This window comes from Bufo gargarizans, chromosome 6, assembly GCF_014858855.1.
Source record: "Bufo gargarizans isolate SCDJY-AF-19 chromosome 6, ASM1485885v1, whole genome shotgun sequence".
NCBI classification, from domain to species: Eukaryota; Metazoa; Chordata; class Amphibia; order Anura; family Bufonidae; genus Bufo; species Bufo gargarizans.
In genome coordinates, this window is record NC_058085.1 from 359330515 (window position 1) to 359892023 (window position 561509).

General features: G+C 44.3%; 6 protein-coding genes across 14 annotated transcripts; 3 read left to right on the forward strand and 3 right to left on the reverse strand.

The window, feature by feature from the left end:
• Positions 1-37065: 37065 nt before the first annotated feature.
• MYOF (myoferlin) lies at positions 37066-225029 on the reverse strand. 8 transcript variants are annotated; one of them, XM_044297273.1, is made up of 55 exons: positions 224761-225029; positions 192062-192117; positions 183557-183648; positions 164088-164196; positions 162641-162731; positions 141247-141401; positions 140904-141032; positions 138809-138871; positions 138671-138721; positions 134674-134704; positions 134441-134556; positions 133361-133487; positions 131363-131466; positions 131196-131264; positions 131069-131112; positions 128026-128108; positions 126383-126433; positions 117510-117631; positions 116775-116888; positions 113262-113439; positions 112992-113116; positions 108291-108397; positions 100474-100666; positions 99758-99913; positions 96012-96143; positions 94980-95143; positions 94115-94229; positions 92751-92856; positions 90594-90736; positions 89473-89646; positions 88297-88408; positions 87230-87307; positions 86456-86637; positions 86206-86364; positions 84251-84349; positions 83979-84140; positions 83595-83760; positions 75786-75862; positions 75278-75325; positions 71446-71457; positions 67036-67134; positions 65552-65671; positions 63450-63605; positions 63271-63362; positions 56495-56665; positions 54988-55136; positions 52212-52351; positions 48857-48945; positions 47739-47834; positions 46548-46689; positions 43821-43920; positions 39807-39982; positions 38367-38476; positions 37906-38053; positions 37066-37604 (listed from the first exon to the last, which is right to left on the reverse strand). In XM_044297273.1, exons 1-55 carry the CDS (start codon positions 224846-224848, stop codon positions 37566-37568), a joined length of 6210 nt encoding a protein of 2069 aa, XP_044153208.1. In that variant the 5' UTR covers positions 224849-225029; the 3' UTR covers positions 37066-37565. The 8 variants fall into 8 exon arrangements, with proteins under 8 accessions (XP_044153208.1, XP_044153209.1, XP_044153207.1 ...); XM_044297274.1 differs by having other exon boundaries at positions 75278-75328; positions 117510-117634; positions 126395-126433; positions 224761-225028; XM_044297272.1 differs by having other exon boundaries at positions 75278-75328; positions 224761-225028.
• Positions 225030-245569: 20540 nt separating this feature from the next.
• CEP55 (centrosomal protein 55) lies at positions 245570-290356 on the forward strand. 2 transcript variants are annotated; one of them, XM_044298229.1, is made up of 8 exons: positions 245570-245653; positions 248813-248993; positions 255915-256148; positions 261087-261146; positions 279290-279434; positions 281231-281541; positions 284594-284719; positions 289373-290356. In XM_044298229.1, the coding sequence occupies exons 2-8, from the start codon at positions 248826-248828 to the stop codon at positions 289574-289576; spliced, it is 1248 nt and encodes a 415-aa protein (XP_044154164.1). In that variant the 5' UTR covers positions 245570-245653; positions 248813-248825; the 3' UTR covers positions 289577-290356. The 2 variants fall into 2 exon arrangements, with proteins under 2 accessions (XP_044154164.1, XP_044154165.1); XM_044298230.1 differs by lacking the exon at positions 255915-256148.
• An 11528-nt stretch (positions 290357-301884) lies between these two features.
• On the forward strand, positions 301885-322564 carry FFAR4 (free fatty acid receptor 4). Its single transcript, XM_044299379.1, has 3 exons — positions 301885-302562; positions 319319-319447; positions 321346-322564. Exons 1-3 carry the CDS (start codon positions 302029-302031, stop codon positions 321760-321762), a joined length of 1080 nt encoding a protein of 359 aa, XP_044155314.1. The 5' UTR covers positions 301885-302028; the 3' UTR covers positions 321763-322564.
• Positions 322565-354627: 32063 nt separating this feature from the next.
• RBP4 (retinol binding protein 4) lies at positions 354628-369583 on the reverse strand. The gene is made up of 6 exons (XM_044299017.1): positions 369426-369583; positions 369058-369217; positions 365093-365229; positions 364537-364643; positions 357421-357633; positions 354628-354920 (listed from the first exon to the last, which is right to left on the reverse strand). The coding sequence occupies exons 2-6, from the start codon at positions 369184-369186 to the stop codon at positions 354895-354897; spliced, it is 612 nt and encodes a 203-aa protein (XP_044154952.1). The 5' UTR covers positions 369187-369217; positions 369426-369583; the 3' UTR covers positions 354628-354894.
• Positions 369584-377315: 7732 nt separating this feature from the next.
• PDE6C (phosphodiesterase 6C) lies at positions 377316-455275 on the forward strand. Its single transcript, XM_044298189.1, has 22 exons — positions 377316-377792; positions 388933-389085; positions 389189-389278; positions 392904-393044; positions 394408-394482; positions 397951-398015; positions 398107-398173; positions 399190-399237; positions 399343-399492; positions 400363-400506; positions 400586-400651; positions 402453-402599; positions 413564-413671; positions 417096-417205; positions 417305-417392; positions 419318-419418; positions 428175-428282; positions 434257-434320; positions 440422-440496; positions 442379-442462; positions 445823-445976; positions 455079-455275. Exons 1-22 carry the CDS (start codon positions 377316-377318, stop codon positions 455135-455137), a joined length of 2574 nt encoding a protein of 857 aa, XP_044154124.1. The 3' UTR covers positions 455138-455275.
• Positions 455276-463541: 8266 nt separating this feature from the next.
• Positions 463542-526808, reverse strand: LOC122941098 (protein FRA10AC1). Its single transcript, XM_044298099.1, has 14 exons — positions 526693-526808; positions 524080-524156; positions 515481-515576; positions 515353-515398; positions 508790-508866; positions 506586-506669; positions 498858-498942; positions 497538-497583; positions 484700-484813; positions 482614-482656; positions 480723-480829; positions 466288-466326; positions 463756-463846; positions 463542-463623 (listed from the first exon to the last, which is right to left on the reverse strand). The coding sequence occupies exons 1-14, from the start codon at positions 526705-526707 to the stop codon at positions 463581-463583; spliced, it is 963 nt and encodes a 320-aa protein (XP_044154034.1). The 5' UTR covers positions 526708-526808; the 3' UTR covers positions 463542-463580.
• Between the last annotated feature and the right edge of the window lie 34701 nt (positions 526809-561509).

The window sequence follows — 561509 nt, forward strand, 5'->3', positions numbered from 1 at the left end:
GTAGTTTTGGAGCATATGGGTTGCCTCTATCTCAGTGAGAGAGCGCCCCTGCATATTTGATGCAACTTTTCGATCCATTCAGCTATAGTGGGAGGTGCGGTATTGAGCCACTTCAAGGGAACTAAGGACTTGGCAGCAGCTAGGAAATGGGTGACTAAGGAAGAGGCGGACGGTTTATAATTAGGTGTAGGGCAACCCAGTAACACTGAGGAGGGAGTTAGTGGTAGCATTTTCCCCGTGATTTCTTTTATTATACGCTCTACTTCAGACCAGAAGGAGCGTATGACAGGGCAATCCCACCATATGCGAGCATGCGTGCCTACCTATGAGTTACATCGCCAGCAGAGGTTAGTGGGGGATAGCCCATGTGTGTGAAGAAATTTAGGTGTTTTGTACCATTTCGAGATAATCTTAAAGTAAGACTCTTGCAGGCGAACGCACCTTGAGTATCCATGGTAGTTTTGGAGTATATGGGTTACCTCTATCTGTGAGAGAGAGCCCTAGTTCTTTCTCCCAAGAGGCAATATACCCTGGACTATTCAAGAGGTTCACGTTCCTGCAAATGTTTAGTAACTTAGATCGTTTTCTGAATTTGAAGACTGGCGATGATAGGTCATATTCAAATTCAGTTAAATCCCTGAAGGGATAATGCAGCCGGAGAAAGTCTTTACAGCACCTACTAAAGTGGAAAACATGTAGGAACGTGAGAGAGAAGTTTGGGAGCAATTGTAGCAGGTCAGCCGGACGAGAAATCTCTCCATTCGGGAACATATTCAAGGCTGAAATGTGAGCAAGATGATCCCACATAGGCTTGAAGGTCAGAGAGTCCCTTCCCAAGACCACAGGTATTAGGCTAGAGGGAAGTAGCGGAGAGAGAGTAGGAGAAAGAGAAGGAGAAAGCAGAGACCAAGTGCGAGAGGCACCTCTGAAGAGCAAATTGGTGTCTGTAGCCTTATATGTTTTATGTGCTTTGGTGGGCAGCCACATATCCCGTATTAAGTCTCCATTGTATGCATTTGCGGCCTATTGACAGTCAGTCTGGGAGCCAGAAAGAGTAGATAAGTTAATCCACCTTCTCAGCTGGATCGCTCTATATATTATTTGGACATGCAGGAAGCCAATGCCTCCCTTCCTGATCGGTCTGGTCAAGAGCATATGGGCCATGCGGGGGCGTTTCTGCTTCCAGAGGTAGCGGGAGAAAAGGGAGCGTAGTGTGGTAAAGAAAGTTTGCAACAAGGCTATCGGTAACATCTGTAGCTTATATAAAATCTTTGGAAGGACATATGTTTGTAGAACATTTTTCTTGCCGATCCATGAGATCAGGGGGATGTCGTAATCTATGAGAGATTTTTAAACCTCAGTAAGAAGGGGCGAAAGTTTGTGTCATACACGTTGGGTATGGAGGAAAGGATTTGGACTCACAAATATTTGAGTGAAGGGGCCGACGTGAAAAGAGATGTTTCCTTGAGCGTCTGGAAACTCTGGCAGGAGAGGGAGATATTTAGGATTTCTGACTAAAGGGGGACGATAGATAGTCATTTACTTAAAGGGATGCTGATGGCTGAGAGTAAAGGGAGAATATAGCCTTTACAAAGGGAGCTGGGAAACCAAATTTCAGTAGTATAGATTGCATGAAGAGCCAGCTGACCCTATCAAAGGCCTTCTCGGCTTCAACTCAGAGAAGGACCAGTGATGTGCCTGTGGTATGGGCTTGGTGAATTGCTGTCAATAGTTTGGTCGTGTTGATCCATCCCTCTCTCCCCGGGACAAACCCTGATTGTTTTTCCCCTATAAGGTGGGGTAGGAGTTTCTTTATGCGAAGGGATAGAAGCTTAGCCCATATTTTAAGGTCTAAGTTGAGGAGCGAGATGGGTCTATAGCTTCCACATTCTTCCGGGTTTTTCCCCTCCTTTGCAATGAGAGTAATATGGGCCTCCTGTGTCTGTCTAGGGAGAGAATCACCTTTAAACAAAGAGGAGCAAAATTCGGTGAGATGGGGCAACAGGACATCTTGGAATTTTTTATAGTAAAGCAAGGGGAGGCCATCTGGTCCTGGGCTCGTCCCCGGGGGAAAGGAGGAAAGGACCAAGCGTACTTCTTCTAGCGTGACAGGGGAAATAAGGGAGTTTATCATGGTCTGATCTAAGTGAGGCAATGATATGTCCCTCAAAAAAATCATCAATCAGCACTTGCTTAGAGTGTGTTCCCTGTGCAGTGGGTGTTTCCTCAATGTTGTACAAAGCTGAATAGAACTTATGGAAGGCTGCTGCCATTTCTGGAGGTGAAGAAGTAACCAAACCTGTATGGTCCCTGATTGCATGTATGTGTTGCTTTGCTCTTTCTTTTCTAAGTAGGGAAGACATAAGCTTCCCTCCCTTATTCCCATGGGAGTATAGCCTCTATCGGAAGTGAAGGTAAGCTTTAGCCGACTTATTAAGCAGGTGGGTAAGGAGTTTCTCTCGTAAGGATCGCAGTTCTAGCTGCGTTTCTATCAATCTGGTGCGTTTATGTTCTCTTTCCAAGAGTGCTATCTGTGAAAGGAGTGCATCAGTCTCCTTTTGTCTGTCCTTCTTGAGTTTAGACCCCAAGAAATGAATATGCCTCTAACAAAGGCTTTATGTGACTCCCAGATCGTTGGGTTTGAAGGGCCAGAGTCCTTATTCAATTCAAAGAAGGAGGACAAGTGCATTTGGATGTCGGAGAAGGCTTTAGTGTTTTCAAGTATTTGTTCATTGAGGCACCACCTCCACACTTTAAAGAAGCATCCGACAGGGTAAGAGAAAGGTGGACCAGAGCGTGGTCTGAGATAGAGATGATAGAAATACCTGTGGCCGAGGTGCGGTAGTAAGGAGTTGTGGATCAGTACATAATCCAGTCTTTAGTGCAAATTATGAACTGTAGAAAAATAGGAATAGTCCCAAATGGAGGGATTCTGAAGGCACCAGGCATCTGTAAGGGAGAAATCTGAGAGTTTAGATCGTAATTTGGCTAAGGCACATTGAGAGGTAGTGGATTTGGCGGTTGAGGAGTCCAGCAGAGGGTCAAGAGTGACATTTAAGTCACATCCCAGTATGATTGGACCATCGGCAAAAAGCTTGAGCCTATCCAAGGCATCCAGTAGCCACGGAACCTGTGCATGATTGGGGGTATATATGTTCGCTAGGGTAAGTTTAGTCAAATAGATTTGAGCCCTCAGAAAGAGTATCTTATCTTCTGAGTCCGCAAATGTTGTAGAACCTTAAGTGGCAAAGATCGTGGATTGCAATGGAGACCCCCTTAGATGCAGAGGTAGTGTGGCATGAGTGGTACCAGTTGGCAAAGTGTCTAGTGGGTAGTTTGAGTATTTAGTTCTGTTCAAAGTGGGTCTCCTGCAAGAAGATAATGGATGCCTTAAGTTTCCTCAGGATGTCTAGGACATGGTATCTCTTGTTGGGGGTATTCAACCCGCGTACATTAAAGGAAGCGCAGCCAATCTCACCCATGTCAGTGGGGTCTCTTACTACCAGAGGAGTGTAGTGAAGTGGGGGAACTAGTGAGGAGAGGAAAAGTGGAAGAAGAAACTATAGTGATAGAAGAGAAAGAAATTGAGAATAGAGAGACAAGAAAGGGAGCAGAAAGGACTGAGATATCTTCTGTGTGCTGTGGGAAGGGATTTGGGGAGAGTGGACGGAGGAAAAGGGTGCGTGGGTGGTGGAGGGGGGATAAGAGAGTGTATGCAAAGAGAGGTAGAGGGAGTGAGCAAGTGAGCTAGGGGGGAGGGGGGGCGGTATAATCCTCAAGCTCGGAGTTGTACCTTGACCTGTGATGTACAAACATATAGCATCAGACATGACAAAAATCGCCATGATAAGGCAACATATGCAACATGAATAATAGCAAAACAAAGGGGGTATGATCGACTATGCAAGTGAGCAAGACGGAGTCCTGGAAAGAGTCCTTTGCACCAATCTCAAGCAAATGCCAAAAGGCCATCAATGCCCATATATAGTGGCTCATAGTGCAAGTAGACTCTGCAATAAGTTGACCACTGATGAAGGGGGACTCAATGGAAAGGGGGGGTGAGGAAGGATTGGGGTAAAGGGGGGGGGGAGCATCCAATAGCAGTAGGGTGATGATTAATCTTCATAGTGCTCCTCACTTCTCTCCAGCAATAGCAACAAACAGAAACTACTGCAATAGATGTTGACAAATATCAGCCAATGGGATTGTAAACCACTGTAGAGTGTACCAATTCCCATATGCGATAAATTGTGGAGTGGAGGATGTGATGGAGCGTCACTACTATCTAAAGCTTGTCCACATATCTAATCAAGCGACAGGCACATTCCTAGGACAGAGTCAATTCAGATCATCTCCCTCCACAGGTGTTCCTTTTCGGGTTTAACAGTGCTGTGACCTTGTAGGAGACACTCCAGAGGGCAGTAGCGGTGGGGTGTTGGAAACAGGAGCGGGTGGGGGGGTGGGGGAGAGAGGGGGTATGGAAACAAATGCAAGAGTATCCAGCGGCTATTAGGCAGTTAAGGGAGATAGTCCTATAGTTAGTGTCCAACCTGAAGGGAAAGGAAAGTTCACGCAGCGCAGGGTCAGTTGCTTGGAAGATGTTGGGTGTAGACTCTCCCTCTGCGACAGCAGTCACAGACAAAGTTAACTGGGTATATAGCATGACAACGGATGTAGTTATATCGAGTGAGTACACTGAGGGATGGGCGGGTGTATAAGGAGTAGTCCCCAATAAACTATAAGGGGTTAACTTCAAACCTGGGTACACAAAGAGGTTTTCAGGTATCTCAGATGTTCCATCTTGAACAGATGATCAGATGATCAAATGATGGATTCCAGATTAAACTGTATCAGCTACAGCGAGGAGTATAGGAAACAGAACCTGGAAATCAGCGGAGTGCCGGATTCGCAGTAGTGGAGGGTCTCTTGGTTCTTTGAGGTTTAGAGCGAGTAGCGGTGCGCCATTCCTCTAGGCGTGGTAAGGGTGGTAGACAAGCCAAATCCATGGCTGGGGACCAGGATGGTATTTCTACAGGCTCTATCTCCAGGGTAGACCACGCAGCTTCAAGATCTGACGGGGTTTTTATAACAATGCGCCTGCTGTTTTTCATCACAGATACCCCAAAAGGGAAGAGCCATGCATACTGAAGTCCTTTCGCTCTTAACTTCTCTAGCAATGGCCGCAACAAGCAGCGCTTCTGGAATGCTGAGGGTGCAATGTCCTGGTATAGGGAGACTTCTTCTCCTGCATAATAGATTGGGCTTTTTTCCCTGGCCGAGTAGAGGATCGCAGCTGTGTCTACATATGAAAGCAGTCCACATATAACATCCTGGAGCGGCTCATTGGGTTTGGGTTTCGGGCGAAGATCTCTATGTATTGTGAGACAGTGACAGGTCTCATGCAGGTTAGAGGCAAGGAAGGGGTGGATAGTTCGGTCCACACCCCTATTCCACCACAGGTGAGACCAGCTGGAAGTAATTAGGCTGGCACAAAGCACCTCCCAGGGTGTCAGCAAGGGGGGAGTGTGTTGCCTGTGGACAGAGGCCTGGAGGCTCTGTGTGGTCCAAGCCAGGAGGGCTGAGAGACCACTATTCCCCATGTGTGCTGAGACACTGGACTGGAGGCAGTGGGCGTACTGTGCTCTGTACAGCCAGGAGGCTGTGGGACATTGGCTGAGAAAGCCGCTTGTGTTCACAGGGTGTGAACAAGGACTTAGGTGAGTCAGGAAACTCTGTGTTAGTTAGTGCCTAGCCGGGCAAGTGTTTATTATTTTATGTGGATGTCACATGTGTTAGGTGAAGCTGCGACTTCATGATAACCTGTATTGGTTGGAGTGTGCACAATAAATGCACGGTTTGGACCTGAAACCTGGTGTCCTAAAGTCGTATCTGTGAGAATGACCCCCAAATAAGAGGCGATCCCTTACAGTATGCGCTCAATCACTACCGTCGTAGCGCAGTCCGGACCCATTAGGTTAGTAAAGATCTCCTGCGCCACCCTAGGGAGTGCGTCTCCTGCCCAGGTCTCAGGGATCCCTTTGAATCTTATGTTTTTGCCTCTGCTTCTGTTTTCCTGGTCTTCAATTAGTGTGAGGGCAGTATTCACATGCGCCTCCAGCTGTTCCGTTCTAGATGCCAGCACTGAGGCGTGGGAGACTAACTCCAGGCATGTTGTCTCTAAGGCCTCCGTCCGGAATCTGAGAGCATATAAGTCAGTTTTTATGTTGGCTAAGTCAGCTCTTACTGGTTTAAGAGCCTGGGATAGAGCTTTCTTTAGGACAGCCGTGGTGAGCGTTTCATCCAGTGCTTGGTCCTCCTCGCTGCTGGAGTGGTGTTTATCTTCCGACTCTCGCTGGGGGGTAAGCTCTGGCGCCATCTTGGTCTGAGAAGCGGGAGATTGCGTGTTTCTCTTAGCAAAGAGTTTTGTTACCGCAGCCTGATTTATAGTCGGCTTAGCAGCACCTTCCCCGTCTCCAAGCTGATAGCGACCTATTTTGCCAATAATTTAGGCGATTAAAAGGGTTTTAAGAGGGTATATGAGAGTACGTGGCAGGAGAGCTCCATCTCACTCTGCCATTCCAGTCCACGGTCAGGCTCCGCCCCCTGCTGGCTCTGTTTCTGTATCTCCGTTTTCCCACCATAGGAACCTCAGGAAGTCTCTATCTTCATTCTTCACATAAAACTGGCGTAACATCTTTTCAACGTCACACATGACCGCTACGGGATACTTTCTGAATCTACAGAGTACTCCAGGCAGAGTGTTTGTAAGATCTGGTCCTTTTAGCAGATGATCATTCAATGCAACACCATCGTACTTTGCTGAGCAATCAATAACTAATCTAATCTTATCTGGTTTCTTTGAGTGGTAGACACCTTGATGTGGGATGTACCACACTTCTCCTTCTTTAGGTTGGTTATTAACTTTCTCTGCATGTTCTTTTTTGAGGATGCCTTCCGTGAATTTCAAATAATCATTCTTGAGTTTGGGATCTCTTCCCATCCTTTTCTTCAAACATTTCAATCTTGTTAGGGCAAGATTTCTGTTATTTGGCAGACGAGGTCGTTCTCTAAAAGGTAAGGGCATTTCAAGATGACCTTGTTGATTCTGCTGAATACTTTCTTCTAGAGTGTGTACAAACTTTATGTCTTCTTTGGATACACTCTTTTCTTTAGAACTTATGTCTGCAAAGTCGAATTCAGGGATCTTGATTACTTTTGCTGGACTTACAGTTGGTAACTCTTGGACAGATATTCGATGACAAAATCCTGTCACCTGTCTTGAATTTGCGATCTGCTGTTTTCCTCCAACAACACCCCATCCTAGATCAGTTTAAACAGTGTAGGGTTCACCCTTTCCTCCTGTGATTACCTTTCGTGGTACCAAGGCATCGGGACAATCGTAACCTATCAACAGTCCAACAGCAAACTCCTTCAGTGAGGACATTTCATGAGATATGACAGACAGGTGCTCCCATTTATTGGCTGTTTCACAGGGAGGTATGCAATCTCAATCTCGAGGTATATCAGCTTTTGTATAAGCTGGAGGTAGATCTAATGTGAAGTTTTAATAAAGTCCTTTAACTCTAAGTCCTTTGACCCTTTGACTGTTCACTAATGTGTCTCTCCCCGTCATTGTGGTGAGTTTGAGTTTCACTGGTTCTGTAGCCACTTGTAATTTCTTGCAGATTTCTTGATCAATGAAGGTGATATCACTCTGGGCATCCAGTAGCGCATAGGGGTATACCTGCTTGTTCCTCCTTTTAGGATTTGAAATGCAAACTGGTACAACCATTGATGTGGCATTGCTTTCTCCTTTTCTCACTCTGCAAGAGAATACCAATACTTTCTTTAATTCCTCAGTATCTTTAGGTATTGAGGATTTATCTTTCTTTGGACGTTCTTCATGTAGTGGTGTAGGATGGCATCCTTTGAAAATGCATGTGGCCTTTTTCTTACACTCCTTAGTAACATGGCCTTTTCTTGGTTCTCAAGTACAAACCTTTTCTTTTCATCTGGGGGCTTCTCCTTCAATTGTTGGCACTTGTGTATGGAGTGGTTCTCTCCACAGAACATACACTTGAAGGTAGTCTGAAGATTTGTCGGTTCTGTCTTTCTACTCATCCCAGTAGTGACTTTAAACTTGCTCTCGTAGTTATCTGGACCTTAAGCTGCTGTATTGGTTGCAAAGCTAGTTGCTCTTGCACATCTTATCTCTCTTGCAGGCCTTTCTTCTAAGGATTTTAGGACGTAAGATAATGTTACTGGATTACATATAAGTGCCTCCTTTTTGACGAACTCAGAGAACTCTTTAAAACTTCTTGCCTAGATCTAACTGTTCAGTCACATAGCGATTCCATCTAGAAGCCACTTCAGGTAGCTTGGCTAGCATCCTGTGGTTTTCTAGATAGTCGTTTAGTACTTCTAGACCTTGAACATGTGGAATGGCATTGCTGCATGCTTGCAGGAAGTCACCATACTCTTGGAGTCTGAAGTGTTCTTTAGGACCTATTTTAGGCCAGTTATTCAATTTCTCTCTAAAAGCTTATCTTGCATTTAATTTTTCCCAAGCTTACTTGTAGGCTTCTTTGTCTTTTCTATAGAAGTTACCTTCAAGAACTTTCTTTGCTCCCCCACCAACATATCTCTGAATAACTTGTCGACTGGACTGAAGCAATGATGCTCAATGATCATTTCAAAACTTGCCTTCCACTCTATGAACTTCAGTACGTCTCCTGAAAATACAGTAGGTTCCGGAACGGGAAGTCTAGCTAGGACTGTTCTCTGTGCTCTTGCTGGGACAATTGTAGTAACATTCTCCTGAGCATTGCTGTGGCATCTAGGAATTGAATCATCCGGTTCTATTTTCTCACTTAGTTCTGAATTAGGTGAGTCCCTTTCTTCTTCTTTTCTGGTAGAGATAGAGGGTAAATCAACACACCTTTTTCCTAACACTGTACTAGGCCTCTCTGTCTTTCTGAGCAGGGATGAAAGGACAATGACTTATTTCTTCACTACATGCTGGAGATTTCCTTTTATTCTCTTGAGCGTATGAAGGAAAATAGGAGTCTTTTTCACTTAGTACATATTTGAACCTATGACTACTCTGACTCATATCCTCCTCATGTACTCTGAGTCTGGCTTCTATGATCTTAACTTCTTTCTGCCTTTCCATCTGTTGGCGCTGTGCCCCATTTCAGCTTCCATCTGATGGCGTTTTGCTTCCATTTGACAGCACTGTGCCTCGATGGCAGCTTCCATTTCAATTTCTGCTCTCTTGACAGCAAGTTGTTCAGCTAATTCCTTTCTTTTGGCTGAAGTATTTGAGGACTCTGATATATGGGTGGCACTTCTGCTAGCGAAGGAAGTCACACTTGAGATTGTGGTTCCCCCTAAGGACCTAGCATAGTCTCTCATAAAAAGCTCATTCATTCTACTTCTTGCTTTAACTTCATCATAATTAGCTGCAGATGAAAGTTCTCTCCTGAGCTTTACTAAATCTTTAGTGACTGCAGTACATGTGTCCATGTTCCTTACAATATCCTGGGAAGGTGTCGTAAACGACGGCAGGTTGACATATGCTGCCATAAGCTCTGATTCAGATTCTTCAACCATCTCTACCATATCACTCAAGTTCCTTTTTATACTTTCTTGCTTTAGCTTTCTATGAATGTCACTTTTTTGTGGTAATAGCTTTGGAATGCTTTAACTTATCGAAGCCATTCAGAGATTGTTTTCTTCTGACACATTGTACTTCATGACAATCATACATTTTAGTCAATATATTTCACATTTATGAAAAAATCCCAAATTTACCAAAAATTTTGAAACATTTGCAATTTCCAAAATTTAAATTTCTCTGCTTTTAAAACAGAAAGTGATTCCTCATAAAATATTTATTACTAAACATTTCCCATATGTCTCCTTTATGTTGGCATCATTTTGTAAATGTCATTTTTCTTTTTTAGGACGTTAGAACGCTTGGAATTTTAGAAGCAATTCTTAAAATGTATAAGAAAATTGCCAAAACCCACTTTTTAAGGACCAGTTCAGGTCTGAAGTCACTTTGTGGGGCTTACATAGTAGAAACCCTTTATAAATGACCCCATTGTAGAAACTACACCCCTCAAGTTACTTAAAACTGATTTTACAAACTTTGTTAACCTTTTAGGTGTTCAACAAGAATTAAAGGAAAATGGAGATCAAATTTTTTAATTTCACTTTGGGCAGATTTTCCATTTTAGTCAATTTTTTTCTTTAACATATAGAGGGTTAACAGCCAAACAAAACTCAATATTTATTACTCTGATTCTGCGGATTACAGAAACACCACACATGTGGTCGTAAACTGATGTAAGGGCACACCGCAGCGCGCAGAAGAAAAGGAGTGCTATATGGTTTTTGGAAGGCAGATTTTGCTGAACTAGTTTTTAGATGCCATGTCCCATTTAAAGCCCCCCTGATGCACCCTTACAGTAGAAACTCCCCAAAAGTGACCCCATTTTGGAAACTAGGAGATAAGGTGCCAGTTTTATTGGTACTATTTTGGGGTACATATGATTTTTAATTGCTCTATATTAAGTTTTTTGTGAGGCAAGGTAACCCAAAAATGGCTGTTTTGGCACTGTTTTCATTTTTTACAACATTCATCTGACAGGGTAGATCATGTGCTATTTTTATAGAGCAGGTTGTTACGGACGCAATGATATCAAATATGTATGCTTTGTTTGTTTCAGTTTTACATAGTAAAGCATTTTTTAAACAAAAATTATGTTTTTGTGTCTCTATATTCTGAACGCCATATTATAATTTTTTTGCAGGAAGAGTTGACTTTTTCTTGGTACAATTTTTGGGTACATATGATTTTTTTATCATTTATTATGACACTTTATGGAGCAAGGTGACCCAAAAATTGGTTGTTTTAGCACAGATTTTATGTATTTATGTTCACTTGAGGGGGTTAGTTCATGTGGCATTATTATAGAGCAGATCGTTATAGATGTGGCAATACCCAATATGTATACTTTTTCTTATTTATTTTAGTTTTACACAATAATAGCATTTTTGAAACCCAAAAAATGATGTTATAGTGTCTCCATAGTCCGAGAGCCATATATATTTTTTTTATTGTCTTAGTTAGGGTCTTATTTTTGGCGGGATGAGGTGACAGTTTGATTGGTACTATTTTGGGGGGAATACACCTTTTTGATCTCTTGGTGTTGCACTTAATGTGATGTTAGGTGACACCCGAGGGGTTAGGTCATGTGATATTTTTATAGAGCTGGTTGTTATGAACACATCAATATCTAATATATATACTTTTTTTTATTTATTTTACTTTAACACAAAAATGTTTAATTTGTCCATGTTCTGAGAGCTATATATTTTTTTTCTTTTTTGAGCGATTTTCTTATGTAGGGACTAATTTTTTGCGAGATAAGGTGACGGTTTTATTGGTACAATTTTTTGGGGCATACACCTTTTTGATTACTTGGTGTTGCACTTTTTGTGATGTAAGGTGACAAAAATTGCTTTTTTTTTACACAGTTTATAATGTTTTATTTTATGGTGTTTATCCGACTGGGTGGATCATGTGATATATTTATAGAGCCGACCGTCACTGACGCGGCAATATCAAATATGTCTATTTTATTTTTTCTATTTTGAAATTATTTTTTTATTCCTTATTTGGGGAATGTGAAACCTTTTTTTATTTTAACACTTTATTTTATTTAATTTTTTTTTTACACTTTGTACAAGACCTCTGGGGGACATTTAACTTCACTTTTTTTTCCCCATTATTGATTTCTCCTGTAACTGGGGCTGACAGAGAGGCTGTACAGCACTATACAACGCTGTACAGCCTCAGTGCAGGGCTGATCGAGGTCTGTAGAAGACCCGACAGCTCCTGCACTCTCCCGGCCACGGCGGTCACATATGTGGCTGGGTTTAGAGATGAGTGAATCGAATCCCACGAAGTGGTGATGTATAAATTCAGGATAAATTGAAGTTCTCGGCCGAAATCCCATGCGTGGTGATGTATGACGTCACCACGCCGGCCAGATGATGACGTAATCTCGCGCCGCGTGTAATTCTGCTCCAGATCTTCAAGCAAGATGGCGGCGGCCGGCCCGTTGCAAGCAAATAGAGGCGGTAAGCTTGATAAAAAAAAAAATATATATTGTTAATTTGCCACTGTTTTTACACTCAGATGCCGTGATCATGTATAAACGCGGCATATGAGGGGTACAATGACGAGGGCGGCGCTATCGCAGCTCCCTGTCATTGCACCCGCTACTTACAGAAAAAATTTGTTGTATTGACGAAGTAATTCATCACAAAGCGAATTTTTTTGTAAAATTCGGCAAATCAGCTGAATCGAACGTTTGAATTATTAGTTCATCTCTAGCTGAGTTTACAGAAATATAGTGAAGTTCAGAATCACGGAATTTTGGACCATAATATAAATGAGTCGAGATTCTTTTCTGGTCCAATTCACAGAAAAATGTTCAGTGCAGACCCGAATCGGTTTGAGCCGAACTGAAGTTGCTCCAATTGCCCAGTGACTAAGGGTCACATTTTAAGATCCGAAACACATAGATGCTAACACTGTGTGTCTGTACTGTGTCATTGGATATTTTATTTCTTTAAAGTATAAAGGCTATCACTTTTAATGGGAAGCTGGACGTCATTCCTTGTTTTAGTTGTCTCACGATGGAGCCTAGGACAAGGAGGGGTCTTTACAGGAGAAGAAGGTGATGATGAGGACAAAGATACCGTAATGCTTGGATATGTGGGTTTGCTGTCACAAAGAGGACCAGGAAAAGAAGGACAGACTTGTTCTGATTGGGAATGCTGCCCAGCTGTATTTTTCCAAAAGATCCAGTGATGCCGCCTCATGTGCTGCAATAGACCTCTGGCACCTAGAATTGTGTTTGAATGGCCACGGCTTATTATAATCCTGCACATCTTGCACACCGCTATGGTTTTGTGTGCCCACCTTGTAGAGAAAGATTGCCATACTTCTCGCACAGAGCTACAAGCAGCCAAGCTGTGCTTAGCTCTGGCACGTTTTGGGCCTAACCCACCTACAGCGCTAGCGACATCACCAGATCCTGAAACAGACAATGACTCTGGCTGTTCTTTGGGAGGTATCTGGCCTCTGTTCTTTATTCTCCACTGATGTTGCTTCCTCCTCAGCATCCTGATCTGGCTCCATGTCAGGGTGTCCGGCTCTGAAGTCACCTCCACGTCATCCAGCGGTGACTTAGAGGAGGCGTGAGCCATCCAATCCACAATCCCTTTCTTCTCAACAATAATGTGGTGCCTTTCCGAAGGCAGCTGGGTAACAGTAGCTTACTACTACTACCTCCACTACTTCTGGTCTGATAAATGGTGCTGCTACTACCCACATTTTGGCTCTGGGTCTTTCATTTGGAACCCTTCCATTGCTCTGACATCTTTGTGCCTCTCAGATAATGTTGCATTGGCATAGTAAAAACGTATGAAAAACAGCAGTGAAAGCCAGCTTCCAATAAAACGTAACTTCTTTATTGTATCGCGGTAAAATCCATCACAAGATTCACATGTACAATCTACACGTTCCGGACCACGTCCTCTTGGTCCTTACTCATGACATGCCTCTTGTGAAAAATTTGTGAAACAGGGAAACGGATTTGGGCCTAAATTCGTTATCACTTTATTTTTACAAAGTATTTGCAAGCCAAAACCAGGAGTTAACCTACAGAGAATTTTTTTTTTAATTAGAATTACCGGTAATTCAGTTTCCATGAGATCATCACAACGGCATACAAGGAAATTGACCCCTGACCTCTGTAGGGGCAGGAACAGAGAAAGGTTAAATACCCCCCTCCCACAACCAACACCAGTGTTTCCAAAATCACACAGAGTAACCAGGTGGTGAAAAATATAAGAAACAATGCGCCGGCATCTTCCATTGTACGCATTTTTTGCTGGGGATGGTTGTTTGCTGCGGTCCACATGCGGTGGGACTGCTCCCCCAATGAGAAACACGCAACAGTGTTTGGGGTTTGAGCAGTTCCCCCATATTTGCCACTATATTTCTGTGATTTTGTTTATATGTATTATATGTACCTTTACCTGGCATTTAAACATTCTTTTGCACCTGGTAACCTCCATCACACGGTCTGATATGGGTGTGGCTTACAGTCTTGCTTTATTTCCATTGCATTAGTTGTCCTGCTATGCGGTTGTGTGGAAGCCTGGCTGTGAGCTGGATTTTATCACCTTCAGACCATGTTCACACCATAGTTAGCGTAGTGGTAGGACACTTGCCATGCTGAGAGACCGTGACGTGGTGCATGATGGGCTCCGATGTGTTCCTGACAGGAATATATTGGCAAAAGTTTCAGCTATTAATATCTGCTTGTATGACTAGCTAGTATAGTCAGTGGCATATCCGTTTGGTGCATTTTTTCTGTGATTTATATAATTATATTTTCATCCGCACAATGCTCCGTTTTGTGTAGGATGCCTTTGTGGTGCATGTGGACCGCGCCGGCATCCTCCATTGTACGCATTTTTTGCTGGGGATGGTCGTTTGCTGCGGTCCACATGCGGTGGGACTGCTCCCCCAATGAGAAACACGCAACAGTGTTTGGGGTTTGAGCAGTTCCCCCATATTGGCCACTATATTTCAGTGATTTTGTTTCCAAAACCAGGAGTTAACCTACAGAGAAAATTTTTTTAATTAGACTTACCGGTAATTCAGTTTCCATGAGATCATCACGACGGCATACAAGGAGATTGACCCCTGACCTCTGTAGGGGCAGGAACAGAGAAAGGTTAAATACCCCCCTCCCACAACCAACACCAGTGTTTCCAAAATCACACAGAGTAACCAGGTGGTGAAAAAATAAGAAACAATGGAGAAGGCATTACTTCATACCTTCTGAAGACCCTCTAAAAGTTAAACATTTTGAAATTTATGTAGGGAGGGAATAACGTGCCGTCGTGATGGTCTCATGGAAACTAAATTACCGGTAAGTTCAATTCTGTTTTTTCCATAGCATCATCACGACGGCATACAAGGAGATATACAAAATATATCAGTTAAGAGGGGGCTACGGCCTGGAGGACTTTCCGTCCAAAGGACAGATCAGAAGATCTGGAAAGATCTAGGCGGTAGTGTTTTATAAATGTATGGATGCTGGACCAAGTGGCAGCTCGACATATTTCTTCCAGGGAGGCGCCAGCTCGCTCTGCCTAAAAAGAAGACATGGCCCTAGTGGAATGGGCCATAATGTTGATTGGACATGGAAGATTTTGAATTTGGTAACACAGGTAAATGGTTTCCTTGAGCTATAGAAGACAGAGAGGCCTTCTGGCCCTTGTACTTTCCTCCAAAGAGTACTAGTAAGTTTTCAGATTTTGTGAACTTTCCGGTAGCAGAAATATAGTCTAGAACTGCCCGTCTAACGTCCAGAGAGTGAAAGGAAGACTCTGTCATTAGAGGGGTGTTGACAAAAGGAAGGCAGGGTAATTTTCTAGCTCCGATGAAAGCTGGATACAACTTTAGGGAGAAATCCTGGGTCAAGTCGGAGAATGATCCCATCATCCAGGACACGAAGGTAGGGTTCCCTAACGGATAGAGCCTGTAACTCGCCTAATCTGCGGGCCGAGGTTATTGCAATTAGGAAGGAGGTTTTTAGGGACAATAATTTTATTGTAAGGACAATATTTAAATCCCAGGAGGGGACACGGGAGGTGATTGTTGGACAAAGTCTGGTAGCTGCTCTAATGAACCTTCTGACCCAACAATGACTAGCTATATCTTGGTCAAAAAAACAACTTAGGGCTGAGATTTGGACCTTCAGGGTAGAGGGTCTAAGTCCCAAGTCGAGACCCTGTTGCAGGAAATCCAGGATTCTTTGAATGTTGGGTCTATGCAGGTGTGGAGAATTTTTGCCACTCCAGGAACAGAATTGCTTCCAGATTTTAAGGTAGATTGCGGATGTTACTTTCTTCCTGGAGGCTTTCAAGGTAGTTATACTTACAACCTTATCTGATAAGCCCTGTCGTTTTAGAGTCTGGGTCTCAGGATCCATGCTGCTAGTTTCAGAAGCTGTGGGTTTGGGTGTAGAACCGGACCCTGATGGAGTAGATCCCCCTGTATAGGAAGGGGCCAGGGATCCTCGAGGGAGTATGTCTGGAGAGATGCGAACCAGCTCCTCTTCTGCCATAGGGGAGCGATCACGATTACTGTGACCTTGTCCTGGCAAATTTTCTGGATTACTTTCGGAATTAAAGGAAGCGAAGGGAAGGCATAGCATAGCTTCCAATGCCAACAAATGGCGAAGGCGTCCAAGGCATGAGGTCTGTTCCTGCGGTTTAGGGAACAGAATGTCTCCACCTTTTAGTTTACCCTGGTGGCGAATAGATTTACCTCGGGCATCCCCCACTTTATTACCACCAACCTGAATGTCTCTGAGCTTAGGGACCATTCCGTATGATCGCTCCTGTGGCGGCTGAGGAAATCCGCTTCAAGATTCAGCATTCCCTTCAGATGAATTGCAGAGATGGAAGCCACTTTCTGCTCTGCCCATGAATTTTTTTCGTTGTCAGCGTTTGAAGAGTTGCTGACCGCGTTCCCCCTTGATGGGAGAGGTAAGCGATGGCAGTAGTGTTGTCTGATAGCACTTTTATATGGTAAAGATGTAGTATTCCCTCTGCTGCTTTCAATGCCTCCCAAACTGCTCTCAGTTCCCTGAAGTTTGACGACTGAGATTTGATCTATTGTGTCCAGGTGCCCTGAAAAAGTTGATCCTCTACCTTTGCGCCCCAGCCGGACAGATTTGTGTCCGTTACTACTTGTATTAGGGGAGTTTTCAGCCAGGGAGTCTCCTTGGATAAGTTCATCGTGGTTCTTCCACCAGTTTAGGGACTGAAGTACCCGAATTGGTAGGATTACTCGATGATCCAGGGAGGATTGACGCCTGTTCCAGATGCCCAGGTTCCAAGACTGAAGAGGTCTGAAGTGAATCTGGCACCAGGGAACTGCCGGTATACAGGATGTTAACAGACCTAGCAGACTCATTGCTTCTCTGATTGAGCATGACCTTTTCTTCTGAAAGAATTAGATTTTTAGCTAAAGAGTCGAGATCTTGTCTTGAGGTAGGAATACCGCTTGCCTTCAGGAGTCCAGGATCATGCCTAGAAAACGGACTTTCCTTGAGGGGTTGAGGACGGACTTGTTTTAGTTTATAATGCACCCGAGGTTGTTTAGGATGGAAAGAAAATATTTCAGATCCGAGTTGATTTGATAGAGACCTTCGCTGATCAGGAGAAAGTCGTCCAGGTAGGGTACCACCATAAGTCCCTTTCTCCTGACGAAGGCAACCATCTATACCACCACTTTGGTAAAGATCCTCGGGGCCGATGAGACCCCGAAGGGGAGGGCTTTGAACTGATAATGATGATTTTTTCCCGTTACATCCTAGATTGCAAACCGGAGAAAACTCTGTGAGTCTACGTGAATAGGAATATGGTAGTAAGCGTCTCGCAGGTCTATTGTACACATGAAGACGTCTTTGCTTAGGAGTGGTATCGTAGATGCAAGGGTTTCCATCCTGAATTTCCAGTAAAGAATAAATTTGTTTAAAGGTTTCAGGTTTATGATTGTTCGAAAGGTGCCTTCTTTTTTCCGGACTAGGAATAATGTTGAATAGTATCCCTGGTCCCTTTCTGGAAGTGGAACTGGTTTGATTACATTCATCATAAGAAGATTTTGGACTCCCTGCCAAAGGTTGGATTGGAATCATGTTAGCGAAAATTTGTTTGGGGGTTTTGAAGACCACTCTATTTGATAACCTGTTCCGATTATTCTGGAGACCCAGGGATTTTGGGAAATAGATTCCCACTCCGCCAGGAAACTTGAGAGTCTTTCCCCCCCCCACTCCGGATGGTGTCGGATGGTTTCTGGTGGGAAGAGGATTGACCTTTCTCTCTTTCCCCTTTGGGGTAACTCCAATGCCCCGACTTCCCCTTCCCCCTGTAGCTTTTCTCTTGACCGGAGGAAGAGCGAAAGGGAAATCGGCACCTGAAGGGACGATCCTCCGAAAACCCTTTTTTTTTTGTCAGCGGCTATTTCTAAAATTTTGTCCAGGACTGGGCCAAAAACGTACTTCCCGGAAAAGGGTATTGAGCAAAGTTTGAATTTTGTAGAATATATACAAGCCCACCCGCGCTCCCCGATTCACTAAAATCTTCGTATCATGCAGGGAATCGCTGCAAGGTTGCTGCTGCAGTGACCGTAATGTAAAAGTATTATTAAGGTCTGATTTGGACACAAATCAGAATTGGAACCTGCGCTGATTCCGATACATTTCAAAGTATTGGGTGAAAGTACAAGGGGTATTCACAGTAGTAGGTGGATGTGCATGGGGAGAAATATTCACAGTAGTTTTTGGAGTAGTTACCTTATTTAGCAGGTAGTCTGTCCATAGAGTGTTCTTCTTATTGGATCCGGTGGGTTGGTTTCCAAAGCGCCTTCAGGTTCAACCTCTAGCGTAGGTGGTGCTCCGGCCGGCAGCAGATCACTCACGCGAGGGAACCCCAGTTGAAGTCCGGGAACTTGGCGTGTGACGTCACCGCACTGAGTATGGAAGCCTTCAGGGGACAAATTCAATCCGACGCGTTTCTGAGCCTAAACGGGCTCCTTCGTCATCTCTCTTGTTCAACTTGGCAACCTGAACATCTATTTTGGGGATCTCATTGAAGATCTTGGATTCTTCGGGATCATATAGTAACCTGTTCTTAAAGGAAGTAGAGACTCTCAGACGTCTTTCAGGGTCTGCCCATTCCTCCAAAACCATTTCCCTAATGCTCTAGTTTTTTTTACTCTTAACCCTCTAAACATTTCTTCCTGTATGGAGTGGGTGAGTTGTACTTCCTCCACACCCATTGTGGATCTGACCGCTCTGAGTAGGTCGGGCATATCTTCCATAGAAAAATAGAATCTGCGGCCACTGTCCACGAATCGGAGACTCTTTCCCTCTCTTCCCATGACTTGGCCGAATGGCCAGAAGTGACGTCACACATATGCGCCTCAGGCGCGCAACCCTGCTGAAGCCTCGGTAGGCCAGGAGGGAGCCGTCACCCTGGGAGCAGGCCCCGGATACAACCGGAGAAAGTATACCCATCACACCCCTGCCCAACATTAGTACTGGGACCGCGGGAGGGCAGAGGGACGCCATGGAAGGATGCCAGCGATTTTGCTCAGGTAAAAAACGTCCTTGCAGTTCCTAACTTCATCTCCCTGCATACAGGGAGACCTTTCCCTGCCCTGTCCTCTGTAGGGACAGGAAACACTAGTGTTGGGAGGAGGGTATTTAACCTCTGTTCCTGCCCCTACAGAGGTCAGGGGTCAATCTCCTTGTATGCCATCGTGATGATGCTATATGGAAATGTATAATACAAATATTTGTGCCCCTTCCGTGTTTTGGTCCCACTCCTGGTTTTGGCTTACAAATACTGATGCAAAAATACTGAGCAAATACTAAGTGTAAAAAAGGCCTTAGGATAGTAAAGATGTTATGCATATTTGGCTGCACCTGCCTTCAAGGCAGGAGTTAACCACCTGTTCTCCCAAGTATACATCAGGTGAACAGAGCAAGGAAGGCCAGGTGGTCATTTGGAGCCTTGAGGGCAGCATCAACCAAATATGTTTAACCCTTTTAACAGAGTTTTATGGAAATGAGATATAAACTATTATACACAGATACAGTCCTGATCAAAAGTTTAAGACCACTTGAAAAATGTCAAAAATCATATTTTACATTGTTGGATCTTAACAAGGTTCCAAGTAGAGCTTCAACATGCAACAAGAAGAAATGAGAGTGAGACAAAACATTTTTTGAGCATTCAATTAATTGAAAATAACGATTAAACTGAAACAGGCTGTTTTTTCAGCTGATCCAAATTTTAGGACCACATGCCTTTAAAAGGCCAAATCTGTGCAAAGATGTGGATTCATTGTCATTTTCTGTCAGGTAGTCACACAAATGTCATGGCAAAGGCAAAAAAACTCTCCCTTTTTGAACGTGGTCGGGTTGTTGAACTGCATAAGCAGGGTCTCTCACAGCGCGCCATCGCTGCTGAGGTGGGACGCAGTAAGTCATTTGGAATTTCTTAAATGATCCTGAGGGTTATGGAACGAAAAAGTCAAGTAGAAGACTCAAAAAAATTTCATCAGCACTGAGCCGGAGGATCTATTTGGCTGTCCGTCAAGACACTGGACGATCCTCGAGCCAAATTAAAGCCCTTACTGGTGCTGACTGCAGCCCCATAACCATCAGACGGCATCTGAGACTGAAGGGCTTCAAAAACAAAAAACGTCTTCAAAGACCTCGTCTCCTTGAACGCCACAGAACTGCTCGTTTGGACTGCAAGAGAGCACCAAACATGGGACATTCAGAGGTAGAAGAAAATGTTATTCTCTGATGAGAAAAAAATTTAACCTTGATGGTCCTGATGGTTTCCAACATTACTGGCATGACAAGCAGATCCCACCTGAGATGTTTTCTACGCGCCACAGTGGAGGGTGCGCCATAATGGTCTGGGGTGCTTTTTCCTTCAGTGGAACAATGGAGCTTCAGGAAGCGCAGGGGCGTCAAATGGCCGCTGGCTATGTCCAGATGTTGCAGAGAGCATTCCTCATGACTGAGGGCCCTTGTCTGTGTGGTAACGACAGGGTGTTTCAACAGGACAATAACATCACTCTTTTGGCCCATCCTGCATATTCCCTTGATTTAAATCCAATCGAGAACCATTGGGGATGAATGGCAAAGGAAGTTTACAAAAATGGACAACAGTTCCAGACAGTAGATGTCCTTCGTGCGGCCTTCTTCACCACTTGGAGAAATGTTCCCACTCACCTCATGGAAACGATTGCATCAAGCATGCCGAAACAATTTTTTTAAGTGATAAACAAGAACAGCGGAGCTACTCATTACGGAGTTCATGTTTGGAAGTTGGATTTCTGTTTTGGGGGGGGGGGGGGGGTTTCGTTTTTTTTTGGAGGTGTGGTCCTAAACTTTTGATCAGCTGAAAAACAGCCTGTTTCAGTTTATTCGTTGTTTTCATTAAATTGAATGCTCAAAAAATGTTTTGTCTCACTCCCATTTCTTCTTCTTGTTGCATGTTGAAGCTCTACTTGGAACCTTGTTAAGATCCAGCCATGCTAAATATGATTTTTTTGCCATTTTTCAAGTGGTCTTAAACTTTTGATCAGGACTGTATGTAAATTTACCAGGACTTATGGGTAATAGGCTCATCAAGTATAAATTCTGACATCCTTGGGTCACCTGCTCTGACCTATGCACATCTTCATTTCAGACAAATGTTTAATTTCTGAGATTGCTTCCAGGCAAAATGTATATAGTGCCACCACTGGGAAAAATATAGGGGCTTTCCAGTACTCTTATATTAATGGTCTATCCTCAGGATAGGCCAATGATGGCGAACCTTTTATGGACCAGTTGTCCAAACTGTAACGTTAAACCCATATATTTATTACAAAGTGCTAAACCCATATATTTATTACAAAGTGCCAACACGGCAATTTAACCTAAACACTACAGTCCAATATAGTATATCTTCCATGTACTTTATCATTTAGCTATAATAGCCTACTTCAGTGCGCTGCTTGTGCTGTTCATTGTGCGTCCTGCGCTGATGAATGGCAGGAAAAGTCTAAGGCATATTGGTACAACTTAGACTTTTTCCAGGGTGGGGGTGCCCACAGAGAGAAGGCTCTGAGTGCCACCTCTAGCACCGTGCCATAAGTTCGCCACCACTGGCATAGGCCATTGATATCTGATTGGTGGGCACTCAACACCCCACCCCACATCAATCAGCTGTTCTGCAGTAGCTCTGATGCCAGAAGTCTGCACGTGCATTCCATAGCTTTGTCCATTACTTAGTAGGAGATGGTTACTGCAGTGTACCCCTATTGAAGCGAAGGAAAGCAGCACTGCAGTAATCAGCTTAATCCACTAAACAACGGAGCTGTGTAGTTATGGTTCAAGGATACTGTAGAACAAATTATCGTGTTGGGGGGGGGGTGTTGGACCCCTCAATCAGATATTGGATATTGGACAACCCCTTCAAGCATTATAGTGTGCCCAAATCAATGCGGGTTCCATAAAATGTAGGTCAGGACAGGTCCTCCAGAGTAGGAGACCACCCTACCCTGACCAATAGAGATAAAGATCCTGAAATGAGGACCTCCCTCTGTTAACTCAGAAATCCCCAATAAGGTAATGAAAATGGGTTTTCTAACTTTGTAAATCCCTCTAAATATATTGCAGTGCTGAGGCCTCTTCATTGTTTACCATGGTCTGTCTACTGGTAATCCATCTACTTTAGCAGTGCAGTGTATTGCAACTTTTTTCCATTCACTTTAATCTGCATTATCCTGCACTGACACTACTAGGTAGTAGTAGACAGTATGCAGGCAGAAGTCCCCATATGAAGAGGGCTTCACCGATCTGACATTGACAGCCTAATGTGAGGATTGGTCATCAATATCAGTAAAACCCCTTTGAAGGATGTTGAAGCTCCTAAGCAAAATTACAGCAGATAACTTGCTTAATTGCATTCATACATTACCCAAGGGGTGGTACAAACACAATAGCCTATTATAAACTGCTATACAGTGTCCAAATAATAATCTTCCTGAGGAAGGTGTAGGACATCTCCATATGGTGGGGCTGTGATGCACTTGACCCTCTTGGTTCCGACAATCCAGTCTCTGTATGGTCAAAAAAAAATATATATAATTTTTTTTTTTGGGGGGGGGGTCTCAAGGTTTGTGATTGCACCCTGGTTGTACAGCCTCATGGAGTCTAAAGATCCTTCTGGCACATAAGACATCAGAATCATAAATAACACATGGCAGGAGGTTCCAGGAGTTTCAAGCTACTCCTCTTACATTTAGTTCTTTTGGCTTATGAACGTATGCTTAAGAAATGAAAGCTTTGGCCTGATGCGAAAGACATCTTAAATAAAATACTGCTGAAAAAAACCCAGGTGTAATTACATGCTGTGTCAGCCCTTGGATTAATCCCCGTTAATTGAAGTGACACTAGAACATATCTGCAGGTAATTATGGACATAGCCACATTAGTCACTTGGTTGATTCTTGTAAGAACTTTAGTTTCAAGCCACGTGGATATGAATTGCCTGATGTTTAACCCTGTTAATAATTTGCGCCTGATTAGTATAGATATGAGTTTAGTGGTATAGAATACACACAGCTTAGCTGAGTATTTAGCTCCAAAACTAGATTGACATGTTTTGTGCGTATTCTTGTCTTACAGAATATAGGTGTCATGCTCATGCGTGGGAGGAAAACACCACACCGAGCATAGAAGGGAAAAAGGATACTGGAATAAGGCCTGGAAACTAGGGAAGGAAGATGGACACAACCTAGAGAAAACCCTAACTTCAGTCCTGACAGACTACCAGCATGAACAGGCCCCAAAGATAGGCAAGTTCATACACCGGATACCTAGAATCCTCTCTCCCCCTATAGGACCCTGGAACTAATGTCAGGACTGAGTCTACCTGTTCCTCCAAAGGGAAGGACGAACAGGAGTCTCCCTCAGACCTAATTACAAACAGGGAAAGGCAACACACACACATATACAGCATATATCACAAAATACAAAAGGGAAAGGAAATAGTTATCTTCAATTAAGCTTTGGTAGCACCAGGAACTCAGCAGAGAACCAAACACAAGCTAACCACAAGTCCAACAGAAGCTATAAACTGCATAGCATAGTGCGAGAAACAACAATAACTAGAGAAGGTTAAATTACCAAAATAGCAACACCTGGGGATAGAAGGTGTGGCAAGCACCAGAAACAACACAGACTTAATTTGTTCCAAAAGGAAACATGTCAGATCAAACGACATGTTGCCAGTCTCACAGATCTCCTGCCACCTGTCGCGGGAACGTCCATATGTCTCGGTATTATCAGATTCTTCCAAATGGTTTCAATAACTTAATTAATATGGTACCACACATAGACTGTATGGCGAGTTCACATCACCGTTTAGCTTTGCGTTCTTCTGAGCCATCATAAGAACAGAAAAAAAAAAAGATCCATTATGTTGATCATCAGTTATGCTCAGCTGGATCAGTTATTTTTTAGTACAAACTGATGCTATCTTTGTTTTGAGCATCAGTTATGATCATTTTGCATTAAGGTACTTTCACACTTGCGTTGTGAAGATCAGACAGGCAGTTCCATCGCCGGAACTGGCTGCCGGATCCAGAAATCCGCCTGCCGGATCCAAAAAAACGGATAGCATTTTCAGACTGATCCGGATGCGGATCAGTCTAACAAATGCATTGAAACACCGGATATGTCTCTCCGGTGTCATCTGTCTTCTATTTCGGTGATGTCATCGGCGCAGGCGCACTGAGGGAGTTCTGAGGAGACGAGCCTCCTCATCTCAGAGCGCCTGCGCCGAATCAACACAGGCGCGCGATTTTTGAAATGCCGACAGGGCTGGCCGGAGGAGGAGATCCCGGCTGGCCCTGTCAATCAACACGACGAGGGGGCGGATTTCTGCAGCAGCTACCAGCAAGTAGCCGCCCTACTTGCTGGTAGAGACCGAATTTACATATTATAAAACTTCGTTTTTTGCAGAAACTGCTGGATCAAAGTAAGTAACACAATTATATTGTCATATATCGCAATATAACTAATTTCACTAGCCCAAAAAAAAAAAATCACTTTAGTGGGGTGACAGAAGCCCTTTAAGGACTTGGCCCTATTTCACCTTACGGTCTTGGCCATTTTTTGCTAATCTGACCAGTGTGCCTTTAAGTGCTGATAACTTTAAAACGCTTTAACTTATCCAGGCCATTCTGAGATTGTTTTTTCATCACATATTGTACTTCATGACACTGGTAAAATGAAGTAAAAAAAATCATTTTTATTTATAAAAAAAATACCAAATTTACCAAAAATCTGTAAAAAATTGCAAATTTCCAAGTTTCAATTTCTCTACTTCTATAATACATAGTAATACCTGCAAAAATAGTTATTACTTTACATTCCCCATAGGTCTACTTCATGATTGGATCATTTTGGGAATGATATTTTATTTCTTGGGGATGTTACAAGGCTTAGAAGTTTAAAAGCAAATCTTGAAATTTTTCAGAAATGTTCAAAAACCCAATTTTTAGGGACCAGTTCAGGTCTGAAGTCACTTTGCGAGGCTTACATAATAGAAACTCCCCAAAAATGACCCCATTCTAGAAACTACACCCCTCAAGGTATTACAAACTGATTTTACAAACTTTGTTAACCCTTTAGGTGTTCCACAAGAATTAAATGGAAAATAGAGATACAATTTCAAAATTTCACTTTTTTGGCAGATTTTCAATTTTAATAATTTTTTCCAGTTACAAACAAAGGGTTAACAGCCAAACCAAACTCAATATTTATGGTCCCGATTCTGTCATTTACAGAAACACCCCATATGTGGTTGTAAACTACTGTACAGGCACACGGCAGGGCGCAGAAGGAAAGGAATGCCATACGGTTTTTGGAAAGCAGATTTTGTTGGACTGTTTTTTTTTTACACAATGTCCCATTTGAAGCCCCCCTGATGCACCCGTAGAGTATAAACTCCATAAAAGTGACCCCATCTAAGAAACTACACCCCTCAAGGTATTCAAAACTGATTTTACAAACGTCGTTAACCCTTTAGGTGTTCCACAAGAATTAATGGAAAATAGAGCTACAATTTCAAAATTTCACTTTTTTGGGCAGATTTTCCATTTTAATCCATTTTGCCCAGTAACAAAGCAAGGGTTAACAGCCAAACCAAACTCAATATTTATGGCCCCGAATCTGTAGTTTACAGAAACACCCCATATGTGGTCGTAAACAGCTGTACGGGCACACGGCAGGGCGCAGAAGGAAAGGAATGCCATACGGTTTTTGGAAGGCAGATTTTGCTGGACTGTTTTTTTTTTTTTTACATGTCCCATTTAACCACTTAAGGACCACAGGTTTATACCCCCCTAGTGACCAGGCCCTTTTTTTACAAATCGGCACTCCACAACTTTAGCGGTTTATCGCTCGGTCATGCAACTTACCACTACCTCCTTTTCTTCTCACTAATGGAGCTTTCATTTGGTGGTATTTCATTGCTGCTGACATTTTTACTTTTTTTGTTATTAATCGAATTTTCACTTTCAGTTGTAAAATTTTGCAAAAAAAACGACATCCATATATAAATTTTTCGCTAAATTTATTGTTCTACATATCTTTGATAAAAAAAAATGTTTGGGTAAAAAAAAAATGGTTTGGGTAAAAGTTATAGCGTTTACAAACTATGGTACAAAAATGTGAATTTCCGCTTTTTGAAGCAGCTCTGACTTTCTGAGCACCTGTCATGTTTCCTGAGGTTCTACAATGCCCAGACAGTACAAACACCCCACAAATGACCCCATTTCGGAAAGTAGACACCCTAAGGTATTCGCTGATGGGCATAGTGAGTTCATAGAACTTTTTATTTTTTGTCACAAGTTAGCGGAAAATGATGATTTTTTTTTTTTTTTTTTTCTTACAAAGTCTCATATTCCACTAACTTGTGACAAAAAATAAAAACTTCCATGAACTCACTATGCCCATCACGAAATACCTTGGGGTGTCTTCTTTCCAAAATGGGGTCACTTGTGGGGTAGTTATACTGCCCTGGCATTCTAGGGGCCCTAATGTGTGGTTAGTAGTTTGAAATCAAAATGTGTAAAAAATGGACTGTGAAATCCGAAAGGTGCTCTTTGGAATGTATGCCCCTTTGCCCACCTAGGCGGCAAAAAAGTGACACACATCTGGTATCGCCGTACTCGGGAGAAGTTCGGGAATGTGTTTTGGGGTGTCATTTTACATATACCCATGCTGGGTGAGAAAAATATCTTGGCAAAAGACAACTTTTCCCATTTTTTTTTATACAAAGTTGGCATTTGACCAAGATATTTATATCACCCAGCATGGGTATATGTAAAATGACACCCCAAAACACATTGCCCAACTTCTCCTGAGTACGGCGATACCAGATGTGTGACACTTTTTTGCAGCCTAGGTGGGCAAAGGGGCACACATTCCAAAGAGCACCTTTAGGATTTCACCGGCCATTTTTTACAGATTTTGATTTCAAACTACTTCGCACACATTAGGGCCCCTAAATTGCCAGGGCAGTATAACTACCCCACAAGTGACCCCATTTTGGAAAGAAGACACCCCAAGGTATTCCGTGAGGGGCATGGCGAGTTCCTGGAATTTTTTATTTTTTGTCACAAGTTAGTGGAATCTGAGACTTTGTAAGAAAAAAAAATAAAAATCATAATTTTCCGCTAACTTGTGACAAAAAATAAAAAATTCTAGGAACTCGCCGTGCCCCTCACGGAATACCTTGGGGTGTCTTCTTTCCAAAATGGGGTCACTTGTGGGGTAGTTATACTGCCCTGGCAATTTAGGGGCCCTAATGTGTGCGAAGTAGTTTGAAATCAAAATCTGTAAAAAATGGCCGGTGAAATCCTAAAGGTGCTCTTTGGAATGTGTGCCCCTTTGCCCACCTAGGCGGCAAAAAAGTTACACACATCTGGTATCGCCGTACTCAGGAGAAGTTGGGGAATGTGTTTTGGGGTGTCATTTTACATATACCCATGCTGGGTGAGAGAAATATCTCTGCAAAAGACAACTTTTCCCATTTTTTTATACAAAGTTGGCATTTGACCAAGATATTTAACTCACCCAGCATGGGTATATGTAAAATGACACCCCAAAACACATTGCCCAACTTCTCCTGAGTACGGCGATACCAGATGTGTGACACTTTTTTGCAGCCTAGATGCGCAAAGGGGCCCAAATTCCTTTTAGGGGGGCATTTTTAGACGTTTGGATCCCAGACTTCTTCTCACGGTTTCGGGCCCCTAAAATTCCAGGGCAGTATAAATACCCCACATGTGACCCCATTTTGGAAAGAAGACACCCCAAGGTATTCAATGAGGGGCATGGTGAGTTCATAGAATTTTTTTTTTTGGGCACAAGTTAGCGGAAATTATTATTATTTTTTTTTTTTTCCTCACAAAGTCTCCCTTTCCGCTAACTTGGGACAAAAATGTAAATCTTTCATGGACTCAATATGCCCCTCACGGAATACCTTGGGGTGTCTTCTTTCCGAAATGGGGTCACATGTGGGGTATTTATACTGCCCTGGCTTTTTAGGGGCCCTAAAGCGTGAGAAGAAGTCTGGAATATAAATGTCTAAAAAATGTTACGCATTTGGATTCCGTGAGGGGTATGCTGAGTTCATGTGAGATTTTATTTTTTGACACAAGTTAGTGGAATATGAGACTTTGTAAGAAAAAATAAAATAAAAAATATTTCCGCTAACTTGGGCCAAAAAAAATTCTGAATGGAGCCTTACAGGGGGGTGATCAATGACAGGGGGGCGATCAATGACAGGGGGGTGATCAGGGAGTGTATATGGGGTGATCACCCCCCTGTCACTGATCACCCCTCTGTCATTGACCACCCCTCTGTCATTGACCACCCCTCTGAAAGGCTCCATTCAGACGTCTATGTTTTTTACGGATCCACGGATACATGGATCGGAACCGCAAAACACATACGGACGTCTGAATGGAGCCTTACATGGGGGTGATCAATGACAGGGGGGTGATCAGGGAGTGTATATGGGGTGATCACCCCCCTGTCATTGATCACCCCCCTGTAAGGCTCCATTCAGACGTCCGTATGTGTTTTGCGGATCCGATCCATAGATGCGTGGATCCGTAAAACACATACAGACGTCTGAATGGAGCCTTACAGGGGGGTGATCATCCCATATAGACTCCCTGATCACCCCCCTGTAAGGCTCCATTCAGACGTCCGTATGTGTTTTGCGGATCCGATCCATGTATCCGTAAAAATCATACGGACATCTGAATGGAGCCTTACAGGGGGGTGATCAATGACAGGGGGGTGATCAATGACGGAGATGATCAGGGAGTCTATATGGGTGATCACTCCTCTGTCATTGATCACCTCCCTGTAAGGCTCCATTCAGACGTCCGCATGTGTTTTGCGGATCCGATCCATGTATCAGTGGATCCGTAAAAATCATACGGACGTCTGAATGGAGCCTTACAGGGGGGTGATCAATGACAAGGGGGTGATCAATGACAGGGAAGTGATCAGGAAGTCTATATGCGTGATCACCCCATTGTCATTGATCACCCCCCTGTAAGGCTCCATTCAGACGTCCGTATGCGTTTTGCGGATCCGATCCATGTATCCGTGGATGCGTAAAAATCATACGGACGTCTGAATGGAGCCTTACAGGGGGGTGATCAATGACGGAGGTGATCAGGGAGTCTATATGGGTGATCACTCCTCTGTCATTGATCACCCCCCTGTAAGGCTCCATTCAGACGTCCGCATGTGTTTTGCGGATCCGATCCATGTATCAGTGGATCCGTAAAAATCATACGGACGTCTGAATGGAGCCTCACAGGGGGGTGATCAATGACAGGGAAGTGATCAGGAAGTCTATATGCGTGATCACCCCATTGTCATTGATCACCCCCCTGTAAGGCTCCATTCAGACGTCCGTATGCGTTTTGCGGATCCGATCCATGTATCCGTGGATCCGTAAAAATCATACGGACGTCTGAATGGAGCCTTACAGGGGGGTGATCAATGACGGAGGTGATCAGGGAGTCTATATGGGTGATCACTCCTCTGTCATTGATCACCCCCCTGTAAGGCTCCATTCAGACGTCCGTATGAGTTTTGCGGATCCGATCCATGTATCCGTGGATCCGTAAAAATCATACGGACCTCTGAATGGAGCCTTACAGGGGGGTGATCAATGACAGGGGGGTGATCAGGGAGTCTATATGGGGTGATCAGTGGTTCATAAAGGGTTAATAAGTGACAGGGGGGTGTAGTGTAGTGGTGTTTGGTGCTACTTTACTGACCTACCTGTGTCCTCTAGTGGTCGATCCAAACAAAAGGGACCACCAGAGGAGCAGGTATATTAGACGCTGTTCTCAAAACAGCGTCTAATATACCTGTTAGGGGTTAAAAAAAATCACATCTCCAGCCTGCCAGCGAGCGATCGCCGCTGGCAGGCTGGAGATCCACTCGCTTACCTTCCGTTCCTGTGAGCGCGCGCGCCTGTGTGCGCGCGTTCACAGGAAATCTCGCGTCTCGCGAGATGACGCCTATTGGCGTTAGTGTGACCTGGGAGAGCCGCCGCGATGACGCCTTTCGGCGTTAGCGTGGCGGCAAGCGGTTAAAGCCCCACTGAGGCACCCCTAGAGTAGAAACTCCATTAAAATTGCCCCATTTTGGAAACTACGGGATAGGGTGGCAGTATTGTTGGCACTAGTTTAGGGTACATATGATTTTTGGTCGCTCTATATTACACTTTTTGTGAGGCAAGATAACAAGAAATAGCTGTTTTGGCTGTTTTTATTTTTTGTTATTTACAACATTCATCTGACAGGTTAGATCCTGTGATATTTTAATAGACCAGGTTGTCACGGATGCAGCGATACCCAATATGTATACTTTTTTTTTTAAGCAAAAAAAAATCATGTTTTAGTGTCTCCAGAGTCTGAGCCATAATTTTGTAAGTTTTTGGGCGATTACCTTGGGTAGGGTATGATTTTTGCAGGATGGGGTGCGTGTGACTTTTTGAACGCTTGCTATTGCACTTTTTGTGATGTAAGGTGACAAAAAATGGTTTTTATTTTAAATTTTTTACGGTGTTCATCTGAGGGGTTAGGTCATGTGATATTTTTATAGAGCCGGTCAATACGAACGAGGCGATACCAAATATGTATACTTTTTTTTATTTATGTAAGTTTTACACAATATCATTTTTGAAACAAAAAAAATAATAATCATGTTTTAGTGTCTCCATATTCTGAGAGCCGTAGTTTTTTCAGTTTTCGGGCGATTATCTTAGGTAGGGTCTCATTTTTTGCGGGATGAGGTGACTGTTTGATTGGCACTATATTGGGGTGCATATGACTTTTTGATCGCTTGCTATTACACTTTTTGTGATGTAAGGTGACAAAAAATGATTTAGCACAGTTTTTATTTTTATTTTTTTACGGTGTTCATCTGAGGGGTTAGGTCATGTGATATTTTTATAGAGTCGGTCGATACGAATGAGGCGATACATAAATAAATAACAAAGTATACATATTTGGTAAGTTTTACACAATAATATTTTTTAAACCCCCCCAAAAAAAATCATGTTTTAGTGTCTCCATATTCTGAGCCTGTTTTTTTTATTTTTTGGGCGATTGTCTCAGGTAGGGGCCAATTTTTAGCGGGATGAGGCGACGGTTAGATTGGTACTATTTTGGTGGGCAAACTCCTTTTTGATTGCTTGCTGTTGTACTTTTTGTGATGTAAGGTGACAAAAAAAAAATGGTTTATTTAGCACGGTGTTTATTTTTTACGGTGTTCATCTAAGGGGTTAGGTCATGTGACATGTTTATAGAGCCAGTCGATACGGATGCGGCGATACCCAATATGTATTTTACCAATTTTACCCAATATGTATTTACCCCTATTTTTTGGCAATTTTTTTTTTTACTTTATTTGGGGAAAATGACGTTTTTGTTTATTTTTACTTGAAACTTTAAAAAAAAATTTGGGGAAAACTTTCAATTTCAATTTATTTTTTGTCCCACTTTTGGACTTGAACTTTTGGGGTCTAATCCTTTACCATGCGCAATGCATTCCAATTTTTTTTTTTTTTTTACAGTTTTTTCATTTCTTGTGACTGTATACTAATGGTAGGTTTGTACGGTAGCCTGTCGAAGTTCACCAGATCGGTCCTAGCTGGATACTGCCATTCATTGCTGGACCCGATTGACTATAACAGGTTTTGGCTAGACATTTGCTTGGCTGTTCTCAAACCTCCCATAGAAGTGAATGGAGCATGCTGGGAGTTTCACCACTGCTGGAGTGCTAGAGGTTGCTGACCCCTGCTTTAGGCCTGTATTACACCAACAGATTATCTGACCAATATATATCCAATCAGACCAATAGTTAGTGTGCATAACAAAAGATCTGTGTGTCTAATAAGCCATTTGACTAATGATTGGTCAGATAATCTGTTGGTGTTATACAGGCCTTAGTACCATTTATTTATTTTAGGAAGAACACAAATCAGGTGACTAAAAATGCAACATCACCAATCCCAGTTGTAATATGGGGGTAATCTAATGGTTTGCCACATCTATTCCCTGACAGAAGCCAGAGAATGATGAGAAATTGAAAGACTGATATATTAGAAAGTTGCGCCATTGCACCATCCGAGACCTGGCGCAGGAGGTTGTGGTAATGTCAATGTGACTAGCGGTTACTTAGTTCATAGGCCTGTATTGCAGATGTTGGCATGGAATAGAAACAGAGAATGTGTCGGCAGATAAGAACCATTGGACCCATCTAGTCTGCCCAATATACTGAATACTATGGATAGCCCTTGGCCCTATCTTATATGCAGGATGGCCTTATGCCTATCCCATGCATGCTTAAACTCCTCCACTCTATTTGCACTACCACTTCTGCAGGAAGGCTATTCCATGCATCCACTACTCTCTCAGTAAAGTAATACTTCCTGATATTACTTTTAAACCTTTGCCCCTCTAATTTAAAACTATGTCCTCTTGTAGCAGTTTTTCTTCTTTTAAATATTCTCTCCTCTTTTACCTTGTTGATTCCCTTTATGTATTTTTACACACGCGAGTTTTATATAAAACCACTACAGGGAGCATTATATTAAGGAGGGACTACAGAGGAATATTATACCATGGGAGGACTACAAGGGAGCACTAAACTATGGGGGAACTACAGGGAGGCATTATGACATTTTACTACAGAGGTGCATTATCCTACAGAGGGTTAGAGCATTATACATACTAGCACTACAGGGGAAATTATAATATGGGGGTGGGGGGTGAGCACATTATACATACTAGGACTACACGGGTCATACTATGGGGGGATCAGAGCATTATACACACTAGCACTACAGGGGACATTAAAATATGGGGGGGGGTGAGAGCATTTTACATACTAGCACTACACGGGACATACTATGGGGGGGATCAGAGCATTATACACACTAGCACTACAGGGGGCATTATACTACGGAGGATGAGAGCATTATACATACTAGCATTACAGTGGGGCATTAAGTACTAGCACTACAGGAGGAGGCATGATAGTACAAGGGGACTACAGTTGGGGTGATGGTGTTACACATACTAGCACTACAAGGGGGGGGGGGGGCATTATACTACAGGGGGATTACGGGGTTTGAGAGCATTTTACATACTAGGGATCCGGAAAGGAATATAAAATTTCATCTTTTCATGATGTGACTGTTTTGGATGGAACAATTTTGTAATGCATGGAATTCATGGAGACATAATACTGGACAGAGAAGGATATATGAAAACCATGGCAGATGTTTTTTTTTTCTGATTTATGTCGTGTCTATAGCATAAAGTTTATTTTTTACACTGCAACTTTTCAGATTCCCAGTTCCAAGACAGGTCACACTTCATGAATTTTCCCCAGCTAACTAGAACGGTTTATATTAAATATGCTACGACCGCAACCTTTGAGTCAATATGAAACCCTACATTTAAATAAAACTAAAATATTTATTTGCCATAAATTGCCTATTGTTATATGTCTTAATCAATGCCATAAATATCAGCTGCATCAATGGCTGATTGCCTCAGAGTGTAATTTTGTCAATAGTACAGCGACAATCCATCTGGATTACATTTGATTCTAAGATTTACCTTTCATTTATAGGTCAAAAGGTGGTTGAGTAAGGAGAGCAATCCTCACAATTCTTCCTTTAGTTACCAGAAATTATATGCTGTGATGGCAGAAAATTTCAGTAAAAGAAAAAGATCAAAGGCCTTAGAGTGTGAATTAAAAATAAAGCTTAATGGGGTTATCCAATATCATAAACAACCCCCAATGTGCCCGGCCCCTCTCACAGAATATACTTGCCTGGATCCCCGCTCCACTCCTGGTCCCCGCACAGTCGCTGCTGAAAACATCTGGTGTTGAAAGGGGAGGGGGGGGGGGGGGGGTGGGAGCAGCCAATGACAAGAGTCATCCACAATGCTAGGGAGGCTTGCCCCTGTCCCTGCCTGCCATGGCTTCTCCACTGGTGTGGAGGGACCTGGCATGGCACATGGGGGGGGGGGGGGGGGGGTTGTTTATGATATTGGATAACCCCTTTAAAGGCAGTCTTTCACCTAAAATCACCATTATAAAAACACCAGGATCTCCATAACATTTCCCATAATCGAATGCTACCTTCCATATTGCTGTCCATCACCGATTTTCTCAGAAAAACACTTTTATTCAATGTGTTAATTAGCTTCGGAAGGTGCCCAGGGGTGGCGTTCATGCAGCCATTGCCCAGGCCCCTCAGCGCTTTTCATATGAAACCCCTCCCACCCCTCTGCCCCCCCCCCCCCTAGGTTCTTCTGATTTTGTAGTGCTCTTAGTGAGAAAGCGCCGTTCAACAGTCACCGTGCCTGCGCACTTCACTCCCCATTATGGGCAGAGGCACAAGGCCGGCTAGATCGGGATGTACGGGCCGGCACATGCGCATTACATGCTATTGTGCCTCTGCCCATAATGTAATGTAATAATGTACATAAAATTAAATCCAGTGTACATTCCTTGCATAAAAGTTTATACATAAATGTGAGCGCGGCTTTATCCTATAACCTCTATTCAATAAAGTTAACATTTTTATTCATTGAAGTATTCTCCTTTCCATATTGTGCCAGCAGATATCATGTGGGTGGTCCACTTGTATACATGTGAAAGTTAGATAACGTGATGAGCACCAACTTCCCTATACTTTCTGGAATTTTTCAGGACATTTCCTATTTGGAATATTATATTCCAATGCCTCCCCCCACTCTTCTGAGGTAAGTTGGGGAATGCACACTCTCCATTTAGCTTCCACAGCCAGTTTGTTCAAAGCCATTTGGTTGCCCCGGAGATATGTGTCCAGAGCAGATATGATGCTTTTGGACCTTGTGCATGGAGTATACTTATTAATGGATATGTGGAGATAGCTCGCTTGGTGCTCTGAAATTGTGCTTGAAGAGCATGTCGTACCTGCAAATATCTAAAGAAAGGAGTACATATGATACCATATTTATCCTGCAGCTGAGTAAATGAGTATAATGTCCCCTTGTCATATAAGGTAAGTATCCCATATTCTTTCCATATTGATACCCCCTCCAGTGTTTGTGGGACAACCCGCTGTTTCTGCACCTACAATGGTCTCTATTCATTTATATGGGGCCTCCGAAAAACAGCCAAGCGTTGGCTTGGCTATTTTCGTCAGCCCCATAGAAATCAATGGGAGCGCTGGCCATACAAGCGCAGTGCTCTCCTATTCACTTATATGGGGAGTGCGCGTGGAGGTGGCTGGACCTCGGGAAACCCGGTGTCCTCCTGCCACTGCTCTCCCCGCTCCGTTCTCGGTGTAGGTGCGGCTCCCAGGTGGGTCCCACACCTATCAGACAATGGGGGAATATTCTAGCAATACGTCCCTATTGTCTGTGATGGGAATACCCCTTTAAGTATATTTTGAAGAGATGTTACAAACCTACAGCAAAGCTGAAGGCACTTTAATGGGTCCAATTTTGATAGTTTGAGTAAAACGGAACAATTTAGGAAGCGCAATTAGATCTTGTAACCCTCTTGTGAGATATTGAACCCTTCTGAGCCTCACAGTTAAATATCTCCCTACAGACTTCTTGACCTTCAGCCCAATAGTTGGATTAGATTGAGAAATTGCACCATGTATGACCATCTTGAGAAGATTAAAATTCAGAGTCAGAACCCATAATAGCATTACCAAGAAGCTGTGTTCTTGTGGTTTTGAAATAGTTTCTTTAAGCAACACATTTCTGGAAATGGGTCATCCATATCTGAATTTGAGAAAGAATTGACCAGTGGGCAATTGCCTCATGGTTTATTTTTTCCTTCTTCTGGATCACCACTGTAGGACTAGGTTTGTTTTTAACCTATTTCTGCTACTGAACAGCACAACCATACAGCCATAATAGACAAAAACTTATCTGATGTGCTAAAATCTGAGCTCAGAATGAATTTTCTGTGGTAATTAATTGGTTACAAAAAACACAGAATTTTAAAAAGGCAGTTTGACACATGTGAGCCACACATTTCTCTTTCGCTAGTTGGATAGATTTAGTGGTGGATAAAGACAAGTGGGGGTTTCAGTGCAAAAACATTATGTGGAACCCCTGCTTTCAAGAGTAAATTTACCAAGAGCAAGTGACTCATCATGGAGTTCCTCACTCAAGACTCCCTAGCTCAGTGAATCTGAGAAGTGACTATACGATGCACAGGTCTTTCTATGAAGTGCCAATCTCTAGTTTAGCAACATAATTGACTCCTTTTGTGGGTATTTTATTGTTCTACTAGGGTCAGACTAACTAAGTTAATCTAAGGTAATTAAAAAAAAAAAAAAAAGTTTTGCCATGGACTAAAACCAATGGTGAGGCACCAGAAGAAAAAAAAAAAAGGGTTGCTCTACCCAATCCTTCCTCCAGTAACATAGTCCCTTAGACAGTAGGAGTAGTTAATCTTAACTATTGTAGTATCAGACCCCTTTGCCTGCAAAGCTTCATAGTAAGTTTACTCCTGACAGACTTATTCTAATTGTCCTTAGGTTTTTCAAAAACAGAAATAGTTTGTGGCAACAAAGCCATTGAGGCTTGTCATGACCAAAACATTGGATACTTCATATAGCTAGGTCACAGTGACAGCTTAGCTGTTTTTGTTATATTTTTGGGGGTTTGATGGATATCTTACTGTGATCATGGTATCGCTCTTTGGAAAAATCTGGAATGTTTATGACTCTAGTATTCATTATACTTCAAGAAAATCAGTGGGAAAGTGTGGAAAATAGTGATATTTATTTAGTGTGAACAGCAGTTTATTACAATTGAAAAAAACACACATATAAAAAGTACACAAATAGTGCTTTGTATTTGACCTCTATACATGTACATTTCTAATATTTATTATTGCACTTTACACTTTCCATAAAATAGTATTGTAGTCTGCGAGAACATCCTGCCCTTTCACTGCCCAGCTTCTTAGTAAAAATTAAATGGATTGATACATGGGACGTTGAGGGAAAAGCAGAGAGTACAAGGATCATGAACCCACACCTGAGGTGGACTTGTGAAAAGGATTTACTTAAAAAAAAATATAGACTTTTAAACACAAGTCATGACCCCATGAACCTTCGCTAACCTTAGTTTTAGGTCTCATTCATTTATTATATTTAACAGACAAGTGAACAAGGTTACGTCTATTAAGGTGGTCTTCCAGGATCCAGGCCAGCACTGGGGCCCAACACTGATCTCAAGATTGTTCAGCTGAAGTTTCTATTTATGCATTTGGTCTCACAATCTTCATGGAAACATAGCCCTGTAACGTAAAAGTAATAAAAATTGAGTCAAATATCTAAAATTGTTGTATATTGTCAATGTGACCATAACAAATAATAATAATTTTTATTATTATTAATAGTATATAAAAGACACTTTAAGCCAACACCATGACATTAAAATAAATAATGTGGAAAAACTTGTTAAAGAAATTCTCAAAAATGTACTTTTTGAATGGGAAAGAATGCACAGATCCATACAATACCATACTAAGTACCTACAATAATATAAATTTATAAGACTGTAAATTTAATCCAAAATTTTGGCTCAGTATGACCTACCGGCAAGGAATACAGGAACACACAGATGAACAGCAGCAACAGGAGCAAAACGATGAAACCAATGAAGTACCATTTGAATCTGCGCCACACAATGAATTTCATTGTCTTGCATGGGTTTGTGAACCAAAGGAAGGAGGTGTCTGGTCGGCTGCATTTTGAAAGAAACAATATTAATCACAAGAACAAACAGCAAGAAAAAGTATTTGTTACTTTACGTCGAGGAAAATAATGCAACTTAAAATTAATAATTAACTCTGCAAGAAAAAAAATAAAATGACAAATGTCAGCTGTCAAGCAAGACTACAGATGAGAAGATAGAGAACTGAGAAAAGAGGGGAAAATGAGAAAGACCAAGAGGTAGGACCACAATATATTGTCAAATCAGAACTAGGTTCGAGAGAAGTTTGGCAAAGGATCCAAATGCAGAGCACGTTATTCCACAAATAAGAAAAAGCGCTCACTTTGGTAGGTCTAACTTGGGGTTCATGTTGGGTTCATCCCGTCCCTTGCCAGCTGGCCTTTCTTCTGCCTCTTTCTCATTTAGCACTTCCAGCGTCAGCTCAACTTTTCCCTTTTGGCAAATGAAAACAGGTTCATGACATCTCACTAAACATCGTGTTCTGGTTGTTTAGAGAAAATAATGCATTTTAGCTTTTAAGTAAAGATCTCTTTTGGAGGCTCCTGGAGGTCAGTGTGAGTGAGCAGTAATGGTTGGGATAATAGCAACAATACCAATACCAATTAGCCGTCAAGTTATTTAGATTTCGCTCTTCAATCTTTTCAGATAGATCGACATGTATAAACAGCTATCCTCTTGTGGGACATAGCATCATTTTACGCACATTTGTTCTGTATATACTAAAACAAAGTAATACAACTCACATTGTAGTATTTATACAGATAATTAAATTGCTCATTTTATAATGCATAGTATAAATATATTTTAAATAATTTATGTTTTCCTGATTTTTATTTTTTTGTGTGGAATATTGATATTAGGCTAGCTTAACATCTGCTCTTATACTTCTGTTTCTTTTTTCCTTTTTTTTTGTTGTGGTTACAAAACACCAACGGAGCCCAAGAGTGCCCACTGACTGTTTAGCCTCTCATGTACCAGTTATGGTGCCAATCATGTAACCAGAGGCATATCGGTGTGTAAGCTATTTTTTTCCCCCACACAACTGAGGCTTTTAGCAGAAACCGCCTACAGAGATATGAAACTAGCCATAGATTCCTTGTATTTTATAGGGATAAGGACTAATGAAGTTGATTTTTATTATAGTCCAGAACCACTGATGAATCAGAATCTTTTAGGTCCTCATAGATTCAAATTATTTTACTATATAGAATTTACGTGGTAAACCCAGTTTTTGCAGAAACACCTATCCCCTCGTAGAACTTGACGGACTTATGTATTTTTTTTAACCATATTAAAGGGGTTGTCTTATCTTGGACATTGGGGACATATCACTAGGATATGCCGCAATGTCTGATAGGGTCCTAGAGGTGGTACCTGCACCCAAGAACAAACCAGTCAAATGTCTGTTTTACATAAATAGGTTGGCACCTGGTGATTACAGTTTTTCAGGAACCAAATGACCTTTCCTTGGAATTTGTCGGGTCTCCAGCTACCAAACCCTAACAAGTCTGACTTATTTGACATGTTTGAAGGAGCGTTCTACTTTAGGATAACCTCTCCAAGACAACACAATTAGGTAGTAGATGGTCTAAGGGAGATGTATGCCAATCCAATGACCCATATGTTTAAATGGCTCAGTCAGACAACTGAAAAAAAAACAAAAAAAAACAACCTCTTCAGCTCTCACACTCTTTCTATAAATTACTACGTGAGTACCGCTGTTCCTTCTAGAATGAGATAAACAAATAACATTGATTCTTACTGCCAAGATACGTTTTCCCTCCTTCTCACAATAGCATGGCCACCATCCTCTCATAGACTTTTGCTCAAAAAGAGAAGCAACCTTGGGGGATTTGGCAAGATCAGACATATCCAAGCTGCATTTTTCTGGGGTTTTTGCTGGTATTATTGTGCGGTGTAATTCGAGTTCAACAAAACCTATAAAAAAATAAAATAAATTTTATAGGCAAAGATACAAAAATAATTACAAAAATATTACAGCAATATTTCATTCAAAGTATTTCCAGGCTAGCAAGATATGCTATAATTATGATGTTTATGTTTTCTGAGCTATCCAATGCTAATTACTTACCATTTAATAAGCCCTATGCAATTTATCATACATTCCCAACCCCATAAATTTTTAATAACTCGTTTCACTTTCCCTCTAAACCCTCTCTACTCTTACTACTCTCTCAAAAAGACTCATCTTGTGTGTGTACGTAGACTAGTTTATAATGGAGTCATCTTTATTCTACTAAATCTCTTGGCTATTGAACATTACATTACCCCAAGCCTTTCTGGCCTTGCTACCCCTTTGGGAGAAGCTTGATGTTTGTCTGACTGGTCCAACAAAGTAAAGGAGGATCCAAAGTGCTGACATGATAATGGCCTTCAGCTGCAATGCTAATTTCGTTAGATATTATTCACCATTTATTAATATTTCTTTTAAAATAATAAAGTAACATAGCTGGACACATTGTGACCTATTCACTGTCAGGGGAATCCTCTAAAACTAGAGACTGTCAAAAGCAGAGGAACGCTTTAAGAAAAGAAAGTCTTTTTGAGAATGATAAACACTCATAGGCTCAAGTCTAATAGGGCAGGTCATCGCTAACAAGTGTTCCTAAGAACGCTCGTTAGCGATGATCTGCCGATGCAAAGGTGTCGTCCATTACCCAAAACGCTTGCTCATTGCTAATATGATCTTTAATGCGGTCAACTAAATCATTGTTTGCCAGCAAACAATGATTCTGTATGGGGACGAGCAATAATATTATCAATCGCTCCTCCCTGTACTGTGCAGAAGATTCCTGCATGTAAATTTAGTGGTTTCCTTCACTGATGATCACTTCTTTCCAAACAATCATTTACTCCATTGGGCAGTGTAAAGGGGCCTTAACATGGAGGTATCTGATTATATAAACCAATCAAGTTTCAGCCATGATCTACATATACAGTGGAGAAAATAAGTATTTAATACACTTCAACTGTGAGACTGAATCGAAAAAAAAATTAAAAAAATTGTATGATTTTTAAATAATTAGCATTTTATTGCTTGAAATAAGAATTTGATGCAATAGAAAAACCGAACTTTATATTTTGTACAGAAACCTTTGTTTGCAATTACAGAGGTCAGAAGTTTCCTGTAGTTCTTGACCAAGTTTGAACACACTGCATTTTAATTTATTTTTTTCCCATTCCTCCATACAGATCTTCTCCAGATCTTTCAGGTTTCAATGCTGTCACTGGGCTACATTGGGTTCAGGTCTGGAGACTGGCTAGGCCGCTCCAGGACCTTGAAATGCTTCTTACGGAGCCACTCCTTAGCTGCCTTGGCTGTGTGTTTCGGATCATTGTCATGCTGGAAGACCCAGCCATAACTGAGGGAAAGAGGTTGTTGGCCAAAATCTCACGATACATGGCTCCATCCATTCTCTCTTCAATACGGTGCAGTTGTCCTGCAGAAAAGTACCACAAAGTTCTATTTTTGTCTCATCTGACCACATGACCTTCTCCCATGCCTCATCTGAATCATCCAGATGGTCAATGGCGAACTTCAAATGGGCCTGTACATGTGCTGGCGTGAGCATAGGGACCTTGCGTGCCCTGCAGGATTTTAAATCATGACAGCTTAGTGTGTTACTAACGGTAATCTTTGAGACTGTGGTCCCAGGTCTCTTCGGGTCATTCACCAGGTCCTCCCATGTATTTCTGGGTCAATTCCTGACCACTCTCAGACTCTTCCATACCCCACGAGGCGGGATCTTGCATGGAGCCGCAGACGAAGATTGACAGTCGTCTTGTGTTTCTTCCATTTTCTAATAATTGCAATACGATTTGTTGCCTTCTCACCAAAGCTGCCTATTGTCCTGAAGCCCATCCCAGCCTTGTGCAGGTCTACAATTTTGTCCCTGATGTCCTTAGACAGCTCTCTGTTCTTGGCCATGGTGGAGAGGAGGGAGTGTGATTGATTGAGTGTGTGGACAGGTGTTTTTTTTAATAAAAATAAGTTCAAACAGGTGTAAGTAATACAGGTAATGAGTGCAGAGTAGGAGGGCTGCTTAAAGAAAAGCTAACAGGTCTGTGAGCTAGAATTCTTGCTGGTTGGTAGGTGATCAAATTATTTTTTAATGCAATAAAATGCAAATTAATCATTTAAAAATCATACAATGAGTTTCTGGATTTATTTTTAGATTCTGTCTCTCACGGTTAAAGTGTACCTACAATAAAAATTACAGACCTTTCCATTCTTTGTAGGAGGGAAAACTTGCAAAAATCGCCAGTGTATCAAATACTTAAATTTCCCCACTATATATGGACAACTTAGTTTACATGAAATCTTCTAAGTTATCAAGAAATATTACATTGGATCTATAATTAAAATATATTTTATATTTTTCAAAGCAGTAAATCAACACAAACCTATGGATGCAGTATGTTGTCATATCAAATCATTTCTACGTAAAATGTATCTTTGCTAAATTGTGCCTCCATTTACCCCAAACCAATAACCATGTCCCTCAGCTCTCAGACATTGTAATTGATATACTTTTTGATTAATGCCATCTATACCTCTTTGCGATGGACCAGGTCAAACATCGACATACTAACAGGTTACTGTTGAAATAATAATTTTGGTAAAAGCTTTTTATGACTCAGTGCTACACTAGTAAAAGTGTCTTTTCTAATTTACAACCTTTCCCTGGGGAACCTCAGCTTTTCCTTCCATAAGCATGTAGAACATATGGTATGCCATACGTGTATTTTAGTGGAGCAAATGATCAGGATCAAGGCCAGTGGTGTCTCACTAATGGGAACCACAAGCCTCACCTGGTTGGCTGTTGACAAATTAAAAGCAGATGCTGATCTCCATAAAAATTGAAAAGACGTCTTTTGTTTCATGAATAAAAAATGAGGATAGAAATGATGACATGTAGAGACCTTCTCACTCTGAATGATCGCTGCATGCCAATATCATATTTATAATAAGCTGGTGACCAAGGCCTACAATTAATTCTTTGTAGGAAATTGTGACAAGTCAGATTTAAAGTCTTATTTAAAGAAAGTCATCTATCTCATATCAATGTATCTATCTCATATCAATCTATCTATCTCATATCAATGTATCTATCTCATATCAATGTATCTATCTCATATCAATCTATCTATCTCCTATCCATCATAGAAACAATCACTGTGTGCACGGATACTTTGTAGTATAGCGCCACAACAGCAGAACTTTGAGACCAAGTTGATGCTAACAGATCCTACTAGAGCTTCCTGACCCAGTATTTAAAATGGGCAGTATACTGGTCCTGGCATCTATCTGAAAAGGGTTATCCAGGTATTGATAATGATGACCTATCCTCAGGATAGGTTATCATTATAACATCGGTGAGGGTCAGAGTCCCAGTGCCCCCACCGATCAGCTGTTTCAGGGAGCCACCATGCTCACAGGAGCTCTGGTGAGCGTAGCTGGCTCCCAGCAGATTTCCAAGCACAACGCAGCACATTGTATAGTGACTGTGCTTGGTATTGCAGCTCAGGCCCCAATGGACAGCGGTCACCAAGGGCATTCTGTGGCTATGCAGCCCCACACGCAGCAAGTTGTGATGCCATGTGTGTTCTGATACCTTTCTATCATAGCCAATAGTAACCTTTTCAGTAATTTGTGCTTTAGTAGCTCTTCTTCGGGATCTGGAGGTGATTTTTTTTATTTTTAAAGATATACAAGTTTAACAATTTATCATAATTGTTACTGGGAAAGACATACCCAAGTAGTCATCCAAGGAGAATTTGTCATTGTCCCAAATCTGAAGCAATAGTTTTGGTGGTAACTTGAATTCTGTTTTATCAAGGCTCCAGAAATGTTCCTAAAATTGACAGATACAAAATAATAGTCGCATGCAGTACCACTTGGCAAATTTGAAAAAATTAAAAATAAATGAAAAAAATGGCAATACGTAAGTGACAATAGACAAGTAAGGCTAGTTTCACACCAGCGCCTAATACATGGCAGGCTGTTCCAGCAGGGACCCAGCCACAACCCCGGCAAATATGCGGAGAAGCGGCCGGACAAAAACTGCTGTCCGCCGATTTGCTGCATATTTGCTCTATTGCGGCCTGAAATTTGCTGGTCGCCATTATAGTTAACGGGGCCGGACGACGCGGCTTTAGCTTCTGCCAATGCTGGAATGCAGAGAGATACAGCAGGCTGTTCCTTGTGTACAAGCGCTAGTGTGAAACTAACCTAAACTAACGGCCTCAAAATGTCTGGTTAGCGGTCACTGCGGCAGATAGTGACTGGGTCAGAGGGCATTTGTAGGCTTTTTCCTTTATATTAAGATGGGACCCAGAAGCACAGAGCAGTGGAAATGTCACCACCGAGGCCAGTGAATGACTGCAGCAGTGCATGCGACAATGAACGGGGTGTCACTTCTGTCCCCAGGGGACGGGACTCAGCAGTGAAGCGCAGCACTGCTAAATATGCCAGTGGCTTTTTAACCTTTGTGCTAACCACTTTTAGGGTCATAATTAAAATTGCTTTGGACAACCCCTTTAAGCATCTATTATTTACATAGTTGGCTGCATTTAGAGATAAATCACAGTGGAATTTATAGGGTTACGAAAAGTATCAATATAGAAATCACAGAAAACTGACTTTTCATATAAAACATAACTTTTACCATTGTTGGTTAAAATAATACCCCATCTTAGTATGTATGTTAGGCTACGTCAGATGAATAGACAAGGCCTTACTTGGATGTATCAGGATGGTGAAGTCCGATATATAGAAAAATGTACGACAACTTACAGTTAGATGACTGTGGACCTGGCCAAACGGTGAAAAGAGAGAGGTGGTGGAGAGGGGAAGGGAACAATATCCCAAATACAACCCTCAATGTACCCCTGCCCCGAAAGGGGCGACCCCGCCTCTCGGTGGCTAAGCCCTCGCTGTCGCCTAATGTTACCCTGCCTGTAAGGATCGATGATGTTCGTCCCTTCTTTAGCAGTTTGTCCCGACGCGTTTCCCCAGACGTAATAAAGGCTGGTTCATCAGGGGACTCAGGATAGTTGATAGGTTCTTGCAGGTTTCATTAGATGAGTGCCCAACTGATAATGGTGGGCAAAACTCTGATAATTGCATAGCAGACCTCCTGCTGGTCTCTTTTCACCGTTTGGCCAGGTCCACAGTCATCTAACTGTAAGTTGCCGTAAATTTTTCTATATATCGGACTTCACCATCCTGATACGTCCAAGTAAGGCCTTGTCTATTCATCTGACGTAGCCTAACATGCATACTAAGATGGGGTATTATTTTAAACAACAATAGTAAAAGTTAGGTTTTTTATGAAAAGTCATTTTTCTCTGTGATTTCTGCATTTAGAGATGGCACAAATAGAATTTAAATTCTATTACACAATGATGACTTTATAGCTGTAGATATGAGATACATGTGGTTAATGAGAAACCACTTTAAAGAGGTTTTCCGACACTTTTTGACTGATGACCTATCCTCTGTATAGGACATCAGTATCGGATTGGTGGTGGTCTGACACCCGGAACCCCCGCTGATCAGATGTTGGAGAAGGCACCGATGCGGCATTCTCCAGCTTTGCCTATGCCACGCGGCATCACATTCATTGATCACATGGCTTAGGGGCAGCTCAGTGACTGGGGCTGAGCTGCAATATCAAGCACAACCACTATACAATGTACGCTGCTGTGCTTGGTGAGCCAAGAGAAAGCTGTGGTACTACTGTGAGCAAAATCCCTTCTCAAAGAGCTGATCGGTGGGGTCCCAGGTGTCTAAGATAGGTCATCAGTTAAAAAAATAAAAAATATCTTGCAAAACCCCCAGGGTTTAGAACCACCAGGGTTTTCCCCAACATAAGTAGTAAGGGCATTTCTCAAGTCTATGCCATCACTTCTTAGAGGTCTAACTGACAGGAATCCCACAATTTTGAGAATGAAGGAGACACAGCACTGCAGTTTTTTTTCCCCTTGAATAACAGCGCCCCCATCCACTATGCAGGGAATTGCAACAGCATCACTCACTTAAGTGGAGGTATGTTGCAGTTCCCTGCAGTGTTAGTGGACATGATCGCCAGTGGACGTGATGACAGTGCTTCTTCTCTGCCAATCAGGTGATCGACACTGGGCCCACAGATCATGAACTAATGGTTTATCCTACTTTAATGTGATCACCTATGGTCATTACACTCCTTTTACTCTAAAGTGCCTTTGTTTCAGCACATAGAAAGTGAATGAGATTATCGTAGTGACTGCGATATAAATCAGAATACTTCTACACTTCATTGACGCTGTTGCATTTTATTTGGCTGTAATAAGCCACTCTAGGAAAATTGGCTTTAGGAAGCCCTGAATACTGACTATGCTATCCTGGCCTCTACGGGAGTAAATGTCTACCGCACACAGAAATCCGGTGCTTTACGCTTAACATATTTAATACAGGCACCACAATGTTTCACGGGCCCACCTTTTTAGAAATAACACAGAGCTGCTCCGCTGGAAGATATTCAAATGGGAAAACAAATCGCCAGTTAAAGTTTCCTTCACCGTCCAGTGACCGATAGTGCACATCTGTTTTCTGCTTATTTTCTTCATTGCCAGGAATCCAACTGAAAGTAATATGCAAACATATTTGGGTTTTATGTGACCTCGATAACTGGCGCTTTTGGTACCTTCCAAAAAGTCTGTACTGATTACGAGCTCTGAGTGTGTGTATAAAAGTGTCCAGCTCAGCCTTATTTCACATACTGATCTCTTCAGACCAGCCATGAAATCAAGTAACGAGTAAAGGAAGCTCAAGTCTGTAGACGCGAGACTGGCATGATTTCCTATTGCCAACACTCATCTGGTGCTCATTTAGCCAAAGTAAAACAGCAAAACCTGCTTTATTAAGAACTGCTTTTTTTTGCCCTTTACCTTATCACCAGTGAATTTATTCACTACACCTTAGATGATAGAATATTATCTAGCAAGATTATTGAACCACCCACCGATCATAATGAGGTGGTAAAAGTCATGAGGCAGACATTTACCCCCCTTTCCTCAGTGATAGGGAAAAGGATTCTTTATCTGTGGCTGCTTCCAACTTCTGGTCTCACATGGTCACATTTTAGAGCATATGTATTAAGGTACATTCACACTGGGTGTCGAGGGGAAATGAATGACACTGTATGCCAATATAGTGGCATACATCAAAAGGTATACACCAGGAAATTCTCCCAACAAATGCCATTAGCAGTTGTACACTGCGTATACCCTGAAAGCTACAACACCTGCACATTTCACAGCTCAACTGCAAAAAACTTGGATCACTATAACCCTATACAGATCAATTTTTTTCAGTAAGACCATGAGGGCATGCGTGTTCTGTATATAATTTTGGCCTCATGAAACTGAGCTTCGTCTATACTACATAGAGAAGCCAGTGAGGTCTTAAACATTCAGGTACATCCATCACATGTGGCAGAATGTATGTGTAAGTTAATGTACTCAAGTGAGACCAGAAAATGCACTGTGTGCAAAATGACTGAAGGTAGAGAATCCCTTGAGTGTTGTCATGTGGCAGTAGAACTTGATTTGCAAAACAAATATGGATAATATACTCAATTTCCAGATAAAGCCCAATCCAATCCCCCTAGTAAACTAGAGAATAAGATACCCTTTGACGTAAATATCACTCATTTCTTCTCCAGTAATACTCTTCTCATCAAGAAGAACGTCTTTTGTATTCCAAACAATTACACGGAGCAAGTACCTAAAAAAAAAAAAAAAAAAAAAATACATATACAGATTATATTATAGTTGTCTCTATTCAAAATGCAAAGCATTAGTATTAGCTGCACATACACAAGAAGGAGTACAAGACGACCATGGTCTATAGCTTGCAGGAAAAGTAACAAAAGCAAAGGCACCAAAGAAATGACAAACCAGCAAGCAGTTCTGCAATTATTCCTATACTATGTAGAATTTATTAGAAAAATGATTGGTGACCTCTTCCAGGTAACGGTGGTCCTAGACAAGAAGCTGTAGGCCCACATGTAGCCAAACATGCACATTGTTTCAGTGGTTGCAGGTTGGGGAGTAACCCCATACATTTTTTGGCCACACAATATACGATTAGCTGACAAATACAACACACCAGACCCTCTTTGGACACATGAAAGATTGGCCATCGGGGTTTAATATCACCAGTAGTAGGGCTATTAGGATCCTTTAGGCTATAAGGTTGCAAAATTTGGGTTCATCAGGCTAGAATGTTGCCAATATTTGGGCCATCAGGGTCTAAAATTGCCAATATTTGGACCATCAGGGTCTAAAATTTCCAATAGTTGGACCAATAGGGTCTAATGTTGCAGAAAGTTAGGCCATCAGGGTGTAATTATGCCAATAGTCGGGCCATCAAGGTCTAAAATTACAAAATAGATGGACCATTCGGGTCTAATATTGCAGAAAGTTAGGCCATCAGGGTGTAATGATGCCAACAGTCAGGCCATCGAGGTTTAATGCTGCCAATATTTGGGTCATCAAGGTCTAAAATTACCAAATAGTTGGATCATTAGGGTCTAATGTTGCGGAAAGTTGGGCCATCACGGTGTAATGCTGCAAATAGTTGGGCCAACAGGTTCCAATGTTGCCAATATTTAGGACACTGGGGTTTAGTATTGCAGTAGTTGGGCTACCAGAATCTAAAGATCAACTTCTGAATGAAATCTTGGTACTTTTTCTGTAACAGTGGGAGAGGATGTACAAATAGATTTATATTTTCAGACAACTTACTTTTTAGCTTTGCGTGGTGCAATGTTGAATGGAGGTCCTGGCTGCCCTAAGCTTTTGGGGAAAACATCTACCCACATTTCCAGTTTACCCTGAAAAAAAGATAACAAAATAAAAGTATACATAAAAAGTAAATCCATTCTGCACTTCAGAAGCATATATTAGATTAGTGTACACTGTTTGTGTAAGGGACCATTCACACGACCATATATTTGTGTCCGCATCAGTCACACAATTTAGCAGAACAGATGCGGACCCATTTATTTTAATGGGGCTGCAAAAGATGTGGACAGCACACCGTGTGCTCTCCGCATCTGTACTTCCATTCTGTGGAAGAATAGGCATTGCTATCCACAAAATGCACAATGCACACGGCCGGTATCCTTGTTTTGCGCAATATGTGGACTGCAAAACACATACAGTTGTCTGAATGAGCCCTTAATTAGATTGGTAGATACAATGGAAAAGGAGTAATATTAACTTCTATGGATCCCAGTAACTGAGGGGCCTGCTGTTCAAGTAAATTATATTTCAAATACATAGCATGTCAAAAAGCCATGATGCCCCTGATTCTATCAGCTATTGTGATTGCAGACATGGAAAAGGCCCGTTTAACCCGTTCAAGTCAATGGCAGCTCTGTGTTGGCGAGGACTTCAAAATAAAAGGATTTAGGTGTCCGGATATCAGACAGTTTCAAAATGAGTGCACAGTGTGGACAGGCAGCAAGGAAAGCAAGTAGGATGCTTCGTTGTATAGCTAGAGGTAGAACCCGTAGGAAGAGAGAGATTGTGATCCCACTGTATAGAACGCTAGTGAGACCACATCTAGAATACTGTGTCCTGTTCTGGAGACCCCATATACAAAAAGACATCGATAAAATGGAACTGGTGCAGAGACGGGCTACAAAAATAGTGGAGGGTTTTAAAGGGCTTCAATCATCAGGAACATTATTATTATACTGGGTGCCTTTAGACTGTTTATGTCAGCTGAAGCTAATAGTCTTTATCTCTTCTTTCTAGGGGCCTCTGTTTTTGTGAAAATTTATTTTTATGCAAATGAGACTCTAGGAGCAATGGGGGTGTTGCCACTACTCCTAGAGGCTCTGATATCCTTCCTCTGACCACACCCTTATTATGTTGATTGACAGGGCCAGGCAGTGATCATGTCCTCCTGCCTGGCCCTTCAACCAACATGATGAGAGCGTGGCCAGAGGAGGGAGAACAGAGCCAGCAGTAGTAGTAGTAGTAGTAGTAGTAGTAGTAGCAGCAGCAGCAGCAGCAGCAACACCCCCGGCTCCTAGAGGCTTATTTAAATAAAATAAAAGTAAATTTTTCACAAAGAGGCACTTCGAAAGAAAGGACAAAGACTTAGCTTCAGCTGACATTAGCAGATGTGTAAAGTTAGCCAGTATAATAACGCTGTTCCTGATGAAAGAAGCCCTTCAGGCATAAAACATACCAGGATAGACTTAAGGAACTTAGGGGGCCATTTACTATGCTGAAATACGCCTAGAATTAGGCATATTTCAGGCACAGATAGCAGTGCAACGGTTAGTTGTGCCACTATCTGCAACTTTGCCCCACTCACACCAGGTCTAAAATTGTGGGCATGGCGTGGGCAGGGATGGGGACAGGCCTGTTTTAGGTGTAGAAAATGATCTAAATGCAAGACAGCTCCGAAGCGGTCTTACATTTAGAACTGGATGTACCAAAGTTATGGCGAGGCAGGCACCTTTTCATAACTTCAGCGGAGCCACCGCCAGTTTAGGGCTTTATTAAGATCAACATCCAACACCGATCTTAATGAATGTGCCTCTTAATCTGTATAGCCTTGAGGAAAGAAGTGAATGGGGAACACGATGGAAACCTTTAAATATGCTAAAGGTTTAAATAAGGTTCAGGAGGGAAGTGTTCTCAATAAAAAGCTAAACACAAGATCAAGGGGGCACAATCTGAAATTAGCTGGGGGTAAAATCAGGAGCAATGTCGGGAAATTTTATTTTACGGAAAGAGTAGTTAAAGCTTGGAACAAACTTCCAGCAGATGTGGTTGGGAAATCTACAGTAAGTGAATTTAAACATATCTGGGATAAAAACAGGTCTATACCAAGATAAAAAAAATTTAAATAATAATATAAGGGCAGAAGAGATGGACCAGGTGGTCTTTTTCTGCCATCAATCTATGTTTCTATATAGTTTTTCTTTTGTTTTAATATTTAAAAACTATGGATAATAAAAAAAAATCATATTCCAGGACTTTTATTTATAGGTCCATCTGCAGAGCTGTCTGAAAGCTCATTTTGTGTGGGACAATCTGTAGTTTTTATTCAAACCACATTGAAGTGTATATGACTATTTTTAATAGTATGGGCATTTTGGGACCCAGTGGCTGTTTATTTTTATGTTTAATATGGAGAAAAGGGTTGATTTGAATTTGTATATGTTTTATATTTTGAAAAGAAAAGTAAAAAAATATTTTGGACTTGTTTTTAAGCCCCCTTAAGGGACTTTAATATGCAATACACAGATCGCTTCTCCCACAGACTGCAATGAATTAACATGGTAGTCTATAGGAGACTCATTATGTTCCTATGGTGCCCTGCCATAGGTGTGGCAGGCCTTGAAGCACTCAGAAGGTACAATGTTGCCACAGTAACTGAATGGCTCCCTGGATCTCAGCGAGGGAAAGTCCTTCTGGCTCCGGGAGCAGAGGACTCCCAGGGAAAGACCTCTCAGATGCCATGGTCACCATTGACCAAGGCATGTGAGGGGTTAAATGTGCATGATAGTCATTATCTCTGACCACATCCATTATCTACAGGTGTCTGCTGTGTAAAACAGCAGGCACCTGGAAGCTATAGCTCTTGCTTAGCTTCTGCGCAATCGCCATGTTTAAAAGACCCGACTTCCACCATAAAAATATGTTGGAGGTTGAGAAGGGCATATATCTGGTAAAGGCCGCACCTCACGCCTCTGACTTGTGGTCTATGGTAGCTATGTAGAAAGACAAATCACCAACTCTCAGATATGCATATGGAAAATCCACAGTGGAATACAGTAGCAGCAGAGATGAGATTTGTACAAATTGCAATGCATAAAATGCCTAAAGAAATTGACATGGGCGTGGATGTTTACACTGCAGATATCTGCACGGGTAATATGGATTTTGCTGTGGATTCAGTGTAGATTTATGATGATTTTCGGCACTGGATTTGCAAAGGAAACATTGACTCAATGTGGACCAAGCCTTAGACTTCAAAACACAAAGAATCTGCATTAAAACCAATGCTGTGGTTACAGAAAAAATGTATTCAGTCCGAAAAGGTTACCCATTGAGGACACAGAAAAACCAGACTCACTTGTGAAAGGTTCGGTTGGAAGGTGCTATATAATGTCCGAGTTTCAACATGTTCTGGAACGAGACCCTGGCCTCGAAGAATATACAGAGCAAGTCTCTCATTGGCAGGTCCAAGGTGTTGATTAATTTTCTTGTTCGCCTCTACATAAAACATTATGATAATCTGCTATTAATAAACAGGTTATTGAATTACACATGTTCTGTTCTTTTTCCTGAAGGATTTTACAATCAAGATCTGGTGAATGAACGGCTCAGACTAAGGCAGCAACTTTTCTTGAACCTTGCCTTTCTGGGATTATAGTTCCAGTTCTGGTATTTTTATATACTGATCTCTCTATATTCCTGGTGTATTACTTGTGAGAGGTCATTTATGCATAGACACCATTATCTTGTCTGCTAAAGCAATGGTTACATGGGTTGCTCCAGCTTGGCTAATGGGCATGGCTACCAGTGCACAATCAAGTCGCTGATAAACATCCCAAAAACTGTTGGGGGGTATTGGAAACAAAGAAATGTGGATGCTCCTCAGTGAGCCCTCCTGGTCATTCTGCAAGGGTCCATAATCACTAGCTGAGGAGGGCTACCACTAAGGATGGTGATTGGCTGACTGCGCATTTCCTGGCATTTTCAGCATGTCTCGGGACAGGAAGAGGACCTCAGAAGTGTGGTGTGGATCAGTGGAGAGAAGTAATGATCATTTTTTTATTCTTAAAGAGGACCTTTCACTGCTCCTGACATGTCTGTTTTAATAGCTTCATGCATTCCCCACGTACTAACAATTCTGGAGCATCTATTCTTATGTCTGTATGTTGTCCCATTCCTCTATTATTTCTACTAAACCTTATGAATAATTGCCAGCAGTCTGCAGTAAGGGTACAGAGGGGAGGTAACCAGATAGGGGTGTGTACCTGCACAGTCTGAAAATGGCTGCACTGATTGGATAGAGTGAGTCTGTGCAGGTACACACCCACCCCCCCACCTTGTTACCTCCCCCCCTCTGTACCCTTAATAAAGTCTAATAGCAATTAATTCATAACTTCTAGTAGAAATAACAGAGGAATAGCACAACATATAGACATCAGAATAGATGCTCCAGAAATGTTATTACATGGGAAATGCATTTTCTGGCCCATTTTAAAATTCTTCCCAGAAAACCACTTTAACCCTTTTCCAACATCTGCCTTACACGTTCAGCAGATGTTTAGTCTTTAAAGATGGCATCTGCCGAGTTGCTGAGTGGGCGCCTTAGTCGCCTAGTGCTTGCTGTTTTACATAGAGAAACCTAGTGACAGGGTGAGTGTTTGGAGATATCACCGATCACAGACTTTCCACCCTTCAGATGCCGTGGTCAGTTGGGACCATGGCATCCGAGTAGTCATTTGCTGAAAGCACTGTGCTCCTAGTGACTAAACAGCCCCCCTGCCATGAGATCATGGGAGCTGTTCGGTTGCCATGGCAGCCTGCAACCTTCTAAAATCTTCGAGGTCTCTCATAACAAGAGGCAGCATCACCACATCCCAAAGCGCAGGAACTAATTTATTTTGTACAGTGAACAGGACAACAGAAAAAAAATGTAATGCATGATTCACAATTTTTTTGTTCGTTCACCTAAGAAAATAAAAAAAGTGATAAAAAATGTATACACAACCCTAAATATTAATGAAAAATAAAAAATTGTCCTGCAAAAAAAAAAAAAAAAAAAAAACTTACACAACTCTACAAGTATAAAAAAAATTACGAGGGTCAGAAAATGGTGATGCAATTAAAAATAAATATTTTTTCCAAACTTTTTATTATTAAAATGCAAGAAAAACTTTAAAAATGTGATATCATTGTAATTGTAATGAACCAAAAAATTAAGATAACAGGTCATTTTTACTGAATAGGGAACGCTGTAAAAATGAAACTCAAAACAATGGGGTGGAATTTGAAAAACTGCAATTCCACAAATGTTTTGCCCAGCTTCCCACTACATGGCATGCACTCTTAAATGGAGCAATTATAAAGTACAACAAAAAACGTGCCCTCATATGGTTATGAGACTCTAAAAATAAAAAAGGTTATAGTTCTTGGAAAGCAGTGTGAAAAAAAAACAAGAACAAAAAATACTGGAAAATTGATACATCAGGAAACGTGTTAAAAGCTTCTAGTAATCATGAGTAAGGTGAAGTTCTAAAGTACATGCCTTTAAACAGAGTGGATCCTGTATAAACAGTATTATATCGATCAAACATACTAGGGTACTTTCACACTAGCGTTTTTCTTTTCCGGTATTGAGCTCCATCAACAAGGACTCAATACCGTAAAAAAAACTGATCCTAATGCATTCTGAATGGAGAGCAATCCGTTCAGGATGCATCAGTTCAGTTCCTCTTACTTTTTTTGGCTGGAGAAAATACTGCAGCATGCTGCATTTTTCTCTCCGGCCAAAAATCCTGAACACTTGCCGGAATGCCGGATCCGGCATTAAATTTCCATTTAAATGTATTCGTGCCAGATCCAGGCATTAAAATTTCCGCATTAACGGATCCGTTCTTGCGGATCCGTTTTCTGGGAAGACCTTTAAATCTATGAAAATAAATACCGGACCAGTTTTTCCGGATGACACCGAAGAGACGGATCCGGTATTTCAATGCATTTGTCAGACGGACCCGCATCCAGATCAGACTTACAAATGCGACCCGTTTGCCGGATTCCTCTGCAGCAAGTGTGAAAGTACCCTTAGGCCTGAATAGAAGCATACTGAGCACTGGACTATCACAGGTCATATGGCTCACCAAAGTTTTCCAGTGAATACTCCCGGCCTGCAAAGGTGGCTTTTGTTCCATTTTCTGAGTATACAGGAGGAGGAACAGCTTTTAAGCGGGCGACATTCTGTAAGATCTGTGCAGGTTTGAGTTGATCCCTCCACTGATTTATCCCTGATCTGTAAATAAAAGGAATCAAGCAAATTAAATGTCAAACTTTATCAACCAGTCTCTGATAAATCCCTGCCCATAAAACCCACTATAGTATTAAATAATGAAACAGACGCCTTTTGTTCTTATTCCTCTCAAACTATTCCAAGGCCAAGAAGGCTACAGTCCTACGAGTCTGTCTAATTATCTAAGGTAACTTCCTAATATAACTTTATAGTGCAGAGCCATAATTAAAGAGGTTTTCGAACTCTTAACTTGTGTGTGAATGGTTTACTTAGTGTCTGTAGCAAAGATCTCTCTGTAATCAAGTCTCTCATGCAGTCACATCACTATGACCCTGGTGTTTATCTCCTGCTTGTGTGAGGTTCTGTACTCTGAACATGTAGTTATCTTCCCTTTTCACCTCTCTCCAGTACAGGATATCACACAACATATGCCTCTTATGTCCATTACTCCCTGACTCATTGACTTCCCATCTCAGGAGAGGATCATGTTTCACAATCTGAGCAGCAGACATTGCAGAGTCTGTGTGCAATAAAATGGTAGAAAGGTCCCCAAGTAGCAGAGCTGTGTTCTTTGTCAAGACTCAAGACAGTAAGTATTTACAGCGCTACGTAGTTCTTTACAAGGTAATCTTGCCAACGGCAATCCCTGGCAGTATCAAAACAAAGGTGCTATACAAAGCTGGACAAAATAGTACAAATAAACCTCTGATCTATGGTGGCCTCACCTGGTGAGCATTCAAACACATACGGTAGAAACATTTCTATATTTTTTATTGGCTCAGAAAATTCCTTTAACTTATAAAAATTGCCACCACTAGAGGGAGCTTAGGAATTTCTGTATAACAGGTAAATAACAGTATGCAGTATTATGTAAGTCAATGACTATGCATGGAGGGGGGCTGGAGGTCCCCTATAAAAAAAAAAAAAACATGTTGTGTTAAAAGGTGGAGATATTCAGTCTTCTAGAGCAGTGTTCCTCAACTCCAGTCCTCAGGGCCCACCTGCCGGTCAGTATTTTCAGATAATCCCATAGAATGATTACCTGTGGTAAGTCCTGATGCACTGACACTAATTATATCACCTGCTCAATACTAAGGAAATCCTAAAAACATGGCTAGCAGCTGGGCCTGAGGACTAGAGTTGAGGAACACTGTTATAGAGTATCATGAAGATTTTTAGTCTTACAGAGGGCCATTAGTCACTACAATATCAAGTCTAGCTTATGTTTTAAATAACCCAAACCATATTCCTATCTAGCATGAATTCTAAAACAGACTCTGATGACGATCAATCTCTGCATGAATGTAACCATGGCCAGAATTAAGCAGTGGTAAGCCTGACGTGAAATTATTCAAACTTACACACAGTAGGTCTGCGGTAACCCACAATGGCTTCCAAACCGTGAAAGGAATCTGTTTTCCAAGTCTATTGTGGTTTCTCCTACTTTTTCATCTCGTGTCAGAACGTCATAGTCATACACCGAGATCTTCAGATCTTTCTCTTGAGGTAAGAAGCAGCTCAGTTCGTACATTCTGCAGGGACAAGATTTAGAAAATGTTAATTAAAGAAAACATGTTTAGGTTACACAGGCAGAAAGGGGTTTCCAACACCAGGAATAGATTTAGATTTGAGACTGGGTTTTCTGTTCATAAAGCTTCTAGATTTAGAAGATCTGCTCTTTGGCCAAATGCAAGTTTACTATATGATCCAAGAGTAAAAACAAGCAGAAAAATATGGTAAATAGGTGAGGAATAGAGATTAAGCAACAATGAGAATATTGAGTGAGGCCATGCTGGCTGCCAGGAGCTTCTAATGAGTAATGTCTGTTCCTGAGTTGGTAACATTGATTATAGATATGGGATATAGCATAGCTCTTTATTAAAGGGGTTGTTTCATGAAGAAAACTTATCCCCTATCCACAGGAACAAGTGACTGACAGGGGTCTGACTCCTGGGACCCCCGCTGATCACAGGAACGTGGGCCTGTGCTTCTTGTCTGAGTGGAGCAGCAGACACACATGCACATCCGCTACTCCATTTATCTTTATGAGACAGCCGAAAATATAGTACAAGAGCTCGGCTTTCTTTGGCAGCCCCATAGAGCTGAATGGAGCAGCAGTGTGCATGCGTGATCAATATTCCATTCAAATAGGAGAGCACGGGCCTCTTTTCTTGTGATCGGCAGGGACGCTGCATATCCGGTGGATACAAGATAAGTTGTCTTCATGGGACAAACCCTTTATGTTCTTATAATGGTTTTCTTGACAGTTTGTCCAAGTGTTTTATTACTGATGACCTTTCCCCAGGATAGGCCATTAGTATGTGATCGCTGGGAGTCCAAATCCCGGCACCCCTGAGATCAGCTGTTTGAAGAGACACTCCAAGTGAATGTGGCTGAGCTAAAATACCGAGCACAGGCGCTATCCAATGGATGGTTCTGTACTTGGTATGCTGTGAGGAGGCCACAACGCTCAATGGAGTGCCACAGCCTCTTCAAACAACTGACTGGTGGAGGTGCCACGACTCAAACCCCACACATACTCATACTGATGACCTATCCTGAGGAAAGAAGGCTTTTCAGCTGAAAGATTGCATATGGATTAAAATCACTACTAGAATTGCATCCTTTTAGAGTGCAGCCTCTCCTTGTGCTTTGTTGAAATCTACGTTGCGGTGAGTTGAACCAAACCCTCTGAAGTGTGCACTCACCCATGTTTTATCTCTGGGAATGCTGTCCACATGTACATTTGCTCTGTTCTGAGGACAGGACATCAGTATTGGACAACCCCCTTTATCAAATCCACCAAAAATGATGCGACTCTCAAAAAAGCAAGTTTGCAAGGTGTTCTGTACATTATAGGTCAATGAGCTTACATCTTACCGCTGCATGCTTCTAGGGTCTAAAGCAACAGTTGCAAAAGTGGAACCTCCCCCATCTAACATCACTTCCTCCTCTGCAGCTATTGGCTAAAGCTGCACTAAACCGACTTCCTGTCTCTGACCACGCCCTGCATTTACTCTCGAGAGAATACCATTAATGCAGAGCTAACTGCGCTGGTCCAAATAAGTTAATTCCTACTGAGCACTGGTCCAAATGCAGTAGGAAGTCACTACAAAGGACTAGAATACTATGTCTCAGTATTAATAGAGATATGTACAGTATATGATGGGGACCAGTAGAGCATAACGTCTTCAGCCAACAGAAAGCAAGCACCGACTGATATAAACCTATAATGTTGTTAAACAAACAAAAGAATGCCCAAAATACTCCAAATTTTTTTTATTTCATTATAATCATCAACATGTCATGATTTATAAAATGTTCAAGATAGCAAAAAAATATGAAGAATCAACAGGAAAACGAATGCTGCAATCCACTGGCCGGTGTCGCTGCTACCCACCAGAACATGGAAAACATGTAAAATATGCCAGCGATATACAGGTCCTTCTAAAAAAATTAGCATATTGTTATAAAGTTCATTATTTTCTGTAATGTACTGATAAACAGACTTTCATATATTTTAGAATCATTACACACAACTGAAGTAGTTCAAGCCTTTTATTGTTTTAAAATTGATGATTTTGGCATACAGCTCATGAAAACCCAAAATTCCTATCTAAAAAAAATTAGCATATTTCATCCGACCAATAAAAGAAAAGTGTTTTTAATACAAAAAAAGTCAACCTTCAAATAATTATGTTCAGTTATGCACTCAATACTTGGTCGGGAATCCTTTTGCAGAAATGACTGCTTCAATGCGGCGTGGCATGGAGGCAATCAGCCTGTGGCACTGCTGAGGTGTTATGGAGGCCCAGGATGCTTCGATAGCGGCCTTAAGCTCATCCAGAGTGTTGGGTCTTGCGTCTCAACTTTCTCTTCCAAATATCCCACAGATTCTCTATGGGGTTCAGGTCAGGAGAGTTGGCAGGCCAATTGAGCACAGTAATACCATGGTCAGTAAACCATTTACCAGTGGTTTTGGCACTGTGAGCAGGTGCCAGGTCGTGCTGAAAAATGACATCTTCATCTCCATAAAGCTTTTCAGCAGATGGAAGCATGAAGTGCTCCAAAATCTCCTGATAGCTAGCTGCATTGACCCTGCCCTTGATAAAACACAGTGGACCAACACCAGGAGCTGACATGGCACCCCAGACCATCACTGACTGTGGGTACTTGACACTGGACTTCAGGCATTTTGGCATTTCCCTCTTTTCCCAGTCTTCCTCCAGACTCTGGCACCTTGATTTCCGAATGACATGCAAAATTTGCTTTCATCCGAAAAAAGTACTTTGGACCACTGAGCAACAGTCCAGTGCTGCTTCTCTATAGCCCAGGTCAGGCGCGTCTGCCGCTGTTTCTGGGGAATGCGGCACCTGTAGCCCATTTCCTGCACACGTCTGTACACGGTGGCTCTGGATGTTTCTACTCCAGACTCAGTCCACTGCTTCCGCAGGTCCCCCAAGGTCTGGAATCTGTCCTTCTCCACAATCTTCCTCAGGGTCCGGTCACCTCTTCTCGTTGTGCAGCGTTTTCTGCCACACTTTTTCCTTCCCACAGACTTCCCACTGAGGTGCCTTGATACAGCATTCTGGGAACAGCCTATTCGTTCAGAAATTTCTTTCTGTGTCTTACCCTCTTGCTTGAGGGTGTCAATGATGGCCTTCTGGACAGCAGTCAGGTCGGCAGTCTTACCCATGATTGCGGTTTTGAGTAATGAACCAGGCTGGGAGTTTTTAAAAGCAGAAAAGAGAAGAAAAGCTCAGAGTACCAAACTAGTAATTAGAAAAATACATGTTTTTATTAAATTCATGATTAAAAAGCACACGTATAATGGATGCCAAGGACAGGGTAAAGGGAACAGGGAAGAGAGAACAAGCGCCACCCTGGACGAACACACTGATCACAAAAAATATGTTACTATAAGACGCACCTTTCCCCCAAAAAAAAAAATCAGGGGAAATGTAGAGTGAGCGGGGGCCGGGGGAGGGACTGGGAGGAGGAGCTGGGGGCCGGGAATAGCGGCGGGGCGGTGCAATCAATGTACTATAGCCCCGCCGGTATACTAATATTAAATGTCTTATTCAATTAAAATGTATTAGATATGCCCCCTCACTCCTATATTGCTAATCATACCTTCAATCCTATTCCTAGGTGCTGTAATGCAGGCCGGGCAGGCGGCAGCGTAACTCCTTGATGTCACGTTCCTGCGCCGCCTACTTTATGAATGAAGCAGGCGGCGCAGGCAAGTGACGTCAGCGAGTGACGCGCCGGCCGCCCGGCCTGCATTACAGAACCTAGGAATAGGATGTAAGGTACTATTAGGAATTTAAGAGTGAGGGGGCATATCTAATACATTTTAATTGAATAAGACATTTAATATTAGTATACTGGGGGCGGCAGAGGCGGGGGCGGCGGCGGGGGGGGGGCGGTTGGGTGATCGAGCTGATCCGTGGATGGCACAGTTAAGGGGGGGGGTCTGTGGATGCCACTGTTATGGGCTGGGGGGCTGTGGATGGCACTGTTATGGGATGGGGGGTCTGTGGATGGCACATATATAACAGTGCCACCCACAGATCCCCCCTGTAACAGTGCCATCCACAGATCCCCCTGTAACAGTGCCATCCACAGATTCCCCCTGTAACAGTGCCATCCACAGATTCCCCCTGTAACAGTGCCATCCACAGATCCCCCCCCCCCCCCTGTAACCGTGCCATCCACAGATCCCCCCCCTGTAACAGTGCCATCCACAGACCCCCCCCTGTAACAGTGCCATCCACAGATGCCCCCCATAACAGTGTGTCCGTCATCCACAGATCCCCCCCATAACAGTGTCCGTCATCCACAGATCCCCCCCATAACAGTGTCCGTCATCCACAGATCCCCCCCATAACAGTGTCCGTCATCCACAGATCCCCCCCATAACAGTGTCCGTCATCCACAGATCCCCCCCATAACAGTGTCCTTCACAGATCCCCAGTAATAGTGCCACCCACAGACCACCATTAGTTCCAAACCCACCAAAAGCACACCTTTTGGTTTAAAATAATTTTTTTCTTATTTTCCTCCCCAAAAACCTAGGTGCGTCTTATGGGCCGGTGCGTCCTATAGGGCGAAAAATACGGTACTAGTTTGGTACTCTGAGCTTCTTTCTTCTCTTTTCTGCCATTACACTCGGAGCTTGTACCGAGTTACCCTCTTTCAGGTACCCCCTAACATCTATATGATAAATATGTAGGCACTGTCCTTGTTATTTACGTTGGGGGTCATCTGGGGTCGCTTTTTTCTTTTTCTGGGAGTTTTTAAAAGCCTCAGGAATCTTTTGCAGGTGTTTAGAGTTAATTAGTTGATTCAGATGATTAGGTTAATAGCTCGTTTAGAGAACCTTTTCATGATATGCTAATTTTTTTAGATAGGAATTTTGGGTTTTCATGAGCTGTATGCCAAAAACATCAATATTAAAACAATAAAAGGCTTGAAATACTTCAGTTGTGTGTAATGAATCTAAAATATATGAAAGTCTAATGTTTATCAGAACTTTATCACAATATGCTAATTTTTTTTGAAGGACCTATATATCAGGGTGATTCTCAGTATAGTAGCCCAGATAGTGTCACTATTCTGAGACGTAATACATATGGTCATCACCCGGGTACATAACCACTAGATAGAGCTCAACTCAGCTCAAAGTGTAGTTAAAGAAAAATATAAAACAAACGCTAGAGTCTAGCAATAGAAGGAAAAAAATGAAAAAAAAAAACAAAACACACAGAACCTTGTAATAAAGGATGTAGAGGAGCTCATCTGTGAACTTCAGATAGAAAACTGAAACATACCATGAGACATGGAGGGTAGAAGGCTGCAGGCACGGGACAGGCTAGGAACCGCAACGCGCGTTTCGCTTCAGCTTCGTCAGGAGGCAAGTGGCCATATCCCCTTATTTATATCATAAACACATATGATCTCCATAAACAATCACAGCAGCTGATACTTACTATCGAGCGCTCCATGCCTGATGATACATGCCGAACTCACAATGACGGCACCGCACTCATCAGAAGGAGGGGCGGAACGCATGTTGTGCGTTCCAGTCCACCTCCCAAGGAGACATAGCGGTGTCCCCACGTGATCCAGCGCATCACAGCAGAGCGCTGCATCAGCTGAACAGGTAAACAAAGTATCTATAGTATGTCTGATACATTAACCCCATAATGGGTAACCCTGCATACGGAAACCATATGGGAGATAGATTATTTAGAGGCCACAAATATAAGACTGGATAGATCTAGACATAGATATTATCAAGGGGATAAGTGCATATTATCATTACTGCATGACGTACACATTCACAATTATTCGAGGTTCCTAGCCTGTCCCGTGCCTGCTGCCTTCTACCCTCCATTATGTCTCATAGTATGTTTCAGTTTTCTATCTGAAGTCCACAGATGAGCTCCTCTACATCCTTTATTACAAGGTTCTGTGTGTTTTTTTTTTTTCATTTTTGTGAGGGTTTTATCTTTCCCTCTATTGCTAGACTCTAGAGTTTGTTTTATATTTTTCTTTAACTACACTGAGATGAGTTGAGCTCTATCTAGTGGTTATGTACCCAGGGTGATGACCATATGTATTAAGTCTCAGAATAGTGATACTATCTGGGCTACTATACTGAGAATCACCCAGATATATATCGCTGGCATATTTGACATGTTTTCCATCTTCTGGTGGGTAGCAGCAACACCGGCCAGTGGATTGCGGCATCCGGTTTCCTGCTGATTCTTCATATTTTTTTGCCATCTTGAACATTTTATAAATCATGACATGTTGATTATAAATAAATATACATTTTTTTGAATATTTTGGGCATTCTTTTGTTTAACAACATTATAGGTTTATATGGTTATTCATCCCTTGCCCTGACTTACGGCTGTACATTGAGGCTCTCTCGTTTTTGGTTCTATAAGCACCAACTGATGTCACATAGGAGGGTATCAATTTGTCAACTGATTTTGTACAGCCCTGTATCAGGTGGAAGAAGTTACCCTTGCCTGTGGAGTCACAGACGTTAATGAACGTGAAATATTTCAGCTCACTTAGTCTATATTCATTTCTATGTAAACATGTAGAAGATCCTGTGACGTACCTTCCGAAGACTGGATTTAGAGTGTTGGGTATGAAGTTATCCCGATCCTCAATTACTTTCTTACTTAAAGTAATTTTGATGTATGGATCACACTAGAAGCAAACACATAAATGAATGCCTCTGATCTACAGAGTGGTGGAGACAGGAGAAGCCAAACATAGAAGTAGTGGAGCACTCACCAGTCCATTACTATCCTTGGGTTGAAGATCTATACCTCTGATGATGTAGATCCGAACAATGCATTCCTGGGGTCCGCTGTCCGGCAGCTCTCGGAATTGTCGAGGAGGGGCTGGGACACTTGGGTCATCGGAGAGAGGGTATACGCGGAAAGATCCCTAAAACAAGTTAAATGGATAAAGAAAAATATTTTAATGCTAAGCAGTAGCCCGAATGCCCTTAGACTGTGGTAACGGAAGAGGAGGCCAGTGGGTGACACTAACAGATCTCCACACACTTAGGTTCTGTTCGTATCACGTTAGAGCCTTCCTCAGGACGTATATATCAGGGTAAACTCCTAATAAACTCCTTATAAAACTACAACTCCCACAAGGCCCTGCTGTAGGCCGATAGCTGTAGACTGTTTGGGCATGCTGGGAGTTGTAGTTTTGTAACAGCTGGAGGGCCGCAGGTTGAGCATGCCTGATCTAGCAGAATGCCCAGATGTTTGCTACTGTATAGAGACACGGGCATATTTCATCCATAGAATCCCATGCTAAAAATATGTTTGCTGTGCAGTATACTGAGAAGAAGAAGAAGAAGAACAAGAAGAAGAACAAGAACAAGAACAAGAACAAGAACAAGAACAAACTTTTTATTGATTTATTCCACAGTACACAAAGCTATTCAACACTTTATAGATGAGGCTATATCCACCTAGCCTTTTTCAAGTATTTTCCATCATTGATATATGGCTGGTGAGGATTCTTTGGCTGGATGACCTGTTGCCTTCCTGACTCCTTTGGGCAAGAGACACTGGTGCGGTTCTCAATTCTTTGTATATATACACTTTCAGTTAAATGAAACCCTACAGGCAGGTGTAGTGTATAGGCCGGGATTTTTCTCTAGCATATACACCAAACCTAGAGCTCTGACCTAATGTGAACAGAGTCTTGCAGAGATCCACCAATGTCACATTCAGTAGAAGCAGAAGAATAGCCACAGGGGTTGGTGGCACATGAATGGCAGAGTGCAATGACCCGCTGGTTCACTGCTAAAGGGTTAATACTACATTCACTGATAAAGGCTTAATACCAGGTCCACTGCTAAAGGGTTAATACCAAGTCGATTACTGAAGTGGTAAACGTGTTCACTGTGATGCTTATTATGTATGATCCATGCACTGTGTAACCCAAAAAGGCTATGCATAGGTAGGAAACCATTAACTTGCAGTTTGTCCGTTACAGTTGCCAGGTAATGAGCTGGTCCCATTTCCCCCTAGTTAGAGAGTCTGCAAGTAAGGAAGATAGAGTGAAGACCTGTCTAACGTGTGCTCTTGCCAAGACAGAACCCTGCTCCAGTAAAACACTATTCCTGCGAGTGAAAGCTGCGAGAAAAAGCAGCTTAGCTAAGGATTATCCTCAGAGAATGAAGCAGTGAATTTTGCAGATGGCTGAGGCCTATGGAGACGGAGTCAGTAAAGATAATGCACTTATACGGCTTTAGACTTTACTGTTCGTTGCAATGGTTATTTTCTTCTGGTGCCCGTCACACTTCTGAGATGGACTGGCCATCTGATCTAGGACTACATCCCGCAGTTAGGCACTGCAGAGATATTTTGAGGAATTGCACGATTTTAGTCATTTCGTGCATATATTTGTACTGTGACTCCTATAAATATCAGTAAAGGAGAGACTTGGTCTGTGTTCTCTATACCCGATCATAGCCATCTTCCTCCCGTCCTCCTGCCTAGCACCCTGTTGCTCATTCTTCCTTATCAGGTGCAACCCAGCCACCGCCAGGCAGCAGACCCCAAGAGACCAGGGTGTGCCCGAAGGGAAGAGGGGTTTCACCCCTCAGTCACGGCCGGGGTAAGTGCTGGAGTCGGGATTAGCCACTGTGAGGACTCCAACTACCCTCATTGCCTCCACCACCACTCCTATCCTCTTCAGCCTAATGCCACATCTGTGCAGGGCCGAGACACAGCAAGAGTGACGTGCCAATATGCCATCACCTTTACTTGGTTATGCAATTCCAGTTCTGGATTATGGATTGGTCAGGATTTATTTATGGCAAAGGTTTGAGAGGCTGCATACATTTTAGGTAATGGGGATGAACTTCTTACCTTAAACTCTCCAACTACTGATGGATCATCACTGTCTTCGGACTTCCCTCTGTACAGCTTAAAGGTTTCACAAAAATCTGTCAGGCCGCTAAACTCATCCTCCAGCTCACAGTTATACACCTGGAATGTGAAAAAATATATAATTGTATAAACATGTATAGGTGTCCCGCAAGGCTCTACCCTAGGACCCCTGTTCTTCTCCGTTTACCCCTTCAGCCTACTCTCCTCTTATCTCCTCTTCCCACAATCGCCTCTAATAATAATAATAATAATAATCATAATCTTTATTTATATAGCAGCAACATGTTCCGCAGTGCCTTACAATTCAGGGGTTCATGTACAAACCTTCATAAATAACAAAGCAACAGACAAGTTGATAACTACGACAAGAGGAAAGAGGGCCCTGCTCGCAAGAGCTTACAATCTATGAGGGGATAGGGGTGACACAAAAGGTAGAAGTACTTGTTATGTACGATAGTCCAGCCATCTTGGCAGAATAGGGGAGGAGATATAAAGCCACATGAGCCGGTCAGCAGCCAATATATGAAGTGCTTCTGGGTGCAGTGGAGGCTCAGCTTCAGGGAATGATGAATGGGCTATGGGAAGTTAGATCAAGGGAGGTGATAGGCCACCCTGAAAAGATGTGTTTTTAGCAAACACTTAAAACTATGCATGTTGATATTAAGCCCGATTTCTTGGGGTAGGGCATTCCAGAGAACCGGTGCAGCTCGGGAGAAATCTTGGAGCCGGGAGAGAGAGGTTTGGATTTATGTGGAAGTCAGTCGTAAGTCATTGGCTGAACGGAGAGCACGGGTAGGGTGGTAGACGGAGATGAGGGAAGAGATGTAGGGTGGTGCAGCACTGTGGGGGGCTTTTTGGGTGAGGACGAGCAGTTTGAATTGGATTCTATAGTGTATGGGTAGCGGAGGTATCAGAGTAGCGGTTGGACAGATAGGTGACAATGGCTGCTGCATTAAGAATAGATTGGAGAGGTGAGAGTCTGGTGAGGGGTAGGCCAATTAATAGTGAGTTGCAGTAATCAAGGCGGGAATGGATCAGGGCAACAATGAGTGTTTTTGTTGTTTCCATAGTGAGAAAAGGTACATCCCCCATACTCTGGAAATCTCTACACAACTCAACGTATCAGAGCCCTCACCTACAATGGAAACCAAAAGAAACCTGGAAATCCACCTCTTCAGACGAACCTCCAACCTACAGTATCCCTGCTGCCACTATACCATCGTATGTCCAGCTTCTACCCTCACCTACTGTATCCTTCGCAAAAGTACTGCATCCTTGTAGAATGCAAGTCCTTGCAGGCAGGATCCTCTCTTCTTCTCTATCAGTTTATAACTCAACTTGTTCATGCTTATTGTACTTGTTTTATATTATGTTTGTATACCCCTTTTTATATGTACAGGGCAATGGAATGAATGGCTCTTTCCTAATAAATAAATCATAGGTAAACCAATCTGACCATTTACCTTAAGTGTATCATAACCTTTCTGCAAATACTGGCCGCATTTTTCAGGTTCTCCGATGGAGGAATAATATTTACTCCACCAATCTACAACTTCGTCTTCCTATTAAAGAAACAAATGATTTGTCACTTGTGCAGGTTTCCAACTATTTATACACATAGTATAGACCTAACACATACATGTTTGCTGGGATAAATATCGCCACCTTCTGTATAGGATGCAAACTGCAGTTTAGTGACAATATGGTCGTTTATACAGGTTTTCACGCACATTAACAACAGGTTTAGCGTCAATAACCCCATGAACATCTACGTTTACAATAGGCAATTAGTTGGCCCATGATTCATAAGACTATAGCAGTCAATTATTTAGGAATCTGTAATATTTTTAAGGCTACTTTCACACTAGTGTTAGGTTTGGCCGGCAGGGGAACAGCCTGCCGGATCCGTACTAACGCTTGCACAAGTGCGCTGCGGTTTTTGTCCAGCCGCCTCTCTGCATGTTTGCGGTCTTCCGGCAGCACACGTGTGCAAGTGTAACATCCCGGAGTTATGTTACCAAACTCTTCTTTTCAGCTACCACATGTTAAGTGTAATTATATTGTCATATGTATTTTCCAGGCCTGTTTTATGTATCATGCTGTAATTTCCATGTGCACCAGCAGGTGGCAGCAGTATGTAGCAGGACCTTAGCCAGTTTAGTATTGCAAGACTGGAATAGTACATTTCCGGTTTAGTTCTCCCACTCTGCGAGCAGAAGTAGGCTGGTCCCATGTCCTGTCTCATGGGGAGGAGAAGGAAGTTAGTGTGAGTGTACCAGCCACCCCAGCTAGGGGGAAGGTTGTGTTAGTAGGAGCTCCCAGTTATAGGGATCCCAAATGAGGACCCTGTCTCGGTTGAGACCAGAGGACATTCCCAGCCTGAGCCATCAGCCTCAGCTGGTTGACAAGCAAGCAGCCATCCCCAGCCTCCAGGAAGAACCATTCCCTGTGAGCCAAGCTGTGAGTACTTATCCAGAGTCCAGGAGAAGCCAAACTCCTCCTCAGCTAGTCAGGCCCATACCAAGCAGAAGATAGACAGAGCAGAAGATAGATACCTGCCATATTCTCCAGGCATATGATCAGAAGCAGAAGAGATATTCATTCCTGCCACATATTGCCAATACCTGCTGGGACCTAGAGGACTATTGCTGTAACTCGTTTGGATTTAAGCTGCATTAAGTAAAGACAAGTTGGATTATATAACAAGTCTGGATCTCATTTACTGCTCCCAAGTTCCTCAATTACTCCTACTAGCAAAGCACTCATTTTATTGCAAGTGAGCCAGGATCCAGGAGTCCAGCCGTACCCAGGTAGGAGACACCATTGACATTACACAGAGACATTACCCACCTCTGGCATTCCTCACCTGGTATGTGAGTTGCAACATCTTAAAAAGGGCCCTGAGACTGTAACCTGCGCACATTGCAATTGGCGTCACGAAGAAAACTATTAACTACATCTACACCTGACCCAGTCAGTGCAAGTTATTGCGCCAGTGTGCATTAGTTCCAATCCGGCTTACTGCACAAGCGCAAGTACAGATCCATAAGGCTTTTCCCCTGACGGAACAACCTGTTGGACAAACCTAACGCTAGTGTGAAAGTAGCCCAAGACACAAAATACATTACAAAAAAAGGACATGAAGCCAGATAATCATATAGAGAGAATATAATATAGTGTAAAAAGGGTCAGGTATGTGTGAATCCTACCCTAGAATAGTCACAACTGCATAATATTGTGCAATAAACAGTGTAGGTTACCACTAGGGACGAGTACTGGTTCTCGTTGTGTAGGGAGTCTTACAGGCAATGCTCCAAAGGGAAATGTAATCAAATTAGCTCTCCTCCAGAAGCAAGCACTCACTAACGCTGGGTTCACACCTAAGCGTTTCGCAAACGCGCGTTTTTATGCGCGATTTTGTCGCTTGTTTTTATGCGTGTTTTTTGTAATAGTAAACGCGCGTTTGACGCGCGTTTGGGTGATTGACAGCAGTGTTGTCCAAAGAGTCTATGGCCCAAACGCGCGTCAAACGCGCCAAAAATAGCTCCTGTACTTGTTTGAGCATCGGGCGTTTTACAGCGCGATCGTACGCGCTGTAAAACGCCCAGGTGTGAACCATTCCCATAGGGAATCATTGGTTCTTGCCTGTTGTGCGTTTTACAGCGCGTAGGAACGCGCTGTAAAACGCTCAGGTGTGAACCCAGCGTTAGGGAACTTCACCTACAAGACTCCCTACACTAGCTGGATCTCTGCAAAAAGAACCGGTTTTCCCCAAGAGCTGCATTAAAGGAATGTCCTCCAGCCAACTAGTACCCTGCTCCGAAACGGCAGTTTACAGATGGGGGCCTATGGTTTAGCTGAAATCTCAAATCCAGTTAAAGGCTCTATAATGGGTCAGACATTGACTTACAGGGTAGCTATTTACAGGTGGCACTAAAGAGACAGCTCTCACCTACCGGTTAAGTAGCATACTGCAGCTGGTAAAACTTTATAATAGTGTTTTCATATAATTCAATGGCCTGGGATATACTAAATACATGCAAACCTGTTGAAGTTGCTAGTCAGCAAATTCAACAGAATTACAAGAAAACACAATCCAAACAAATACATTCTTATAAAAAAAAAAAATCTCTGACCGTTTGAAGGAATTCCCCTCTCTCACGAGTTTAGAATATTGATATACTTACTCATAGCTTTAAGCAGCCAGGAAAACATGGGCATTACCAGCAGATAAGAATAACTTGGCCTTTCTGCTCCTACCATAATTCCCCTCTCTCAATTAAAGACACTTGAAATCGGTTTTTACGCGGGATCGTATGTCATTAAGAGTTACTGAGCAAACACTGGAAAAAACGATGAGTACTGAACGCCTGCCAGATAGAAAACCACTGCATGTAGATTCGGTTTCCTCTGCATGAATATTAATCAGGAAAACTCTTAACTGGACACCTTGGGAAACAAACTTCTTTGGTTTGTTATATTTTGTGTTCTTGCTGCATACTTAAAATGACATGGAGCTAGTACTTGGAAATACTGCAGGACGCATTTCACAGTAGGAATCTTGGAGGGTCTTCTATTTGTCAGGGTTTCTTTGGCGGCAAAAACAGCGTAGCCGGCATTGCTATTCTTGCTGTCAAAACCGATAAAAACGGATGGACCCCATTAAAGTCAATAGGATCCACTCGAAAATAGAGCTGACATACAAGTCATGCAGCAGCTTATATCGTTTTTCAGCTTTCTAATATTTCTTGTGGTTTGATGGCTCATTGGTTTTAATATCTTCTTTCCATCCTAAGACTAAGAACCTGTACGGATCATGTCTGAGACAGGTGCATGGCTTGAGGACCAGAGTTTCCTAAAGGCATAAGATTGTCCATGGTTTTGAGGTAATATGGTAGCCAGTGATGCCCAAGTCATTGTGCAATTAAAACAAAAATGATTGATTGATGCTTCTTGGTGACAAAAATTCAACTCTTTTCAAGATTTACCATAATGTTAATGATACCATTTAATTTATGCATAAAAAAAAAAAGTATGAAGTAACTTTGCAACATTGTTTATATAAAGCTCCTATACAGGCCTGTGTCTCCATGGTTACAGACTACAGGCATACCTTGTGTAGTCTGACCTAGCAGCCACAAACTCTTCAATGTGTCCTCTGTTTAATGCCAATCTGCAAAATGTATGCTACCTAGAAGCTGGGACAGATCGAATAGAGTATGACTAACGGATCAGACTAAACAGTGTTTGTAGTCTGTAACCATGGAAACACGCAGGTCTGCATTTACAGCTCAGGAGCAGACTGGGAAAGTGGCCTTGGAAAAAAAAACTAAAAAAGTAGTCCCATTTTGTAGTCTGGTCCAAAGTAGCAGAAGGCAGGACTAACGCAATTAGGCTCGGCCAGATATACCATATTGTGGTATATTATTCACCCCAACTGAGACAAATACCACAGTGCACAAAACACTGCCCCTGAAGCACAAAATACATTCCCAAAACCTTCCACTGGCTGGCCGTGAGGAGGGCTCAGGCAGCCTCCTGGGCACCGGCCCACCGGGAAGTTTCACTGTAGGGTCTATGGCAACTCCGTTCCCTCCTACAGCTCCAGCTGCTGTAAACATAAAACAGCTGTACATTTTCTATCAAAAATATTTTATTTTACTATACCGTTTTATGTGCATTGGAGCAATATAAATACAACTTGGTTGCCAAAGCGAACAAGGAATTCATTTTTCTCTACAACCGGACAATTTTCCCATGGAAAATGAATGCATATAGTGTCATCTATCAGAACTTCCAGGGTCTCAGTCACATAAAGCCGCTGTATATCACAGTATATATTTGAAATATGCCGATATTACAAAGATTCTTACCTTTTCTTGAAGCTTTTAAAAAAAAAAAAAAAAAAAAAAGTCACCAAGGGAAAAAAAGGAAAATAAAAGCACATTAAAACTGAGAAATTTAAAATGATCGATATTATTGTTATATGTATTTTATAACAAGAGCGGTCAATGTCACCTAGTACACACAGATTTTGAATTTTGTTAGTTTTCTCAGTTTATTACACACTAAAAGTGCCAATCTGAATTATAATAATCAAATTCTGAAGAACAGCAGATTTTTATTTTGATTTAGTTTAGGATTGGCATCTCGTATGTAATAAATGTGCAATTATAAAAATTAGGAAAACACATTCCTCAGAACCCGGCAAACAAAGGGAAACTTACCTTATTAAACAACCCAATTACAAAGAATTACAGAAAATCTGTGAAATTCACACGATGTGCCACAAATTCCCAAAGGGTTTATTATATCACTTAAAAAACTGCTGCCTCCCATGGCTGGTGCCTAAATTACTGTACAATATCTGCTTTGCCAGGAAGAAAAAGGTCATTTGTAACTACAAACGACCTGAAATGAATGTGAAACCCTACCTTTTACCATCATGTTGTGTCCATTAATGTCTTCTTATAGCTTTATAGATGTTGGAGATCCATTTTTTCTGATTCCGTTCCAAATCTTTTGCATAGATGTTGCTTTAAAAGGGTTTTTCAAAACTTTTTATACTGAACCAATCCTTTGGATAGGTCATCAGTATTTGATCAGTGGGGGTCCAACACCCGGGACCCCTGTTGATCAGCTGTTTGAGAAGGCACCAACACTCACAGTAGCTCCACGACCTTCTCACAGCTTAGCCTAGGCCACGTAACATCACGTTCATCAGTCCCATGGCCTAGTCACACTTCAGACCTACTGACGTAAAAGGGGCTGAGCTGTGAGACCAAGCACAGCCGCTTTACCATGTACAGAGCTGTGCTTGGTGAGCCGATAGAAGGCCATGGCACTACTGCAAGTTCCAGTGTCTTCTCAAACCGCTGATCAGGCGGGGCGTCCCGTTTGCAGACCCCCACAGATTAGATACTGATGATCAATCCTAAGGAGAGGCCATCAGTAGAAAAAAGTCTCGGAAAACCCAACACACGCTGGATACCTTCAGCCCCACTAGAGGGAGCATGTCTCATCTAATTCAGTGCAGTAAGAAAAGAGCTCCCTCTAGTGGTGACACCAGATAGCCAGTATGTCACCTTTTAAAATTAATATCCATGCAGGGGATTCAAAGCTCTTTATCAGAAAAAAGAATCTCTAATTACATTTTTGAAGATATCTTTATAGTAATCAGCACAAAAAGGGTGGATAGTCACTGTAAGTGGGCACTGGGCAGCAGAAGTGTAAAGTGTAAAAAAAATAACATTTTTAAGTGATATATTTCATTTAACCCATTGTGGAGATTTTGGAGAGATTAATTTGAATTAGCGATGATGAAATACAGAATTTTGGCCTTTGTTGGTTTCACTCTATTATGAACATCTGATCTCGTAAAAATCTTCTCCAAAATCTGTTCCCAGCAGAATCCCAAGCAGTGGTCCTGATAAACCCAGAGATCACCCATCAGTGCATCTTTCTCACAACATACATACATGCACTGTGGTTGGAGATGCCAGTTTTCCGACTGCAGTTGACATGCTGCTTAACAGCTGGAAATTATATGCAATAAACTTGTGAAACATTCTGAATATTATATCACATAGAAAACATATAAAGAGCAACAAGCCAGAACAATATATTCCAAAATAACATTTCATGCATATGAGGATTTACAGTAAACACCTATATATGATACAGTGGTTACACTACTTTTCTCCATGGGCTGTGCCTGGTATTGCAGCTTATCTCCATATAAATGGAGATGCTACCACATATGGATCAAAAGTGGGGACATTTGGGGGAAGAGTCTCGCAATAGTAAAAAGGTATCATTACAGAAGTATTCTGGTTGTAGAAAATGATGCCCTCTCCACAGGACAGGGAATTATCATTAGATCAATGACATTCTTACCGCAGGGACCCCAACTTATCATGAGAATGGGGACCCTATACTCCATGGGCCCCTCGAAATGAATGGAGTGACAGTTCAAGTATGTGCACTGCCACTCCATTCATCTCTATGGGAGTGCTGTACTTGGCTATATCTGGAACTCCTATTGAGATGAAATGGGCAGTAATGCACATGCTTCACCTGCCGCTCTGTACATTTCAGGGGGCCGGCAGGGTATGAGTTCCCCACGAACCTACTATACAGGCAGGGCTTGTGACTGCTATGAAGCCTGTGGTAGCATGCAGCTGGAAATTTCATATGTCAAGTCACAACAACAGCTACTCTAGTTTTGGGTTGCACAGAGCCATAAAACAGCACCTCTAGATATCCATGATGTCCTACTGTGACTGTATATGCTTCCAATTACATACAACCTCATTCATACAACCTCATTCAGATGTTGTATTGCAAAAATATTTCAAATCTCTGATGTGACTGAACCCTCGATATAAATCTACAAAGTGGATTCCAAGGAAGAACATCTTTTTTCGATTTACAATAAGTAAATATCCAATAAATACGTTTTCTGAATCTTATTTCATACTTACGTTTCATATCTCAACAGAAATATTAGTCTAGATTAATAAACATGCATCGAAACAAACCGTGCAAAGTAAAAGCGGATTTACCCCAGTGCAACGCAGCTGTAGGGGTCGTAGCTATTCCCTCTGAAGGTCAAAATTAAAAAGCTATTTTTGGAAGGAGGAGAAACCTTATAGTCTGCATATGCACATCATGAATGCGTTTCCACCACTGTGTTTCCCATTCATGAACCCAACACCAACACTGAAGCTAGGCTGAATACATTTTAGGACCAAGCACTGTCTAAACGTGCCCATCTGGTTTCATTAGGTCTTTGTTGGCTCCACTATATAGAACACAGGAGGAAGATGATTACAGTTAGACATGGCTAAAGGTGTCCATGCTACCAATCTTCTACTTTTTCCCAGAAGACTTTAGCTAAATGTAGCTTTATCAGTCTCACTTCTTCAATGGTGGCTTTCAATATTGCCAGAATGTCTTGAAAGGATGTGTTCCAGATACAACCACCGTATGTATCTTCATCAGACCAATGCTGTATCAAGGCCATGCAGCCACAGGCAAACATGGTGAACAGAGATCCTCCTCATGGTTTGTAGACCTGGCCTGTCTTGTACTCCTCAAGGAGCCTCATTTGAAGCCTACCAAACAATCCAAACATATGCATTATCTAACAAGTGTTTTTCACAAGTAAGGATTGGATGTAAGGGATTCATATGAAGTTCTAAAATCAGATTCGTATTGCTAGTGAAAAATTTGAGCCATGTGCAAGAGAAGCTATATAATCCATGTTACTATCTCTACGTCATCTTGTCCATCGTATTTTATACAGATTGCCTGGCTTGCTTCATGTACACAGCTACAAAACTCAGAGGCCTTGTATGACATAACATTTAGGTTTATAAACATGGGGTGTATGTATCAAAGAGACATCCCCCCCCCCCCTTCTCTGCTATGGGATCCATAAATCTCATAATTTGCACAAGGTTCCCTCTCTCCGCAGGTGTCTCAGACACGATGGGAGGGTCTTAGCATCAGTTTACCCTTCTGTATCATAGGGAATGGACTGTAAAGAATAATGGACAATTGGTAACAGGGTTATTTGAGGGACTCTTGATGCTTCATTGGCCTGCACTAAAATGTATTATAGATATGCACAGACAAGCCCTTAAACCCAGTCATAGGATGACAGACTGACACAGAGGGACAGACACTTGTACACGTTACTACCTTTTCAGGACTGCTCATATTGAGGTTCAAGAGATTCCACTTGTCTTGCTGCTGTACAGGAATGCCAACAAGATGATAAGTATGTACATGGTTTATTACTTGGAGGAATACCTGGAACGCTTTGTTTTAGTGATGCAGGATTTGTAAGATGGGGTTGGCATGGGACCATTAATATACACAGAGACACATCAAGAAAAAGCAGTAAGGGTAGCACAGGCAATAGATATTTTCATCTACCATTTGTCAGTCCTGAGGTTACAACACATGGACAGCCACAGTGCTAATGGACTTGGTTGGTGTGTACTAGATGGGTTGGTGTTGGTAAAACATAAGGAGAACACACATTGTGGTGGACACTGATCAAGACATTAGTAAAGTTTTTGTGCTCAGAAGCAATAACTACGACAGTGTGCAGTGACTGGATGTGCGCAGCTTATTATGTAAGGTACAATATCCAACATTGACATAGTCCATGCACAAAATACAAGCTGGACAGAGCAAATATTACCTGATTTGCCAGCAATGGTTTGGTATCTTCCACATCTATAACCACATCCCGAGGAGGGGAAAAAGACAGGAGCACCACTGAAAAAAGACAGACCAGATTTAATAGTTACATAGTTAATGGACTTATGTTTTTTTTTTCACCCGTATTAAGTCCATCAAGTTCAACCAAGGGATAGGTGGGGATGCGAATCTCCGATTTCCACACGTTTTCATAAGCATTAATGTTTACTTTTAAGAATTCATCTAAACCCTTTTTAAAAAACTGTCCACTGTTCCTGCTGTGACCACGTCCTGAGGAAGTCCATTCCACAGATTCACAGTTCTCACAGTAAAGCTTTGCCGCTTCTGGAGACTGAACTTTTTCTTCTCCAGTCGGAGGCAGTGCCCCCTTGTCTTTTGAGGGCATTTTACATGGAACAGTTTTTCACCGTATTCTTTGTATGGCCCATTTATATACTTGTACAGGTTAATCATGTCGACCCTTAGACGTCTCTTCTTAAGACTAAATAAATTATTTTAATCTTTCTTCATAACTAAGACCCTCCATGCCCCTTATCAGTTTAGTCGCTCTCCTCTGTACTTTTTCCAGCTGCAGTGCTTTCTATGGACTGGTGCCCAGAACTAAACTGCATATTCCAGATGAGGCCGCACCAATGCGTTGAAAAGTGGTAGTATTATATCCCTGCCCTGCAAGTCCATGCCTCATTTAATGCATGACAATATCCTGGTGGCCTTAGAATCAGCTGATTGACATTGTATGCTGTAATTTAATCTACCATCTACAAGTACTCCCAAATCCTTCTCTATAAGTGACTCTCCCAGTGCTACATCACCTAGGACAGTGTTTCCCAACCAGTGTGCCTCCAGCTGTTGCAAAACTACAACTCCCAGCATGCCTTGACAGCCTTGCGGGCATGCTGGGAGTTGTAGTTTTGCAACAGCTGGAGGCACACTGGTTGGGAAACACTGACCTAGGACATATGAAGCACAGAGATTATTACTACCAAGATGCATAACTTTACATTTATCCACATTGAACCTCATTTGCCAAGTTGATGCCTAATCATTCAGAGTGTTCAAGTCAGCTTGTAGTATATTGACATCTTCCATAGACTGTACAGTACTACATAGCTTAGTGTCATCTGCAAAAATAGACATGGTGCTATTAATCCCGTCCTCGATATCATTAATTAATTAATTAATAAATAAATAAAGGGCCCAGCACTGAACCTTGGGGTCACCACTTATAACCTGGGACCATTCTGAATAAGAATCATTGACCACAACTCTGGACACAGTCCTTCAGCCAGTTTTCAATCCAATTACAAACTATACTTTCCAAGCCTATAGACCTTACTTTACCTATTAAGCATCTATGAAGGACAGTATCAAAAGCCTTTGCAAAATCCAGAAACACTACATCCACAGCCGCCCCTCTGTCCAGGCTACTACTCACCTCCTCAAAAAAACAAATCAGGTTAGTCTGACAACTTCTGTCCTTGGCAAGCCCATGCTGGTTATTACTTGTAATATTATTTACCGTCACATACTCCTGTATATAGTCCCTTAAGAGTCCTTCAAACATTTTTCCCACAACAGAAGTTAAACTAACTGGTCTATAATTGCCTGTGACGGACCTAGATCCTTTTTTAAATATGGGCACCACGTTTGCCCTGCGCCAATCACTTGGCACTGTACCAGTACCTAAAGAATCTTTAAAAATTATAAAAACGGGCACATCAATGACTGAACAGAGCTCTTTAAGCACTCTTGGGTGTAATCCAACTGGACCCAGAGCCTGGTTCACATTTACCCTATTTAACATCTCCTGAACCATATCTACAGTTAGCCAACTGAGTATATCACTGGATGTAACAGCCCCAGCACCACAGATATCAGCTCCTTTCTATTCTTTTGTATATACAGAGCTACCTGCCCAGACCTAGTTTTTTTTAGCATTTATACATTTAAAGAATTTTAGGGCATTTGTTTTGGTCTCTTTTGCTACCTGCTGTTTGTTTTGTATTTTTGCTAATTCTATCTGCTTTTTACAGATTTTATTAAGCCCTTTGTAATCTTCAAATGCTACAGCTGACCCCTCAGATTTGTATTTTTTAAATGCCCTTTTTTAGTCTTTTATTGCAATTTTTACAGTAGCTGTAAGCCATGGGGGGGGGGGGGGGGGTTAATTTTAGCCGTTAAAACTTGTTACCTAAAGGAATACATTTTTTTGTGCAATAACTCAATGTGGATTTGAAGCTCTCCCATTTATCCTCAGTATTATGATGTGACAGTAGCTGCTCCCAGTCTATGCCCTGAAATGCTGTCCTCAACCCAGGGAAATCAGCATTTTTGAAATTCAGTGTCTTTGCTCTGCCTGGCAGAGTTTGCTTCTTCTAGTTTAGGGGGAATATAATTATATTGTGGTCACTATTAGGCCTCATGCACACGACCGTTGTGGGCATCCGTGGCCGTTGTGCCGTTTTCAGTTTTTTTTCGCGGACCCATTGACTTTCAATGGGTCCGTGGAAAAAAAAATAAAAAAATTCGGAAAAAAAACGTTTTGCAGCCGAGACCGTGATCCGTGTATCCTGTCCGTCAAAAAAATATGACCTGTCCTATTTTTTTGACGGACAACGGTTGACGGACCCATTCAAGTCAATGGGTCCGTGAAAGAACACGGATGCACACAAGATTGGCATCCGTGTCCGTGGCCGTAGGTTACTTTCATACAGACGGATCCGAAGATCCGTCTGCATAAAAGCTTTTTCAGATCTAAGTTTTCACTTCGTGAAAACTCATATCCGACAGTATATTCTAACACAGAGGCGTTCCCATGGTGATGGGGACGCTTCTAGTTAGAATACACTACAAACTGTGTACAAGACTGCCCCTGCTGCCTGGCAGCACCCAATCTCTTACAGGGGGCTGTGATCAGCACAATTAACCCCTTCAGGTGCGGCACCTGAAGGGGTTAATTGTACTATCATATCCCACTGTAAGAGATCAGATTTGCCAGGCAGCAGGGGGCAGACCCCCCCCCCTCCCCAGTTTGAATATCATTGGTGGCCAGTGCGGCCCCCCTCCCTCCCTCTATTGTAATAATAGGTTGGTGGCACAGTGTGCGGCCCCCGTCCCCCCTCTATTGTAATAAATCGTTGGTGGCACAGTGTGCGCCCCCTTCCCTCTATAGCATTAACAACATTGGTGGCCAGTGTGCGGCCTCCCATCTCCTCCCCCCCCCCCCCCCCGATCATTGGTGGCAGCGGAGTACCGATCGGAGTCCCAGTTTAATCGCTGGGGCTCAGATTGGTAACCATGGCAACCAGGACGCTACTGCAGCCTTGGTTGCCATGGTTACTTAGCAATAGTACAATAGTTAAAGATTCATACTTACCTGGGAGCTGCGATGTCTGTGTCCGGCCGGGAGCTCCTCCTACTGGTAAGTGACAGTTCATTTAGCAATGCGCCGCACAGACCTGTCACTTACCAGTAGGTGGCGCTCCCGGCCGGACACGAACATCGCAGCAGCCAGCAGGTAAGTATGAATCTTCTACTATTGTACTATTGCTAAGTAACCATGGCAACCAGGGCTGCAGTAGCTTCCTGGTTTCCATGGTTACCGATCGGAGCCCCAGCGATTAAACTGGGACTCCGATCGGAACTCCGCTGCCACCAATGATCGGGGGGGGGGGGGGGGTTTGGAGATGGGAGGCCGCACACTGGCCACCAATATTGTTAATGCTATAGAGCGAGGGGGGCCGAAGGGGGGCCCACACTGTGCCACCAACCTATTACAATAGAGGGAGGGGGCCGCACTGGCCACCAATGATATTCAAACTGGGGAGGGGGGGGTCTGCCCCCTGATCTCTTACAGGGGGATATGATAGTACAATTAACGCCTTCAGGTGCGGGGTTAATTGTGCTGATCACGGCCCCCTGTAAGAGATCGGGTGCTGCCAGGCAGCAGGGGGCAGTCATGTACACAGTTTGTAGTATATTCTAACTAGAAGCGTCCCCATCACCATGGGAACGCCTCTGTGTTAGAATATACTGTCGGAAATGAGTTTTAACGATCTAACTCATATCCGGCAGTATATTCTAACATAGAGGCGTTCCCATGGTGATGGGGACGCTTCAAGTTAAAATATACCATTGGATTGGAGAAAACTCCGATCCGATGGTATAAAAGGGACTCCAGACTTTACATTGAAAGTCAATGGGGACGGATCAGTTTGAAATGGCACCATATTGTGTCAACGTCAAACGGATCCGTCCCCATTGACTTGCATTGTAATTCAGGGCGGATCCGTTTGGCTCCGCACGGCCAGGGGGACACCAAAGCAACTTTTTTTTCATGTCCGTGGATCCTCCAAAAATCAAGGAAGACCCACGGACGAAAAAAACTGTCACGGATCACGGACCTACGGACCCCGTTTTTGCGGACCGTGAAAAAATACTGTCGTGTGCATGAGGCCTTACCTAGTGTTTCTCGAACAGTAACATTTCCAACAAGCGCTGCATCATTAGAAATTACCATATCCAACAGAGCATCGCCCATAGTGGGAGCTTCTACAAACTGGCCCATAAAGTGGTCCTGCAGCAAGTTGAGGAATTTTCTTCTCTTTGCGTTTGAGGCAGAACCATGACCCCAGTCAATGTTTGTGGAGTTAAAATCTTCCATTATGACCACTGTGCCACCCGCTCTATTTGGTTATACAGTTGCGTTTCTATCTCCTCTGTGATGTTAGGGAATCTATAGATTACACCAAGTATTTTTTCAGTGGTTTTATCCCTTTGAACTTCCACCCATAAGGTTTCCACATCCTAACCTACCTCACCAACAATTGCCTCTTTCACACTTGTCTTCAGATCACTCCTCACATACAGGCACACGCCACCACCTTTTCTATTGACCCTGTCTTTCCTAAATAGTGTAAAACCCTCAATATTTACAGACGAGTCATGTGAAGAGTCCAACCATGTCTCCAGCCACACCAACTACATCTATGTGTTCTTCTAGTACCATAGCCTCCAGCTCCCCCATTTTTCTAGCTAGGCTTCTGGCATTTGTGAAAATACATTTTAAATTACTATTACCTGTAAAGTGAATATTCAGGATTTTTGGGTTACCTTGGTTGATGTTTGTATGTAACAGGTTCTTGTTACCAGGAGTTCTGTTTTCTATAAGTGTATAGTTCTGCCCAGTCTTCTCCCTACTTTCCTCGCTAACCTCAGCCCCCACTAAATCCCCACTGTCCCCTCCTATATCCCACTCTATTTACCCCCTTATTAGTATGATCCCCCACCCTCCCCCCAGATCCTAGTTTAAAAGCTCCTCCAGCCATCTAACAATTCACCCCCCCCCCCCCCCCCAAGGGCAGTTGCACCCTCCCCATTAAGGTGCAGTATGTCCCTACTGTAGAGGCTGTAACCGACTGAAGTTGGCCCAGTTCTCCATGAACCCAAAACCTTCCTTCCTGCACCAGCTTCTGAGCCACTTATTTAACTCCCTAAGCTCCAGTTGTCTTTCTGGTGATGCTTGTGGCACTGGTAGTATTTCTGAAAACACTACCTTGGAGGTTCTGAACTTGAGCTTCTCTACTAGTTCCCTAAAATAATTTTTTAAGGACCTTCCATCTCCCACTGACTGTCATTGGTGCCAATGTGTACCATGACCGCTTGGTCTTCCCCATCCCCACCCAGCAATCTGTAAATCCGATCCGCAATATGCTGAACCCGAGCACCCGGAAGACACACTGTTCGGCATTCACGGTTTCGGCGACAGATGACCCGTCTGTCCTCCTAATAATAGAGCCCCATACCACCAGCATCTGACCTTTGCTGCACTCCTTTTCCCATCCTTCCTGCAGTGGTCATCCTCCTAGTTGCTTGAAGAAACACCCTGCTGCAGTGTTGCTGGCCCTGGGCTTTCATCCCTAATATCAGCCAAACAGGCATATTTACTAGGGAGTTCCAGCTCAGGAGTAGTCTCCCTGGCACTTTTCCGTCTAGGCCTTCTTCCTACATTAACCCAACTGCTGACCTGATAGTCCTAACAACGCTATGCTTCCTCAGTGTTTTCAGGCTCCCGATATTGATAACCTATCCTCAGGATAGGTCACTCATATCTGATCGGTGAGGGTCCAACACCCTGCACCCGCACCGATCTGCTGTTCCATGCAGCCACCAGTGCTGGAGCTTGCACTTTGAATGAACAGGAAGAACAGCTACATTTAAAGTGTAGTGGCCATGCTGGGCTACTGCAGCTCATCTCCTATTAAAGTGAATGGTATCTAAGCTGCAGTAACCCAGCACAGCCACTATACTTTGAAAACCCCCTATTTCCCACATCAAACATTTATCACTTAGTCACAAGTTAGGTGATGAATGCTAGATGGCTGGGGCCTGCAGCGATCATACATGTGGAGGTCTCAAGTCCACAAGTTAGGTTAGAAAGGTTATATGGCTGGGGGCCTCATCAATCACTAATACGGGAGACTCAAGACCTCCATGCCTCACCAACACAATGGCCAGTATGAGAAGTTTGCATGGAGCTGTAGTCGAGCATGCACACCAATTCTCTATACAAACTTAATGGGACTTAGTGAAACGGCTGAGTGACCTATTATACATACAAAGTCCTACCCACCCTGGAACAATCGAGGATTAAAGAGATTTTCCCACAGTACAAACTTATCCCCAACCCACAGGATAGAGGATAAGTATCTGATCAGTGGGGGTCCAACTGCTGGGACCCCACAGTCCCTCAAGAATGAATGGAGTGGCAGATTGAGCATATCCATTTATTCTTAGCTTAGCTCTAACACTGACAGTATCATACACAGCGAATGGAGCAGCAAAACGCGCATTTTCGATCTGCCAGTCTATTCATGCTTTGAAAATAGACCACAACAGTCCTTGGCTATATCTGGAACTCTCAACAGTCAGACTCCCACTGATCATATCATGATCCCCCTATTATGTGGAATGGGGATAAGTTTGTATTGTGGGAGACCCCCCACAGTGCACCTCTACACAACCCTGCATTTATGAATATAAAAACCAAAGCAAAGCAATTTCAGGGCCACCACCCCTTAGACAAATGGAAATTTTAATCTATAGAAGGGGCAGTGTCCATAAACGAGTTATATGTTGGAATCAAAGTCTATTCCCTTACTTCTAGATGAGCGCTTGTGTCTGTGCAATATATTGGGGTCCCTGCATTTCCCACACCCTGTTATACATTGTTCCTCAACATCCGGATTGGATGTTGTGATGACTACTCGACACCTGTTGCTACAGCGTTTATGGCTTTCCACAACCACCGGAAATTATGGTAATACCTATAGCTTCTGTACCTTTCATTTCAGCCATTGTTACAGACTATCTGGGTCATTCATTAATCTGAAATACACCTAAACTAGGTGTATTTCAGGTGCAGATTGCAGCGCAGCTAACCGTTTCCAACTTCTCTCCGCTCACACCAAGTCTAAAATTGTGGGCTGGGAAGGGGACGGGCTGGCAGACCCCTCTCATTTGCCATTTTCTACGCCTGTTTTAGGCATAGAAAAAAAGGTCTAAATGTGAGACAGCTAGAAAGCAGTCTTACATTTGGAACTGGCGGAGGAGGATCTGCCAAAGTTCTGAGGAACCCGGGCCTCTTCAAAACTCTGAAGGATCCACCGCCAGTTAAGGGCTTTATTAAGACCAGCATTCAAAATGCCGGTCTTAATAAATGTTCCCCTATACCTCTCTATGTCATGCCCAGGACAGTTTTTTTTCTTTTCTTCCATAGTAAACTCCGTACTTTTTGATTCAGCAGCATAATCCATTTGAGCAGCATATGGATCGCAACGGAAGTGCTCTAGTGTGTCGATTGTACACTGCCCCACCACTGGCTTCCTTCCAAACGGCCGATGATCGATCACTTTAATGATGATAGGGGGCACATACATTTCTTCTTTAGGAATAAGCTTAAAAAAAAAAAAAAAAAAAAAAAAAAAAAAAAGGGATCAATACCTGATGAAACCAACAAATAATGCACAAGTGGTAATTTTGGATACTAGAGGTTAGAAATGCTAGTAACCACATGGACCATACACTGGAATCTCACTTTCTTTATATTCTCAATGGCCCCACATATAAATCTGAATTTTGGATCATTGGGATCACTGTGTGCACACCGACTTACCACTTTCATGAAGAGAACAGAACTTAAGAAGTTGGGGGTCTTCTTGAGGTTCTTGATAACTGCAGACTGAACAATTTCTCCGCCACACTCCACAATGAGACTGGGTGAAGTGATAGATGCCATCTGGAAACTCTTCATGTTGCGTAATCCCCATGTGAGGATCTATTATACAAGAGAGATTCATGAATAAATGGGAAAATACGTAATGAAATGTGACATCTGTATGGGTTAAGAGCTGAAGGTTACAAAGGAGATTTGAATTAGATGCCTACCTCAATGGCAGTGAGCTGGACCACTGGTCGGATGCCCTGAGGCACCATGTATAGTTTTGGAGCACGCTGGGATGGCAGTATTGGCAGGTTTGAACCATCCTAAAGAAGTAGAAACCTATTTATTGCATTGTTAAAGAAAATCTGTAATGTCAAGATGAATTTGCGGCGGCCCCAGCCAGTAGATGCATTACATAAATAGCGTCCATTTGCAGGGTACAAGCATACGGGAATGGTTTTAGAAATGTTTTGTCTTTAAACCTTTTGTAATAGTTGGGGGGGGGGGGGATGCTAAAAAAGGGAAAAAAAATGTTTTAATGATTTTCACAGTTTTTCCTTAAATATACATTTTTTTATATTATATCCATCATCTAATAGCACAAAAGCAAGGTCTAAGGTGTCCTGTGAAAAATAATATCAAATGCATGTAGGCTGGCTCAGAAATTAATCAGTCATGGAGAGACAGGGTTAGGAAACTATTTACCTATTCAAGTAGTTCTATACCATAACTTAATCTTTTCATTTGTGTTGCCAGATCACCGCAAGCCCCTTGCCCCTACAGCCTAGAGGGCCCTGTGATTTGCACAAGACAGTCTGTCTTAGGCGACTTTCAAACTTGCGGCAGAGGAATCCGGCAGGCATACCAAAAAAACTGAAGACTTGCCTGAATGCCAACTGATTGCATTTTAAAGAGGACCTTTCACCGATTATGACACTGTGAACTAAGAATACAGACTTGGAGAGCGGCGCCCGGGGATCTCACTGCACTTACCATTATCCCTGGGCGCCGCTCCGTTCTCCCGCTATGCCCTCCGGTATCTCCGGTCACTAAGTTATAGTAGGCGGAGTCTACCCTTGTTCTTCTGTAGCGCTGGCCAATCACATTGCAGAGCTGACAGCCTGGGAGAAAATAACCTCCCAGGCTGTTAGCTCTGCGCTGCGATTGGCCAGCGCTAGAGCAGAACAAGGGCAGACTCCGCCTACCATAACTTAGTGACTGAAATCTCTGCCTACTATAACTTAGTGAGTGAAGATACCGGAGGGCATAGCGGGAGAACAGAGCGGCACCCAGGGATAATAGTAAGTGCAGTGAGATCCCCGGGCACCACTCTTCATGTCTGTATTCTTAGTTCATAGTGTCAATCAGTGAAGGGTCCTCTTTAGAGACTGATCAGGATCCTGATCAGTCTTACAAATGCATTTCAAGAACGGCTCAGTCTGTCATACGGACAAACTGATCAGTTTAGATTCTCTTTTACATTTTTACCGGAAGGACAGATCTGGAATTCCAGTATTTTGAATGCCGGATCTGGCACTAATACATTCCTATGGAAAAAAAAATGCGGCATTCAGGCAAGTCTTCAGTTTTTTGGGCCGGAGATAAAACCGTAGCATGCTGCAGTTTTATCTTTTGCCTGATCAGTCAAAAAGACTAAACTGAAGACATCCTGATGCATCCTGAACGGATTTCTCTCAATTCAGAATGCATTAGGATAAAAACTGATCAGTTCTTTTCCAGTATAGAGCCCCTAGGACGGAACTCAATACTGGAAAAGAAAACCGCTAGTGTGAATCTACCCTTAGCTGGCTCTGTTGCTTGGAGTTTGATTCTCCCTCCCTTTGGATCAAACATCTACATCTAAGAAAGCTTGAACCTGATACACATGGTATTTTTCAACCTAAGTAACTTTGTGGTAGAGACACATGCAATGGATGAAACCGGGCATAATTAGTTTCCAATCTTATGGAGAAGGTGATTCATGAAGTTATAAAAAAAAATAAAAAAATCAAATCAGTTCAGTAGTTTTCTTTGCTACTTTGCTTGACATGAGAAATTAGCGCGGGAATCCTGCACTCTGGCATAGAACCTGTACAGCTTTTTAGTATGGAGCCATGCAACCCATGAGTGGTCGGACGAGGAAAATATCTCCATTTAATCACATTGATATCAACAAGACCTTGTCACGCAGAATAAGTTCGGCTGCCACCAGGATGTCCCCACATTGTTTTTCCGACTTCATCACAGGATACCATATGAGTTTCGGGGTGATGTCGATTCCAGGATTCAGCTTCACTAAAGGTAAACATGTGCTTCTGCCTAAAAACTCATCTTTCCCCTAAAAAGAGAAACATACAACAATGAATCCATGATAAAAACCAAGAATTTCCCCAAAAACTTATGTTCCATCAGCATGATAACGCACTTACCACTTGGTCACTGTCAAATATTTCAATGACCACAACGGGCGGGTTCTGTGCTACTGCATGCGGATCTCCATAGATATCAACTTCATTGAAGATTAGAGTTTGGTCCCACGTTGGGTTCAGGGTAAAATGCATTGTCTCAGTGGTTTTACTGCGGTGAAGGAATGATACATGTGCATAGGGGTCTACAACGAAACACAATCTGGGTAAATTATGAGTGATCCAAACCAAGTCCACAAAACCTAAGACCAGCCTCTATAAGAAATCACAGAAGACGCTTGGATTGATTGTTCTACTACATGGAGCCCATGCCTTGCCTAAAATGTTCCAATTTATGTGACCAGAACTAGAATTTTTTGGTCCAATTAATCAACAGCTTTCATAAGAAACTAGTCAGTAACAGAGGATGATTAAAAACTCCTCCCAGAGAAGAAAAAAGAAAAAAGAAAAAGAAGAAAGAAAGATGGCAGCATCAAGAGGGAAGGGACAGGAAGAGAATAAACTGGGACAATAAGAGATTTTATGGACATTTTCAGAATTTAGAGAATAATTAATAGTCATTACATCCTCTACCCAAAATGAAACATGGAACCCAATGCAAAATCTTTAACAGACACCCTACCTGGCATACACCATTTATAATACTTGTGTTTTCTTATGTGGCATAGTGGCATTTGGGCCATACACAAACCAGAGACCACGTGCAGCTGCTACATCCTCACCTTATATAGCTACAGTACACTACTGGTATTGGGATTTAAATACCAATACACTCACCAGAGAAGCTGTCTTTATCCATGGGTGTGAGATTCCGAGCTTGATACAGGTAGCAACGAAGATGGTAACTGTGGACTTCTTTATAAAAAAAAAAAAAAAAAGCAAGAAACTTCCAATGTAAGAGTAGTTTAGATTAAGATTGACCAACTAAAAAAAATTAATGTGACGACCAAACCATACAAATAAGTACATGACAACAAAATTCCAAGCTTAGATTACAATTTTTGGCCAAAGTTCCTATTCCCATAGACCCCTGCTATGGATCACCAAGGTAACAATACTGTACATAATATCAGAATTCATGGACTTGTATATGGGTGGGTACATGATCATCTGTGTATACATGTATATATGTAACAGGTTGATTGTTGTATGGGTACTGTGGGTTTCAGATTTGACTTTGATCTTTTAGCAAAATTTGTTTTAAAGGGGTTTTCCAGACATTCAATATTGATGGCCTAACTTAAGGCTGTCCAATATCTTATCGGTAGAGGTGCAACTCTTTGCACCCCTTCTGATCGGAGCCGTAACACTCGTCACAGTATACCAAGCACAGCGTCAAACTGTAGAACAGATTGGCTTGGCATTGGGGCCCAGGCCCATTCACTTTAATGTAGGGTTTCTCAACTCTGGTCCTCGGGACCCACCTACCAGTCAGGATTTAAGAATATCCCACAGAATGATTACCTGTGGCAAGTCCTGATGCATGGACACTAATTGTATCATCTGCTCAATACTAAGGAAATCCTGAAAACATGACTGGTAGGTGGGTCCCGAGGACCGGAGTTGAGAAACCCTACTTAAAATGGGACTGAGCTGCACACAGGCTGTGTTACCGTTGAATGTGACGTAGAGAGAGGACACATCATTCACAGGAGCACCACAACCTCTTCAAACAGCTGGGGCATCAAGAGTCGGTCCCCCAAAGATCAGATATTGATGACCTATCCTGAGGGTAGGTCTTCAATATTGAACTCATGGAAAACCCCTTTAATATGTATTAATGTTCAGCCAGTTTATTACATTATGAAGGTGCTTTAAAAATAAATAAATAAAGTTCCACTTACCAGCAAAGGCGCAAGACACAATGGGTGTGTTTGCCCCAAAGACATTGAGGGCAGACTCCTTCCCCTTCTCAGAAGTCTTCCTCTCTTCTTCATCTTGACTAAGATCAGCGCCCTACAAACAAGTAACACAGAAAGTTCTAAAAATACATAATTTAGGCTACATTCACATCTGTGGCCTTTTTTTCATTCTAGGAACAGAAAACCCCAAATAATGGCGGAGCGAGATCCATCATATAGAGGACATTAACAGCGTCCAACAGACCCCATGCTGTGTTATTTTTTCCGGACTTTTTTAATAGAGCCTCCGACGCCGATATGAACCTAGTTTTACAATGATGGTATAGAAAATCTCATTTGTATGAACAAAGAATGATAAACTGATGTAATAATCCGTTATCGCTAAAGAAATAGCAAAGTAGTGCCACCTACAGGTCAAATATTCTTTAAAGGGGTTGTCGGACCACTGAACAGGTTATAAAAAATGCTCAGGGTGGCATAAAACAATAAAGTAGTAATACTGACCTTACAATTCCCAGCTCTCCTGCTGGTCTCTATACTTACTGGTCCCTTATGGAGCAGATATGTGACCACTTCAGCCAATCACTGGCTGTAGAGTATGGCTAGGTCTACACGACGACATTTGTCACGCGACAGATAGGGCGCAACATTTATCGCGTGAAATTTTGTTGCACTTATGTCGCGCGACAATTTTTATAATGGCAGTCTATGGTGTCGCACTGCAACATGCTGCGACGCAACAGTCGCAGAAAAATCCATCTCAAATGGATTTTCTGCGACTGTTGCGTCGCAGTCGCAGCATGTTGCATGTTGCAGTGCGACACCATAGACTGCCATTATAAAAATTGTCTCGTGACCTTAGTGCAACAAAATGTCACGCGACAAATGTCGCCGTGTAGACCTAGCCTATGACTACTATTTTATGCTTTTTTAAGCAGTTTATAAAAACCTGAACCCCTTGAAACACGTTAATCAGGCACAATATTGCGTCAGACTTTTTATTAGATATATTGTATTGTAACTACATATATTAGCTACATATTTTTAGCATAGAGTACTATACACACAATGTACGCATACGGTTTTTTAGTAGGTAGTTGGCATTCATAGCCATTTTCCTTGTCTATGGCATTACAGCATCATGTTATTTGTACTTACAAGGGCTCCCTCAAGTTTGTAGATGGCACAAGCTCCGATACTGTCAGCGGGGGCCATTTTTCTTCTCCAGCGCCTGCGACGGAAGGTGTCAGAGCTGCGTTGTTTCAAGTGAAATTTCCAGCCTATGAGGGAGGCGTATTCCCAGCCTTCGCGTTCATCTTGGGAAAGGGTTGCCTGTGAACCATCAAAAAGCAGCATATGACCACATGGCCGACGAAACCCAAATTCAAATCACATAGTACACGTTTTGCCTTTGCTAATAGGCCCTCCACGATGTTCTAGGATTTGTCGACACTGAAGAAGAGGGCAAACGTAGGGCACAGACTGGCGGTCCAGTCGTCAATATTGCTGCTATTGAAAAAGCAGGACATTTCCCAATCTACAGTTTATACAAAAGCAAGACAAGTGCTCCCTCTAGTGGACCATCTTCAGTATTTCCTGAAGTCTACAGCCTGCAAAATCCTAAAACATTTCAGGTGCAACGCATGTACTGTAGGCAGGGACGGATTGTCCATAGACCTGACAAGGATCTTGCGTGGTGGGCATATGCCCCTCTCCTCTCTGCTGCTGGCCGGGTACATAAATGTGTCATCAGGGGTAATTAAAGCTGTGAGAAGTAGGTACTCATGTACCCAGACATGCCCTCCTGAATTCAACTGCTGTGGCTGCACCTAAGCCCCCTGCTCCATAGACAAGTGGTGGCGGAGGGCAGGAAACGTCCCCTATGGATGGCCACCCACAGAGGGACTGATTTTGGGACAATATATTATGCTGCACTGTGGTATATGGTTCTGCTGGGACGGTATTTTGCATTATGGTATTGCTGACTGCGCCTACTTGTGTTGCCCCGCTTTCTGTAAATTTGGACCTGCCTACAACGGGGTCATTTTTTTTTTTTTCTAGGGCAACTTTAAGTTCCAAGTCTGTCTGTCTTAGAAAAAAAACGTTTTCCGATCCATCAGGATGTGTCCGATACTCGTCATTGCAGCTTCTGCATGGTGCTATAAAATGTCCGTAAAGTGTCCAATACACCAGAGATAAATTGCAAGCGTATTAAATGTCTCAATCTTCTCCCCATGAAAGCTTCTGTAGTAAGAATACTAGAAGGTGGACGCATTCACCATTTTAGCAGCAGCGGTGACGGTCAGGTCCTTCCTCCTCTTCCTCACTAGTCTCCGGCGGCGGTAAGTGTGGTACATTTTCTCAGCAGCCACCCAGGATTTGGGTTTATTATCTGGAGGAATCGTGATTCCATATTCCCACCCTGAATGAGAATAAACAACGATGTAAGTCAGTGAAGAGAATGGTAGAGGCTGAATTATAACTATAAGATCTATGTAAGTGGATACGTCATGCGACTTGTACCTGGATATTACCCCAACGGACACCGTTCTATGATCCCGATGTCTTCTACGTGGAATATTAGGAATATTGGGGGAACGAGGCTCTTTCACCCAATATTCAGTTTCCATAAAATAATAGATTTATAGGGCAGCAGCCCAATTGTCATCCTGCCCTGATCTGCACTTTGACAGGACCAGGCGGTGAAGACATCATCACACCTGTCCCTGTCAAAGTGGAGAGGGTGCCACATTTGCAAAGATAGCAGAGCCTCTAGGTGCATAAGCAACGCCCCCGTTGCTCCTAGAGACTAATTTGCATATATACAAAATAGCAATGCAGGTACATATGAACATGGGACCAACACAGCCAGTTTCCTAGGTACAAACTTGCTGACAGATGCCCTTCAAATAATGACATCTATTCAAAATACCAGAATGCCGGATCAGTTTTTCCGGTCTGCACATGCAGACCCCCCCAAAAAAGGTGAAAAAATAAATAAATGCCGGATCCGTTTTGGCAGATGACACCGGAAAGACTGATCCGGCATTTCAATGCATTTTTCTGACTGATCAGGCATTTTTAAGACCTATCCTGATAAGTCTTACAAATGGCATCAGTTGGCATATGTTTTTCCGGATCCAGCAGGCAGTTCCGGTGACAGAATCTGCCGGATCACTCTGCCGCAAGTGTGAAAATACCTTATAAAGATGTCTAGAAGTTTAGGCCACACTCCGTAAACACCGCTTTTTCAACTTTTGGCAAACACTATGTAAAATGGGAAATGTTATTTTCCTTTGTGCAGTTTGCTACTTCTTAGTGAATTTTTGCACAATGTGCAACTTTTTAAGGCTACTTTCACACCTGCGTTCGATCGGATCCGTTCTGAACGGATCCGCTCATATTAATGCAGACTGTGGCTCCGTTCAGAACGGATCCGTCTGCATTAGAACTTAGAAAAATTTTCTAAGTCTGAAAGTAGCCTGAGCGGATCCGTTCCGACTTTACATTGAAAGTCAATGGGGAACGGATCCGCTTGAAGATTGAGCCATATGGTGTCATCTTCAAGCGGATCCGTCCCCATTGACTTACATTGTAAGTCGGAACGGATCCGCTCGCCTCCGCGCGGCCAGGCGGACACCCGAACGCTGCTTGCAGCGTTCAGGTGTCCGCTCACTGAGCGGAGCGGAGGCTGAGCGCTGGCAGGCGGATGCATTCTCAGTGGATCCGCCTCCACTGAGAATACATTAGGGCCAGACGGCTGCGTTCAGGGCCGCTTGTGAGCCCCTTCAAACGGAGCTCACGAGCGGACACCTGAACGCAGGTGTGAAAGGAGCCTAAAACTGAAAAATTGTTGCAAAGTTGTTGACATATTCCCTGTTTAGCTTAGGCTGGGTGCAGATATATCAGTTGTGTCCGGCCAGTTTTTTGTATGTAGCTGGACATAACTGATGAACGTGTAGTGCACTATAGTGCACAGATCCGGCGTCTATAGTCTGATCGTGTCAGACAGAAACATAGCATGCAGCGTTTTTCTGTCTGGTGCTATTTTATATCCAGCATCGCAACTGATGCGCCAGATCAATATGAACAATTCCATAGCAAACTATGGGATCAATTCAAGCTTTACTTTCCAAGCTGAATCTCCGGATGCATGTGAAGTAGGCCTTATCAGTCTGATGCATTAGCGCTCCCCATAATTATAAGCTATGTCTCCTGTTCAACATTTCTTTGAGATACTACTTGTATAGAACAGAATATTAAGCTGACCGGTCTGCTTTAACCCTTGCTGCTGGTGCCTCCAACCCCTGTACACCTCCTACAAGATGCCCCTTGTCAGGATGACAGCATCGGGCATGCCAGAGTAACATCTACTGAATATGCCAGCTACAGATAATTACCGTACTGATTTGACCCCATTGCCATATATAACATACCCTTCTCATCCACAGCCCTATTAATGTCATAGATCCAGGCATCGTCTTCCCATACCCAACCATATGGGCATTCAAACTCCATGGGAGAACGGCTTTTCTCTCCATTCTGAAAAAAATAAGATAAAAATTATAATATTGTACAAGGGTAAACCTCAGATGGGTCAACATTTCGAGAAGAACGAGGTGTAACCAAAGCAATATATGAAAATTGCTGGAGACAAAAAGATAGAAAACTCATCCATTACATCACATTTCTCCCTTTTCTTTCTAGCCTGGGCGAGTAAAGTAGCAGTTGGAATAACACTGAACACTATGGCCAACATCTACACTTCATGTAAATAAATCCCTGGGTCACAGACTTCTCAACTGAAGACCAAGCAACAACATGTTCTTCCAGTAGGCAGAAATGACCAGGCTTTTTTTTTTTTTTTTTTTTTTTTTTTTTTAGACCCATGACAAGACTTAGCTTCAAACCTCTTGCTTAGGATATAAAGAAGTTAAAATTCAGTCTTTAAGCAGCTGTATTGTGATTAAGGAATATTACCACCCGACAGTGAAATAGTTTAAATGTAAAATGTTATGTGATATTTATTTGATATCATATGTTGCAAGGTGGCGGTAGAATTCATGGAAGTAGTGAGGGGAGGGGTCTATGGGTGTTCGTGTTCTGAAACCCAAATGTTTTTTTTTGTTTGGCATGCCCCAGTGTCAGTAAGGTTACTGTAAAGTCTATTGAGGCCCCAGTCACCATCACGGACCATGGCAGAGTGAGTGAGGCTGGGTCCAGTAGCCATCCCGTAGACGTTAAAGTGCACAGGCAGTCTTTCCTGCCAAGTCAGTGGCACTATAAGGCATCGGCTGAGGTGACCGATTAACCAGGTGCAGTTGGCTGTGCAGCGTGACAGACGGGTAAAACCCGCATAAGGAACAGAAAGAAAGTGGGAAATCAGAGCTCTTGAAACCCCTGAGTAAGATGAGAAAAACGTTAAAAGAACCTTCCATTGTGATGCTGCCCCAAAAAGTTTAAACCGTGTCCTTTCAGTCTGCCCGAGAAATGAGAACTGACAAAGTGAAGTCCTCATTAATCCCAGTGTTGCATCAGGGTATGATGGTGCTTCTCCTGGCTATAATGTACAGATGCCTGGTGCTTGCAAAGCCTTCCAGGGTAATCTGGAGAAATCCCAGTTACTAGGGGTCAATACATACACAAATTATGTATTAGTTCTCAGTCACTGTGTATTATTCTCTGTAAGTCACTCCTGCTTGGAGATTTCCTTAGCTGTTGGAGGAGGATACTGGGTGATGGATCTCCCTGCCCCTCAGGTACTGTTAATGGTAATGAATTTGCATTATAAATTTCTCACCACATCAGTGTATGTATCATCAGATTGTTTCCAGTCACCACCAGGGTATCGGCTCTCATTCTGAAAGACTTCATCAGTAAATTCACTGTGACCAGCGTCTGCTTCAGTCAGTAAACTGCAGGAAAACACAGGAGCAGCTCAACGTACTGGGATACCTAGTCAATGTGGGCAGACCATGCAGGACTGCTCCACACCCTGACACTGTGGCAGCACTCTGATGTGAGGAGAGCCTTCAGCAGTCAGATAGTGCTTTTGGACACCCACCTATATAAATATAACTTGTATCACTTTTTTTGTCTCCACTGAACCTTGAACCCAGGACCTGCTGTAAGAGAGGCTTACCAGTTAAGCCATAGCCTTAACTGTAGTCAAATTAAGGTTTTTCTCTGACTAAAAACATTAATAGCATTTTCCCCATGCATAATGTACTGATATATATATATATATATATATATATATATAATACAAAAATGTGTTTGTTGTAAACTTTTTGCCCTATAAATTTTTTTATAATTACTAAATACATTATACTTACAGTATACTGTTATCCTTTAAAGTAAAAACTCATACAATGTACTGAGAATATCTATCTATCGTGCCACCTATAGGTGGCTGCCGTATACATCAGTGTTCAACCCTTTAAAGAGCCTGGTAACATGACTTATTTGCCAATATGGGTCTCTGGATTGATTGATAACCTGAGTCATGTCACAAGGCTCTTTAAAAGGGTCAGACACGGATTTAAAGGATCAGAGGACTACATTCCAAGACCTTAAAATGCTTTTCCGAGGCTACAATGAAAATGGTCTATCCTGGAAATGGCCCCCCTTGTAACCTCTCTTAGCAGCAGTGGAACAAATCTCACCTCCGCTCAGGATCCACAATCCAGTCTCCTTCCCACTGCCAGCCCTTAGGTGGGAGGAAGCTCTCCCTTTTCAGTTTGATTGATCCTGTGACATCAGAGAACTTGGGACGGTTCAGCAGACCTGTGGTGCCCCATTTCCCGAACATCATCGCTTGGTTTTCATACTTGTCAAAAGGAAGTATAAAAGAAATTACATTATTTACCCTGTGCAAAATGCAAATGGCTACATTTGAACTTTTTATGATTTTGTGCACATTTTACTACCCTGTTTGCAGGTTCAAAATTCTGCACCAATTCATATCTACACAGATCTTCATAGCAGTCAGGTTTGTTTTTCTGATACAAGGCTTCAAGTCCCCTGCACTGACAGACTATAATACTCTGTCTGCTGCCACCATTAGGACCTTCCTGCATATCATTTCATCATGTAGCTTAGGAATCCGCAACCTCCGGCACTGCAGCTGTGGTAAAACTACGACTCCCAGCATGCACACTTTATTGGCCCTCGCATAGAAGTTGATAGAGCATGCTGGAAGTTGTAGTTTTCCAACAGATGTGGCTCAGGTTGCTGAGCCCTGATGTAGCTCATTGTATAACAGTAAGAAAAGCTCCCTCTAGTGGCTACAAGTAAAAATAATTTTATCTTTTCTAAAGCTGATAATGGAGCCATGACCCCTTCCCCCATAATGGTACATGATGAAATTAATCAGTGCATTATTTTGGACTGGTGAATGGCATACATGATAGTAGAGATGGACAATCACTTTAAAGAGGAATCTGCTAAAGATTAGTGATGGTAAACAGTTGTTACCTGAACACTGATACAATGACAAAGTGACAGTTTTACAGTCAGCTTCTGAGAAGCTAATGACAGTTGACAACCAATAGCTGCGCTTCTTCTAAGTGACTGTCACAGTAAAAGAAGAAAATGTAAAAAAAAATGCCCTAACTTTAGATTTAGCAATACACTGCCCAATGTATGTGTTGGATGGAGGCTCTCTCTAACCCATACAATCCATATGTCAATCTTACCATCTCGGCGTACACACTGAAGGTCCCTTCTGCATAGCTGTTAAATTTCTTCTCCACTGCAGACAGCCCCAGCCATATGTTGACTCTTAACTGAACTGGAATCTTTGTACCTTTATTTTTATCCATTGGGTACTAGGACAGGAGAGAATACTCAGACATTTCAGTAGTGTTCCTGACACAGCCGTCAATCACTGAACCAGCATTGGATCCAACTAATGACCCCAACACCCAAAGAGCAAGAACCCTAAATGGGCAGTCTGTAAAAATACTGTATACTTCGTTAAAAAGGTTTCTACTCTGTACTTAAAGGGACCTTCCAATGGTTTAAGTCCAGCTGTTGTGAAACTAACTCCCAGCATGCTTCATTCGCTTCTATGGGAGTTCTGAGAACAGCTGAGCAAGTGTGCATGTTGGGAATTGTAGTCACAAAAGCTTGAGTTCTGGAGGTTGCTGATCCCTGGTGTAATCTCTTTCCCAGGCTGCTGTAAACTCTGATTAGTTGGAAGGGAAGGTACTGACTGAAGTAGACCAGGGTGACCATCAGGGTGGTATAAAATGAGATGGACCTACAGCATAAAATGGCCAGCGAGGTGCAACCTAGAGTTACCTTAAAACTATAGCATGTACCTAAGCAGAAAATTAGTAGTCAATGGGCCCCAAGGCAATATCTGCACATGTGCCATTTATAATGCGGGTGTGGCAGGTCTTTGGGCACCAGATCCCAGGTGCCACCGCTACCTCTGTATTCCCCTATAGCTACCCTGCTAGCCCTAATGCGCCTGAGAAGTACAACAGATGCCAACCAATTGTGTCAGAGTACAAGATGGAGGTTGATGGACAATGGGTGGACTACTGGGGACTAAAAGTTTGCCCAGATGGGGCCCAGATATTACTTACAGGGGCTGTACTTGCCTACTCTTCCAGAATGTCTGGACAAATCTCTTGGGCACCACATCTTCTGACTATACATCCTCTTCCTTACTGGGCACCAACCACATAGTCTTTACTTGTTTAGGACTCTAATCTGGGGTAGGGTCTGGTGTCTATATTTGTATAAGAGGTCTGATCTGGGATCTGTAGTTATTTGGCAGTGTGATAAAAAGGTATGTACACATTTCCAACTGGTGTTGCCATTACCCTTGTCAAATGGGTGGGTTCCTATACAGTCTGATACTGGCAATGCTGATTGGACAGTGTGAGAGTTTGAAGACACAACCCCCACCTGGTAACACCCAGTTGGCAATTTATACAGTTCAGGTAGGTATAACAGAGGAAGAGAACATAGCGCTATAAGAAGATGCTTTACAACTGTTGCATCTCCAGACATGTCAGGAGAGGCGACAGTTCCTCTTTAGAAAAAAAAAGTTTTTGTTTTATGCAGACATACATTAACCCAAACTCAAAGTAATAAATCAAACTAAAGTAGTATTCCCACCTTTATGACCCATCTACTGGAAATGTCTGATTGATGTGGGTCCCACCTCTGGGATTTGCACCCAGAACAAGGTAAAAAGGAGGCCTTATCCAGGCCCTTCAATGGGAGTTATGGGAACAGTTAGAGTATATCTTGTGGACTTGTCCTAAATGTTGATTGGAAAGACACCTTTAATATTCTAGATGATAACTACATGTGTTGGTATAACTATATTAACCACTTTCGGACCTGTCCCTTACATGAACTGAGTGTGTTCCTTAGCCGCTTGGTGCTTGCCGTTTTAGCCTTTTTACACAGCAGACACCCAGTGATCGGTAATAGAACTGATCACAGACATTTAACCCCTCTCATGCCATGGTCAATTGTAACCAAGGCATCTGAGCAACAATACACCAGGTGATGTGCTCTCAGGGCCTGAGAGGCTTCCCTGCTCTGAGATCAAGGGGGGCAGTTTGGTTGCTGTGGCAACCTTGGGCCATCTGAAAGATCGGAGGCTTGCCATAGGGAAGTTCCTATTGCCATAGTAACATTACTTCTCCTATAGACTGCAATGTTATATCATTACGTAGTGCTACCCCAATATAAAAATGTAAATTTAATTGGTTCAAATACATAAAAGGTATATATAAGATAGTAGGAGACAGTTTTTTTCTGTTCATGAACAATAAGTTTATATTTTAATAGTACTGTCGTTTTGGGACACAACAGTGCCGATGTTATTTTATTATTTTTTTTTTAAATATGGGTAAAAGGGTTGATTTGAATGTTTTGTTTTTTACTAAAATTAGAAAAATACATAATTTACTTTTTTCCCCTACTTCTTTTGAGTACCCCTAGGGGACTTGAGCATGCGATCATCTGATCGCTGCTCCCATAGACTGCAATGATTTAACATTAGTCCCAATAAAGTATAGGGCTCCCAAAATTTTTATTCACTATATCTATATATCTATCTATCTATCTATCTATCTATCTATCTATCTATCTATCTATCTATCTATCTATCTATCTATCTACACACACAACAACTATAACACCTATAGAAAGACACAACGTAGTGCTACCAACTAGTGATCATAAACCCCGACGCGCGTTTCGCATCTCACGTCAGGGTTTATGATCACTGGTCGGTATTATTACTGGTATGCTCTGATCACTTTGTTATTGCTTTATATTTTCGTGATCTTTTGTACCATTAGGAACAGTATGTTTAGCACTATGAACTTTACCAAGTTGTATGAGACATATTAGGTTTGGGAATATAGCTATTATTGTAATTACTTCCATCCCAGTAGTTTATGATATATACATGCTGACAGTGTGTCTTATGTGTACTTGACTGCAGCTGTGTCCTACTATATTATATATACTTTTATGTATTTGAACCAATAACCTTTACATTTCTATATTGGGGTAGCACTACTTTGTGTCTTTCTATAGGTGTTAGAGTGGTTATTCTATATACAGAGTGCCTAAAATTTGTGGAAACCCTATACTTTATTGGGACTAATGTTAAAACATTGCAGTCTATGGGAGCAGCGATCAGATGATCGCATTCTCAAGTCCCCTAGGGGGACTTAAAATAAGTGGGGGGAAAAAGTAAAAAAAATATATATATATATATATATAAAAAAAGTTTAAAAATAAAATGTAAAAATACATAAAACATTCAAATTACCCCTTTTCCCCATATAAAAAAAAAAAAAAAAAAAAAAAAAAAACACAAAAAAATATTAAATCGGCACTGTTGTGTCCCAAAACGACAGTACTATTAAAATATAAAACCTATTGATCATGATGAACAGAAAATAAAATGAAAAATGACCAATTTGATGTTTACTCATTGCTTAACCTCCCCCAATAAATGAATGAAAAGTGACCAAAAAAAAAAAAAAAAAAAAAAAAAAAAAAAAAAAAAAAAAAAAAAGGTATACACACCAGAATTGTATCAATAAAAACTACGGATCACCCTGCAAAAAAATAAGCCATTACACAGCTCTGTATCCATAAATAAAGTTGTAGGAATCAGAATACAGTGATATGGCGATACAAAAAAAAGTTTCTTTAAGCATTAAAACACAAGAAAAACTATACAAATGTAGTATTGGCAAAATCACACTGCATCATATGCAATATTAAATTATGTTCTTAAAAAGTAAAACTTATTCCACAAAAATTAAGCCCTCATAGAGCTATGTGAATGGAAAAATAAAGTCATGGCTCTGGGAAGACGGAGTAAAAACAAAAAAATGCATAAAAAGGAGAAATCGCCCGTTCCTGAAAGAGTTAAGCCATTATATCAGTCACCTACCTGCAAGAAGATTGTCTGAGTCTTCCCACAGTATTTACCGCAGGCTTCTTCACTAGTGGATGAGAAGAGAACTTGGTGGGCAGGGATGCGGGCATATGCCAGTCTTTTCTCAGCTCTAATCATCCAGATAATCACATCAGGCATACTGTTCTGAGGCTAAAATGGAAACAAGAGGAGCCCGTCAATGAAATCGTGCCTCTTCATTCTGGCATATACAGTTAAGGGGGTCCAGAGCAGAGAACCCCGCTTTATGATGTCCATATGGAAAGGGATTTTCTTACTGATAATGTGTGTCCCTCTTGAGGTCACAGTGTATCCGTGCGTGTGTCTAAGGCATCATGCACACGGCCTGCAAATTGCGGTTCCAAATGCACAGGCAACATTCGTGCGGCAGCCAGGACGGATCAAGACCCGTTCAACTTTAATGGGTCAGTGAAAAAATTATATATATATATATATATATATATATATATATATATATATATATATATATATATATATATATATATATATATATATATATATAAGCTCCAGATTGCTGACCCATTCAAGTGATGCAGGGTGCCATGTGTGTCTATATGTATGCATTAATGTACATGGTTGTAAACTCCTCCCTTTAATAAACCTAAGGAGTAGGCCATGATTACATTACATTTTTTCTCTGGACCTTACATTGGGGTGGGTGGCATGGGCAGTATAACATGTAAATTAATGACCTCTTCAGAAATTTGTTGCAGTTTTTCTAGCCAGTCCTCTAGATCTGTCAGTGTGGACTTTACATCAGTCGCTTCTTCCCTCATCCGCATGGCTGCCTCCCCAATCAGCTTGAGGGAAGTCTGTCTGAGTTTAACAAGCTGCATGTCAAGCATTGTGACATGGGACTTTCCATCCAAAGAAGGTAGCGGTCTCCTAAAAATTGATAAAGCAGAGTGAGATTTCCATGCACACGTATAATTCACAAGATAACAGAATTAAAGATGCATCTGAATTCATGCAAGCATACCACGTGATCGTGTCATCTCCGTATAGGGGTTCCATTCTCTACGACAGATTTTTGGTGGATATGAAAGAATCCATCCATTGTCAGAGTGAAAGGGCAGGAAAAGGAAAAAAAAACTGAGAAAGATAAATAGGACTACAGAAAGACAGATAGACGATACACAGATAGGAGATAGATAGTAAAGATGAGCGAATTTGCGGAAATTAGTTTTGGAATGGATTCACCAGTTTTTTGGGAAAAGTTCGATTCAGGTACAAATAGATTCTATCCCAATCAAATATGCTTCAATTGCCTTGAAAGTTGCTATACAACACTCTGTGGTCTCCTACCAGTATATTTTTATTTATTTTTTCAGGAAAGACTCTAGGACAAGAGACATACTAGTATGCTACGCTGGGAATCTCGCCAATATATATGCGTTGTCTAGGGGATACTCTCTCTCTCTCATTACGGAGACCATCTAGTATGCGTAGTACATATGAGGGAGTACTGTAGGCCAGGCAAAGCCCCTCTGGGTTTCTGGGAAAGATATTCAAATTCGCTTTCTTAAAGGGGTAGTCCCATCACAATGATCACTGTTCGATCTGTTAACGATGTGCCAATGATAATTTTTGTAAATATATTGTATTGGCAAATTCCCACCCTTCTTGATAAAATTCTTTCCCTCCTACCTCATTGTTGTCATATGGTATCACATAGATACAGCCACCGCTCGCCTTCCAAATTCATGGGCCGCGCTTGCGCAAGTGCGGCCCAGGGATTCGGGAGAAAAGCGGTGGCCATAGGAGACACATGAACGAGCACGCAAGGAGTGCGATGTCAGAAAGAGGTGTTGCAGGGCTCCACAAACTGCCTAAGCCCGCCCAGCCCTAGAAGCATGCATCCGGGAAGTGAACAGCAGAGCTGGCTGCAGGAGAGGACGAATAAGCAAGATGGGAAAACCCCTTTAAGCCTGATACCAGCAGATGTAAGATGTGCTAATATTCATATATTTTTCCCAGAAACCATGAGGAGCATTAACATTGACAACTTACGATACATAAGGGCACCCTCCATAAGAAGAAATAGTATGTGAAATTTGTACCAAACTTTGGTACAAATCAATTCGCTGATCCTTAATAGATAGCTAGGAGATAGATAAAGACAAATGGGAGACAGCTAGCTATGAGACAGCTAATACATAGACAGATACAGATAGATAGCATATGGACTATGTATAAGACCAGATAGAGATAGAGCCAGTATTTGGTGTAAACATAGCCCACAAAAAAGTTACAATCTGTACACTTTTTTTTTTTTTTTTACTTTTTTGTGCCAAAAATATAAAAAAATGGTTGTGGTTTACCAGAAGGGCATAGCATAAATATTTTAGACAAATTTACCAAAATGAAAGCCAAAAAGTGATGCAAATTTAGGTGCAAATCTCTACCTGCTCATAGCAGATGTAGATTTCATTCCCTGACTTTAAGAATCCAAAATGCACCTTTTAAAAAAATTGGGGAAATTTGCTCCACTGACCTATAGCATATGAAACACCGGCCTTTATTTATTGGCCTAAGTGCCAGTACAATTCAAGAACTGGTAGAAATACACTGCTAAGGCTGCGGTATTACAGTATATTAAGTCAGTCTTGACCTCGTTCTGCTTTCACACACACCTACAGTTTGTTGCTGCGTAGGTAACAGCTAGAGATGAGCGAATCGAAATGGACAAAGTGGAATTTCGATCAGGAAAAATAAGATTTCCACTGAAGCCAAATTTCCTCATGCTTCGTGGTGATGAATTGCATTTTTTCCTAAAATGGCTGCTGCACGTGTTATGATATGGAGCAAAGAACTCTGGGAATGAGGGGTCACCCACAATGCCATGCATTCAGCCAATCAGCATCCAGCCAGCCCTGTGATGTCACAGACCTATAAATAGCCTCAGCCATCTTGGATTCAGCCATTTTCCACTGTACTTGGTGCAGGGAGAGACATCAGCAGGCGCTAGGGACAGTGCTAGGAAAGACTTTATTGTGCTGAAAAAAACGATTTACAAGTTCAGGGAAAGATTTTTCAAGGTGTTAGGAAAGGATAGGGAGGCATCATCTACACTGTGCAATAGGAGAGTGTACAGCCTGGGTAATAGGAGATATTCTATTACACCTTTCTGCACTAATTGGGGATCCAAATTGCAGCTATACTGCTGCTTTTAGGTTGTTTGCACTATATGATACATCAGTAATTCCAGCAAACCTTGCTTGTGATTGGGGTGCAAGTTCTGTGTGATACAGCCATTTACAGAGTGTATTAACAGGAAAGATACGTACGTCCCATTAGCTGTTCTGCGGTGAAATGTGATCGTTATATTTCTTTTTTTGGGGTGTAGAAATAGGAAAAAGAATAAGTCTTAATTGCCGTTCTACGGTGAAGTTACATTGTACGACAGCCATTTACGTGGTGTATTAAAAGAAACTATACGCACGTCCCATTAGCCGTTCTGTGGTGAATTGTGATTGTTATATTTCTTTTTTTGGGGGGTGTATTAATATAGGGGAAAAAAAAGGAAAAATTATATGTCATAATTACTGTCCAGCGGTGAAGTTACATTGTACTACAGCCTTTTTAGGGGGTATTTTAATTTAATTATTATACAGTATGTCAGACAGACAGGTGACAGGCCCTTCAAAGGGAATGGGCAGTGGCCAAAATGTTTCTGTCGCAGGCAGCGGAAGGAGGGGAGGGTGGCAGCAGGAGTTGCAGCGAAAGGCCTGAGCTCCCAGTATCATCTAGCAGTCGTGTCTTGACCAGCAACCCAGCGGTGCTTGAATGGTTGACTCCGTCTTCGACTTTGTCGCTAGTGACATCAGACACCCCCAGCCTAGAGTCGGTGGGTTCCGATGCTTAGTTGGCATGGCCCAGGAGCAGGCCCTGTGCCCCCACCTTTTCTTAACCTTTCTCTGTCATTTTTTAGTTCCCTCAGCACAAAAAGTATTTTATGCCGTAGGCTTGGCTCCACTTTTCAGCAAGGATGAGCTACTAGAGGACAGTCAGCAGCTACTGCCCAGCCAAGATGTGGAGGAGACCTCTGCCGCTTCCTCCGGTAGGCGGGCAAGTAGTGATGAGGAGAGTCACATGGGAGCAGGTGTTGCGAGCGGTTAGACTCCTGGCCCCGAGAGCGTTGAGGGGGACATTAGTGACGCGCACACAGTAGCAGATGATGATGTAGCCAATCGCACTTGGGATTCAAAATCTGAACCATGGTGACCGACAACAGGAAGAACATGGTGTCGGTGCAGTGTCAAGGAGGGCTGAGCCATGCGCCCTACATGGCAAATGTGTTCAATATGGTTGTAAAACTGTTCCTGTAATCTTCACCCACATCTGCAAGACATCCTGAAAATGGCCAGGAAACTTTGCATGCACTTCAGCCACACGTACACTGCAAAGCACGCCCTCCTTGAGCGGCAGCAGCAGAACGGCGGCCCCAACATAGGCTGATATGCGACGTTTCCACCCGTTTGAATTCCACCTTCAAGATGCTGGACTGATTATATTAACAGAGAAAGGCCATAAACTATTTCTTGATGATACAGGCGGGGAGAGGTACTCCCAGTGGCAGCTCATGCGGACCCTTTGAGGAGGCCACTTTACTTGTTAGTCACAAGGACTACGGTCTCAACGTCGTCATGCCACCGATTCATGTTCTGGAGCACATGCTGCTAAATCTGGCTGGCCAAGGGACAGGAGACATTGCGACTACATCTCACATGAGCCCTGTGGGGGCTGAACTACAGGAGGAGGAGGACGACGACGACGACATTCGAGCACAAGCAATGCATAGAGAAATGGGTGGTTTTTTCTACACAGGTGACAGGAGAGGAGGAGCAGGAGCAGCCAGAAGAGCTACAGGACGATGAGGAAGAGGAGGCATAGGACCCAGACATACAGTGGCAGTATGCAGTGGAGATGGAGGCAGGTAGTCCCTTTGAGTCACTTGCGCAAACGGCCTGTTGCATGATCACTTGCTTGCATAGTGACAGCCGAATTGTTACCATTCGGCAGAGGGATGACTACTGGCTCTCCACCCTGTTAGAACCTTGCTACCTGTCCAAAATGGAGGCATTTTTTACACCAGCTGAGAAGGAGGACAAACTAAACTACTATCCAAATATCCTATGTAGTCAGTTGGCCGCTGCCTATGTGTGCCATCGCTCATCATTCCACTGCCATGGCTGCTGGGGTGTGTGTGGGGGGGCAGGAGCAGTACCAGCTCCATCAGCAGCAAATTAAGTCTAGAGTCGCTGATGAGCAGTTTTCTTCACCCGCCTACTAAAGAAACTACTCACCAGCAGCAGCAGTTAGACCTAGAGCCGAACCTGAACCAGCAGTTTGTGGCATACTTGAAGATCCCCTGGACTACTGGGCAGCCAAACTCGATTTGTGGCTGCAACTGCCTGAGTTTGCCCTGGACAAGCTTTCCTGCCCGCCAGCTGTGTGGCATCAGAGCGAGTGTTTAGTGCGGCGGGGGCCATAGTTACCCCAAGGAGAACTAGCCTGTCCAACCAAAATGTGGAGAAACTGACCTTTGTGAAGATGAATCGGGTGTGGATCAACCAGGATTTTCAAGCACCAGTGCCTGATGCATCAGACTAGATAATCCATTGTGCCACACCTACACTTTGTCAGAAGAGACCCATTTCTTCTGGCTACCTGCTTCAGCTACTATTCTGATGCTGCCACCCATCTGATGCCACACCTGCTGCCAGGTGCTCCTACTGCCACCCACCATCTTCAGCGAGTACTGGTATTGCCCACCTCTGTCACTGGGCCACTCTGTGGTCCTCATGCGGCTGCCACCTCAACACTGTCACTGGGACACTCTGTGGTCTCCTCATGCTGTTTCCATCCTCCCTACTCCATGACTGGACCCCTATTTTTCCTTTTTGGCCTGGCTGACATTTATTATTTGACCCTTCTTCTGATCGGTCAGAAGGAAAGAAAAATGAGACTCCCAACAGATCCTCTCTATGTAGCAGCTGTAAAGCCTGTATGACATGGTCCCTATTTTGCATCAGAATTGGCTTATGATTTGGTAGCCAAAAGCAGGAGTGGGTACAAAACACAGAAGATATTAAAATATTCCATTCACGTGTTCTCTCTGTTTTGGATCTACCCCTGTTTTTTTGGCATTAACAATACTGACCGAGTGAAGGTGGATGCTCAACAGACAGGATAAGTTTTTTGGGGATTATTGTTCTGATGGATCAGAGGAAGGGCAAAATAATCAGTGACGTCAACACAAACTTACTGCTGACACCCTCTCCACTCTGTCAGGGGCTCTACTTGTATAAGCGTTTAATAAAACAACTTCTGTAGAAATCTGTGTGGAATCAGCTGACAACGGTGTAAAGAGTGCACTCTTTCATGCTATAGTAAGATCTTATGTCTCTGCATGGTTCTTTATACCTGGTGCTAACATTGACCTGTAAGGCTGAGTTCATACTCGAGTTATTTGGTCAGTTTTGGCCCCGTAACTGCCCAAATAAGTGAAGTGTGCAGCGATTCCAAGAGCGACGCCTGTCATCTGCAGGTCATACGGACTCTCAGTATTATTTCACTACCACAGCAGACTCCCTATGCCTGTTACTGCAAGGCACAGTGTTCTACAGCCAAAAAATAGCTTCTTTTTTTTTTTTAAACACGATTCGCCACAAATAAATTCAGGTCGAATAGGAAAATTCGGCAAACCGACTGAATCAAATTTTTTAGAAATTAGCTCATCTCTAGTAACCGCAATCAAGCTGGATAATTTCTGCTGCTGCGATTTAGACAGAATACATTGCAACAAACTGTAACTAAACTACTAGTGAGGAAATCATCAATACTGGAAACCCCTCCACATACAGGTTCATTTCAATAAATTAGAATATCAAAAAGTTAATTTACTTTAGTAATTCAATTCAAAAAGTGAAACTCATTCTATAGATTCGTTACTCACAGAGCGATCTATTTCAAGCATTTATTTCTTTTAATGTTGAGGATTATGGCTTAGAGCTAATGCAAACCCAAAAGTTAGTATCTCAGAAAATGTGATTATTATAAGAGACTAATTGAAACAATGATTTTTAATACAGAAATGTTGGCCTTCTGAAAAGTATGTACAGTATATGCACCAAGTATTTGGTCGGGACTCCTTTTGCATGAATTATTGCATCAATGCTGCGTGGCATGGAGGAATTCAGCCTTTGACACTGCGGAGGTGTTATGGAAGCCCAGGTTGCATTGATAGCAGCCTTCAGCTCATCTGGATTGTTGGCTCTGGTGTCTCATTTTCCTCTTGTAAAATACTTTATAGATTCTCTGTGGGGTTTAGGTCTGTTGAGTTTGCTGGCCAATCAAGCAAAGTGATACCGTGGTTATTAAACCAGGTAGTGGTACTATTAATAATGTGGGCAGATCCCAAGTCCTGCTGGAAAATGAAATCATCTCCATAAAGCTTGACTGCAGAGGGACGCATGCTCTAAAATTTCCTGGTAGGTGGCTGCTTTGACTTTGGACTTGATATAACACACCGGACAAAACCAGCAGATCACATGGCTCCTCGAAACCATCACTGACTGTGGAAACCTCACAATAAACCTCAAGCAACTTGGATTGTGCCCATCTCCACTCTTCCTCCAGACTTTGGGGCCTTGATTTCCAAATGAAAATGCAAAATGTACTTTCATCTGAAAATAGGACTTTGGACCACTGAGCAGTAGTCCAGTCCTTTTTCTCCTTAGCCCAGGTAAGACACTTTTGATGTTGTCTCTGGGTCATCAATGGCTTGACACAAGGAATGCGACAGTTGTAGCTCATACGTCTGTGTGTGGTGGCTCTTGAAGCACTGCCTCCAGCCGCAGTCCACTCCTTATGAATCTCCCACAAATTCCTGAATGACCTTTTCTTGATAATCCTTTCAAGGCCCCGGTTATCCCAGTTTGTGCACCTTTTTCTTTCACACATTTTCCTTCCACTCAACTTTCCAATGCTTGGATACAGCATTCTGTAAATCGCCATGACCATTTTGTAGCTTCCCCATGATTGTGTAGCCTACTAAACCAGGCCGAGGGACAATTTAAAGGCTTAGGAAACCTTTGCAGGTGTTTTCTGTTGATAGCTGATCAGTGTGCCTCACCATAGGTCTACAATATTAAACTTTTTCACAATATTCAAATTTTCTGAGATACTGATTATTATATTTTTTTTTTAAATCAACATTAAAAGACCAACGCTTGAAATAGATCACTCGGTGTGTAATGAATCTATAGAATATGTGAGTTTCACTTTTTGAATTAAATTACTGAAAAAATGTACTTTGATGATATTCTAATTTATCAAGATGCACCAGTACATGTAAATGTACCCTCAGTTGAGTACAGTCTATACAACATAGCAAATCACATTGCAATCGTTATTCTTGTAGTATAACTAAATAGAAGAACAGGATAGTTATGAAAATTATATCAGTATGGCCATCATACAATTAAATGAAACAAGAAATACTTACATTGTGTCTTCAATTAGCTGATCAATCAACGTCAGCCATATTTCTGCCAGCCTCGCATCAGGAACCTTTGCATGTATTGCCGATTTTAGTGCAGAGATGTTGGAATGCTAAGAACACCGTGAGAAGGATAATACATCAGCACGTTCATATAATTTAACAGGGGTTTCTATAGGTAAAGACAACATTTATTAACCCCTTAAGGACCCGTGACGTACATGTACGTTATTTCTCTCCGGGACTCAGATTAACACGGTCAAAAAAATAAAAATAAAAACTGTGCTAAATAAACCTTTACATCACTAAAAGTGCAACACCAAGCGATCAAAAAGGAGTATGCCCCCCAAAATAGTGCCTAACAGTCATCTCATTCCACAAAAAAGGAGCCCCTACCTAAGACAATCGCCCAATAAATAAAACTATCGCTGTCAGTAAAACATGATTTTTTTGGTTTCAAAAATGCTTTATGTTAAATGTAAAACATTGACATTAGGTAAGAACCTGCTCTATAAAAATATCACATTACCTAACCCCTCAGGTTAACACCGTAAAAATAAAAAAATAAACTGTCAAAAAAGTATTTTGTCACCTTGCATCACAAAAAGTGTAATAGCAAGCGATCAAAAAGTCATGCACCCCAAAATAGTGCCAAACAGTCATCTCCTCCCTCCAAAAATTAGCCCCTGCATAAGAGTCGCCCAAAAAACAATAAACTATGGCTTTCAAAAATGCTTTATTATGTAAAACTGAAACAAACAAAGTAGTAGTCATATTTGGTATTGTCGCGTCCGTAACAATCTGCTCTATAAAAATAGCACATGATCTAACCTGTCAGATGAACGTTGTAAAAAACAAAAAATAAAAAAACGTGCCAAAACACAAAAACAAAACAGCAAGGGTTAACAGTCAAACAAAACTCAATATTTATTGCCCTGATTCTGTAGTTTACAAAAACACCATATGTGGTCGTAAACTGCTGTATGGCAACACGGCAGGGCGCAGAAGGAAAGGAACGCCATATGATTTTTGGAATGCAGATTTAGCTGGATTGGTTTTTTGATACCATGTCCCATCTCAAGCCCCTCTGAAAGAAACTCTGTGACTATTTAAGAAACTACACCCCTTAAGGTATTCAAACCTGATTTTACAAACTTTGTTGACCCTTTAGGTGTTCCACAAGAGTTGATGGCAAATTGAGATGAAATGTCAGAATTTCTATTTTTTTGTTACCTGCCTCACAAAAAAAGTGTAATATAGAGAAACCAAAAATCATACGTTCCCTAAAATAGTACCAACAAAACTGCCACCTTATACCATAGTTTCTTAACCCCTTAAGGACATAGGGCGTACCGGTACGTCCTATTTCCCGAGTCCTTAAGGACCAAGGACGTACCGGTACGTCCTGACTTAAAAAAAAAAAATCGGTATTCCGGCACCGCAGGGGTTAATTTGAACAGGATGCCGGCTGAAATCATTCAGCCGGCATCCTGTTAAAACGCCAGGAGGGGGTCATGTGACCCCCGTGTCGGCGATCGCAGCAAACCGCAGGTCAATTCAGACCTGCGGTTTGCTGCGCTTTTTGCAGTTTCTGATCCCCGCGGTCCCTGACCGCGGGGATCAGAAACTTTAGAGTGCCTAAAATCAATATAGTACACCCCCCCCTGCACCCCTGCATGATTTGATGGCGGCGGGTGGTGCAGGGGGGGTGTCGCAGGCGGTGGGGGCGTTGCGGGAGGCGGGCGGTGCGGCAGGTGGGATCGCGATCCCCCGCCCGCCTCCCATTGCGTAATCGTTGGTGTACAGTGGGTATACCAGGGTGCCAGCACATTGCTGGCACCCTGGTATAAACGGCTGACATCGTTGATGCGATGTCAGCCGTTTAACCCTTTCCGTACAGCGGTCCGTGCTGTGCCTTTGCAGCCCCTCGATGGGAGAGGGAGAGAGCCCCCAGACAGCCCCCCGAAGCCCCGTCCTCACCCTTCCCCGTCTGCGAAGTTGTGGCAGACGGGGAAGGTTCCCATGGCAACAGGACGCCTGCTCAGGCGTCCTGCTGTCCATGGTGCTGCATAGATCTGTTCAGTGTCAGTAAAATACAGTACAGAACCCTATATATGGTTCTGTACTGTATTTTACAGACATCAGACCCACTGGATCTTCAAGAACCAAGTGGGTCTGGGTCAAAAAAAAAAAAAAAAAAGTGAAAAAAGTTAAGATAAAAAAAAAAATACATTTATCACTGAATAAAAATTAAAAAAAATAAAATAAACTACACATATTAGGTATCGCCGCGTCCGTAACGACCTGATCTATAAAACGGTCATGTTACTTTCCCCGCACAGTGAACGCCATAAAAATAAAAAAATAAAAACTATGAGAAAATTGAAATTTTGCCCACCTTACTTCCCAAAAAAGGTAATAAAAGTGATCAAAAAAGTCGGACGTACGCCAAAATAGTACCAATCAAACAGTCATCTCATCCCGCAAAAAATGAGACCCTACTCAAGATAATCGCCCAAAAACTGAAAAAACTATGGCTCTTAGACTATGGAAACACTAAAACATCATTTTTTTGTTTCAAAAATAAAATCATTGTGTAAAACCTACATAAATAAAAATAAAGTATACATATTAGGTATTGCCGCGTCCGTATCGACCGGCTCTATATAAATATCACATGACCTAACCCCTCAGATGACCACCGTAAAAAAAAAAAAAAAAAAAAAAAAAAAAAACTGGAAAAAAAGCTATTTTTTGCCATCTTGCGTCACAAAAAGTGTAATAGCAAGCGATCAAAAAGTCATATGCACCCCAAAATAGTGCCAAACAAACTGTCATCTCATCCCGCAAAAAATTAGACCCTACTCAACATAATCGCCCAAAAACTGAAAAAACTATGGCTCTCAGACTATGGAGACACTAAACAATTTTTTGGTTTGAAAAATGAAGTTATTGTATAAAACTTACATAAATAAAAAAAATTGTATACATATTAGGTATCGCTGCGTCCGTGACAACCTGCTCTATAAAATTACCACATGATCTAACCTGTCAGATGAATGTTGTAAATAACAAAAAAAAAAAGTGCCAAAAAAGCTATTTCTTGTTACCTTGCCGCACAAAAAGTGTAATATAGAGCAACCAAAAATCATATGTACCCTGAACTAGTACCAACAATACTGCCACCCTATTCTGTACTTTCTAAAATGGGGTCACTTTTTTGGAGTTTCTACTCTAGGGGTGCATCAGGGGGGCTTCAAATGGGACATGGTGTCAAAAAACCAGTCCAGCAAAATCTGCCTTCCAAAAACCGTGTGGCATTCCTTTCCTTCTGCGCCCTGCCGTGTGCCCGTACAGCGGTTTACAACCACATATGAGGTGTTTCTGTAAACTACAGAATCAGGGCCATAAATAATGAGTTTTGTTTGGCTGTTAACCCTTGCTTTGTAACTGGAAAAAAAAATATTAAAATGGAAAATCTGCCAAAAAAGTGAAATTTTGAAATTGTATCTCTATTTTCCATTAAATCTTGTGCAACACCTAAAGGGTTAACAAAGTTTGTAAAATCAGTTTTGCATACCTTGAGGGGTGTAGTTTCTTAGATGGGGTCACTTTTATGGAGTTTCTACTCTAGGGGTGCATCAGGGGGGCTTCAAATGGGACATGGTGTCAAAAAAACTGTCCAGCAAGATCTGGCTTCCAAAAACCATACGGCGTACCTTTCACTCTACGCCCCGCTGTGTGGCCGTACAGTAGTTTACGGCCACATATGGGGTGCTTCTGTAAACGGCAGAGTCAGGGCAATAAAGATACAGTCTTGTTTGGCTGTTAACCCTTGCTTTGTTAGTGGAAAAAATGGGTTAAAATGGAAAATTTGGCAAAAAAAAAAAAAATTCTCAAATTTCATCCCCATTTGCCAATAACTCTTGTGCAACACCTAAAGGGTTAACAGAGTTTGTAAAATCAGTTTTGAATACCTTGAGGGGTGTAGTTTATAGAATGGGGTCATTTTTGGGCGGTTTCTATTATGTAAGCCTCGCAAAGTGACTTCAGAGCTGTAGTGGTCCCTAAAAATTGGGTTTTTGTAAATTTCTGAAAAATTTCAAGATTTGCTTCTAAACTTCTAAGCCTTGTAACATCCCCAAAAAATAAAATATCATTCCCAAAATAATTCAAACATGAAGTAGACATATGGGGAATGTTAAGTCATCACAATTTTTGGGGGTATTACTATGTATTACAGAAGTAGAGAAACTGAAACTTTGAAATTTGCTAATTTTTCCAAATTTTTGGTAAATTAGGTATTTTATTATGCAAAAAAATTAATTTTTTTGACTTTATTTTATTAGTGTCATGAAGTACAATATGTGACGAAAAAACAATCTCAGAATGGCCTGTATAAGTAAAAGCGTTTTAAAGTTATGAGCACTTAAAGTGACACTGGTCAGATTTGCAAAAAATGGCCTGGTCCTTAAGGTGAAAATGAGCCTGGTCCTTAAGGGGTTAATCTGAAATCGGGATGCTGTATTGGATCCATATCAGTGATATCAATGGACACTGATAGCGAACAGACCCCATTGATTTATTATAGGGTCCGTTGGGTTCCAACGTGGTGTTCGCCATCTTGATGGAACTATACCATTATGTTCTCTAAAAGGTAACACAATCAACCAATGGAGATAACCCTACTGTATGCAACTTACTCACCAGCCTTTCTGTCATTGCCTGCAAGATATTGACAATATCATATCGATGACAAATGTCTTCCCAGTAGGAAGTTAGTGTTACCACAGGTTTAGTGGATGACCATGGGAGGTAGTAGTAGAGGTTACCTGTAAGTGTAGTGAAGATAGAAGTCAATGGCAATGACCATAGCCAATACCATATCGTTACATTGACCATATCTAATACCATGTTACATTGATAATATTGTTACATTGACTAGAAGACATGACATGCATTTCTCTACACACATACCATCGAACACTGCACGGCTGTACTGAGTCGTTGATGCAAGAGGTTTACAAGTGCTGTCAAATTTATTGCCGTAATTGCCGATGCTGACTTCAAACTGTATGGCTTCACCTATGTCCTGCAACATGGTGGCTGAATGGAAGACGGCGGACAAGCAGAACTTCCTCCTGCGCTGGTATTTCTGTGTTAAAGACAATGGTGCGTGTCCATTTACTTACAGAGAAGTATCATCTAGGCACAATTTTATAGGCATATTCTGCATAACTTCTATTGCACCACTTATCACATATTAAAACAGAAGTCACAACCTTTATTATAACCCAGAGCTGCACTCACAATTCTGCATTCTGTGATCTGCATTCTGGGAAGTCTTATATTTATATTAGACATGACAATAATCTAATATAAAGAAAACAAATTGTTTCCTAGAACCTATCTAAGCTGTTGGGATGAGCCTGTCAGCAAGCTGCCGGAACTGTAATACTGTAGAGGGTGCAACTCAGGATCAGCACAAGATAAGGGATGAAAGGTATTTTCAAAGTAACTAAACTTTTTATGAAGAATATATATACAGAGTAATTTTAAACGCTTAAAATTACATTAAAGCAAACAGTCGTAAAATTATAACAGTTCCCAAGGCCGTGCCTGGTTGGCAAGTTTCTTCCCTAAAGATGACCGGTCACCTATACCAACATGAGTCCCACTGCCCCAACCAGTCCCCCAATATGCACTCCCAGGCAACACAAAGTAAAAACACCCCAGATTTCTGATGAATTTACATGTTTGTTTGTTTTTATGTTGGAAAACATGGAATAGGCAAAAATACATTGATGAATCTGCTTCCCTTCTATTACAAGGTAGACGGATTCCAGTCACCACTAGGGGGAGCTCTGTGCTTAGGAATTTAGAAAACTAAAATTCTTAAATATTACTTTATTATAAATATGTTACCAAATACCTTTCATTAGTTATAATGGCAATTTTTTTCTAGGGAGCAATAAGGGGACATAAAATGTCCGCCATCCTATTAGTGCACACAAAACCTGTCCTAATCACACAGCAGGACAAGTTACTTCACAATACTGAGCTATAGTCCAATTAATCTGTACATCACGTCTCATGAACTCCATTACTACAGAGATTCAGCTAACATTCTTATTATTTGTATTCAGGATCATAATCCCTGACAAGTAGGAAAGAGCTGTCTCACCCTCCTCTATCTCAATGTTGTGAAGTAACTTGTCCTGCTGTGTAATTAGGATAGGTTTTGTGTGTACTAATAGGACGGCGGCCATTTTGTTTCTGCTAATGATTTCTCCCCAGACAAAATGAGCCATTGAAACTAAATGAAAAGGTATGTGGGAATATATTAATAATAAAGTAATATTTAAGCATTTTAATTTTCTAAATTCCCAGAGAACCCCTTTAAGGCTGGGGTCACGAAGTTTTTAATTGAGCAGGCACCTTGGCTAGATGCGCCGGGGGGTCCTGTGACCCCCCGTGTCGGCCATCGCAGCAAACCGCAGGTTTGTGAAGCCATTACAATGCGTTTCCGGGTTATTCGGGTCTCTGAGGACTCGATAACCCAGGACAGGATGGTGATCGGTGGTGTGATATTACACCACCAATCACCATCCTGCAATCCTGAGAGGTTATGGTGACATCACCTCTCAGGATCGCCTCTGATTGGTAGGTGGGCGGGCGGTGGGAGGTTCAAATCTTGGCAGCGCTCCTCTCCTCCTTTTGTGTCCGGGGAGCAGAGGAGAGAGGAGCACTGCCTGCACGTGTCGGATCTCAGCCAGCATCATCCGATCTGTGCCCCAGAACCCCCCTTTCTGATCAGCCAGGTAATTAGGGAAAGGTTAGGGAAAGGTTGGGCTAGGCAGGGATATAAAATGGAAAGTTAGTGGGGGAAAAAACTTTGATTGCATTACCCTAAATAGGGTGTCTGGGGTCCACAGCACAACTGTGTGACCCTAGACCCCCCAGGTGTGCTGCCGCTTGCCTCCCTCCCCCCACAACTTTTTTGGGGTGCAGGCAGTTATAATTTTTATGCGTACACCCTTATCGTCCGGCCACTGTTAGCGCATCGCACACCCCACCTCTGATAATCTTCGGACGGTTGATCAGCGGTTTAGAATTATTATATATATTTTTTCTGTTAGTTTTAGGGACAAGTACGCTAACACCTGTGCCCACGCACACTGAATAAAGATTTACATGCACGTACACACTCCCCTATGGCCCGCTGGATGTTCTCGGCCGAGGAGGCATACGCCCAGCTTGCCTCAGAGTCAGAGTCCCAGTGAGGACGAGGATGACCCCACTTTTCTGTTGTCATCCGCGTCCTCCTCATCTAGCGATGAGCCCCCAAGGCGGCGGAGCAAAGGGACCGCCATGATAGGGACCCTGTGGCCCACCCTAGTACGAGCAGCTCTGAGGCTCGTACTAGTTTTCTGGCCCACTAGTTAAATCCACTGGAGCACCCTGCCGGTGAACTTGTCCGGTGTACCCCAGAGCGATTTGAGCCAGTGATTCCTGATTTTGTAGGCCAACCAGGAATCCAGATTTCCACAGTGGGATTCACTGAATATGACTTTTGTCATTTTTTCAGTGACCAACTGGTAAATCTAATGGTGGAGCAGACGAACCTGTACGCCCAACAGTTTGTTGCTCAACACCCGGGCTCCTTTTTGGCTAGGCCCAGTGGCTGGACGCCGGTCAGTGCAGCTGAAATGAAAACATTTTAGGGTCTCGTGCTGCATATGGGCCTAGTCACGAAACCTAGTGTCAGGCATTACTGGAGTGGGGACGTTCTCTACCAGCCCCCACTTTACAGTACGGCCATGACAAGTACCCGGTTTGAGGCCATCTGGAAATTCAGATAATGCAGCATGTCCCCGCCCCCCCCCCCCCCCCCCCCCGAGGTGATCCTGCCTATGACAGTCTGTACAAAAGTACAAAATCAGGCCGGTCATCGATCACTTTAGGGCCAAATTTGTACAGGCCTATGTACCTGGAAGGGAGGTCGCGGTTGATGAGTCTCATTGCGTTCAAGGGGAGACTCATTTTCCGCCAGTATGTTCCCTCTAAGCGGGCGAGGTATGGCGTGAAGCTGTACAAACTTTGTGAGAGTACCTCTGGGTACACTTACAAGTTTCGTGTTTACGAGGGGCGAGATTCCCGTATTTAATCCCCAGAATGTCCCCCCACTCTGGGTGTTAGCGGGAAACTTGTGTGGGACCTTATGCACCCACTGCTAGATAAGGCCTCATGCACATGACAGTGTTTTTTCACTGTCAGTGATTTGGCCTCAGTGGTCAGTGTCCGATATTGCTTCAGTTGTGTTTCCTTGTGTCTTCCATTTTTTTTGTCTGGTAGGTGGTCTGATATTGGTGCAATATCCTAGCGATAGGCCACGAATGTGTGGGTTTCCCAAAATGGTTTCTACAACTGTTTGCCAAATTATATCCTCCACACTAACTATTTAGACTCACAGGAAGATTGAAGACTTACCTCTACCACTAGTAAATCGTCACTTGGGATATCCTCAATCTTCTTACCAGGTGTGCCGTCAAGTTTGGTTATCAGTTCTACAAGGACTCTTCCCCGGTAAGCAACCCCTTCTCCCTGCAACAGTACAAGAGCTGTGGTAAGCGATGACTTATAAGATACCTTTACCAAGGCCACCAAGAGGTCATGTCCCAGAACTGGGCTCACTCTCCATTTATCTCCACTTACTTGCATTGTTAGTGGTTAATATCATTGGAAACACAGAATATATCACCTAATGGACCCTAGTGGCAAGTGAATGCTTTCAAAGTATGCTCCTTAGCACCAACAGGATCCTCTGGTAATTTGGTGGGCAACAAATCAATCCCAGTACATGTGTAACATCCGGGCGTTATGTTACCAAACTCTTTTTCCTTGCTACCATATGTTAAGTGTAATTATTTTGTCATTTTATGTATTTTCTAGGCCTGTTTTATGTATCATGCTGTAATTTCCATGTGCACCAGCAGGTGGCAGCAGTATGTAGCAGGACCTTAGCCAGTTTAGTATTGCTAGGTTGAATAGTTCATTCCAGTTTAGCCCCCCTCCTACATCTATCCTGACCCACTGCATAGTTGGCCACTGTATCACACCCCGGCTCACTGCACATGCATCATTAAAAAAATGTAGTTATGAACATCAACACCCCCCATCATGTACCCCATTAATCAGTAGTAATTTATTATTTCATTACCGTACCTTTCCCAAGTTGAGATCATCATATGGGTCAGGAAATCCAGTGAATTCTCTCGGGCTTCCATACAGATTAAGGTAACAAGGTCCAAAAGTGGGTAGGAATCCAACCTCCTTGTCACTACCTCCTGCTTGGAAAGATCGGGCTGGGATTAGTAAAATAGACGGGATGGAAAACTATTCCCAAGAGCGAAGTTGCTTCTATATAGTGAGCATAAGGAGAGCAGTCTGTAAATTCCTGGAGGAAGCATGTTCACATTGGCCCAAATGTTTTCTTCAGGAGGTTTAAAGTTAAGCATCAGATTTATTTAGCAATATGCTGGTTGCTCCTTAGCAATATATTACAAGATACTACTGAGGTGGCTAGGGAGCAACTGACATTTAAAATGGCCGGTAGAATATAGATATGGGAGAGTCATCTAGATAGATATGGGAGAGGTATAGTGGTAGACGTGAGGGAGAGGTATCTAGATAGATGGGAATGCTAGCTAAATAGAGAGATATGAGATAGAGAGATAGAAGAGAGAGATCAGCAACTGACATTTAAAGGGGTTGTGTCTCTTCAGCAAGTGGCATTTATCACGTAGAGAAAGTTAATAGAAGGCACTTACTAATGTAATGTGATTGTCCATGTTGCTTCCTTTGCTGGCTGGATCCATTTTACCATCACATTACACACTGCTCGTGTCCATGGTTACGACCAACACATTATAGGAAAAAGCACCATCCTATGTGCGCTCCCACAGTCCCGGCCACCAGAGAGGCCGAAACATTTTCCTACAGTGTGCAAGCACGACCACCGCTGCTGGATTGCAGGGTGGTCGTCACTAAGGATGAGCGAAGCAAGCTTCGGATGCTTGATCCAAAGTCGCTTTGTTCAAAGCTTCTGTTTAATGCAGTATGGAGACTTACATTTTAATGCTGTACAGAGACCGATCTCTGTACAGCATTAAACTAAAGTTTTAATAGACTTCGAATACAGAATCCGAAGCTCGCTTCGCTAATCACCAGTCAACACCATGGGAACAAGCAGTGTATAATGTGATGGGAAAATGAATCCAGCCAGCAAAGGAAGCAATATGGCCAATCACAATCCATTAGTAAGTGCCTTGTATTCACTTTCTCTACATGATAAATGCCATTTGCTGAAGTGACAACCACTTTGAAAATGGCATGTAGATATGGGAGATAGATAGATAGATAGGATAGATAGATATATCCATCTATGATAGAGATGTGGATATCCCATATCTTCCAGCTCTCAGACAATGCCTTATTCACTTAAGTGCCAAGAGGACCCTCCTCCCCGATGTGTTATATATGATGTATGCTGTACTGTGAAGCCATTACAATATGGCGCTTTACATAGTTTGCACACCAGAGTAAGTAAAACAATACACAATGCGCAGATGCAAAGTGTTAGTTTTATTCTTGTTTTGTATTCTAGCCAATGGAACAATGCCACAAGCCTCAGGGGGGATGCCAGTGTTCCGTTAGATTCCCCTACCCCCGTCACTTCCGGCCGCACCAGACATGACGAGGTGTGTCGGACGGGGTAGGGAAAATTTCACAGCAGAGTTAGCTGGACACACCGGCCGACACTGCGTATGCGCTGGGAGCCTCACCAGCGGTTAGGGTAGGGAAAAAGCACTGGCCCGTAATTTTACCCTAACCGCTGGTGAGGCTCCTGGCACATGCGCAGTGTCAGCCGGTGTCCAGCTAACTCTGCTGTGAAATTTCCCCATCACGTCACCGTGCACCTGCGCGGCGCAGCACACCTCCTCACGTCATGTCTGGCGCGGCCGGAAGTGACTAGAGTAAGGAAAACTCACGGGGTAGCGAAATCTAACGGAACACCCCCTCTGATGTACTTGTAAAAACTGCCTAACTTCCTGTAATAAAGGAGAACTGCTTTGACCCCTGCCTGGTGTCAGCGTGGGTTCTTCCATGCATGTAAAATCCTAGGATCAGAACAATTTGGAGCAGTAAAGCAAACGTAATTAGCCCCGATTGAGGGCATCTTTAACATATAGGATAGGTATCGTCGTAGATGTGGGAGAGGTATCTAGTGAGTTAAATAGAGATATGAGATAGAGATACAGGAAGCATAAGAGCAACTCCTATTTTAGGAATAGTTTTCCTAGAAAGGCTGTTTATTCTGCTTGGTGCTTTTTTTGCTCATTATTCGAGAACTGAATCCGTTATATTTGGTCTTCCAATAGAGCACAGAATAAAGCAGCCTGGAATAAAAGGCACGTCAGGATTATATGCTAGTCCAATTAGTACTTCATTAGTCATTTTAATATTCTGCTTTTCAGAATGCATCACATGGCGTCCAGCAGGATCAGCTAGGAGAACGGTACAGGCAGAGGCGATTAGTTGTATCAGGCGGCAGGGGGTGCATTCTACACATGGGCATGAAACAAGAGGCAGAGGGATTCTCCAGGTTCAGTATAATGTAACGTTATACCGTTATCCAATACTTCATGTATCGGTCCCTCACTGCTTTCAGGATTTCTGCTTGCAGTTATTGAATGGGGTCATCATGGTTACCTTCCAGGAGATGAGAATCGGTCAGATAGTCCTCCCGTGGAAATGAACTATGAAGAAACCTGTTCAATGACTGCAATCAAAGATCTTGAAAACCATAAGGAATGGATACAAACAGTATATTAGAAAACTGTATAACTTTTCATTATTCAAAGAATAACCCATATTTGCTGAAACCAGAAGACACAGGCGTATTTAAAGTCATGAAAAAATGTCTGTACTTTTTAGGCACTTTACATCAGGAAAGTGCTGGAATGCCAATGTACTAATATAATAAATATAATCATTCTGACTAATGGAGAAAGGTTCCTAAAAAGTAGAGATACTATTTAAAGGGGTATTCCGGTTATATTAAGTTAGCCTCTATGCACAGGATAGGGAATTACCATTAGATCGGTGCTACTGCTGGGACCCTCACAGTTTCCAAAAACAGGAGCCCCGTACTCTGTGGAGACCTCCGAAATGAACCGAGCAGCCATGTTCTCAGCCGCACCATTCATTTCTATGAGAGTTCTGGAGGCAGCCGATTAGGGCACTCTGCTAGCCCTGGAACGCCCATAGAAATGAACGTTGCGGCTGAGCACATGACCAGTCGGCTGCTCCGTTCATTTCGGGGGGCTCAACGGGGTACCCCTGTTATTATGATCCAGGCAGTAGAACCCACACAGATTTAATAGTTATCCCCTATGCTGTAGCTAGGGGATAACGTTATATAACAGCTGTTTTGAACTGTTTGGATATACATATATAAAATACATTGGGTGGTATTGCCAAGAAAGGTGTCCATTAGCATTTATCTATTACATAAAAGGTTTTTGTAAAAAATGTCAAGATGTTCATTGGTCATCGTAGAGTTAAAAGCAAAGCGCAGGAATGGTCTTAAAACATAATATAAAAGTAAAGTCAGTAGCTACAGGTAGAAGCAGACCGTGATAGAAAGGGGATTTTCCTCAGGATACATCAATATCTGATCTTGGGGGCCCAACATCCTGCACCGACACCGGTCAGCTGTTGGAAATTTGCTATGGGGGCCCAGCCTTTTTTAGGTAGGCCCCTGATGTGACCAACGAAGATGGTTAGATTAGATTTTTATATTTTATTTTTAAAAACTTGTTTTATAACTTATTTATACTTTTTTTTTTTTTCCCATAGGGAACTATAACAAGCAATCATTAGATTTCTATTCTCATATACTCCAATGCATTAGCATTGAAGTCTTTGAGAAAATTACTAGTTTCCTATGGAGCCCTGCTATAGACGAGGGCCCCATGGGGAACACTGTGCAGCAGCCTCCTGTTATTCTCTATGACAGGGGCTGCTGCAGACAAGCTCCGGGTCCCCCAATCGCCGCCGGAGCATGCCTAGAAGCGTGCACTTCCAGGTTTGTATGCGCTCAGATACTGTGGTCAGGATTCACCATGGCATCTTAAGTGTTAAATGTCTGCAACCGGCATTATCGCCAGTCGCAGACATAAGCTGCGGGTGTCTGCTATATGAAACTGCAGGCACCCCGTGGCTATGGGGCCCGCTCTGCTCAGGAGCGGGTGACATCTTTTAAGACCCGGCCAGCACCGTACTAGTACAGCACTGGTCGGGAGGGAGTTAATTACCACAGTGGTTAACCCACAACTGACCAGGCTTGTGCAACATCATTTTGGGTCTATATTCACATTACTTGCAATATCATTGCAGCTTCTTCCTCTGCAGACGCGAACCTCGATCATATTGAGTGTGCATGATGGCTTGGTTTCATGCAACTAGTTAAAGAGCACATCATTTCTCTTATTTAATCATAACTGAATAAAGAAGATAGGTTTTATGGAAGTGCTGGAGAGGTGGATGTACTCCCCAGAGCTCCTCAGCCTCTTCAAAAAGCTGACCAGCAGGAGTGCTGGGAGGTGGACCCCCATCAATCAGATATCGATGATAACCTAGCCAGTGATGGCTAAACCCAGTCACTGCAGCTGTGGTCCAACTACAACTCCCAGCATGCTCCATTCATTTCTGTGGAGTTTTGAGAACAGCCAAGGAAGTGTGCATCTTGGGAGTTGTAGTTTTACCACAGCTAGAGTGCCAGAGGTTAGCCATCACAGGCCTATTCTGGAGTACAGATCATCAATATTCTAGCCCCAGAAAAACCCTTTAATGCTGAATACATACTATTATGTGGTCAATGAATCGCACTACCACACCACTACATTTCTAAGACACTTCACAGTTGTCCTCTCATCTCTTCCACCATTAGGCTAGGGTTACATGGCGACATTGGTTGCGGCCAGGTTTGCCGAGTAGCGCTGATCCCATAGAGATTAATGGGATTGCCGCGCCGTCGCAAGAAAATCCAGCAGTGTTGGATTTCTTGCGATTGCCGTGAAGATACTATTTATTTCTATGGGATCAGAGGTACACAGCGATCCTGGCCCCGACAGCTGTCACGTGATCAAGGTCACTGTGTAGCCCTAGCCTTAAAGGGGTTATCCCACAAAAAGTATGCACTATAGACCCTTTAAAAATAAGGAAATCATCAATATAAATTCTCTCTTTCTGGAGGTGAATGAACTCATATGTGCCAGTGGTAATGCTCCCTAGAGTTTCTGATTTCACCGATATGTCTGTCCACCTTCTCCATCAGACGCTGGTGGACAGGCATGTGCAGTTGCTGCTCATCTAGGCTCCAGGCTTGGTGACCTCTTCATTCTCACTATGCTCCTTCTCGAATTGTCAGGTTAGAAGTTGGGCATGGGCAGCTCCCTTCTCCTCCTCTGATAATCACAGGGATGGGACCACAGTGGACTCCTGTGTAGAGGTAGCATTTTCGGGGGATAAAATAAAGTATGCACTGGCTTCTGGGGGTGGCATTACATTGAGCTTAAATGCAATGCACTCCGGGGAGAGAGAGACACAATGTGGTCACGTGGTGTGGAGCTTCTAGCCACCTACAGAAAAGGAATGGATGCAGAAGCTTGTCTAGAAAGGGTCATCATTAGCTTTAGAATTATGATGTATAGTTGTGCCTATAGATTCCCTAACAGTTGGAGGGATAACCCCTTATTAGGCTCTTGTGTTACTTTAAGACAAAATTCTTTCTTTAAAAAAAAAAAAGTTTCCACCTCCACCACCTCTACTCCAAGCCAGTTCTAGAATACGAAGACCTGACGTCTACAGAAAACGCTCACCATCCCTTGCGGTCAGCAAGCAACGTCCACAGGGAACCTTTGTTGGCAATATGAAGAGTACATCATTTACAATGCATTTTGGGGTAAAGTTAGATTAAAGTTAGATTTTTAGGTTGGTGATTAGTAAGGACTGTTCACACCGACAAAAAGCAAGCAGCGCTGACTGAACTGGATCTGCAGGTAGATCTGTACATGTGTATTACATACATGGGAAATCAAAAGGATATGTTCGCACAAGGCAGACATTTGGGGACTGTACCCTTCACCTGAATGGGGCTTGCAGAAATCCATGCACATACTGCAGAAACAACCCCATCCAGATGTAAAGAACACATTTCAATCACAAATGTATGCAAAAAATATAATACAAAATACTTATTCTGTCAGTAATATACTGTGTATTGCTAGTGTGTAGACTAAAATTAAGAGATGGGGGGGGGGGGTTAAAACGAGAGCTTGAATTGCAGCAGTAGATGTAGACGAGGCCAGTCCTTCGGACACAGACTACATTGCTGCCAGTACGGTGCTTTGCAGATTACATACTCTGCACATAGTAACATAGGGGGTCATTTACAACCAGATATACGGCACTTTTGTGGTGGATATCTGGCGCAGATTCTGTCGTAGGCCATGTTGTGGCAGAATCTACGACTTCTTCTTAGGCGTAGAAAACGGTCTCAATGCGGTCTTAAGACAGCAAGGAAGCGGTCTTAAATTTAGATTCAGCAGTTGATATGCCTCTTTACGACTCTGGTGGAACCGCCACCAGCGCAGGGGCTTATTAAGACCGGCGTCTAAAATGCTGATCTTAATAAATGTGCTCCATCGTTTATAAGGCTGAAAAAGACATCTGTCTATCCAGTTCAGCCTATTATTCTGCAAGTTGATCCAGAGAAAAAAAAAGTAGAAGCCAATTTTACTCCTTTTAGGCAAAAAACAAAAACAACTCCTTCCCAACTCCAATCAGAATAACTCCCTGGATCAGCGACCCCTCTCTAGTAGCTATAGCCTGTAATATTATTACACTCCAGAAATACATCCAGGCCCCTCTTGAACTCTTTTAGTGAACTCACCATCACCACCTCCTCAGACAGAGAGTTCCATAGTCTCACTGCTCTTACCGTAAAGAATCCTCTTCTAGGTTTGTCCCCTAGTCACGGTCACCGTCTGGGTATAAATAGATCATGGGAGAAATCTCTGTACTGACCCGATATATTTATACATAGTTATTAGACAGGACACTCTGGGAGTTATATTTGTATACTTAAAGGAGTTGTGCCAAGTGTCGACATCCACTATCCACAGAATAGGGTATAGCTAACTGATTGGTGGGGGTCCGACTGCCCCATTCCCCCGATCTGATGGAGCAGCAGCTTGGGCATGTAGAATGGTACCATACAGAATGAACAGAGTGGCAGGACACGTGCTCCACTTCTGTTCCATCAGATTTGGTGGAACTGGACCCCCATTCTCAGGATCAGGGGGGGTCCCAGTCAGTGTCGGACTGGAGTGTCTAGGGCCCACCAGTAAAAGTTATTTTGGTGGCCCACCGTACAGATACATTCAAATATTACCTGCTCACACAGCAGCAAGATGCTACCAGATTGAATGTGGGGGTCCCTGCAGCAACTTTAAGGTAGGTAGGTCCTGGGGAGAGGAGGAGACTGGCAGCTTTCCCTTTCCCTAGAAGTCATCTCAGCTCTGATCGTGTCTATAATATACTGTGGAGTTTCTTTAATAATCGATCAAGTTTTTTTTATATGACCATAAACGGGTTGAGGTGCTGTACACTGAATATATGTATGTAGTGCAGTAAGTTTACTGTGTTATGTACCACTTTGTGTAGGGGGTGTGAGACTAGGGGCCCAACTTGCTCAGGGGCCCACCAGGGGATTCACCTGTACCCTTGTGGGCCAGTCCGAGTCTGGTCCCAGGGGTCGAACCCAATCAGTTAGTTATTCCCTATCCTGTGGATAGGGGATAGCCTCAAAATTTCCCACAACCCCTTTAAATGAATCTGTCATATTGAACATGGTGTGTGATTGAGAGCATGAAAATATTCAATATAAGGCTACATGCACACAACCGCGCAGTGTTTTGCAGTTCGCAAATTGCGGATATGTAAGACACGGATGCCAGCCATGTGCATACCACAATTTGCGGAAAGGAACAGGCTGCCCATTGTAGAAATGCCTATTCTTGTCCGCAAAATGGACAATAGAACATGTTCTATTTTTTTTTTTATTGTTATTTTTTTTGCACGGCCACAAAAAGGAGCAACGTCACGTGCATGAGGCCTAACTTACATTTTGTTCATTTAAATCTCTGCACTTTTTATACTTAGGAGTCCAGTGGGCGGTCCTATGCCCTGTATGACTATGCACGCAGAGATAGCTCAATCCCCGAGTAGGCCCACCCGCTGGACTACAGCATGGAAAAAGCAGAGAATTAAATTAATAAAATACAAGGTATACTGAGGTGGCAGTCTTCATTGTAGTCTATGGGAAATACAAAAACAGCTGAGCATGCTGCATGTATTTAGCCTATCGGTAGGACATTAATGTCTAGCCTAGGAAAACCTATTTGAAGTGCATATACTTCAGACATTCTCAGACGTGGACTCGGTCAGGCAAAAAGGCTAATTAGCAAATTTAACTCTGCTATATCTGTAGAAGTTTTGATTCAGAATCAGATGTAGTTATGGAGCCAATGCTGCATCTCCAGAAGTGCTGGCCTGTGTGGCAATGTTCCCCAAGTCAGACTGTAAATGGCCTGGTGTGTGGGTATTTGCATATACAGGGTATTCTAGTAGTGGGGATGGGCATTAAGATATCTCAACGGGGAGAAGTGTAGAGGGTACAAAAAAGCTGGCAATGCCAAACCGGGTGTGGCACAAGGGCACCATGTAATGCAACATGGATTCTGCACACTACATGATCCAGTCAGTTATAGGACTGCTATAAGACAAGCCAAAGACATAGAAAGATTGTCCATGCATAATTAAGCAGCAACGTTCATGCAGGTTCCAGTGCCAAAACTGTATTTTCCTGAAGAGAAATCTAAAAAAGTAATTCACTTTTTGATCAGGACCCAATGATGGAGTCACAGTTTGGGCAGTGGGTTGCAAAAATCAAATCAAATTCAAAATCACACCACGGTATACACCTTCCAGTGCTGTAGACCCAACTCCCGTAGTCTCACTGTCTATCACAAAAAGAAAAGGGTTAAATAGTACATGTCGAACACAATTCAATACAAAGAAAAATGCCCAATAATATCTCCTGAAAAGGGTAGAACATGAACATCAAGCCAAACCTTTGGAAGAAGAAATAAGAAAAAGTCGGTAAAACATTTAAAGGGAACCTGTCACATTGAACATGGTGTCTAAGCTGAAGGCAGCACGTTATAGAGCAGGAGGAGATGAGCAGAGTGATCTGTAGTGTTATATAGGGAAAAGATTCATTAAAACTTGTGTTTCATTTAAATTCCTGCTCATTCTGAGCTATGAAGTCCAGGACGCGGTCCCATCAGTGATTGACAGCCTTCCCTCTATGACTGTGCATACAGAGAGAGCTGTCAATAACTGATAGGGCCGCCTCCTGGACTTCAAAGCCCAGAATGAGCAGGGGAATAAATGAATTAAATCCAACATCGCAACAGAAACCATAAGTCAGAGGGGTCCATTGGGTGCCTTGTGGTCCATCATGCAATGGATCTGGCACTGCATTGGGTTTTCCACTTAAAGGAAACCACAAGGCTGATGTGAACAGAGCCCAAGATGCCATAGATGAGAAAGATTAAAGGGGTATTCCAGAATTCATATACTGGTGACCTACCCTCAGCATAGGTCATCAATATCTGATCGGCAGGGGTCCAACTCCCAGCACCCCCACCAATCAGTTGTTCTTAGACCAGTAACTTCACTTTCATCGCTGACGTGGCCTAGCTGCAGCTCAGTCCTGTTCAAAGAAATTTGGTTGAGCTGCAATACCAAGCACAGCCACTATACAATGTGCGGCATTGTGCTAGGTTAGCTGTGGAGGCAGCCGCAGCGGTCAATAGAGCACCAGTGTCTCCTCAAACAGCTGATCAGTGGGGGTGCCAGGCGTCAAACCCCCAACAATCAGATACTGATCTTTCCGGAGGATAGGTCACAAATAGAGGAATCCTGGAAAACCCCTTAAAAATAAGAAACAATAATAATAAATAATAAAGTTGAGGTTCCAATGAATAAATAGAATCCCCCTCCATATTCAGTCATTATTTTTGCGAAAAAGTGAAGGGTCATTTAAAAAAAAAAAATAATATATTGGTGAATACTTTTGGACAGTCTTCTGCCCTTTTAGAGAAGGCTATGCCACAAGAGGGTAGATAGAAAGCACCCATAATTAGGGACATAAGACATACCACATATGTGATCCATTATATTTACCACCTTGGTCAGGATCAGCGATCATTTCTGCAACCTACAGCTTACAGATCTGAACTTGTAATGTTAACTAGCTATAGACCAATTTCACAAGAGCAATAAAATAATGCACACTACAGATAAAAAGAATATGCCCTGCCTTAATGCTAGTGTGAACTGGGACTAATCTCTGAGTATACAAGCATTTTTCAATGCCAAGAATAATGCATCTCTGCAGGATTTTGGGAAGAGACATTACTTCATAGATTTTGACTTGCTGTGGCTGCATTGGCAAAATACACAATGCTTGTGTCATACTGATCAGAAATATGTAATAATAGAAATCAATAAGCTCTGAATCTGCCTAATTGAATAATTCTGGTCTCACCTTCAATATCACCACCTGATGCAGCGATTTTAGACAAACTCAGAATAGTTGATCCAATTGCATCATTCTTGGTAAGTCTGTCCCTGAATAGAGATAGAAGATTAAAAAAAATTATATAAAAAAAGTCAAGATTAAATGGTTCCCTGTGCCAAAAAAGACTTTAAAATAAAGACATACTGTAATAATAAAAATAACCTAATAGTAGCAATGATAACACTAATACTACCACTACCAATTATAATATCTAGCCAAAATAAAATCAAATAGCTAAGAAAACATTTTTCCAGTTCTGTATCAGGCCTCGTCCACATTTCCGTTTTTTAACTGACGTTAAACACGTGTACCTATTTATTTAAATGTGTCTGTTCAGATTTAAGTATTATTTTTTTTTTACTGACCGTGGGTCATTAAAAAGAAATCACGGAGACATGCACTACTTTGATCCATTATGTGGACCAAGCACGCCCATGGAAGTCTATGGGTCAGTGAAAATCACGGACTCAACAAAGATGGCATCCGTGTTATGTCCGTTCTTCACTGAAGACTGATAGGCGATTCTTTGGAAATTAATTTTCAGCTGAGCAATGTCCCTCTCACACGGACCAACCATAGAACCTTCACGGACATCTTCATGGATGAAACCTGTACGCTTTTTTTCACGGATGTAACAGACATGGACATGTGGAGGAGGCCTAAAGAAGCACTCGAGTGCAAGCTTTTGTCTCTATCATGCAGTATATGCTGCTATTGAACAGTCACTGTACTTTCAACAAACATTGCATAAATCAATAGTACATGTGAATATAAGTAACTTTATAATATATCTTAGCATAAAAAAATAAATAAAAAATAGGTATTTTTCCCTCTAACTCCTCCTCACCCCCTCTCTATAGACTTCTATGGGCAGCATGAAATCTGATCCTTCATTGAGCTGGCAGTCCATGTTCTCTCTCAAGACCAATTCAGCCAATAATATTAGCATGGGATGACCTATTACAAAGTTTCTTATATTCTCATGTGCAAAGTTTGTTGAAGGTACAGTGACCAATTAAAGAATAAAGTAGAGGTTCTTGTGTATGCCTTGTGTTTGTCTTAGATTTGCTATACGTGGGTTGTCTGCCATCTTGGCTCCTTCTTTCCCTTTAATGTACTTCTCCTAATGCACCTTACATTTATCATTATGCCTCTGGCTTTGCAGAGACAGAGGGGGTGGAGTCTGATCACACTGCACCTGCTCCGAGTCCTGAGGGCAGTAAGTGATAGATCACCGACACAGAACTGCAGAGTTTCAGTGTAGTCCCATTCCATGCAACTTCAGCCTGTCTCCACTGCCTCCTGCATCTGATAGTTTCTCCCTGTCTGCTTCAACAAGCAGATGGCAGGGGAAGCAGTGTGAAGCTACTGCTCATAAAAATACTCTGGGGATTCTGCACACCGCACTCACAGGCAATATAGACAGACAGTGCTGTTCACTGTATGGGCCCACCTACTATATCACTGCAGTAATGGTCCCTTAGATACAACACAAATGATATCTCTAGCAGCACTGTGGTATGCATGGAGACATAAAAAAAAGAACAAGTTGGATGAAGGCAGATGAGAAGGTGTCTGATAGCTGCCAAGAGGGATTTAATAAGTAATAAATTATGTAATCTTGTATTCACAGGAAGTCAGCTGCACAGGAAAGATTGAACTTCTGTTTTACACTGGTCTGGACGGAGGGTCAGACAGGTGATCCCATGACACAGCTGCCCATAATGAAAGACTACAAAACGTATTAAAGGGGTTGTCAGTTATTTTTTTGTTCTTTGCATGTTTCTAAATAATCAAATGTAACAGCTTGTAACTGCTGTCTGCTCTCTCACTGGATTCTTAACCCCTTCAGCTGCACAGACTTAGGGCTGAAGGCTTTACTGAGTAGCTGCAGGCAATGAGGAGACAAATGCTGGGCACAGGAGCTCACAGACTAGAGGAGTTCTGCACAAGAACAGGTAGGGGGAAGATCCTGTGTGTATCAGCAGTGTCCTTGTACAGATGGGATTTGTAGTCCTACAAATACAACATGCTGCCGAGTATCCCAGCAGGCAGACATGTCATTCAGGGCAGACTTCTATTCACTCCCTTTTTTTTTTTTTACCTAAAACTTGCTTAGCTCAGTTATATATTGCTGCCAGGGGAGTTGCTAGGTTAAAACATTCGGGGCCCGGGGCCTTGAATCTAATTCCGTGCAAGAGCTGAAGGACCTGTGATTACCTCACAGCCCATGTGATCAGTTCTAAATTTCGTACCTGAAAAGGACCCGTGATGATGTCACCATCATGTGACGAGTGCAGGAGAGGACGGCAGTGAAGAGGAGAAGACCTGGTGGAAGAAGCTGTGGTGATGTCTGCTACATGAGGAGAGGTAAGTGAAGGGGTAGATTACTCCATGTGAGAGGCAGAGCAATGTTGGGAGTGGTAGTTATTTAACTGGGAATGTATGATCGGGTTGAAGGGAGGGAAGTCTTTTACATGGGACTGAAGGTTGAGGGGTAATGCTATTTACATGGCACTGCATGTTGGAGGTGGCTGGGGAGGGGGTAATTGTATTTACACGGGGCTGTATGTTGAAGGTGCCTGGGGGAGGGAGTGATGTTATTTACATGGTACTGAATATTGAGGGGGTGATTTTTTTTAACATGTAACTGTATTTTGGAGGGGGCTGTAGATAGAGGAGGATGTTATTTACATGGGACTGTATATTGGACGGGGCTTGAGAGATGGTGTGATGGACTGTATGGTGGAGGGGCTGAGGAATTATATATTCTGAGGACAGTAAACGGAGGAATATTGGTAGACTTACAGAATTGGGCCATATACATTGGGGCTTGGGCCCCGGATCTTTTGAGACTCTAGCAACGCCCTTGATTGCCGCCATCATTTTTCCATAACTCAGACAACCCCTTTAATGCAACGGAGCTGGGATGTAAATCTCCACTGCCAGAATACTGCTAGTGAGTGTTACGTGTGACTCCTTACCCTCCTGGGAGCTCGCAGTCACTTACCAGTCAAATACAGTGAGCCTTATGTTCTCACACATAGACGGAAACTGCAAGAGACAAGTACAGGTCCATGTATTACACGTATATACTTTGTACCCAAAGATTTTCTATGCAATTTAAGAGATCTCACCTTGATCTGAAGATTGACCGCCTGGTTCCATTCTGGATTAGCATTTTTTTCAATTGTTTTTGTACAGACCTTAAAAAAAAATTAAAAAATAAAATAAAGTGTTAGAGAAAGAGGAGACCAATCCACACAGAAATTATATTCTTTGTAGTTACCCATTATGGTTTTACCTTCTTCCCAGCAAAGCCCACTTCCACAAATGGGTCAACTAAATTTTTCCTATCCGAGTCTGCGCCAAAAAGTTCCTTAACTGACTGCGCAAATGCATCATCCACTAAAGAAAGAAATACCAGTGAGGAGAGATTACAATTACAGTATTTTAATTCATTTTTAAGATACCTGCTTGCTGTCTGAATGAAACAAAAATGACGAAATTTTTTGTAACTGTAAACCTGCCTTGCTCAATGTCCTGCACAGCTCATGAGACCTGTATACTGGTAAGCCCTGCACTTATCATTAGCCTGTGAATGTAAACCATTAAAGGGCTTTTCCAGAATTTTAACTAATGACCTATTCTCTGGATAGATCATCATTATCTGATTGGTGGGGGCCAAAAGCTGGGACTCCCACCGAGCAGCTGTTTGAGAGCTCGCAGTAGCACCACACCTTCTCTCAGCGCCATACATTTGACCATCGTATTAACTAGATGCGATGGGGCTGAACTGTGCCTAGGCCATGGGACCAATAAACATGACATCCAGTGTTGCACGAAGCGAGCTTCCGATGCTTCATGCGAAGTCACTTCGTTCAAAACTTCAGAATAATACCGTATGGAGATCCGTCTCCGTACAGTATTAGAATGTATGGGCTCAGATGAGCTTCGGAACCGAAGCAGAGTTTGAGTTCAAGTTTTTAAAGCGGTTTTCCACAAAAATCAACTACCGAAGCTATTCAACGAAGTCACGTACTTCGGCTCATCGGAGCCCATACATTCTAATACTGTACAGAGACTGATCTCCGTACAGTATTATTCCGAAGTTTTGAACAAAGTGACTTCAGATGAAACATCCGAAGCTTGCGTCGCCTAACACTAATGACATCACATGGCTTAGGCAAAGCTGCAAGAAGGACGCAGTGCTACTGCTAGCACTAATGCCTACTCAAACAGCCGATTGCAGAGGGTCCCGGGTGTCAGACCCCCACAATCAGATACGGATCACCAATCCATCTGGGATTCGCGTCCCCACCTATCCCTTGGTTGAACTTGATGGATTATTATTTTTTTTTTAACTGTATGAACAATGTAACTATCCAGAGAATTCCCAGAAAACCCCTTTAATGTCTATTTGCAGGCGGCAAACAGAGATCTTGAAACGGTTGAGGAATTTAAATTAAGAGTATAACAGAAAGCTGCATAACTTTACATTATACAGGTCTACAGCCTAGGTGTACACAAGCCCTAGACCATGACTGTGCAATATCAGGTGCAGGCTTGTCAAGAAAGCAAGTCACTTACCACAACTTTCGTGCCGTCTGTGTGTTCAGCAAAGTTTCTCACCTTGATCTCCATTTCATTATGTTCCAGAATTGTTATTACATGGAGGATGCAAGTAGCTACTAAACCCTGCGAGTGTGTGTAGGTCATTTCTACAAGTGACATGGGTAATCAGTATTGGGCCTTCTATCTTCAGGGGCCTACAGCAGCCACATTGGCACCTCTATGGTAAATATGACCTTGCTGATGGAATGCAAATGATCCTTACATGAGCGGTGGGACTCAACTAAGGGGGCTCATCTCCACTTCAAAAGGTAATTTGTCCCCATTCTACATTTTACCTCAATTCGTATTGTTACCTCGAGCCCTGTGCTGTGACATCACTGTGCTCATTATCCCTGTGCTGTGACATCACTGTGCTCATTATCCCTGTGCTGTGACATCACTGTGCTCATTATCCCTGTGCTGTGACATCACTGTGCTCATTATCCCTGTGCTGTGACATCACTGTGCTCATTATCCCTGTGCTGTGACATCACTGTGCTCATTATCTATGTACTATCACAAAACTATTTGCATCAGTTCTGTGCTTTAGGGAAACCAACCATAAGCTTTTCCTGAACTTGCTGCTGAAACTGGACATGGTGGAGTAGGGCCCCATGCCAAGTTTTGTTATGGAGCCCCATGGTTCTTTATTACACCTCTGGACCCTTAGATATGTCCCATTACTTACTCTGTGGGATGTCCTCAGCTCTGTAGATCTTAAGTAAGAAGGTCACCCATCTCAGTGCCACTCCAGTAGGAAGGAGGAGATTGCTTTCAATATCATCAGCTTCATTATCTTTTTCTCTTTTCTCCATCTAAAGAATGTAATGCACCATCATAGGTATGTGTGTGTGTAATATATATATTATATATATATATATATATATATATATATATATACACACATACATACATACACATACACGCAACAGACTAGCCCTAGGGTATTCTTAGTCCTGACAGAGGTTGGAGGGGCTTGCAACCGCACTCACTAAAGGCTCACAAGACACCACTATCCAAAACCCTGTTCTGATGTACAGAGATAAGTCTAAATAGAAATCCCACTGGGTATTGGAGAATTTTGTGCTGGAAAATCCAAGATCATGTGCGCCAAGAGAAACCAGTCTCCATTAAAAGGGGAGCGCACTGCGCTTTTACACGGCTACCGCTCCCATAAAATTTCTATGGTGCTGATAGAAATGGCGAGAAAATAGCTGGCTCAGCCATTTTCGGTGGCCCCATAGAAATGAATGGAGGGCAGCCACGCATGCGTCCTCCTACACTTTGCCGGCTGCGTTTACGTAACCATGGTGTCCGAAGGCCCGCCCAAGATTCTGCAAGATCTCACACATCACCATGTGATGATGTCATGGGTGCATCACGTGACCGCATGGAACGCAGAACACCAGATACGCCAAGTATGGACAAATCCTGCCCTGAATCTTGTTACGTAATTCAGCATCAATACAGCGATAAAAGGAAAAGGAAACATATGTCGATATGTTTTGGGAGGATGATAAAATTGGTTTGATGCGATTAATGGAGACTGGTTTCTATTGGCACATATTATCCTGGACTTTTTGCAGCACAAAATTCCCCAATACTCGGTGTGATTTATACTAGGACGCATCTTTATACATCAGAACAGTTTTTTTTTTAGAACTACGCAGCTGATAGTCGACCAGGGGTTCATTGAACGGTCATCATTATAAATCAAGCATCAGATCATCAGCTTCTGGATTATTGTATTCAGAAAATCCGTACTCACAGGGGGCTCATCTCCAGTGCCTATAACAAGCATGCTGACTTTTAGGTATCCTTTGGCTCCAGAGCTCAAGTCTTCAGGATCATGAAGGAGAACCCATTTTCGCATAACAGCATGACCTATAATAAAAACATCCAATAATTACTACTATTTCACCATCTACTATACATGTGTTCACCGGCCACTTAAAATTTCAATTAAAAAGGGAATAAAATAAATAAATTAAAAAAACTTACTGGGTTCATCGTATATAAAGCCGATATCAAGCTAATAAAAAGAAACAACAAATATGGTTAATAAAATGTACTGATAATCGGGCAATCTACTGCTATTATATTTACTATGCATTTCTATAGGTGGTTGGGGGGGGGGGGGGAATTCTGAAAGGGGCTCTCAAGGATTTTTATATTGATGGCCTAACCTCAATATCTGATCGGCGGGGGTTTGACACTCCTCGCCCTTGCCTATGAGATTCTTCAAAGCAGCAGTGGTTACTGCACTGAAGTGAATGGGACCGGAGCTGCAGTAACCAGCTGCATCCACTACACAACAGATTGTGCTGTGTAGTTCTGGCGCCCACAACTGGCTGCGGAGCTACTGCAGAATGGCTGATCAGCCAGTGAGTGTGGGGGGCCGGCCCCCCACTGATCAGATAGATATATAGATAGATCTATATCTCCGGACAACTCCATTAGGGGCTGTTTACACAGCGTATTTTGCCATAACCGAAATATCTCTGGCGGCTGCATGGTTTCTGCCTCCCATGCATTTCAATAGGAGTCCACACTGGGGTTTGTTGGTGGAATGGCAGCTTAAAGACCTTTCATAGGATTATGGGTTACAAACTGGCATGCTTACCAGATAGGGCCGCCCCTACAGATGGCAGCACTTATTTTTTTTCTAAAATACCCCTTCGTTCCAGCGATGTGTCCCCCATTGTTTTTGGCGCCTCATATGTTAATTTAGAGTATCGGTACAGGGAGGAGGAGACATCAGGGTTTCTCAATGGGAGTCTCCTTCTCCCTGGCTGTACCACGGTCCAATCGCAGCGGAGAGCGTCACAGACGGAGAAAAAACAGCTCACCTTCCTCCTGGCTGTGACGTTCTCCGCTGTGATTGGACCGTGCTGCAGGGAGAAGGAGACGCCCATTGAGAAACCCTGACGTCTCCTCCTCCCTGTACCTAACAAGTGCCAAAAACTGTGGGGGACAGCGCCGGGAGGGGTATTTTAGCAAAAATAAATAAAAAAGTGCTGGCATCTGTAGGGGCCGCCCTATCTGGTAAGCATGCCAGTTTGTAACCCATAATCCTATGAAAGGTCCTCTTTAAAACAACACCAAAACATGGAGAGGGACATGTTCCTTCTCTGTGTGGCCGTGGCTTCAAGCCACGGTTCTTTGAGCCTCAGCACTGCTTCTATTGAAACAAAACCACTGAATAAACCACGCAGCTGCCGCCACAGTTTTGGTGGCCGTGTCAGTGTCAAAACTCCGGCACAAATGACACTGTTTAAACGGTCTCTTTAAGTGGTCATACACAGCCCGGCAAGACCATCGAATGTGTATTGGATGTTCGGCCGCCTTCAAGCTTCAAAAAGGACCAAACAGGCCCGATTCTTTGTTCTTCGGGGAGACTAGCTGCAGTGGCGTATTCCCATCTCCAAACGAGCTTTCAGCAGACCGCTACTGAATGTGTATGGCCACCTACAGGCAGTGGACACAGTAGGTGATCACATACAGGATATGGTAATAAATTCTATATAGCCGAGAATCGCCTTATCGAAACTGTCTTAAGAAAAACTGACCCTGTTGCCCATAGCAACCAATCAGTGCGCAGCTTTCATTTCCTACACTGAAAATTTTAAAGCTGTGTTGTGATTGGTTCCATGTACAACCTTCCATATACAAGCCCTGCATGGACCAGGCCGCATCCAACATCGCAGGACTAAAGTGTGGCCTCAAGCTCTGGCCTAAAACAAAGGTTTGTTAATCAGTAGAAAGTGTATTCCTTCTACAGAAATTGAGTCAGACCGTAAAAAACATGGGGAAGATTTATCAGAACTAGCATAGCTGCCAACTGTCCCAAATCTGCTGCGACTGTCCCCAATTTGCGCTGTCCCGTCGAAAATGAGCGGGACTACCGCAAACCCTGGCCACAAATAGTTGTTTCTGGGCAGGTCAGGGGCATTATCAGGCTCCTAGGCCCTGATTTTACCAACTCAAATGCTGGTAGGTATGAACCAATGTAAAGGAAAACTGGTTTAGTTGCCCATAGCAACCAATAAGATTCCACCTTTCATTTTCAAAGCTCCTTTGGAAAATGAAAGGAGTAATCTGATTGGTTGCCATGAGCAATTAAACTGGCTTTGATAAATCTCCCATTTTGTCCTCAGGGTCTGTTACTATGGGCCTTAGAGAGGATTTCACGCTAACCACACTTCTATCTCCACAGGACCTGGTGGCCAGGATCATGGGAGTGCGCATAGGCCGGCACCTTTTACTATAGTGTGCAAGTACGTGCCATCGGGTCCCCATGCGGCTGTAGGGGGGACCCGATGGCATGGAAGGCAGCGCAATGTCTAAGGAAGGAATTGCGCTGCCTTCCGGTGAAGAGCCTGTGAGGTCCAGCCCCCTTGATCTCACAGGCCGGAAATAAAAAAAAACTATGGCTCAGAATATGGAGACACTAAAACAATTTTTTTTGTTTTAATTGTTTTAGTTATTGTGTAAAACTTACATTAAAAAAAAAAAAAAAAAAAAAAAAAAAAAATATACATATTTGGTATCGCCGTGTTCGTATCGACCGGCTCTATAAAATATATCACATGACCTAACCCCTCAGATGAACACCGTAAAAAATAAAAACTGTGCTAAATAAACAATTTTTTGTCACCTTACATCACAAAAAGTGTAATAGCAAGCGATCAAAAAGTCATATTCACCCCAAAATAGTGCCAAACAGTCATCTCATCCCGCAAAAAAAAAAAAAAAATCATACCCTACCCAAAGTAATCGCCCCAAAACTGAAAAAACTATGGCTCTCAGAATATGGGAGATACTAAAACATGTTTTTTTTTATATTTTTTTATATTAATTGTGTAAAACTTACATAAATAAAAAAGTATACATATTAGGTATAGCCGCATCCGTGACAACCTGGTCTATAAAAATATCACATGATCTAACCTGTCAGATGAATGTTGTAAATAACAAAAAATAAAAAACTGTGCCAAAACAGCTATTTCTTGTTATCTTGCCTTAAAAAAAAGTGTAATATAGAGCAACCAAAAATCATATGTACCCTAAAACTAGTACCAACAATACTGCCACCCTATCCCATAGTTTTTAAAATGGGGCCACATTTTGGGCGTTTCTACTCTAGGGGTGCATCAGGGAGGCTTCAAATGTCACATGGTGTCAAAAAAAAAAACTGCCTTCCAAAATCCGTATGGCATTCCTTTCCTTCTGCGCCCTGCCGTGTGCCCGTACAGCTGTTTACGAACACATATAGGGCGTTTCTGTAAACTACAGAATCAGGGCCATAAATATCGAGTCTGGCTGTTAACCCTTGCTTTGTACCTGGAAAAAAAATTATTAAAATTGAAAATCTGCCAAAAAAGTGACATTTTGAAATTGTATTTCTATTTTCCATTAATTCTTTTGGAACACCTAAAGGGTTAACGACGTTTGTAAAATCAGTTTTGAATACCTTGGGGGGGGGGGGGGTAGTTTATAGAATGGGGTCTTTTTGGGTGGTTTCTATTATGTAAGCCTCGCAAAGTGACTTCAGACCTGAACTGGTCCCTAAAAAGTGGGTTTTTGAAAATTTCAGAAAAATTTCAAGATTTGCTTCTAAACTTCTAAGCCTTGTAACATCCCCCCAAAATAAAATCTCATTCCCAAAATTATTCAAACATGAAGTAGACATATGGGGAATGTAAAGTAATGTCAATTTCCACATGGGTCATAGATTTTTTCTGCAGCAAGAAGATTAGATTTTGTAAAATCCCATTCACCTTGCTCTGCCTATACATCTTATCTGCCCCGTGTGGATGGGACCTCAAGGTCTTTTCAATATGGTGACACGCTGGCGGGACTAGACTACTCCTGTCCACTGAGAAATTGACTATATATAATAAAGTGAGGCGACGGGGCAAAAATTAAAAAAAATGGCATCAAAATTTGGGAGAACAGAAATAACGCTTTAATGTATTAAACACGATATATCATTTACCTTAAATTCTCCGATCATGCTGTCAGCTCTTATCGAGCCGGAATTGAACAACTATGTATTAGAGAAAAAACAGGATTATATATTCAATCGTGAAATTGAAAATCTCATACTAAAATCATAAGAAAATATGTCACTTACCCGCAGTATTACCGATTCATCAAACAGCTCTGATGGGGTCATGTTCACATTGTAGAAAAAAAGCTGTTCAATAAAAAAAAAAAAACTACTACATTACACATGACATAGGGCTGGAAAATCATTTGTACAGCTCTACCACAGTAGATGCGTCATTTGCAATACGTGCCAAGTCCTATAGTACTAACGTCCTAAGCTGCATGTGCCGTACCCCAGGGGGTATCTGCAAGTGGTTTGTACTGTGATGGTATGTTATGTAATGTTCATCCAGCATGTTATGGTTGGCAGGGACAGGGTTAAATCAACCTATTCCTCTTTTGGCAGGAGTGGGCTGGTCCGAATTCCTGTCTAGAGCTGGAGACAAGTGGAGAGTACCTAGTGAATGAAAAGAGGGCGCAAGTCCATGTGCTCCTTTTTTTTAGCCCTCAGGATCCAGACACTAAATAGATATCTGTGAGTTACTGTTTCTGCGCAAGCGAGAGAGCGCGAGCGAGAGAGAGCGAGCGAGATAGGAATTTAAAATCTGGCCAAACATATGAGTCAGTAAGGTAACCTGTTATTTCAGCTATTACAAACTTTGCTGCTTGTGAGGGATTACAGTTAAAACACCTGTCCCACTTAATCAAGTCGTGGTCAGACGTCCCTCTAAAACCTGTATCCCGCAGTGGCTACTACTGCCACAATTGCCAGATTACAAGAGTGCCTTTTTTTGCCACTCTGCCAGCATTCATACTTCACCACCTGGGGAAAGGATTTGCCCTGTGTACAGATTCATGTTACAACACCTATTAATAAATTACAACTCCTATTTTTTCACGCTGTAAAACGCCCGACACATAATCAAGTACTTGAGCTTCTTTGGGGCGTTTTGACGCGCGTTTGTGGCCATAGGACACTGCAGTCAATGACACAAACGCGCGTCAAACGCACGTTTACCATTACAAAAAACGCGCATAAAAACGCGCATAAAAACGCGCGTTTGAGAAACGCTCAGGTGTGAAAGCAGGGTAAATGCCATTCATGGGGAAACCCCTTTAAAGCTAACCTGTCCCTGCTTTTAACATGTCTGCTTTTGTACCTACTTGCAATAACTATTCTCTGTTTTGTGCCATTCGTTTATTGTTCCTACTAGAAGTTTATGAATGAATTGGCAGCAGTCTACAATAAAGGTCTAGCTGGGTGTTACCAGTTAGGGCTTGTTCACACGACCATATGGCTTTTTCTGTGTTCTGCGGGCAGTTTTTTTTTTTTCAGTTTTCTTGTTTTAGTAGCATTTCCTGTTCCATTCCGTATGGCGTATACAGTAATTACATAGAAAACATTGGGCTGGGCATAACATTTTTAATAGATTGTTCTGCAAAAATGGAACAGATACGGAAGTACATTCCGTATGTGTTCCGTTTTTTTGCGGACTCATTGACTTGAATTGAGCCACGAAACATGATTTGCGGGCAGTAATAGGACATGTTCTATCTGTGAACGGAACGGAAACGGAATGCATACGGAGTACATTCAGTTTTTTTTGAGGAACCATTGAAATGAACAGTCCCTATACGGAACTAAAAAAACGGCCTGTATACGGAACGCAAAAAAAGTTTGTGTGAACGAGCCCATAGTGTGTGTCCCTGCACAGTCTGACACTAGCGATATGCCCCCATTGTCTATGATGTGACAACCCCTTTAATGGGGTTGTGCAGGATTAGGGAAAACAAAATAATCCTGTTTTTGTTGGATTGGGAACGGTGCCACTGTGCATAGGGCTGTGCCTGGTATAGAAGCATGGCACATTAGCTGGGCATTGTTTTGGGAACAGAAAAGCACCGTTTCTAATGCTGGACAACCCCTTTGTAGACATGCCCATACAAGTCTTAAATGTTAAACCTAATTACAGAATTAAATAATTTCAGAAACTAAAAAGATCTGATGCAGTGACCTTTGACACTGGGCATGTGCATTTAATTATCAGCAGCATGTGACCTGTAAATTCCTTAGGCTGCAGCACAGATCTCTAACTGCAGCTATATTGCTGTACCACCAGAGGGCGCAAAAACAGCAAGTACAGTAGATTTTGCAAAAGTGATTTGATTCAACCACTGACCTCATCAAAGTAGGGGTTGTTTCCTCTTTTGATTCTTGTTCTGTGGGTCTGTCCGGCTACGCTGACCTTCACCACAGGTTTTATATTGTTCCCAGTCAACTGCCGCCCTTCAATCACTCGAATCCTGATCTGTCAAGGAAAAAAAAATGTAAAGAATAAAAAATAAAAATAAAAAAAAAAGTTTCTAGGTGGTGATGAAATCCACAATCAGATAAAAAGTAACAAGCTCTGCTTTTCGGAATTACACAGCAATGGTGTATTCTATCTGACACCTCACTGTAATGCCAATGGCCCGATTGAGCCCACCTCGTCTAAAACACAGCACATGTCCCTGCAAAATTACTTGGAAATCTTGAACTTTGTTGGACAGGATCCTCCTGGTTTTCTTTCCTTTTGTTAGACGTCTGGAAATTTGATTTTCGGTCTGACCAGGAACCCCAGGCATGTATGGGTTAAATCCTGAATCAACAACATCTCCATCTTCTTCATCTTCATTATCTAAGGAGGCAGAGGAGGCAAGTTAATCTAGAAAGGTGCACCTAAAAGGCAGCGGTGTAAAAGCATTTCTGCAGCTTTCCTATACAGATAAGGACCCGTTCCCATCAGCGCAATTATTTCCATTATAGCAGCAGAACGAGAAAAAAAGAAAGTGCCGTATCCGGCATATAACTGACGAGAATGGACGCCAACAGACTGCACTGATTATAATGGGATCCGTCCAGGAGATTTTTATTTTTTTTATGGAGAGAAGGTTCTGCATGCAGCATTCTCTCCGCCATTTCTAATGAACTCCATAAGGGCGCCTTCACACGCGGCATATTTTGTGGCGACTAAAAATCAGTTCCATTCACCTTAATGGAGCTTGCAGAAATCGGAATTTTCGGCCACAAAATCTGCCGCGTGTAAAGGCGCCGTAACAGCGGCTCCAGCGCAGATGTAAACATATAACCAAAGGGGTTTTCCGAGATTTGAATACTGATGACCAATTCTCTGGATAGGTCATCAGTATCTGATCTGTGGGGGCCAACAGCAGACACTCTGAACACTCGCCAATCAGCTGTTTGAGAAGGCACCAGCACTCGCTGTAGCGCATTGGCCTTCTCAGGACTTTCTCTAGGCCAAGTGAGGACACATTCATCAATTACATGGACTAGGCGCAACTCAGCCCCATAGAAGTGATTGGGGCCGAGCCGCGATAGCAAGCACAAATGTAACACCCCAGGAGTTGTTACGAAACTCTGTTACCCCGCTACAATCTGTCAAGAGCCTTTACATTGTCATCTAATGTAATTCTATCTAATATCCTCACAACTGTGCATTGTAAACCTTGTTAAATGTATGTTGATGTAATTTCAATGTTCACCAGCAGGTGGCAGCAAGGTGTTAGCAAGGAGTTAAAGTCAGCTTAGTGTTTCTAGGCTGGAATAGTACATTCCAGTTTAGACCCCCCCTCTCTATGAGCAAAGTGGACTGCACCCATTTCCTGCCTCATGGGGAGGGAAGGAAGTTAAGTTAGTGTGCCAGCCACCCCTGCTAGGGGAAGGCTGTGCGTGTAGGAGCTTCCAGATATAGGGATCCAGCCAGGATCTCGTCTCGGCTGAAACATTGACCAGCCTTGTAGTCTCAGCTGGAATAAGCAAGCAGACAACTCCAGTTCCAGGAAGAAGCATAACCTGTGAAGATAGCTGTGAGTACAGACAAGAAACCCAGGAGAAGCCATATTTCTCCTCAGCTAGTCAGTCCCCATATAGCAGAAGATGGACAGTGCAGAAGCCAAATTCCTGCCACAGTTTTAGAGCTGCAAGCAGACGTCCTTTCCTGCAAAGCTCTAGGTACATGAGAGAGCAGAAGATAATTTCTTGCCAACCATTGCCATTACCTGCTGAGACCTAAGACTAAAGATGTATCTTGCTTGGATGAAAGCTACAACCAGTAAAGACAAGTTTGAACTTTACCCAAGGTCTGGATCTCCCTTTCTGCTGCAAATCCCTCTATTACTCCTACTAGCACCACACAATTTATTGCAAGCGAGCCAAGATCCAGGAGTCTAGCCGTACCCAGGTAGGAGACACCGTTGACACCATTACCACTACCATACAGATACATTACACCACTCTGGCATTCCTAACCTGGGGTGTGAGTTACAACACCTTAAAAAGGGCCCTGTGACTGTACCCTGCACGCGCTGCAATTGGAGTCACGAACAAAACTATAGACCACTTACACCTGACCCAGCCATTGCATATTTTGTCATCAGAGTGCATGCCGTGGTCCAGCTCATTGCACAACCACTATACAGTGTATGGCGTTGCGCTTGGTAAACGCCGGTGCCTTCTCAAAAAGCTGATCGGTGGGGGTTCCCTTGTGGGAGGAGGGGGGGGGACTTGGAACCGAACCAGAGTTCGGGAAAAGGTTTTTAACAGTAGAAATTAATTTTTGAAGTTATTACCCGAAGTCTCGCGAGACTTCGTTAAGTAATAACTTCGGCTCATCTTAACCAAGTAATGAGCTCTCGCTCCGTACAGTATTCAAAAAGTTTTATGCCGATCGACTCCGGATGTTTCATCTGAAGTCAATTTGCTCATCCCTAGTTATAATCCTTTAAAAAAAAAAGACCCCAAAAACAGACCTGTCAAGTGTCCCTCTTTTGGAGGGATAGTCCAGTCCCTACTTTTGACCAAAGTCCCTCTTTTTGATCCGAGTTATAGATTTGCATTATTACATTAACAATATTGATCAAGAACGTGGTTCCTATCTGTATATTAGCAGCCTGCCTTTTATATCATTTCATTATTAGAAGCAATTTGGATTTTAGATATTTCTATTTTTGGATAGTTTTTGCGCTATTGCATAAAAAAAACTAAATATTTAGGAAAAATTGATCTTTCACACAGTGAACAAGTGTCCAAAAATTGGGGAGGTATGCCAAAAATAGAGTGATTTCTACTGTAATCTTCAGAGAAACCGGTCAGCAAGTGTTAGTTCTCCTGCAGCGCCACACTATCACAGGGGAAGCTAGACATTGCATGGTACCCATTAAAATCACTCAGTGGTCTATTCCTGTAATGAAGGACTTATCAAGTTCTAGAATGGGGGGGGGGGGGGAAGAGAGATGATCTTTGTTAGCCTTCCTAGCTCTGGTTAAATTATAGAGGTCCAGAATTGGGGGGGACTCCTAATAATTCAAAATTCCATAATAGGGCAGTTGAAAAGGAATTTCCTTAGACAACCCCTTTAAGATTAAAACAGTGTTAATTGCTTAAAGGGGTTGGCCACTTTCTGGCTACTGTTGACCATTGTGTCTGTAAGATGATTATATGACCAACTTCTGTTGGAGATAGTTGCTTGCTTGCTGCTCCTACATATAGATCCCACCTTTGGCCTAATCACACGGCCGTTGCCCGTGCATGCCCGTATTGTGGCCCAGAAACAGATGCGGACCCATTCATTTGAATGGGTCCTCAATCCAGAGGATATGGTTCAATGTAGAATGGAGGCACAGATCAGAAGCCCGGGGAAGCCCTACAGAGTGCTTATGTTGGTTTTCTGTCCGTGCCACCGGTCCACAGCACAGGAAAGGCTGGCACACAAATGTGTGCATGAGGACTTTTCAGCAGCATGTTGGCCGTGGAAATGTAGGGGAAAGGGACCCTGGGCAGATGGGCACCCCTAAATCCACCAAGTTACAAGGAGATATGCAAATATTCTTGACAAAGAAAACACAACACTCCTTGCTGGGGACCTTAGAGACACCTACAATTTTTGCTGAAAATCCTATCATTCTAGGTGGAGACATGAATGTTCCTCTGAATCCTTTCTTGGATACTTCCTCCAAGAGGTCTAGCACTGCATGTAAACGTAATATAGCATTTACTGCTCAACGGAGGTACCACAACTCTTCCTCCAGGGATTTCTCTTTCTTTCACTCTTTTCAGAGGCTTCATTACATTTTTCTCTTCTTTCTAAATCGGCAGGGATTGGCAACATAACTATATCTGACCATGCCCCTATTTTTACTATTTTACACTTGGCTCCCAAAGAATGGCACTGGTGCACCAATGCATCTCTCCTAGATAAGAGCTCTTACTGTATGCACCTCATGCAACATCTACTTGATTTCTTTAGGACTAATTTGTAGCCTGACTCCCCGATGCCTGTGGTTTGGGAAACTCAAATCGTGGGATTCTTATTGCCTGGGGTGCTCACCATAAAAAAGTCTCTTCGGAAAGTGGCACGGTAGACTCTACTTGTTCAAATTGCAGCGATGGAGCGTATTCACGCATACACTAAAGCACAGATGACTCAAGAAGAACTTCTGCTGCTTCGAGATAAAACTTAAAATGCGTCTAAAATGCTAGATTGGCTAAACAGCATATCTATTTTGAACAAAAGGTCTACACCCATGACAATAAGTGAGAAAAGTTTTTGTCAGCACTGATTAAGCGAGTGATAAAGTCCCATATAGATGTGATCCAGACAAACTCCAATACTCTGGTTAAATCTACTGTAGATATTGTTAGAGCTTTTCAATCCTAATGTAATTAATCATACAACATACAGTACGTGCTTCTTCTCCCGCTTCGAATGTAGGACTTCTCGCATGTCTCTGAATCTCCTTACTCGAGGGACGATGTCATTCCCTTCTCTTCCCTGCATCACCCACAGAGATCAAAACTATTTTTGTACAGTTTACCACCAGGTAAAAGCCCTGGACAGATGGGCTTCCTCTGGCGTACCATAAATCGTGCCAGGACATTTTTGTCCCTCACCTAACTTCCCTGGGCAATTGCCTGTTATCTAGTACCATCCTTCCAAAACAGGCCCTCGAAGCACATAACTAATCCCAAAAGATGGCAAAGATCCCTTTTATTCTGTAGCTATCGACCATTTTGAATCTTGACATTAAGAAAGACAGAAAATGCCTTTGACTGCGTTAATTGGTCTTTTATGCGGTTCACACTACAGTGTTAACTGCCCCCAGCATTTATACAATGATCTCCAATGGTACGAGGAAGGGCTGCCCTTATCACCCTCTCTCTTTACACTAGTCATTGAATCTATTCTCCAGACAAGACTCTGAAGCCTTCCTAAAATGGTTGTTGCCTTAGAATGTTTTGGTCACCTTTGACTTTAAAGTAAAATTATGGCAAATCTGAAATTTTGAATATATCTGTCCTTCACCAACAGAAAATTATCACTCCCCCTTTTTGAACTCTGAGAAATTGGTGAAGCATCTAAACTCCATTCACAATTTTATCAATTAAACTATGTGCCACTCCTTGCTGATCTGAAGCACTTGTTGCGAGAATATGATTACCCTGTCATCTCTTGGATGGGGAGGAAACAGCCTGTTAAAATCTCATGCGGTTCCCAAAATTACTTTATGTTATTCAAACGATCCCAATCTATTTACCATCTGATTATTTGAAATCTACTTGATTCCCATTTTCTAGATTCCTCTGGAGGGGACGGAGCCCCAGGTTGGCACATGGCCTGCAAAGCCAAAAAGAAAGAATGCAGTGGAAAAGAATGGGTGGACTACTTGAGTCTCACTTTAGAGCGATAGTTGGCAGGCGCAAATCTGGTTCGAAACTGTAAGACCTTAGAAAACACTTACAATGTGAAGCTAAAAAAAAAAAAAAAAAAAAGGGTTATCAAAAGTCTGTATGTGCACCAAAACTACCTCTCAACCCACAAAAAGTAGGCCAGCACTGTGACTGAAATATAAAAATTATGGCTAATCATATGGCCCCATTCACACAACCGTATGACCGCCGTGCCAGTGTTGCTGACCGCGGATTGACTTGAATGGATCCACAATCCACGGCAAAAGATAGGACACAGAAGGGCTGCCGAGTCTGTGCCTCTACTCAGCAAAAGATGACAGGTTTTATTTTTTTCAGTATCTTGCGGAGTGCAGACCCATTCAAGTCAATGGGTCCGCACTGCTATGTGGAGTTCACACTGCAGGTGCGCTTTTTTGTGGACCTACAGCCATATGGTCATGTAAAAGGGGCTTTATAAAAATGTTACGGGTTCTGGCAAAAGAAAATATTCCGTAAAAAAGTACAAAAAAAAATTAAAAAAAATGGAGCAACCTGCAGGATAAGGTTTTGTCTTATACTGCATGGTGACTGGCAAAAAAAATAAAATAAAAAAAAGTCCCTTATATGGCTACATTGAAGAGTTAAAGAAAAATTAGAGATTTTATCAGTTCAATCATTGCCCAGAATTAAGGCTTGTTTCACAACTTTTCATTTGAAAAAAAAAAACACCACAATGTGGAAAATTTACTAATCCTATAGACAGCGTAAACATAGGTCATGTTCATACAACAGAATACAATAATGTCCAAATCCGCCACAGTTTCCTCTGTGGTTATTCATTCGAAAAGCCGCCATCCTATGCTCGGTTTAGCTCCATTGGATGCAGCTAAACCTTAAACCGCAAGTAGACTCCTACCACGGTTTCCCACACTTAAAAGGAGTTCTACAGGAGTTTATATTGATCACCCATCATCAGGATAGGTCATCAGTATCTGATGGGCAGGGGTCCCAAACCTGGAGCCCCGCTGATCAGCTGTTTGAAGAGGAGGCGGTGCTCCCTTTGAACGCTACTTCCTGTTCAGTATACTGCACGTCGTCTCAGAAGTGCAGTGTAATACAAGTACTCGCTCATTTTGTCTAACTTGATGCCAACTATTCTGTGACAGAATAGTCAGCATTGTGGCGCTAAATGTTGTGGAAACCAAACCCCTTGTTGAGCTCGGTGCAGAGGATTTCTCGAGAGCTAGATGTGCCAAACTGCACCAAAAATGCTCCTAATTTTCTCTAAATTTTGGCACAGTTTACGACAGTGTCTCGCTGCACTGACATTAGTAATTGTTGTCCATTGCTTATACGAGTGAATCAGTCCGAAATTAACAGATTACACATACATACAAGAGACAGATTAGGAATTGTCCAGGCTATGTGACAGCCATTTACAATATAATCACTCGGTGAAGGTCATTCCGGGAAGTAACAGTATACGGTGACGTTACTTGTTGTCTGAACACACCTCGAGCGACATGGTTGGTAGCGAGTAAATAGTGACGCATCATCTGCATCCAACTTGAAGAACAGGTTCTGACCACTGTAAAATGAGGTTTTGTTTTACCTTCAAAGACCTGCTGGGTAAATTCAGATTAGCAGCTCAATTTAAAGAGGACCTTTTATTAACTGAAAAAAAAAAAAAATATATAAATGGGACACATTACCGCACTCCTGTCGGCCACCTGAGCTTTGCCGTGTTTGTTTGGTGGGGATTTGACCCCTAGTTTCTGAGATTTGGCTCCAGATATTCATCATGAGCTATAAACTAATACAGAGTGGTTTTCCATGGAGGCAGCAACCATTGCTTCACTCCTCTGGTGGAGTCCTCTTCTAGCTCTGACGCTGTCCAATCATCGCAGAAATCATCAGGAGCGGGGCAGACCCAGACCGCGTAACGCCCGGGTGACAGTCACGGGGATGCTTTTGCTAATTTTCACCATATACATGAGCTCTGAGAGCTGCAGAACGGTCACCAAACGCATGACAAATTGCCAGCAGAATCTACAACAGTGCAAACTACAACTCCCACCTTGCCCTTATAGTTAGCGGCTGTAAGGGCATATTGGTTATTTTTGTAGTTGTACAACAGCTAGAGGGCCGCAGTTTGAAGACCACTGATCAGTGTAGTTGTAAGAGGCAGCCCTGATCATCCAGCAACATTTCCAACACATATAAATATAGCAGACTGTCATGTTTCCCTCCAGCCACCAGAGGCCACTGTGGCTGAGTAGGACAGTGAGAGGAGTTGTTTCCAGAGGACAAGGAGTTAAGTGTTTTTCCCGGGCAGAGCAGAGAGCCTGGGCTGAAGGTGTCTGAGTACACAGGAAGAAGGACGCTGTGCACTGAGAGGGAGATCCACAGGGAAGATTAGAGTGATTTCTCCCTGCCTGCGTGTGTTTGCTCTCTGACTGAGCTGATGTGTCCTGGTGTAGAAGAGAGACTGCTGTAGTGTGAGGCACTTACCAGAGGAACGGTGAGTGAATTCCAGGCCCTGCCTGATTACACGTCCAGAGCTGCTGATTATCTCTAACCAGAGTTACAGAGACTACAAAGAGGCCAGAGCTTAGCCACGCTGAATGAAGCAAGCAAGCAAGCAACCAGATCGGGACCCAGACTGTACCTGCCTGCATGTGCGGACACCGAACTGTGAGTGCACTGATGCTAACCTGAGCTAGGACATAGTGGAATAGGATTTGGTTTAGTGCACCGTAGAGGTGCACCCCGGGTAGCGGGGACAGATAGGACTACCTAGAAGAGAGTAGCCTGCTATTGTCTGTACTTGTGTTTGCGATTCATTTGTGTTCTTTATGCAAATTTCCATCATCTTTATTGTGAATTCTCAAGCTGTTCATATTGTAAATCTGCTTCTCCGGCAGTTAGAGTTCTCTTTTTAAAGCCGGTTTCTACTTCAGCCTCCTTGTCTGCTGCACTGTACTTGAGTCCTGCTCTACGGTCTCTTCCTCTGCTGACCGTTACAAGTGGCGCTGCGAGCAGGGTACAGTCACAGAGATGGAGGCGGCTGAAGGCAATGTGCATGATGTTAATGTGAGTACCTCAGGCAATGGTGGAACCCTTGCAAGGGCCCTTCCTATTGGCACGTTGTTCAACTTGCTACCCAAATTTGATGGCCAGAACATGACACTGTCAGACTGGGTGACAAGGTTACAGAGTGCTGTTAGGATTTACAATGTCAGCCCAGAACTACAAGTAGAAATTGCTTTGGCCGCTCTCGAGGGTGAGGCCCGAAGAAATGTTCTCCTACAACCAGAAGCCACGCGCAATACATTGCAAGAGATGGTGAGATTCCTGGAAGAAATATATGGGGAAACAGCCAGTGCAGGGCACCTCCGGGCGAAGTTTTTTTACCGGATTCAACGGGAAGACGAAGGTGTCTCTCAGTACGCTACAGCCCTACAGGAAGTGTTGGCCGAGGTACAAAAAAAAGAGGCAGATGGGGTTACTGGCATGGGACCCATAGACCGGATACTGCGGGAACAATTTATTCTGGGGCTCTACAGCAATCCCCTGAAACAGGCTCTGCGGGAACGAGTCAGAGTAGACCCTACCCTAACCTTTCGACAAATTTTAGCAGAGGCCGTGACGCGAAACAAAGAAGACGGCTATGCTTCTGGAGTAATACGGACCCAGACCGTTACACCCCCCGGGGTTACAAGAAATGAGGAAGCCCTGGTCAGAGTGGTACAAGATTTGCAGAGCTCCCTGAGTGCCATGCACGAAAAGTTGACACACCTGGAGAAACGGATAGAGTCGCGCCATACTACTGAGGCTGCCTATCCAGCCCGACAACAAACCTATCAGGTGACTCCGTGGGTTCCTACACCCGAATGCCCTTATGCTAGTTTACCATACCATCAAGCCCCTCATTATCCTTCAGTGGGGCCATCCAGCCAAGCTCTGAGGGCACCTCCCACTCGCAGGCAAAAAGTGGGCCGTCAAGGGGCACAGTGTTGGCGGTGTGGAGATCTAGGACATTTCGCCAGAGAGTGTCGGAATAATCCAGCTGGACGCCAAGAGCCGCCGTTAAACTACCGACCCCTGCAGTAGTGGGGCGTACTGCAGGGGAGGTGGAGAGCCAAGTTACCCAGCAAAGCTCCGAACACCTGGTCGCAGGGTGCCCCACTATACGAGCTGAGTTCGAAGGTGTTCCTGTCGACTGCTTAGTGGATACTGGGTCTCAGGTGACAACTATGCCCGAGTCATTCTTCTACCGTTACTTTCAAGCGCTGGCCAAGCCAGAACGAGAGACACTGGTCCGGGTTACAGCGGCTAACCAACAACAGATTCCTGTCACAGGGGTCGTGTGGATGAATGTACGGCTATGTGGACAGGAAGTGGGGCGGAAAGGTATCTTGTTGGTCCCCAAAACGTTCAAGGAAGATGTGCCGGTGATAATGGGCATGAATATCCTGCGAGAATTGGATTAGATCATGTTCACCAAACGGGGGCCGGGTTACTGGAAACAAGCCACCACGCACAAACCTACCCAGAAAGCATTTCAACGGCTAATCCGTTTTTGTGGAACACAGAAAAGTGTACCAGCACACCAGGCGGTGGGAACGATCCGAGCGCCAGGAAAGGCTACCTTCACCCTTCCCCCTGGGTCGGGAGACCGTGCTGACGTTACCCGTGGGAACTTTCCGTAATCTTGAAGGCATGGAGGTGTTCGTTGAACCAACAGGCCTAGGAGAGCTGGGTCAGGACGTCCTGGTGGCCCGGACACTGGGAGTGGTCCAGAATGGACGAGTACCCATAAGAGCTGTGAATGTGGGATATCTAGTAGTTCCCTTGACGCCAGGGGTGGAACTGGCTCGTGTGTACCTACATCACGGAGAAATCCTGAGTCAGAGAGAAGTGACTCTAGCTCCGGTAGGGGATGCTGGTTGGACCCTGGCAGTTACTGCCAGTGCAGAAGAGGCGCCGACCCCAGAATGGAATGGGGGAACCATCTTGGATCAAATGGAGATAGATGTTAAGGCTCTCAGTTTAGACCAACAGCGAGCAGTTGAAACCATGCTGTGGGAGAATCAGGCTGCGTTTGCCCGCCACGCCTGATGACTTTGGCTGCACGAATGCTATCACACATGATATACCGACGGGGGACACTCCACCAATTCGGGAGAGATATCGACAGATTCCGCCCAAGTTGTACCAGGAAGTGAAGACGCTATTGAAACAGATGATAGATTCCGGAGTGGTGCGGGGAAGCCAGAGCCCTTGGGCAGCCCCAGTGGTGCTTGTCAAGAAGAAGGACGGCACTATTCGATTTTGTGTGGATTACCGGCGGTTGAATGCTTGCACTGCGCGAGACTCATATCCTCTGCCACGCATCGAGGAGTCTCTGACGGCTCTAGGACGAGCCAAATACTTCTCCACCCTGGATCTAGCAAGTGGGTACTGGCAAGTACCAGTGGCTGAGCAGGACAAGGCAAAGACAGCATTCATACTCCCCATGGGGTTATTTGAATTCAACAGGATGCCATTCGGACTGACTAATGCCCCTGGAACCTTCCAGCGGCTGATGGAGAGATGCCTGGGAGACCTGAATTTTGAAGCCACTCTGATATACCTAGACGATATCATCGTATACTCTGCTACTTTTCAAGAACACTTGAATCGGCTAGGGCAGGTACTCGAGCGACTGCGATCCCATGGCCTGAAGGTAAAGCCAAAGAAGTGTCATCTCTTCAAGAGGGAGATCGAGTACCTGGGCCATAGGGTGTCCCAAGACGGAGTGCTACCGTCCCAAGACAAAGTGGCTGCAATACGACAATGGCTAGTGCCGAGAACACTGCGTGAGTTGAAGGCCTTCCTGGGACTGACTGGGTACTACCGGCGGTTCATCAAAGACTACGCAAAAATAGCGGGCCCTCTGAATGAGTTGTTGAGAGGAACGGCTGGGCAACCCAAGGGCCAAAGTATCCCCTGGGGACAGAAGCAGGAAGAGGCCTTCCAGGCCCTGAAAGAAGCCCTGACATCAGCCCCCATCTTGGCTTATGCCGATTTTGATAAACCATTCATCTTGGCTACTGATGGCAGCCTCTACGGACTTGGGGCAGTCCTGTCGCAGGTACAAGATGGACATGAGAGGGTGATCTATTATGTCAGTAGATCCTTGCGAGATACGGAGCGAAACCCCCATAACTACAGTTCCTTCCGGCTGGAACTCCTTGCCCTGGTGTGGGCTATGACGGAGAAATTTGCAGGATATCTGACAGGAGCTAAGATCTTCGTACGGACGGATAACAATCCCCTGGCCCATCTGGGTACTGCCAAGTTGGGAGCCCTGGAGCAACGCTGGGCGGCTCGCCTCGCAAAGTATGACTTCTCAATTCGCTACCGCTCCGCTACAGAGAACACTAATGCTGATGGTCTCTCGAGGGTTACTTTTGAAACTCCAGTAGGGGATATGGATGAACAAAAGGAAGAAGATGAAACTCCTGACTTCCGCAAGTTCGCTCCCCCAACAGTCGCGGCCCAGACAAGTGGGGAGGCCCGTAAGCTACCCAAAGCATTGGGGAGAACTAATGAAGAATGGGGCAGATTACAAGATGAAGACATTGGACTGCAGCAAATGAAAAGCTGGGTAACCCAGTGCAGGAAACCCAACAAAGAAGAAAGGACTGATCTGGATGCCGAGATGAAGTCCGTTCTACATCAATGGGACAGACTGGAAGTGCATGGAGCCGTTTTGTTCCGCAAGTGGCAACAGCCTGCCGACCTAGAGGCGAGGTGGCAGGTAGTGATACCCAGAAGAATGGCACGGGAGATAGCCAAAGAGGCTCATGAGTTTGGAGCTCACTTCGGGCCAGTCAAGACATACCAGTGGCTGCAGCGTTATGTGTATTGTCCGCGACTGGAGGCCACAGTTGAAGAAGTTTGCCGACAGTGTCGAGTGTGTGAACTCACGAAGAGTACAGAACAGAGAGCACCCCTACAGTCCATCCAGACCACAGAACCGCTGGAAGTGTTGATGATAGACTATCTTCTTGTGGGACAATCGTCAAGAGGTCCACAGTATTGCCTGGTCATGATCGACCACTTCTCCAAGTTTGCAGTAGTCACCCCAACTCGGGACCAGACGGCCGAGTCCGCTGCACGAGCCATTTGTCAAGACTTCATTCGGGTCTATGGGTGTCCAAAGCGGATCCATTCAGATCAAGGGGCGTGCTTTCAAGGAAAAGTGATTGAAGAGCTACATCGACTGTACGGCATTGAAAAATCCAGGACAACTCCTTATCATCCCCAAGGAAACGGAGCCTGTGAGCGCTTTAACCGCACATTGCTGCAAATGCTGAGGACGCTAGAGGAAGACAAGAGGGCACACTGGCCTGACTACCTGCCAGAATTAGTCTGGGCTTACAATAATCGTGTCCACACCACCACCGGTTACACCCCATACATGTTACTGTTCGGTAGGGCTGGTCGAGAGATCGTGGAATTAAACCTAGAACAGCCAGAAGACCTAATAGAGCGATCAACCACCTCATGGGTGAAAGAACACCGTCGGCGTCTCCAGACCATTCGCCGGTTGGCAGGTCAGCGGTTACAGGAGAGAGCTCATACAGACCGTCCTCCAGTTCAGGAGGTTCCATTGCAGCCTGGGGATCGGGTACTGGTACGAGAGAAACGTCCCAGAGGCAAGTTGAGTGAGCGTTGGGAAGTACAGCCGTATAAAGTGATCAAGAGAGTGTACCCTAATGGTCCGGTCTACGAAGTGCAGGTTGAGAATGAGGAATTTGCTTCACGGACTCTACATAGGAATATGTTACGGCCATGCCGGTCCAAAGATCCCGCACCTGTTCAGAGGACACCTCCTCCTGCCCCATACTCAGAACTTGTTATCTCTGATGGAGATTATGGTGAAGACTGGTGGACTGCTCCCAACACTGAAGAAGCCTCCCAGGTTACAGGTGATGAAGGCACTGTCACAGAACCATTGCCAGCCCGTAATGGAGAGGGGCCCTCGGACACACCCGAACCTCCTATTGTGGTGGATGAATCCAGACTGGCAGTTCCTAGTGGAGAGAGTCAGGTCGTAACAGATAGCCAGGACCTCCGGAGATCCAGTAGGCTTACTGCAGGGGTTCCACCAAACAGGTACGCTGCTGATGAGTTCATTTGGTCCACCTGTATGTATTGTGGACAATGTTGTACTGCTGTATAAAAAGTTACATTAACCATTATTTCTATGGACTATATAGCAAGGCCGAGGACGGCCACCTTTAAGTGGGGAGGCATGTAAGAGGCAGCCCTGATCATCCAGCAACATTTCCAACACATATAATATAGCAGACTGTCATGTTTCCCTCCAGCCACCAGAGGCCACTGTGGCTGAGTAGGACAGTGAGAGGAGTTGTTTCCAGAGGACAAGGAGTTAAGTGTTTTTCCCGGGCAGAGCAGAGAGCCTGGGCTGAAGGTGTCTGAGTACACAGGAAGAAGGACGCTGTGCACTGAGAGGGAGATCCACAGGGAAGATTAGAGTGATTTCTCCCTGCCTGCGTGTGTTTGCTCTCTGACTGAGCTGATGTGTCCTGGTGTAGAAGAGAGACTGCTGTAGTGTGAGGCACTTACCAGAGGAACGGTGAGTGAATTCCAGGCCCTGCCTGATTACACGTCCAGAGCTGCTGATTATCTCTAACCAGAGTTACAGAGACTACAAAGAGAGGCCAGAGCTTAGCCACGCTGAAGCAAGCAAGCAAGCAAGCAAGCAAGCAACCAGATCGGGACCCAGACTGTACCTGCCTGCATGTGCGGACACCGAACTGTGAGTGCACTGATGCTAACCTGAGCTAGGACATAGTGGAATAGGATTTAGTTTAGTGCACCGTAGAGGTGCACCCCGGGTAGCGGGGACAGATAGGACTACCTAGAAGAGAGTAGCCTGCTATTGTCTGTACTTGTGTTTGCGATTCATTTGTGTTCTTTATGCAAATTTCCATCATCTTTATTGTGAATTCTCAAGCTGTTCATATTGTAAATCTGCTTCTCCGGCAGTTAGAGTTCTCTTTTAATAAAGCCGGTTTCTACTTCAGCCTCCTTGTCTGCTGCACTGTACTTGAGTCCTGCTCTACGGTCTCTTCCTCTGCTGACCGTTACATAGTCATGGCACGGAGCATACCTATTACACCCCACCCTGATCACTGTTAGCACCTCTCACCCAGTAAACCCAATACTCTGCACTGATGAGGGCCAATTACCCCGAAACAGCTGTCTGCAGACGAGGTGCTGGCTTATTTAATATCAAAGTCGTGTCTCAAGGCCTAGTTAAAGGGTGGAACATTGACTTATAGGATAGCTGCCTTACATCTGCTGGCATCAGAGGCAGAGCTTGTTAAGAGCTCATTTACATCTCTTTCTTCCCAGAACTCCAGAGGAGCATGAATGGCCTATAAGTCTCCTCACACCGATTAAGGTGCTCTCTCCCCAAGTAGAGATAGTACCCCCCAAATACTGTCCCTAGCACCTGCACACATTTGAGTGGCAGTGTTTTTGAAGAAAAGCAGCCAGCTTTTTTTTTTTATTTTTTATCTTAAACAACCCCTTTAGGTATCAAAAATAATACTATCATATAGAGCCCATATAACACTGCCATATATTTTCTACATAATATTGCCATTCAATGCCTGAAAACTACTGCTCTACAATACCTTAAAGGGGTTGTCCAGGTTCAGAGCTGAACCTGGACATATCCCCATTTTCACCCCGGCAGCCCCCCTGACATGAGCATCGGAGCAGTTCATGCTCCGATGCTCTCCTTTGCCCTGCGCTAAATTGCACAGGGCAAAGGCATTTTTCTGAGTTCTGGTGACATACCGGGCTCTCTATGGGGCTGACAGGCAGCCCGGTGACGTCACCGGCACTGATGGGCGGGATTTGGCTCTGCCCTAGCCAGTAAAACGGCTAGGGCAGAGCTAAAGCCCGCCCCTCAGAGCCGGTGACGTCACCGAACACACTGCCGGGCGGAAGTTACCGCCCGGCAGTGTGTTATTGAAAACACAAGAGCCTGTGCCCTGCGCGATCTAGCGCAGGGCACGGGAGCGCATCGGAGCATGAGATGCTCCGATGCCAGGCTCAGGAGGGCTGCCGGGGTGAAAATAACGGTATGTCCGGGTTCAGCTCTGAACCCGGACAACCCCTTTAATGAGTTAAATGGTAAAGTACCTGGTGAGCCAGAACAGGAGATTAACATGCTCCACTCTCTGGTTCCTGGTAGGCAAGTCCTTGGGGGTCTGGGCAAGTGTCCACAATTGACATTTGTTGAGAAAGGGGAGTAACTAAGCAGATATTTCCCACGTTATGAAGAACTGTCACCACTTAATAACAATGTGGCCAGTGTGTCGTAACAGGAAAAGTCAGACGATAAACATTTAAAAAGGAATTCATTGAAAAATGTCTAAGGCTACTTTCACACTTGCGCTTGATCGGATCTGTTCTGAACGGATCCGATCATATTAATGCAGACGGAGGCTCCGTTCAGTACGGATCCGTCTGCATTAATAACTTTGAAAAATTTCTAAGTGCGAAAGTAGCCTGAGCGGATCCGTTCAGACTTTCAATGTAAAGTCAATGGGGGACGGATCTGCTTGAAGATTGAGCCATATGGTGTCATCTTCAAGCGGATCCGTTCCCATTGACTTACATTGTAAGTCTGGACGGATCCGCACGCCTCCGCACGGCCAGGCGGACAGCTGAACGCTGCAAGCAGCGTTCAGTTGTCCGCCTGGCCGTGCGGAGCGGAGCCTGAACACCGCCAGACTGATGCAGTCTGAGCGGATCCGCATCCATTCAGACTGCATCAGGGCTGGACGGAAGCGTTCTGCTCCGCTCGTGAGCCCCTTCAAACGGAGCTCACGAGCGGACAGCAGAACGCTAGTGTGAAAGTAGCCTAAGTTGAAAACAGTGGCATACACAAATCTCATAGGGCCCCATGTGTGGTGTCCTCTCTATTTACTATGGGAGTTCTGAAAAGAGCCAAAGCGGGCATTCCCAGCTATTTCTGGAACTCCCATAAAAGTAAATGGAGAGAGCAACACTCTAAATTCACCCCTATGGGAGTTCTGGAAATGGCAGAGTCAGCACTCAGCTTTTTTTCAGCACTCCCATGAGTGCTGACTCTATTTCCAGAACTCCCATAGGGGTGAATTTAGAGTGTTGCTCTCTCCATTTACTTTTATGGGAGTTCCAGAAATAGCTGGGAATGCTTCATTTTGGAGGTCCTGTTCTAGACATATCTGTCATAGGGGTCATATCACTTGGATATGCCACCAATGTGTGAGATGCGACAACTCCATCAACTTCCTCTGGAATTTTAGCATGGCAGACAGTCTCACTTGACCCTCTCAGTCAGACCCTTTCAGTGGGCCTCCCTTTCGTGACTCAGTTAGAGAATCATGCATTACACTAATCCATGCAATGCTCTTCTTTGGGCTCAAGAGAACAATACAGCTGGCATGCTGATATCCCAATTCTATACCCGCTATTGTCATGAGGATTACCCTGCAGATGAAACATTCCCCAGCAATGGGTTACCCATCTATATAGGGGTTTTAGCTCTTTCTGCTGGATGCTACAGAACGGCAATGTTTTGCATTAGATGTTCAATGGCATAGTTCTGCTAAAATCAGAAAAGAAAAACTGAAACACATTTTTAAAGTGTTTTCTATAATTATTGAGTTTTTAAAGTGTTGCTTCAAAAAACATTTTTACGTTTTCTTCTTTCACGGCCACTCATGTAAGTATAATAAGAGTAAGCTCATTAAAGACCTGGAACATCTACCAGTTGACGAGTGAGGGCACAATTTGTCATTTCCAAAATATTTCCTCTTACGATTATGGAAAAAAATTTACAAAGACAGGAAAAAAGGTCCCTAGATGGGATAAAAGTACAATGCATCATTATAGCCATAGACAGAGCTACAACATTGTTATCTCGCTGTAAAATGCAGAGCCCGTTTCCTGCCTCTGGACGCCCTTTCACCACCTGCCATCTGTGGAACCGCCATACTATAGATTAACGCGGCATTACATGCATCTCATGACTTTCATTAGGAAAAAATAAAATTTGTTAATTTCTTGTGGTTGCTGAAAAGAACAATGCCTGAGACGGTCACACCGCCAGTAGTTTCAGCTAATGATTCCACACTTACTTTGAACTGGGTAAAGACCAAGATGGCTGACATTACAGCTCACATAGGGGTCATCTTTCATCTTCCCCCTGGATAAAAGTTTAACAGTGTTTTTTGGGAGGAGATTTTTCTGCAGGTTTTTCAGCCAAAGCCAAAAGTGCATTTGAAAAGAATTGGAAATATATAAAAGGAAGGATTTAAACTTTTTTCTGGATCCACTTTAAAACCCTATCCTAAAAACCAAACAAAAAACTCAGTGAGGCTACCGTTACAGAGGGTATCCATCATATCAAGGATTCAATTAAGGATTCAGTCACACAATAAAGCCTAATCCAGCATCAATGGCAAATAAATCCCACTAATTTATATTCCAAATAATCCCCCAATGAATATTCTAATCTGGGTCACAATCAAGAGTCTTGCTTCATCCTAAATCTTGGGGTATTTGAAGCCCCCTGGTAATGCCCTCAACACAAAAACAAGCTGGGGGAATTTATCATGAGAGGAAAATTTGAAGTCAGTTTTGCTGTAGTCTATGCCACATTGATCAAATGTCTCACGTTACTTTATAAATATGTCCTATGCTTAGACCTAACACTTGCCTAGAGAAGCTTCTCCAGTTTTCCTACTCAGTCCTCCTTTGATTTGAGATTGCCACTTTTTGAGACTTAAAAAATTAATTAAAAAAATCTCAATGATAAATCTTGAGTGAAGCCCACTTTTCCAGCCTCATTACAAAACTGGAGTAGAAAAAAAAAAAGTAGAAAAATTTAGCACAAGTGCAAAAGCCCTATTTTTGTGACTTTTTGATACCAGAATTCTAGAGTGAAGGTATGATAAATTAGGGCCACTGTTTTTTAGATTAGCATAATCATTACCTTCCCTTTATGATCTTTTTGGTGGGACAGACCATGGGGGGGTGGGAGGGGCGAAGGTTAATAATAATTAAAAAAAAAAAGAAGAAAAAAAAGGACTATTGGCATGTGGAAGAGACGGGACAACCAATTTAAAAAAACACAACACACAGAAAAACCAGGAAATATGGACAGGGTGAAGAAAACCCCTTTATGACTATACTCTCTAAAATGTCTAGGAGGCTCCAAGAAAAAAAAAGAAAAAAGGACTTCCAAGCCTTCCGAAAGGTCCCGGCAAGCAACCCTAACCCTAAGTTCACACTTGAGCGTTTTACAGCGCGTTCCTACGCGCTGTAAAACGCGCAACACATGAAAACCAATGCTTCCCTATGGGGCTGGTTCACATTTTCGCGTTTTACAGCGCGTTTGAACGCGCTGTAAAACGCCCGACGCTCAAACAAGTACAGGAGCTTTTTTTGGCGCGTTTGACGCGCGTTTGGGCCATAGACTCTTTGGACAACACTGCTGTCAATCACCCAAACGTGCGTCAAACGCGCGTTTACTATTACAAAAAACGCGCATAAAAACGCGCGACAGAAACGCGCGTTTGAGAAACGCTTAGGTGTGAAACCAGGGTAACTCTGCACAGCAGCCCTGTGGCTCAATGGTTAGCACTGGTGCCTTGGGTTCAAATCAAGGACAACATCTGCATGGAGTCTGTGTGCGGGATTTTCTCCAGGTTCTCCAGTTTCCTCCAAAACAACAAAGACATACTGATAGGGAACTGGAAAGTAAGTAATGACATGTCTGTAAAGCGCTGCGGAATACGTTGGTGCTATATACCGCAAGTAAAAAAAGTCACTGGCCCCAGACTGCAAATCCATAGAAAAAAAAAAGTGGCCAACATCCTCGTAGAAAATTTTTAACCAAAAATGTATTCGGTCAAAGTTAAATACATAATGAATTTCCATGGATATGCTAACGTGTTTCAAGCCAAAGGGGCTCTTCATTCGGATACGGACCAGAGGGCGGCATCACAAAAAGCACATTTTTTGCACCACTTTTGCCACCAAACATAATGAAAAAGCCTGAAGGAAACCTCTGCAGAATGAACCCTTTAACACACCGTTTTGTATGAATCAGTACTCATACAACAATCTGTTTTTTCGCAAATGCACAGAACAAAGTTTCATATATTTGAAATGCCTGAGCGCCGGGAGCAGGGAGCGATCACTAGACAGGATAAATGAGTCACTAAACCGCGGCTGTACCTACAGAATGACTGCTCCAGGCCATCAACTCACATACTGCTTTATGGCCCGGCAGCCGCATGACCTTGTAAGCACACAATAAAATGAACAAAACAAGCCAACACAAGAACAAGTTAGTGGTGGTGAGATTTCCTGCCCGCCCATACAGTAACACCAAGAATAATAGACCATCTGACTACTATTCCATGCACAAGATCAGGGTGTAGATATAAAGAAGTGCAGAGATGCCCTGATGCTTGAGAGGCCCAAGGAAGACACCATGGGACATGGCAGGTGGGGGCTCTGGTCAATTGCCTTGGTTTGGCCGTAGAGGAGAGGCACACAAGAATCATGTTCTTCACCTGTACTGCCACAACAGTGGAAATGTTCATTAAATTACTGCCGCATAGCCACAGTCTAAAACGCATGTCTAATACTTGAGCTTTAAGGGGTTGTGCAGTGTTAATATTGATGATGACTATCCTGAGAATAGGTCAATATCAGATTGGTGGGGGGTGGACTACAAGCCCCCCCCCCAATGATCAGCTGTCTCAAGAGGCAGTGGAGCTGGTTCTAGCACTACTTCCTCTTCAAAGTTACTTACGCTCTGTCTCCTTTGCAGTGGCGTGTCATTACAATGGGATGAAGCAGTGCGGATGACTCGTAGGTAGTCCTGAAGCAGAAGCAGCGCTCGCACTAATGCTGCTAACTCTTCTAACAGCTGATCACGGGGGTGCTGGGAGTCAAACCCCCCACTGATCTGATATTGATGACCTATCCTAAGGATAGGCCATCAATATTAAAATCACTGCACATCAACGTTAAGCATGTCTAGAATGGCGTGTCGCAAAACAGGCTTGTTTTTAAAGGGTCACTGAGCTTTCAATATGTCATAGCGACCTAGGAAAGGATTTGATCTGTGGAGGTCCGAGCGCTGAGATCTCCACCGATCACTAGAAGGAGGAGAGGGAAGCGCTGGCAGGTCCATATACTCTCCAGTCCATCTAACTTCATTTTCTGCAGAGGGAAGAGTGCGCTATGTGAGCACTTTGTCTCCTTATTCTAGCGATCAGTATGGGGGGGGGAGGAGAGGTGTTCAGCAATCAAAGCCTAACTGATCAAAACCTTTGATACTTTGCTATGACAGATCAAGAGTTTTGTCAAAGAAAATTCCCACATTTTTGGCAGTGCGGCTTGTACAGGTCTCCATGAGCTTTAGTCTACTGTCACACTAGCGTTTTGGCTTTCCGTTTACAAGATCCGTTCAGGGCTCTCACAAGCGGTCCAAAACAGATCAGTTTGCATTCTAATGCATTCTGAATGGGAATGGATCCGCTCAGAATGCCTCAGTTCAGTCTCCATTCCACTTTGGAGGCGGACACCAAAACGCTGCTTGCGTCTGTCTGACGAAACTGAGCCAAACGGATGCGTTCTGACACACAATGCAAATCAATGGGGACAGAACCGTTTTCTCTGACGCAATCTGACCAAATAGAAAACGGATCAGTCTTGGTCATGTTAAAGATAATACAAACGGATCTGTTCTGAACGGATGCAGACGGTTGTATTATCTGAATGGATCCGTCTGTGCAGATCCATGACAGTTCCGCCCCAAACGCGAGTGTACTTGTACAAGTCGTGTGGCCCACAACCACATGCAGTCTTGCTGCGTGACGCTACCACATCGTGTACAGGCACCCTTATATACTTCCGGAATACATCTGATAATCTGATCTCATCCGTTACCTTTGATGTTAGATAAAAGGAATGTTACTGGATAATTCAGGGGCTGCGCCCCCTGTTGGCTCAGTGATTGACACTTGGCATCCAGTATCAATATAAAAGGGTGAATAGAATAATCAGGAATCTATAATAGAAGAGCAATCACTGTACCTGCATCTGTTGGCACATTTGTCCCTCCTGGGTCATTTGGATTGCTGTTGGATGCCGGAGGTTCATAGGAGACTATTAAATCAATAGTGGCCTGCAAAGGAACAGAATGACAATGTGATTAACAAAAGTCCTGGTAATGACAACCATCAGGATTCCACAAAACATCTACTACCCCTTCTATACTCTTCACATTATAATATCTACCTGAGGACTTCTCACTCTCCTGACACGCCTGTTTTAGTAACTACTTATTTTTCCCATAAAATAAGAATTTTGGAGGATCTTTTCTTAAAACTGGTGTCGTTCCTGTTGCTCTTTGTATTCCTTCTGGAAATATAGAATTAAATTGACAACTGGGCGTTACCGTTCCCTTTAGTCAATGGGTGTGTCCTTGCATGATTTGGCACGGTCCACATTCAGTACAATCAGTGTCGGACTGTGCGAGGACACCCCCCATTGACAAAGAAAATGGTAACACCCAATTGCAAATTTGTTCATATACTTCCAAGAGGAATAACAGAGGTAACCGTACAATGTAGAACTCCAAGTATAAATCCAATAGCATTGTCATTTTATCGGGAATGTAAGTATTTCATAAGAGACCTGTGAGGAGAGCAGACAGATCAGCTTTAGACTGGTTTAAAGGGGTATTCCGTTTGTGACAGGTTATCCTCTATCCACAGGTTAAGGGATAAGGGTAATAACAATTAGATCGATAGGGGTCCTTCTGCTGGGATCCCCACCAATCATGAGAATGCAGACCCCGATCCCCTCAGGGACCTCGAAATAAACGGAGCGGCAGGTCGAGCATGTGCTTTGCTGCGCTATTCATCTCTATGGGAGTTCAAGCAGAGTACAGAGCTCGGCCATTTCAAAGAAACCCCATAGAAATGACTGGAGCGGCAGAGCACATGCTCAACCTGCTGCTCAGTTCATGTCGGGGGTCTATAATGGGTACGGGGTCCTCATTCTCGCGATAGGTGGGGGTCCCAGCAGGAGGAACCCCGCCAATCCAATAGTTATCTGCTATCCTGTTCATAGGGGGAAAACTTCTCACAACCAGAAAACCCTTTAATGCCGCTCCTGTGTGAATGGCCCGCAAAAATTCAAGCAGGTTCACAAGGGGTGGGTGCACGCTGGGAACGGCTCTCTGGATTTCTGTTTCTCTTGTGTGATCCGTTACCAGTTTTTCTATAAGAATCTGCATGTGGGACCCTGGCCTTAAAAGTTCCCCCCCCCCCTTTTTTTTTTTTTTTTTTTTTTTTTTTTAAGAGACAACATTTTAGGTTCAGCTCACAAGCCTCTCTTTTTGCAAAAACAAGGAACAGATACAAAAAAGAAGTAGTAATCATTCCTTCTTCCTTTTTACGGTTCTTCCCTTTAGGATCAGCTCCCGGGAGAATAAACACCTCAAAGCCTGCACCATGTGAACCTAACCCAAACTTACCCCAGTGGGCTGCCCCTTGTCAGTCATCAGAGCCAAGCCTTTAAAGGGAAGGGAACGACCTGCTCCTCCAACAAGTTCCTTCAGTGATATAGTTGTGTTGCCAATCAACCTGATGACACAAATCAAATACGTTTAAGGAAAATATTCATTGTTCTCCACATTGTACCGAAGTTAATGTTTCTTTTCCCAAAAATGAAAAGATTTTCATTAGCCAGTTATGCATTCCATCATAGAATTGCGTTATGGTCCGTGGTAACGGAATCCATAACGCAATTCACTTTTAACCAACAAATGAAGTGTCAACTAATGTCATAAGCAGAAATTGGCTTATCGCTAATCACTGGTAACACATCACTGGTACAGATGCTGTTCATAGAAGGTAGAAAAGGCAGAGATCCAAATGTATAAATTACAGGTTTTACTGAATCTTTTCCCACAATGCCATCTCCTGCTCTATAACACGGTGCTGTCAGATTGCATTTTTTGGCGACAGGCCCTCTTGAAAGGATTTTTCCAGGATAAGAAAATTAATTACGGTATTATTATTATATAATAAAATAATAATCTGTAGAGCATTTGTGATCCGCCCTTCCTAAAGGTTTCAATGGTTTCCCCCACTCCACATTAATATGCGGTCTATAACCTACTCCCTTGCTGCTGCTGCTGCTGCTGCTGCTGCTGATCTCCAACACCAAGAGAAGGGAGGGAAAGAGCAGAGAGGCAACAGAGCATTAGCAGTGAAATCTGCAGGACAGCCAGCTATGTAGGGGAATTTCACAGACTCTACAACAGCAAAATTGTAGGAATCATTTCATGAAGGCCATTTGAAAAGTTGCTTAACTTTCCATTTAGGAAATGCAATATCACAGACCTGGGGGTATCTGGAATTGTGTTATGTAATGTATGGTTATGTCATGCCATTTATTCCAGCGGGGTAGTAATAGTTGCCAATGGTTGGCAGGAACAGGGCTAAACAAACACCCTGTCTCTCCCCTCTAGTAGTAGACTGGTCCTGCCTCCTGCCAGGAGGGGGAGCTCCAGTCTTGTGAGTCGAGGGAGTTCATGTTCTGATAGTGGGGGAGTGAGGAAGCACATATCAGAGCTCCCACTCCCAGGAACTGTATCTTATTCCCCTGTGAGACCAACACTCCAGAGGGAAACTCAGGAACCAGATATTCTTTTAGTGTGAGAACTTAATCCTGCATCAAGACAACACTTGAGAGACAAGACAGCAGAGTGATCAGCGAAATACAGCTCTACAGACACTGCTGCAAGGTGAAGGACAACAGCTCAGACACCACCACCTCCTAAACCATCGCTAGGCCAGACTAACATTAAGCCTGTACTACAATGGACACCTATATCCACAAGTGATTGCTAGTGCCAACCTATTGTCATCCACCCAGCCACCATACCTCCTTAAGAAAATGCACTTTATATTTATTGCTGCTGGATGTGCACTGAATACATTTACTTCTGACCTCATTCTTCAATCTACACTTCACTGCGACGTGCACCAAACCCCAGGAAGCAATGGCCTGAAGGACTAAACAGTGACAACACCTCATCAGGGCCACTACCACTCCCATCCTCTTCTCCGGCTCCTCAGGGGCTTGTTGCAGAAGCAAACAAATAGAAGTCAGTAACAGCTTTTTCAGAGTTTCTTGTTGCATTGCAAACATTAGATATTAAATAGTAAACCCTTCAGAAAAGGTTACAAAGTGCTTAAAATAAAATAAAAAAAATGAAGACCGCAGTTTGAGCAGAGGCTCAGATCGTGCTGAAGCAAGTCGAGTTTTCTTTGGAAATTAGTCTGGGAAATCAGCCAAAACTAACTAACTGTAGACACATAAAATATGGAGATCCTCAGAGCAGAAAGTAAAATACTTCAGTGACGGTGTGTACAAGGAAAGCTCCTCCGCACCAAGCCGATGCCACTGAACTCAAGGTCAACAAGACATAGCACATTCTTAGCTTACAAGCAAAAAGAGACAAAACAATAGTTTATCCGATAATCACTGTATGAAGACGACATCAGTATACAGTCACATGTCTATAGGCTTTATCCAAATACAGCAGGTGTACATGTATTCATTTATTAAATATTGCAGTGTGCCAAACACTATGGTACCTTCACAAAATGGACAAACATTTGGGGACAACTGTTCAAATTAGTGCAGAGGAATAAGTTAATGCTTGTGGGCCTCAATGCAACATTTGTTACAGGGCCCTCACCCTTCCTGCCATGTGCCTTTTATGATGCCGTGTCTCCCTGTGAGGCTGATAGGACTTTGGGATCTCTCAACCAACCAGGAATCCAATACGACTCCCATCTCTGCTCCACCTAAAGTACATCTGGGTTTACCCAATATTAGTCCAAGAGCTGCCATGAGCTTTATGGGTTGAGTTTCCAGTGCTAAGCAGCCAGACGTGGACTGCCACAAAATAGTGATACAAGTAGCATATATTTATTTCTCACAGATCCTAGAACTTATGGGTTTTCCTAAGCCAAGGGCCTTTCGCCACTGCCCAAACACTGGGTCTGGTACTGGAGCTTAGCCTCACTGATTTGAATGAAACAGATGTATAATCAGGCACGGCCACGTGGAGAAGAGCAGTGGAAGAAAGGGGCCTTCCTTACAATGCAGGTGGCATAAGTAATAAGGCCACAATGGAGGGATACAGATGTTCAGAACCAGTAGGCACCGCAAACACCAGCCCCAACACGTGTTTCGAGTTGTTCCTCAGGGGGACAGAGCTATCCTGGAGTTAGGATAGCAATGTTTTATTTGAGGAAACCCCTTTAAGAAGCATGTCAATGCACCCAAGTGGTAACCATGAAAAATAGAGTCCAATATGGGACAACTTCACTGACCGAGCTCTGACTAAAACTATATCAGATACTTCAGATAACTGAGCTCAGTTTTACTGCCAACATCTGTTCAAGACATCACTAATTTTGTCTTGATTTAATTAAAATTCCTGGCAAAAAAATTCCAGAATCTAATGGTATACTTTAGGGGTTTTAATAGTGAAGATGATAATAAAGGGAACCTGGCACCATGAAAGTGCAGTGCGATTATGTACACGGCTTGCTACAGAGCAGGAGGAGACGAGTAGATGAATAATAAATAATAATAATAAATAATAATATATATCTATATCTATGCAGGGAGCGGTCAGGCATTCACTGCGCCTGCGCCTAAGACAGACGCGCACGGCGCAGGCGCAAGAATTCATCCGCTGACTCAGAGGTAGGATCGCATTCCAGAGAAGATGGGCGGGTTGGAGGGACGCGCTGGGCAGCATTTTGTGAAGGTAGACCGAGCATCTAGGTGCTGAAAAGATGCCCGCATAGCACCTAGAGGCTCATTAGCATATCAATAAAAGTTTGTTTTTTATGGAAACGGCTGCACAAAAAGCTATTATATTAGGATTGTTTGGTAGAGCAGACACTAGCGGATCGCTAGTGTCTGACAGCTAATTTGTCAAAACGATGTGGTAGAAACCCTTTAAAAAAAAAAAAATTACAAAAAATGGTTAGTATTTTTGGTAAGTAGCGGGTGCTATGACAGGGAGCTGCAGTAGCGCCGCTTCCCATCATTGTACCCCTCAGATGCTGTGTTTATACATGATCGCTGAATCTGAGAGTAATCTAATACAGTATAAAATTACCAAAAAAATTAAATAAAAAAAAAAAAAAATCATACTTACCGCCTCCATTTGCTTGCGACTGTCTGGCCGCCACCACCTTGCTTGAAGATCCTGCGCGAAATCTCCCGTTGCCACGCATTAGATTTCGGCCGAGATCTTCAATCAAAATGGTGGCAGCCGACTCGTTGCAAGTAAGAGGCAAATTTTTTTTCCCCACAAAACTATTTGCTACCACGAAGCACGAGAAAATTTGGCTTCGCGCGGATCAAATTAGAAATGCGGATCGAATTCCACTTAGCTGGAATCGATTTGCTCATCTCCAATTATAATTTATTAATTTAAATCCCTGCCTGCTCTTTCGAAGCATGGGAGTCCATTGGGCAGTCCTATTAATGACTGAGGGCACTTGTACAGCGAAGGCCATCAATCCTTGATACCACCACCCACTGAACGCCCAAGGATAGAAAAAGCAAAGATATAAAACTTGTCCCAGAAAACTATACAATCAGTCTGCTCAGCTCCCCCTGCTCTATACCATGTTGTATGCAAATTTCACTGCATTTTATGGTGGCATTAATGGTCCATTCACACGTCCGCAATATGGGTCCGCATCTGTTCCGCAATTTTGTGGAACGGGTGCAGACCCATTCATTGTTAATGGGGCCGGAATGTGCTGTCCGGATCCGCACTTCCGCATCAGTGCGTCCGTTTCCGTGAAAAAAAATAGAACATGTCCTATTCTTATCCGCAATTGCGGACAAGATTAGGCATCTTTTATTTTAGTGCCGGCGATGTGCGGTCCGCAAATTGCGGAATGCCCATTGTCAGTGTCCGTGTTTTGCGGATTCGCAAAACACTTACGACGTGTGACTGGACCATAAACCAGCATGTCATGCCCCTTGGTCAGTGAAGTAAAACTCAGCCTAGACCAGTCTTCCTTGCCTGTGCAAGGCTCCATATCTCTCCAGACAAGTCTTTATACCAGGATTGCCTTGCCTTTCTCTCCCATAAAGGATTAGTTTGGGAAGGGGGGGCGAGAAGCCTTGAGCCGTCCAGAGCATATAGTCTGGTGACATGAACCAGCTCCAGGTATATTGAGTTGTCGAGTGCATTTCCTGCTAATATCTTGCTCAATATAAAATACATGCTGTACGTGAAGCATTGCTGACCACAGCAGGAAAGCTGCTCAGGATATTCTTACTGTACAGGAATGTTTAACGGAAATTTGTCAAGACTCGAACCAGATGATGGTGCTCGGCAACTGCATCACCACATTCCAGGAAATACATTTTTACCACTATGAAATGCTATGAAACACTACGATTGCAATATTTTAGGTAGTGAAATGGAGCCAGATGTAGCACACCTTTCAGCTGCCAGCGTGACTTCACTTCCTCACATTTAGAAAAGCTTCCCTATGACACTCGGGAGGACTCTGCATTTATTAGAACACAATTTGTGGTCCTCAGTCCTCATATTCTGTCCCAGACTTACAGACACAGGGGCATATTTATTAAGACGCTGGTCTTAATAACCCCTTTACCGGCCTCTACATAACTTCGTCTGATCCACCGCCACTTCTAAATGCATTTAGACTATTTTCTATGCCTAAACCAGGCGTAGAAAATGATGAATGAGACGGCCTGCTAGCCCGTCCGACACCCCCACTTTTTTTAGGCCTGGCATGAGCGGGGAAGCCGCAACATGGCATGCGAAAGAATCTGCGCCAGATAAATGACCCCTATAGTTTCCAACTGTGCCCATTAACAAGTACAACACAGATTGATGATGCACATTTACATCTGACCCCATGGTTTCTATCACTGGAGGGACTTTCCTTTCATCCAGGTAAGCTACATGCAACCCAACGTTGTTTGTTTCAGTGTCAGTTCATTTTTTTTTTTGCGGATAGGATGCGGACCCATTTATTTCAATGGGTCTGCAAAAAACGCAGACAGCACAGAAAGTGCTATCCACATTAATATGACCGTTCAGTTGCCCCGCAAAAAAAAAAAAAAAAAAAAAAAAAAAAAAAAAAAAGGTGCATGACTGGTGCCATACGGAACGTCATCCTTTTATTTGCAGATCCACAATTTGGGGACTGCAAAACACGTACGGTCATGTGCCTGTAGCCTTAAATTGCATTGCAGAAGGTCTTCCGTTTAGTATATTGTTGGCCGAACCTGCCAAGAACGGTGGGCTAATGTGTATGGGGAGTTCTGTGGTATGCTGTGGTAAAGAATGTGAACTGAATATATATTTTTTGCCAGAAGTGTCTGACAGCAGCTTTCTCCTCTCTCCCCATGGACAACATCTACACACTCAGCTGAATTGTACATGTGTGTGTGGAGGACGTCAAAAGAAATGCCGCGTTTCCCCGAAAATAAGCCCTAGCGCCATTTTGCAGGGTTTTTGGAGTAGGCTTAAAATAGAAGCCCTACTCCAAAAATAAGCCCTAGATACAGCCGTATTTTTTTAGCTATATAAAGGGAAGGTGGGGGAAACGTGCGGGCTGCAGCAGCTCAGGAGAACTCACTAACGCTGGGTTCAGACCTGAGCGTTCTGAAACCAGCGCTCTGTATGCGCGATTGTACGGGCGTTTACAATCGCGCATACAGAGACTGGCGTTCACACATTGTCGCGCGTTCCCGAATTTCTATGTGCGGGAACGCGCGACAAACGCCCAAAAAAAAGCTCAAGCACTTGTTTGAGCGTCGGGCGTTTTACAGCGCGATCGTACGCGCTGTAAAACGCCCAGGTGAGAACCATTCCCATAGGGAATCATTGGTTCTTGCCTGTTGTGCGTTAAAACGCTCAGGTGTGAACCCAGCCTTATGGCGCTCACTCCTGAGCTGCCATGAAACTGTGGGCGGGCAGCGCATGCTTCAGTGAATTGGCCTTCAGTGAAGCCGCCAGCGGGCGGGCTGGCAGCTTTACTAAATGCTAAATTATGCCGGCAGCCCGCGTTCCCCTTCACTTTCACATTGGGCGGGCTGGCGGCTTCTCTGTATGCCCTGTACTGCCGCCAGCCCGCACGTTCTTACTTTCATGAAGGAGGATCTTCTCCTCTCTGCTGCCTGGAGGAGCTCCCTACATCTCTCCCGTGCTGTATCTGATCTCCCTGGTACCGTAGATTGCTGCCCAGGTCCCTTGGGCAAGGACAGCTTAGGGGCAATATACGGTACCAGAATTAAAAATGTGTTGCAAATATGACTATAACCCCCCTCATCCATAGAAATGCACCCATGTACTGCAGTATATGGGTGCATTCCTATGGATGAGGGGCGTTAGTCATATTTAATATAAACACTGTCCAGGGACTGTTCTGTAATGGGCATGTGTCTATATAAAATGTTCATGGAGCCAAAATAAGCCCCACCCCAATAATAAGCCCTAACCCTTTTTTCGGAGAAAAAAAATAATATAAGACCCCGTCTTATTTTCTGGGAAACACGGTAGCTGTCAGGCAAACAATTGTTCAGCTGTTGAATGTGTATGGTCACTCTGCCAACTCAAAAGGGGCTTTCCAGGGGTAGTATATTGATGGTCTATCCTCTGGATAGGTCATCAGTATCAGATCGTTAGTTGTCCTTCTCCTGGCACTCCTGACAATGAACTGTTTGAAGAGGCAGCGGTGCTCCAGTGAGTCCTGCAGCCTCTTACTCAATGGGCCTGGGCTGCAATACCAAACACAGCCACTCTACAATGCATGGCACTGTGCTTGGTAAGCGATGATGAGGCTGCAGCGCACACCGGAGTCTCTTGGCCTCGACAAACAGCTGAAATCTCTATTGATCCAATATTGATTACATATCCTGAGGACAGGTCATCAATATTGTACTCCTAGAAAACCCATTTAAGGTCTGAATGATGCTCGTGGTTGAGTAGGAAACTACTAAAGTGCACCAACCTGTACCCACAAGCTTGACGGCCACATTGAAAGCTGTGTCATGCTACTTCCTTGTACTAAAAGTATGAGCCATATATCCCTCCTCTGCCCTTACACCAAGCTATACTACATCTGAAGACCAAACGTTCAGTGTTCACTGTTGATTATAAGGCAAAGGTTCCTCAGAATGTTCTGCAACTTTTGTTAGGGTTCTGTAGAGGACAACAGGTGCAAGTGCCAATCCCATAGTCATAGGAGTTTGGCCTTTAGTTATTCAACATGCCCATTCAAATTGTTCTCATGGTAGATAAGTGGACACCAAGTGTCTGTAGCGGCTTCTTCCCTTATCTAATGGACACCACCAGCACACTCAGCAGAGGAAGGGGGGAGAGACGGGGACCACTCCACTGCATGAACATGGTGGACCCATAAGTATTTTTTAAATACTCCTATTACCCATAAGGTAGGGGGAAGGCTGAGCTGACCGTACATGTGTACGTGCAGTTAGGCAGGCTGATAGTTATCCACGGCCCCCTTAAAGCTGCCAAACGTTTAGCCCAAAGTTATTCAACATGCCCAATCCTTTTGTTCTCATGGGAGATAAGCCATCTTCAGAGATGGAACTATTTTTCCCAGTGGTCTTGTAAGGGATTGAGGGTTGGAATCTGACCAACGTCTGCATGAATGGAGTGGGTGGGTTTTCTCCAGCTTCCTATAAAATTGGGTCTAGTGTGAACGTGCCTGAGGGAAAGTAGATTCTGAGACTAGTTAGGGAGATATCTAATGGTGGCAATCTTTTTACAGCACTGAGGGAATATAATAGGGCTATGAAAAATGCAAGAAATAATAAAACCAAATCAATAATCAGCAATATCGATTGGTTCCAGCTCAATCTTATCTGTTCCATCAACTTTAAGGCCTCTTTACATCTCCGTCAAGGAGGTCCGGCCGCATGCAACAGTTTTTGTCCAGTCAAAACCAAGCATTTATTCTAGAAAGTGGCCGAATTACTGCTGGACCTCATTACAGTCCATGGAGATCTGGCAGTGAAGTACAGAATCTAGAAATGTTGGATTCTGCGATATACGGCAGGCCACTCTCTGCCGGACCTTGACATAAAAAAAAAATATATATATATTGTATGTGCTAGATAATCATTACTACCACTCGGATAACCAAGACTCTCTCATGTGCAGCAAAGTAAGGCCTCATGCACACGACCATGCAGTTTTTTGCGGTCCGCAAACCACGGATCCGCAAAAAACAGAAGCCACCCATGTTGCCTTACGCAATTTGCAGAACAGAACGGCGCCGGCAATATAAATGCCTATTCTTGTCAGCAAAGCGCAGACAAGAATAGGACATTTTTTTTTTTTTTTTTGCGGGGCCGCGGAACGGAGCCACGGATGCGGACAGCACACTGAGTGCTGTCCGCATCTTTTGCGGCCCCATTGAAGTGAATGGGTCCGCATCCGAGCCGCTGTACGGTCGTGAGGCCTAAGCGAAATTTCCATCAGAAAAAAAAGTTCTTGGAACGAGTCTCCTTCCAGAATAACCTTTGCAGTAGTAAAATGTAACTGAAAAAGAGAATAAGATGGATGACTAGTCTGTTTTCTATGATGGGGTCTCCAGCCAAAGAACAGATAGCAAGTTCCTATGTGAACGTGGATCAAACGGGGCTCTTCCCAGTCCCAGCAGGACAAAGAAAAGTCACTGGAAAGTCTCTTCAAATATACTGCAGCCTCACAAACTTAACTCAGCCAGGAAATAATGAGTAACACAGGAATGTGCAGCGATCGCTGCGAGCAGCAGGGCGTACATTTCTAGTGTTACTAGGAAACCAACCACTAAAGTTGTCTCTGGATATACAAGAGCTGGGAACGCCATATAACTTTACTTATCCACAGGCAAAATTACTTCTTAGTTAAGCTATTTTTAAAACAGGCTTTGTTGAGGAAGAAACTTGAATGAGCATGAATGCAACAAAAAGACAGGCAATATAGCTCCCCCACCCGAAAAAAAAAAAAAAGGTCTCTGGTGCCACCAGTTGTAAGGTAGTTTTTAGAGATGAGCAAATCGAATCCCACAAAGTGGAATTCAACACAAATTGCTTTGTGCTTCTTGTTAGCGAATAGTTTTAAACTTGTTCACCTCTATTTGCATCTTGATTGAAGATCTCAGCCGAAATCCCACGCATGGTGACGTATGATGTCACCACACCGGCCGGATTGATGACGTAATCTCACGCCGTGCGAGATTTTGCTCCAGATCTTCATGCAAGATGTCGGTGGCAAGCAAATTGAGGCGGTAAGTTTGATAAAAATAAAAGTTAATTTTACACAGTTTTTACACTCTGATGCCACGATCATGTATGAACGCAGCATCTGAGGGGTACAATGACGGCGAGCGGCACTATCGCAGCTCCCTGTCATTGCACCTGCTATTTACAAAAAATAAAATAAAATGCGTTTCATGACTAAGTAATTTGTCACGAAGAAAAATGGAGTAAAATTCGGCAAATCAAACTTTTCATAAATTCGAACGTCCGTCCTTCTAAATACGGCCTTGAGACACAACTTGCGTTATAACCAAGCCAGTATCTCTTCTGCAGAGTGTTGTCTTAGGGCAGTGATGGCTAACCTCCGGAACTCCAGCTGTGGAGAAACTACGACTCCCAGCATGCTCCATTCATTTCTATGGAGGAGTTCTGAGAACAGCCAAACAAGTGTGCATCTTGGGAGTTGTAGTTTAACCACAGCTGGAGTGCAGGAGGTTAGCCATCACAGTCTTAGGGCGATTGCCCCTCATCAGTGTAGAGCAGAGGGAACTGTTCAACTGGGCGAGAGGTCTTTGTCAGGGTTTTAGGAGAGGTACAATATCATCTTGTGGAGAGCACAAGGAGTCTTATAGGCCAGGCAATGCTCCTCAAGAAGAATGCATATCTTTAGCATGAGGAAACCAGAAGCGGTAACTGTACGGCCAAATATAATGAATGGGGATGTCTTCTGTGTGGGTTACCTACGGGTAACATTGAATCAACTGTTCACAATCATGTGACCAGAAAGAACAAAGGGGACATTATAGAGGGCGATTTATAGAGTTTACATTGACGTAAGTGGCACATCACTGAAAATGCTTTCTCACAATCTAGAATGGTCATCGTTTTTGTTCCAGGACAATCTATGAACAGGTACAAGGCTTTATCTATAGCTGATATTTTCACAGAGATGGCAAGTAGAATACTAAGGACTTTATCACACTACCATGTCTCATTTGCCATTGGCAAAAAAAGGATCTCTGAAAAACAAACAGCACATGGATGGCTTCTGTGTGCATTTTTTTTTCCTAATTTCCTTAAGTTTGAATGGGCAAGCCTAAACCACAAAAATGGAACAGAAAAACAAAAAGCATTCAACGAGTTTTTCAGATCAGACACAGGGATCCATCAAAGAAACAGATGTGTGAATAGCCCCCTTGACTTGTATGGATCCCTGTGCTATCCATTTTACAAATGGACACCTGAACTTTGGAATAATTTCCCTTGGTCAGATCTCTAACCTCCACTTGGTTTTGTGGTAGCACATCCTTATGGTCAGAAACAGGCAAACCTTTTAAAGTTTAAGAATAGTTTCCCTTAATTTTTAATGTAGTGTAGAGACTGAGATGTTAAAGTATTTAACACAAATTTTTTTTTTTTATTAGTGAAAGAGGTATCCTTGTACTAGAAAACAGGGTGCAACCGAGCGTTCCTAAGGAGCATCTGTCTTCAGTCTTTAGTTCTACTGAGCCCTGAAGACACCTGTGTGCAACATGCAGAGACTTCCAGGCTGCCTTTTGTAATTACCCCAGTCCCTGACCAATGTACAGTACAGACCAAAAGTTTGGACACACCTTCTCATTCAAAGAGTTTTCTTTATTTTCATGACTATGAAAATTGTAGATTCACACTAAAGGCATGAAAACTATGAACACACATGTGGAATTACATAACAAAAAAGTGTGAAACAACTGAAAATATTCTAGGTTCTTCAAAGTAGCCACCTTTTGCTTTGATTACTGCTTTGCACACTCTTGGCATTCTCTTGATGAGCTTCAAGAGGTAGTCACCTGAAATGGTCTTCCAACAGTCTTGAAGGAGTTCCCAGAGATGCTTAGCACTTGTTGGCCCTTTTGCCTTCACTCTGCGGTCCAGCTCACACCAAACCATCTCGATTGGGTTCAGGACCGGTGACTATGGAGGCAAGGTCATCTGGCGCAGCACCCCATCACTCTCCTTCATGGTCAAATAGCCCTTACACAGCTTGGAAGTGTGTTTGGGGTCACTGTCCTGTTAAAAAATAAATGATGGTCCAACTAAATGCAAACCGGATGGAATAGCATGCCGCTGCAAGATGCTGTGGTAGCCATGCTGGTTCAGTATGCCTTCAATTTTGAATAACTCCCCAACAGTGTCACCAGCAAAGCACCCCCACACCATCACACCTCCTCCTCCATGCTTCACGGTGGGAACCAGGCATGTAGAGTTCATCCGTTCACCTTTTCTGCGTTGCACAGAGACACGGTGGTTGGAACCAAAGATCTCAAATTTGAACTCAGACCAAAGCACAGATTTCCAATGGTCTAATGTCCATTCCTTGTGTTCTTTAGCCCAAACAAGTCTCTTCTGCTTGTTGCCTGTCCTTAGCAGTGTTTTCTTTTCCTAGCAGATATTCTACCATGAAGGCCTGATTCACACAGTCTCCTCTTAACAGTTGTTCTAGAGATGTGTTGCTGCTAGACCTCTGTGTGGCATTGACCTGGTCTCTAATCTGAGCTGCTGTTACCCTGCGATTTCTGAGGCTGGTGACTCGGATGAACTTATCCTCCGCAGCAGAGTTGACTCTTGGTCTTCCTTCCTTTCCGCATGCGAGACAGTTTCTTTGTAGCGCTTGATTGTTTTTGTGACTGCACTTGGGGATACTTTCAAAGTTTTCCCAATTTTTCGGACTGACTGACCTTCATTTCCTAAAGTAATGATGGCCACTCGTTTTTCTTTACTTAGAATTTTGTATTATGGCAAGAAAAAAGCAGCTAACAGTCTATTCAGTAGGACTATTAGCTGTGTATCCACCTGACTTCTCCACAACGCAACTGATGGTCCCAACCCCATTTATAAGGCAAGAAATCCCACTTATTAAACCTGACAGGGCACACCTGTGTAGTGAAAACCATTTCAGGTGACTACCTCTTGAAGCTCATCAAGAGAATGCCAAGAGAGTGTGCAAAGCAGTAATCAAAGCAAAAGGTGGCTACTTTGAAGAACCTAGAATATGACATTTTCAGTTGTTTCACACTTTTTTGTTATGTATATAATTCCACATGTGTTAATTCATAGTTTTGATGCCTTTAGTGTGAATCTACAATTTTCATAGTCATAAAAATAAAGAAAAAACTCTTTGAATGGGAAGGCGTGTCCAAACTTTTGGTCTGTACTGTATATGTGCCCTAACTATCACGGCCCATCACCCTGAAAAGTTATACAAAAGTGTCTTCATCGCGCAGTACAACTGAAGACTGGAGACAGACTCTCCTTAGTATTTTCGTATTTTTATTTGCAAAGAAAACCCTTACATCCCAAAAAAAAAAAAAAAAAAAATTTCCCTAATAAAGTAAATTACAAAAACGTTTAACATCCCTGTCCTTACACAGCATAAAAAAATAAATAAAAACACACCACACACACACCTGAAACAATGGTTACACTTTACCAAAAGGTAGATTTCATACGTAGACCTCATGCACATGACCATGGTTTTTGTCTGCATCAGATTCACATTTTTTGCCGACCCAGTCATTTCAAAAGGGCCCCGCAAAAAAGATAGAACATGCCCTATTCTTGTCTGTTTTGCGGACAATAATAGGCAGTCCTAACAGAGGGCAGGATCTAGCGATCTGCAGAGCGCCCACAACTGGCATCCATGTTTTGCAGATACGCAATTTGCGGACCGCAAATATTGCTATAGCCATGTGCATGGGCGATCTACCAGGGGACCCATTTTTCACATCACAGGCAGTCACAGTAAGGCCTCATGCACACGACCGTTGTGTCCCGTGTCCGTTGTTCCGTTTTCTGCGGACCCATTGACTTTCAATGGGTCCAGTGGAAAACTCGGCTACTGCACCGTTTGTCATCCGCATCCGTGATCCCCATTTCCAGTCCGTGAAAAAAATATGACCTGTCCTATTTTTTTTCATGGACAACGGGTCGCGGACCTATTAAAGTCAGAAGGTCCGTGAAAAAACACGGAGGCTCACAAGATTGTCATCCGCGTCTTTTTTTCCTATCATTTGCATGGCAAACTTGACTTAGATTTTTCTTCATGTCTGGTGATCCTCCAAAAGTAAAGGAAGACACACGGAAATGGATCACGGAACAACGGAACCCCTTTTTGCAGACCGCAAAAAAAAAAATACAGTCGTGTGCATGAGGCCTAAGATGGCTATGTAATTGCTCCATAGCCATTTAGCGTTTTTATAATTTGTCAATGAATGTGCAAGACCCAGAACTGGTTAAAACTCTTGAGTCTAAGAATCTGCACTCAATACTTCGTTACAAAATTCTGTGGATAGAATCAATGAAACAAAAAATTCATAAGGCCTGGATGACAGTGTTTGATCAGTGATTTCCATCAGTGACTGAACCACAACCAGAAGTGGAGACTACATGGAGATAATGTGTAATGGAAAGAACTGGACCTGTTTTGTGTTTGGAGCCACACCTGGTTTTTACTCACAATCACTGATGGAAATCCCTGACCAAAAACACTAAAGTGTGAACTAGTCCCTAAGGAGGCACATTTCTCACTTCAGTGCAAGAGAACAGTATCTCTAAAAGGTTCCCATGCAAATACGAGCAGCTAAGCCTGGGGATTTCGGTGTGACTGGTCAACTAGCTTATGTGTATGTCTATGGGGGGGGGGGGATGATTCTACCTAGAAAAAAAAAAAAATTAAAACAGAGGATTATGAATTTAATCCCCCAAAAATCAAAGAGTGGCCTTGTATAGGAGGTGGTTCTAACATGGCAGCAGGTGGAGCCAACACGATTAGGTAGGTACAGCAGAACGTTAGTAGTAGCCACATTGGTGGTGCTTCTAGTCAAATATTGACCATCATCATTTTATATATGCATATTTACATAACCATATTGTGAGACATCAAACACCATAACTATATACAGAGCCGTATAGCGATATATATGGAGCACTATTACACATTTAGCCCTATAGTTGTACGTAGCACCCTATGTGTAGAGTGCCATGCTTATTACAATTCTAATTAACTAATGTATGGATAAGAAGTAGTCCTAGTGATGCCACAGGTCCAGATAGCTAAATTACTGAATTTTTTTCTTTTGTTTTTGGGGGGGGGAGACCGGCCTCATGAGGTCATAACCTGACGAGTCCACTGGAATTTCTCCCTGTAGAGTCAATGGCCAATCCAGCCCCTAACAACATATGATATTAGGGAAAAGAAGGATCAGGCATGGTGACGTTCAACATGATCGATCCCCTGTTTTTATGGGAGATAAGCCACCGTGGTTGGGTGCTAGACACCACTGAGGATATGCTGCAGTTGTGGAAAGCTAGACTGTTGGCAAAGTCACCCGGCTGACTGCCAGTTACGCATTATCTCATACTACTAGATGGATACAATTAGAGATGATCGAAGTTTAAAAAAATAAATTAGATTCGGCAACTTCACCTAAGTTTGCCAAGAAAATAGATTTCTTCCCAATTAATGAATCACGAACCGCTATAAATCAGGTATACCCAGGCCACTCTGCCTCATTATATTCTTCCCACTCGGTGGACCAATCTCCATGTGAAGGCTTGGAAGTTAACCCTTTCCTGAACGCCGACAGTGAAGTTACCGGACACTAATGTAAGAGACTGGTGGTGATGCCGGTTGCAGACTTTGAACCCTTTAGATGCCATGGTTATCCGGGTGTGCTCCGACTCCTTGCTGCGGGGATCGGGAGAGCCGGAGTATCCATGCCGCATCCTCTATCCTCCTGTGTGATGTAGTGATGGGTAGTTCGTGAATGATCAGTTCAAAATGAATGAAATTAAGTTCTAAGTGAACTAAATGATTTTGTTCACCATCCTGGCAAAGATTAGTTCACCATCAGGAGCGTAGCCGCAGGGGAAGTGGCTGCTTTAAGGCCCTAACTCGGAAGGCTCCCACCCAAGAGAAGGACTAAAAGATTTTAGTGTCAGGGCCCCCTCAACAGGATCACTACTACTTGCCTTATAGTTCCTACTGCTAGAAAAGTAGGAAAACATAATCTAGACCAGTGAATACAAGTGGAAAAAATAAAAAAATCTCTCTAACATTACACTGTGTACGTGTGAGTAAGAGAGGGGGGGGGGGGGTGTACAGTGTGTGCAGGCTTCTAGAACGCGCCTGTTTTTTGTAATAAAATCCCCATCTTGGTAGAACAGAGGCCCAGTCTTGCTGCCGACTCCTGTCCCTCCCCCACCCTGTGCTGAAGGATGCTGTATCTGAACTACTATTAGGGGAGTCTTTTCCATCTCATTGAACTAGACTGTCAGGATTCATTCTAGGAGCACATTCGTTCGAGAAATCTTCTAGTTCACAAGTCACAAGATGCCTATCAGCCTCCTCAGGACATGGTGCTGTAGGACAGGCAGTAGGCTATACTGGAGTTCTATTCACTGCACCAAGTATCATCTGCCTGTTCTTATTCAGACTGCTGGACAACAACTAGATCTGACCCTTTCAACAAAACTACAACTGATCCAAGAAGCTGTAAATCCTGTGTATTATAGACCAGATCTGTGCTTCTAATCACTGGTCAGTAGCATCACAGAGCCACAGACATAAGGAACTACAGGAACTAATCTTTTGAGCTGATCTTCCAGGGGAAGTAGATCAGGATGAACTAATCCCCAAAATGAACTAGATTGCCCATCACTAGTGTGATGGTCCCAGAGATGGTACACAGCACTGAGGCGGGAAAACCTTCCTCAATGCAATAAAATTGAGGGATCCACAACAGGGATGAATGACCATAATCCTAAGTGGATCCCTCCATAAGGTCAGAGATCCCTCCCTACTATGAACCTAGTGGTATTTTGCTTTTTAAATTATTAGGTTTAGGACCAGAAGGTAAAATGGTGGATGGATCAAACATGGCCGCTGGATTATTGCAGCAACACTGTCCCTAGCGCATGAGGGCTTGCCAAGGCTCTCCCTATGCTCAGCCCATAGTGAAATGGCGGAGACTGCGTGGGATCAGGGTTTTATAGGTCTGTGACCAGGAATGTAGCTAAAGGCTCATGGGCCCTGGTGTAAGAATTCAGTTTGGGCCCCCTTCCCTCAGTGCTTTGTGGCCAGATGAAAGATTATTTTGGATTACAGTGGTACTATGCCTACTGTACACGAAAAACAAAAAATAAAAAAAATGGAAGCTCTTCATGCACATTTTTTATCAAATGTGTGTGGGGCCCATCTGCCAATGTGAAGCTGGCTTCTGCAGATGGGTACCTAACACGAACAAAACCGCCACTCCTCGGCTTATTCAAATTTTTAAACGGGGCTCCTCCAAACCCAGCAACTTCTCCTCCCGTATAACCCCCACTCCTGTGGCTAGTCAAGATCACTCACAGACGAAACTCAGCAGCCGCTCTCTCCGTGCCCTACAGTTTCTCTGTATATAAGGTCATTATATAATACTGTTGAGGGGGCCCTGACAAAATCTTTTCGTCCTCCTCCTGGGTGGGCCCCTTCTGAGTTCAGGCCCCAAAGCAGCCGCTTCCCCTGCTCAATCTAAGGGAGGCAGCTACCTTCCAAACATACTACAAGAAAATTTTGACTAGCACATCCATGAAGCTAAGGCTACTTTCACATTAGCGTTTTTTTTTTTTGCAGATCCATCATGGATCTGCAAAAACGCCTTCGTTACCATAATACAACCACCTGCATCCATCATGAATGGATCAGGTTGTATTGTCTTCTATAGCCAAGACGGATCCGTCTTGAACACCATTGAAAGTCAATAGGGGACGGATCCGTTTTCTATTGTGCCAGATTGTGTCAGAAAACGGATCCGTCACCATTGACTTACATTGTGTGTCAGGACAGATCAGTCTTTGTGTGCACCACATCACGGACAGAAAAATGCTGCTTACAGCTTTTTTCTGTCTGCGATGGGGACGCAACCAAACGGAATGGAATGCATTTTGGAGCACTCAGTTTCGTTCAGTTTTGTCCCCATTGACAATGAATGGGCCCAAAACTGAAGTGTCGGATCTCAATAGCGGAATTGAAAACGCTAATGTGAAAGTAGCCCGACATGCAGACAGCAAACAAAATATGGCAGCACACCGTTATACATGCAAACTATAGAACTAGAAATTTATATTTATATATATATATATATATATATATATATATATATATATATATATATATATATATATATATATATACACATACATACACACACTAGTTCTATTGTTTGCATGTATAACAGTGGGCTGACATTTTGATAGATGGAGAATGATCGAAATATATATTTATATCTCCATCTATCTAACCCACCCCCCCCCCCCCCCCCACCACGAAGTCATTGGCTAGTTGGCCATGTATATCTTTTGAACTAGAGCTCGAAGACTTTCCTCGGTTTAGTAGCCATGATATGGATAGTCACCCCCCTTCAGGTTCCATTGGAGATTAGAGCCCAGGAGAAGACTTCTCTAATAACCAGTAACAGGTATGGCGGGCGTCCTCTCCAATTGTCAGTAAGCCTCACACTGCCATGGCAGTATGCAGACAGTGAAGGTTTGTGAAGACACCGCTCAGAAGTCCGATATAACAGAATTGTTACATATTGACTCACGTACAAACAGCCGCTCTGAATGGAGCTCACGGTGGGAACAAGGCATCCACGCCTAGAGCTTGTGTATTCTCTTATGCGGAGAGATATGAAGTGAACCTTTCACCCCACCCGTCCTATTTGCCGATATTAATTGGACACACAAAAGATAAGCTCACTAAAATAAAGATTCTGTAGAAGGAGGATGTATACTATGTGAAAGTGAAATGGGACGAAAGAAACAAAAATCCATCTTTAAAAGGGTAAGTAGAAGTCAATACATAAGGCCATCTTGTAGTATTTACAGGGGAAGTCCTCCAAAACCAGTTGACATATCAGAAGATGACCTCAGTGGTGTCTGTATCTAATCCCCTAGCCCACTTCTCAGTGTTCAGGACTGGAAATATTGGAGATAACACTTGCCATAAAGTATCAGGTATGAGGTTTTCCTACAGCTTATTTGGGGCTGGCTGACCCGTTAGGCTACTTTCACATCTGCATTTTTGCTGGATCAACAAAAACGCTTCAGTCATGATAATACAACCGTCTGCATGCGTTATGAACTGAGCCGGTTGTATTCTCTCTAAAATAGCAATAATGGATCAGTCAGTAAAACTACTTGTAAGTTAATGAGGACGGATCCGTTCTCTTTTGAATCAGTGAATACGGATCCGTCTTGCTCCGCATCCCAGGACACACTCAAAATCGTTGCTTGCTGCGCATCACAGGAACGCAATGAAACAGAACAGAATGCATTTTGTTGCACTTCGTTCCCATCAGTTCAGTCTTGTCCCCATTGACAGTGAATGGGGACGAAACTGAAGCATTTTCCCGCGCTATTGAGAGCCTATGACGGATCTTAACAGCGGAAAGGGAAAGCGCTGGTGCGACAGTAACCGTACATGTGTGCTTGGCAGCTGAAGTCATCTGTGTGTTTCAATATATGCAAAGAGCAGCAACAGGAGCCTCTAGGTGTAATTGTAGTTTTGCAACAGCTGGAGAGCCACATATTGGAAAACACAAGAAGTAATATACACAGATAACCTACTTGTCTTTTCCGATTGTTTCAAAATCCTTCACAGTGATGTCCAATGATGAGGAGAAGTCGAGGGGTAGTCCCTTCAGGTCAAACTCAAGAAGCTGGAAGAGAAGTGGGAAACAGGATATATGTAGCTGTATATTAACCACAACTATATCACATCATACCGCAGCACAGAAAGTCACACAAAGCTCGCTCTCCACCCCGGATCATGAGATTCTAAATCCAATTACTTTATTTACACACTGATAAGTTCCAGGCTATAATTACTGTTCTTTTAGAATGGACGGTACAGACAATTTATATAATGGGAAAATACTCGACAAATGTATATTTAACCATTGGCAGAACAGGGCATTTGTGGATTATATAATGTACACTACTCATAAAAAGTTATGGATAGTTGGCTTGTGGGTGAAATTTCAGGATGAATCTAAAATGCACTTGACCTTCTCCAAACCTTTGAATTCACGTGTCCAACTGTTCAGTGTTTCGGAACTTTATGCACAACTTGCTGTTCTCTAACAAGGAGCTTAACGAGAAACTTCACAACAGGTGTTTGATCCATGAATCACACAATAAATTTCCTGGTTCAATTAGAATTGTTATTTAAACAGTCCTCCTCATCATGCTGTTCACATTTTGACTTCATGAGACCAAGACGACAGCTAACAATAGATCAACAGTACCTCGCAATTCCGATGCTTCAAGCAGGATGTTCTCAGACAGAAGTGGCCACTGAGCTTGGAGTGTCATCAGCAGGTTGCAACAGAGACTGGAAGAGTCGCAGAATGGCATACAGTAGAAGTGGGCATCCTTTGGTCACATGCCACACTGATGACCCCAAGGCACCCAAGAGTCACGTCAGACCATTCAAAACTGTTTACATCAGCATAGTCTACGTGCTAGACCATCTGCAAGGGTACCTGACCACAGGCATCATCTGCATGGGCCAGGGAGCATCTACGCTGGACAAAGAACCAGTGGACCTCAGTGCTGTTCACTGATAAATATCAATTCACGCTGAGCAGAAAATGATGGCCTCTAACGATGTTGGAGACGTCAAGGAGAGGGTTATACATCAGCCACTGTGGTCACCAGACGAGCCTTTGGTGGTGGTGTTAGTGTGTTCTATACAGAACTTCCCTACACTTTGTGAATGTTACAGTGACAAGCCCATACTACTTGAATGCTGGAGACTGGGGTACCTCCAATGGAGTGGCCTGCAGTTTCTACAGACTTGAATCTGACAGTAACTGGTGACTCACCAGTGGTGAGTAAATTATTTAAAAATTATTTTTTCCATTACTTTATTCTTTTATATTATTACATGTTTTATTACATTTAGTAGCATTTAGGGAACCTAATCCTCCCTCTATAAAGCTATCATGCAGATGCGAGCAAGTCAATTTTGGAAATTAAATTAGGTCAGATAATAGTGGGCACAACATCTTTTGGCAGTTTTACTCTCATTCACTAACTGATAGCGACAGGTGTAACTATAGGGGGTGCAGAGATAGCCATTAAACTTAAGCCCGGGCACCCAAAGAGCCTCTTCACATGGAAAGGTATATAAAAAAGGACAAATGGTAGGTGGGGTCCCCAGTATAGATTAGACATTGGGGCCCGGGGTCTGTATATTACTCCTCTGGATAGCAGCACAACCGTATGGGGCTTTATGTCACTAGGTAGTTGATAAACTACCACAAGTTGTGAAAGCAGAAATGTAATATAACAACTGCTGTCATTTCTTAAGCAAATTTCATAATTCTCAAATCGAACATGATTACATAATTCTTAAAGTGTAACAGTTTTTTTTTTTTTTGCTAGCTTATTAGAGCTAGGTATGTATACCCGAGTTGGTCTGTCAATGATTGCCAAAAGATCTGTAATTAACAAATTACATCAGTACAGGGAGGAGGAGACACCAGGGTTTCTCAGTGGGCGTCTCCCTCTCCCTGGCCGTGACATGCTCTGCTGTGATTGGACCACGACACAACCAGGAAAAAGGAGACGCCCACTGAGAAACCCTGGCGTCTCCTCCCAGTACAGATTTTCAGTATTCAGCCTCATGCAGAAGGCAGTTGCCCGGCCGTGGCTGTATTGCGGCCCGCAAACATCATGGATGCGGACCCATTCACCATTTCCGGAGTTGTGGTGCGGAACGGAGGCATGGAACCCCACTGAAGCACTACGGAGTCTCCTGTGGCGTTTTTGTCCGTGCCTCTGTACCGCAAAAAAAATAAAAAATATAGAACATGACCGAGGGGGGGGGGGGGGGGGCACAGCAAACAAAAACAAATAAGAAAATAAAAATATATACATATAATGAAAGGTCCTCTTTAATGTGCCCTGTCCCTTCCCACTGGTCCCTTAAAGCGGTTGTCCCACAAAAAAATAATTATTCTACAGCTTTCAAATCAGCACCTGGATCTGATTACTTTTGTAATTGAATGTAATTAAAAATTTTGCATGGCCACTGAGCTATTCAATAAAATGTATATGTATAGCGCCACCTGCGGTTTGTTCTATTTCTTCTCATTTCTATGTCCTGTTCACTGAGATGGCCGCACATGCTCAGTTTCATCCTTCAACCGCCTCCTGAACTACGATAGTGAGAGCTACAGCAGAATGGTCACGCCCCCCCCTTAGCTGCAGCAGAAAAGACACTCCCCTGGAGCCGTCAGCCTGATATAAATCTAGCACAGCAATGAATGGTGAGTTCTCTGGATCCATGTCCGGTACAGGGCTGGTTCTAGCTTTATTAGAGAGATTATGACTGATGTCAGATTTTAATTTTTTCACGTTAGTCATGGGAGACCCCTTTAAAAGACTGTTGCTATGGCTTTTCTGTCTTCCCTTTAGTGTAAACAGAAGACAGAGGGGCGGTCCTCCACACTTCATGCCTGCACTAGGCTTTAAAGTGAGGAGGCATGTCTCTCAGTAATCCATTCTGATTGGCTGGCAGGGAGCTGCTGGCTAAGGCAAGAGTGTATATGAAGTGAGGGAAAGATGTTTTGGCCTCAGAGAACTGGCAGAGGAGCCATCTTGAGAAGGTCCTCATATTGTAGGGTTCCAAACAGCTGTAACTAAGGGAAAAGCTCAAGGAAAAAAACTGTGGTATTTTAAATGAATACACACATGCCCGTAACAAAGTCAGGACTGTGATGAGATAAAGCAGTGGTTTGGAGGTCTATTTTTCAGTGGACAGGGGGGCAGTATCTACACAGTTGTGTCCCATTATTCTGACCACTACCTAATTTTCGATGTCGGCAGTGCATAGCTCATGAAGGAAGTCACGTGCACTGAGTTGGCTTGCAGGGTATATAAGAGGTGTGATAGGCTATCTGCATACATATCCCTTGTTGGCGTTATTAGTAAAAGGGGAGATTTAGTAGAGTTGCAAAAAGGGATGATTATTAACTTTCAGGCCATTGGTGGCGGTATTTCTGAAACTGCGTAGTATGAACTGTTCCAGTGCTGTTGTGGTGAAAGTGTATTCTGAGTGGACAAATGGCGCCATTGTGAATAAGCAACGTGGAAACTATGCACCATGGATGTGAGAGATGAACATTGGCTGTGAAGGTTCACAAGGCCGGACCGACACACTACAGTGGAGTAGCTCAGCGCCAAAATGAACCATACAGCTACCAGACATGTGTCTAAAACAACAGTTCAGCTGACCCTACCACGTATGGGGCTCCAAAGCTGAAGGATGGTCACGGCACCTCTGCTAATAAAGTTACATTGGCAGAAAATGCTTCAATTTACATGCTTTATCAAACAGATGGATGTTGCACATAAGTTAAGAAATGACAAGCCTAGATTCTGGTCTACAAATGCTTGCTGTTAAGGGAATAAGATCAATGAACTTGAGGCTATAATGGCATCTGAGAATATAGATTTAGTGGCTGTTCCCGAGACATGGTTCAATAGGAGTAATGACTGGGATATAACAATACATGGTTCTCTCTATATAGGAAAGACAGAAAAAGGCAAGAAAGGGGGAGGGGTGGCCCTGTATGGGAAAGATAGCATAAAATCTAATCTAATACAAGTTAGCGAGACCAATTTTGAGTCCGTTTGGGTTACGTTGCAGCTTGATAATCATAAGGTAACTCTTGTAGGTGCGATATATAGCCCACCTAGCCAAGTCAAAGAATTAGATGATCTTCTAGTTGAGGAAATAGCTAAAATGACATTGAAAGGGGAAGTTATTATGGGAGACTTTAATCTTCCTGATGTAAACTGGACCACCAAAATAGCTAGTTCTGCCAGGAGTACAGATAATCCCAGTAGGGAATTTAGAATATCTCTACAGCAAGTAGTGAAGGAGCCAACCCGGAAGGAGGCCATTTTAGATTTAGTATTCACAAATGGGAATTTGGTATCTGATATTACTGTAGGGGAAAGCTTGGGATCTAGTGATCACCAGTCAGTGTGGTTTACTATAAGTACAGTGACTGAGTCACACCACACAAAAACAAATAAGTTTTAGAAAAACTGACTTTTCTAAAATTAGATTAGTGGTATACGAGTCCCTATCAGATTGGAACAGTTTCAATGGAGTCCAGCATAAATGGGACTATTTAAAAGTGGCACTATTGAAGGCAACAGATAATTGCATTAGACTTGTCAGTAAAAGCAAAAAAAAAGGAAGAGACCACTGTGGTACTCAGCAGAAGTGGCCAAAATCATTAAAAACAAAGATGCATTTAGTAATTAATAAAAAAAGAATAAAAAAAACGAGGGGTGACAGGCAAATTTATAAGATTAGGCAGAGAGAGGCCAAACAAGTTATAAGAGCTTCTAAAGCACAGGCAGAAGAGAAATTAGCTCAGTCAGTGAAAAAAAAGCAATAAGACATTCTTCAGATACATAAATGAAAAAAGGAAACTAAAAACAAGCAATTACCAAATTAAAAACAAAAGAAGGAAGGTATATGGAAGATAAAGAACTAGCCGACTGCTTAATGAATACTTCTGTTCAGTTTTTACAAAGGAAAATGAAGGAAAAGGACCTCAGTTAGGAAAGAAGACTAATGAATCTTTTGATGCAGGTGTCTTTACAGAGGAAGAGGTTCTAAGTCAACTGTCTAAAATTAATACAAATAAGTCACAGGGGCCTGATGGGATACACCCAAAGCTATTAAAAGAGCTCAGCGGTGAACTAGCAAAACCATTAACAGATTTATTTAACCAATCACTGGTAACAGGAGTCGTCTCAGAAGATTGGAAATTAGCAAATGTTTTGCCCATTCACAAGAAAGGTAGTAGGGAGGACTTGGGCAACTATAGGCCAGTAAGCTTGACATCAATAGTGGGGAAATTAATGGAAACCATACTTAAGGAGAGGATTGTGGAACATCTAAAATCCTATGGATTGAAAGATGAAAAACAGCATGGGTTTACTTCAGGGAGATCATGTCAAACTAATCTTATTGATTTTTTTTTTGATTGGGTGACTAAAATAATAGATGGAGGAGGTGCAGTAGACATCGCTTATCTAGACTTTAGTAAGGCTTTTGATACTGTCCCACATAGAAGGCTTATCAATAAATTGCAGTCTTTGTGCTTGGACTCCCATATTGTTGAATGGATTAGGCAGTGGCTGAAGGACAGACAACAGAGGGTTGTAGTCAATGGAGTATATTCAGACCATGGTCTTGTTACCAGTGGGCTACCTCAGGGATCTGTTCTGGGACCCATATTGTTTAATATCTTTATCAGCAAAGTTGCAGAAGGCCTCGATGGTAAAGTGTGTCTTTTTGCTGATGACACAAAGATTTGTAACAGGGTTAATGTTCCTGGAGGGATACACCAAATGGAAAAGGATTTAGGAAAACTAGAGGAATGGTCAAAAATCTGGCAACTAAAATGTAAATGTTGATAAGTGCAAGATAATGCCCCTGGGGCATAAAAACCCAAGAGCAGAATATAAAATCAGTGATACAGTCCTAACCTCAGTATCTGAGGAAAGGGATTTAGGGGTCATTATTTCAGAAGACTTAAAAAGGTAGGCAGACAATGTGATAGAGCAGCAGGAAATGCTAGCAGAATGCTTGGGTGTATAGGGAGAGGCATTCCCAGTAGAAAGAGGGAGGTGCTCATGCCGCTCTACAGAGCACTAGTGAGACCTCATTTGGAGTATTGTGCGCAGTACTGGAGACCATATCTCCAGAAGGATATCGATACTTTGGAGAGAGTTCAGAGAAGAGCTACTAAACTAGTACATGGATTGCAGGACAAAACTTACCAGGAAAGGTTAAAAGGACCTTAACCTGTATAGCTTGGAAGAAAGACGAGACAGAGGGAAAATGATAGAAACGTTTAAATACATAAAGGGAATCAACAAGGTAAAAGAGGAGAGAATATTTAAAAAGAAGAAAAATTGCTACAAGAGGACATAGTTTAAAATTAGAGGGGCAAAGGTTTAAAAGTAATATCAGGAAGTATTACTTTACTGAGAGAGTAGTGGATGCATGGAATAGCCTTCCTGCAGAAGTGGTAGCTGCAAATACAGTGAAGGAGTTTAGGCATGCAAGGGATAGGCAGAAGGCCATCCTTCATATAAGATAGAGCCAGGGGCTATTCATAGTATTCAGCATATTGGGAAGACAAGATGGGCCAAAGGGTTCTTATCTGCCAACACATTCTATGTGTCAGGTAAGAAACATTGCTGGAAGAACACAAGCTGGTGATGGCCGCTTTATGGTCTGGAGAATGTTTTTGTGGCTTTTCCTGGGCCCACTCATCCATGTGAAAGGCACTCTCGATTTGAGTATGAATCCATCCGTGCAGGTACACCCACACATGCCGATTATCTTCCCCAGAGGTTTATAGGATCTTCCAGCAAGACAATGCAACATATTACACAACTATAAAATGTCCAACATTGGTTGGAAGAGCATGACCAAGACTTCCAAATAACACCCTGGCCCCCCTATTCTGCAGACTTTAACCCAACTGAGCACCTGATTGACCACCTCAATTATCGTGTTGACTATGGATTCCCCCACGTACACTCCAGCAGCTGTGGGATGCACTGCAGTCAGCATGGCTCCAGAAACCTTTGACAACCTACCAGGACCTTACCCAGTCACTCCCAGCGGTACTCCGTGCAGAAGTTACTCTGGATAGTAGCTAGGGGTCATAATAATGCAACTCCACCATGTATATTTGATGTTTGTGCCCTATAGGTGAACTATTCTTGAATAATAACCCCTGCAGGAGCAATAATGTCCGTCTTTCAGGTGTCAGTCTTCAGGAAAAATAAAATTAAAATTACTGGAGAGTCCCTTCTGCTTCTAATCCACAGTGGACAGAAGTGTGACAACCTGTCTATGGCAACATGCACCGCTGCAGCCATTCATTGGCTTCAGCAGTGACGTGTTCCCAACATGATCACAGAGCCTCCGTGGTCACGTGTCACTCAGGGACAAATCACTTCTCAGGCCAGTGAATGGCTGCAGCAATGCACCATACCACAGCGGGATGTCACACTACTCGGTCCCAGGGACTGGAAGCAGTGGGGAGAGGAAAATTGATCATTTTATTTCTCACACATTACTGGCAGCAATTCATTTTGGTATGGGGTTCAGTACAACCCCTTTAAATAGGTGGTCTCATTAGAAACATATCCTAACAATATGCCACCAATATCCAACCAATGACCTCAAACTACAGCTAGAATGATGTGGAAGGGGTGACAAGAAAGTACTTTACCTCCGTCTCATTTTAGTAGAGCTTATCTTTTTCCAAGTGGCCAAATGATCCACTAGTGACTAGTTTGGTCATTAGTTATTTCAAAGATGAAAGGCAATTATGGCCTCACATGTTGTCATTTTTATAAAAATGGCGACCACAGTAACATTGGACAAATGTCAATCTCTACTGTACTTTTTACATCTAACAACAAGCAGTATGGGCAGGCAGCCCAGGGGTCCTTTAGAAAGATCCAGCCCATAGTTAAACTGCTCGGTAATTGGTTCCAAGGACATCCTTGAGATGCCTACAGAGGGGCCCTTGTATGTGCTTTGCAATAAGCTTCAAGGGTTCTCTAAACTCGCTGCTTCTCTCTTCTGGCTGCGTTGTCTCCAATATGTAGGATATTGCTTCTTCATGGACTTATTACTTCTCCTTACTACTAATGAACTTTATGAAGAGGTCCAAAGGAGAGGGACAAGAAATTGACAATTCAAATTTGAAATTGACATGTCAAAGACAAACCTAGTGGTTAGCTGATCAGCATGGGTCTATTGGCTGAAATCTTATATAACACAGTGCCCCAAGTCCACTATAGGGGTCACCATAATCTATTATGTTCATATCTATGTCCTAACAGGCAGCTTGAAAAGGGATTACCCCTAGTTCCCAATGGGTGGTCTCTAAGATAAGATCTCAAGTAGCTATCAGGAACGTCGAGCATTATCCAAATCAAAAAAGAGAATGACTTTAGGGATACAATTTTAGGACAAGCCACTAAAATGTACCTCACGCAACTCTGCACACCTACCTCCTTCCATACTGGGTTAAGTTCATTGTCGATGGATTTTGTTTTCTTTTTCTCTCCTGTAAGGAAAATAACAGAAGAGATTAAAAAGTCAAACGAGTTTATGATATGGGGCTATATACAGTTTTGGTTAATTCCAGGAGGTCACATCACTCTTAGCTCTGCATTGGCACGAACATGTCCTGGTGGGAGCAGTGGCGTACATCGAGAAGTAAGGGCCCCCATAGCAAGGATAAAACCAGAACCCGTTTTCAATAGCCCTTGGTCCATTTTTCCACTGCCTCATTTCCTAAAAGTTGCTCCTTTAGGAGGGTAGAGTCCTGACCAGGTTTTCACCTCCAGTAGAAGAGATGATCCCAACTGATCCCCCTCTTGCCCTGGGCCCCAAAGCAGTCACATGGTCTGCCGCTACGGTAGATACGCCCCTGGATGGGATGCATTTTAGGAACAATATTCTCTACACAAGACAATAAGGAGAAATCTGATGAAGGCAAACGTAAAAGGTTGCCATACACATTGCATGAATTATTTTGTTCCCAAGTGAGATAAGCCACACTCCGCAGAGGTGGCTTACTCCCCTCTCCATTAAGAGCAACTGCATGGTTGTCCGAACCAAGCATGCATGTACTATATATGGGGATGGGGGTGTCAGGAGGAATTGCTGTCAACCAACAGCTGTCTAAAGTATATAGTCAGGTTAAAGGTCCCAAGGTAGTGTACCATTACAGGCTTACTGTTCGTTTACAATGGAAAGCAGAACAAATGTAAAGAATTTACATATGTAAAGAATTTTCATAATCCAGTCTATTTACAAACTCAGGGAGTAATTTATTATTCAGAAATGCGCCTATATTAGGCTTCTTTCTGGGGCAGATTGCGGTGCCAAGGTTATCTGCGATGTTCCCCCATTCACGCCAGGTCTAAAAAAGTGGGCATGGCGTGGACGGAGAAGAATATGGGTCGGCAGACTCGTTTCATTCATTATTTTCTAAGTCTGTTTTAGGCCTAGAAAACGGTCTAAACGCAAGACAGCGTTTAGACTGGAGCTGGATACGGCAAAGTTATGTAGAGGCTGGTGCCTCTTCATAACTTTGGAGGATCAAGTGCAGGGCCTTATTAAGACCGGCGTCTAAAAACACCAGTCTATATCTATACAGAAATCAAAAGGTGAACAGTTTCATTTCTTCTTCTTCTTTAATAGAATTTACAGAGATCTCCATCATACCATATTCCAAAGAAACTGGGATACATCAGAGATCCGATCCATGCAAAAATTTGGGTAAACCCAACAAGAGGAATTTTCGGATGTAAATACTGAGAGGAGAACACGTTTTAATTTTCACATCTACAAATTCGCATTTTTGTGACGGCACTAAATGTTATAGGTTTGTAAGCTCTAGTAGATAGTACATACCACATACTTGCCAATGTTTAAGAAGGGATGTCAGGAAAACTCTGAACTTACACCCAAGCCCATTTATATAGGGCACCCCCTAACTACACATTTATTACAAAAAAAGCATGCCTTGATCACACTGCAAAATGACTACTGCTCACCCTTCGACCAGATCCCCTAAACTAATAGACTACAGCCCCTAAATTAATACAGAGCACGCACCAGACCCCCCCTTAATAAATGTGGATCAGAGACCATATGCCACCTCTTCCTAGCTGCTTGTTATCCTCCTCACACCTGGGTGCTGCCGCAGGAAACGTCCCGATCCTGGTTCTGTTGTCAGGAGATTGTTTGTAGTGGCGCCCAAAAGTGAGAGCAGAGCCGGAACAAGTTTTTAGAGAGGACAAAGGTGCACCCTTGATATTTGCCTGCTCCTCTAGGTGTACCGGAGAATTGGCAAGTATGACATACTGACACCTAAAGGTATGAAATCTCATTCCTGAGCCTTTAAAGGGCATTTGTCAGCAGGAGCAATGGGGCCGTTGCACCTAAAGGCTCTGCTCTCTCTGCAACTGCCAAGTCCTCCGCACTTTGGCTAACTTTAGGAGAAGTCATGACCAGGCATGTCAATGTCAAGTGCAGGGGGCACGGCAGTTGTAGAGAGAGCGGAGCCTCTAGATGTAATGGCAACGCCCCCGTTGCTCCTGGAGGGTCATTTGCATATAATAAAACATCATATTTCTCAGCAACTGCGGGCACATATGAACATGGGACCAACACAGATGCCTTCAGCTGCCAAGTGCACATGTAACAGGTCAGCCGGTGTCATAGGTACAAATCTGATGACAGATGCTCTTTAAAGTAAAACATCATATAGTACATGACAATCTCTAACAAAGCTAGAACCAGCCCTGTACCTCACATGGATCCAGAGATCTCCCCAGTCATTGATCCGACTGCTCTGATAGATTTATTTCAAGCTGCCACCTCAACGGGCATGCCCTTTCTGCTGCAGCTCTCTCCCCGTTACAGCTCAGGAGTCAGTTGAAGGATGGAATTGAGCATGTGCCTCCACCTCAGTAAGGTGTCTCCATATGTCTCCACTTTATTGAATAACTCAGTGGCTATACTACATTTTTAGTTAGATGCAATTACAAAAAGGGCAGCATCGTGGCTCAGTGGTTAGCACTGGGGGTCTTGGGTTCAAAACTGACCATGGACAACATCTGCATGGAGTTTGTATGTTCTCCCTGTGTTTGAGCGGGTTTCCTCCAGGTTCTCCGGTTTCTTCCCACACTCCAAAGATAAGGAACTTAGATTGTGAGCCCCATTGGGGACAGCTTGATGCTAAGGTCTGTAAAGCACTGCGGAATATGTCAGCGCTATATAAGTGCATAAAATGAAAGGGGTTCTGCAGTTTGTTTAAGCTCATGATCTATCCTCTGGATAGATCATCAGCATCTGATCGCGGGGGTCTGGCACCTGGGACCCCCGCCGATCAGCTGTTCAAGAAGGCAGCAGCTCTCCAGGAGCGCCACAGCCTTCTCACTGCTTACCGCTGGCCCAGTGACGTCACGACTAGGATCAACTGGCCTGGGCGGGGCTAAGCTCTGTTCACTTGAATGGATCTTAGCCCCGCCCAGGCCAGTTGATCCTAGTTGTGACGTCACTGGGCCTGCGGTAAACAGCGAGAAGGCTGTGGCGCTGCTGGAGCACCGCTGCCTTCTCAAACAGCTGATCGGCGGCGGTCCCGGGTGTCGGACTCCCGCCGATCAGATGCTGATGATCTATCCAGAGGATAGTTTAAACAAACTGCAGAACCGCTTTAATAAATAAAGTATGCCAGTTTTCAAAGTGCTTAATATTTTTGTACGACATCCCCTTTAACCAGTTAATTTCAGATATTTCCGCTCCAAAATTCGAATTATTTGCATATATAAATGCTGCTACATATTGCATTACTTCACCACACTGCAATGTTCATGCATGAACCAGGGTTGCCAACCTGAAGTTATCTTCTCTGGATAACTTATCCAAAAATTACAAACCGCCAACATTTGTTTTTTTTTATGGGCGTAGTGGAAAGCCACAAAAGTCTTTAGCTCAAAATCCTGATATGATCTCATATTTAGGGCTCATGCACACAACCGTATGTATTTTCAAGTCTGCAAAAAACGGATCCGCAAGAACTACGGATGACGTCCGTGTGCATTCCGTATTTTGAGGAACGAAACAGCTGGCCCTTCATAGAACAGTACTATCCTTGTCTGTCATGCGGACAATATTAGCAATATTAGAACATTTTCTATTTTTTGGCGGAATGGGAATACGGAAATGGAATGCACACGGAGTAACTTCCGGTTTTTTTTTGCGGACCCGTTGAAATGAATGGTTCCGCATACGGTCCTCAAAACAAAAAAAGACAGAACAGACACGGAAAGAAAATAAGTTTGTGTGCATGAGCCATTACTGTGTAAGAAATAAAAAATGATAATGACAACTACAATGACCCAGACACATCTACTTATGGTCATGGTGAATGGAAATAAAGTCTCCTAATATTACGAACTGTCCAAAAATTTACAAAGGTTGGTAACCCTGCATAGCACCTACAGCCAGAATCTGTACACAGCTCTAAAAAAAAAAAACATAGGGGGGGTGAGAAAAAAAAAAAACAAAAAAAACAAAAAAACATTTTTGCAACTCACTGTGACTAATAAGCCATACAAACAGTGATTGTGCCGGAGGATGAATCACTACAAAGCACAGGAAATCCCAGGGGTGGAAATACTGATAATTGTTCTATTTAGTGCCGCCATGTAGGCCGATGTGGTCAGGCCATTCCAAATGAGGCATGGATGTGCTCGGCTATTGTTCTAACAATAAGCGTTAGGGAAGTCCTAGTTCCTCCATTTGACACTGAGGAGGATGGAAAAGTATATAGATGTAGACCTAGAGTCATACAAATTATTAATCTATAACCAGCCTATCAAAAAAAAGTAAAGTGGCTAGAAATGGTTTGAGGAAGTGAAGGAACGTTGGGATGTCATGGAAAACCAAATAAAATGCTGAGCATAATCAAGTTCATACAACCGAATGAATAGTTCATCGTGGTTGCTGCGACTCTAGTGATTAGATCAGAAACTTATGGAAAATTCTGTGTTAATGTCCAGCATATGCGGCTTAATATTCTTTTGTACCTTGGTACTGCCCATGAGGAGCTGACCAGTATAGTCAACATAGATGGGTACAGCCCTGTATGGTTTCTGAAGTTACCATCAGGTCCTCTGCATCACATTAGATCTCTGTGAGCTCCAGCAGTGTAAGGTAAATGAATATCATTACTCATAATCTACGGGGATTTCTGCAATTTACACTGAATGGAGAATTAGCTAGAGATACAAATCCCCATGTTATCATTATCAGCCACCGAAATGGGGCATCATTTTTAAGGAAATAATAAAAGTTATATTTTAAGGGTCCTATTCTGTTTAGAGTGATTATACATTAATTAAAAGGACTTGCCAATATCTCAAAACACTGTCAGAAAGTATTAATGTTGATATACTTTGGTTATTTTGGAAAACACAGTTCCAATGGCAATCCTTCAAATGAGGATCAATGTAGATTACATTATTTCTGAAATAAATCAAGTGTTCATAAATTGTTCTCCAATTTTGATCTCCACTGTATATATAGTATCTGCAACGTGACAGGAAGATCTTCTGCCTGTGTGAGCTAGGAGATGATCAGGTGACTTTTTATGCAAAGTTATGATATGCAGAGCAAGGGGCGGGGAATGGCAGATTATTCACGCCCACAAATATTCATGAGGGAGGGCTCAGGCATTGTTGGTACACGCCCCCCACAGCTTTGCTGCAGCATGTAAACAAAGCATGAATAACAGAACCATGCAAAGGTGTAAGTATGGGGTTTTTTTTCTTAAGAAATCAAGCTTAACTAATCTATATGTTTGTACTGATTAGTTTTATAAAAAGGTTATTTTTTTTCCCCCCATAACCCCTTTAAGGACAGCCAGGTACTACCAAAACCTGGACCGGCACTTAAACTCAGCCAGCCCAGCTGCACATGCTGGGAGGAAAATACCTGCCTTGCCTTCAGGTTGTTAAAATAGATTACCCTCGGTACAAACACAATAGGTAACTATTACTAAGTAGATGACTAGTCCAGGGCAGTATACACTATGGGCTGTTAGGGAAAAACTGTGTACATAAGGGAGGGGAACGCAGCTCAATTGTCCAATGAATAAACATAAGATGAAAGGATGACGCTTTCAGAGGTTAGGCAAATAGCTGGCTGTGGAGAATGTGAGGCTATGGAGCCCGAGGCAGCCCCATGGAGAAGACAAGCTTACAACGTCCACCTCACCTCCTCCATATCCCTGGGAATAAACAAGGAAACTCCACAATCCTTTTACGTCATATTATACACTTGCCCTGTTATTACAATGTCTTGGTTTAGGATCATTTTTGTAATAGTCACAAAGGGGCTGCAGAAAAGGGACGATTCCTTTGGCCTGCAGGAGCCACCGGTGCCAAGCCCAGAGCAGAGCCATTAACTACAGACTACGGGTAAACCGGTCGTCCTTGGACAGATCTCTGCTGTCCACAGGGCAGTTTAATTTCCAGCAGATTAAAGTATTTATTTCTACCTCTGGACAAACTAGAAACTGAAGAGCAGGTAAATGCTGTCCTACTCCATAATGCATTTCTGGATATAAAGCATGAGGAGATTACTCAAGCATTCCCTTAGGCATAATTATATCTGGGCTCATTTCTATTTCCAGCAGTCTTCTGGGCTCAACGCTGCGGTCGAAAAAATGGTTACAATTTTCTGGTTCCTCAGAAAGAAAGTCAGAAACTTCCCACAGAGTTCTAGAAGTAATAGCAAATAAAATAAAAATGGTACAAGACACTAGAAGAATATCCCAAGTGCCATGAACCCCTTCCATAGGCCGTAATGGGGCACATGCCTGAGTAGGACACCTTCACTCCCTAAGCCCCATTAGAACACACACATCCTCGGAGGAGTCCATGGCCCGGGACCTCTTCAATAAGCCAGATTTAGAACCACTACAGACCCCGAAAGACTAAAGGCTCATGCACATGACCGTATGTATTTTGCAGTGCGCAAAAAAAAAAAAAAAAAAAAATAGATGACATCCGTGTTGCATCCATTTTTTTTTCAGACTTATTGTAACAATGCCTGTCAGTGTTCGCAAAACAGACAAGAATAGGACATGTTCTATTTTTATTTATTTTTTTGACACGTGATGCATACAGAGTCAGTTCCATTTTATTTTCAAGCCCCATTGAAATGAATTGTCCATATACGGACCTGTAATAAAACGGGATGGAAACTGAAGAAAAATATGTTCATATGCATGAGCCCTAAGGCTATGTTCATGCACTAAAGATTCATGAGGAGTAGGCCTTAGGGTACTTTCACACTAACTTTTTTCTTTTCCGGCACAGAGTTCCGTCCTAGGAGGTCTATACCAGAAAATAACTGATCAGTTTTATCCCCATGCATTCTTAATTGAGAGCAATCCATTCAGGATATCTTCAGTTCAGTCACTGAACGGCGTTATGGACGGAGGAAATACCGCAGGATGCTGCAGTATTATCTCCATCCAAAATTCCGGATCAGTTACCGGAATGCCGACAATAATGTATATTGCGCAGACCGGTAAAAATGTTTATATCTATATATATCGGATCCGTTTCTCCGGATGACATCCGGAGAGACAGATCCGTTCTTGCAATGCATTTGTATTCATAAAAAACCAAAAAAGAGAAAATAGGGCTCGCACTAAATAGTATTATGAATATATAAATTTTATTAGTGTCTCCATATGAGACAAATCACAATTAAAACACATAGGAAACAATGGATGGTGAAAAATGAGCACACAGAATGACATGGAGCACGACCAAATTACTAAAAATGGCAAATAGATACAAAAATGAGTATATAGATATAGCACTAGGTGTGCATGTAAATCAAATAGAATGTTAGTAATACATATAATCAGGCAAAGCTATACAGGCTAGGTAATGATATCATACATAGTGAAACCAAAGTCTGCATATAAAGTGACCAGTGCACATAGTCAGAATAGATATATAGCCAACGCTGAGTAAATCATTATAACGCCATAAACCAACTACCTGTATAGTGCTCCAGCAACCACACACTTCCCCCTGAAGAAGCCTTGCGTGAAACGTGCGTCGGGGTTGCTGGAGCACTATACAGGTAGTTGGTTTATGGCGTTATAATGATTTACTCAGCGTTGGCTATTTATCTATTCTGACTATGTGCACTGGTCACTTTATATGCAGACTTTGGTTTCACTATGTATGATATCATTACCTAGCCTGTATAGCTTTGCCTGATTATATGTATTACTAACATTCTATTTGATTTACATGCACACCTAGTGCTATATCTATATACTCATTTTTGTATCTATTTGCCATTTTTAGTAATTTGGTCGTGCTCCATGTCATTCTGTGTGCTCATTTTTCACCATCCATTGTTTCCTATGTGTTTTAATTGTGATTTGTCTCATATGGAGACACTAATAAAATTTATATATTCATAATACTATTTAGTGCGAGCCCTATTTTCTCTTTTTTGGTGTTTTACCACACGTGCTGGCTCTGCACGGGTACTCACTTTTGTGAGTCATTTTGGTGCGCATTTGTATTCATGCAGACTGCCGGATCCAGCCGGCGACGGAACCGCTTGCTGGATCACTCTGCCGCAAGTAGCCTTACTGACATGTCCGTGTCAAGAGAGTCAGTGCTTCATCCATGACTATGTCTGAAGGGTCCACATGTCTATCTGCTGTTCTCCATGTGCCAGCCATGTTCATGGCTAGGCTAAAAAGGGGGTTTCCAGAGCACATACTCACCAACATTTAGGTTGGTAAATTGGGGGCATCCAAAACCCCTCCCCTAGGGAATGCCCCATCTGGAAAAGCTCACTTATGGGTGGGGTTATTGTTAGCCCTCACCCATTTTTGTCCTGGAAAAGCCAAAATTTGTCGGTACCGTCTCTGAAAACCAGGGACAGTCCCTGCAAATTCTGCACAGTTGGCAACTATGAGAGCATCTCCTACCAGTGGTCAGTGATAACCGCTGACCGAACATGGAGGGGGGGTCAGTCTGTGTGTCTCCATCGTTTTTCCAAGGATGCGTGCATAAGAATAAGTACATCGATGGATGTGTGCGTTTTCTGTGGAGAACATAGACAGCACATGTCTGCGAGTCACTAAAATTAATAAGGCCTTATTCACTCACTATATGGCAGTTTACAGAACAATGACAGTCTATGGGTGTATTCACACGCCTTTGTTTTTTTTCAGGGGCCGTGAATACTGGCTGTCAAAAAAATAGGATGTGTCAGTTTTCACAGCCCAAATACAATTCAAGGGGCTGTTTTCAATGGCCATTTTTAGAAAGGCAGATGTGGGTCAAAAAAACACAAAACAAAACCACACAGAACAGGTGCAGATCTTACCCTTAAACCTTATGTCTGTGGAGCCAACACTCCTGGAAATCACTGATCAAACACTGACGTGTGAATGGGGCCCTAGGTCTTGTTCACACGTCAGTGAATCACAGTGGTGTCCTCCATGGACAGCACACAGGCCCATTGATTTTTTTTTTATGCGTTTATTCACTGACCCTAGGTCATTTAAAAAATTAAATCATAAGACCACGTACTACTTTGGTCCGTGATGCAGACTAAAAAAAACGCACCCATTGAAGTCCGTGAAAAACCACTGACAACACGGACGGCACCCATTTTACTATCAGTGTAACCATTGGTAGGAGAAGCTCTGGAAATTAACTTTCAGCGGAACAGTGTCCATGGAAGATCCATTGGCAAAACCCCGTTCACATGAGGATTGTTGAATGAGGCCTAAAAACCATTTACTATGGGGGTTATTTATGAACCAGAGGCACTTTTGTAGCGTATATCTGGTGCAGATTCTGTCGCACGCCATGTTGCGGCAGAATCTGTGACTTCTTCCCTGCTCACGTCACGTTTAAAAAAAGTGGGCATGGCGGGGAAGAGGGATGGTCTCCATGTAAGACAGCAAGGAAGCTCTCTTACGTTCACATTTGGTGGCGGATCCGCTGAGGCCGGCGCCTCTACAGTACTTCGGCAGATCCACCACCAGTTTAGGGCTTTATTAAGACTAGCGTCTCAATAAACGTGCCCCTATATTTTTACGTAGGTATACCGAGGTTTAAAACAGACAAGCCATGTAACATGCATTTACAACACAACGTGCTGAGATGTGCGTGTACAGGTGTCATCAGGCAGACTTCCACATGCCCCTAGGATATAAACTGGTTATGAGCGAGACAACACCCAGAATAACACAAAAATCTGAGCACTAATGTACGAGCCCAGTCACCGGAGGAAAACTTACACAGGCACTTACCGTACATGGAATGGGCTTTATTTGCCACATAAAAGACATCATGTTATAAGTGGGTGCTCCATTAATAGAAAAAATAAAAATAAAATTAATAATAATGAGGATTCTTTCTGCAACAGAAGATATCAGAGGAGCTTTACAGTTTTGTGGAACCTCCAGTTATTGTATAATTACAGGTTTAGACATTCCTATTTCTTTCTCCAGACTTTCTGCCAGTTCCTTACTCCCTCTGCTTGATGTCAGTGCCTGGAGTAAGGCTACTTTCACACTTGCAGCAGAGCGATCCTGCAAGAAGTTCCTTCGATTCGGCAAAACGTATGCCAACTGATGGCATTATTAGGACTGATCAGGATCCTGATCAGTCTTAAAAATGCATTGAAATGCCGGATCCGTCTTTCCAGTGTCATCCGGCATGTAAAAAAAAAATTTCCCACTTTTTTTTTTTTTTTTTTTGGTCTGCGTATCCGGCATTTTGAATGCCGAATCCAGCACCAATACACTCCTATGGGGAAAAAATGCCGGATCCGGCTTTCAAGCAATTCTTCAGTTTTTTTCGCCGGAGATAAAACCGTAGCATGCTGCGGTTTTATCTTTTGCCTGATCAGTCAAAACGACTGAACTGAAGACATCCTGAACAGATTAGGCTACTTTCACACTTGCGGCAGTGTGATCCGGCGGGCAGTTCCGTCATCGGAACTGGCCGCCGGATCCGCCGATCTGCTGCTGCCTGAAAGCATTTGTGAGACGGATCCGGATGCGGATCCGTCTCACAAATGCATTGCAAGGACGGATCCGTCTCTCCGCTTGTCATGCGGACCGACGGATCCGTCTTGTACATTTTTCGCATTTTTACCGATCTGCGCATGCCGGAACGACGGATCCGGTATTCTGAATGCCGGATCCGGCGTTCAGGCATGTCTTCAGTTTTTTTCGCCGGAGAAAAAAAACGTAGCATGCTACGGTTTTCTCTTTTGCCTGATCAGTCAAAACGACTGAACTGAAGACATCCTGATGCAAACTGAACGGATTACTCTCCATTCAGAATGCATGGGGATATGCCTGATCAGTTCTTTTCCGGTATAGAGCCCCTGTGACGGAACTCTATGCCGGAAAAGAAAAACGCTAGTGTGAAAGTACCCTTACAGTTGTATCCACTTTCAGCAATCCAGTCCGATACATTTTAGCTACATTGTTGCAAACTGTCAGGAGAAGCCATATTTGTGCTGCCGATTTAGTTAGCCTAGGCCAGTGGTGGTGAACCTACAGCCTGGAAAATGTTCACATCACCGCATCTCCATTAGAAGAGCTGAACAACGAATGTAAGGGAAGTGCTGACCCAAACGGTACCAAGCGCACCCCTTTGATTATAATGGGGTCAGTTCAGTTTAAATTCAGGAGTTGGCTCTTTTAGCAGAAAAAATAAATAAAATCATGCGTTTCTTATGGAATCTGAGACAGTCGTCCTGAAGGGAGCCTCTGACGCAGGTGTGAACAAGCCCTTATTGACACTTTATGAAGCAATTATAGCATGTTTAGTAGTTTGCAATATTATGCACATGTGACTGCAATCTGAAAAATGTCCATTCAATGTATAAGCCGATCTCATCCCTTTCTTCCCAGAATTCAAGATGAGCATGTATGGCCTACAAGTCTCCTCACACCGATTAAGGCGCTCTCTCCCCAAAGACAGTACCCCCCAAATCCCTAGCAGATCTTTACACAGTAGACCTCAATTTGTAGAAGTCATGTCAGCACGTGTCATAGCGGTACACGGGCACAGGCACACATTGCGTATTATGTGCGGATTTGTATCCACCAGCAAAATCTCATCTACATGTTGTAGAAACTTTCCAAGTGTAAATTGACCTGCAGTTCAGATTTCAAAATCCGTAGTAGATTTCTTCAGGTTTTCACCCTTTCTAAAGCAAATCCATGACAAAGTCCATATGAATTGTCACAGAAACAGCGCAAACTCCGAATGGAAAATTTGCACACACAAAAAAATAAAATAAAACACACATTGCCATGTGCATGTAGCCTCAGGGCCTGTAGCCTTGCTGTATGGTGCCCCTATGGACACGTATTCTTCCCTTGAAACCAATCTTCCAGGAAAAACACAGTGCAACATGTCCTGGAGCATCAATTTTTATTTTATTTTTTTCCTCATGGACATGTAAGGGGAAGAAAATCAGGATATCGTCCTCGTGGCTCATTAGAGAGTCTCCAAAGACAATTTCTCCTAGGAACGCCGTCCTGCAGCCATGGAAACCTGTATCACAGTCCTCTGCATGTATTCTAATAGAAGGAAGCCCTGTAATAGACATTCTATACACTGATGGTAAGACATCGATGAGGACCCCTGATGATCATGAGAAAGGAAGGGGCTGTGGTATTAATCTGAATGGAGATACACCTTAATACTAGACACAAAGCAGAAACGTGAGCCCCAGTGCGTCCGGAGAAGGGAGGCAGTGCCTCAGGGGTCCATTGCCCGCATGATCCATAGAGCGCTAGAAATGTTTAAAGTGGTATTCCTAACTTAGGCCTCATTCACATTTCCACGTTTGGTTTGGTCTGGTCTCGTCACGGATGAGATATGGGAGGGAACACCACACCAACAACAGGAGGGAAGGGAAAAGCCACTAGGCTTAAACGCTAGGGAAAGGGTCACCTACTGTAGAACCCTACTCCTTGATCTGACTCTTATCCGTATGGGCACACCTTGAAGGTAGGAATGCCCATACAGCGGGACCTGGAGGCCCTAAAGAGCCCTATGGGTATTGGCAGGGCTTGAGACGACCCGTTCCTTCCCAGATGAATGGAACCAGCGTCTCCCGGAGGCAGAGTAAAACACACGGGGAGAGACACCAAAACGCAAAGGGATAAAACCACTTAACTTCTGTAGAGAGATGGATGAGCAGGAACCCCAGAGAGGACAACACACCAACTCTTCCAAAAACCAAATAAAGCCATCACCCACATAGCCAGAAGGGTGAAGTCAGACCAGGGCCGGGCTGACACAGAGGCTGGGGAGGCTCCAGCCTCAGGGCGCAGGCCAGCTCCCTCGCTGCTGCTCCGCGCCTGCCGGCCACGCTGGAGGGAGTAGTGAGCACTTGGCACTGACTTACGTGCTCCCTCCCCGCTCCGCCTCCTGGCTCGCCCGCTCCGGTCTCTGCTCAGTCGCTTGCCTGACTGGCTGCATACAGCGAGCACTTTCACCTGACGCGCTGTATGCAGTCAGGTCACGTGCGCCCTCTGGAGACCAGAGCGTGAGAGTCTGCCCTGAAGTGAAGTAAGAGTTTTTAAATAAAGAAAATATTCTTTTCCGTCTGATCTGAGGTCTGATGGGGTAAAATTACAAGGAACGACCTGGGGGGAGGTGTAATGACCGCTAAGCTACACCTGAAGCAAGGGGTGCGGTCATTGACGACAACAACAACACAGAAGCAAGAGAGGCTGTAAGGCTGGGTTCACACCTGAGCGTTTGCGATGGAGCGCTCTGTATGCGCGATTGTACCGGCGTTTGCAATCGCGCATACAGAGACAAGCGAACTCCCATTGTCGCGCGTTCCCGAAAGTCTATGTATGGGAACGCGCGACAAGACGCCCCAAAGAAGCTCATATACTTTTTGGGGAGTCGGGCGTTTTACAGCGCAGGTGAGAACCATTCCCATAGGGAATCATTGGTTTCTCCTTGTTGAGCGTTTTACAGCGTGTAGGAACGCGCTGTAAAACGCTCAGGTGTGAACCCAGCCTTAGGGCTGTTTCACACGAGCGGATCCCGCGTGTGTCACCCGCAGCGTGAAAGACAGCCAAGACTAGAGTTGAGCGAACACCTGGATGTTCGGGTTCGAGAAGTTCGGCCGAACATCCCGGAAATGTTCGGGTTCGGGATCCGAACCCGATCCGAACTTCGTCCCGAACCCGAACCCCATTGAAGTCAATGGGGACCCGAACTTTTCGGCACTAAAAAGGCTGTAAAACAGCCCAGGAAAGAGCTAGAGGGCTGCAAAAGGCAGCAACATGTAGGTAAATCCCCTGCAAACAAATGTGGATAGGGAAATGAATTAAAATAAAAATTAAATAAATAAAAATTAACCAAAATCAATTGGAGAGAGGTTCCATAGCAGAGAATCTGGCTTCCCGTCACCCACCACTGGAACAGTCCATTCTCAGATATTTAGGCCCCGGCACCCAGGCAGAGGAGAGAGGTCCCGTAACAGAGAATCTGTCTTCATGTCAGCAGAGAATTAGTCTGCATGTCATAGCAGAGAATGAGGCTTCACGTCAGCCACCACTGCAACAGTCCATTGGCATATATTTAGGCCCAGCACCCAGGCAGAGGAGGGAGGTCCCGTAACAGAGAATCTGTCTTCATGTCAGCAGAGAATTAGTCTGCATGTCATAGCAGAGAATGAGGCTTCACGTCAGCCACCACTGCAACAGTCCATTGGCATATATTTAGGCCCAGCACACACACAGGCAGAGGAGAGAGGTCCCGTAACAGAGAATCTGTCTTCATGTCAGCAGAGAATTAGTCTGCATGTCATAGCAGAGAATGAGGCTTCACGTCAGCCACCACTGCAACAGTCCATTGGCATATATTTAGGCCCAGCACACACACAGGCAGAGGAGAGAGGTCCCGTAACAGAGAATCTGTCTTCATGTCAGCAGAGAATCAGTCTTCATATCATAGCAGAGAATCAGGCTTCACGTCACCCACCACTGTAAGAGTCAATTTTCATAAATTTACGCCCAGAACCCAGGCAGAGGAGAAAGGTCCCGTAACAGACAATCTGGCTTCATGTCAGCAGAGAATCAGTCTTCATATCATAGCAGAGAATCAGGCTTCACGTCACCCACCACTGTAAGAGTCAATTTTCATAAATTTAGGCCCAGAACCCAGGCAGAGGAGAAAGGTCCCGTAACAGACAATCTGGCTTCATGTCAGCAGAGAATCAGTCTTCATATCATAGCAGAGAATCAGGCTTCACGTCACCCACCACTGTAAGAGTCAATTTTCATAAATTTAGGCCCAGAACCCAGGCAGAGGAGAAAGGTCCCGTAACAGACAATCTGGCTTCATGTCAGCAGAGAATCAGTCTTCATATCATAGCAGAGAATCAGGCTTCACGTCACCCACCACTGTAAGAGTCAATTTTCATAAATTTAGGCCCAGAACCCAGGCAGAGGAGAAAGGTCCCGTAACAGACAATCTGGCTTCATGTCAGCAGAGAATTAGTCTGCATGTCATAGCAGAGAATCAGGCTTCACGTCAGCCACCACTGCAACAGTCCATTGTCATAAATTTAGGCCCAGCACCCAGGCAGAGGAGAGAGGTCCCGTAACAGAGGATCTGGCTTCATGTCAGCAGAGAATCAGTCTGCATGTCATAGCAGAGAATCAGGCTTCACGTCAGCCACCACTGCAACAGTCCATTGTCATAAATTTAGGCCCAGCACCCAGGCAGAGGAGAGAGGTCCCGTAACAGACAATCTGGCTTCATGTCAGCAGAGAATTAGTCTGCATGTCATAGCAGAGAATCAGGCTTCACGTCAGCCACCACTGCAACAGTCCATTGTCATAAATTTAGGCCCAGCACCCAGGCAGAGGAGAGAGGTCCCGTAACAGACAATCTGGCTTCATGTCAGCAGAGAATTAGTCTGCATGTCATAGCAGAGAATCAGGCTTCATGTCAGCCACCACTGCAACAGTCCATTGGCATATATTTAGGCCTAGCACACAGGCAGAGGAGAGGTTCATTCAACTTTGGGTAGCATCGCAATATAATGGTAAAATGAAAATAAAAATAGGATTGAATGAGGAAGTGCCCTGGAGTCCAATAATATATGGTTATGGGGAGGTAGTTAATGTCTAATCTGGACAAGGGACGGACAGGTCCTGTGGGATCCATGCCTGGTTCATTTTTATGAACGTCAGCTTGTCCACATTGGCTGTAGACAGGCGGCTGCGTTTGTCTGTAATGACGCCCCCTGCCGTGCTGAATACACGTTCAGACAAAACGCTGGCTGCCGGGCAGGCCAGCACCTCCAAGGCATAAAAGGCTAGCTCTGGCCACGTGGACAATTTAGAGACCCAGAAGTTGAATGGGGCCGAACCATCAGTCAGTACGTGGAGGGGTGTGCACACGTACTGTTCCACCATGTTAGTGAAATGTTGCCTCCTGCTAACACGTTGCGTATCAGGTGGTGGTGCAGTTAGCTGTGGCGTGTTGACAAAAGTTTTCCACATCTCTGCCATGCTAACCCTGCCCTCAGAGGAGCTGGCCGTGACACAGCTGCCTTGGCGACCTCTTGCTCCTCCTCTGCCTTGGCCTTGGGCTTCCACTTGTTCCCCTGTGACATTTGGGAATGCTCTCAGTAGCGCGTCTACCAACGTGCGCTTGTACTCGCGCATCTTCCTATCACGCTCCAGTGCAGGAAGTAAGGTGGGCACATTGTCTTTGTAGCGTGGATCCAGCAGGGTGGCAACCCAGTAGTCCGCACAGGTTAAAATGTGGGCAACTCTGCTGTCGTTGCGCAGGCACTGCAGCATGTAGTCGCTCATGTGTGCCAGGCTGCCCAGGGGTAAGGACAAGCTGTCCTCTGTGGGAGGCGTATCGTCATCGTCCTGCCTTTCCCCCCAGCCACGCACCAGTGATGGACCCGAGCTGCGTTGGGTGCCACCCCGCTGTGACCATGCTTCATCCTCATCCTCCTCCACCTCCTCCTCATCCTCGTCCTCCTCGTCCTCCAGTAGTGGGCCCTGGCTGGCCACATTTGTACCTGGCCTCTGCTGTTGCAAAAAACCTCCCTCTGAGTCACTTCGAAGAGACTGGCCTGAAAGTGCTAAAAATGACCCCTCTTCCTCATCCTCCTCCTCCTCCTCCTGGGCCACCTCCTGTTCCATCATCGCCCTAAGTGTTTTCTCAAGGAGACATAGAAGTGGTATTGTAACGCTGATAACGGTGTCATCGCCACTGGCCATGTTGGTGGAGTACTCGAAACAGCGCAACAGGGCACACAGGTCTCGCATGGAGGCCCAGTCATTGGTGGTGAAGTGGTGCTGTTCTGTAGTGCGACTGACCCGTGCGTGCTGCAGCTGAAACTCCACTATGGCCTGCTGCTGCTCGCACAGTCTGTCCAGCATGTGCAAGGTGGAGTTCCACCTGGTGGGCACGTCGCATATGAGGCGGTGAGCGGGAAGGCCGAAGTTACGCTGTAGCGCAGACAGGCGAGCAGCGGCAGGATGTGAACGCCGGAAGCGCGAACAGACGGCCCGCACTTTATGCAGCAGCTCTGACATGTCGGGGTAGTTGTGAATGAACTTCTGCACCACCAAATTCAGCACATGCGCCAAGCAAGGGATGTGCGTCAAATTGGCTAGTCCCAGAGCTGCAACGAGATTTCGCCCATTATCACACACCACCAGGCCGGGCTTGAGGCTCACCGGCAGCAACCACTCGTCGGTCTGTTGTTCTATACCCCGCCACAACTCCTGTGCGGTGTGGGGCCTGTCCCCCAAACATATGAGTTTCAGAATGGCCTGCTGACGTTTACCCCGGGCTGTGCTGAAGTTGGTGGTGAAGGTGTGTGGCTGACTGGATGAGCAGGTGGAAGAAGAGGAGGAGGAAGCCGAGAAGGAGGAGGTGGCAACAGGAGGCAAAGAATGTTGCCCTGCGATCCTTGGCGGCGGAAGGACGTGCGCCAAACAGCTCTCCGCCTGGGGCCCAGCTGCCACTACATTTACCCAGTGTGCAGTTAGGGAGATATAGCGTCCCTGGCCGTGCTTACTGGTCCACGTATCTGTGGTTAGGTGGACCTTGCCACAGATGGCGTTGCGCAGTGCACACTTGATTTTATCGGATACTTGGTTGTGCAGGGAAGGCACGGCTCTCTTGGAGAAGTAGTGCCGGCTGGGAACAACATACTGTGGGACAGCAAGCGACATGAGCTGTTTGAAGCTGTCTGTGTCCACCAGCCTAAATGACAGCATTTCATAGGCCAGTAGTTTAGAAATGCTGGCATTCAGGGCCAGGGATCGAGGGTGGCTAGGTGGGAATTTACGCTTTCTATCAAATGTTTGTGAGATGGAGAGCTGAACGCTGGCGTGTGACATGGTTGAGACGCTTGGTGACGGAGGTGGTGGTGGTGGTGTTGGTGGTACATCCCCTGTTTGCTGGGCGGCAGGTGCCAACGTTCCTCCAGAGGCGGAGGAAGAGGCCGAGGCGGCAGCAGCAGAATAGGCCGAGGCGGCAGCAGCAGAAGAGGTAGCAGGGGGAGCCTGAGTGACTTCCTTGGTTTTAAGGTGTTTACTCCACTGCAGTTCATGCTTTGCATGCAGGTGCCTGGTCATGCAGGTTGTGCTCAGGTTCAGAACGTTAATGCCTCGCTTCAGGCTCTGATGGCACAGCGTGCAAACCACTCGGGTCTTGTCGTCAGCACATTGTTTGAAGAAGTGCCATGCCAGGGAACTCCTTGAAGCTGCCTTTGGGGTGCTCGGTCCCAGATGGCGGCGGTCAGTAGCAGGCGGAGTCTCTTGGCGGCGGGTGTTCTGCTTTTGCCCACTGCTCCCTCTTTTGCTACGCTGTTGGCTCGGTCTCACCACTGCCTCTTCCTCCGAACTGTGAAAGTCAGTGGCACGACCTTCATTCCATGTGGGGTCTAGGACCTCATCGTCCCCTGCATCGTCTTCCACCCAGTCTTGATCCCTGACCTCCTGTTCAGTCTGCACACTGCAGAAAGACGCAGCAGTTGGCACCTGTGTTTCGTCATCATCAGAGACATGCTGAGGTGGTATTCCCATGTCCTCATCATCAGGAAACATAAGTGGTTGTGCGTCAGTGCATTCTATGTCTTTCACCGCTGGGGAAGGGCTAGGTGGATGCCCTTGGGAAACCCTGCCAGCGGAGTCTTCAAACAGCATAAGAGACTGCTGCATAACTTGAGGCTGAGACAGTTTCCCTGGTATGCATGGGGGTGATGTGACAGACTGATGGGGTTGGTTTTCAGGCGCCATCTGTGCGCTTTCTGCAGAAGACTGGGTGGGAGATAATGTGAACGTGCTGGATCCACTGTCGGCCACCCAATTGACTAATGCCTGTACCTGCTCAGGCCTTACCATCCTTAGAACGGCATTGGGCCCCACCATATATCGCTGTAAATTCTGGCGGCTACTGGGACCTGAGGTAGTTGGTACACTAGGACGTGTGGATGTGGCAGAACGGCCACGTCCTCTCCCAGCACCAGAGGGTCCACTAACACCACCACGACCATGTCCACGTCCGCGTCCCTTACTAGATGTTTTTCTCATTGTTATGGTTCACCACAACAACAAATATATTATTTGGCCCAATGTATTGTATTCAAATTCAGCGGGATATAAATTTGAGGCCTAGTATTTAGGCGCTGGGTGACAGGTATGGGTTTAGTGACAGAATTAGACTTGGAAATACACAGTAGCGGGTGTGTGTGAAGTTATTCTGAATGACCCAATGTGCACCTTCAATATTATATACCCTTTTAGGGATAGATTTCAAATAGCTCTGATATAGCAGAAACCACTAAATTATGAAATTGCTAAATTGGGAATTGTACTTCAACCCAGAACAAAAAATGTGCTTTGACGGACACTAAATATCTTGCCCAGCAACAACAGTACAGCGGTGGGTAACGAGAGATTTAGAGGGATTTAAATTTGAGGCCTAGTATTTAGGCGCTGGGTCACCGGTATGGATTTAGTGACAGAATTAGACTTGGAAATGCACAGAAGCGTGTGTGTGAAGTTATTCTGAATGACCCTATGTGCACCTTCAATATTATATACCCTTTTAGGGATAGATTTCAAATAGCTCTGATATAGCAGAAACCACTAAATTATGAAATTGCTAAATTGGGAATTGTACTTCAACCCAGAACAAAAAATGTGCTTTGACGGACACTAAATATCTTGCCCAGCAACAACAGTACAGCGGTGGGTAACGAGAGATTTAGAGGGATTTAAATTTGAGGCCTAGTATTTAGGCGCTGGGTCACCGGTATGGATTTAGTGACAGAATTAGACTTGGAAATGCACAGAAGCGTGTGTGTGAAGTTATTCTGAATGACCCAATGTGCACCTTCAATATTATATACCCTTTTTGGGATAGATTTCAAATAGCTCTGATATAGCAGGAACCACTAAATTATGAAATTGCTAAATTGGGAATTGTATTTCAACCCAGAACAAGAAATGTGCTTGAACGGACACTAAATAACTCGCCCAGCTACAGCACTAGGGACAGATTTAGCTGGATATAAATTTGAGGCCTAGTATTTAGGCGCTGGGTGACCGGTATGGATTTAGTGACAGAATTAGACTGGGATATGGCCAAAAAATAAACAGACTATTGCTGGTTAAATGCACTTGGTGTGACAGCTTCACCCTGATGTAGGCTTTAGCCAAAAAACAACCACACCATTGAGGGTTAAATGCACTTGGTGACAGGCGCAGCTTGCCCCTGATTTTGTATATGGCCAAAAAATGAACAGACTATTGCTGGTTAAATGCACTTGGTGTGACAGCTTCACCCTGATGTAGGCTTTAGCCAAAAAACAACCACACCATTGAGGGTTAAATGCACTTGGTGACAGGCGCAGCTTGCCCCTGATTTTGTATATGGCCAAAAAATGAACAGACTATTGCTGGTTAAATGCACTTGGTGTCACAGCTTCACCCTGATGTAGGCTTTAGCCAAAAAACAACCACACCATTGAGGGTTAAATGCACTTGGTGACAGGCGCAGCTTGCCCCTGATTTTGTATATGGCCAAAAAATGAACAGACTATTGCTGGATAAATGCACTTGGTGTGACAGCTTCACCCTGATGTAGGCTTTAGCCAAAAAACAACCACACCATTGAGGGTTAAATGCACTTGGTCGCAGCTTGTGCTGGCGCACCACAAGACACAAAATGGCCGCCGATCACCCCAGAAAAATGAGACTGACAAACGGTCTGTGCAGCCTAAAAACAGTGAGCAATTGAGGATCAGCAGCTCAATGATCCACAGCTGCAGATCGATCAGTTAATCAAGTCCTTTGGAGGAGTTAATCTGCCTAATCTCGCCCTACTGTCGCAGCCGCAACCTCTCCCTACGCTAATCAGAGCAGAGTGACGGGCGGCGCTATGTGACTCCAGCTTAAATAGAGGCTGGGTCACATGGTGCTCTGGCCAATCACAGCCATGCCAATAGTAGGCATGGCTGTGATGGCCTCTTGGGGCAAGTAGTATGACGCTTGTTGATTGGCTGCTTTGCAGCCTTTCAAAAAGCGCCAAGAAAGCGTCACAAAAGCGCGAAGAAAGCGACGAACACCGAACCCGAACCCGGACTTTTACGAAAATGTCCGGGTTCGGGTCCGTGTCACGGACACCCCAAAATTCGGTACGAACCCGAACTATACAGTTCGAGTTCGCTCATCCCTAGCCAAGACCCATTCCGGACAGCAGAGACACGCAGCATTAACATGATTAATAATGCTCCGTGCCTTTCTGTGACCTTTTTGCTACAAAATCACGGTGACAACTTTATCTCACTGTGACTTTGTAGTAAAAAGGTCACGGAGAGGCACGGAGCATTATTAATCATATTAATGCTCAGTGTCTCTGCTGTCCGGAACGGGGCTTGGCTCTCTTTCACGCTGCGGGTGACACGTGCGGGATCCGCTCGTGTGAAACAGCACTTATATCCCTTTACGTGTTGCCAGTCTCTTCGATCTTCTGACATCTGTCACAGGAGGGACAGTGACACTTCTAGGCTGAAAATTAATTTCCAAAGTATCTCCAACGGTCCATGAAAAACCGCCAGGACATGTACGCCATCAATCCATGTTGTGCAAGTGGTTTTCACTGACCCATAGACTTCAATGGGCGTGTTTATTCTGCATCACGGCCCTAAGTAGTTCATGTCAACGTGATTTTTCCACTGACCCCCAGTCAAAGGAAAACCACTGATGTGTGAACAAAGACATTAAAATCAATGGGTATGTGTGGAAAACACAGCACACGTCCGTGATTCACTAGCACAGCCCCCATAGTGGGAACCACCTCAGACATCTATGGAACATCCTGTGGATACACAATAAATGTCTAAGATGGGAAACCCTAAAGATGGCGGCAGCCATCTCCACTGAATCAAACAAGCCTGAATTAAGAAGTACATTCTGCAGTTCCATCATCTCGGTCTCCAGTGCAGACATCTACCTACTGACAGGTTCCAGCCTCTGCAATATGCAACCATCGAGATGTCGCAGCAATAGCAGGACAAGCCACCCTTGGATATGGTGGATTATTAACCCTTTGCATCCAGTCATGGGACAGCGATCACCATTTAGCTCTGTTTGAATGGGTTCTCATCAAGTGACTGCAGAAAATATGGCAGTCAATTCCTTGGGTAATTTTGCTAATAAAAAAAGTACCGTAAATCCATTACTGACAATATATCTGATAATCATTTTTGCATTTTTTCCAGCATGGACTGTACACCTTCTCCACACTGTATATGGGGTTTGGTCACCGTCAATGTTGCTGCATAGCTGTGAACCACGTGACAGATTTATGATGTTTTATTTACAGCTTTGCTGTCGTTTTCCCGTTTGCTGCAATCATGTGGTCTCCCTACCATCACTGCGAGTGAATATGGCCAAATTGTCGGGGGTTAAAGTAAAGCTTATAGAGGACCTTTCAGTTCTCCTGACACGTCTGTTTAGTAACTACCTGCATTCCCCATGTAACAATTCTGGAGCATCCATTCTCATGGCTCTATTATGTGCCGTTCCTTTATTATTACTTCTAGAAGTTATAAATAAATTACTAGTACTGTAGTTTGCAATGAAGGTCCAGCTGGGGAGTCCCCGCACAGGCCGATATTATCTGATCAGCACCAATGGGAAAAGCCAGATCAGTCTTGCTGAAGCAGTAACGAATTCTTCACAAATCTCATGCAAATTTAAAAAAAAAAAAAAAAATAAAAAAAAAAATAAAAAGCTTTTTATGACTGGAAAAAAATAAAATATATATAAATAAGTCAGTTCCATTCACCTGAATGGGCCTAGTAAAAACCCATGTGCTTCCCATCAAATCACCCACAACCAGATGCACAGAACTAACGTTTAAAGCCTCATTCACACGTCCATGTCACTGCACAAATCCGTGTAACGGTGGTCAGTGATGCCTCCGTGAAGATGTCTGATGGATCCATGTGCGGTCCACGTATCAGTTTTTTACTGTCCCTGTGTCATCCGCTTTTCACAGACACTGTGCAGCAGAATTTTTTATTTTTTTCAAAAGCATCTCTTCCTAGTGATCCGCGAAACATGGACGGAACATAGATGGCATCTGTGGTATTCACGGACCCATAAACTAATGGGCGTGATGCATGAACACGGACAAAATAGAGCATGCATCCGTGCTAAAAACATGGACCGTGCCGAAACACTGATGTGTGAAGACACACATTAAAATGAATGGGTACGCGTGCCGTCCATGGAGAACACATACGTGGAACACTGAACGTGTGAATCAGGATTAAGTCACTGAAAATCTAAATTTAGTTTTGTATCTACACCTATGTGTCTCCATAGCAACAGACTACAAATAAACTGTGTAGTCTGTTCCCACAGTCCTAGTGCTGTCTAGCTGTATCATCATGAGTAAGAATCAGGAGACAAGTGCAACTACGGGTTTGTAGCCTGTTACCATAGAAACATATAGGTCTGCATAGGAGCTGTAGAATTAAACCGTATTTGACTTTTCATTAGGAATATTTGTGGAGAATCTTAGATGCAGGCGAGCAATAAACAAAAACTGGCAGAGATGAAATCCCCAATTGCTCGGTCTTGTAGAGCTTTGCTGAGAAGGTGGCCTTTACATATGATGTAAACAATGGAGGTATGGAGGGGTAACAAGACTGGACAGGTCGGCTGTCAGATGAACATACCTGGTATAAATGAATAGCTAGGCCCCTGCCTAAAACCAGAGGCTCATGGGCCCTGCTGCAAGAGTTCAGCTTGGGCTCCCCTTTCCTCAGTGCTTTGTGGCCAGGGGCAGGGAAGCACATAGCCTTCATGCTGCCTGAGGCAAAAATTAAAACTGCACTCCCCCCCCCCCCCCCCCATGCCAAATTCCTGACCTAACCCCTTCCCTCCAGCCGTCAACTTGACCAGTATGCATTTGCTATAATACTGGTGTCTTCTTATGTGGCACAAGGGTCTTTGGGCCCCCTCAGGCTCCTGGGCCCAGTAGCGACTGCTACCTCTGCACCCCCTATAGCTACGCCCCTGGTTTTAGGTGACAGCAAGCAACATACAGAGCGGTAACATGAGACAAAAACAAGCTAAAGGGCTAGAGATGAGCAAATTTCTCATTTTGAAATTCGTTCACGCTTTGTTTGGTGGTAAAAGGGGAATTGTGTTATGGATTCCGTTACCACGGACCATAAAGCAATTCTGTGATGGAATGCCTTTAGAGGTATTCCGTTATCCATTCCGTCATAATAGAAGACTATGGCCTGCATAACGGAGTCCTCCCCTACATAACGGAAACTGGACGGATCAGTTATGCAGTCCATAGACTTCTAATATGACGGCATGAATAACGGAATACCTCTAAAGGCATTCCGTCAGAGAATTGCCTTATGGTCTGTGGTAACGAAATCCATAACGCAATTCATCTTTTACCAAACGAAGCGTGAACGAATTTCAAAATATGAAACTCGCTCATCTCTATAAGTGGCCATAGACATTAGATAGCAGTCAGTGGAAAACTTGTTACACCGTTCCTTCCCACCCCCCATACACATGCACACTGGGCCCAGTCGAGGATGCATGTATTCTTAATAGGGAGTGGAGAACATCTGGCAGCTTGTCTACCTTGATAGAAATTGTATAAAATATATCTGTCAGGCTCGTTGAAATCCATTGTCCATGACCCCTCTTTACCTCCATACCTGCCATTGGAGCAGAGTGGCGACACCCCTATAAACAGGGGTGGACATGGCATTTAAAGTTATGCCTGGGTGGCCCCAACACATCCTTAGGCCCCTCTCTCAGCTAAACAGTGCAGCCCGGGGACTTCTACTGCTCTATAGTTGGGAAGCGACCCCTCCTCATCCCCATGCAGTTCAACCAGCTGCGCAAGTGTTATGTCCACCCCTTCAGTGTTATTTTTTGTTTCAGCCAACCACTTGTGGCCAGCAGAGGGCCCCCCTGATCTCTTGCACCCCAAGCATTTGCTTGGTTCGTGTGGTGGTAAAGTCTGTCCGTGCCTATAAATATTCTGTGGTCAGTCGCTCACATTGAAGTTGGTGGGTCTAGTCAATCTTCAGCTAATATGTAGAATACTGGCTTGCTTTCTTAAAGGGGTTATACAGTAAATTATATTGATTATGTATCCTCAGGACAGGTCATCAATATCAGATCGACGGGGTCCGACACCCCCACCGATCAGCTGTACGAGCGTCTCCCTTCTCTCTTCCTGCTCACCGCCGCCGTCTATGGCAAAGCAGCAGCAGAGCAGGAAAAGAGACGGGAGACGGCACATGTAGACTGCGCGCGCCGTCTCCTCATACAGCTGATTGGTGGGGGTGCCGGGTGTCGGACCCTGTCCATCTGATATTGATGATCTATCCTGAGGATAGGTCATCAATAGTAAAATCCTGGACAACCCCTTTAAAAGGATAGCATAGTATCAAGTGCAATGTATTCATGTGGGGACCTTCTCTTCTCATGCGTTGATACACAGTAAGGTCTAATTCACACTCCCACGTCCAGTTTGCATCTACAAAGTAGTTCAGTGCCCCCCCGAACATTGCTTTTTTGCTATCCAAAAATGTTCTATTTAATGGATCAGTGAAAAGCAGAGCACACGGGTGGCATCTGTGCCGTAAGGCGAGTCTTGCAGACAGAATGTGCCCATTCCATTCAATGGGTCCCTCAAAAACTAGTCCCTGCCCCAGGTTTTTTCTTGCGGACCAAATGGAAAAAAATAAAATGAATAGGACCCGTGTGCTGTCTGTGGAGGACACGGGCCGCACAATAGACATTAATCTGACGTGTATACAGCTATAACCCATGTATTACTGCTGACAGTGACGAACAAACCCAGAAAAAAGCTCCACTGAAATATGCATCAGGATTGGCGCCATCCGCAGGAGACCATGATGGGTTATACGCCCCTTACATTGTGATATTAGCTCCGATTATTGCTTTAGGTACGGTACTCGATTCTTCGCTAAGGGGATTTCCTGTCTACATGGCCACCTTGGTGGTTTAGCTTTTGGGATGCACAGATCTTGTGAATATCATGGTAACCATTTGTATACCCTGCAATAGCTACTTAGCCTGAATTATGCCCTGATATCATGTACTTGTCATTTGATACTTTGATTTGAATACTGTATCGCTTTCCTCCGGTGAGGTCATTTCCAGTTTAGCGCACTCATTTTTTAACCCTTTTGTATGAGTAACATTTTATAAAGAGTTTGATGGTCGATCCTCTTTAAACGATTTGATATTATTTGGCAACAATGAGATATTTGGAGTAAAACAGGAATGGAGAACCAGTGGGAGGTTTGATTTCAATGTATATTCCTGATAAAGAGAACACGTGTTTCTTAATCTACTCTCTGTGGTTCCTTATGAGGGAACCATGTGGAAATGAATTTCGGTTGGACCGCTAATGGTGGACGCTTTAACAACCGAGCAGCATAAGAAAAAAATATTAGAGCAGTATACACAGCGCCACTGCCAAGTATAAGACTTATCAAACCGCAAAAATGGTAAAAACCGCACTTCCAAACTATTGTAAAACTTTCAATCATGTTCAAGCATCTTATGCATAAGAAAATAGTGCAGACGAACGTCGGACAGCTTTTACAAGGAGGCATTTTCTCACAAATGACAAAATTTTGTGACATTTTTAATTTGCTGATTTTTTATAATTTATATAGCGGCAACACATTCCACAATGCTATACAGAAATACGCGAGTCCCTGTAGGTTTTCTTTATGTGGTAGAAGCTGGAGAATCCAACACAGGGAGAACATACAAACTCCCTGTCAGTGACGGACTGGCCATAGACCCTACAGGGAAATTTCCTGGTGGGCCGATGCCCAGGGGTCCCAGGACCACAAGGCACCATTGATAACCATCGAGTCACCAGTTGCTTTTATAGCAAACTATTCTACAGATCTAAGCGTCATGCACACAACTAGGTCTATTTTGGTGTCGACAAACCGCAGATCTGTAAAATACGGGCTGCGTGGATTCTGCAATTTTCTCTCTCCCATCAGTAGAAATGCCTGTTCTTATCCACAAAACAGAAAATAATAGGACATGTTCTATAATTTGTGGAACAGCCACACGGATGCGGACTGCAGACATAGAAATTAATAGGTCCATGTACAATCCGCAAAAAATAAACAATGGAGATTGGCTGTGGAGGCAAAATAAGGTTGTGTGCATGAGGACTAATGCCAACCTATTCTGCAGCCCTTTGCAAAAATTACCATCCCTCACATCAGTCTCTATTCCCTAGTGCAGGCATGGCCAACCTCCGGCACGCCAGCTGTTGTGAAACTACAACTCCCAGCATGCATACTTGCTCTGCTCTTCTAAGAACTCTGATGAGAACGAATGGACCGTGCTAGGAATTGTGGTTTTCACAACAGCTGGAGTGCCGGAGGTTGCTGACCCCTGTCTTAGCAGATCTCACTAACTAAATTCCTGATCACAAAACACATACATCGATCGAGACCAATTCACTTATCCGCATTATTTTGGAGTGCGGAGAGAAACAACAACAATACTCACATGCAAACATTAGCAGAAGCATGCAAACTCTATGCAGAATGTTTCCCTTGGTCAAACTCAGACCCTGGACCACAGCGATGCAAGGCAACAGAGCAAACCGCCGAGTCACCGCGCCCAAAGTATGATGCATCCGATGTGGCAATACAGAGGTATTCTCTAATAGCAGAACGCAGCGCCTCACATACAGGTGCATCATTTCTCTAAAGGCCATATGGACCGTTTTGGGGGCAATTTTTTTATTATTGAATTCTAGGTGTCAATAGCCATTAATTGGAAGAAGATTTTAAAATTTCCATTGCAGTGACTATCCCAGGATTATGTCTGAAATCACCTATAGCCAATCTCTGGCAGCCAGATTTCGCCAGTGCTGGACCTGTTCATGAAGCGGATCAGCAGGCTCTTTCAGGTTTTCTGAGGACAATCACACTTTACATCCGCTAACAAGTATTGTTCTGTGATGTCTATTACTTATTAGTATTTGTGCTCCATGTCCAGGAAGTAACGTGGAGCGCACAACCCTAGAGCCATATAAACAGCTGCTCACCATCAGGAGCATGGAAACTCCGCACATTTTTCCTGTTCCCATTATATACAGTTCCTATACAATGTATATACTAAAGCCCGGAGTCAGGCATGGATGTTCACTCAGTGAATGGTTACGACGTATGAAGACACTAGACGAGGAGGTTCCCCCACAAGACAAAGTCACATAAAAAAAAAATAAAAGGCAGTGATTCAACAGAAAATTATGCAGGATATAAAGTCTGCCAGGACGCTCTCAGATTTCACCATATAAGAGGCGGTGAAGTTTCAAGACTTTGTGTGAGCACACAGACCGGTAGGGCCTGGTGTTAGTCTCCCTCTCCGCAACATTTTAATAACCCTTAGGTCAATTTCCTACCCCCTGGTCTGCCAATTATTTTGTTTCTATGGACAGTGGAGTTCTCATCCAGTAGAAAAAAGGGATGAGGATGATTACCTTAAAGGGGTTGTCCACCAGGAGCCTGAAATCATGCAAAAAAAAATTAAATAAAAATACATCTTGTCAGAGTTTCTCAGTTTCAGTGCTGTATACATCCACGTGATTGCTGAAGCTAAGCAAAATCAGGACACTAACAAGGTGTTTTTTTTTTTATATCCGGTCCCAATCCATGCCAATTTTTGTTCAGTGTTTGACAACCCCTTTAAGTTAGGCCTCATGCACACGGCTGTTTGGCAGGCAGTTCCGTGCATTGGGGACCGCAATTGCGGCACAGAACAGCCGGACAAACGGCCGTCTGCATGGGCCCTTAAAGGGGATCTACCAAATGTTTTATTTTGCAGCATAAACTTTTTTTTTTTTTTGACCCAGTCGTGTTGATAAAATCTGTTTTGAGCAGCTCCACGGCAAGTGTCCTCATGTCCATGAGCTTTCAGCTCTCTATACCCCCTGCCGCTGATTGACAGCTTCCTACAGCAATCAGTGGCAGGGAGGAGAGCCAGGTGCCTTCACATGCTGTGGATTTTGTTGCAGAATTTTCCAGAATTGAAAATCAGTTCCATTCATTTCAATAGGGCAGCAAGCACGTGGATTCCTGCAAGCCCCATTCAGGTGAACAGAACCGATTTTCAGTAGCGGAATTTTCTGCAACAAAAATACCCGCACTGTGGACTCCAGAGCTGACACACTGTTGCTGCTCAATATGGATTTCAGAAAAACCACTGGGTCAGTTCAAATAAAGTGACCTAGCGGTCAGTCACTCGGGGGGGGGGGGGGTCACCAATTTATGATAGGGCAGCAGCTTACCTTTAATGGCTCTATAGTGCCCAACTCTGCCCGCTACATCTGTAGCTCCTGCAAACAATGCTTCATTCATTTATACAAGTGTATTTTGAATTTACTACCGTACACATAATATCTCCCTCCCCTCCATCTAGTTACCTCTAACTAGCCCTGACCTCTGATGGCTCCTCTCACTTGGCAGATGCCATGCCAGCTACCCTGGTCAGAAGGCCTTCAAAGAGCTCACAAGCTGCATCATAAATCAGGGCCAGATGTTTTTTCCCCTGCATTAACACTTTATCTTTCAGGACACCACTCCATCCAGACTGTGCAGAAAACAAGGCAACGTGACATATTCAATGTCAACAAGAATAAAGCTACCTTGTCCAAATTTAAACGTCGTGGCTTGCGCTCTTAACAGACCTGCGACAGCCATGATGGATCTGGTTTTGACACATCCTATCGAGTTATGATCAGGTCCATTAGGTTTCTGAGACTTGTGGACACCACAGAATGCCCTATAAGGGGGTGCATTTGTAGCAGCCGCCTCTGGCCCCTGTGACTTAGGGAGCCCAAAGGTGACTATGGCCTATAAGAGCCAATGTTATAAATGGCACATGGGAGGCGAGTGGCCCGTTACAGATTTCATTTTGGGACACAGGAACTTCACGTTCCACCTGCAGTGTTACTTTTACTATCAAAAACACTAGAACTGTTTACAGAAGGAGAACAGAGAAGATGTGAATAGATCTGAGCCTCAAGTCATCCCTTATCTATAGCTATTAGATCAATGGCTGGGTCCCCACCATTAGAAAAGGGGCCCGATGCCTCTGAATGACTGGAGCGGCTGATCGAGCATGCGGACTACCACTTCATTCATTGCTATAGGACTATAGCCAAGCACAGTGCTCGAAAGGAGTGGTTGTTTATGCTCGACAGTCCGCTCCATTCATTTCCTGTGCAAGGGAGGCACCATCAGCAAATGTTGCGATTCCATCAGTGTACGGGTTAATGGGGCTTATGCACAAGACCATATTTTCTTTCCGTGTGCATTCTGTTTCTTTATGTCCATTCCGCAAAAAATAAATAAAAAAATAGAACATGTCCTATTATTGTCCGCATTACGGAAAAGGATATTACTGTTCTATTAGGGGCCAGCTCTTCCGTTCCACAAAATACGGAATGCACACAAACTCATCCATGTTTTTTGCGGACCGTAAAATACATATGGTCATGTGCATGAGCCCTAATAGTACAGAGCCATTCATAATAGGAACCATAAACTCCATTCAAACAAGGAACACAGGGGTCCCAGCTGTCGGACCCCGCTGATCAGTAAAATGTTCCCCTATCCAGAAGTGGGACCAACACTTAGTCTAGAAGGGGTCCCCCAAAGTGAACAAGGGTGCACCGTGCAAACGAGGCAACCCTCCATTCACTTCTACAGGAGTGCCGAAAATAGCTGAGCACTCACTTGGCTCTTTTCGGCACTCCCATAGAAGTGAATGGAGAGCATGCTGCGCATGCACTGTGCACCCTCGTTCACTTTGGTGTCCCATTCTACAGATTGGGGCGGGTCTCAGAGGCAGAACCCACACCTATCTGACATTGGTGGAATGTCCTAGCGATATACCATCACTGTGTGAAATGGGCCGACCCCTGTAAAGTCAATACTGGCACAGTCACATGGCCACTTGCCAAACATCCAGCAGGTTTGGATTTTTTTATGACCATCACATTGTCTCATGTGTCACAATGTAACCACATTGACTCATTACTTGCAACCCTACACTGTGATCTTCATGTTGTACGACCAGAAGCCCTAGCCTTAAAAGGGGTTGTCCTATTAGGACAGTGTCTAATCAGGAGGCGCTTGACTTGTGGGAACCCCGGCGATCACAAAAAATAGGCACCTGCGTTCCACCATTTTGAATGCAATAGCGGTCAGGCTTGCGCACTAGTGCTCCATTCAGCTCTATAGGGCTGCCGAAGACTGCTGAGCGTTTGTATTCGGCTATCTCCGGCAGTCCCATAGAGTTGAATGGATCGTGAATATGCATGTGTGTCTGCCTCTGCATTCAAACAGGGAGCATGGGCCCCGCTGATCAGACAAATCACTCATCCAATGGAAGCCACTGCAGCAGAGGTGTTACTACATGGCACGATTCAAATTCGTAAATGGTCACGTTGAGTCCTCCAGAGCAGGGACCTTTCTGGCTTTAGTAGCGGCTCGCCGCTCCACGAGTCCTGAGCAGGGGATCCCCTTTATGACATCCATTTGACTAGGGAGGCGTACAAGGTTCAGGTTTAGTGTTGAGCGAACTTGTGTTTTAAGTTCGGCGTCTAAAGTTTGGGTTATCGAACAAGCCAGTTATGGATTCTAAATTCCATTATGGTCCCTGGTAGCGGAATCCATAACGCGATTCTTTGATAACCTGAACCCAAACTTTAGACGCCCAACACTATTCAGGTTATCTAAGAACTCCATTATGGATTCCGCTACCACCATAAGTTGTGGTCCGTGGTAGCGGAATCCATAATGGAATTCTTAGATAACTTGAACCTTGTACGCCAAACTTGGCTCATCCCTACATATGACCTAATAGGACAACTTTTTTAGGGTTATTAATATTAAAACTGGAAACGTAGCAGAGGTCGAATCTTTAGTACATATTTTGGCACAGAGAACTGAGGACATCGGCTACAGGAGCCCCACAAATCCACCATACGAAGCAGCATCGACACACCCTGTGCGGCCGGTTCGCTTGAACTAAACTAAAAAGGTAAAAAAGGGCAGAAACATAACAGAAAAGCTGTTGCACACAATAGACACTCCCTGCAGCATGGCCGGTTTGCATCAATGACACCTTGATACATGTGTACCGACATGTTTCCATGAATAGCAAGTCATTAACTCTTTATCTTCCCCTGAAACATTCAAGACCAGACCTGTGGCAATCTGGTTAGTCACGGCATGCTATTTAGGCATTCTGCGACTTGTAGTTCCACAACAAACCTCTGCCTTTGATCCATAAAGCCGGCAGACGTATAACCAGACCTACAACCATTCAAAGGCAGTTTTGTCCTTGCTGAGGAGAAAACCAGCTTCTTACATGGTAGTTAAGGAAAGCTATGGAGCTCAGGACCAGGAATGCTGGAAGGCGAAGCCACAGATGAGGAGAGGACAGAGAGGCTCAGTATAGAAGCCCTGGTCCAAATCTTACCTCTGAAGGTGATGGTCGCTATAGGATCCGGCTTCCCAAGCTTGGTTTTAGGAACATTAGAAGCTGACTCCACCAAGACCCTGAGCATGGTTGCAGAGCGCTGACTGTGTGCAGAGGAAGGCTGTAAGTGACTTCAGCTGCAGAGAGCTCCAGGCTGCGACTGCTCCTCTGCAGGAGGCAGTAATACAAGTGGGAACCTCCTGCACAGAAGGGATTGTGGCTTTAAGAAAAAAAAAAAAAAGGTTGGGTGGATCTTACAAGCAATTGCATAGAGGAGGCTGCAAAAATACCTGTAAACTGATCTGTGTGCAGCTGAGGGTGCAGGTCCCAGCCTGCAGGGAGAACCTTTCACTCTACAAATGCTTACAAGATCCTTGGTGGGATCTGCTGTGGGGGCATCACACGTCATATCATAGCCATGCAGGATAACGGAGCAGATTCACAGTCTGGCAGCTTCTCAACCACAGACATTTTGACTCTGGGTCATTGAGTAGTCACCGATTTATAGAAAAGAAGGTATTTTAAGAGTACGGCCACACGGTCAGGTTTCCTGATGCAGTTTCGGAATGCAAAGCCAGAAATGAATAAAAAAAAGAGAAGAGGTCACATCTGTCCTTTCTACTTTCTCTCCTTTTACAATCCAATCTTAACTTGGATTTCAAATTCGCATACAGAAACCTGACCGCGTGGCCGCCCCTTAAATCTACTTTCACACTCGCGTTTTGGTTTCTGTTCCTGAGATCCGTCATGGGCTCTCACACGCGGTCCAAAACGGATCAGTTTGCATTCTAATGCATTCTGAATGGAAAAGGATCCGCTCAGAATGCATCAGTTTGCCTCCGTTCCGCTTTGGAAACGGACACCAAAACGCTGCTTGCAGCCATCTGTCCTGGCACACAATGTAAGTCAATGGGGACGGATCCGTTTTCACTGACACAATCTGGCACAATAAAAAACGGATCTGTTCTCCCATGACTTTTTAGCAGTCTTGGCTATGTTAAAGATAATGCAAACGGATCCGTTCTGAAAGGGTGCAGACGGTTGTATTATCTGAAAGGATTCGTCCATGACGGATCCGCACAAAACGCAAGTGTGAAAGCAGCCTAGGGCTACCTGCACACCATGCGGATTATGTGCAATTTTTCCACAGGAAACCGCCGTACAGTACCAGCCAGGTGTATGAGATTAGACGGAACTCATCTACACTTTGCTTTTTTTTGTAGGCTACGGTGACACTGGTCACGGTCAGGATCGCAAAGATCCCATAGAAAATGGGATCGCAGGAAACACATCACTGGCGCAGCAATCCTATTCATTTCTATGGCATCACTGCTACTCTGCGATTCTGACCATGACCAATGTCGCCGTGTAGCCGTAGCCTTAGGGCTCATGCACACAAACGTATTTTCTTTGTGTCCGGTCCGTTTTTTTTGCAGACCATATGTGGAACCATTCACTTCAATGGGTCTGCAAAAGAAACAAAAGGTACTCCGTGTGCATTCCGTTTCCGTATTTCCGTTCCACCCAAAAAATGTCCTATTATTGACCGCATTACGGACAAGGATAGTACTATTCTATGAAGGGCCAGCTGTTCCGCAAAATACAGAATGCACATGGATGTCATCCTTACTTTTTGCGGATCTGTTTTTTTCGGACCGCAAAATACATACGGTCGTGTGCATGAACCCTTAGGTGCAGAAATTGCCCTGTTGTGCGGATTTTAAAATCTGCAGCATGTAAATTGTTGTTGTGGTTTTCTTGTGTGGATTTCACCGTTTTCAGTGGAAAGGAAATCTGCATCGAATCTGAACCAAAAACCGCATAGAAAATAAGCCCAAACCAAGATAAATTGTACGGATTTATTTTTTTGTACTGTTTTGGAGTAGATTTTGTGCAGATTTTCTGCATATAAATCTGCACACTGTGCAGCTACTGTAAGGCCGCCTGAACACAGCTGTGAACTCACATAAGATCCGAATTAATTTGCGTTTCTGCAGCACATCCGCACCAAAACCTGCAATGTCTAATTGTGGATTTTGTAACGGATTAGATGCGGTTTTACATTTAAAAAGGGTGAAATCTGCAGCTAAAACCACAAACATAATTGACATGCTATTTATTTTGATATCCGCACGGCAGGTCAATTCCCGCACGGCAAAAATCCGCAAAGTGTTCATAAGATTTGTGTAGTCTCATACACTTTGCTAGTACTGTTATACACTGCAGTTTTTCTGCACGTAAATCTGCATTAAAAAAACGCACGTTAACCGCAATGCCTAAGGGTACTTGCACATAAGATTGGCACACAATTTTCGCGTGGATATATGTGCATTTCTGCACCATATCTGCACCAAAATCCGCAATCTCTGATTGCTGATATTGATTAGTGGAATGAATAGACATAGAAGTCCATCAGTTTATGAAGTGTTATTCGGATGGAGGCATGAGGTCCATGTGGAATGACTTGTCCTCTTTCTTTTGATGTATTTATTATCTTTATATTTATTTTAATACTAACTTTATTTTACATATTTCCATATTTTGAAGACCATGTCAATCATAGGGATTTAAAGGGAACCTGTCACCGGGATTCTGTGTATAGAGCTGAGGACACGGGTTGCTAGATGGCCGCTAGCACATCCGCAATACCCAGTCCCCATAGCTCTGTGTGCTTTTATGGTGTAAAAAAAACTAGTTGATACATATGCAAAGTAACCTGAGATGAGTCCTGTCCCTGACTCATAACTTTTTACAAATTGACTCATTAACATATGTTGAGACACAATACGATGATTATTTACAATTGGTCACTGGGACCAGAAATTGTCTCTGGGTTTACATATGTTACTAATCCTTATGTATAAAATGTAGCGTTTATTGCTTGTCACTAAAATTTGCTACCTAAAACTGACACTTTAAAATTATCAGCTGTGTCTGCAGTGCTGCTTGTAAGTAACTATATTAAGCAGTGGTGCTAGCTCCGGGGCCTCACTTATTGCTGCCTAGCGCGCTCCTCATTTGTCACATGGTGAGGACCGTGTGACAAATGAGGAGCACGCTAGGCAGCATATGTAAACCCAGAGACAATTTCTGGTCCCAGTGACCAATTGTAAATAATCACTGTCCCTGACTCATCTCACATACAGGACTCATCTCAGGTCAATTTGCATATGCATCAAATCTTTTTTTTTTTACACAATAAAAGCACACAGAGCTATGGGGACTGGGTATTGCGGATGTGCTAGCGGCCATCCAGCAACCCATGTCCTCAGCTCTATACACAAAATCCCGGTGACAGGTTCCCTTTAAGTGTGGTCAGGCTGTATCCCGTCACGCCTTGAGAAAGCGTCCAAGGACGTAAATCAGCCATGGCCTGTGTCCTTGATTGTCCTGCTCAACTATCCTTTTGCATGATTTTAATGGAATTAAATAAATGAAGGTTTACCTAGCGGTGAGTGCCGTGGATTTTTTTTTTTTGTGGAACTCTTAGGCCTCTTTCACACTTCAGTGTTTGGTCAGTGATTTCCATCAGTGATTTGTGAGCCAAAACCAGAAGTGGAGCCTCCACAGACATGAGGTAGAAGGGAAAGATCTGCTCCTGTTCTGTGTTTAGAGTTGCACCTGGTTTTGGCTCACAAATCACTGATGGAAATCACTGACCAAACACTGAAGTGTGAAAGAGGCCTTAGGCCCCTTTCACACGAGCGAGTTTTCCGCGCGGGTGCAATGCGTGATGTGAACACATAGCATCCTCACTGAATCCTGACCCATTCATTTCAATGGGTCTGTGTACATGAGCGTTTTTTTTCACGCATTAGTTCTGCGTTGCGTCAAAGACTAAGCATGTTCTATATTCTATATTTCACGCAGTCCTGGCCCCATAGAAGTGAATGGGGCTTCAGTGAAAAATGCATTGCGTCCGCAAGCAATACGTTTTTCACTGATGGTTGCTAAGAGATGTTGTTCGTAAACCTTCAGTTTTTTTATCACGGGCGTGAAAAACGCATTGCTCGTGCGGAAAAAACTGAACAACTGAACGCAATTGCAGACAAAACTGACTGAACTTGCTTACAAAATGGAGCGGGTTTCACTGAACGCACCCTGAACGCATCCGGACCTAATCCGTCACGCTCGTGTGAAAGGGACCTTAGGATTAGCCCAAAGTCAAACCAGGTGGTTGTCACAGTAGTTCCACACCCACTGATCATAACAGCAGCCCCCCTTGAGGAGTGAGGGACCATATCAAACTTGATGGTGAAAGGGTTTGAATATAACAAGGACTTCCAAAATGTGATTGGCTGGAATACATTGGCTCATTTTTAATAAAGTAGTGAATGTGAGCAGGAGGAGAATAGGTGGAGTCAATACAATAGCTGATCAACCATCCATCTTTGGGACCATAAGAAGTGGTCAATTACTGTCTCGTGTCAGGCTAACTTGAGTTGGGGACATCAAGATAGTGCTACATTTTCATAGAGGCCATCAGCTTTGTACGACACAGTATGCTCCAGAAAACTGAATCTCCTTGGGGGTGGGACAGAGACAAATGGGCTGCTACATTGCAGAGAGCTGTAAGTAACTTTTTGGGGTGGACAACTTTGTCTATATGGAGTCTGATGGAGCAAAGGATTTTTTATCTGTCAAATTCATACAGATAGGAAAAATTTCTGCCTCCATATGAATTTGGAGGCACATGGAGATATAGCGTAGTAGAGGTCCATAGGTGGACTTCTATGGCAGTCCTATTATGTCTCTGTAGGAAATAGAGTCTTAATTCAGCCATGCACATAAGCCCTGAATTGATGCTAGTTCCTATACTGTCTGAGATATCCACCGTATACCGCCCACTATGCGTAATTTTTTTAAACTTGCAAACAACTGCAAAGAAAGTCTGGAGCAAACATTTCAGGATATTTCCTTTGGGCTTGAATTTACTCTGAGCCATCGTTATTGGTTATCATTAGTGTTGAGCGAGCATGCTCGGCCGAACACTTATTTTACTTGAGCATCGCGATGCTTGGCACATCGTGGTGTTTGGCCGAATACCGCGTGTGCTCGAGCGCGATGCTCAAATACGCAGCCAATAAACGTGCAGGTAAGTGCTGCCATTCACTGTAATGCCGTAGCCATGTTGGCTACTGGCATTACAATGATTGGCTGGCCGGAACGTGTCATCGGGTGCTATATAGCACCCAATGACACGTGTTCTGCTCAGTCTTAGAGCTGGAGAGCAGAAGGGAGAGATAGTGTAGGGAGTGAAATAGGAATATTTTAGTTTTTATACTTGTTATAGACCCAAAAGTACTAAGGACTATAGTTGTATCTGGCAGCAATATATACTTTTTCCGTATATGGTGTCCGCTGCGGACAGTTACATTACCTGCGCTACATCTCCTGTATAACGTTTGCGTATCTGAAATATCAGTGACATTCAGTCAAATTTTTTTGCTGCTGGTGGCAGCAACATTACTTGTGCTATACCTCCTGTTTAACGTGTGCACATCCTAAATATCAGTGACATTCATTCAGTGTAATTTTTTATTAGCCGCTGGTGACAGCGACATTACTTGTGCTATACCTCCTGTTTACCGTGTGCACGTCCTAAATATCAGTGACATTCATTCAGTGTGATTTTTTATTAGGCGGTGGTGACATTACTTGCGCTATACCTCCTGTTTAACGTGTGTGCATCCTAAAAATATCTGTGGCATTCTGTGTACTTTATTTGTGCATACACTTACAAAACCTGCGCTACTGTACGTGTGACATACTTGCAAGTATATATTCCATTTAATATGCGGAAGGTGAGCAGTAAGGGACGGGAAAGTCTGGTCAACAGAATCCTCACCCTGATACTCCTTCCACCCACCATGGAAAGTCTTGGCAAACAAGTGATCCCACACTTGGGTATTCCGAGGAGATGTTTTCATCGACATTCCTTAATTTGGGCCTCTTGCCAAGCCCGCTTGAAGATGGACATGAGGAGATATTGTGCCCTGATTCCCAAACTCTAGAGCATCCACAGTCAGAGGAAGAGGATGGTGGGGAACGGCAATTAGTGTTTCACGAGGTGGATGATGATGATGAGACACAGTTGCTAATAATTCAACTGCAATTAGTGTCTCAAGAGGTTAATGATGAGGATGAGCACAGTTGTCAATAACTGAGGTTATTGTTAGGTCAACAAGTCAGAAGGATGACCAGATTGAGGAAGTGGAAGAGGAGGTGGTGGACGATGAAGTCACTGACCCACCCTGGGAAGGTGGCAAGCCAAGCAAGGACAGCAGTACAAAGGGGGAGGGATCTGCAGCACCGCAACAGGCTGGAAGAGGCAGTGGGGTGGCAAAAGGGAGAAGGTGGGCCACACCAAACAGGCCTCCAACTGTTTCCCGGAGCACCCCCTTGCGGCAATCTCCCTTGCCAAGGGGTAGGTGTTCCGCAGTCTGGCCCTTTTTTGAGGACAGTGCGGACGATAAAAGAATGGTCATTTGCAACCTGTCCCGTACCAAAATGAGCAAGGGCGTGAACACTAGCAACCTCACCACCACTAGCATGATCCGCCACATGGCATCAAAGCACCCTAGTAGGTGGGCCGAACACCTGGGTCCACAACCAGTGTCTGTGGGTTGCACCCCTGCCTCCTCTTCCCCTGTGTTATGTGCTGGTCAATCCCCTGTCCAAGATGCAGGCCCGGATGACTCCCGCCATGCACCTGGAACTTCGCAAGCACCATCAGCTAGCACATCCACGTCTGTGTCCCTGCGCAGCGTACCGATGTCTATACCCCAGGCTTTTGAACGAAAGCGCAAATACCCAGCCACAGACCATAGCACTAAATGCGTACCTTTCCAAATTGCTGGCCCTGGAAATGTTGCCATTTAGGCTTGCGGACACTGAGGCTTTCCGCAGCCTGTCCTGCAGTACTCTGTCCCCAGCTGCCAATATTTTTGATGGTGTGCAGTCCCAGCCTTACACCAGCATGTGTCCAGTAACATCACCCGTGCCCTGACCAACGCAGTTATTGGGAAGGTCCACTTAACGACTGACACATAGACAAGTGCTTTTGGCCAGAGACGCTACATTTCCCTGACGGCACATTCGGTGAACGTTGTGGAGGCTGGGAGCGAGTCGTACCCTGGGATGGCACAGGTGCTACCAACACCAAGGATTGTGGGCCCTACTTCCATCAGGGTTTATGCCTCCACCTATGTTAGTGGCTGCAACCCCCCCTTCTCCTCCTCTGCCTCCTCTTCCACTTCCACCTCTGAATTATCATCTTGCAGCACCAGTCAGCCATCAGTCAGTATCAGGAAGCAGTGTAGCGCTGCAGTGGGGAAGCGGCAACAGGCCGAGCTTAAACTGATCTGCTTAGGCGACAAACAGCACACCGCCGCAGAGCTGTGACAGGGTATAAGGGACCTGACTGAGCTGTGGCTCTCGCCACTCAACCTACAACCAGGCATGGTTGTATCTGATAAGGCTGTAACTTGGTGGTGGCTTTGGAGCTCGGCAAGATCACACACATACCATGGTTAGCCCACGTGTTTAACCTAGTGGTTCAGCGGTTTCTCAAAACCTACCCCAATTTGCCTGAGCTACTGGTGAATGTGCGCCGCATGTGTGCCCATTTCCGCAAGTCATCAACAGCTTCCGCCAGTCTGGCAACGCTGCAGCAGCGCTTGGAATTGCCAGCTCACCGACTGTTGTGCGACGTGAGCACGCGCTGGAACTCGACGTTCCACATGTTGGCCAGGCTTTGTGAGCAGCAGAGGTCAGTAGTGGAATACCAGCTGCAACATGGTCATCGCCTTGTCACCTTCCGTTCTTCACAAGCGACGAGTGGGCATTGATGTCTGACCTCTGTGAGGTTTTACGCAACTCTGAGGAAGCACGAACTGGTGCTCTACCCCTTTGGAGGTGCTGGCCTGCCCCGGCACCAGCGTTTTGTCAGAGTGTGCATTTAGTGCTGCTGGGGGCATAATAACTGATAAGCGCATCTGCTTGTCAACTGAAAATGCTGACCGGTTGACTCTTTTAAAAATGAACAAGGCCTGGATTGCCTCTGACTTCTCTACTCCACCAGAGGAAAGCGGCTGAACATAAAGGCACTCTAAATGTGGCTTTTATGGTGTATTGAATACACTGTATTCCCATGCTACCCTTCCACCACTAAAAAGGGTATATGGTTCAATCTTCCTTTTCTTGTCCTCCTCCTCCATCATATCAACATGCTTATTAGTCTGCCCTCCCTACTACTGTTTTAGAGGGTCAGCTCAGCAGCGGGCCCTCACCCCTAATGTTTTAGAGGGTCACCAGCAGGCCCTCACCCATAATGTTTTTGAGGGTCACCAGCAGGCCCTCAACCATAATGTTTTAGAGAGTCAGCTAAGCAGCAGACCCTCACCCCTAAACTTTTAGATAGTCAGCTCGGCAGCAGGCCCTCGCCCACAACATTTTAAAGATGGTCAGCTTGGCAGCAGGCCCTCGCCCACAAATTTTTTTAGATGGTCAGCTCGGCAGCAGGCCCTTGCCCACAACCTTTTTTAGATGGTCAGCTTGGCAGCAGGCCCTCGCCCACAACATTTTTTAGATGGTCAGCTCGGCAGCAGGCCCTCACCCCTAATGTTTTAGATGGTCAGATCAGCAGAAGACCCTTGCCCCTAATGTTTTAGAGAGTCACCAGCAGGTCCTTGCTCCTAATGTTTTTGAGGGTCACCAGCAGGCCATCAATCATAATTTTTCAAGGGTGTCGATGGTGCCCTCCTTTATGTGTAATAAAGGGTGTAGTGGAGTGCCGGTTCCTTGTAATTTTTGGAAGCCCTTTCACTTAGTTCATAGGCTTTATGAGTGTAGGAGTCCCACTACCTAAACAATTGTACCACAATGTGAATGAGGCCCTCCTTTATGTGATATACAGGTTGTATTGGAGTGCCTCTGCCTTGTAGGCAGCACTTGCACTTTATATACAAGTAAATATACAGGAAAGAATGTTTCCTCACAATTTTTCCTCTAAAATCAATTTTATCTTTGGTATGGTCCGTCTGTAAAAGGGGCGTACTACTCGGACAACATCGTTCCCAGCAGCGACCTGCGAGTACAAGATGCATCCAGACATCCTCTCCATGCTGTTCCCGAACCATTTCAGTGGTGTTTCCATCAATTTCTGACCTTTTACTATGAACCAGACACACTCCCCTCTTCAGAGCAGGGGGTGCCTGGTTTACTGCTCGGGTTCTCCCATTGACTTCCATCCCGAGGTGTTCTACTCGAGCACCTGAGCACTTTGGTGCTCGACCAACACTAGTTGTCATGGCTTTACTGTTCCCGGATCTGTAATTACCTGCATTACCTGAGGGTAGATCTACTACACAGCAGTTCCTGTCAGGGTGTGGTCCTCACTGTTTCATTCCTTACAGACAAAAGGTGAAATTACTGAAATATTTTATCACCATAGACTACTTTGAACTTAGAAACCCAATTTACAGACCCCCCTGCACACGTACAGTACTTATGATCTGTCAGACGATAAAAAACACATCAGTTTTGTCCTAATGCATTCTGAATGGCAAGCAATCCGTTCAGTATGCATCAGGATGTCTTCCATTCCGTCCCTTGTACAGTATTTGACTGGACAAAACACTGCAGCATGCTGCAGTGTTTTTTCCGGACACAATCCCGGAACAATACCGCATATCCATAGAAATGTATTAATGCCGAATCTGGTTTTCTGGTTAGGCGCATGCGTCAGGATATAGGAGGAGCGGGTTTCTCTTTTGATCTTTGCAAAAAATTTAAATATCCATCTAACGGATCCGGAAAAAAAGCTATCCGTTTGTATACGGATTGCAGGATCTGGCAGGCAGTTCCGTTGCCAGAACTGCCTGCTGGATTCTAACAACGCTAGTTTGAAAGTACCCTTAGACATTGTGGGCCATTGGCCAATACTCAGGAGAGCAATTCAATCATGTGGACGTCAAAGATGAAGTTCATACTGCTGTTCAATGAGTCATTATGTCATACTTATTTCATACAAAATCACTGGTTACATGGGTAGAGCCGAGCCCAACATCTTCTTGGCCTCCCTGCACGGGTCGCGAGTATGACATAACGACTCACTAAACTTTATCTTTGCCGTCCACATGATTACATTTCTGTGACTTGGAGGAGAGTGGAGCTCCTCTTGTGGACTTACTGATAGGCGCGGCTCTGTTTTGGACTGCGCTCAGGCATTACTCAGGACAGATCATCAATATCATCCCCCCTCCGATCAGCTGCTTCAGGCAGCCACCGGAACCTAGACAGTAGAAGGAGCCGTAAGCAGAAGGTTCTGTCTAGTGTGTGGTGGCCATGCCAAGGTACTGCAGCTCAGTACCATTCACTTCTGTGGGGCTGAGCAGCTCCTACACCACGTCAGTAGCCTAGGAAAAGCAGAGAGAAGGCTGAGGCACTCACAGGAGTACCATGGCCTTCTCAAACAACTGATTGGCAGGGGTCCTGGGTGTCAGACCCTCATCGATTAGATACTGATGACCTATCCAAAGGATAGATCATCAGTATAAAAATCTCGTAAAACAAGGAAAAGTGTAGACTTTGTGGTGCCTTCTCCAAACTGGAGTTGAAATGGGTGTTCCTTAGTAACTTCTTAAGGCCCCCATACAAGTTTGTCTGACAGTCTAATGTGTTTTGGGAGCTCCTGACTCTCCCCCGACAGATCATGTGGGGGAGAGAAGGATGGGGCAAAATTAATATTTTCGCCCAATCCTTTTGTCCTCTCTGGAGATAAGACGCTGACAGAGGTGTCTAGCAGCAGTTTCTTCCCGCTCCCCATTTAATAACCATACCTGTTCAGATGAGTCGAACATGTATGTGTATGGGGGAGCCGGGAGGGAATTGGGAGAGATAGCTGTCAGCCGAACATGTATGGCCGACCTTAGGGCATCTATCGGGCTATCATGTGCCAGACTAATGGAATGTGACTATATACTGGTCTGAGCTTTATCATGTGATTTTCCTGAAGTACTTGAGCATGGGCTATTATTGACTTATTTCCAGACACTCCTTCTAAAAAGCATAGTCATATATTACCTTCAGTACATTCTTTCCATTCCTGTTTTGATCTCAGAGTATAATGTATATTAATGGAGTGGCAAATACAAGGAATTCCCTCCTCCACCTCCCCATAGTTTACATCCCAAGCTTAAAGAAAAATGCTACTTAAGGAAAAGTGTAATATATCAGTGCATATTTACACTATGTTAAAGGACTGTATGAGATATCCATCCAAGTCATCCCCAAATGGAGCGGCTATTAGAGAAGAAATAGTGGGGTGGAAATGAGTGGAAGGTATTATCAGGGGAGGAGTGGCACTGCCCAGGCTTGGCTAGGGATACCATAAAGCCAGTCATGGTGTGTTCACTTAATGGGGATGTCTTGGTATAGATATTGATGGCCTATCCTCAGGAAAAGCCGTCAGTATCAGATAGGTGAAAGACAACTAATGGAACCCCTGCCGATCTCCTGTTTGAAGGGGCCATTGATATCAGATGTGTGCGGGTCCGTGTCTTGGCATCAACACCTGCTGTTGGAAGGGGCCAAAGCCACAGTTTCCTCCACTTCTGCTACTAAGTAGGTGGTATGCAGGTAGATGAACTTAAAGGGGTTCTCCAGGAATAAAAAAAATGAAAATACTTAAATATTATTTTATAAGAAATATATTCTCAAATACCTTTCATTACTTAGAATGGCTTGTTTTGTCTAGGGAGCAATCATTAAGAGAAATAAAATGGCCGCCGTCCTATTAGTGCACACTAAACCTGTCCTGATCACACAGCAGGACAAGTGACTTCACCACAATGAGCCATAGAGCTGCCTCATCCTCCTCTCTGCTCTGCTTGTCAGGAATCATGATCCTGAACACAGGTGAATCTCTGTGGGAATGGAGACGATGAGGAGACATGAGAGGAGGGTGACATGTGGCTAATGAGCAGCAGCTCTTGTATGCAGTCTACATTACCACATTACCACAGTCTGCCCTGCTAAAGTTCTTATCATCTGTATTCAGGACCATAATCCCTGACAAGTAGAGAGGAGGATGAGTCAGCTCTTTACCTCAGTGTTGATCAGGACACGTTTTGTGTGAACTAATGGGACAGCGGCCATTTTATTTCTCCTAATGATTGCTCTCCAAACAAAACGAGCCATTATAAATAGTGAAAGGTATTTGAGAATATATTTATAATAAAGTAATATTTAAGTATTTTTATTTTCTTAATTCCCGGAGAACCCCTTTAATGAAGGGGCCACAGTGCTTGTACAAGCACCATGGCCCCTTTAAACTGCGGATCGGCGGTGGTGCCAGTAGTTGCCTTCCCAGTGCTCTGATTTTAATTGCCTATCGCGAGGGTAGGTGATCAATATCCTGAACCCAGAAAACTGTTCAATGCTAATGGCATCAGTGCAGAGAAATGTCATTTACTTAAGTGAGATTCTTATTCTTCAATGGAGACCATAAGGAGCTGCAGGCCAGCCTGTTCAGGAGAATGGCCATTTTTGGAAGTCGTGCCAGGGAAAATAGGCTGCGATCGCACTGTAAGGTCAGGGCCAACAGGATGGACTCCCGCTGATCAGATCACACTTCTGGGGGACTTTTGACTCAGATCCTTTTGTCTCTCTTTGCTCCTTATATAAACCACTTTTTGAACTATTACATAGTTTTGCATTAACAAGGCCACTACATTTGCCCAAAAAGTATTAGACCCGCACTTGTGTATTATTTCACAATTTGATGCAAATTGGAAAACAATTATGGCAGAGACAAGCACTCCTCATCTGAAAACATCCAGAACCAATATACTTTCTATACAAACATTTATTGTGCAACCATTGCGTACATTTTCATATTAATATAAAAAAACTAAGAAAAACATACCATCATTGTAAAATACAAAAAATATAAAAATAAAATAAAAATATAAAAATATTTGAAATTAAAATAGCCCCTAATGGCACCAGAAAAAGGTAATACCTTCAATGTCAATACGGACCAAATTGGGTCCACAAATAAACCACTTTTATATATATCTCACGTGATACTCCAACTTATATAACTACAATAGGTGACTTTGGGCTGTCCACATATTAGATGCTCATATAGTACTGATGTTGATGCAAATTGGAACTTAAAAAATTCTACATTGAGAAGGAAAAGAACCATAAGTGTTTCCTTTTGACCATAAAAAAGTTGAAAGTTTTTTCTGATAGGTTTTTCACCAATTTGGCAAAAAATTGTAGCTAACAAAAACTAGAAATATTGCCGTGTATTGTGGCAGAATGCGGGTTGCCTGAGAGGATTCTCATTCTGCTGCAGCAACTTTCCTAAATGAATTCAAGTAAAGAGAAAAGGTAATGAATAATCGCTTCCTTGTCTACCTCCAACACAATGTGAATGAGGCCAGTTTTACATGATCGTGTTTGATCCGGGAAGCACACTCCATGTGATAGCTACATTTCCCAGACTGAACACTGCTCCACTGACCCAAACTCACAGCATCATGATGACTAATGATGCTGTGAGTTCCTGCCCAACCATGAGTCTACTGTATTGTACCCATGGCATTATGTGAGTACAGGACAGTAGACCCCCAGTCAGGCAGGAACTCACAGCATTATAAATCATTATGATGTTGTAAGTTTGCATCAGAGGAGCAGTGTTCGGTCTAGGAAATGTCGACAAAACACAAGGAGAGATTTTTCCGAACCGACGCGCTGGTGTGAAATTAGGTTAAGTTCACACCTGTGACAGAGGTTCTGCTGCATGCACAGGTATTTTGTCTGCCAGAATGTGGTATCCATGCTGGAAACCCAACAGACCCAATTATAGTTAATTGTATGCATTAGAACCCTGCAGTGTTCTGCAATGCCGGGACAGAATATCGGAATTTTGGTGCATATGTGAAAACCTAACCATAAATCTTAAGGTAAGCGTGTACATACAAGTGCACTGCATGCAACAATCAAAACCTTCCAGGTTGGCTGTGCCTGTCTATGTGATAATTATGCCTTTAATTAAAGGCTATGTACACCTTTGGGGGGAATTTTTTATTATTGCATTGTACTCATTATGAGCTAAAAATCATTTTTCAATTGGTCTTTATTAAAAATATGGAGTCCTTTTCTGTGTACAGAGCTGAGATCCTCTACAAGCAGGATCTACATTTTCTCCCTGCTCCGTCAGACAGGGAGCTCCCGACTCCTTATCTCTGCTTCCTGACTTTATAAACACTCATCAACCTCAATCCTTATCTTACTGATAAGAAGTGTTTATGACCTCCAAGTAGTTTAGAGATAAGGGTTATTACATGACAAGTAAAAGTACCAGTCATACAGCTAGAAAAATAGTTAACCGTTTGTGACAGAACGTCTCAATATTTTTAATAAAGATCAATTTAAAAAATGATGTTTAGCCGCAAATGAGTAAAATGCAATCATAAAAAATGTGTCCCCAACGGTGTACATAGGCTTTAAGTCCTTAATTAAAAATAAAATGGCTATGCCCCCATTGTGATTGATAGACCTGCGTCTGGTTCCTATGGTTTCTCCATAAAATTCTTTTTTCATTATTACATATCTGTACAGCGCTAATAGAAAATCCAGCACCCACAAAATAGAGCCTTTATTAGATGCAGTTAGAAATATCCAATACAGGAAAAGAAGAGATCCGAAGGCACATTTAGCCACAATCAATGGGAAACTGTACCACGAATGAATATGCTTATTCTTTTTTCATATGTATTTTGATTTAAATGAATAATTACATCAAAATCCACAGCAAAAACAAAACATGCCTGCAGGATTTTTCTCTAGTCAAAAATAATTGATGTCTGACAGAACTGACACAAACTGATGCTTAAAATCATAAAATAGATCAGAACAATGGAAAGCTCAGCGCGGATGTGAGCTCAGCCTTCTTTATAATGAACATGGAGCACAATAGAATGCAGAACTGCTGCCATCTAGTGGCCAAAATAGAAGAAGGTTGGGAAACTTGTCTTACAGCTTGGCGCAGATCAGACAGAACACATCACAATAATCTATTGTTATAGTTTGTATATATTTCTTTACCTTCTTTTACACTAAGCAGAGCCTCTAACTCCACCGAATCCCTATCTATACCCCCCCAATCACGCCCAGTCCCCTTTGTGCCCCCACACAGTAATAGTGAGCCACACATAGTAAGAATACCCAACACTGAAAGAATGTCCCCTTATTGAGTATGATGCCCTCTTATTGCCTCTCCACACAGCATGCCCACTAACCATCCCGTGTCTGGCAGGACAGTCCCGGATTTCGTTGGCTGTCCCGCAGTCTCAGAATGGCTATGGTATGTCCCACTCTCAGGTGTCTCTGTGTCCATAGGACGCAGGGACAGCAGATTGTAACGGTGAAGCAGGGAGCTGTCTGCCCTCTACAGCAGCAGCACCCTCACATATTGTGCTGCTGGCCGTGTAGAAGCCGGGAATCAGCCTCTGTGCTTCTCCCCCACAGACCAGCAGCGGAGCGCCAGCATCTGAGCTGTGAGCTTCGGAAGAACTAGGTGAGTATTTACTGTGTTTTTTTACTTTTCTGAAGGGGGCACATATCTGGCGTAACCACTGTGAGGGGGCATATATTTGCGCATAATTACTGTGAGGGGCACATATCTGGCCATAACTACAGAGAAGGGGGCATAGCCACTGTGAAAGGGGCACATATGGGGATAACTACTGTGAAGAGGGCACAATGTGTGCATAACTAATGTGAGGGGCACAATGTAGGCATTACTACTGTGAGGGGCCCAATGTGGGCATAGCTACTTTAAGTGGCACAATGTTGGCATTACTACTGTGAGCTGGCACAAATGGGGAATAATTAGTAGGTGGAGCATTAAGGGGACTGGGTGTGTATAATTATGTTTTGGGCGGAGTCGGAGGCATGGCCTAGTATGACAAAAGTAGCTGCGGTGCACATATTTTTCAAAAGTTGGGAGGTATGACACAGTATGATCCCCCTTAGTGTCCTTTATGCAGTATGATGCACCTATGTGCCCTCCACGCAATAGAAAGCCCCCTAAGAGCTCCCATTACAAATGTAGGTTCCCACAAATTTCCCCCACACACAGTAATGCCCCCTTTAATTTCCCTGCACACTATAATGCCCCCATAAGCAGGACTGGTGCAAGGATTTTTGCCACCCTAGGCATAACCTAATTTTGCCGCCCCTTGACCACGCCCTTTGATCCGCCCCCTTTTTGTCAGCCACCTATTTATACAGACTGTACCCTTCATTGTGGTAAGGCCACGTTTTCTCCCTCCAGCTACATACCATGTCATCCACAGATCCCCATCAGTGTCCTCCACCGATCCCCAATAAATGTCATTCACAGATCCCCCATAAGTGTCATCCACAGACCCCTATAAGTGTCATTCACAGATCCCCACAGTTGTCATCCACGGATCCCCATAAGTGTCATCCACGGATCCCCATAAGTGTCATCCACGGATCCCCATAGGTGTCATCCACAGACCCCTATAAGTGTCATCCACAGATCCCCACAGTTGTCATCCACCACAGATCCCCACAAGTGTCATCCACCACAGATCCCCCTAAGTGTCATCCACAGATCCCCTCCCTGTCCAGCGCCGCCTCCTAGGTAATTTATTCACTTCACTTGACTCTGTGTAATTGCAGAGAAGCGCCTTAATCTCGCACAGGCGCACTGGCAGAGGCATTGTCGAACGAGGTGTGCTGGAAGACGGCACATGCGCACTTTGCTTGACGATGCCTCTGCCAGTGCGCCTGTGCGAGATTACACAGAGGCAAGTGCCTCCAGCAAGTGTGCGCTCTACGCGGTGGCTTACCTTGCTTATGGGTGGCGCCGGCCCTGCCCATAAGAATGCACCACAGTATAAGGCCCCCATTAGTGCCCCAACACACAGTATGAGTGTAACGAGGGGCCGGCAACGCGTGCTTTCTTCGCAGTACCGCCGTCACCCTGCGCAAGGAGAGGAACAGGGACATAGCTTGCGTCCTCATCTCCATGATAGCAGGAGAGCCGAGCGCTGATAATGATGATTGGTGCTTGGCTGAGTTGGGCTGCTGTAAGTCACGTGACGCTGTCCACGTCATGTGACTCACCAGCCAGGACTATTTAAACAGGCAGCCTGCTGGCCATTTACCAAGCTCTCTGTATTGGTTTGCATTGTACCTTGACCTCGGCTCTGTTTCCTTGACCCCGCTTCTGCTGTTTCCTCTTAATTGACGTGACCTCCTGGCATTCGGACCTCGGCTTGTGTTTGTTGTGATTTGGTTATTCCTTTGTACTGACGTGACCTCCTGGTACTGACCTTGGTTTGTTTGGACCTTGCTTACTCTTTTATATGTATATTTCGTCCTGTATGTTGACCGCTGCTTATATTTGCATTGTTTGTGTATTTAGCCCTCCATGCCTGCCTGTCACTTTGTTTATTATTTTCTCCAGTTTCATTGTTCCCTTTAAGTCCCAGCACGTACTCAGTTTAGGGATTGTCGTCCAGTTGTACACCGTCGCCTAGGGCGGACAGTGCAAGTAAGCAGGGACAGAGGTGTGGGTTGAGCTCAGGGCTGTGGACGCTCTCCCCTTCCGTGACAATGAGGCCCCCCTAAGTACCCTCCACTCGGTATGAGGTCCCAATAAATCCCCCCCACAGTATGAGATCCTCCATAAGTATCCTGTGCACAGTGATGCTCTCTTAGTTGGAATACTCACCTATCCCACGATGAACCATGCAGAGTACGACTGCTCTGCTTTCCGGTCTGTGCTGATAGCTCCCTGCTTCACCACTGTGTGCAACTGAAGACACACATATAGTGGAAGTCGGGACATGTTTCGGCCCAGGACTGCGAGACAGAGGCCGAAATTCAGGACTGTCCGGCTGGATTCTGGACACTTGGGAGGCATGGTCTCTGCAGCAACCTGTTGTCTGTTTTAAGTTTCTACTGATGGGATGCAGATTTGTCTTTTAACAACATTTCAGCTACCAATAAAGACCAATTTTTTTTAAAAAAAAATCTAGTTTTCCATCATCATTCTGCCCTCATTATCCCTAATGAGAAAGTGAAAACAGAATTTTAGAATTGTTTGCAAATTTCACATGAACATAAGTATTCAGACCTTTTGTTATGACACTTGAAATTTAGCTCTGGGGGCCTCCCATTTCTTTGTCTGATTGGACTTGATTTGGAAAGATCTGAGACAGGCGTATGCCAGGATGGATGATGTTTCCACTGCCTCGTCCTGTCAATCAGACTGCAAAGGGGAAGGCAGTTGCAGAGAAAACAGACCCTCTAGGTGTAATGGCAACACCCCCATTGCTCCTAGAGGCTCATTTGCATATATTAAAACCTAATTTCTCTCAGCAATGAGGCCACATATGAACATGGGACCAACACAGATGTCTTCAGCTGTCAAGAGCACATGTAACAGGTCAGCCAGTGTCATAGGTACAAATCTGCTGACAGATGCCCTGCAAATTGTAATGGTTGAACAGATGACTTTCTTGTTTCACAGTACGTTGGCACAACGCTTGATGGTTACTATTCACACAGTAAGCTTGGTGGTTAAAATACATGGAAGACCTACTGGGACAGAAAGTCAGTCCTGCCCATTGAAAGGACACACAGAACCACTTGCTGTGTGGTGATAGTAATATATGTTTGTGCACTTGTGGGCTATTAAAAGGGCTGGTGAACGCAAAATGACTACATATCATACAGTCACCTCTGTGTCTGACATTACAGCCACTTAAGAAGTGACTTATGATGATGTATATTCTCTTACCGGGCCAGTGCTGCACTCCCGGTCTAATTCCGAAATCATGTGCCGTACACTGGCCACGTAATCCTAGACTGGTTTCAACCCCCAATGAACGGGGGTTGCACCTGTGCAGTAGGGCAGTCTCTGGTGCTGTGAGCTGTGTCTGCACAGATGAAATCAGCGGACATTGTGAGTTGAAACCGGGCTAGGATCACATGCCAAATCTGCGGCACGTGGTCCCAGAAGTGCCGGCGACAGAATTAGGCCTGGGAGCACAGCGCTTGCCCGGTAAGACAATATACATCATCATAGGTCACTTCATGTAAGTCTGGGCACTGTGGCATGTTGAGATAAAAAAGAAAAAGACAACCCCTTTAAAGGCTATGTACACCTTTGGGGGCATTTTTATTATTGCATTGTACTCATTTTGGGCTTAAAATCATTTCTTCAGTTGGTCTTTATTAAAAACTTAGAGCCTTTTCTCTGTACAGCCTTGAGATTCTCTAGTAGCATTCTCTGTTTTTGCCGTGTTCCGTCAGGCAGCTCAGCTGACGGCTCCTTATCTCTGGCCTTATAAACACTCTGAAACAGCGGCTGCTGACCGCCGCGGTCCTGGGCGCTGTGTTCAGCGGTGATCAGCTGCCAGTGCTACCAATTCTCCGCTGCAGTCCTGGGCCCTGTCTGTGTAGGTACTGTTGTTCTGGGATCTGCTCCACAGTTTCCTCTCAGCCCCGGCCACAGCATACTTGCTGCTTGTTTCCTGCAGCACTTCCTTAAGGGCCGACGCGCGTCACTCCCTGTGCCTTATGGGTTAGGTCATGTGAACTCACTAACCAATCCTAGCCCTTCTGCACATATATAAGTGGCTCAGCCCCCTTCCGACGAGATGCCTCAGTGTCAAGGTCCTTGTGTCCTGCTAAGGTTCCTGATATCCGCTTGTGTTCCTGAATTCTGCTACCCGTTTAATCCCTGCTTGCCTTGACTCTTCTGTTGCCGGACTGCCTGTCCTGTACCTGTGCTGCCTGCCTTGACCTATTGCCTGTCTGACTTCGTATACTTTTTTTAAATAATGATAAAAAAATGTAATGGAGCAAAATAAATCACAACAAACAAATTTTGGTAATACACTTTAAAAAAATGAAAGTCACCAAAGTTTCCATTTTAGGGGCAGAACAATTAAAATAACTGATGCAGATTTTCCATCAAATGACAGAAATGACCGATCCCATTTACTATAACGGAATATGGTTTCCATTACAAAGGCCAGCATCTCAAAAGGGTTATGCAACCCCTATAATGCCCCCTAAAATGCAAGGGCCCCTCATACTGGTCATACTTACCCCGCTCCCCGCGTCGCTTCTGATGTCCGCATGGCCACTTCACTTGCCCATCTGAGGGGCCTGGACAAGTGAAGTCTACTGCTCTATTCTGTCTCGACATTTTGCCAAAATCTGCAAGGGAAGCTCATGACGGACCTTGGTCTTGAATTGTCACACATGTAAGTCTTTTTTCCCAGAGAATATTGAGATGATCATTCACCCATCTTATCCCCATTGCATCGAATTACGGTAGGTTGTTTTATTGACGCCTAGACGTAAACTTTTATCTACGCCCATGAAACCACACTGCCCTTTTACATGTGTACACTTGTCAGGAAACGTCCTAACACCACATGTGACTGAGGGCCACATCTGTAACCTGCTACATGGCTGCAGCAGAGCTTGTTCTGTACCAGCTGCGGTTTGCCAGGAGCCCAGGCCGGTATGTGTATCTAATAGTAAGCATCAGCCCCATATCACACTGATAAAGAGCTCTGCTTTACATTTATATTTTCAGAAAAATAAAGTCTAAATATTTGATGAGCAACGAATAAACTGTAATCATATCGAAAGCTTGTCCAGGATTGACCCTTCCCGGACGCCGTACGGCCGGATAGTGCCAGTCTGGGGGCCGTCCTGTCAGGTGACGTCACAGCAGGCAGCGCGTTTTTCAAACATTCCGGAAGTGAGTGGTTGTGATGCGGGCGGACTCCCGGCAGGTGTCGTGTCCGCTCTCCCGTCTCAGGTCGGTCCGTTATATCTTCTATGGTGCTGGTACCGGCTGCGGTCTGCTCTGTGTGCTTGGGCATACTGAGCGTGTGCCCTACAGGGCAGTGTCTGAGTATCAGGACATGTAGCTGTCATACGTGTGTGTATTGGGACATGTGTCTGTGTATTAGGACATATAGTTGTCATGTGTGTGTATTGGGACATAAGTGTGTGCCTGTGTATTAGGTCGCGGAGCGGTGGCCCCCGTGTGCCTGTGTATTAGGTCGCGGAACGGTCGCCCCCGTGTGCCTGTGTATTAGGTCACGGAGCGGTCGCCCCCGTGTGCCTGTGTATTAGGTCACGGAGCGGTCGCCCCCGTGTGCCTGTGTATTAGGTCACGGAGCGGTGGCCCCCGTGTGCCTGTGTATTAGGTCACGGAGCGGTCGCCCCCCCGTGTGCCTGTGTATTAGGTCGCGGAGCGGTGGCCCCCGTGTGCCTGTGTATTAGGTCACGGCGCGGTGGCCCCCGTGTGCCTGTGTATTAGGTCGCGGAGCGGTGGCCCCCGTGTGCCTGTGTATTAGGTCACGGAGCGGTCGCCCCCGTGTGCCTGTGTATTAGGTCACGGAGCGGTGGCCCCCGTGTGCCTGTGTATTAGGTCACGGAGCGGTCGCCCCCCCGTGTGCCTGTGTATTAGGTCGCGGAGCGGTGGCCCCCGTGTGCCTGTGTATTAGGTCGCGGAACGGTCGCCCCCGTGTGCCTGTGTATTAGGTCACGGAGCGGTCGCCCCCGTGTGCCTGTGTATTAGGTCACGGAGCGGTGGCCCCCGTGTGCCTGTGTATTAGGTCACGGAGCGGTCGCCCCCCCGTGTGCCTGTGTATTAGGTCGCGGAGCGGTGGCCCCCGTGTGCCTGTGTATTAGGTCGCGGAACGGTCGCCCCCCGTGTGCCTGTGTATTAGGTCGCGGAGCGGTCGCCCCCCGTGTGCCTGTGTATTAGGTCGCGGAGCGGTCGCCCCCCCGTGTGCCTGTGTATTAGGTCGCGGAGCGGTCGCCCCCGTGTGCCTGTGTATTAGGTCGCGGAGCGGCGGCCCCCGTGTGCCTGTGTATTAGGTCGCGGAGCGGCGGCCCCCGTGTGCCTGTGTATTAGGTCGCGGAGCGGTGGCCCCCGTGTGCCTGTGTATTAGGTCGCGGAGCGGTGGCCCCCGTGTGCCTGTGTATTAGGTCGCGGAGCGGTGGCCCCCGTGTGCCTGTGTATTAGGTCGCGGAGCGGTGGCCCCCGTGTGCCTGTGTATTAGGTCGCGGAGCGGTGGCCCCCGTGTGCCTGTGTATTAGGTCGCGGAGCGGTGGCCCCCGTGTGCCTGTGTATTAGGTCGCGGAGCGGTGGCCCCCGTGTGCCTGTGTATTAGGTCGCGGAGCGGTGGCCCCCGTGTGCCTGTGTATTAGGTCGCGGAGCGGTGGCCCCCGTGTGCCTGTGTATTAGGTCGCGGAGCGGTGGCCCCCGTGTGCCTGTGTATTAGGTCGCGGAGCGGTGGCCCCCGTGTGCCTGTGTATTAGGTCGCGGAGCGGTGGCCCCCGTGTGCCTGTGTATTAGGTCGCGGAGCGGTGGCCCCCGTGTGCCTGTGTATTAGGTCGCGGAGCGGTGGCTCCCGTGTGCCTGTGTATTAGGTCGCGGAGCGGTGGCCCCCGTGTGCCTGTGTATTAGGTCGCGGAGCGGTGGCCCCCGTGTGCCTGTGTATTAGGTCGCGGAGCGGTGGCCCCCGTGTGCCTGTGTATTAGGTCGCGGAGCGGTGGCCCCCGTGTGCCTGTGTATTAGAGCTCATGCACACGAACATATTTTCTTAACATGTCCATTCCATATATATTTATATTTGACTCGGTGATTGTTCTGTTTCCGTATGACTGTACTGCGAAAAAGAGCATGTCCTATTCTTGTCTGTTTTGTGGACAAGAGCAGACGTTGTTAGAATGGATCCACAAAAATACGGATGCAACACAGACGTAATCAGTTGTTGTTTTTTTTTTTTTTTTTTTTTTTTTTTTTTTTTTTGTGGACTACAAAATCCATCCGGACGTGTGCCCGAGCCCTTAGCCGTATAGTTGCCATCACTGCTTGTGTGTGTTAGTCGAGATCTGGCAGATCCAGCAGAGATCTACTATATGGAGGGTCTCTCGCGCTCGGCTGCTCTGTTACATAGGGTAGGGGTTTGTGAGACCGCCATCTAGAATGGGGCACATATAATATTACATTTCACTAACAAGTATGTGTGGATGCACAGCCGCTCTTCTGGAAATCGCAGCTCATAACTCCCAGGGGTCAGCCGAACAAGGAGTCGCCTTCTGTACAATGATGGGGGTTAATCCTGATGTGACAAACTCCAAGCTCGCCTCATTTTCAGGCGTAAAATTAGCCCGGCGTATTTCATTCAGCTGTCTTTCTTTTGCGGAGTATTTATTCAAAGTCGTACAGCAGTTGATGAATTAGACGAGGCGGATTGTAGTTAGTCTGACCTCTGGTGGTTGTTTTTCAGTACGTCGGGTTAATATTCACAGACTGGTCTAATTTGCGCATGAAAAATAGTCGCAGCTGTGCGGAGAAAAGTTGCTTGTCTTCCTGAAAGTGCGACGTTTAATGTAAAAAAAAAAAAATATGTGCTTTACCGCTCCAGACTGTCGAATAAAAATAAGCCGGCCCTGGAGTGGAGCAAAAATTTGAGTGTTTATTGCGCCTAATTTATACATGAAAAATGTGCGCCTATGTAAATAGATTGAAAATAAATGGGTCCGCACCTGTTTCGCGGAATGTATGCGGACCCACTTTGCGGATGTGTGAATGGACCCTAAAACTTCAAAATAGTCCACTGAGGCGCAAAAGCCTCTAAACGCGCTGCACTTTATGCGGGTGAGGATTTGCGTCATGCAGTATTCAAGACCGCGCTAAGAATGTACAGATCTATTCTTGGCGCTCACCCCTCGCAAAGCCGCAGCGGGAGCCTGCTTGCAGTATAACTGGTCCGTGGGAAAACCCACATCAGAAACCGCAGTGCAGCTGCTACATTTTTTCCAAAAATAATAAAGTATATTAGAAAAATAGATTTGTATTGGATTTATAATGGGTCTTTGATAAAGTGTATGGAAAGGTTTTGGCACACTTTGGGCTTACACATATATAAGGGCTGCTGTTTTATTATCTGTCCTTTAGAAAGCCATAAAAAATGAACTCCAGAAATGGGACTAACGGGAGGCCGGGTCCTAAAACTGCGGTGCCCAAATCAGACAGTGACTTGGAAAAACTCAAGAAGGAAAATGCGATCCTGAGAAAGAAACTGGAAGAATCCAACAAATCTAAGCTGTCGGGTGCGGAGAGGAACAGACTACTGGAGGTAATGGGACGGGGTCTGTAATGTCAGGATGACAATATATAAGGATTTAGGGTATTGTATATTACAATGTACAGTGGGTATAAAAAGTCTACACACCCCTGTTAAAATGTCAGGTTTCTGTGATGTAAAAAAATGAGACAAAGATAAATCATTTCAGAACTTTTTCCACCTTTTAATGTGACCTAAAAACTGTACAACTCAATTAAAAAACAAACTAAAATCTTTTAGGTAGAGGGAAGAAAACAAAAAAAACTAAACTAATGTGGTTGCATAAGTGTGCACACCCTTGAACTAATACTTTGTTGAAGCACCTTTTGATTTTATTACAGCACTGAGTCTTTTTGGGTATGAGTCTATCAGCATGGCACATTTTGACTTGGCAAGATTTGCCCACTCTTCTCTGCAAAAACACTCCAAATCTGTCAGATTGCGAGGGCATCTCCTGTGCACAGCCCTCTTCAGACCACCCCACAGATTATCAATCGGATTCAGGTCTGGGCTCTGGCTAGGCCATTCCAAAACTTTAATCTTCTTCTGGTGAAGCCATTCCTTTGTTGATTTGGATGTATGCTTTGGGTCGTTGTCATGCTGAAAGATGAAGTTCCTCTTCATGTTCAGCTTTCTAGCAGAAGCCTGGAGGTTTTGTGCCAATATTGACTGGTATTTGGAACTGTTCATAATTCCCTCTAGCTTAACTAAGGCCCCAGTTCCAGCTGAAGAAAAGCAGCCCCAAAGCATGATGCTGCCACCACCATGCTTCACTGTGGGTATGGTGTTCTTTTGGTGATGTGCAGTGTTGTTTTGGCCCCAAACATATCTTTTGGAATTATGGCCAAAAAGTTCAACCTTGGTTTCATCAGACCATAACGCCTTTTCCCACATGCTTTTGGGAGACTTCCGATGTGTTTTTGCAAAATGTAACCTGGCTTGGATGTTTTTCTTCGTAAGAAACGGCTTTCATCTTGCCACTCTACCCCATAGCCCAGACATATGAAGAATACAGGAGATTGTTGTCACATGTACCACACAGCCAGTACTTGCCAGATATTCCTGCAGCTCCTTTAATGTTGCTGTGTGCCTCTTGGTAGCCTCCCAGACCAGTTTTCTTCTCGTCTTTTCATTAATTTTGGAGGGACGTCCAGTTCTTGGTAATGTCACTGTTGTGCCATATTTTCTTCACTTGATGATGACTCTTCACTGTGTTCCATGGTATATCTAATGCCATGAGAATTATTTTGTACCCTTCTCCTAACTGATACCTTTTAACAATGAGATCCCTCTGATGCTTTGGAAGCTCTCTGTGGACCATGGCTTTTGCTGTGGGATGCGACTAAGAACATTTCAGGAAAGACCAACTAGAGCAGCTGAACTTTATTTGGAGTTAATCAGAGGCACTTTAAATGATGGCAGGTGTATGCAACCACATTTTTGTTTTCTTCCCTCCACCTAAGGCTAGGTCTTCACGACGACATTTGTCACACAACAATTTTTATAATGGTAGTCTATGGTGTCGCACTGCAACATGCGACATGCTGTGACTGACGCGACAGTCTGTTGCAGTGCGACACCATAGACTACCATTATTGTCGTCGTGTAGACCTAGCCTAAAAGTGGAAAAAGTTGTGAAATGACTTATCTTTGTCTAATTTTTTTACAGCACAGAAACTTGACATTTTAACAGGGGTGTGTAGACTTTTTATATCCACTGTATATGTCTGGGATGAGGACCGCTGTGCACGTCCTATACAGTGGTCTTAAAAAGGTATTTTCCCCTTCAGATATTGACCAGGGATAAAATGTTTTAAAGGGGTTATCCACTTACATTAAAGAGGGACCGTTCATGTTGTGTTTTTTTTCTTTTTAGTTTAGATACCTTTCCTTGCGGCCACCCTGCTTTTTTTTTTATTTTATTTTTATTTTTTTTTATTTTTTTTACATCAAATATCGCTCCTACGCCCTACTGTGCCTTTTTGCAGTTTTCCCGCCCCGTAATGTTAATCCTGAGCATTGGTACAGGGAGGAGGAGACGCCAGGGTTTCTCAATGGGCGTCTCCTTCTCCTTGGCTGTGCCGCGATCCAATCACAGCGGAGAGCGTCACAGCCAGGGAGAAGTAGACTCTCATTGAGAAACCCTGGTGTCTCCTCCCTGTACCGATGCTCAGTATTAACATACTGAGCGTGGAAACTGCATGGGGGCACAGCGGGGCGTACGAGCGGTATTTAGAAAAAAAACCGGCAGGGTGGCAGCATCAGCGGGGGGTTACCCTGCAAGGAAAGAGATTTATCTAAACTATAAAAAAGAACATGAAAGGTCCTCTTTAAGTTATCCCCTTTCCTTAGGGTAGGGGATAATTATTAGATCAGTGGGTGTCCTACCGCTGGGACCCTCACGATCATGAGAGCAGGGTCCCCGCACCCCGTGGAGCCCCCAAAATAAACGGAGCAGTCGGTTAAGGTATGTGTGCAGCCGCTCCATTCCAGGTGTAGATTTCTGTCTTGGCACACAGACCTGTACAGATGCACCACAATTATTAGGAGGTACCGCACCAATTGAGGCAAATTCCCTGGTCTTAACAAATGTTCCCCATGTGGCGTTTCTATCCTGGCTCAGTCTGATTGATACTTCTATACCGTATTAAGATTTGATGTATTAAAGTGACCCTCCTGGCTCGCCCCTTTCCCTCAGTATGTACATCAGATACCTGACAATCATCCCATTCTCACTGGTGGTTTAGTAATCTGTACTTTGTAATCATTCTGCCCTTGGTGTGAGGGATATCAGCTCTCCATGCACTGATTTTCTAGTAACACAATGGGGGGGACTAGTTCTGTTTATTCCCTTGGCTTCGCAAACAATTTTTATTTGATTTCACCTTTCAAGAACTATCCCTTTTTTTTTTTTTTTTTTTTTTTTTACTTCCCGGTTCACAGAGCCATACGAGGGCTTTTTTTTTTTTTTTTGTCACCATTTAATTTACGATATCATCATGTATTGGAAAACGGGGAACAAATTTTAGTCTTTACTGTGTGCTAAAACTAACACGCTACCTTTATTTTGCGGGTCAGCATGATTACAGCGGTGCCAAATTTATATAGGGTTTTTTGTGCTTTATTTTTTGTAAAAATAAAAAAAATACGGTAAATAATTTTTTTTATTTATGTATGTTTTGCCTCCATAATGCACACCTAGGGTATAGAGGAAGAAAATAAGAAAAAAAATATTTTTCATCAGAACCCAAAAGGAGAAACCAGGTAGTGGCGAGTACAGCCAGCGCTAGTAGCGCTACACTCACCGCTCCCTGCACCTCTTGCATGCGAATGACCACTTCTGTAATGGAAAGGCTCACTAGTATTCACTTGATATCACATACTGCCATTTCCTTCCCCACTTTTGGGGGGAAAAGTGTCGTATGCAGTAAAAAATGCATTATATCTACAGAGTAGTGTAAGGACTTGTGACCACCTTTCTGCTGCATATGGTGGACTTCTGAGGCATCCATAAGAAGGGAAGCTGACCACCACGCTATATATTTAAAGGGAACCTGTCATCAACTTTATGCTGCCCTGACTAACTGCAGTATAATGTAGAGACAGGTGAGTTGATTTCAGCGGTCTGTCATTTCTAAGTTAAAAGTAAGAGGTTGCCGAGAACCAACATCACAATAATTGCAGACTGGGCCTGGAAATGAGTCCCGGCCACCTGAGAAGAGTCCTGGTTATTCATGAAGTCCTGCTCTCCTGCCCACCTGCTGATGACTGACCGTCTAAGGGTCCATTCACACGTCCGTTTTTTCTTTCCTGATCTGTTCCGTTTTTTCAGGAACAGATCAGGACCAGATCTGGACCCATTCATTTTCAATGGGTCCTGGAAAAAATCGGACAGCACAATGTGTGCTGTCCGTTTCCGTTGTTCCGTTCCGCATGTCCGTTTAAATATAAAACATGTCCTATTCTTGTCCTGAAAAATCGGATCCTGGTACAATACAAAGTCAATGGATCCGCAAAAAACGGATGACATTCGGATGTCATTCTGTATGTCATCCGTTTTTTGCGGATTCCGTTCCTGGAAACACATAACAAATTTTTATTTTTATTTTTCAAAGAAATCCAAACAACTTTATTTGATTATTGAAATGTATACATGTTTCAGTTTTTTGCGGATCCGCAAAAAACGGATGACATACGGAAACATTTTCAGGAACAACGGATCCGCAAAAAACGGACCGTTTTTCAGGATGAAAAAAAACAGGACGTGTGAATGGACCCTAATACAGAGTTTTCTCCCTTTCTCTCTAGGAGAGAACTGCCAATCAGCAGCAGATGGGCGAGAGAGCAGGAGATTAGGAATAACCAGGACTCTTCTCAGGTGGATTTGACTCTTTTTCGAGGCCTGGGCTGAAATGGTTATGATGCTGGTTCTCAGCAACCACTTACTTTTAGCTGACGAGTGACACACCGCTGACATCAGCATTTCTGTCACTATTTTATGTGGCCCTAAATGAGGTCAGCATAATGTTGATGACAGGTTCCCTTAAAGGACATCTATCGGCAAATTATTTCCTATGAAACTGGCCGCTGTACTTTTACATGGCCAAGTGTGGTGATGATTTTACTGCCTATTCCTGTCAATCAAAGTGCAGAGGCATAGCAGCTGCAGAGAGCCGAGCCTCTAGGTGTAATGGCAACGCCCCCGTTGCTCCCAGAGGCTCATTTGCGTATAATAAAGCATAGGTACAAATCTGCTGACAGATGGCCTTTATTTATGTAGTAGAGTGGAGGTCTATCTCCCATCTTTATGGGTGCCTCCAAGTCCACTATTTGCAGCAGAGAGGTGGTCACACGTGTTTTCTCTTTCCATTGTAGCATGTGTTTCCATAGGTCATTCATTACTATGGAGGATGTCTGCACTTGTGCAACAATCTCTCCAATTTGGGGACTGTTACCTCTTGGTTGAAGTCCCTGCAGACACCAGCCAACCAAATATGTCTGACAGATGCTGTCCATGTGACATAACTGTCTATAGTGCAAGCTCCCATTTAATACTGCTGATGATGTCCTCACATTAGGAAGGTAAAAAACCTTGTAACCTGAAGACGACTGTACCCAGCTCTACATATGTGATCTGAGTATATATGCTGCCCTGTTCCACATACAACGGTTTATATTTATATAGTGTATGTGCTCAGGGTAGTATGCGGCAGGGAGCTGGGTGCCTCACATGGGTGGGGGGGTGTGGACTGTAGTGATGTAGTATATTCTTTTACTTCATGATCCTATCACTTTTAAAGGGACACTTGCATCCGGAAGGGTTATTTGTTTTAAAGGGGTTTCCAAGACTTTATAACTGCTAACCTATCTTCAGGATAGGTCGTCAGTATCTGATCGGTGGGGGGCGGACACCCAGGACCCCTGACTATCAGCTGTTTGAGAAGTCAGCAGTGCTTGCAGTAGCGCCACAGATTTTTCCAGCTTTTCCTAGGCTAGTGATGTCACGTGGCCTAGGAGCAGCTCAGCCCTATAGAAGTGACTGGGGCTGAGCGTGGTACCAAGCACATCCATTATACAATGTACGGTGATGTGCTTGGTGAGCTGCGAGGCCGCAGTGCTCACAGGGGTGCTGGTGCCTTCCTAAACAGCTGACCCTCACCAATCATATACTGATGACCTATCCTGAGGATAGGTTATCAGTTATAAAGTCTTGGAAATATTTATAGAAAACAATAATAATTTTTGGCATTTTTTTCTTCTTCTTTACCATAGAAAATTAAAGACAGTATTTTTCTTTCTGTAGCAGTTAGCAAAGAGAAATACAACTCCTATACAGATAGGTAATCCTTTGACAGTTTACTGTTGCTGTGAGTGCCTGGCCCCTCTTGTGTGGTATGCTCTCCTTCATTTTGGGTGGACCCATATTGGAAATAGGAGCTGGTCCCAGAAGTGGGACCTGCACTATATGACATTGATGGCCTATCCTATCAATAGGAATAGCCCTTTAAGCAAAGTTATGTGCCGTGCTAAAAGTCCAAACATAGCGGAAGTTAAAAAGCCAGGACAGGAGGTAGAGTACATGGAGTCACTTCAACAAATTTATATCAAGAAAACAATCCACCCATTTTATTTATTTTTTTTGTAAAAAATAAACAAAAACTCTGAATATTCACCTATAGGCTGTGGTGCCGGGTGTCGTCTGTTACAGGCAGCCACTGCACTCACCGGAGCCCTATTGTGTGCAGCCGGCTCCCGGCATCTCTCCCAAGCACAGTGCTTGCACTCAGTACAGTGACTCACCCCCATTCACTTCAATGGGGCTGAGGTGCAAATAGGCCATGTGACCGATGTACAGTGACGTCACATGGCTAACAGCTGATCGTGGGGGGGTCCTCAGTGTCGGACCTGTGCCTATTTGATATTGATGGCCTTTTTTGAGGATAGGTAATCAATATTTATTACTGGATAACCCCTTTTAAACATTTTTTTTTATTTTAATTTAAACATTATAGCATGTGACTGCAGCAGTCACATGCTAGCCATGTGTAAGGGTGAGTTCACGTCACGTTTTTCCTCATACATTTAACGTGTACAAAAAAATGTATATGTTTAACGGATGCCATACAGTGACATCTGTTCCATTGTTCAAAACAACAAAAAAAATGCATTTTTTAAATTACCAGACTATGCAGGATACAAGAACGTGGTCTGCTGGGTTTTTTGTATCCCTTTTTTATTTATTTATTTATTTTTTCTAACGTGTATGTCAACCAGAGGCATAAAACATGATGTGAACCCAGCCTAAGGAAAGCTCTTGTGGACATTTACTGCTTTATTTATGTAATTAGTTTTTATTGATTTATTATATATAACGGTATAATTTCAGTTAGTAGTATTATATATAATAGTCACAGTTTTATTCCTTGGGTGCAGAAAATTCTTGACCTGGAAACCCAGAATGTGAAAGAAAGCGATGATAGGGCCAGACAAGGTGAAGTAATACAAAATTTCAGTGAAGCCCTTAATGCTAGGAATAATGGACAGGTACGCCTGGCGGAGCTGGAAGCCAAGAGACTGGAAGAAGTGTCCTCAGAAATCCAGAGACTGTTCCCAGACGTTTCACCTCGTAAGGTTCCATTGAAAGCTAGCGCCTCTAAGAACGCCCAGGTATTCCCTGCAGTCTTATGTTTCCATATTGTTCCTTATCCTTCCAAGTCCAGTCAGTGTACCTGCCTTACCTGCAATTACCCACAATACAGCGCTGGCTGCCATCTTCTCTGGTGGTGATGACCCCTACTAGTCAGAGTGACAACACTAAGTCCTCACAAGCCTATGGAGGTTCGGTGATGTCACCCTTAGGCTATGGAATTCACTATAAGCAGCAGCCCCAGCATATTCAAGGCACCATGTGAAAAAAGGGTTGCGTGTAGATTATTCATTGGGTATGCTTACAGTACGTGAAAAACCCTCCTTTGAATTTTTTATCTTCAGGCTCCACTTCCCCATTGACTCCTATTTGTCATTAGTGGAGGGACATCGCCTGTGTGTAGTCAGATGAATGGCTGCACCGAATTCACCAGAGGCTGGCAGTAAATTTAATTTGGCTGATAAAAATACATTAATAATGAGTTTCCAGAATTAATTGCACTATACTTTTGAACAATCCCTTGAAGAGGGGTCATTTTATGGCAGTGGATCCTGGGGGGGGAAAGAATAATTACCAACGGCAGATACTTTTAATACATTGTAAATATGAGATTATTTTTCATTCAGCTTGCTTCAAAGTGATTTATTCCTATAGCAGTTCAGCAGCAAGTGTCTTTTTTGTGATGTCATCATTGTGTCATGTGATCCTAATTCATGATTTCATAATGGTCTCTTATGATGTCATAATGTTTGAATTATGATATAATGATGTCATCAGGGTGTCTTGTGGTGTCCTAATGCATTATGATGTCATATGTATTTATTATTTGAATTTTTTTACAAATGCATACAAAAGTTATAATTCAGTCACCAAATAATACCATTTACCCTCCCCACCTCCACGAAAGAACATATTAAGAGAAGAAATCCATCCGTCATTGGGGGACACAGGCCTTGACCATGGGTATAGCTGTTGCTGTTAGGAGGCGGACACTAAGCACACAAATTGTAAGCTCCTCCCTCTTCAGCTATATTCTTTCTTGCAGGGACTAAGCCAGGCATGTCCAAACTGCAGCCCTCCAGCTGTTGCAAAACAACTCCCAGCATGCCCTAATAGCTGTAAGTTATCCAGGCATGCTGGGAGTTGTAGTTTTGCAACAGCTGGAGGGCCGCAGTTTGGACATGCCTGGACTAAGCTGATCAGTTTTAGCTTGGTGTCTGTAGGAGGCAGACCGTCCGGTGATATGCAAATTTTGTCCTAAGAGACGGGAGACCAGAGGTCACTCAAACCCCCTGTTCGTTCCCGCTCTTTAAAAAAAAAAAAAAAAGGAGGACCAGAGGTCCCTGTAAAAACCTCTGTCTCTCGCCAGCAAGCGCATCACCAGGGGGCCGCACATCGAAGGTGGTGATCTGGCTGGAGCCAGGGGGGCCGAAGACTTTGGACAGGTGAGTAGGAGACTGCCCACAGCCCCCCCCCCCCTCCAGTACCCTCTCCTCCGCCCATGTGATGGTCCCCATGTGGTCGCCCTGTACTATGGGCGCTAATGAGAGCCCGGTAAATGTTTAAATGGTGCAGGGCTCAGGGGGCTGCTCCTGCTGTGTGGCCGCACGCACCGTGCTTCCCTGGTCCGGCGTCGTCATCCTCATGGCCGCTTCCACAGGGCCGCAATTGGTAATTGAGGCCCTGGCTGCATTTGTGGCCTACTACTGGGGGCGTCCATTTCCACGGCGGCGTCCTCCTGAACGCTGCTGGGGCAGCCGGGGTCGTCATTAATTGAGGCCCCTGCTTCAATGCGGCCTACTCTTGCAGTCATTTTGTGGGGCGGAGCTTGTGTTTGCCCCACACCAGCAGGAGAGGGGGTTCCGCCCACTTCCTGGATTTTAAGCACTTGGCGGGACGCTGATGGTATTGGCTGCTTGGAGGGACACAGGCTGGGTAAGTGTTGTTTGTCCCTTCGGGCAGGGCCTAACCTTCCCATTTGCCTCATTGGGGTGACAGGGGTGTCATTATGTCTGAACCCAGGTCCCGAAGCAGGTGGTCCCTTTGGTGCGTCATTTTGCCTGTACATCAAGTCGCACAAAATTTACTTTTCCTCAGTCAGACTCCCTCTGCTTTGCGTGTGCTGCGCCGCCATCAAGTGGATCGGCTCTGGACCCATTGCTTCCTGCTGCCCAACCTATGGAAGAACCGGAATGGGCGCGTTCCCTGTCTAGTGTGGTACAGGATGTCTCAAGTACCAAAAAAGCTATTGTGGGTAGCCCTCCCGTTCGGCCTGGCCACGGCTCCCAGGGTCCTTAAGAAGGTTCTGGCGGCAGTCATGGCCCTGTTCCATGCCAGGAGTATCGTAGCGATCCCTTACTTAGACGACATCCTGGTGAAGGGTCTGTCGTTCCAAGGGACGGCAGACAGCCTGAGCATAGTCCTGGACACCCTGGAGTGCTTTTGATGGATCGTGAACAGACAGAAGTCTTGTCTTATCCATCGCAGCGATTGACTTATATGGGCATGGTACTGGACACTTGTCAGGCCAAGGTGTTCTTGCCTCCAGAAAAACTATCCGCTCTCCATCTTCAGATTCGCTCATTGTTGCGGCCAGCTCCAGTTCCCATTCGTCGCTGCTAGCGGGCTCTTTGGTACATGGTTTCTGCCTTCGAAGCAGTTCCCTATGCTCAGTTCCATACCAGAGCGCTTCAGCGAGCCATTGTGTCCAGCTGGGATCGCTCCCCAGACTCCTTGGATCGGCCAATGCGTCTCCTTGCCCCAGTGCGCCGGGCCTCAGATGGTGAATGGCCTCTCCAATGTTGATATCGGGGCGTTCGTTTCTCCCTCTCCGTTGGAGGGTGTTAGCAACGGACGCAAGCCTCAGGGAGGAGTGTTGGAAAAAATCTCCCGGTCCAGGGGGGTATGGTAACGCGAGGAGCGCTCCCTTCCAATCAGTGTTCTGGAGTTGAGGGCTATTCGGCAACACTGGGCCGACCATCTCAGGGGTTGCCTGGTGTGGGTGCAGTTCAACAACTCCACGGCGGTGGTGTTCACCAATCACCCGAAGCTCAGCAGTTATAGAGGAGATGGCGCTGATTTTCAGCTGGGCGGAGAAATGGGTTCCGGCGCTATCGGCAGTTCACATTCCAGGCGTAGACAACTGAATCGCGGACTTTCTCAGCTGGGAGTGTCTCGATCTTGGCGAGTGGGCTCTTCACCCGCAGGTCTTTTAGGACATCTACGAGAGGTGGGGTCAGCCGGATGTGGCTCTCATGGCCTCAAGCTTCAACAACAAGGTGGTTGACTTCGTTGCACGGTCCAGGGACCCCATGGCACTGACATGCGATGCACTGATGATCGGTTACACATTTTCTTACGTGTTCCCGCCTCTTCAGCTCATTCCGCTTTTCAGGAAGATCAGGTCTGAGGGACTGCCCATCATTCTCGTGGCCCTAGATTGGCCGCGCAGGGTGTGGCGCACATCCCTAGTCTCACTTCTCGCCAACGAACCTTGGCGTCTTCCTCTTCGGGAGGACTTGCTGTCGCGGGGGCCGATCTTACACCCGAATTTAGGGTCTCCTCATTTAACAGGACCGGGCCCCACCCTTCCAGATGACTGCTCATTTGGCTCGGGTTGTGGGAGGCTCTTGGGCGATGCATCACAGGACTTCAGCCCTTCAGGTGTTCGTCGCTGACCTGGTCACCTTTGCATACTTTTTCTAAGTTTTAGAGTGCAATCCTTTGCATCTTCTGATGCTTCTTTGGGGCGTAGAGTTTTGCAAACAGCGGTTCACTGATTGGCAGGGGGGTTGTAGTTAAGCCAACCCTCAGGGACTGCTTTGGGACATCCCATGGTCAATGCCTGTGTCCTCCAATGAGACGGACGAGAAAACTAGATTTTTGTACTTACCGTAAAATCAGTCTCTCTTCCGTTCATTGGGGGACACAGCTCCCACCCAGTTTTTTGTTTATGGGCCTTTTCGGGCTTGTGTGGTTCTGGGTTTGCACATAATGTGATTTTCTTATGTCTGGCTTTTCCTACTGCTTATGCACTAAACTGATTAGCTTGGTCCCTGCAGGAAGGGATATAGCTGAAGAGGGAGGAGCTCACACTTCGTGTGCTTAATGTCTCCTCCTAGCGGCAACAGGCTATACCCATGGTCAAGGCCTGTGCCCCCCCCCCCCCCCCCCTCAATGAACGGAAGAGAAACAGATTTTACGGTAAGTACAAAAATCTAGTTTTAACACCTTTGCTCCACATCACACATTGCATTTGTTGTAAATGGATGACTTGTCCTGATGACATGACTTCATCCACAAGATGGCGACATTTCAGTCTTTGGTATGAAGTCTCTTTAGGGGTGCAGAGAATTTGTTAAAGGGGTTCTTCGAGATTTTAATGGCCTACTGCTAGGATAGTTCATGAGTATCGTATTGGTGGGGGTCGGATGCCCCTCATACCCCTAACCAGCTGTTTCAGGAAGCCTTGGATAGGCCACCAATATGAAAATCCTGGATATCCCCTTAAATTGATCAGCGTGATCAAAAAAAATAATTTTTTAGACGGTGCAGTATGTCACTGTACAGGATCTCCTCCGCTGTCTTGGGAAGGTGTTTACAACAGGCAGACATCTGACCAGCAATTAGCCATTCTTCTGTGACAGGTGGATAGAATTGTCATTTCGCAATGAATTTCACAGAAAATGTTTGCATAGTCTTGTTGTTATAATCCCCTGCACAGCTCATTATCTTGGTCCTCCCTTCCTCCTACAGTTAGTGGTTTTTACTATGATCTGCTCTTGTACATAGGAGCTGGATATATACTGGTTCTAGAGATGTGGCCCTATTTTCATCTGATGACTGATGTTTTATTGTGTTAACAGCCAATAAATCAGCCATAGTGATCTCTGTGTTGTCCTAAATAATAAAACCTTTTCTCTGTTTTTTTTTATTTTTTTTAATTTTTATTTTCCCAGAACCCAACCAAGGCAGACAATGCAAGCAGCATGCAGATCGTGGAGGCACAGTTACAAGACGTGAGTACTTGTTGCTTGCTTATGACCTATGTATATAATCATAGGGGTTAAAAGGGAATTCTGCTTTCTTTACATAGTTATATGGGCGGCCATCTTGACTGATGCACTGTAACAGCAGCTGAGATTTTCTTTACAAGCAGGCACTTGGATGTAGAAAAACAAAGTGAAAAAAATATTGACTTAGCATTTTGTGTCACTGTTCATCACCTACTGTTAAAACATATATTATATACTAAAACATACATGCCCTACTCACAAAAAGTTAGGGCTATTTGGCTTTCGGGTGAACCTTATGGAAAACGTAAAAAGTTTAGTAATATTACATCAGGAAAGTAGTGCATGTAAGTAGAAGCATGCAATGGTGATTTCCTCATATCAAACAATTAATTGAAACAAAAGCCAACACCAGTGGTGGGTATACCACCACAACAAATGTCAGTGTCTCAAAAACTTGTGATGTGGCCTTCAGCATCAATTACAGCTTGACAGCGACGTCTCTGCTGTTCACAAGTCGACTTATTGTCTGCTGAGGCATGGCACCCCACTCTTCTTGAAGGGTGGCCCTCAGGTAATTGAGGTTCTGGGGTACAGAGTTACGAGCCTCTACACGGTGACTAGTCTTCAATGGGATTCAGGTCTGGAGAAAGTGCAGGCCCCCATTCGCCAGCAGCCGTTCCCTAATGATGCAACCTCGATGAGCTATCGCATTGTCATCCATGAAGATGAAATTAGGCCTGTGTTGTTCATGCAGAGACACAATGACTTAATATTATGTTATTCAAGTAGTATGGGCTTGTCCCTTTACACTAACACCACCACCAAAGGCAAACAGTGACTGATGCATAGCGCTCTCCTTGACGTCTCCAACATTGTTGGTGGCCATCATTTGTGCTTAGCATGAATTGACTTATCAGTGAACAGCACTGAGGCCCACTGGTCCCTCATCCAGCGTAGATGCTCCCTGGCCCATAAAAGACGATGGTGGCGTGGTCAGGTACCCTTGCAGGTCGTCTAGCATGCAGACCACGCTGATGTAAATGGTTTCAAATGGTCTGATGTGACACTTGGAAGCCTCTCACCTCCCTTAAATATGCCAGGAGTTGTGTGGCATTCATCATCCGGTTCCACAAGGCATTGTTCACAATGAAGTGATCATCACTGTGGGATGTGGCCAAAGGATGTCCGCTTCTATGCCTTTCTGTGACTCTTCCAGTCTCTCTCTATCTCTGTTGCAACCTGCTGATGACTCTGTGACACTCTAAGCTCAGTGCCCACTTCCATTTCAGAACATCCTGCTTGAAGCCTCACAATGGCAAGGTACTGTTGATCAATTGTTAGGTGGTGTTTTGGTCTCATGATGTCAAAATGTGAACAGCATGATGAGGAGGACTGTTTTAATACCAATTCTAAATGAACCAGGAAATTGTTTGGGCGATTCATGGATTAAACACCTGTTGTGAATTTTGCCATTAAGCTCCTTGTTAGAGAACAGCAAGTTGTACAAAAACAAGTATTGAAACACTGAACAGTTCGACACGTGCTTTCAAAAGTCAAAAGAAGGTCACATTAAGTTCACCTGTAAAGGTTAGAGGGCATTTTAAGTTCATCCTGAAGTTTCAGCCACAAACCAAATATTCCTAACTTTGAGTAGCGTGTGTGTGTGTATATATACATACATACATACTGCCTGTCAAAAAAAAAAGTCACACACTCTAATATTTGGTTGGACCACCTTTAGCTTTGATTACAGCGCATATTCGCTGTGGCATTGTTTCGATAAGCTTCTGCAATGTCACAAGATTTATTTCCATCCAGTGTTGCATTCATTTTTCACCAAGATCTTGCATTGATGATGGTAGAGTCTGACTGCTGTGCAAAGCCTTCTCCAGCATATCCCAAAGATTCTCAATGGGGTTAAGGTCTGGACTCTGGTGGCCAATCCATGTGTGAAAATGATGTCTCATGCTTCCTGAACCACTCCTTCACAATTTGAGCCCTGATGAATCCTGGCATTGTCATCTTGGAATATGCCCGTGCCATCGGGGAAGAAAAAAAATCCATTGATGGAATACCCTGGTCATTCAGTATGTTCAGGTAGTCAGCTGGCCTCATTCTTGGAGCACATACTGTTGCTGAACCTAGACCTGACCAACTGCAGCAACCCCAGATCATAGCACTGCCCCCACAGGCTTGTACAGTAGGCACTAGGCATGATGGGTGCATCACTTCATCTGCCTCTCTTCTTACCCTGATGCGCCCATCACTCTGGAACAGGGTAAATCTGGACTCATCAGGCCACATCCCAATCCCTTGAGTTCCCTTCGCATTGTGCGTGTGGAAATGCTCCTACTTTCACTATTAAACATAGCGCTGAGTTCTACTGTTTTTCTTTGATTTGATTTCACCAAACGTTTAACTGATCGCCGATCACTATCATTCAGGATTTTTTTTCCTGCCACATTTCTTCCTCGAATACGATGGGTCCCCACTATCCTTCCAGTTCTTAATAATGCGTTGGACAGTTCTTAACCCAATTTTAGTAGTTTCTGCAATCTCCTTAGATGTTTTCTCTGCTTGATGCTTGCCAATGATTTTATCCTTCTCAAACAGACTAACCTCTTTTCCATGACCACGAGATGTCTTTCCACATGGTTGTTTAAGAAATGAGAAGCAACTCGTTGCATCAGTTGGGGTTAAATAACTTGTTGCCAGCTGAAAGATAATGGCCCATGCAGTAATTATCCAATAGGAGGCTTATAACGATTTGCTTAGTTGAATCCAGGTGGTGACTTTTTTTTACCCTGTAGATAGTAGAAGTTACGCAAATTCAAAGTAAAATAGGTACTCAGAGCCTGTATAAAAGGTTTTTCCGGATCTCAAAAATCCAGGCTTAATTATTGATGATAATCGGTAAGATAGGCAATGTGTATCTAATTGATGGGCATCCAACACCCTGCACTCCTGCTGCTTAGTATTTTCAGTAGCTTGAAGAGCAGCAATGGCCGGAGCTGTGTTCCTGTGGAATCTCTGCTAATCAGATATTGATGGCCTATCCTGAGGATGTTGGGTCTTTGGTGCTTGGTAAGGAGCTTCTGGGTGCCTTCTGTTTAACACTGGCAGACACTTGGATGCAGAGTCCATGATCGTCAATAACGCCAATCGCAAGCTTTTAACCGATCAAATGCCATGGTTAATTGCAACAAAGGGATCTGGGCGGTCTATCCTGGGGACCGAACGGCTCCTCTCCCCCTCACCAAGATCGAGGGAGCCGTTTTGTTTTCTATGATAGCCTCTGGCCCTCTGAAGGCTCCAAGGCCTGTCATTAAAAGTTACCAGGTTAAATCATTGCGGTCTATAGGAGGAGTGGTAACAAATAAAAAAAATGGTTCCAGCACTTGAAATAAAGTTGTGTTGTTTCTTTGTCTTTATTTAAGGTAACAGCATAACACACTGGGGCAAATCCATTCACCTTATGGAAGTTGATGCGTTTCGAACAAACCGTTCCTAATCATAACCACGATGAGTGTCAAGACCTGAAATTTAAGGTCTGAACCCCTCCTCCATACGGAAGTGAGAAGGTGGGAGAATCTGACACCTGACCACAGGCAGGGCACTCATCAGCCTGTCATATGATACACATGTGAATTGAAAATCCAAGCCCGATAAAAAAAAAAAAAACATAGATAAGTATAGATAGACATATGTCATTACATTAGATTCAATTGTAATATCAGGAGAAAAAACCCTCTGTAATCATGGCACAACAATAACTTAAAAAAACTGCACAGGATGGATCGGGTCATTGAGTTAAAGGGGTTATCCCATCATAATGATCACTGTTAAATCTCGGGGGCCGCGCTTGCCCAGAAGACTCCTTTTCTCCCGGCTGGGCTGCTCGCTGTCCTGAACGCACACGCGTGATGGTGACTTCTTCCTGGCCAGAATAGTACAGAGTCGCGAACGCGCACGCCGACTCTACTATACTGGCCAGGAATAAGTCACTATGGTGCATGTGCGGCGACGTGCGCATTCAGTCCAGCGCGCGGCCGGGAGAAGATTTCAATCAAGATGAAGCCCGTCCCCAGCCAGAATCCAGGAAGAGAACGGCGCGCTGGCAGCAGGTAAGTATGAAAATGCGAAGTGGGGTAATCCCTTTAAAGGGAACCTGTCACCAGGATTTTGCGCATAGAGCTGGGGACATGGGCTGTGGCCACTAGCACATCTGCAATACCCAATCCCCATAGCTCTCTGCGCTTTTATTGTGTTAAACAGTTTTGACCCATATGCAAATGACCTGATGAGTCTTGTATCTGGAGATGAGTCAAGCGGAAAGGAGCCCAGCACCGCCCCGCGTCCTCCGAATCTCCTCCTTGCTGGCTGACGTCACAGAGCTGGAGCGCCGAAATCTCGCGATGCGCGAGCTAGCGCATGCGCAGTGTCGGCATCATGTTCATTCCCTGTACTGGCATCAGCACAGGGAACGAACTACGCATGCGCTAGCTCGCGCATCGCGAGATTTCGGCGCTCCAGCTCTGTGACGTCAGCCAGCAAGGAGGAGATTCGGAGGACGTGGGGCGGTGCTGGGCTCCTTTCCGCTTGACTCATCTCCAGATACAGGACTCATATCAGGTCATTTGCATATGGATCAAAACAGTTTTTTAACACAATAAAAGCGCAGAGAGCTATGGGACCTGGGTACTGCAGATGTGCTAGCGGCCATCTAGCAGCCCATGTCCCCAGCTCTATGGCCAAAATCCTGGTGACAAGTTCCCTTTAAGCAAGGACAAAAAGCAGAGGGAAGATACTTTGCCTGGTAAAAAGTGTAATCATAAAATTAATTTTGGCAAAAACACAACTCATAACAAAAAAACAATCCAACGGGCAGATGCCCATTCATTGGTAAAAGTGCATGAGTTCCTTCCTCAGATTTAAACCTGTGGGATACCCGGTGTTCAGTGTGAAAATCCAGTAAGCTTCTCTCAAGAGAATGGTCGTCTTATAGTCACCACCTCTAGGAGGAGCTGTCACCTTCTCTATTGCAAAAGCACGAAAATAACTGCAACACGCCAGACCTGCAGGGTATAGCGAAGTGAGGTCACGGTTATGGACAATCGAGGGTTGCTCACTGTATTGGAGAACCCTGGGCAGGCGCGTGGCAGTGAAGGAGAGGTAGACACGGTTCCTCTGGGGCACACTCTGTATGTAGGGACCAGGCCTGATGGTGGATGAGGTGCCCTGGATGTTACGGGTATTTTGAGTGCCTGGGGCAAGGTCCCTGTTGGATTCGTGACGCCAGTGCCTTTGACGGTGGCACACCGGTTGGTAGTTGGAATGATTGAGGTACACAGGTAGTATAGTAAACAAAACGTTACTTTACTGAACAGCCCAACTTTGTACATCAGATGGTACACAGTCTCTCAAATCACAGTTTCACAAGTAGGCTTTCTTCCACAAAATGGCAGGTAATAATTATGCAAGATACGCAGAGGGTAAATTCACAACGCACTCAGAAGCAGGTTGTACCTTTCCTCAGAAATAGTGTACACTGTTCTTTCTAGAACTCCTGTCTGGCTTTCTATCCCAAGGCCCGGATGCCTAAAGGGTGGCTTAAATCCTTGGTAATTATATCTTCCTCAGGTATTAGATTCTTGCTTTATTTTCTAAAGCATCTGCCCATCAGGGTTACTTATCTTTCCCTGGGATTTCCTTACTTGTTTGGTGGATGACTGTGGGTTTCTCCCAGGAGGTTCTGTCCTGCAACTGGGGTGACTTCAGAGCTAACTAAGGCTCTCTTGGCTTCAGGCAGGCTGGATCTCCTCATTAGCATCCTGGTCATAGCTAGCAGCCAGGGCTATCCAGCTGCATGTCAGGAGGAGGCTTTCTAACCTCTGTCTTCTCAGACTCCTGACTCTACACTAACTCTCCCTGTCTGGGCCTGGACATTTATACTAGGGGCTCCCTATCTCCCTCTAGTGTCTGGGATGTCTAACTACACCCAACTAGGCCTGCTATTGCATCATACAGGGGAACCTTACATATAAAAACACATTAGAAAAAATGCACAATTAAATATAACATTTCTGTCCCTTGTGAGTAGGAGTAATGCGCACACCAATTGACCCTTGGGTAGTGCCCACCCCTACCTAGTGGGACACTACATAACTGCGATTATGTATTTGTATAAAATGTTTTGCTTAGAAACATTAATTGCTGAGGGATTAGTTATATAATTAAGGTGCTCTAATATCTAATCTTCAATTTTCTGGTTGAGCTACCAACATACATTGAATCGCAGGCAGAGCACTGTATGATATACAATGCTCGAGGTGTTACAGGTCATGTAAGCTTTAATGAGGAAGGTGACGGTGATCAGCATTATGAAAGGTCTTTGTTACCATTGCAGGTTTTACAACTGTGGATACCGCACCTAGTAAAGCCTGTATATTTGATCCATGTATTACATGCTGTCTTGGGTTTACAAAAAAGGGGGAGGGGGCCTAACCCGGGTAAAGGTATTTGTATACACATATATTAATGCCAAGAATAGCCTAAACCTATCTTAACCCAGGTATAAAGTGTGTATTAAAACTTCACTTTTAATTCGACATAATGATAGAACGGCTGTGAGCCATAACAAACAATTAAAACACATTGGGCCAGATTTATCATTAGTTCAGGTCAAAATAATGGAGTGAAAAAGTCCCAAACGCTAAAACTGCGCACAAATTTGCGCTATGCTCGCCAGTTTTCTGAAAGTGGGCGTGTTTTCTTATGTAAATGAATCTCTAGACAGATTTACTATTGGGACTTTTTAAAAAGTCCCAAACAAGTCGCAATTTCACTCCAGTGAGGACCGAGCATATCTTATGAGACTTTTTAATAGAACATGCGACTTTTTCATAAACGTGCGACTTTTGTAAAGCTGCTTACTGACGGATAAACTGCTACCGTCAAACCACATTTATTACAGTCTTAAAGGGCCGATCATAAATCTGACTTGGCTAAAACTGACTTTAGCCATATGTTAAAGTGGAGTGAGCTGTCAGAGTAATGATAAATCTGGCCCTTTGTTTCCACCCCAAAGAGTTGACGACTTAGTTGCCACCAGGGTGAAGGAGATGTGCTCACACCTATTCACCACAACTATATCTGCAGAGCTTTAACATAGGGGGGCAATGTGTGGATGGACTAATGTAAGCGAACTACCTGTATTTACTGCAAAACCTGATTAAATGGAATAGGTGACTGTGCTCCTACACACAGACGTGCACAGCACACTTGTCCGACACTACGTCAGTAGCTGTAGAGACGCATTCACACACTGCACACGCTGCTCAGCGCTCCGCCGAGCTCAAAAACCTTGCTATATTGAATGAAATGTCCTACACAACGACCTCTAAGCTAATAAGCAACATTGGAGTGGACAACAATTGTTTAAAACAATCAACTGCCCCCCAACATGGGTTTACATGTGAAAAATGAAGGAGAGATAGTATTGGCTAAAGGGTGGACGTCTAGACGCCATTCTACATCCATTTTTAAGTGTGTTATACACGATATTATCTACATCCCGGATCGGTAAACATTTCTTAATCTGCTGTATCTGCTATATGTTGAAACCAAAGTGGGTAAGTTGGGAGTATCTCTCTTTCTAGTAGCCCCAGTATTAATACTCCTAGTATTGGCTTTGAACAATAGGTCCCGTATAGATTTGTTGCCCCTCGATAACATCCACTGTGAATAGTCTCTGTTGGAGAGACGGTTACTGATAATTTGGCGCTCTCTCTGGAACGCAGCATCCGTACTCTAATTCCTGTGAGCTTGAATGAATTCCCCAACAGGAATAGCCTCAAAGGGGTTATCCCATCATAATGATTAGGATAAAATTCATCCCCACTTACCTTGTTGTCATTTTGGTCTCCCCTGGTTATGGCCACCGCTCTTCTCCGTAATCCCTGTGGCCGCGCTTGCGCAGAAGACTCTTCCTTTTCTCCCGGCTGGACCGTTCGCTGTCCTGAATACGCATGCGCGATGGTGACTTCTTCCTGGTCAGAATAGTACAGAGCTGCAAACGTGCACGCCGGCTCTGTACTATACTGGACAGGAATAGGTCACCATGGCGCGTTTGCGTTCAGTTCAGCGCACTGCGCAGCCGGTAGAAGACTTCAATCAAGATGAAGCCCGCCCCCAGCCAGAATCCAGGAAGTGAACGGCGCGCTGGCAGCAGGTAAGTATAAATAGGCGAAGTGGGATAACCCCTTTAATAGTGTGTATGGGATGAAGACTATTTGCTCTCAAAATCGTTTTACCCATAATTTCTTTGTGATAGGTTTCGGTTAAAATTTAATTGGTTGGGATAACCTGTAAGTCTAAGATCCAAAAAACTGATGTTGTGAGGGCAGGTAAAATGCAGATTATATGGATTGTTAAAATACTGCTTGAAATCGGGTATGGCAGATACATTGCAGCTCCAAATAAGGAGCAAATAATCAAAGTATCTGCCATACCACTGTATCTGCTGGCAAGCAATACATGGATCAAATATACAGGCTTTACTAGGTGCGGTAGCCACCCTTGTAAAATATCATGTGCTGGTAACAGACATTTCGTAATGCGGATCACTGTCGCCTTCCCCATTCAATGTACAGTACAGACCAAAAGTTTGGACACGCCATCTCATTCAAAGAGTTTTCTTTATTTTCATGACTATGAAATTTGTAGATTCACACTGAAGGCATAAAAACTATGAATTAACACATGTGGAATTATATACATAACAAAAAAGTGTGAAACAACTGAAAATATGTCATATTCTAGGTTCTTCAAAGTAGCCACCTTTTGCTTTGATTACTGCTTTGCACACTCTTGACATTCTCTTGATGAGCTTCAAGAGGTAGTCACCTGAAATGGTTTTCACTTCACAGGTGTGCCCTGTCAGGTTTAATAAGTGGGATTTCTTGCCTTATAAATGGGGTTGGGACCATCAGTTGCGTTGTGGAGGAGCCAGGTGGATACACAGCTGATAGTCCTACTGAATAGACTGTTAGAATTTGTATTATGGCAAGAAAAAAGCAGCTAAGTAAAGAAAAACAAGTGGCCATCATTACTTTAAGAAATGAAGGTTAGTCAGTCCGAATAATTGGGAAAACTTTGAAAGTGTCCCCAAGTGCAGTCACAAAAACCATCAAGCGCTACAAAGAAACTGGCTCACATGCGGAACGCCCCAGGAAAGGAAGACCAAGAGTCACCTCTGTTGCGGGGGATAAGTTCATCCGAGTCACCAGCCTCAGAAATCGCAGGTTAACAGCAGCTCAGATTAGAGACCAGGTCAATGCCACACAGAGTTCTAGCAGCAGACACATCTCTAGAACAACTGTTAAGTGGAGACTGTGTGAATTAGGCCATTATGGTAGAATATCTGCTAGGAAACCACTGCTAAGCACAGGCAACAAGCAGAAGAGACTTGTTTGGGCTAAAGAACACAAGGAATGGACATTAGACCAGTGGAAATCTGTGCTTTGGTCTGATGAGTCCAAATTTGAGATCTTTGGTTCCAACCACCGTGTCTTTGTGCAACACAGAAAACATAGAAAGTGTCGGCAGATAAGAACCATTTGGCCCATCTAGTCTGCCCAATATATCTGAATCCTATGAATAGTCCCTGGCCCTATCTTATATGAAGGATGGCCTTATGCCTATCCCATGCATGCTTAAACTCCTTCACTGTATTTGCAGCTACCACTTCTGCAGGAAGGCTATTCCATGCATCCACTACTCTCAGTAAAGTAATACTTACTTATATTACTTTTAAACCTTTGCCCCTCTAATTTAAAACTGTGTCCTCTTGTGGTAGTTTTCTTCTTTTAAATATTCTCTCCTCCTTTACCGAGTTGATTCCCTTTATGTATTTAAAAGTTTCTATCATATCCCCTCTGTCTCTTCTTTCTTCCAAGCTATACATATTAAGGTCTTTTAACCTTTCCTGGTAAGTTTTATCCTGCAATCCATGTACTAGTTTAGTAGCTCTTCTCTGAACTCTCTCTAGAGTATCTATATCCTTCTGGAGATATGGCCTCCAGTACTGCGCACAATACTCCAAGTGAGGTCTCACCAGTGTTCTGTACAGCGGCATAAGCACTTCACTCTTTCTACTGCTTATACCTCTCCCTATACATCCAAGCATTCTGCTGGCATTTCGTGCTGCTCTATTACATTGTCTTCCCACCTTTAAGTCTTCTGAAATAATTACTCCTAAATCCCTTTCCTCAGATACTGAGGTCAGGACTGTGTCAAATATTCTATATTCTGCCCTTGGGATTTTACGCCCCAGGTGCATTATCTTGCACTTATCCACATTAAATTTCAGTTGCCAGAGTTCTGACCATTCTTCTAGTTTTCCTAAATCCTTTTCCATTTGGCGTTTCCCTCCAGGAACATCAACGCTGTTACATATCTTTGTGTCATCAGCAAAAAGACAAACCTTACCATCGAGGCCTTTTGCAATATCACTTATGAAGATATTAAACAAAATTGGTCCCAGTACAGATCCCTGTGGAACCCCACTGGTAACATGACCTTGTTTTGAATGTTCTCCATTGACTACAACCCTCTGTTGCCTGTCCCTCAGCCACTGCCTAATCCACTCAACAATATGGGAGTCCATGCTCAATGACTGCAGTTTATTGATAAGTCTTCTATGTGGGACGGTATCAAAAGCCTTACTAAAATCTAGATATGCGATGTCTACTGCACCTCCACCGTCTATTATTTTAGTCACCCAGTCAACAAAATCTATAAGATTTGTTTGACATGATCTCCCTGAAGTAAACCCATGTTTTTCATCTTGCAATCCATGGGATTTTAGATGTTCCACAATCCTATCCTTTAATAGGGTTTCCATTTATTTGCCTACTATTGATGTCAGACTCACTGGTCTATAGTTGCTCGATTCCTCCCTACTACCTTTCTTGTGAATGGGCACGACATTTGCCAATCTTCCGGGAAGACTCCTGTTACTAATGATTGGTTAAATAAATCTGTTAACGGTTTTGCCAGCTCACCACTAAGCTCTTTTAATAATTTTGGGTGTATCCCATCAGGCCCCTGTGACTTATTTGTCTTCACTTTAGACAGCTGGCTTAGAACATCTTCCTCTGTAAAGACACATGCATCAAACGATTTATTAGTCATCCTTTCTAGTGGAGGTCCTTCTCCTTTTTCTTTTGTAAAAACTGAACTGAAGTATTCATTAAGGCAGTCGGCTAGCCCTTTATTCTCTTCTACATACCTTCCGTCCTTTGTTTTTAATTTAGTTATTCCTTGTTTTAATTTCCTTTTCATTTATATATCAAAAAGGTGAACGGATTTGATGCCTTCAGTGTGAATCTACAATTTTCATATAGTCATGAAAATAAATAAAACTCTTTGAATGAGAAGGTGTGTCCAAACTTTTGGTCTGTACTGTATGTTGGTAGCTCATCCAGAAAATTCAAGATTAGGATATTAGAGCACCTTAATTATATAACGAATCCCTCAGCAATTAATGTTTCTAAGCAAAACATTTTATACAAATACATAATCGCAGTTATTTTCGTGCTTTTGCGATAGAGAAGGTGACAGCTCCTCCTAGAGGTGGTGACTATAAGACGACCATTCTCTTGAGAGAAGCTTACTGGATTTTCAGACTAAACACCAGGCATCCCACAGGTTTAAATCTGAGGAAGGAACTCATGCACTTTTACCAATGAATGGGCATCTGCCCGTTGGATTGTTTTTTTTGTTATGAGTTGTGTTTTTGCCATTTATTAATTTTATGATTACACTTTTTACCAGGCATAGTATCTTCCCTCTGCTTTTTGTCCTTACTTAAAAGGGTTGTCCGGGTTCAGAGCTGAACCCGGACATACACTTATTTTCACCCCGGCAGCCCTCCTGAGCCTGGCATCGGAGCATCTCATGCTCCGATGCGCTCCTGTGCCCTGCGCTAGATCGCGCAGGGCACAGGCTCTTGTGTTTTCAATAACACACTGCCGGGCGGTAACTTCCGCCCAGCGGTGTGTTCGGTGACGTCACCGGCTCTGAGGGGCGGGCTTCAGCTCTGCCCTAGCCGTTTTACTGGCTAGGGCAGAGCCAAATCCCGCCCATCAGTGCCCGTGACGTCACCGGGCTGCCTGTCAGCCCCATAGAGAGCCCCGGTACGTCACCGGAACTCAGAAAAATGCCTTTGCCCTGCGCGATTTAGCGCAGGGCAAAGCAGAGCATCGGAGCATGAACTGCTCCGATGCTCATGTCAGGGGGGCTGCCGGGGTGAAAATGGAGGTATGTCCAGGTTCAGCTCTGAACCTGGACAACCCCTTTAACTCTATGACCCGATCCATACTGTGCGTTTTTGTCATTGTTGTGCCATGATTAGAGGTTTTTTTTTCTCTTGATATTACGATTGAATCTAATGTATTGACATATGTATAACTATACTTATCTATGTTTATCGGGCTTGAATTTTCTATTCACATGTGTATCATATGACAGGCTGATGAGTGCCCTGCCTGTGGTCGGGTGTTTGATTCTCCCACCTTCTCACTTCCATATGGAGGAGGGGTTCAGACCTTAAATTTCACTGTCTTGACGCTCATCGTGGTTACGATTAAGAACTGTTTGTTTGAAACGCGTCAACTTCCATAAGGACCAGTGTGTTATGCTGTTAATTTTATATAAAGACAAAGAAACAACGCAACTTTATTTTGAGTGCAGGATCCTGCTGTGTTCTGTGCACGCAGGGAATCTAATCAAGGTGAGCTGGAAATAACAGTACATATGGATATAGGAGGAGTGATCAGGTGATCTCATGTTTAAAGTTTCCTACAGTAAGTGTAAAAAAAAAAAAATTTGAAAAAAAGATAAAAATTCCAATTGCCCTACATTTTGTTATTTTAATAAATAAAAAAATTGCTATCGCTATGTCCCTAACTGCCCATGCTGGCCACCTCGCTATTTTTTTGTGGCTTCAACTCCCGGAAAAAATGAGTAGTATCAATGAAAAATACAGATTACCCCACAAAAAAAAAAAAAAAAAACTCACGCAGCTCCCTAGACATAAATCTAAAAAGGTTATGGGGGTAAGAATATGGTGACGAAAAAAAAAAAAAAAATTACATAAGGTTTTTTTTTAGTAAAACGGAAGAGAAAGTATAACCATGGGGTATCGTTGCAATTGTACTGACCCGCAGAACGAAGCGAACATATCAGTTTTATCACAGGGAACACTGTAAAAACCAAACCCATGAAACGGTCATTGAATGGTTTTGTTTTTTTCAATTCTACCACATTTGGAATTTTTTCCTGCTTCCCACTGTGATGCTAAATGGTGCCGTTAGAAAGTACAACTTGTCCTGCAAAAAAACAAGCCTTCATATGGCTATGTGAATGGAAAAGTAGAAAGTTCTGGCTTTTAGGAAGGCAGGGAGTAACTGAAAATCGCTGAGTCAGGTAGGAGTTAAAGGGCTTGTCTAGTTTTTTTTACTCGTTAAATTTCAACCACGTCCTGTCCTCCGCCACTCTGTTACCGCTGCCTACATTGGTCTTCCTGTCCCCGTCTGTACATTTCCAGATGGACGAGGTCATGTGTGCCGCTGCAGTCAATGACTGGCCTCAGTGGTGAGGTGTCCCAGAGCAGCACATCAATACTGGGTCACATGATGCTTGGGGACAGGCCACCGATGAGTACAGTCATTGAATACATGAAGTCAAAATTTTTATAAACGTGTATTTTTTTTTCAAAAGTATTGCCAAACAGAAGGGAAGCGTGGGGGGGGAGGGGGAGAAGGCTTGATTTAAAAAAAAAAAAATATATAAAGTACAAAAACATACATAAGAAACATTGGTTATGTAGCATCCAGACAGTTCAAGACTTGTAGAATAGTAAGGCATGGGAAGAATGCAGCTACTTGTTGTTTGGTCCCTCGGTCTGCCTAGTGCAAAGAAACACACCTAGGTAGAAAAAAAACTAGCTAAGGAATCAGCGCTGTGTGATTTATTTTATTCCATTACGCTATGCAATCATAGTCTCTGAATCAAATGAAACAATGAAAAGTTTGTTCCAACTTTTCGTTCTTACTGGTGTAAATTGATTTGTAAGTTATGACTTGTATCTGTCTGTAAACACATATGGTGACTGCATGTTCTCTACTGTATTTGGAACACTTTATTCATGTGCAGAGCCTGTTATCAGTGGGTGTGGGTGCCCGGGATGGCACTCGTACAGTTTTTCTCAGCTACAATACCTTTGCTATGCCATCACTTGTAAGCATCAGCTGATGTGAAATCCATCATTCGCACCCTCACTCATATTATGCTATCTAGACTAGGGTTGTAGCGGGTATTGAATTATCAATACCCAATTGATACTTTTGTACCGGGATTTGACATTCACTGAACATGTAAAATATAAGAACTGAATCGCACATCCTCAATACTATGCTTTTATCTAATAACTGCTTCTCAGCGAAATTGAACGTATACCTACCCCTATGCTGCATGCTGTGCATGAGGCATTAGTATACAATTTGTTTAAAAAAAAAAAAGCATAGGCGCACTCACCACGACAAGGTTGCCTCTTTGAATGCGACCCTATTCAAAATTTGGCGCAGCGCTGCACAGCGACCACCGACTTGCAGCACCGCACCAGCAGGCAACGGGACCCAGCAGCCAAACGGCGCCTTCGCTGTCTGGTGATGGGGATGAACAACTGAATCAAGCAAGTGGAGCACGATACCTTGGTAGCAGCAGAGGAAGGGATGCAGAGCCCGGCTGTTAACTGTCGGCATGTGGGGCGTCTGATTCTCTGTGCGCTTGGAGACTTGACAAAATGATCCGTAGTACCCCAAAACGCATTGTCTCTCAATAAACCTTATCTATATATTCAACACCTGGTTGTGACCTTGCGCTTTGTGTCCACATGCTCACTTGACTCACGGTCCAGTGGAGCTCCAGCCGGCACCCGCCTCCTGTATTTGTATTGAAAGGTTATTTATCTTCATTGGTGGCGCAGTGCACGCCCCCCCACCCCCCTTCGCTTCTGATCGGAGCCTCAGGACACTACTGAAGCCCTCCATGGTAATCTCTCTGCTGCTGTGTGTACTAGGCACAGGGCAGCAGGGAGAGTGTGAAGTCCTATTCATTTTAATAGAGCTCTATTAGGGTGAATAGGACAAGGGATGAAAAGATACCAGGTTCAAGGGGGGCTAATACTCATTAAATAAAAAATAAATAAATAAAGTTTAGAAAACAAACACCAAAATATTAAGTTTAAATCGCTCTTTTCCCAATTTTACATATGAAATATATAAACAATAAATAAACATATTAATAAAAAACCGTGCGATTTCCCCATTTTATATATTTTGTCACCTTGTCCCCCCCCCACCCCCTCCAAAAAAGGGATCTATTCGATTATGTGGCGGACGTTCAATAAAATGCGGCATGCACGCTGCTTTATTCGTGTGTGTTTTTTTTGTTTTTTCTTTTTTTTTTGCGTGGTATCGAGTATTGCAGTACTTTTTTTATGGTGTCCGAATTTTGGTATTGCAACAACCCTAATTAGACTATGCCAGGGTATTTACTCTAATTGTGCTATTCTAATGCACTCTCCCTTAGTCCATTAGCAGGAGCCGTTCTGTTCTCTGCTCATATTTCTGCACACAGAACAGATGCTCCTCACAAACACTAAATGTCAATGAGAAGTGCCAATAATCAGTTATCACCAGGCATTAAGTCACCTGACGCCGAATTACCATAGATGTTGTATCACTGTTTTGTTTGCTTCTATTCACAGCAATATAAAGACGGTAGATAAGCCGTCCACCTGTTGCGTGCGCAGTCGTTACTCGCTAATGGGTGGATAATTTTAAAGTGTCGATACCCTGCTAGTTTCTGTGATTGTAAAAGATGCTAAGGCCTCGGACACGTGATGAGAAGAAACCTTACAATACTAAGCCTAAGCTGTGTGCACTCCCCTTCAGGCTTCAGCGGGTGTCCTACCTATACGGAAATACTCTGCCTAGACAATGCATCTAGGAGAGAACGCCTATGCATCTGCTCAGCCTGATGGAGTATGTCATACAGAATACAAAAGACTAAATAGACTCATCTGTGTATCTAATCGGAGGCACCATATGCTTCTGTTATCACCGTATCATAGCCCTGAGGTAGCATGATGCTGCAATATGGGTGCAAGAATGAGCCTAAAGGTGATGTACACATGCAGCAGGGGCTGAATATATAAAATCAGTACAGAATCCTTTTTTACTAATTCTCTGAGTTCGTCCCCCCCCCCCCCCCCCCCCCCCCCCCCCCCTTGTAACTGCAATAGTCCTCTGGACAGAGCTTAGGTTTGTAATAGGGGCCACCTCTCTAGCAGACCTGACTGGAACAGCCATTCTTTTAAATGGCCACAAGGTAAAGCTGCATAACAGATGAGTCTTTGCTCTGCAATATAGATAATCATCTGGGTTACAGATGCCGTACCTGTCGTGATAAGATCACTGCACTGGCTTCTTTAATTATACGTCTGTTTTTTTGTTTCTGCTTAAGAAGCCAATTGAAAACCTATAATTTAAAGGATTGAGTTTCCAAACCTTAAATTTGACTATATGGGACATGTGTTTTATTCTGCATGCCTGGTTCCCCCCATTCTAGTCCTTGCAAGAAGGCCACGACTGTAGAGTCCTATAAAAAAAAGTCTTAAATATGCCTCGCGCCTTTACTGCCCTCGAATTGACCGGAGTTAATGCTGTTCTCATACTGATCGTGTATTTCTTCAAGTAGCACTACTCAATACTGAATAAATCGTGTATATACACTCCTTGGCAGACTGAGATTAATAATAGGAATGTTCTGCTACACTGAATGCACTTTGGCACGCAAATCCTCAAGAACCACTGCTGGCAGCTGCCTTCACAATTGACAACCAATGACGTTCATGGTGTGCTCCATGGACGATTAGTCTGGAGACACTGCAGGCCATGGCAGCATGTTTCTGCTACGGCGCTCACAGTAGCACGAGCAACGTGCAACCTGGTGTCCTATTGAAAAATGGATGTTGGGACACTTTGGAGGAATGACTCTACCACCGGTTTTGTGACCAAATCAATGTAACGTCGAGCTGTTAGTGTACCTAAAATGAAGACTACAGGGGTTCAGCTACCGTACATTGTGCCACACCACACCGGTGTAATGTTCCCTTGTGAAGGCCTTTTCATGCCCACTTGGTCTCCAGACCAATCTCCAGCTATCATTGCATCCGAGACAACAGCAGGTTTCATCACTGAAAAAGATTGACCTCCACTCCGGTCTCCATTGCTGTTTTGCTTTGCATCATGAACCTCTGAGAGTGGGGAAGTGGGGTCAATGGAACACCTATAGCAGACGCCATCTGATGGTTCGTGTAGACACTTTTTGGTATCTGTTATGTGCAATGGTTGTGGATCCACTGTGCCAACTAAATGGTTTGACTCTGGATTATAGACCTAGTAGTATTCCCGTAGTATTCACTTTTTAACTCCTATAGCGGGATCTGGATTTCGCTGCAGGGAAGCTACAAGGCTGCTACCTCTTGGAATAATCCTGGTGTGGTTGACTGCTGACCCACCGGAGCTATCTTCAGTGTAAAGAAGGACGGGAGTCCTGGAAGTGATGATATGGTCCCCACTGAGCCAAGATCTCAACAGAATTGAATCTGTCTGGGATTACATGAAGAGACAGAAGGATTTGAGCAAGCCTTCATCTGCAGATCTGTGGTTAGTTCTCCAAAATGTTTTGACCAACCCTCCGGCAGAATTCCTTCAAAAACTGTCTGAAAGTGTACCTAGAAGAATTGATGCTGTTTTGAACACAAAGTGTGGTCACACTAAATATTGATTGGATTTAGATTTCTCTTGTTAGTTCACTTTGCATTTTGTTAATTGATAAAAATAAACTAATCCGATTTTTCTATTTTCGAAAAAAAAAATCTTACTTTGCTGCAAATGTTTGCTGTGTGTGTGTATAGATACATAGATGTATGATATATAATATAATATTTGTGCAGCATCATTTGTACTGCTAGTATAATTTTAATACTATTTGGCATTCCTGTCCATGTCATGTAGGCCCTGGTAAAGAATCGGCAGTGGTTGGTGTATGACCAGCAACGAGAGGCCTACGTACAGGGGTTAATGGCTCGTATTGTTGATCTGGAGCGACAAGTGGTGAATGCCCAACAATCCCAACAAGCAACAGAGAGTAACTCAGATGGTAAGGTGATGCAGTCTTTATTTTTGTTATACTCTCTTTGGACTGTAGCTGATAATATAAATGCATATTTTATAACATCTCTATTAGGATCTGTTCACCTGATTTTGAAGCATGCCTACTCTTTCAAGTGACTTTTGAGGATAAGCTGGTGTTTGTACATTATTGTTATATGTATCCTGCATTTATCACCCCTCTGCAGGCTCTAGCCCTAATTTACAGTTCCACCTGAGATATTAGATGGAGAGTATGTTATGTCTCCCATACACTGCATGTGGAGGAAACAGGAGATTCTGCTTCTTAATTAACTTTTCCTCGGGACCAGCAGCACCACCATACAGGACATTATAGAGCAATACTGAACAGTATTCATGTGAATAAGGCCTCTTTCATACTTGCGTTGTCCGGATCCGGCGTGTACTTCACTTGCAGGAGGTACTCGACGGATCCGGAAAAACGCAAGTGTACTGAAAGCATTTGAAGACGGATCAGTCTTCAAAATGCTTTCAGTGTTACTATGGCAGCCAGGACGCTATTAAAGTCCTGGTTGCCATAGTAGGAGCGGGGGAGCGGCATACTTACAGTCCGCGCGGCTCCCGGGGCGCTCCAGAGTGACGTCAGAGTGCCCCATGCGAATGGATGACGTGCCATGCGATCACGTCATCCATGCGCCTGGAGCGCCCCGGGAGCCGCACGGATGGTAAGTATGCTGCTCCCCACTACAGTTTACCATGGCTGCCAGGACTTTAGCGTCCCGGCAGCCATGGTAACCATTGAGAAAAAGCTAAACGTCGGATCCGGTAATGCGCCGAAACGACGTTTAGCTTAAGGCCGGATCCGAATCAATGCCTTTCAATGGGCATTTATTCCGGATCCGCCCTTGCGGCAAGTGTTCAGGATTTTTGGCTGGAGCAAAAAGCGCAGCATGCTGCGGTATTTTCTCCGGCCAAAAAACGTTCCGTTCCGGAACTGAAGACATCCTGATGCATCCTGAACGGATTTCACTCCATTCAGAATGCATTAGGATAATCCTGATCAGGATTCTTCCGGCATAGAGCCCCGACGACGGAACTCTATGCCGGAAGACAAGAACGCAGGTGTGAAAGAGCCCTAAGGCACTATTTCTGCAACAGTCTTTCTACTTTTCTCACACTCTTGCTCCTTTTCATCTACCTCCTCTGCATAGAGTTCTAGAGGCAGCGTGTAATTTAATCCCTCAGTGAGCTGACAGTCTGTCTTGGGGGGACCGAGACTGATTTAGCAGAGAATTCATAATGAGTGAACGGTTCAGGATGGAGCAGGGGAAAATTAAAGGAACCTGATAAGTGGAGACGGAGACATTTGATCAACTATATTACAAAGTTTCTTATATTCACCTGTACTATTCATTGATACCAATTTTTCCTTAAAGGGTAGGGCCGCTTTGAAAATTCCTGTCTGGATATATACTTTTCAACAAACCTTTTTACATGCAGGAACAGCACTTCACTTGTCCATAGGTTGTGTGTGGTATTGCAGCTCAGCTCCATTCACTTCAACAAAGCCGAAATGTGATACCCCACACAACCCATGGACAGATGTGGTGCTGTTTCTTGAAGAAGGCAACCATGTTCTTCTAATCCTGCACAACTATTTTAACTTGCTGATAGCTATGAGAACGCTGTTTATTGGTGAAGTGCTCATGGCACGAAACCCAAAATATCATAAAGTATTTTTCTTATTACATCGTATCGTTGCGTTACGTTACATCCTCGGCCTTTTCCTTTCTATTGTAATGTTTTTATTATTGTTAAATTCAGCAAAAGAAGATAAACAGAAATATTACGACCGGCTAATGCTTGCTGCAAAAAAAGATCTTGAAGGGGAAAGGCAAATAACCTCCCAGCTAAATTCTGAACTTTCTGAGCTGAGATTGAAGTACGAGGAGAAGAAGAAAGAGCTTGAAAATGTGTCCGCTACCTTAAAATCCCTCCAAGAAAGTGAGAAGGGTCAGCGGGAGGATGAGAGGAGGCGGTTTAAGGAAAAAATGCGGCAGTTAAAATATGAAGTTGATTTGTATCGTGAGAAGTACGAAGAGGAAAAGAAAAAAAACTTTGATCTTTCAAATCAGGTATCATTTGTTTTCTCCACTACAGAAATGGACATAGCTGATCGTTGGGGGTTGGAGTATCAGAACCTTACTGATCAGATATTGCTGGCCTTATGTGGATGGTCCAGCAGTAGTAAAGTCCTGGAGAACCCCTTTAAGCATTGTTTGGTTGTCTCGGCATAGTTGATACTGATGTCTTGACCGCTATTTTTGCAGTGCACTTTTACAGAGGATCTACCCATTCTCATGACACGTTTATTTTAGTAAAAATTTACATTCCCCCCTAAAAAAAAAAAAATTACAAAACGTTTTTCTTAGAACTCTTTGTTGTGCTGTTCCTTTGTTTATTCATCTGGGAAATATATGAAAATTATAGACAAATACAGTAGATGTTGTGAAAGTGTGAGTAAATTGACAAACGGTTACCTTTACCCTTCTCAAAGGTGGGCATCCCTACACACTGTCCAGACTGCTGATTGACAGGGAGAATAGTAACATCATGTTTTGAATGTATTCATACTTTTCCCCAGAGGAATAACAAAGGAACTGCAGTATGCAACGTTCTAAAAGAATTTGATAAAAAATTATTTTAATTTCTAATAAAATAATTTATTTCCTAAAATGGCAGAGCGGACATTAATTTTAATTGTCTAGGTTAGGCTGGGTTTGCATTTCCGGTAGGCTGTTCTGACAGAGGAGACGACTACTGGAATTACCGTATGAGACAAAGCCAGACGCCCATTCCTTATAATGGGATCTGGTGCCACACGCCGCTACTCTTATTCATTTAAATCCCTCCTCTTTCTGGGCATAAGAGTCCAGTGGGCGGTCCTATGTGTAGCTTGTCAGATTGCACTGCATTTTCAATGGAATGAGTTCCCTATAAAGAAGACCTATCAGAAAGTAGGATGTAATCATCAAAGTTCTGCATTTGGCAATGTAAATCCCACATAACAGGGATGGCCAACCTGCGTCTCTCCATCTGCTGTAAAACTACAACTCCCACCATGCCCTGTTGTAGGCTGATAGCTGTAGGCAGTGTGGGCGTGCTGGGAGTTGTAGTTTTGCAACAGCTCCAGAGCCTCAGGTTAGCCTTTGCTGCACTAAAGCCTTAGCCTTTAGGCCTTTAACCCCTTAACGCAGAACACCGTGCATGTACGGCGGGGAATGCATTGCCAGAATGCATTCCGCCGTACATGCACGGCGGGCTGATCGGGTGGGCACCATAAAAAATTAAAACTGTGTAAAGAAAATAAATTTTTGTCACCTTTACATCATTAAAAGTGCAACACCAAGTGATCAAAAAGGCGTATGCCACTAAAAATAGTACCAATCTAACAGTCGCCTCATCCCGCAAAAATGATCCCCTACATAGGATAATTGCCCAAAAAATAAAAAACTATGGCTCTGACTATGGAGACACTAAAACATGATTTATTTTTTTTGTTTAAAAAATGATAGTGTATAAAACATAAATTAAAAAAAGTATACATATTAGGTATCGCAGCATCCATATCAACTTTCTCTATAAAAATATCACATGATTTAACCCCTCAGGTGAACACCGTAAAAAAAAGTGTAAAAAAGCCATTTTGTCACCTTACATCACAAAAAGTGTAATAGCAAGCGATAGTCATAAGACATTCGCCCCCCAAAAAAAACTATGGCTTTCAGGATATGGAGACACTAAAAAATACTTTTATTTATTTTTTTCAAAATGCTTTATTATGTAAAACTGAACTAAACAACCAAAAACAGTAGTCATATTTGGTATTGTCACGTCCGTAACAACCTGCTCTATAAAAATACCTCCTGATCTAACCTGTCAGAATAACAAAAAATAAAAACAGTGGCAAAACAGCTATTTTTTTTTTTTTGTTACCTTGCTTCACAAAAAGTGTAATATAGAGCAACCAAAAATCATCATTACCCTAAAATAGTACCAACAAACCTGCCACCCTATCCCGTAGTTTCTAAAATGGGGTCACTTTTTTTTTTTTTGTAGTTTCTACTCAAGGGGTGCATCAGGGGGGCTTTAAATGTGACATGGCAAATTTAAATTATCCCAGTGAAATCTGCCCTCCAAAAACCATATGGTGTTCCCTTCCTTCTGCGCCCTGCCGTGTGGCCATACAGCAGTTTTTGACCAAATATCGGGCGTTTCTGTAAACTACAGAATAAGGGGAATAAATATTGTTTAGTTTGGCTGTTAATCCTTGCTTTGTTAGCGGACAAAATTGATTAAAATGGAAAATTTGCCAAAAAAAAGTTAAATTCTGAAATTTAATATCCATTTTCAATTAATTCTTGTGGAACACCTAAAGGGTTAACAAAGTTTGTAAAAATCCCTTTGAATACCTTGAGGGGTGTAGTTTCTAAAATGGGGTCATTTTTGGATGGTTTATATTCTGTGAGCCTCACAAAGTGACTTCAGACCTGAACTGGTCCTTTTTAAAAAGTGGGTTTTTGAAATTTTCAGAAAAATTTCAAGATTTGCTTTTGAACTTATAAGCCTTGTAACGTCCCCAAAATATAAAATGGCATTTTACAAAATGATCCAAACATGAAGTAGACATGTGGGGAATGTAAAGTAATAACTATTTTAGGAGGTATCACTATCTGTTTTAAAGCAGAGGAATTGAAATTTGGAAAGTTGAGAATTTTTCCAAATTTTTGGTAAATTTGGTAATTTTTTGTTATAAATAAAAATTACATTATTTTACTCTGATTTTACCACTGTCATGAAGTAAAATATGTGACGAGAAAACAATCTCAGAATGGCTTGGATAGGTAAAAGTGTTTTAAAGTTATCACCACATAAAGTGACACATGTCAGATTTGCAAAAATCAGTCTGGTCCTTAAGGTGAAAAATGGCTTGGTCCTTAAGGGGTTAACTTGCAGCAATCACATCTCAGGGTTGAATGAGTTATTAAAACAGTCTTTACGTACCCTAAAGAGCCTTGATCTTTCCGTATGTTCAGTATTTGTGTGAGTTAGTGACGCTCAGTCATGTCAGCTGTCTGAAATATTACTTGTCACTAAAGGAAGATGATGCCGCCTTTGTGTCCTCAGATCCAGAGGTGCACTGCAGACTTGGAAAATGGGAAGATCGACCAACAAAATGTACAACAGCAACTAAATAAAGTACTGAAAGAACTGAGGAAAACCAGGGAACAGATCACAAAGCTGGAGCCGGCGGTAAGTCCAATATTTTTACTTGATGAGGACTGTACATAGCATGGATACTAGGATGATTCTTTTTAGTCTGGATTTACAAAAGCCTTTTTTTCCTGTCAAAATCGTTACTTTAAAGACTTAAAGGGCTTCTGTCAGCCCACTAAACCGTTTTTTTTTTTTTTTTTTTTTTTTTTTTTTTTGTTAATATTAATCCCTACACTGCAAGCTCCCTGTACATATGCTAAATATTCATTTTGTTCAGTAGATTTTGTTAAAAATCAAGTTTTAAATATCGCGCCTGCGCCGTACCTGTCTTTAATCGGCGCAGGCGCACTGAGAGGCGGCCGCTCCATCCTCAATGCGCCTGCGCCGATGACGTCACATCTACACCCGGCGCAGGCGCCTCTCGCCTGCGCCGATTAAAGACGGGTACGGCGCAGGCGCGATATTTTGAATTCAAACAGGGCCAGCAGAGAACTAACCCGTTCCCTGGCCCTGTCAATCAAACGGCGGAGGGGGCGTCATGATGAGAGGAGGATGCGGCTGCTACCAGCAAGTAGCCGCCCTACTTGCTGGTAGCAAGGTAACTTACATATTATAAAACTTGATTTTTAACAAAATCTACTGAACAAAAATGAATATTTAGCATATGTACAGGGAGCTTGCAGTGTAGGGATTAATATTAACCCCCCAAAAAAAACTGTTTAGTGGGCTGACAGAAGCCTTTTAACCCCTTCACGTCTGTAATCTGTATATATACGTGATAGCTGCACATACCCCGTGCAGCTACCACGTATATAAACGTTCTGGCAGCTCTTTAATCCAAGCGCTGCAAAGCGCTTGGATTAAAGCTTCTGCCCCTGCCCTGTATGCTGTCACGAACAGCATACAGTGCAGTAATGCCGGCAAGGGACCAATCAGAGTGGCCCCTTGCCGGCAATCGATCCGATTGGTTAGTCTGTGCAGACTAACCAATCGGATCGCGGCAGTGTTAAAATGCCGGTTTCAGGCTCTGATCTGCGCTCTGCAGATCAGAGCCTGAAAGCAGATAGTGTAACTCATGCCCCCCGATCTGTGCCTGTCCAAGCCCTTAGTGCCGATCTGTGCCCCCCCATCTGTGCTCCGCTGATCTGTGCCCATCTCCTGCACTGATGCGTCCGCCCCCTCCCCGCCCCCTGCATTAATTTTCAAGTCGCCCCTCCTGCCCCAGCCTCCCTCGATATTGTGGGCAGCCTCCCGGTCCCCCCCCCCTTTCCAGAGCTGCCCCCCCGATCCCCTGCTGTGTGCGATGGCGGCGGCTCAATTACTGAGCCGCCGCCATCAGCAGAGAGTGTCAGCTCTATGCTGACACTCTCCTGTAACCCCTATAGATGCCGCGGTTGCGGCATCCATGGGGTTAACAGAGGGAGGGAGCTCCCTCTCTCCACCATCGGGGCTGCAGCGCTGTGATTGCAGCACCCGATGGTTGCCATGGCAAAGGCGTCCAGTGCTGCCACCTACAGGCAATTTGGAAGTACTATACTTTGGAATGCAAGAGCATTGCAAAGTATAGTACAACTATCAGCCCCACTGGATCTTCAAGATCCAAGAGGGAACTGATAAAAAAAAGTGAAAATAATAAAAGTAAAATAAATAAATAATGTAAATTAGAAAAAAGAAATTGCCTTTTCCTATAAAAAATTAAAAATAAAATAAAATACACATTAGGTGTCGCCGCGTCTGTAACAACCATCTCTATAAATATATCACATGATAGACCCCGTCCGATAAACACCATAAAAATAAAATTAAAAAAGCCATTTTTGTCACCTTACATCACAAAAAGTGCAACAGCAAGCGATCAAAAGGGCGTATGACCGTCACCTCGTCTTGCAAAAAATGATACCCTATTTAAGACAATCGCCCAAAAAATAAAAAAGCTATGGCTCTCAGACTATAGAGACACTAAAACATCATTTTTTGGGTTTCAAAAATGCTGCTATTGTGTAAAACTTAAATAAATAAGAAAAAGTATACATATTAGGTATTGCCACGTCCGTAACGATCTTCTCTATAAAACGATCACATGACCTAACTCCTCAGATGAACGCTGTAAAAATAAATAAATGAAAACTGTTCCAAAACAGCCAATTTTTGGGTCACCTTGCCCCATAAAGTGTAATAATGAATGATCAAAAAATCCTATGTACCCAAAAATGGTACCAATAAAAACCTCAACACTTTCTGCAAAAAACAAGCCCCTGCACAAGACGATCGGCACAAAAATAAAAAACATATGGCGTTCAGAAAACCAATCCAGCACAATTTACCTTCCAAAAACCGTATGGCATTCCTTTCCTTCTGCGCCCTGCCTTGTGCCCGTACAGCAGTTTACGACCACATGTGGGGTGTTTATGTAAACTACAGAATCAGGGTAATAAATTATGATTTTTGTTTGGCTGTTAACTCTCAATGTGTTAAAGAAAAAAAATATATAAAATGGAAAATCTGCCAAAAATGTGAAATTTTGAAATTTCATCTCCATTTTCCTTTAATTCTTGTGGAACGCCTGAAGGGTTAACAAAGTTTTTAAAATCAGCTTTGAGTAACTTGAGGGGTGTAGTTTCTACAATGGGGTCATTTATGGGGGTTTCCACTATGTAAGCCCCACAAAGTGACTTCAGACCTGAACTGGTCCTTAAAAAGTGGGTTTTGGAAATTTTCTTAAAAATTGTAAGAATTGCTTCTAAACTTCTAAGCCTTCTAACGTCCTAAAAAAATAAAATGACATTTCCAAAATGATGCCAACATAAAGTAGACATATGGGGAATGTTAAGTAATAAATATTTTATTAGGTATGACTTTCTGTTTTAGAAGCAGAGAAATTGAAATGTGGAAAATTGTGAATTTTTCTAAATTTTTGGTAAATTTGGTATTTTTTCCTAAATAAAGGTGAAATATATTGACTCAAATATATGACTGTCATGAAGTACAATGTGTCACGAGAAAACAATCTCAGAATGGCATGGATAAGTAAAAGTGTTCCAAAGCTATTACCACATAAAGTGACGCATGTCAGATTTGAACATTTTGACCTGGACATTGGGGCATCAATGACCCTTGGTCATGGAAGGATTAACAACACACATACACTAGCAGGATTTCCACTATTTCATTTAATGTGAGTGTGTGTGTCGTTTAAAAGATATTCGGTGTCCCTCATAACAGTGACCTCCACAGCAGCTCATCCCTTAACACTGACCCCACCCCCCAGAGACCCCCGCCCCCCTTAAAATTGTGACCTCCACAGCGGACGCCTCCTTAACAGTGACCATCCACAGGGCCCTGTCCCCTTAACATTGACCTCCACCTACCCCTTTAACTGCACTCCGCCCTCTTAACAATGACCTCCACAGCGCACTGCCCCTTTTAACAGTGATGGTACCCCGCTTCCTTAACAGTAACCTCTACAGCATCCCTCCCCCTTAGCAGAGATTTCCACCGTTGCCTGCCCCCTTAACAGAGACCTCCACATGACCTCCACAGTACCCCGCTCCCTTAACAATGACCTCCACAGTACCCACCACTCCATTAACAGTGACCTCCACAGCAACCCACCCCTTTTTTTTTAGTGACCTCCACAGCAACCCACCTCTTTTTTTTTTTTTTGTGACCTCCACAGCAACCCACCCCCTTAACAGTGATTTCCATAATAACCCACCCCCTTAACACTTCTCTAGCGGACTGTCCCCTTAACTGTGACCTCCAAAGCACTCCACTCTTACAGTGCCATGCCCCTTTAAATGTAAACTACAGCAGTGAAGAAAAATGTCTGGGTTATGGAAACCTGGTGTAAAACTGTGTGCATGTCGAGACTAAAGGACCTGCGAGCTTCTATTGACTGAGAAGGTTCATGTGACCCCTTTAACAGTGACCTCCACGGTGCCTGCCCCCAAGTCACATTCCCCAAGTCACAGGAGGCGGCTGTGCAAAATGTTGTGATTGTAAATGCGAATTTGCCGATTCCTTTAGCGGACATTAATACACTCAACTTTATAATATACAACCTTTGGATATAGTGCCTTGCCCATTAACTATAAAAATAAAATAAAAGATACGGACAGACGGTAGACTGGCGGGCAATAGATGGATGGCTGGGGGGGATGGGTAGAGGCTGGCTGGGGGGGATGGGTAGAGGCTGGCTGGGGGGGATGGGCAGAGGCTGGCTGGGGGGGATGGGCAGAGGCTGGCTGGGGGGGATGGGCAGAGGCTGGCTGGGGGGGATGGGCAGAGGCTGGCTGGGGGGGATGGGCAGAGGCTGGCTGGGGGGGATGGGCAGAGGCTGGCTGGGGGGGATGGGCGAAGGCTGGCTGGGGGGGATGGGTGGAGGATGGCTGGGGGGAGAAAGTTTTCTGGTTTACACGATTACTGAAATCTACGGCAGCTACAGTTTGGCTTAGATCTCGTTCTTGGCGCAGGGACTGATGAAGGATACACTTATTGTATGACAAGTTGTGCACCTGGTCATCAATTACGGTAACTGCACCCCCAGCATCATGTGCTTTCCTGTTTAAAAAAATTAACTAAACCTCTATAAACTATGCTCGATGAGTATGTTTGACATATATGCAGTATGCACAGAACCTTATGTGTGTCTTCTGCTAGTATTCTGACATCTGGTCTTTTAACTGACAGAAACGGGACATATATTTTGTCGACACCTCTGGGAACTTTGCTTCTGACTTCAGCGACAAGCTGAGCCTGAGAGAGGAGCAGCCATCTCCAAAGCTTAAAAATGTCTTGGACGAGAGCTTCCTGGAGTGCCCCAGATGTCGAGTGGTGTACCCGACCAGCCAGCACCGGGAGCTCCTGGCACACTTAGATTTCTGCACCAGCTGAAGACGTCCTACTGTACCAGCCGGCCTGACTGACAGCGATCCTACAGAAAGGAGGGTTTCTACCTTGCACACTCCAGCCTCGGGGGTTTGTCTTTTATATTTCTTTAAGCATAATGTTGTATGTGCAGTCCTACATTGGTTTTCATACATTGATAACCATGTATCATACTGCTGAGATTGTCCGACCCGGGTCGGTCATCATACATTGCAATGAATTAATTGAGTTATTCAATGTATGGTCTAGAGCAGGGATCAGCAACTCCCAGAATCCTCCTCTCCCTTCTATAGGAGTTACAAGTAGAGCCAAGTAAATGTGCATGCTGGGAGTTGTAGTTTGCTCAGCAGCTGGAGTGCCGGAGGTTGCTGATCCCTGGTCTAGGGTATTTGACCAGCTCTGGCAAAACTGGGGTTAATTGAACTGACATAAGTGGGGTCTGGCGGCCATTTTGCACTTAGAACTGTTACTCCATCCATCTGTAACCACCAGGCCGTAAGGGGCGCCTTTCTCCTCACTTGCACTGATTTACGTCTTGCTGCCCCTAGAAATATTCACTGTTACTGTAAGAGAAGAGAAACGTGTAAAATGAATTTGCTTGAATCTGCTTAACTTATAACATTGCACTTTTTATTTTAAAATTGTCATGGTTTTGTAAAAAAAATACCTTTTTTATCTTTCACGCTATATTTTAAACATGGTGCCAATAATACTTGGTTTACTGAACTTTGAAATGGAGATTATTGCTATGAGAAATGGGATATAATAAAGATTGTAAAGAGAAAATGTGGTGTTGTGGTTTTTGCAAAAGATACTTATCTATTGATCAGACTCCATATTTTATTTTTTCTCTAAAAAGAAACTGTTTGCTTTCCTGACCTGTCTGTTTTAGTCAATACTTCCCCCGTGGAACAATTCTGGAGCATCCTTTCTGTGTGATGCCATTCCTCTGTTATTCCTCCTAAAAATATATGAATAAATTGACAGTTGTTACCAATCCAATTGTCAACAGGGTTTGTCCAGAACACTGAGATGCAATCTCGTACTGTGTAGGGACAATCCCCATTGAAAAGGGAAATGACACCCAGTTGTTAATTTCATTAATACATTTCTGGGAGGATCAACAGTCAAAGGACACAATCATTTTCACGGGTTGGTAGCGTTTTTTTTTTTTTAATAGGTCCTTTGATACTATCGCTGAACAAGGGATATACAGCATTGCACTTACAAGTACAGATATCCTATGTCAAGTTCAGTAGATAACATAGGGGGTCATTTATGAAGCTGAAATGTGCCTATATTAGGCGTATTTCAGGCGCAGATTGCAGTGCAATGTTTAGTAGTTCTTAAATCTGTGACTTTCCCCTCTCATGCCAGGTCTAAAACAGTTGGTGGGGAAGGGGATGGCCCGGCAGGCTCATCTCATTTACCATTTTCTACGCCTGTTTCAGGCGTAGAAAAAGGTCTAAATGTAAGACGTCTTACATTTAGGGCTCATGCACACGACTTATGTATTTTGCTGTCCGCCTAAAAAAAAATAAAAGGATGACGTCCGTGTGCATTCCGGATTTTGCGTAACGGAACAGCTGGCCCCTGATAGAACAGTCCTATCCTTGTCCGTAATGCGGACAATAATAGGACATGGTCTATTTTTTTTTTCTCAATACGGAAACAAAATGCACACGTAGTAACTTCCTTTTTTTTTTTTTTTTTTTTTCGGACCCATTGAAATGAATAGTTTTGCATACAGTCCACAAAACGAACAAAAGACAAACGCGGAATGGACTTAGAAATAAAATAGTTTGTGTACATGAGCCCTTAGAAGAGGCCGGGATACTAAGGATTGCCTAATAGGGTTTATACTTTTGACAAATGCACTTTAAAGGTATTACTGCGCCAACATTTGCAAGGCCAGTAACCTAATATTGACGCTACAAAATCCTTTCAGTGAAAGTCTGTGAACCCATGGATTTTTTTATTATATCGCCTATATTTTGTACTAATTAAAACCAGTTACTACTTTTCTGCTAATCTATTCATCTGAGCTGATGTGAACAGCATTCGGTGATATACTGCATCCACACGGACCATAGAAACCTGTAGACTGGAGATGTTCATTGACTTCTATGGAAGAGTGTTGTAGGCATGACATTTGCAACGTTCCTTGTGAGGAGGTAAGCTGTGACGATCACCTGTCGTCACCAGTGTGTTACCTGCCGTCCGCTGCATAATAGAGGCGTTGCCTTTCATTGTAATCCTTCCCGATATTGAGATGACTACTGAGAAGTGATCTCTACAGACCAGGAATTGTCAGCTTATGATATGGCCCAGTGTGAACACAGCAAGGATTTGTTTTGTAATATACTGACATGGAAAAATAACCTCCAGATATTCAGTAAAATTGATTAAAAAAATAGACCATTTTCTGATGACACATTCCCTTTTACAAAGGTCACCAGGGTTATGTTCCCCTTCCTGGTCATTCAGTAAATTGCTGTATTTTCCGGCGTATAAGACTGGGTGTATAAGACGACCCCCAACTTTGTGGGGTGCCTCTTCTGAATGCACATTTACCCCTTGGCATAATCTTTAATGCTTTTTCATTTGCTTTTCAGTCCCGAACCATCTTTTCTGTTACTCCATATTGTTTTGCAGCAGCGCAGTTATTATGTTTCATTGCAACTTTTAAGTTTTAAACTGGCTTCATATTTCTTTCTTCTTGCTGGTAGAGCCATGATGGGGTCTTGACTGTTAGCCACCACATGTATCTGCTCCCCAGATAAGATGCACACCAAACTTCATTAGAGATTTGCTGTTCCAACATTAGAATTGGCTGAAGTGCAGGATGATCCTGCTTCTCCCTGCCTTCCCTCAGAATCGTCAATCCAACCCAGTATACAACAACCAGCCAATCACGGCAAGCGATGTACCGGTATTTTCTGTGCACCCTGCATACAAAGCCTGCTTGGATTGGGTGGGTCAGCCCTCCCTGTCTTCAAGATGATCTGAGCGGTAGTACGCAATGTGATGATCTGAGCGGTAGTACGCAATGTGATACTGCCGGCATGAGAAAACCACTGAGAGCAGGGAGAGGGGGCTTCTTCAGGAGCGGCTGGCCCGGGATGCAGCACGCGGTGGCTCAGCTAGAGGGCGCCTGTCCCTGAAGCTGGAGAAGGACAGCTTCTCCACTCCGGCTAGGAAGTGAGTTTCAGAACGCCATATACCGGCGTATAAGACGACCCCTGACTTCTGATAAGATTTTCATGTGCTAAAAAGTAGTCTTATACGCAGGAAAATACAGCAACTCCACTTATCAGTCCAGTAAGAATTGCTTTTTTTTATTTTATTTTTTTATTAAGGCAAGCGAGCGCTATAATCATGTGGCTATGGCGGTTTAGATCACCTAGTGGTGAAAGTGGCTGTCGGAGACCCTTAGTAAACACATGAAAAACTGTCTACCACCTGGAAACCATCAACAAGCTGCTGTTTGAACGGTTTTAAAATGATGTTGTTAAATAGGGAACCACACACACGGCAATTACTTACTATCCTCTGGCATTGGAATTGCTTTGCTCTGTTTATTAACAGGAAAATTCTGATTAAGGCCTCATGCACACGACCGTTGTGTGCATCCGTGGCCGTTGTGCCGTTTTCCGTTTTTTTTCACGGACCCATTGACTTTCAATGCGTCCGTGGAAAAATCGGAAAATGCACCGTTTTGCAGCCGAGGCCGTGATCCGTGTATCAGTGTGCGCCCCCCATCGGGCCCCCCCCCTTTCTCCCTCTAATGTTAGAAATCGTTGGTGGCACAGTGTGCGCCCACCATCGCCCCCCCTCCCTCCCTCTATTGTAATAAATCGTTGGTGGCACAGTGTGCGCCCACCATCGCCCCCCCCTCCCTCCCTCTATTGTAATAAATCGTTGGTGGCACAGTGTGCGGCCACCATCGGCCCCCCCCCTCCCTCTATAGCAGTAACAACATTGGTGGCAGTGTGCGGCCTCCCATTCCCTCCCCCCCCCATCATTGGTGGCAGCGGAGTTCCGATCGGAGTCCCAGTTTAATCGCTGGGGCTCCGATCGGTAACCATGGCAACCAGGAAGCTACTGCAGCCCTGGTTGCCATGGTTACTTAGCAATAGTACAACAGGTAGAAGATTCATACTTACCTGCTTGCTGCTGCGATGTCTGTGAACGGCCGGGAGCTCCTCCTACTGGTAAGTGACAGTTCTTTAGCAATGCGCCGCACAGACCTTTCACTTACCAGTAGGTGGAGCTCCCGGCCGGACACAGACATTGCAGCAGCAAGCAGGTAACTATGAGTCTTCTACTATTGTACTATTGCTAAGTAACCATGGCAACCAGGACTGCAGTAGCGTCCTGGTTGCCATGGTTACCGATCGGAGCCCCAGCGATTAAACTGGGACTCCGATCGGAACTCCGCTCCCACCAATGATGGGGGGGGGGGGGGAGGGGAGGCCGCACACTGCCACCAATGTTGTTACTGCTATAGAGGGAGGGGGGCCGATGGTGGGCGCACACACTGTGCCACCAACGATTTATTACAATAGAGGGAGGGAGGGGGGGCGATGGTGGGCGCACACTGTGCCACCAACGATTTATTACAATAGAGGGAGGGAGGGGGGGCGATGGTGGGCGCACACTGTGCCACCAACGATTTATTACAATGGAGGGAGGGGGGGCTATGGTGGGCGCACACTGTGCCACCAACGATTTCTAACATTAGAGGGAGGAAGGGGGGGCCCGATGGGGGGCGCACACTGTGCCACCAACGATATTCAAACTGGGGGGGGGGGGTCTGCCCCCTGCTGCCTGGCAGCCCTGATCTCTTACAGGGGAATATGATAGTACAATTAACCCCTTTAGGTGCCGCACCTGAAGGGGTTAATTGTGCTATCATATCCCCCTGTAAGAGATCGGGTGCTGCCAGGCAGCAGGGGGCAGTCTTGTACAAAGTTTGTAGTGTATTCTAACTAGAAGCGTCCCCATCACCATGGGAACGCCTCTGTGTTAGAATATACTTTCGGATCTGAGTTTCACGAAGTAGCTCATATCCGACAGTATATTCTAACATAGAGGCGTTCCCATGGTGATGGGGACGCTTCAAGTTAAAATATACCATCGTATTGGAGAAAACTCCAATCCGATGGAATAAAAGAACTCCAGACTTTACATTGAAAGTCAATGGGGACGGATCCGTTTGAAATGGCACCATATTGTGTCAACGTCAAACGGATCCGTCCCCATTGACTTGCATTGTAATTCAGGACGGATCCGTTTGGCTCCGCACGGCCAGGCGGACACCTAAACGACTTTTTTTTCATGTCCGTGGATCCTCCAAAAATCAAGGAAGACCCACGGACGAAAAAACGGTCACGGATCACGGACCCCGTTTTTGCGGACCGTGAAAAAAAACTGTCGTGTGCATGAGGCCTAAGAGAGCAAGGGAACATCTGTTATTCCTATGGTGGTACCTGCAAGAGCAACCATATGGTTTAAAGAGTTTGTCCATCTTTAAATACCACTTTCCAGTCTATATACACACTGGAGTTAGGCTACTTTCACACTAGCGGTACGAACCTCCGGCAGGCTGTTCCGTCAGGTGACCAGCCTGCCGGATCCGTTCCTGCCGCTAGTGACCGTGTGCCCCCAGACTGCCACTCCTTCCCCATTGACTAAGTGCAGAAAGGGTTAACATACTTTTTCTTGCAACTGTAGGTAGATATATATGTATAGTTTTTGTATGTATAGTATAGTTATTTGTATTTTATTTTTTGCTGTCCTTTTAAAAAAAAAAAAATTATGTCTTCTATGTGAGCACCACTCCAAATTTGGTTTGTTGCAACTTTCACTCTGGTTTTATTACCACAAAAATATTTTTATTTTCACTTATACTCCCTTTTAGACTCCCGTAGTACCCTGAATCGGGTTGTCTCCCCATAAACCTTATCTATATATTCAACACCAGGTTGTGACCTTGTGTCCACACGCTTACTTGACCTTCACGGTCCAGTGGAGCTCCAGTACAATCTTATTGGCGGCAACGGCGGCACAGGGGTGGAGGGAGTGATTCCTCCGCTGTGCTGCTGAGGATAGCATGGCACACGCTGAGAGCGCAGTAGCGCAGTCTAGTATCAGTAAATGTCTGCCAGGGTGGCTTTGCCAGACAGTGAAGGCGCCATTTGGCTGCTGGGTCCTGCTGGTGCGGTGCTGCGGTGTCGGTGGTCGCTGTGCTGCGCCAAATTTAGAATAGGGTCCCATTCAAAGAGGCAACCTTGTCGTGGTGAGTGGGCCTATGTTTTTTTTAATCAAATTGTATACTAAGGCCTCATGTACAGCATGCATCATAGGGGTAGGTATACGTTCAATTGCGCTGAGAAGCCATGTTCATTATTCTGAGAAGCAGTTATTAGATAAAAGCATAGTATTGAGGATGTGCGATCCAGTTCTGTTTCCTTATATTTTACATGTTTTTTTTTTGTAGAATCTATGCTCTATTCCCTCCTGGTATCAGCACTCCTCCCCATTTGGCCCAGGTGCTTTTAATTAGCAGGAGTCTGCATAATGGTATAAATTCCTACCTCTCAGTTGGAGTTCCTGAGAGTATGTGATGAGGAGAGTTCCACACCTGTTCACATGGTGCAGAACTCTGCGGTGGCCATTGTTGCTTTGCCAGACCGAGGGTCCAACATGTTTCACTGTACACATCTTGGATGTTATTTCTTTGAAATAACAAGTAGTTGCATTCTTTCCATGCCTTACTATTTTACATGTCTGGGTTGAACATTCTGGATGCTACACTACCAATTTTTCTTATGTATGTTTTTGGTTTTTTTTTTAAATCAAACCTTCGCCAGGAAATTGCAACGATACCACATGGTTATACTTTCTCTTGCGTTTTACTACATAAAATTGTTTTTTAAAATATTTTTTTCTTTGCGTCATTATATGCTGATTTATGTCTAGGGAGCTGCTTGAGTTTATTTTTATTTTATTTTTCCTGGGTAATCTGTATTTTTCATTGATACTACTCATTTTTTACGGGAGTTGAAGCAACAAAAAATGGCGAGGTGGCCGGTACGGGCATTTTGGGACATAGTGATACAAATTTTTAAATTATTTTTTTAAATGACAAATGTAGGGTGATTTGAATTTTTATCTTTTTAAAATACGTTTTTTCACCTTTTTTTTTTTTCTTACACTTACTGTAGGAGACTTTAACATAAGATCGTCTGATCACTCCTCCTATATCCATATGTAGCGTTATTTCCAGCTCACCTTGATTTAGATTCCCCGCATGCACGGAACACAGCAGGTAAGTCCTCGTGGTAACACACAGAAAAAATGGATCCTGCACTCAAAATAAAGTTGCGTTGTTTCTTTGTCTTTATTAAAGGTAACCGTATAACACACTGGGGCAAATCGATTTACCTTATGGAAGTTGACGCGTTTCATACAAGCCTTTCTTTATCATAACCACGATGAGCGTCAAGACCTGAAATTTAAGGTCTGAACCCCTCCTCCATATGGAAGTGAGAAGGTGGGAGAATCAAACACCCGACCACAGGCAGGGCACTCATCAGCCTGTCATATAATACACATTTGCATTGAAAATCCAAGCCCGATAAAAAAACATAGATAAGTATAGTTATACATATGTCATTACATTAGATTGTCATTATATCAAGAGAAAAAAAACCTCTGTAATCATGGCACAACAATGACTTAAAAAAAAACGCACAGTATGGATCGGGTCATTGAGTTATGTAAGGACAAAAAGCAGAGGGAAGATACTATGCCTGGTAAAAAGTGTAATCATAAAATTATTAATGGAAAAAACACAACTCATAACAAAAAACAATCCAACGGGCTGATGCCCATTCATTGGTAAAAGTGCATGAGTTCCTTCCTCAGATTTAAACCTGTGGGATGCCCGGTGTTCAGTCTGAAAATCCAGTAAGCTTCTCTCAAGAGAATGGTCGTCTTATAGTCACCACCTCTAGGAGGAGCGGTCACCTTCTCTATCGCAAAAGCACGAAAATACCTGCGATTATGTATTTGTATAAAATGTTTTGCTTAGAAACATTAATTGCTGAGGGATTAGTTATATAATTGAGGTGCTCTAATATCCTAATGTTGAATTTTCTGGATGAACTACCAACATACATTGAATCGCAGGCAGAGCACTGTATGAGATATACAATGCCCGAGGTGTTACAGGTCATGTAAGCTTTAATGGGGAAGGTGACGGTGATCAGCATTATGAAAGGTCTTTGTTACCAGCACATTATATTTTACAAGGGTGGCTACCGCACCTAGTAAAGCCTGTATATTTGATCCATGTATTGCATGCCAGCAGATACAGTGGTACGGCAGATACATAGATGATCTGCTCCTTATTTGGAGCGGCCGATTTAGATCTTAGACTTACAGGTTATCCCAACCAATTAAATTTTAACCGAAACCTATCACAAAGAAATTATGGGTAATACCATTTTGAGAGCAAATAGTCATCTTCCCATACACACTGTTAAGGCGATTCGTGTTGGGGAATTCATTCAAGCTCGCAGGAATTGCAGTATGGATGCTGCGTTCCAGAGAGAGCGACAAATTATCTGTAACCGTCTCTCCAACAGAGAATATTCACAGTGGATGTTATCGAGGGCCAACAAATCTAGACAGGACCTATTGTTCAAAGCCAATACTAGGAGTATTAATAATGCTGAGGCTACTAGAAAGAGTTACTCCCAAATTACCCACTTTGGTTTCGACATATAGTTGACAGTTCACACAAATACAGCAGATTAAGAAATGTTTACCGATCTGGTATGAAGATAATATCGTGTATAACACACTTAAAAATGGATGTAGAATGGCGTCTAGACGTCCACACTTTAGCCAATACTCTCTCCTTCATTTTTCACATGTAAACCCATGTTGGGGGGCAGTCGATTGTTTTAAAACAGTTGTTGTCCACTCCAATGTTGCTTATTAGCTTAGAAGTCGTTGTGTAGGACATTTCATTCAATATAGCAAGGTTTTTGAGCTCGGTGGAGCGCTGAGCAGCGTGTGCAGTGTGTGAATGCGTCTCTACAGCTACTGACGTAGTGTCGGACAAGTGTGCTGTGCACGTCTGTGTGTAGGAGCACAGTCACCTATTCCATTTAATCAGGTTTTGCAGTAAATACAGGTAGTTCGCTTACATTAGTCCATCCACACATTGCCCCCCTATGTTCAAGCTCTGCAGATATAGTTGTGGTGAATAGGAAATAGTGCACATCTCCCTCACCCTGGCGAGAGGCTGCCGGGGGCAAGATTTGTCACATCGGCAGTTCCCCGGCCTTGATATACAATCCTTATTTTCAGTTTGTCTTCTTCCAATCAGCGTTCCACTGAGTGGTTTCTTTTTGCACCACTCCTTTGCACTCTGCCTATTGCCAGTCTTTTCTGCGTCAAAAGCTTCAATTTCCTGAGGGCTTTGTTTGACCATTGTGGAGGCATACCGCATTTGTAGCCGGGCCCCACCCTTTCGGGTCACTGCCTATTCTGCTTGGGCAGTAGGGGCCTCTTGGGCAGTGCAACATGGGATTTCGGCCCTCCAGGTATGCAAGGCGGCTACCGGGTCGCCTTTTCACACTTTTTCAAAGTTTTACAGGGTACACACCTTTTCTCTTTTACAGACGGTGGTTTTCTAATTGACCGAAGGCTTTCTTTTTTTATGGCCCACCCTTGGGACTGCTCTGTAACGTCCCATGGTCAAGCCTATGTCCCCCAATGATACGGATGAGAAAACTAGATTTTTGTACTTACCATAAAATCTGTTTCTCTTCTGTTCATTAGGGAACACCGCTTTCACCCGTTCTCTCTTTTTCAGGGGCCTCTTAGGGCCTAAGTGGTTCTGGGTTTGTACATCATTTTGTTTCCTGTGTTTTCTTGCTTCTCCTACTGCTTTTGCACTAACTGTTTTAGCTTAGTCCCTGTAGGAAGCGTATAGCTGAGAGGAGGAGCTCACACTTTGTGCTTGGTGTCGCCTCCTAGTGGCAGCAGCTATACCCATGGTCAAAGCCTGTGTCCCCCCAATGAACGGAAGAGAAACAGATTTAACGGTAAGTACAAAAATCTAGTTTTTTACAGGCAGCCCTGACTCCATAGAATTAAATAGGGCTTGCGTGAAGAACGGAAGGAATCCAGATATAATGCGTTTATCACTTATGGTTGCCAGGAGATCTTGAGTGGTATTCTCCAGTTTCTCTTTACACGCGTAAAAAAACGCATGCAATTTGGATACAATCTGGACTGAAAAAATGCAAACACTGGACGCAATCACGGTAAAAACTGATTAACTTTGCATGCAAAGCCATCCGTTTTTCCTTAAACAGATCCTGGCTCAATCCGTATCGCTCGTGTGAAAGAGGCCTAAGAGTGCTCAAAGTTGTGTCAGTGAAGGATACTTTTATTTTGTGTGTGCCTTTTTTACATGTGCAATAATTTGGTATGGCAGTTTATGAGGCAAAGCCAGGCGTGGGTCCAGCAGAAAAGGTTAGATATGAGGGTACGGAAAAAAAAATCTGTTGCGAATCTGGGTCAAAATCAGCATTTTTTTTTTCTTCCCTTTTTTTCATGGTTTTGCCACAGATTTCACATTGTGCATTGCAAAGGGTGAAATCTGTGAAGACAATTTGAAATGTAAATTTAAATATAGATTCAAAATCTTAATCACAGGTCAGTTAGATTTTTACAAAGAGCGTAAATGAAATTGAGTAAAATCTCATCCACTTTCCTGGTACTGTGATACGCTGTGGATTTTCTGCCTGCAAAATCTGAATAGGAAATCTGCAGCGTATCCATCCCCACTTCTGACTGCTAAAGTAATGCTTCAGTTAAGGCCTCCTGCACACGACAGTGGTTTTTCACTGTCAGTGATTTGGCTTCAGTCGTCCGTGTCCGATTTTGCTTCAGTTGTGTTTCCTCGTGTCTTCCTTTTTTTTTTGTCTGACAGGGGGAAAAAAAGGAAGGTTAATGAAAAGTGTAATTTTATTGCACCAAGGTCTTGTAGGAAAAAAAAACGGACGCAGACACAGATGAAATACCAGTTGTGCATCAGTTTTTTTTGACGGACCCATTGACTTGAATGGGTCCGTCCTTCGTTTTCCACTGACAAGAATAGGGCAGGTTATATTTTTTGGACGGACTGGAATCACGGACACGGAGAAAAAACTGAGGACTATCAGTTTTTTTTTCACAGCTCCATAGAAATGTCACTACCAGAGCTTTGAGACGTTCTCACAGCTCTGTGTCTCCACCCCTGTGATGATGTCACTTAGAGTTTGGAGGTGTTCTCACTGTTCTGTTTCTCCACCCCTGTGATGAGGTCTTTACTCCCAGCTGTCTCTCCTGCGTTTGATTTCCCTGCCTTTAAATCACACCTCCTCCTATTGCAGGGCGTGGATTATATTTCTCTTTTCAGTTGTAGCTCTGCCTTGAGTATCTTCACTTCTTAAGCTACTAGTTCTCTGGACCTGTGTTCTGCTGCTGCAAGCACTCCGGATATTGCCAGCGGCCCTTGGATCCGTCTTCTCTGCGGCTGCAGCTCCATCAGCTAAGTGTGCAGACTTTGTTGTGTACCTGGTGATTTCCTGACTGGATCTGAGGTGGCCACGGTTCCCTCCATATTCTGAGCAGGGCATCGGTGGCCGTGCCCCTTCCACTATTGTAGGGGTTACAGGGCTCATCAGTCTAAGGTACGCGGGCATGCCTCGTTCCACCATTTGGATCCGGGCATGTGCTTTAGCAGCATAGGGAGAGTGTTGAGGGTCTGACAGGGGTCACCCTTTCTCTTCCCTAGTTTGGGTCCGGTCAGTAGCTCTTCTTACTGTGTATGCTCTGGTTACCCTTAAACAGCCGTGACAAGAAATGAATGGGACCTCCGCTAAACTGTGAAAAATGACGGAACGGACGCGGATGCACACAATGGTCGTGTGCATGAGGCCTAAAAGAAAGAAACCAAGACAACCTCGCAGATTGCTGTGCTGATGTCTTCATTCAGCAGCTGACAGACGCAGATATCAGAACAGGACGCGCAGTATCTCTCTATCTTCACTTGTAAACACAGGAACAAGCAATTTAACGAGAATTTTTCACTGTGTAAATATTACCTGAAACAGAGTTATTATTTCCTAATACAAGAGCAGACATCATAAAAGCTCGACACCTTCAGCTTTGTTTTAGATGGGTGGATAGTTATAAGAATGCCGTGTAACTTCCTAGTTTCAAATCACAGACTGGCTGCCCGGAGCTGCACTCATCACAGCAGAGCCTTCACTGTGATGCCAGCTGAACGCAGGGGACTTGTCAAATGTGAAGCCTCCTGACCATTACTGGACGTAATCGCACTTTACGTGCTTCGCTTTTGATTGCGACTTTGTAACCACTCATCTGCTATGGGCTACATGGTTGTATCGTGTCAGTCTGAAGAAGGTTTCAACTTCACCTATTTTAATTTTTATTCCGAGTTCGACAGGTCCCTTACATTGAAAGTGTTTGAGACTTTATTCCTCTCCGTGGTGTTCTTGTTCTCCTGCTTGGTCAATATCTGCGCCATTGTCTCGCTAGTTAAAAAGAAGAAAATGGTAACTGCCAACTGCTTTGTGCTGAACCTTTTCTGTTCGGACTTGCTGTTCATCAGCATGATACCGCTCATCTTAGTCGTCCGATGGAGTGAGGTTTGGATCTTGGGTGATTTCTTCTGCCATCTGCTGTTCTATGTCATCTGTCTCAGTGGTTGTGTTATTCTGATCTCCCTGTCTGCCGTCAGCCTGGAGAGGATGATCTGTATTATGAAGATGTCCCAGGCCACCAACTATAATGTTAAAGTGGTGGCAATAGGAATGGCGACCATCTGGTGCTTCTCAGCCCTAACCGCCTTACCCATGTGTCTGTTCTTCAATGTGGTAACACAGACCGTGAATAATAAGGTAAGTTCTTCTGTATTGATCGTGTTTAAAATCCTTTAGCTGGAATATATAGCAAGAGTGTTATTTTTTTTTTTTTTTTTACAATTTCTTTATATATGTGTTTTTTTTGGGAGTACTTCCCTTTTATTTATCCCAATCATTGTATCAAGTCTCAAACATTGCCTTAATATATGTATTTGGACCAAATAATGCAGAAATTATATATAAAATAAATAAAAAGATCCATATCATTACTTTATCCTCATCCCCTTTACGTACATATATCTAAGAAAGGCTATTCAAAATAAGCGCTCAACTTTATAGATTTGCCTGATATGGTTGACCTTCATCAATCTGAACTTTTCTTATTAATATTTTTCGTTGTAATATACAATTGGTGATGCAATATTTTAATCTTTTTGATCCTACATACATACTAGAAGGAGGAGTGCCTATCTTTTTTACATATTTATTTCTGAGAGTTAAAAGCTGCCTTAGATTTGTGGCTTAATTTGCGCTGAAAAATGTGTCATAAATTAAGATAAATTTGCCGGGCAAGCGACCAAGCCTCTTTCCACTCCTGTCACGCCCCCTTTAGGGAAAGTGGTAAGGGTGGCATAGAAGAGGAGAGATGTGAGAATTTTTTTAAAGTGTTTTTAATGCTACTTTTCAGGTACAAGGAGATAATAAATCTCCCCCAATGCCTCAATTGTTTTCCTGCTATCAGTGAGACTTTTTAGTGTCTGGTGTATAAAGTTTACATGAACACTCCTATGACCGTGCGCTGTAGGTTATGTACGTGGTCATATACGAGTGCATTTGTTTAGCTACGGTCTGCTAGTTCTGTATGTGATGGGAATAAAGCATTTTATTTTTGTTGTCACCTGTGTGCAGTCATACGCAGAGCAGCAGAACAGGTTGGCAGGAATTTTCTGCTACGAGCGTAAAAACCATCGGAAGCCACAATAACATCAATAACTTGTGCTATTTTATAACAGCCGTTTATTGCGTTCCATATACGGGCCGTTTATTGCGTTCCATATACGGAACCATTCATTTCAATGGGTCCGCAAAAAAAACGGAATGTACTCCGTGAGCTTTCCGTATGTCCGCAATTCCGTTCCGCTAGATTTTGAGTCCTGTCCTATTCTTGTCCGCAAATCACGGTCCGTGGCTCCATTCAAGTCAATGGGTCCGCAAACAAAACGAAACGCATACGGAAATGCATCCGTATGTCTTCCGTATTTTTGCAGAACCATCTATTGAAAATGTTATGCCCAGCCCAATTTTTTCTGTGTAATTGCTGTATACTGTATATGCCATACGTAAAAACGTAAACAAAAAACGAAACAACAGATCCGGAAAAAACGGCCCGCAAAACACAGAAAAAGCCATACGGTCTTGTGAAAAAGGCCTAAGGAGCACATTTATTCAGACCGGCATTTTAGATGGCCCCATAGCTGGCCTCCATAACTTTGGCGCATTCAGCGCCAGTTCTAAATGTCAGACAGCTTCCTTGCTTAATTTAGGCGTATTTCTGTATAATAAATAACCCCTAAGTCCCTTTTAACACTTCATAGTCTGCCGCCCAGAACGCTATTAGACACCTGGAAAAATCTGTGTTTGAACAAGCAAGCAAGTCTCTTCCAATTAAAAGCGGTTTCTCCATAGGAATGAAAGATTTTGGAGGTACACAAGATGATAAGATTCAATAAATAGTTGAAATGCCTGATCAGCGAAGTCATCACTAAAGAGCGGATGTAAAGATACAAAATACATAGGCTTGTCCTGGAGCCTAAAGGTGGCCATAAACATTAGACGAATGCCTGCCAAACCCGAGGTTCATCTAATGTGTATGGCCGCCACTCACTTGTAGAATCTACCAATTTCCACTCCACTGACCATCCATTTAATGTGTATCCGACCGCAGAGGATGAGACTGTTGGATTTCAACATACCCATTACTTTCTTCCTATGGGAGATAAGCCACCGCCAAAGGTGTCTGTCAGCAGCTCTGTCGACTATTGAGAACACAGACACTCACCCAAACGAGGATTTGGCAGACAGCGATCAAAAGTGTATGGCATCATAGGTTTAATAATGGGTTAAAGGGGTTGTCCATTTTTTTAAATATTGATGACCAACCCTCAGCTGCAGTGCGCCAGCACAATTTCTACACAGTGGACAGAGCCTTCTGCTTCCTGCTCCGTCCACTAGTTTCCAGAACCGGCAGCTGATTGGTGGGGGTTCTGGGTGTGGGACCCCACCGATCTGATATGGATGACCTTTCCAGAGGATAGGTCATCACAGTCTAAAATCTGGATATTTGATTATCATTGCACGTACAAGGAGCAATTCAAAGTACAAAAATTACTCGGAAGCTGGCTTACATTTAGAACCGGCGGAGGATCCACCAAAGTTATGAAGAGGCCGGCACTTCTTTATAACTTCGGTGGATCCAGGGGATTTAATAAATATGCCCCAGAGTCCTGATAGACAACAGTGCATCCTCAGGATAGGTCATCAGTATCTGATCGGTGGGGGTCCGACACCTGGGACCAAGCACAACCACTATGCAATGTACAGCATTTGCTTGGTAAGCTGTGAGAAGGCTGCGGCACTCACAGGAGCGCCGCTGCCTTCTTGAACAGCTGATTGACGGGGTTCTCGGGTGTCGGACCCCCACGATCAGGTACTGATGTCCTATCCTGAGGATAGGTCATCAGTATCAAAATCTCGGAAGGTAAAACAGCCTGTTATATTTATTCTGAATACTCACAAGAAGAACATCTTGTATAAAACATGTAGTAAAATAGTAGAAATCATTTCAGGGTGGAGCTCATAAGCACTTCTTCAGGGGTGGGTGCCTGTATTGTTGGTGAGAAGATTGCTCCTTAGGAGTAAAGCAGGTGCTCTGACACTGACTATTACTACCAATGTAGAGACTCTCTTTACTTTAAACTAACAGTAGTGTGCTGGGATTTGTGAGGTTCACCTGCTGCGCTCCAGGTGCTTACCTGGTAATGGTACGTCACTAACCTAATAGCACATTTGCTATATGCACAGTCATTAGAAAAACAAATTGTACCCTCTTTGAATTTTATAGTTTTACGTATCAGGACATAATAAAAAATAAAAAAACATCTGTTTCCCTAGAAGGTCTTAAAAGAAGGTAAATACCACCTCACATGAACAGCACCCAACAGATTCCACCGAGTCATTGTTTATTCTTTAAAAAATGAAGCCAAAATGGAAAATCCTTGTGTGAAAATCTGAGGAGGTCATTTATGAAGCGAATGCCACTTTTTGGCGTACTTTTGTCGTAGATTTGATCACAAAGGGGATTTGTAGCCCAATCTGCGACTTTTCCCCGCTCATGCCACTTTTCCAAGGTGGCGGAGGCGGACTGGCCGGCCTGTCTCATCTATCATTTTCTATGCCTGTTTTTGCCGTAGAAATTACTTGAATCTAAGCCAGCAAGGAAGCTGTTGTAGATTTATGCAAGTCACGCGGCCAGTGTCTAAGTTCTGTAAAGGATGGCGCCAGCGGACATGGAGCAAGACCGGCGTCTAAATCGCCGGTCTTAGTAAATGTCCCTCTAAGTCCCTCCATGAACCAGTAGCTTGTAGGACCACCTTTAGCAGCAATAACTTGAAGTAATCATTTTCTGTATGGATTAATCAGTCTCACATCGTTCGGGAGGATTTTTGGCTCACTCTACAAGGTTGCTTCAGCTCATTCAGGTTTATGGGCATTCGTTTTTGCACAGCCCTTTCAAGGTCCTGCCGTAGCATTTCCATTGCGTCGAGGTCTGGACTTGGACTGGGCCGTTTGCTTTGCTTTCCTCATGACTGTAGCTTGTCTTCTAAGTCGTGTCATTTTATTTTGCATTTTGGTAAAATGTCTAGCCACTTGTTCGGACCCATATGTAAACTACTGCGCTCTATATGCAAATCTGGTCTTACAAAAAGTCATTTATTTTTGTATTTGCATACATATAATTTTCCCATAAATGTCCTTCCTCATCTGCAATAATACATGTTTATTAAGAACAGATTAGTGTGTTTTATACCATAAATACACCATTTTACATTGTTATGCTTATGCATCTCCATTTCCCCATGTCCCCTATTAACACAGCTCCAGGGATGTGATGTTTCTGTAGCTATGGGTGTGTATGACCACTGCTCTATGGCAGCTTCTAAATGCAACCCCTACCGCAGTTGTGGTCTTCAAAGCCCATGCTCAGGGATGAAATTCAACCCACCCCCTCCCCCAAGGAGCAATACATGGAAGAACAAAAAGCCGTATCTGGTGAAATGTCCTCACTGTATATGGCGGACATAGGCACTCTACCCAATAATGTGACAGCAACCCCCGGCATGTCTGTGATCTACTCCTCCAGCTCTTCTACATTGAGGCTGTATGCATGTAATGCTCACAGCCTTCTTGCATGGGAACATTACGGTGCCTTCATATGTGGCAGATCTTGTTGCAGAAAATGTATGCGACTAAAAATCAGTTGCATTCATCTGAATCAGGAAGCAAAAAGTTGAATTAAAGGGGTTGTCTCATGGATGTCATCCTGTAGACAAACCCAAGAAGAATGAAGATGATGATCTTTCCTCAGTCTAGTGCGTTGGGTGTGTGCATAATCGTGCAAGCGCTGTAGCTCCAGATCTCAGTGGGACAGGTCCACAGCATACACAACAGCCCTGGAGCTGTTCACTCCAGCAATACAGAGCGAGAGCAGCTGCTGAGCTCTGAAAAGTTTTTCAGGTCTTAGACAGCACACCCGCTCTAAGGCACTGAGCATCGGGAGCGCGCACATGCAGGCAAGCAGGGCTGCTTGCCTGTCAATCAAACAGAAGGTTACCGCTCACTCAGCAGACAGGAAGCAGGGTAATCTAGCGCTGCTGAAGAGGCAGCAGAGATGACCCCTTTATGGAGGGCACCTGCAGCCGAAGGCAGGGTATATAAGTACCAGGAGCATCAGATCGTTATGTACCCAACCGGCAGCCATGAAGAGGGCTCTGCCATTCCTTGCAGTCACTGGCCCTTCAGAATTCTTCCCGTTACAGCGCCCCCATTTACAGCGTTATGGACCGCAAACCTACAGAGTGAAACGAGGTACATTATGCAGGAAACAAATGTGGAACTAAGGGATCTGAAGTGACCCATGGAAACAGACCAGAGAAGGGACTTATGCAAACAATACGAATATCAAGTGGATGCTTGTCCCTTACCACGTGGCTGATTGGAGATGATTGGTAGTATTTCATCCTGCCTGGACATAGGACGCCTTTTATTTATTTTATCATAACTTCAGTCGCCCCTTTCTATAAATGAATAGGACATAAAATGAAATCAGTGAGGTTGAGAATAAGCCGTTTTCGTGGAAAAGTAGTGTCTGTGGAGTTCCTATACTATAGAATTTGTGTCATTGGAGACAAAAACCTGCTTCTCGTCACAATTGGTGAGGTTGTCTTTTAAAAAAAAAAATAATGTATGCACTTATATAGCGTTGACATGTTCCGCATCGCTTTACAGACATAGCAACAAGCTGTCCCCAATGGGGCTCGCAATCTAAGTTCCCTATCAGTATGTCTTTGAAGTGGGGGAGGACCGGTGAACCCGGAGGAAACAAAGGCAAATACGGGGAGAACATACAAACTCCATGCAGATGTTGTCCTTGGTCAGATTCGAACCCAGGACCCCAGTGCTGAAAGGTATCTTTGAGAAGACCATTTTCCTACAATTTCATTGCCCATGACAATACCGTTAAAAATAAGAATACAAACACTGAATGGGATATTTTTTTAAGCCTCCTCAATTTTCATTGTGAGAGGTACCTAACTTCAAGAACTGAAATAGAACCAGAAGTGAACTTATTGAGCAGTTTCTCTGTTGTGTTCACAGTGGAAAATAACATGTCGGGGGAAATCTGGAAGGGACATGTGATGTCACTATCCTCGGAAATACAAAGTGATTAGGAAGATCCTCATTAAAGGGGTTGTGTCACTTCAGCAAGTAGCATTTATCATGTAGAGAAAGTTAATATAAGGCACTTACCCTTGTGATTGTCCATATTGCCTCCTTTGCTGGCTGGATTCATTTTTCCATCATATTATACACTGGGGCTATGACCACCCTGCAATCCATCAGCAGTGGTCGTGCTTGCACACAACAGGAAAAAGTGCTGGCCTCTCCGGTGACCAGGACTGTAGGAGCTCGCATAGGCTAGTGCCTTTTATTTTTAAAGTGTGCAAGCAAGGCCACTGCTCCTGGATTGCAGAGTGGTCGTAACCATGGAAACGAGACTTGTATAATGTGATGGAAAAATGAATCCAGCCAGCAAAGGAAGCAATATGAACAATCGCAATACATTAGTAAGTTCTTGTATTTACTTTCTAAACATAATAAATGCTATTTGCTGAAGTCACACGACCCCTTAAAATATTGTAACCTGTCTTATCTGGGAAGAAAAGTGGAGCCAAAACCAAAGACCTATAAGTGTAACCTCTATTGTGGGTAGGCTTTTTGAAGATTTTCTTAGAAATGCTATTTGTGCTAGTTGTGAAGCATCTAAGTACAGAGAGCATGTCACAGTGAAGCTGGGCACTTGCAGGATCAGAACCTAGCTTAATAAAGCTTCATATTCACACTACTCCTGATAATAAAAGCTCTACCAAAGTTATATTTGCACTGCCCTACCCAGCCCCTGCCTCTAGTGCTGTCAGCAGTTTGGCAGGATGAAAACTCCTGACAGACTGGATTCCCTTTTAAATAAAATGTCATATTATCCATACCTCCATAGACATTCTAGTAATTCTTTTTTGCCCATTTTGTGTTGCACAATCATGTAGCAGGGACGTTAATATTCACGATGAACTCACAGTAATGTTGCGGAAAGAGTTAATAGTTGATGCAACTTGGATTATGAGCATATCAGGAAATAAGACATATTCTCTGATACCGACATGCACTAAACCGTATGTCATGGTGCCAAGTCACACACAGCTTGGGGTTCTCCTTTTCAGAATGTCTGTTTGCTCAGTAAGACGTTGCACTCCCAGTACACATATTACATGTAAATCCATTTACTGATCCGCAAGCTCTCACCAGTGACTCATGAGGAACAGGTTTACTTTAGGTCTATCTTCCTTACGCATTTGTCAAACAGAGCTTTTAAATTCCACAGTAGCAGGCATCGCCTCCATGCTGGACTGTGTCCGAGGCTCTCGTATCTCCTAATCAGTTCTCTTTTACATAGCGTGATAACATCTTCCATAAAAATCATTTGAAAGGTCATCTCACATGGGAAAAGATCATAAAGCAAGAGAATAAACACTTCCCTTCTTACATAAATTGTTACCTTTCCTAATGTGGAGGGCAGCACTGGGTATTTGGAGTGGCATGGTGTAGTTGGTAAGGGTACCCATACCCCTTCAACACTCATTCACCAATAGTTATTTCGCTGTTCCGGCTGCGCTTTTTTGTCTGGCCGCCTCTCAGCTTGTTTGCCGTGCTGCGGACGGACCTCCGGCCCGCCCCAATTATAGTGAATGTGGCCGGAGCGGACTTCCGGCAGCACGATGGGCTAGCATTAGCACGGATCCGGCAGGCTGTTCTCCCGTCTGAACAGCCTGCTGGACCCTGCTGCCGCAAGTGTGAAAGTAGCCTAAAAGCTGATGATCTTATGTGTATGGGTGCCTTCTGACTCTCCCCCCGCAGGATCGGGCATATTTCATTTATTATGCCCTAGTCGCTGCTAGAGGTGTCTGGCAGCAGCTTCCTCTTCTCTCCCTATTGGGAACAGATACACGCTTGACTGATCTGAACGTGTATGTTTATGGCGTGGTTGCGAGGAATAATTGTCAGCCAAACAAACATTCAGCCCGCAGCTACAGAATGTGCCAGACTTTGATCCAAATTTCAGGATAATTTTAATTCGCCCTGAAGCCAAATTTCCCCGTGCTTCGTGGTAACGAATCAATTTAACCTGAAATAGTGTAAAACAAAAACAAACAAAAAAAACATACTTACCTGATCCATGTTCCGGCCGCCATCATCTTGCATGGAGATCTTGCACGAAATTCCATGCGCGGTAACGTAGGATGTCACAATGCCGGGCGGCGTTATGACATCATCACGGCTGCGCAAAATTTTGCTCCAAATCTGCACTTTGATGGACAGGACCAAGCAGTGAAAACATAACGCCTGGCCACAACATGACCGCATGTGCATATAATAATAATGTAAAAAATATGACACGTTTATCTTCATGTTGTGTGCCATCTCGTCCTACCCTTTTATTTTTACTGATGATGTATCAGCATTTGATTGGCGGGGTCTGACACCAGGGATGCCCGCTGATCAGCTGTTTGAGAAGGCAGTAGCACCATAGCCTTCTCGCTGCTTCCCACAGTCCAGTGACGTCAGAACTATATCATGTGGCCTGTGCGCAACTCAGCACCATTGAAGCGACAAGGCGGCCGGCGATCAGATGCTGATGATCTATCCACAGGATAGATCATCAGTAAGAAAAAGGTAAAGAACCGCTTTAATATCTTTTTGTCACAAACAGTCCCATTTTTAAAAAAAATTACAATGTGAGTTGTACTGAGATCAGATTGTTACGTCTGTGGCCAGCTTCAGGCTCTGATATGTTGTATGACTGTCGTGACCTGTTGTACTGTGATATTTTTGTAGGTGCTAAATTATGCACTAATTCACACAAGCTTCAAAATTACTGTATCTCAGCCCACTCTTTGAATATTATTCAAATCTTTGTACGTGACAATTTTCTTTGTAAAAGCTGAATAAATAGCCCCCCTACCTCCCACCATCTCAGAATCTACAATTTCCCTAAAGCCTGTATCACACCTGCCCATTTTTTGGCAGATGACCGCTAATGAGCATTCATATGAATGCTCATTAGCGATCATCTTGCAGTGTAATACTGCCGCCAATTGTGATTTTTCCATGCGGCAGATTGCACTAGCTAATTACGATCTGCCGCCAGCAAACCACTAGACAGTATGGGGGCGAGTGATGGCATAAGTGATGGCGAGTGATGGCATGGAACCAGACGCCTACCTGCACCAGAGAACATGCAGTGTTTCTAGGGATGAATACCTTTGTACATATGGAGTCCGATGAAAACTGCCACATTTTGTTTTCACCAGAAAACCCTCCATACAGTATGACTTCATGAAAGGCATTTCATCATATGAAATCAGAGGAAATATGGAGGTTCAGTAGAGGGCTCATGCACCTTTTTGGAGCACATCCTCACAATTAGAGATGAGCGAGTTCATGCTAAACTTAGCAGATTTGATCTGAATTTGTTAAAAATTGCATCAGAATTTTTGGTGATTCGAGTCAGGCGTTGGCTAAAACGGATGGAAAATGTGCATAACTGAGCATAACGGCTCCTTAAAATACAGGATACATTATTTTATATATTTTTCTGTTCTGATGAATCAGAAGAAGGGAAGAATAATCTTATATTCACTTCTCTCAAACTTGATATTGATCTTTGTCGACAAAGCCTTAGGAAATCCCCCATGATGTAATGTTACATGAAAAAAAAAAACATAAGGTCAAAGAGATAAACACTTTTTTACTAAGATTCTTCGTCTTTAATGTTTGATATGATATATATGATGTTTTTCACGTTTGTTATTGTTGAGTGTGTAACGAGCATATGGTAGTATATTATTACCTAGATCCTCCCCTGAAAGAAAATCCATCATCAGGTCATGTCTTTTGTAATCTTCTAATCTTCAGGTCCTGGTAAATAAAATGGAAATGCCAATTTGTCTTCTAAACCAATAATTACTTTTTTTAGAAGAGCCCCCAACAAAAAGTTGACCTCAGGGTGTCCCACTGCTGAGACCTCCAGCAATCATTCATAATCTGTCAGAAATGAGCAGCAAGTGTTCGATTCCCCCACAGTGCCACCGCAGGAAAAATAAAGTATTACACAGTTCCTATTTCCCACAGATATACCAGGTCCTCCGGTGAGGAAAAAACTATTTATAGTCAAAGTTCATTTTGGTTAACAGATTTGCGTCCCTTCTGTTACCCCAGAATTTGTTGGGTTTGGGAATAGTTTTTGTAAATCACACAAGCCCTTGGAAGTACAACTTTTCATTATTTTGGACATATAATGAGAAAAAAATTAACAGTTCGCTCAGATGAGTGAGATGAAGGAAAAGAGGAAAATACAAGATTGTTCATTACCTAAATGGGCCAGTAGACCCAAAAATCATCAACACCCCAAGTGGAAACCTAACAGTGCAAAGGGAAGACAAGACTATCTACAGAAATCATATTCTCTTAAAGGAGTTGGCCACTCTTTCATTCTTTTCCAAAATGTGGTAGTACATACAGTAACCTACTAATATAATGTATGGTGAACATCTGCACCAGTTTCCTGCTTTCAAAACAACTTGGGTAGATTTCAGTGGTTCACATCCCTGGTTGGGTGGCATTGTAGTACCAGTGTGACCACTGATGGACAGTCATGTGACCGGATCATTCTATCATTGAACTGCCCAGTGACCTGGACTGCTCATACGCTACAGTTCCTTGTTATGCACAGTGACAGTGTCAGCACCCGGACATCCACCAACCAAAGCTTCTGATATGTGACTATATAACATGTCAACATTTTTATAAATTATAGGTTGTTTTAATGGGTCATCTGTGACCATGTCACAAAAAAATAAATTACTTTGCAATTGTTTTTTACAACAATGGCAGAAATGCACCCATAAAAAACCCCATAAAAATTAATCAATAAATTTTATGCACCCCAAAACAGTACCATTAATAAAAACCCAAGCCCTTATACAGTGACATTGACAAAAACATTAAACAGCTATAGGTTTATTTGTTTTCATGTTTTAATAAAACTCCAAGTTTTGCAATTCATCTGGACATCGCCCGTCAATGCTCTTTTTTGATTTTCCATTACCATAACTATTGGGACCCTCTGGTGAACCCACAAGGAGGGAGCAGCAGTCTGGTGGCTGTAGCCACCCCAAAACACTTTATTGAGTTGTGCCAGGACCCTCGCACAACTCCATTTGATCAGTGGATTTGTTTTAGTTTTTTTTACTTTGTTTTACTTATTTATGGCACCTTTTGTGTTTCTATATCCAATAGCCCATAGGGTAAAGTTAGCGTTCTATTTTTACTGCATGATAAACAGCAAGCCAAAACACATAGGTTCCCCCAAATATAAAACTTAACACTAAACAATAAACTCTATGGACCCCAAAATTATACCATTAAACAATGCAATGTGCCCCACATAAAATAAGCCCTCCCTCCATGTCAACAGAAACATTTAAAAGTAATTGTCCTTGAAATGTGATGAAAAACGCCTTGGTCTTTTAACATCCAAGACAAGGTTGAAGAACCAAAATTGAAACTCACCTGGCATAAAAAAAATGTTAGGTTCCCTAGAGCATTGGTAGTTTTATATTGTATGTCAGTAATGTAGCTTCTAGTTCTGCTAGGGACATATTTCGACCACAGGTGTGTCATCGTTGAACCTGATGATGCCTTTGGTAATATCTAAATCTGTTGATAATCAGGATACTTATTTACTGTGCAGAATGAGAGTGTGCGAGTGCTGCTCAATGGCTTAGACCTTAAATCCATTAACAAACAATCTTCTGCGTGGTTATTACCTGATGTTATGAAGTATTACAAAGATGCAGACTTAATCCACTTACTAGACAATTACCTTTCCACCTATTTCATATGGCAAAACCATGTTACAGTGGGACGGAAAGATGTCTACTGAGGTTGAGATGACCTTTGGAAAACTGTATTTATGATTTACATTGTTTCGACCCACGCCGACCAGGATAGATCATCAATATCTGATCGGCAGGGGCCTGACACCCAGCACTATTTGTAAAGGGGGCGGCACTTCATACGACGAGGGCTACATTATACTGCCTGTTGTCTCGGAAGTCGGCGGCGTAGTGTAATTACAAGTACTGGCGACCTTCCCGCAAGGGAGATTACAATACTGCCTGCACAACTCCTTTATTTACTTATCCATATTCATATATATATTGTAGCAAGGCGCAGGGGTCCATCATTGACGGAAGGTACGTGTCACCGAGGTTCCTGGCCTTGGTGAGATAGGAACCCGCAGTTTAGTGCAGGGCTGGCCAACCTGCGGCTCTCCAGCTGTTGCAAAACTACAACTCCCAGCATGCCTAGACTGCTTACAGCTATCAGCCTACAGCAGGGCATGATGGGAAATGTAGTTTTACAACAGCTGGAGAGCCGCAGGTTGGCCAGCCCTGGTTTAGTGTGTCAGCAGCAGCAAGGCTGGCTGACACAGTGTTTTTACTTAGTGTGGCTGTAAAGCCGATCCGGGCCGGATCTTATTGGGAGCAGCCAAAGAGCAGGGTGGGTGGCTGTTCCCCACGTTCCAGGCCAGGTTTTGGGCTGGGAATACAAACCCAGCCAGCAGTCACAGCTGGATGTGGATTATCCTGCACCCTGCATTTTCATAGTGGAGCTGTGAAGCACTGTGGTCTTGGGTTCCTACCAGTTGGTAGCGTGCTGGAGAGCCGCACGCTGAAAATCAGGCGCCCTAAAGTCTGCTGTGGACAACTGTGGCTTGCCATGGACAAAACAGTCCGCCAGGTGACACGTTTGTGCCATGGACTTTATATGGTGTGAATTAACACCAGGACTCTGCACGGTGTTGTTTTTGCTTTATTGCTTTTTGTGTGAATAAACACTGAACCTTTGCTTTACTACCGTGTTCTTGCCTCTGTACTGCATCCGCTTACCCTGCCTACCAGAGCAAATCCCTACAATATATATATTTTTTCCCTAGTAACAGACAACAAGTCCCGTGTAGTCATACTCCCCCCGAACGGTTAGTAAGAGGTAGGGACAGATAGAAGAGTGTATGGATACAGGGTCAGACTACACAGGGTGTGGAGCTCAGGTCTGTCAGTTTTCTGAATAACTTTTTGATTAAAGGGTTCATCTGGTTTCATGGTTTTGATGACATTTCTTCAGGATAGGTGATCAAGATCAGATTGGTTGGGGGACTCTCAGCACCCCCACCAATCAGCTGTTTAAAGGGGCAGCATAAACTATGCAAATGCCTCGTCCTCTTCAATGTTTACCTGCACGCCATCTCCATTGTAACAGTGGTGCGGTGTAATTATAGCTGTTTGTCCCATTCACTTGAATTGGAGAGGACGCTGTAATTTAATTCCTACAGTTGAAAAAGCGTGCGGTAAACATTGTAGAGGACGCAGTAAGGTACTTTTTGGGGACTTTGAAATTACTTAAATGTTTTATATTTATGGTCGTTCTTTTCCATTATTACAGCACTGTAGACATTGTGGGTTAGACATAAAGCCACAAGTGTCAATTTTCGCCCAGCTCCTGGTAATCAGCCTGCTATTCAGCAATTCTGATTTCCTGTACACTTATCGGCTTTGGCATTCTCCTCGTCTAGTTCTGCAGGCTCACAATGAACAATGATAAATATTAGGTTTGGTTGGCCTTGACTAAAGTATAGTTGCTTTTGTCATATTACGGTAAGGTGCAGGTGGCTGGGTGACAGGTAGACTCAGGTAATAGTTGCAATTGACTATTCCTTTACTGGAGAGTATGCATCAAAATATATTATTGCAAGTGGTGCAGCATCCATTTGCATATAACTGGTTTTAAAGTAAGGATTTATATACTGGTAACAAATATAACTACAGTCTCTTAAACAGATCACTTGTAAAACTGTGGACCAGAGCAATTAGATGCAGAAACAGGCTCTGTACTTCCCTTGGTTACTTCAAGGTGCCCTTGTCCTCATGTTTGGCTGCTTCTTTGCTATGAACTCACATGTGCTCCCTCAGGAACAGTTCTGCTCTCACTTGCACTACAGAAACAGCTCTACACACCCACTTCTTCTCCGGGCTGAAACTCCTTCCCCAGCCATCCTAGCTAAGGATCCAACACCTTCTGTGATGCAGTACAGTCACAGTACAGTGTGTTAGCTTACCATCAAAAAATATTTGGAGTAATTCATTTATTTTTAGGTTCTAAAAAGTAGGATTAAAAACGTTTACCCATGTTTGACATTGGGTAGGAATATCAATGGAAAAGTCAACTGAGACAAGGTTCCCTGCATGTAGACAGAGAGTCCCTACAGTACCGTATAATAGAACCACAAGCAGTGGCGTACATAGAAAAGTAAGGGCCCCATAGCAAGGTTTTTGTCTAAACCCTTTTCAATGACCCTTGGGCCATTTTTTCACTGCCAAAAATTGTTCTGTTAGAGGGTCGATTCCTGACCAAGATAATCCCAACTAAGACTGGGCCCCCTCTTGCCCTGGTCCACATAGCAGTTGCATGGTCTGCCGCTATGGTAGTTATGCCCCTGACCACAAGCTATCCCATGGCCAATATATAATGTCTCTGAGCAGCACTTTATTATTTTAAAAAAATCTGTGATTCTGAAGAACAATACAAACTTAATGAGGCATGGAATAACAAATGGCACAGTTGCCAAATTCTGTATAAAGCCAGTACCACATAGACCTATTGTAGACTATAGGCATCATAAAATGGATGCATTCAACATGGATCCGTAATATGAACATGTGCATGAGCCCATTGCTGTCTCAAACAGGCTTATGAAGATTGCCTCTATTCACTTACACTCATGTATTCATTATGGAAGAGGGAATTGTCAATAAACAATGTCATCCAGTGTCTGAAAAATGTTCCTACTAATTGTGCATGATTGTTGCAACTCTACTAAGATTTCTGTTATTGGTACAGGCTAGCCAAAAAAATAGGTATAAATATGCTGAGTATAGGTTGAGTAGCTACAGTCCCATGATTTGTGCAGTACTCCAGAATAAGGTACTTGCAAAATTGTTTCTTGCTATATAATGTTATTTGATGTATTTTATTGTACCTGCAATTCCTGAATAGTCATGTATGGATGAGTCAGGGTTAACAGTCCTTACTCTGCCCTTGTAGAAGGCTAGAAGATGGACCTAGGTCCGCCCCTAGAGAGAGGAACTACATGTTCTCAGAAGGCTAGCCCGAGTCCCAGGGAATCACTACCTCTGAGATATTTGCATCAAGAAGGCCATCTCTACTCTACAGTACTCCAGAGAGAGAAAGAACTAGAAGGTCCACAATCTGAAGGGCTGATCATTGGCGTCAGTCAGTAAGGTATTCACTGTTTAAGAGAATTACAGACAAGTTTAGCAAAATCCTTATTGCCAGCCTTAGGCTACATGCACACGACCGTATGTGTTTTGCGGTCCGCAAAAAAAACTGATTAAATCCATATGCCATCCATTTTTTTTTTGTGGATCCACAGCGTCCCTAATCCTCTCCCTAACTCCTAACCGTATGAGCGGACCCTGATGGTGGGCCGGCTCATATCCTGGATACCTAAAATCTTGAGTCGTCCTGGAAATCCCTCACTTAGGAGCAGGGGAGACGACCTGTTCATCCACAACACGGAGGAACAGGAGTCTCTAAAGGCCTGGAAGCAGTGCTGCCTGGGCTGCCGTGCTCCTTGCGGCATGGGGTCCAGGCAGTATCAGGAGTGCTGGATACCTGTGTGTGTGTTGTCTGTACGGTGTCCTGTTTGGTGTGTGGGCACCTGTACTTATGCTCGGGTTCCAGTCGTGGAGGCTTCGGCAGGTGAGTGAGTTGTCATGTTGTTCTTACCTGCCGATCACAGCAAGAGGATTGGCAGGTAAGAACAACATGACAACTCACCTGCCGAAGCCTCCACGACTGGAACCCGAGCATAAGTACAGGTGCCCACACACCAAACAGGACACCGTACAGACAACACACAGGTATCCAGCACTCCAGATACTGCCTGGACCCCATGCCCCAGGCAGCACTGCATACAGACTAATGGTAACCCCTCCAGGAAACCAGCCCCCTCACGGAGGTATCAACATACTGGGTGACGTATAGCATACATGCAGGGACCACATATAGCATACATTCAGGGACCAACACCAACAAAAGCCCAGACATGTAACAACCAACAAAACGCTTAACACACCCAGAACATAAACCCACACCACACATACAACAAGGGAGGGTAAAGGTACAAGGAGGGTACATAAGGGAGGACAATTTATGCAAACCACAAACTACACGTTGCCCCTGGCAACCAGTCTGCACGGCAACCGTGTCACGGTCAAACACCAATATGACTGTGGCACAAACAACGTTCATGTGCATGTAGCCTTAGAGAGAGAAAGATGGAGTAAAGCAGTACTACAACCACCATCATCGCTCACATCCATACATTGCTGTCGGAGAATCGTTTGGAACTGTGTTTTGATACCGTTGGATGTACTACAATTCCCATTGTGGACTTTAGTAAAGAGAGACTTCTCTATTTTCTACAACTGGCTTGGTTACTGACTCCAACACCGTTCACAGCAACGACATCCCCTGCGTTACATCCGTGCCAACGGCAGGAGCCCCATCAGGATGTGCTCTCAGGGAAAAGGGGTACACCCTCCTATCTCTGCCTGGCTTTAGGGAGCATTGGTGTGAGGACTACCACTGTGATTTATGTGAATAACAGCCAGAGCCACTACCACTCCCATGCTCCCCTCCGCTCCTCCTGGGCTTGCAGCTATGCATGTGTCTACGATTACTACTAAGCCTTTGTATTTTTACTTGTGTACTGCAATTTAATGCAAATGGTGATATTCCCATTTTTGCCCATCAGGAAGTCCAGGTCTGCACTCTTCTTTGGCCTTCGATTGCAGAAGAAATTGCTTGGGATATTTCATTCATCGTTTTGGACTTCTTGATACCAGGATTAAGTATAATAATCAGCTACACCAAGATCTTCAAGGTAATTCAATCTTTAATATGGATTTGGTTTATAATGCTTCTAGAATTCTAATATGGGTACACTATACCACCCTATCTTTGCCTGTCTGGCCAAAATTAAAAAATTATAGATTTGTTAGTTTTTTTAGGCTAATCAATTAAAAATGCTTCTTCATACACCCGTTATTTATTAAAAGGAAAAAATGGTGCACACGTAAGGTAGATGCCTCATTATTTTACATTACAACAAATTTATGAAGTGCAGCATGCATTATATTAAATGGCGCAGCCCCAGATACAGTGGAAAAAGTGTAGCGTAAAAACGGTATTAATAAAAAGCCGCCAATGTTATATTTGACCTTTGTAGGACAAAGTATAACAATAAAAAAATAATAATAATAACCCACCCCTCAAAAATAGTGAAATCCTAATTAACTGAAATTGGATATGTAATATATCAAAATTTACAGTAGACAATGATGAACTAAAAAAAATATATATTGGTTTTAGAGTAATAAAAACCTGAAGACCAAAATTATCCCGGTCCTGCTTCTCTTCTGGATATAAGTGGACAGCAAATTGAACTGTTGCAACCAATACCAAGCCGCTGCCGCCAAGGCAGATGTGATAATGAGATGTAACAGAAAGGGCGGACAGGGAACTTAAAGTGGCCCTGGAAAAAAAACAACAACGTGGCCCCATATTGTAGGTGGATCCATATTGACAGATGGCAGGCAACACAAGTAGGCGAGGACTAGATAGGCAGGCAGCAATACCATAGTGCAGCACAAAATACCGCCTCAGCAGAACCATATACCACAGGGCAGCACAAAATACTGCCGCCCCAGTTGTAGTATTCAACTGGGAGGATGGCAATACAGTTGAATTCAGAGGGGACACTTGCAGCCGGCAGCTAGGTGCATAAGTACCTGATGCTCTAAGCAGTAACTAATGCTGAGTGCATCGGACCATCGTGTTCCCAGCTGGCTGCCATGAGGAGGGCATCGTCCCACCAGTAAATTTACATGTAGGTTCTATGGCTAGTCTGCCCCTGATCAGAGGGGTAATAGATACACATGGTGAGAACATAGTTTTACTGCTTTACATACCGTAGAACTAGTCAGGCCACATATGGCATATTACAAAACAGAGTCAGACCAGCACCTCCAAACTATGTATAAAAAGTGAGTTCAAGTGCAAGATACAACAGCTGCAATACAAGGGAAAACAAGGACTACAAGTAGCAGCATACTGCTTTATCCACAAAGGCACATGCAAGCATTGAAAACACTGAATAAATGTAAGCTGCATTACTGTTATACTTACAATATGAAAATTAGAAGCTCTTTGCACCCATTTTTCATCAAAAGTATGTCGGGCCCATCTACCAACGACATGGAATATTGTGTAGTTTTGGGCACCAATGCATAAATAGGAAATAGCAGAGCTATAATTGGTTCAGTGATGGACAACTTAAAGTGGTTCTCCGGGGCATTAAAATGCTCTGTTTTAGCGAGAATATGGAAAGAAGAGATTTTCAGCTATATTTGCCCTTCCCTGCAAACTGTGATCATATGACCGCTCCACTGGCTGCAGGCTCTTCCGCTGAAGTCCTGACTGGACACCGGCAGTCATGTGATCACAGCCGAGATTGCGGTACAACTGAAGGTTAAAGGGATTCTGTCACCAGGATTAACAATATGTAGATATTTATATGTGCCCATTAGCCCTGGAGAACCACTTGAATTAATATTGTAAATTAAAGGGGTGCACTGCAATACTCATATAAATTATCAAAACTGAGATAGGTTCTAGATGAACCTATGTCTTTGTTTTAACCCAACTAAGGCACTGTTCACCTTAAAGAGCTATCACAGACAAATTACCAAATTGATACATTTTATTTATTTTTTTCTGAAGATCACAAAGGAAATCAGTGAGCGGATGATCAGCAGTACGGCCTATTCCGATGTCCACCAGTACCACGTGTCCCAACGAGACTACAGGCTGTTCAGAACCCTCTTCATACTTATGATCTCTTTTTTTGTCATGTGGACCCCCGTGTTTATAATTGTCCTTTTGATTCTCCTGCATAACCTAAGAAAGAACTTCATCTTATCGCCAACAGTTTTCTTCTGGATTACAGTGTTTACGTTCTGCAACTCACTAGTTAATCCAATTCTGTACAACATCAATATGCTGAAGCAGAAATGGTGGAGGGTCATTTTTTGTGGAAATCCTGAGGATAGTGTAGATACAGAGATCACGAATAACCAGAGAGACCAAGAGCGGAATGGCAATCAAATCAATACACTGGACAGCACAACAAAATCCTGACCTTTCATATGGGCTCCAAGAAAAATTATATTCCAATATGTCGATGAAGGTTTTCATTCGTCCAGGTCATGATAATTAGACTTTCAATTCGAGAAAGCCAGTCGGGTGAATAGCGAAATGCCTTCAAGAGACAATACAACAAGTTGCCCTGACTTATCATTGGTGACATATTACATTCTCGCTTTCTTATAACGTGTGTTCTGTTTTTGGGGTTTCAGGGTTGTTGGCACTCTAAAGGATATAGACTAGAAGGACCTACTGGTGGAATGAAATACCTCAAGGATATTAGGGTCCTGGGTGCTGTGGAACCTTATCTACCCTGATGACAGACCAATCGTCGTACATATGTTATGCTTCATTTTTCTGCTGAAGTTTCTGGTATGGGCTCTTTTGAGAGACAGTTTTGAGACCTGGTGCTACCATCTAAAGCTTATTCATATGGGTTGCTTGCTGTTTTGTAGAGCAAAAAAGAAAAAACATCTTGTTAAGATTCCCTTCAGTGTCATGGGCTTTTTTTGTATCTACTTTATAATGTTGAACTGCTCTTCTGTTTGATCAGCAGACACCTCTATTGATATACTCAGTTCTTGTCGTTCTACCTTGACCTCTAGCACCAGCAAGCCTAGTCCATTAGGGAAAATCTCCTTATTTTGCAAGTGTTTGGCTGTTTTTTAAACTCCAAGTACATAAATGAAGAAAGCCATGCATTGTGGCCACCTCTATAGTCACAGTGGCCATGGTACTAGGAAGGCAGGGGGCAGTTATTAGAAGTTATTACTTTGCGAAGTCTTGTGAGACTTTGTGTAATAACTTTGTGAATTATTACTGTAAAAAACCTTGGTACCGAACCCGAAGTCTCGTGAGACTTTGCGATATAATAACTTTGGCTTGGACTTCGATTATTCAATTTGAAAACCATTTTAAAACTGGAATCCAAAGTCAGCTTCAGATTGCAGTTTTAAAAATGTTTTTAAGTAGAATAATCGAAGTCTGAAGTTCTACACTGAAGTCTCGTGAAAATTTCACCTTGGCGAAGCCCATACATTTGAATACTGTACAGAGACGTGTCACCGTACAGCACTCAAATGAAGTTTTAAATGAAGCGCTTCACTCTTGCCAAATTGTGACGTTACATAAACTAGGAAGAGGCTACAGGTGTTACCAGGGCATGGTGATCTCTTTAAACAGCTGACCAGTGGAGTGTGTTGGAGAATCAGGATTAGATCTGATGGTCAACCATGCTGTATTAGGTAGACAACTTGTGTTCTCATCTTAGAAAGGAGTTTAGTAAAGAGTTAAAGTGAAGAAATAGCTTGGTTAGGGAATAATCCCCATGTAGAGATTCTTAAAGGGGTTGTCCGGGATCAAACTTATTTTTTTTTTAAACATCTTACTCACCTTTAGTAGCCAAGTCTATGTTCCCAAGGTGGTTTGAGGTGTCTTTTACACTGGAGCATGGCTCCTACAGCCCAGAACACATTGTTTACATATCTGTTTCTTCACTTCCTGCCGCACTGCATTGTGGGTCTCAGTGCAGGGCAGCATCTGCTGATTTCCTGTCTAACATTGTGTCCCTGTGCCCGCCCCCTCATACATATTCATCCTCTTGCCTCATATTCCTCCCCCATATGTACGCCCATAAACTTCTCCTTACTCTATCTCTGGCATCTGTCATGTGCTCAGTGTTTGCAGCGCTTAGAGACAATCGGACACAGTCACACTGTAAGGGGCACGCTCCCACATGCATCCATAAACATGCCGAACACCGTCACACTGTAGGGGGCACGCTCCCACATGCATCTATAAACATACCGGACACTGTCACACTGTAAGGGGCACATTTCCACATGCATCTATAAACATACCGGACACCGTCACTGTAAGGGGCACACTTAGGCTACTTTCACACTAGCGTTCTGCTGTCCGCTCGTGAGCTCCGTTTGAAGGAGCTCACGAGTGGAGCAGAACGCTTCCGTCCAGCCCTGATGCAGTCTGAATGGAGCGGATCCGCTCAGACTGCATCAGTCTGGCGGCGTTCAGCCTCCGCTCTGCTCGCCTCCGCATGGCCAGGCGGACAGCTGAACGCTGCTTGCAGCGTTCAGCTGTCCGCCTGGCCGTGCGGAGGCGTGCGGATCCGTCCAGACTTACAATGTAAGTCAATGGGGACGGATCCGCTTGAAGATGACACCATATGGCTCAATCTTCAAGCGGATCCGTCCCCTATTGACTTTACATTGAAAGTCTGAACAGATCCGCTCAGGCTACTTGCGCACTTAGAAATTTTTCTAAGTTATTAATGCAGACGGATCCTGTACTGAACGGAGCCTCCATCTGCATTAATATGATCGGATCCGTTCAGAACGGATCCGATCAAGCGCAAGTGTGAAAGTAGCCTTACACATGCATCCATAAACATACCGGACACCGTCACACTGTAAGGGGCACACTTCCACATGCATCCATAAACATACCGAACACTGTCACACTGTAAGGGGCACACTTCCACATGCATCCAATCAACAAAAAAATAAAAAAAGCAGACTGATTATACTAATATTACCTTTTCTTTCAACTGAGCCATTGTTTTATTATCTTTTTATTTTTACACAATCAACATGCCATTGTCTAAATGCAATATATGCTATCAGCACGGCCATGTAATCCTGTGGTGCTGTGGTGAAAGGAATTCCTCCTTTCTAAAGCCTTCTGCCCCATTAGCTAGTAATTCTGATGGGAGGAGTTTTCTATGCTAACAAGCATAGTAATCCTCCTCCATTCATTGTAATGCTGAAGGCCCGGTGAAGTCACCGACTGGGGGCGGGGCTTAGCGCGATGCCGGCCGGACAAGTAACCGCCCCTCCAACCTCTCTGCATTATCATCTAGACTGCCAGTGACGTCACCGGGCTCCGTGAGCAGAGGAAGAGGAAGCTTTGCTCGCCTGCCAGGGATCCGGTACGTCGCTGAAGATAAGAAAATACTCACTTCCGCCCATGAATTGAAAGCAGGAAAACAGTGCTTCAGCAATATGTTCTAAAGGTACCACATGCATGTTTGTAATGTTTATGTTATTAGATTACTAATAGACAAATGTCCCCAATCCCGGACAACCCCTTTCACTAATCAATTAAAAGGGTCATGATGTAATGGTGGGCTGGGATAAATGTACTTGTCTATTGAAACTGAAGTAGGCCATCAACATGTTTATGATTAGAGATGAGCGAATTATTAAAAAATTTGATTCGTCTGGTTTGCCGAATTTTCTGAAAAAATGTGGTTTGATCCGAATTTATTTGCGGCCAATCGCGTTAAAAAACTGTTATTTCCTGGCTGCAGAGAGCCTTTATAGTGGTGTAGAACCCTGTGCCTTGCAGTAACACTCATAGGGAGTCTGCTCTGGTAGTGAAACAATACTGTGAGTCAATATGACATGCAGATGACAGGCGTCGCTCTTAGAATCACTGCAGACTTCACTTATTTTCTCTAGTCACGGGGCCAAAATTGACTAAATAACTCAAGTATGAACTCAGACTTACAGGTCGATGTTAGTGTCAAGAAGAAGCGCACTCCTTTTACACCGTCGTCAGCTGATTCCACATAGATGTCTACAGAACCTGTTCTATTAAACGCTTATAAAAGTAGAGCCCCCCGACAGAGTGGAGAGGGTGTCAGCAGTAAGTTTGTATTGACATCACTGATTATTTTGCTCTTCCTCTGATCCGTCAGAACAATAACCCCCAAAAAACGGATCTTGTCTGTGAAACATCCGCCTTCAGTCAGTCAGCATTTAGTCAGTAATCCATCAGTATTTCTAAAGCCCCAAAAAAACAGGAGTGTTTCCAAAACAGAGATGACACATAAATTGGATATTTGCATGTCTTCTGTGTTTTGTACCCACTCCTGTTTTTGGCTACCAAATCATAAGCCAATTCTGATGGGACCATACAGGCCTTACAGCTGCTACACAGACAGGATCCATTTTTCCTTCCTTCTGACAGATCAGAAGAAGGGTCAAATAAATGATGATGTCAGCCAGGCCAAAAGGCAAAATAGTGGCTTAGTCATGAAGTGGGGAGGGTGGGAACAGCATGAGAAGTCCACAGAGTGGCCCTATGACATAGTGGTGAGATGGAAGCAGCATGAGTAGGCCACAGAGTGGCACAATGACAGTGTGGAGGTGGCAGCAGCAACAGGAGGCCACAGCGTGGCACAATGACAGTGTGGAGGTGGCGACAGCATGAGGAGGCCACAGAGTGGCAAGGTGACATAGTGTGGAGGTGGCAGCAGCATGAGGAGACCACAGAGTGGCAAGGTAACATAGTATGGAGGTGTGTCACGATAAGTGGGGGGGGGGGGACTCCACACTGAACACAGGAGGAAAGGGGAAAAGTAACTGGGCCTGGAAACTAGGGAAGAAACAGGTCACCTCCTAGACAACCCTAATCCTGGCCCTGACTACCTATCAATATTAATAGACCTTGAAGGTAGGAATATTCATAAGCAGTGTACCTAGGCCCTGATTTCCCTATAAGGCCCTGGAATAAGCATAGGACCAGAGACAACCCATTCCTCCCCAGATGGACGAATGTAAGTCTCTGTCTCAGGCCCAGATACAACAACAGGGAATAGAATAAATACAAACAAACGCGACACTTAACTTCTGTAGAGATGCAAGAACAGGAACACCAGAGAGGATCTCACACCAGCTCAGCCAAACCCAAAGGAAGCTATCAACCACATAGAAGGGTGGGGTGAGATTATAAAGGGTAGAAGTGATGACCACTGAGCAACAGCTGAAAAAAGGGAAGTGGTCATTAACCCTATCAACACTGAATCAAGGTAGCTGTTAGATTCCTCCACGCTCAGCCAATCGCCTTGATTTCCTGACATCAGTCACCTGAGGTACCGTGACAAGGTGGCAGCAGCATGAGGAGACCACAGAGTGGCAAGGTGACATAGTGTGGAGGTGGCAGAAGCATGAGGAGGCCACAGAGTGGGAAGGTGACATAGTGTGGAGTTGGCAGCAGCATCAGGAGGCCACAGAGTGGCAAGGTGACATAGTGTGGAGGTGGCAGCAGCATGAGGAGACCACAGAGTGGCAAGGTGACATAGTGTGGAGGTGGCAGCAGCCTCTCCTGTCACCTGTGTATAAAAACCACCCACTTTACTACACATTGCTTGTGCTCCAATGTCCTCCTCCAGTTCAGACCCCACAGGGCTCAAGTGACCGTGAGATCTAGGCACCAAGTCGCCAGTCTCTTGACCAGCCAGATTTACCAGCATCTGTTCCAGGACATGAAGCAGAGGAATGACATAATTCATCCCGCAGTCCTGGCAACTGACAAAACCCGTGGCCTCCTCAAAGGACCTAAGCAAATGGCAGGTGTCACGCATGAGCTGCCACTGGCTGACAACAAAGTTACACAGGGGAGTACTCCTGTCTGCTTGGATCATCAAGAAATCGTTTATGGCCTTTCTCTGTTCGTATAGTCAGTCCAACATATGGAGAGTGGAATTCCAACAGGTGGAAATGTCATATATCAGCCTATGTTGCGGGATGCCTTCCTGCCACTGCAGCTCAAGGTGGGTGTGCTTTGCGGTGTACGTGTGGCTGAAGTGCATGCAAAATTTCTTGGCATTTTCAGGATGTCTTGCAGATGAGTGGAAGACTTCAGGAAGTGCTTGACAACCAGATTGAACACCTGTGCCATGCAGGGAGCATGGCTCAGGCCTCCTTGACTCAGCGCCGACACCATGTTCTTTTGAGTTGTCACGGAGAAAGCCAGGATTCGATTTCTTTATGAAGGACACGGAGCAGTTCCTCCCCTGTGTGACTCCATGGTAGAGGATGAGGAGGCAGAGGCGGACATTGTCGCAGAACCAATGACGTGAGAACGTGGAGGTGGAAGCGGCGTCACCTGGCCAAGTTGCTGGTGTGGCTGTGCAGGAACCAATGTCCCTGACCGTAGTTACAGCTCCACGCGTCAGCGCTGCCATGCATTTTGGCAGACACGACAGGCTCAAGGACTGGCCCACCTTCTGTTCTACACATGTGTGCAGGGCTGGTACTGCCTTTTTGGCAAAGAAAAGACGGCTTGGGACTCTCCACCTCGGCTCGGCACAAGCCATCAGTTTTCTGAAAGGTGCAGAGTCCACAACTTGGAAAGGAAGGGACTGCAGCACCAGCAACTTGGACAGGAGCGCGTTCAGCTTCTGCGCTGTTGGATGAGTGCACACATATTGTTGTCTCTTGGCAATCGCTTTGGTGATCGATTGCTGACGGAATGACTGACGAGGAGTAGGAGAGCGAGGAGCAGGAGCATCAGAACCAGCAGATGATGGAAAGGACAGACAGCTCCCTTCGGCTGAGGTTGTGGAGCCTTGATTGCCTGCAGCGGTTACTGTGGCAGGCTGGACCACCACATCAGAGCCATGGTTCTCCCAGGCCACTTTATGGTGACTCTGCATATGTTGACGCAGGGCCGTAGTGCCAACATTGACACCCTAGCCACGCTTCACCTTCTGCCCACAGATTCTACATATGGCCATGTTCACCTCCTCCGGCGGCTTAACAAAAAACTGCTGAGTAGGTGATTTTGCCCCCAACACTACTAACTGACTGACTGCTACCGCCGCTGCCTCTGTGAACCTGTGCATTGCTACTTCCCGGGCAGGGCAGGTAGGCTCCTGCGAAGCGGGTGGTCTACCCTGGGCACATTTGGCTCCCGACCTCCTGCTGCTGCCACCCAGCTGACTCCCGACCATGCTAGCGACTTGCTGGCTCTGCTGCTGCTTCACGGGCAAGCTGCCACCGTCTTCTCCATATAATGATGAAGCCCCTTCGTCACCCGGCTCCCAAGTGCGATCAGCTACATCATCATCATCAAGTACTGTCTGCAAGTCACTGATGTCCTCCTCAACTGTCTCTGGGTCAGGAGCCTTGCCGCTCTTAACACCAGCTCCCTTTCCACTCTCCTTATCACTACTTGCCTGCCTAGTGGAGGAAGCGGATGTCTCCTCCACATCTTGGCTTGCCAGTAGCTGCTGACTATCTTCTAGTAGCTTGTCCTCACTGTATAGTGGAAAGGAGCCCACAGCATACAATACTTCTCTGGCTGAGGGAACAAAAAAGGAAAGAGGCAGGTTGAGGACAGGTGAGGGCACAGGGCATGCTCCCGGGCCCTGCCAACTACAGGTTGGTCTGACGAATCCACTGACTCTTGGGTGGGGGGTCTGATGTCACTTGCGACGAAGTCAAAGATTGAGTCAACCATTCAAGAACCGCTGGGTTGCTGGTCACTGGGTGCTCAGGCCTCTCAAAGTGACCCATACTGCCATGCCATCTTACTCTGCTGCGACCTCTGCCTGCGCCAGAAACATTTAGGCCTCTGCCACTCCCCTGTGCACGGCCTGGCACTTCTCTGACATGATCAAATAAATAAATAAAAAGGAAATTAAAACACCCCAAAAAAGTCAGCAATTTTCTCACTTCACCACACAACGGCTAATAAACCCTTTTTCCCCCACTAATACACACAAAAAAGGGCTTTAGAACATATAACTGCACCGCTGAACAGCAAATTTATTTTTCTTTATCCACTAATACACACAAAAAAGGGCTTTAGAACATATAAATGCACCGCTCAACGGCAAATATATTTTTCTTTTGCCACTAATACGCGCCACAAAAGGCTTTAGAAGATATAACTACACCGCTTAATGGCAAATATATTTTTATTTTGCCACTATTGCACGACAAAAGGGCTTTAAAACATATAACTGCACCGCTCAACGGCAAATATATTTTTCTTTTGCCACTAATACATGCCACAAAAGGCTTTGAACATATACCTGCATCACAGAACGGCAAATATATTTTACTTTTGCCACTAATACATGCCACAAAAGGCTTTAGAACATATAACTGCACCGTGAACGGCAAATATATTTTACTTTTGCCACTAATACACGCCACAAAAGGCTTTAGAACATATAACTGCACCGCTGAATGGCAAATAAATTTTAGTATTGCCACTAATACATGCCACAAAAGGTTTTAGAACATATAACTGCACAGCTGAATGGCAAATATATTTTTCTTTTGCCATTAATATACGCCACAAAAGGCTTTAGAACATACAGTACAGACCAAAAGTTTGGACACACCTTCTCATTCAAAGAGTTTTGTTTATTTTCATGACTATGAAAATTGTAGATTCACACTGAAGGCATCAAAACTATGAATTAAAACATGTGGAATTAAATACCGTATTTATCGGCGTATAACACGCACTTTTTCCCCCTGAAAATAGGGGGCAAATGATGCAGTGGCGTAACTATAGGGGTCGCAGCGGTCGCAGTTGCGACCGGGCCCCTAAGCCAGGGGGGCCCAGAGGGCCCCCCTTGCAAGTCCTAATGATCGCGCTCTCCACAGCCCCGCACGCAAGTGATTAACATTTTTTAATCTTACTTTAATAATGGCCAGTCAGGTCATGCCTGACCGGCGGCACAGCGATGCGCTCTGACAGTGAATTACATCCGGCCCCGGCCCCGCCTCCACCAATCCGGCGCTGCCTCCACCAATCGCTGCTTTCTTGCTGTAATCTCGCGGGATCCCTTGGGCCCGCGGCGCACGCCGGATGACGGGAGTGGAGAAGTCTCCTCAGAGAAGGTGTGTAAATGTGCACACACCGCTGGCTTCATAACTCACAGAGGGGCACCTGGCAGCATGGCACAGTGGTAATACACAGGGGACTGGCATGGCAGCAAATCCTTCATAGGGGCCCAGCCTGGGGGACAAAATAATGACATATATAGGGGCAAAGTGAAAAAAATTGAAATATATACAGAGCGGGCAAAAAATGTAATATATACACAGGGGACAAATGTAATATATACAGAGGGGGCAAAATGGATTTATATAAAGGCAGGGGCGTAACGATCGCAGGCGCAGAGGGTATATATATACATTTTGCCCCCTCTGTATATTACATTTGTCTCCTGTGTATATATTACATTTGTCTCCTGTGTATATATTACATTTTTTGCCCGCTCTGTATATATTTCATGATTTTGCCCCCGAGGCCGGGCCTCTATGAAGGATTTGATGCCATGCCAGTCCCCTGTGTATGACTGGAGGGGGGGGGCCCAATTCAAAGTTTGCCCCGGGGCCCATAGAACTCTAGCTACGCCTCTGAAATGATGTATGCGTGTTATACGCCGATTAGGGCTGAAACGTGTCCTCCGGAGGCCAGAGAGGCAGGACTGAGCCGGCCGGCACAGCAGAGGGAGGAGGAGGGAGGAGGAAGGAGGAAGGAGGAGGGAGTCCCTCCCTCCCCACTGTGCGCGGCTGCCGCTGAAGACCAACGAGGACAGAGTAGGAGGAGGAGGGGAGGGACTGTGGCCACTGCGCCACCAATGAATGTGCCGGCCATATCCCACAGTTCCGATCGGAGTCCCAGCAGTGTAATGCTGGGGCTCCGATCGCTTACCATGGCAGCCAGGAGTCACGCTACTGAAGTCCTGGCTGCCATGGTATGTTAGTGAGCAGAGAGCAGCGCATTATACTCACGTGCGCTGTGGCCGCCGGTCGCTCCTTCTTCTGTCTGTGCGGCGGATTGCTAATGCTTACAGCATTAGCAATGCGCCGCACAGACCTATGAGAAGGAGCGACCGGCGGCCACAGCGCACGTGAGTATCATGCGCTGCTCTCTGCTCACTAACATACCATGGCAGCCAGGACTTCAGTAGCGTGACTCCTGGCTGCCATGGTAAGCGATCGGAGCCCCAGCATTACACTGCTGGGGCTCCGATAGGAACTGACACTGCCACCAATGATGGGGGGGAGGAGGGGGACCCTGTGGCCACTGCCACCAATGATTAATACTGGGGAGGGAGGGGGGGGGTTTGCGTTACCAGAGGGGGCAGATCAGAGGCTTTATTTGAAATTTAATTTTTTTTCCTGAAATTTCCCTCTAAAATGAAGGTGCGTGTTATACGCCCGTGCGTGTTATACGCCGATAAATACGGTACATAACAAAAAAGTGTGAAACAACTGAAAATATGTCATATTCTAGGTTCTTCAAAGTAGCCACCTTTTGCTTTGATTACTGCTTTGCACACTCTTGGCATTCTCTTGATGAGCTTCAAGAGGTAGTCACCTGAAATGGTTTTCACTTCACAGGTGTGCCCTGTCAGGTTAAATAAGTGGGATTTCTTGCCTTATAAATGGGGTTGGGACCATCAGTTGTGGATACACAGCTGATAGTCCTACTGAATAGACTGTTAGAATTTGTATTATGGCAAGAAAAAAGCAGCTAAGTAAAGAAAAACGAGTGGCCATCATTACTTTAAGAAATGAAGGTCAGTCAGTCCGAAAAATTGGGAAAACTTAAAAAGTGTCCCCAAGTGCAGTCACAAAAACCATCAAGCACTACAAAGAAACTGGCTCACATGTGGACCGCCCCAGGAAAAGAAGACCAAGTGCAGTGTCCCAGGGGGTCAGTAGTGTATGCTGGGCTTTGTAGTGCAGATTGACCACTAACCTGGGATCCACTGTCGTCTTCAATTGGGGCAAATACTGGAACAGGCAGGTATTTAACAGTTCGTGACGCCAGTGTCAATTAAACGGTGACACGCCGTGTATGGTATCGTAGAAGAATGAAGCAAGCATAGGATAGCCAACAAAAACTGGAACTTTTACTGAATATCAGTGGATACAGCTGGTTCTTGGGAGTACAGAATGGCCGGTCTTAGCAAGTAGGGATGAGCGAACTCGAACTGTATAGTTCGGGTTCGTACCGAATTTTGGGGTGTCCGTGACACGGACCCGAACCCGGACATTTTCGTAAAAGTCCGGGTTCGGGTTCGGTGTTCGTCGCTTTCTTGGCGCTTTTGTGACGCTTTCTTGGCGCTTTTTGAAAGGCTGCAAAGCAGCCAATCAACAAGCGTCATACTACTTGCCCCAAGAGGCCATCACAGCCATGCCTACTATTGGCATGGCTGTGATTGGCCAGAGCACCATGTGACCCAGCCTCTATTTAAGCTGGAGTCACATAGCGCCGCCCGTCACTCTGCTCTGATTAGCGTAGGGAGAGGTTGCGGCTGCGACAGTAGGGCGAGATTAGGCAGATTAACTCCTCCAAAGGACTTGATTAACTGATCGATCTGCAGCTGTGGATCATTGAGCTGCTGATCCTCAATTGCTCACTGTTTTTAGGCTGCCCAGACCGTTTGTCAGTCACATTTTTCTGGGGTGATCGGCGGCCATTTTGTGTCTTGTGGTGCGCCAGCACAAGCTGCGACCAAGTGCATTTAACCCTCAATGGTGTGGTTGTTTTTTGGCTAAAGCCTACATCAGGGTGAAGCTGTCACACCAAGTGCATTTAACCAGCAATAGTCTGTTCATTTTTTGGCCATATACAAAATCAGGGGCAAGCTGCGCCTGTCACCAAGTGCATTTAACCCTCAATGGTGTGGTTGTTTTTTGGCTAAAGCCTACATCAGGGTGAAGCTGTCACACCAAGTGCATTTAACCAGCAATAGTCTGTTCATTTTTTGGCCATATACAAAATCAGGGGCAAGCTGCGCCTGTCACCAAGTGCATTTAACCCTCAATGGTGTGGTTGTTTTTTGGCTAAAGCCTACATCAGGGTGAAGCTGTCACACCAAGTGCATTTAACCAGCAATAGTCTGTTCATTTTTTGGCCATATACAAAATCAGGGGCAAGCTGCGCCTGTCACCAAGTGCATTTAACCCTCAATGGTGTGGTTGTTTTTTGGCTAAAGCCTACATCAGGGTGAAGCTGTCACACCAAGTGCATTTAACCAGCAATAGTCTGTTCATTTTTTGGCCATATACAAAATCAGGGGCAAGCTGCGCCTGTCACCAAGTGCATTTAACCCTCAATGGTGTGGTTGTTTTCTGGCTAAAGCCTACATCAGGGTGAAGCTGTCACACCAAGTGCATTTAACCAGCAATAGTCTGTTTATTTTTTGGCCATATACTACATCAGGGGCAAGCTGCGCCCGTCACCAAGTGCATTTAACCCTCAGTAGTGTGGTTGGTCAAGCTGTGACACCAAGTGCATTTAACCAGCAATAGTCTGTTCATTTTTTGGCCATATACTACATCAGGGGCAAGCTGCGCCCGTCACCAAGTGCATTTAACCAGCAATAGTGTGGTTATTTTTTGGCCATATCCCAGTCTAATTCTGTCACTAAATCCATACCGGTCACCCAGCGCCTAAATACTAGGCCTCAAATTTATATCCCGCTAAATCTCTCGTTACCGCTGTCCTGTTGTAGCTGGGAAAGTTATTTAGTGTCCGTCAAAGCACATTTTTTGTTCTGGGTTGAAGTACAATTCCCAATTTAGCAATTTCATAATTTAGTGGTTTCTGCTATATCAGAGCTATTTGAAATCTATCCCTAAAAGGGTATATAATATTCAAGGTGCACATTGGGTCATTCAGAATAACTTCACACACACCCGCTACTGTGTATTTTCAAGTCTAATTCTGTCACTAAACCCATACCTGTCACCCAGCGCCTAAATACTAGGCCTCAAATTTATATCCTGCTAAATCTCTCGTTACCGCTGTCCTGTTGTAGCTGGGAAAGTTATTTAGTGTCCGTCAAAGCACATTTTTTGTTCTGGGTTGAAGTACAATTCCCAATTTAGCAATTTCATAATTTAGTGGTTTCTGCTATATCAGAGCTATTTGAAATCTATCCCTAAAAGGGTATATAATATTCAAGGTGCACATTGGGTCATTCAGAATAACTTCACACACACCCGCTACTGTGTATTTCCAAGTCTAATTCTGTCACTAAACCCATACCTGTCACCCAGCGCCTAAATACTAGGCCTCAAATTTATATCCTGCTAAATCTCTCGTTACCGCTGTCCTGTTGTAGCTGGGAAAGTTATTTAGTGTCCGTCAAAGCACATTTTTTGTTCTGGGTTGAAGTACAATTCCCAATTTAGCAATTTCATAATTTAGTGGTTTCTGCTATATCAGAGCTATTTGAAATCTATCCCTAAAAGGGTATATAATATTCAAGGTGCACATTGGGTCATTCAGAATAACTTCACACACACCCGCTACTGTGTATTTCCAAGTCTAATTCTGTCACTAAACCCATACCTGTCACCCAGCGCCTAAATACTAGGCCTCAAATTTATATCCTGCTAAATCTCTCGTTACCGCTGTCCTGTTGTAGCTGGGAAAGTTATTTAGTGTCCGTCAAAGCACATTTTTTGTTCTGGGTTGAAATACAATTCCCAATTTAGCAATTTCATAATTTAGTGGTTTCTGCTATATCAGAGCTATTTGAAATCTATCCCTAAAAGGGTATATAATATTCAAGGTGCACATTGGGTCATTCAGAATAACTTCACACACACCCGCTACTGTGTATTTCCAAGTCTAATTCTGTCACTAAACCCATACCTGTCACCCAGCGCCTAAATACTAGGCCTCAAATTTATATCCTGCTAAATCTCTCGTTACCGCTGTCCTGTTGTAGCTGGGAAAGTTATTTAGTGTCCGTCAAAGCACATTTTTTGTTCTGGGTTGAAATACAATTCCCAATTTAGCAATTTCATAATTTAGTGGTTTCTGCTATATCAGAGCTATTTGAAATCTATCCCTAAAAGGGTATATAATATTCAAGGTGCACATTGGGTCATTCAGAATAACTTCACACACACCCGCTACTGTGTATTTCCAAGTCTAATTCTGTCACTAAACCCATACCTGTCACCCAGCGCCTAAATACTAGGCCTCAAATTTATATCCTGCTAAATCTCTCGTTACCGCTGTCCTGTTGTAGCTGGGAAAGTTATTTAGTGTCCGTCAAAGCACATTTTTTGTTCTGGGTTGAAGTACAATTCCCAATTTAGCAATTTCATAATTTAGTGGTTTCTGCTATATCAGAGCTATTTGAAATCTATCCCTAAAAGGGTATATAATATTCAAGGTGCACATTGGGTCATTCAGAATAACTTCACACACACCCGCTACTGTGTATTTCCAAGTCTAATTCTGTCACTAAACCCATACCTGTCACCCAGCGCCTAAATACTAGGCCTCAAATTTATATCCTGCTAAATCTCTCGTTACCGCTGTCCTGTTGTAGCTGGGAAAGTTATTTAGTGTCCGTCAAAGCACATTTTTTGTTCTGGGTTGAAATACAATTCCCAATTTAGCAATTTCATAATTTAGTGGTTTCTGCTATATCAGAGCTATTTGAAATCTATCCCTAAAAGGGTATATAATATTCAAGGTGCACATTGGGTCATTCAGAATAACTTCACACACACCCGCTACTGTGTATTTCCAAGTCTAATTCTGTCACTAAACCCATACCTGTCACCCAGCGCCTAAATACTAGGCCTCAAATTTATATCCTGCTAAATCTCTCGTTACCGCTGTACTGTTGTTGCTGGGAAAGATATTTAGTGTCCGTCAAAGCACATTTTTTGTTCTGGGTTGAAATACAATTCCCAATTTAGCAATTTCATAATTTAGTGGTTTCTGCTATATCAGAGCTATTTGAAATCTATCCCTAAAAGGGTATATAATATTCAAGGTGCACATAGGGTCATTCAGAATAACTTCACACACACCCGCTACTGTGTATTTCCAAGTCTAATTCTGTCACTAAACCCATACCTGTCACCCAGCGCCTAAATACTAGGCCTCAAATTTATATCCTGCTAAATCTCTCGTTACCGCTGTACTGTTGTTGCTGGGCAAGATATTTAGTGTCCGTCAAAGCACATTTTTTGTTCTGGGTTGAAATACAATTCCCAATTTAGCAATTTCATAATTTAGTGGTTCCTGCTATATCAGAGCTATTTGAAATCTATCCCAAAAGGGTATATAATATTCAAGGTGCACATAGGGTCATTCAGAATAACTTCACACACACGCTTCTGTGCATTTCCAAGTCTAATTCTGTCACTAAATCCATACCGGTCACCCAGCGCCTAAATACTAGGCCTCAAATTTATATCCCGCTGAATTTGAATACAATACATTGGGCCAAATAATATATTTGTTGTTGTGGTGAACCATAACAATGAGAAAAACATCTAGTAAGGGACGCGGACGTGGACATGGTCGTGGTGGTGTTAGTGGACCCTCTGGTGCTGGGAGAGGACGTGGCCGTTCTGCCACATCCACACGTCCTAGTGTACCAACTACCTCAGGTCCCAGTAGCCGCCAGAATTTACAGCGATATATGGTGGGGCCCAATGCCGTTCTAAGGATGGTAAGGCCTGAGCAGGTACAGGCATTAGTCAATTGGGTGGCCGACAGTGGATCCAGCACGTTCACATTATCTCCCACCCAGTCTTCTGCAGAAAGCGCACAGATGGCGCCTGAAAACCAACCCCATCAGTCTGTCACATCACCCCCATGCATACCAGGGAAACTGTCTCAGCCTCAAGTTATGCAGCAGTCTCTTATGCTGTTTGAAGACTCCGCTGGCAGGGTTTCCCAAGGGCATCCACCTAGCCCTTCCCCAGCGGTGAAAGACATAGAATGCACTGACGCACAACCACTTATGTTTCCTGATGATGAGGACATGGGAATACCACCTCAGCATGTCTCTGATGATGACGAAACACAGGTGCCAACTGCTGCGTCTTTCTGCAGTGTGCAGACTGAACAGGAGGTCAGGGATCAAGACTGGGTGGAAGACGATGCAGGGGACGATGAGGTCCTAGACCCCACATGGAATGAAGGTCGTGCCACTGACTTTCACAGTTCGGAGGAAGAGGCAGTGGTGAGACCGAGCCAACAGCGTAGCAAAAGAGGGAGCAGTGGGCAAAAGCAGAACACCCGCCGCCAAGAGACTCCGCCTGCTACTGACCGCCGCCATCTGGGACCGAGCACCCCAAAGGCAGCTTCAAGGAGTTCCCTGGCATGGCACTTCTTCAAACAATGTGCTGACGACAAGACCCGAGTGGTTTGCACGCTGTGCCATCAGAGCCTGAAGCGAGGCATTAACGTTCTGAACCTGAGCACAACCTGCATGACCAGGCACCTGCATGCAAAGCATGAACTGCAGTGGAGTAAACACCTTAAAACCAAGGAAGTCACTCAGGCTCCCCCTGCTACCTCTTCTGCTGCTGCCGCCTCGGCCTATTCTGCTGCTGCCGCCTCGGCCTCTTCCTCCGCCTCTGGAGGAACGTTGGCACCTGCCGCCCAGCAAACAGGGGATGTACCACCAACACCACCACCACCACCTCCGTCACCAAGCGTCTCAACCATGTCACACGCCAGCGTTCAGCTCTCCATCTCACAAACATTTGATAGAAAGCGTAAATTCCCACCTAGCCACCCTCGATCCCTGGCCCTGAATGCCAGCATTTCTAAACTACTGGCCTATGAAATGCTGTCATTTAGGCTGGTGGACACAGACAGCTTCAAACAGCTCATGTCGCTTGCTGTCCCACAGTATGTTGTTCCCAGCCGGCACTACTTCTCCAAGAGAGCCGTGCCTTCCCTGCACAACCAAGTATCCGATAAAATCAAGTGTGCACTGCGCAACGCCATCTGTAGCAAGGTCCACCTAACCACAGATACGTGGACCAGTAAGCACGGCCAGGGACGCTATATCTCCCTAACTGCACACTGGGTAAATGTAGTGGCAGCTGGGCCCCAGGCGGAGAGCTGTTTGGCGCACGTCCTTCCGCCGCCAAGGATCGCAGGGCAACATTCTTTGCCTCCTGTTGCCACCTCCTCCTTCTCGGCTTCCTCCTCCTCTTCTTCCACCTGCTCATCCAGTCAGCCACACACCTTCACCACCAACTTCAGCACAGCCCGGGGTAAACGTCAGCAGGCCATTCTGAAACTCATATGTTTGGGGGACAGGCCCCACACCGCACAGGAGTTGTGGCGGGGTATTGAACAACAGACCGACGAGTGGTTGCTGCCGGTGAGCCTCAAGCCCGGCCTGGTGGTGTGTGATAATGGGCGAAATCTCGTTGCAGCTCTGGGACTAGCCAATTTGACGCACATCCCTTGCTTGGCGCATGTGCTGAATTTGGTGGTGCAGAAGTTCATTCACAACTACCCCGACATGTCAGAGCTGCTGCATAAAGTGCGGGCCGTCTGTTCGCGCTTCCGGCGTTCACATCCTGCCGCTGCTCGCCTGTCTGCGCTACAGCGTAACTTCGGCCTTCCCGCTCACCGCCTCATATGCGACGTGCCCACCAGGTGGAACTCCACCTTGCACATGCTGGACAGACTGTGCGAGCAGCAGCAGGCCATAGTGGAGTTTCAGCTGCAGCACGCACGGGTCAGTCGCACTACAGAACAGCACCACTTCACCACCAATGACTGGGCCTCCATGCGAGACCTGTGTGCCCTGTTGCGCTGTTTCGAGTACTCCACCAACATGGCCAGTGGCGATGACACCGTTATCAGCGTTACAATACCACTTCTATGTCTCCTTGAGAAAACACTTAGGGCGATGATGGAAGAGGAGGTGGCCCAGGAGGAGGAGGAGGAGGAGGAGGAAGAGGGGTCATTTTTAGCACTTTCAGGCCAGTCTCTTCGAAGTGACTCAGAGGGAGGTTTTTGGCAACAGCAGAGGCCAGGTACAAATGTGGCCAGCCAGGGCCCACTACTGGAGGACGAGGAGGACGAGGATGAGGAGGAGGTGGAGGAGGATGAGGATGAAGCATGGTCACAGCGGGGTGGCACCCAACGCAGCTCGGGTCCATCACTGGTGCGTGGCTGGGGGGAAAGGCAGGACGATGACGATACGCCTCCCACAGAGGACAGCTTGTCCTTACCCCTGGGCAGCCTGGCACACATGAGCGACTACATGCTGCAGTGCCTGCGCAACGACAGCAGAGTTGCCCACATTTTAACCTGTGCGGACTACTGGGTTGCCACCCTGCTGGATCCACGCTACAAAGACAATGTGCCCACCTTACTTCCTGCACTGGAGCGTGATAGGAAGATGCGCGAGTACAAGCGCACGTTGGTAGACGCGCTACTGAGAGCATTCCCAAATGTCACAGGGGAACAAGTGGAAGCCCAAGGCCAAGGCAGAGGAGGAGCAAGAGGTCGCCAAGGCAGCTGTGTCACGGCCAGCTCCTCTGAGGGCAGGGTTAGCATGGCAGAGATGTGGAAAACTTTTGTCAACACGCCACAGCTAACTGCACCACCACCTGATACGCAACGTGTTAGCAGGAGGCAACATTTCACTAACATGGTGGAACAGTACGTGTGCACACCCCTCCACGTACTGACTGATGGTTCGGCCCCATTCAACTTCTGGGTCTCTAAATTGTCCACGTGGCCAGAGCTAGCCTTTTATGCCTTGGAGGTGCTGGCCTGCCCGGCAGCCAGCGTTTTGTCTGAACGTGTATTCAGCACGGCAGGGGGCGTCATTACAGACAAACGCAGCCGCCTGTCTACAGCCAATGTGGACAAGCTGACGTTCATAAAAATGAACCAGGCATGGATCCCACAGGACCTGTCCGTCCCTTGTCCAGATTAGACATTAACTACCTCCCCATAACCATATATTATTGGACTCCAGGGCACTTCCTCATTCAATCCTATTTTTATTTTCATTTTACCATTATATTGCAAGGCTACCCAAAGTTGAATGAACCTCTCCTCTGCCTGTGTGCTAGGCCTAAATATATGCCAATGGATTGTTGCAGTGGTGGCTGACGTGAAGCCTCATTCTCTGCTATGACATGCAGACTGATTCTCTGGTGACATGAAGCCAGATTGTCTGTTACGGGACCTCTCTCCTCTGCCTGGGTGCTGGGCCTGAATTTATGACAATGGACTGTTGCAGTGGTGGCTGACGTGAAGCCTGATTCTCTGCTATGACATGCAGACTGATTCTCTGCTGACATGAAGCCAGATCCTCTGTTACGGGACCTCTCTCCTCTGCCTGGGTGCTGGGCCTAAATTTATGAAAATGGACTGTTGCAGTGGTGGGTGACGTGAAGCCTCATTCTCTGCTATGACATGCAGACTGATTCTCTGCTGACATGAAGCCAGATTGTCTGTTACGGGACCTCTCTCCTCTGCCTGGGTGCTGGGCCTAAATATCTGACAATGGACTGTTGCATTGGTGGCTGACGTGAAGCCTGATTCTCTGCTATGATATGAAGACTGATTCTCTGCTGACATGAAGCCAGATTGTCTGTTACGGGACCTCTCTCCTCTGCCTGTGTGCTAGGCCTAAATATATGCCAATGGATTGTTGCAGTGGTGGCTGACGTGAAGCCTGATTCTCTGCTATGACATGCAGACTGATTCTCTGGTGACATGAAGCCAGATCCTCTGTTACGGGACCTCTCTCCTCTGCCTGGGTGCTGGGCCTAAATTTATGAAAATGGACTGTTGCAGTGGTGGGTGACGTGAAGCCTGATTCTCTGCTATGACATGCAGACTGATTCTCTGATGACATGAAGCCAGATCCTCTGTTACGGGACCTCTCTCCTCTGCCTGGGTGCTGGGCCTAAATTTATGAAAATGGACTGTTGCAGTGGTGGGTGACGTGAAGCCTCATTCTCTGCTATGACATGCAGACTGATTCTCTGCTGACATGAAGCCAGATCGTCTGTTACGGGACCTCTCTCCTCTGCCTGGGTGCTGGGCCTAAATTTATGAAAATGGACTCTTACAGTGGTGGGTGACGTGAAGCCTGATTCTCTGCTATGACATGAAGACTGATTCTCTGCTGACATGAAGCCAGATCCTCTGTTACGGGACCTCTCTCCTCTGCCTGGGTGCTGGGCCTAAATATCTGACAATGGACTGTTGCATTGGTGGCTGACGTGAAGCCTGATTCTCTGCTATGATATGAAGACTGATTCTCTGCTGACATGAAGCCAGATTGTCTGTTACGGGACCTCTCTCCTCTGCCTGTGTGCTAGGCCTAAATATATGCCAATGGATTGTTGCAGTGGTGGCTGACGTGAAGCCTGATTCTCTGCTATGACATGCAGACTGATTCTCTGGTGACATGAAGCCAGATCCTCTGTTACGGGACCTCTCTCCTCTGCCTGGGTGCTGGGCCTAAATTTATGAAAATGGACTGTTGCAGTGGTGGGTGACGTGAAGCCTGATTCTCTGCTATGACATGCAGACTGATTCTCTGGTGACATGAAGCCAGATCCTCTGTTACGGGACCTCTCTCCTCTGCCTGGGTGCTGGGCCTAAATTTATGAAAATGGACTGTTGCAGTGGTGGGTGACGTGAAGCCTCATTCTCTGCTATGACATGCAGACTGATTCTCTGCTGACATGAAGCCAGATTGTCTGTTACGGGACCTCTCTCCTCTGCCTGGGTGCTGGGCCTGAATTTATGACAATGGACTGTTGCAGTGGTGGCTGACGTGAAGCCTGATTCTCTGCTATGATATGAAGACTGATTCTCTGCTGACATGAAGCCAGATTGTCTGTTACGGGACCTCTCTCCTCTGCCTGGGTGCCGGGGCCTAAATATCTGAGAATGGACTGTTCCAGTGGTGGGTAACGGGAAGCCAGATTCTCTGCTATGATATGAAGACTGATTCTCTGCTGACATGAAGCCAGATTGTCTGTTACGGGACCTCTCTCCTCTGCCTGGGTGCTGGGCCTAAATTTATGAAAATGGACTCTTACAGTGGTGGGTGACGTGAAGCCTGATTCTCTGCTATGACATGAAGACTGATTCTCTGCTGACATGAAGCCAGATTGTCTGTTACGGGACCTCTCTCCTCTGCCTGGGTGCCGGGGCCTAAATATCTGAGAATGGACTGTTCCAGTGGTGGGTGACGGGAAGCCAGATTCTCTGCTATGGAACCTCTCTCCAATTGATTTTGGTTAATTTTTATTTATTTAATTTTTATTTTATTAATTTCCCTATCCACATTTGTTTGCAGGGGATTTACCTACATGTTGCTGCCTTTTGCAGCCCTCTAGCCCTTTCCTGGGCTGTTTTACAGCCGTTTTAGTGCCGAAAAGTTCGGGTCCCCATTGACTTCAATGGGGTTCGGGTTCGGGACGAAGTTCGGATCGGGTTCGGATCCCGAACCCGAACATTTCCGGGATGTTCGGCCGAACTTTTCGAACCCGAACATCCAGGTGTTCGCTCAACTCTATTAGCAAGGCATTATACAGAGTGTTGATTACAGGAGATGCAGTACAGGCGGTTTGCACACTATTCCTGACTGGTCCTGCTACATGTGACTTTCTCTCCAAGGTCTAATGCCCTATAGCTGGCGTACCCTTGAAGCTGTCTTTATATAGTACCTCCTCTGTTGTCTGGAGTACCTCTTGCTTTATCTGATCGGCCTCTGTGGTATTCTTTGTCTTCAGGCTGTTTAGCTATGCCCTTCTGACTTCTATGCATAAGGACTCAGGAGGGGAACCCTCTCTGTACTGAGTCTGGAAACTTCTACCCTTCTGAGCTAGGCCCTAGCCTATTTATACTGAACTGGGGGCTCCCTCTGCTGGCTGTTATAAGGATTGCCGGTAACCGGCCTGACTGGCTTAAAGGGAACTACACACTCAAATCTAGCAGTGTCGGGTAGCCTACCCGTATGCTGCACACCCCCAGACTTTAACTGTGAGTAAGGCCTCGTACTCACACACATGCCTGAACCAACATAAGCTGCTGCATAATTTAAACATTGCATTATAAATATAATAAACAACTATTTCACACAAAAATATAACATTTGCAATAAATGACGCAAGAAAAAGGGGCGTCTTCTTTCTTCTTAGACACGGCCGCTGACCTGGCACAGCGGACTTAAGGTGAACCAGGTTAGTCTATTTTTTCCTTGACTGAAGTATAATAAGGAACTACACAGGGTTTCCCCGTGGGTATAGAACAGGCAAGGGCTCACGTGGAGGAGTCCATTCTTGCGTACAAACGTCAAGCAGGCTATTTCTATTAACAACTGTTCGGGGGGAGACACCACCAGCATAGTCAAAGTCTCCTAAATGGACTGGCGGACGTCCCCTGGTTATCCGGGTGGACCTTCTCAACACAGGGGTCTCCTCTTCCCTTAGCAACGAGGTAGAAGAGAGAGGAGCAACAGGAGGATCTCCATCCGTGAGACCTTGGTCAGGAACAACTGGAACAACAGGAACAACAGGATCCACTAGAGGGGGAGCTGGACCCGGGGCATCTTGAACCGGCTCTTCTGGAAGTGAAGGTACAGTAGGTGCCGGAGCGGGCACCAACAAGTTCAACCATGGTGTCAGAAGCCAATGCATGGGATCAGCGTCATACCTTAGATCACGGACAGCCTGCATAGGATCCTCGGGCCGTATTGATGACTCTGACACCGGGGGTTCAGAGATAGAACTCTCGGCACTGGGTTCTGGTGTCAGGCAGAGCTTTAACCGGTTTCGGTGTACAATTTGGGATCCCCTGCCTTCCCGGGTGATCTCATAAGTGTGAGTTCCAACATTTGGGATTGCAGTGACAACATAGGGACTTTGTTCCCATTTACTGTCCAGTTTACTGGTGCGGCGGTTATTTTTTAACCATACCACAGCCCCTATTGTCAAGGGTTCTGCATGGGCTGCTTGGTCATAGTCTCTCTGCTGCCGGTCTCTAGCATAGTCCATACGTTCCTGAACAATAGCTTGGGCCGTATTCAATCGCCTTTGGTGTTCAGCAACCCAGTCGGTATTAGGTAATGGGTTGATGCAATCAGGTACGAGTACGTCCAAGGAGTGGTCAGCAGGCAATAACCCTTGGCGCCCAAACATCAAATAGAAGGGGGTATACCCGGTGGAACAGTGTATGGTATGATTGTATGTGAACATGAGCTGTGGCAACAGATTAGGCCAATCTCCCCTGGTTTCAGGAGGCACGGTCCTCAGCATCTCTATCAAGGTCTGATTCATTTTTTCACACAATCCATTACCTTGCGGATGGTAGGCCGTCGTCCGGATCTTCTTACAGTTGTGCAGGCGGCACAGTTCATGGAACAGATGGGACTCAAAAGCAGGACCTTGATCGGTGAGGATCTTTTCTGGACAACCGTAGGGCAGGAGGAAGTGTTTCCAGAACAGTTCGGCTGTAGTCTTGGCCGTCTGGTCTCTCACAGGCACCGCTACAACAAACTTAGTGAAATGGTCAATAATAGTCATAGCGTACACATACCCTGAGCGACTAGGTTCCAGCTTCACATGGTCGATGGCGACAAGTTCAAGAGGACGAGTACTTACAATGGGTCTCAGTGGTGCCCTCTGATCATGGTGTTCACCTCGTTTCAAGGTACAGGCTACACACTCTCGACACCACTTCTCCATGTCTTCTCGCATGCCCACCCAGTAAAACCGCTGGCGGATATTTGCCTCAGTCTTTTGGACCCCAAAGTGACCGGATTGATTGTGGTACATCTCCAACACCATACCTGCATCTCGTCGGGGTATGAGAATCTGATGCACCCTCTCGTTGGACACTGGGTCTAGGCTTCTCCGCAGCAACAGGCCCTTTTGTATGAAGAGCTGATGGCGCTGTCTCCACAGTTTGATGAGCTCAGGATCTGTACTCTTACGCCGAATCCTCTCAGGGGTTCTGCCACTGGTGATGAAGTCCAACAATTCACCCAGCACTCTACTTTCAGACTGTAGTTTCACCCACCTTTCTTCTTTGAGTTCAGGCCTACTGGAGGGTGAAGGAACTGCAGCTCTGTTACTGGTAGCCCGAGCCTGATCCTGTTGAGCAAATTTATGGTAGAAGGCCGGCATTTCTACCTCTTCCCAAGCATCTCGCACATCATCAGGAGCTGTCTCTGTGGGAAGCCTGGATAAAGCATCAGCATTGTCATTAGTACGTCCAGCACGATATTTTACAGAGAAATCATAGTTGGCGAGGCGAGAGGCCCATCTTTGCTCCAAAGCCCCCAATTTAGCTGTATTTAGATGTGCCAGAGGGTTATTATCAGTGAATGCAATGAAGGGGGTAGCGGCTAGATAATCTTTGAATTTTTCCGTCACTGCCCACACTAATGCCAGGAACTCTAGTTTGAAGGAACTATAATTCTGGTCATTTTTCTCAGCTCCTTTCAAGGAGCGGCTTGCATAAGCTATCACTCTTTCTTTTCCCTCTTGGATCTGGGCTAACACAGCCCCCAGGCCTCGCTTGCTAGCATCAGTATACAGATGGAAGGGCTTGCTGTAGTCTGGATAACCTAACACGGGAGGCTCAGTCAGTTTCTTTTTTAACAACTGGAACGCTATCTCTCTTTCTTTATTCCACTCAATGGGCACTGGAGTTCTAGGACTTTTCTTGGGCTGCCCCCTCAAGAGTTCCTGGATAGGATCGGCTATTTGAGCAAAATGGGGGATAAAACGTCTATAGTAGCCGGCAAAACCAAGGAAACCCCTCACCTCTTTGACGGTAGTGGGGACCGGCCAGTTACGGACAGCCGTTAACTTATCAGGGTCAGGTTGTATGCCCTCTCCGCTTACCACATGCCCCAGGTATTTTACCGCAGGTTTGAGCAAGTGGCACTTGGATGGCTTTACCTTCAGGCCATATTTGATAAGGATTTCAAATACCTCTGCTAAGTGTTTCAGATGGTCTTCATATGTTTTTGAGTACACAATGACGTCATCTAGATACAGCAGCACTGTTTCAAAGTTTTTGTGACCCAAGCACCGTTCCATTAGTCTCTGGAAAGTTCCTGGGGCATTACATAACCCGAACGGCATACAATTGAATTCGAACAGGCCCATGGGAGTGGTGAAAGCCGTCTTTTCCCTATCTGCCGGGGCCATGGGTACTTGCCAGTAGCCACTGGTCAAGTCCAATGTGGAGAAATAGGCAGCGGAGCCCAGAGCAGTTAGTGACTCTTCAATGCGGGGCAGTGGGTACGCGTCTTTGTGGGTTATTTGGTTAATCTTCCTATAGTCCACGCAGAAACGGATACCACCATCCTTCTTCTTTACAAGGACCAGGGGTGCCGCCCACGGGCTACGACTGTCCCGGATTACATTAGAGTCTTTCATCTCTTGGATCATTTCTTTTACAGTCTGATATGAAGTAGGCGGTAAGGGTCGGTATCTCTCCTTGATAGGAGGATGAGAGCCAGTAGGTATCATGTGTTGTATGGCACTAACCTCTCCATAATCAGTAGCATGTTTACTGAAGGCCTGGTGGTGCTCTTTGACAAGCTGTAGTATCCCCTCTTGTTGACGTTGGGGGGTAGTCTCGTCCCCGACATGGAGCTCTTCCCACCAGGGCACTTGTGACTGGGGCACCGGCGGACATCCGCTGACTACAGCTGGCGGCTTTTCTGTCACTGGAAGACGGATGATGTCTTGGAAGAACACCTGAGAAAGCTGGGCAACAGGGTCATGCTTAGTAAGCGCAACAGGATGATCACTCAGGTTAATCAGACGGACAGGTACTTTACCTTGGGAGACGTTCACCAGGCACTTGGCAGCTCTCACGTAAGGGTAGTTCTCCATCTGGATTGGTTCCACCAGGGCTGGATAATCTTGGCCTTGGACTCCCAGGACAGCACGACACCATAAGAGAGTTTGGGAATTAGGAGGCAAAGTCACAGGCTTATTATCACGAATCCTGGCAGTACAAATTTCTCCTTTCCCGTTAGCAAACCTCTGCTGGGCACTTAACACAGTGATAGTCTTTTGAATCACCCTCTTGGATGCAGAGGAAGCGGTGGGCAGAGTCTGGTGTAATACGGCAAGTATTTCTGCATAACAGTTTTTGAAGACATTGGTGCCTAGAATGACAGGATGTCCTCCTCTGTCGCCAGCCTGTACTACTATCACCCCCTGTTGAGGCAAGGTTACTTCTCCCACCTGCAGGGTGGGTTCCCAGTATCCATGGATCTTTACCGGTTTGCCATTGCTGGCGACAATCTCTACCCAGGATTCAGGCGGCTGGGTCAATTGGTTGGTGTCCCAGAATCTTTCAAAGGCGGGCAGCTGAATAGTAGTGACCTGAGACCCAGTATCTAATAGGGCTTCAAAGGGGACCCCGTTAATCTCCACATTGATTTTAGGATGGGATCCTACATACCGTGGCATCCAATTTGGATCTTTTGGACCTAGTGTTCTACCTCCCGAGGGGTGGTCCTCAGCCTCAGGGGTTGCCCGTTTAACTGCCAGCAAGTGGATTCTGTGTGTCCCATCTTTTTGCAGTATGCACACACGGGCCGCTTGCGACCCCTATTGCGCCTCCCAGGATCCCTGGGGTGAGTCTCTTGGTATGGAGGTGGGAACGGCTTAGAGGGTGACAGGAACTCCTCTTCTGACATCATAGGTTTTTCCCATTCCTCCATTTTTCTGCACACTCTCTCTAGGCTTTTAGTGAGGTGATTTACTTGCTCTGTCAGCATGGCGATAGTATCGGTAGCTGTAGCCTGAACAGCTTGACCGGCCTCAGCTCGGTTAATGATAAACGGTTTTGACCTGCAGGCTGATAACTCAGGTGGGGTGTTCAACTCTGTAGATACTGCTGACCCCAGAATTTTTATAGCCAGTTCTTTAAAGTCCAGAAAGGTACTGTTAGGGTGTTGGGCGGACAGCATCTTTAATTGGGTCCTTATTTGCTCACTAGCCACTCCGGTAATAAATTGTTCCCTCAGGGTCTGATCCTGGTTATCAGCTTCCTTGGGATCTATCTGAATTACAGCCCCCAAAGCCTCCTGAAGTGATAGGGCATAGTCACGGAGGGACTCACCGGGCCTCTGTTTCTTGCCAAAGAAGTGCATCTTTATCTCTGAGGCAGTCCTTGTTTCAAAAGTGGCCCTGAGGCGGGTGAATATCTGCTCTAGAGTACTCCGTTCCGCAGCAGGCCAGGATAATACCTCTCTGCGGGCAGCCCCCTCCAGTTGCGCTAGCAAGATTTCCATTTGCTGATCGGCATTTATGGGGTATAGTTTGAATAAGGCCAGCAACTTTTCCTTAAAGTCCCTTAGGGTATGGGCCTCTCCGTTATAGCGGGGAAACCATGGGGCCCCAAAATAGTAAGGCATGGTAAAGGGCATCATGCTGGGGGCTATAGGATGATTAGGAGCCGCAAGCTCTCCCGGGTCCGGCCGCTCGGCAACTCCCGGATCTGACATGTTAACTTATTACGAGGTGGCTGCTGGTGACTAAAGGGGCCGGAACAATCCCCTTCCCTCCGGATACAAGTTCTTACCGGTATCGCCGGGTTCGCGCAGGCCAAATCTCGTGAGACTCCGGACGTCCTGTGTACGCGGTGACGTTGCTGACGCAGGAAAAGCAGGGCCGCGGCGGTGCGATGATGAAGAGGGCGGGATTCTCTGTGTCTTTGAAGGGATCCGCCCACGGAGGTCCTCAGCAGCGCGGGAAACTTTACTCCAGGCGGCCGGTGGCCATCTTGATCCTGATTCCCTGACAGCAAGCAGGGTGTTGCAAAGTCCAATAAATCACAGTCCACAAGTACGATTTTCTCTCTGGGGGTAGCGCAACACAGTACAGCGTCTCTGATTCCTCCCAGGCACAATTTCAATCCACCGGCTTGGAAATAAAGGGTACAGTCTTTGTAATACGGTGGTGGAATAGTTAAAGCACACAGTTCACACTTCTCTGCACTGTAGAAGTATGCGGATCCTGTTCGTGACGCCAAAAAGAGCGATGCAGTGTCCCAGGGGGTCAGTAGTGTATGCTGGGCTTTGTAGTGCAGATTGACCACTAACCTGGGATCCACTGTCGTCTTCAATTGGGGCAAATACTGGAACAGGCAGGTATTTAACAGTTCGTGACGCCAGTGTCAATTAAACGGTGACACGCCGTGTATGGTATCGTAGAAGAATGAAGCAAGCATAGGATAGCCAACAAAAACTGGAACTTTTACTGAATATCAGTGGATACAGCTGGTTCTTGGGAGTACAGAATGGCCGGTCTTAGCAAGGCATTATACAGAGTGTTGATTACAGGAGATGCAGTACAGGCGGTTTGCACACTATTCCTGACTGGTCCTGCTACATGTGACTTTCTCTCCAAGGTCTAATGCCCTATAGCTGGCGTACCCTTGAAGCTGTCTTTATATAGTACCTCCTCTGTTGTCTGGAGTACCTCTTGCTTTATCTGATCGGCCTCTGTGGTATTCTTTGTCTTCAGGCTGTTTAGCTATGCCCTTCTGACTTCTATGCATAAGGACTCAGGAGGGGAACCCTCTCTGTACTGAGTCTGGAAACTTCTACCCTTCTGAGCTAGGCCCTAGCCTATTTATACTGAACTGGGGGCTCCCTCTGCTGGCTGTTATAAGGATTGCCGGTAACCGGCCTGACTGGCTTAAAGGGAACTACACACTCAAATCTAGCAGTGTCGGGTAGCCTACCCGTATGCTGCACAAGAGTCACCTCTGCTGTGGAGGATAAGTTCATCTGAGTCATCAGCCTCAGAAATCGCAGGTTAACAGCAGCTCAGATTAGAGACCAGGTCAATGACACACAGAGTTCTAGCAGCAGACACATCTCTAGAACAACTGTTAAGAGGAGACTGTGTGAATCAGGCCTTCATGGTAGAATATCTGCTAGGAAACCACTGCTAAGGACAGGCAACAAGCAGAAGAGACTTGTTTGGGCTAAAGAACACAAGGAATGGACATTAGACCAGTGGAAATCTGTGCTTTGGTCTGATGAGTCCAAATTTGAGATCTTTGGTTCCAACCACCGTGTCTTTGTGCGACGCAGAAAAGGTGAACGGATGGACTCTACATGCCTGGTTCCCACCGTGAAGCATTGAGGAGGAGGAGGTGTGATAGTGTGGGGGTGCTTTGCTGGTGACACTGTTGGGGATTTATTCAAAATTGAAGGCATACTGAACCAGCATGGCTACCACAGCATCTTGCAGCGGCATGCTATTCCATCCGGTTTGCGTATAGTTGGACCATCATTTATTTTTTAACAGGACAATGACCCCAAACACACCTCCAGGCTGTGTAAGGGCTATTTGACCATGAAGGAGAGTGATGGGGTGCTGCACCAGATGACCTGGCCTCCACAGTCACCGGACCTGAACCCAATCGAGATGGTTTGGGGTGAGCTGGACCGCAGAGTGAAGGCAAAAGGGCCAACAAGTGCTAAGCATCTCTGGGAACTCCTTCAAGACTGTTGGAAGACCATTTCAGGCGACTACCTCTTGAAGCTCATCAAGAGAATGCCAAGAGTGTGCAAAGCAGTAATCAAAGCAAAAGGTGGCTACTTTGAAGAACCTAGAATATGACATAGTTTCAGTTGTTTCACACTTTTTGTTATGTATATAATTCCACATGTGTTAATTCATAGTTTTGATGCCTTCAGTGTGAATCTACAATTTTCATAGTCATGAAAATAAAGAAAACTCTTTGAATGAGAAGGTGTGTCCAAACTTTTAGTCTGTACTGTATAACTGCACTGCTGAACGGCAAATATATTTTCATTTTGCCACTAATACATGTCACAAAATGCTTTAGAACATATAACTGCACTGCTGAACAGCAAATATAGTTTTCTTTTGCCACTACTACACGACAAAAAGAGCTGTAATTTTAGCACTTCACCACACAACAGCTTATAAGCCCTTTTTTCCCACTAATACAAGCTTTAGAACACATAACTAGGCAAGGGCAAATAAGAGGTAGTAATATTTCCTGGACAAGGGCAAATAAGAGGTAGAAATATTTCCTGGACAAGGGCAAATAAGAGGTAGAAATATCTCCTTGTAGTAAACCCTGTTAATGGCTGTAACACCCCAATAAAAAGAACGGTTTGCTGGAATTACAGAGCTGTATAATGGGAATTTGGATCCCCAGTCAGTGCAGCAAGGTGTAATAGGATTGTTCCTATTACCCAGGCTGTAACCTCCCCTACTGAACCCTGTTCTACATAAATGCTGTGGAATGATTCCTCCCTATCCTTTCCATACACATTGAATAATCTTCCCCTGAACTTGTAAATCGTTTTTTTTTTTTTAGCACAATGAAGTCTTTCCTAGCACTGTCCCTAGCGCCTGCTGACGTCTTTCCCTGCACTAAGTACACTGGAAAATGTCAGAATCCAAGATGGCTGAGGCTATTTATAGGGCTGTGACATCACAAGGTTGGCTGGCTGCTGATTGGCTGCATGCATGGTATTGTTGGTGATCCCGCCTTCCCAGAGTTCCTTTCTCCATGTCCTCACAGGTGCAGCAGCCATTTTAGGAAAAAATTTGATTTGTCACCACGAAGCATGAGGAAATTCTGATTCGGTGCGAATCTGATTTTTCCTGAAATTTGGATCGGCTTTGATTCACTCATCTCTATTTCTGATCATGTTCGATCCTTGGTGTTGGATAGGTGATAAAGTAAGGGGCTCACCTTTGGTTTTATGTCCCATATGGCTCCTTGGAATGAAAAATGGAGATTGGTACTAGAATTGGAGTGGATTAGTAACATAGTAACATAGTACATAAGGCCGAAAAAAGACATTTGTCCATCCAGTTCGGCCTGTTATCCTGCAAGTTGATCCAGAGGAAGGCAAAAAAAAAAAAACTGTGAGGTAGAAGCCAATTTTCCCCACTTTAGGAGAATAAAAAATTCCTTCCCGACTTTAATTAATTATTTCCGCATTAAGTGGTCATGATAAGAAACTTTTGTCCAATTAGAAGTTGATGTAGGTGTAACTTATGTAGATCAGTGGTCACATGTAATAATGGTGTCATCTGTGAGGGTAACAATGAGGCTAATGGACTGCAGCACAGTGTGGAAAACCTGAATTATAATACAAATTATTCCTTTCTTCTCTGGGGTATAAGAAACGGTGTCTGGGGGTTTTAAGCAGGTACTGTCTTTTTACACAATCTGCCTGACTTTTATATTTATTTCAATGCTGTCTTGCTGCTCTTGTCTCTGAATAAACAAAAGAATCTTCTCAAAGAAGAAGTTGCTTCAAGAAGTTTTGTGTTGCTGCGGCCAACATTTGTGCTAGGGGTCAGCCCCCACTGCATGGAAAGAGACCCGCTCAGGATGTCTTCCGTTCCGTCAGCATTCCATTTTGTGTCCGGTCATAAAGATGGAAAAAACGGATCTGTCCTGGTTTTATAGGAGCCTAAAAAAACTGATCTGTTTAGATTTCGCACAACCACACATCCTAACGGAACGGATGCATCCTGATGTGCAAAATTAAAACGGATCAGTTTAATTCCGGTATTGAGATCCTCTACCAGATCTCAATACCGTAATTAACAACGCCTGTATGAAAGTAGCCTATGAGGTGTATGTGACACTGAGTGTGATTATGTTATTTTTATCTTCATACTGACTTGCAATCCTACGCTGTGCTCCCACAAACCAGCAGTAAAACGCATTGAGAGGACTCCTCTTTGAGTCCTCTCCATTATATGCGTGAGCCCAGGAGTCCTCTCAATGCATTTTACTGCTGGTTTGTGGGAGCGCAGCATCGGAATGGAAGTGAGTGTGGAGATAAGGATTACATGACCGGACTCAGCATCACTTACATTATACACCGCTTACTCCAGTTTGGGGGATGTTTCAGATCTGACAGATTCCCTCTAATAGGACCTGTGCATGATATTGTACCACCCAGTGTGCAGGTGGGCCTCTCCATGCCTGATGCCAGATCTGGTGGGAGAGTACGCCTGGCCGTACATTTTAAAGAAGGCTACCTTCTGTACATGGGATATATTCTTCTAGATAGCTTTATGACTTGTCCCATTCATTGGACCATAAGTCTGCTATAAAACATAGATTTTTTTTAGTGATGTTTTTATATATATATATGTATATATTTGCTAATAACGCTTGTATTCATTATGTGGCATTATTTTTTATCTTTCTGGGTTCTTGTTAAAATGTAGCATGCTGGATCTTGACATTTTTTCATTTTTTCTTTTTGACAGTTTTCATAAATCCTAGCAAACAATCCGATTGCAGCTTTTATTTTTTAGAGGCAGAATATGAAATAGAAGCTGTCTTGTGACTGGTTGCTATGGGCAACAGTTTTGATAAATCTGCCCTACTGTGTACCAAAAACTTCAGAAAAAAACACCACAAAAAACATATGTGGCAAAACAAAAACAAAAAAAATCATGTTTTTGCTTATTCTGGGGGATTTTCTTTCTGACCAAACTCAGGACCCTTAATTTTTATTGAAAAGTAGTTTCGGATTAATTTGGGGAAAGAACTTACACGGTCCTGAAATTGGGATTCATATGTTGTACAATATCATACCAAATATGCCAGTTGAGACAAATAGTTCTGGCCCCAAATCAAGCAGGTCCGGTAGTGTTTACAAAAGCCCTATCTATTTTCGGTCCAGAGCAGCCTGAAATTGCGTTGACTGTCTCTCAAAATTAGGGACAGTCCCTTAGGAACCATGCACACAACCGTTGCATACAACGGATACTGGCCGTATGAGTTCCCCTTTTTGCCGATTTCTACGTCCTGCCCTCTGTTAGACAAGTATAGGACATGTTCCATTTTATTTTATTTTTATTTTTTTCGGGGCTGTTGAGTGGACAACACACGGTTTGCAGCCAGATTGAAATAAATGGGTCCGAACAAAACTACGATCATGTGCATGAGCCCTAAATTTGGGACTGTTGGCACCCATACAGTATGTCTTCATCTGAAGATCTGAAGCTCTCTAGTATTTGTTATGGGCTCGGATCTGTTCTAGTTTACAGGAAGGAGTACGACATCTAGGCCAGGCCTGAGATCTCACTCTAGCATTTGCATCCTGTCCATACAATTTTAGGGGCTTGGTTTTTGGAATGAATCATTCAAATTCCACATGTGGGTATTTTCCACATTGGAAACGTGAAGTCGCCAGCTCCTCATGAGTCTATTTCAGGTCTCGGAAACATACTCGGAAAAGACATGAAATAAATGCAGTTTCTTTAAAGTGGACGTTTATTGGATCATTTCTGGAAAGGGTGAATCAAACATATCACAGAAAGCTTTACAGAAGGAATCAGCTTGTGTGCGAAGTGCTGCAAACATCATACAGTAAAACCAAATAAAATATGTACATGGCTGCGGTCATCATTTCAATACGTTGCCTCGTATCCAAGATTCATTATAGATTTACTTGAAAAGGTAAAAGGATGCAGAGGGTGGCAGGATCTTCTTGCAGACTTGAAATCAAAAGGCTCCTGGTATTTATTCTGTGGTTTTATCACAGAACCCTGGAGGGAGACAAAAGGGTCAGTCATGGAGGCCAGGAACAGGATTTTATATGTGTAGGATACAGGACATAAAGCATTCATCTGATTAAAGGGCACCTATCATTTTAAAGAGGACCCGTCACCTCTCCTGACATGTCTGTTTTGGTAACTACTTGCATTCCCCATGTACCTGTAATTGCAATTCTGGAGATTTATCAAACTGGTGTAAAGTAGAACTAGATTAGTTGCCCATAGCAACCAATCAGAATCCTCCTTTCATTTTTCGCAGCTACTTTAGGAAATGAAAGGTGGAATCTGATTGGTTGCTATGGGCAACTAATCTAGTTCTACTTTACACCAGTTTGATAAATCTCTCCCTATGTTGTGCCATTTCTTTATTACACAGTTGAGTCCCATTATTATGACCATTTCTTCTTTCGATGTCTGTAGCCCGTAGCTAATGAAGGACGTCACGGCTTGGAGGGTATATACGGTGTTTGATAGGCAGTGTGCACACATATCCCTTGTTGCTGTCATGGGTGAAAGGGGTCATTTATCGGAGTGGTAAAAAGAGACGATTATTGGCTTTCGGGTGAAGGGTGCAGCATTTCTGAACCTGTGCCGTGTGAACTGTTCTCGTGCTGCTGTCGTGAAAGTGTCATGAGAGTGGACAAATGGCGTCATTGTGAATAAGTGACGTGAAAACTGGGAAGCACAACGTACAATTGACGTGAGAGGTGGGCTACGAAGGTGCGCAAAAGGGGACATCAGAAAACAAGCACCCTGCAACCATTGCTGGAAGAACACAAGATGGTGGTGGCAGTGTTATGGTCTGCGGAATGTTTTCGTGGCATTCGCTGGGCCCACTCATCCATGTGAAAGGCACTCTCCACCAATGTGTATATGAATCTGTCCTTGCAGATCAAGTACACCCATACATGCTGATTGTCTTCCTTGGAGCGGATGGGATTCTCCAGTAAGACAATGCGACATATCACATGGCTAGAAATCTCCGAAATTGGTTGGAAGAGCATGACAAAAGACTTCCAAGTTCTAAATAGGCCCCCTAATCCCCACACTTGAACCCAATGTAGCATCTGTGGGACCACTTTGATGGTCGTGTTTCCTCAATGGATCCCCCCCAGCAGCTGTGGGATGCACTGCAGTCAGCATGGCTCCAGATACCTGGGACAACCTACCAGGACCCAATTCATAAACGTCCAACCCATCTAGCTGATGTCCATGCTGCACACGAGGGTGACTCTGGATATTAGCTGGTGGTCATAATAATGTGACTCGACTGTGTATAAATAAATTGTGAGCAATAAAGGCTTAAATGGGTAATACCAGATGGGGGTGCAAAGTTTGACACTGGCAGCATCAATTGTATAATTTCAGACTATGTACCCAACTGGAAACCTCCATCTGCACATTCATTGCAAACTGCTAGTAATTTATTCATCACTTTTAGCCAGAATTATGAAGGAACGGCACATCATAGAGTCATAGGAATAGATTCTCCAGAATTATTATTACATGGGAAATTTAAACAGTTACTAAAGCGGACATGTCTGGAGAGGTGACAGTGACAGGCCCTCCTTAAAAAACTTTTGACACGTCAGAATCTTCAATGATGAAGTTTCTCTTCATATCATTTGTTACTTTAAGTTATGGAAATGTATGTACACATTGTTAAAGGGGTTTTCTGACTTTTTTATACTGATCACCCATCCTTTGGACAGGTCATCAGTATCTGACGGATGGGGCTCCGACACCCGGGACGCCAGCTGCTCAGCTGTTTGAGAAGGTCACAGCGCTCCTGTGTGTGCAGCGGCCGTCTCGCAGCTTTCCCTAGGCCAGTGAGAACACATTTCCCTAGGCGCAGCTCAGTCACATAGAAGTGAGTGGGGCTGAGCTGCGATACCAAACACAGCCACTATACAATGCACAGCGCTGTGCTTCGTCAGGTGTGAAGAGGCAGTGGTTCAATTATCAGATAGGCGGGGGTCCTGGGTGTCGGACCCCCACCAATCAGATACTGATGACCTACCACCATGCATAAGGTAATCATTTTTGTCTGGAATGTTCCTTCTGCATCTGATATTAATCTACAGTACTTTGAGTTTCCATTCACCAATTTCAAGATCTGTGATCTGTCAGTTAATGGAGATAATATAAAAAGTGTTTTCAGCGTGGTTCTTCGATGTAGCATCAGCACCAAAATCCAGAAAAAAAACTCTGTGTGAGCATACGCTTTAAGATTTTAATTGTTACAAGTTTCATGTGTGTATATAGCGCCACTCTTGTTCACAGGCTATGTCTGGTACTGCAGCTGATCTGGGCTTCAATGCCATGGTCAGAAACAAGGACAAAAGTATTTTTCTCATGTAAAGGATAGGTCCCTCATGTATGACTTATATAATACATAATGGCTGCCCCCATAGTTTATAGTAATCCTGCATTTCAAATTATAAAGCATTTGTTCCATACGGTGTATTAGGATGAGTAACATTCTCCTTACCGTTGTGCCTAACAATTCTGTATTTTCGGTCCAAGCAGAGCTCCTCCTGCTTCTTCCTGACAATTCTTTGTATCTCTGGGGTCAGGCCATTTGGATCACGGGAGAAAATGAAGGAGTAGCCGTCTATGCATGTGCCATCCACATCTTCCTCACGGCATGAATAGTGAACGGCATAGTTGTCATAATCAGTATCCACCACCCAGTGGTCGTCATCTGAAAGCAAAAAAAGAGGTCATTGAGATTTACAGGACATGGTCAGAGCGATACAGTGACAGGTATAGTACTTTTACAAGGGTGCCGGTCTGTGACCTTATATAAATTTAAGGAGTAATGTGTACTGCCCTGGAGCAAGGGTACCTTGGACTGTGGATGTTTGTGGACATTAAGCCCTATTGATTCTACGCAAAGTCATCAACTCACTACTTCAGTGCACTGTGAGTTATGCTGTTGTGTTCACATATACTGTTTTTATATTGGATTTTGCATGTGTATTGTAATATATCCTGTTCATTTGTACTATTACCTCACTGCACTGTGGAAAGGGTTAATGCACAGCCAGTTAAAACTGAGAGATTTGGGACTTTTTATCCATGCACTGAGAAGTTAGAAAGAGACTATGCAAAGTTTTGGGGGAAAACCAGACACACTGACCTTTTGACTTGTTTACATCTCAAGACTTATTTATGTCTGGAAAAACTGCTTAGGGTACTTCCACACTAGCGTTTAAGAATTCCGGTATTGAGTTCCGTCATAGGGGCTCAATACTGGAAAAAACGTTTCAGTTTTGTCCCCATTCATTGTGAAATCCTCTTTAAAATAACATAGAATAGAGGAGGTTCAGGAGGCGGTGGACGTGGCGGTGTAGGTGGAAGCGGCGATAGAGGAGGAGGTTGTTTTTGTTTTTTTATTAGTTTTCTTTATTATTATTATTTTTTTAAATTGAGAAGACCCCAAAACATTGGGAAATAGAAAAGAGAATGCAAAGAGGAAGTGCACTGGAGTATAACAATGGCTGGGTACGGCTGGTATACTTGTCTACTCAGCAAAAGGTACAGACATGTCCTGTGGGATCCATGCCTGGTTCATTTTAATGAACGCAAGCTTGTCCAGGTTGGCTGTGGACAGGCGGCTGCGCTTGTCTGTGATCACCCCCTGTCGTGCTAAACACACGTTCAGATTATACACTGGCTGCAGGGCAGGCCAGCACCTCCAAGGCGTAAAGCGCAAGCTCAGGCCATGTGCCCAATTTGGAGACCCAGAAGTTAAATGGGGCAGACCCGTCATTCAGTACGTGTAGGCGTGTGCACACATACTGCTCCACCATGTTGCTGAAATGCTGCCTCCTGCTAAGACGTTCCATATCAGCTGCTGGTGCTGGTTGTTGTGGCGTGCTGACAAAGCTTTTCCACATTTCGGCCATGCTAACCCTCCCTTTTGAGGTGCTGGTGATGCCCCAGCTGAGTTGGCGACTTCTACCTCCTCCTCTGCCTTCACCTTGTGCTTCCACTGAGCCCCCGCTGTTAGGTGGGAATGCCATCAGCAGCGCGTCTACCAGAGTGCGCTTGTACTCGCCATCTTCCGTTCACACTACAGTGACGGAATTAAGGATGTCACGTTGTCCTTGTAGCGGGAATCCAGCAGCGTGGCCACCCAGTAATCAGCACTGGTTAGAATGTGGGAAACTCATCGGTCGTTGCGCAGGCACTGCAGCATGTAGTCGCTCATGTGTGGGCTGCCCAGAGGCAACGACAAGCTGTCCTCTGTGGGAGGTGTATCGTCTGTGTCCTCTATATCCCCCCAGCCATGCTCCAGTGATGCCCATGAGCTGCTTTGGGTGCCACCCTGCTGTAAACACGGTTCCTCCTCCTTCTCATCCTCCTACACATCCTTCAGAACTGTGCCCTGGCTGGACAGTTGTGTATCTGGCCTCTGTTGGTGCAGGAACCCACCCTCCGAGCCACTTGTGAATGACTGGCCTGATAACCGTGGAAATGATCCCTCTTCCTCCTGTGCCACATCCTCCTCCATCATCGCCCGAAGTGTTTTTTCAAGGAGACATAGAAGTGGGATAGTAACGCTGAGGACGGCATCATTGCCACTGGCCATGTTAGTGGAGTACTCGAAACAGGGCAACACGACACACACGTCCTGCATGGAGGCCCAGTCATTGGTGAAGTGGTGCTGTTCCGCAGAGCGACTCACCCGTGCGTGCTGCAGCTGAAACTCCACTATGGCTGCTGCTCGCACAGTCTCTCCAGCATGTGCAAGGTGGAGTTCCACCTTGTGGGTACATCGCATATGAGGCGGTGAGCTGGAAGGCTGAAGTTACGCTGCAGCGCAGACAGGCAAGCAGCAGGGTGAGAACAGCGAAAGCGCGCAGAGATCGGCCACACTTTCTGCAGCAGCTCTGACATATCGAAGTAATTTTTCAGGAACCTCTGCACCACCAAATTCAACACATGCGCCAGGAAAGGGACATGGGTCAAACCGGCTAGGCCCAGAGCTGCTATGAGATTTTGCCCGTTATCGCACACCACCAGGCCGGGCTTGAGGCTCGGTGGCACCAACCACTCATCGGTCTGTTGTTCCATGCCCGTCCACAGCTCCTGCGCGGTGTGGGGTTTTTCCCCCAAACAGATGAGTTTCAAAACTGCCTGGAATTTTGAAATGCTGGCATTCAGGGCCAGGGATCGCGGGTGGGTAGGGGGGTATTTCCTCTTTCTCTCCAGTGTTTTGGAGATGGACAGCTGAATGCTTCCATGGGACAGTGTGGAGATGCTTGGTGATGGTGACGGAGGTGGTGGCGTTGCTGCTACATCCTCTGTTTGCTGGGTGGCAGGTGCCACTGTCACTCCAGAGGGGGAGGAAGAGGCCTATACTGCAGCAGAAGAGGGAGCAGGAGGAGCCTGAGATTTTTCGTGGTTTTTGAGGTGTTTACTCCACTGCAGCTTGTTTACTCCACAGCGTGCAAATCACTCGCGTCTTGTCGTCAGCACATTGTCTGAAGAACTGCCACGCCAGGGAACTCCTTGGAGCAGGCTTTGGTGTGTTCAGTCCCTGGGTGTGGTGTGGCGGTGAGTCGACCAGCACTCGCTAGGATGCACGCCGCGCGGGATAGGACCGATTCCACGTGCAACCAAATAGAGAATCCCAGCAGACGCGACTTTAATCTTCAAGGAATTTTTTTTTCACAAATCAATGTCCCATCATCTAGGACGCGTTTCGGCAACTGCCTTTTTCAACTTGTTGAGCCTTTTTCAACTTGTTGAAAAAGGCAGTTGCCGAAACGCGTCCTAGATGATGGGACATTGATTTGTGAAAAAAAAATTCCTTGAAGATTAAAGTCGCGTCTGCTGGGATTCTCTATTTGGTTGCACCTGGGTGTGGTGGGCAGTAGAAGGCATACTGGCTAGGGGACGGCCACTCTGCTTTTGCACCCTGCTCCATCTTTTGCTGTGCGGCTGGCGCTGTGTTACCACCACCTGTTCCTCCAAACTGCACACGTAATTCGCATGACCTTGATTCCATGTGGGGTCTAAGACCACATCATCCTCCACATCATCTTCCACCCACTCTTCACCCCTGCCCTCCTTGCCGGTCTGCACACTGCAGAAAGCCGCAGCAGTTGGCACCTGCGTTTCGTCATCATCAGAGATGTCCACATCCTGAAACATAAGTGGTTGGGCACCGGTGCACCATTATTCCACTTATGAGGCAGTGCTATGTGAACGGCCCACAGAAACCCTGCCAGCAGAGTCATCAAAAAGCATAAGAGACTGCTGCATGACTTGGGGCTCAGACTGCTTGGCTGATTTGCAAGGGGGTGAGGTGAAAGACAGATGCCCATGGGCTGCAGGTGCCACCTCTGTGCTTTCAGCAGGGGACCGGGTGGGAGACAATGTGAAGGAACTGATGGCACTGTCAGCCACCCAATCTACTACCACCTCTACTTGTTCTGGCCTTACCATTCGTACACCAGTTTTCGGGCATACAAAATAACGCTGAAGTTTTTGTCATCTATGTGCACCTGAGGAAGGTGTAGCTTGTAGCTGGCACAGATCGACCACGTCCTCTCCCTGCAACAGTAGCTACACCAACACCAGCAGCACCACGACCAGGGCCACGTCCCTTATTCGATGCTCTCCTCATTCTTTGAGGTCACCCACCGAACTAACAGACGGATTAACTATATTAATTTCCCTGTCACGTATGCAATGCAGGTATGTTTCACAAAAAATGGGTATATGTCACCAACCGAACTAACAGAAGGATTAACGGTCCATTCACACGTCCGCAATGGGTCTGCATCTGTTCCGCAATATCGGGAACGGGTGCGGACCCATTCATTCTCTATGGGGCCGGAAGAGATGAGGTGAGCACACTATGTGCTCTCCGCATCCGCATATCTGGAGCGCAACCCCGAACTTCTGGACTTTGGCCCGGACTTCCGGCCCGTGGCTCCGCAAAAAAACTAGAACATGTCCTATTCTTGTTTGCAATTTACGGATGCGCAATACACTACGGATGTGTAAATGGACCCTAACTGTATTAATTTCCCTGTCACGTATGCAATGCCTGTGTACCTCGCACAAAAAATGGGAATATGTCACCCACCGAACTATCAGACAGATTAACTATTATGCGAAAATTAGTGGCTCACTCCCTGTTCCACTATTGAATAGGTGCACTGCCCAACAGCACTCCCTGTTGCTGGTAAAGTGAAAACAAAATTGATTGGATTGGGCGTCACTCAATATCAAGCAACCATAGACAAGTTGGATTATATATCAGATATTTTTATATCACTTTAAAATAATTCACAACATGTTGCATAAAACTTACACACTAAAACAATAATGTTAATACTTAGGTTAAAACTCTATGCACTGGAAATCCTTGGGGGGGGGGGGGGGGGGGGCTGTTAAGCCAAAAAAAGGTCCGAAGGCACTTGTGACTATAAATTGTACTCGTGACTATGGATTTGCGTCAGTTGTAGAAACGCACCGTTTATGAAAGAGTCATTAACATCCACAAGTTAGCAATAGTTGAATACTGTACTATGTACAGAGTACTTTACCGCTCTTGAATTCGGCCCACTTGTACACCAACTTTTCAGGTGCAATGCTCTAGTTGTGAGCTTCAAGGACCTGTCGGTAGAGTCTTATGTATTTTCCCCTCTCTCCTGGATAGCGATGTAGTTTCCTTTCACTGCTCTGACCTTCCAGGACCTATGTGGCGTCCCACGTGGTTTGCTGGGCGGTCAGGTGACTTGTGATTCTAGGCAGGGTTTTCAAATAGATGATGGTAGCGATAATCTGTTTAAAGTCCAATTGTAAATATGCGATTCCAACGTGTTGCTTCTTGATGTTCCCTCACTGTCTTTACCAACACGTTGGAATCGCATATTTACAATTGCACTGCAAACATCTACAGATTATCGCTACCATCATCTATTTGAAAACCCCACCTGGAATCACAAGTCACCTGACCGCCCAGGAAACCACGTGGGACGCCACATAGGTCCTGGAAGGTCAGAGCAGTGAAAGGAAACTACATCGCTATCCAGGAGAGAGGGGAAAATACATAAGACTCTACCGACAGGTCTTTGAAGCTCACAACTAGAGCATTGCACCTGAAAAGTTGGTGTACAAGTGGGCCGAAGTCAAGAGCGGTAAAGTAGTCTGTACATAGTACAGTATTCAACTATTGCTAACTTGTGGATGTTAATGACTCTTTCATAAATGGTGCGTTTCTACAACTGACGCAAATCCATATTCACGAGTACAATTTATAGTCACAAGTTCCTTTGGACCTTTTTTTGGCCTAACAGCCCCCCCCCCCCCCCTAAGGATTTCCAGTGCATAGAGTTTTAACCTAAGTATTAACATTATTGTTTTAGTGTGTAAGTTTTATGCAACATGTTGTGAATTATTTTAAAGTGATATAAAAATATCTGATATATAATCCAACTTGTCTATGGTTGCTTGATATTGAGTGACATCCAATCAATCAGATTTAGTATTATATTTCTGTGTCAGGGGTGCAATGCTGGTGTATTGCACCCACAAAAAATCTTTATGCTGTAGGTCACCCACAAAACAAATAGCCAGATTCCTTACTCTGTCCCTCAGTTCAGCTGCCTGCTTCCTGTCCCTGCACTACTCAGAGCTGATGGGCGGTGCTACATGTGATCCAGCTTATATAGAGGCTGGGTTACATGATGCACCGACCAATCACAGCCATGCCATTAGTAGGCATGGCTATGATGGCTTAAAAACTTGCTGATTGGCTGCCCTGCAGCCTCTCAACAAGCTTTATTAAATGCCCGAACTCGAACCCGAACTTTTCCAGGAAAGTTTGGGTTCGGGCTCAGGAACCAGAACTCGCAAAGTTCGATACGGACCCGAACTTTACAGTTCGGGTTCGCTCAACACTAGTTATTACTGTATATATGCAGTACATTATTTGTGGGCCCTGGTCAGTATTGATGCAGGTGGTGCACTAAGGTAAAAGAGGGCAGCAGGAAAACACCATTGTTTTCTGCAGTACCGTATTTGGGCACACTGACCAGCACTGCGGACACACTACTAGGGTCAGTATTAGTGACAGGAACAGTACACACAATGGTGAATTTGTGTTTCTATTGCAGGTTGGCATTCTCTGGGAAAACAAGAAGCCAAAAATGGCTCTGTGTCAAAATGATCAGAGGTTAGTTGTAACAGGAAGAAGTAGTTATAGTGGTGTGGGTTAATCGGCGAAGTCTGAAATTTTATGACTATAATGGAAGCTATCACCTGTGAGTCACAGAATTTAATTGTGCATTTTACTGCATCAGATCTGTGGTGAATTTTATTTGTCCATTTCTGTCATCTGTGCATGTGTGGTAATATTGGTCTTCCTATGCTATTATTTAAAAATTTAACAGAAGTTATTTTTACGGCATCACAATTGGGGTGGGGTGTGTTTGGTCTTAGTCCCTAGTGCATTGCGAGATGTATACATGGCCCTGCGTACATGTAAGCAAGCTTCATTTGTGGATAAAGATTTAAATCTTGAATAATATTATGTTTGGTAATCTCACTATAAATTGTGAAAATTCAGAAAAGATTTACTTACATCCTTTTTCAAGGTGGGCAAGGAGACCATAATAATTCATCCTAAATTTAGCAGGGTCCTCTGTCTCCTGGAATATGCCCACCATATCAGCACATGTTTCAATGGTTCTGAAAAAATACACATAGACCAGCAGTTAGATGTACTGTTGGATACTATACTATTTTGTTGTAATAAAATGGGGAGAGGTGATACCAGAAAGCCAAGAGGTAAATATTGGTTTCTCAAAAAGTTACAATAGCAATGTTATCCTCCAGGAAAACGGAAAATACTCCTACCCCAATATGAAATGTTGACATGAATAATTAGCTCCACTTTGGACAATCTTCTTCCATGAAGGGTCTGATGATAAATTGATCATAAGCGCTAATGATCAGTTAAGTAGGGAACCCTACAGCAAGTCTTGCCTAGAGCACCACTACTGGGGAAATGACGTATTACATAGAAGCCGCTCAAGTCAATGGGCTGTCAAGCTGTCTACCTTAGTCTAAAATGGACATGTCTACAGAGGTAAGAGAGAGTGCTTATCTTCTAATAAACTAGCTTTGGAATTCCTTACTGCAAGAGAACGACTCGGCCTCGGGCTGTTGCTGTCATTTTTCCATTTCCATCCACATAGAAATTTGCCACTATGTTGTCAATAAGAAACAGTCCTTCTGGGTCCTTCTTGGCCACTGCATACCAAGTCCCAGCATACTGAAAAGAAACATAACGGTAACCTGTTATCTATATGTAAGAAAGGATAGGAAACAAATCCATAGTTTATAGATGAAGGTTTCATCTTCACGAAACAAGTCCTGAGTCCTAAAAAATCTCTTAAAGGAGTTTCCGTCTGAACAAAAATGTCTGGCAGTGCACTCAGAGGGGCTTAAAAACATAAAAGAACAGATACTCACCATCATCAATCTCCCTGCAGCTCTTCACTTCTTGTCCTGGCCCAACACACAAGAAATGTCAGGAAAATTCTGCCAAAACAATGACTGGCTGATCGTTGAGGCCTGTTACTTACTAAGCAAGCCATTCCTGATGTGCCAAAGTGGGACAGGAAGTGAAGAGCAGCAGGGACAGAAACAGCGTTGTTACAGCAGCTAGGGGGATTGTGAGGTTGCGTATACATTCTTTTATGTTTTTAAGCCCCTCTGCACCCACTGCTACCCATTTTTATTTGGCTGAAACACCCCTTTAAGTGCCTGGTATTGCAATGTTTCTCACTATTCACCTCCAGCTATATGTTCTATATCTCTCTCGTGTGTCAATACATGTTAATTTGCAGGAAAAGTGATGAATTTTGTTAGTTATTTGCTAGAATTCTTATTTCTGTAACATAAAAAATTTGATATGCAAAGAGGTATCTCCCAAGAAAAAGAACCATCTCACCAGAGCCACCTATTGGAAGTGCCACCCTATGAATCAAGATCCAACTTTCCAACAAGACTTGGAATTTGACATGGGAATATAGCCAGCCCAAATGTCCTTCGATAGACAGCTGTTTCGGGGGGCTTGCCGCTTATCAGTAGGATTCTGGTTGGCTCAGTGAGATGCCTTGGAAGCGGCTTAGGCAGGGTGCTCAGTCTCCTTAAAGAGATCAGTTCTGTATGGAGACTTACTGGAATTCAACCAGAAAGAGAAACATATTGCCAGTGCCACCTATGGGAAGTGGCTCTCTATGAGTCAAAATCCAACTTTCCAACAATCCAGAATCCTACTCTGTACTGACGAGGGGCAAGCACCCAAAACAGCTGTCTATGGATGAATATCTGGCTTGGCAATATTCCTTTTTAAAATCCCAAGGCTTGTTGGAAAGTAAGATCTTGATTCATAGGAGGACACTTTCAGTCGGTGGCACTCTTTGCATATTTGTTTCCCATGGAGCATTGCCAATAAGTCTTCATACCATGGAGTACTTCCAGTAAGTCTCCATACAGGACTGGTCTCTTTAAAGGGGTTGTCCGGGTTCAGAGCTGACCCCAGACATATTCTCTTCTTCCCCCACTAACTCAACCCCTCTGATATTAGTATCCGAGCATTTCATGCTCTTATACTCTCCCTTGCCCTGCACTGTAACGTGCAGGGCAAGGGCTTTTTTGCTTACATTTTGACGCTGCTAGGCGGAGGCTTCCGGTGACGTCGCCAGCACTGGATGGCGGGCTTTAGTACTGCCTCAGCCATTTTACAGGCACTAAAGCCCACCCACTAGTGCAAGGGATGTCACCAGGCTGACTGCTAGGCAAAAGCCTCTGCCTAGCTTACACATGGAGGGCCCGGTAGGCCATTGAATCTCCAGGAAAAGCCCTTGTCCTGCGTGATTTAGCACACGGCATGGAAAAACATCAGAGCATTAAATGTTAATATCAGAGGGGCTGCCTGAGTGAAAAAGGGGAAATGTCCAGTTTTAGCTCTGAACCCAGACAACCCATTTAAGGAGATTCAGCACCCTGACTAAACCAGATGTAAATTTGATAAAAGCTAATACGTGACAAAACATTACAGAGGTTATACCTAGAAAATAGTACTTAAATCACACAAAAGATAACATCTTTTTTTTATCGTTTAAGCATAACTACTCCTATGTACATTTATAATTATTATGGCTCCCCTTCAATGTGATGTGCAGAAGTTTTAATTATTAATGATCATCTATACAGTGCAGATAGAAAACACCAATGGGGTTGAGTGAGATTAAGAAAAAAAAAAAAAATTTTTGGGGGGGGGTGGACCGCGCCCTTCTGTTTATAGGCTGTGTCTGGTATTGAACATGAGCCCAATTCACTTGAATATAATAACATGTCATACCAGGCACAACCCATAAATCAGTGTTACTGTTTCTTAAAAAAAAAATCCTAATCTCAGAAACCTCTTTAAGATATTTTAGTAATTTTTTTCCACAAAGGAAGAGTAATAGAAGTAATTAACTGCTGGATATTGCTCCTTACGGCACTTTGAAATGTGATATTAGAACAAGATTTATTAATAATATTAGATCAAGTAATTAAACTGCAGACGCTCACGTTTGCATAAGTTGTGCCAAATGACTAAAGGCGGCTCTACACATTCAATAGCGGCTGACAGCTATCTTTCCCGACCCCCGCCCAGCTTCCCTACACACATACATGTTTGGCTTGGAGGAACGTCTGTTCTATGGGGAGAGAGCGGAGAAAGCCGCTGCCAGACGGTTCTGGCGGTGGCTTATCTCCCGGGAAAACAAAAGGATCAAGCGAAATCATGAATTTCATCCGATCCTTGTCAGGCCATGTACCTTCAATAGTTGTCGGCCAAACACTAATTTGGTCGACAGCTATTTCTCCTAACACCCCCACCACATACACATGCATGCTTGACAGTAGAGCATGTATGTATTATCAACTGGTAGAGAGGAACAAGCTGCCACCAGATGCCTCTCCAAGTGACTTATCTCCCCTGAGAACAAAAAGAACTTCAACATGCTCTATGCTTGTAACCCACCTACATTATCTATTGGGGGAGAGGTGGGAAACCCCATACACATCGGATGGCCACCTTAAGTTCCAGTGTTATTAGGTAGAGGCGATTGGAGAGCTGTTGTAGCTGATTTTGTGCCCCACTGTGACATGAGGGGAGATATTGTGGTAAAAACAAAAACATATTGGTCAAAATTTCCTAGACTTATTTTACACCAGGCTCATGCTTCTTAATTCATCTCGCATATTTAGAACTATGCAACAACTGCTATGAGCAGGTATAAATTTGCGCAATTTTCAGGGATTTTACTTAATAAATAATCCTAAAGCTACATCTTCTTGGAGACAAAAAGCAAAATTAAAAACTGACATGAACTCCTTACTACTGGTGGACCAATACTTCTGCAGGGTCAAAAATTAATGTTTCCTCTATAGGTTCAGAGAAGTGAATCCACCAGCGAGCACAAGAGTTTGAGTAGCCCAACAAAGAGCTCCCCATACCTCAACTTCCAGTTCCCTGTGACAACTCCCAGTGAATATAACATGAGTTAAAAATGGACATTGTAGTGAACTGCAGCCATGTCTAAAAACCATCAAGAATTTCAAAATTTAGATCATTGTTCATGGTCATTTGACCACTAGAGGGCATTATTACATGAATGCAGATGGATATTTCACTCTACAAGTAGGGACTGGAGTAATAGAAATGTGTATTTATGGTAGAAATGTGTTAGTTGTTGCAGTATGACTGGTGCCCAATGAAAATATGGGACATTAGTCTTCATAAGGCTTGTAACCAATCAAATGGAGAATTCCTGAGTACGGTTTGCAGCTATTAATTGCATTATTAATTTGTTATTAATAGCAGCGTTATAAAGGTTGTGTGGGTGGACAGCAGAGATATCAACTTAAACTGGAGAAACTAATGGTCTTCATCGCTGGTGGTGTCCTAAGCCCCATTTAACCCAATGCAACTGCCTCCTTTGCCTAACATATCATTGTAGAAAATTATAATTAATAATACTTCCTTCAACTTTTTAAATACTTTCCAAAAGTTATGAAGACTACATATGTAATAAGCACCTACCCGATATTTGTCAAAATTTTGCATCACCCTGAAGTTGCTCACGGTGCAATCTCTGGTCTGATATTTGAAGGCTACAGAACTCCCAAAATAGCATAGGGCAATTAAAAGCCCAAAAACCTTTAGGTCCATCCTTTCGAATCCTTAAGATCGGCTTTAGAAACTGTATTAAAAAGAAAAAAAAAGTTATAACAAAGTGGAATAAAAGTTATACAAGACCAGAGGGTGTTGATCTCTACAATGAAGGTTGTAATGTAATAAGCGTTATTATAGGTTTGCATGGATGAAGGGTGTAAGGTAGGGTTATCATGGATGCATGTTCATAGGGACAGTGCAGGCAATGCTATGCAATAGATATAAGAGTAGCTTACAGAAAGTCCAGCTGCTTCCAGATGTAAGAAACCCTGGAATGCAGGGTCTGGGAGGTTTATATACAGCTCGGCAGTCACACGGTTTCGTAACATCAGCCCAAGGTAAAAGACCTGTGTTTGAAGCTGCCACTCCATCCAGTCCTAGCTGGATAGAGGCCCACTTCAACAAACTTGCATAACATCAAAATGTGCACTTTAACCCCCAACCCATCACTTACAAAAAAGGAGAAAAAAACAACAAAAACCCTACAGCAATCTCATGAGGAGAGAAAATATGACACCCCGCGAGAGAGCATATTTGGGAGCATAGTCTGTGGCTCAGAGGTATTTGGCAGTGACCCAGCTCTCTGGGAGGGCACACAAACTCCATTCATGTGCAGTCCTGTTGAAGAACTGCTCTGTTTTGTGCTGCACTTCACACACAAACATAACTTTCCATCATGCTTCATTCTGGCTCCTCTCAGGACAAGTTCAAGTTCTTCACTGGATGATTTGTTCTGGCATTGAAACAATGTATATTAAATCCTGGGTCTGCAATTTCAGGGACCCCCATCATGGCCCATTAGTGGCATCAGCTATTTGTGTGGGTTATTTATTCAGTAGTTAGATAACTGGGACTTCAAAAAGAATATGACACTAGAGGAGACCCCTCCAAACCAGGACATCTACAAGATGAATCCAGCACATGCCCATCCAAAGACACAAATTGTGCGGAGTCATTCTGGTTCAGGGTCATAGGTATAGGGGGTGGAAGAGGTAGAAGTAGCACCAGAGCCCTAAAGACCACACTATTATTAGAAATGGCACATTGGTGGATGAACCAGTACAGATTTTGCACTGGAGCCTAGAAACTTCAAGTTACTCCTCTGGCCTAGCCCACCAAGGTATCAGAAGAGCCTGAAGACAAGGCTCTGGCATAATAATGGACCTCATTAGAGACAACTTTTCAACCCCAATATATAAATGCGATTAAATTTAGCTGGAACTTATCATACACATGGTCAGGAGAAAATTCCTGGGAATGGTAGCTGCCTAGCAGTTGTGAGGACACTCAGAGGTGTCAAATAAGAGATTGGTGCAACTCCATGAAATATTTATATGTAGAAAAAGCTGTGGTAGGGGGAAGCCTCCCAGAGACCCACAGTGGCACAGCGGTTTGGACAACATCAGCCATTTTGGGAACAACCTGACCCGATGGTGTTCCCTGGCAAAACACCAAAGCAAATTCATTCCAAAAGCAAGTTGAACTTCTGCAAATAATCCTTCTGTTCAATTGCAAGTTCAAGTGTGAGTGTAACCGCTAAGCATATCCACTAAATGTGACAGTGACCCCCAAGCGTGTTATTCCTTGGTGTGAGCAAAGTAGTAAAGACTTTGTTTCCCAAATTTCTCATGTGTGCAATGATGTCAGTCAGGATTTTCATGGAATAAAAAAGTGGACGTGCCCATGTTCTTTGTAGTTAGAGGATGGGGCCTCTAGTTTGCCCAAGGAACCACAGTCTGAAACTGAATTGGCGAGGGACAGAATCCAGCATTCATTACATAACAATGGTGGGTTCATCCTCTCACTTTTCCAGGATTTTTATATTGATGACCTCTGTGCCGTCTAGTTCTGAGTTTGTTTCCTACATTAGTAAATTGATAATCTTGGGCTACAATCAACTGGGAACTATCGAGATGCTGGACTTCCACTAGAATTCTATTCCACGGGTGTGTGTCTGACGAGTCCATTACATCCCTACTGAGTTTTTTTCCAACAGTTAAATTTTTACATCTACCTTACTAATTTAATCTCTCTTGTTTTTCGATTTATCTGCATTTTTCAATATCTTACTAATATATTGGAGATGATGTTCCTTGTTCGAAGAAAAGTCAATGGGGTTTTGTGAATATGGGCAGACCTTCAGCCCAATACTCCCACCAGATTCAGGTATCTGTGGAGATCAGTGTTTATCCAGCAGGCCGGCACCTCTCAGTGCCTCACAGTCAATATTTGCTTTGTTGTTTCGTCATGTCATAAAGTGTTCCCATCTTTCTGTTAAAAATTTTCCAAAAACCGTGTGTGCAAAAATGTACACAATGGAGGCAAAGATCACCTTAAAGTAACTAACCTCAAAAGTCACTGAATGCCACAAACAGATCAGTTTATTAACATATAGGGGGAGATATATCATCTCCTGTGCACCTGAAAACGGACTTTTTTAAAATATTAACACATCTCTCGGATTTTATTCTGCCTTCGCTATTTTCTCTAAAGGGGCATGTCAATAGTGGGAAGGGGATGTGGCCAGTCACCGTGACTAATTCTCTGGTGCAAATGAAGCCAGAAATATATGGCAGCTCTTAGGCCTCTTTCACACGAGCGTGACGGATTGGCTCCGGATGCGTTCAGGGTGCGTTCAGTAAAACTCGCACCATTTTGCAAGCAAGTTCAGTCAGTTTTGTCTGCGATTGTGTTCAGTTTTTTCCACGCGGGTGCAATGCATTTTGATATGTTTTTCACACGCGTGATAAAAAACTGAAGGTTTGCAAACAACATCTCTTAGCAACATTCACGTCTATGGGGCCAGGGCTGCGTGAAAAATGCAGAATATAGAACATGCTGCATTTTCCACGCAACACAGAACTAATGCGTGAAAAAAAATGCCCATGTGCACAGACCCATTGAAATGAATGGGTCAGGATTGAGTGCGGGTGCTATGCGTTCACGTCACACATTGCACCCGCGCGGATAACTCGCTTGTGTGAAAGGGGCCTTAGCGGTTGTAGATTCTAGTTAGGCGCATGGACTGCTCGTATGAGCACTGTTCCCACTTCAACATTAGGGCTTGTGTGAAGCCTGTGCCCGTGCTGTGGATTGCAAATTGCGGTCCGCAATGTACAGGCACCGCCTATGGGGCAGGCGCATGGGGATCGCAGACCCTTTAATCAATGATTATCCGTGCCCAAAATGGTGCATTAAAAACTATAACTTGTTCTGCAAAAAATAAGCCCTCATACAGGTATATTCCTGCTCTGGTTCCCGCTGCTCTTCACTTTCTGGTCCTGGTTTGACCACAAAAAATGCCAGGAAAGCCCACTCTTCAGCTGAGGCGGGTCACTACTACGACCAGTGATGTCCAGACATTTCCTATGTTATGATCCGTACGACATAGATAAAACTTTGGTGATCATTATCCCCAAAAATTCATACCTCACCAAACTACCAATGCTGCCATTCTGATCGACTAACTCAGTGATGCCCAACCTACGGCCCGCGAAGCCGTGTCATGCGGCCAGCGCAGTGACCGGACTTTATCAGCGCAGGGAGAGCTGCGAACGGCACAGGCAGCATAGCGATGCAATCTACCCGCCCAGCCCCCCCTCCTAGCTAATTTATTCTCTGCACTTGCCTCTGTGAAATTAAAGAGAAGCGCCGTAATCTCGCACAGGCGCACTGGCAGAGGCATCGAAGTGCGCATGCACCGTCTTCCTGGCCTCTGCCAGTGCGCCTGTGCGAGATTACGGCGCTTCTCTTTAATTTCACAGAGGCAAGTGCAGTGAATAAATTAGCTAGGATGCGGCTCTGGGTGGGGGGGAGATCTGTGGATGACACTGAAGGGGGGATTTGTGGACGACACTGAAGGGGGGATCTGTGGAGGACACTGAAGGGGGATCTGTGGACGACACTGAAGGGGGGGGATCTGTGGGTGACACTGAAGGGGGGGATCTGTGGACGACACTGAAGGGGGGATCTATGGACGACACTGAAGGGGGGGATCTGTGGACGACACTGAAGGGGGGATCTGTGGACGACACTTAGGGGGATGTTGGGGTGGGAGGTCCTGGAGAGGTGTTTGGGTGGGAGCTCTGGAAGGGGTGGGAGGTCCGGGAAGGGGGGGGCATACATTTTTTTGCTATGGGGCCCAGTCATTTCTAGCTACGCCCCTGATTGGTAAGATTGGGCGGGCACTGGAGAGATAGAGCGCCCTGCTGTAGGAGAAGCTGGCGGGAGATGAAAGGAGGAGGGGCCAACTCCTGGTGGTGTCGGGCACACGGTGCAAGCATGGCGGTGGAGGATCTGACTGAAGCCTAAAGACCAGACATCAAGGTGGACCTGTAGAAGAAGGTGACAGCGCAGTATGTGATGTATACATGTGTGTAATGTATGTAGTGCAGTGTGTGATCATCACAAACTGCACTACATACATTACACATATGTTCACATCACATGCCCCCTCACAGTAATAATGCCAAGATATGTGCCCTCTTCACAGACTTAATGCTCACACATGCCCCCTCACAGTAGTTATACCCAGATATGTGCCCCCTCACAGTAATAATGCCAAGATATGTGCCGTTTTCACAGATGTAATGCTCACACATGCCCCCTCACAGTAGTTATGCCCAGATATGTGCCCCCTCACAGTAGTTATGCCCAGATATGTGCCCCTCACAGTAGTTATACCCAGATATGTGCCCCCTCACAGTAGTTATGCCCTGATATGTGCCCTCCTCACAGTAGTTATGCCCAGATATGTACCCCCTCACAGTAGTTATGCCAGATATGTGCCCTCTTCACAGTAGTAATGCTCACTCGTGCCCCCTCACAGTAGTTATGCCCTGATATGTACCCTCCTCACAGCTCACAGTAATTATACCCTGATATGTGCCCTCCTCACAGTAGTTATGCCAAGATATGTGCCCCCTCACAGTAGTTATGCCAGATATGTGTCCTCTTTACAGTAGTAATGCTCACACGTGCCCCATCATAGCGTTTGCATTTCTTTCTGGCAAAGCTACCTGGTTCCAGCCCGCAAAATTTATACCTAGTTTATTGCGGCCCTCAGACGAAAAATGGTTGGTGCACCACTGGACTAACTGGTTCATTTCCTGTGTGTCAATAGGGACCAGGACATCTACAAAATGCATCCAGTACATGCCCATCCAAAGTAACAAATGGGTAGAGGGTCAGAGTGGTCCCGGTTTGCATGTAGAGGAGCTGTGCCTCAATTTTAGAGATAGGTGTAGGTCCCAGAGGTAGGACCTGCAGCTATAAGACATTGGGGGCATATCCTAGCGATATGCCCCCAATGTATGAGCTGACAGAAACCCTTTAAGGAAAAGGTGCCATACTTTAGCTTCTTCACTTGGTCAAAATCAAGATGGCGAAAACAGGAACAAGATGGGCTTTGAACACTTTCTATCCAAGGTGCCATTATTAAAATTTTGCAGTTCATTTCTTTTACATTATTCTTGCAGATCTACAGCTTTGCTTCCCTGAGGGTAGGGCGATAGAGCTGTAAAAACGGATATGCCTACCAGCACTGGATATACATAATTATTTGTAATTAAAACTACAATTAGACGGGACTGAGGCCAGACAAAATGCTGAAATGTGAGCATAGCTCATTTATATTCATGCTATGAACGATAATAATCGGTTAAAGTCATTGGAATTTTTTAATACGTCCTTCACTTTAATATTGTTCCTCATATATTTCCAGTATAAGCATGCAGATAGAATACAACAGGGAACTGCTAGTAAATTAGGATTTTCTTAGGTCTCCAAACCAAACACATTTTGCCATAAGTTGAGTTATTAGACAAATGACATCAATCTTTGATACTCATCGTGTTTATTGGAATATATATAAAATCCAGTCCCCACACCTCACCTTTTCGTTATGCCTACTGTCAGTGTTAAAGGGCATCTGTCAGCAGTTTTGTACCTATGACACTGGCTGACCTGCTAGATGTGCACTTGGCAGCTGAAGGCATCTGTGTTGGCCCCATGTTCATATGTGCCTGTATTGCTGAGAAAAATTATGTTTTAATGTATGCAAATGAGCCTCTAGGAGCAACGGGGGCGTTGCCGTTACACCTAGAGACTCTGCTCTCTCTGCAACTGCCACGCCCTCTGCACTTTGATTGACAGGGCCAGGTACTGAGAATGTTATCACACCTGGTCAAAGTGCAGAGGGCGCGGCAGCTGCAGAGAGAGCAGAGCCTCTAGGTGTAACAGCAACGCCCCTGTTGCTCCTAGAGGCTCATTTGCATATATTAAAGGGAACCTGTCAGCAGATTTGTATCTATGAAGATGGCAGATCTGTTATATGTGCGATTGGCAGCTGAAGACATCTGTATTGGTCCAATGAACATATGTGGCCATATTGCTGAGAAAAATTACATTTTTAATATATGCACCTAGAGGCTCTGCTCTCTCTGTATCTTTCGCGCCCTCTGCACTTTGATTAATAGGATCAGGCTGTGAAAACATCATCACGCCTAGCACTGTCAATCAAAGTGCAGAAGGCACAGCAGTTGCAGATATGGCAGAGTCTCTAGGTGTAACACGGAGCAAAAAGCGCAGCATGCTGCAATATTTTCTCCGGCCAAAAAACGTTCCGGTCCGGAACTGAAGACATCCTGATGCATCCTGAACGGATTTCTCTCCATTCAGAATGCATGGGGATAATCCTGTTTAGGATTCTTCCGGCATTGAGCACCGACAATGGAACTCTATGCCGGAAAAGAACAACGCAAGTGTGAAAGAGCCCTTAGATGTTACCTTCGGTTCTTTTGTGACCTTGCAGATTATTACACACATTGCTCTTGGTGTGATCTTTGTTGGTTGACCACTTCTAAGGACGGTAATAATGGTCTTGAATTTCCTCCATTTATACACTATCTGACTGTGGATTGGTAGAGTCCAAACTATTTAGAGATAGTTTTATAACCTTTAGCAGCCTGATGAGCATCAACAACTCTTCTTCTGAGGTCCTCAGAAATCTCCTTTGTTTATGTGATGATACACTTCCACAAACATGTGTTGTGAAGATCAAGCTTTGATAGATCCCTATTCTTTAAATAAAACATAGTTCCCACCATTGACGGAAAACACCTAACGAATTTCAACTTCAATTTATCTGCTATTCCTAAAGGTTCACTTACTTTTGTCATTCACAAATATGTGATATTGGATATTGGACCATTTTCCTCAATAAGTAAACAACCAGATTTAACATTTTTGACTCATTTGTTTGATTTGGATATCTTTTTCTGCTTGATGTAATTTTAGATCAAATGTATGAAGAAATATAAAAAATCATGATGGGTTCACAACCTTTCAAGCCCCACTGGAAATTGTAAGGCCACAAAAAGGGTCTAATGACAAATGGTTTTAAGGGTTAAAACTACTCTCATTGATCGAGAAAGGTTGAAGAATTTTGTCGCAATAATTTTTTGTTCATATTTTGCATTCTTATGGTTTTTCATTTTGAGCACTCGGGACTGAACTAAGCACAAAGTATAATATGCTATCTTTACTTTTCGGCAATATTTTACCGACGATTAAATTGTTGAGGAAGCTCATCTATCAATTCACATGGAGGCACAAGCATGGGAGGTGGGGAAACTGTCAGTCCTTAAACCCATCAACCTTGATTCAGTTCCCTTATATTCTACAGTCTAAGATGTGATTACATCTTCCATTCACAAATACGTCAGTAAGTCACGCGACTGGACGTTAATCATGAATTAAATGTTCATTGTAGACGCACATTCTACTTCAGTACCTTACGGGAGCAGCACAGCTCTGATCTTAAAATGGATTGCTCTGTCTAAAATGGTTTCTGTGGGATTTACAAGCTAAAAGCATGCCAGGGGTTTAGTGTCCTGACATCTGTTTAATTAGCCGTCTTCAGAATCCAAAGCTAAGAAGACACTAAGCTAGTGCCTTCTGTCAAACCTCAAGAAGGTTGGTGAGGATTTTTTAAGCTCTCAAGGATACACAAGTGTTCATAGAGATAGTCCACAGAATGTCCATTTTGCCATGTCTTTTATGACTAAAAATACGTAAATAGTTTTACTCAAGAAAATATGCATTGTTAAGAAATAATCATCAAGAAAATGGGAGAGTTGAAGAAAGAAGATGTTGAGAAATATCTGGAAAACAACCCTCAATTTGCCAAGGATTATTATGACAGAAAATTGAGAGGAGAGGCTGTCGGAGCCTTGTTTAATAACAAGCAGCTGAACTTGAAAGATGGGGTGTCATTTCATGACCTAACAAAACTGGAAGAAACTGACATCTTGTTGGAGTTGGTGGCGGAGATCCAAAATGCAACTAACATGGAGAAGACCATTCACAAAGTCCTTCAAAGACTGGCGTTGTTTCTCCAAGCCAGTTATTGTAGCTTGTTCTTCTATAGGTCCCGAAACGGAATACCAGAACTAGCCACGAGGCTCTTCAATGTCACCAAGGACTCTAAATTTGAAGACAACCTTGTAGCACCTGAAAGTGAAATAGTTTTTCCTTTAGATATTGGTATCGTGGGGTGGGTGGCTCATACAAAGAAGACGTTCAATGTCCCTGATGTGAAAAAGGTAAGTGACTAATACCATTACCAAAGTATCCACTGGTGAGAATAATTATTGATAAATGTGTAGAATTTTGGTAAAGTTCCTATAGGAACCTTTAATAACATCCATAAAACATCCTGTAAAAAAATTTAATCTGTCCTCAAAAAATTGTGCACGATGATAAGACATCCATGTCCAGAAGATATCTTACTCATATTACATTTATGGGTGAAGCTGGGAAAGGAATGCTGGCAGAGCATATTCTCCTGGTATTAGGCACCATTGTGGAAGTCAACAAGCTCTTCGCATCTGTCTTGGCTTGGGTAATGTGCTAATGCCACAAACTAAATTTTTGCCCCATGTGAAGGAAATTATGAATATGAACATTTGTGGACTATGTGACTGTGGCCTGGGTGGGATGATGACTTCAGTTTTCTCTGTACAAAGTGTGACATGAAATTGATCTGCTAATTGAAGCTAAGAAGGATAGAGTTGAAGGTGATGTGTACTTCTATAGGATTTATGGGGTACTTTTCTATAAAAGCAGTTGATTCCTAGCTAAATATATAGTATGATCTTGTGGGTCTGGTTCTCCTGCCCACGGAAAATGATTGACAGCTTTCCTTCTGTATAGGCTCCTACTTTGTGATTTATTTCTCCTGTTATAGGTAGGCTTAGCATTTTTTCTCTACTGGGAATACCTTAGGGAATTGGTAACTTGGTTATAAAAAAAATATACCGTCACACAACATGTTTCCTCTATTGTACTTGATAAGGAAAAAGGGGTTACTTCATGCATTATAACACACCTTAGCTGATGCATAACACAAAGACAATGTGCAAGATTTATGTAAATCACAGATTGAACAAATTGAACCACTACTTCAAAATGAGGGTCAACTGGAGCAGAGGTGTAATTTACAGTACCAGCCACATAGGATGGCCCACCAACATTGGCTACAACGCTTCCCCAGTCGCAATATTCTTGCAATGCCAGTCTCATTGTCCACCATGTGTCCCCTCGTTAGCTAGAACTCACTTGATACATGTTGGTGGCCAATATGTGGTCACCTACATGTATCCTCCTCTTCTGGTTCTACCAGCACAGGAGGAAGAACTTCTCAAGGACAAAGATGTCTTCTTTTGGTAGAGTTACTATTCTTCTGTTTTCTGTTGGAATCAGTCAACAATAGCTGAACTCGCTTAGTTAAAGGGCTTGTCTCATCTTGCCATTACTAAGGTGAGATGAGACACAGTCCTCACCACCAGTTGGCCGGGAAAGTGCAGGGCGCTCCAGAGTTCGCTGTCTCAGTAGCTCCCATTGTGGTGCATGAGCACAGCAAGCTATGGACTGTAACTAGCTACCATGCACCATCATTTTCTGGCCTGCTGGTGGTAGGGGCTGTCTCTCATCTTGCCTTAGTAAAGCAAGAGATGAGACAACCCTGTTAAGTAGGACACTTACCTCCCAGTTGTCACTTATTTAATGGGACAGGCCTGATTTTTATTCAAATGTACCTGTCCTTTTTTGCTCCTTAAACTTAGCTCTATTTGAACCAATAAATAGATTTGTGTCAATAAATGTACGATATTGTCATTAGAAAGCATCTGTTTGGTCCAGCTGGTGGCACACCGTGAGCCTAACTGTCACATCAAACCAGTAAGAATGGTTGTTGAGTTCAGCTCTGAAGCATGCAGAATTGTGACTGCAGTTCTATACTGTAATATGGGATAGGAGGCTTGTACTCAGTGAGACGACTTCTTTCTTAAAGGGCATCTGTCAGCAGATTTGTACCTATGACACTGGCTGACCTGTTACATGTGCACTTGGCAGCTGAAGGCGTCTGTGTTGGTCCCGTGTTCATATGAGAAAAATTATGTTTTAATATATGCAAATGAGCCTCTAGGAGCAACGGGGGCGTTGTCATTACACCTAGAGGCTCTGCTCTCTCTGCAACTGCCACGCCCATTGTTCATACAGTCATAATAAAAGGATTTTCTGAACAAAAGCCTAAAAGAGGTTGCCCAGTCGCACGATATTGATGACCTATCCTCAGGATACACCACCGATATCAGATTAGTGGGGGGTCCGATGCCTGGTACCCCTGGCGATCAATAATTTGACGAGGCTGTGATGCTGATGCGAGCGCTGCTTCCTACACCTGCATGCCTTCAGCTTCCTTTCACATTCAAATGAATGGGCCAAAAAGTTGTCATTGCCGTACACCGCCACAAGAATGTAGATGGCACGCAGATAAACAGTGAAGAAGACACAGCGCTCGCTACAGTTTTCATACCAGCACCTAGATCTAAATACGTTTGTAATTGTATGTAACTAAAAATGGATTATAGCTACTGAGTAATTCAATAAAGTCTATCTGTACAGCGCCACCTGCTGTTTGCTCTTTTTCTAATTTCTCTGTCCTGCTCACTGATGGAAGCACATGCTCAGTTCCATCTTTTAACGGCCACCAGCTGCAGCAGAAAGGACACCCCCCCCCCCCTGAGAAGTGACACACCCCCTAAGCTCACAGATTGAAATAAATCTAGCAAAACAATTAGGGCAATGACTGGAGACATCTCTGGATTCATGTGAGGTACAGGGCTGGTTCTATCTTTGTTACAAAGAGATTATCATGTACTAGATTATGTATGATTTTCATTTTTACATTATTCATGAGATAACCCCTTTAAGCTCATAATGTGTGGTATATGGAATTGACACATAGTAAAGATAAAAGTTAAACTTTCCCCAAAAAACAAGGGGTATTTTGGCAGAATAATTCTCAATAAAAATGGAGACTGAAAAATAACAAAGGGTAAGTACTCACCTTACCGATCTCTGCTTTGGTCACGGCTCTGGTCCTTGCTCCTCTCCACTTCCTGAAGTGTGTCGCCTCTGTAGCCAGTAATTGGCTGAGTGGGCATGTCGAGAGGAAGTGGAGAGGAGCAGGGACCGGAGCAGAGGCAGAACAGCAGCAGGGGCATCGGTGAGGTGAGTACTTACCATTTGTTATTTATGCCCTCTGCGAAACATATCCTTTTTAAAAATGATTACACCAGAATACTCCTTTGAACACAGAACGGTTATCCATATCCCCGCCCTCTCTGATCTTCTGGTAGAAGTATAATTCTTTGTTAAGACTCCGCTCTAATGTACAGATGGAGGAGATGATGACACTTGTGCAGTCAGTGTAAAATCATGATCCATTTAACCCATTTACGCCAGGTCTGCAGACAGATTACGTAAACCTAGGCAGAACGAACCTACATATCTAACTCATTGTGACGCCCCTTTAAGACAGTATACTGTAACCCTCAGTTTCCAACCAGGAGAGGGTGATTGCAATGCTGCAGCTTTAATAAATGACATTACCAGACGTAGGCTGGTAAGTAGTTTACAGTCATGTCAGATTAAGGCGGTGTAGTGTAATTCATGTTAAGAATGGTTGTGTAGGACGAGGACAGAAGCGCCATATCTGTCCACAGGTTGTATCTGGTTTTCAGCTTGTAAATAGAGCTGAAATGCTAATACCAGACACATCCCATGGACAGTTATGGGGCTGTTTCTAGAAAAACAGCAGACTTTTTCTATCTATCTATCTATCTATCTTGTATATCTCATATCTATCTATCTATTGAAAAGCAAACAAGGACTACAAGTAGCAGAAACATGCAAACTCTTTGTGCACGTTTTTGATCAAAATTGTGTTGGGCCCATCTATCCAGCGACAAGGTGGCTTCCAACAGATACACTACACTATCAGACTTGCCTCTCCTGGGCTTTTGGCCCACAAAATTTTAGGGCAATGTAGAATCCAGCTATGGGATACTCTGATTAAAAGTCCTGGGCAGATAGACGGGAGTGCACGATCTATCTATCTATCTATCTATCTATCTATCTATCTAATCACTTCATATTTATCTATTATCTATCTATATATCTATCTATCTATCTATCTAGTCTCTTCTACCATTTGAAATAAAACTTTGCAGCGGTCGGTCTGGTAATGCTGTGCACCAGTGATATTGCAGTAGTCTGCAGTCCCTGTCGTATTCCGTCCCTCCAGCACATGGCATGCTGGGGATAATCCTGATAAGTGCATAAGGCTGATTATGGGGGTAAAGATCAAGCAGAATCTGTGTAGCGTATAATGTCACTGGGTAATGCTGTCTTCCGTGCACACAAGGACTGGACACCATTTACTGTATCTGCTCCACCCAGCGCTATCCAGTGACACCAACCAGGGGAGACTGTAGAACCGAGCACTGACCTATACTGTACATTATCGTTGGGGCCATTTATTAAAGTCATTGGTTTGTTCTTTAAAGTGAAAAAAAAAAGGCAAAAATAAAATGCCCCCGGCCATTGCCTTGCCTGAATATCTGAATAGAGTCTTTTCTAACACAGTAAATGGAAATTCATAGATTACCCTAAGATTATACTATGCTGCAATGAAAATCCTGCAGAAAGGGGTGTGACAAATGATAGGCAAGTTTGGCAGCTGCCTAGGGTACCTTGGAAGAAGGAGGCAGAATATATAGGTTAAAAAAACAACCCAGCAATCAGCCTTTAAAGGTATTTAGTCAATCAAAAGCAAATGATGCTGAAGGTTTAGGATTTATTGATGCCGTCTGACAATGGATGTGGGTGTGACGGGGCGTGGCCCAAACAGAACAACAGATTTACTAATATTTACGTCATTAAACGGGAGAACATTACAGTTGCAATCGATGCCAACTCCTAGAGGCTGTAGATTTCAGATTCTGCCGAACCTCCCAACATATGCAAAAAATTATTTAGAGGCGTGTGACTCAATGAATTTGACGCTTCTCATGCTAACGTTTTTTTTTTTAGTTTTTTTTTATCAAGACCGGCATATGGACTGCCAGTCTTAACAACTTCCCCTAATGTTTCTCCTTGTAGAGACTGTAAAGTTGGCATAGAGACTCTAATGGGCAGGCAATGCCCTGAAAAAAAAAAAAAAAAAGTAACAAAAGGTACATAAAGTAGCTCTCCTCCAGGAAGAAGGAACACTGTCTCTCTAGTGCCACCTAGTGGTGGTAGTTAACCTATAAGTTGCTGTCTGATCAAGTCTGCAAAACCCCGGAACAGTTGTCCGCAGATGGGTCTTTTCCATACAGAGATTTTGGTTTGGCTTCTTCGGGTTTTGTCACGTTGTGAGGCCCTTTAATGAATCGAACTTGTAGGGTAGCTATTGGTGGCATTAGAGACAGTCTTCCTGGAGGAGAGCTATTTGCATAAAACATGCTGAGAAATGAAGTTTGAATGAAGTCTGTCACCTCCAAAATCAGTTTCAAAAGAAGCATATCACTAAGGTGGTTGCCCAAAACCATGCCTTTCTTGTGAAAATCCAGTCCTCCAATCCTGAGGAATGCAAATAAGGCTTCATTTGGTGCACTGCTGCTCCACCAATAACACAACTCAGCAAGTCTCCCTCGTGTTTGATTGACAGTCTCTGAGATTTCAGAGCCAATGATGGAGGGGAAGCAGGGTGCACCAAACAGAGCTGCCCCACCCATGTTGCACCTAAAAACGTATTTGCATTAAAATTAAGAGAAGCATTTCTCAAGATTGAAGGTCCCAAAAAAAAAGTACGGTAAGATTTCGGTACACCTGTCCTACATGGCAGTATGTTTACTTTGGAACTGGTTTTGGAGGTGACCGACTCCCTTTCCAACATACTACCAGTGCTCTGTACAGTGCCTAGCCATGTCGAAGTTAATACAGCTTTATAAAATGACACTAAAGTAAATATAACCACAATGGGGTAATGATTTTCTTAGTTGGAGATGATCGGTTTCTCAAGAGTCCTGAACCACTGAGGAAGGGAGAGTGACAACTCCCGAAACGCGTCTGGGTTTACGCCATATACCTGTCTACACTTTCCTAAATTGCATGGCCATGCAGACAATATTCCGATACCTGCAAGATTAAAACATCAGGAAACTGCAGTTCGAAATCACCGCCGAAATACAAGGTAGACGTCACTACCTGATCACACAGGAAGTGACGTAGGTGCTGTTTCGCTAAGCATCCAGCGCGGACACCGAGTGGAACCACGTGAGACGCCGGCCTCCGATACCATTCAAGGTGTTCCACGCACCCCGGCTGCACTGCGGTAGAATATCCTGAAAAGTCCGACCAGAATGCAGGACTGAAGACACATATGAATGAGAGGTAAGCGGCTATTAAGCCGGTCATTTCATCCTTACCTTATCTTTGTCTCATTGCATATTTTGGGACTATGATCTGACCAACGAAACAGTGCTGGAGCCTGTTAGGTCATAGTAATACCATCTCCATGGACTCTTAAACATAATTAGAGGACCTCATACAACGCAGTTTCAGGACTCTTGAGAAACCGATCATCTCCAACTAAGAAAATCATTACCCCATTGTGGTTATATTTACTTTAGTGTCATTTTATAAAGTTGTTGTTTTAAGAAGTTTTATATGCTATTATATACATTTTTATTAATTCAAATAAATGTGTACCAAATGGTAGAGTGCTCGTCCTTACACCTTTGATCAAAATATTTTCCTACTTGAGAGGTAGGGTGTCCTCTCCTTGGACTTGTAAGCACCATACCATAGACTATATAGGAGAGCAGCCACCACCAATTCCTAATTTACGAAGTTAATACAGGTTGGCCCCCTAGTGGCCATTCTGGGAATTGTAAAATCTATGCAGATAGCGGAACATTGGTAACTGAGACGTTTGTCAGCCGTTTATCCATCCCATCCAGGGACTGAATAATTTTATATATACAGAAATTTCCATCATTGCAACATATACATTATAAAAGATCAAGGAGGCCTGAAAACTCATCTCATGCCTCCTGGGCCTTAGGGCAGACATTTTCATAAAGTACTGCTTTCTGAGAACATTAAAGGGTAACTGTCATGTTTTCAGAAAAAAATATTTTTTTTTAGCATATGTTACTGCTTCAGCAGCATTATGCATAAAGCAATCTTTACATACCATTGTTTTCCTTGAGTTTTTCCCTTAGTTACGGCTGTTTTAACCTCTACAATATGAGGATCTTCTCAAGGTGGCTCCTCTGCCAGTTCTCTGAGGCCAAAACTGCTTTCCCTCACTTCCAATACACACTTGCTGTAGCCAGCAGCCCCCTGCCAGCCAATCAGATTGGATTACTGAGAGACACGCCTCCTCACTCTGAAGCCTAATGCAGGCATGCAGTGTGAAGGACCGCCCCTCCGTCTTCTGTTTATATTAAAAGGAAGACAGATGAGCCATAGCAACGGGCTTTTAAGGGAGCAGTGGAAAGGGACAGAGGACATTAATGAAAGCTGTTATTATAAGGCAATTACAGATCTTTTGACAATCATTGACAGACTAACTCCAGTATACATGCCTAGCTCTAATAAACTAGCAAATGAAAAAAAAAATCTCAGTTACCCTTTAATTATGAACGGAACATGATGTAATCTGGCACTGAAGCTGGATTATTTATTGCCCTGCTTAATTTAATCAGGGCGCATTTAATTAATGCAACCAGAATTAAAATGATATCATCTAAGACCAGAGTCATCCATCCCGCGCATCAGGGAAACGCTGCAGATTACTGAATATCAGGAATGAAATCTGATAACGAGATAATCTCATGAACTGTGGGGTAATCCCAGTAATATCCAGATGATTTCCCGCTCTGCCCGTCAGTTATGTATGGCTGCTGTTTCATGGTCATCTGCTTCTTAATACTGAGTCCTCGGGCGTCCGATCCGCATTTTTTATGGATCAATTTACTTCTATGGGTCAACAAAAAAAGACAAAAAACGGACAGAACATGGATGTCATCCCTGTTCTGTCTGCATCCATATGTCCATTTTGCAAATGATAGAACATGTCCTATTGAGGACAAGAATAGATGAGCAAAGTATTGTAAAATTTGATTCAGCTGCTTCACCGAGTTTTACAAAAAAATCCACTTTATGATGAATTACTTTGCCACAAAGCGCATTTCTTTGTAAGTAGTGGGTGCAATGCAATTTTTTTGCACTATTTCAGGTTAAATCGATTCGCTACCAAGAAGCATGAGAAAATTTTGCTTTGCAGCGAATCAAATTTATCCTGAAATTCGTATCAGAAGTGGACTTTGATTCAACACTAACACTCATTTCTAGCATTAGGAATGAGAAAAATGAAGATTTTGCAGATCTATGGTTTGCAGACCGAAACACGGACACGGTAGTGAGCATGAGGCCTTAATCCGCCATACGTTTATTAATGTGTTCATTAAAGGGATATTAGTCTATTTTTCTGCATGATGAAATGGTATACAGTCTTACTATTTTCTTTTTCAAACAATTTCTCCTGGTTGTCAAAATCTCTGTTTGCTTTAAATGAATAGAAACCTTCATGCTTATTCTCAGGGGGTAATACTCTGTCCTGGTCATGTGATGAACACACAAGCGCACGGCTTGTCACAAGAGAGGGCGCTGATATCTCTACTGTCACATTCAGATGTGACAGAATTGCCGTGGATTCGCTTTGCGGATTGTTCATCACATACTGATGCGGTTTCCAGTACAATACGCGTAGATAGGATTTTCAGATCCCCAGCATGCTCCTCCATGGTGCAGTGCGACTGCGGATTTTCACAGATGGATATGGGTGTCCCTTTAAAGGAGCAATAAGGGTAAAACTGACACACAGAAAATGCAGCCGAATTCTGATCTTAGACAATGTTTGCAATGTGCTCAGCAAGGGGGTGTGGCTTTGCAGGATAGGAGTGTGGCATTGCGGAAAAGAGGAGTGGCCTAAGGCACAACATGCGACATTGCGCCAGAGTTATGGTGCACAATTATAACCCAAATTTAGCCAGTGGTGTAGAGATAGACGTAGACATGGTGTAGATATTGTCTGGTTTTCTCCTTTAAAGTGTTTATCCCATGACTAATGCAACATTTTTTAATCAGACAGCATATAATATAGTACAGGAATGCCCGACTTGTGGCCCTCCAGCTGTTGCAAAACTACAATTCCCAGCATGCCTGGATAGACTACAGCTATTAGGGCATGCTGGGAGTTGTAGTTTTGCAACAGCTGGAGGGCCAAAGGTTGAGCATCCCTGATATAGTGCATGGCAATCTCTTTCTAACAAATCTAGAACCAGCCCTGTACCTCACATGGATCCAGAGATCTCCCCAGTCATTGCTCTGCTAGATTTATATCAGGCTGACAGCTCAAGGGGAGTGTCTTTTCTGCTGCAGCTCAGGGGGCGTGTCTCAGCTCTCCCTATCACAGCTCTGGAGGCGTGTCTCAGCTCTCCCTATCACAGCTCAGGGGGCGTTTCTCCGCTCTCCCTATCACAGCTCAGGGGGCGTGTCTTAGCTCTCCCTATCACAGCTCAGGAGGCAGTTGAAGGATGAAACTGAGCATGTGCGGCCATCTCCGTGAGCAGGACAAAGAAATAAGAAGAAAAACAAACAGCAGGTTGCGCAATACAGATACATTATATTGAATAACTCAATACTATAACTATGTCACATTTTTAATTACTTGCAATTACAAAAGTATTCCGATCAAGGTGCTGGTTTGAAAACTTTACCCTTTTAAATTGGTTTTCTGGTATTTTAATATGGATAGGCCATCAATATCTGATCGGCAGGGGTCCGACACCCCACAACCCTGCTGATCACTCCATCAGTGGGGGTGCATCTCACCAAAGTGAGATGAGACACAGTTCCGTCCACCAGCTACATTGTTTCCATAACTCCCATGCACCGCAATAGGAGCTACCGAAATAGCGAGTGCCTGCACACTCCCCGGCCGGCTGGTTGTCAGGACTGTGTCTCATCTCATCGTTACTAAACCACTTTAATGTATCCTATGGCTTTGCAATTCATATTTGAACAGATTACATCATTAATCATCCAAACCCACGGATTTCAGCTTGACCAGTCATCCATTTAATGTGTATGGGGGTTCTGCGGCAGCTGATGTTGGGGATTAGAAGAATCGGGCTGTTGGATTTCAGCATGCCCTAGCAGTTGGTGTTTGGGGAGATAAGCTGCTTCCAAAGGCGTCTGGCAGCAGATTTCTCCCCTTTTGTCATTGAGAAGACACTCAACTGAGATCACCGGAAACTATACACAGGAACTGGAATTGTTAGCTCCTTTACCATTCAAGTGAATAGGTGCTGATCACTGGAGAGCACAGGGTGTTGGACTCCGACTAATCCTGAGAACTGGCCACCGATATCTAAGTCCCGTAAAGAGCCCTTAAAAAAGTACCTTGGTTGTGTCAGTGCCAAATTGTAGCAAAAGGGTCCCAAATGCCCTTCAACAATTTAGGGGCATCCACAATCCCATCCCCATCTCACATAGTCTGCTGTAAACGTCCTACCTGGACAGTCATGTCAAGCTAATATCACTTGGCTCCTGTTATTTGGGCACAGCGTGGCGCTATTATGTTGGTGTTATATGGCCATATTATGTGGGCACTACATTGTTGAACTTCTTTGGAACAAGATGGTGGCCTTTAATAGACAGCACAAGGCACAGTTATGTAGAAAGGATTATGGTCATGCAACTCGCCTTTTTCCCACCACCAAAAATTGGAAAGAAATTCATGTTTTGACTCTGTCTTCCACTAATCATGATCTGGTCCTTGCATGAATACCACCAAATGTGGAAAACTTAGGAGCTATTCAAATGACTGTATTAGTGTTTTGCGGACCGCAAATTTCGGATCTGCAAAACACAGCCGCGTGTGTTCCTCATTTTGCGGATCGTAATGTCCTTCCTTATGATAGAAATTACTACTTTGGAGAAAAATAGGTTATGTTCTATCTTTTTTGTGGGGTTGCAGAATGGAGATGCCGATGCAGACATCACCGGGTGTGTTGTCCGAATCTTTTGAGACCCCATTGAGATCAATAGGTCCACGTTCAATCGGCAAAATTGCGGAATGGACGTGGACAGAAAAATATGCGATTCTTCAACAATGTAATTTGTGATGCCTTCAAATGCAACATGTTAATGAAAACATCGTAGGACTTTTTATGGACAAATCAACTGGACCAACGCCTCCATGACTGATCTAGCCCACCATACCTGTACACAATTGCCGTAGCCAAAGAATATGCTGAAACGTAAATGTATTTCTCTCTGCAGAACACGCACTTCTCTGACTTTGCGGACAAGCAGACCGGCTGTACTACAAGCAATCTACTGGCAACACCCATCATGTTTGGAAAGGAGGTTCTAGCGGTCATCATGGCCATTAACAAACAGAATGCCCCCGCCTTTAGCAAAGAGGATGAAGCGGTAAGATCAGGAACAATCTGTACAACTTATTCCATAGCATTGCAGAGAAATATAATATACTAATTTATTATATATTTAATATTGTTTTTACCCATTCTTGTAGGTCTTCACTAAATATCTGGATTTTATATCCATTGTTCTTCAACAACATCACATCAACTACCTTCATGGCATTGAATCCAGGAAAAGCCAGGTAAGCAGATGGATTGTAAGCTTTGGTTGCCCGATGTTCAGCCACATTATACATTTTCAGTAGATGTAATATTTAGCAACACTTTTTCTTCTATGAAATGCCAACATGTAACTAAGGGCTCCTTCATACAGCATAAAAAAGGATCAAATACGGATATATTTCGTATATCGAATACAATATATGGGTCTTTGTTTCACAATTAGTATCTGTTTTTGTTGCATATTTGCTACAAGTCATCTGTTTTTTATACATTTTAGTCTATTTGTGTGATAAGATACAGTGGTGTAAATTAGAACTGACTGGGCTCGTCTCTGCAGAGTGTGACACACAGATCTCTTAGCTTCCTCACACTTCTGTACCCCCAAATACTATGCTGAACAAAAATGAGTGCCCCCCAAAGTAACAGTACGCATTATAGTCCCACCAATAGTAATTCCCTTCTAGAATGCCCCTATTAGTAATACTGCCTCCTACAGTGCCCCCAAGAGTGATAGTGCTCCCTTAGTGTGCCTCAATTAGTATAAGTATTAATAATGCCCTTACAGAGCTCCCAGTAGAAATAAGGCCCCCTATTGTTCCCCCAGTGGCATTAAAGCTCTCTACAGACCCCTCAGTAGTGATAAGGCCCCCATAGTGCTCTTAGTAGAAATAATGCGGATCTCTCAGATAGAGCACTCAGTGGTAATAAGATGCCTAATGTCCCCTGGATTTAAAATGCCCCCACAGTGCCCCCAGTATTTATACTGCCCCCTACTGTTATAATGCTCACCCTGAAGTGCCCCAGTATTTATATCGCCCCCTACTGTTATAATGCCCCTACAGTGTCCCCAGTATTTATATCGCCCCCTACTGTTAAAATGCTCGCCCTGAAGTGCCCCAGTATTTATATCGCCCCCTACTGTTATAATTCCCTTAGAGTGCCCCCAGTATTTATATCACCCTCTACTGTTATAATGCTCACCCTGATGCACCTACAGTATTTATAATGCCCCCTGCAGTGCCCCCTGTAGTTATATTCCTCCGTTTAGTGTCCTCATAAATTATAATTCAGTCTCATGTAAATAACACACAGTCCCATGTAAATAACATTATTTCCCTCCCTCCACCATAGAGTCCCATGTAAATACCATCACACCCCTCCCCAGCCGCCTTCAACATACAGTCCCATGTAAATAACATCACCCCCTCAATATTCAGTCCCATGTAAATAACATCACTCCCTCCCCCAGACACCTTCAACATACAGTCCTATGTAAAATAAATCACCCCCTCCCCAGGCACCTCCAACATGCAGTCCCATGTAAATAACATTACCCCTCAACATTCAGTCCCATGTTATCACTCCCTCCCACAGCCGTCTTCAACATATAGTCCCATATAAATAACATCACCCTGCCCCAGCCACCTCCAACATGCATTCCCATGTAATTAGCATCACCCCCTCACACTGAGTAAGGGTACTTTCACACTAGCGTTATAAGAATCAGGTAGGCAGTTCCGTTGAACGGAGATCATTTGTTTCCGGATCCAGTATTTTTTTAAGTCTATGCATGCGCAGACCGGAAAACTGGATCCGTCAATGCGGCCATTTCTTGAACACATGGTACTGGATCCGGCATTAATACATTTCAATGGAAATTAATGCCGGATCCGGCATTCTGGCAAGTGTTCCGGAATTTTGGCCGGAGAAAATGCCGCAGCATGCCAAATACCATAAAAGGGACGGAACGGAAGACATCTTGATGCATACTGAACGGATTGCTCTCCATTCAGAATGCATTAGGATAAAACTGATCCGTTTTTTCCGGTATTGAGCCCCTATGACGGAACTCAATAGCAGAAAACTTTGACGCTAGTGTGAAAGTACCCTAATCTACCCCTTCACTTACCTCTTCTCAGGTAGAATACCTCACCTCAGCCTCTTCCCAGGACTTCTCCTCACTGCTGTCCTCTCCTGCACTAGTCACATGATGGTGACATCATCGCAGGTCCTTTTCAGCTACTGCATTTAGAATTGTATTGCCGTCCTGAGAATGGCAATGCAGTTATATCTAGCAGGCAGGCAGTACAATCGGGGCCTCGGACAAAACATCAGGGGCCCAGGCCCAGAATGTTTTAAACTAGCAACACCCCTGATCCTGTGTATAGGTGATATTCTGGGACAACCCCTTTAACGCTAAGCTTTGTGAAAGTAGGGGTTTTGGGGGTCTGCACCAGAAAAATGGAGCTCCTATAAACATTTGTTAAGAAATTAATCAGCACAGAATTTTAGACCTAAAAATTAAATTATGTTCATCGTTGGAGGTACAATTTAATCTTTGACTCATTTGGGGACATTTATTAAAACTGCCTCTTAATAAATTAGTCACATCTCTCGCAGAAACTGAAGGGCCGGCATAGGTTTTTGGCCATATAATAAATCTGGTGGGCAATGCAAAGTCCCACCCCCTCCTGCTAAGCCCCACCTGCTTTTTCAACACTTTAGAAAAGTGCACCATAACCTGCAACTTTTTTACACCACAATAGTGGCCAGGGGCATAACTACCATAGCGGCAGACCAGGCAGCTGCTATGGGGCCCAGTCTTAGTTGGGATTATCTCCTCTTCTACTGGAGGTGAAAACTTGGTCAGGACTTTACCCTCTGAAGCAGTGATAGGCAAACTGCGGCTCTCCAGCTGTTGCAAAACTACAAATCCCACCATGCCCTGCTGTAGGCTGAAAGCTGTAGCCAGTCTTTGCATGCTGGGAGTTGTAGTTCTGCAACAGCTGGAGAGCCGCAGTTTGCCTATCACTGCTCTAAAGGAACAACTTTTAGCAAATGAAGCGGTGGAAAAATGGCCCAAGTGCCATTGAAAAGGGTTTAGACATAAACCCTTCTGTCTTGTGTGGGGGGCCTGGTTTGATCCTTGCTATAGGGCTCTTAATTCTCTATGTACACCACTGATAGTGGCGTAAAAAGGTTTAGGAAATGTTATAATGTAGCTCCAAAAGACTCAAATGGCAAATTCCCTTTTGCTACAGTGGTGCTTGAAAGTTTGTGAACCCTTCAGAATTATCAATATATCTGCAAAATTTGACGTAAAACTACATAATATTTTCACACCAGTCCTAAAAGTAGCTAAAGATAACCAAAAACAAATGACTCAAAAATATTATACCAGGTCAATTGTTGAGGAAAATAATCCAACATTACATGTCTGTGAGTGGCAAAAGTAAGTGAACCTTTGTTTTCAGTATCTGGTGTCACCCCCTTGTACAGCAATAACTTCAAATAATCATTTCCGGTAATTGTTGATTAGTCCTACACATCGGCTTGGAGGAATTTCAGCCCATTCCTCCATACAAAACTTCTCCAACTTTCTTGGTGGATTCAGGCCTTCCACAACATTTCTACTGGATGAAGAACTTTGACTTGGCCACTCCAAAATGTTAAGTTTACTCATTTGTTTGATTTGGTTATCTTTACCTACTTTGTGAGTGAAAATCTGATGTCGTTTTTAGATCAAATTAATGCTGAAATATAGAAAATTCTGAACAGTTCACAAACTTTCAAACACATACTGCAAATGTGTAGAATATATAATTTTATGTAACAATGACCACTGACCTTTCTTCCTCTCGACAGATCCTGCTTTGGTGCGCCAACAAAGTCTTTGAGGAACTTACTGACATTGAGCGTCAGTTTCACAAAGCTCTCTACACTGTCAGGATTTACCTCAACTGTGAACGTTACTCTGTGGCATTGCTGGACATGACAAAAGAAAAGGTGACTTTTACAGACATAAAATGAAGGTCTATAAACCCACAACCTAATCATAACGAAAAGAAAGAGAAACAAATAGAATTCTAATTACTCAGTAAATCTATCGGGAAGTTCTCAGGGAGGAAAAAATTTGAGTAGGCTGACAGTCTTTTTTTTTATTCACTTTTATACATACCACCATACTTATCTATGACAGCTCATGTCTATGAGGAATGGATCCAGCATTGAAATCTAGGGGAAGGAGGTGGGGTATAGCGTGAAAAGTATGCCATAGTGAATTTTACTTTTTTGATCATGCCTCTTGCCACTTCCTTAATTATGTAAGCCACTGCGCCAACACAAGAAGGAATAAAAGTGAAACACTGAAAAACCCAATCACACAGTAAGGATTAGGCACACACTTGCTCTTTCAGTCAGAAGTAAATATACAGCACCACTATACAAAGCCCAACCTAACCAACAATACCGTCATACAGTGACCATATAGTGATCAGATACCAGATCCATACTGTAGACTATACAAGAGGATACAGAATTGATCAGACCCAGTCATAAGCACTACACGCAACAATTAAATCTAGTGACTCACATTTGATGTGTCTTCTCTGATTGGAGTCATTCTTTTTCCTTTCATTTCCATCTGCCATGACAACTTCTCCTGATGACTGCAGTATTTGCTGCTCAGAGATCTTTAGCTTCTCGTTTCTGCAGCCACCCCCAGCCTCTACATCAATCCAAATACATTAAGATCCCTAAAAGAATGCATACCCCAGACCAGACCCCTAAATTAATCCAGATCCTAGAACTAACAAATTCAGACATTAGATCAGACCCCACAATTAATCCAGATCCTATACCAGACCATACCCTAATAAATTCAAATGTCAGACTAGACCCTAAAATGAAATCAGACTTTACACAAGACACCTAAATAATTTTAGATCCTACACCCCAAAATTAATCCAGAACTTAGACCAGACCTCTTAAATTACATTCAGACACCAGATTAGACCCCTAAAATAATTCAGACTCTTAGACCAGACCCCTAATTAATCCAGACCCTGGTACAGACTTCTTAAATTCAAACCTCAGACTAGACCTTAAAAGTAATCCAAACCTCAGACCTGACCCTTAAAATGTATTTACAATATATACCACAAACTAGACTCGGACCTTGGACCAAACCACTAAATTCAAACCCCCAAGCCAGAGATACATAAAAGAAGAGGAACTATTCAGACCTCAAACCAGACCTTTTCTTTACCTTACTCTACTCACTCTTGAGTTCCGCCTTATCTATCTATCTATCTATCTCATATCTCATATTTATCTAATCGCTTTTTTACTTTTGATTTTTGTCATCTAGGAGTTCTACGAACAATGGCCAATCCTACTAGGAGAAGTGCCACCTTATAAAGGACCAAAGACTCCTGATGGAAGGGTTTGTAAGGCCTTTGTTCTATGCTGCATATTGAATGAAGCACATGTCTATTTGGTGGCTATGAGAATACTTCTATGGAATGATGCACACAGCCGTATTTGGGATCCATGTCATATAGATAATGAATAAGCCACCAACAGAATTCTCTGGACCCATACTGTACCTTGTGTGCCTTAAAGGTAACCTAGAGGCACACTGACTTTTCCTCTGAAACCTTTTTCTCCCCTAGAAGACATGATTCACTAAGAATTTAACTTAAAGTCATTATCCAAAGATTATGACTTACCACCTATCCACAGGATCTTCACCGATCACGAGACTGGGGATCCTTAAAGGGGTTGGCCACTTTCTAGCTACATGTGACCATTGTGCGTATAAGATGACCAAATTACACTTACTAATATAGTCTTTGTTGATATTGTGTGCTGTTTGCTTCATTTTATATGCCATGCCCCCATGTTAGGCAAATCTTCTGTGTTGTCCACATAGAGATCCTGTCCCCAAGATGGCTGCTGATGGAGGGTCATGTGACCAGGCAAATTACCTCTATGTGATGTCTCCTGCATTCAAATGCACTGCATCTCCACCAAACTTATAAAAGTGCAAGTACAGATGGCAGGGGTAGTGTACTTGAATAGAGGAGACATTACATGAAGGTGATTTGCCTGTTCACATGACCCTCCATCAGCAGCTATTTTATGGACAGGAGCTCCATGTGGACAACACATAAAACTTGGCAAACAATGGGACATACGATATGAAATATAAAAAATAGTGCAGAATTTCAATAAAAGCCATATTAGTAAGTGCCATATAATCATCTTGCAAACACATTGGTCAACAGTAACCAGAAATTGGCACACCCCTTTAAGTCTCCTGTGTGAATATGGTGCTGATTCAGCATGCCCACTCAACTCTATGGGACTGCTAGAGATAGCTGGGCATTGTACCCGCCTTCTCTTCACCAGTCCCACAGACTTTGCATGGAGCGGCATGAATCACTTGACCAGGCCACCATTTATTATCCTTTTGAATTGAAAAATAAAAGCTCCTATAATGTTACTGTAAGATATTAATACACAGAAAAAGTGGTGTAACCTTTCATTATACTGCGATTAAAGGGCTTACCTCATGTTAAATTAATCCTAGAGTAGATGACAGTCTCTTTCTAACAAAGCTACAACCAGGCCCGTACCTCACATGGATCCAGAGATCTCCCCATTCATTGCTCCAATTGCTCTGCTAGATTTAGCTCATGCTGGCCGCTCAAGGGGCTTGTCTTTTTTTTTCTGCAGCAATTTTCTTCCTATCACAGCTCAGGGGAGTACCCTTTCTGCAGCAGCTCTTCCTATCACAGCTCAGGGGAGTACCCTTTCTGCAGCAGCTCTTCCTATCACAGCTCAGGGGAGTACCCTTTCTGCAGCAGCTCTTCCTATCACAGCTCAGGGGAGTACCCTTTCTGCAGCAGCTCTTCCTATCACAGCTCAGGGGAGTACCCTTTCTGCAGAAGCTCCTCCTATCACAGCTCAGAGGAGTACCCTTTCTGCAGCAGCTCTTCCAATCACAGCTCAGGGGAGTACCCTCTCTGCAGCAGCTCTTCCTATCACAGCTCAGGGGAGTACCCTTTCTGCAGCAGCTCTTCCTATCACAGCTCAGGGGAGTACCCTTTCTGCAGCAGCTCTTCCTATCACAGCTCAGGGGAATACCCTTTCTGCAGAAGCTCCTCCTATCACAGCTCAGGGGAGTACCCTTTCTGCAGCAGCTCTTCCTATCACAGCTCAGGGGAGTACCCTTTCTGCAGAAGCTCCTCCTATCACATCTCAGGGGAGTAGCCTTTCTGCAGCATCTCTTCCTATCACAGCTCAGGAGAGTACCCTTTCTGCAGCAGCTCTTCCTATCACAGCTCAGGGGAGTACCCTTTCTGCAGAAGCTCCTCCTATCACAGCTCAGGGGAGTACCCTTTCTGCAGCAGCTCTTCCTATCACAGCTCAGGGGAGTACGCTTTCTGCAGCAGCTCTTCCTATCACAGCTCAGGGGAGTACCCTTTCTGCAGCAGCTCTTCCTATCACAGCTCAGGGGAGTACCCTTTCTGCAGCAGCTCTTCCTATCACAGCTCAGGGGAGTACCCTTTCTGCAGAAGCTCCTCCTATCACAGCTCAGGGGAGTACCCTTTCTGCAGCAGCTCTTCCAATCACAGCTCAGGGGAGTACCCTCTCTGCAGCAGCTCTTCCTATCACAGCTCAGGGGAGTACCCTTTCTGCAGCAGCTCTTCCTATCACAGCTCAGGGGAGTACCCTTTCTGCAGAAGCTCCTCCTATCACAGCTCAGGGGAGTACCCTTTCTGCAGCAGCTCTTCCTATCACAGCTCAGGGGAGTACCCTTTCTGCAGAAGCTCCTCCTATCACAGCTCAGGGGAGTACCCTTTCTGCAGCAGCTCTTCCTATCACAGCTCAGGGGAGTACCCTTTCTGCAGAAGCTCCTCCTATCACATCTCAGGGGAGTAGCCTTTCTGCAGCATCTCTTCCTATCACAGATCAGGAGAGTACCCTTTCTGCAGCAGCTCTTCCTATCACAGCTCAGGGGAGTATCCTTTCTGCAGCAGCTCCTCCTATCACAGCTCAGGAGAGTACCCTTTCTGCAGCAGCTCTTCCTATCACAGCTCAGGGGAGTACCCTTTCTGCAGCAGCTCCTCCTATCACAGCTCAGGGGAGTACCCTTTCTGCAGCAGCTCCTCCTATCACAGCTCAGGGGAGTACCCTTTCTGCAGAAGCTCCTCCTATCACAGCTCAGGGGAGTACCCTTTCTGCAGCAGCTCCTCCTATCACAGCTCAGGGGAGTACCCTTTCTGCAGCAGCTCTTCCTATGACAGCTCAGAGGGCAGTGCCTATTCTGCAGCAGCTCTCTTCCTATGACAGCTCGGACAGGAGTACCTTTTCTGTGGGGTGTCCTATCTGGTGCAGATCAGAGGCCGTGTCCTGTCAGCTACAACTCAGGAGATGTTCCCTTTCTTAGTGGGTATATCCTTTCTGCTGTAGCTCTCTCCCTGTATTTGTCAGTAGTCCAGTAGATATGGCTGGTGGCAGCTAAATGATGGAACTGAACATGTGAGTCCACCTCAGTGGTTATTGAGGTGGACAGGGAAATAAAAAATAGAATAAACAGCAGGTGGCCCTATACAAATTTTTTATTTAATAACTCAGTGGCTATTGCAGATGATTTGACGAATGTAGAATCTTTTTCATGAGACAATCCCTATAGTTCAGTAGAGGGTTTAATAAAACACAGCCAATCGTGCGTAGCTCCAGATCCATTCCAACCTCCCACCATGTGTAGTTTGGCGCAGGCTGGAGACCCCTCCTGCAGATTATCACTACACATGTAGAAGACTCACATAGATTATGAAATAGTATTACTTCTTTGAATTTATTGCCTTTAGAAAACTAAATTCTATTTTTCTTTCTTGATCAGGAAGTAAATTTTTACAAGATTATTGATTATATTTTGCATGGGAAAGAAGAAATCAAAGTCATCCCGTAAGACATTAACCCCTTTCACCATAATGACTGCTAGTGTGTAATACCGCCATCACTCTACATTAACGCTCACTATGTTTTGTCATTGAAGCACCCCCCCTGTGGATCATTGGTCTCTTGTCAGTGGGTTGCCCACCTACGTTGCCGAAAATGGATTTGTAAGTTGAATTTTACATTTATATGTTCAGGGTTATAATAAATATAATGTGCAGGTTCAGCTTCTACATAACGTCATTACATAAATAGCAGCTTTCTAATATGGTACCTCAAATCAGAATTGTGGGAATATTGTGTACCTGTAGTCACCATTAGAGTATGTGTATGTATCTGTACAGTGAACTCTTAGGTTAAAATCCTAAGGCTACTTTCACACTAGCGTTAGTGTGATCCGGCAGGCAGTTCCGTCGTCTGAGCTGCCTGCCGGATCCGCCGATCAGTGTGACAACTGACAGCATTTGTAGACGGATCCGGGTGCGGATCCATCTACAAATGCATTGCAAGAACGGATCCGTCTCTCCGCTTGTCATGCGGATGGACTGATCCGTCTTGCAGTCTTTTTCACAGTTTTCCGTCCTTCAGTTGTGTTGCAATGCCGGATCCGGCACTAATGCAAGTCAATGGGAATTAATGCCGGATCAGGCATTCCGGCGACTGATCAGGCATTTTGGACGGACATAATACCGCAATAACTGAACGGAAGGCATACTGATGCAAACTGAATGGATTTCTATCCATTCAGAATGCATTGGGATATGCTTGATCAGTTCTTTTCCGGAATAGAGCCCTTTTGATGGAACTCTATGCCGGAAAAGAATACGCAAGTGTGAAAGTACCCTAAGCTCCCCCTGGTGGTGGCTGCAGGCAGGCAACATTTTATGTCTATCTAGGGGATTTGGAGCTCTGTATCAGAAAAATGGAGCTTCAACGCCTAAAAAGATATATAAGGAAATAAATTAGTACAGAATTTTAAACTTATTTAGAATAAATAAATGATATTGCTGGACCTTCACTTTAAGGCTGTCTAAAAAGGCTTAAGTCTATGTCTCTGTATTTCTAACTATTAAGGAGATTTTTTCAATAAGTGCAACTAATAACTAATAAATAATAAACTAAGTTTGTTACAGGAGTCGTGAATCTGCAGCATTTACATTATGTGATTTTTTCCATGTGTCAGATTTGCAACATGATGAACGCACCCGCCGATGAGTACTTTGGATTTCAGGTGAGAAAATTACCAGATACATTTGTTATTTTTTCATTCTATTCAGAATCCGATCCTTATGTTGGTGTCAGAACAATGAAAAGACGGTTTACTTTGTCTTTTTAGAAAGGGCCGGTGGATGAGACGGGATGGGCTATTAAAAATGTCTTGTCCCTGCCCATTGTGAACAAAAAGGAGGAGATTGTGGGTGTGGCTACATTCTACAACCGGACGGACGGGAGACCGTTTGATGAGCATGACGAGCAAATCACTGAAGTAAGGAGTTACCTGTGCAATCAATCAACAGTATAACTTTATGTAGAGAGATAGGTAGGTAGATAGATGTTAGATAGATAGATAGATAGATAGATAGATGTTAGATAGATAGATAGATAGATAGATAGATATGAGATATATAGATAGATAGATAGATAGATAGATATGAGGTAGGTATATAGATATATAGATAGATAGATAGATAGATAGATAGGAGATATATAGATAGGAGATAGATATGAGATAGATAGATAAATATAGATAGATAGATAGATAGTGTCGGACTGAGTTCCTTGGGCCCACAAGAGAAACTTATTTTTGGGGCCCAACCCCTGTATCATCAATAAGGTCTAATTGATTCAAAACCTAAGACACAGACCCTAGTCGCAGGTAATTAGCTCCAAAGGCTGCCCCAAATGCAGTTTTTCTCTTGGACCTTTGGGGCCCATAATGGCTTCATAGACTGGGCGTGGCGGAGGATCCTTTGGTACTCTGATGGGCCAGTCCAACCCTGGATAGATAGATTACGTGGTAGACATGTTATAAGAGTCTGTCTTGTAAGAATCTTCTTAAAGACAAACCCCAAACCCCAGAACAGTATTTGCTGTAACGCAGTCATGGTACGAGGAGCAGGAGGACACAGTGATAGATGCACAGTCATCCAGTGATGCTGATATCTAGTCACAACGTGATTATACTGTGTAATTTAATATCAGACTCGTGAGTCCATCAGAAAGAACTGGACTCAACTACTGTTTGGATCATCTTCACATCAGACTGATAACAGTAGCTACAGGTCACGTGCCCAGTTAGGACAATCTGTTACGTTTGTCTTGTGTGGTAGAGCTGACAGCATCTTTCCTGTTCCAGACCCTGACTCAGTTTCTGGGATGGTCGGTCCTGAACACAGACACATACGACAGAATGAATAAACTAGAAAACAGAAAAGACATTGCCCAGGAGATGCTCCTGTACCAGCTGAAGTGCACACCTCATGAACTTCAGACTATTCTGGTAAATGTCGTCATAATGTTTTTTACCCAGGACCGAGACTGAAATGTGGTGTCTAATCAACGCAATGTTTCCATTTTAGAAAACGAAAGAGAAGTTAAATAAGAACGTAGACGAATGTGAAGAGAAAGAGCTTGTGAAGATATTGGTAAGATGTTTGCAAGAACCTGACAGTAGATGTGCCTACATGAGAAATGCTGACCTCATGTGCAGAGATATGGCTAGAATTAGCCATGGATACGTTGAATCAAATCCAATATATGGGACTTTTAAGTGCAAAAAAAAGGTCTTCCAATTAGTTAACTAACTTAAAGGGATAAGGGGAGTCTGTCTTCAGTTTTGACCATGCTCAACTGCAAACTGCACTAGGTAGGGACTAGAGAGAGCAAAACAAATATACCTTTTGAGACGCTTTCTCATCGGGAGTAGAGTGAATATGAAGTTTCATTCTGCCAGGTTTTGCTCCTGCAAGTGCCCAGAAGGGGAGCTTCATTGTGAAGTGCTCTCTGCATTGTGTTGCCCCTTCCATCTCTGAGTGACAGCTGGAGTGGTCTCCTGATTGTAAGCTACAGTCTCCTCACAGTTCCTTACATTGTAGAGTGGCTGTGCTTGGTATTGCAACTCAGGCCCATTCACTTGACGGTGCCTAAGTCATGTGACAGATGAAAGTGACATCACTGGCCTAGCAAGGGGCCTTAGCGCAAGGGTCTTATCCTAAACGTAGGCCATCGATATCAAAATCTTAAACAATCGCTTTAAGCAACTACTGTCTGGTACAGCCAGAAATTACAGTTGTGTGACACCCACTAAGCAGCTTAATGGACAACCCCTTTAACTGGTAATAGATTCACTTGAATGTGAATGGTTAGCACTTTAAAGCAGTTTTCCAACTCTTCCTCTGGACAGGTCATAAGTATCTGATTGGTGGGGGTCCGACACCTCGGACCCATTCCGGCAGCTATTTCGAGCAGTCAGCGTGATCCTTTGAGCGCCACAGCCTTCGCGCAGCTTACTAAGCACAGCGCTGTGCATTGTATAGTGGCTGTGCTTGGCATCACAGCTCAGCCCCATTAACTTGAAATGACAGTAGATGTGCCTACGTGATTAATGCTGACCTCATGTGTAGAGTTACGGCTAGAATTAGCCATGGATACATTGAACTAAAGCCAATATTTGGGGCGTTCAAGTGCAATTGTGATATCAAGAGGGTTGCCTAACTCATTCAATGGGTTGAGCTGCGCCTAGGCCAGATGAACATGACACATAGATGATGAACAGACAGATGAACATGACACACACAGGTACACCCATGCCAATATGGTGTGTAACTGTGAAGCCCAATTTACAGTAACGCATCTACAATAAATATATACTCTTTAAAAGAGGTTTGCCCATCTTACACAGGGGGCCTGATAGGTGCGGGTCCCACCCCTGAACAGAGCCCGAAGAGTAAAGGAGGGTGCACAGCGCATGCGCAGCTGCCCTCTATTCATTTCTATGTGACTGCCAAAAACAGCCGACTTTTGGCTCGACTATTTCCATCAGCCCCATAGAAGTGAATGGAGTGGAGGGCACTCTTGTGCGGTGCGCTTCCCATTCATTTCGATGGCGCTGCAATGAATGGGGGGCGGCAGTGCATGTGGGCTCCGTTCTAAAGATAGGTGTGGGTCCCGGAGTTGGGACCCGCACCTATCAGAAATTGGGGGCATATCCTAGCGATATGTCTCCAATGAACAAGATGGGTCAACCCCTTTAAATCTAATATATAGCAGAAAATTGGCCAAGCGCCATCTCAGCAGTGCATCACTCTAATGCCTATGTGGATGTTTTTGTGTTGTCCTATAAAAGCAGGGACACACCTTTGGAAAACAAATCTATAAGTTAAGGAAAGTCTTGGACCCGACTAATAGGATCCATCTGCTCACAAGTGTTTATCTTCTTTTGAACAGAAAGAAGAGCTGCCAGACCCCGCGGCGCTGGAACTGTATGAATTCCACTTTAGTGACCTGCCGGTGTCCGAGCACGAGCTCATCAAGAGCGGCATACGGCTCTTTGTAGAACTAAAAGCTGTGGAGAAGTTCAAGGTGCCCGCAGAGGTAACCAGCTTGTCTTATTGTATTCATATTTTATTGATACTCTTAGGTCGAACCAAAGCCAAAGAAGATAATACAAATGCTATATGAATCACATAAAAGTATCTTCATCATTATGAAGCCATGATGATCGAGAAGACACTTTCCTGGACTTCCCATCAGCATTTCCACTGAGGAACTCCAAAGCCCAGCTCTCCACTCTGTACACCTGAATCCAACTGGACATCATAGGGGAGATTAAAACTAGTGATAATGGCAACCAATCAGATTCCACCTTTTATTTTTTCACAGATACTTTCCAAAATGAAAGGTTAGATCTGATTGGTACGGGCAACTAAGACAGTTTTACTTTATACCAGTTTAAATACCAGATAAATCTCCTCCCATGTGTAGATAAGGATAGACTTTAAAGAAGTTCTGCAGAAGTTAGGGCTTACCTAACTTCAAAGGACGGTATGGCAAGAAATTCATTTGATCAGCAAATGGAACGTCATGCTGCATCAGGTGTGACGAGGTGTGGAGCCATGCAGCAATGATCTCCGAAGCCACGCCGACAGCCCATGCTTACAGACGGCCTAGAGGTCGCCGCGCCGGTGTTCTCGTCAGACTAAGGAGGAAAGGTCTGAGGTCAGCGGTACCCTCGATTCTCCTTGCGAACGTCCGATCCCTCCCCAACAAGTTGGACAAACTCTGTCTGATAGTCCGCAAGCATGGTCACGGCGAGCATACCCCGATCATCTGCCTCACGGAAACATGGCTGCATGATGACATCACGGACAACCCTCTCCATCTCCACGGATTTAACTTTGTTCGTGCGGACCGCGTACCATCCCTTTCGGGGAAGTCCGAAGGCAGCGGCATCTGCTTCTACAGCAGTGCTACCTGGTGCCCTAATGTCTCCCTCTTAGGCCCCTTTCACACGGGCGAATTTTCCGTGCGGGTGCGATGCGTGAGGTGAACGCATTGCACCCGCACTGAATCCTGACCCATTCATTTCTATGGGGCTGTGCACATGAGCGGTGATTTTCACGCATCACTTGTGCGTTGAGTGAAAATCGCAGCATGCTCTATATTGTCCAATTTTCACGTGACGCAGGCCCCATAGAAGTGAATGGGAAGCATGAAAATCGCATAGCATCCGCAAGCAAGTACGGATGCGGTGCGATTTTCACGCACGGTTGCTAGGAAACGATCGGGATGGAGACCCGATCTTTATTATTTTCCCTTATAACATGGTTATAAGGGAAAATAATAGCATTCTGAATACAGAATGCATAGCAAAACAGCGCTAGAGGGGTTAAAATAATTTTTTTTAACTCACCTTAGTCCACTTGATCGCGAAGCCGGCATCTCCTTGTGTCTCCTCTGCGCTGAACAGGACCTGGGGTGAGCTGCTGCATTAAATACCGGTTAAGGACCTTTGATGGCGTCACTCCGGTCATCACATGGTCTTTTACCATGGTGAATCACCATGGTAAAAGATCATGTGACGTACCATGTGATGACCGGAGTGACGTCATCAAAGGTCCTTAACCGGTATTTAATGCAGCAGCTCACACCAGGTCCTGTTCAGCGCAGAGGAGACACAAGGAGATGCCGGCTTCGCGATCAAGTGGACTAAGGTGAGTTTAAAAAAAATTATTTATTTTTTTAACCCCTCTAGCGCTGTTTTACTATGCATTCTATGCAAAGGGTTTGGGTACCAAACATGCGCGATTTTTCTCACGCGAGTGCAACGCATGACAATGTTTTGCACTCGCGCGGAAAAATCGCGCATTTTCCCGCAACGCACCCGGCTCTTATCCGGGTAAAAAAACTGACGCCCGTGTGAAAGAGGCCTTAGAACGGATATGCACTGCGAACCTTGAGGCGCTCCTCATCAACTGCAGGCCGGCCTACTCACCAAGGGAGTTCTCTTCGTACGTGCTGGTGGGTGTTTACATCCCCCCCGACGCTGACACAGGTAATGCTCTACAGGCCCTCAGCGATACCATCACAAACTGGGAGTCGGCCCTTCCTGGCTCACTGTTCATCGTGTTGGGTGATTTTAATAAAGCGGACCTCCGTCGTGTCCTACCACGCTACTCCCAGCACATTGATTGTCCCACGAGACTCTCGAACACCTTGGATCATCGTTACACGCCTCTAAGGAAAGCGTACAAAGCCATCCCGAGAGCCGCATTAGGCTCATCCGACCACTGCCTTGTCCACCTGGTCCCCTCCTACAGACGTCGCCTAGAGTCTTCGAAACCGATCCGTAGAACTTCCAGAGTGTGGTCCGAGGAGGCCAAGCTACAACTACAGGCCTGTTTTGACTTCACAGACTGGGGAGCCCTAGAAGAGAATGACCTTGACACCTGGGCGGTTGTTGTCTCCTCGTACATCAGTTTCTGCGAAGACTCCTGTGTCCCCTCAAGATCTTACACGATTTACCCAAATGACAAACCGTGGTTCGCAAACAAGCTCAAACACCTACGCAGGCACAAGGAGACCGCGCATAAAACCGGTAATCAATTAGAATACAGACTGGCCAAAAACTGCCTTAATCGCGAACTGCGTGCGGCGAAACGGGCATACGCGGAACGCATCCACCATTCCTTGCGCTCTAACGACCAGAGGGCGATCTGGAAGGGTCTTAGGTCCGCGACCAACTACAAACCCCCCCCCCGGCGCTCACCACCCCTCGTCAGGCGCTGGCAGAGGAGCTGGGCAGGTTCTACTGCAGATTCGAGACCTCGACCGAGGGTGATGTAACTCGTACAATGCCCCCCAGAGTGGGCACCCCAGTCCCGGCTACCACATTATCTGGCCCGCTCGCTGACTTCGCTGATCCACCTACAGTGAATGTGACTTCGGTTCGCACCCTGCTGTCCAAGCTAAATGCGAGTAAAGCCCCTGGTCCCGATGGTGTCACTCCTGCATGCCTGAAATATTGCTCAGTCCAACTGGCCCCGGCCCTCACCCAAATCTTTGACAGATCCCTTAAGGAGGGACATGTCCCCGCCTGCTTTAAGATCTCAACTATCATCCCTGTGCCGAAGAAACAGGGCGTTTCTGATCTAAACAACTTCCGGCCCGTGGCTCTGACTTCGGTGGTCATGAAGACCCTAGAGAAGGTGGTCCTCTCCATCCTGAAGACCGCCACTCTGGACCGGCTGGACCCTCTGCAATTCGCCTACAGGGCAAACAGATCCACTGACGATGCGATTAACATGTGCCTAGAATACGTCACTGAACACCTCGACAAACCCAACACATACGCGAGAATCCTCCTTCTAGACTTCAGCTCAGCTTTTAATACCATCTCCCCCAGCATCCTGCAGAGGAACCTTACGGCACTTGATGTCCATCCAACACTACGACATTGGATCATGGACTTTCTCACTAACAGGTCCCAGGTCGTCAGATTAGGCAATCTGACCTCCAAACCGAGGGTCACCAACACTGGCGCCCCTCAGGGATGTGTACTATCGCCGTTCCTGTTCTCTCTGTACACGAACGAGTGCAGATCGGAGGAGGCCTCAGTTAAAGTCATCAAGTTCGCTGATGACACCACACTTGTGGGCCTGATTAGCGACAGCGATGAGCAGGCCTACCGTAAGGAAATTGACAGGATCAGCAACTGGTGCGGCGCGCACAACCTGGTCCTAAACGCCACAAAGACGGTCGAGCTGGTCGTTGACTTCAGGAAGGGAAGGGTAGTCCCCCCCCTGACCCATATAGACGGATCTGAAGTCGCAAGGGTACCCAGTGCCCGCCTCCTAGGCACGACAATCTCTGAAGACCTATCCTGGCGTCCCAACATCTCGTCCATCATAAAGAAGGCTCACCAGCGGCTCTATTTCCTTCGACAACTGAGGAAGTTCGGCATGGCTCAGGACCTACTGAAGTCCTTCTACTCCTGTACCATCGAGTCGGTATTGTGCTCGTCCCTTCTGGTGTGGTATGCCGGCTCATCAGCCAGTGACAAGCGCAAACTACAAAGGGTCATCAGCTCGGCGGAGAGAACTACTCGACTGCCACTACCACCCCTTGACTCTATCTTCTCCAACAGACTGCGCTCCAGGGCTCTGAAAATATTCAATGACCACTCCCATCCGGGCCATCATCTCTTCAGACGTCTAAAGTCCGGCCGCAGGTATCAGGCCATCCCTGCAAGGACATCGAGGAGGCTGAACACTTTCTTCCTAACGGCCGTCAGACTGCTGAACTCATCACGCCCCATCTCCCGCCCATAATCCCTCCCTCGCCCCTAATGTGCCCATTACTTAACCCCCCCCTTCCACCCCCTAGTTACTATGCCTGTACCTGTGCCTAACCAAATTCCGAGCACGATCGACTGTGTCGTGTTTGGCGAATAAAGCTAATTCTGATTCTGATTCTGATCAGTGTATGCTGGATAGTGGAGGTCACGTGACTGGGGGGCAGAAAAGGGAGTTGCAGGTGAAACTGCTAACACAGTGAATTGTATTGTGATAACGTAATTATGTCTGTATACATTTATAAGACTGCACAACCCCTTTAAGCTGGCCACGCACATCCAATCAATGTCGGCAGATTCTTCTAACTAATATGTGCCGATATCCATCGTCAGAAGTGGTGGTGATGGTGAACTCACTAAAAGATTTCAAGAGGGGCCTGGATGTATTACTGGAGGTTATAGTTATTAGATTTCTGGAAAAAAGTCATTGATCCAGGGAGTTATTCTGATTGCCAGATTTGGCCTCGGGAAGGAATGTTTTTCCATAAGGCTTCACCCTCATGTTTTTTTTTTGTCTACAGCAGAATGAACAATGAAGTATAATTGGTTGAACTGGATTTATGTCTTTTTCAACCTTATAAAATGTGTTGCCCCAATGACAAACGTCATGGGAACAAAGGATTGGGCTTGTTGGATGCCTACACTTCCATTCCTTTGTTGTTTTAGTAGATAAGACCCTCTATGAAATGGTAGCAACTTGTCTCCTTCTTTCCATTGAAATAAACATGAAAGCTCAGCGAAGCCACTGCAAGTTTATGATGGGGCAGAAAGATAGCTGTAGGTCGCACAAACGTTCGGCTTGCAGCTATCTCTTGTGTATGGTTTTCTCACAGTTGCAAGGATACTCAAAACTCAGCGTGATTTGGATGAGATTTTATTTGACAGGATAATCCAATATGGTGGTTAATGTTTTTGGTTATGCGAACATCAGACCATCAGCTTAGGCTATGCAGTCTTGTGTGGAACATGGAGCGTTGTACTGGCCCAAAAGAATACCAGAGGATCCTCTGATGTGCCCAGGTTCTGATACTATAGTGGGCCAGGAGAAAAAAACATTTGCCACAAGGGTCTATTTCTTTGAGTCAAAATCTATTAGACTTTATTTATGATTTGGGGTTCGGGCCATGGACCCTGAGAATATTTTCCTCTGGGGGGCCCAAAGAACCCCAGTCCACCCCTGGAAACATCTTATGTTTTCCCTGCACAAAGACTTAAAGACGACGTCTCAAGAAGACAACCTCTTTTTAAATTGAAGTTGGCCCAATAATGAGTTGATCGGCTGTTTTTGTCAGCCATACGGAAACCATCAGGTGCGCCAAAGCTAATAAAGGGGGGTTCTAAGTTGGAACACTCACTCTGTGACATGCATATGCCATAACAGGGCATCTTGACAGGGGCAGTATTTATGAAGCAATCTATTTAATGATCTCACTTTTTTGCCACCATCATTTCCCACCAGTCTAGACTAGCTATAGCTTGGTATTAGTTACATGTAAGAGTTTTTGAGGAACCTTAATATTGATGACTATCCTTACAGTTAACTTTTTACCATAAAAAACGCCATCCAGTCTAAAGGCAAGATATTACAGGGCAGGAAGAGCTGAGCATATTGATATATAGTTTGTATAAAACATTCAGTAAAACTTGTAATGATTGAAATCCTTGGTCTTTCTCCGCTTAGTCATTCAGTGGGTGGGCCTACACAGTAATTAGGATCGGCCACTGGACTCCAAAGCCTAGAAAGAGCAGAGATTTAAATGAATAAAGTGCTAGCTTTACTGAATCTTTCCTGAAAAACTAAATCTGCACAGCTCCTCCTGCTCATACCGCTGACAGATCCAATAGCCTGTTCAATGTGACCGGTTCTCCTTAAGATAGACCCTTTCTTCAGTAGATCAGTATGGGCATGGGGAGTCAGACCCCCACCGATCAGTCAGAGATAATTTCTTTATATTTTGCTGCTTGTTTACATTTACATTGAATGAGGAAGGAGAGGAAGAGTTGCCAAAGCCTATTCTCAAATGAATGGCTTCAGGACAGGGATCGGCAGCTCCGTGATCCAAATAATCTTCTTTCTGCAAGCTCTTGGAAGAGGTTTTATCCTTGCTTGTGGGCTTTCCACCCAGTGCTTATACACAAAGCCAAATGCAAGGCTTGGCAAGCATTCTAGAATAGCCTGGAGTAAAATGAGAAAGAAAAACAGATTTAACAGTTTCTGAATTTCTAAAGGGTAGGTCTACTGATAGCATTCTCTGTGTAAGTGTGTATACAGAGATAGATGTCAGTCACTGATAGTTGTACACGGGGAAGGTGTTATCACTGATTGATAGCATTCTCTGTGTAAGTGTGTATATACAGAGATAGATGTTAGCCACTGATAGTTGTACTTGGGGGATGGTCTTAGGTTCAGAAAAAGCATATACAGGTATATAAATGTATAAATTACAAGTTTTATTAAATCTTTTGCCATAAAACGAAATATCAATCCGTTCAGCTCCCCCTGCTCTATAACATGCCGCCTGCAGATTGTACTGCATTTCAGGCTGACTGGTCCTTTTTAAATAAACCTATAATTTAGTGTCGACAGCTCCCAAGCAGAACTATGTACCTCTAGGGTTACAAGCAAACCCTGTGCAGTCTGATCCTACATGCCTTCCATCGATACATTCCTACATACATTTGATAGGTTACCAAAGAGCCAGGTTACAACTGGAAGAGAGAAGGACTGCAGGACCTGACAACACAGTAGTGTAGTCTGTAACCATGGAGACATAAGGTATATGTTTACATAAGAGATGCATTGGAAAGAAAATGCTTGTCAAAGTGAATATAGCCTTTAAGAGCCAAAGTAGTTGTGTCCATGCATTTTTCAGTAATAATATCATACTGACAATGGTAGTGTGGGGATTCTTAAAGGGGTTTTCTGCCCACAGCCTTTACATTGTTTTTACAAGTACAGTGGCTCATCCGTGCAGTTGGTTGTGCAAATAATTTTATATCCCATGTAAGGCTTTCATTTGTATGCCATTTTTATATTATTATTTTTTTTGCAGTTTTTTTTGTTTTGTTTACAATATTTTCTATTTTTTATGGTTACAGATGTACTTTTTTGCTAGTGGTGGAATTCCCTATTTTGCTTTTTTAAAATGTTGTTTTCTTTATATTTTTTACACATTATGTCCGCCATATTTTTAAAAAAGACCTTTGGGGGCATATTAAAATTAGATTTGTTCTTGCTGATTTCTCCTGTAACTGTATCTGACATATTAGACCCATTTATGGGGGGGGGGGGGGTATACAGCCTCTTGACATGTGCTATAGGACTATCATCCAGTAGCTTCTGCAGCAACCCAGCAATCCCTTGTTTACCAGAATTATAGAAGTGAGCACCTCATTGACACACAGTGCTTTAATTAAGGGGACATGGCTGTCTCTAATCTCCTGCAGCTGCATGATTTCCCTTTAGTTCCAGACCCTGCAGTGTTATATACAGATTGGCCTGCCTTCTAACAATGTTGAGTGGTCCACAAGCAGTTAAGCAAAACAATGGTGTTAAAACCACTATGATTAACAATGCTGGATTATCCTAAGGTCTAGGACAGTAAGGAGGTTAATTTTAGTATCCATAGTGGTCTTGGATAGTGAAGGGGTTACTGTGAGGATCTCAGGTAGACTAATACAGTGAATGAGTTAATGTCAATATAACTGGTGCTTAGGGCAGTGAAGGGGTGTATGTATGCCTCGTAGTAACAGAGAATGAAGGGGTTAAGGTCAGTATATTTGGTGATCTAGGGCAGTAAAGGGGTTTATTTAAGTATCCATGGTGGTCTAGGACAGTGGAGGGTTAATGTAAGGCTCCCCGGTGGTCTAGCACAATGAGAAGTTAAAGGGGTTTTACAGGCTTTAGATGCTGTTGACGTATCCTCTGGATAGGTCATCAGTATCTGATCGGTGGAGGGTCCAATACCCGGGACCCCAGCCAATCAGCTGTTTGAGAAGGCACCAGCGCTCCTGGATTTCTCCGTGTTTACCAAGCACAGCACTGTACATTGTCTAGCGGCCGTGCTTGGTATTGTGCTTATCCCCATTGAAGTGAATGAGCTTGTCGCTGTGCTCGGTAAGCTGCAAGGCCATGCTGGTGCCTTCTCAAACTGCTGATCAGCAGGGGTACTGCGTGTCAGACTCCCACCGATCAGATACTGATGACCTATCTTGAGCACTGTTGTGCCTAGGGTGTTTGGCACCCCGGGCCGGTCCTTTCTCTGGCACCCCCCCCCCCCCCAATACTTCAAGATCTCAAATGAAAGCACCTGTTTTCCTCACAATTTTAACAGCACTCCGTGGTTCACTTTTCACACCCAAACTTGTTATAATGCGGACACATACACACAGATATTTTTTGTGTACATTACCGGTCCGGAGGGTGTTATGGCTGCACAATTGGAGTTTAACTGCGGGACTGAGGAGTCGGCGTTGGATCTTTCAGCGTGGAGTCACGTTCTACTCTCACTACGTGGCGTCCCACGTGTGTTAAAGTGAATCACGTGACTCAGTTCATCAGCTGTGTGATGATCAGTCCCACAGTGAAACTACAATTGTGCAGCCATAACACCCACCGGACCGGTAATGTACACAAAAAATACCTGTGTGTATGTGTCCGTATTATAACAAGTTTGGGTGTGAAAAGTGAACCACGGAGTGCTGTTAAAATTGTGAGGAAAACAGGTGCTTTCATTTGAGATCTTGAAGAGGTGGATCTGCTGAGCAGGACATATTCGTTACAGATACGCTGCTTTATATAAATGATCTGTTCACTTATAACCAAGTGCAATTATTTGACATTGACCAACTATTGCATATTTATCAACTATCATAAGTATCATATTTATTCTGCAGATATATGACTCTGGTTTTAATATTTATCCCTTATGGTATGGATTGCTGACTTTTTATCTATCTATGTATAAATAGGTTTTATATATATTAATAAATATTTATTGTTCAGTCCACATTGCCCCAGATATTTCATGTGTCCTCCATCTATACACAACAATTTTATCTTCTTGCTACAACCTGGGGTGGGTTGTGGAGTGAGCACCTATATATCTCCACTCGCCAAGTGTAGCCACTACTACCTTTATTATATACCGTTCTTAATGCTGTTGCCGTGCAGGCTGGCTGCAGGTTCGCTTGCGCCCTGACTGCAGGCTGTTTCCTGTGTATGCTGGTGGCTTGGGTATGCGTGCTGCACACGGTCTTTTGTGTGTGAGCTTTAGCCTGTGTATTTGGATACTCTTTTACGAGTTGATGTCTGGTTCGTTTGGGGTTACATTTTCCATGTTTATTCTGGGTCTGTCTGCTAGGTGGTCAGATGACCTTGTTACCCTGCTATATGATCCTATGAGCTGTGGGTCTGGAGGTCAGTCTGTCTCCAGCTTTGCTGGTTGCAGGAGCTATGCATCTGCCCTGTCTGTGTGGCCATGTAGTAAGAAATCAAGGTCACCTTGTATGATTCCGTATGGGGTCCAGGCATCTGCTTGTCTAGTTCCGTGTCTTGTCTGTGACCGTCATGTGTCGTTCCGCATGGGGTCCAGACTTCTGCCTGTCTGTGCCTTGTTTGCAGCTCTGTCTGTTCGCCCATGGACTAACTCCGAAGGGGGAACAGGCATCTGCTAGTCTGTTTCTTCAGCTTCGGCGAGAGGGCTCCTGAGTTCTCCAGAAGAAGGACATCTCTGTATTCATTCAGTTTCTAGTTCTGTTAGGCTGGCAGGCTTAACTGCTTATGATCCTTTCTTGTGTAAGTTCTGCCTTTGGTGAGAGAGCTCCTGGGTTCTCCAGACATCTAGTCTGTGTGCAGCTCTGTCTGTGGTGGCAATGTGTCGTTCTACATGGGGTCCAGGCGTCTGCTTGTTTGCCTGTGTGGCAGCTCTGCTTGTGACCTCCATGTAATAGTTCTGCATGGGGTCCAGCCTTTTTGGGCAGCTCTGCCTGTGACCGCCATGCATCCGTTCTGCATGGGGTCCAAGCAGCTGCTTGCGTGCTGGTTCCCATTAGTCTTATCTGTACTATGTCCTGTGTGGTTGTTCAGGTTCCAGTATATAAGTGGCCAAGTGGTAAAGTCTGTATGGGCTCCTGTGAGGTATAGGTCACATAACACGAGACAGGAGGTGCTGTAATGTAGCATTTAGGAAAATTCAGCATTTTCATGGTCGGTGGAACAAAGGGTCTCTGTGTGGTCTGTGTGTTAGAGTTAAGTTTAGGTTGACATTATGTTCAGTTGATGGGCTTGGCTACATTCTCCTAAGAGCCCAATCCTGTTTCCTACTTGCACTGATTCTAGAGAAGAAGGTATAGAGAGGACCATAGAGCTGTACACAGCTGCACAGTTCTCTCTATGATCAGGCAGAGCAATTCAGGAGCAACATTCCTGATCAGCAATAGTGTGAGCAGTTGCTCCTGAGTTATGGGCTAGGTTGCAACTACATTTCATTCATTGTTCGCTGATTAAATTAGCAAAGATGTCTAACATTTCGTTTTCACTTTCTCATCATGGGGTATTGAGTGCAGAATGATGGAGAAAAACTTTTAGTACAAGGCCGCAACATAATAAAATGTGATAAAAGTGAAAGGGTCTGAAAGACTTTCCAAATGCATCATACAAACAGTAGTGACATAACTATGCAATAAATATTTTTTTCCTCACTAGGTCTTAACAAAATGGATGTATACAGTGAGAAAAGGTTACCGGGACATCACGTATCACAACTGGCGGCATGGATTTAATGTGGGACAAACCATGTTTACCCTCCTGATGGTATGTAATGTTTCGGTTCTTGTAGACATGTCAATGAACACATTTGGATAAAAGATCAGCTTTTTAAGAGAATTTGTCAGCTCTCTTGACATATCTGTTTAGAAAACATTCCCCAGGAAATACCCATGCTGAAGCGTCAGTTCTGTATAATGATGCTCCTGTTACTCCTCCTTAAAACTTGTAAAGATATGGACAATTAATTCGGTTTTTCTATTGCCCTTGTCCGTGAGACGTGTCATTACACAGCCTGATATTGTCAGCAATGATTGGAGGGTGTGTAGGAAAACGCTTCCTAGACAAGGGCAATGGTAGTGTCCAGAGTTCTTACAGAATTAATTTAAATAATTAAAGGGGTTCTCCAGGCTTTTAATATTGATACCTATCCTCAGAATAGGTCATCAATATCAGACGGCAGGGGTTTAACACCCGGCACGCCAGCGGATCAGCTGTATGAAGGGAAGGTATGCGCAGTGTGCACAAGCCGTCTCCCTTCTCTCTTCCTGCTCTTCTCTCTTCTATGACAAGCAGCAGCGAGCAGGAAGAGAGAAGGGAGATGGCCCAGGCAAATGCACACTGTGCGCTTCTTCTCTTCATACAGCTGATCGGTGGGGGTGTCCGGTGTTGGACCCTTGCCGATCTAATATTGATGACCTATTCTGAGGATAGGTCATCGATATTAAAAGATACCCCAGTGAAGGGGTATCTGCAATTTGTTCATACTGTTATGTCATGTAAATGTATTGCACTACATACTCAGTATGCTCCAGTATAAGAAAGACGTGGCCAGGATTGACCTGACCCAGCTCTCTGGAGCTTAGGGTCTGGGCTGGCCCCACCCGTTAGTTTTCCCTAGTTTTCTGGAGAGTCTAGCTGAAGAGAGGAAGGGTGTCTCCATATGCTCCTCTCCCCCAAACTTCAGCTTCAAGCCTAGAAGCCTTCGGTACCTCCAGGAGCTCTAGGGGATGAAGAAGACGATCTGAAGGAGGATCTGCATAGCTACAGAGTGAGAGTCAGCAAGGTAACACATCATAAAGTGTTCCAGACCCTGCTACTGGAGAGGGGTAACCTGTTAAGACACCCTCTACACTTCAGATTAGTGGGCACTACAGCCACGGTTTACAGATTGCAGTTGTAAGCTAGAGATCCCAGTCACAGACTTTAGCAAGAGAAAGAGTGATCAGAAGGCCAATGCTGCAAACTACTTGCTTACCTCAAGCTTGTGTACAGTGAAGAGAGACTTTTGTTTGGTTAATCTGGCCTGGTTACTGACTTTCATAACACTACACCCTGGCCATTGCACCATTTCAAGCCCTGCCTTGCACCCACATGGACATTCAACATCAAGGGCACTCCAAAACTACCATTAGGCGGGAGACCTAGCTACAGGGAGTGTCCCAAAAGAATATAGGGTGCTCCTCCTTCACTGAACCAACCCCAAGAAGCAATGGCCAGAGGAATTACATGACACCTCATCATCAGAGCCTCTTCTCCCATCCTCTGCTCTGGCTCCTCGGGGGTCGTTGCACATACACAGAGTTTCTTCAAGGCTGCTGATAACATTTACAGTCCACAGGGAAATTACAAACCGGATTCCCAAAAAGTTGGGACACTATACAAATCGTGAATAAAAACTGAATGCAATCATGTGGAGGTGCCAACTTCTAATATTTTATTCAGAATAGAACATAAATCACGGAACAAAAATTTAAACTGAGAAAATGTACCATTTCAAGGGAAAAATATGTTGAATCAGAATTTCATGGTGTCAACAAATCCCCAAAAAAGTTGGGACAAGGCCATTTTCACCACTGTGTGGCATCTCCCCTTCTTCTTACAACACTCAACAGACGTCTGGGGACCGAGGAGACCAGTTTCTCAAGTTTAGAAATAGGAATGCTCTCCCATTCTTGTCTAATACAGGCCTCTAACTGTTCAATCGTCTTGGGCCTTCTTTGTTGCACCTTCCTCTTTATGATGCGCCAAATGTTCTCTATAGGTGAAAGATCTGGACTGCAGACTGGCCATTTCAGTACCCGGATCCTTCTCCTACGCAGCCATGATGTTGTGATTGATGCAGAATGTGGTCTGGCATTATCTTGTTGAAAAATGCAGGGTCTTCCCTGAAAGAGATGACGTCTGGATGGGAGCATATGTTGTTCTAGAACCTGAATATATTTTTCTGCATTGATGGTGCCTTTCCAGACATGCAAGCTGCCCATGCCACACGCACTCATGCAACCCCATACCATCAGAGATGCAGGCTTCTGAACTGAGCGTTGATAACAACTTGGGTTGTCCTTGTCCTCTTTGGTCCGGATGACATGGCGTCCCAGATTTCCAAAAAGAACTTTGAATCGTGACTCGTCTGACCAAAGAACAGTCTTCCATTTTGCCACACTCCATTTTAAATGATCCCTGGCCCAGTGAAAACGCCTAAGCTTGTGGATCTTGTTTAGAAATGGCTTCTTCTTTGCACTGTAGAGTTTCAGCTGGCAACAGCGGATGGCACGGTGGATTGTGTTCACTGACAATGGTTTCTGGAAGTATTTCTGAGCCCATTCTGTGATTTCCTTTACAGTAGCATTCCTGTTTGTGGTGCAGTGTCGTTTAAGGGCCCGGAGATCACGGGCATCCAGTATGGTTTTACGGCCTTGACCCTTACGCACAGAGATTGTTCCAGATTCTCTGAATCTTCGGATGATGTTATGCACAGTTGATGATGATAGATGCAAAGTCTTTGCAATTTTTCCCTGGGTAACACCTTTCTGATATTGCTCCACTATCTTTCTGCGCAACATTGTGGGAATTGGTGATCCTCTACCCATCTTGGCTTCTGAGAGACACTGCCACTCTGAGAAGCTCTTTTTATACCCAATCATGTTGCCAATTGACCTAATTAGTGTTAATTGGTCTTCCAGCTCTTCGTTATGCTCAAATTTACTTTTTCCAGCCTCTTATTGCTACTTGTCCCAACTTTTTTGGGATTTGTCGACACCGTGAAAATTTGAATCAACGTATTTTTCCTTTAAAATGATACATTTACTCGGATTAAACGTTTGATCTGTCATCTATGTTCTATTACAAATAAAATATTGACATTTGCCATCTCCACATCATTGCATTCAGTTTTTATTCACAATTTGTTTAGTGTCCCAACTTTTTTGGAATCCGGTTTGTATATAAAGATTTAGGGGAGGGATTTAGTGCGGACAGCTTGACTTGTCTTCTCTATGTCTCTACATTCAATGTCTCTACATTCTTGACTGCAAACAGCTAACTTGCATAAACTGTGCAAGGATCTGATGGAGAATACCATTTGGATAAGAAGCAGAAATTCAGGAAGGATCATAGTATACAGTATTATTGTCTTACTCATAGTGCAAAGATGGATGGTCTTTAATAAAGGTCCATTCATTTTCAAAAGACAGGTAAGCTCAAGAAATATTATTCCGATCTGGAGGCCTTTGCCATGGTGGCTGCTGCTTTCTGCCATGATATCGACCATAGAGGAACCAATAATTTGTACCAAATGAAGTAAGTGCCATGGTTTTGATGACTTCTGCTTCAATAGAGTTAAATTCTTAAGTAAGTTGTGACTTGTAATACATTACAGACCTTTTTGATTTGTGACAGATCTGCGGCACCCCTTGCAAAGCTTCATGGGTCTTCTATTTTGGAACGACATCACTTAGAATTTAGCAAAACCTTGCTGGAAGATGAGGTAAGGTTGTCACCCCATGTTAAGCTTTTACATGGATTTTGAACCTGAAAGTTCTACTAGGGTTTTATTACCAAGTGATCCTGATTTCCAGATATTTTACCCTTATATTACCATTATGTTTGATTTGGCTCTGTTCAAGCTACTGTTGCTGATTCCATTTATAATGGCAGCCACACCACTCTGTTGGACCTTATGTTGAATACCACTGGTCCCTGATGGACCTCACTGACATCACATTTCATTGTGGTTTTGATGGACAGATTAATGCTGAATTCAGTGCTATTCTTTTTGTCAAATCTTCAGAGACTCTTCTCAGCATTGTGAACAGAGCTCTACCGAGAAGAAGCACCAAGGAGAATAACCATGTACCCTATTACTCTACACCAGGGATGCTCATCCTGCGGCCCTCCAGCTGTTGCAAAACTACAACTCCCAGGATGCCTGGACAGTCTACAGCTATCAGCCTACAGCAGGGCATGGTGGGAGTTGTAGTTTTACAACAGCTGGAGGGCCGCAGGTTCAGCATCCCTGCTCTACACTATGCATCAAAGTGATCACTGAGGTCGAGAGAGAGAGAGGAATAGAAAGAAAGAGGATATAGAAGTGTGAGAGAGCGTTAGGAGTTTTGTATATCTCATAATGAGCTTCAAATCTCCTGCAAGAGACACAGAAGAGGTAACATGTATCTGATCGGTGGAGGTCTGATTGCTGGGACCCCCACTGATGATCAGAATGGGCATCCCTGAGAGTGTAGTAAATGGTGCATGCTCATGCATGCAACTGGCCTTTTCAGCACTGTACTTGGCTTCTATTCGGCAGTCGCATAGAGTTGAATGGAGTAGCAGCACAAATGTGTAACCGTTGGTGCCATGTAACCGTTGGTCTACTCACTATGGTGACCCCCATTCTCATTAATGGTGGGGATGCCAGTGGTCAGACAACCTGTGGACAGGTGATAATTTGTTATGCGGGGGTCAACCACTTTAACTTTATATGTGTAATATACAGTGACCATACTTCATGCCATTAATTTCTCTATTGCTGCCTCAGTCCTTCCATTTTGCAGCCCCCCCCTTTATTTATCTAAAATGGCTGCCACGGTCTTGGTACACAGTGTGTATCGGTAGTTCCCCGTTGTTTGATTGTCCAGAGATACTAACATTTGCACTCTGGCTAACTTATAGTCTTAAATCACTAGTGTAACTTGTTCATCCCAGTAGCATCCATATATTTTGTAGCCATTCATTATTGCTATGCATTATGGGATCCACAGTCTGCAAACCAGTCTAGAGCTTGCTTTCCTGTGTAGGCAGGATGTCTGTCCTCCCTGTTTGGCTGACTTTGCCATCTATCAAATATCCCCTCCCAATGTTCCTCTTTCTGGTACCCCATTTATACAGTGCTGATGAACATATAATTTCTGCATTATGTAAAGGACTAGGACCTCAGTGATATAAAAGGAGAGTTCATACAATGATTAGCTACAGAGTTCTAAAACTCCCCTCAATCACACAACCTGTCTATTCTATGTGAGTGTGCAGATTCTCCAGTCTATTTCTATAAGATGTTGCTTCACACTGCTCCTCCTGCCTCCTATTTGTGATGATAAGTTTTCCCTATCACAAACAGGAGACAGGAGAAACAGGCTGAAGCTGCATCATATAAGTCACTGATCTATCACTTGTAGAGCAGAGCAAGTGTAGTGTGATGACTTTGCCCCTCTGTGTCTGCAAAACTAGAGGCATGATGAAAATATAGGACGCATTAGGGCAAACATATCAGAGGGGCAGAAGGAATAAAGATGGCAGACATTCCATAAATGGCACCTCAAGTAAAAAAGGTATGCTTTAGGTTTGCAGGGTCTTTGCTGTGCTGTTCATTGCATGCCCGATGAGCTGGGATAACACAAACTTTTTATCTTGCAGAGTTTAAACATTTTTCAAAATCTAAACAAGAGGCAGTTTGAGAATGTGATTCATTTGTTTGAAGTCGCAATCATAGCAACGGATCTGGCTTTGTACTTCAAGTGAGTGCATGTTACCGTGAAAGTGTGCCATGGAATAACGCCAGTTCCAAGCTCGGGCCGGCTAAAGTCTGCTTGGTTAGAAATCAAGTTGGTTAGATAACACGCTATGTAACAGGTGGTTTACACAATACAGGAGGTTTGTAAAGCTACAACGCTGATCCATGCATACTAATACTTAAACTGGATATCCCACAAAATGTATTCATCGCCTATACACAAGATAGGTGAGAAATATCAAATCTTGGTGGTGGTGGAGGGGGTATGACTGCCATTAATTTCTATGGGACTGATGTAGACATTACTCAACCAGACCCACAAAAATGAAGGAAGTGATGAACCATGTGCACCTCTGCTTCATTTAGAGAGGAAACCCTTAATTCTCTGGATTTTTGGGGGTCCCTGTGGTTGACCCCACCATGATCCAACAATCTATGGATAGGTGATAAATATGTTTAACTCCCTTAAAAAGCTTATCTCATCACAGGCAACCCCTTTCACATGAGGAACTAACTCAGCAAACAACTAGTTGCACCTAAACTTCTCTCAACTTCCTAGGAAACCAGCCATATTACATGGACTCCATTCAGACTACTACATTCTGGCTCATGGACGGGGCTCCTAAGTGTGAGTCACCCTTTGAAATCCATATGCCTTAACAGGGTTGTAGTCATGGACAATCCCTTTAGCTATATGTATTAGGTGCAGGTGGTGGAGGCTTCCAGTTATGATCTAATGTAGGACAAGCATACCTTCTACATATTATGAAAATAACAGAGGTCTGCATGGAGCTTGTATGTCGCCCCCCCCCCCCCCCTCTCAATTTTGTGGGTTTCCTCCCACAATTATAGGTTAATTTGGATGATGAGCTTTAGTGGCGCCAATGAGGAGAGGGACCAATGTGATAATGTTTTGTGAAATATGGTATCTACTGTGTATATATATATATAAACCAGTATGGTAATAATAATCTGTATCCAGAATTTGCTTTTAAACAGACTGAACTACTATTCAAAATATCTAGGTCCCATATAGTGAAATGGTCATGGCCCCCTTTCCACATCTCCCATCCCCATATTCTACCCCAATATGTACACTGGGTAAGCACGAGGGAAGAAGATTTGGAAAAAGCCATATAAAGATCACATTGACCCCCTTTTCAATACAATGGCACACAAATTTTACAATCTGTAGTGGGAATGGAAAGGGGATAATATGATCTTTCAATTCATATAATATATTTGGTGGGAACCTGGAGAGGAGGACGGAAGACTATCTGAGGCAAGTTCAGTTAGTATTTAGGTGTAATTGAGTGCGTCCTATGCAGTGACTGTTGGGTGGCAATTGATAAGAGTGTGGGCTCTTGACTCCAGAACCACCTTTAGTTCCCTGCATACAGAGAGTAAACAACCATACACAGGGGCGGGTTTGGCATTTCTGGGTATTTGCTTGGTTTGCATGATGGTAACATCTGCCTCTGGCCATGCAAATTAGATAGCAGTGGGTTAATTGTTGAACAACCATCATTACGATGACCCAACCATACACAATCTAACCCATATTGGCTGTTGGTCATTCAAGCTAGCCACCCACCAGGCAAGGGGAGGAAAACCTTTCTGGAAATGTTCAAAGCAGACCCATTTGTGAACTAGAAACTATCAGCCGATAATTTTAAAGACGGTTGACTTCTTTCCAGATGATTAGTCTGTTATTGTTTGACTAATATGATCGTTTGTGGTTAAACTTCACTCGACAAACGTTCTTTTTGGTTAAATTTATTCATCTTGAGAAACTTTAGCCTGTAATGTGCACGACCACCGTAGTGAATGAGGCAGGTAACTATGTTACTCTTTGTTAATCCCACATCTTTATCATCTATTTGCTAATCCTGACCTGTTTGTGCTACCTATTAGCTGTAATGCCATCCAGCACATTGAGAGTCCATTATAGGTCGGTTGTATTTAAGGTAAAGTTCCCTATGTTTTACTTAAACTGCACATGGTAAGTACTTCTCTAGGTACACTCTATAGCAAGATTAAAATACTTTTACATGCAGAGATCTCCTCCAGAGAATGGGGAGGAGTAATCGCTAATGCCATCGCTCTTCCCCATATTGACTCGTCTGCCGGCAGGACCTAATAAAAAAAAAAGAATAATTACCAGACCGCATAGAATATAAATACACTTTTTTAACACAATGTATAAGGTATAATCCATCCATAAAAACAGGTGCGGGGAAAAGGCGGCATCCACAAGAGGAAGACACAAGGGTGATGATTCAATACAATGCTCACATTTAAATAACAATGCTGGTGCCACGTGCAATAATATTCAAACATATACCGTATTTTTCGTTTTATAAGGCTACTTTTACACTGGCGTTCGATCGGATCCGTTCTGAACGGATCCGATCATATTAATGCAGACGGTGGCTCCGTTCAGAACGGATCCGTCTGCATTATATTGGCAAAAAAAAGCTAAGTGTGAAATTAGCCTGAGCGGATCCGTCCAGACTTTTACATTGAAAGTCAATGGGGGACGGATCCGTTTGAAGATTGAGCCATATTGTGGCATCTTCAAACGGATCCGTCCCCATTGACTTACATTGTAAGTCTGGACGGATCCGCACGCCTCCGCACGGCCAGGCGGACACCCGAACGCTGCAAGCAGTGTTCAGGTGTCCGCCTGCTGAGCGGAGGCTGAACGCCACCAGACTGATGCAGTCTGAGCGGATCCGCATCCGTCCAGCCCTGATGCAGTCTGAATAGAAGCGTTCGGGTCCGCTCGTGAGCCCCTTCAAACGGAGCTCACGAGCGGACAGCCGAACGCTAGTGTGAAACTAGCCTAAGACGCACCTGATGATAAGACGCACCTAGGTTTTTGAGGAGGAAAATAAGAAAAAAATATTTTTAACCAAAAGGTGTGCTTTTGGTAGGTTTTGAACTAATGGTGGTCTGTGGATGACGCACTGTTATGGGGGGATCTGTGGATGACGCACTGTTATGGGGGATCTGTGGATGACGCACTGTTATGGGGATCTGTGGATGACGCACTGTTATGGGGGGATCTGTGGATGACGCACTGTTATGGGGGGATCTGTGGATGACGCACTGTTATGGGGGGATCTGTGGGTGACGCACTGTTATGGGGGATCTGTGGATGACGCACTGTTATGGGGGATCTGTGGATGACGCACTGTTATGGGGGGATCTGTGGATGACGCACTGTTATGGGGGATCTGTGGATGACGCACTGTTATGGGGGGATCTGTGGATGACGCACTGTTATGGGGGCATCTGTGGATGACGCACTGTTATGGGGGATCTGTGGATGACGCACTGTTATGGGGGATCTGTGGATGACGCACTGTTATGGGGGGATCTGTGGATGACGCACTGTTATGGGGGATCTGTGGATGACGCACTGTTATGGGGGGATCTGTGGATGACGCACTGTTATGGGGGGATCTGTGGATGACGCACTGTTATGGGGGGGATCTGTGGATGACGCACTGTTATGGGGGGATCTGTGGATGACGCACTGTTATGGGGGGGATCTGTGAATGACACTGAGGGGGGATCTGTGGATGACACTTATGGGGCTCTGTGGATGACACTGACGGGGGCTCTGTGGGTGACACTGAGGGGGGCTCTGTGGGTGACACTGAGGGGGGCTCTGTGGGTGACACTGAGGGGGGCTCTGTGGGTGACACTGAGGGGGGCTCTGTGGATGACACTGAGGGGGGCTCTGTGGATGACACTGTGGGGGGCTCTGTGGATGACACTGTGGGGCTCTGTGGATGACACTGTGGGGGGCTCTGTGGATGACACTGTGGGGGGCTCTGTGAATGACACTGTGGGGGGCTCTGTGGATGACACTGTGGGGGGCTCTGTGGATGACACTGTGGGGGGCTCTGTGAATGACACTGTGGGGGGCTCTGTGGATGACACTGATGGGGGGCTCTGTGGATGACACTGATGGGGGGGCTCTGTGGATGACACTGATGGGGGATCTGTGCATTACACTGATGGGGGATCTGTGCATTACACTGATGGGGGATCTGTGGATAACACTTATGTCATCCACAGATCCCCATAAGTGTCATCTACAGATCCCCCATCAGATGGATCAGTGTGGAGAGAGGAGGCGGGGACACTCATGGCGGGGCCCGGTGCAGTGACTCTACTCTAATACACCGGGCCCCGCAACTGTTAAACATTCAATTTGATCTCTATATCTAATTGTATACGCGCTGTATGGTACTTACTGTAGTACCAGATGTATAACATTAAGACGGCGCAGACCGGCATCTCCCTCGGTCATGCGCCGCCTGTCGCAGCTCCCTCCTGATGCGCCGCCTGCCCCAGCTCCCTCGGTCATGCGCCGCCTGCCCCTGCTCCCTCCTCATGCGCCGCCTGCCTGCTTATCTCACTTTATGAATGAACAGGCAGGCGGCGCATGACAGAGTGAGCTGGGGCAGGCGCCGCATGACAGAGGGAGCTGGGACAGGAGGCACATGAGGAGGGAGCTGCAGCAGGCGCTGCGCCGTCTTAATGTTATACCCCCGGTACTACAGTAAGTACCGTACAGCGCGTCTACAATTAGATATAGAGATCAAATTGAATGTTTAACAGTTGCGGGGCCCGGTGTATTAGAGTAGAGTCACTGCACCGGGCCCCGCCATAAGTGTCCCCGCCTCCTCCCTTCACACTGATACTTCACTGGCCGTGCTGTGCAGCATAGCGGCCAGCGAAGTATTCGCTTTATAAGACGCACGGCCATTTCCCCCCCACTTTTGGGAGGGAAAAAGTGCGTCTTATAAAGCGAAAAATACGGTATATGGCTTCATGCACATGAACTTTGTTTGTTTCCGTGTCCGTTCCGTTATATATTTTTTTTGTGGATAGGATGCGGGCCCATTCATTCTAATAGGTCCGCAAAAAACACTGTGTGCTGTCCGCATTAGTATGCCCGTTCCGTTGCCCCGCAAAAAATTTTGTGCATGTCCTATTTTTTTTCTACTTTGCGAACAAGGATAGGCATTATTACAAAGGATCCGCAAAAAAAACAGATGTCATATGGAACGTCATCCTTTTTTTTGCATGACAAATAGAAATACAAGTGAACATGATAATGTTAAAATGAATTATGAAAAATTTAATGTGCATGATATGCAAATTGATTACAAATGTGCAATGTACAGTTGCAAGAAAAAGTATGTGAACCCTTTAGAATGATATGGATTTCTGCACAAATGGTCATAAAATGTGATCTGATCTTCATCTAAGTCACAACAATAGACAATCACAGTCTGCTTAAACTAATAACACACAAAGAATTAAATGTTACCATGTTTTTATTGAACACACCATGTAAACATTCACAGTGCAGGTGGAAAAAGTATGTGAACCCCTAGACTAATGACATCTCCAAGAACTCATTGGAGTGAGGTGTCAGCCAACTGGAGTCCAATCAATGAGATGAGATTGGAGGTGTTGGGTACAGCTGTCCTGCCCTATAAAAACATACACCAATTCTTTTCACAAGAAGCATTGCTTGATGTGAATGATGCCTCGCACAAAAGAGCTCTCAGAAGACCTACGATTAAGAATTGTTGACTTGCATAAAACTGGAAAGGGTTATAAAAGTATCTCCAAAAGCCTTGCTGTTCATCAGTCCTCGGTAAGACAAATTGTCTATAAATGGAGAAAGTTCAGCACTGCTGCTACTCTCCCTAGGAGTGGCCGTCCTGTAAAGATGACTGCAAGAGCACAGCGCAGACTGCTCAATGAGGTGAAGAAGGATCCTAGAGTGTCAGCTAAAGACTTACAAAAGTCTCTGGAATAGACTAACATCCCTGTAAGCGAATCTACGATGCATAAAACACTAAACAAGAATGGATTTCATGGGAGGATACCACAGAGGAAGCCACTGCTGTCCAAAAAAACCATTGCTGCACGTTTACAGTTTGCACAAGAGCACCTGGATGTTCCACAGTAGTACTGGCAAAATATTCTGTGGACAGATGAAACCAAAGTTGAGTTGTTTGGAAGAAACACACAACACTATGTGTGGAGAAAGAGAGGCACAGCACACCAACATCAAAACCTCATCCCAACTGTGAAGTATGGTGGTGGGGGTATCATGGTTTGGCGCTGCTTTGCTGCGTCAGGGCCTGGACGGATTGCTATCATGGAAGGAAAAATGAATTCCCAAGTTTATCAAGACATTTTGTAGGAGAACTTAAGGCCATCTGCCCACCAGCTGAAGCTCAACAGAAGATGGGTGTTGCAACAGGACAAAGACCCAAAGCATAGAAGTAAATCAACAACACAATGACTTAAACAGAAGAAAATACGCCTTCTGGAGTGGCCCAGTCAGAGTCCTGATCTCAACCCGACTGAGATGCTGTGGCATGACCTCAAGAAAGCGATTCACACCAGACATCCCAAGAATATTGCTGAACTGAAACAGTTCTGTAAAGAGGAATGGTCAAGAATTACTCCTGACCGTTGTGCACGTCTGATCTGCAACTACAGGAAACGTTTGGTTGAAGTTATTGCTGCCAAAGGAGGTTCAACCAGTTATTAAATCCAAGGGTTCACATACTTTTTCCACCTGCACTGTAAATATTTACATGGTGTGTTCAATAAAAACATGGTAACATTTAATTCTTTGTGTGTTATTAGTTTAAGCAGATGGTGATTGTTGTGACTTAGGTGAAGATCAGATCACATTTTATGACCATATCATTCCGAAGGGTTCACATACTTTTTCTTGCAACTGTAAATGTACACGATTTTATAAATGAGTAAATAACGCAATACATAAGGCCCCCTTCACACGGGCATCTCGGGTGAGGGCCGGATGCGATGCAGGTGTGTTCAAGGAAAATCGTACGAGTAGGCATGCAATTTCAGTCAGTTTTGACTGCGATTGCGTTCCGTTGTTCAGTTTTTTCCGTGCGATTGCAATGCGTTTTTGCGCGCGCATGAGAAAAAACTGAATGTGGTACCCAGACCCGAACTCGGACTTCTTCACTGAAGTTCGGGTTTGGTGTTTTTTAGATTTTATTATTTTCCATTATAACATGGTTATAATGGAAAATAATAACATTCTTTAATACAGAATGCTAATTATAATGTCAATTGAGGGTTAAAAAATAATATAAACATAACTCTCCTCATCCACTTGATCGCGCAGCCAGGATCCTCTTCTTTCTTCTTCTTTGAGGACCTGCAAAAGGACCTTCACTGATGTCATTGCGCTCACCACGTGGTGAGCGCAGTGATGTCAGCGCAGGTCCTGCTGAATGAAGATAGAAGGACCTCACGCATTGCACCCGTGCGGAATATTCGCCCGTGTAAAAGAGGCCTGACTGAAGGATAATTATGATTGTGCATAAAAAATAAATGAAATTAAGAATTGAAAATTACCTACACCACACAACTATAGATACACCGATTCTACAGTTAGTAGTCAACTTAAATGATGCAAACGCGCGTCGGGGCTGGCGCCATCCCAGAAGGAGCACAGTATGAGTAATGGATTCTTTGCTTTATATATATCTTTGAATGTTATTGCACGTTGCACCAGCACTTTCATTGTTATTTTAATGTGATCATTGTATTGAATCATCACCCTTGTGTCTTCCTCTTGTGGATGCCGCCTTTTCCCCGCACCTGTTTTTATGGATGGATTATACCTTATACATTGTGCTAATAAAGTGTATTTATATTCTATGCGGTCTGGTAATATATTTTTATTAGGTGACGGGTCCTATAGCATATTTTACCATAGGCATATGTGTTACCTTCTACATGGTATTTATGTACATATAACTTTTTTTTACATGGTATCTATATACTGTACATGAGAAAAAATTATTGCTATATGTTTTTATTGGCTCACATTTATTGGATGATATCTGCCGGCAGCAGATTGTGTTTACGCAGCAAGAACTGCTGCCGGCAAATGATAATTTTTTTTTGCTATGCAAACGATCAGGCTACTTGAACGCGTGTTTCACTCGTTGATCGGGTAATCGACGGTACATTTACACCGCTAGATCATCGCTAACGAGCATTCCTATCAATGGTAGTTAGCAATTTTCTTTAAAGGGAACCTGTCACCGGGATTTTGTGTATAGAGCCGAGGACATGGGTTGCTAGATCGCCGCTAGCACATCCGCAATATCCAGTCCCCATAGCTCTGTGTGCTTTTATTGTGTAAAAAACCTGATTTGATCCATATGCAAATTAACCTGAGATGAGTCCTGTCCGTGAGATGAGTCAGGGACAGGACTCATCTCAGGTAAATTTGCATATGTATCAAATTGGGTTTTTTACACAATAAAAGCACACAGAGTTATTAAGCTAGGGAATGTGTCATCAGAAAATGACCTGGTGTTTAAATCTCTTTTTTTTATGTTTAACATATTTTTTTTATACTTTTTGATCATGTTATTTTTAATTTTCCATGTCACTTTTTATATTTAAACTAAAACCAAAACTCCTGCAGTTTTTGCACTGGCCACTATGTCTAATAACTGCTGCCACTTCTTGGTTTGCACAGATCCCTTTGCTGCAGTTGACTCATTGTAATCCTGCCTGTAATTATATTTTCTCTGTGTATAGATAAGACAGGAGAGATTAGGAAAAAAGGAGACGTGTTACTATCTGGTTTTAACTGGCAGAAAACATTTTGAGTAACACATTTTCTTTAAGGTTTTAACAGCTTCTCACTCTGATCTGACACAGGAAAAGGACTATGTTTCAGAAGATAGTTGACACAACGGAACAGATGCAGTCAGATGATGAAAGGATAAAATATATTATCACCGATCAAACTAAAAAGGAGATAATCATGTGAGTACTTGTGGTTGTACCTCAGTAATGTTTTGTTTGTTTTTTTGTTTTTTTTTACATTCGTTCAAGGGGTTCTTCAGGCTCCTGATATTGATGACCTTTCCTCAGGGTAGGTTATTAACACCCCGCACCCATACCGATTTGGTTTCAGAGGAACTAGCACTTGGAATAAAAACAGGAAGAACAGCTCCGTTCAAAGTGAAGTGGTCGCACTGCGTTACTGCAACTAAGCTCCCATTGAAGTAGGTGGGAACTGAGCTGCAGCCACCCAGCACAGTGGGCAGCAGAATGGATCTTGGGCTACAAAATGCACAGTGTGCATCATGTAGTCTGGGAAGCAGTGCGGCCATATTGGATAGCAGAAGATTAGCTGGAGAAATTGATTAATCCGCAGGTAAGTAAGTGTTCTGCTCATTCCCATTAGTATGATTTATTTATTTTCCCTCTGAATTGGACGGTCGCTTTAAGTCCCATTGCATACACCACACCACTGCGAGTATATCCAGTGAATAACAATAGCCATTTGATATTAAGAGATACTTCACATGATCTAATCAAAAAGACGTGCTAAAGCAGGCCGTACACATATGATAAGTTAGATCCTTGTTAGTGTTGGGCGAGCATGCTCGGCCGAACACTAGTTCAGCTTGGAGCATCGTGATGCTCAGCACATCGCGGTGTTCGCCTGAATCCCACGTGTGCTCGAGCGCGATGCTCGAGTCTCCTCCCTGCACGTTTGTTGGCTGCTATGCAGCCAATAAACGTGCAGGTAAGTGCTGCCATTCACTGTAAAGCCGTAGCCATGTTGGCTGCTGGCATTACAGTGATTGGCTGGCCAGAAACGCGTCATCGGGTGCTATATAGCACCCGATGACACGTGTTCGGCTCAGTATTAGTCAGGGAGAGCTATAGAGCACAATGGAGAGATAGTATAGAGATTGAAATAGCAAAATTTTAGTTTTTATACTTGTTATAGACCGAAAAGTCAGTTTAAGGACTATTGTGTGTGGCAGCAATATATATTTTTAGTGCAACCTGCGCTAAATAGCTTGCAATTGTTTGGCCGCTGCAGACAGTTACATTATCTGCACTACATCTCCTGTCTAACGTGTGCACAGCCGAAAAATATCTGTGACATCCAGTGTACTTGTTCCGTAGACAGTGTCCGCTGCGGACAGTTTCATTACCTGCGCTACATCTCCAGTATAACGTTAGCGCATCCGAAATATCAGTGACATTCAGTGTAATCTTTTTCGCCGTAATCTTTTTCCTAAATATCTGACATTCTGTGTACTTTATTTGCACATACACTTACAAAAACCTGCGCTACTGTACGTGTGACATACTTGCAAGCATATATACCATTTAATATGCGTAAGGTAAGCAGTAAGGGACGGGGAAGTGGCCGTGCTGCTTATGGTGCACGCAGAGGCCTTGGCCCTGGGTGCAGTGAAACTGTGCCTGCTGCCAGAGCACAAGAAACACATTCATCCACGATAACTAGCTTCATGTCCCAGTTTGCAGGATGGTGCAGGACACCACTCTTGAAGTCAGACCAGTGCGACCAGGTGGTCGGTTCGATTGCAGCAGATAATGCTTCTAGTCAGTTAAGCAATACCCTGTCTTCCACAAAGTCCAGTCTCAGTAGCCAAGAGTCTGGTCAACAGAATCCTCACCTTGATACTCCTTCCACCCACCATGGAGAGTCTTGGCAAACAAGTGATCCCACACTCGGATATTCCGAGGAGCTGTTTTCATTGCCATTCCTTAATTTGGGCCTCTCGCCAAGCCTGCTTGAAGAGGGACATGAGGAGATATTGTGCCCTGATTCCCAAACTCTGGAGCATCCACAGTCAGATGAAGATGATGGTGGGGAACAGCAATTAGTGTTTCAGGAGGTGGATGATGATGATGAGACACAGTTGCCAATAAGTCAACCGCAATTAGTGTCTCAAGAGGTTTATGATGACAGTTGTCAATAACTGAGGTTGTTGTTAGGTCAACAAGTCAGGAGGATGACCAGAGTGAGGAAGTGGACAAAGAGGTGCTAGTCGATGAAGTCACTGACCCAACCTGGGAAGGTGGCAAGCCGAGTGAGGACAGCAGTACAGAGGGGGAGGGATCCGCTGCACCGCAACAGGCTGAAAGAGGCAGTGGGGTGCAAAATGGAGATGGCGGGCCACACTAAACAGGCCCGCAACTGTTCCCTGGAGCACCCCCTTGCGGCAATCTTCTTTGCCAAGGGGTAGGTGTTCCGCAGTCTGGCGTGTGGAAAGTGTGGACGATAAAAAAATTGTCATTTACAACCTGTGCCGTTCCAAAATGAGCAGGGGTGTGAACACTAGCAACCTCAACACCACCAGCATGATCCGCCACATGGTATCAAAGCACCCTAATAGGTGGGCCGACCGCCTGGGTCCACAACCAGTGTCTGCGGGTCAAACCACTGTCTCCCCTTCCCCTGTGTTGCTGGCCAATCCCCTGTCCAAGACGCAGGCCCAGATGCCTCCCGCCATGCACCTGGACCTTTGCAAGCACCATCAGCTAGCACATCCACTTCTTTGTCCCAGCGCAGTGTGCAGATGTCTATACCCCAGGCCTTTGAACGAAAGCGCAAATACCCAGCCACCCACCCACAGACCACAGCACTAAATGCGCACCTTTCCAAGTTGCTGGCCCTGGAAATGTTGCCATTTAGGCTTGTGGACACAGGCTTTCCGCAGCCTGATGATGGCGGCTGTCACGCGGTACTCTGTCCCCAGCCGCCAGTATTTTTCACAGTGTGCAGTTCCAGCGTTACACCAGCATGTGTCCCGTATCATCACCCGTGCCCTGACCAACGAAGTTATTGGGTAGGTCCACTTAACGACTGACACATGGACAAGTGCTTTTGGCCAGGCACGCTACATTTCCCTGACTGCACACTCGGTGAACATTGTGGAGGCAGGGAGCGAGTCGTACCCTGGGATGGCACAAGTGCTACCGACGCCAAGGATTGTGGGCCCTACTTCCATCAGGGTTTCTGCCACCACCTATGTTAGTGGCTGCAACCCCCCCTTCTCCTCCTCCGCCTCCTCCTCCACTTCCACCTCTGAATTATCATCTTGCAGCACCAGTCAGACATCAGTCAGTAGCTGGAAGCAGTGTAGCACTGCAGTGGGGAAGCGGCAACATGCCCTCTTAAACGGATCTGCTTAGGTGACAAACAGCACACCACCGCAGAGCTGTGACAGGGTATAAGGGACCTGACTGAGCTGTGGCTCTCGCCACTCAACCTAGAGTAACTTGGTGACGGCTTTGGAGCTCGGCAAGCTCACACACATACCATGCCTAGCCCACGTGTTCAACCTAGTGGTTCAGCGGTTTCTCAAGACCTACCCCAATTTGCCTGAGCTACTGGTGAAGGTGTGCCGCGTGTGTGCCCATTTCCGCAAGTCATCGACAGCTTCCGCCGGTCTGGCAACTCTGCAACAGCGCTTGCAATTGCCAGCTCACCGACTGTTGTGCGACATGAGCACGCGCTGGAACTCGACGTTCCACCTGTTGGCCAGTCTTTGTGAGCAGCAGAGGGTAGTAGTGGAATACCAGCTGCAAAATGGTCATCGCCTTTCCAGTAGCTTCCGCTCTTCACAAGCGACGAGTGGGCATTGATGTCTGACCTCTGAGGTTTTACACAACTTTGAGGAATCAACACAGATGGTGAGCGGCAATAACGCTATTATCAGCGTAACCATCTGACTTCTGTGTCTACTCAAACGCTCGCTGCCCACAATTAAGGCGGACTCTTTGCATGTGGAAGAGGTGAAAATGGGGGAAGAAAGTGCACAGGGTGTTAGCCAGACCACCTTCAGTTCGTCTTCTCAGCGCGAATAGGATGATGATGAGGAGGAGCAGGAGACGGTTGCCTCCATTACAGAGTGTAGTACCCATGGAAGTTTTATTCCATCTGTTCAGCGTGGATGGGTAGAAGAGGAGGAAGAGGATGAGGAGATTGAGAGTCATCCTCCTGATGAGGACAGCCAAGTCTTGTCTGTTGGGACTCTGGCACACATGGCTGACTTTATGTTAGGCTGCCTTTCCCGCGCCGCCCGCGCGTTATATGCATTTTGGCCAACTCCGATTACTGGTTGTTAACCCTTCTCGACCCCCGCTACAAAGAGAACTTCTCATCTCTCATTCATGTGGTGGAGAGGAAGAGCAAAATGGTGCAATACCAGAAGGTCTTTGTGAAAAAATTTGCTCCAAAAATTTCCGGCTCACAATGCTGGCTGAGGAGTATACATAGTTCCTTGGCCAACTGAGGAGGGGAGACAAGGGAAACACACAGCAGTTCCAACAGAGGCAGGGCAACACTCTCCAAGGCCTGGGACAGTTTTATGACACCCAGCCACCTCCCTCAACCTGATGCAAGGCCCAGTGTCACAAGGAGGTAAAAATTTTAGAAGATGGTGAAGTAGTACGTAGCAGACCGTGTCAGCGTCCTCGGTGATCTCTCTGTACCTTACAACTATTGGGTGTCCAAACTGGACACGTGGCATGAATTGGCGCTCTACACCTTGGAGGTGTTGGCCTGCCTCGCCGCCAGCGTTTTGTCAGAGCGGGTATTTAGTGCTGCTAGGGGTCATGATAACTGACAGTGAACTGAAAATGCAGACCGGTTGACTCTTATAAAAATGAACAAGGCCTGGATTGCCCCTGACTTCTTTACTCCACCAGAGGAAAGCGGCTGAACATAAAGGCACTCTAAATGTGGCTTTTATGGTGTATTGAATACACTGTATTGCCATGTACCCCTTCCACAACTAAAAAGGGTATATGGTTCAATCTCCCTTTTCTCGCCCTCCTCCATCATATCAACATGCTTATTAGGCTGCCCTCGCTCCTGTTTTAGAGGGTCAGCTCAGCAGCGGGCCCTCACCCATAATGTTTTTTGACGGTCACCAGCAGGCCTTCAACCATAATGTTTTTGAGGGTCAGCTCAGCAGCAGACCCTCGCCCACAAAATTATTTAGATGGTCAGCTTGGCAGCAGGCCCATGCCCATAATTTTTTAGATGATCAGCTCGGCAGCAGGCCCTCGCCCACAATTTTTATTTAGATGGTCAGCTCGTCAGCAGGCCCTCACTACTAATGTTTTTAGATGGTCAGATCAGCAGCAGGCCCTTGCCCCTAATGTTTTTGAGGGTCACCAGCAGGCGATCAATCATAATTTTTCAAGGGTGTGTATGATGCCCTCCTTTATGTGTAACAAAGGGTGTAGTGGAGTGCCGGTTCCTTGTAATTTTTGGAAGCCCTTTCACTTAGTGCATAGGCTTTATGAGTGTAGGAGTCCCACTACCTGAACAATTGTACCACAATGTGAATGAGGCCCTCCTTTATGTGATATACAGGTTGTATCGGAGTGCCTCTTCCTTGTAAATTTCTGGGAGCACTTTCACTTTATATACAAGTAAATATACAGGAAAGAATTTTTCCTAACAATTTTTCCTCTAAAATCGATTTTATCTTTGGTTTGGTGCATATTATTGTCAGTCTGTAAAAGTGGCGTACCACTCGGACAACATCATTCCCAGCAGCAACCTGGGAGTCCAAGATGCATCCAGACATCCTCCCCATGCTGTTCCCGAACCATTTCAGTGGTGTTTCCATCAATTTCTGACCTTTTACTATGAACCAGACTCCCTACACTCTTCAGAGCAGGGGGTGCCTGGTGTAATGCTCGGGTTCTCCCATTGACTTCCATTGTGCTCGGTAGAGCACCCGAACATCCCGAGGTGTTTTACTTGAGCACTTTGATGCTTGACCAACACTAATCCTTGTCAATTCTCATGACTGGTTTAGGTAGGTACACGTAGCTGGGCCCTCATCGAGCACCCTTTTATGGTATATCTAGTCAATAACTTCCAGATGCATTTACACATATTTCCTATTTCAAGTTGAATGCTCAGAAAATGTATCTTTTTTTTTTACTTCAGGGCCATGATGATGACAGGATGCGACTTGTCTGCCATTACAAAGCCTTGGGAAGTACAAAGTCAGGTAAGTAACATAGTAACATAGTACATAAGGCCGAAAAAAGACATTTGTCCATCCAGTTCGGCCTGTTATCCTGCAAGTTGATCCAGAGGAAGGCAAAAAACCCCTGTGAGGTAGAAGCCAATTTTCCTCACTTTAGGGGAATAAAAATTCCTTCCCGACTCCAATCAGGCAATCAGAATAACTCCCTGCACCAACGACCCCTCTCTAGTAGCTATAGCCTGTAATATTATTACACTCCAGAAATACATCCAGGCCCCTCTTGAATTCCTTTATTGTACTCCCCATCACCACCTCCTCAGGCAGAGAGTTCCATAGTCTCACTGCTCTTACCGTAAAGAATCCTCTTCTATGTTTGTGTACAAACCTTCTTTCCTCCAGACGCAGAGGATGTCCCCTCGTCACAGTCACAGTCCTGGGGATAAATAGCTGATGGGAGAGATCTCTGTACTGACCCCTGATATATTTATACATAGTAATTAGATCTCCCCTCAGTCGTCTTTTTTCTAAAGTGAATAACCCTAATTTTGATAATCTTTCAGGGTACTGTAGTCCCCCCATTCCAGTTATTTCTTTAGTTGCCCTCCTCTGGACCCTCTCCAGCTCTGCTATGTCTGCCTTGTTCACTGGAGCCCAGAACTGTACACAGTACTCCATGTGTGGTCTGACTAATGATTTGTAAAGTGGTAGGACTATGTTCTCATCACGGGCATCTATGCCCCTTTTGATGCAACCCATTATCTTATTGGCCTTGGCAGCAGCTGCCTGACACTGTTTTTTGCAGCTTAGTTTGCTGTTTATTAAAATTCCTAGGTCCTTTTCCATGTCAGTGTTACCCAGTGTTTTACCATTTAGTATGCACGGGTGACTTGCATTTTTCCTTCCCATGTGCATAACTTTACATTTGTCAGTGTTAAACCTCATCTGCCACTTATCTGCCCAAGCCTCCAATCTATCCAGATTGCTCTGTAGTAGTATACTGTCCTCTTCAGTGTTAATTACTTTACACAGTTTAGTGTCATCTGCGAAAATTGATATTTTACTATGCAAGCCTTCTACAAGATCATTAATAAATATATTGAAGAGAATAGGGCCCAATACTGACCCCTGAGGTACTCCACTAGTGACAGTGACCCAATCTGAGTATTTACCATTAATAACCACCCTCTGTTTTCTATCATTGAGCCAGTTACTTACCCACTTACAGATGTTTTCTCCCAGTCCGAGCATTCTCATTTTATATACTAACCTTTCATGTGGTACAGTGTCAAATGCTTTGGAGAAGTCCAGATACACGACATCCATTGATTCGCCGCTGTCAAGTCTAGAACTCCCCCCATCATTGAACCCCTTAGATGCAGATTTAATCTCTGATCGTGGCATCTGAAGCTACAATTTTGGCCTTTCAGGGCTTAATCCGGGTAAATAATAATTACTCACCTTATCTCTTTGCTCGCGTAGAGGCTGTTGCAGCCATTTTAATTGAAGACTCCGCAGAAAATCTTGTGTGATGATGTCATCACGCTGGCCTGTTGTGGTGATGTCATATATCCATCAGCGTGTTTCTGCAACAGCCTCTGTGTGTGCAAATGGATGAGGTGAGGTTTTTTTTAACATCATTTCAGGCAAATAGATTCATACCACGAAGCGTGAGGAAATTTTGATCGTAATCAATTCATTTGGCTTCTATTCTCTCAACACTAATTGTGACACAGTCATCTGTTACCAAGCCTTTTTAGCTCAATAACTGTCACTAATAACGTAATACTGTACTTCCTCATTTGTGCTAAAAATTCCAAAGAATTTCTGAAAAGAATTTCGCAAAGAAGGAAAAAAATAAAAATTAAAAAATAAAGTTCCGCGATCACTCGAAAACACAACCATCGATTTCAACGAAACGTGATATACACATCCCTTGCTACCTGAAAATAAATCTTGTGGGGTCTCAGCTCTCTAGGACGTACCGTTCCTGAGATATTCCCCCAAAGATTACCTGCATTAGCCAATACAAGCCTGCAAGTCTCTCTCTTCATATCCCAACTGCCATACACACGGTCACATTTCCCTTATCAGCAAATAGAAGCTCGAAGGCCTTTAGTCTCCACATACTATTAACACTCAAAGCCAAACAAGGCTAATTACCCAAACTTGACCCTGATATAAAGTGTATATAAAATTTAACTTTTATTCGTGCTGGCTTAAGAGAACTCTTGTGATTAAATATCCAACTGAGGCTTTTAGCGACGCTATACTGGATGCAGACACCTAAAAACTTCTAACTGTCCCACAACATGTTTCACCAACAAGCTTTGCTGCCCGTGCCCCTGATTAAGCCATTTTGTTGGTGAAACATGTTGGGGGGCAGTTAGAAGTTTTTAGGTGTCTGCATCCAGTATAGCGTAGCTAAAAGCCTGAGTGGATATGTAACCAGTGTATGGTGTCGCAGTCTAATTGCCAGTGAAGTAACTGGTGATCCTTGCACAGTTTCACATTAGCATTTCCCAGACATGGTTGTTTGTGTAGCATTGGGGGGATAGTGCACGTCCCCTGCAGGCTACCATCTGTATAGTGCATGATCTTTAATATTATACACACTGGATGCAGCTAATTTTAACTTTTGTTGGCTCACAAGAGTTCTCTTACACCAGAACAAATAAAAGTTACATTTAATATACACTTTATATCAGAGTCAAGTTTGGGTAATTGGCCTTGTTTGGCTTTCAGTGTTAATAGTATACATTTGCCCATACCCTGATGGGGTCCAATTAGGGAATTTTGGTATAGTCTCCACATACACACAGTTTTACTCCAGGTTTCCATAAAACCCAGCCATTTTTCACTACTGTAGGTCAGCTTTAGGCTAGGGCTGCACGACACGTAGGGCACAACTACACTGCTACATGTATCACGCGACAATTTTTATAATGATAGTTTATGGTGTTGCACTGTGACATGTGACATGCTGCAACTGCGACAGTCACAGGAAATTCCATCTTGGATGGATTTTTTGCAACTGCCGTGTCACATGTCGCAGTGCGACACCATAAACTATCATTATAAAAATGATTGAGACAAAATGTTGCGTGACACATGTCGTCGTGTAGCCCTTTCATTAAAGGGGCAGGGCGTTGTGGAGGTCACTATTAAAGAAGCGTTCACTGTGGATGTTACTGTTAAGGGGGCAGGCCGCTGTGAAGGTCACTGTTAAGGGGGCGGACACTGTGGAGGTCACTGTTAAGGGGGCAGGGGCCACTATTAAAGGGGCAACTGCTGTGGAGGTCACTGTTAAGGCAGCAGGGTACTGTGACGTCACTGTTAAGGCAGCGGGGTACTATGGAGGTCACTTAAGGGGGCGTTCCCCTGAGGAAGTCACTGTCAAGGGAGTGGGATGCTGTGAAACTCACTGTTAAAGGGGCAGGCTGCTGTGAATGTCAAAGTTAAGGGGATGGGCTGCTGTGGAGGTCCCATTTTAAAGTAGTGGGGCACTGTGGGGGGGGGGATCAGTGTTAAGGGATGGGGGTCTATGAAGTTCACTGTTAAAGGGGTGGGGTGCTGTAGAGGTCACTGTTATGGGGGATACTGTCGATATCATCTTTTAACGACACATGCAAACATTAAATGAAATATACCCATGCGAAGCCGGGTCCTTCTGCTAGTGTATATATGTGTGTGTGTGTGTGTGTGTGTATATATATATATATATATATATATATATATGTTCAAAAGATGAGGCAGCACTCCAGAGGTAAAGTGAAAAACGATGGACCCTTTATTGACCCCTTTTGCACGCGTGCTATTGGACTAGTGCTGCTGTGGAATGTTTTGTTTGATATATATATATATATATAGTAGGAAGGAGCAAGGGTCCGTTGTTGACGGAAGGTATGTGTCACAGAGGTTCCTGGTCTCGGTGGAGTAAGAGCCAGTTTTCATGTGTCAGCAGCAATTGCTGTGTGACACCTAGCTATTTAGTATAGCTGTATAGCTGATCCGGGACGGCTTTTACTGGGAGTAGTCAAAGTGCTGTCTGGGCGACTACTCCCCACGTTCTAGGCCGGGTCTTGACTGGCCTATAAAAAAAACAGCCAGCAGTGTCAGCTGGGTGTAATTACCTCTCTGACAGAGGAGCTCTGGCAATCTCTGGATTGGGATCTGACCCGATTGGGTGTTAATTAACACCTAGGATAACAGGTGACTGTGTTGCTGTATGAACTGTCTAGGTGTGAACGAACACCAAAAATGCAAATAACAGATAATAGCGGAGAGACTCAAGTGCCCATTTGATGGTGGCCAGGCACTTTCTCTCCACTATACTGTACCTAGTCTTGGCTGGGGTGACTTTGCGGCTCAGTAAAACAACAGGATGTTCCTCCCCATTGATTTCCTGAGAGAGTACAGCTCCGAGGCATCGGTCTGGATCACAAACTCCCTCTTGAAGTTGGGCGTCGTGAAGTTAAGGGCACCTGCCAGTAGCCCTTCGTTAGGTCCAAAACAGAAAATTATCGGGCTTGTCCTAACCTCTCGATTAGCTCATCTACCTGGGGCATGGGATACGCAACGAACTTCGAGATTTTGTTTAGTTTGCAAAAATCATTACAGAACTATAATGTCCCATCCTGCTTGGGTATTAAGACTATCAGACTGGCCCATTCACTTTTGGACTCCTCAATGATGTATAGTTGCAGCATTGGCTGCACTTCCTCCGAGATGGCTTGTCGCTGAGCCTCGGGTACCCGGTATGGTATGGCTCAGTGACAATGTCATGCTGGATTATGGAAGTGTGTCCAGGGAGGTCCGAGAACACATCCATGTTCCGACTAATAAACTCCCTGGCTTCCTGAGCCTGTTTAGAGAAGAGGCTGTCACCAATTTTTACTGTGGCAACTGCTTCTCTCGCATCAGACCGAGGGGCCTGAACCTCTTCTTCTAAAGAACCTGTCCGCTTGCTGTCTTCTCCCTATTTTTCCATGATTTTAGTAAATTCACATGGTACACCTGCTCCGGCTTTCGCCGCCCCGGCTGGTGTACCTTGTAATTTACCTCTCCAACTTTCCTGATACCTCGTAGGGCCCCTGCCACCTAGCTAGGAACTTACTGTCTATGGTTGGTACCAGAACCAAAACCCGATCACCCGGGTTAAAGTTCCAGACCCAAGCCTGCCGATCATAGACCCTACTCTGGGCTCTCTGCGCTGCCTCCATATGTTCCCTGACCTGATGTGTTCTGGAGGGCTTTGCCGTACCCCCTCCAGCATTGGATCGGCCAAGTGACTCCTGGTAATGCCCTTAAGATGGTGGACCTGGTGGAACGCTATGAAGCTACCAGGAATTTAAAAGTCGGTTAGTTTGGGTCGTGTGCATATATGGAGATTTAAAGGACTACCCCACCGCCCTGGTGTCTCTATCCACGGGAGGCGGCAGGTGGACCCACGAGGTGTCCATTGCCACCACTTTACCTTATGAACTAATAATAGGGAGAGATCCTGTGGCCGGCTTTGAGAGTTGTTGATGCCCCTGAGTCAGGGGTAACTCCAGCAGAGTGGCCTGGCTCGGGCAGGAGGCCAGAACCCTGGGAACTCGAGGCTGAAGGGTCTGCTGTAAGGGTGATCGCCACTTCGGTGGAAGAGGGGGAGACAACCCCGCTGAGTGTGTTGGTAGGAGACGTTGAGGTACACATTTTAAATTTGCAGAATTTTAAAATGTCACCTAGAAAAATTACTACTTTTATATTTGTTTTCTGACATGCTTATTTTTCCTTTTTTCCCCTGACTGTAGCCTAGACAATTTTTCTCATTTGTGGGATTTGAGAGAAACTTACTTGAACTACAGTGTACCAAGTGAAATAATGATAATGGGTTTCCAAAATTCCTCCTAAAGGGGGCCAACACAAATTCACATGGCCCATCTCATACTGGATTATGGAGCCAACTTGAATGTTTCCATTCATTCCTTCATATACTCCACTGCACCCACATTGGCTGTATTTGTTTCACATTACTATGGGTTTAAGTTGACTATATAACTACCCAAAAATACCCATTGCAACTTTTTATACTATGAAATTGTCCTTCATGCAGTAAATAACAGTGAATTGTTTGCATTTAGGTTGCCCTTATGGTTGCTAATGAATTCTGGGAACAAGGAGACTTGGAAAGAACAGTTCTTCAACAACAGCCTATTGTAAGATTGTAGAGTTATTATACAGATGATTTACTACTGTAACCTTATGAAGTTATTATGTTTTTTTCTTACTACAGCTTGTGCTTTCCACCATACTTAAAGGGACACTGACAGACCCAATAAGCGTATTTAGCTATATATATATATGACTGCACAGGTCTTCTAAAGTGTATTAAAATCATAAGTATACCCCCTGTCCACCTTATAAATAAAGTAAACTGATGTTTTATAACCTGGTAGAAACGTCTTCTTTCTGCCCAAGGGGCGGCGTTTCAGCTACACTTGCGCCCAGCCACCCGCCCCCAACCACCTGGCTGGGCGCATGCCCAATACATCCGGCGCATGCCCAATACAAAGCTATGGGCATCGGACTCCATTTCATCTTCAGCGCATGCGCCCGGTACCCTCACTGGCCGGGATCACATCGCGCCTGCGTCCCCTCTGCTTCTTAAAGGCCGCTTCAGCCCCTGCATTCTGCGCCGGGCACTCTTCAGAGCAGCGCTTCAGAGTGCTGCTCTCAAACACATCTAAAGCCGCCCAGCGAAGTGAATATTGATGAGCTGGGCGGCGCTTCAAAACGGCGGTAGGGGGCGGCTGGCTGGGCGCAAGTGAACTGAAACGCCGCCCCTTGGGCAGAAAGAAGACGATTCTACCAGGTTATAAAACATCAGTTTACTTTATTCATAAGGTGGACAGGGGGGATACTTATATGATTTTAATACACTTTATAAGACCTGTGCAGTCATATATAGCTAAATATGCTTATTGGGCCTGTCAGTGTCCCTTTGATAATAACATTTAGGTTTCAGTTACTTGCCAGTTTTTTTTTTATATTACAGCTCCTTAAAAATGTTTTGGGTCTTTTCCTTTGTTTTAATCGTATGAACAGATTTTACAATATAATGGAAAGAAAGTTCTGTTTATCTGATATACAGTGGGGCTTGAACGTTTGTGAACCCTTCAGAATTTTCTATATTACTGCATAAAGGTGGCATAAAACAACAACAGATTTTCACAGAAGTTCTAAAAGTAGATAAAGATAACCAAATCAAACAAATGAGTCAAAAACAATACTCTTGGTCATTTATTTATTGAGGAAAATGATCCAGTATCGTAAATCTGTGAGTGGCAAAGGTATGTGAACCTTTAGGATTAGCAGCTAATTTGAAGGTGAGATTAGAGTCAGGTGTTTTTAATCAATGGGATGGCAATCAGTTGTGAGTGGGTGACCTGTTTTATCTAACGAACAGGGATCTATCAAAGTCTGATTTTCACAACACATTTATCATAGCATAAAAAAAAATGAGATTTCTGGGGACCTCAGAAGAAGAGTTGCTGATGCTCATCAGGGTAAAAAAGCAATCTCTAAAAGAGTCTGGACTCCAACAATCCATAGTCAGACAGACTGAGGGACATTTAACAAAACTGGTGTACTCATGCTCTAGTCTTGATCCCCTTGCATTGGCATGAGATGTGCCTAATTTATTAAAAGGCAGATGCCTCTTATTGAATTAGGTACCTCTCTGCCCTGTTGTGCGCCAGATACTGAAGTCTACGGCAGCTACTGTACCTGCTGGCATAGACTTCAGCTATAAAATGCCACTTTCTGGTGAAAGTTATAGTAAATTTGGCAGCTGGCATGAAGACCTGCAACCTCCCGCTAGGCCCTGCTCCTTTTCTCTGCACCTCAGAATAGTGCCGGGAGGCTTAGAAAGTCAAACAATAGTGGTGTAAATGACAATAAATGCCCCTTAATGTGAACTAATGGAGAAAACTTTCACACACCACTAAAAATGTGACACATTATTTCATAGTACAGCAGAATCCTGCCTAGTAAATGTATGCTTATTATGCTACTGCAATAATTGTTTTGTTCTTTTAGCCAATGATGGACAGGAACAAAGCTGAGGAGCTGCCCAAGCTTCAAGTTGGTTTCATTGACTTTGTATGTACATTTGTGTATAAGGTAAGAGATGCATGTTATTTGGCTAATCACTGAAAATGTACCTCGTGGCTTTACTGCTGCCCCCATTCTCCCCATGGACTTCTAAGAGTAGTTAGGAAACAGAATAGTTTTCTTCCATTATCCTATGCAACTTTTTAAAACCTCAGTCACGTACAATTCTTATACAGGTCCTTCTAAAAAAATTAGCATATTGTGATAAAGTTCATTATTTTCTGTAATGTACTGATAAACATTAGACTTTCATATATTTTAGATTCATTACACACCAACTGAAGTAGTTCAAGCCTTTTATTGTTTTAATAGTGATGATTTTGGCATACAGCTCATGAAAACCCAAAATTCCTATCTAAAAAAATTAGCATATCATGAAAAGGTTCTCTAAACAAGCTATTAACCTAATCATCTGAATCAACTAATTAACTCTAAACACCTGCAAAAGATTCCTGAGGCTTTTAAAAACTCCCAGCCTGGTTCATTACTCAAAACCGCAATCATGGGTAAGACTGCCGACCTGACTGCTGTCCAGAAGGCCATCATTGACACCCTCAAGCAAGAGGGTAAGACACAGAAAGAAATTTCTGAACGAATAGGCTGTTCCCAGAGTGCTGTATCAAGGCACCTCAGTGGGAAGTCTGTGGGAAGGAAAAAGTGTGGCAGAAAACGCTGCACAACAAGAAGAGGTGACCGGACCCTGAGGAAGATTGTGGAGAAGGACCGATTCCAGACCTTGGGGGACCTGCGGAAGCAGTGGACTGAGTCTGGAGTAGAAACATCCAGAGCCACCGTGTACAGGCGTGTGCAGGAAATGGGCTACAGGTGCCGCATTCCCCAGGTCAAGCCACTTTTGAACCAGAAACAGCGGCAGAAGCGCCTGACCTGGGCTACAGAGAAGCAGCACTGGACTGTTGCATGTCATTCGGAAATCAAGGTGCCAGAGTCTGGAGGAAGACTGGGGAGAGGGAAATGCCAAAATGCCTGAAGTCCAGTGTCAAGTACCCACAGTCAGTGATGGTCTGGGGTGCCATGTCAGCTGCTGGTGTTGGTCCACTGTGTTTTATCAAGGGCAGGGTCAATGCAGCTAGCTATCAGGAGATTTTGGAGCACTTCATGCTTCCATCTGCTGAAAAGCTTTATGGAGATGAAGATTTCATTTTTCAGCACGACCTGGCACCTGCTCACAGTGCCAAAACCACTGGTAAATGGTTTACTGACCACGGTATTACTGTGCTCAATTGGCCTGCCAACTCTCCTGACCTGAACCCCATAGAGAATCTGTGGGATATTGGGAAGAGAAAGTTGAGAGACGCAAGACCCAACACTCTGGATGAGCTTAAGGCCGCTATCGAAGCATCCTGGGCCTCCATAACACCTCAGCAGTGCCACAGGCTGATTGCCTCCATGCCACGCCGCATTGAAGCAGTCATTTCTGCAAAAGGATTCCCGACCAAGTATTGAGTGCATAACTGAACATAATTATTTGAAAGTTGACTTTTTTTGTAATAAAAACACTTTTCTTTTATTGGTCGGATGAAATATGCTAATTTTTTTTTATAGGAATTTTGGGTTTTCATGAGCTGTATGCCAAAATCATCAATATTAAAACAATAAAAGGCTTGAACTACTTCAGTTGGTGTGTAATGAATCTAAAATATATGAAAGTCTAATGTTTATCAGTACATTACAGAAAATAATGAACTTTATCACAATATGCAAATTTTTTGAGAAGGACCTGTACATGTGTTTTTTTGTCAGTTTTTTGGCATTTCTGAACAGCACACAATGGGGGCATTTCATACGGCAGTCGATCTAGTGTGTACTGTAGATAATGCGCCAAATGTATTAATGGCGCAGCTCTCTTAATAAATATGGTGCATCTCTAGCCCTCCTTGCACCAGAAAGTCACATATACATCAGTTATGAGCAATAGATTTGAGGCCTAATTTAAACCAGCTTCGGGTGTAAATTACAGTAACCTTTCTGTGCTGTGGGATGCCTTGCCCCATTTTACTCTTACCCACTTATTGGAAAATCAGCCATTGCAACGTAAAACCCCAAAAAGTCATACTTTTTTTTTGCAAATGGTGCTTGTGCAAAAATTTGTGACTTTGTGATGCCACCTCACTAGTGCACAAGGTTTTATAAATTCCTAATATCTGAAGTCCAGCCTTAGTTTTTAGTATCAGCACCTTAATGGCGTAAACCAATATTTGCCATCTATGGCATATCCACATCACATGACCTAAATGTCTGATAAGCGCGGGTCTCACCTCTCAGACCATCACCCATCTTCAGAAGTGGAGCCCCCCCTGACAACCATCATGTGGTGGCCACACATGCACAACTTTTGCCATTCACTTAGGACTTTTCTAAAAACAAGCTTGTCACCCACAAGAGTGACCACTTCTCTATTTACAGCAGCCACTGGACAGGGGGTTGGGATTCCTATTCTGGAAGTAGGTGTAAGTTCAAGAGGTGATACCTATATTTATCAGATAACCCCACTTCTGGTAGTCAACACTGTGCCCTCAAAAGTATTCACAGCGTACCTCCCGCACATCACAATGGTCTCCACAAGTAGCCAGAGGCTCACAACAGAACTTCATCTTCACTCTTTTCCGTGGTAAAACTAGAGCACGTTGGGCCCCATGTTACACATTTAAATGGAGCCCCCCTAACCTCATATTCTCCAGATCAAACCTCCAGATTAGACATTAAAAAACAGGCACTCAATAGACTCCTCCTGTCTACAGGGAAGTGATCGGCACAGAGGAGAAGGGGGCCCGCCTGATTACGTGAAGCAGCACTCCGTCCTCACATCATGTGGTTCTGACATATAGGCCCTTTCCCAGACATCGGTCCTGCATGTGGCTATGTCTGGGCACCTCAGCAGGCAACAATCCGATGCAGCATCCAACATCTTGACACTGCGTTGCAGCACAGACATAAGGAGGAGTAGGAAAGGGTCCAGGTCTCGCCACATGATATGAAGAGATTTCTGCTTCATGTAAGTGCTGCTTGTCTGGAGATCTGAAGCAAGCCCTCTACATTTTTGGGCCTGGTCATCCCTACTGTGACTGAGATTGTTACACCACTGCTCTATTCCCCTAGTAGTCACAGCAGTGCCCTACATTACCCAGTAATCAGCAATAGTGCCGCCTTACCCAGTAGACATAGCTGTGTATCGCCCCTCTTTCTCCAGTAGTCAAATCTGCACATCTACCTCTTCTCCAGATGTCACAGCTCGTGGACAATATGGTGGATACTCTACTAGTAGAATTGGTTTCCCAAATGTAATATGAAAGGGGCCTCATAATGTTGGGTTTGAGCTGATATTTCTAATTATTTAATTACTGCTTTTAGGAATTTTCACGTTTTCATAAAGAAATCACGCCCATGTATGATGGACTACAAAATAACAGAGTTCAATGGAAAACACAAGCTGATGTGTATGATGAAAAGATGAAAGCTTTAGAAGAACAGAATAAGCATGAAAATGATGTGGGGGTTAAGAAAGGTATGTAGAATCTAATATAGCTAATGATTTGCAAGGTATAATGTCCAACAGGGTTTAGTTTCATGTGCTTAAATCATTTCTCCAGTGTTTTTTGAACCAATGGCTGGAACATGGCTGCTTTCTTCCAAAACCAGTACCACACCTGTACACAGGTTGTGAATGGTATTGCATGCTCCAAACTTCAGCGAGACAGGAATAGCATTAGGGGTTCCCTTGCGGTTAACAGGTTGGTAAATCACTGGTGTAACCAAACATATATTGGGACAATCAACTTTCAGACTGAGAAGGATGATGTGGTCACGCATGATGAGCATCCTTGCCTCAGGCCTCTTCATACGATGACATTTAAAGGGTCACTGAGTTCTCATAAAAACTTCAGATATTTCATAGAGACATATCAAAAGTTTTGATTGGTGAGGGTTTAAGTGTTGAGATCCCCACCAATCGCTAGAACAAGGAAAGAAAATCACTCACATAGCACGTGCTTTCCCTCTTCCCTGGAGGAGAATAAGCGAGACAGACTCAATAGAAAGTCTATGGACCCATCTTGAATACATCCCCTCTAGCGAGGAGAAAGTGTTGTAGGCCAGTGCTTCTCACTCAGACCCTCACCAATCAAAATTTTTATGACATACAAAACAAAAGTTTAATGAAAGCTCAGTGACCCTCTATGGTTACTTCATCACAAGAGACCAAATGTAAAAGCAGGTCATTCTCTAGGATATCAGTAGATGTTCAAGCAAATTGATTTAGCTTGGTTAGGTAACAGAGTGATCCCATCAAAGGGGTTTAAAGTCTAGAGGGCAGGGGACAAATTTTGTTTGTCAAATGTGATTCGGTGAGTGATAATAGAGTCAAAACACTGACGCGACACATCATGACAAACCTAGGACTGGAGATCATAACTTGATATTGGGTCACCTTTCATAATAAAACTATTAGTAAAGTGGCATCTAGTTTCAATAGAAACAGATTAAAAAAACTTTTTAGATGGCTGTACAGCCCCATTAAAGGCCTGTCTCACTAAAAGGATTGCTAGTATATTGCTAAGAAGTGTGATCAATGGCTAATTGTTGGGGGTCATATTAGTGAGACCTAGGAATGTAGGCTATTGATTTGGTGCCAGTAGTTTTTTTTTTGGAGGCCCTATGATTCATTAAAGTCAATGGTGAAACCTGCCACTGTCTAAAAAACACTTGAGACTCTAAAACCTTCAAAAACATCCACAGGGACATTGCTTATACATTTGAAGCATTGAACTTCCACAAACCACCTACTCCCCAAAAGTGCACGTTATGGGATCCGGCATAGCCGGAAAGGACTGGGACACCGCCAGGCCCTATTGACTATGATAGCATTCAGCCAAACAAAAAAATGCTTGCAGAGTTTTTTGCTCGACCGAATCCCAGCAGTGAAGCCGGAAATAGGCTGCATTTCCGGTTTTAATATATGCAAATGAGGAAGGGATTCAGCTCTCTCTGCAATGGCAATGTCTCCATTGCTCCTAGAGCAGGCATGTCCAAACTGCGGCCCTCCAGCTGTTGCAAAACTACAACTCCCAGCATGCCTGGATAACTTACAGCTATTAGGGCATGCTGGGAGTTGTAGTTTTGCAACAGCTGGAGGGCCGCAGTTTGGACATGCCTGTCCTAGAGGCTCATTTGCATATATTAAAACATCATTTTTCTCAGTAATGCGGACACATATGAACATGGGACCAACACAGATGCCTTCAGCTGTCAAGTGCACATGGAACAGGTCAGCCAGTGTCATAGGTACAAATCTGCTGACAGATGGCCTTTAACTGCCTCCGGACCGCCTAACGCTGGATTGCGTTCTGGCGGCGTTCGATCTGTTCCTCCTTGGCGCGTCATCTCGCGAGACGCGAGATTTCCTGTGAACACGCGCACACAGGAGCGCGCGTTCACAGGATCGGGAGGTAAACGAGTGGATCTACAGCCTGCCAGCGGCGATCATTTTTTTAACCCTTGAAAGGTATATCAGATGCTGTTTTGTTAACAGCGTCTGATATACCTGCTACCTGGTCCTCTGGTGGTCCCTTTTGCTTGGATCGACCACCAGAGGACACAGGCAGCTCTGTAAGTAGCACCAAACACCACTACACTACACCCCCCACCCCCCTGCCACTTATTAACCCCTGATCACCCCATATAGACTCACTGATCACCCCCTGTCATTGATCACCCCCCTGTAAGGCTCCATTTAGACGTCCGTATGTGTTTTGCGGATCCACGGATCCGCAAAACACATACGGACGTCTGAATGGAGGCTTACAGGGGGGTGATCACCCCATATAGACTCCCTGATCACCCCCCTGTCATTGATCACCCCCCTGTAAGGCTCCATTCAGACGTCCGTATGTGTTTTGCGGATCCGCAAAACACGGACACCGCGGATACGCAAAACACGGACACTGGCAATGTGCTTTCCGCATTTTGCAGATCCGCACATTGCCAGAACTATATAGAAAATGCCTTTTCTTCTCCGCAATTGCAGACAAGAATAGGACATGTTCTATAGGCTCTACAAAAAACGCAGTGTTCGCCCGATCAGGCCTGATCTTGTGCGCACACTTGCGTTTAGTCCGCCCCACCGCAGTGACAGAAATTAATTTTTTTCTGATCACTGCAAAAACACTAAAATCGCTGCAGTACTATAAAAAGATCACTTTTGAGGGGCATGGCGAGTTCATAGAAGATTTTTTTTGGCACAAGTTAGCGGACATTTATTATTTTTTTTTCTTACAAAGTCTCATATTCCACTAACTTGTGACAAAAAATAAAATCTCCCATGAACTCACCATACCCCTCACGGAATCCAAATGCGTAAAAATTTTCAGACATTTATATTCCAGACTTCTTCTCACGCTTTAGGGCCCCTAAAATGCCAGAGCAGTGACCCCATTTTGGAAAGAAGACACCCCAAGGTATTCCGTGATGGGCATGGTGAGTTCCTAGAATATTTTTTTCTATTTGGGCAAGATAGCGGAAAATGTTTTTTTTTGTTTTTTTTTTCGCTAACTTGTGCCAAAAAAAATTCTAGGAACTCGCCATGCCCCTCACGGAATACCTTGGGGTGTCTTCTTTCCAAAACGGGGTCACATGTGGGGTATTTATACTGCCCTAGCATTTTAGGGGCCCTAAAGCATGAGAAGTCTGGAATCCAAATGCCTAAAAATGCCCTCCTAAAAGGTACTCATTGGAATTTGGGCCCCTTTGCGCACCTAGGCTGCAAAAAAGTGTCACACATGTGGTATCGCCGTACTCAGGAGAAGTAGGGCAATGTGTTTTGGGGTGTATTTTTACATATACCCATGCTGGGTGAGAGAAATCTCTCTCTAAAAGACAACTTTTCCAATTTTTTTATACAAAGTTGTCATTTGACAGAGATATTTCTCTCACCCAGCATGGGTATATGTAAAAAGACACCCCAAAACACATTGCCCTACTTCTCCTGAGTACGGCGATACCACATGTGTGACACTTTTTTGCAGCCTAGTTGCGCAAAGGGGCCCAAATTCTAAAGAGTATCTTTACGATTTCACAGGGCATTTTTTACGCATTTGAATTCCAAACTACTTCTTACGATTTAGGTCCCCTAAAATGCCAGGGCAGTATAAATACCCCACAAGTGACCCCATTTTGGAAAGAAGACACCCCATGTATTCCGTGAGGGGTATGGTGAGTTCATGTAAAATTAAATTTTTTGTCACAAGTTAGTGGAATATGAGACTGTGTAAGAAAAAAATTATAATAATAATTCATTTTCCGCTAACTTGCGACAAAAAATAAAAACTTCCGTGAACTCACTATGCCCATCAGCGAATACCTTAGGGTGTCTACTTTCTGAAATGGTGTCATTTGTGGGGTGTTTCTACTGTCTGGGCATTGTAGAACCTCAGGAAACATGACAGGTGCTCAAAAAGTCAGAGCTGCTTCAAAAAGCGGAAATTACATTTTTGTACCATAGTTTGTAAACGCTATAACTTTTACCCAAGCCAATAAATATACACGTATTTTTTTTTATTTATTTTTTAGCAAAGACATGTAGGACAATAAATTTAGAGAAAAATGTATATAGAAATGTAGTTTTATTTGAAAAATTTTACAACCGAAATTAAAAAATTTAATTTTTTTTCAAAAATTTCGGTAAATTTCAATTAATATCCAAAAAAAGTAAAAATGTCAGCAGCAATGAAATACCACCAAATGAAATCTCTATTAGTGAGAAGAAAAGGAGGTAAAATTCATTTGGGTGGTAAGTTGTATGACCGAGCAATAAACCGTGAAAGTAGTGTAGTGCAGAAGTGTAAAAAGTGGTCTGGTCATTAAGGGGGTTTAAGCTAGGGGGGCTGAGGTGGTAAAGGGGTTGTCCCATGAATTTTTTTTTAAACCAGCACCTGGATCTGAATACTTTTGTAATTGTTTGTAAAATTAAAAACTTTGTATAGCCGTGGAGTTATTCACAGAAATGTGTCTGCACTGCGCCACCTGCTGTTTGCTCTTTTTCTAAATTCTCTGCCCAGCTCACTGAGATGAAAGCCTATGCTCAGTTTCATCCTTCAACTGCCATCCAGCCGCAGTAGAAAGGACGCGATCCCTTAAAAAGTGCATACTCCCTGAGCTGCCAGCTTAAAGGGGTTGTCTGGGCTTTTAATATTGATGACCTATCCTCAGTGTGCACGTGCCATCTCCCATCTCTCTTCCTGTTCACTGCTACTGTCTATGGCAGGCATGCTCAACCTGCGGCCCTCCAGCTGTTGTGAAACTACAACTCCCATTATTCCCGGACAGACTACAGCTATCAGCCTACAGAAGGGCAGGGTGGGAGTTGTAGTTTTACAACAGTTGGAGGACAGCAGGTTGAGCATCCCTGGTCTATGGCAAAGCAGCAGTGACCAGGAAGCAAGACGGGAGACGGCACGTGCACACTGCGTGCACCGTATTCTCATACAGCTGATCAGCAGGGGTGCCAGACCCCCACAGATCTGATATTGATGACCTGATATTGATGAAGATAGGTCATCAATATTAAAACCCCTTTAAAATAAATCTAGCAGAGCAATGAATGGGGAGCCCTCTGGACCCATGAGAGGTACAGGGCTGGTTCTAGCTTTGTTAGAAAGAGATTCTCATGTATTATGCAATGTCGGATTTTCATTTTTCTACATTAATCGTGGGATAAACCCCTTTAAGCAATCTCTTTCTATGCGTCTGTAACATCTTTGAGGCTGTTGGTATAAGGCCCTTTTGATATTTTATAGCTCAAGTCCTGGATTACCGAATTTAATTCACTGGATCTCGGCTATCGGTGCTGCAGTAATACAGAAAGAGCTGGAACATCAAAGGCCCACCCGTGCCGATCCAGCATAAAGCAGTGAAATCCTATAGGGCGCCCAGTTGCAGATACTGACTACCTGTTCACTGCGCACACTTTAGTATTTTTAACTTTTTTCGTTCTTCTTAGGAACTTTAACCCACATTCCACAGACATGTCTAGCTCTGCTTCCCCTCTGTATTTCTGCAGCAGATCAATAGATCACAAACGGTGATAAATTCAAGAGCCACTCTCTATGCTCGTCATGGATTTATCCTTTATAAACACTGCCATACATACATGTGCTGAATAGTGTTCAGCGTGGACTTCGATTCGCTGCGAAGCCAAACTTCCTCATGCTTCGTGATGGCAAATAAATTTTCCCTGAAATGGTGTAAAAAATATAAAAATAAATCATACTTGCCTCATCCATTTGCTTGAGAAGGGCCGGCCGCCACCGTCTTGATTGATCTCATTTTGATGACGTCAGATTTTGCGAAGATCTTCGAGATTTCGTGAAGATCTTCAATCAAGATGGCGGCGGCCGGCCCGTCACAAGCAAATGGATGAGGTAAAATGTAATTTTTATTTTTTTACACTGTGTTATTACTGTCAGATACAGCGATCAGCTATGAACACAGACTCCGAGGGGTACAATGATGGGGGGTCTGCGCAATTGCCGCTCCCTGTCATTGCACCCACTACTTACAAAGAAATGCACTTCATGATAAAGTAATTCGTCACGAAGCAAAAAAAAAAAAATAGACATTTTAGCGAAGCAGCCGAATTTTTTAATACTTTGCTTATCCCTAGTGCTGAATGCGCTTCATTGTATGGGTTTCACAGACATAAGACAGAACAGTTTTGCATTTACTTTCTCTATTTTGCATTAAAAATTGTAAAAATATTTGACGTAATTGCTGTGTTGGGCTTACTGCATAGATCATATATCACTATGGGTACATAAAGCATCTATTCTTAACTATTTTTAATGTACCAGCTTTTTCTTTAAGTGATATCAAGCTGGCCAGGTCGTGTCAACCTCCCCAAACAGTTCTCTGGCAGAGAATACACAGTACACATTGGCCAATCATGGAAAAATAATGGAAGTATTTAAGGTGACCATAAAATAGACATCTACTCTCAAAGTATACTACATTTAATAGATGACTCTGCATAGAGACGGGGGTTGACCCTTAAAATGTACTAATGGCACACTAGAAAAAATAAATAAAGTAATTCCCTGCCTTATGACCAATGTGTGAAATAACACCTATGGGCATATTTGGGGTATATATTGGGAGCATTTCCCCATATACACCCTGAGTGTAGGGGGGGGGGATGAAAACAAAAGGAGAGATTTTATTTAAAAAAGTTTTGATTAAAGGATAGCGTTACTTTCATGGAGGATTTTCTTGGAGTTTTTCAGGGTAATCTGAAACTCTCTTGAGGAGAGTTCAGCAGAAATAAAATTTCAGAGAGAAAGTTAGTTTAGGAATTTGTCAGCTGATAACAGGAGAATGAGAAGTTTTTCTATGATGGGATATATTACAAAGTTTCTCATGTATTTCAGTACTATTGATTTATGAAGAGTTTTGTGAAACCGTAATGAACATTTAAAGAAGGCTTGTCCAGGATTGAGGTGAAAAAGAAGGGTCTGCTTTTTTTCAGTGCCAGTTCAATATCAGACTCAGCCCATGGAGAAGCATGACCATGTGGAGCAATAAGCAGATACTTTACATACTCATGCACAACCCCTTTAGCTAAAGCTGTGGCTCCTCCTTTTTGAGGATTTTTTGGGGTCGTGTTTTAGGACATGGAAGATGTACGTGTAAAAGATTGCTTAGCATTGTAATGGGGTATGTTTGAAGGTCTTTTACAGATACAAGTAAGGCTGCTTTCACACTCGCGTTTTGGCTTTCAGTTTGTGAGATCCGTTCAGGGCTCTCACAAGCGGTCCAAAACGGATCAGTTTTGACCTAATGCATTCTGAATGGAAAAGGATCCGCTCAGAATGCATCAGTTTGCCTCCGTTCAGTCACCATTCCGCTCTGGAGGTGGACACCAAAACGCTGCCTGCCTGACGAAGCGGAGTCAAACGGATCCGTCCTGGCACACAATGCAAGTCAATGGGGACGGATCAGTTTTCTCTGACACAATAGAAAACAGATCCGTCCCCCATTGACTTTCAATGGTGTTCAAGACGGATCCATCATGGCTATAGAACAGTGGTCCCCAACCTTTTTTGCACCAAGGATCAGTTTAATGCAAGACTATTTTCCCAGGGACTGGGTGGGGTGGGGGGTTCTGGGGCAGAACTTAAGGGGTGCTGGTTGGCACTGATTGATTCACGCGCATAACAAAACACAAGGTGCATATTAAAATATATAACACTGTATAACAACTATATAAACTGACTAGGGTCTCTGCTGCACTGTACCGTATTTTTCGCCCTATAAGACGCACCTAGGTTTTAGAGGAGTACAATAAGAAAAAAAACATTTTCCATTACACCTCAGGTCAGACCAGCAATCAGACCCCCAATGTTAATCAGACCTCAGATCAAACCCCCAACCTTTAGCCAGCCATCAGCCCCCAGCCATATGTCAGACCTCAGCCATCAGCGCAAATAAAATAAAAAAACACACTTACCTCTCCTGCACGCCACCGCTCCTCACCATCTCGATCCTCTTCATCCAGCTGTCGGCTGTGTATTGCGGGTGCGGCGCACATTGTGAGGTCTCAGTGTGCGCCCTCACACTGTGAGCAGCTCTGCACAGCTGACAGCCAAGCCGAGGACCAGCAAGCGGTGAGTACAGATCCTTCACCGCTTCCTGGTCCTCGGGTACTAATGAAGCACTTCCATAATGGAAGCGCTTAATTAGTACCACGTTACAGACGGCCCTGATTACCGCGGCCTGGCAAGCAATCTTCCAGTGCCCGATCCTGGGCCGTGCCCGGTGGTTGGGTACCGCTGCTATAGAAGACATAATACAACCGTATGTGTTCATGACGGATGCATGCGGTTATATTATTGTAACTGAAGCGTTTTTGCAGAACCATGACGGATCCGCAAAAAAACGCTAGTGTGAAAGTAGCATGAGTTGTATTTACTTTTCTATGAGTTTTTTTTTTAATCCAGAATATCTAGGAATCCAGGCCCCTATCAAATCAATTTAAGGTCAGATTAAGCACTCATGCACACAACCGTATGTATTTTGCGGACCACAAAAAATACAGATGACATTTGTGTACATTCTGTATTTTGCGGAACAGAACAGCTGGCCCCTAATAGAACAGTCCTATCCTTGTCCGCAATGTTCTATTTTTTTGCGTAACGGAAATACAGACATACAGAAACGAAATGCACACAGAGTACCTTCCGTTTTTTTTGCAGACCCGTTAAAAGGAATGGTTCCGTATATGGTCCGGAAAAAAAACAAAACTGAACGGACACGTAATGAAAATACGTTCATGTGCATGAGGCCTAAGGGAATTTTACTTCAACATTTAATTAAAAAAAGGGGAACTTGAGAACTGGCACCAACATTCATCAATCACTGCGTACGACTTGTTTGTACTTAATATTCTGTCAAGACAAAAATGCAAAAAAGTGCCAGGAGGAAAGGAGTGTTAAATCTGATTTATAGGAAGACATTCTAATTCAAGGACCACAGTCATAAATCTTAAACCACAGGGGGCACTTACAGAACCTGAACCCTTCACCTGCTCTTAACATTCCTTTTATTTATTTTTTCTTACTAGGTACAGAAGGTGGTGAAGACAATGGACCAAACAAATCAAAAACATGTACAGTTTTGTAGAAAGAGATATCACAAGAGACTGAATGCAACACAATCGAGTCCCCAGATGGGAGGGTGACTGGAATTAGACTGTAGTATAGATGTGAGGAATCAATTTTGATGTATTGGTTGTCAACTGCTATTAAAATGGTGACTTGAGAAGGATTTGTTGAAAGTGTGTTTGGGGAGCTGCATAACTTAGTAACCTAAACACAAAAAAAAGTTCCACCATTGCAGAGAACCTATCAGACCTACCTGTGTCTGTTCTGCCTCACGGGGTAGTGCACCACAGCATCATAAAAAAATTAAAATATTGTATATATATTATATATATATATACACACAGTACAGACCAAAAGTTTGCACACCCCTTCTCATTCAAAGAGTTTTCTTTATTTTCATGACTATGAAAATTGTAGATTCACACTGAAGGCACCAAAACTATGAATTAACACATGTGGAATTATATACATAACAAAAAAGTGTGAAACAACTGAAAATATGTCATATTCTAGGTTCTTCAAAGTAGCCACCTTTTGCTTTGATTACTGCTTTGCACACACTTGGCATTCTCTTGATGAGCTTCAAGAGGTAGTCACCTGAAATGGTTTTCACTTCACAGGTGTGCCCTGTCAGGTTTAATAAGTGGGATTTCTTGCCTTATAAATGGGGTTGGGACCATCAGTTGCGTTGTGGAGAAGTCAGGTGGATACACAGCTGATAGTCCTACTGAATAGACTGTTAGAATTTATATTATGGCAAGAAAAAAGCAGCTAAGTAAAGAAAAACTAGTGGCCATCATTACTTTAAGAAATGAAGGTCAGTCAGTCTGAAAAATTGGGAAAACTTTGAAAGTGTCCCCAAGTGCAGTCACAAAAACCATCAAGCGCTACAAAGAAACTGGCTCACATGCGGACCGCCCCAGGAAAGGAAGACCAAGAGTCACCTCTGCTGCGGAGGATAAGTTTTCATCCGAGTCACCAGCCTCAGAAATCGCAGGTTAACAGCAGCTCAGATTAGAGACCAGGTCAATGCCACACAGAGTTCTAGCAGCAGACACATCTCTAGAACAACTGTTAAGAGGAGACTGTGTGAATCAGGCCTTCATGGTAGAATATCTGCTAGGAAACCACTGCTAAGGACAGGCAACAAGCAGAAGAGACTTGTTTGGGCTAAAGAACACAAGGAATGGACATTAGACCAGTGGAAATCTGTGCTTTGGTCTCATGAGTCCAAATTTGAGATCTTTGGTTCCAACCACCGTGTCTTTGTGCGACGCAGAAAAGGTGAACGGATGGACTCTACATGCCTGGTTCCCACCGTGAAGCATGGAGGAGGAGGTGTGATGGTGTGGGGGTGCTTTGCTGGTGACACTGTTGGGGATTTATTCAAAATTGAAGGCATACTGAACCAGCATGGCTACCACAGCATCTTGCAGCGGCATGCTATTCCATCCGGTTTGCGCTTAGTTGGACCATCATTTATTTTTCAACAGGACAATGACCCCAAACACACCTCCAGGCTGTGTAAGGGCTATTTGACCATGAAGGAGAGTGATGGGGTGCTGCGCCAGATGACCTGGCCTCCACAGTCACTGGACCTGAACCCAATCGAGATGGTTTGGGGTGAGCTGGACCGCAGAGTGAAGGCAAAAGGGCCAACAAGTGCTAAGCATCTCTGGGAACTCCTTCAAGACTGTTGGAAGACCATTTCAGGTGACTACCTCTTGAAGCTCATCAAGAGAATGCCAAGAGTGTGCAAAGCAGTAAATCAAAGCAAAAGGTGGCTACTTTGAAGAACCTAGAATATGACACATTTTCAGTTGTTTCACACTTTTTTGTTATGTATATAATTCCACATGTGTTAATTACTAGTTTTGATGCCTTCAGTGTGAATCTACAATTTTCATAGTCATGAAAATAAAGAAAACTCTTTGAATGAGAAGGTGTGTCCAAACTTTTGGTCTGTACTGTACATATATACACACACACACACATATATATATATATATATACACACACACACACACATATATATATATATACACACACACGTGTTGCAGTTCCCTGCACAGTGGAAGATGGTAGGGGTTTTAATAACTTAAAGGGGTTGTCTCACTTCAGTAAGTTGCATTTATAAATGTAGAGAAAGTGAATACAAGGCACTTACTAATGTATTGTGATTGTCCATATTGTTTCCTTTGCTGGTTGGATTCACTTTTCCATCACATTATACACTGCTCGTTTCCATGGTTACAGACCACCCTTCAATCCATCTGTGGTGGTCGTGCTTGCACACTATAGGAAAAAGCATCAGACTCTCTGGTGGCCGCGCCCATGGGAGCGCACATAGGCTGGTGCTTTTTCCTATATTGTGCACGACCACCACTGATGGATTTCAGGGTGGTCTGTAACCATGGAAACGAGTGTATAATGTTATGGAAAAATGAATCGAGCCAGCAAAGGAAGCAATTTGGATAATAACAACATATTAGTAAGTGCCTTGTATTAACTTTTGCTACGATAGGACAATCACTTATAAAGAGAGATTGTAGTGTAGAAGCAGCACCTTGCGGTCTCAGGATAATGCGGTTGTCAATGCAGCAGCCTAGCCGTAGGCCCTTGATCCATCAGGCCTTGAAGTACATACATGGAAAAGAAGATGGCTTCGGCAGCATGTCGCAGTATCAAAAAATTATTTTATTCGTACCTCCAGACACAATCGGCAACGTTTCGACTGTTCACCAGTCTTTATCAAGCCTTGATAAAGACTGGTGAACAGTCGAAACGTTGCCGATTGTGTCTGGAGGTACGAATAAAATAATTTTTTGATACTGCGACATGCTGCCGAAGCCATCTTCTTTTCCATGTAATCACTTATAAAGAGTGACTTCCTAACATTAGAAGTCAAAGCATGTTGACAGGTATCTGTATTTCAAATTTGTTCACAAAACGGACTAATGATCGAAAATCATGATAAAAATATATGTTTTAAAGGCTGTGGGTTAATTTGATCCTTTTTTAGATTACTCCTCCAACCACATTTACAGGAAGCCACAGACTTGAGCTCATCTATGATGAGAGGTGTACATTTGACATAAGGTGTACGGGCAAGCCGAAATAAAACAGTTTTATATCAAATGGCTTGGTGTGCTTGGGATAAACCTGCTTATACACAGCAGCCAATTTGAGGAGGACAAGCTGCAGAAAGGAGGGGGGGGAGCAGCAGCCTGAACCAACCAGGAGACAGGAGAAGACCCGGACTACCCGTAGGTAACTTATCTAAACGGCAGTCACAGCTCACAGCTCTGTCTCAATGTCAACCAAACAGCAAGACCTGAGAACAATAAATAGCGGGCATCACCTATAGCTACTGGCTACATATGATCTTTGAGATCCTGTCTAGACATTTGCTCTAATTCAACAGCAATCAAGGGATGCATGGTAAAGCTTCAGAACCAAGCAGAACCTACACGGCGGAGCTAGTGAAGAGCCACCAGTGTTTTTACCATACGAAAAGAACAAGCATCCTCTAACCTAGAGCTTCTGGGCCGCATAATATTATGGAATAATAAGTTATTTTTGGAAAATACGTATCTCTCTCTCTTTTACATACACTTAAAGGGGTTATCAGATAACTGAAATATATCCCCCCTGATGCCCGGGCCCCTCGTATGGATTATACTTACCTGCTCCACGGCACCTGCGTCTCTCCAGATCCCTGCATGGCCGCCACAGCATCTCCCCGTCGCTTGGATCAAAACATCCAGCGACGGGGAGGGAGCAGCCAATAGCAGGATGCAACAGGGATGAGCCCCCTTGAGACTGGCCACCGTCACAGCCTGCTCCCCTTGTCGTCGGATGTTTTTATCCAAGAGACGGGGAGATGCAGTGGCGGCCATGCGGGATCCAGAGCGACGTGGGTGCCGTGGTGCAAGTAAGTATAATCCATACAAGGAGCCCGGGCATCGGAGGAGGGATATTTTAGATATCGGATAACCCTTTTAATGTTGGTCGTCTGTAAATGCTGAGACAACATTCCTGCTCGTGCCATTTACAAAATGGGAGTAAAAAAAAATATATTCTCTACCATGCAACAAATCCAATAACTATTTACACTCTATGGAAGTGAATGCAATAAATGACATGTTCCAGGCCTCAGCTTTGCACCTGGGGGGGGGGTCTTGGTTGTACAGGAGCTGAAGAAGATGAGTAGCATAAACGTAAGCTGCTTGCAGTATATTGGATTTGGCTTTTAACAGGGCTTTCAAGATGTAAAAGAATTAACCTCAAGTTCCTCTTAGAAGGACAGACATTCCTTTGCTGAGAATTGCACTATTCTGAACATATCCCCATCTGGTGGGTTCTCCAGCAAAAAGAGAGAATTAATAATGTGTAGGAGGGAATTATGGAGAACACAATTTGAGAAAACGTACATTACTAGTAAAGAAAAAGCCCCATTATATTTTATTTGGAAGCTTTTGTGTTATTTTAAGATAGGCATGATAGGACCTGTAGCTTCACCCTGCCATGACTGAAGAATAAAGCCAGCGACTGTCAACCAGACAGCCTTTTTGCTGGTAATTAAAGGGGTATTCCCATCCGAAGAATTTATGGCATATCCAGGGGATATGCCATAAGTTCCAAATTAGGGGAGGGGCACTATTGGGTGAAACCTGTTACCTGAGGCAAAGCGGTGTACTGGCATTATGGGGGGGGGGGGGGGGGGGGGAGAGCATTATATATACTGGTAGTACGGTGGGAGAAGAATAACATATACTGCCACTATAGGGGAGGAGAGCATTATATATACTGGCACTACAGGACAGGGACCATTACATATACTGGCAATATGGAGAGAGAGCATTATATATACTAGCATTATGGGTGGGTGGGGCGAAGAGAGCAATATACTCTCACCTAAAGAATTATTAGGAACACCATACTAATACGGTGTTGGACCCCTTTTGCCTTCAGAACTGCCTTAATTCTACGTGGCATTGATTCAACAAGGTGCTGATAGCATCCTTTAGAAATGTTGGCCCATATTGATAGGATAGCATCTTGCAATTGATGGAGATTTGAGGGATGCACATCCAGGGCACGAAGCTCCCGTTCCACCACATCCCAAAGATGCTCTATTGGGTTCAGATCTGGTGACTGTGGGGGCCATTTTAGTACAGTGAACTCATTGTCATGTTCAAGAAACCAATTTGAGATGATTCGAGTTTTGTGACATGGTGCATTATCCTGCTGGAAGTAGCCATCAGAGGATGGGTACATGGTGGTCATGAAGGGATGGACAAATTCGGACTCTACCATTTGAATGTCTCAACAGAAATCGAGACTCATCAGACCAGGCAACATTTTTCCAGTCTTCAACATTCCAATTTTGGTGAGCTCGTGCAAATTGTAGCCTCTTTTTCCTATTTGTAGGGGAGATGAGTGGTACCCGGTGGGGTCTTCTGCTGTTGTAGCCCATTCGCCTCAAGGTTGTGCGTGTTGTGGCTTCACAAATGCTTTGCTGCATACCTCGGTTGTAACGAGTGGTTATTTCAGTCAATGTTGCTCTTCTATCAGCTTGAATCAGTCGGCCCATTCTCCTCTGACCTCTAGCATCAACAAGGCATTTTCGCCCACAGGACTGCCACATACTGGATGTTTTTCCCTTTTCACACCATTCTTTGTAAACCCTAGAAATGGTTGTGCGTGAAAATCCCAGTAACTGAGCAGATTGTGAAATACTCAGACCGGCCCGTCTGGCACCAACAACCATGCCACGCTCAAAATTGCTTAAATCACCTTTCTTTCCCATTCTGACATTCAGTTTGGAGTTCAGGAGATTGTCTTGACCAGGACCACAACCCTACATGCATTGAAGCAACTGCCATGTGATTGGTTGACTAGATAATCGCATTAATGAGAAATAGAACAGGTGTTCCTGATAATTCTTTAGGCGAGTGTATATTGGCAGTAGAGGGGGAGAGAGCATTATATATACTGCAGTACGGGGGGTGGGTAGAGAGTAATATACATATATATGGCTCTATGGGGGCAGCATTATATAATGGAACTAGAGGCGAGGGAAAGCATAATATATATATATATATATATATATATATATACACACATACACACACACACACACACACACATACACTAGCACCATGGGGGGAGCATTATATATACTGGCATTATGGGGAGAGACAGCATTATATATACTGGCATATACATTTCTCAGCTTTTATTTACATTTGAGCAAAAAGTGTCAAGTTGGCGTAAAAAAGGAGAAGTCTTTAACCCAAAGAACACCATCCCCACTGTCAAACATGGTGGTGGGAACCTAATGCTTTATTTAATAACTATTTCCCCCCTTAGGGGCTAGAACCTGGGATCTTTCATCCCTTGTCCTATTCACCGTAATAGGACTTCACACTCTCCCTGCTGCTTTGTGCACACAGCAGCAGGGAGTCGACTATGGCAGCCAGGGCTTCAGTAGCGTCCTGGCTGCCATGGTAACTGATCGGAACCCCAGGATTACACTGCTGAGGCTCCGATCAGAACTGCCACCAATGATTATAATAGTTGTGCCGCACCTGAGGGGTTAATAGCGGCGGATCGCAGTGCGCAGTCATAGAGGCTGGGTGCCGGGTATGGGATATGGCTGGCACCCGCGTCGCAGCCTGCGTTTGTATTAAGCATAAACTATATTCATTGGTGGCGCAGTGGTCAGATCACCTCCCCTCCTTCTCGCTTCTATCAGCCCATTGGCGGCAGCACAGGGGGAGGGATTGCCTCCTTATCCCCTGTGCTGTTAAGAAGAACATGGCACGCGCTGACAGCAGCGCGTACCATGTCAGTTTAATGTGAAAGCGGCAGAGCAGCAGAGGGTCTACAAAGTCTTGTCGCCATTTAGCAATTCTAAGTCGCATTTGCATATATATATATATATATATATATATATATATATATATATATATGCACAACAGGAGTATGGATGGGGTAGCATTATATAAACTGGCACTATAGGGGGGGTTATAACTGCAGGGAGCATTATAAATACTGGGGGCACTATGGTGGTTCTACTGGGTGTACTGTGGGGACATTATTATTGGGCACAATATAGAGGGGATTGCTACTTATGGGGGCACTGTAGAGGCACTAATACTAATGAGGGTACTCTTGGAGAGAATTACTATTGGTGGGATTTTGGGCACCACTATGGGGGGACTATCTGTATTATTTTTGCAGTGTATTGTTTGTAGGCATTAGGAGCACAGCAGGCACAGTACTGGGAGAAGTAGCTGGATAACATTGTTGGGGCACCAGGATGGGGAGTTTGTGTTGAGAAGGTGGGGAGAATGATGGTAAAATGAGGACGCTAAAATGTCTGTGTGGCAAACTCTGAAGAGACAAGATGTGGCTGAAAAAAGTTGTCATGGCGGTCTGGTACGAATAGAGAAGATGATTAATGAGAATGTCTACATCAGAGGAGCCATCACTTGATGTAAGTTGTATTTCTTTAGCAGTAGGGCAGCAGGATGGATTGAGAATTTGGCATGGGGGTGCATTTCATTTTTTCCCCTCAGGCAGCAGAGAACTTAGAATCGGTCCTGGTCTTCCTCCAATGTAAGCAGGCAACACTACTACAGAACTCAGTAGCTGGAGGTCAAGGTGAAACGGAAGCAGTCTACACCATGAGAGTGGGTGGCATCTAACTGGCTCTAGCAGAGGTTCCTTCTGCTAGCAGATAATGTACAATAATGTACAAAATGTGCTGCTAGTTCCACCTGAAAACTCCATGTGCTCCCTTTGTACGCCCCCACACACACCTCAGTTCCTCTTTGCTGCAGGAAAATGCCTGAAGGACCTTTACTACTTTACTGGTTTTCTACTATGAAATGCCCTCAGCTCTCCGCAGTAATCGCTTCACAAGTCTTTGCTCAGGAGTGTTTACTGCAGAGACCAAGGGAATTTAGTGGTATCATTGTCCTTTGTACAGTGTGTTTTGCTCAATTTCAGTATGGAGGTTGGACTAAATAGACCCTTGACTTTTTTCTAAACATATCAACTATACTTTACTTGTCCAGAATTAGAAAAACATGGCTGCTTTCTTCCAAAAACTGCACCATCTGTGTCCACAGGTTGTGTGTGGTACTGCAGTTCTGCCCCATTGACTCCAAAAGAGCAGAGCTACAATATCAGACACAACCCATGGAAAGGGGTGGCGGTATTTTTGGAAGAAAATAGCCATGTACTTCTAATCTTTGACCCCCACTTTTTTTTGGGGGGGGGGGGGGGGGGGAGAGATACGCCTTGAGATGACAGATTCCTCTTAATGCAAAAAAAGTTGTCCCTCATCTAGATGTGTAGATTATACATGAATGCATAATATGACTCTCACATTAAGAAGGAAGTCACAGCAATTAAAAAAATAGGAATTTATTAAAACCAATGGTGGTCATCTACAGGAACATATCTTGGAAATACTCATCAAACTCTTCTTCCCTGCAATAAGAATAAGAGCAGATTAGGAGACGCCAAATCAACATGGCTGTAGACACTTCATCATACTACAACTAGCACATACAGTATACACTCATGAGAATTCACATTCAAAGAAATATCTAGGTAAGTCACCTTGATTTCTCATCATCCGTCTCTTTCTGGGGACCTTTCCAGATCTCGTTGTTAGCACCACCATCTTCGTCTTCCTTACTGTCATCTGTGCCTGAAAAAAAAAACATGGTGTGTAAAAATACTCAGAAAAGTAAGAGGATTCACTGCAACCTTGGTTACATTTTAAGCACTCCTTCAGGCGTTAAAGTGAATCCTTTAATCTTTCTGCCCATGACCTACAAGTCAACTGTGAATTTAGGTCTATGGCAGAATCCAAAGCCATGAAAATGAAAGGGTTTAACACAGCTTAAAAGGGAATGTGTCATCAGAAAACGACCTGTTGTCGGAATCAAGTTTTTATGCAAAAGACATGTTTAAAGAGGACCTTTCACTACTCTACAAACTAAAAACTATCTATACCTGTGGGCAGAGCGGCGCCCAGGGGTCCCCCTGCACTTACTAGTAAGTCTGGGCGCCGCTCCGTTCGCCCGGTATAGGCTCCGGTGTCTGCGCTCCCTTGGACTGATTTCTTGTAGGAGGAGTCTCCCTTGCTGCACTGCTGGCCAATCGCAGCGCACAGCTCATAGCCTGATAGCAAGAAATCAGTCAGAGGGAGCGCAGACACCGGAGCCTATACCGGTGGTTATTTTCAATTTTCTATGTCGCCATCCAGATTTAAAAAATCCTGCAGTTTTTGCACCAGCCTCTAAGTCTAATATAACAGGCGCCACTTGGTCTGTACAGCAGTCATCTCATTATGATCACAGGTAAGCTTACAATGACACCTATATATAGATAACACAAGATCCACCATTTTACAATAGGTGATGTCACAGCTTATCTACTCCCTCCTGACCTCTGCATAGGTCACAAAGCAAGCCTAGAAAACTCTCCCATAGAGTCAATTAGTCCCCTATTGTGTCAACGGCCAATGGGGGCTGCTGTAAAGCATCTCTCTAAATGCTGTTACCAACAGCTCAGGCAAGATGGACGCCCCCGTAATCATCTTCAGAATAAATAAAAAAATCTACAATCAGAAAATAAAAACAGAATAAAAAAAAAAAGGATATGTTCCACTATCAGGTGGTAACACATTCCCTTTAATGTATAGATATGTATACAGATATTACTAACTCACCACCTGTATTCTAGAAATGTAATTTGTTCCACCCTAAGTCACTTACATCCATACACTAAAACCTTGCTCTAATGTGTAAACAGGAACTCGGTCTCTCCCCGTGGCTGACTTCCTGAACTACAGAATGAGGCAGCTCTCAAGTTCCTCTCCCCCTTCCATGTTCTTATGCATATCCTTGTATTCTGTTGAATATATAATGTCTCTCCTATCCACTAGAAGTGCAGATACATAGTAGGTGAGTGTATACAGTGATTAGCTGCAGTCCTATAAAGCTTCAAACTCCCACTGCCTGTACTATCTGTGTGTGCTGACACTCCAGTGTAGTTCTATGAGAAGTAACTTCACACTGGTCTCCTGCATGTGAGAGCTGACAGGGGAAAGAGGGCAGACGGGCTCAAGCTCCATCACACAGGAGACCCTGAAGTGTGAGGGGACAGCAGCTCTGTGTCACTAATCTGTCATGGCTGCCCTCAGAGCAGTGCATTATGGCGAGACTCCATCTCTCCTCTATCTGCAAAGCCAGGCATGATGGGAAATGTTAGGATATATTAGGAAAACCATATCTGAGGGTAGAAGGAATTAAGAGGGCTCTATATTATGCTTTAATAATGACCTATCCTCCACTATATAAGCAAAGAAAAAAAAAAACTTTAAACTAACTTTTAATGTTTAGTACAACCCTTTACAGTTCAATCTGCAGAAGATCGGCTCAATGAAAACAGTTTAGAACCTGCATACATGGAGTGCAGGTCTCAGTTTTCTCAAGTGGACTACTACACAATAGGACTGTATGGCCCTGAAATTTTGTGGGAGCTCGTTCAGCGCACTCATTATACAGGGATGAAATGTGCTGCGAGACTTCAGGACAGGCGTGAATAGGTTTTCACTGCCTAGCCTGTCAGTCTTAGCAGTGGGAGTGCGGCATAGGAGACAGGGAGCAGATTTTCTGGGTGTAATGGCACCATCCTCGTTTCTTCAAGATCCTCTGGGTGCAACGGCACCTCCCTCGTTTCTCTAAGGGGCTCATTTAAATATTACAAAACAGCAATTTTCAACAGATTGGAGATGGAACCAACAGCATTACATTCAGCTGATAAATGTGGTGACAGATGCCCTTTAAACAATGGTTGACAAAGTCTTAAGTCCATGAGATTGAATATGAGGGATATTCTAAACATTCATGAAATGACTGAGCAGCATCTTGGCCTGTCCTCCTTGCAAACAGCCATTTTATGCCAATGTCACACTTCTTCTATGTGCATTGGCTCAAGAAGCTCATAGGGACAATCTAATTTGTGTGCAGGCAAAAGTAATTGGAAGATGAAGAACCAGCTGAAAGTTTATGACAAAAAGAAATCCTGATCGGTTTAACCTGGTGGCATAAATATTCATGTGAAATGTGTTAATGTTTTTACCTGATTCACTGGAGTCTTCGTGTCTCTCTGAAGACGTGGCTAAAAAAAAAAAAAACACAAAAATGCAGGATTATGAGAAAAATCGGCAGAACAAAGCTGATTACCTCTGATGAGCATTCATGTACGTTTCAGGACTCCACGCTGTATTACAAATCAGCACTGGCTTCCAATAACCAAGCTCTCTAGCTGGAATCTTGGTTTCATTTATGAAGGCATCATACATTCATCTATTATAGTCAGTACACTGGCGATCCTTTATTTACAGCATACCCATCATTGCAGGTGACTTTTCAGAATAAGCTCTTGTCTGGCTATTCTATGACTTTTTCTGATTTTCCCCTGTGCGAGCTCCATCTTTAAAGGGGCTATGTGGGATCCTAAAAAATGTCATCTAATTGTGAAAATCTTGTGTCAACTTTTCCTGAGTCTTTACTTCAATCTCCATGTTCCGCTGCACTCCAGTGTTTAAAACCAGAACTTTCAGGTTGTGGGTGTACAGCCGCAACACTCCCCATAGTGCTGTGCACTACAAGATCAGCCAGAAATGTAAACGCCTACTACCCCCCTACCTGGACTGAAAACTCCGCCCTCTACACCCCCCATCATCCTCTTGCTATCTCCTTCTAATATTTCCTCCCACACACCTTCGAGATGACAAGCAGTGAACTCCGCCTACCCTGCTTGTGAATCGAGACCATTGACCAGCCCAAAGATCACAAGGGTTATACATCACTACCAGTTGGGTGGGGGGGGGATCATGGGAGGCCTGGTCGTGATGTCAGAGTAAATCCAGTCTCCACAAAGGGCGCAGTCACGGGAGCACTCTCCCGATCTCCAGAGTGAGACATAAAAAGTAGCACAAGTGCATTAGTAAGTTGCAGTGTCTGGCAGGGGAAACACAGGGAAAGGGAAAAATTATACTCGGATAATCCCTTTAATTGTCCGTTCTCCCCGAGCTACCGGGACTCCACAAAGAGAAGACGAGATCCTGCTCCTCAATCAAACTGAAGCATACTCACAGGAGCAGCATACAGTGAAGAAAACCAAGCTACGCTGCTTCCATACTTCCCAGACTTACAGAAGAGGCGGAGCTTGTTCGGCTATGCTGTCAGCACAGCTCTCTCTTCACTACAATGGGCTAGGCCGTTTCCGTCAGCCCAGCCAACTTTAAGCATTAAATTGGTACTGAATGATCAGTGTAGGAGGCAGGGGAGAAGAAAAAGTAACTCATAAGTGAAGAAAGAGGCGCTTTTCTCTAATAAGATATATTGCAAACTTTATTATAGTCACTTGTAAAATTGATTCATACCAAATTTTAAAAATTCAAAACAACCCCCGTCGAAGCTTTTCAGACACTTCTGTCTAAGTATCAGCTGAAGATATTCACAGGAATTTGTAATCCGTGACTCCACAGCAAGTACACAATCACAATGCAACACACTTGCCTTGTTATAATGGGTCCTGCTGCTGTGCAACTAGTGAGCACTTGGGTTGTTTTATGCTTCTCCTGCACTATTCATGTAATAGAAACAATATTAACAACACTGCCAAGAACAACACAGCTTACTGAGAATATCCTGCTGTGTCACAGGCACTGATTTATGGAGCTTTCCTCAGTAATTCATACAAGTGGAGGCTATGGGTGACACTCCATGGCTGCCGTCCCCAACTGCCATGCAGCCAGGAGATGAAAAACCATTCCCTTCAGGCTATAAACATTGAGATCATCTTCTGTCACATTCACAGGTTCGCAACTGTTTTGGGGTCCGCACAGACACCGCCCATGGCCGGCACTATGATAGAAATGCCTTTTTTTGTACGTTGCTGCGGACAAGAATAGGACATGTTCTATTTTTTTTCCTGGCCGCGGAACGGAAGGGCTGTCCGCATCTTTTGCGGCCCCATTAAAAATGAATGAGTCCGCACCTGTTCCACAAAATTGCGGAACGGATGCGGACGTGTGAATGGACCCCAAGTATAAGTCCTGCATTACATACGCAGACGTAAACACACAGCTCACCATAGATCCAGAGTAAACTAATAGTCATGTCAAATGGTCGTAAGCTTTAAATGCAAACAAACATTACTTCAGATATGTACCGTACTTTTCACCCTATAAGACTCACCTAGGTTTTAGAGGAGAAAAATACATATATATATTTTTTAAATCAGACCCCTCAATGTTAATAAGCCCTTAGCTCAGACCCTTAGGCCCCTTTCACACGAGTGAGTTTTCCGCGCGGATGGAATGCGTGACGTGAACGCATAGCACCCACACTGAATCCTGACCCATTAATTTCAATGTGTCTGTGTACATGAGCGTTGTTTTTTACGCATCAGTTCTGTGTTGCGTGAAAATTGCAGCATGTTCTATATTCAGCGTTTTTCACGCAGCCCTGGCCCCATAGAAGTGAATGGGGCTGCGTGAAAAATGCATTGCATCCGCAAGCAAGTGCAGGTGCGATGCGTTTTCACTGATGGTTGCTAAGAGATGTTGTTTGTAAACCTTACATTTTTTAGCACGTGCCTGAAAAACGCATCAAAACGCATTGCACCGGCGCGGAAAAAAAACTGAACTGAACGCAATCTCAGACAAAACTGACTGAACTTGCTTGCAAAATGGTGCGAGTTTCACTGAACGCACCCTGAACGCATCCGGACCTAATCAGTCACGCTCGTGTGAAAGGGGCCTTAGTGTTATTCAGACCTCAGATGAGAACCTGAATGTTAATTGGACCACCAAACAGACCTCAGATCAGACCCCCAATGTTAATTAGACCTCTGCTCAGACACCAATGTTAATCAGACTACTAAACAGACCTCAGATTAGACCCCAATGTTAAATTAGACTCCAGTTCAGACCCCTAATTTTAATCAGACAAAAAAAACAAACAAAAAAAAGCCTCTCCTGTTCCGGACACCCAGCGCTCTTCCTGGTGTTCCAGCCGTGAACATTGCACAGCGCGTCTATAACCTCAAGCTGTGTGCACGTCACAGCACAGCGTGGCATCGGCAGAAGACGAGGGAGCGGGGAGTACAGCTAGCACAAGGAGCACTATAAATTAACCGTTTCCCGGACCTATTTTACTAATGAGGGCTTCCAGCACTTATAAGTAATAGGCATCGCCCTATAAGACACACTAACATTCTCCCCCCCCCCGACACTTTTTTGTGTCTTATAGGGCAAAAATATGGTAGTTTCAGTACATAATTGTACACATTTTGTACTGAATATTTATGACAAGAGCAATGGTAATGGCCAGTTGTATTCATGAATAACAGGAATAACTCAGGATCACAGATCAAGATATTCCACAGTTATTATTGACGGGGCAAAGTTCAGTCTGAGGACACAAACTGTGCCCAGGGCCACAGGGTTCATAACCCTGACCTAGAATAAAGACAGCACATTCGATTACAAAAGTAGAACACAACAACCATGAATGTTTAAGCTCTGTTGACCAAATTAGATCTATCAAAAGGAAAAAAAACAAGAAGTCGCAAACAAGTGGCCTACCCGAGGTCTCCGGAATTTAAATGAAAGCACTAGTAAACCAAAAAGTAAGAAGTTTCTCTGAATTAAGGTACAAAAAGGAGATTTTTTTGTGAAACTCACCTGTAAAATCTTTTTCTCGTCTTTTCCATTGGGGGACACAGACCATGGGTATAGCTTAGAGGTATTAGTAGGAGGGACACTATGCAAATACAAAAGAGCTCCTCCTCCTCGGGCTATACCCCCTGACTCCACCAGGAGAAACTCAGGCGTTGCAAAAGCAGTAGGAGAGGGAGACAAGAAAAAATAATGAAAGCCATCGGACCAAAGCCCATGAGGTCCAACCACAAACAGAAACTGAACTGAAAACCCCTCCTGCAACAGGCAGAATGGGTGGGAGCTGTGTCCCTCAATGGAAAAGACGAGAAAAAGATTTTACAGGTGAGTTTCACAAAAAAAATCTCCTTTTCTCGTACTTTTTCCCATTGGGGGACACAGACCATGGGACGTCCAAAAGCAGTCCATGGGGTGGGAAAAAATATTAGCACCGCCAGGAGGAACGTCCAACGGTCAAACAGGAACCACAGCCTGCAAAACCCTGCGGCCAAAGACAGCATCAGCAGAAGCCAGTGAATGCAACTGATAAAACTTCGTAAAGGTATGTAAGGACAACCAGGTGGCTGCCTTACACAACTGAGACGCAGAGGCACGGTTGTGCCTTGCCCAGGAAGCCCCCACCGCCCTAGGGGAATGAGCGGTAATCCGAGCCGGGGGAACCCTACCACGAGCGCGATAAGCCGCGGAAATAGCCGAGCAGATCCATCGCGCCAGTGACCTTGGAGGCCGCCAGACCCTTACGAGGTCCTCAGGAATCACAAAGAGGGAATCTGAACGGCGGACGAAAGCGGTAGCCTTGAGATACACCTTCAGGGCCCGTACGACATCCAGGGAATGTAGAGCGCGTTCCTTGGGGTTTGCTGGAGAAGGGCAAAAGGAGGGCAGGACAAGATCCTCATTAAGGTGGAAGGGAGAGACCACCTTGGGCAAAAAGGAGGAAACCGGACGGAGCACAACCTTATCCTGGTGAAAAAACAGAAAAGGCTCCTGGCAGGAAAAAGCTGCCAGCTCCGACACCCGTCTGATGGAAGTTTTGGCCAGAAGGAAGACCACTTTCCAGGTGAGAAAAGTCAGGGAGACCTCTCTCAGAGGCTCGAATGGGGCAGAGCGCGCAGGACCAAATTGAGATCCCAAGGAGGCAAAGGGGGAACATACGGGGGAACCGAATGTGCCACCCCCTGAAGAAAAGTCTTCACAGGACCCATAAGAGCAAGGGACTTCTGAAAAAAGACGGCCAGCGCCGAAACCTGACCTTTCAGGGAACTCAGCGACAGTCCCATCTCAAGCCCGGACTGAAGAAACGACAGCACCATCAGGATGGCAAAACGAAGGGGAGGGAACCCAGAGTTCTCACAAAAAGTCAGGAGGGCCTTCCAGGTACGATAGTAAATCCGGGAGGAAGCCGGCTTCCTCGCACTGATCATGGTTCTAATCACTGAATCCGAGAACCCCCTTTTCTTCAGGATGGCGGTTTCAACAGCCACGCCGTTAAACGAACAGACCGTAAATTCCGGTGGAAGAGCGGGCCCTGAGACAGTAGATCCTTTCTGTCAGGAAGAGGCCATGGGGCGTCCGCCAGCATCCGAGCCACTTCTGGGAACCACGCGCGGCGAGGCCACTCTGGGGGCGATGAGAACGGTCGGAATCCCTTCCGCCTCGATCTTGCGTAGAACCTTCGGTAGTAGAGGAAGCGGAGAGAAGACATAGAGGAGGTTGAAGCCCTGCCATGGAGACACCAGCGCGTCCACACCATACGCCTTCGGATCCCGGGCGCGAGCCAGAAACACCAGGAGCTTGTTGTTGAGCCTGGATGCCATCAAGTCCACATCCGGACGGCCCCATCTGTGGCAGATGTCTTCGAATACATCTGGATGCAGAGACCACTCGCCTGGATCCACCTTGTTGCGGCTTAGAAAGTCCGCTGTCCAGTTGTCCACTCCTGGAATGTAAACTGCTGACAACACTGGAACGTGCGACTCTGCCCACGTCAGAATTCTCGTCACCTCCTGCATCACCATCCGGCTGCGGGTCCCGCCCTGATGGTTGATGTAGGCCACAGACAAAAAAATAAGCAATAAGACAGCACTACTCACTATTGTTATAGCTACTCCGGTACGTGGTGGTGCCTGCAGCATTAAATCCTGGTCCTAGGATTCCAATGATTAACAATGTAGAATAAGCCACGGCACTCCAGAGGGATTCCAATCGAATTCTTTTTATTACACCTTGTGCAGCAACGTTTCAACCTTACGGTCTTTATCAAGCTCCCAATACACAGGTAACACAGTGAACATTAAATACAGTCCCATTGCCCCGCATTGGTTCCTGCTAGGCCCTACCCATTAACCCTCCCTTTACTTCCTAAAACAACATTCACATAATGCCCACTCCATAATCTATCCAAAACAACATATACTTTTGTCTGTCACATTACCATGCTGTAGGAGATTCTGCCTTCTTTATTCGGATGCATATTCATGCTTTCGTTTTCCCATAAGGTCTCGGCGTCCCTGCATGCCTACTACGCCTGCGCGACATCGTCACTTCCGCCCTTCCATGCGTACTTCCGCCAGGCTATGCCCAGCTTTCAAATCATGTGATTCTGTCGCTCTGATGACGTTTTGTCATGTGATCGTACATCGATCATTTATCTAGGTATCCTTAGATGTTCACACTCAGTTACCCTAGATGTTTAAACATTATAAGCAGGACGAGACCTGTGGTTTCATGGTGCGGGCCGTCTGGTGCATATCAAATACAAGCCGTATTTCACTACTATTCAGTTACTATTAAGAGGCTGCAGCTATCGGGTCCATTACTACATCCCTAATGTGTCAGCAATTTCTTGTTACATCTCCAACGCTTCAGAATGAATCGCATGGCGTTCTATTCACAGGTTATTCTTGCAGGTTTGCCATCATTCATCCAGTGGCTGGTGTATAGAGCTAGCGTTCTAGGGGTAGTTAGCCCCCAGTCCACTAGCTCATCCAGTCCCATACTGTCATTCATTCTATAGGAAAATTCCAATGGGAGCACGTAGGGTAGCCCTTCCTTACGGGGAGTCACCCTCATCCTCTCATGACTTCCTAATATTTTATGGCTAATCCTGCTACATCTTTAATAGCCTCCAGCGCCATTTCACTCAGTTATTTTTACAGAGTAATTCTCTAATTATAGAATATCAAGGACTGGATCCTTCTAGCTGCAGTCTCAAAAAAAGCATCACAAAAGACGTTTTATATATGGTGCAAACCTTAACAGACCCACATCACCACCAGAGGACCCGTTCAGCTATTTCCCATGTATCCTTCTCAACTATAGGCCTTTCATTTAGAGGCATCATGAACATCAAGAGGCGGTTCTCCCACAGCATGTATGTTGACACCATCTATAGACAAAAGAAGAGGTTTTATTAAATGAACTGTTACCATAAAAATGGAGATATAGGCAAATAAAAAGAAAAAAGGAGTTAGATATTGTACATATATATGCATACATAAAAACGGCTATTCAGCCTAATATCCTATACGCACAACCCAGTAGAGAGTCAGAAAAGGGAACCAACCTTGAATTCCCTATTCAGGCCCTTCGGCTCCATTGTTTCCAACTCATAAATCCATCTTAGCTCTTTTTGTTTTAGCAGCTTCTCCCTATCTCCACCCCTCCTTAAAGTTGGAACATTGTCAATGATCCTGTATCTCAATTGAGAGACATTATGTCTATATTTCCAAAAATGCTCAGGCACTGGTAACATCGTTTCATCATCACAATCTAGACTTGGCTGATTTTTTTCTTTTTCTTTTTTCGCTAGTAGCTTGCGTATAGTGTACCGATGTTGATTTATCCTGTTCTTACAGGGCTGCGTCGTCTCGCCTATATAAAGAAGGCCACACGGACACTGCAAGCTATAAATAGCAAAATCTGTGTTACATGTGTAGTGTCCTCTAATGTCGTATTTCTTCCCCGTTCTAGGGTGGCAGAAGGAGTCACCCCTGATTAGGTTGCCGCAATTACAGCAACCCAAGCAGGGGTAACACCCCCTTCTGCCAACCTCTTTTTTCTTAGCTTTAACATCAGCTGATGTCAAGCTATCCTTGAGGTTTCTAGGCCTCTTGTATGACATCAGTGGGGGGGATTGGAATTCAATTACATTAGGAAAAGAATGTGTCAATATATGCCAGTTATGTCTTAATATGCCTGAGATGCGATTACTTATTTTACTGTAAGTTGATACAAATGGAATCCTGCCTATTTTTCCTTCTCTCTTTGTTGTATTGACTAGTAATTGCTGTCGATTGGTGTTTCTGGCCTTTTCCAAATGTCTATCTATCAATTTTTTGGGATATTTCCTTTCCCTAAATCTTTGTCCCATTTTTTTCAATCTATCATCTACCAGGCTTTCTTCAGACACTATTCTTCTCGCTCGCAGAAACTGGCTAAACGGTAAAGATTCCACCGACCTCCTAGGATGTGCACTATCAAAGCGTAACATGCTGTTCCTGTCCGTTGGCTTAATAAAGAGATCGGTTTCTAATTTACCTTCCCTTACATAAACCAACGTGTCTAAAAATTGTAATGATTCCACTGAATACACCTTTGTAAATTTCAATTGATCATGCAACTGGTTAATGTAGCCATGAAATTCCTGTAGTTTTTCTTCTGTACCATTCCATATAAGGAAAATGTCGTCTATATACCGCATCCACCCTCTCACATTACTGTAGAAGGTGGATGGGTATATAGACGTCTCCTCCATTTTCGACATGTATATATTCGCATATGTCGGGGCCACGTTGGACCCCATCGCGGTGCCCCGACATTGCTCATAAAACACGTCCTCAAACAAAAAATAATTATGATACAGTAGAATTTCAAGTAGGGAGATTAAAAATGATATGGTGTCAGACCCAAAATCCGACCTTTCCAGGGCCCACTTGACTGCCTCCAATCCCAGTTCATGATCGATACTGGTGTAGAGGCTGGTTACATCAAATGAAACCAAAAAATCTCCCTCTTGAAATTCTAGTGCATCAATTTTTAACAGGAAATCTGTGGTATCTTTCACATAAGATTTAGCCTCCATTGCATAGGATCTTAAAACTTTATCCAAAAAAGTTGCTGCATTGGAAAAGACTGACCCCATGCCCGACACAATGGGGCGACCTGGCGGGTCTATCAACCCTTTATGTATCTTAGGGAGGATATATAAGAGAGGAGTCACCGGGTTCTGAGGCACAAGGTAAGTATGTAAATTTGCATCGATCAGGTCATTCGCATACTTGAAATTCTACTGTATCATAATTATTTTTTGTTTGAGGACGTGTTTTATGAGCAATGTCGGGGCACCGCGATGGGGTCCAACGTGGCCCCGACATATGCGAATATATACATGTCGAAAATGGAGGAGACGTCTATATACCCATCCACCTTCTACAGTAATGTGAGAGGGTGGATGCGGTATATAGACGACATTTTCCTTATATGGAATGGTACAGAAGAAAAACTACAGGAATTTCATGGCTACATTAACCAGTTGCATGATCAATTGAAATTTACAAAGGTGTATTCAGTGGAATCATTACAATTTTTAGACACGTTGGTTTATGTAAGGGAAGGTAAATTAGAAACCGATCTCTTTATTAAGCCAACGGACAGGAACAGCATGTTACGCTTTGATAGTGCACATCCTAGGAGGTCGGTGGAATCTTTACCGTTTAGCCAGTTTCTGCGAGCGAGAAGAATAGTGTCTGAAGAAAGCCTGGTAGATGATAGATTGAAAAAAATGGGACAAAGATTTAGGGAAAGGAAATATCCCAAAAAATTGATAGATAGACATTTGGAAAAGGCCAGAAACACCAATCGACAGCAATTACTAGTCAATACAACAAAGAGAGAAGGAAAAATAGGCAGGATTCCATTTGTATCAACTTACAGTAAAATAAGTAATCGCATCTCAGGCATATTAAGACATAACTGGCATATATTGACACATTCTTTTCCTAATGTAATTGAATTCCAATCCCCCCCACTGATGTCATACAAGAGGCCTAGAAACCTCAAGGATAGCTTGACATCAGCTGATGTTAAAGCTAAGAAAAAAGAGGTTGGCAGAAGGGGGTGTTACCCCTGCTTGGGTTGCTGTAATTGCGGCAACCTAATCAGGGGTGACTCCTTCTGCCACCCTAGAACGGGGAAGAAATACGACATTAGAGGACACTACACATGTAACACAGATTTTGCTATTTATAGCTTGCAGTGTCCGTGTGGCCTTCTTTATATAGGCGAGACGACGCAGCCCTGTAAGAACAGGATAAATCAACATCGGTACACTATACGCAAGCTACTAGCGAAAAAAGAAAAAGAAAAAAATCAGCCAAGTCTAGATTGTGATGATGAAACGATGTTACCAGTGCCTGAGCATTTTTGGAAATATAGACATAATGTCTCTCAATTGAGATACAGGATCATTGACAATGTTCCAACTTTAAGGAGGGGTGGAGATAGGGAGAAGCTGCTAAAACAAAAAGAGCTAAGATGGATTTATGAGTTGGAAACAATGGAGCCGAAGGGCCTGAATAGGGAATTCAAGGTTGGTTCCCTTTTCTGACTCTCTACTGGGTTGTGCGTATAGGATATTAGGCTGAATAGCCGTTTTTATGTATGCATATATATGTACAATATCTAACTCCTTTTTTCTTTTTATTTGCCTATATCTCCATTTTTATGGTAACAGTTCATTTAATAAAACCTCTTCTTTTGTCTATAGATGGTGTCAACATACATGCTGTGGGAGAACCGCCTCTTGATGTTCATGATGCCTCTAAATGAAAGGCCTATAGTTGAGAAGGATACATGGGAAATAGCTGAACGGGTCCTCTGGTGGTGATGTGGGTCTGTTAAGGTTTGCACCATATATAAAACGTCTTTTGTGATGCTTTTTTTGAGACTGCAGCTAGAAGGATCCAGTCCTTGATATTCTATAATTAGAGAATTACTCTGTAAAAATAACTGAGTGAAATGGCGCTGGAGGCTATTAAAGATGTAGCAGGATTAGCCATAAAATATTAGGAAGTCATGAGAGGATGAGGGTGACTCCCCGTAAGGAAGGGCTACCCTACGTGCTCCCATTGGAATTTTCCTATAGAATGAATGACAGTATGGGACTGGATGAGCTAGTGGACTGGGGGCTAACTACCCCTAGAACGCTAGCTCTATACACCAGCCACTGGATGAATGATGGCAAACCTGCAAGAATAACCTGTGAATAGAACGCCATGCGATTCATTCTGAAGCGTTGGAGATGTAACAAGAAATTGCTGACACATTAGGGATGTAGTAATGGACCCGATAGCTGCAGCCTCTTAATAGTAACTGAATAGTAGTGAAATGGTATAGCTGATAGTTTGATAGAACATCGGCTTGTATTTGATATGCACCAGACGGCCCGCACCATGAAACCACAGGTCTCGTCCTGCTTATAATGTTTAAACATCTAGGGTAACTGAGTGTGAACATCTAAGGATACCTAGATAAATGATCGATGTACGATCACATGACAAAACGTCATCAGAGCGACAGAATCACATGATTTGAAAGCTGGGCATAGCCTGGCGGAAGTACGCATGGAAGGGCGGAAGTGACGATGTCGCGCAGGCGTAGTAGGCATGCAGGGACGCCGAGACCTTATGGGAAAACGAAAGCATGAATATGCATCCGAATAAAGAAGGCAGAATCTCCTACAGCATGGTAATGTGACAGACAAAAGTATATGTTGTTTTGGATAGATTATGGAGTGGGCATTATGTGAATGTTGTTTTAGGAAGTAAAGGGAGGGTTAATGGGTAGGGCCTAGCAGGAACCAATGCGGGGCAATGGGACTGTATTTAATGTTCACTGTGTTACCTGTGTATTGGGAGCTTGATAAAGACCGTAAGGTTGAAACGTTGCTGCACAAGGTGTAATAAAAAGAATTCGATTGGAATCCCTCTGGAGTGCCGTGGCTTATTCTACATTGATGTAGGCCACAGCCGTGGCATTGTCTGATTGAATCCTCACCAGGAGGCCCACAAGGAGAGGAATCCAATAGGAGAGGGAGTGAAAAATCGCCCTCAGCTCCAGAATATTAATCGGAAGGCAAGATTCCGCCGCCGACCAAACCCCTTTGAACCGTGCGAGACTGGAGAACACCGCCCCAACCCAGGAGGCTGGCATCCTCGTCCAGGAGAACGGAAGGAAGGATCTGCCCGACCTCAGGTTCATCGGGGACAGCCACCAAGGGAGAGCTGCCTGAACCCGCTGAGACAAGCGGAAGCGATCGTCCAGACCCCAAGAGGTCTTGTCCCAGAGGGAAAAGAATCTCCCGTTGCAACAAGTGAGTGTGAAACTGGGAATATGGAACGGCCTCGAAAGAGGCCACCATAAGACCCAGAACCCGCATGCATTCCCGTATGGAGAGGCACGGGGTGTGCAGCAGATGCGTCACTGCCCCCTGGATCTGGGAGGACTTGGAGACAGGCAGGAATACTCTGGCGGTCGAGGTGTCCAAAATCATCCCCAGGAAGGAGAGCTTCTGGGACGGGAGGAGAGAGGACTTTGGGAAATTGATCAGCCAGCCGAACTGTTCCAGCGTCTGAACAGTTATCCGGACGCTGTCCTTGGCCTGCGGAAGCGAGGGGGCCTTTATCAGGATATCAGAAAGGAATCCCAGCAGTCGTGTCTTGATGCAAATCAGATATCTTTTATTCCGTAAACGAAAATAGTCCTATAACCAGGACGCGTTTCGGTGATGTGCTTTCATCAACAGGTATATCCAAATAAATTTTTTAACAAACTATATATACTCTATAGTCACCACCCACAGGGGCAGGAGGTCCATCCCATAAGGGGAATGGCCACAAAAAGACAGGTGTAATCAATATAATAGTGAACAAACCAGAAAAGCAAAAAGCATCTAGATAGATATTCTATCTTACATTTGTAGACAATTTTCTTGTGCACTGTTCAGATATTCAACGTCTGAAAGATAAATAATAAATGAATTGTAAACACGTAACAAAATTGTTCCTCTAAATGCATGACCTTATATTCCCTATTGAGGCCTCTAGGGTGCAATGTGTACGAAGAAGCGCCATGATCGGTGCCAGGATCTTGGTAAAGACCCGAGGGGCGGTCGCTAACCCGAAAGGAAGGGCGACAAACTGATGGTGTCGACCACCAATGGCGAAGCGCAGGAATCGTTGGTGAGATTCTGCGATCGGGACATGCAGATAGGCGTCCTGGATGTCCACGGATGCGAGGAACTCCCCTGGAAGAAGAGAAACAATAACAGAGCGGAGGGATTCCATTCGAAACCTCTGCACTCGCAGAAACTTGTTGAGCAGTTTTAGATCCAGGATCAGACGCACCGACCCCTCCTTCTTTGGGACCATGAACAGGTTTGAATAGAAACCTGTGCCCTGTTCCCCTGGGGGAACTGGGGTAATAACCCCCCGGTCCAGAAGGGAGGAAACAGCCATCAAGAGGTCCGAGGCTCGGGCCCAATCCTCCGGAACGCGAGAAGGGAAAAAACGTTTCGGCGGTCTGGACGCAAATTCTATCTTGTAACCAGACGTTACAATCTCTAGAGCCCATGCGTCCTGAACATGAGCCCTCCAAACCCGCTGATAAGAGAGCAGGCGGCCCCCCACCATGCGGAGACTGCTTGGGAGCAGCAGGGTGGGCCGACTGTGCCCTCGGGCGCCAGGAAGGCTGGGGCTTGAAGGAGGGCTTCTTGCGGGAGTCCTGTGACCCCCCTGCAGAGGAAGCAGGCGAAGTCCTGTTAGAAGAGAAGCGGCGAAAGGACTGGTACCGAGAACCGGAAGTCCTCGCTCGAAAGGGGCGCTTAGACCTAGGCTGGGGAAGAGGAGTGCTTTTGCCCCCTGTAGCGGCGGAGATGAACACATCCAGTTGAGCCCCAAAAAGTCTGGAACCCTCAAAGGGGAGGTTAGCAAGGGAACACTTGGAGGAAGTGTCGGCGTCCCATACCTTCAACCAGACCTCCCTGCGCTGAATGACAGAGGGCTGAAATGCAGGCAAAGAGGGAACCAATGTCCATGGAAGCCTCACAGAGGAATTTGGAAGCCTGAGACATCTGGAGCAGTGTTTCCCAAACAGTGTGCCTCCAGCTGTTGCAAAACTACAACTCCCAGCATGCCTGGACAGCCTTTGACTGTGCGGGCATGCTGGGAGTTGTAGTTTTGCAACGGCTGGAGGCACACTGGTTGGGAAACACTGATCTGGAGAACCAAATCCAGTGTGTCAGCAGACGCATCTTGTTCCGCCAGGTCTTGGTGATGGCGCTGCAACCACACCGAGAGAGCTCTGGCCACCCATGCCAAGGCAAAGGCAGGTCGCAGGGATGTGCCCACCACTTCTCCACACTGTCCGCCGGAAAAGGATAAAGAGTATCCATGCGTTTGGTGGCAGAAAACTTTTGATTAGGACGGTCCCAGGCCCTGGATATGACTGCGGAAAATTCCTCATGGACCGGAAAGGAGCCTCCGGTTTTTTGGGAGGAAAAAGGGCGAACTCCCCCCTAGTGGAAGGAGGAGAATCCCCCTGGAGATTAAAGGTGTCCCGGACAGCCGCTACCAAGTCAGCCACCATGGTGGAGAGCTTAGGCGGAGGGTCCCGCTCCGTGACCTCGTCCGAGCCGGACAATTCCCCTTCAGACCTGCGCTCCCTAGCCTGACCTGGCTGGTAGACCTGTTCCTGCAGAACCATGTTACGTCTCAGATGATGGGCACACATTAATATGAAATAACAATCTTATAGGGAATCAGATTACCTTTGGGCTTTCTTTTCTTTCGGGAATCTTTGGACTTCTTACGGGAAGGTTCCCCCGCCTCTGCAGATAATTTTCTTTTCCGAGTCTTTGGATGGGCCTCTTTCCTCCTAGGAATGAGACAAAAGGAGAAAAGAGTTAGTAGTGAGTTTTGTCTTTCTTGAATAGGTTTTTTCGCCAAATACTTTGATGGCATATTAACAGGATACGCTATAAGTGTATGATCAGTTAGGTTCTGACCACTGGAAGCTCGCTGGTTGATAGGCCTAAGGAGCTATGGAACTCTTCTGACCTCTGTGTCCCCTTCAACTCCTGTATGAACCACTGCCAATCTTCGATCTATTGCACTCTATGTATGGACCAACCTCGCTAACATCCTCTGCTTTGCAGTTCATTATCTCTCCTCTTCCGCAGCAGTCAATGACTCCATTTATCAAGTAATCATGCCATCTATACATTTAGTAGATATAACTGTCGAGAGCATAAAAAGCTATCTCCAGCACTCCAGAAAAACCATGCATGGTTATATGTGGTCCAGGCTCTCAATCACCTAATAGGTCCGCCAACTGGACTCCTAAACCATAGGATAATTAAATGAATAAATTACAAGCTAGGACCACATTCATACACCTGTGCCTGTTTTGCAGATTGCAAACTGCGGATCCTCAAAACACAGACACAGGCCATGTGCACCCTGCATAGTGGTGCAGGACCCATTGACTTAAATAGGTCTGCGATCCGCAAGATGCGGCCAAAGATAGGACGTGTCCTTTTTTGTCCGGATCTTGGGGACCACTGACCCATTAAAGTCAGTGGGTCCGCACTAGTATGCACATGGCCTGTGTCTGTGTTTTGAGGATCCACGGTTTGCTGTCCGCAAAACGGACACAGTTGTGTGAATCTGGCCTTACACTGAATCTTTTCCCACCTATATATTCTAATACGAGTTGGAATCTGACCTGTTGCTATGCGTATATCATTTCTTTTCCTGGTTCTGCCTGGTTAACACTAGGTGGGCTGATAATTCTCCTTGTAAATTCTCAAAAAGATATTTAAAGGAATGTACCGTGTACAATGCTTTTTCTGTGCAAACTGTGGTCCCTTTTTATGAAATTTTCAATGAACTCACATTCAATGCAGCTGACACCCACTGCTGTACGGTACAGAGAATGCAGGAAGCAGTGGGTGTCTCTAATATGGCCACTTCCAGGAAAGCTCAACAGCCACATTATTTCTCTTCTACAAACTTCCATCTAATTAATAGTACTAAAACTGAATACATAAGATACCACATTTAAAGGGGTTCTCCTCACTTCAGCAAGTGGCATTTATCATGTAGACCAGTCATGCCCAACCTGCGGCCCTCCAGCTGTTACAAAGCTACAACTCCCAGCATTCCTGGACAGACCTACTACTATCAGCCTGCAGCAGGGCATGGTGGGAGTTGTAGTTTTACAACAGCTGGAAGGCCCGCAGGTTGAGCATCCCTGATGTAGACAACACAAGGCACTTACTAATGTATTGTGATTGTCCATATTGCTTCCTCTGCTGATCGTCTCCAGGGATTAAGGCCACCGCTGCAGTGCAGATACGAGGCAGTTGAGGTGGGAACTGCTGTGCATGCGTGCACTCTCACGGTCCCGGCCACCAGAAAGGCTGCCCCTTTTTTCCTATAGTGTGCAAGCACGTCCACTGTAGCTAGATTACAGGGTGGTCGTAACAATAGAAATGAGCTGTGTATAATGTGAATCCAGCCAGAAAAGGAAGCAATAGGGACAATCACAATACATTAGTAAGTGCCTTGTATTAACTTTGTCTACATGAGAAATGCAATTTGCTGAAGTGAGAAGCCCCCTTTAGGCGTAATTCTGACCTGCTTTTTAGTTTCACCTACCTGTGATGGAAATTCAATTTATACGAACATTCTGGACACAGCCCTGTAAGAAGGTGACAAGATCAGCCCAAAAGTATAAAATACTTCAAATCAGGATGAAAACATAAAAAACTCTTCCTAAAGTACTTATTGATCAAATTCTTGCCCCCGTCAGTTTCCCTAAAGCCAATGGTAATCGCTAAGAAACAAAGGCGTTTTAGCCATAGAGGTATAACGGCCCACAGCACTGTGACAATCGATCTAATGGACACAACCGTTCTATGACATGAAACTGCCACTTCTGGGAGCTGGAAATTAATTAATTAAATTTAAAAATTCAAAGCATAAATATGGTGAAAAAGAACGTCTTACATGAAATGTGAACCAGAAAACACAGCACAGATGACAGCAAGGGAGATGGACGGCAGGCACCCTGTGGTCCCGCTTGTTGTCACAGCTGAAGGACAGCACAGTGTAATATGGGCAGGAAGCCGACATCACTAGTTTATACAGCACGGTGCATATGTAACCGGGTATCTGCTTTACATAAGCAGTCAGATGCTCCAAACAAGGCTTTAGGGTAGGCAAACCCCGGTCAGAATTGGGATGGGATCTAATACCGACCAGATTCTGATCGTTTTGTGTCTACAGCTTCTATGCTGATCTATGTACTGTATCAGTAGTCTAAACAATCCCACTCCCGTACATCTGTCCCCTACTTCTTGCTTATTTAACAAGTGTAAGTTAACAAGAAGTTGGGAAACATAAGAAACAAGGAGCACAGGATCAGACTACAGAGTGTTTGTAGTCTGTAACCATGGAGACACACACATATACACACTGAGCTGTAGACGCATAGGAGACGTTATGGGTAATTTTGCCCTGCAAAAAATATAGAGCAGGATCCTATTCTAGTGGAATTCACTACGGATCTGCAATTTGCAGGAGCGCAAAACACGGCGCGGTCGTGTGAAGTGCAGCCTTAACCAAGACTATTTGCAAAGTTTACAAATTTGAGATACATTAGGAAAGATAGAAATATTGTTGAAATGGTGCACATACCCTTAAAGGATATAGACAAAAAGGAAAAATGTGGAATTGTATCATTTATCATTCCCCCTACGCCAGTTTTCTGGTGCAAAAAAAGTTGCAAACTTTGTGTTTGTGACTTTTAAAACCCAATTGCACCTAAATCTAGACGCAAATGCCGTTTTTCTACACCGCCCTGCCACTTTCCTTAAGGTGAATTTATATTCTTTTGCACCAGTTTTGGGGTTTAAAAGAAAGTTGAAATCTATGGCAGATGGACTGCTGGAGTTTGCACTTTATCATACATCAGGTGTATCATATTTTAGTCTATGATTAAGAAAATAAAAAAGTTGTTTTGTGGAAAAAAAATAATCTGCATAATCTGTAATATATTCACAGAAATCTGCTCTTTGTTTGCGGAGGAGTCCAGTGGGCAGTCCTTCCCAGTGACTGATAGGCTTCCCTGTATAATAATGCATAGCGATAGCTGTCAACCACTTAATAGCACCGCCCGCCGGACTCCTGTGTAAAGCCTCATTCACACATCCGTGTTCTGCTCAGCGATTTCCATCAGCGATTTTGGTCAAAACCAGGATAGGAGCCTCCACAGAGGGAAAGATCTGCACCTCTTCTGTATTTAGAGCTGCACCTGGTTTTGGCTCACAATCCGCTGATGGAAATCACTGACCGAATGCTGAGGTGTGAATAAGGCATAAAAAGGCTGGGATTTAAATGAATAAAATACAGGTTGTACAGATTTTTTCCCCCCACAAACTATATATCAAGTCTGCTCGGCTTCTGCTTTTTCACATGCGGCCTGCAGCTCAGACACCATGTTAAATGTGATAGGGTCCCTTTAAATAAATGAGAGCTAGAACCTGACTGCCTTCTGTATCCTCTGCTCTGCTCCTCCTGCTCTATAACATACTGTCTTCATATAACACTGGTGACAGGTTCCCTTTAATCATAGAAATGTCCACCGTCTACTAGTAATTATGGTATGGGAACTGGTGTTAATTATTGGATAGACAGTAACGGGATAGATACTTATCAGAGCATATCCAAATAGAATCCGTACTCAGTTTTACAAGGGCGTTCCTCTTCTCTCCATGTTCCTCGTAACCGAAGTTTACTTCCCAACTCTTCAGGCCTTCTTTTTCATCACAGCGCTTGTTGCCGCAGAAGAACTGACCTAACGTGAAGATACAGAAATAAACAGAATTACAAAGACGGGTAAGAACAGAAAACATTGCTGCCCAAGTTCAGCTGAGTTAAATTATTGCATTTCAGTCATAATTCTCGTAACTGTCAGAATGTGTGGAAACTGGTATCTCCCATCTAAAATTATTTATCTAGAGATCCATCAGGCTTCCAAATCTCCAGATGAATGAGGGACATTTATCAAGACTAGGGTACCCATAGGCCGGTCTCCATCTCCCTGCACTAAATTAGGTGCATCTCTGCCCTGCGCCAGAAACTGAAGTGTACACCAGCGACAGGCTGACATAGACTTCAGCTGTAATCTACACCACTTTCTGGCCAACGTAACTGTAAATCTGGCTGGTGGTGGTAAGCCCCGCCCCTCGGGCCAAGCCACACCCATTTCCCCGCACCCTTCAGAAAAGTGCAGAGAAGCTTAGAAATTCGCCAAATTATAGCTACTAAATGTCCCCCTTTGTGTAAGGACACACTATTGACGAGAGGAATATTTATGCCCAATTGTCCATTTATAGGAATATTTTACATATCTACAGTGGATATAAAAAGTCTGCACACCCCTGTTAAAATGTCAGGTTTCTGTGATGTAAAAAAATAAATAAATAAATAAATAAATATATTAGACAAAGATAAACCATTTCAGAACTTTGTCCACCTTTATTGTGACCTATAAACTGTACAACTCAATTGAAAAACAAACTGAAATCTTTTAGGTGGAGGGAAGAGAAAAACCCTAAAATAATGTGGTTGCATAAGTGTGCACACCCTCTTATAACTGGGGATGTAGCTGTGTTCAGAATTAAGCAATCACATTCAGAATCCTGTTAAATAGGAGTCAGCATACACCTGCCATCATTTACAGTGCCTCTGATTAACCCCAAATAAAGTTCAGCTGCTCTAGTTGGTCTTTCCTGAAATTTTCTTAGTCGCATCCCACAGCAAAAGCCATGGTCCACAGAGAGCTTCCAAAGCATCAGAGGGATCTCATTGTTAAAAGGTATCAGTCAGGAGAGGGGTACAAAATAATTTCCAAGGCATTAGATATACCATGGAACACAGTGAAGACAGTCATCATCAAGTGGAGAAAATATGGCACAACAGTGACATTACCAAGAACTGGACGTCCCTCCAAAATTGATGAAAAGACGAGAAGAAAACTGGTCTGGGAGGCTACCAAGAGGCCTACAGCAACATTAAAGCTGCAGGAATATCTGGCAAGTACTGGCTGTGTGGTACATGTGACAACAATCTCCTGTATCCTTCATCTGTCTGGGCTATGGGGTAGAGTGGCAAGACGAAAGCCGTTTCTTACGAAGAAAAACATCCAAGCAAGGCTACATTTTGCAAAAACGCATCTGAAGTCTCCCAAAAGCATGTGGGAAAAGGCGTTATGGTCTGATGAAACCAAGGTTGAACTTTTTCGCCATAATTCCAAAAGATGTTTGGTGCAAAAACAACACTGCACATCACCAAAAGAACACCATGCCCACAGTGAAGCTGGTGGTGGCAGCATCATGCCAAGAGGCTGTTTTTCTTCAGCTGGAACTGGGGCCTTAGTTAAGCTAAAGGGAATTATGAACAGTTCCAAATACCAGTCAATATTGGTACAAAACCTTCAGGCTTCTGCTAGAAAGCTGAACATGAAGAGGAACTTAATCTTTCAGCATGACAACCCAAAGCATACATCCAAATCAACAAAGGAATGGCTTCACCAGAAGAAGACTAAAGTTTTTGAATGGCCTAGCCAGAGCCCAGACCTGAATCTGATTGAAAATATGTGGGGTGATCTGAAGAGGGCTGTGCCCAGGAGATGCCCTCGCAATCTGACAGATTTGGAGTGTTTTTGCAGAGAAGAGTGGGCAAATCTTGGCAAGTCAAAATGTGCCATGCTGATAGACTCATACCCAAAAAAAATGAGTGCTGTAATAAAATCAAAAGGTGATTCAACAAAGTATTAGTTCAAGGGTGTGCACACTTATGCAACCACATTATTTTATTTATATATTTTTTCTTCCCTCCACCTAAAAGATTTCAGTTTATCGGTCACATTAAAGGTGGAAAAAGTTCTGAAATGATTTATTTTTTGTCTTATCACAGAAACCTGACATTTTAACAGGGGTGTGTAGACTTTTTATATCCACTGTATGTATCTAATATCTGTATCTACCTATCTTTTACATCTATGTTATACCTATGTAACATCTATCCATCCATTCTATCATCTATAGTTATTGAATATCTATCTTTCTCGCTCTATCTATATCAAAAGTACTAGCTTTTTTTTAACCTAATAGGTGCAGATTTGTTTTCGAAATGCATTCTCCAGCGAGCCCAGTGTTCCTCAGGCTTTAGATTTCTAGTTTACTAATTTTAAATGCCGTTTAGTGCAGTACGGAGCCAACAGGAACTATTACGGTAATACAAAGTGCTGCAAGATCCATGTCCTACTTCTAAGAGGAGAAATCCAAGCAGTTTCTGGAAGATTAGCCTGAAAGTGCTCTGGATTAAGCAGCTAACAGATAGGTCGGGCAGATATCCTCCTGGAAGCTTTATGTCTGTAGCATATGCCAGCTTCTAGCACCACCCAGCCACTGCAGATACAGGACATGACTTCTAGTATACACACACATGTACACTGTACAGATACTTTACATTAGTATGAAAGGGGCTGTCTAACTCCTTGACTAATAATGGTTTGAGGACAGAGCTGGTTACTGCAGTGTTAGGGTCCTTTCACACTAGCAGTTTTTATTTTCCGGTACTGAGTTCCATCCTAGGGGCTCAATACCAGAAAAAAACTGATCAGTTTTATCCTAATGCATTCTGGATGGAGAGCAATCCGTTCAGGATGCATCAGTTCAGAAAATACCACAGCATGCTGTAGTTTTCTCTTTGGCCCAAAATCCTGAACACTTGCCAGAATGCTGGATCCGGAATAAATTTCCATTGAAATGCATTAATACCGGATCTGGCCCCAAGTGTTCCGGCAAAACGGATCAGGTTTTGCGGTCTGCACATGCGCAGACCTATAAAAATGAGAAAAATAATAAATAAATAAATACTGGATAAGTTTTTCCGGATGACAACCAGAAAGACGGATCCGGTATTGCAATGCATTTGTGAGATGTATCGGCATCCGGATCAGTCTCACAAATGCATCCATTTGCCGGATGTGGCAGGCAGTTCCGGCGACGGAACTGCCTGTCAGAATCCTCTGCCGCTAGTGTGAAAGTAGTAAGTACCCTTACTCCCAGTGCTGCAGTTACAAGCCCCGTCTACTACACAATGGATGAAGTGGTGTAGTTCTCTGATGACGGATGGGTGACGGATGCTTATATAGCGCTGACATATTCTGCAACACTTTACAGGCAGGAGAGCTCACAATCTAAATTCCCTATCAAGGTGAGAGTGGGAGGAAATTGGGAGTAACCAGAGGAAACGCATGCAAACACAGAGACAACATACAAATTCCATGCAGATGTTTGGTTGGGACTAGGCTTGAGCGAATCTACCTTTGGATCACAGATCCAAAGTCGATTCGTTCAAATACTTTGATTTTAATGCCGTTTCCGTACAACAGTGAAATGTATTGGAGGTTTGTCTCGTCTGAAGTCGTGTGAGACTTTGGTGAATTACTACTGTATTCATATCTGCGTACTGAAAAACTATTTAAATTAGGAATCCAAAGTGGGCTTTGCTACTGGCTGGTACCTCGGTACCAAAGCCCACTTTTGATTTCTATTTTAAAATGTTTTTTAATACGCAGATTTGAATACAGTAGTAATTCACTGAAGTCTCACGCGACTTCGGGCGAGAAAAACTTTGGCTCCACGGAGCCAATACATAGGGGTGCACCGAAATGAAAATTCTGGTCCGAAACCGAAAATTCAGGATGCCCTTGACCGAAACCGAAACCGCCTTTTTGCCCAAATACTTTTAAAATACTTTTTTTAAGTAAAAAAAAAAAGGAAAGTGAATTAAAATATAAAGTTAAACAGATACATAGATATTATACACACAATGCCACCCAAAGTGGTTATTTTTTTTTTAAAAAATCACTCACCCCCCCCTCCCTCCCTTGTCACTCTCTTCCCCCCCCCTCCCTTCCTTGTCACTCTTATTCTACCCCCCTCCCTTGTCACTCATTTTACACACACCCTTGTCACTCTCATTTTACACCCCCCCCTCCCTTGTCACCTCTAGTGTAGCCTGTGTAGCGTGGCCGAGCTCTGTTCGGTCCGCGGTACAGGAGCATTTGTTTCTTGTACCCGGCCGGACTGAAAGGAAGTGCACACTAAGGCTACTTTCACACTAGCGTTCGGCTGTCCGCTCGTGAGCTCCGTTTGAAGGGGCTCACGAGCGGACCTGAACGCTTCCGTCCAGCCCTGATGCAGTCTGAATGGATGCGGATCCGCTACACTAACAACAGCAGTAGCACAGAGCAGACACAGCAGGCTGCGCAGCACTGAGCCGGAGATTCTTTAGAGCGGCAAGCGTTTAGGAGGCACAGCATGAGGGGCGCCGCCGGCCGGCCGCCCGAACGTATATAACCAACCATATTTTCTGCCGATATGTACCAATATCGGCCGAAATGGATTAGGCCCATTTTCGGCCGATATTTTCGGCCGCCGGAATTTCGGTGCACCCCTAATTTTAATGCTAAATCGATGTCTATGATGCGAAGGTCAATTCACTTGAGCCTAGTTGGGACCCCACTGACCCATGGCCTACACTGCGGGTAGGCCATCGTAGTAAAAAAGTAGGCAGACTTGACACTAGAACATGGAGGACCTGACACCAGTCTTGACATATTTATTTTAGTGAATACTTGTATTCCTTAAATAACCTCACGCTCCATTTTCCTGCATTTACGATTGAAGTATTATTGTGCGCTGTAGCGGACAGCACTTGATTTGCAGATCCCTCACTGCAGCATTAGATACAACCTTACACAGTAGCGCCGCTGTATACACATAATACTTCTATTCCCTATGAAATAATCATTCTGGAGCATCTTCCCTTACCAGTTAGGGGTGTGCCCCTACATAATCTGACAATGTCCAACATTCAGAACGGCTGCTTATAGTTAAGGGTGCATTCACACGACCGGAAGTGTTTTGCGATCCGCAAAACACGGAAACCAGCCGTGTGTGTTCCGCATTTTGCGGACCGCACATGAATGGCTCTATATAGAGAAAGCCTATACTTGTCTACAACCCAGAATAGGAAATGCTCCATATTTTTTGTGGGGCCGGGGAATGGAACCACGGATGCGGACAGCACACGGTGTGCTGTCCGCATCTTTTGTGGCACCACTGAAATGAATGGGTCCGCACCAGTTCCGAGCAGATGTGGATTGGATTTTACGGTCGTGTGAATGCCCCCTGAAGCTGAATACAGTGGTACAGTGCACAGACTATAGAAATGACTGTAATAAAAATAAAATAATAACAGAAAGGAATAATAATGACGGAAAAGCAGGAACATCTGCTCTCCAAGATAAAGTGCCAGCAGGCTCCACCAAACTCCAAGTAGGAATGACACGCGTAAAAAAATAAACACCTAAAAAATACAGGGGGACACCTGTTGATTGTCTTTCCAAATACTATGTGGTCTAATCATGCCCGATATTCTCTTTGCCAATATTTGAACAAGGTTTGCCATACCTCAAAGAAATGCTGTCCCCTGCCTTCCCTGTATACATAGGATCCAGACAATCCACTTGGAAAAGGTGAGTTGTCCTGTCCAAGAGTAGCCACTTCTGTGGATAAGGCTAAAAACCCACCTCTTTTCCCGAGCCTTTGAGACTGCAGAATGCAGGGTCACAGCGCTCCGAGTCCCCAGGGAGAAAAGCGCTATAAAAATATCATTATTATTATTATTTATTATCATCCAGGGGATAAGTCATCAGTTAGAATGAGTCAGAAACCCCCTTTATCAATTTATAGTTTTGGTCCATAAGCACTTTCGGCCTATAAAACTGCGGAAGGGCGGGGTCCTTCTGTGACTTGGGAATTTAGATTGCGTGGGCTTCCGTAACACAATCCAGATGACACCATGTTTCTAGAGGTTATATAACCTATTAAGGAAATGATGCATTTTGCATATTAATATTGAGTAGTTTTATTGGAAAGACCATCAGGTTGTGACATTAGGTTTATGGCAGCTTGTATTCATGGGTCCTCTTTACGGGCACCACATTATAGGGACAGGTCCACCGCACTATTAGTACAAATGGCACAAAAATATTAATAGATTAATATTCAAAGGTTATTCCTTCAGTTATAGTCTAACAGACTACAGCAGACTCATACTTAGGGGTCTACCGCTATTGATTGGAGGAGGCTCCTGCTAAACTAACCCCGCGGCTCCTTCAATGTTTAATCCAGCGTAACATGCTCCAGCACAGCGGCTGAACAGGAGGACCAATGTGTAGGAAAAAAAGGTAAAGGGGCTCCCCATCAGTCTCATTTTATTTGCTAGTTTATTAGAGCTAGGCATGTATACTGGAGTTAGTCTGTCAATGATGGTCAAAAGATCTGTAATTACCTTATAATAACAGCTTTCATTAATGTTCTCTGTCCCTTTCCACTGCTCCCTTAAAAGACCGTTGCTAGGGCTTTTCTGTCTTCTCTTTAGTATAAACAGAAGACGGAGGGGCGGTCCTTCACACTGCATGCCTGCATTAGGCTTCAGAGTGAGGAGGCGTGTCTCAGTAACCCAATCTGATTGGCTGGCAGGAAGCTGCTTGCTACAGCAAGTGTGTATCCTGAGGGAATGCAGTTTTGGCCTCAGAGCACTGGCAGAAGAGCCATCTTAAAACGAGATCCTCATAATGTAGGATTCAAAACAGCCGTAACTAAGGGGAAAACTCAAGAACAACAGTGGTAAGTGAATAAACTAAAGATTGCTTTATGCATAATGCTGCTGCAGCAGTAACATATGCTAAAATTGATTTTTTGAAGAAAATATGACAGTTATCCTTTTAATGTTATAGCCGATTGTAACGATCGGTCCTAACATCAGGTCACGGAAATACTTCCTTAAAAGGTATCCAGTAGAAGTGTATTTGCATATGACCCGTTCCCATCGTGCTGCTGATCAGCACATAGTGAGCTCCACTGATCTCTGTGGGAAGAAGACCGCAGTCTTTATACAATGACATAAGAGAAATCACTAAGGCGATCTTAGAGTGCTGAGCTCTGGATCTCTGATCTAAGACAATCCCCCAGCAAACACATCGTCTCCTCTGACATAGAAGACTCCGTCAGGTCACTGATCTCATTAGGGTCAAGAAAACCGTGTGAGCGAGGGGGGGCCTGGTGCAGCGCCTGCTTCTACTGACTATTGGGCTGGATTCACACACAGCATTTTGCAGCGTTTTCTTTTGGAGGTTTTAATGTTGTTCTTGCCGCCATATGTTAAGTCTATAAGGAAATCTAAAGTGCGCTACATACAGAGAATTCTGGTTTCTCCTCAAGGCTCTGTGTATAGCGTTTTTTCTATAGGAATCTTTATAGGACTTGGAAATACCCAATGCCATGCATAGGGTTAAATCAGAAGCAAATCTACTGCATTTCCTTGCCTTGCTGAACTAGGGTATGTGAAGGCTTTATAATCTGCTTACAGAAGACAGACACTTATCTTGTTTAACATCTGACTTGTAACTACCTGATGATGTCAGGAGCAATTACAAGGGGTCATTATATATATAAAAAAAATAAAAAAAAAGGAAATGACTTGCCATTAGTGTTGGCGTTCCCCTTTAATTAGCGTAATGATGAGCTATTCCAGCAAGTCATGTGATCAAATGTTTCCAGAGTGGAGAATCATGATAAAGTACATTATAGTTTATTAAAGGGTTCTCTGAGGCCTGGATCCCAATTTTAGAAGAGAAAAAAAAAAAATGTCTCACCTGTTGCCGCATCCTGCCCTTGCACACGGCACCAGAGACCATTGATTGAACAGCAGCGGTGATGTCACACTTGCGGTCCACTTTTTTTGCATTGTGCCTGGCCATCTGAAAAGGGATTCCTGGTCTCAAAGAACTCCTTTAAATGTTTTTTTTAAAGCTTTGCGCACTTTTATGTTCCTCTATTGTGCAAGCACAACCACCACTGATGGATTGCAGGGTGGCATGTAACCATGGAAACAAGAAGTGTATAATATGATGGAAACATAATTCCAGCCAGCAAAGGAAGCAATATGGATAATAACAATACATTAGTAAGTGCCTTGTATTAACTTTATCTAGATTACAAATGCAGCTTACTTAAGTGAGACAACTCCTACAGAAAACAAAATCTCTGCAACTAACAGATACAGTTGAATGACAGTGGAGAACCACAGAGCTCCTTCTCCGCCACCCCTCCTGCTCCCATCTTATCATATTGAGCTGGCCATAACCAACCCATGTAGTAGCCCCAATAGTAGTCAATATCAATGTAACGTCTAAACTGATTCAGCTCAAATAAAATGGGCACCCTCGTGAAATGTTCTAACATTGCAAATACAGCTAAGCCATAGTGCCCTCTAGTGTTCATATATGGAAAGTGTATACTTTTGACTAATTTAAGTGCTATTCCCATCTTATAAATGAATGACACATGGCTAGGATGTGTCTTGATGATCACTTGATTATCTTGGGATTTTGACTGCTAGGACCTACCCCCATTTCCCAATTCTGAGAATAAGGAAGAATGCAGTGCTGCATATTCTTTTTCAGTGCAGTATATTCTTCAGCATTTTTCAAGCACAGCCCTGTATAAAAAAACACAATGCAGTATTCTGTTCATTCTCAGGATCGTTGGGTAGGTTGGATCCCCAAGGATCGCAATGTAATAGTATATCCTAGTGAAATGTCATCACTTTACAATTACTGTAAATCAGCAGCAGATATCTGAGGATTATCCGTGGATTTCTGCCACAGATTCTGCATGGGGTGAAATCGAAAATAAAACAAAAACATTATAAAACCAAATATAAAAACCCCATTTTTTTTTTTAAATATATAATTATAGTGTTCACTGTGCACAAAAAAAAAAAAGTCCTTATTCTGCAGGTCAATACGATTACGGTGATATCAAATTTGTTAAGTTTTTATTTTGGTTTACTGCTTAAAAAAAAAAAATAATAATTCTGACAGCCATAACTTTTTCACATTTCTGTCTAAAGAGCTTTATGGGGCAAACAAGTTTCTATTGGTAACATTTTTGGGGGACATATAGTTTTTTTTTAGCACTTTTGTTAAATTTTTTGTGGAGGGCAAGGAGAAAAAAAAAAAGTGTCAATTCATGGATTTTTTGTTTTAGTTACTGATTGCATGTCCCACAGACAGTAAAATACTATTGCGGCCCATGGGATTCGGAGACGCTGCCTGCTGAGCAGTGCCTCGCTCTTGACTTTTCAGGCAGTTAACTATGACAGGCCTGTGAACCTTCAGAAGGCCCCAGGGTGTCATGCTAACCAATCGAAGGCCCACAATTTGGCTGCAGGGAATCCAATTGGAAGGCAGAGGGAGCCCCATCTAACCCCACAGATGCCACAATCGCTACTGACCGCAGCATTTGAGGGGTTTAATGACTTGGTTGGGCGTCAACGCTGATCATGGTCATTGCAGCTGAGTGCCTACTGTATTTTACAGCTGGTACCAGTCACGTATGGAATAGACCTCAGCCGGCTTCATACAACCACTCAAGCATAATCATACTCCAACATGTACGTAATTAGACATTAAGGGGGTTAAAGATGATTTTCCTGTAGTAGCACAGCAACGACAGCTTCTAGATGAGAACTCGTCCATGGCTTACGGTGGAGCATAATGGGGTTTATTTTAAAGCTGAATCTGCATGTGTTACCGCCATATTTTAAAAAGCTGGTATACACAGTACCACTGAAATGTAGTAACAGGATATTCAGGATCCGTGCCATAGGCATCTCAGATATGCTTGTGTGCATGAGGCCGAACAATGACCTAAATTGCCAACATTAGTATTCACTTCAAAAAGTAGGATTCACTCTAAAATAGAAATCTGGTGAGAAAAGTGGGCGCGGTGAATAAAATGGCGCTAGGACCATCACACCTATGAATGCAGAATAAGCTGAGGAAGAACCAGGATATGAGCAGGGAGCTGATTTTCAGCTGATAAATAAGCAGCGATTTATTATAATAAAGCATTAAAACAAATGTTACACGTTTATTTTCTATGTTTTATTTTTTATTTTTAACTAAATCGCTGCTTATTTATCAACTATCTTCGGCTTATTCTACTATATCAGGGGGATCCTTGCTGGATCATTAACAGGAAGGCCCCTTTCACACGGGCGAGTATTCCACGCGGATGCGATGCGCGAGTTGAACGCATTACACCCGCACTGAATCCCGACCCATTCATTTCTATGGGGCTGTTCACATGAGCGGTGATTTTCAAGCATCACTTATGCGTTGCGTGAAAATCGCAGCATGCTCTATTTTGTGCGTTTTTCACGTAACGCAGGCCCCATAGAAATCAATGGGGTTGCGTGAAAATCGCAAGCAGATGCGGTGCGATTTTCACGCACGGTTGCTAGGAGACAATCGGGATGGAGACCCGATCATTATAATTTTCCCTTAAAACATGGTTATAAGGGAAAATAATAGCATTCTGAATACAGAATGCATAGTACAATAGCGCTGGAGGGGTTAAAAAAATAAAATAAAAAAAATTTAACTCACCTTAATCCACTTTATCACGCAGCCGGCATCTCTTGTCTGTCTTCTGTGCTGTGTGGAGGAACAGGACCTGTGGTGACGTCACTCCGGTCATCACATGATCCATCACCATGGTAAAAGATCATGTGATGGATCATGTGATGGATCATGTGATGGATCATGTGATGGATCATGTGATGACTGGAGTGACGTCACCACAGGTCCTGTTCCTGCACACAGCTAAGATGAAGACAGAAGGAGATGCCGGCTTCGCGATCAAGTGGATTAAGGTGAGTTAATATATTTATTTATTTTAACCAACCCCTCCAGCCCTATTGTACTATGCATTCTGTATTCAGAATGCTATTATTTTCCCTTATAACTATGTTATAAAGGGAAAATAATACAATCTACAGAACACCAATCCCAAGCCCGAACTTCTGTGAAGAAGTTCGGGTTTGGGTACCAAACATGCGCGATTTTTCTCACGCGAGTGCAAAACACATTACAATGTTTTGCAATCGCGCGTGTTCCCGCAACGCACCCGCAAATTTTCCCGCAACGCCCATGTGAAAGAGGCCGAAGGGTGCCGCAGTTCCACGTTATCCCCTTCGGCCATTTCCTGATGATCCCTTTTCCACCGGTGGGTGCATTCTGCTGTCATGTTCCAATACAGAAGCATACAGTAAAAGAAAAAAATACTCTTTTAAAAAGGGAAGCTATAGGGAATAATGCCACCATATGCCTGTCCACACTGAGTTTTTTTAGATGTGGATTTTGGTGTGAATTCCACACTCAAAAACTCCACTGAAAACACTTGCAAGTCATCTCCATTGATAACGGCATAGACAAGAGAAGTGACATGTTCATTCTTGGTGTGGATTCTGAAGGAAATCCACATTCAAACTTCCCATTGAAATGGGCAGAATCAAAAACGACATAAAAAGCCACGAGGAATACTGATGTGGATTCCGCATCCCTTTTTTATTCAGCCTACAAAATAATCAGCGTGAACATACTTTCAGACATTGGAGGATACTTCTGATGTAAAGGAAAAACACTGTGTGAACACGACCCAATCAGTTCAGCATGTGGAGCTGCACAAGACAGTTTGGGTATTAACCACATGGAAATAAAAAAAGACGCGGACTGTAAAATTGACCCGAAATGTTAAAAATATTCAGCTGATCTGCAGGAAAACATCTAGATGTTGGTTTCTCAACCTGTGATACGTGTATTTCAGGAGGAAATATCATCTCTCTAACCTGCACTGTCCATATGCTCAGCTTTTAATGTATAACATCATGGCTATGGGGGGGAGGCTATAAACCATCAAAAAATACTGATCTACAGTATATCATTCGCCATCTGGCTGGGAAAGAAGAGGAGTGCAGTCTGGTCTGTGAAACTCAGCACTCAGTAAAAAACAAAACCAAAAAAAAAAAAAAAAAGGATGCATAAAAGACAAAAAGGACAGTATGTCTTAAAAAGGGAGGGAAAATAGGCAGTGCGTCTTATAATCTGAATGCTAATGAGCGCCTCCATTATGACAGCGGTCATCAGCATGCAAGAGGTGTGTGGAGCAGGAAGCTCTCCGCTGGCTCCTCTCATCCTCCCTGGTCTTCCTTTACGTCGTGCACGTAGGTGCACACTATGCCCTGACGCTGTGAGACGTAGGACACCGTGCAGCGTGGGCTGGAAGAAAACCAGGGAGCGGCGAGTGAACACCAGCGCTGTCCGGAGAAAGCGAGGCCAGTTTATTTATTTTTTTAAGTCTGATCTGAGGTCTAAAGGGGGTCTGATGTGAGGCTGATGGGGGCTGAGGGTTTGGTCTAAGAATGATGGAGCTTGGGGGTCTGATTTTGGAGTCTGATCTGAGATCTGATGGAGAATGGGGGGTTTGCTCTGAGGTCTGATGAAAAATATACTTTTTTGTTATTTTCCTGCTCCAAATCCTAGATGTGTCTGATAGCCTGAAAAGTAATTGAAATATAGTAAAAAGATATACCTTTCCCAGAGACAACTTCTTTTTCCACTCTCCAGCGAAACCCAAACTGCAGCAAAAAAGAAGGACATGAGAGAAAACCACACACAATACGCTAGATTTCTTACCGGTATCTATGGACGGACAGTGTAGGGTACACCACAGTTCTTACCGGTATCTATGGACGGACAGTGTAGGGTACACCAGAGTTCTTACCGGTATCTATGGACGGACAGTGTAGGGTACACCACAGTTCTTACCGGTATCTATGGACGGACAGTGTAGGGTACACCACAGTTCTTACCGGTATCTATGGACGGACAGTGTAGGGTACACCACAGTTCTTACCGGTATCTATGGACGGACAGTGTAGGGTACACCACAGTTCTTACCGGTATCTATGGACGGACAGTGTAGGGTACACCACAGTTCTTACCGGTATCTATGGACGGACAGTGTAGGGTACACCACAGTTCTTACCGGTATCTATGGACGGACAGTGTAGGGTACACCACAGTTCTTACCGGTATCTATGGACGGACAGTGTAGGGTACACCACAGTTCTTACCGGTATCTATGGACGGACAGTGTAGGGTACACCACAGTTATTACCGGTATCTATGGACGGACAGTGTAGGGTACACCACAGTTATTACCGGTATCTATGGACGGACAGTGTAGGGTACACCACAGTTATTACCGGTATCTATGGACGGACAGTGTAGGGTACATCACAGTTATTACCGGTATCTATGGACGGACAGTGTAGGGTACGCCACAGTTATTACCGGTATCTATGGACGGACAGTGTAGGGTACGCCACAGTTATTACCGGTATCTATGGACGGACAGTGTAGGGTACACCACAGTTATTACCGGTATCTATGGACGGACAGTGTAGGGTACACCACAGTTATTACTGGTATCTATGGATGGACAGCGTAGGATACACTAGATTTTTTATATTTTCTTTTCTTTTTTGTCTCCCTTTGGGACTTGAACACTAGGCAGCTGGTTCACTACAATATTTGCCTTTGTGACTGGGTGTCATCTGTAATAGGACAGCATTACATGTTTAAGCCCTCCCACCCATGTCACAATGGTACAACATGGGGCAGGAAGGTGTTAAAACCCTACTACTAAGGGGCCAGGAGGCACATTCCTTTAAGAAGAAAAAAAGGGGAAAAAAAGAAGAAGAAAACGGTTGTTTGGATAACATGTAAAATATTTTTGCTAAAAAAAAAAAACAAAACAAAAAAAAAAAAAAACATTTCCACATGTTCATGAAAGAGATCCTGCATAATGTATGAAACAATGCTAACGTTTTGTTTTGACGCCACACACCTTGTTTTCCTTGTATCTGCTGAGATCCGCTATACAATATTCTTTAAATAATTTATCATGGTACTTCTTTGCAATTCTCTTCTCCCTACGAGTATAACAAAACATTGATTTGGCTGAGAAAAGAAAATTTCCACACACGCTGATATAAAGGGTTCATTTAGCATTAAAGAAGACTTTTCACCGCTCCTGACCTGCCTGTTTTAATAGCTTCATGCATTCCCCATGTAATAACAGTTCTGGAGCATCTGTTCTTATGTCTCTATGTTGTACCATTCCTTTATTATTTCTACTAGAAGTTATGAATTAATTACTAGCAGTCTGCAGTAAGGGTACAGAGGGCGGTAACCAGTTGGGGGTGTGTACCTGCACAGTCTGACTCTATCCAATCAGTGTTGCCATTTTCAGACTGTGCAGGGACACACCCCCAACTGGTTACCGCCCCTCTGTACCCTTACTGCAGACTGCTAGCAATTCATTCATGACTTCTAGTAGAAATAATACAGGAATGGCACAACATAGAGACATAAGAATAGATGCTCCAGAACTGTTATTAAAAACAGGCAGGTCAGGAGTGGTGAAAAGTCTTCTTTAAAGGGGTTTTCTGCTTTCCCCATAATGATGACCTAGGATGTGGTCCGACTCCCCATGCCCCGTCAATCAGCTGTTTGAAGACACCACGGCACTTCTGTGAGCACTGTGTTCTCTCGTTTACCTGCTCTTCATCGACATTACAGTTGCGAGCAGTGTAATTACAGGGGATCCATCCCATTCACTTGAATGGGACAGAGCATTTGTAGTTACACTTGAAGTGAATGGGATGGAGGAGCTGCAATTACACCTGCTTGCTGCTGCAATGTCGACAGCGAGCAGGTAAACAGGGAAGAGAATTCAGCGCACGCAGGAGCGCTGCATCCTCTTCATACAGCTGATTGGTGGGGGCGCAGGTGGTCAGATCTGTGCTGATCTGATATTGATGACCTATAGAAAGGTGTGTAAAAAGGTGTGTAAAAAAAAGTTCAGTCTTGGATAACGAGATTTTTGTATTACTTACCAGTAAAATCTCTTTCTCGCTCTTTCCTTGGGGGACACAGAAGACCTTGGTATAGCTCATCTCCATAGGAGGCGTGACACTAAGTGAAAACTGTTAAGCCCCTCCTCCACAGCTATACCCTCAGCCTGGAGAGAGAGACTGCCAGTTGCGTGTCCAAGCAGTGAGAAAAGGCAAAGTCCAAAAGCGGAACCAACAAGCCAACTACCCAACGGGTAAAACAAACTCGGAAACCGTGCAAAGAAAAAACAAGAATGGGTGGGTGCTGTGTCCCCCAAGGAAAGAGCGAGAAAGAGATTTTACTGGTAAGTAATACAAAAATCTCGTTTTCTCGCCCAGTTTCCTTGGGGGACACAGAAGACCTTGGGACGTTCAATAGCAGTCCAAGTGGGGAGGGACCACAGCACCAAGGCGAAGCACCCGAAGGCATCAAGAAAACACTGCCTGCAGACCAGGCGGCCCAAGGCAGCAGACGCCGAAGCCCGAGTATGCCCCCAGTAGAACTCGGTAAGGTGTGCAAGGAAGAAGTGACCGCCCTGCACAAATGAATGGCCGAAACCTAACACCCCCGCCCCAGGAGGCACCGACTGCTCTGATGAAATGAACGGTGACACCGAAAGCAGAACCCTGCCATTGGTGCGATAACCACAGCAAAAGCCACTCTGAGAAAGCGGAGGAGGCCACCCCGGAGGCCATCAACCTTTGCACTGACCTCCTGGAAACACAAGAGACCGAACGCCGACCGGAGTCGGAGATCTCCAAGTAAACAACTGCAAGGCCCAACAACCTCCCAACGGTAAGCGTCCGTACCCGGGGATGGGTGGAAAAGGACGAAAGCCTCGTTGACAAGAAGGCAGATACCACCTTCAGAAGGAAGGAAGGGACAGGACGGAGAACAGCCCTGTCCTGGAAAAGGACAGAAGGCACAGAACACGAAGGGCCGCCAATCAGGCACCCGTCAGACATGATGGCAACAGAAACACAACCGTACAAGACAGAAGGAGCAGGAAGAACTCCTGCAACGGCTCCAAGGGAAAGACTGGAGCGCAGAGAGCTCAGTATGTAGTTCCCAGGGCGGAACCAGGAAACGATAGAGGAACCACAGAGCCACTCTGTGGAAGAAGGGCATGACAAGGCCCAGGAGGGCCAGGAAACGCTGGAAGGGGAAGGACAGCGCAGACACTTGACACTTCAAGTAACAGAAGTCCCAGTCCCAGGGTCAGGCCGGACTAGAGAAAGACAGAACCAAGGGCGAGAAGGCAGAGTGGGGGAATGCCCCGCTTCCCACAAAACCCCAGGTAAGAACCCTAAGCCCGACAACCAAACCTGGACTAAACAGTCGGGAGCGAACACTAGCGAGCTCGCAGGAATCACCCAGCAAGCGGGAAAAAAACCCAATGGGATCAGGCGCAGACCAGTAACACGGCCGAAGGATCGGAAACCACGGTCCTGTCGGCCCCCGAACAACATAGCCCCGTATCCGACCGGAGTGGGGGAGCAGAAGGACAGACGGAAGAAACCAGAAGGGCCTGCCCAGCATCCGACAGATGCCCAGACCAGACAGGCCAAGTCCAAGTCCATGTAGCCACCAAAGAAAGGAGTTCTACAGCCCCGTGTGGGAGATCCAAGGACAATCCTGACCGAAGGGCAGTCCTCCCAAGTCACTGAGAAAGTAAGTCCCACAGGACCATACACCTAGAACGGAAAGGCAATCTGCACCCAGTGGCAGGACAAAACGCGGTAGGCCCGGCAAACAGCTAGCACCGCCAGCGAGAACGAGGGAGATGGTACGAGACCGCAAGTAACACCGGAACCATCCAAGCGAACAACCATGCTCACCCCAAAGGAGGGGGGGGGGGAACGACGGAACAGCCACTGAAGCCTGGCCGGGGCAGCAGCCACATTGGAGCGACAAACGCAGAGCAGAAGCCAAAAAACCGAGCCGGCGAGGAAAGGCAGAGCCGAATCCCCTCTACTCTGTGAGACCACCTGCACACCGTCGCAGCAGGCGAATACCCTGAAGAAACCAAGGTGGAGGTCCCCAGGACCTGGACAATCAAGCACCCAAGAGAGTTGGGCGACCTACCCGAGAGGAGCAGTCTGAACCTGGTAGCAACAGACTGGAGCGCAAAGGGCGCCAATAGGAAGGACCCACACCACACTGCATCCGAGAAGAGGAAATGGTAGTAGGCGAGGGAACCGTAGTCCCGCCAGAGCCAACGTAGAGGTCGAGCGGCACTGCAGACAACACTCTCGACCCCGACCGGTTGCGTAGGGAAACAATGTCACGAAATGACGAATGGGTACGCATCAAGGAACCCCGAACACTCCCCAGGTGGAAAGGCCAACGAACATGGTGGGTGCCGACAACAACGGGACCCCACCGGAGAAAGGGTACCACTCAGCTCAGTGCAGTAGCGAGCCAGCAGAGCCCGTCTACGTACATACAAGATATACAGCTGTGAATACATTGAGCATCCATTGTTGCGTGTCGGACAACAACACCTTAGGCTCACAAGTGGACAGAACGATCTCCTCAGAGAAGAGTGCAAGCTTGCGACAAGCAAACACACCCCAGAGAGAAAAAAGTATATGTCGCAGGAAGAAGGGAGGCATACGTACTAGCAACCCAGCAGGCAGCGAGAAGGCCAACCCACCCAAGGGAGGAGAAGGCATACACAGCCCAAAACAACGCACAGAGCGCCCAGCCACAGCGTCCCACAGTATCCACGGAAGTGTAAAGTGCAACCTGAAAAGGAGTTATGCACAAGACCAGTACCGGCATGCGAAGGAACGCAAGTAGTCCGCCCGGAAAAAAAGGGGGGGGGAAGGTACCTGGCAACTCTGCCGATGGCAAGAGTGCAAAGGCCCTGAAAAGGGGGGGCATGCACCGGATATCCTAGCAATAAAAGATTGTGCAATAATCTACCCAACACCGAATTTCGTGAGAGTGCAACTACTCCGCCCATGAAAGGGGACGTCCAGTACAGCATACACACGGACAGCCGTGAATCTCGTGAGCGTACAAATTTCCGCCCATGGAATGAGAAGTTGTTATGCACAAGGCCAGCACCATTCCCAAAGGGAGTGCAAGCAGCGCACCCCTGTTAGAGCCATGCTCACGGCCCGCAACGCATTTGGTGAAAGTGCAGTGACCCAACCAAAAAAGGGGGAGGGGGTGCACATGGCCACCATCGCATCCCAGGAGAGCGCGAGCATCCGCCATGGATGGGGGTCATGCACCTGGCCGGCAACGTGCTGGCACAATGACACCCAGTCAGTAAAAAAGTGCACGAACGTCGCCTGAAGAGAAGAGGCATGGCCATGCCGGCAGCAATCCAGCGAGAGTGCGGAACACCGCCCACGGAAGGGGGCCATGCATATAGCCGGCAGCGGATCTGGTGAGAGTGCAAGCACTCAGGCACGTGGCCAGCAACCTGCCGCGAGAAATGCAAACCAATAAGAGAGCAGCCTTCCGCTTATGAAAGGGAGTCATGCACATGGCCGGCAGTAAATCCAGTAAGAGTGCAGTGCTCCGCTTATGGAAGGGGGACGTGCACATGGCCAGCACCGCATCTGGCAAGAATTCGGAATTCCTCCAATAGAAGGGTTTCATACACATGGCCGACAGCGAACCTAGCGGGAGTGCAGCGTTCCACCTAAGGGGGTTACACACATGGCCGGCAGGGAATCCAGTGAGAGTGCCGCGTTCCCCTAAGGAGGGGGGGGGGGGGGGTCGTGCCCATGGCCAACACTGAATCCGGTGAGAGTGCAATTATTTCGCCCCAGAAGGGGGACATGCACCTGTCCAGCATTAAAACCAGTGAGTGCAGCGTTCCCCTAAGGAAGGGGGGTGTCGTGCCATGGTCAGCACCGATCCGGTGAATGTAGTATTCCACCTATAGAAGGGGGTTATGCACATGGCTAGCCTGCGGCCAGAGCGCAGAATTCCACTCAGGAAGGGGTTCATGCCCCTGGCCAGCACCATAACTGGAAAGGTGATGTCCTGCCATAGAACGGGCGCGTTCCGCCTAAGGAAGAGGGGCGCCTACACTTGGCTAGCGCCGTATCCCGGTAGATGGCAAGGGTCCGCCTAAAGAGGAGACTTGCAGCCGGTCAGCACCGCAGCCGGGGAGCGCGACATGCCGCCTACGGAAGGGGGGCATAGCATGCAGCCAGCACCACTGTATCATGCTGCAGCGTCCTGCGCAGCCATTCCGTTATTTGATAACTCTGCCATGGAAGCCCTTTCTCTCTTTTTTTTTTTAAAACACAGCCACTCTGAGGCAAGAAAGGGCCACCATACAGGGACATGGCCTCGTATAGGCTTATTAGGCAGCCCACCAGAACATAGAGGGGGTCCTCCAGAAGGGAGCCGGCCCTTGGAGATGGCCGGCACCCAACAGGTTAACAAAGATCCGGCCTGGGGGGCGGCGCTGCGATCCCCTGGGGGGCGGAGCACGTGCGGGCGGGAAGAATTCGCGCCGAGAGACGTTCCCGTCCCCTCCAACAGAGGCCGGGATGTTGCGGCCTAGTAGGACCCGAAGCCGGGGCCTAGATTTTTGCGGCGCCCGGCCGGCCAAGAGGCAACGACGGCGAGCCGGGACCAGGAGGGAGCCGGCTGACGCAGGTACCAAACGGCCGCGGGTGCCCACCCCGCGGGCTGGCAGAGACAGAAGACCGGAGTAGCAGGCCAAAGCCTGGGTCAAAGTCTGCGGCACCCGGCCGACCGGAAGCATCAGCAGACGGCCGAGGCCTGTTGGAGCATCGCGTCCACATGCAGGCCGCGAGGTCCTGCGTCCGGCAGCGTCTGGAGCGGCCCTGCGGCTCTAGCACACCGGTAAGGAGGGAGACCCCGAAGTCCAGCACTGCACCCCCTGCCCTAATTCTGTAGGGAGAGACAGGGGCAGCTAGCGCGGGCCCCCTACTGAACTGCGACCGGCAAGGGGGAGGGTCGGCATAACCCCTGTGGTAGGGGCAGCTAGGAGCAGGTCTCTGGCCCTATATTCCTCCACAGCAATGCCATGCTCACCCCTGAGCAATCCCCTATGGAGGGGCATTGTATTGTCGCCCTGCGGCCACCAGTATGGTGGTGGTGTGGGGCTATATAATTATTGACAGCTAGCCCAGGAGCCAGCGTAGGTCCGCCGGGACCAGCAATGGGAGTCCAGCACGCAGGAGGCCAGGGAGGGGGACGTAGGGCTGGAGAAGCCTCTCTCTTACCACAGCCGTCTTCACCCTCGGTCCATTCCAGCAGGGTCGCCCCTTCAGCTACTGGCACCGTAGTGGCAGGACGCTGGAAGAGGGACTTGGCGTGCGGGCGACCCTTGCGCTGGCGGGATACAGGGGAGCTGGGCTGCCCTGGTCCTCCTTGCCTTCTGTGGGGGAGGCAGCAGTGCGGGTGACCGGCACTGGCGCAGCTCAACCCCGGGAGAACAGAGAGGTCTAGTGCGTCTCTGTTGTCCCTGATGATCTGGAACAAAAAGAAATAAAAAAGTAAAAATCTAAAAATTAAACAAAGGAGAAAACAGCCCTGCAGAGCAGGGAGTGTCTTGCCTCCTTGGACACTAAGCAAAAACTGGCAGTCTCTCTCTCCAGGCTGAGGGTATAGCTGTGGAGGAGGGGCTTAACAGTCTTCACTTAGTGTCACGCCTCCTATGGAGATGAGCTATACCCAAGGTCTTCTGTGTCCCCCAAGGAAACTGGGCGAGAAAACCCCTTTAAGGGTGGTCACATCTGTACCTCATGTTTGCATGCATACAAGCATACATGAGGGTATACTTGCACACATGAGAAAAGGGTATAAGTGCACACATGAGACGTACAGATGTGTCCATCCTTAAAGGGATTATCCAAGACTAAACTTTTTTAAACAGACCTATTCAGAGTGGTTGGACCAGCAGTAGGGTCCATATTTACTGGGCCCCTGCCACTGGATCCCAGCTGCATCGCTCTTCATCTGCAGGTCTCTGGAAATCAACATCCTGTTGAATGGCATCACATGACTGCAAATCACTGGTTGAAGCGGTGACCTGTCATCCATGCGGTATGTCACAAGTTCACTGCCAGGTCACTAATGCAGCCAGTCATTGTCTGCAACGGTCACATGATGTCCGTCAACAGGATGTTAATTTCCCAGAGACCCAGGGTCCGCCAAGGCACACGTGGAGTGATGCTGACGGAATCTACTAGAAGTTATGAATGAATTGCTAGCAGTCTGCAGTAAGGGTACAGAGGGGCGGTAACAAGTTGGGGGTGTGTCCCTGCACAGTCTGAAAATGGCAGCACTGATTGGATCGAGTGAGTCTGTGCATGTACACGCCCCCAACTTGTTACCGCCCCTTTGTACCCTTACTGCAGACTGCTAGCAATTCATTCTTCACGTCTAGTAGAAATAATAAAGGAATGGCACAACATAGAGACATAAGAATAGATGCTCCAGAATGGTTATTACATGGGGAATGCATGGATCTATTACAACTAGCATGTTAGTAGAGCTTTTGCGGCCCTATTAAAGTGAATGGGTTCTGCATTCGACCAGCAAAAAAAAAAAAAAAGGTGGATTGGATGTAGACAAAAAAACACGGTTATGTGCATGAGTACTTAGAATAGAGTCTGTAATTGTGACAGGAAGAACAGTCATTAGCATGTGAACGTGAGCAGAATATTCCACGACTCACCAACTCATGTCTTCTTCATCTTCCTCTTGCCAAAGAAACCTATGATTTTCTCGTATAACGTCCAAGTCTGTCTTACGATTCCCCCTGCCATGGAAAGAGAACAAAGCAAATACAGTAAAGTACAGCAGACTGGTTCATAATGAAAACAACAGGTTCTGTGCTCGTTAACCCGTAGGATACCAGCGCCGTACAGGTATGGCGCTGGAAATTGGGTCAGAAATCCCAGCGCCGTAGCTGTATGGCGCTGTGTACACCCAGTCCCTGAGTGAAATCGTTTGGTGACCGGGGTACTATGGCTGCACTGCACGGCAGGCAGCCATCTTTCCTACGGTCACAGGAGGGTTTTTCCACCCCCTTGCAGCCCTGATCACTGCCATTGGCCGGTTTCTGCAGACTGGCCAATCGCAGCTCCGGATGTTTTTTTTTAACCATTCATGGAGCTGCAAAGGGGTTGTACATGGGTGACTGGTGCTGAACTAGTCAGTACCAGTCTCCCCCCGAGGTCAAGCAGGGGACACCAGTGTCTGGTGTCCCCTCGCTGCGATTGGCTGGAACAACGCTCCAGCCAATGGCAGCACTATAGCAGCACTGGAAAGGGCTGAACCTGCATGCAGGCAGCCATTCTAGCTGGTGACTGCGTGCAGTGAGGTTCTGTCCTTCTCTGTGCGGCTTGTTGGCTTGCTGGGACTTGTGGGGCACCAGCACTGCGATTTGACCTTTGGCTGCTGAAAGCAGAAAAGATGAAGAACATCTGGAATTGCTGCTCTGATATTTTTTTTTCATTTGCAGCAGTTCCAGATCCCTAAACCCCCCTCCATCCCTGATTGGAAACCGGAAGTAATCTTCTCGTGGAAAACACTGAAGTAAAATATACTAGTGCTGTATCCGCACCATGTTCAGGAGTGGCTCAGAAAATAAAAGTATTAAGAACAAACACTACATCACGTCTTTTTGAATCCACTTCTGGTGTTGGCTTCAAAAACCAAATCTAAAAACCTGAACGTGGCTGTACCCCTAGTTTTTTTAAGGCCAGTTTCACACAACCATAATCAGGAAGTGTGGGGGCAATATTTCCTGGACAGAACGCTGCTCCTCTGAGGGAACGCCCAGCCTAATAGTGATTTATGATGCTGTGAATTCCCGTCTTCCCACAGGTCTATTGAACTGTAGTTAGCGCATTACGGGACTACAGTACAGTAGACCCGCGGACAGATGGGAATTCACAGCATCATAAATCACTATGAGGCTGTGAGTTCCCTTCAGAGGAGCAGCGTTCTGTCCAGGAAATATTGCCCCCACACGGAACGTGTTTTCTGGACTGAATACAGTGTAAGACTAGACTAAAAGGTGTCAAAAGCATGTAGGTCCAGAGTGAACACCCGTGGTAGGCAACTTCCAAGCTTATCTGTGGCACTGACTATCCACCAGGGGGTCTGAATGACTCCTTAATTAAGGAAGACTCCAGTCCTCACCAGAATATCAAGCTATTCCCTAAATACCAACATTTAAAATCGCAAATCATTCATCGGATGATTGACTGCACCTTTAGACGGACAAACTGTCGGGAACGAGTGTTCGCAGAAACATTCGTCCCCGATAATCTGCCCGACTACCAGCACGTGTAAATCCACCATTAGGCTCCAATCAGACGTCCGCACTTTGGGTCCGGATCCGTTCCGCAATTATGCGGAATGGGTGCGGACCCATTAATTTTCAATGGGGACGGAAAAGATGCGGTCAGCACATAGTGTGCTGTCCGCCTCCGCATTTCCGGTCCGCGGCTCCGCAAAAAAATAGAACATGTCCTATTCTTGTCCGCAGCTGCGGACAAGAATAGGCATTTCTATTGGGGTGCGGGCCCGGTGTTTTGCGGATCCACAAAACACTGCGGATGTGTGAATGGACCCTTATTGTCAACCTACAGACAGTAGAGGCCGCAGCAGATAACGGCGGTAAAACATAACTGCAGGATCACAATGCGCAGGGATAGTTTGTCGTCTATAACTGTAACACACTGTGCTGTATTTTTTTATTTTATTTTTTAAATCAAGACCGTTAGCAAACACGTACATCTTCAAATCTGGATGGAGATCTATTGCATGAAGATGAAAAAGAAAATATATAAATGAATGGCCATCACTGAAGATCCCCAAAGCAAGGATGTACAGGTATGTACCATTCTAGGACCAATGCCATGCACTTACTTGGGCAGCTGGAAGTCTTGTAGTTTTCCTCCATAATACAGAATGTAGTCATTCACAAATTTCTGATGTCTGGCAAACTTAAAGGCTTGAGGTTAAGAAATCTACTAAACTGCTGGGGGTTAATCCTGAATACAAGACGCTCATAGGCATCAGAGGAGAGTCAGAAACGCATGAGAAGGATGGAGCATTACGGTAGGAGTGTTCTTTATGTTTCCGTTTTAGAATCCAGCTTATGATCACTAAAAACATCAATCATGTTAAAAAAACAATAAAAAAATTCTTGTTGCTTCCTAAGGCACAATTCACACCACACTTATTTTACGTTTAATGCGTATGTCCAAAAGCTCTCCCAACCTACATACTAACAGGGGTCCGATGGGGGACATCTGGTCAGCATACTGCCATACTGCCTGTGGCATCTTTACCCACAGGTTACAACAACATAAATTTGATACGTCATTAGCTTTTCGTAACATATACATTAAACGGATGCTATTACAGCCTAAGGGTACTTTCACACTTGCGTTGCTGGATTGCGGCAGGCAATCTGTATGCAAACGGAAACCATTTGCGGATCCGTCTCACAAATGCATTGCAATACCGGATCCGTCTCTCCGGTGTCATGCGCAGGCCGGATCAGTCAATGCGGCAATTTTAATGCCGGATCTACTAATACATTCCAATGAAAAAAACTGCCGGCATTCCAGCAAGTGTTCAGGATTTTGGGCTGGAGAGAAAAATGCAGCATGCTGCGGTATTTTCTCTGTCCAAATACCGTAAAAGGACTGAACGGAAGACATCCTGATGCATCCTGAACAGATTGCTCTCCATTCAGAATGCATGGGGATATAACTGATCAGTTTTTTTCCGATATTGAGCACCTAGGACAGAACTCTATGCCAGAAAACTTTGACGCAAGTGTGAACGTACCCTAATGCCTCATGCACGCGACCATGCACCGTTTACGTTCCGAAAACCGTGGAAACACGTAAGATGATTACTGTCCTTTCTTTTCCCCTTCTATAGAAATATTCTACCTTTGTCCACAAAATACACAAGTATAAGACATGTTCTACTATATATATACAGGTCCTTCTAAAAAAAAATTAGCATATTGTGATAAAGTTCATTATTTTCTGTAATGTACTGATAAACATTAGACTTTCATATATTTTAGATTCATTACACACCAACTGAAGTAGTTCAAGCCTTTTATTGTTTTAATATTGATGATTTTGGCATACAGCTCATGAAAACCCAAATTTTCTATCTCAAAAAATTAGCATATCATGAAAAGGTTCTCTAAACGAGCTATTAACCTAATCATCTGAATCAACTAATTAACTCTAAACACCTGCAAAAGATTCCTGAGGCTTTTAAAAACTCCCAGCCTGGTTCATTACTCAAGACCGCAATCATGGGTAAGACTGCCGACCTGACTGCTGTCCAGAAGGCCATCATTGACACCCTCAAGCAAGAGGGTAAGACACAGAAAGAAATTTCTGAACGAATAGGCTGTTCCCAGAGTGCTGTATCAAGGCACCTCAGTGGGAAGTCTGTGGGAAGGAAAAAGTGTGGCAGAAAACGCTGCACAACGAGAAGAGGTGACCGGACCCTGAGGAAGATTGTGGAGAAGGACAGATTCCAGACCTTGGGGGACCTGCGGAAGCAGTGGACTGAGTCTGGAGTAGAAACATCCAGAGCCACCGTGTACAGGCGTGTGCAGGAAATGGGCTACAGGTGCCGCATTCCCCAGGTCAAGCCACTTTTGAACCAGAAACAGCGGCAGAAGCGCCTGACCTGGGCTACAGAGAAGCAGCACTGGACTGTTGCATGTCATTCGGAAATCAAGGTGCCAGAGTCTGGAGGAAGACTGGGGAGAGGGAAATGCCAAAATGCCTGAAGTCCAGTGTCAAGTACCCACAGTCAGTGATGGTCTGGGGTGCCATGTCAGCTGCTGGTGTTGGTCCACTGTGTTTTATCAAGGGCAGGGGCAATGCAGCTAGCTATCAGGAGATTTTGGAGCACTTCATGCTTCCATCTGCTGAAAAGCTTTATGGAGATGAAGATTTCATTTTTCAGCACGACCTGGCACCTGCTCACAGTGCCAAAACCACTGGTAAATGGTTTACTGACCATGGTATTACTGTGCTCAATTGGCCTGCCAACTCTCCTGACCTGAACCCCATAGAGAATCTGTGGGATATTGGGAAGAGAAAGTTGAGAGACGCAAGACCCAACACTCTGGATGAGCTTAAGGCCGCTATCGAAGCATCCTGGGCCTCCATAACACCTCAGCAGTGCCACAGGCTGATTGCCTCCATGCCACGCCGCATTGAAGCAGTCATTTCTGCAAAAGGATTCCCGACCAAGTATTGAGTGCAGAACTGAACATCATTATTTGAAGGTTGACTTTTTTTTGTATTAAAAACACTTTTCTTTTATTGGTCGGATGAAATATGCTAATTTTTTTAGATAGGAAATTTGGGTTTTCATGAGCTGTATGCCAAAATCATCAATATTAAAACAATAAAAGGCTTGAACTACTTCAGTTGTGTGTAATGAATCTAAAATATATGAAAGTCTAATGTTTATCAGTACATTACAGAAAATAATGAACTTTATCACAATATGCTAATTTTTTTTGAAGGACCTGTGTATATATGTATATATATATATATTTAGTTATTTTTTGCAACACGTACATACGGACCCTGTGCTGTCTGCATTTTTTGTGGCCCCACTGAAGTTAATGAGTTCACATCCGATCTGTAAAAAATGCAGAGCGGATGCACAACAATAATATGGCCGTGTGCATGAGGCCTATAAGGGTGATGGATGCCACCATTAGGCACCTGTCACTGCTTCATTTTAATGCATATGACTGTGCGTGTGCAAAATAGAAACAAAAATTTGGTAAGGATCTGCCAATTCCACCTCGGATTTCTGTGAAAACCACAGTTGAATTTCTGCTGTTGATTTGTAATTTGTAAGTATTTGAATGTGGATTAGCTACATTGACGTACAATCGGCCATATCGGCAGCTTTTTAGCAAAAAAATCTGCAATGTGTTTATTATTCCATACGTGTGGGGGAAAGAAAAAAAGAAACACTTCCATGCACTAGAGAGGCAGAACTGGCGCATGACAGTAGCCAGAATCCTAAATGTGTGAACAGGTTCCACATGTCATATGCACAGTACACTGATAATAACAATGACTGATACCGTCCATAGGGCTTTCTCCAGCATTTCCTGCTCTACATGGTGAAAATTCCCAGAAATTCAAAACTACCTTCTATTAATAAAACCAGCGGTCTATTTCAGCCCTGTGGAAACAATTATGCTTCAAAAAGAAATCTGGAAAACATTTTAATCAGTATTTTTCAGCATTATATGTCATTCCATAGAATTAGAGGGTCAGATGCATGGCGAATCCATGAAAGAAAAAAAATAAGAAAGACAAACCAAAAAGTCAGCTATGGTGTATGATTTTAAGGTTAAAATGGGCGATATTCCTTATATAATGAAATCTGTTTTTCCTGATATACTTTGTGTATTGATTCCTCGCTATTTTCAAGCTCTCTGCTTGCAGTCATTGAACGAGAACCTTCACTGTTCACCTCTGGGTGGTCACGTAGGTGCAGAGCCGTGCAGATGTGCATCCGCCACATGACCAGGGCAGAGATATACCTCCTGCAAATAGCTTTCAAATGAATGACAGCAAGACGACATCTTGAAAGCCGAGAAGAATGGATGGAAAAAGTATATTGGAAAATTGCAGAACATTTTAAAAAAATTTCAGAAAGTAAAACACCCGCACCAAAAGAACAAAAAACACAACAAAGGACTAAAAAGCTCACATGTCCCAGCTTGAGATGCTTTCCAAGCTCTACTAGACTACACTATATCGTGGGCAGCCGATTCAGATAAAAAACTTGCTTTTTGATGTTTTCTGCCTTGCTAGTTTGGCAGTGACATGAAACACTGATTGATCCCAGGCCACCGATGAGATCATCCTGTTCGGAGAACATTATTTAATAACAGGATATGATGTCATTTTTTTTTTTTATGTAACAAACCAAAAGCACATTTTTATGGAATCTATTTGCAGGTCATTCGACTAAAAGCAGAAGGCGGCTGCATAACGCCGGACAGAAAACCTGCCGGAGACAGAAGGCGAAGCAGTCCAGATGGGAAATCATTAGACTGAACAATTCGCCATAATGTGTAGTGACGGACCCCTGGAAGATGACATCATGTCAGCAGGTGCCACTGTCAGACACTTGAGGCTACTTTCACACTCGTGTTTTGGGCGGATTAGTCATGGATCTGCAAAAACGGATCAGTTACAATAATACAACCGCATGCATCCGTCATGAACAGATCCGTTTGTATTATCTGTAACACAGCCAAGACGGATCCATCATGAACTCCATTGAAAGTCAATGGGAGACGGATCCGTTTTCTATTGTGCCAGAGAAAACGGATCAGTCCCCATTGACTTACATTGTGTGTCAGGACGGGTCTGTTTGGCTCAGTTTTGTCAAGCGGACAGCAAAATGCTGCAGGCAGCCTCCAGAGCGGAATGGAGACTGATCGGAGGCAAACTGATGCATTCTGAGCGGATCCTTTTCCATTCAGAATGCATTAGGGAAAAACTGATCCGTTTTGGACCGATTGTGAGAGCCCTGAACGGATCTCACAAACGGAAACCAAAACGCCAGTGTGACAGTATTTAGACTGCCCAATTGTCAGGTAGATCTGGTATGAACGATCGTTCATCGGGTGAAATGATCTTTGGAGTGAACGCCTCAAATCATCGTTTCCATGCAGCAGGTCGTGCAGTCTAAACAGTGATCTGCTGCCCAGAAACAATGCAGCTGTATGAGGACAAGCAATGGCAATAATGACCACTCGTCCTCATACTGTGGAGGCGATCGCTGCATGTAAATGAAGCTCTTGACCTCCATGAGTCCCAATTATTGTTTGCTAATTGGCGCAGTGTAATAGCACCTTAAAAGGGGTTGTGTCGCTTTAGCAAATAACATTTATCATGTAGAGAAAGTTAATGCCAGGCACTTACTAATGTATTGTGATTGTCCATATTGCCTCCTTTGCTGGCTGGATTCATTTTTCCATTGCATTATACACTGCTCATTTCCATTGTTACGACCACCCTGCTATCCATCAGCGATGGCCGTGCTTGCACGCTATAGGAAAAAGCACCAGCCCATGTGCGCTCCCACAGTCCTGGCCAGAGAGGCCGATGCATTTGTCTATAGTCTGCAAGCACGACCACCACTCCTGGATTGCAGGGTGGTCGTAACCCCTGGATATGAGCAGTGTATAATGTGATGGAAAAATTAATCAAGCCAGCAAAGGAAGCAACATGGACAATCACAACACATTAGTAAGTGCCTTGTATTCACTTTCTCTACATGATAAATGCCACTTGCTGAAGTGAGACAACCCCTTTAAGGCCGCTTTCACACAGACAGTGTACGGTCAGTGATGATCACTTAGGATAGATCATCAATGTCTGGAATCAGACAACCCCTTTAATTTAAAAAATGATGGGACATCATTAATTGGACCTCTGCATTGTGCTGTTCCTCTGTTATTCATCCTGGAATGTATTACTGAACTGACAACCATTTTACTTGTCAGTGGGGGTGGGGGGGGGCAAGTACATGGTCAGTGTAAGAGCACAACATGGTAAACCCCAGTTGTCAATGTATTTATATATTCCAGCACAAAGCAAAGCACAGTTCTTAAAAAATAAATAGATGTCCCTAAACCATCAGGTCCCAGTTAACTAGTCCCAGAATATTTTGGCGCCATATAAATAAATGGGTAAGACATGAATAAATTATTCTGGATCCATAATAGTAAATGCAAAACCATAAATGACAACGGCAATAATTATAAAAAACCCAAAACATTGCTACACGCCGTAGGGCAGTGATAATGAACCTTTTAGTGACCGAGTGCCCAAACTGCAACCCAAAACGACACCTGAATACTACAATCCAATATAGTATATCTTCCCTGTACTTTATCATGTAGCTATAATAACCTGCCTACATTCAATGTGCCGTTCATACTGCGCCCTGCGCTGATGAATGGCAGGAGAAGTCTAAGGCATAGCGGTACACCATAGACTTTTTCCAGGTCGCAGCTGCCCACAGAGAGATCTCGGATTGCTGCCAATGTCACCCGTGCCAAAGGTTCACCACCACTGTCCTAGGGGAACGTTCTACATGGTAAATCCAGACCACAGAATCAGACTCTTCCTGGACATTTATTACATTGTGGCTCAGGATTTAATTGCTAGTCCTTTTAATTATTTACGACGCAACATCTCCTTCATCTGCAATTTCTGCTACATAATCTTGAGCAGCATATCCTCTAATTAACATCAGTTTATCCCCCAGTCACAACTCGCAGGTGGAAGGTGGAATAATGCCTGTGGAAGTAATAATTAGAGTACTCGTGGGTGGAAGGTGGAATAATGCCTGTGGAAGTAATAATTAGAGTCCCCAGGACGGCTGACAAAGGATACGGCGTCCATAGAGATGAGATGGAAACGCTGGTTTCGAGCTTCCTCCCTTTTTGGAAAGAGGAAAAGACATCAGTTAGTAAATGACCTGCATTAAATGACTGACAGACCAGAAGAGGCTGGCGCCGTACCTGTCCCATTCCTGCTCCGCGACCTGTCTGTGCGCCACCTTCCCACGTCTGTCCTTTTGGAAGGGCTTTCTAAGCAATTCCGCATCATCTTTTCTTCTGAAATACAACATAAAACCATTTAGAGGGAACCTGGCTTCACATTTTCAGCTCCTGTGAGGCTTCCAAAGCGTAATACACGATGGGTATAGTTTCTGCGGATGTCTGAAACGTCTGCACAACATAAAGGAAAATTAAAGAATCATTAAAAAACAAAACAAAAAACTGTCGCAAGAATGAGGGCCCTCTAACCTGTCAGAGTGGAGAGGGGGCCGCGCCTGCATGGCTCTCGAATAGCTGAGCATGCCATTACTGGACCTTCCATAGAAGTGAATGGAGAGAGCCACACATACATTGCCCCCTGTACACTGACAGGGAGCGCGAGAGACAGGGGTTGGGGGACGCCCGTTCTCAGAATAGGTGGAAATGTCATATATGGCCATATGGCAACTGTCCAGTTTAACTGAAAGTTTAGCTTCTTATCCTGCATTATTCTATTAAAGGTCTATTAGGATTTGACTGTTGTATATGAAAGAGGAGGAAACCTGCGTAAATGGGGCAAATGGAGGCGCGGATGGCATCACATAAATGTAGAAAGAAGCTCATCACCAACATTTATTACTTCTGTGTATGTAATCACTGACCCCCCCCCCCCCCCCCATCACCTCCGTGTGTGTAATCACTGACTCCCCCCCCCCCATCACCTCCGTGTGTGTAATCACTGACTTCCCCCCCCATCACCTCCGTGTGTGTAATCACTGACTTCCCCCCCCCCCACCTCCGTGTGTGTAATCACTGACTTCCCCCCCCCCCCCATCACCTCCGTGTGTGTAATCACTGACTTCCCCCCCCCATCACCTCCGTGTGTGTAATCACTGACTTCCCCCCCCCATCACCTCCGTGTGTGTAATAACTGACTTCCCCCCCCCATCACCTCCGTGTGTGTAATCACTGACTTCCCCCCCCCCATCACCTCCGTGTGTGTAATCACTGACTTCCCCCCCCCATCACCTCCGTGTGTGTAATCACTGACTTCCCCCCCCCATCACCTCCGTGTGTGTAATCACTGACTTCCCTCCCCCCATCACCTCCGTGTGTGTAATCACTGACTTCCCCCCCCCCCATCACCTCCGTGTGTGTAATCACTGACTTCCCCCCCCCCATCACCTCCGTGTGTGTAATCACTGACTTCCCTCCCCCCATCACCTCCGTGTGTGTAATCACTGACTTCCCCCCCCCCCCATCACCTCCGTGTGTGTAATCACTGACTTCCCCCCCCCCCATCACCTCCGTGTGTGTAATCACTGACTTCCCCCCCCCCCCCCATCACCTCCGTGTGTGTAATCACTGACTCCCCCCCCCCCCATCACCTCCGTGTGTGTAATCACTGACTTCCCCCCCCCATCACCTCCGTGTGTGTAATCACTGACTTCCCCCCCCCCCATCACCTCCGTGTGTGTAATCACTGACTTCCCCCCCCCCCCCATCACCTCCGTGTGTGTAATCACTGACTTCCCCCCCCCCCCATCACCTCCGTGTGTGTAATCACTGACTTCCCCCCCCCCCCATCACCTCCGTGTGTGTAATCACTGACTTCCCCCCCCCCCATCACCTCCGTGTGTGTAATCACTGACTCCCCCCCCCCCCCATCACCTCCGTGTGTGTAATCACTGACTCCCCCCCCCCCATCACCTCCGTGTGTGTAATCACTGACTTCCCCCCCCCCCATCACCTCCGTGTGTGTAATCACCGACTTCCCCCCATCACCTCCGTGTGTGTAATCACCGACTTCCCCCCATCACCTCCGTGTGTGTAATCACCGACTCCCCCCATCACCTCCGTGTGTGTAATCACTGACCCCCCCATCACCTCCGTGTGTGTAATCACTGACTCCCCCCCCCATCACCTCCGTGTGTGTAATCACTGACTCCCCCCCATCATCTCCGTGTGTGTAATCACTGACCCCCTCCATCACCGCCATGTGTGTAATCACTGACCCCCTCCATCACCGCCATGTGTGTAATCACTGACCCCCCCCATCTCTGCCATGTATGTAATCACTGACCCCCCCATCTCTGCCATGTATGTAATCACTGACCCACCCATCTCTGCCATGTATGTAATCACTGACCCCCCCCATCTCCGCCATGTATGTAATCACTGACCCCCCACCATCAACGTTATGCACATAATCACTGAACGCTCTCCATCATAGCCATATGTGCAAGTACTGACCTTTCTCCATCACATCTATATGTGTAACCACTGAGCCCTCTCATTCACCTCTATATTTGTAAGTACTAACCTCCATCACCTTCATACGTGTACTTACTGAACTCTCTGGACACAGCCTTGCTGCTGCTATGGTGAAAATAGGCCTAGGAGACCAGGTTTAGATTCCTGCTCTTTGTGCATTAGGAGACAAATGTACAGAGCCGAACACTATAATGATAAAGCTATGCACTATCTCAGTCTAGAACCGATCAGACGCTGCTGTATAATGAGAACCCTCTCTGGAAGCTGCAGACGCCATGTATTTCTGGGCTCCCTAGAACTAGACATGCAGTCACTGAGACCTAGGCTCCAGACTACTGCTCTCAAGTGAGTGGAGTTCAGTAATTAAAAAATAAAACCCCGATCCTGGCAGTCAACTGGAACTGCAGCATCTGAGAGGTTAGACAGAGGGAGGGCGCTCTCCCCACCGACACCCAACAAGCACAACTGCAGGGTGCCGAGTAGGCCTTGCCATGTCCCGGCCACTATTACATCCTGCCCTGTACACTGTATACTGAAGTATAAGGCGAGGGCCACACGGCGACATGTGTTGCACGACAATAAGTCACATGACAAAAAGGGTACAACTACATTGCGACATGTGTCATGCGACCTTTATCTCGCTCAACATTAACATGCTGCGACGCGACAGTCGCACAAGAACCCAACTTGGATAGATTTTTGTGACTGTCGTGTTGCAGTCGCAGCATGTCACATGTCGCAGTGCGACACCATTATCATTATAAAAAAAAACATTTGCGCAACTTTTCTGTGGCAAATGTTGCCATGTACCCTTAGCCTTACAGTGTATAGTGCGAGTGATCAAATGATCGCACGGTTCAGTCCCCTAAGGGGCCTAAAAAAGATCAGGATAAATAGTTGACTAAAGTTATTAAAAAAATATACATTAATAATTCAGCCCTTCCCCCATTTTATATACACATTATTATTGACACATGGTATCAATAACTGTTGATTACCCTCCCAAAAAAAACTCACAAAACCAACAAGCTCCGTCAGTATAAAAACAAAGATGAATTGAATGGAGCGAGTACTTGTATTACTCTGCACCAGGGTTTGCATGGAGCGCTGCCTCCTCTTCATACAGCTGATCGGCGCAGGTCAGACCCCGCCAATCAGATGTTGATGACCTATCCTGACAATAGGCCATCAGTATATATGGCAGGACAAACCTTTTTGGGAAAAAATGAAGGCGCAGAAGCGCTGCTCAGAGCACTGTGCCCCATGGTTCCACTCAGCTTTTCAAACCTAGAAAGTATATGGGATCCGTACTCCATGCTAGAAAAGCCAAGCAGAGCCGATGAAAGTAGAAAAGGCGCTTATACTTCTTTGTTTTTAACAAACGCTTAGTTACCCTTTCAAAGGAAATGCCCAACATTTATAACCACAGGATATGCTTTAACCCCTTAAAGGGAACCTGTCACCCAAAAATCGCCTATTAAGCTGTTTACAGTACCTTATAGTGCTGTATACTCGGTTCTTGATGCACTTTTTGTTCGTTTTCCCGCATGTCTGCTCATTCAGAAATCGTAGTTATATTCAGCTGCTGCCCCGTGCTGCAAGTCAGGCTTGAAGTCACGGGGGCAGCGGCCTCGGCGTCTTACATGGCCCTCTCCCCGCCCCCTGCCTCTGTTACTGACAGCCGAACTCCGAATCCGGGACCGCGCTCAACGGCCGCATGCGCAGTAAAGGGCGGCAGGAGCGCGGTCCCGGCTGCCGCGCGTACTACGCGCCGTCTTACTTTCGCCGCACTGCGCATGCGCCCGACATCCTGTATCAAACGCGCCCGCGCCCGGACACAGCCTTTTTACACCTTAGGACCAGGCCATTTTTTGCAAATCTGACCAGTGTCACTATAAGTGCTGATAACTTTAAAACTCTTTGACTTATCCAGGCCGTTCTGAGATTGTTTTTTCGTCACATATTGTACTTCATGACACTGGTAAAATGAAGTTAAAAAAAAAATTTTTTATGCACCAAAAAATACCTAATTTAACAAAAATTTGGAAAAATTTGCAAATGTCAAAGTTTCAGTTTCTCTACTTCTGTAATACATAGTAATACCCCTAAAAATTGTGATGCCTTTACATTCCCCATATGTCTACTTCATGTTTGAATTATTTTGGGAATGATATTTTATTTTTTGGGGATGTTACAAGGCTTAGAAGTTTAGAAGCAAATCTTGAAATTTTTCAGAAATTTACAAAAACCCAATTTTTAGGGACCACTACAGCTCTGAAGTCACTTTGCGAGGCTTACATAATAGAAACCACCCAAAAATGACCCCATTCTATAAACTACACCCCTCAAGGTATTCAAAACTGATTTTACAAACTTTGTTAACCCTTTAGGTGTTGCACAAGAGTTATTGGCAAATGGGGATGAAATTTGAGAATTTCATTTTTTGGGCTAATTTTCCATTTTAACCCATTTTTTCCACTAACAAAGCAAGGGTTAACAGCCAAACAAGACTGTATCTTTATTGCCCTGACTCTGCCGTTTACAGAAACACCCCATATGTGGCCGTAAACTACTGTACGGCCACACAGCGGGGCGTAGAGTGAAAGGTGCGCCATATGGTTTTTGGAAGACAGGTTTTGCTGGACTGTTTTTTTGACTCCATGTCCCATTTGAAGCCCCCTGATGCACCCCTAGAGTAGAAACTCCATAAAAGTGACCCCATCTAAGAAACTACACCCCTCAAGGTATTCAAAACTGATTTTACTAACTTCACTAACCCTTTAGGTGTTGCACAAGAGTTATTGGCAAATGGGGATGAAATTTGAGAATTTAATTTTTTTGCCTAATTTTCCATTTTAACCAATTTTTTCCACTAACAAAGCAAGGGTTAACAGCCAAACAAGACTGTATCTTTATTGCCCTGACTCTGCCGTTTACAGAAACACCCCATATGTGGCCGTAAACTACTGTACGGGCACACAGCGGGGCGTAGAGTGAAAGGTGCGCCGTATGGTTTTTGGAAGGCAGGTTTTGCTGGACAGTTTTTTTTGACACCATGTCCCATTTGAAGCCCCCCTGATGCACCCCTAGAGTAGAAACTCCAAAAAAGTGACCCCATCTAAGAAACTACACCCCTCAAGGTATTCAAAACTGATTTTACAAAGTTTGTTAACCCTTTAGGTGTTGCACAAGATTTAATGGAAAATAGAGATACAATTTCAAAATCTCACTTTTTTGGCAGATTTTCCATTTTAATATTTTTTTTCCAGTTACAAAGCAAGGGTTAACAGCCAAACAAAACTCATTATTTATGGCCCTGATTCTGTAGTTTACAGAAACACCCCATATGTGGTCGTAAACTGCTGTACGGGCACACGACAGGGCGCAGAAGGAAAGGAATGCCATACGGTTTTTGAAAGGCAGATTTTGCTGGACTGGTTTTATTGACACCATGTCCCATTTGAAGCCCCCCTGATGCACCCCTAGAGTAGAAACTCCAAAAAAGTGACCCCATTTTAGAAACTACGGGATAAGGTGGCAGTTTTGTTGGTACTAGTTTAGGGTACATATGATTTTTGGTTGCTCTATATTACACTTTTTGTGCGGCAAGGTAACAAGAAATAGCTTTTTTGGCACCGTTTTTTTTTTGTTATTTACAACATTCATCTGACAGGTTAGATCATGTGGTAATTTTATAGAGCAGGTTGTCACGGACGCGGCGATACCTAATATGTATACAATTTTTTTTATTTATGTAAGTTTTACACAATGAATTAATTTTTAAAACAAAAAAAAGTTTTAGTGTCTCCATAGTCTAAGAGCCATAGTTTTTTTTAGTTTTTGGGCGATTATCTCAAGTAGGGTCTCATTTTTTGCGGGATGAGATTACGGTTTTATTGGCACTATTTTGGGGTGCATATGACTTTTTGATCGCTTGCTGTTACACTTTTTGTGAAGTAAGATGACAAAAAATAGCTTTTTTTACACCGTTTGTTTTTTTTTTTTTTACGGTGGTCATCTGAGGGGTTAGGTCATGTGATATTTTTATAGAGCCGGTCGATACGGACGCGGCGATACCCAATATGTATACTTTTTTTTATTTATGTAAGTTTTACACAATGATTTCATTTTTGAAACAAAAAAAATAATGTTTTAGTGTTTCCATAGTCTAAGAGCCATAGTTTTTTCAGTTTTGGGGCGATTATCTTGGGTAGGGTATGATTTTTGCGGGATGAGATGACGGTTTGATTGTTAACTTTTTGGGGAAGTAAGGTGGGCAAAATTTCAATTTCATCATAGTTTTTAATTTTTTATTTTTATGGCGTTCACCGTTTGGGTAAAGTAACATGACCGTTTTATAGATCAGGTCGTTACGGACGCGGCGATACCAAACATGTGTAGGGAATTTCATTTTTTTTTTTTAATCAGTGATAAATGTGTTTTTTGATTTTTACTTTATTTTCACTTTTTTTCACTTTCTTTTTGACCCAGACCCACTTGGTTCTTGAAGATCCAGTGGGTCTGATGTCTGTATAATACAGTACAGTACAATATATAGTACTGTACTGTATTTTACACTTTGTCTGAACAGATCTATGCCTTTCAGCACAGATCTGTTCAGCACCATGGACAGCAGGACGCCTGAGAAGGCGTCCTGTTGCCATGGGAACCTTCCCCGTCTGCTCAGTTATGGTCAGAACTGCGCAGACGGGGAAGGGTAAGGACGGGGCTTGGGGGGCTGCCTGGGAGCTCTCTCCCTCTCCATTCGGAGGGGCTGCAAAGGCACAGCAGCCCCCGATGGGAGAGGGAGGGAGCTCCCTGCGCTGTTAACCTTTTCCATACAGCGGTCCGTACGGACCGCTGTATGGAAAGGGTTAAACGGCTGACATCGCATCACCGATGTCAGCCGTTTATACCAGGGTGCCAGCAATGTGCTGGCACCCTGGTATACCCACTAGACGCCAACGATTACGCAATGGGAGGCGGGCGGGGGATCGCGATCCCGCCTGCAGCACCGCCCGCCTCCCGCACCGCCCGCAACCCTCCCCCTGCACCTCCCACCCGGCAAAAATCACTAAGGGGTGCAGGGGGGAGGGATACAGATGCATTTTAGGAATACTAAAGTTTCTGATCCCCGCGGTCAGGGACCGCGGGGATCAGAAACTGCAGAAATCGCAGCAAACCGCAGGTCTGAATTGACCTGCGGTTTGCCGCGATCGCCGACATGGGGGGGTCACGGGACCCCCCGGCGCATTTAGCCTAGGTGCCTGCTCAATGATTTGAGCAGGCGCCGGGTTCCGATCACTGCCAGCCGCACGGCAGTGATCAGAAATACACAGGGCGTACATGTACGCCCTGTGTCCTTAAGTACCAGGGCACAAGGGCGTACCTGTACGCCCTATGTCCTTAAGAGGTTAAAGGCTATGTATACCTTTGTGGACAATTTTTTTAAGCATTGCATTGTACTTATTTGGAGCTGAAAATATTTTTTTCAATTGGTCTTCATTAATAATGTGGAATCCTTTTTTCTGTACAGAGCCGAGATACTGTAGTAGCTGCTTATGGATTTGCAGTCTTTTCCGTCATTTGGGGAGCAGACAGACTCCTTATATCTGCTCTGACCTTATAAACACTCATTATAGCTCAGTTCTTATCTTACTGATAAGTATGTGGCTTAAATAAGTGTATGACCTCTTAAGGGTTATTTGCTGCCAGGCACAAAGTGAAAGGACCAGTCACACAGTTAAAAAAAAAACTGTTAACCCTTTGTGACAGAATGGCTCAATATTTTTAATAAAGGCCAATTGAAAATATGATCTTTAGTCAAAAATAAGTAAAATGCAATCATAAACAAAAATTGCCTCCAAAGGTGTGCATAGCCTTTAAATATCGGATAGATGAAGGTCCTGCCTTTCTGCAGAACAGGGGGCCCTGTCCCACCTTGAAAGGCAGCCATGAATCCAGTCAGACAATAACGCACATCTGCGACTCTCTCCATTCACTACTATGGGAGGTACATGCTCTGCCTGGGTCTTGCAGCCACCGCACAGGCAGGACCGCAGTCGGGGGACAACCGTTCTGGAGGGGACACCTGGTCCCAGAGGTGGAGTATGCATCCATCAGACATTTATGGCATACATTTCTAAGGTGGGAATATTAAAGACAATGGGCAACCAAGTAATACATGATCACACCGATGCGGAGATGCTCCACCACTCTTGCTCATAAAGGGGGACACTGACTGAACCCCCCCCCCCCATGCTTTACATACTCCGTAACATCAGTATTGTTTCCCTTGTAAACTTACTGTTTTTTCTTGACATGTTTCTCAGCGTTTCCTTCCTCATCACTGAAATCAGAGTCATATTCATCATGGCAACGAGCCTGCAAGATACATGATGACAAAAGGTTTAGCATTAACTCTTTAAAGTAATTATGCAACAAGAGTATAACGAAAATAATTTGGCACTACAGCCCATAGTTAATAAATTGGAGGTCGAAGGTCACCATTTCCATATCTACTGCCGCCCAACTAAGGGTGGGGTCACACCACCTTTTATGCTCTGCCCTCCCTGGTGTAATTAGCCTCCCCGCACGTCCTGGATTACGTGTCCTACATTGTGTGTACGTGATCCATGTACATGTGTTGCGCCTGCGCAGTCAATGTGATAGTTGTACAATAAGTCACATGAAGGGGATACATCAGTTTAAAGGGTTTCTGTCACCAGAAATACCTAAATTAAACTGGCTGACATTAGTCATATGCAAATGTCAGCTGAACCTAACCAGAATATTCCTAGTTTTATCCATGTCCCCATTACCCCATAATTGTAACTTTTAAAATATGCAAATGAGCCCCTAGGAGCAGGGGGGGGGGGCGTTGCTCCTGCTCCTAGAGGCTCCGTTCTCCCACCTTTATCACCTCCCTCCAAGTCCTGATTGACAGGGCCAGGCAGCGCTCGCATCTGTCTGCCAGCCCTGAGTGCACGGTAAATCTCACGCCTGCGCTGTGCCGTTCAGATGTGGAAAAAAAAATAGGTTCAGGTGCGTGAGCCCTAACGCCCAGCAGTACCCTTACTGCAGACTGCTGGCAATTTATTTGTAAACTTCTAGTAGGAATAATAAAGGAACGGCACAACATAGAGACATAAGAATAAATGCTCCAGCATTGTTATTACATGGGGAATGCATGAAGTCACTAAACCCGATGTCAGGAGCGGTGATGGGTCCTCTTTAAAATGGTCAAAACACATTTTAATTTTGCACAGATCGACACAACATGTTAAAGCGGTTGTCAACCTTTTATTAAAGGGGTTATGCCTTAAAGGGACTCTGTCACCACTTTCTAACCCCCCCTTTTAAAACTATTGTTCTCTCCATGCCGCCCTTGTGATTACACGCACGCGCGCACTTCGCTCAATGAGGCTGATTCTAAATGTCCGCACCGGCGCATCAGGCACAGGCCTGTGCGCACGCGCGCGATCTTTGAAAAGGAGGAGGGGGCACTGACTGAGCGAGAGCCGGAGGCGGATTTCTTTACATTCAGACGGCGCTGAAAGGATCAGGGGAGGAGCTGGGCACCAACGGCGGCGGCGGCGGGCGGCAGCTTCAGACCCTCAGAAACGCCCCGGGGCACCTTATCCAAAGAGATTGACAGGTTACATAAAAGGTATTTTTATCAAAACGAGACGGCGGATTTATGTTATAACAACAGCTTTGTAATCACAAGGGCGGCATGGAGAGAACAATAGTTTTAAAAGGGGGGGGGGTTAGAAAGTGGTGACAGAGTCCCTTTAAGCCTCTGACACGTCAGTGTTCCACGTACGCGTTCTCCACGGACAGCACACGTCCCCATTCATTTTAATGTGTGTATTCACACATCAGTCTTTTAGCACGGATGCATGCTCTATTTTGTCTGTGTTCACAGATCCAGCACGCTCATGATAGTCTATGGGTCCGTGAAAACCACAGATGCCCCCCCCCCCGGGCACTTGCGAGTGCTCATTTGCATATGAATTAAACTTTGTTTTTCCTGCTGGTGCAAGTCTAAAGAAAAGAACAAAGGTACCATTACAATCCTGTATAGGTGTGCTACAGAGCCATGTAAGCGCTGTATGTGGCCGTATGGAGGTGACAGACTCCCTTTAAATGAGACTAAGCTGCAACTGGGTCGTGTGACCTAGTGACGTCACTGTACGGTGATGTCACTGGCCTAGAAAGAGATCGCAGCACTCACAAAACACCGGCCTCTTCTAACAGCTGATGGCGGGGGTTCAGGATAAATCCATCATTAGCTAATCGGCAGGGGTTCGTTACCCCGCACCCCCTCCCATTCTGTCCCTGGAAGCCGCTCTGCGGGGCGAGCTCAGTCCACTACAAAGTAGACGATGCGGTCTGCTTCTGGCACTGGAGATATTTTCAGACCCGATTGTGGGGGTGCGGGGTGTCAGACCCCTGCCGATCAGACGAGGATAGGCCATCGCTTAATAAAAGGTGGACAACCCCTTTATATAAGAAACTATGAGGCTCAGCAGTGACGCGCCATTCTCATACACAAGACTGCTGAGGCCAGTGATAGGCTGCAGCGGTCACATGACCAAGAACGAAAAGTCACCACTTCCAGTCCGGCGGTCAGTCACAGGCGGGGTGATTGTTTCTTTCCTGTCTTTAATATTTCATCAATGCTGGACAACCCCTTTAATGCTGGACAACCCCTTTAATTATGGGTCCTAGGAGATGGGTTCATGTGATGCTAAGATTCCATAATAGGTGGTGAACACAGTTACATATATCCCTCCTACACTCCACAGTCTACAACCGTGGAGGAACCAGAAGTCTCAGCAAGCCCTGGCTACGGCGGAGCCAGCTGTCTCTTCACCACCTATGACCCCATAGAAAGTGTCGGCTCATATTTACTCACGTAATTGGAGGTCATTTTGTCGGCGACACAACCACCACCCCCCTCCTTCCAGCACACAGCACAGTGTGTGCGCCGCGATAAACAGCCCTGCCGGAAACAAATCCGTCCGCGCTCAGTTCCGCGGCCTGCAGTGCCCGATGTGGACACTAGGGGTCGTCAGCTTGGCAGGAGCTACAGCATGTTTGTTCCTCGTGAAATACACTTTCAACTATATTTTAAAGGGACAGGCACCCTAATAATCGTGATTCATAGAGCTGCTAATATCAGCACACAGATTATACTTCTGTAGGTTCTCAGCATTGCACATAAATGAGGAAGGAGTTTTCTGAATTTCTTGCTTTCACAGTCTAAAATAATATAATAATAATATTTAATATCTAATTAGTTACTAAGATGCAGCTGTGGCCCGTACCGCTTGCTGCATAGTACTCAGCCGTAGGTGGCCATGACTCTGACTGCGCTCTGCTTGTTTGCAGCCTCAGGGTTTGTAAAGATACAAGCAATTGAGGAGGAAAATGGTAACACCCATTTGTCAGTTTATCCATACATTTCCAGGATGAATAACAGAGGAACATCACAATATATTGTTTTAAAAACAGGTGCTCCAGAGCTGTTATACGATGGGGTATGTACTAAACACACATGATAAGAGAGCTGGGTTTTGCTTTTGGGGGGCGTTATATAAAATACGGAATTGTATAAACTGCAGCCCCCAAATATTCCAGTATTATTCTGTTTTAAAGACAAGAGAATGTTCCCATAGTTCATACGAATAAAAATTCCCTGCATAAAACATGGAGACTGCCTGCCGCCATATACTAAGCAGGTTTTCTTTTCCTTTTGCTGGAATACCCCTTTAAATGTCAGTCCAAAAATCACCCGATTCTAGACATTTTAAGGACCAAATAAAAATAAAAAAATCTATAAAGTTATATTAAAAAAATATATAAAAATATATAAGTTGCGGTCTAATAGACAGGTAGGAACCAGGCAGATGTTTCTGGAACAGTTTAGTAAGTTTATTAAGGCCTCATGCACACAAACGTATTTTGTTTCCGTGTCCGTTCAGTTTTTTTTGGTATAGGATGCAGACCTATTCATGGTTCCACAAAAAATACAGCGCACCATGTGCAGTCCGCATCCGTATGTCCGCTCCGTAGCCTCGCCCAAAAAATATAACATGTCCTATTTTTGTCCGTTTTAGGCATTGTTACAATGGATCTGCAAAAAAAAAATGCACATTTATTTCTCAGGTCAAAAGAACATTTTAGGAGAAAAAAAGGACTTGAAGCAAGAAGAGGGACTGTCCCTCCAAAAGAGGAACGCTTGGGAGACATGGTAGTAATCATGATGATAATAATAATTATCATTATTATGAACCTGTTTTATCCTTTGTTCATGGTGCACATTTTTCCAGTGTTTTTAACCATTTCTTTCCTGAGATATTGCTCCATTTCTGTCCACGCTATGCCTGCTTTTGATAAAACTGTACCCGGGGGGCAGCTTTCTGTTGTATCCCTGGGCAATGAAACTAAAAAAACGTACAAACAAAAAAACAAAACGCAAAAAATCATAGAAGCAAGCAAACAGAAAAAAAAAACCGGATGCAGTCTTCAGCAGGTGATGCGCTGTATGATGATGTAGAGAGGTGTCCGCCGGGGCGGATCGGCCAAAGACCTTACAGGGAAATATCCCGGTGGGCCGATGTCCAGGGGGCCGCCTGAGCCCTCCTCACGGCCGGCCAGTGGAGGTTTTTGAAGCTGTATTTTGTGCTGCTGGCAGTAGTTTATGATGAACTGTGGTATTTGGCGCTGTTGGGGCGGTATAATCTGCCACAATACGGTATTGCTGGCCCTGCATTACATCAATTTGGACCCGACTACAAAATGGGGCCATTTAGTATTTTTTCCAGGGCCACTTTAAGTTCCTAGTCGGCCCCTGGGTGTACTACATAAGAGACAATGACTCTCCCTCCAGAAGAAGCCCCCGGACCTGGCCCATCATCTCATCATGTCCAGCGGCAATAGCTTCCCAAATGATGCTGCAAAACAAGTCACCGGAGACGGGCGAGGCTTCTGGGAATGACACTTACCTCACACAACAGTTGGTGGACTCCTACGGTAGAAGCTAATTTAGTCCTCGCTCACTGTCTTGTCTTTAACCCTTTAAGCTGCTGTGGAAAACTACACGAATCTGAGAGCATAAAAAAAATGGAGGCTGCTCTCTCCACGGACTCTTAGGGCCCTATTAGGCCGCACGATTTTCGGGCCAATTATCAGAGACAAGCATTTAAATATAAAATCAATTTAAAATTATTTAAACAGCCTGCCGGATCCGTGAATACCGGGCACTACCGAGCTTCCGTCTGTCCCCATTCACTATAATGGGGACAGGTGGAGATCCGGCCGCTACCCGGCAAATATGCAGAGGAGCGGACTGACAAACACCGCTGCGCACAGCTCTTTCTTTCCTGCCACCTCTCGGCATATTTGCCGGGTAGCGGCTGAATTCCTGCTGGTCCCCGACGCCCCGTTATAATGAATGGGGCCGGACGGTATCTCAGCACTGCAGTGTATGGTATTCATGGATCCGACAGACTGTTCCCCCCCAGATGTAAAACAGGCCGAAAACAGCATTTTATGCCTAAAAACAGGCGCAGACAATATAACAATGTGCCCCACTGCCAATGAATCCAGTAAACCATCGGCCCAGTAATTATTTTTCGCAGGCAATATGAATCGCCAGTAATTAGAGCAGGGATGCTCAACCTTCGGCCCTCCAGCTGTTGCAAAACTACAACTCCCAGCATGCCCTGATAGCTGTAGGCTGTTCAGGCTGGGAGGTGTAGTTTTGCAACATCTGGAGGGCCGCAGGTTGCGCGTCACTGAATTAGAGGAATTAGTATAGCATGTAGCGGAGCTGTGTGTGTACAGGGACTCGGTGACACGTCTCTGACTCATTTGATTCTTTTAACTGATAAACTCTCAGACGATTCTCTGAGTCCCTGCACGACTCCCCCTGTGCTGTGAGTCAGTGCTGGTTGCCTCTGATTGGTTGGTGGGTGGGGAGGGGCGGGGCTAGCTTCCACTGTATTACACTGCCTGCTGCTGCCTCTATGCTGATCTGACTGAGCGGCTTCACACGGATCGGCTCAGTCAGAGGAATCGGCTCTTCCGGCTCAGTGAACTGAATTGATTCAAAAGAACGATTCGTTCATGATCCGGACATCGCTAGTGACTTCCTGACCAGCGCCGTAATACTACGGCGCGCTGATCAGGCGGGTGCAGGAGCTGCCCCACCGATCAGCCGGCTGTTCCCGTTAGCCAGACCCTTGCTGTATGCGCTGGCATCGGTGAAAACACTGATGCCGATGCATTAACCCTTATTCGGCCACGGTCAGCGCTGACCACGGCATGTGCGGGGTGTGTGGAGGGAGGGAGCTCCGGGGACCCGGAGGCAGGGAAGCACAGGGACACCAATGGCAGGGAAGGCAACCCGATACCTTCCTTAGGCATCGTGGCTGCCTTCTATGTGAGCCTGTGACATCATCCAGCCCCCTGGATCTCACAGGCAGGAAGGCTGTAAGCGCATTACAGTGTGTAATACACTTACAGCCAATGCATTACAATACAGAAGTATTGTAATGCATTGTACAGGGGATCAAACCCACAAAAGTTGTGGGCAAGAAAAAGTACAAAAAATAAAAAGCGTTCTTTTCTCATAATTTATAAGTAATAAATAAATTGTAAAAAATAGGGAAAAAAATGAAAAGTATAAATATTAGGTATTGCCGTGTCCTTATCGACCGGCTCTATAAAAATATCACATGATCCACCCTGTCAGGTATAGGTAGTAAAAAAAAAAAAAAAAAAAATGCAATTTTTGGTTACCTCCCCTCACCAAAAGTGTAATACCAAGCGATCAAAAAGGCGTATTTAGCTCAACCAAACCGTCATCTCATCCCGCAAAAAATAAGACTTTACCTAAGACAATCAGCCAAAAAAATAAAAAAAATATGTCTCTCAGAAAATGGCAACACAAAAACAAGATTTAATTCTGTTCAAAAATGCATTTACTGTGTAAAACTTAACAAAAATAAAAATGATAGACATATTAGGTATCGTCAAGTCTGTAACAACCTACTCTATAAAAATATCACATGAGATGCCCCAGGTGAATGCTGTAAAAAAAATATTTTACTATGCCAAAACAGCCATTTTTGTCACCTTGCCTCACAAAAAGTGTTAATACCAAGCGATGAAAAAGTCTTATGTACCCTAAAATGGTACCAATGAAAAGGGTCACCTCATCCCGCAAAAAAAATGAGTCCCCACATAAGACAATCACTCAAAAAATAAAAACTAATGGCGCCCATAAACCAATCCATTAAAATCTGCGCTGCAAAAGCCATATGGCGCTCCTTCCATTCTGATTCCTGCCATGTGCCCCCTCCAGCAGTTTACCACCACATATGAGGTGTTGATGTATTCAGGAGAAAATGGGTAACACATTTTGGGTGCTTTTTCTCCTGTTACCCCTTGTGAAAATGAAACATTTTATTGGAAGAAATTGAACTTTTCATTTTCACAGCCAAGTGTTTGCAAATTCTGTAAAATGCTTAGGGGGTCAAAGTGCTCAGTACCCCCCTTAATATATTCTTTGAAGGGTCTAGTTTCCAAAATGGAGTCACTTTTTGAGGGTTTCCACTGTAGGGGTACGTCAGGGTCTCTTCAAATATAAAATGGTGCCCAAAAACCATTCTAGCAAAATCTGCCTCCAAAATCCATATGGCGCTCCGTTCCTTCTGACCACTGCCATGTGCCCATAGAGCAGTTTACCACCACATATGGGGTATTTATGTAAACTGCAGAATCAGAGTCATCCATATTGAGGTTTAGTTTGCTGTTGACCCTTGCTGTGTTACAAGAAAAAATTGATTAACATGAAAAATCTGCATAAAAAATGAAATTTTTAAATTTCTCCTCCATTTTCCTTTAATTCTTGTGGAACACCTAAAGGGTTAACAAAGTTTGTAACATCAGTTTTGAATAATTTGAGGGGTGTAGTTTCTAAAATAGGGTCATTCATGGGTGGTTTCCATTATGTAAGCCCCTCAAAATCACTTTATAACTGAATTGGTGCTTAAAAAAATGGTTTTGGAAATTTTGTTGAAAATGTAAAAAATGGCTTCTAAACTCCTAAGCCTTCTAATGTCCTCCTAAGGCCTCCTGCACACGACAGTATTTTTTAACGTCCCGCAAAACGTGGTTCCGTTGTACCGTGATCCGTGCCAGTTTTTTCTTCTGTGGGTCTGCCGTGATTTTTGGAGGATCCACGGACATGAAAAATGAAAAAAAAATCTAAGTCAAGTTTGCCATTGAAATGATAGGAAAAAACGGACACGGATCACGGACATGGATGCCAATCTTGTGTGCATCCGTGATTTTCACGGACCCATTGACTTGAATGGGTCCGTGAAAAAAATAGGACAGGTCATATTTTTTTCACGGCCAGGAAACACGGATCACGGACGCGGCTGCCAAACGGTGCAGTTTCCGATTTTTCCACGGACCCATTGAAAGTCAATGGGACCGCAGAAAAACACGTTAAACGGGACAACGGCCACGGGTGCACACAACGGACGTGTGCAGGAGGCCTAAAAAAAAAAAAAAAAATGACATTTGTAAAATGATGCCAACATAAAGCAGAGATATGGGAAATTATGACTGATAACTATTTTATGAGGCATTACTATCTGTCTTAAAACTAGAGAAATTCAAATTTTGAAATTTGTGAATTTTTGCAAATTTTTTGAAAATTTGATTTTTTTTATAAATAAAGGAAAAATATATTGACTCAAATTTAGCACTGTCATAAAGTACAATGTATTACGAGAAAACAATCTCAGAATGGCTTGGATAAGTTAAAGCGTTCCAAAGTTATTACCACATAAAGTGACACATGTCGGATTTGCAAAAAATGGCCTGGGCAGGAAGGTGAAAACTGGCCCAGGGTAGAAAGGGTTAAACCTTCCCTTACCTTTAGAAAAAACAAAACAAAACTTGACAACCCCTTTAACCCATTGCTATCCTGTGACCTAATTAAAATGACACGATTTAAGGAATGCTCCTGCAAACCACTGTATTATAATGCTGCAGCAATACAGGAACTGTGCCTGCACCATCACTTGCCAGTGACTGCTATATTATGTGGCTGGGATCGGAGAGAACTATGATCCCAGTCGTTTAACCCCTCAGATGTTGTGGTTTAATATTAAGAATAAAGTTTTTACACAGTATGGTGAATGGTGTAAAAAAAAAACGGAAGACAATGGTGGATTTTTTATTTTTTTCCACCCCCTCCTAAAAGTGTAGTAAATGTCAATCAATACTTCGATCTGAATTTCAGGATGAATTAGATTCGCAGCGAAGCCGAATTTCCTTGCATTTGCTCCAGACGGGCTGCCCCCATCTTGCTTCAAGATCTCGGCCGAAATCCAGTGCGTGAGATTTCGCTCTAGACCTTCAAGCAAGATGGTGGTGACTGGCCTGTTGCAAGCAAATGGATCAGGTAAGTATTATTTATTTATTTTATTTGTTATAAATCACAGATGCCGCGATCATGTATGAACGTGACATCCGAGGAGTACAGTGACTGGGAGCGGCTCTGTGTCATTTCACCTACTACTTACAAAAAAATGCGCTTCGTGATGAAGTATTTCGTCACAAAGTGGATTTTTTTGTGAAATTCGGCGAAGCAGCCGAATCGAACTTTTAAATACTCGCTCATTAATAAATAAAATATATACTCCAAAATTGTGCTAATAAAAATGACAACTTTTGTGGCAAAAAACTAAATATCTTTTGGTATATCTTATTTTTTCCATTGCCCCCTCAAAAATTATTAATAAATAAATGATATGTGCCCCCAATTCATGCAATTGAAAAAAAAAAAAAACAACACAGCTACTTCATAATAAGAAAATTATAGAAGCCTAAAATAAACAGGTAACATCTGTGCACAACTGTATTATGGGCCCCAACAGTCATTTTTTTTCCTGGTGGACCCTAAGCACCGTCGCGTGACACTGCTTCCAGGTTCCTGCACCGGGCTGACTGACCTGAGTACAGCCATTCATTAATGTGTGTGAATGACATTCTGTGAAGATTGATCTCAAGAATGGACAGGGATCTTAAAGGGGTTGTCTAACTTCAGCAAATGGCTTTTATCACGTAGAGAAAGTTAATTCAAGGCACTTACTAATGTATTGTGATTGTGCATATTGCCTCCTTTGCCGGCTGGATTCATTTTCCATCACATTATACACTGCTCGTTTCCATGGTCATGATCACCCTAAAAGGCCTCCTGCACACGAACGTTGTGTGCATCCGTGGCCGTTGTGCCGTTTTCCGTTTTTTTTCACGGACCCATTGACTTTCAATGGGTCCGTGGAAAAATCGGAAAATGCACCGTTTGGCAGCCGCATCCGTGAGCCGTGTTTCCTGGCCGTGAAAAAAATATGACCTGTCCTATTTTTTTCACGGCCAACGGTTCACGGGCCCATTCAAGTCAATGGGTCCGTGAAAGAACACGGATGCACACAAGATTGGCATCCGTGTCCGTGATCCGTGGCCGTAGGTTAGTTTCATACAGACGGATCCGAAGATCCGTCTGCATAAAAGCTTTTTCAGAGCTGAGTTTTCACTTCGTGAAAACTCAGATCCGACAGTATATTCTAACACAGAAGCGTTCCCATGGTGATGGGACGCTTCTAGTTAGAATACACTACAAACTGTGTACAAGACTGCCCCCTGCTGCCTGGCAGCACCCGATCTCTTACAGGGGGATATGATAGTGCGGCACCTGAAGGGGTTAATTGTACTATCATATCCCCCTGTAAGAGATCAGGGCTGCCAGGCAGCAGGGGGCAGACCCCCCCCCCCCCTCCCCAGTTTGAATATCATTGTGCGGCCCCCCCCCTCCCCTGTTGTTAACTCGTTGGTGGCCAGTGTGCGCACCCCCCTCCCTCCCTCCCTCTATTGTTTTAATACATTGGGGCCAGTGTGCGCGCGCCCCCAACCCCCCCCCTCCCTCCCTCTATTGTTTTAATACATTGGGGCCAGTGTGCGCACCCCCCAACCCCCCCCCCCTCCCTCCCTCTATTGTAATAATAGCATTGGGGCCAGTGTGCGCACAACCCCCCCCCCACAGCCCCCCCCCCCCCCCCCCCCCCGATCATCGGTGGCAGCGGAGTAGAAGATTTTCATACTTACCTGGCTGCTGGCTGCTGCGATGTCTGCGTCCGGCCGGGAGCTCCTCCTACTGGTAAGTGACAGCAATGCGCCGCACAGACCTGTCACTTACCAGTAGGAGGAGCTCCCGGCCGGACACAGAGATCGCAGCAGCCAGCAGCCAGGTAAGTATGAATCTTCTACTCCGCTGCCACCGATGATCGGGGGGGGGGGGCACACTGGCCCCAATGCTATTATTACAATAGAGGGAGGGAGGGGGGGGGGGGGGGTTGGGGGGGCGCGCACACTGGCCCCAATGCTATTATTACAATAGAGGGAGGGAGGGGGGGGGGTGGGGGGGCGCGCACACTGGCCCCAATGCTATTATTACAATAGAGGGAGGGAGGGGGGGGGGTGGGGGGGCGCGCACACTGGCCCCAATGCTATTATTACAATAGAGGGAGGGAGGGGGGTGCGCACACTGGCCACCAACGAGTTAACAATAGGGGAGGGGGGGCCCACTGGCCACCAATGAGTTAAAAACAGGGGGGGGGGGTCTGCCCCCTGCTGCCTGGCAGCACCTGCCAGGCAGCAGGGGGCAGTCATGTACACAGTTTTTTTGTATATTCTAACCTGAAGCGTCTCCATCACCATGGGAACGCCTCTGTGTTAGAATATACTGTCGGAAATGAGTTTCACGATGTAGCTCATATCCGACAGTATATTCTAACATAGAGGCGTTCCCATGGTGATGGGGACGCTACAAGTTAAAATATACCATCGGATTGGAGAAAACTCCAATCCGATGGTATAACAGAACTCCAGACTTTACATTGAAAGTCAATGGGGACGGATCCGTTTGAAATGGCACCATATTGTGTCAACATCAAACGGATCCGTCCCCATTGACTTGCATTGTAATTCAGGACGGATCCGTTTGGCTCCGCACGGCCAGGCGGACACCAAAATGACTTTTTTTTCATGTCCGTGGATCCTCCAAAAATCAAGGAAGACCCACGGACGGAAAAACGGTCACGGATCACGGACCTACGGACCCCGTTTTTGCGGACCGTGTAAAAAAACGTTCGTGTGCAGGAGGCCTAAGAAAAAGCAACATCCTCTCTGGTGGTTGGGATCGTGGGAGCACGCCTAGGCATGCATGTGATGTGCAGCAGCTCCCATCCCGGCCACCTCATATCTGCTTAGCAGCAGTGGTCATAAAAAATGAATCCAGCCAGCAAAGGAGGCAATATGCACAATCACAATACATTAGTAAGTGCCTTGTATTAACTTCCTCTACATGATAAAGGGGTTGTCTCACTTCAGCAAATGACACTTAAGTGAAAACACGGACAGTCTGAAAAAAGGTGGTGGTGCTGAGGATGTTGTTGAGGGTCCTGGACAAGCAAAGAATAGTTCCCAGATCAAAAAAATAAATAAATCATACTCCATGTGAAGTCATGGCCCCAAAACCACACCCTTTTTACTTTCGCCAGTAATTTTTGGTAAAAAAGGAAGCAACCCTAGCTGTATCATTGGGGGTATCCGTGGTCAGGGACTCCACTGATCCCCTCATATCTGTAACCAAGGGGTCATGGTCTCAGGTACACCTGCTGAACCCTTGGTGTTTGCTAGAAATGTCTGAGATTTGAAATCTTAGAAACATTATCAGAAAAGCCATGTTTTTTTATGGCACCTTGCTGAAGCTCCTTCACCCTGAGGAAGCTACCACACAGATTGTTGTTGGCAGCTACCACCTATGAACGCACGTGGACGCCTTAAGGAACCCCCCGCCGATCAAGTGAACAGAGCTTAGCCGAGCCCAGGCCAGTTGATACTAGTCGTGACGTCACTGGACCAGTGATAAACAGTGAGAAGGCCACGGCGCTGCTGAAGCGCGGCTGCCTTCTCAAACAGCTGATCGGCGGGTGTCAGACCCCTGCCGATCAGATGCTGATGATCTATCTAGAGAAAAGATCATCAGTTTAAACAAACTGCAGAACCCCTTTAAATTTGCAAGGTTTAAACTTATTTAATTGAATTTACATTCTATTTTCCAAGATAAGTATTGCAGGAAGTTCATGAAACTCAACCTTCTGTATGTTCTCCAATTCACTAAATGCAAGAAGGATGGGGTAAGGAATTACAGAGACTGTGTTAAAAACTAGTCGGGGCATGCTTGTTAAAATAAAAAAAATCAACCTCTCCTTGCCTCACATTTGCTTATTTTTAGGCTCCTGGCTTCAGAAGCAAATTGGTGTGCGGACACTGGTGAATGACATGACCAGGTTTGCCGCTTTATTCATGTACCTTGTTCTAATTACAAGGATCTATGTGATTTTAATCTCAAACATAGTGGACAGTGAGGTCACTACATACAGTACTGGCAGAAGAGAGAAATCCACTGCTTGTGAGAGAAATGGATCTAGCTGTGCAGCCAAAACAGGGAATAATATTGCTGAAAGAGACTTTAGGAAAGCCCAAACATAACTGTTCCTTCACAGTAATAATTGTAGAAGGAAGCACAGCCATTATGCAAACAAAAAAAAAGATGTCCATTATTGGAAATGTTCACTTTTGCCTGGAGGTGTGGTTTAGTATCTGTGCTTGAGATGTGTGAATTGATTCTTCCGAGTAGATTAATCTCATCAACAAGAGTTTTTCAGCTGCGACGGGCTGTCACCACTGCTGAAGCTCTCCCTGCCGTTTGATTCAGAAGGGCCCACCAGCGCATTGGCGCTGGAGCAGCAAGGGATTTATTTGGTGAGTAATGGTTTATTTTTTTTATTTTTTATTTGATAGTAATTTCTGCCATTGGGTTCATTTAAAAAAAATATATACTTACCGTAGTTGTTGCTTACAGACTTCGAGCCAATTGCAGACCAGGGTAGTATCAGCGCATTTATTGATGAATGGTACAGCAAAGTCACGGTTCTACCGCATTGTACTCACAAGATCTGAAACTAGTCTAAGGGACCATTTACATGGGCTGACGCACAGGGCGATAATCAGGAACAAACCGCTCATTCATGATCATTGCCCGATCGTCAGCTGCATTTCCATGCTGTAATAACCCTTCTCTGCGGAGCTGGACGATCGTTAATACAAAACACTATGACATAGAAGGTCGTCCACAACCTGTCCCCTCCATACATCTGTGACCTGATCTCCTGATACCTTCTCACACACAATCCCTGATCCTCACAAGACCTCCTCCTCTACTCTCCTCTTATCTCCTCTTCCCACAATCACCTCAAAGATTTCTCCTGTGCATCCCCCGTATTCTGGAACTCTCTACCCAAACATATTAGATGCTCAGGGGCAGGGACGTAGCTAGAGGCTCATGGGCCCTGGTGCAAGAGTTCAGCTTGAGACCCCATTCTCTCAGTGCTTTGTGGCCAGGGGCAGGGAAGCACATAGCCTTCGTGCTGCCTGAGGCAAAAAATGAAACCGAACCCCCAACCCATGTCATATTCTTGACCTAACCCCTTACCACCAGCCAGAGATGTAACTTGACCAGCATGCACTTTTTAGGATCTTTGGGCCCCCTGAGGCTCCTGGGCCTGGTAGTGGCTGCTACCTCTGCACCCCCTTTAGTTACGCCCCTGCTCAGGGACGTACATAAATCTCATAGGTCCCCATAGCAAAACTTAGTAAGGGCCCCCTGCACCTAGTTTCCCAGTGTATGTGCCTTAGGCCTCATGCACAGGATCGTTGTTTGGGTCCGCATCCGAGCCGCCGTTTTGGCTGCTCGGATGCGGACCCATTGGCTTCAATGGGGCCGCAAAAGATGTCCGCATCCGTGGGTCCGTTCCACGGCCTCGCAAAAAAAATATAACATGTCCTATTCTTGTCCGCGCTATGCGTGACCGATGAAAGCGTCATCACTGGCCTAGGAAAAGCTGAGAGAAGGCTATGGCGCTACTGCGAGCGTTGGTGCCTTCTCAATCAACTGATCGGTGTGGGTTGGACCCTCACGATCAGATACTGATGACCTGTGTAACACCCCAGAGTGGTGTTACCACTTCTGCACCTTGCTACTGTCTAACCTCATGTCATCTTATGCATTTATTCCAGGTCTTCCACAATGTGCATTCCTATTATTGTTATGCAACTGTTTATTTCATGTAATATGCCTGGTTCACCAGCAGGTGGCAACAAACACGGCAGAGCTGTACTTACGTAGAATGGAGCGTTCCATTCCATTCTAACCCCCCTCTGAATAGTGGTGTTCGAGTCCCACTTCCTGCGGGAAGGGTGGGGACCAGTTTCTAGTTAGTCTAGCTTACCCCCTGTTAGGGGAAGGTGTGCAGGGCATGTCTCTGCTGGATGTGTCCAAGCCAGCCAGACCACCCTCAGCTCTGCTGGACATGGAGGCCAAAGCTTAGAGCCTTAGGAGCCAGGAGGAAAGTTCCCTGGCCTAATCTAGAGGCAGACCATATAAAGAGAAGTGCAGCGTGCAAGAAGAAGCAAAGTCATACAGTCAGCCTGTCAGTACAGCAGGGCCAGAGAGGAACAGATGTAGCAGAGTTGAGTTTGCCTGCCAGTTTTAATGCTAAAGCCTGCTGGGACCAAGATAAAGTCTGTAACACGTTTATGCAAAGTAAAGCTGCTGTTCAACTACACACAAGGTCTGGACTCAATCTTTCTTTCAAATCCCTCAATTATTCCCCCTATTTATTGCTTCGGAGCCAAGGCCTAAGGTCCAGCCGTATCCATGTAGGAGCACCGTGACACATAGAGAGATATTTTAGGCCGCACTACACTACTCGCCATTCCTACATCTGGGACGCGTTTTTATATAGAGTGACCTAGGGGTAGGCGCACGTTGCATCTGTCCTGAGGAGAGGTCTTTAGTATAAAAATCTCGGAAAACAACTTTAAGAGTTAAGAAGCATTGTAGGAGACATCTGGATGATACTGCCTGTCACATTAATCTGTTACACATTCGCTTGGCTGCCTGTTGTGGAGATGTAATAAATGATTTTGAGGTGATAAAGGCGGTGTTATTACAAGCTGTGACAAGTGACATCATCATCAGTATAATAAGCTCATCTGCTTGTGTACAGTGCACTACGGCTTCCCAGGCTGATGTCTACGGATTGTAAGATATTTCAGTGTATGTCTTAGGCCCCTTTCACACGAGCGAGATTTCCACGCGGTTGCAATGCGTGATGTGAATGCATTGCACCCGCACTGAATCCAGACCCATTCATTTCAATGGGGCTGTGTACATGTGCATTGGTTTTCACGCATCACTTGTGCGTTGCGTGAAAATCGTAGCATGTTCTATATTCTGCGATTTTCATGCAACGCTGGCCCCGTAGAAGTAAATGGAGCTGCGTGAAAATTGCATCACATTCGCAAGCAAGTGCGGATGCGATGCGTTTTTCACGGATGGTTGCTAAGAGATGTTGTTTGTATACCTTCAGTTTTTTATCATGCGCGTGCAAAATGCATTAAATCGCATTGCACCCGCGCGATAAAAACTGAACAACTGAATCTTTAACTGAACGCATTCGCAACGCATTCGGACCTAATCCGCACACGCTTGTCTGCAAGGGGCCTTATGCTCTTTACACATATGAATCTGACCCACCTGAAATCCTACAGAGGATCTTAAAACCGGAGTTAAACAGATCTGTGCCATTTAATACATCTGGATGCGGCCGATCCGTTTCGCCTGGATCCAGTTGTATTAAATCAAGACTGAACAACCCAGATCTAGCATGAAAATCAATAGGTTCTGGATCAGGGTTTTTTTCGCGAACAAAAAAACAAAAAGTATCCGGCATGAAAATCAATTTAAGTCAATGGTGCCGGATCCTTTTTTTGTTTGTTTCACAAACTGGACACAAAACCGCAGTTGTCCGGTGCCAAAACAGAATGGACCAGTTTTGACTCCAATGACAGAGAATGGGGACAAAACTGAACAGTGTAGGCTACTTTCACACTAGCGTTCGGGTGTCCGCTTGTGAGTTCCGTTTGAAGGGGCTCACAAGCGGCCCCGAATGCTTCCGTCCAGCCCTAATGCATTCTGAGTGGACGCGGATCCGCTCAGAATGCATCAGTCTGGCAGCGTTCAGCCTCCGCTCAGCAGGCGGACACCTGAACGCTGCTTGCAGCGTTCGGATGTCCGCCTGGCCGTGCGGAGGCAAGCGGATCCGTCCAGACTTACAATGTAAGTCAAGGGGGACGGATCCGTTTGAAGATGACACACTATGGCTCAATCTTCAAACGGATCCGTCCCCCATTGACTTTCAATGTAAAAGTCTGGACGGATCCGTTCAGGCTACTTTCACACTTTCACATTTTTTTTACAATATAATGCAGACGGATCCGTTCTGAACGGAGCCACCATTTGCATTATATGAGCGGATCCGTCTGAGACGGATCCGCTCTGAACGCAAGTGTGAAAGTAGCCTTAATTCCGGTTTTGAGATCCTCTGCCAGATCTCAAAACTGGAATTGAAAACACAGATGTGAAAGTAATTAATGTGGGGCCAGCATGCATGTGGAACCTACACTCCCTGAATTGTATGGCGGCCGTCATGGCACATAACAGGTAGAATTTAGTGTTAGGTTCCCGTCTTACAGAGATCGCCTTGACGTGCGGCAGACGGGCTCAAATATTTTGTACAAAATGATTTGCCAAGCATCTATAATTTATAAGCATAGCATAAGCAATATAATTCATGTTTGTACTTTATTTGGTTTGCAGAGAGCTGTTGCATTGTATGTTTTGTTCTATGTTGTGTTTTTCAGCCATAGCAACGTGCACCTGTGCTTTGGGTTGTGCTGACGAACCCCTTTTTTTTCTTTGCAGATGTGAAAGTAGTCTTACTAATCCTAAAGCTGGTGGAAGCTTGGTTGTTTAGACCTGCACCAGGTAAATTAGACGCACCTCAGTCTATGTGCCATGCCTGAAGTAAAAACTATTCAGCCCCTGACTTATCACTCTTTTACACCTCAAGCGTAAATGATGTGTCTCAAGTAAAGCCTTGAGAGGATAAAGACAGCAGTGAACTGCCATATCCCGCTTCTACAGACCCTGTTGTGAAGTGAGGAAATACGGCTAAAGACACCCTCATCACCGAACAACTACTAGGCCACTATCCCCTAAGTGCTGAATCACTACCCACCAACCTGCCTCCATATTCTTGCTGGTGCCACATGAGAACTGCACTAAAGCCTGCTGCTACTGTATGTATTTCAAGTTCTACGTGACACCTATTAAAAAGGACTTTGTTGCCTTCAACTCTGGTGTTACAACTTCCATTGCAATAGACCCCAGCGGGTGACAGCCTGAGGTAGGTCACCGTGACACAACTACACCACATCATAACCACTACCGCTCTCATCCTCTACGCCGGCTCCCACTGGGGCTTGCTGCATAAAATGGTGTCGTGAGCAGGATGTGTAACACCCCAGAGTTGTGTTACGAAACTCCTTTACCCCGCTACAATCTCCTAAGAGCTTTCACTTTGTCATCTGATGTAATTTTACATTATATCTTCACAGATGTGCATAAAACCTTGCTAAATCTAATTATTGCTGTAATTTCAATGTGTTAGTAAGGACTTAGGTTAAGTTTAGTACATCTAGGCTGGAATAGTTTGTTCCAGCTTAGCTCCCCCTCTGTGAGCAGAGTGGGCTGTGAACACATCCTGCAGCATGGAGAGAGAAGGAAGTTAGTGTGAGTGTAGCCCACCCCCTTCTAGGGGTAGGGTGTGCGTGTTAGGTGCTCCCAGATATAGGGAACCAAGCAAGGATCTTGTCTCGGCTGAGACAGTGATCATCATCCCCAGCCAGAGCCCTGCAGCCTCAGCTGGAAGAAGCAAGCAGACAAACTCCAGTTCCAGGAACAAAGCATACCCTGAGAAGATAACTGTGAGTAAAGTCCAGAGACCCAGGAGAAGCCATATTCCTCCTCAGCTAGTCAGTCCCCATACAGCAGAAGTTAGAGTGTGCAGAAGCCAAATTCCTGCCACAGTATAGAGCAGTGATGGCGAACCTTTTAAAGGCCGAGTGCCCAAACTGCAACCCAAAACCCACTTATTTATTGCAAAGTGCCAACAAAGCAATTTAACCTGAATACTATAGTCCAATATAGTATATCCTCTATGTACTTTATTATTTAGCTATAATAGCCTGCCTACATTCAGTGCGCTGCCTGTGCTGTTCATAGTGCGCCTGCGCTGATTAACGGCAGGAAAAGTCTAAGGCATATTGTACAGCATAGACTTTTTCCAGAGTACGGGTGCCCACAGAGAGGGCTCTGAGTGCCGCCTCTGGCACCCGTGCCATAGATTCGCCATCACTGGTATAGAGCTACAAAGCAGAGGTCCTTTTCTGCAAGCTCCAGGTTGATAGAGCAGAACATAAATTCCTGCCAACCATTGCCAATACCTGCTGGGACCAAAGACTAAAGCTGTATCTTGCTTGGATGAAAGTTACAATCAGTAAAGACGAGTTTGAACTTTACCAAAAGTCTGGATATCAGTTTCTGCTGCAAAAATCCTCCATTACTCCTCCTATCACTACACTCCGTTTTATTGCAAGTGAGCCAGGAGTCCAGCCATACCCAGGTAGGAGACACCGTTGACACCATTATCACCACCATACAGAGACATTACACCACTCTGGCATTCCTAAACTGGGACGTGCGTCATAACACCTTGGAGGGCCCTGTGACAGTACCCTGCGCACGCTGCAATTGGCGTCACAAACAAAACTATAGACTATTATATCCATATCCTGACCCACTGCATAATTTCCGTCAGTGTAACCGTACCTCATATCCTGCTCATTGCAGATGAGCCTCCATGCCTTCATGCAGCAGGCCCTAAATTGCTGTTTAAACCCCTAAAAATGACCTTATTACTTCTGAGACTCAGGGAACTTCTCCACAATTTGCGCTCCAGCATAATAGTGGTTAATTGGTCATCGTGGCCATGTGTTTCTTATGCTGCCATGTCTTCAAAGCTGGAAAAGAAGGATCCACGAAGCTCCAGAGTGGAAAGAGAAAGCCCCGCTTATATAGAACTTCCTTTCTGTGTTACTGCCGACAGCAAGTCTGAGGAGCAGCATGATGGTGAAAAGGCAGGGCAACCCGGATTGGGGGGGGTTCATGATGTGGAGCGACCAGCCCAAAGTTCAGGAGATTGTTTGGGAAATACAGGTTGCCCGAGAGAAGCCACAGCTCTTGGCAACTTCATTGCCCCCCAGCATGGGTGATGGGTGTCTTAGCTGTAATCCCTCACCTTGCAGCAGTGTCTGGAGATGCTGGTTATAGCTGTTTACTCTGTTGTCAAACTTTTCAAGACTTTAATTGCGGCAAAAGTGTAAGTGATCTCTCTGAAGAATCATGCTTTGGAGCAGGACCTTAGGCTTGCGCTTCCTCTCCTCTCGGCTATGCAGGAACTCCCGACAGGAAGCAGGACTAGCCCGCTCCTGCCAAGAGGGAAGTAACAAGGTAGCTAGCCCTGTTCCTTGTTAACCATTGCTATCCATTCCCTCTGGTACTTATGGCCAGGGGTGGGATTCAAATTTTAACAACAGGTTCCCTACTCTTCAGTGGACACGCAGCGTCATGACACATGTTTACATATACATATACCATATACATGGTGCACATACATAAATACACCATATATACACTACACACATACCGCCCAACTTTTTTTTTTTAAAAGGAGCTAAACTATGGGATGCAAGCGCTCATCTCCCGCTGCCGCTGTAATTTTAACAACCGGATCTGGAGAACCTGAAGGGCACTGGCTGAATCCCATGCCTGCCATGGGATGACGGCCATATAATGCATAATACAAAATACATAACATTACAATCTAAAATAATAAACTATTAACAGCTCTGGAGTACTACAAACGCAGATCCTAGTGGTCACCGCACCCCCTAGCAATTATACTGACTGGACTATCTAATTTAAACAAATACTGCAAGACTTGTGTTAATGCTCCCTGCTGAATATTCGTATCAAATTTCTGGAAAAAGATAATTCTTCTCTCCACACTGTCACCTAAAGGTAACTTTCCTGTAAGTTATTACCTTCCCTCCAAAATATATAACTCAGGTATTAGCTGTGGACAGATTCTGGGGTATTGTTTCTTATCAGCACAGATAAGGTCTACTATATCAGTTCTATTTCTTTTATACACTGCATGGATGAGTCACCCACAGGTGCCCCCTCAAAAGCACCACAAATGCCTGGGTATGTGCAAGCACAAGGGCTAATACTAAAGCTGGCTGCCCATACACATGCATACTCCATACTACAGGGTCAGAGTGAGGATCCTTGGGCCCGCCAGAGAGAACTGTTCTTTGGCCCAACCACAATATCATCAATAAAGTGTAATAGGTTTTAAATAAAAAAAAGTAGACCCTAATGGCAAACTTACTGGCTCCAAAGGCTGCTCCAAATGTTTTTTGTTTTTTCCTGGACCTTTGGGGCCCACTATGGATACCCTGGTGGGCCAGTACGTTGCTGCTTGGCTCAGCCAGTCGCTTGTGTTCTGGGTATGGAGAGGGGAGAAAGCTGCTACCAGACACCCCTGGTGGCTGTGCCTCTATTCTGGGAACAAAAGTATTGAGCATTTTGAAATCCAAAAGCCCTTCAGTTTCTGCCTTCAGGGAACAGTAGGGACTCATCCATCAGGGTTGCCAACAGTCCAGTAATTTCTGAACAGTCCTTAAAAAAAGGCGACTTCTTTCCTGCATGTTCAAAAACACACCAGGAATAATGCAAAAGTGCAAAAAAAACAGCAACTCAGAAAATACCCATGTGGGTTTTCATCCTGAGACGGGCATATTTTTCATTAACGAGCAGCAATAATGTATCTTTTGGGTTTGAAAGACGTGCGGCTAGACGAGACAATAATGCTAAATATTTTCGCTGTTTGCTTGTTGTTGCCATCGTTGGTCATTCGACCCTAGAGCAATTACGCTTTTAACCACTGGCAGATTTCTGATTAGACGAGGGGATATCGCGGCGACTGCCAATAATGTTTCAGTCTGGCAGATTTGTCTGTTCCAAGGAAAACAATAGATTTATCGCTCGACATTCGATCGCTGCATGCTGTTATGCTACATGCAATGATTATTTCCCACATTTGAATGATTATACAAAAAATGAAAAAAAAATCGCTCCAGACTTCTGTGCAGCTACAGAAAAAATCGTTCTAGTTAGGCCTCATGCACATGGCTGTTGTGCAGCTGTTCCGTGCATTCGGGACCGCAATCAATGCACTGGCAACATCCGAACTTGAATGGGTCCGTGATCCTTCCCCACTGTAAAAAAAATGTTCTATTTTTTTGCAGTGCAGAGGCACGGACAGAAAGACCACCGAAGCACTCCGTAGGGCTTCCGTGCCTCCGTTCCACACCGCAGCTCCGGATTGCGGACCTATTTAAAGGGCTTCTGTCAGCCCACTAAACCTTTTTTTTTTTTGGTTAATAATAATCCCTACACTGCGAGCTCCCTATACATAAGCTAAATATTCATTTTTGTTCAGTAGATTTTGTTAAAAAGCTATTTTTATAATATGTAAATTACCTTGCTACCAGCAAGTAGGGCGGCTACTTGCTGGTAGCAGCCGCATCCTCCTCTCATAATGACGCCCCCTCTGCTGTGTGATTGACAGGGCCAGGGAACGGGATCGTTCTCTGCTGGCCCTGTTTGAATTCAAAATATCGCGCCTGCGCCGTACCTGTCTTTAATCGGCGCAGGCGCACTGAGAGGCGGCCGCTCTATCGGCCGCTCCATCCTCAATGCGCCTGCGCCGATGACGTCACATCTACACCCGGCGCAGGCGCATTGAGGATGCATATTATAAAAATTGATTTTTAACAAAATCTACTGAACAAAAATGAATATTTAGCTTATGTATAGGGGGCTTGCAGTGTAGGGATTATTATTAACCCAAAAAAAAAAAAACGGTTTAGTGGGCTGACAGAAGCCCTTTAAGTGAATGGGTCCGCATCCGTGATGCGGGGAGCACACGGCCGGTGCCCGCATATTGCTGACCCACTGTTTGCAGGCAGCAATACGGCCACGGCCGGGCAACGGCCATGTGCATGAGGCCTTACTCTGAATATTTACTGGCAACAGTGGCAAGAAAATGGGAAAAATTATAATACACACTGTGATGAACTATCGGATTTATAGCAGCGCGAAAAGTGTCATTTGTCTACAACTTGTGCAAGATAAAAAAGAAAGAAAAAACAAAAAAATTTATTTGCGTTTTTTTCCAGCGTTATCAATAGAAGACATGACTGTTGTTGTGTGTCATTCTGCTGCAGCACTGGAAATGAGCAAAAATGGCATCTGCTCTCCCTGAAGTGTGTCTTACAAGATGTCTGCTGTTGATATTAAGTCACCAACGTTCTTGTGGAAAAAAAAAAAAAAATCTAGGTTGACCCCGGTAATTGATTCGGAACACAATGGTGTTTGAGTTGCCGTGGAAACCGTACTAAGACTGCTGAGAAATGGAGCATAATTCTCTGCTCGTGATAATTGATGTTCTGTTGCTGGCAATATGCTGAAGTACGCTGTATAGAGACACTACAATGGAGAATGAGACCGGACCAGAGGATTTTGTTGAAAACTTGAATAGAAAGTCGCCTTATTAACTATTGTGCTCTTTCCTTGGTGATGTAATAGAGTTGGGCGAAGAAAGAACTTGGCAATGAAATGTGAAGACAAAGGTCATGGGATAAGTGATGTGACCGGACCAGTAATGAGGCTGAGGGCGACTCAGGTCAATGAGAGTAGAACTTTCACATTACAGTGTTCTTTACCACTTTATATAGCGGCAGATTTATGAATTTGTCTAAATTAAAAAAAACTGTGTCTGTTGCCAATAGCAACCAATCACAGTGCAGAATATAAAATGAAAGCTGTGTCTTGATTGGTTGCTGCGGGAAACAAAGACACATCAAAACCGCTGTCTGCAGATGAGGTACTGGCTTAGCTATAATTCTAAAATATGTCTCAAGGCCTGTTTAAAAGGGCCAACATTGACTTATAGGATAGCTACTTTGCATCTGGTGGCATTAGAGCCATTTCTTGTCTTTTTCGGAAAGAGAGTTAATTTGTATACCCTTTTCTTAGAGGAGCATTGTGTGACCTATAAGACTCCTTAGTAGTGATGGCCAGTTGGCAGTGTTCGCCGACGAACACATGCGATCTGCCATCTTTATTCCCAAGCCCGGCGATGCAGAGGTAAGTCCTTACCTGTGCCTGCGCCGCGAGCCGCTCTGAAACACATGCGGTCACCGGGAGCAGGCAGTTCCGAGAACAGCCCGAACACTGCCAACTAGCCATCACTGCTCCTTAGGCCTACTAGGCACTCTCCCCAAGGAGAAACAGCACTCCTGTATTCTAAGGAAGGTCTCTCCCCCAGGTAAGCTAGTGGGACAATCACCCTGAAAGAGCTGTCTGCAGATGAGGTACTGGCTTAGCTATAACCCTAAGTTCTCTGAAGGCCTGTTTAAAAGGTCAGACATTAACTTATGCTGTAGGATAGTTACCTTACATCTGGTGGGATTAGAGGCTCTCTTTTAGTTTTGGAAAGAGAGATAATTTGCATAAGTGTTTCTTTTGAGTTTAATTTTAGCTTTTAGGCTGTAAAAAATGTTATTCAGCCACACTTAACATATGCCAAAATAGCGTCCTTTTGGTGCATTTGTCTAGTATATCCCAGAATATTTTATTCTTAAAGGGGTATTCCCATATGATACAATGGAAGCATATCGCTAGGATATGTCCCCATTGTCTGATAGGTGCCAGTCCCACCGCTGGGACTGGCACTTATATCAGGAATGGAGCATGGAAAGTTGTGACTGGAGGACTCCAGGTTTCCCCGAGTCCGGCCACCGCCAAGCGCTCTGCCCATAGAAGTGAATAGATTATTTATGGATAGGAGAGAGAAACTAGGGGTATAGCATGTGTGCTTCCTACGTTCTACACCCATCTCAGAAAAATGTTGCCTGGTCTGATGAGTCTCGATTTCTGTTGAGACATTCAAATGGTAGAGTCCGAATTTGGCGTAAACAGAATGAGAACATGTATCCATCATGCCTTGTTACCACTGTGCAGGCTGGTGGTGTAATGGTGTGGGGGATGTTTTCTGGGCACACTTTAGGCCCCTTAGTGCCAATTGGCCATCGTTTAAATGCCACGGGCTACCTGAGCATTGTTTCTGACCATGTCCATCCCTTCATGACCACCATGTACCCATCCTCTGATGGCTACTTCCAGCAGGATAATGCACAATGTCACAAAGCTCGAATCATTTCAAATTGGTTTCTTGAACATGTTCAACTTGTTGAATCAATGCCACGTAGAATTAAGGCAGTTCTGAAGGCAAAAGGGGGTCCAACACCGTATTAGTATGGTGTTCCTAATAATTCTTTAGGTGAGTGTAAGTCTGTTAGTGGTCTATTAGAAAAGATGTCTTCCTACTTCCCAGGCCTCAAAGAATAAAGTCTTGTGAACCTCAGCCAGAAAGCTACCTCCGCTGATTAAGGGCTCGTTCACACAAACGTGTGATGCCCGTTTGCGGATCCGCAATACACGGGCAGCGTTCCGTGTGCATTCCGCATCACGGATGCGGACCCATTCACTTCAATGGGTCCGCAAATCTGGAGAAGCGGAACAGAAGCACGGAACAAAACACTACGGAAAGACTACGGAGTGCTTCCTGGGGTTCCGTACCATGCCTCTGCACCGCAAAAAGATAGAACATGCTCTATCTTTTTGCGGAATGGAAGGATCGCAGACCAATTCAAGTGAATGGGTCCACGATTCCCACGCGGCTGCCCCACGGACAGTGCCCGTGCATTGCGGACCGCAATTTGCGGTCCACAGAACGGGCACGGGCTTCACACGTTCGTGTGAACAAGCCCTAAGGTTGGAAAGATTTTGAGGGAGGAGGATCCGCTGTGATGCTTCACAGTTTCAATAAGAAAAGCTGATACGAACAGTTTCCCCATGGGTCCAATATCAGCCATGGTTTCTTGGTTGCTTTGGATATTGTGATATGACTAGTAGGGGGTATCTGAGTTTTAAAATTATTTGTAGTATATATTCTGCTACAAGTCACCATTTTTGTGTCAGAGTGCAAGAAATAATAAAACAGTATTTATTGACTATGCAGGGTCAGCATCTGAAGTCATGCAAAATCAATGTAATTTTGCTGTGATGGATATTCTTAATACACCTATTCAATAAAGGCTAGTCAATAAGAATGGTTGGTTGGGAAATCTCTGCTGTAAACCATTTTCTATTGACATGTCGGCCTAAAGTGGGTACATTAATGGGATGCTTACATAACAGAATGGACAGCAGTCATACACAGGATGTAAAGGAGCCTCTATGGAGACTGTCTGTCCCTCCGACTCCTCAGTGCAAAGATCTTGTCTACACTCACGTTGGGGTTATTTTGCAGAGAGAATCCCTTATTTAAAAAAAAGAAAGCTACCTGGAGATCAGCTGATCCCCCCCCCCCCCCCCTCCAGATCTGGTTCCTCGAAGCCCCAGCAATCTCTTAACAAAGTTTTGTCCAGCAACAAATACAGTAAATATAAATCCACATCTTGGGTGACCTTCAATACCGACCATTGATAACACACAAGCTGCTGTGGCTAGGTAAGGAAAATAATTTGATGTTAGGAATAGCAGATCTGTGGCCAATCTATGAGCTATTTACACTCACCTAAAGAATTATTAGGAACACCATGGACCCCCTTTTGCCTTCAGAACTGCCTTAATTCTAAGTGGCATTGATTCAACAAGGTGCTGATAGCATTCTTTAGAAATGTTGGCCCATATTGATAGGATAGCATCTTGCAGTTGATGGAGATTTGGGGGATGCACATCCAGGGCACGAAGCTCCCGTTCCACCACATCCCAAAGATGCTCTATTGGGTTGAGATCTGGTGACTGTGGGGGCCATTTTAGTACAGTGAACTCATTGTCATGTTCAAGAAACCAATTTGAAATGATTGGAGCTTTGTGACATGGTGCATTATCCTGCTGGAAGTAGCCATCAGAGGATGGGTACATGGTGGTCATGAAGGGATGGACATGGTCAGAAACAATGCTCAGGTAGCCCGTGGCATTTAAACGATGGCCAATTGGCACTAAGGGGCCTAAAGTGTGCCCAGAAAACATCCCCCACACCATTACACCACCACCACCAGCCTGCACAGTGGTAACAAGGCATGATGGATACATGTTCTTATTCTGTTTACGCCAAATTCGGACTCTACCATTTGAATGTCTCAACAGAAATCGAGACTCATCAGACCAGGCAACATTTTTCCAGTCTTCAACAGTCCAATTTTGGTGAACTCGTGCAAATTGTAGCCTCTTTTTCCTGTTTCTAGTGGAGATGAGTGGTACCCGGTGGGGTCTTCTGCTGTTGTAGCCCACCTTTCTTTCCCATTCTGACATTCAGTTTGGAGTTCAGGAGATTGTCTTGACCAGGACCACAACCCTACATGCATTGAAGCAACTGCCATGTGATTGGTTGACTGAATAATCGCATTAATGAGAAATAGAACAGGTGTTCCTAATAATTCTTTAGGTGAGTGTATAGTAAGGATTGAATGTACTGTTAGATAACTGATTGGCCGTCAGGTGGCCACAGGTGTTAGCGATGAGATATTCATATTTGATGCTCAGATCCTGTACACGGTGTATAAGCAGTAAATCAATCCTGGCTCATTAGGAAGTTTCAAGGGCAACTCACCCATAACTGTAACTATTAATTATTCTGACCTGTGTAATCCCCTGACCTTGTGTCTCCATGTAGTCAAGGAGTTATTGAACATAGAAGATAAGGTATTATAGCTATACTGTTTATTGACTGTAAATATTCATGGGCTTGAAGGGTATAATCACAAGCACCAGTTTTGGCTAAGACGAACCAGCACCCATATGAATACACTCTAATAATCCTCTAAATTTCCCATCCAGCTCTGTCTTTGTTGTAGCTATTTCTGTTTGCCAACTAATAATGTCACCATGCACATGCTGCAGAGCTAGGACGCGCGTATGCGGCGTGCCGCCCCCTCCGGGCCAATCGGGTCCTACTGTTTACGAATGCCAAGTGGTATGTTGGGGCCCTAATAGTTTGTGTCACGGTGCTCCTACCTGGATACTGTCGTTCCCTGGGGTCAGGATCCAAAGGAACAAAGGAGTTGTACTTGGTGGAGTAAGTAGAGTTCAGACTGAAGTGAAGTTTAAAGGGGTTGTCCCACGAAAAATATTTGACAGTTTTCAAACCAGCGCCTGGATCTGAACACTTTTGTAATTGCATTTAAAGGGATTCTGTCACCTAGTTTTAGGTTATAGAGATGTGGACATGCACGGCTAGATCGCCGCTAGCATGTCCGCAGTATAGCGGTCCTATAGGGCTGTGTGCTTTTATTTTGTTTAAAAAAAGATTTTAGAGATAGGTAAATGAGCCTTGTAAGGTGTCCAAGGGGCTGTACAAACTTTCCTGGTGCCCAGCCGCTCCCCCCTGTGAAGGAGCCCAGCACCGCCTGCGTCCTCCGAATCTCCTCTTTTCGTCACAGTCAGATTGCCGTAATCTCGCGATGCGCGAGATCGCACATGCGCAGTTCCTTCCCAGAGGCTGATGCCAGCACAGGGTAGGAACACTATACCGGCACTGCGCACGCGCATCGCGAGATTATGGCAATCTGTGACGAAAGGAGGAGATTCGGAGGACATAGGCGGTGCTGGGCTCCTTCACAGGGGGGAGCGGCTGGGCAGCAGGAAGGTTCGTACAGCCCCTTGGGCACCTTACAAGGCTCATTTACATATCTCAAAAATAATTTTTTAAACAAAATAAAAGCACACAGCCCTATAGGACCAGTATACCGCGGACATGCTATCGGCGATCTAGCCGTGCATGTCCTCATCTCTATAACCCGAAAACGAGGTGACAGAATCCATTTAAGTAAAACTTTAGTATAGCAACTGAGTTATTCAATATGATGTATGTGTATAGCGCCACCTGCTGTTTTTTTCTTTTCTTATTTCTTTGACCTGCTCACTGAGAATTCCGCACATGCTCAGTTTCATCTTTGCCTCCTGACCTGTGATAGGGAGAGCTGAGACACGCCTCCTGAGTTGCAGCAGTCAGGACACTCCCCTGAGCTGTCAGCCTGATATGAATCTAGCAGAGCAATGACTGGGGAGATCTCTGGATCCATGTGAGGTACAGGGCTGGTTCTAGCTTTGTTAGAAAGAGATTATCATGTACTATATGATGTCTGATTTTCATTTTTTACATTAGTCATGGGAGAACCCCTTTTAACAGTTTTACTTTAATAAACTTGCAATACATTTTTGGCATTCAAACAATACTTGATTTTTCTCTTGGCTCCAGCAGGCTAAGGGTAAACTGGCAGGTAAACTTGAATACTTTGCTGTCTCTCTCTGCTGTGCTAATCTCTGTCTTCAGTCTGGTTACTGGACCTTCTAGAGGTTCTGGTACCGTTGAGTAGGGTGTCTTTGGCTATTGACCCCCTTATAATACTCGGTCTATAAACTCCAAGGAGTCATTGTGCATTCGAAGCTGCTCCCCCTGGAAGACTCCTGCAGCAGGAACATTCCCCTCACTGTGCCATGTCTGGTCCTTTGGACTCTAAAACTCAACTCCCCAGCTTCCTGCAACTCTTCCCTTGGTAGGAAGCAGGACTTGCCCACTTCTTGTCACAACCAGACAGCTGAGAAGCTCTGACAGAAGCCTTTCAGAACCTCCTCCTTGAGTTTTCTTTGTTTTGAATTTCAGTTCCTCATCTCGTTAGCCTCTCTCAGCTGTCATGTAATTGGACTGATTGCATCCCTTTAAATTCCTCCCCATAATGCATTAGTGTGCGGCTTATACAACTTCCTTGAGTGTGTGTGCATGCTGATCCTATTTTCAAGCCTTCTACAAGATAAGTGCTGTACATTTATTTGTGATTTTCTGTTTGCTGGATCCCAGGTGACCCTGACTCCCTCCGTGTCTAGTGTAGGGAGCCGGTGGTCGTGTCCCCTCACTATTGTAGGGTGTTCAGGTGGTATATAGTCGAGGTACGTGGATATGCGATCATCCACCATTGGGATTTTCGCATAGGCTGAGCAGACAGGGAGAGAGCCAGGTCTTATGCAGGGGTCTCCCTTTTGTTCCTTAGTTTTGGATCCAGTGAGTCATATATTCATTTTGCATTGTCTTGTTTCCTGTACACCTTCCGTGACACTTCTGCCCAAAAAGGGGGAGAATGGAATGGTAAGTTCCATTCTATCGAAAGGTACTCTCTGCCATCCACTGGACAACCAGGTACATTAGTTGTAATAACAGTTGCATAACAATATTATTAAGGCAGAGTATCAGAGAAAATAAACACACAGATGACATTCTCTGTTAGCCAATAGAGACAGTAGCTAGGTGTAAGAAGGGTAGTGCCTCCTATGGGGTACTACACATACATGATGCGACCCCAGCTGTGGGATCTACGTGCAGCTCATTACTAATTAAAGCAAATGTATGTACCAGTGCCGACTGAAACTTACTTGTGCCGCCTGGCAACTAGCGATGAGTAGGGTCAGACTGGCTCACCAGAGTACCAGAGGATCCCCTGGTGGGCTCAATCTCTGGACCTCTAATAAAACAGGGCCCTTAAAGTCCTATATAAATATATGGTGGACACTCAGAACCATTTCCTGCCAAGGGACTTCAGTCCGACGCTGGTGGTGCGCTACATGCAGATCTCGCTGCTGGGGTCACATCATGTAAGGTCAGCCTAAAGATCTACAGAACGGTTATTTAGTCGCAGAAGTTTCTGTAACCAATATACCAGATAGCACCATACTCTTATAGCTTCTGCAATGATTGTCATCCACTTTACCTACGTTCTCAAATGTCACTACTTATATACAGTATATGCCTCTCTTTTGTAAGATAAACTATGGAGGTCACTGTCAGGAACCACAGTCAGCCAACTAATCTTCCAACACCACTCCAGATAGTAGACCTAAGTCTACCCCTAGGTATTCACCAGAGCCTGCCACAAGGTCAGATGCACTTGGCTGCTATGGACCCAAGTTACGTCTCTGGAGTAAGGTGTCAGAAAACTGGTGCAAGCTCACAGTTAGTAGACCTTACCCTATGACCAAACAGGAAAAAAGAAGAATGTCAGTTAAAGCCAAATCTGCAGACAAGGGGTTAATCAGGGCCAAGCCAAAGTCAGTACATAGAGGATATATAATTAAAAATAGGGGATGAGCACAAAGCACTGTAGGGCAACACAAGAAGCCAGGACTCAAGCAAAATCACAGGCACTGACCAAGAGTTAGTGCCTGATTTAAATCCACCATCTAGCCGTCTCGTTGGATGAAGAGCTAGAGGCCGGATTGGCTACACATTCCATCTCTCTGATTCATGACCAAAGTACATGACATTATATATATATATATATATATATATATATATATATATATATATATCTATAAGGAAAGTAAAGTAGCAGCACTCTTTAGGTTGCCAGGTGCAAATCCCACTTAAATTCCTGGATCAGGAACAGTAGAACAAAATCGGTGAAATGAGCGCAGCACTCCGGTCTTGTGGTGAAAAAGGTGGATTTTATTACACCCAACAGCAATGCAGCATTTCAGCTCTCTAAATGGAGCCTTTGTCAATATTCACTGAGGATAGTCATCACATCACGGAAATAATTATCAAACACTGGCCTGTCCTTAGGAGTGGGCATATGAATATTGAGAAATTTAAATCTCGCCCCTTATTATCATACAGGAGACCTAATAACTTGAGGGACAAAGTTGTACATACTGATGTGGGTCCCCCAAAAAAGAATACACATAGGTTCCTACGGGTGCAAAAAATGGGTTGTTTTCCCTGTCACAAATGTGTCAACTGTCGGTATATACACAAAGGGGATTTTTTTTGTACATCCTTTCACTTCCAAGAAGTATAAATCAGACATTTTCTGACTTGCGACTCTACTTTCGTTGTCTATGCATTGTGGTGTCCTTACAACCGATTATATGTTGGTGAAACATATTTAGATTTTAAGACTAGATGTAATCAACATAGATACACCATCCGTAAAAAAAGGATGGATCTTCCCTTCTCAGAACACTGATTGCAATCATAAAGAAAGCGACTTAAGATGTATGTTATTAGATAACATTCCAACCTCCCGAAGGGGAGGTAATAGAAATCTATTATTGAAAAAACAAGAATTATATTGGATTTCTGAATTAAATACATTAAAACCTTATGGACTAAATGTTGAATATAGACCGTGGATTCTAAACTATTCCCTCTTTTCTTCCCCTTTCTTCTCCCCTTCCTTCCCTTCTTTTCTGTTACCTTTCCTCCCCTCTCTTGGAGGCGTCACAATCTCTCTGTCCTCATCAGCTTGGTGCTCTTACTTATTATACCATTATTATACAAATTTTTCTCTATTCTTAGTTTTTATTAACAGTTAACGAATAGGGAACGGGTGATTTATCTGGCCAGCATGTGACCATCCACAGCCTGTCAAGACTACTTCTTCAGTTCTATTTTTGGCCTTTATATATGTGACATGTTATATTGATATTTCTGTTGTATGGGGGTATGTCTATGATACTCCATTTTTCTTTTTTACTAGTGAATAGTGTTGAGCGAACTTCTGTTTTAAGTTCGGCGTCTAAAGTTCGGCTTCCGGTTAGCGGAGAATCCCGATATGGATTCCGAATTCCGTTGTGGTCCGTGGTAGCGGAATCAATAATCGGCCATTATTGATTCCGCTACCACGGACCACAACGGAATTCGGAATCCATATCGGGATTCTCCGCTAACCGGAAGCCGAACTTTAGACGCCGAACTTAAAACAGAAGTTCGCTCAACACTACTAGTGAACAAATTAGGATTGGGCTAATTGCAGGCATGATGTTATTTTCATTTTTGTATTTATTCATCTTGTGCGCATGGGCCCCTCTCACTATTTACGTAGTATGGGCCCCTAGCACTAGTTGGGATGGACATCCCTCCTTGTGGCGCCCTTACTGTTAAGCAGTGTGGTCTCCTCTTAGTAGCCTGATCCGTGACCCTATACTGTATGTGTGGTGTCTACTGATTAATTGATGTCTCTTCCCCCTTTTTTTATTTTATTTTGCTTTATACTCTTTATATATATCATAGCGGATGACACTTATGTCCACACTCTCTGACGAGGGTTTGGACGTTGCCGTCTGCAACATTAGGAGATGTTGATGCCGTTGACGCGGCACCGATTAATCCTTCTCTCTCATACTATTACCTCATGCCCGCTCTTCGCTATTCTTTTTGTCCCTGTTATATACATATACATTTATCTCTTTTCATTCACACGAGTTATACTAATGGAGTGAATTACTAGACAACCGTCCATTTATATTATTTCATTTATATTAAGTTTACTCTTTACATGTCACTATAATAAAGCCCATTTAACGGCTACACTGCAGTTTGTTTACATTTGGTAGCGTTTAATCAGTTGAATCAGTCTTCAATGCGCTCCAGCAACAGTTGATCATGTGACTTCTTCATTTAGTCACATGCTAGTGCGTGTCTCCAGGTTCCTTTGATGCTTTCTGGTCAGGTTACACCGATACTTCAAGGACCTTTGGAGGCGTGCTTTTCTTGTTTCTATTCGATCACCTGACCTTTACCTGCTATTGTCGGGTGGTCATGTGATCGGACACTTTTGCTGACATGCGCAGTTTGAATGTGCAGACGCTCAGGCTGGAGAGATGTTCTCACGCTGGTCATTATTCATAATGTGTCCTTATCGTCCAAAGCTGTTTTTAATTCATAAAACATTCTCACACGAGCTTGAAATCCTGTAATTATCACATTTCATAATGGATCTTAGTTTTTACATTATTTTATGATATGCGTTTTTTATATATGTTGGAATGCACTAATATCTAACTATGTATCTTCACTGATGTAATTGTAACACTGCTATTCACATTGTTTACATTCATTATCTTTATTAATCAATTATCTTGTAGGTGTATATATATATATATGTTGAGCACCATTTTGTTATCATCACTGCTTGAAAATTATCCCATTGAGTGGATTGAAACGTTGCTGTGTTTCTGGTGAATAAAACAAAATTTTTTTGGGTTGTGCCATTGAATTTATCAATATATATATATACTGTATATACACACACATACACAGTTGTTTTTGTGGGAACTACTTTTTAAGTTCAAGTTTGCCTGGGAGTGGCCTGTACCCCGAGCTGCAACGCAGATGTCCTTAGTATAATCCTTTGCTGATTTTTATACTAATTATGTTTCAGAACTTTTAATCAAAGATGATTTGAAGCTTTCAACAAGCTAGAAATACAGCTAATGTTCTATTCAGTACAGCAGATATTTGGCACGCGTCTTGCAGTTTGGCTGCCTCCGTAAAAACAAATTAATTTTACTTGAAGCCAGAAAAAAAATCTATCACCAAATGTCTTCCCAGAGAAATTGAAACATTATTTATTTCACCACAACTGTAGAAAAACAAGACTTGGACCACACGTCTATAGTTTATGTACGCTGATCTGTTGATCATAGGCAAAATGCATAAAAATGAACATGAGGTTCCTAGTACGCGCTTGGATCAAATTGTGTAAGCCCACTTTCTACTTAATGGCAACCTCTTTTAAAGGGGTTATCCCATGATTGATGTAAAAATAATAATAATCAGACATCATATAGTACATGACAATCTCTGTCTAAGAAAGCTAGAACCGGCCCTGTACCTCACATGGATCCAGAGATCTCCCCAGTCATTGATCCAACTGCTCTGATAGATTTATATCACTCTGGCCACTCAGGGGACCTGTCCTTTCTCAGGGGACCTGTCCTTTCTCAGGGGACCTGTCCTTTCTCAGGGGACCTGTCCTTTTCAGCAGCTGGTGGCAGTTGAAGGATGGAACTGAGCTTGTGTGTCCACCTCACTGAGGTGGACAGAGAGATTAGAAGAAGAAGAAGAAACAACAGATGCTGCAAAACAGGTGGATTTTTACTAAGAATAACTCAGCAGCTATAATAAAATTTTAATTACATGCAATTACAAGAGTATTTAGATCCAAGTGCTGTTTTTAAAAATGCACAGGGTAGAATATTATGCATAGGACAACCCGTTAATTGGGTCCCTATTATTTGCAGCACTGACTGGTTACCACTACCGCTGAACAAAGCACCTGCAGGGGCAGTGACCCACAGGGGTGCACCACCAATGAGGCGAGGTGAGACAATTGCCTCAGGCAGCACCAGGTAGGGGCAAGAGAGGGCCAGCAGAAGAGCCATGGGCAATGAACCCTTCCATTGTGGAAACACTTATCTCTACATATTCAACTGCATCACTGGACTCAGGACAGCAATATAGTTGAATGCCGCAACAGGGTATGGGATGCAATGCGATGTTTCCTATAATAGGCTTTAGTACTAGTTCCTGTAGCCTATCAGAGGCTAGTGTCATCGCCATCGTGCTGCTTGTAGCTCAGGCCCAGACTAGAAGAGTTATGTGTCTTGCACTGCATCGCTGACAGCAGAATGGAGGTAAGTATTCCAGTTTATTATTTTTGTAAAATATAGGAAAAAGAACTGGATCGCACATCCTCAATACTATGCTTTTATCTAACTGCTTCTCAGCATAATTTACATCGCTTCTCAGCGCAATATAACGTATACCTACCTCTATGCTGAACACTGTACATGAGGCATTAGTATACAATTTGATCAAAAAGCATAGGCCCACTCACCGCGACAAGGTTGCCTCTTTGAATGGGACCCTAACCTAAATTTGGCGCAGCGCTGCACGGCAACCACCAATGCCACAGCACCGCCCCAGCAGGCAGCAGGACCCAGAAGCCAAACAGCGCCCCCCTCTGTCTGGCAAAGCCACCCTGGCACTGGGCCCCACCAGCACAGCACCAAAGCAACAATGGCCGCCGCGCAGAACTGCACCATGTGAACAGGTGTGAAACTCACCCTATCACATCCTCTCAGGAACTCCAACTGAGAGGTAGGAATTCATACCCTTATGCAGACTCCTGCTAATTAAAAGCACCTGTGCCGAATGGGGAGGAGTGCTGATACCAGAGGGGAAAAGAACATAGATATGCAAAATGTAAAATATAAGAAAAAGAGCTGAATCGCACATCCTCAATACTATGCTTTTATCTAACTGCTTCTCAGCATAATTAACATGGCTTCTCAGCGCAATATATCGTAAACCTACCTCTCAGTTGGAGTTCCTGAGAGGATGTGATGGGGCTGGTTCCACACCTGTTCACATGGTGCAGTACTGCACGGCGGCCATTTTTTGCTTTGGTGCTGTCCTGATGGGTTGGTGGGGCCCAGTGCCAAGCTGGCTTTGCCAGACAGCGGGATGCCGTTTGGCTTCTGGGTCCTGCTGCCTGCTGGGGCGGTGCTGTTGCGTTGGTGGTCGCCGTGCAGTGCTCCGCCAAATTTAGGTTAGGGTCCCATTCAAAGAGGCAACCTTATCGCGGTGAGTGGGCCTATGCTTTTTGATCAAATTGTATACTAATGCCTCATGTACAGTGTTCAGCATAGAGGTAGGTATACGATATATTGCGCTGAGAAGCGATGTTAATTATGCTGAGAAGCAGTTAGATAAAAGCATAGTATTGAGGATGTGCGATCCAGTTCTTTTTCTTATATTTAATAAGTTTATTATTATTATTTGGCACTATACTGTTGGGCCACAATGGGGTGGGGGTAATTTTTTTGTAACTGGCGAAAGCACTATGGGGACATTGCGGGTGTAAAAAGGAGCATTTTTGTACTGGCACACATTATAAGGGGGCCACTATGGTGATAATCCGTTCTACTGGGTGCACTAAAAGGGGGTAGTGTTTTGTACTGACACACGTTATAAAGGTACAGTAGCATTTTTTGTACTTAGCGCACATTATAAGGGAGAATTTTTGTACTGGCACACATTCTAATGTGGCCACTATGGGGACATTTGTTCTACAGGGGGAACTAAAATGTTTTCTTTTTGTTCTTTTTAAGGGAGCATTTTTGTACTGGCACACATTGTAAGGGGAAATTATTTTAGTGGCAAACATTATAAGGGGTCATTTTTTTGTACAGGCATACACGTTTCAGTTTTCGCCTCAGGCAGCAGAAAGGCTAGGTGCACCCCTAGTGACCCAGCCTCCCAAAAGCACCCCTACTGCTAAGCTAAGCCCCCTTTGCTCTGGGCCACATCACCCCCACTGGCACCACAAAGATGGCCACCACAGAACACGGCAGTTTCATTCTATAAACATAGGAACACATATTATCTGAAATAATGCACATATAAGGCTACTTTCGTATCTGCATTTTTGGATCCGCCATGGGTTCAGAAAAAACGCATCCGGTATATTATACAACTATCTGCATTGATTCAGAACTGAACCGTTTGTATTATATCTGAAATGAACAAGACGGAGCCGTCACTAAATCCATTGTAAGTCAAGGGGTGCCAGATCTAGTTTTTTTCTTGT

Excerpts from the sequence above, each read along its gene's own strand:
- RBP4 (XM_044299017.1), bottom strand. The coding sequence starts at position 369,186 with ATGGACCTAAAGGTTTTTGGGCTTTTAATTGCCCTATGCTATTTTGGG. Across the intron at positions 365,230-369,057 it reads AAAATTTTGACAAATATCGG|TATGCTGGGACTTGGTATGC; the intron begins GTAGGTGCTTAT and ends GTTTCTTTTCAG. Across the intron at positions 357,634-364,536 it reads TGCCCACCTTGAAAAAGGAT|ATGACGACCACTGGGTGGTG; the intron begins GTAAGTAAATCT and ends TTTTGCTTTCAG.
- LOC122941098 (XM_044298099.1), bottom strand. Across the intron at positions 506,670-508,789 it reads CAAGACTTCCAGCTGCCCAA|GGGGAATCGTAAGACAGACT; the intron begins GTAAGTGCATGG and ends TTTCCATGGCAG. Across the intron at positions 484,814-497,537 it reads AGAAGTTGTCTCTGGGAAAG|GTCAGTTCTTCTGCGGCAAC; the intron begins GTATATCTTTTT and ends TCTTCACGTTAG.
- FFAR4 (XM_044299379.1), top strand. The coding sequence starts at position 302,029 with ATGGGCTACATGGTTGTATCGTGTCAGTCTGAAGAAGGTTTCAACTTC. Across the intron at positions 302,563-319,318 it reads CACAGACCGTGAATAATAAG|GAAGTCCAGGTCTGCACTCT; the intron begins GTAAGTTCTTCT and ends TTTGCCCATCAG. Across the intron at positions 319,448-321,345 it reads GCTACACCAAGATCTTCAAG|ATCACAAAGGAAATCAGTGA; the intron begins GTAATTCAATCT and ends TTTTTTCTGAAG.
- PDE6C (XM_044298189.1), top strand. The coding sequence starts at position 377,316 with ATGGGAGAGTTGAAGAAAGAAGATGTTGAGAAATATCTGGAAAACAAC. Across the intron at positions 398,016-398,106 it reads GAAGAAATCAAAGTCATCCC|CACCCCCCCTGTGGATCATT; the intron begins GTAAGACATTAA and ends TTGTCATTGAAG. Across the intron at positions 440,497-442,378 it reads TTCTTCAACAACAGCCTATT|CCAATGATGGACAGGAACAA; the intron begins GTAAGATTGTAG and ends TTGTTCTTTTAG.
- CEP55 (XM_044298229.1), top strand. The coding sequence starts at position 248,826 with ATGAACTCCAGAAATGGGACTAACGGGAGGCCGGGTCCTAAAACTGCG. Across the intron at positions 248,994-255,914 it reads AGAGGAACAGACTACTGGAG|AAAATTCTTGACCTGGAAAC; the intron begins GTAATGGGACGG and ends CCTTGGGTGCAG. Across the intron at positions 279,435-281,230 it reads AACAGAGAGTAACTCAGATG|CAAAAGAAGATAAACAGAAA; the intron begins GTAAGGTGATGC and ends TGTTAAATTCAG.
- MYOF (XM_044297272.1), bottom strand. The coding sequence starts at position 224,848 with ATGCTCAGGGTCTTGGTGGAGTCAGCTTCTAATGTTCCTAAAACCAAG. Across the intron at positions 192,118-224,760 it reads AGCGACCATCACCTTCAGAG|GAGAGAAAAAGAAAACAAAA; the intron begins GTAAGATTTGGA and ends TTTTCCTTACAG. Across the intron at positions 99,914-100,473 it reads TGCAACAAATTTCTGAAGAG|CCTCAGAACAGTATGCCTGA; the intron begins GTCATTAATTTA and ends TTTCCATTTTAG.